Source organism: Sphaerodactylus townsendi, linkage group LG04, assembly GCF_021028975.2.
Source record: "Sphaerodactylus townsendi isolate TG3544 linkage group LG04, MPM_Stown_v2.3, whole genome shotgun sequence".
Classification (NCBI taxonomy): domain Eukaryota; kingdom Metazoa; phylum Chordata; class Lepidosauria; order Squamata; family Sphaerodactylidae; genus Sphaerodactylus; species Sphaerodactylus townsendi.
Window position 1 is genome coordinate 86363910 of NC_059428.1, and position 521137 is coordinate 86885046.

The 521137-nt window shown below is 42.1% G+C and overlaps 5 protein-coding genes across 10 annotated transcripts; all 5 read right to left on the reverse strand.

Annotated features, from left to right (window-relative positions):
• Positions 1-27605: 27605 nt before the first annotated feature.
• On the reverse strand, positions 27606-29843 carry TMSB4X (thymosin beta 4 X-linked). Its single transcript, XM_048494648.1, has 3 exons — positions 29687-29843; positions 28365-28478; positions 27606-28074 (listed from the first exon to the last, which is right to left on the reverse strand). Exons 2-3 carry the CDS (start codon positions 28462-28464, stop codon positions 28040-28042), a joined length of 135 nt encoding a protein of 44 aa, XP_048350605.1. The 5' UTR covers positions 28465-28478; positions 29687-29843; the 3' UTR covers positions 27606-28039.
• Positions 29844-51302: 21459 nt separating this feature from the next.
• On the reverse strand, positions 51303-61526 carry TLR7 (toll like receptor 7). Its single transcript, XM_048494646.1, has 2 exons — positions 61438-61526; positions 51303-54428 (listed from the first exon to the last, which is right to left on the reverse strand). The coding sequence occupies exons 1-2, from the start codon at positions 61468-61470 to the stop codon at positions 51303-51305; spliced, it is 3159 nt and encodes a 1052-aa protein (XP_048350603.1). The 5' UTR covers positions 61471-61526.
• A 9490-nt stretch (positions 61527-71016) lies between these two features.
• On the reverse strand, positions 71017-104813 carry PRPS2 (phosphoribosyl pyrophosphate synthetase 2). Its single transcript, XM_048493767.1, has 7 exons — positions 104451-104813; positions 87460-87643; positions 81482-81580; positions 78699-78823; positions 75621-75794; positions 74183-74342; positions 71017-71594 (listed from the first exon to the last, which is right to left on the reverse strand). Exons 1-7 carry the CDS (start codon positions 104570-104572, stop codon positions 71502-71504), a joined length of 957 nt encoding a protein of 318 aa, XP_048349724.1. The 5' UTR covers positions 104573-104813; the 3' UTR covers positions 71017-71501.
• Positions 104814-116341: 11528 nt separating this feature from the next.
• Positions 116342-379895, reverse strand: FRMPD4 (FERM and PDZ domain containing 4). Of its 4 annotated transcripts, none has more exons than XM_048492800.1 (17): positions 379608-379895; positions 224303-224419; positions 192897-193057; positions 190373-190475; positions 161318-161363; positions 151508-151612; positions 149094-149201; positions 145405-145536; positions 142114-142233; positions 139624-139760; positions 129631-129757; positions 126958-127047; positions 125439-125621; positions 123055-123193; positions 121295-122350; positions 119723-120988; positions 116342-118210 (listed from the first exon to the last, which is right to left on the reverse strand). In XM_048492800.1, the coding sequence occupies exons 1-17, from the start codon at positions 379646-379648 to the stop codon at positions 116859-116861; spliced, it is 5283 nt and encodes a 1760-aa protein (XP_048348757.1). In that variant the 5' UTR covers positions 379649-379895; the 3' UTR covers positions 116342-116858. The 4 variants fall into 4 exon arrangements, with proteins under 4 accessions (XP_048348757.1, XP_048348756.1, XP_048348759.1 ...); XM_048492799.1 differs by lacking the exon at positions 379608-379895 and adding an exon at positions 369806-369946; XM_048492802.1 differs by lacking the exon at positions 379608-379895 and adding an exon at positions 278033-278332.
• Positions 379896-499337: 119442 nt separating this feature from the next.
• On the reverse strand, positions 499338-518009 carry MSL3 (MSL complex subunit 3). Of its 3 annotated transcripts, none has more exons than XM_048493787.1 (13): positions 517847-518009; positions 515308-515390; positions 513146-513241; positions 512174-512271; positions 510812-510900; positions 509079-509201; positions 507834-507994; positions 507031-507189; positions 506533-506795; positions 504558-504667; positions 503365-503464; positions 502919-503003; positions 499338-502329 (listed from the first exon to the last, which is right to left on the reverse strand). In XM_048493787.1, the coding sequence occupies exons 1-13, from the start codon at positions 517943-517945 to the stop codon at positions 502230-502232; spliced, it is 1566 nt and encodes a 521-aa protein (XP_048349744.1). In that variant the 5' UTR covers positions 517946-518009; the 3' UTR covers positions 499338-502229. The 3 variants fall into 3 exon arrangements, with proteins under 3 accessions (XP_048349744.1, XP_048349742.1, XP_048349745.1); XM_048493785.1 differs by having other exon boundaries at positions 510812-510903; positions 517847-518008; XM_048493788.1 differs by lacking the exons at positions 510812-510900; positions 512174-512271; positions 513146-513241; positions 515308-515390; positions 517847-518009 and adding an exon at positions 510947-510995.
• Positions 518010-521137: the final 3128 nt, after the last annotated feature.

Sequence of the window (521137 nt, forward strand, 5' to 3'; positions counted from 1 at the left end):
TCATTTTTAGACCTTTAGAAAGTAAAGAGAACAGAGTTCTTCCCAATTATGATGTTTTCAACACTCCTATTTACATGTACCAGAAGAGTGTGCTACCTGTGATCATCTTGATACACGTGACTGCTGTTTTTTTTTAAATTGGGCAGCGCCAGTATGTGCAAACATGTACCCTGATATAGCCACGTTTCTGATCATACATACTAAAGCCATCAGAAACCCTGGTATGCATTTGTCCATTCGAAACCTGGAATATGCACTATTCAAACAAAATGGCCATCATGCATACTGAGATGATCACATGTAGCATGCTCTCTGGTACATCCTAGGATTGCTAGGATGGAACAAAGTCACTTATGTACAGACTGAATGGAAACATAGAAAGTGGGCCCAGATGCATTGCATAATCTCAACTACCTACATAGATTGAAAATGTTTGGAAGCCAGTTCCTCCCCTCCCCCAAGTTTTGTCTGCCGCTGCTCCAGAGGTGCTCCTCCCATAGGGCAAAGTGGGCAGTTGCCCTGGGCGCAGACGTGTGGGGGGCGCAGGTTTGTGGGATTTTTTGTATTTTCAGTGTTTTTCCATTTTTGGCCTGCAGAGGGCGCAGTTTTTAGGCTAGCAGCACCAGAATTCCAGGGATGTTTTGGGAGACTCTCCTGATGCTATCACCCAGGTTTGGTAAGGTTTGGTTCAGGGAGTCCAAAGTTATGGACTCCCAAAGGGGGTGCCCCATCCTCCATTGTTTCCAATGGGAGCTAATAGGAGATGAGGCTACACCTTTGAGGGTCGATAACTTTGGACCCCCTGAACCAAACTTCACCAAACCTGGGAGGTATCATCAGGAGAATCTTTTACTGATACCACCCAGGATTTGTGAAGTTTGGTCCAGGGGGTCCAAAGTTATGCTCCCAAAGGGGGTGCCCCATCATCCATTGTTTCCAATGGGAGCTAACAGAAGATGGGGGCTACACCTTTGAGGGTCCATAACTTTGGACCCCCAGAACCAAACTTCACCAAACCTGGGTGGTATCATTAGGGGAGTCTCCTAAAGATACCCTGAAAGTTTGGTGCTGCTAGCTTAACAATTGCACCCCTGACAGCAGGCATCTCCCAAATTTCCCCAGATTTTCCTTTTAAATCCCCCCGCCTTTGACATGGATTTAAAGGGAGAATCTGAGGTCCCCAGTTTAAACATTGCAAGTGATGCTGTTTCAGGGTGGGGGAGAATCAACCCCAAAATAGCATCACTTGCAATGTTGTTTAAACTGGGAACCCCAGATTCTCCCTTTAAGGTGGATTTAAAAGGAGAATCTGGGCTCCCTAGTTTAAACACAATTAAAAATGATGCTGTTTGGGGGTGGATTCCAGCATCACTTGTTTAAACTAGGGAGCCCAGATTCTCCTTTGAAACATTGCAAGTGATGCTGTTTCCCCCAATTGGGGGTACTGGATACAACACCATAAAATGTTTTCATAGCAGTAATAAAACATTTTGAAAGCATTTTGAAAATGTTTTCAAAAAATTATTTCTGCTGTGTGGCATGGCTTATTGCTGTGCTCAGATTTGTGAGTTGGGGCATGTTCTATAATGTGATGGTGACTTTGAAACAACCTGGTGTAAAAAATCATTGCTTGGTCACAGTGGGGGAGGGTGGCTGCCCATGGGTGGCACCAAACTCCAGTTTGCCTAGATATGCCACTGGGCGTAGCTACAAGGGGGAGGATGCGTGTTGCATTGGGCACGCGCCTGGGGGGGCATCAAACTCAGCTTTTGCCCAGGGCTACAGTTTGCCTAGTTACGCCACTGCGCTGCTCAGCTGCATAGCTGAGAAAAAGTCTTGGGAAAACAGTGGGTAATCAGGACACTTATCATTTAGTGGGTGGAGGGGGCTTAATGGGAACATGCTAATGTCATTGGTGATGCAACAACATCACTTTCAGTGCAACTCAGGATATCATTACATTGGGTGATGGTCTGGCATTTATACAAAACTTATACAGTCATGCTGGAAGTTACAACAATGTATAACCAGCAAGGGTCTCCACCAGGAAGTAAGTCCCCCCCCCCATCTAAACTCTTTGCAAGGCTTCTCACATTTTTGCAAGGTTTTGCAAGGTTTCTTCCTCCGAGTTTTTAATTCCCCTGCAAGGGGAAGAAGGTGCCCGTTCATTGGAGGTGCAGGCCAGAGCAGCAAGGAAGGGAAAATGGCCTCGTTCTGCTGCCGAGGAGGTTTCTTGGAAGCCACTGGAGCAATGGAGGTGCATTCCAAAAGGTTCCCAACCTTTGCAGTTCTGGAAAGTACCATAGCAAAGCCACTGCTGAGGGGCGGCGCCGGGGCAACAGCGTGCCACACAAGCTTCAGCACCAGGTGCTGCAGGGAACTCCCCACTGCGCTGAGGCATTCCCCGTGCCAATAACGGGACACTTTTAACGTGCAAAACCAGCCTCAGACTATCTGACTCTGGAGACCAAGCCACTGGCCAAGATTTAAAGAGCAAAGTTATGAACAGCCAATCCTCACTACTGATTGAAGTGATGCTGACTCTTTTCAGTTCCCCTTCCTTGAAATGAATAAAAATAATTATTTTCTCTGGTGGGGTATTTTTCAACCTCCTTTGAACTGATGCATCAGCTTGTAAAACAGAACAATCCTGGAGTTGGTTTATGAATAATTTGCCAGCTCCAGCACACAAGTGTCACTGGAATTTCAGGATTTGCTAATCAATATTTCTACATTTCCTCCCAGGACATTAACCTGGAGGCCAAAGGTCTAATAATGTCAGAACCAGATGATTGTCTCAATAGCAGTTTCTAAATTAGAAAGGTTGCCAGGTACATCCCGGTCACCAGCAAGGGAAGTATGTGTGTATGTGGGGTGGTGGGGATGGTGGGTGAGTACGGTGGCCAAATCCAGGTGGGGGAAACTCTTGAAGATGTAGGTAGGACAAGGACTTCAGCGAGGTACAATGCCATAGAGTCCACTTCCAATGTATCCTTTTTCTCCAGGAAAACTGATCTATATTGTCTGAAGTTGAAATGAAATTTGGGGAGATCCCCAAGTATCACCTGGATGCTGACATCCCTACAAATTTGTAATGCTTACATTCTCTTTGGGCCTTATGAGTAGTTTGAGATACCCAGTGCTATGGCTGCTTGGGTATGGATGCTTGCTAATCCTGCACTGAATTCCCATGAAGCAATTTATGCACACACACCATCAATTAGAACACACCCAAATTGTAGCTATTTTAGCTAACTAGAAACTTCAAACTCCCTTTTTCAAATTCAACCATGGGCTTAGAAAACCATGGGCTTAGAAATTGCGATCATTCTTAACGGCATAATAGTATCGATGAACATTTTTTGAAAAGAGAAGGTAACCATGGCAGTCCTTGCTGCACTGTTCAAAGCAAGTCATTGCAATGTACAGGAGGGATCGACTATAATGTGAAAAAAGACCATTTGCACCACAGTAATTGTGTTTCTGTTTCACAAAGAAAAAAGCTTTCATGTTTCACAAAAGAAAAAAGCTTTACAAGTCAGCTCCTGGAAAATTGGGAATGCAAAAGAGTGGCCGTGAATCACCATGGCTGCAGTTGCTGCCTGGGAGGGGTATGAGGAAGCCCTGAGCATCCGCCCTAGTGAGGGTGGATGGGGTGGCCTCCAGCCATGCCCCTAGAAGGCAAGCGCAACATCACCTGGCCAGAGTCTACAAAAGGCCAGCCTGGCCTTTGTGCCAACCATGTGCTCTGGCTGGTCAGCAACTTGCCCACCCACCTCTCCCTTATGTTTTGGATATGTTAATGCATGCTTCCTTGCCATAGCCATATGGTGGTTTGGTGCATGGGAATTGATCTGAGGGGCCAGGAGAGGGAAGCTAAGGAGCTACCCCTCCCCCCATTTGTGGTATGGAATGCTATAGCAAGAGGCCGACCACCCTGCTGAGCATCACAGTGAAGCTCCAGTAAGAGGCCGAGCTCTGCGACAGTGGCAAGGTTGCCAGGTTCAGCCACCGGGGGCGGCGAGAAGAACAGCTTGCCCGAGAGGCACCCCTGAGAAGGGGCTGCCCAGTGTTTCAAAATCAGATCAAACCCCATGCTGCACCTCACGCTTCTTATTGCTCAATAAATGGTTGGCTACGGCCAAGTAATTTACCTCAGAAGTGTGGTGTGGTATGTGGGCTAAGGGGCTCTGAGACGGGATGGTCCCATCCTCGGGCGGTAATGGAAAGAACAGGAAAGTGAAAATTGTTACAGTCATCATCAGGAAACAGTTATAATTTGTACTATCAGTGGCAACTGACCATGATTGACTGGTTTGGAACCACCCTAGATCACTAGTGTCAGAGCTGATGTTGCTGACTGTAGCTGTTGGCTCCTTACAGTGAGTCAATAGAACAATTCTGCTTTTAAATGTTTGCAATCTTGCATCATGCACACCGGGGCATGATTTCTACTTGTGTTGCAAATGAAATTAATGAGAGTCACTTCCCAAATTATGAAAGTGTGATCAATTTTGTTAAAATGGCAAGAACTGTAATCAGTGCAGTACTTAACCTTCTGTCAGTCTGTATTAGTCACTAGTATATATCAAATGTTGAACAAATAGCAGAACTGATCTCCAAAATGTACTTATGCAGCTGAAAAAAATAGCCAACAGTTTAATAATATTGCAAGCTAACTCTGAAAATCAAAGGCTTGGATCCAGAGAATTGCACAACTAGTTCCATATAAATGAGGCGCTGGAACTGAGGCCTCCTTCAACTATTTTCTCACAGAACTAATATTGAGACGATCTCTTAAAGGAAGTCAAGGCTCTTTAACTGGTTTGTATTTTCTGTTTCAGATATAATTTAATATGCAGAGAGATGCAACAAAGATACAAAAAAGATAAACAACATCTTCACATGCTACAATTTTTAATATACTGCAGGCAGCACAGGCCACATTTGTGAAATGTATGATTGATTATGAACATAATGACAACTGAATAAGCCTGGGGCCCTGTTTTCCTGTGAAATTTCAAAAAGTTGTGATGCAAAGGAATAAACAATTAATCACTCTCCATTTTCCCTTGCAAAAAGAAAAAAACAGCTGTTGTATTCCACACAGACTCTTTCTCTCCCACACACATTTCTTTAAAATTGTTGTGGATGGTACCATGTCAAAATGGAAAAGCTTCAAGGGCCCTAAACCTAAAACCTTAAACCTTGGGTTAACCAGAAGGTCCTGAGAGACGCCTGATAATTATCACCATTGTGTGTACAACATATCCATAACCAAAACCAGACAGGTGTTGAGAATGTCAGTGGTTAAAGTGGTCATGCACCCTCACTGTCGTGTCTGTGGCTCATATTGTCTTGAATAAAGTAATGTAGCCTTAAGAAAAACTAGCAATAATTAGTCCCTGCCAATTTTCAACTTTCTGAAAAGCATCTTAATTTCTGGATATGTGTAAAGCAGTACCCACCACACGTGGAACCATGCCAGTACATTTTGTCATTTTTCTTTATACCATCATTGTTCTGTCCAGTGGCCTACTGGGCTAAATTTGAGCTTTGAGTAGGAAATGGGGGAACATAAACCAATGATTTAACAGATTTACAGCTTTTGTAACCCTTTGTGAATATGGTGACTTTAAGCAAATGCTTAACTAGCACTGCACACACACACACATTGTCCTTCTCTGTGTTTAATTCATCAATTCATACATATCATCCATTTATATCTTGGAATGTTCCTGACTTTTATTTTAACTGCACAGGCCTTGCTTGTTTTCTTATCTATTGTGACCCGATTTCCCAAGCAGTGTTTTTCCCCTTTTTTTTCTTTTTCTTTAGATTGATCTAATTAGTTAAATCTAAATCAAATGAAAATCATAATGGGTGATGCAGTTGGTAAAATTTGAAAACTCAAAGGCTTACTTTTATGGTTCTTTCTTTCCTTCTTCCATTTAAAACAATTTTATGCTACCTTTCCACCTGATCAGGATCCCCCAAATCAGTGTGCATAACATGAGAACAATTAAAAACATTAAAAGCATAAAATAATTCAATCAAAACACATAAAAACAACACTAAACCAAAGAGGAGGGTCAATAATTGTTTCTGGGAGGTATGCACAATAATTGCTACTGGTGGTATGTCCTGGCCTGCTGAGTTTAGGGAGAGTTGAAAGTTAGTCAGTTTCATTATTTTTGTGCATTTCACTCTCACTGAACTACCTTATCATGGGTCCAAGTTCAGCCAGTTAAAAATCCTCAGAGGGAGAGGAGAACTGGCTGAACAGCCCAGTTACATCAGAGCCCCAGCTGGTTGAGCTCAACAGACAGATCTTCAGATGATGTTCTTCTTGTTCACAATGGTATATCACATGGGGGTGCACTGGGTCAGTTCCCCCTCCCACCCAGGCCCCAGCAAGGCAGTGGCAGCAGCCCAGCCTCCGGGAGCAAGCAGAGCTATCACCAAGAAGATTATTTGGGTTTGGGCAGGGGGGAGCCGATTACTCACCCTGGAGGCAGCCCCAATCCAAAACTACCCTAGCGGCCCAACAATGAATAGGACCCACCACTACTTCTGCCCACTCCCCCCACCCAGGTCTGCATGAACTGAAACAAGCTGATAAATTATTTCATTTTGATACTTTGTCCTTGGAGTGTGCATGTGCATTTTAAAGCATTCGTCAGTGTACTTTGCTCAATTCAGTAGACAAGGGAATCTGAGGTGAGAGAGCACCAAAATGAATCAAATGCTGTGCCACAGAAAGCATTGAACTATCCAGCAGAAGGCTTGTTGTTGTTGTTGTTGTTGTTGTTGTTGTTGTTGTTGTTGTTCTTCTTCTTCTTCTTCTTCTTCTTCTTCTTCTTCTTCTTATTATTATTATTATTATTATTATTATTATTATTATTATTATTATTATTACTGAGTTTGGATTTATATCCCCCTTTCTCTCCTGTAGGAGACTCAAAGGGGCTTACAATCTGCTTGCCCTTCCTCCTTGAAAACAAAATGACTATTTTTTGAATTTTCCCATTTGCATTTTTTCCTGTTTAGCATTCAGACAGCAAAACAAAAAAAAACCCCTTTCCTCTATGTTACTTTTAGAATTTGTCTGTGTGTTTCCTTTCACTTCACATCTCTAAATGAGAGTCCTGGATCAAGTGGAGGAATTTAGGACACAAAACCTGGATGTCATTCCATGTTTTTTGATGTAGTACTTACAAAATTTATATTCTGAGGTTGTAAATGAACTCAGATTAATTTCTGATCTAGATTTGTTTTTTTGTTTTACTCTCCCCACAAATTGTTCTTTGAAAAATTACATCGTGATAATACCCAACCTGGGTAGATACACTCTGTCTATAAAGTTCGCAGACCAAGCATGATTTCACTCTGTGTAGATGAGAAATTGCACATGTTTGAAGGACTTTTCCACATTTTTCTTGTATCACATGCCTCTGTTACCATTTTTCATGGTGGGTTTTAAAAAATCAGTATGTTATAGTCAGTGGTGGGATCCAAAAATTTTAGTAACAGGTTCCCATGGTGGTGGGATTCAAACTGTGGCGTAGCGCCAATGGGGCTGGGCGGGGCATGACGGGGGCGTGGCCGGGCATTCCGGGGCGGGGCATTCCTGGGCGGGGCTGTGGCAAGGACGCAGCCACTACGCCAGTCCTTGGGCGGGAAATGAATGCACACAGGTGCAGGTTGCCACGCGCACCGGTGCACCTCCTGCTAGACTGCTTCAAGTTCTGCACACTACTGCTGAGAGGAGGAGCGTAACTAAGGCAAAAATCACGTGGCAAAATCACCAATTAGTAACCCCCTCTCGGCACACACAAATAATTAGTAACCCACTCTCGGGAACCTGTGAGAACCTGCTGGATCCCACCTCTGGCTATAGTGATGTATCAATTACCAGTTTAAAAAGATGCTCCAAACCCCTGCAGTGACAGAGTGTGTGTGTGTGGGGGGGGGGGCAGAATAGTGCCAATGGGTCTGAGGCAAGGAAAGCACGCAATAAACTGTGCCATGTGGATGCTTCACTGTCACCACAATACATCTGCATCCACAGCAGCAGTGAGAGCTACTCAAAAACCTGTCACTGTGTGGATGCACCCATAAGCAACAAACACATATCCCTGAGCTGAAATCTACCATTTCTGTTTGAGGAAGACAATAAAGGTATCAGAAGAATCAAGACCCATAATATGAACAAATGTAGCTGAATGTACTTTGATGTTGCTGAGGAAACCATTTATTGCTATTATAAAACTACTGTTCACGTTAATAGTTCTTGTGTTGGATGTCTCACAAGCTCCATTGTAATGCATGACAGTTACATCCCATGAAATTAGCCCAAAATGTTAAACCTCTTTGATGTTAATTTAACTATTATGAGGAAATGTTAGTATTTGCACATGGATGGCTCAGTTGCAAGATGCCTTTAATCGTTGTGTGTGTGTGTGTTTGAAGAAAACCATTTATACAATCTTGAAAACATGTGGAGGTGTAAAAAATACATATATATTTCTAATGCAGCAAATAAACCATGGAATAAAAGGTGGTGTGTGTTTTTAACTCTACAAAGAAGAATGGTTTCTTGAATAATTGATATGTGGATAAAGCCTAATGGTACTAAGGTTGGGCTGACTCAGACAACTCTACACGAGTTGTGAAATGAAGTTTAAGTGAGCTGACAGATTGAATGGCTATAGGTTTGTTATGGGTTGGCCAACCCAACTCAGCGTGTGTAGACACTGATGCTGTGTGCCACACCAAAGAGTTCCACTGCTGATTAGTGAAAGTAAAGCAAACTTGGAAGCAGAAAAACTATGTAAGGTAAAACTATGAAACAATGACTCAGCTGCTTCGCTGAAAGTAATTAGTTTGAAATAGAAAAGTGGGCAAAGAATGAAGGATAAGAAAAAGATGGAAAACAAAACGTTCAAGATGAGTGAAGTTTAAACAAAAAGAATGGTAGGCAAGGCTGTAAATCAAATAAATTATATCAGTTTTAGAGAAAGATACCTAACAATTGTTGAAATCGTTAACAGCAGAAAATGCCATGTGGAAACTATGGTCCGCAGAGAGAGAAAGGGGAAGAGAGGGAGAGAGGGGTAGTGGTTAGATTATCACTTTAGGATCTGGGAGATCCAGATTCAAATCCTCAGCCTACATTGAAAATTCATTGGGTGACATCTGGCCAATTACACATTCCCAGCCTAGCTTACTTTGCAGGGTTGTTGTGAGGATAAAATGAAGAAGAACAGAGCAATGTAAGATGCTTGGAGTCCAAATTGTAAAGAAGGGCAGAGTATAAGTGAAGTAAATAAATAATAAGTATAGCAGAAGACTGGAGCAGATAAGGGGTAGGTTGCTTGGTGGTTAGGAAGGGGAGAAGGAAGAAGAGAAACATGAGGATATGGAGGCTGCCAGGAAGAATAAAAGTGGAAATAGTGGGAGAGGGGGGGAGAAGATACAGGGGAACAAAAGGTGCCTGCACAAATCCTTGAGGGTCCCCCACTACACAAATGGACCTGGCTTGCTGGATGGCACCAGAGTTGGGCCATAGTTTTCATAGGTAATGGCCTTGAGGGAAGTGAAAGCTAAAGAAAGGGAAGACAAAAAAATAGGTTGACTGGTGGTGTGAAGGAGAGAAATGGGAAGAGGCTATGGGGAAGGAAAGAAAAAGCAGTGGAGGAGGGGGAAATGGAAGTATTAAAGGATCCCTAGAGGGTCCCCCCCCCCCACACACACACACACACTCTTGTACATATTGATTTGTGAAATAAAGTCTAGTAAATACATTCAGGTCCATAGTGAGTTTCTTGCATAACCTATGAACCAATTACTCCACTGAAGATATGTCTTTGTCACTTGTTAATTGCATTGCCTTTAGTAAATGGTGCAATCTTTGCATAGCTGCAGAATTTTTGGCTTTGAATAGGACAGACACAAAACCAGAGCAGCTGAGATACTTTGTGTTTTTTTTCCCAATCTCTTTTGCTAACAAGAAAATAGTCACTTCCTGGCTATGCTCACCAGGCAAAATAGAGTCTCCTGCAGAATGTAATTCTGAAGAGTGTGTGTGTGTAGATACACACATACATACACATCCCTATCAAATGGAGTCACATGAGCTTTTATTTAAAAAATTATTAAAGCCCATAGACTAGAGCTCAGAGTAATGATGTATATAAGAATATACAATAAATAAAAGGACACATAAAAGTATAACAGACAGAAGTGAACATGTTCTTCTGGAGAAAGGAGATTATCCAATGCACCACAATTCATGAGACAGACACAGAAAGGTGGAGATCAAGAAGGTATTTCTAAAAGGTGATGCATTTGAATCAAGATAGATTGGCCTACCTCTTAGAACTAGGGGGAAAAGTTATAAAGACAGGTAGGCTCACACTGTTATCAAGGTGCTCAAACCTGATGGCAGATAGAATTGTTTGCAAGCAGATTCCCAAAATAACTTCTGCTTCCTATCCAGAATTTGAGTTTTGGAATAGAGAAGTGGTCAGAGAGCTATGAATTGGCTGAAGAATCTTGGGGAGGGCAGGATCACTTTCTGATGTAATGAGGCAGATCTGTGTCTTTGTTTCCTACAGTTCTTTTCTTGTATATTTGTAAATGAAGCCAGTATTACAGTTATCAAAGAAACCAGACTCCGGTGGCATCTCTCTTAGAAGTTCCAGTCTGAGGATGTGGAATATATATATATAAAGGACTGTTTTAATCAACAGGTATAACAGTGAGACATTTTCAATAAAGATCTGTGGCTGGCTACCCAGCAACAACTCACCTGGCAAACCAGGACAAGCCCTTGGGGGCAGCAGCAAGGCTCACCTGGTTGAAGCAGGGTGGGTCCAGAGGCAGGAGGGGGCAGTCAGGATTCAGCAAGGGAAGTTCAATGTGGATGAAAAACTATGGTTCTCTGGGCCCCAGGGATGTATCTTGGAGAGGTGGGGGAGCCTTGTGATTCAGCTATTTCAGTAGAGTGTAACAAAGAACTAAAAAGTGACACACAATTTAAAAAGTTAAAATATAGTTGATATCCTTTTAAATACTATGAGTTGTGGAGCGTGAAGAGTCTTCATAAACTGGAATAGAATTGCATGTAGTACATAAAACATTTTATAATATTCTGCAAGCTCATAGGGAAATTAGATGTGATTTAGGCAACAAGTCTTAGGCCCTTTCCACACGGGCCAAATACAGCGCCCTGGGGACTGCAAAAATGCCGTCCCCAGGGAGCTGTTTGCACAGGGGGTGCAGCTGCTTCGAAGCTGCCATTTTCCGACCTCGCTTCCCCAGCGAGGTTTTCAGAAAACGTGCGAACAGCAGTGGCTCGAAGGCGTCCTCCCTCCCCCCTTGTCACCGTCCACCTACTGTGTCTGTGGCCATCCAGCGTGTCGCCGAGGCCTGGGGGATCATACAGCCTCCCTGCCCCGCTTGACACGCCTTGGGCGCTCCCACCCAGTGCCCGTCTTCCCGAAGCTGTTTTCTGTGACACGGATTGAGTGTGTGAAGCCGGTCCCAGGGGAGGGTTGGGTGCGGCGTCGTTACGTCACCGTGCGGAAGCTTGTGCCTTTACTTTAGTAAGCATAATGACACAAAATACACCTAGTTCTGACATACACTAAGGAAGTGAGTTCCAGTGAAGTTAGTGGGACTTAATCCCAAGCAAATGTACTTTAGAGATGGAAATGATTATTTAATCTCATTATGGGGGAGCTTCCTTGCCCCTGATGACTACACATTCTTTGAGTTTCTTCTGATAGTGATCTAGCATTGGAGAGAACTTCAAACAAAGTATTTTGGCTGCAGCCTTCATGAGGGCCCATTTCTGGTTTCATTGTTCTCCATTGGTCTGCATACCATTTCAGCATCATATCCCATCTGTCTGCAATTGCAGGAACAAGAAAAGGTGAATAAGATGCAAATAGACCCATACCTATACAAGATGTCCTACTATTTCTGTCAGGCTTTATTGTATTCAGCCATGAGGTAGCTGAATCATTTCCCTGCCTCAGGAAGTGTGGTCATACAGTCATTTTCCCCAAGGACAATAGCACATATGTTTTCTTAGCAAGACAGATTTTTCAAGGTTCCGTGTGCTGTATTAGTCACTTCTCAAGCACGGACCAAACAAACTCTGTCCTACACAACATGCTACATCCTGTCTTTTGCCAAGTTTGTGTTTTCCCCTTTCTCACTAGGAAAAGCTTTTTTTATCTGAAAAAGAATCTGTGAAAGACAGGAAGTTTTGTTTATGGTTTCCCATCCCACCCATCACCATGACCTTCTGAGAAATTCCATATTTTTCTGACATGACTTGTTATAACATGATTCAAATTTAAAGTCTACTTTCACTCAGGAAAGTGGCTGGCTTAAAATAGAAGTTCTCATTTTTTGGTGTCTTGATTTAAGATCTGAACTGGCAAATATTTTACCTCTTCCTATTATACCTTTGTCTTCTCACATATATCTACGTTAATTTCTTGGACAATTATGCATAGAAATCCAATGCACATGTATGAGCATATGTATAACACAACAATATGTGAACACAGCTAACTCCTGAAAAGTTACCAGTTAGCTCCTGTAACAAACCTCAGATTTATTTCTAATCTGGTGAGGATTGCTCAAGAAATTGCACCACAATCCACTGTCACTGAATACAATCTACTCCAAGATTGTAGATACCCCAAGTATTTTGAAAGATGGTGACCTTTTGGAAACCAGTTTTTGCAGAAACCTGAGTGATTGCTACTTATTCTTCCACCAAAAAAATAAAACAAAACATTACTCTCACAACCCATTAACTGTGTTCTACCATACTGCCCAGTCATAAGTTATAACCTTGTCTGTTCTGATCCCAAGATGGTGGTAGATATCTGAAATAGCAGACTCAAGCATCCCTAAGATATCTCATTAAACAAGGAAACTCTAAAAACAAAACAAATGAGAAAGGAGGGCTCAACAAAGCTATGGGATAGAAACAAAAGAATCATCTAAATAAAATATTTCCATCCATTATAAAGAACTTATAGTCTTATTCTGAAGAATAAAACAAAGAAACAACACTGGAGAATTGAAAAGTATTAGCATACAAATATTCAACCATCTTCAACCATCTTCAACCATAGGAAGACCTATGATACAAGGAAGGAGGCACAGAATCTATCAATCTGATCTAATCCAACAGAGTCCACCAGGGTCAGGAAGGGAAAGTAAATGTGGAAAGGGGGAACAGGAAGGAAGAGGAGGCCAACTGCTGTAAAACGGCCACTGCTCTCAACCTTAGGACTAATGGAATATCTCTGTCTCACACATCCTGTGGAACTCAGCCAGGTCATTCATGGCTGGGTCTCATTCAACAGAGAACTCCACCAGGCTGGGGCCAGAGCTGAAAAAGGCTTGAACTACTAGGAGGTGGTTGTCAGTTGAGCGTAATGCTGTTGGGGGAGGAGTTACAACTTTCCTTTGTTACGTTTTTCACATTAATTTAATTGCTGTTTCTGTCCTATTTTTTGCCCAATTCAACTGTAAAGTTGACATAGCTAAAGTTCAACTTTAATGAAACATAGCTGCCCTATCCTATTGGTTGATCTATCCCAGTAAGGGGTGCCAGGACTGACACTGGCTATCCACAATCTTAGGTAAAGGCTTTCTTCACCTAAAGGACTTATTTGATTTCCCAGAAGCCAATTGAGAATCTCACTATTGATTCTCTAATACAGATGAGTTGCCCTTCAATAATTACCATGTAGTACCTACAATCAAAGTGGGAAAAGCGTGGAGTTTTCCTTCTCTTTTAATTCATTCTATTAAGAGGAATTCTAAATTAACTTGCGTTATTATGCATAAAGAACAAGGAATTGTTTAGAATTCTGTTCTGATTAATCATATTAAAGTAGTTTGCCCTTGAAGGTGCATTTTTATGCACATTTTGTCTGAGGTAAACAAACTGTGTATTGATCTGATTTCTCAGAAGCCGACTGAGAATCTCACTATTGATCTGAACACTCAAGATACTTTAATGCAGATGAGTTACCCCTTAATAATTATAATTTTTATTTGCAATCAAAGAGTGGAGTTTTCTTTCTTATTTAATGTATACCTATCAAGAGGCATTTTAAATAATTTGCTGTTATGGGCTGTGAGAAAATAACAGGGAATTCTGGTCTGATTAACCACAGTAAAATAGCACATGTACATTTTTAAGATTAGACACAAGTAATTCCCTACAGAACCTTATCAGCTGCATTGGGAGCTGTTAATCATCATGCTAAGACTGTACATAAGCTTGCTTGAAAACTGCTGGGCACCACCAACCTTGGCCTGAAGAAATATTACTGATGCAGAAAGAGTTAGTGTCTGTGTTATCCATCCTGCCTGTGGTTAATAAAATATATATTGGGCATACTAAATGTGATGAGGTGACCTACTTTCCTTGATATATATATTTTTAAAAAAATACATACACAGCTGACCACTGGAAACCAGAGTACAATTGAGTTAATGTAGAGTAAATGTACAGACATATGTCATGTGTAAGGCAATTTTAAAGATTTGATTACATTTAAGAATTTATTTATATTTATTTATATTTCACATTTTTAAACTGCCCTACCCCAAAGGGCTCAGGGTGGTGAACAACAATCATAAAACTATAAAACTCAATAAATACAAGATAAAACAGTACATATTATAAGCAGATTAATTCACTAAAACAGATGGCAACAGTTCCCACCCCCTTTCTGCGCCCACGGGAGGCCTAGAGGTTGGTTTCAGCCTATAAAAATAAATGGTAAAAGGTAATGGTAGTTCCTTCTGCAGGCACCAGGTCATTACTGACTGATGGGTTGAGTCACACCATGATGCCAGCCACAGATGCAGGCAAAACGTTAGGAACAAGATCTACTAGACCACACAGCCCAGAAAACCCACAACAACCAGTCACATCATGATGTTTACTAGGCAGATTATGTTTATGGGATGATTTGGCATTGCCTCCCCAGTTGTCTGTGTTTTACCCCCAGCAAGGTGAGTACTCATTTTACTGATCTCAGAGGGATGGAAGGCTAAGTTGACCTTGAGCCAGACATCTGAAACCAGCTTCCATTGGGATCAAACTCACGTTATGAGCAGAGCTTGGACTGCATTATCGCACCAGCTTTTCATTCTGCACATCAGGGCTGTTTATACAAAAATAAAAGGCAGCAGTAAATGAAGAATAATTTAGTTTTCTGGAGAACAATAGTGATTTAATCAGAAAATGTTCACTATCATTATGACACAAAGACCAATCAAAGTGTAAATCATTTGAGGAATCTTTACTCATGCATTTAATCTCAATGTTTGCAATGGTTTTCTCTCATACAAAAGCTACTGAAATAAATTGAGCCTGCACAAGATCACCAATGTGACCTTGTGCAAATACCATTCATTATAATGTGGTGAAGAAAGTCCTGATTAAATTATTTAATTGGGGTTGGTCCAAAGGTTCAATTCCACTACCAGAGGGTCTTTTGCCTAGTGCAAGATGTCTTCTACCAGGAAAGGCTCTTTTCACAAATGAGTGATTCCTGTTCCTGTGCCAGCAGAAAGGCAGTGGAAGAAGACTCTATCATGAGGACAACAGAAACTTTAGATCCAACCCATTGGTTTCAGTTGTTCTTCTGCACATGAAAGTCCACTTAGCCACATTCACAGGAGATGGGATAGTTCAGTAAGAACTAATGTTACATAGCAGCTAAAGGAATGAGATGTGATTTGAGAGATTGCTGGTTAAAATCTTGTATCTGTCATGAACTCATTAGATGGCCTTAGGTAAGGTTAATTCCTTTTCTCTTTCATGGCCTCTTTTGTAATTTAGGGATAATAATTTTGACGTGTCTAATGGGTTGATATAAAGATTGTCAGGTAACTTTGCACAGCCTAAAGGTAGAAGACCCAGGCTAGCTTGAGCTCAACAGATGTGTGCATTGTTCTGAAAACTCCATTTTATCCTCAGAACACCCCTGTCTAATAAATTAGAGAATGACTGACCCAAGCTCACCCAATAAGCTTCCTGGCAGATATGGGATTTGAACCTCGGTTTACCAGATCCTAATGTTCTATCCACAATACCACATCAGTTGGGTGTCTAATCCCAGAAAAACCCACCTTTCTCTAGTTGACAGAACATTTGACAGAACAACATTTCTTATCTTCAGCTCCTAGCTATGTCTGGAATGTTCTCACAGCAATTCAATAGTCTTATCAACTATGTCTTTAATAATTGATAAGCAATGCCACTTATTCAGAGTTCCCAGTTAATCATGCAAAACAGACTCCTTCCTTGGGAGTGTACTGCAGAAAAGAAATAGAAACTTCAAATATACTGTTGCCAACTAAAATTCAATCACAAATAATCATATATCACAATGAGTTCAGTGGGACTTATTTTCAAGCAACCATGCATAGGATTTTAGCTTCAATCTACAAGATGCAATAGACTTCTAAAAATTTAATTTCCTTCTATGGCTGGTGGTGAAAAGCTGAAATGATTCAACACTTGTAGATCTGAAAACATGCGGGTGGGAGTTATAACTTGAGTGGGTTGCCAGGGGTTACAGCTTGCATTGTAAATAGTTCTGCTGCCAGGCATGGGCTCTGAGGACTAAGCAAATCCATCCAGAGGTGGCAGAACTGCTGTTCTGAATTGAAGAATAAACAATAAATTAAGGGCATTCTTAGCCATAATACTAATACTGTTGAATTACCCTGCCTTTGCCTGTGCCTAATTGTAAATGCTGAAGGGCAGAAAGGGAGGGAAGTGAAGGACTGGTGTGGCTGAGTTATCTCTTTGACTAGTACTGGCCTTTATTTTTAAACCGGGAATCCCTGTCAGAGTCAGGATGAGAAGATGCTAGGGGTAAAATGGTATCCACTGTAGGAAGGAACCATGGATAGCTGTCTTCCACCCTAATCTTGGAAATGAATCCTTAGTCATCCCTGCCCTACCACACCAACTTCCTTCCCTCTCAATCTTGATTCCAAACTTCTGCTGTCCTTGAAATGCTCTGTTTTTTTCCAAGCACACGCTGTGAGTTTTTTCAGCTGGATAAGAATTTGCTTCTCATCTTGTTTATTGGGAAAGAAATTGGTGTGGGAGGGATGAAGTATTTAACTCTGGGAACAGCACATGCAATGTCACCAGATAAAGAACAGTTCCTTTTAAAGGAAATCCTTGCTAAATTTTTACTAGCTCATCAGGGCTAACAATGATATTGGTGCAGACAGAATGGTCTTACGAACCATCCTGGCATATACAGCACATCTTGTTATCAGAAATTGGATTTTCTGAAACACCTGATTATTTGAGTTCACTGTGAACCCAGTGAAGCTCCAATGTGTTGGTGTAAAGGATACTCGTTTTCATGCAAAAGGATGATTAACCAGAACATTAAGATTAATCAGGCTCAGATAATCCAGAAAAATCACATAGGGATTAGTTGATACTATAGACTGTGGACATTAGTATCTGCCCATAGTCTTTCAGGCAGAGCTGACAGGAAGCTTTTTTAATGAAACACTGTGACACTATTAGGTATATAACTGCAAAATTGTCCTGTGTGTTGAAAATTCCCATTTTTGTTATTTGTTTAATCTAGTTTTTAACCTGCTTCATAAACGTGAAGGGCAAGAAACAACAATTAAGAAAACTTAAGTGACAACAGTAAATTTCTTGGTAAACTAAAATGGTTTCAAACCTGCTCACTATGAGGTAAATTTTACTTTGGATGAATTGTCATTGGGATTTCAAATGGGTGTTATTCAGAGGACAGCTGGATTGTGGCCATGATCATTCTCTATAATAACAATATTTTTAAGACAATGAATCTGATATGTACATACATACAAGTTAGATTCAGGAAAGACAAAACTACAATTGCTCAAACTACTTATTGCTTATTGTAATTGATCAAATTACAGGATTCATTGTTATGAGACACCGTAGTGTATTTAGTTGGCTTTAATTGGGGATTAGACACTGTTATGGAAGATAGATCCATAGTTACTAGCTACAATAACTAAATGAAGAACTAGATGAATGACCAAAATGTCCTGAGACAGTAGCCTTCTCAGTAACTGTGCTGGGAGGCAACAACAGAAGTAGCTTTGGCTTCCCCAAATTTCTTGTATGCCTTCTTGCATTTGTCAGATTGGTCACTATGTGAAATAAGATGCTATATGGAGTAGTGGTTTAAAGAAATAAGCTTTGGAATTGTTCTGCACTGGAATAATTCATACAGTGATTACTATTCTGCACAGCCTGAAATATATAACCATTGTATTTCCTTTATGCAATGATTAAAAAGGGGAGCAATACTATTTTTTTAAGTGTAGATGGGTGTTGTTGTTCTTGGGAATAAATGCAAATGTTTAGAAACTGAGCCCTAACCTGGATAGTCCAGGCTACCCCAACCTTGTCAGATCTCAAAAGCTAAACAGGGTGGGTCCAGTCATGGTTAGTATTTGGATGGGAGACACCAAGAATGTCTTGGGTCGCTATGTAGAAGAAGTCAATGGCAAACCATTGGTGAATATCTTTTGCCTTGAAAACCCTACAGGATCGCTATAAGATTGCTGTGACTTTGCAGCACTTTCCAACACCTCTATATGTAGTGGCTGGGGGGGGGGGAGCAAAAAGTTTCATTTTCTTCTTGAATTCAAATTGATAGTACTGCAGAGAAGATGATCCAAACATTTATGAATTAGTCTGCTACATTATTAAGATTTCAAAAGTTATCAAAAGCTTTCACAGCTGGAATCACTGGGATGTTGTGGATTTTCCAGATTGTATGGCCGTGTTCCAGTAGTATTTTCCTGTATTGGGGGACAAGGAGACAAGTCTGCAGTTGATTGCATCAAATTTGAAGCTGGTGGTTAAGCTTCCTGAAAACTGTTGTTGCGTTTCTGGTTTCTAAACAAGAAGGAACATTTTATTTGCATTCTTACTAAAGCTGCCACCCAAGTAAAACATGACTTCCTGATTCTCAACACAATGCTCAGAAGTCGGTTGAAACCCATGAAAGTGCCTATAGAAGATATTGACAAGTAAAAGTGTTCCGAATTTCCACCATGAAGTTATCATGGCAACATATGCCACTATGTTTGTATTCAAGCACGTAAATGGCAGACTTTTCTGTGGAATCTATCTTACTGTTATCTTATAAACGTATTTTAAAAAGAATAGGGATCTAGGGATTGACACCTTTACTCTATCATGCTGGCCTGGCACTATCCCTTTGATGTTAGACTGATACTCATGGGCCCCTTCTGCACACGCAAAATAATGTGTTTTAAAACCACTTTCACAATTGTTTGTAAGTAGATTCTGCACAGCTTCAAAGAGCACTGAAAGCAGTTTGAAGTGCATTATTCTGCATGTGCGGAATGAGCCTCAGGGACTTCCTTCCTTCTGGTTCACTCCTTTCTTGCTGTTTAACTTCTTCTACTGCACCATGTGGGTAGAGAGGATGGATGCTGAGTGCATCCATCCCCATCCAGCTAGATTAGATTAGTGAACCTATCTATCTACCTTTCTATCCAGAATGGAGTTCTCTAATAAATACTTTTATTAGATTAGAAACTACAAATGACTTTGACTTTTCTTTGTGCCAAAGCCCACACGCATGTTGAGAGATGCTTCGCTGTGCTCCAACCTCCATGCACTCTGCTTGTTATGCAAAGGTATAATCTCTCTAAGGAGAATATCCAACATGATGAAAATGTATGATTGTCCAGCTCATCAAATAAGCTTCCATGGCAGACTAGAGATTCAAGCCTGAGTCTCCAGACCCTGTTACTGAGAGTAACCAGTACTTGAATGCTGACAGAACTGTTGTGGATGGTTCTGAAGCATGCTAAAGATCACAAAACTACCTTACATGTCCTAGAGCACATTCCTTAGAGTGTAGAAATGCCACATTTTCATGAGAAGAACCGAGCATTATTCACTTTCAGTATATCATATTTCATCAACTCTTATGAATGCTTTGGCAACTCAAGAACAATTTATAATCTGACCTGTTTCCACAAAGATCACCAATACCACACTGCTTTTAGCTGGAAAAATATTTACATTTCATTTTAGTGTTGTTTAGCCAACTCTGTGAGTATCTGATTTTGGACTGAAACAAAAGTAAACCTTTCTCCAAAGTCAACACAGATCCCATATGTTCAGGGACATTTTTATCCCCAGCAAGAACCAGCCCTGTTAGTTTGGAAGAAGGAGAATCATTTATTTGGGTTTAGTAGTTGAGCAAGATTTTATTTATAGCTGGTCCTTTGACAGAACGTGACTCTATTCTTTGCTCAAACTTGTCATATTACAATGGTTAACAAATAGATACCTAATTAGCATTATGTGTCATCTCACAAGGAAAAAGTTACAGCACGTGGCTAGACAAAATTACATCAGTTTTCCACTGAAATCAATGGGCTTTATAGAGTAACTCAACATAGGAATTGGTCTTGAAGTCTACAGAAACAAATTGACCTCTGATCTGGGATCAGTCCACCTCTATGCCCCTTAGAGACACAGACTACACGGAACAGGAACATCTTGCATACAGACCCAAGCGCTGTTTGTACGAAAACATACAATATCCTTTGTTTTTCTCTCTTCATGCAGAATCTACAATGAATTTTAAGGCACACAGGTAGCAAAAGTAATAGATGGTAGTAATCTATTTACAGACTGATGATAGATATGCTTATCATGATCTGTACATTAATAGTGGTTGGCCAAATTTAAGAATACCTAATTCTGGCGAATCTATAAACCTAAAAAAGCCCAAGTTTGCAGAAAAATCTGAAATATGTATATAAAAATACACTGAGGGGGTTTAAAAAACCTAAAATGATAAAAGAAGGACCTGTAGCTTTAAGAAACAGAAGCCATTAGTGGATTGTGCTAGGCAACCACAACTTTGCAGGCTAGGTTTCTGTGAGTAAAAAGGCAGGGGGAGAGGGCAGGGTCTTTTCCAGAGCTCTTTTGGCCTTTGAGGGAGGAGGCAATGGAGCCAGGCCTGAGGCTAGGGTTGCCATCTCCAACTTGGAAAATTCCTGGAGATTTTTTGGTGACGTCTGAGGAGGGAGCACATAGAGTCCACAGCCAAAGGCAGCCATTTTCTCCTGAGAGACAAATCATGGTTGTCTGGAGATCAGCTATAATTCCACCTGGAAGTTCCACCTGAAGGTTTGCACTCTGAACCTGACAGTAACCACTGGATGAGTTAATACTTCCTGATTTGCATGACTCAACTAGGCCTATCTGCTTTCTACTGTTCAAAAGCAGCCACTCTATGATAGCCAATATGATGTACTGCTAAAAGCTTTAGAGCAGGGTCTGGGAGATTCAGGTTAGGTTTGTGTAAGCTCATTAGGTGATTTTGGACCAGGTACATACTTTCACCTTAATTTACCTCACAGGGTTGTTGTGAGGATAAAAGGGAGAAGAGGAGAATAGTGTAAGATGCTTTGAAGTAAATAATAAATATATCTGAAGATGTGAACCAGATAAAAGCTAGGTTGGTGCAAAGCTGAAAAGGAAGAACAAGGCAGAGAAATGGCAAAGGATATGGGGCTGCCAGGATGAGGGAAAGAATAAATTATGTGGGGAGGGGAATAAGTGAGGTGCCCCTCACAAGTCCTTGAATACTCCCTACCACACAAGTGGAACTGACCCAGTGGCTGGCACCACACAACTGAGCCATAGTTTCCTTAGGTAGAAATTGCCGGGGGTGAGAAGGAAAGCTAAAGATGGGGTGCAGATAAAGGTAGGTTAGTTCCTGGGTGGAAAGAAGAGAAGGAAATAGGAAAAGGGGACTTTCAGGGAAAAGAAAGATAATATGGTAGGGGAAGGGAAATGAGATGCCTCCCTCAAATCATTGCCAGTTTCCAAATATATACACTAATAGTGAAGTCAGCCAGATCTGATGATACTTAAATCTGGTAATTAGAGTTATGAATAGGCAATACAGATCTTTCTACAAACCTGAACAATGCTCCATGTTTTCATTAAAATCTGAAATACACACACAGAGGGAAATTTAAACCCCCCTAAATGAAAAAGGATAATATAAGCTGCAGCTTTAAAAAACGGATTCCATCAGTGGCTGTTGCCAAGTAGCCACAACATTTCAAGGCTCAGTTTCTGTGAATAAAAGACAGGAGGGCAGACTCTAGGTACTCTGATGTTCAAGTTGGGTGACCTGGGGGCAGTCACATACTTTTAACTTAACCTACCTCACAGGTTTGTTTTGAGGAGAAAAAAAGAGAATAATGTAAGCTGCTTTGGTTCCCACTGTGGAAAAATGGGAACCACTAGGGGAAAATGGAGTAAATAAATATAGCTGAAGATGGGAGGCAGATAAAGTGCAGACTGGTGAGAAGGACAGAATGAGATAGGAAAAGGAGAGTGGATAAGGGTGTTGACAGGAGAGGTGAAAAGAGGAAATAGTGTGGTGAGGTAGATAGAGAGGAAAGTGAGAATTCCCCACAAGTGGGCCTGGCCCAGTGGCCAGCACCACACAATTGGGCCACAATTTTTCTAGGAAGAGCCTGTGGGGTGGGGGAGTGGAACCTCTGAAGAAAAAGGGGTAGATAAATGTCAGTTGGCTGTTGGGTGGGAAATGGGGAACAAAGCAGAAAAAGGGAAGAGGTTATATAGGGACTTTCAGGAAAGGGGATAGAAAATAGAGGGGGAAACGAGGTGCATCCTGCCTATTCCAACTTTTTCAGAACTAATTTTCATTCAGTTCAGCTCGTTCCCCAGTATTACTCCCAAATAAGTATACATAGAATTGCAGAATGGGTTTCTTTGTAGTCTGACACTGGGTAATGGTTCTCACTATCCAACTTCCCACTTTGTTATGTGATATATCCTAGATGTATTATGAACATTGTTTCCTTTTGTATAGTGCCTTTATATAAAACACGTATTATAGAGGTATTTGTTGATAGTGTTGTTGATTATCTATTATGCTAGCCATGGGTCCCCATTGGGAAGAAAGGCATGTATAAATTAAGTAAATTAATACATACCTCATAGATTGCCAGCATGAATCTGTGTGGCAGGTGGTGTACATGCACAACTAGGGGGAATGGCATTGCTGCAGAAACAATGAGACCATCCTCCTATAAAGGAGTAAATGTGCATCGGCATCAAAGTACCACTTTATCTCTCTGTAAGGACCTCATCCAGGAATAACTACCAGTATATACAAAATGGCATATTAGGGTTCCCATGCTTGCCTAGTGTTTTTAAAATAAATTAAGTGCTATGCCAACACATGTTAATTAATTGCTTGAACTCAAACATGGGGAGGGATTATTGAAAAATTATTTTCAAGAACAGCTGAGTGCAGAAGCTTCAGTGCTTAACTACAGTACAGAAAAGTCTTCTCACTTTATTCAATTCTACCTTGTTTCTAGGGAAGTAAAGGTTACTAAGGAAGTGGCATTTTAGCACACATTTGGCTTTGCACAAAAGTTGACTATGTGTTTGTGTCATAAGTATGTGTACCTTTGCTTTAACAGTTCAAAACCCCAGCTAAAAAAACTGAAACACAGGAAGTTACAAAGGACTAAGAGCTGCATTTTTCTGATGGATTTGCAGATGTACATTAGACATCATTAAACATTTCTTGTGCTGTTTAAAATATCTATTTATAGCTGCAACTGGAGGGAAGAGAGTGGCCTTTGCACAGTCCGGCACACTGTTTGACCTCTTGAATGCATTCCTTGTGCTGTAGAACAAGTAGTTACTAAGACCACAAACAATTACAGATTCACAAAAAGCAAAGCATTTAGAAACCATGTCCAAAACATATCCCTCAAGTATGCAAATACAACAGTGCAATCCTAACCATGAAATGGCACAACTCTGTTTAGGACTGTGCTGACAACCTTCTTCAATGATGACAGTAACGTCAACCCAACTCAGTTTTAGGTCACAGCTATTGACTGATACTACAGTAGCAACCAGCATCTGAATGTGATGAGAACAGTCTAAATTGCCCATCTGTATAGTCAGAAAGCTTGTCTGGAAGGAAAGTAAAATATATTACACAAATGCATCCTAATGGAAATGAATAGAAGATCTACAAGTACAGTTAAAAGCCAATAAAATAGATCTTATCCTTTACAGACACATTTGACTACTTTTGTATCCCAACCTTATAGGCAAAAGGCTCTGCACTTTACAGCACTTTATCTCTTCACCCATTTTCAGAATCAACACTTTCCCAGTTCTTTTTTTTAAAACAAAACAAAATTATTTTAATCCCAGTATATGCACTAAACTAAGGGTTTGAAACCGGGGGATTGAATTTACCCCCACCTTGTTCCCTGGATAACTTTGATCAAGCCTGTAAAGCTCAATCCAACCTATCTCACAAGATGTATTGCATACACCTGAAAAATCCCCTCTAGGGACTTGATATTTGTCTGCATGTGCACAATGAAAGTTTGACTGTTACCACTTAAGTCACACTTAAAATATAGTAGCATCTACAAGAACAGGTTAAAAACAAACCATCTCTCGCATATGGAGCTGAGACAAGAGATAAAGTGCTACAACCGTACTTGCAATCCTTTTGTACATTAAATAAAAACCTCTTGCTCATAGCTATGGTTTTTGGGGCCTGGAAGACACAGGTTTCTGTGCACCAACACACTGCTGCGGCCTCAGACACTCCTCTTGGCCTTAGCTTATGCATATCCAGTACTGGCTACAATTTGGATTTTAGTCATCAAGCCTTACATCCTGTGCTTTCTGATAAAAATCACTAACAGGGAGGTGTCTTGTTTTTGAAGAGTCTCAGCACAATGGTTTCCTGTGCTGCTTCCACAGTATGAAAGAATGCAAACAATGTTCTACTAGTACAAAAAAAGTACTCATCGACTGCCTTATAAAAAAATTATACCAAATTCTTCTTAGTGAATTTAAAGAGTCTGGTTAATTAATAAGCCAGTCAATGAAAACTTTTAAAATACTACTAGAAAATTGTTTGCATTCTTTCATACTGGACTCAAAAATTGCTGAGGTTTGCCAGGCAGAATTTGGACCTCAAAAATATGAACAATGATTCCACCCTTTCACATTTGATCACAAAACTGCATTTTGTGATAATAACAAATACATTTCAAGCTATCTTCAACAACATTGTCTCTTTGGCATGAAACGTAAGGACCAACTCTTCTTTTTAAGCACATTTAAAGCCCATCCCCCAAAATTTAGAGAATTAGCTTCCCTGTACTGTGAAATATGGTGGCAAGTTTAGTCTCCTCTGTATTTGCTAATTTTCAAGTGAATTAATTATGAGTCACTGTCACACCAATCTAATATATTTTTTGAAAACCACCAACTCTGAAAATGAAAAATCATAATTTAGGAAGAATAATCAAAGCAGACCACAGAAATCAGCAAAAAATTAAAAGTGTTTCTAAATTTAAAAACTCCAAAATCATTAATGAGAAATCACTCTTATCAGTTTGATTGTTTAGCTAAATCCTGTATATAAACACAGATTTTATATATACAAAATTTAAATTGTAAATAATGAAAACCTTACTATTCACTGAGCAGTATATAAAGTTCTCAGGTAAACTAACTATACAGCAAGTAATTTGTAAACAATTATAGAGCTCTGAAAGATCCAACTGCAGTCAATAATGTCTAGTTTTATTTGCATACAATGCCCATTGTTAGAGATCTCATGAACAGGGAGGTTTTTTAGTCATGAAACAAAGGCAGAAGAATCTGGTCAGTGACAAAGAGTTGGCAGGTGCTCTTACTTTTGTGGGGCTGATAGCTCCCCATACACAAGCACTTTAGAGAAAGCATAGCATGCAAATCTGATCAATTACAGTGGCCGTTTCCGCACGGGCGAAATATGACGTCGTGGAAACGGTAAAAGAACCGCCATAGCGGAAGTGATTCGCGCGCATAGCCGTGCGGGTGATGACCGGCGCCCCGTCGCGAGCTTAAACCCGGTAGCCCGAAGGCGCGCATTATTCAAGCGCTTTAAACCACTCTTTTTTCCCCTGTATGGCGCGTCGGCCTTTTCGTGCGAGGAACAACCTTAAAGGGAGCACGTCTTCAAAATGGCGACTGCCAGGCAAATAGCTGGGTCACCTTTCCCCACACACCGTTCGTCCCTGGTCACGTTTTGCATGGCCAAAGCACCTTTCCCAGACCATGCACTGGGACTGACGGTAGCTGGGAGGAGGCACTGACAGATGGGGGCAGACGGGACATCAGGGCAGTCCACGTTGTCCATCGCACTACTCTTTGTCGGGCATGGCGTCCGGGCCTGCGGCTTATGAAGTCGCCGGCAACGACCAGCGAGGAGCGCCCTTCCATGGCGGCTTCCCGTGCGAACCGTCCACATTTCTGCGGAGCTCTGCGGTGCAGCCAGCAGCTCCGCCCTGTCTGTCAATGACGCTTTTTTTTAGGTATCGCGATAGCAATTTGCGGCGATCAGCCAACGTCGCTGCTTTTGGCCGTGCGGAAACGGCCAGTGTTAACTAATCACTTTTGAAAACTGGAGCCCCAAACCAAATGAAATAAGGTGATCAATGGAGCAATTGTTTTTTAAAAAGCTCAAGGCTTGGCTCCAAGGTGAGGATTCTCAAGTGGTTTCCTAGGGAACTTGGGGTGGAAGATTTGTCTTCAGAAACAGGTCAGTACTTCATCAGTTAAATAAGTAACGGTGGACTTTGCACACTAGAAGACAGCATGCACATCAGTTCCAGTCTTCTCTACAATGCGCAGCCAGAGGTAACTTGCAGAGTATGACAGTGAGGCCCAGTCCAGGTGGCACCATATGTGTAATAAGTACTTTATGCCCCATAACTCACCCAGAATTCATCTGTAATTTCAGGGGCTCCTCAAAACAGTTGGCAAGGAAAGGGTTCCCTAAGTGTATGGTAAATTTGGAAGCCAGTGTCCTAAGGTTTAATAAGTAGCTACATAACTTGCCACTTAGTAGCAAACAACTTGCCATTTAGAGGCAGGCAGGGCAAGGTGAAGACAAGTCTTGTGGTTCTGAATTCCAGACAAAACAGTTTTTGAGGTGAAAGCAACTGCTACGTGCTACCATGGTGACCGGCCTCTGCATTTGTGTACATCTGTCAAAGAGTTAAAAACTATGATCAGTGCTAACTAGAACACATTAAAAAAATTATATATTAAAAAGGGGTTAGCTTTTTTCCAAACACCTTCCACAAAATTATAGTGGATAGTTCAGTTGCCTACAGAGACAAAAGAAAAAAAAAGGCTGTTAAGTACACAATGTACTGGAAGTATTTCCTGCATAGACCTCTTAGGAATTAATACGGTCTTGCATTTCAAGTGTATTTCAGAGGAAATAATCCACACAACTGGTGCCCAAATACGGCAAATGCAGGCAGAGAAAAAGATTTGTTTTGTGCTGGTTTCTATTGAATCCTACAATTCATGTTAGGATAGGCACTTACACTTCTCTTCTTTGAAAATATTCTTCCCCCCAAAAATACCATAGCAATATAATATCCAGGTTTTAAAACATTTTATTTGCATATTAAAAAATTGTGCATTCCAAATAATTAAAATCATTTGAACAAAAAAAATGGCACTCGGTTAACTGCATTTTACAGCTCGCAGGACCTTGGTACAGCTTTGCGTGTATTCGTGTGTTACTAGATTACTGTAGTCCCACCCAGGATCTTCTTTCAGGAAACATGCAAGCTCTTTCGTGCCACCAGGACCAAAGCTGCACAGGCAGATGGAAAGGGCAGCGCCTTCATGGAGCATCAGTAGTTCTCTCTATCCTTTGTTGTTGTTTTTTGGATGTGACAGGGGAAGTACAGTCATTTAAACTTTATCCAACCTCTTTGCATCTTACCAAGTTAAAACAGCTAAAAGAAGTAAAATAAGAAGGCAATGCTTGTGGAATGTACAGTGCATAATTTGGAAGGGCTGATTTCATTACGATTCACCCGCTTGCTTCTCCTGTTCAATTGCTATAAAAATGAATAAATAAAAGGAGAAAAGGCAGAAGAAAAACAAAGATTAAGCATCTGTAACAAGAGATGTAATGTAAAACATTAAAAAAAATAAGTTGGGTCTGGTTTTTTTCCCTTTAAAAATAGTTAAATATCTTTATATTAGTAGCATTTGTTGCATATTCAGGCAACAAATTCTTCAACCCCAGATAGAGCAGGGTGATATCTCAAGGCATATGGCTATCAGACTTGCCTTCCCTTTGTCTACCCAGCCCACGCCCTCTTTTCATTTCATGAAACAGGCTTACTTTCTTTTGAAGGCAGTGGGTTCTTCTCTTGCGTTTCTGTCTTCTTCAACTTAGACTTATCAAATTTCTCGATTTCAGCCATATCTGGTTTGTCAGACATATTTGCCGATTAATCTGCACAGAAAAAAAGGGGAGGGAGGACTGTTGAGCTCACATTATCCTTGTTGCTCACCACAAAAGCACGGCTCATCTGAATTTGTGCCACCACCACCCCTCCAGACAGATATTTCTTTCTACACAAACTCCTCCACAACAGTTTTTTTTAAAAAAAACAACAACACCGCTCTACGCACATTCAAAACGATACACAGATAAGGAAAAGATGCTGTTACACAGCCATGAGGCTGAACCTCGGTGGGGGGGGGGGGGTAATTAACCTACTCAATTTGGCTAAAATTAAAAAAAATCCTTATCTTTGTAAAATCAAAGCACTTGAAAGTGGGTGGATGATGAATGACATTTTTCACCAATTCAACTCCCCAAACAGTGTCACCATGTGGGGAGGATAACAAAAGAAAATCGTGCTCGGAATGAAGCAGGCGCATTTTAAAAAAAAAAGGGGGGGGGGTACTATAACCGGACTAGAGCCAGCACCAACCAGGGAGGTTAAACTAATCTCGCTCTCCATCGGGACATTTGGAAGGAGCCCTGGGTTCTTGGGTCCACACAAAGACCTGCAACCACCGCCCTTCCTCCTCCTTTCGCAGCCTCTGCCTCGCTTTCTCCTTCGCGACGCCACCACGTCCACGGCTGCCCCTTGAGCAGCTCTTTTGTCACGTCGTAACAAAGGGCTGCCCTTTCGGGACACGCCGGGCAGGCAATCTGACCAGAACCCCCATTCCAGACAACCGATCACGCCCAGGTACCCCCTCGTGGATAGCCTTGCATCAGATGCCTGAGATGTTCAGCGTGCAAATGCTATGGGTTGGGGGTGGAGGGGGCCGCTGGATTCCATGCACAAGATAAGGAAAGACCAGGCCGAGGTGGGATGGGGGGGGGGGGTCGAATCGGTCAGTATCCCCTCCCCTCTCGACCGGGAATGAAGCAAGACAGGCTTCTCCTTCCAAGGCAAATCCGCTACATCTTCATTTCAGCCACGCAACATCCATTTGGAAATCGTAAGCTGCTCGTCGCAATAAATTGGATATCAATAAATCCTTCATGCGGGCGGGGGGGGGCACAAAGAATTGTTCAAGCGACCAGTCTCCTTTGAAATCCCATCATAACCCAAGGTATAAGTAAAAATTATACTAACAAAAGGGGGATTGTTTTTATTTATTTTTTTAATAACACCCTGTAGAGGTAGATAAATCGTTTCTCACCAGTGATGCTTTGCACAGACACGACCCCGATCTCAGCTGCGACTGCTCCAGAGGGTGGTATAAAAGGACTTTCTCCCTGCATGACCAGTTATAGCCCCGCTCTTATGCAAATAGCAGTGATGTCATCTTGAATCAGCTTAACTGTTTCGCCGCCCTACATGTTCACCGCTTCCTCTTTTGACATTAGCGAGAAAGCAAAAGCCAGAAATTAAAAAAAAAAATTCCCGGATATAATGACTTTGTATAGACTTTTATCCGCCACCCCTCGAACTGTCTTGTATATTTAAAAAGTACGATTCTGGTAAGCCCTGTTTTCAGTAAGCATCTTTCTTTACCCACGCCTTGAGGCCCATTTGCAGACCTGATGCAAATACGAAGAACTTGCTGCGGCTGATGTCTGTGCTGAATGATCCGGCTCGCAGATTACAAGAAAGGAATGTATATTTATATGTATATAGAGAGAGAGATCAGAAGTATGCATGCCCTTCCGCATCTGGTGCGAAGTGGGCCACTTACGGTCCACTTCATCAGATGCGTGAAGGGCATACATACAGGCTTCTGATGAAATGTTCTTTTTTAAGGTGCCACGAGATTATCTGTTTCTCCTCCTGCAGATTGCAGATTTGCAATCCGCAAACATTACGGAGAGTTATAAACAGGCATTGAGCTCGCTTGACTGAATAAAGACTGGCAACTTTTTAAACTGACAAGTGGAAATCTGCTCGGGGACCGACCAACCCTTCGAGGATCATCTTCTCTCAGCCTCACTTAAGGGGCGTGATTCCTTAACCCAGTGTGTGTGAGGGCGGGATGGGCTCTGTTCTTATTCTGGATCCTTAATGTTGTTGTTTTTTAATGATAGTACCACAGGCTTAGATGCAGCTTTGTAAGACAATGAATTAGCATCCGAGCTGCTGGCTTCTCCTTTGTGGTCTTCTTGCCTTCCTCTCGCCGTGGGAAGGGATGCTGTGGGTGCCTATGGCCAGTCATGGCCGTGCAATTCTTTCCCTCGAATGGCTGCCATATATTTGGGTCGTTTCTGCCGCGCTCCTTCGCATTGATGTTATCCACACCTTCTCAGCGGTGGGATTGCGCTGATTCCCTCTTTTCCAGTCCCTCTTCACAACCAGGACTGGCGCGGGGGTGGGGGGAGGGAATCCTTGACCGTCGCCCTCCTCCCACTCCTGGTTTGGCAATCTGTGCAGCAACCTCTCGCAATCTCCCCCGCCATGCTTCCTTCGAGGTTGAGCAGACAATAGGTGTAGTGTAAGGAGGCTGCGCTTTTGCCCTTCCCCCTCCCTCAAGCCTTCTTCCTGCAACCGGGCTGTTATAAGCCTCCTTGCGTGCCGATGGCTGATTCATTGTGACTTGAGAGGCGTGGGGGAGAAGGACGCCTTTCTCAGCAGGCAGGCAGGCAGGCTTCAGCTGAGCACGACCAGGGGCTTCGGTCTTACACAACAACTCAAGGTGACGATTCAAGGGTGGGGGTGGCGAGAAATCAGCTGTTTGCTCGGGGAACAGCAGCGCCTTTTCCCAACTGATGAGCAACCACACCCTGGGGCAATGAGATGGGAAAGAAAATCGAAAAGCACTCCTATAATCACTGCCAATGTTCCTGTACCACAGTTTGTGTACAAGCTAAGCACACAAGCACTCAAACCTTTCTGCACAAATAAGAGTATAGTGTCTAGATCAAGGGATGTAATTGTACCACTCTACTCTGCATTGGTCAGACCTCACCTAGAGTACTGTGTTCAGCTCCAGGCACCACAATTTAAGAAGAATATTGACAAGCTGGAACATATCCAGAGGAGGGCAACCAAAATGGTAAAAGGTCTGGAATCCATGCCCTTCAAAGAGAGACTTAGGGCACTGGGGATGTTTAGTCTGGAGAAGTGAAGGTTAAAGTGGGGGTATGATAGCTATGTTTAAGTATTTGAAGGGATGTCATGTCAAAGAGGGAGCAAGCTTGTTTTCAAGCTTTAGGGCGGATTCCGCATGGGCCAAAAACAGCAGTGTGAAAATGGTGTAAAAGGGTTTAAAATGGTGTAAAAGGGTTTACATCATTTTCACACCATTTTCACACCACTGTTTTTGGCCCATGCAGACTCCGCCTAGGTCACGAAATAATGGATTCAGGGTGCAAGAAAAGAGATTCCACCTAAACATTAGGAAAATTTTCTGATTGTCAGGGCTGTTGGACAGTGGAATTCACTGCCTTGGAGAGTGGTGGAGTCTCCTTCTTTGGTGGTTTTTAAACAGAGGCTGGATGATCATATGTCAGGAATGCTTTGATTGTGTGTATCTGCATGGCAGGGGGTTGGATTTGATGGCCCTTGTGGTCTCTTCCAACTCTATGATTCTTAAAATTGTGCAGCTGTTCATGGCCAAGGAAGAACTGCTGATATGTAGAACACAAGGTGTCAGATTGGAATGCCTGGATGACCCATAAAACGCATTCTTTTTATTTAAAAGGAAACAGGTACAGTAGTGGCTTAAACGACAAGATTTTATTGTCTAAGATGCTGTTAGACTCCCATTTATCTTTGCTACGACCGACTAACATTGCTACCCCTACAAATTCGTATTCTTTCACTCATCGATACAGGATGTTGAAATTTAAAACAGGAAAGGTTTATAGAAAACAGAATATGACACAACAAAATCTTGTATCTTTGTTAAAATATACTTGTGTCTCTTGTGTAGAATGTATATAATGGGATAAAATTGGGGGTTGCTTTATGATATGAATTCTGAGAGTTCTTGACAATTTAGTGGGCATCTATGAATATTTTAAATGTTTGACATTTAATGTGTGAATTTTAATGTTTAAGTTATGAAATTGTTTATCTGCTTTATGATTGTGGTTTCAAGTATGTGTGTTTGCCGCCCTGAGCCCAGCTTTGGCCAAGGAAGGCAGGGTATCAAATTGAATAAAATTGGCTTTAAGTTTATCATGACTTTTTAAAGTAGCCACCATTGAGATTATGTGTTTATTCAGTTTGAAACTATGCTAGAGTTATTTTCAAATGTTTGCACATTCTCCAGAACTACTATATATAACTATGCTGGAAAGATGACAGCTCTCTTCTTTTGGTTAGTGAGACATACAACTTTTACAGAAACCCTAAAACCACAAGACTGACACTATCAAAAGAGTTGGCAGTATTGCTGGAGAACAAGTGCCTTTCTGTACTGCTTCTGTACTGCCTTTCTGTACTGCTTCTCTTTCATTCTGGCATTATGTAATGAGTAGAAAAGGACTATTCCCATCTCCACTGCTAGATCAGACCAGTGGTCCATTCTAGTCCAGTATTCTGTTCACACAATGACCAAAGTTGCCCTGGAAGCCAAATAAGTCATGGAGTCCAAGATCTTCCCTTACTGCTGCCTCCTAGCACTGGCATTCAGAGATTCACTGTCTCAGTAAATGGAGGCTTTCTTCAGTGGTAGCCAGAGGCATAGCTCCAAAGGGGCGGGGGGCCGCGACGCACCCGGTGCGTGCCCATGTGGGGGCGGGACAGGGGTGTGCCGGGGCGGGGGTGTTCTGGAGTGGGAAGGGGGCGGGGCAGGGGCAGAGGACGCACCAGTGCACCGGGCGCTTTCCCTCCTTGCTATGCCTCTGATGGTAGCTAGTACCCATTAATAGACCTTTTCCCCCATGACTGTCTAGTACCTTTTTAAAGCCAATGAATTATACACATGACCAAATAACATTCACAGTAAAGGAGTAGCAATGGAGGCATATTTTCTTTGGTTATATATGTTTTTAGAAGAGTCAGAAGGGATGCAGTCAGGGATGGACTGGCCATTATGGCTACTGGGAAAATTCCCGTTGCGCCAAATTCTTGAGACAGTGCCTCTTCTGAGCTGCTCTGGTGAGGAAACATAGTCAGCTGGGCTAGGACAAACCAGCAGAGGCACTACCCGGGTAAAGCTGGATGCTGTCGTGTGCCTGCCTTGGTTGAGGTTCTTTCTTGCCTAACCAGCCCCACTGGGCAATCACATTGGCTAACGGGTCTCCAGCCAAAGGTGAGCTCTGATGTGACTAGAGTTTCCAACTCCACCATTGTGAAATTCCTGGAGATTTAGGGGTAGTGCCTAGGGAGAATGGAGTTTGGGGGAGTGAGGAAGCTCAAGGGAAAATATTACCTTTGCTCTCCAAAGCTGCTATTTTGTTCAGGGAACTGATCCTAAATCCCCTATAATTCTGGGAGGACACCAGGCCCCACCTTGAGGCTGGAAACCTTGTATGGGTCTGGTCAGACAAGAATGTGTCTTGCATCACATCCCTGCTAAGCTCCCTCCACTCCCCACTACAACCTCCAGACTTACATATTTTCATTATGTAGGATACTTTCTCAGCCAGTGTATCCACGGGGAAGTTGCAATTTTTGAAATTATCAGTCCATGCCTTTGGTTTATTTATTAAAATAAAAGGTGCTAATGTGATCGTTCCAGATTTAGTTCCCAGTCTAAGGATGTTTCTGTGCTGCTTTTACTGTGTTGAGTGCTGGAAACTGGAAAAGCTTCCATTTGAATATCATCAACCATGCTGCCTCCTTCTACCCTGCTCAAAATTCAGTCTGTAATGGCAGTCTTACTGTAAACTGGTTCTGCCTGTGGTTGCACTGACTAAAGAGTGCTATGCCAAATCTGTATTTTCCTTCCTCAAATGGGTATTCTGATCTCTTTAGTTTCCCAAGAATGCAAACAAATATTCAGAATGTTAACAACAAGAGTAAAGGTTAGAGCAAATCTTTGTTTATCTGTGAATCCAGATGTTGAGGATTTACCTATTTATTCTTTAGATTTTTCTTTATATACAAATCTGAGGACAAAGTAGTTACTTCTGTTACATGACTGTGTTGTAAACATATGCATGTTAAACAGCTTCATATCTATGTTATTTTGCCATAATATCCACAGAACTGTATATGTTATGGAATCAGCATCCACTGACATGGTAACCTATCAGAATCCCTTGGAGTTGGCCCCCTGAGTTCAATAAAATTTACATTGGAATATGTATTATAAGAATTGTGACTGTAATTGTGAAATAAAACAATACAATGTAGGGAAAGTTAAATAAGATTGCTCAAATGGTCTTAGATTGTCTTTAGATAACTACAAGGTTCACAGCACACTAGACCTTTAAAAACAATTCTCAAATCATCAGAGGGTCAACTGGGCTGAATATGCCATTAGTTGGCCTTCCTGTGCCACTTCCTGTGGAGGCTTGTGAAATATCTAGCTCTTTTATCCTCTCAAAAGGATCGTTTTAACATCAAGCTAAATACATTTTGAACAGGAACATCATATTCTTAAATGGGAACTCTGTGGCCTAAAATCTACCAATAATTGTGCATATAATGATGTGCTTCATCAACTATCCATGAACTGTGACCCCTGCTAAATTGCAGTCCCATGTGTGCTTGCCTAAAAAGGAATACATTGAATCCATTGAAATTTACTTTCAAGTAAACATGAATAGAAGGCTGTAAAATTATTTGGTATATTGGAACAGCAGTGGCGTAGGAGGTTAAGAGCTCATGTATCTAATCTGGAGGAACCGGGTTTGATTCTCCGCTCTGCCGCCTGAGCTGTGGAGGCTTATCTGGGGAATTCAGATTAGCTTGTGCAGTCCCACACACGCCAGCTGGGTAACCTTGGGCTAGTCACAGCTTCTCGGAGCTCTCTCAGCCCCACCTACCTCAAAGGGTGTTTGTTGTGAGGGGGGAAGGGCAAGGAGATTGTCAGCCCCTTTGAGTCTCCTACAGGAGAGAAAGGGGGGATATAAATCCAAACTACTCCTCCTCCTCCTCCTCCGCCGCCGCCGCAGCCGCCTCTTCTTCTTCTTCTTCTTCTTCTTCTTCTTCTTCTTCTTCTTCTTCTTCTTCTTCTTCTTCTTCTTCTTCTTCTTCTTCTTCTTCTTCTTCTTCTTCATTATTGCTCTGGCATTTCTTAGTTTAGTGCAAGATAAAGGTATTTCTTTGAAACACTGGATGGATCCTGCAGATTAACCATACCTGTATGTGTATTGTTGAGTCACAGGTAACTTATAGTGACCTTTTAGGGTTTTCTGGCAACAGACATTCTGAGATGGTTTGCCATTACCTGCCTCCGAGTGGGCTGAGAGAGTTCTTAGAGAACTGTGACTGGCCCAAGTTCACCCAGAAGGCTTCATGTGGAGGAGTGGGAAATCAAACCCAGTTGTTCAGATGAGAGTCCACCACTCACTAAATCTTGCTGACCCCATAACCATACATAGATTCTTGTGTACTTGATAGATTTATTATGTACTTGAATGCCTGACTGAGATGGAAGAAATTTAGCCTCTCCCAATCACTGTTCCTTCCACTGAGTGTCTGCCTGTTGTGCACTATGAAAGATGAAGAGCCGCAGTCAAAAGAATTGCTTTCTTACCATCACCTACTTAGCTATTCTCCAGATCTTCCTCCAGACATCTCAGATTGATTGTGAAAGTTTTTATGAAAAAAAATGTTCCAGTACACTGTTTTAATGCAAGTCATTTGTGGGAGAATGACCATACCTGGGAAATATAATGTGTGACTTGGCCCAATATCTTTTCTCTCATGGGAGATGAATTAATCAATAAACAAACAACAAAAATGAATTGCAGAAATGTAACTATGCAATCCAACAGTAAATGATTAACATACTCCAAATGCCAGATGTTATACTATCATACTGCTTTATCATATGTTACCTCCCATCAAAAATCCAAACAATAGCATAATAGCTTTGTTAGGATTTTGCTTCCAGTGGTCAGATGGGAAGGCTGGCCTTTTTTGTTTTCACAGTGATCCTTTGCATCAAGCACAATGTAATCAGCACAACAGATCTGTAATTTTTTTCCTCAAGACTGCTAGGAACTACAGACTGACTTTTACTGTAGGCACTACACTTCCTACTTCTGTCCCTTCCCCCTTTTTCACAAGATCCATTTTGAAGTGTTTCTATTCATTCAAATTCTTATTCATAACATTGTGATTTTTGCCTGAACCCAATTAAGATATTTTAGGAAGGGGGAAAGCTCCCTTTCCCTCTGCTTGCCATGCCGTTTTCTGTATGTGAATAATTTATTTACAGTCAACGACCAGTATAATGCCGATTTCTGATTTTCTGTTCTAGAAGATTTACAGCAGATTTACAGCAATTGTAGGACTGTGATTCAGCAAGAGCCTTTTCAGTTAGAAACCCATTGTTTTACATCAAGGATACAGGATGGATTGGCTGCAGAGTTTGATCTTCGACCTGCACCATGATCTTACCCAAGGACGTAGGTAGGGGGGAGTTCTCGGGTTCAACCCCCCCCCCCATTACATGTCTGAAGCTCTGCCCCCGTTTGTGGGTTTTTAAATTTTTAAAGTGTTTTTTCGGGTTTTGGCCTGCAGGGGGCGTGGTTTTTAGGCTGGTAGCATGAAAATTTCCGGGATTTTTCAAGAGACCCTCCTGATGACACCACTCAAGTTTGGTGTGGTTTGGTTCAGGGGGTCCAAAGTTATGGGCTCCCAAAAGGGGTGCCCCAATCCCCCACTATTTTCAATGGGAGCTAATAGAAGATGGGGGCTACACCTTTGAGGGTCCATAACTTTGGACCCCCATGAACCAAACTTCACCAAACTTGGGTGGTATCATCAGGAGAGTCTCCTAAAGATACCATGAAATTTTGGTGCTGCTAGCTTAACAATTGCACCCCTGACAGCAGGCACCCCCCAAATTTCCCCAGATTCTCCTTTTAAATCCACCCCCGTTGGCATGGATTTAAAGTGAGAATGTGAGGTCCCCAGTTTAAACATTGAAAGTGATGCTGTCAAAACAGCATCACTTTAAACCTTGTTTTAACTGGAGACCCTAGATTTTCCCTTTATGGTGGATTTAAAAGGAGAATCTGGGTTCCCTCATTTAAACACCACTGAAAGTGATGCTGTTTGGAGGTGGATTCCAGCATCACAGCGGCTGCCCATGCGGGGGGGGGGGGGGCTCAGATTTTGCACCAAGCTCCATTTTCCCTAGCTATGCATCTGGCCGGAGGGGAGGGCAGAAGGGACTGCTGGCTGCCAGCTAGGAGCCCAGTCGGTGAGAGGGGTGGGGCAGGCGGGACAGGGGAGTCTGCCGTCCCCGGCCTCAGAGAGCTGCTTTTATAATGAATTGCAGAAATGCAACTCCCACCCCTGAACCCCCCCCATAAAAAAATCTGTACCTCTGTCACTGATCTTCCCACTTGAATTATCATCAATAGCATACCATTTCCCTCGAATAGCATACACTGGAGTCCAGGCATCGTTCTGCCACATGGCTCCCCCACACTAGTGTTAGTGCATCTGCACCAGAATAATTTCCCCTATTGCCAGCGCAAGTGGCATTTATGGTGATGCCACGGTCATACTGACTCCTGAGCACTTTCATCTCCCCCCACCCCCAAGATTGTACTGTGAGATTATTTACCTATCGCAGTAGGGGGATTTGTTACATAATAATCAGAAATCCACTTCCTGACATCAATGAAGGCATACCTCCATTTTTTCCAGTTTGAGTGGATTTGTAATATTACATCATGGCAAAATATTATTACTCTCCAACCCGCCTCTCCCACTTTTTCTCCTCAAAAACCATATGATGTTGCTTATTCTACAAGAGTTTTGACAATTTTTGAGTACATATTTGTCATTGTCAAACTCCAAACTCAGCATTTACCTAGGTCTTGATGTGACAGACTCCATGTTTACTGTACACATTTGACTTGATGCTAATAGAAAAAATACAACTAAATATTAGTGGCAGGTACTTAATCAGAAGAAGTGTTTCTACATAATCCTTGCTTTTGTAGTTCATTAGTGATGAAATCAGAAAATTTACATACTTCGATGGCAGTTAGGAAGTTGCCTGTTGTGCAATACTGTAACCCATTGCAAAATAGGTCCAAAAATTAAGAAGTGCTCTCTAGGGCTGAGCTTCACTGATTACTACATTTGCTAAACTTCTTTGTGAAGTGAATGTTTGCTTAATTCTGGATACTGATGATCTGTGAAATCTTTAATTGCTTGAACCAATGCATTCTGATTAAAAATTTAAATCAATTTGAACGTAAGCAAGTTAAACATTATTTTTCATAAATTATGTAATGGCATATCCATTTTTTTTTTAAAAAAAGGTTCCTCTTAGGATAAATATTAAGGAACAGATGGTTTTCAGGATACAAAGGAGTTTTGTTTCTGCTAAGGGAAAATCAAGATATAAGAGCCTTTTATTTATTTTTAACCCAACAGAGCAGTAGTTTTCAAAATAAGTTCCAGGAAACTCGGGAGTTTTGTCATGAATTCTTTAATGAGAAGTACAGAAAGTGCAGTCTGCCACTCACAATATTCCCAAACAACATGGGGAGCCTTCTGGATTCACACAAGATGTCAGTGAACCCACGGGGCCTAGACAGTGTTCTGATTGACCTCAGTATTCATTTTCTCCAGATCTACTTACAGTTTTCAGGTATTCTATGGCAGATGTGTTGAGGCTCTTTGGCAGATTTGTTGATGTAGAAAAAATCTCTAGAGGTAGAAGAATTTGAAAGCCACTGCGACAGAGAAGTTATCAAAAATTATAGGCAATTGGTTGACCGTCCCCAATGGTGTAGTTTCCTTCATTCTAGTTGCTTGCATAACAGAAGGACTATACAATAATGAAGGCAATGTTTGCATGGGCCTCAGACCGTTGCAGTTAGGCAGCCTTAATCAAACACAGGCCAGTTACGCAGAGCAAGGTTCCCATGACTTCAAAGAGAATTGGCTGTGGAATCTTTGTTTCGGGGCTGGTTTGGCATTATTACCCACCACCCTATTTGCAGCGGGGCAGGCATTACCCATCAGCAGGCTTTTTGCTGACATCCGGAGGGGGGGAGAGGAGGAGGCAATGTTTCTTTGGTTTCTTTGGTCCCCTGGAGGGGGGAGAGGAGGAGGCAATGTTTCTTTGGTTTCTTTGGTCCCCCGGAGGGGGGGGAGGAAGAGGCAATGTTTCTTTGGTCCCCTATACATGCTTTAATTTTTAATATAATCTTTATTTTTTATATTTAATCTTACCAATAGATTGATATATCAGTCTATTGATATATCAATCTATCAATAGATCAACATCAATAGATTGATATATCAGTCTGTCATTTTATCAATCTGTTGATAGATGAGTGATGTCAGGGTTACAGACCTACGAAACTATGACTCCCATGGTGCAACGAACCCTGCCAAGACTCCCCGGCGGGAAAACAGACCAATGAGCAAATTTTGCCCTTGTTCAAATGGACTATATATGCTGGAACGGAGGGCACGAAACCTCAGTTCCAGCACCCTGTAGCTAGGGCGACACATATCAATAAAGTCAGTTCCTTTTGTTTAAAGTCAACTTCGTTTGAGTGTGTTCAGCCATGGGCTGTTTCTGCACAGCCAAGGGAGAGAGCCTGCATCGGCATTAATCATGCCAATGCAGGCTCTGGGGCTGTTTGCACAAACGGCCCCATGGGATGCGGAGCTGTTGGAGCAAGCTCCGCAGACAGTTGCAGTTTTTTCCTCCCCAGTTTCAAATGCCTCTATCTTCTGTTGAGTAGTCAGTTGCGTCGCTTATTAGTTCATGTTTCTTCTCTGAGGAGGGAAGAGGACAAGACCCCATGGCCACAGTGACGGCTGAAACACTGGAGACCAGGGGGTGTGTCCCCTTCCCTCCTCAGAGTGACGATAGAGTGACGATAGAGTGACGCGGCTGCCAGCAGAAGGTAAGGAGGTGTTTGGGGCCGGGGAGGGGAGGGGAAAACACCGGCTTCCACCTGCTGCCGTTTACATGGCAGCGAATGGAAGCCGGCATTTGCAGGAAAACTTACTCCCCAAGCGAGCTTTGAATACACCGTTTTGGCGGGCACAGAGCACTGCTGCATCGATTTGGCAGCGGCGCCTGTGCGAAGGGTCCCCGCCAAAACGGTGTTTTACCGGGCTGAAGCCGTTGCTTTCAGCCCGTGCAGAAACCGCCTTACATTGTGCTTGAACTGACTCAAACATTCTACCGCACACCCAGATCTTTGATCGAGAATGGCTGAGTCAGGAGAACACTTTCGTTACCTTGGGTTCTCTCCAGGGGGCAGAGGAATCCCGGCATGGCACCCCACACCGGAGCAGGTGGGGGAAAGTCTCCCACGACGTTCGTCCTGGACCAGGATCGGCTCCCTCCATGATGCCACAGAGTTGAGACTATCCCACACGAGAGCGCCCGCAGATGACTCCCATGTGGCAAAGAGAGAACCAGACCAGGAGGCAAACAGGCAGAGTAAAGCCTACGAACACTGTGGCTTCACAACGAGGAGGTCACCCGAGAGCGAGACCAACTGAAAGCGGACCTCTCGACCTTGCAGAGCCAGGTGGCCTATTTGATGGCAGAATGCAATGAGGTGCGAGTGACCCCAGAGACCTCCACCACAGAAGGAGGCCAAACAGCGGGGGATGGAGAGCTGAGAGCCGAACTGCGTGCCCTACAGCAACAGCTCAACAACCTCACGTGGGACCATGGACTCCACCGGAGGGCCGACCACCTCTACCCGCCCCCATACGACAGACGACCCTGAAAAGCTGTGCCCACTGCAAAATCTGTCCCATGCTGACAGCAAAGCAAAATTGAAATCATGCTATAAGTGGAATCGCTTGCCACAGAGAGAGTAGAAAATGAAAGGGGGGGAGATAAAATAGGTACGTTTAAGAAATCTTGCTGTAGCAAACATTTGCCTCGACCATGCAGCAAACACCTTGTGCATAATTGGCCACAATCACCCCTCCCATTTTTACATGCTTATATGGTCTTGTCTCCAATGTAGATGACCCAGGGACATTGATCTTGTCAGATTGAACCCTTGTAAGCAGGGTTGGTCCTGGTTAGTATTTTGATGATATGTCATCGAGGAAGTCCAGGGTTGCTGTGCAGAATCAAGCAATGACCAACCATCTTGATTAGTCTGTTGCCTTAAAAACCCTATGGATATGACTTGATGCCAATTTACACACATGTAGGCTTCCATTTTTTATACTGATCTGACTACATCAATAAACTGATTTCTGATGTGCTGTATAGTAAACAGAAGTCTCATTATGCTTGGATTTTGCACAAAAAGAACTGGATCCAGATTCTCCCATATACTATGGAATGACTAACCTTTCCTCATAATCTTCATGGTGACAGTGTCACTTTGTGACTCAATTCAGATTTCTTTTATAACAAGGTTCCTGTGTCTTTGGCAGAATGCAACAGCTACACAAATTAAATGTAGTTCAACAGGTAAATAATTTTTTAAAAATTACCTGTTGATCAACTTTTAATATGTGTAGCTGTTGCATTCTGCCAAAGGACACTAGCCAGTGCAGACAAGGACTAAAACAAATTGAGAGATTGGTGATATTCAGCAACTCTAAATTTATGGTGATAAAACGTTGACCAAAGGGTTAGTCCTTTGTGAAAGCAGTAGTGGGAACTATTGCAGCCTGCAAGGAAAGGAGAAGTGAAACTCAGATCAACTGTTCCTGCTCCCCACCCCATTTCATCTGTGTCTGGTTCAGTTTCAACTTTTTGGCCAGATCAGGAAAAGAAGAAACAAAGAGTTATTTTTTTTCTGAGTGCCAGCTAATATGTAATTCTGATATGTCGGATACTTACTGTTTAAAGCAAAAGGTGGTAGAAGCTTATGTCACTATTTAACTCAAAACTATAATCATCAGCATTTAGGGTTGCCAACAGGCCTGGGGAAAAATGTCATATCCCTTTAATATATTTAAATTTAAAAGCTGTCCTTATCAAGAATAAACAAAAGAAAGTCTACTATTGATGGACCGGTCAAGATCCTCCAAGATGTTCGCAGCAAAGCTGTGCTTCCTGGCAAATCTGCCTTGCTCTGGCAGCAAAGAAATTAAGTGGTCTTGTTTGCCATGGAGATAATGGAAAGAGAAAGCAGGACTTCAGGAAATTCATTTATACCAGAAAACTTGCCATGATGGACATTTGTTCCACACTGTGCAGTAGATACCTTGTGCATAATCAATCCCAGAAACTCCTGGCCAAGGAAGAATAAGCTGGGACTGTTCCTCTGTCTGCCAGAACCCCCCAGGGAGAAAAATGGGCAGGGACAAAGGGGAGGAAGGGCCAGTGCTTTCGGCCACTCCCATCATGGGACATGTGTTAGCCAACTGCATGGCAGCTATGGGGCCTGCTTTAATTTTAAAATAATTTAGTTCAGAACAAGTTACCCAAAGCATCTCTGAAATCTTGAACCATTTGGAAGAAAATTGAACAAGAATAATCTTACATATGTTTGTGGAATAATTTTTTTCAGATCATGCTTGACCATATGACACAATATAGGAATTCAAACACATCTCATGGCTGTATTACATTATGTAGCCCTTTTTCAACATTGGTTTTGATTTCAACCAATGTTTAAAAAATGGGGGGGGGGACGACAATATGGGAACTGATTCTGAATGTCCTACCTAAAACAGAATCCCCACCCCCACCACCCAAGCACTCTTGGGAATAAAATGTCCACCAGAGAAGCAGAACCCACAAAACCCTCTTCCGGTTGATGCTGCAAATACAGAGATTGCAGCGTTTTTTTCAGAAAGTGCGTTACAAGATCCTGAATCTCCATATGAGAACTTGAATGTAGATCTTTTCCACACCCTTGTCTGTAATCTGAACTAATTAACTTTTAAAGGTAAATACAATGCAAATAGTCACAGTTTACTGAGCAAGGACAATGGAGGGAAAGAATGGACCATTGTATTTATCTGTGTATCTTTGCAATGATAAGAATGCCTTTATTTTGGTATATAATGAGAATATGAGACATGCTCCAAAAAAGACAGGGAAAATGCCTACTGGAAACAGAAAGAGATCAACATAACATTTCAAGAATGTGGAACTTCATTGTGTTTCTGGACTGGAACGCCATGTGATCCCAACAGAATGGTGTAGTGGACACCAGGAAGTGACCAGAGATCTAATTTACATCCACCGACTATGAAACAGCTAGTTTTTCAGAAACATGTTTGCCATTATTAGACAGGGAGGAACTACTGTCATGCAGTGCTAACCAAGCAACGTCCCACATTTCTGACAAGGCTGCTCATGAGACAACAAGTACGGCTCTTGCTTTGGCAAAGACATCCTACACATTCCATTCTTTCCCACAGCATGGCTCCGGAAATAGATTGTGTGTGTTTACTTTCACGTTTCCCCTGCTTTCAGTTGTTCAAAGGAGAATGGAAGGGATCATTGCAAGGCATCATTACACATTACTCAGAATGCCAGCTTCCAAGTGGGACTTGGGGATCCCCTGGAATTACAGCTCATCTCCACACTACAAAGAATCCATTCCCTTGGAGAAAGTGGGTGCTTTGGGATAGATTTTATAGCATTGTACCTCACTGAGGTCCCTGTCTTACCCAGGCTCTATTCCCAAATCTCCTGGAGTTTCTCAATCCCACTCCCATCCCTTGCCAGTGGCCAAGGAGGACCTGGAAACCCTAACTGATATTGATATATAAAGGTTCAAACTTATGAAGAGGAGGGCTGGTATAATAGCTAAGTTTGTGAGCTAGGAAACCAGGATTCAACTCTCATCTCAGATACAAATCAGGTAGCCTTGGAGAAGTCACTGTTACTATGCTTCACCTCCCTGACCCCCAAACCCACTTATTGGGGATAGAAATAATAGCAGTCTTGTGGTAAGGACTGATAGAAGCATTTGGAAGAAACTGCATTATTAGAAATGGATACCGTATAAACAGAAGCCTGGCCTAAACCACTCTGCACAAATTGAGGTTTTGTTTGCTGTTGTTCTCTCTTGTTAGTTCTTGTTTGACAAAGAAGAACCCCATGTCTCTCTAGTGTGAGGTGTTTCAAAGTGGCTTAGAATATCATACACACACACACACACAAACATACCCACAACAACAGGCATCTTGTACGGTAGGTGGGGCTGAGAGTTCTGAAAGAACTGTGACTGGCCCAAGGTCATCCAGCAGGGTCATGGGGAGGAGTGGAGAATCAAACCTGGTTCTCCAGATTAGAACCCACCACTCTTAAGCACTACACCATGCTGGTTCTCAGTTTGTAGTAGCACCTCCTACTATTTATCATTATGGAGCACTTGTGTGTCACACAACATGGAATTTGGTTGTGTGAGCCTTTGACTTGAAAGCAAAGTATGTTGATTGTACAGAGGCTCTCCCTTTCTAGGCCAGTTATTTGAAAAAGAACAAAAGGCCCCTGTGGTTTTAGTTTTATCTATGGGCAACTACTTTGAGCCAGTTGGTAACTTACAAGGTCACACAATAAGACCAACTTTGAATGCACAAAGGAAACATGAGTGTATTATTCTTTGTGTACTTGTGCAAGTCATGAATATCCAAAGTGAGAAGTTGCTTTGCCTCTGTAGGGAAGTGCATGTGTGCAAGGTCACATCAGTATTTATTTAAAACGTTTCTAAACTACCTTTCTACCTCAAGGTGACAAAAATCAGAGCATTAAAACAAGTCAACATTAGACAGCATTTCAAATAAAGTATATATAAAATAAACAACTCAATAAATATATATAAACAGACCAACTAACACAGTAACAAAATAAGAGAGGAGTGCCAATAACTGTGACTGTAGGTATGCAAATCCACCCTCCCCACACCCCCAAATGTTTTCACCTACTGGTGAAAGACAACTGGTAGAAGAAGACAGCTATATCTCCTTGTAGGGGGAATTTTGGTGCCACAATCAAGAAGGTCCTTTCTTGGGTTCCTATCTGTCTAGTTTCATACGGTGGGGTCACCCAAAGCAGGGCCTCTAAAGATGAATGGAACTGATAGGTCATATGAGAGAAGGCAATCCTTAAGGTATGCTCATGAATGCTGTGTTTTGGATGCTGATAATATCCTTGAATACAGGAAACTGATCTATGCATTCTGCTTTTGGACAAAAAGGGGCATTCACCGTGTGGACTTTGCTTCAGGGCGTGTTGGATGTTGTTTTCCATTGCCCTGTTCCCCTGTGCTTCTTACTCTGTCTGCAGTGGGGCAGGCATCACCCTTTACCCCTGGTTCACTGACTTTTCTTGTTAAGGGGCCGAAGTATCACCCATGATGTCTTGGATAGGGGGATTGTTTATATGGATTGACAGTTCTGCCCTGTTTACTCCACTTTCACTGGCTTTTGGGGGGCATGCACACTTCCATCAACTCTAATTGGACATTCGTTCCCTTCCCCCCAAAAAGGCACTTAATCTCCCACTGTTTAGACAGTGCAATGTCTATAAAAAGTTCAATAACACTATGCCAAATTGAGTATATCACAATTTCTCTCTTAATTTTTCAAGCAGAAGTATAAATTTGCTCCCTGTGAGCATCCAGACATCCCTTCCCAGCCTGGTGAAAAATGCTATGGCTGGTGGAAGTGGAAGGGCGAGAGAAATGGCTGATCTGCTGTTCTGAGTGAAAAATCATATTCAGCAGTGTAATAAAAGATGTCAGTTTTATAACGTGATTCTCTGTTTTTTTCACATTGATATATTGATATTTTAAGTATGGCTATTAACAATTCTATTACAAGTATTGACCTGCTGCATAGATTCTGTGCCCACTTTGTTTTTGCCCTCTGGTAGCTGGGAAATGGCGGGGCACAGACCACCATGAACAGACTGGTTCACCTTTTTGCACACATCCAAACCTCAATCCTTCCCTTTTCTTTCAGGAGTGGGGAGGTCAGGGACTGAAAACAGTTGGCAGAATGAGGAGGAAGGAAGTGGCCACAGGGAGGGGGGGGAGGAGAGAGGTGTGCCCAGAAGTGTGAAGGAGTGGGAGGGGTGAAGCAAAGTAGACTGGTAGTGGGTGGAAGGAAGATGTTCTGGGCAAATCTCTGCTTACTGGCATGGAAAATTAAAGTTGCATTTAAAATGGTGTCGCTTGGACCAGGAAAAGGGAAAGAGGGGCTTGGGGGAATACGTCTGTACAAGAAATTTTGCCCCAATGGAAGTTTGCCCTTGCTGTGAACCTCATGCATAATGGGCCCTAGTTTGACCTCCAGCCACTTCTTACCATGCAAACCTGCCACATATGTAGAGGCATTCCTCCCATTGGGCAAAGTGGTAGGCTTGTGGTAGGCTACAAAATTGCAGGTTCGTTTGTGGGGGATTTTGTATTTTCAGTGTTTTTCCGTTTTTGGCCTGCAGGGGGCGCAGATTTTAGACTAGCAGCACCACAATTTCAGAGATTTTTTGGGAGACTCTCCTGATGATATGACCCGGGTTTGGTGAGGTTTGGTTTAGAGAGTTCAAAGTTATGGACTCCCAAAGGGAGTGCCCCATCCCCCATTGTTTCCAATGGGAGCTAATAGGAGATGGGGGCTACACCTTTGAGGGTCCATAACTTTGGACCCCCTGAACCAAACTTCACCAAACCTGGGTGGCATCATCAGTAGGGTCTCACGAAGATTCTCTGAAATTTTGGTGCTGCTATCTTAATAATTGCACTCCTGACAACAGGCACCCCCTAAAATTTCTCCAGATTCTCTTTTTAAATCCACTCCCTTCCTGCCAATGCTTGGTTTCTTCTTTCTTTTATTCTCTCAATGCCCAATAAAGGTTATTATTATTCTTATTATTAAATCCACCCCCTTTGGCATGGATTTAAAGGGCGAATCTGAGGTCCCCAGTTTTAACATTGAAAGGGATGCTGTTTCAGGGTGGGGGATAATCCACTCCAAAAGAGCATCACTTTCAATGTTGTTTAAACTGGGGACCCCAGATTCTCCCTTTAAAGTGGATTTAAAAGGAGAATCTGGGCTTCTAATCCTAATCTGTTCCCTAATCTGATAGGCTTAGTCTTTCCCAAATAGCCTACCCACTTTGGGAAATGGGGAGGGGATAAGAATGGAGGGCCTGTTAACTTGTGTTATGTGCCACTGTTGCTTCTGACTTATTAATGAATGACAACAAAAACATCTTCTCAATAGCCTTGCAATTTAAGGGCTGTGGCTTCCTTTATTGAGTAAATACATCTCATGGCAGGTCTTCCTCTTTTTCTACTGTCTTCACTATTTCCTAAAACTATTATCTTTTCCAGTGACTAAAGTACAGTAGCTTCAGTTTAGTCATGTTAGCTTCTAGCAGCAGAATTTCCAGATAAAGCTTTCCTTGGGCTATACTTTATCAGGATGTAAAGGAGACCTGGGTGTGTGGAGTTCCCATGTCAAAATTATGTGTGGTGTATTTTTTTAAAAGTCCAGGAAAAGGCTTTGACTGATAAACTTTCTCATTGAATTGGGAGTTTATGTATGCAGAAGAGTTGAGGGAATATTCAAACATTATCTATATATATAAAAATGGAACCATGCATTTGTTGCTTTGAGAATAACCCCACACCTGCTGGAATTTCACAGACACTTACTCATTCCCCTGACTGTGTTCTTACGTACCTCCTGCTGTCAGACAACACACTTGAGCCAGGTAAAACATCTTTTTCCTGGCGCACCAGGCCACGAAGCTGCCTGTGTGTAACTGTCATCCTTACAATGTTCGTTCCCTTAGAATGTTCACTCAGATGGCCAGATATGAGCAGTGAAAACAGTACATAGGCAATAACTCGAGTGGACGTGAAACACATACACACGTTGCCGTGTGAGATGTCAGGTGGGGTTCCCACCCTCACATGCAGGTACCTTTCACTCTCTGTGCCTCACCCACTGCTACCACACAACACACCTACTCTTATACACATTCAGCGGAGGAAGAGGAAAGGGACAGAGGGGGAGGCATGCAAGGGAAGAGAAATGAGGGAGGGGACAGAGAGTGAGGGGTGGCATGCAAGGGAGGGCAGGGAGTGGGCCCAGCATCTGGATATGACCCACCCACTCTAGCAAAGGGAAAGGGGAGGGAGGTAGGGGAGGGGTGGGGTGGGGTGCCGTGCAAGGGAACAGAAGTGAGGGAGGATGCGGTCACAGACATCAATGACATCGCACAGTATCAGCCTGCGCGTTTCCATGAGCATGTACTGCTGGCCTCTGCAATTGATTTGCTCCTACTGTTTCTTTCCCATTTCACCACAATAAGCAACAGCAATGCGTGGCTGGGCCCCGCTAGTAGATAGATAAATGTAAAAGTGTAATTATTTATTAACAGTAATATTTTCAACATTTTTTTCTATCACTTAAAAGAGTTGTTGATTATATACATTAATTATATACATATACATAAAGAAAAATATGCATCTAATATATCCCTTCAAAAATTTAGATCTGGCCCTTCCACATGCTACTTGCTCAGGACAAATGCTCCCACTCAGCACACACAACTGCATCATATTCATGCTAATGAAAATCTTGACTCGTTACACATTTTCCTGTGTTTTGATCACGGCTCCTGTTTTCACTGAGGTACTGGAAAATATTATTGGTATTTGTGCCAGGAACCAATAATTTTACATTGCTGAACATCAGAATTTATTATCACAGTAAGCCATTTTCTTAAAATATTTCTTACTTCATATTTCAGATAGGTAATTTTCTTCAGTTCCATTCTTCAACATCTTTTGATATTAGGGTCTGCCAGAATTTACAGAGATAGGCCAAATCCACAACTTTCCTGAATAGTACAATTTGTTTTGTTTTTTTTAAAAGCAGATTTCAGGAACAATGTACTGCTGCCACCTTCAGGGGCAAAGATGTATTGATACACTTTGTAATACTTTGAATTCAAATCCAATTCTTCTTGGTATCCACTAAACTTAGAATTGTAATATGATAATATTCATGGTGACCTCTGACATTATAACTACACAAGTGAAGTTACGACACCAATGGCTATTGCTCCAGAAATGTAGTACGACAGTTTGTGTGCAACTGTGCCCTCCTCAGCAATTCATATATAGAGACAAAATAACAAAGTAAGCAGTATTGCAATCTTCTGGCTTTGTGTTTCAAATGAAAAGAAGTATTATTCAGAACACAAAGAGACATGTTGAAAGCAAAACTTTCAGTCTTTTCCATTTATTTATGGAGGGTTCTATAAGGATCTAATTCTACTTAATTGGTTCATAGTTGAGGAAAAATATGGGATGTTAAAGGAGAGGAGGAGATTTGAACCAGAAACTGCACTGTTCATATGATTTATTCCCAATATACATGACTGTAGGAAAGTAGCCCCATTTCTCCTTCCTAGAGAGAATTGTTAAGGACATGCTGTGATGGACAGCAGCTTAATGATGAGTTGTTCCAGTTATGGAACCTTGAGTGATAGAAAGTTCAAAAAGAAAATAACCTAAGAATTTTGGAGTTGGCAGAGAAACCATTAGAAACTGACAATTTAAAACTGGCGGTTTAAACGGTTGAGAGGAACACAATTGTTTAGGATCAAGAAGGCTCCTATGTATAAGGCAAATGATTTGAATGGCCTTCCCTAAGGGAACTAGCTCCTCAGTAAAAGGAGTAGATCCCTAACCAGTTTTAAAAAGGAAAACTGAAGAATTGTATATTTTGTTTCTGATTCCGCCCACATATGAAATCTTGTTTCAAGAACTTTAGGTTTGTTCAACTACTTAGCAATGCTTGCCAAGAGTTCTGTATCACCATATGTATCAAAAGTATCAATACCTGTATATATGAAATAATGTAGATACATCCTGATTACAAAATATCTATTATTTATAAATATCCTGAGTTTTTTCATCCATGTTGTTGTTTTGTTACCTGACAGGTTATTTCCTGAAATCTCCCTGCAAACCTGACTTCACCTATTCTCCAAGAAAGAAACCAGTTTTGAGTTTTATTTCATTAAACCTCTCTTGTGCCATATTCTAACTTATCTACAAAAAACGTTTTTGGTGAACTTCACAACCATTTTAAATGTAGGACACAGAGAGAGAGAGAGAGAGAGAGAGAGAGAGAGAGAGAGAGAGAGAGAGAATGAGAGAGAGAGGCAGGTCTCTGGAATAGTAGTGGTGGTTGGTGAGGAAAACATACAAAAAATAAGAGGAATCCCACCATTCAGGCCTATACAAGAAAGTTATAAATGATGGCTACAAAAAGCTGAACCTATAGCCTTTCCTCTTCTTTTTCTCTTTCCCATCTCAGATTTTTGACAGCTCACAAAAATCTGTCTGAACTCATTTATTTCCACACATTTTATATGAAAGGTTTCATTGACTAACTAGTTGTTCTTCAGCAGCATTTGGTTCCTATAAGCCAAAACCTCTGTTATACAGGGGTGCTAAGTTGCTTAAGAGAGGCTACTTTTGAATACTACCTGCTGTGCTTGCTTTAAATAGTAATAATACTTGACATTTGTACAGTGATTTTGAGCATTTAAAGTGCTTTGCACACCTTGTAAGCCTTACAACAAACCTGTAAAATAGGCCAGTATTATTATACTAATTTTGCAGATAGACTGGCTTACCTGAGGTTATTTTGAGAGTTCACAACAGAAGTGAGTTTTGAGGGCCTTCTCAAAATTTTATGCATGCATAAAGTGAGCTCAATCCATTCCTTTAACATGGCTTAATCTGCAAAAAGTTTCTTAGAACATTCCCAAGTTATACCATTTCTTTAAAAAGAACATTATAGCTCACATCATTGTTTACCGTTAATGCATTTTTCAGGCAATGCCAGAAATAACACTGAGACTGAGGATTGGTTGGCCATTCAAGTACAGACCTACTACACAGTCGCTTCCTGAGACGGAGATATTTTGACTTTTGTAAAACCTTTTCAAGAAATACCAAGATAATCACATCTGCTTTTTCATCCATGAGCCGTTGGTGTGCTAAATAAAAGGCTGTTCTGAAGTTGCCACAAGCAATGTACCTGTTTGTCAAAACAAATACAGTTTTTCTACTCATTTCTATGCTCTCAGAAAGGTTATCCAAAATTGGCTGTCCTGGTAGCCAGTCTCTTTCTTCCAAGCACAAATTGAATTGTTTCTCTTGCTCATTTTCCAGTTTTTCAACTAGTTCTTTCAGGACCCATTCATTTACTGCAGCATCTTTTATATCATAAGCAATAAAAGCATCGTACAGAACTTCTGAGGAAAACAGGCGTTTATATCCTTTTAGCTTGGCTATGCAGAAATGGTAGCTATACCACACATCCCAGAAATATAGGTGGCTGGTAACTGTGAGGGTCATCAGACACATAATTATGGAGGATGATACACAGTACAGGATCTGGGAGTAGTCCAATTCACAAGTGTGCAAATCTAATAAAATGACACCCTTACCTTTCCATGCACCTGGGCCTGAACAGGTCACATCTGTTGCTAGCCGTGGAATAGTCACATTAGTTTTGTTCATCCACCAGGCCAGCCACACTATATCACAATTACATTTGAAAGGATTGCCATTCAGAAGTAGTTCGTTTAGGTTGTTTATCACATTCTGTGGGAAGCTAGAGTTCCTGATTATTTTGATACTATTAAAACTTAGGTCCAAGTGTCTCAGTTGAAAAGCACCTCGGAGAAAATTCTCTGTCAGCTTTTTGATCCTGTTGTGTTGCAGTGTGAGGATCTGAAGAACGCCAGAGCATTTGGACAGCTCAGGGGGGACAACAGTCAACTGGTTGTTGCTAAGATCCAGGTGTTTCAGGTTCTTCAGAACCTGAAGTTTCTCCCAAGGGAACATCTTCAGTTTATTATTGCTCAGACTCAGGTTCTGGAGCTGTGGAGGCAGACGATCAAATACATCCCCAGGTATAAAACTCAATGAATTGTCAGAGATGTCAAGATTCTCCAGGCCCTTCAGCTCCTTGAAGAATGACAAGTAATCAGTTCCATCCTTCCACAGGATATCCAAGCGATTTTTTCTAAATTCCAACGTTTTGATGGAACTGCTTGCCATCCCTTTGTCAGCAGAAGTAAAAATCTCATTCCCATTCAGAATCAGCTTTTTCAAAGAAGTCAAATTCCTGGTAAAATTCAACATGTGGGTGACACCTTCTACCTGAAAATAATACTTGTTGTCACTAAGATCTAGGATTTCTAGTTCTTTCAGCTCTTGAAAGGCATTTGAATATAGTAAATCAACTCGATTGTTAGAGAAATCCAGGTACTTCAAGCCAGACAAAAAGCGGAATTCATTTCCATGTAAAGTTTGACTCATGGCATTGCCTGACAAGTTAAGACACTTCAGAGAAGCAAAGTTCTGGAAATCAGAGGGTTTAATAAAAAACATGTTATTTCTGCTTAAATCCAGTGTTTTTCCATATTGAGTACAAGAAGGTTCAATGCCATGGGGTAAGGAAGGAGACATCTCTTGATCTTTAGATGTACAACTACGACTATATTTATCATATATGAAATAACTCATCTCCTTATATTGACCAAATAAAGGCACATGATTAGAGTGAAATGGAACCTCACTGAACCCATCTGAAGAGGGAGATATTTTATTGAAGGAAAGATTTATTATTTGAAGAGCTGGGAAGTCTTTAAACATCGTAAAGTTAGCATTCCTAATAAAATTAGTTCCAAAGTCCAGTTCAGTTAGATGAATGAGATTTCTCAAATTGAGTACAGTGACCCAGTTCAATGTTTTAAAAACATAACCCCTCAGTCTCAAGTGTTTAAGTTTAGTGAGAGTAGAAAATGGGTGTGACAAATTCAAATATGGAGAGTATTGTTGCAGTTCATAATTGAAAGACAAATCTAGATCTATAAGATTAGGAAGGAAATTCAAAAACTCAGCATCTTCAATTTCTTTAGCCAAATAATTTTGGGAAAGGTCAAGTACTTCAAGATTTGTGGTATTTTCAAACCACTTAGGGTCCACTTTACGAAGAGAGGTGCTGTGTAGTCTTAGAAATTTTAATTGCTTTAAAGAGGCAAAAGCTCTGGGGCTGATGAAAAGACTTTTGTTATTGAAACATGATTCACAAGGGTAAGGAGCATTGTGACAGCGAGGACAGTTGCCACTTAAGTCAAGACCTTCCAAATTATCAAGATAGTTTAGGTCATGGTCACTGATATTTTTAATCTTATTATCATGAATGTACAGTTTCTTTAAACTGTGTGGCAAATTCTGTGGGATACTGGTTAAGTTATTGCCTTTCAATGACAACACTGTTAATTTAGTCAGGTTCTGGAAAGCAGAACTAGAAATTTGAAAAGATACATTGCAAGGATTGCGGAAATAGCAGTTATTCCCAAGAAGGAGAATTTCTATGTTTCCAAGTTCCTCCAGATTTTCTCTGTTGAGGGAAACAATATTGTTTGCTTCAAGACTCAACAGACTTAAATTTTGAGGTAGGCCCCTGGGGATTTCTGAGAGCTGATTTCCATCCAAGTACAGTGATTTCAACTGGGTGAGTTTTTCAAAAGTGCCACGTTGAACATTAAAATTCTTGTTGCAGATATTATCTTTTGGCCCCAATGTGGCAGGCATACAATTGCACCTAAAGTCAATCTCCACAAGTTTCTCAAGGTGCTCAAAGTTCGCTTTCTTAATGTCATTAATATGATTGATAGAAAGTGTCAGGTTGGTAGTGTTAGCAGGGATACCATTTGGAAATGTGGTAAGGTGACGGTTTGTGCAGTCCACTAACAGAAGATCTTTCAAGGGACTCACATCACAGGGCAAGGTTTTAGGATACTGTATGGCTGTCATCATTGCTGGAAACAGGAACAGGAGGAAGAAAAACAATCTGCTTCTGTCCCAATGAGGGATTGCCTAGAGAAAGGGAAAGCACACTCTCGCTATTGATGAAATGTAAAGATAATTCCTAGACTTTTTAGAACCTTAAGTAACTGTAGATTGAAGCTCTTGCTGATGAATTCAGACCAATGATTAGGTGATATGTGTGTGTAACCCATACTGTTATTAGTTTTATTAGCAGCAGCCCAAAGGCATCAGTTATATCTGTGTTTGCCTGATGAAGATGTGGCAATTATTCCTTTTCTGTATCTATGGCTAATACATAGGAGTATGTTCAGTAAAGGACAGCCTCCATTCACATAGTCCAGCTTACCTGTTAAGATCCTGTTTTGAAACCCAGCTCTCTGTGCCCCACTTTCAGAGATGAGGTGGGTGACATGGCTTTTTCAGTGGTGATATTTGGTCTTTGTAATTTTTTCTTCCTATGGCAGTTACCTTACTTTATTTAGGCTCCCCCCCCTTACATGCCACCCCTCACTCACTCACTCACTCACTCACTCACTCACTCACTCACTCACTCACCTTCCCTTGCATGCCGCCTCTCTCCCTCCCCCTCCCTCCACTAGGGTGCATGGGTGGACCATGTCCAGATGCTGGGTCCCCTCCCCCTCCCCTTGCATGCCACCCCTCCCCCCTCTCCCTCCACTAGGGTGGATGGGCCATGTCCAGATGCTGGGGCCCCTCCCTCTCCCTCCCCTCCCTTGCATACCACCCCTCACTCACTTCCCTGACTCCCCCATCCCTCAAGCCATTTTTCCACACTGAAATGGTTGGGGGGATTATTTTCCCGGTTTTCTGCTCCATTTGCACCAAATGCTCAAATACAGAGCAGTAAAAATGGGGAAATAACTCCCTGCCAGCACTGTTCCATCACTGGGAAATGGCTTGGAGACAGGTGGCCTACGAACTCCTTTCCCTTTCTCTCCCCACAACAGATACCTTGTGAGGTAGGTGGGGCTGAGAGAATTCTGATGAACTGTGGCTAGCCCAAGGTCATCCAGCAGGAATGTCAGAGTGCGGAAACACATCTGATTCACCAGGTAAGCCTCTGCCACTCAGGTGGAGCAGTGAGGAATCAAATCCAGTTTTCCAGATTAGAATCCACTTACTCTTAACCACTACATCATGCTGGCTCTCATGGTGTAGGCCCTTGTGCGATGGTGGTAGCTGCTACAAAGCAACATTTTTGAAACATCTGCACAGCCAATTAAATCTCCGACAATCTGAAGCCTTGCTGGGCAAAAGTGGTCCCACCCACTTCCTAAAAACACTTGGTGAGTGGCTAGAAAAGTGTTGATGGGCACCATGGCACCCACAGTCTCCATGATGGGAACCCCTGGTTTAAAACATTCTGATCTGAGCATAACTTTATCTACATGTTGGACTGCCCAATGTGTGTTTTAAGCTGTTTTAATGGCATTGGTTTGTTTTTGTAGTAGAGTATTTTAATGTCACTGGCTTTGTTTTAATGACTTTGTTTTATTGTCTCAATTGTAAACTGCCTGAAACCGGTCACTGGAGAGGCAGTGTAACATTTTTCTAAATAAATAAATGTCAAAGTAGCTGGCTGTATTCAAAATTCAACCTAGCCAAGGAAAGATGCAACAGCCCCAGGAGTTGGTCGTTTGGAAGCCCCCAAAATAATTTTGGAATTAAGACAGAGCAAGACCTCTGCATGGAAACAACTTCTGTCCAGTATTCTTCAGAAAAATCTCAACAGGAAGCAAAAATTGACCAGCAGTCCATCAGTAAAGAGTTCTGACTTTAAGTATGGGACAATCCTGTCCATAAATACCACCTATGGATAAATAGCAACCATTCTTCAACATTTTGTTTGTTGTCTCCACAACTGTATCATTCAGCAAGATTGGTTTACACCTGGTTCAAATATATCCATTTAATCGCTTTATTTCAGGGAATAGCTTTTTCAGATGGAGATTGTATAGAGAGTGAAAACTGATAATTAATCCCAGAATTAGTCATGCCTCCTAACTAATTTGATTTGTAATACAAAACATTGCATGCTAACCATTTGTGCTGAACATAATTAGCCAAACAAGGTTAGAAAATGTGAATGTTCAGTTCAGCAGCTAATTATGGTGAATGGTAGATACTTACCCTCCTGCCCAAAGATGTGAATACTTGTTTCTTCTCTCTGTCCATGATGTGGGAACATGAACATCTTTTTGTGATTAAAAAGTGTAAAGGAACTGCACCATTTCAAACAAAATTCCACACTTAATGTAGAATGTTGAATCAGGATGGGAGTCTTTTTTTCTCATTTGTTGAATCATACAGCTAACTATCTCAAAATTCTCCACAACACCCATAGAAGCTGAAATTAATCTTTATAACACAATAATGTTATAACAAACTATTGACATAATTTGCTAGTTTTAAGATTTCATTTTAAAATTAAAAGTAAGCCTCTACCTATTTCATTGTGGAGATATTAAGGGAAAGGCACAGACTGTATACTTCACATTATAACTTTGCAATGAAAAGGGCTGCAGATTTACCTTTAAAAAAAGGATAGCAGGAAATCAGTAGTTGTAGTAGATTGTTATATCATTATTGCACTATACCAATCTGTCAATTACTGATTTTAAAAAAACCAGAAAAAGCAGAATAGAAAATAGATTCCCAGGGACCGTGACAAGGAAAGTGAAGAAAAAACTGCTTTGTGAATGCCCTTCTTCCACTTAAAATGCCTCTGTGTTCACAGAGCAATGAAAGCTGCATAGAGTTCTCCTAGAATTGCAACAGATCTCCAAATTATAGAGTTCAGTTCTCCGAGAAATAATTAAAGTTTTGGAAGATGAACCTGATGTCATCTCATCTCTGCTTAATTTCCTGCAGGCTGTATGTGGGTCCATATATGCCTATATAGAGAGCCCAGGTTTCTCTCCCTACTCAGGTTTTGTGTATTGTTACTCTGCTGGGTGGTGGTGGAAATTCTTGGGGAAATGTGGGAGGGTTTGGATTTTTACTGCAGGCATGATGGGGACCCTCGCCAGTGATGTTATGACAATAACTCTATAGTAAATCATAGAGTTCTGGGTGCATGCACCAGAAATGAAATTACTTCTTTACCAGAAAGGGCCCCCACCACAGTTTCTCCTGTTTGCCAGCTTTTAGCTAGCAACTGTATCCTGGTTGGAGTATAAACTAGTAGATCTCTTTACTTACCTGTCTTCAGCAGAAGCAATTGCAAATATGTCAAACTCTGAGGAAAATAAATATCCTTCCTTAACTTCCACTACAGATTTATTCCAATATTATGTCAAATAGAATTATGGCATCAAGGAAAACTAAAATCTCATTGCTGTAAAAATGACAGCAGACAAAATGTTTACCTACTGTTTTTCACAGTTCTCAGTTCTGAAGTAATTCTCATGCTCTGTTAATAGCAGGTATTGCAATATATATAGTGACTGCAAAACAATATTTTATGTGCCAGTACCTGGGAAAATATGTCCTTTATTCATGTCCTTTTCTCCTGTGAGGAGCTTAGGTTTGCACTGTGTAACTGTCTGAATTTAGGATCCAAGAACTGCCCCCCCCCCCACCTCAGAATCAAGTTAAAATTTGAGTAAAGAAATAAAAAACCCGAGGCTTTTGCTGAGAGAAAGGAAGATGTCCAGGTATAAAAGAGGCTTTCAGGTTGAGAAGATGTGCTAAGATATGGTTAAACTGGACAGAATCAGATACTGGAAAACCCTCTGGGAAGTATCTGAAAACAAGAAGCAGGTTAAACAATGTGTGATTAAACTGGCCAGTATTCAGAAGTTCATTCTTGGGGGTCCTGTGGCATAAATGTCTGAAAAATTGAGAAACAGCTACCCAAAGTTATAATTAGGAGAGAAACTGCTGCTTGAAGCAACATGCAAAATAGCCAGGAGGCAACTGGAACAAGAGTGGCTAGGAAATGCCTGAACCTTGCTTATGTTTTTGCTTCACACAATATATACAAGCAGTGGTGTAGCGCCCACAGGGCAGGGCAGTGGCGGAGCTGCCCTGGGCTGTTGAGGGGGCATTCCAGGGCAGGGTGGGGACAGGCAACACCGTGGCAGGGGCACAGGGCGCATGCATGTCCCGGGCGCAGTTTCCCCTTGCTCCACCTCTGTCTACAAGTAAGCATGGCTTATACAAGATACAAACATGAATGGATTTGAATGGAAGAGGTGGTTGTAGGAAGATGGTATAGTTGCAGAGGTGGGATCCAGCAGGTTCTCACAGGTACCCGAGAGTAGGTTACTAATTATTTGTGTGTGCCGAGAGGGGGTTACTAATTGGTGATTTTGCCACGTGATTTTTGCCTTAGTTACGCCCCTCCTCTCAGCGGTAGTGTGCAGAACTTGAAGCAGTCTAGCAGGAGGTGCACCGGCAAGCGTGGCAGCCTGCACCTGCGTGCATTCGTTTCCCGCCCAAGGACCGGCGCAGTGGCTGCATCCTTGTCACAGACCCGCCCCCGGAATGCCCGGCCATGCCCCTGTTGTGCTCCGCCCAGCCCCATTGGCGCTACGCCACAGTTTGAATCCCACCACCATGGGAACCTGTTACTGAAATTTTTGGATTCCACCACTGTATAGTTGTGATAAGAAATCCAGAGGGAACCATCCCAAGAAAACAAGCTTGTTCCTATGCTGCAGTTTCAATGCTGCAAGTGGAAAGTTATGCAGGACCACAGATATGTTTCCTCCTCTTTGAAATCTGTTCTGTAATTCTAAACATATAGCATAGTTTCCATTATATCTTGGCTTGTCATTTATGAAGGAACGTGGCTTGTTGCATATGCATTTATTTCATTATTTGCTCCTGCTGCTGTAGTGTGCTACTTAATAAAGCAGTTTGATTCATAAATTGAAACAGTTCTTTGCACGTCTGTGTGATTGGTCTTGCTGTCACTAGAATCCTGACCGGAACCTATGTTTCTGTTACTTCTCAGCAGAGTTGAGCATGGTGTAATAGTTTCCCTTCTTCCTTTCCCTAGATTAAATTGTCTTCTAGCATGAAAACAGTAATGGATGAGGAAGAAGAGGAACCCCACTGCTGTGTTCTACTTAGGAAGTCTGGCAAGTCAGAACTGCCACTTCTATCTCAAGTAAGATCAGAAAGGAAAGAGAAGTTTAGGTAGCTTCCTGGGCAAGCTGGAAACCCCCACCTTGAAGGGACAATGGTGGCATTGAGAAGGTAATAAAAGATTGGGGAAAGTTCCAGAACTCTAAGTCTTCTTCGCCCATGATTACTGTTATTATAAATGCAGAACTGAGGCCATCCCCGCCAGTTGCCAAATCTGAGGTCCAGTGGTTGCCTAGTCAGATGGATTCAGCAGGCATAACAGCAGAAACTGGGATCCAGCTCTCTCCCAGATGTAGCCACAACATCAAGGCACACATATAATAAAAAGGGAAGGAAAGGTAGATATTACAGGCTAGAAATGGATTCCTGACAATTGGTGGACTTATTGTTACTACCCTATTTACTCATTGTATTAAAAAGCCTTGATTTGATGTCTGGGGGGGCTGAAAAAGAAAATAAATGGACAGAGTTTAAGAGATGGTGGGTTGTGGCCGGTGCCGTAACTGGAAGGGAGGGACAAGTTCAGCCAATCTTCACCCAAGCCTGGTGCCCCCCCCCCTTCATCCAAGCCTGTGAGCAAATGCCCTCCCACCCCCAAATTCCACAGAGGGCCACAGCTGAATGCTGATCCTGGCCAGCATTCAACTGAGCTGCCCCGCCCCGCCCCGCCCATGGAGTTTGTGAGCAGCTGGGTCTGTTCAATGCTGGACTCAGGTTGGCTTCATAGAGCTTTAAAGCTTCAACTAAGCAGTTGGCCTAACCAGCTCCAGCTTTACACGGCTGGCTCCACCCCCAAGCTCCACCTCTGGTCAGGTGGAGCTTGGAGGTGGAGTCAGCCGTATAAATCTGGGACAAGTCAGAACAACTACTGATTGGGGGATTTTCTTGTTGATATGGTGGATATGGTGGAGCTTCTGTGGATACCCTGGTTGATCTCTGGGATGAGGAAATAACTCAGGCAATTTATATGATTGTTCTTAGGCATCTTTTCTAAGCCCTGCGGCATATGAAAAGGCAAGGTAAATAGAGCAACAGTGGGAAATTGAGCTAATTTTTAACCCTAATCTATAGTGGTGATGCAGAGAAAAACCACACTTCTCTGCCATCATTACATCCAAATAGAGTAGGACTTGTGGAACTCCTATATGTGATCAGGGGCCTATTGGGATCTGCCCTGTGGGAGTTAGATGACTCAATGGGGCTGTGACAGCATGCTCAGCACTTTCAGAATAAAATCTCTTATATCCATAGTAAAGTGGACTCTGCATTAGCAGCGATAGTGTCAGTTGTTGCTAAGGTGCCAGCTTGTCCACTTTCATTAACCCAGCACACTTTTAAGAAGATAGAAAACTATTATTACGGGCTGAGTTTGAAACAGCTTTTGCAACTGTGTAACATCCACAGTACATAGGAGTATTACTGAACTTGATTGCACTCTGAACCCTGAACTGTTGGGTATTGCAGGCATTCACAATGTTCACAAAAGCAGAGTTGGAAGAACTCTGGAAGAATATCAGAGACAGCAAGGAGCAGATGAGGATGGAGAAAGGGACAGAATAAGTGATGAGGCTTTCAGCAGCCATTTCCAAATACACAGGTGCTACGAACTGTGAAGAGTTCACTAACAAATCTTCTTGCATACCTTGAAAACTTGTTCCTTTGGGTCCTGTAGGAAGCAGAAGTCTCTCTCTCTCCCCCCCCCCCATTACAAAAGGCACACTTGCTGAATTTCAGAGGCCCCTGTACCAGGTAGGACAAGGACTAATTTCTGCTGATTCCCCATTCAGCTGTAACCCTGTGGAGTCATTTTTCACATGGGCAGCAGGTGAATGGAGAATGCTGCAAATAACGACAAGGGAGAAAAGGAAAAGAAGTCCATCCAAGGAGCTTTCATGGGATCCAGCCCCCAAACTGCTGAGATTACAGTTGAAATTGTACTTACCATTTCTTCACAGCAGAAAGGTAACTTGTCCATGGGCAGAATAAGATATAAGCTGATAACAATGAAGGATGCCTCAAAGCTTCTGGTCCAGTTCCAGCACAACAAAACCCAGAACAAAATTAGGCAGCTCACCAGGATAAATGATTCTGCCAACTATTCAGGCGCTCCCCTCCCCTTTGAAGCCCAGATGTAGGTGGGGAAGTTGCCGCTACTACCCACTTCCTCAAAGCCTTTACAGGAACTCCTCTTCCTCCCCAAATAGCATTGTTATTAATAATTCATCTTTGTTCTCAAGACCATGAACTTGCTGGATGCCACAGGCCTCGTTCTTGCTGAGGTTGTAAACCTTTGCTATACATTTGGCAGCCATTCAAGAGGTTTAGCGTAATACTCTCAGTCCCTTCTGTGGAGCCAATGACACAGAAATGGTAACGATAGGAAGCCACATCAAACAATGCAATGCAACAGTTCCAGCCTACAGCTGCTTGCAACTGCCAACCCAGATTATTCCATGTTTCCAACCGTAGCAGGGGTTGACCATGAAATTGTGTTGCTCTCCTTGCACTTACAGTTGAAGTTGTTGGGCTGGGATGCTGGTGCAACCCTAGAGCCCGGGAGTCTCCATTTTGACAGGACCTGGGTTGTACATTCAGATCCCACATGAGTAGGCCTTGGCACACACAAGCAACAACTGCAGAGAAGCTAGAGGTGGTGCTGGCCTCTCCATCACAAATATGTTCATTTCCACCCTCTTTGACTGTCTGCACAGGGCTAATACACTTTCAGGTGCACCAGATGAAGGAATTCAGATACACCAGATGAAGGAATCACTCTGAGGAGGGATTACAGCTCTGTGACAGAACATCTGCTTTGCATGCAAAAGCTCCCTGGTTGAATCCCTCATATCTTCAGTTAAAATAATCAGGTGGGACACGTTGTGAAAGACCTCTGCTCTAGACTCTGGAGAACCACTGCCAGTCAGAATATATAATACTGACCCCAATACAGGATCGGACTCTGTAAAAAGCCAGTACACCTGTTCAAGTTGGCTCAGTTTGCCTTTTAGTTATACTTGCACTGATGGGAACAATGATTACTTTTTTTTTAGCACTGGTATGTAGCAGGGTACACATTCATCTAATTCAGTCTTATGATCCACCAAGCCAGCCACAGCCCAGCACTCTTGCAGTCTACCAGTCATTTTGTAAAACCTCTAGTTTTGTTGCCTGGGGAAGTTTTCAGCTCAAGCTCACAATCAGGACAATCAGAAAGACACTAACCTTAAAAGCTCTAGACAGCTCAGTGTTAAGTTCTAGCATGCTATAGCTTCCATGCCTGAGTTGCACATTCCTGCTTTACTTCTAGGCTGGTAATTGGGTGGGTCGGTTGGCAGCAAAGTTAGCTTTGGCCCTTAACTGATTACTAATATATAGTTTCAGTGAATATTATTGTTTCATGCTTTGTGTGATTGTGGGAGGAAGTAAAAATAAATGAATTTTTGTTGTTTCTGTAGCATCTGGTTATACGATCTTTGAATTTGTCACCTTTGGTTAATATTTAATAAACATGGTTGTTTGGAAGTTAACACTTTTTAGTTGGATTCTGTTAAAGCAGCTTTATGACAGTTGAAGAAAATTTTAAAAGTATCCTCAGTTTTTCTGATTCTCAGACAGTCTTTGCTGACAGCAATAAACCTCCACAGAAAAGCAAGCTCCTTGAAGCCACTATTCACTGCTCTTTTAGAATTTAAATATATCCTATTTTCTTTCTTTTCTAAATTTGGGCCTACTTGTAAGAGATCAGACTAGCCTTTTTTGTTTCAATCTACAATGAAATGAAACTTAATTGTGAATGCATTCAAACCAGAAACCAACTTCCTTTTCATACAACAATCTTCCAGGCGTAAGGTCTTGTATACGAGTCTATAAATAATTTCTCCTAATTAAGAATTCTAATTTCAGGAGGACTACAACTGGAGAACTATAAGTTTGTTGACTTGGAATCACAGGAATTAACAGGCATGAGCAGGCAAATGGAAACTCAATACAAAAAGGGAAACCAGTCCAAATAAATTTTACATTAATGTGAGTGTTCTAGCTGTGTCAGAGCTCTTGATTTGAAAGTCTTTTCAGAATACATACAAGTAGGAAAAGTCATGTTTATGAAATCTTCCCCTATCTCATATAAATATAACATATAACATTCTGTGTTAGAAGGAAGGAGCAAGACTGAGTGGTTATTCCCAGCTTTCATTAGAGTTGATAGAGGACTGGCATGGCTGGCTTTCTGAAGCCGTCAACAAGATCATGCCCCAACACCCTCTGTTCACACACCAAGTTAGCCCCTTGGTATGCCTTGGAGCTAAGGAAGGAGAAGCAGGAACTGAGACAGCAGGAGCGAATTTGGATGAAGTGGTAAGAACATCTTAGGATGCTCATTAAAGCCTATGAGATGGTGGTGGAAACTCAAAAGAAGGAATACTTCATAGCCACCATTGCATCTGAAAGGTCTTGCCCGCACAATTGTTTGAAATAATTCAATTGCTAATGGCTTTACCAGAGAAGCCCAAAATTTCTAGATATTCGGCTATTAGCTGTGAGTTTTTTTGTGGATAAAATCTTATCATTCAGCCAGAAACTCCCTGCCAAGTTGAATGCCGTGAGTGAACTCAAGGATGGAAATCACCAGACACTGTGTTCTCATCATAACTCCTCATTCTTTCCCTGTTCCTCTGCCTCCAAACACCATAGCAGGCTAAAGATCACCATAAGATGCTTTGAAATCACTGTTGCCGCATTCAAGCCCCCCCCCCCCCCATGCCTCCTTTCCTAAAATGTTTGATTTTTCTTGCATTAGGACCTCATTATGTTGGAAAGGCCAGAGGAACATAAGTCTGGAATAGAAACAGAAAAACAAGCTGTAGCTCAACGCTGTTTTAGTATTACATTTTATGGTTACATTGGCCTAGCAGTCCCCAGATGTCTGCTCATGTGACCAGTTGGGGCAGCAAAAATGAGGATTACCTCAGAGCTGGGGAAATCCCCCTAACTGTCTGGTCATGGTTGATTCTTCATATTTGCATGTGGTGGATTCTGGATGGTTGAAATGACATCAATGAGTGAAAGGTACATGAGATTTGTTGGTGTTTAGAACTTATACACCCTGATTTAATTCTTTTTTTACAAGTAGAAATTCAGTGATGCAAAAAGAAGCAAAACTCTGTCAGTACACTACCCAAAAGCCCAAGCCCCCAGTGCCAGCGTTCCGTCAGGCAGAGGTCAAGTGGAAGCCAACTAATGTCATGTCTATCTCGGTCACGCCTCCAGAATGCCCCCACTACTCCACCGGAGGTGGCAGGACCACAGGTGCTGATGTGGCAGCTGCCTTCCAGCGCATTTCCTTCCCCCGGGGGTAAGTGCCACCAGTGTAGCCCTGCGCAGCCTCCATATGTGGATTCACTCTTGCCCCCATGGATCGTGGTGTAACTTTATCAGTTAGCAAAAGGGTGACATGAAATTACCTATACCATACAGCCTTGTTTCAGCTAGGGGTGTGCCCTATTCATAAATACAGTTATAATTAGTTCAAACTGAAAAATTAATGACAGTAATATTTGTAAATCTTTGCATCCAGCCATTATTCTGAAACCTAGCCTACATTTCAAGAAAACCAGAGAGATGCAGCAGATATGTAACTGACAGGGACTTGTAGTAGTCAGCCGTTCTGCACACAGATATTGTCACAAAGGATTGTGTCAATTAGTTTAAAATAATACTGAGAGTCTTTGGCCAGTCATGTTGCACAGAAGCAAATGTTTTGCACACACTGACATACAGATATGGAGGCTGGAGGGGCAAACAGAAAAAAAGTGTTACCTTCAACCTATAAGAAATGACTGCATGCAGGATTTAGGGAGGGGCATGGCTCAATGATAGAGCCTTTGCTTTGCATGCAGAATGTCCCAGGTTCCCTTCCTGGCCTCTCCTGTTAAAAAAATCAAGTAGCCAGTGTTGTGAAGGGCCGCCTTCTGAGACCCTAAAAAGCTGCTGACAGTCTGAGTAGATAATCATGACTGTGATAGACCAATGGTTTGATTCAGTATAAGGCAGCTTCATGTGTGTTCACAAGTAATGGACAAAGTCAGAAGCAACATATTTTGCTGGTACTCTTGCAATCAAAATCTGGGGTGGGGGTGGTGTTACCATACAGCCCTAGCATAGCAGGTGGGGGGGGGAGTGCTTATTCACATGTGTCCCTGCCTGCGTGCCAGCCTAAAGAATGGCCTTGCAGAGATGGGGAACCGATTCTCCGGCAATACTGTGTTTCCCTGAAAATAAGACAGTGTCTTATATTAATTTTTGCTCCCAAAGATGCGCTGTGTCTTATTTTCAGGGGATGTCTTATTTTTCCACTCCACAGCTGCATGCTCTGGTGTTCTGTTCGACGGGCATGCTTCCAAACAAAAACTTTGCTATGTTGTACTTTCGAGGGATGCCTTATATTTAGCACTTCAGCAAAACCTCAACTACGTCTTATTTTCAGGGGATGTCTTATTTTCGGGAAAACAGGGTAGCCAGATCTACCTGCAAGGAATTTCCAGAATTTATTTATTTCTCTTTCTTTCTGTTCTCATGCTCTCAGCTTGCTTGCCATAGCAGCGCATTTTCAGCTCCACAGCCAAAGAAGAATGTGTCCTCAACACAATACAGTAGCCCTGCTGAATGGATACTCATTTCCAGCCACAAGAGGACCTCTGATGTCATTGCCTCCCCTGATTATCTTAACCCAGATACTCCCTTCTGTAATTAACATATTCAAGCCATCTTACAATGCACTCTATTGTTTCTCAAACAGTCCATCCAGACACCTCCCAGAGGTTATCCCAGCACCTCCCAAAGGTTGTCCTGACACCCCCTCCAAAGGTGGTTCTTTACTTATAAATGTCCTACTCTCCAAAGGGCCAATTGCTCAGTGCCACTGACACCTTTCCACTTTGTCACTGTGCCCAATGCATTGTTTCCTGGAACCAGCACTGGCCATTTAATTCTGAATCCCAGATCTCCTTCCTGTCACAATCAGGTCATATTCCCCACATATACATATCTCCCATCCCATACCCCACTCTATTCCAAACCTACTTTCCAACCTATTTATATCTTAGGAACTCTCTGTGTATTTACTGCATTGAAACAAGTGATTGTGAACCTCTTATCCCTACAATATTGTCAAATTTGCATTATATTCCTCTCTGTGGATTTTCTTCCAAGAGCTGATATTTGTATACATTGATATTAAAGATTCCCTACCCAGCCTCTTGCAATATTAAAAAGCAGACTGCTCTGAGCTAATTTTCCTCACATATTGAGAGACTGCGTCGCCATCCTGGGTAACAGTGGGGAGGAGAAGGTCTAGAAACCAATGTTTCTGTTGTTCCATCCAGCTGTCTGACTGACATCTACATCTTTTCACAACAGTGTGTATGTGATGCAATCAACCCCACACACAGAACCAAACCAGTCCAGACATGAGATATCAGTGATCAGTATGTAATCTTTCTCAATGTCCTAAATGTCTCTTTAAAACAGCTGCAAATGTAAACAGTTTCAGATCTAGGCCATGGTACTGGAGTGGAACTTAATACCCCCTCCCATTTCCCCAATGAACAGATGAATACAGCATTTAAGATGTACAAAAGTAACATCTAAACGTGAAATGGAAGCCATACCCACTGTCTGATTTCCTAAATCCTTGAATTTTACTCTTGTAAGAAGGACTGACACTAGTCCCCTTATAAACATTCATATGCAGCTCAGTTAAGTTATTACCCAGAGGCATATCTAGGGGAAATGGAGCCCGGGGATAAAATCTGAGTTTTGCGCCCCCCACCCCCCATTGGCAGCTGCCCTTCCCCACCGTGACCAAACAATGATTTTTTTACACCTGGTCGTTTCAAAGTCACCATCACATTATAGAACATCCCCCAACTCACAAATCTGAACACAACAATGGGCCATGCCACACAGCAGAAATAAATTTTTTTGAAAACGTTTTCAAAATGTTTTCAAAATATTTTATTACTGCTGTGAAAACATTTTATGGTGTTGTATCCAGTCCCCCCAATTGGGGGAAACAGCATCACTTTCAATGTTATTTAAACTGGGGACCCCAGATTCTTACTTTACAGTGGATTTAAAAGGAGAATCTGGGCTCCCTAGTTTAAACAAGTGATGCTGGAATCCACCCACAAACAGCATTATTTTCAAGTAGCGGGGCCCGGACACGCGTTGCTGTGGCAATTGTCCTTCTCAACACAGACTGCAACCCACACAGATGTCCATGCAGGTCCAATGATCCGCAGCATAGCCTTTTGGGGTGGTCAATTCACATTGTTATATGGTGGTGTCTTGTTTTTTTAGTATAAGGTAACCCTTTCCATTCCACAACAGAACTGTCCAGAGAGCGAATCCCGCTGTCCATGAGGCTGGTTGACACGTACAGTCCTGGCTTGGGGAAGGCAGAACTGGGGCAAGCAGGCTATCCCAGTCAGGCAGCAGAGGCAGGGTGGTGAGGCGCTCAGATTGAGGTCAGCTCCCTGGGTTCTTAAAGGGCCATGTGCAAAAGAAGCGGAGCCAGTAGTGTTGGTTCGCCCCCACCCTTGCGGATTTTCTAAGAAGAAAAAGGCAAATTCCAGCTCGCTTTTAGTAAAAGAGAGCTGTGGTGAATATGGGTGAGGAAGTGGGTAAGTGGTGATTGGATGTGAGGGAGGGCAGAGTGAGGTGTGTGAGGATGAGCTGGATGTGTATGAGAGTAAGTCTGTTGCGTGGTAGCAGTGGGTGAGGCACAGAGAGTGAAAGTTACCTGCGTGTGGGTGGGGGAACCCCAGCTGATGTCTCACATGGCAAAGTGTGTATGTGTTTCACTTCCACTCTATTACCTAACAGTATTACCTATTTACTGTTTTCAATGCTCATCTCTGCCTATCTGCGCGAATATTCTAAGGGCATACCAACTCCTCAGGCCACAGACATGCTGCACGAACATTCTAAGGGTGACAGTTAAACACAGCCAGCTTCATGGCCTGGTGCGCCAGGAAAAAGACGTTTTACCTGGCTCTGGTATGGACTTTCCGTAATTTGAAGGTCTGATTACCTGCCTGCAACAGGGAGGGACGTCATGTGAAAATTTGGGGGCGATCCGTCCAGCTGTTTCCGCGTTCGGGCATGACTAACAAAGTCACTGTTAGCTTTTTATATATATAGATGGTGTTTAAACAAGGGAGCCCAGATTCTCCTTTTAAATCCACCTTAAAGGGAGAATCTGGGGTCCCTAGTTAAAACAACATTGAAAGTGATGCTGTTTGGGGGTGGATTCTCCCCCACCCTGAAACAGCATCACTTTCAATGTTTAAACTGGGGACCTCACATTCTCCCTTTAAATTCATGCCGAAGGGGGCGTTTTTAAAAGGAGAATCTGGGGAAATTTGGGGGGGAGGTGCCTGCTGTCAGGGGTGCAATTATTAAGATAGCAGCACCAAAATTTCAGAGTATCTTCAGGAGACCCTCCTGATGATACCATCCAGGTTTGGTGAAGTTTGGTTCAGGGGGTCCAAAATTATGGAACCTCAAAGGTGTAGCTCCTATCTCCTATTAGCTTCCATTGGAAACAATGGGGGATGGGGGCACACCCTTTGGGAGTCCATAACTTTGGACCCCCTGAACCAAACTTCACCAAACCTGGGTGATATCATCAGGAGAGTCTCCCAAAAAATCCCTAAAATTTTAGTGCTGCTAGCCTAAAACCTGCACCCCCTGCCAAAACAGAAAAAACACTAAAAATACAAAAAAACCCCCCCACAAACGGACCTGCATTTCTTGCGCCCCCCCCCCACAAGGGGGTGCCCATAGACATTTGACTCCCCATGTCTCCATTGCAGTTACTCCACTATCACCACATGCGACGTTGGTCTCAAATTATGTTCTACTCCTATGTCAGAGTGCTGAACACCACTACCATCCAGTACGGATAGCATATTCAGATTTATTGAAAGAAAAAATGTAAGCAACCTTTTCCAGACGACATTTGAAACAGAGACCTGATCTAAAACTTGTCACAAATAAAAGATTCAGTTGCTTTGAAAAGATTATGGCTTTTTTAAAAAGCACAAAACATCCGAAGAATTATAGGATATAACCAAAACTATGGAAGTTGAGTGAAATCCTTCCTCCTTTGGCAGTGGCTCCTAGAGTTATTTAGGTTGGAGAAAAACTAATTAGGCTGGAAGGAAGCTTCAAAGTTTGCTGAGTACAGTGGTAGAAAACAAGCCATTTTGGGTGGGGGGGGGATATACTCTTTGGTTCATTAACTTTATGCATTTTTAGTTACCGTTTCCCTCTGTCCTCCTTTTTGTCAAACATAGCAATCAAGGAATGCATTTGAATGTACCTCAAGGCTAGCCAGTGAAAGCCATTTTAAACTTCCATTCATATTTTCATCTTTTTACTTTATTTTTGCTGTGAAACAAAGGTAGCTGTTATATTCGCAAGACAGCATCTGTGCACTGCTATCCAATGGGATTATGCACATCCATTAAGAAGAGGAATTGGATGCAGTCTGCATTTATTTTAAGAATGCCAACTTTGGCAGCTGCCTTAATGAGAAGTTAGCAACTAGTTTCAAACTGTGGATTACTCCATTTTACAGCAGGGTATTTATAATACTGTTTCAGTTCCCCCACAGGTGGAATATTTCAGTTCTTCTGGAAAGTATTTTAATGCAAAGAAAATATGGATTATTTTCATGGTTTCTTTTTTATATTAAGGATGATAAGAATCCAACTAGAACAGAAAGAGGCCAATTTTAGAACTATTACTATGGCTCAAATAAGCTCTAATAGAAAAATTAAGGGCAAATAGTTACAGAGGTTGAATATTGGTGCCTTGAGGCTCATCGAAGTAAAGAAGAGAGAGATGGCTGAAGCATCATCTCACTTTGGCAAGAACAACAGTGGAACTTCCAGAGGTTTCACAAATATTATAAGGATAAACTGCCAATGGACGTGACTTTTCAATATTAAAAAACGTTATGCATTAGAACTAGGCACTAATGTCAACAGTTACTGTTTTAGTTTTTGTAATGTATTGTATTGATTGTGAGGTACTGTATTGTTTTAAGAGTCTGCAGCTGTTGCACTGGAATTGGTAATCAGTAGGTGTGTTATATTGAGCACAGCTGCAGAGTGATTTTAGGCTTTGTGTGTGGAGCAGCCATGAAATAAAGTACCATGTTTTGTTCCTCCGACTCCTGATTTCTGAGACATAACAGTTTTAAAATGGCTTCATGTGCTCTAAACCTGATTTTTTAAATCACTAAGCAAAACGTTGAAAGCTCAGAAAACCACCTTTAGTTGGGAGACCATGATTTAGAATCAACAGTGCAATTCTAAGCAGCTCTACTTAGACTTTTACATAAGTTTGATCAGCAGGGCTAACTCCCAGGAAAATGTGCTTAAGAATGCATTGTAAAAATGCCAATTCATAAATCAAATAAACTGTGGCTACAAGTCAGCTATGAGACCAGACATTTCAGAAGATGTTTTACTTGTTCATTATTGAATAGACATTTTCAAGACAAGTATATAAACTGCCCACAAACAATTTATCTGCTAGCTTAAGACAGGGCACTAATGTCTTCAGAAGGACAAAAATATAGGCCCACTACCCAATTTTTAAACATCTGTTGCAAATCTATATTATGAGTCTGTGTGAGGTTTGATAACTATAAGTGAAAAAAATCTGTTGCATAAAAGCTCCTGAGATAACTTTGGCCTTTGTCACAAAATATTTGCCCATCTCAGTAATCAAATGTTATATTTCCACATTTAAAGCCCCAAGAGAATTTATAAAAAGTTTTACCCAAAAAAGTAGTCCATTTTATATACTGATATGACATATTGTCCATATAAGAGGGGATGTATGACACTTTCATAGACATTCAGTATCTTAACTATGTGCTGCATTTTTTTAATATGTTGTTGCTAAGTTCAGCTTGCCAGGATCAGTTTGCAGTTATAGTGGGACATGGCTGAAGAGGTAGGACACAGATTCACCGTTGTGAGTTCTCCGGATAGCCTCTGCCAAAATCATGGAAATATCAATAACCTAGAAAATAAGCAAAGAAAAAGAAGGTAAAAAGTTGAAAGCAGTAGGAAAAGAAGAAGATCCAATATGAGAGGGATTGATTCAATAAAGTAAGCCATGCCTTCAGTTAGTTTAGTTTATCAGATTTTTATGCCACCCCTCCCTTTTCAAGCTCATAAGCCTGTTAACCATGGGATATTTTGGAGGTCATTTAATTCACAGGTGTGCCAGAGGTTGGAGGTGGCTTGATGGCACATTAAATACACACAAAAGGCGATAGGAAAGCAAACATTACAAGTGCAAGCTGTCTGTCTAAAAATTGATAGAACAGTGGTTCTCAACCTTCCTAATGCTGTGACCCTTTAATACAGTTCCTCATGTTGTGATGACCCTAACCCTAACATTTATCCATTTTACAGATGGAGAACACTGATGTAGAGAGTCTTAGGCGACCCCTGTGAAAGGGTAGTTCAACCCCCAAAGGGGTCCCGACCCCCAGGCTGAGAACCACTGTGATAGAAGGACAAATGCATTAATCCGCCTCTAACCACTAGAGGGCAATGAGAAGCCATTTCAAGCACAGTCAAAACTATTTACAGGAAGCCTCCTTAATTCTACTGAACCATTTACAGAACCACCATTCACCAGTGGTTTGGTATAGAGGCATTCAGTTAGTCCAAATATCAACCAATGTCTAAATTGGGGTGGCCAACCTATGGTGCTCCAGATGTTTATGGACTACAATTCCTATCAGCCCCTGCCAATTGGTCATGCTGGCAAGGGCTGATGGGAATTGTAGTCCATGAACATCTGGATCACCATAGGTTGGCCACCCCGGTCTAAATGATACCTTTACCCTTCGTTTACATTTCTAACAGTTTTTTATGTTCTTTTAGAAAATAAAAGTATAAATAGCAGGTACACTTGGCTGCAGAATTGGGTGTGTGCCACAAGTATCTCTATCTTCTGTATTTGGTTCATCAACTCTCAGCTTTCTCAGAAGCAACCAATCTGGCCATAATAATTAATGCTTTTGTGAGCTACTGAAGCTTAGTTTGAAATGTGGCAGCTCAATTACTGTCAGGGGCTTGCTGACAAGAACAAATCTGCCTATTTTAAAGCAGTTTGTTTTGGAGTTCAATCTAAGGTGCTGCCTTTGATCTTTTTACAACCTAACACCCACCTATCTAAAGGACTGTTTCTCCCAATGCACCAAAAACAGCCCTTAGCTTGGAGCTTATTGGCTTATCTCTTCCTTAAGGTAGCCCTGCTGGCATTAACAGGACCCCTTTAATCTCCGCCATAGTTCTCCAGAGGAGCAGCAGTGGCGTAGTGGTTAAGAGCAGGTGTACTCTAATCTGGAGAAACCAGGTTTGACTCCCTGCTCTGCCACTTGAGCTGTGGAAGCTTATCTGCTGAATTCAGATTAGCCTGTGCACTCCAACACACGCCAGCTGGGTGACCTTGGGCTAGTCACAGTTCTTCTGAGCTCTCTCAGCCCCACCTACCTCACAGGGTGTTTGTTGTGAGGGGGAAAGGGAAAGGAGATTGTCAGTCCCTTTGAGTCTCCTTGCAGGAGAGAAAGGGGGGATATAAATCCAACTCTTCTTCTTCTTCTTCTTTGTGGACCTGGTTCTCTGAGGAAACTCTGGATGATTTTAGGAGCTACTGCAGGGCATTTTACTTGCTAGGGCTTTTAATGGGATGTAGGATGCAGGTACTTATATGCGTGTGGGGTTTTACTGTGTTTGGATGTTTTCAGTCTGGACTTGTAAACTGCCTTGAGCCACAAAGAAAAGATGGGATATAAATATTTTAGTAAATAAATATGGTGCTGCAGTGGCTTGACCTGTCCCTCCTCTTCCAAGCAAATTCTTTCCCAAAGAAAGTTCTAGGCTGAGACAGCCTCAGCAATCTTCACGTGCTGAGAAAATTCGTAGGATTCTTTGTGAGCGTGGCCATTTTATGATCCAGCTGTACTTTGTTCATGATGATTCAGGAACATTTGTGTATGCAAGGTGTTTTATGCAGTCTCCTAGCAGCTTCAGACTACAAAGACAATGAATCATAAAAAAAAGAGAACCACACTAAAACTCAGCAGCAATAAAACCAATCAGATAGATCAACAATAACAAGCCTGAAACACATGGGGTGATGGCTGAGGCAGACTGGATAGCTGCAGCTGTTCGTTTTTCCTTGTAGGGTTTGGCCTGACCAGTAATACATTATTGTGGTGTTACACTAATAGTATAGCGCATGTAACCAGTTCTACAAACTGAATTGAAAGGCTTGAAGGCAGCTCAGCAGGGAACAGGCTGCAGCGAGGGGGAGAGGGGAGGAAAGTCATGTTCCTTCTGCCCATGGAAACACTTCATTAGATCTAAGCTTAAATCTGGTACTTATCAACACTCTCAGATGAGAGAGAGATGGATTTTGATAGCACAAGAATGGGCATTTTAGGTTTCAGATATTTAAACTGTCCAAGAAACACAGATAGAGGAATCTCTCAAGAGTTTATTTCCTCCATTTCTTATCTGTGAAACCCAAATTAAAGTGATATTCCAAGGTACAGACTGAGATGAGCTGCACAAAATATGCCAGTACATTACCTGAATCTTGGGACAATGTTTCATTTTTTCTTCTTGTGGGATTGTGTTTGTTACCACCACTGCTTCAAAAGCTGCATTGTTGATCCGAGAAATAGCAGGGCCAGAGAAAATCCCATGAGTAAGGATGGCATAAACCTTAGTTGCTCCTGCAGACACTAGTCTATAAAACACAGGGTAGGAAAAACACTTGATAAACAAACTCATAATTCTAGATAGCGACTTTCAGGAACCAGCAAACCTAATTACATCCATGTTTTTATCAGTACAAAGAAAACCATTTTCAATGTAATAAAAAGTGCTGTTTCAAGAGTCTTCTGACTGGGTTGGATAACCTGCTAGGCAAATGGAACATTTTGTGATCTGTATCTTTCGGGTACTTTGAGGTACTTAAAGTTAAACTACATAAAGCTTTATAATTGTCTGTTTCATGCCATATGCACTCAAGTAAGCGAGCACTGCAATAGAAGCTGGCAAATGAAGATTGCTTCTCATCTATTCAAGTTCCTAAAGGCATCTGCAGCCTCCTCCTTTATATCCTGGTTTATTTCCACAGATGAGAGCACATCTTGATAAAACCATCAGAATATTGAATCCAAACAATACCTGGTACAGAGTAGTGTCAGAACCACATAGAATGGACACATTCTATTTTATCAACGTTTCTATAGTTTCAACGTTTCTACAGTAAAGCTTAAAAATAATGCTTGTCTACTGTTTGAGAGTATTCTGGAACCTCCTTGTGCAAAAAGAAATTCAATGAACACAAAAACAGCTACAACTGAAATTATGTTTGATTGAGGATGATTGAGGGATTGGAGCACCTTCCTTATGAGGAGAGGCTGCAGCATTTGGGACTCTTTAGTTTGAAGAGGAGACATCTGAGGGGGGATATGACTGAAGTCTATAAAATTATGCATGGAGTGGAAAATGTTGACAGAGAGAAATTTTTCTCTCTTTCTCACAATACTAGAACCAGGAGGCATACATTGAAAATGCTGGGGGGAAGAATAAGGACTAATAAAAGGAAACATTTCTTCACACAACGCGTGATTGGTGTTTGGAATATGCTGCCACAGGAGGTGGTGATGGCCATTAACCAGGATAGCTTTAAAAGGGGCTTGGACAGATTTATGGAGGAGAAGTCGATGTATGGCTACCAATATTGATCCTCCTTGATCTCAGATTGCAAATGCCTTAGCAGACCAGGTGCTCAGGAGCAGCAGCAGCAGAAGGCCATTGCTTTCACATCCTGCACGTGAGCTCCCAAAGGCATCTGGGGGGCCACTGCGAGTAGCAGAGTGCTGGACTAGATGGACTCTGGTCTGATCCAGCAGGCTCCTTCTTATGTTCTTATGTAAGAAACATTCTCTGTTCGCCAGTTCATCTTGTCTTGCATATTATTGTGCTCAGAGGTCTAAATCTCTTAGGGTTTACTCACTTGTCCGCTGCATAACAAACTGTGCCACATGTGTCTGCCATATCATCCACAAGAATTGCGACACGACCAGTCACATCACCAACCAATACCATTCTGTCCACTTCATTGGCTTTTTTTCTCTCTTTGTGAATCAGGGCAAATTCAACATTAAGTCTGTCAGCAATTGAAGTGACCCTATATTGTATGGATACAAATGGTGAACATTTTTCTCAAAAGAAAAATTTACGTATAAAGTCAAATTTTAGTAGAGCTAATGAAAACGTTTCACTGTATTTGGCATTCATAACATTACCACATGGAGTACCCTAACCATGTCGAGCAGCTGTGAGCCCAGGCCAGAAGTCAGTCAAAGTCAATGGTTCCCTCTTGTCCCAATCATATGTATCCAAAGCTAGGCAGAAGCATTGATACTGGCCTCCATGTGGAGGGCATAACATTTGACTCATCTCTAAAAGACTTTGTTCATACATTGCGATGATGCGACAGCCACTAAAAACTATTTACACAAGCAAACACCAGTCTCCAAATTCTTAGCAGCACACTTCCTTGTGGGAATGTTGCCATGAAAAACAACTGAATAACCCAGTTGAACCCTGCATATACATTAGTATGCACATAATTTGCTGCAATGATGAGGAGCCAAACTATACTACATAGAAAAAGGTTATAAGCAGCTGCTACATCACCAGGATAATATGCACGAATTGGGATCAATTCAAGCCATGCTGTTGGGTGACTCAATGTCACTATGCTAGAAGGTTCTGTGGATTGCAGAACTTGAGACACTAGAAAAACCTAGGACTGACAACTGCCAGGCTTAACTGGAATGGCCAAGTTATTATTCATCTGTGCCATACTAGAGCTGATTGAATACAGTTATAGAATTGGATCGAATAGAGGATTCTGTTTCATAAACAGTAAAGGGGCATGATTTCACAGCCCACCACCTCCCATATTGTTCTGGGGGGATGCCTGTACTCCAGGAGTAACATTGTGGACTGCAGTGGAAGAGGAAGGCAGGAAAGTTCCATTTTGATCAGGCAAATTATTTCCAAAAGAAGCAATTTATCATGGGATTGAAGCCACAGACACAGGATTGGATCTAGACCAAATTTTCCACTAACAGAAGGTATGGAGTAATTTTTGACCTCCTTCCTCCTGAAGACTCCTGATTTGTCCCGCATTCTGTTCTGCACCACTTGGAGCAGCATTTTTGGGAAATCAATGGGTTGTTGTGGGGGAGGAAGAAGTGCCTTGCATTAGCAGAAAATCTAACATGCTGTCTTGAATTTTCTTTGAAGAGATAAATTGCAAATACAATGGATCAGAGTTTTGTTTAATTGTTGATGTAATTACATTTAGCTTTCACAAAGGTCAACAGACATAAGCACTCTAAAGTATGGCTAATGTATATAATTGTGTGATGCCATACAGGTGAAATTGTTTAGGACCTTGGGAAATTAAAGGGAAATATGTACAAAAGTATTTATTCACCAATTCAGTTTGCCATACACACTGAAAAGTGGTAATTTTTATTGGATTGAACAGATGACACCATTCACACCAATAGCTGCTGGAAGCATTAGCCCAGATGTCTGCAAATTCCTTGTTTTTACTATTTTTTAGAACTTGTAATTTGAACTGGAGAGGATCAGAGATACAAACCTGGATTTATTTAGCTTTTGCTTTTAATTAACTTCATTTATAACCTGCCTTTTTTTCCTCAATGGGGAATCAACACAGTTTACATTGTTCTCCTCTCCTACAGTTTAATGTTTTATTTTATTATGTTGTTTAGATTGTTTTTACATTGTTATTATCCATTTTGGATCCTGGGAAGCCTGGGAGAAAGGCAGGTGTATAAATATTTTAAAGCAAATAAACAATGTTTAATATTACTATATTTTTTAAGACAGTCTACTGCACCGTACCAATTTTGAATGTAAATGTTGGCTTGGCAAAAGCATTACTTGAACATACCAGACTTGTGGAACTTCTGTATATCTATATCTAGGTAACAAACATTCTCAGCTACCTCTCAGTCATTACTGTTTACAAAGTTTGCTATACTTTCAGATGGACAGCTTACATATTACCCAGCCCATCATCACTGCTTTTTTGAACAGCACATAACAATTATTTACTGTGCACATGGGGAAATCTGCTCACACCAAAATACACCCCAAAAGCAAAGTCATAGTCCTAAACAGAGGATGAACACAAGTGTGGGCTCAGCATGAAAGTTTGGTACTGTCACAATCTGGATAATAATGCAACCAGGAGACTGGGTCAGACACACCTTAGAAAGATTCCAGTTGCTTCCTTACAGGAAACACCCCTTCACTTTAATGAATATACATTTTATCAAACAAAAGTAAAATTATCAGGAGCATAAAATGGATCTACCCCAAGAGACATTTATTGTTAGATATGTCATAGATAGTTTACTTGAGCTAAAGAACTAAGTCTCAGTGTACTCTTTCAGTAGGCACTAATTCAATTGAAATAAAGTAAACTCTTACCTAACCTTCAGCAGGGACAGTGAGGTGGGTCTCATATTAGAAAAAGGAAACCTGGACAGCTCCAGAGAAGGAGAAAGGAGAAACAGGAAGAACTGCAGCAACTGTGCTACAAGAAGCAAACAGCAGGGAAAAGCTCTTTCCTTCTGTAGAGGGACTCAGCTAAGGAGGCCGAAAGCAAGGAGAAGAGAGAAAAGAACAGTCTTTAGAGAACTAATCTTAAGCAACACACTGCTTGTGTGCCACTTCACATGCACCACTGAAAGAACTAGAGGAGAATTACCAGCAACGTCATGGTTAAGTGCTGGACAGTCTTTGTTTTAGAATGCTCCAGTTGAGTCCTAGTGCCTACCTAGTTCTGTTTGGTAGGCACTAGGATTCAAGCGGAACATTCTGAAACAGAGACAGCCCAGCACGTGGCAGATAAAGTTATAATTCCACTAGTTCTTTTGGTGGAAAAGGGTACCGTTTCCTTAAGCAGACAACAGAAATGTCAAAGCACGTTCATTCTGATTTGCAGAATGAATGCTAGAAAAGGAAGCTGAAGGATATATTCTACCTTTTTGCACCACCTGCATCAGGTGAGACAATAACACAGTTTCTCCAGTCCACAATATTTTCTTTGATCCACTGCAACACTGCTGGTTCTGCATACAGGTTGTCCACTGGGATATCAAAGAACCCCTAGAGAATACAAGAGAGGAATTAGCCATTGTATATTAAACTAGGGCTTGACAAATCCCAAGTGCCCAGGCACCATGGCACTGAGACATTTTCTCTGTTATTTATTTTAAGTCCCTCCTGGTGGTTTTCAGTAGAAGTGATTAGAAGTACAGTGAGGGATGGAGGTCAGCTTTTTGTTGTGATGACAACTAGGTTTAACCAATCCTTATTTATAGACACAACATTTTTGTTATACCTTTAAAAAATGACAAGAAATGGAAGTGTTTAAGATGAGTTTTGTGGTAACAGTAATGAGAAAGCAAAATAAAAAACTCTGAAGGAAGATTCTCTGCTCTGCAGTGCCTTGGCACCATTGTACCCCATGGGGAATTTCTGTGCAGGCTGCACATTTTTGTAGAGGCACCAGATTTTCAAGGTGGCTCCAGGAGGCCCTCCTGGTAATAGCATCCAGTCTTCTTGAACTTTGCTTCTGGGGGCAGTGGGAGGGGTGAGAGTTCTAAGAGAACTCAGTCAGCAGGCTTCATGTGTAGGAGCAGGGAAGCAAAATATGCCTTTTGGGGGCCAATAAAATTGAACCCCCCAGAAGCAAAGTTCACCAAGCCTGCTGAGTGTTTGCTGTGAGGGGGAAGGGTAGGGAGTTTGTTCCCAAGGGTGTTTGCTGTGAGGGGGAAGGGTAGGGAGTTTGTAAACCCCTTTGAGTCTCCTATAGGAGAAAAGGGGGGATATAAATCCAACTCTTCTCCTCCTCCTCATCTCCTGTTGGCTCCCATTGGAAACAATGGGGGATGGGGCACTCACTTTGGGGGGCCATAACTTTGGACCCCCTGAACCAAACTTCACCAAGCTTGGGTGATATCATCAAGACAGTCTTCAGATGAGACCCAGAAATTCTGGTACTGCTAGCTTTAAAAATGTGCTCCCTGTAGGCCAAAACACGAAAAAACAAAAACAAAAAAAGCCTGAATGCCTTGCTTTTTGGATTTGGGCAGGACATATTTGGCCGATTTTGGCCTGAATATGCCCATATTCGGCCCGAATCCAGGATTCAGTGCACCCGAATCTCCAAGCCTATTTCCCCTCTATTTTTTGTTTTGTTTTTCATGCCAAATGCTCAAGTGAGGAGAGAGAGAGAGAGAGAGAGAGGTTCTATTCAGATAACGCAAACCATCGCCATTTCCATCGCCAGCTGTGAAAGATCATTCAGCAAGTTAAAACTAATACTTTCATATCTGAAAGCTGCCTTGGGTCAAGACAGACTCTGTAATCGTGCTCTGCTGAGTGTAGAAAGAGAAGAAACTGGGGAAAAAACTGACTTTGATCACATCATAGACCAATTTGCAACAGTGAAAGAAAGGAAGATTCAGTTATAATTTTCATGTAGTGCCATAATTTGTTAATTAAAAGATTAATGTGTTTGACTTGTACTTTTGAGCTGACATCATGGTAAAGTTATCTGAAAGATGGCTGTCAGATGTTTGGATGGGGTGCAATTTCAGTGCTTGTCCCGGGCGCTATTTCCTATAGATATACCCCTGCACACTGCCTCTGAATTTCATTTGAGCTTTAGAGACAATGGGGGAGACTCAGTGACTCCTCCATGCAGTTCTGCTGGCTGTCCCACTGACTGTGAAGCCTGTTTTGGTTTTAGAGGCAGCAGGCAAGAGCTGTGGGCAGTGATTAGCACAGCCATTCCTTCCACAACGCTCTGCTGGCTGCCCTGCTGCCTCTGAAGCCTGATTGGTCTTTAGAAGCAGCTGGGGAGAGAGAGAGCAGAAAGCAGAAAAAGCGAAACATTTTTTGGCTTTTTAAGGCTTTGGCTATTTGGCTCTGCCTGGATAGCTGTTTTCTTTTTCTTTTCTTTTTTTTTTTTTGGGGGGGGGAGCTCAGCCAAAAACCCCTGGGAAAAGCTGAAATAGCTTTTTCCAAGGGGTTTTCCAGCTCGGCTTTATCTGAACATACAATCCAATAATCAGTCTGAAAATGTTCTAAAAGCCAAGTTCCTAGTTCTTCATTGTTGGAGGGCTTTCACTGAAATAACTGAAACTACGACAGGGGAGGACTTCAGAAAGTGCTAAGAGAAGAAAAATGCAAAAATGAACGACTGAAGTCTGATGCATTTCAGAACTAGAAAACTGCAAGGGACACACTAGTTTAAATCAGGATTTTTAAAAATTCACTGTTTCTAGAATTGCTTTTGATTAGTTCATTTCAGTGAACTGTTTTCCAATACCTTATCAGGTCCTCTCTTCTAATTTCCTCAGCTTATCAGTGTCATCCTTCACTTTTCCCTTCTCACTGAAATAGTAATCAAGGCTCTGGAATGACTATCTTTGATTTTCCTCCATGAATTCTAAGATAGTGAAACTCAAGGGAGTGAAAAACAGATGTCTCATTTGGCCTTGGGGTACCATCCAAAATTTCACGCTCTTTTGAGATCATGGTCTAAATCAAGCAGTCTGGGAAAGGACAATTTTTTATTTGGACTGCAACTGGGGTCCAAATTTGAAATTAAGAGAATTGAAATGGTTCAAAATAGACCTGGTCATCATGACTATGAAGAGAAAATCGTGAGAATTTCAGCTGCCACTTTTTAATCACAGCAAGTCAAACAGGAAACAACATGGAGTGGAAGGAAGTTAAGAACAGGAACAAACCTACCTGTATCTGAGAGGCATGCAAGTCCATTGTGATAATGTGGTCTGCTCCGGAAACCGATAACATATTGGCAACAAGCTTTGCAGAAATGGGAGCTCGGCTCTGAAAAAATGGATTATATACATTTTGAAAACATAAGATTGTTAGGTGGATAAAAGAGAGCAGGAGACGCTCTAACTCACTCTGAGTTCTTTAAAGAAAGGGCAGAATAAAAATTGAACTAAGTAAATACATAAAATTAATTTTCTAACATTTGGCAGAATGGCACTAATAGTTCATACTGAAATTACTGTTTGAACTATTCTAATTAAATGTCTTCAAAATACAAGTGATGTAGTAAGTCATAGACTTTCAAAATCCTACTTTAATGGATACTTTTTATTTTAGGAACTCTGGTGCTTAAGACTAGATGCAAGTATCCTAAAACAATCAGACAAGCCCTTCTGTTCTGCAGCTTTTATTTGTTGCAAAAGCCTGCCTGGCTGAATTCACAATGGAACATCAATGGCTACCCAGAAGCAAAGCTTGGACTGTTTATAGAGCAGTTATCTTCTCTTTCAAGTACATGTCACGTAGATAAAAATTATAAACACTGAAGTTAGTGAGGGTAAATAGAGGTATTCAGAACATTTCATTTCCAGAGATGTGGCAAAGGGAAAAAAATCCAGAATTTGATTTTTTTTGGGGGGGGGGGGGGAAAGCAGCAGAGAGCCAATGCTTACTGACTCAACTGTTGTGTCAGCAGCTGTGAGGTAAAGTTCAACATACTGATGACATTATTGATTTCAATGCTGAAAGGACTAAAAATTCAGTAAATTGTGAAGGGAATGTTTGGCAGTCACCACTTAAAAAGCCCCATCTTGTTCACTAGCAGTCGCTGAGAAAACTCAATAGAGATGACAACTCTGAGAACTATGTAGGGATGTTTTGGTTCAAAGTTGTTGTTTTGTGCCATGGTGGAAAGATCTTTCCTGGCAAGACAGGAGCACAGCTGAATACAGCGAAAAGCATCTCTGGCCACCACAGCCACCTGTTTATGCAACAGGAGGCTTGGGTCTAGCAGCACCTCCACACTATGAACCTGCTCCTTTGGAGACAAGCAAGCCATCTAGAACAGGAGATAGGCCTGTTTCTGGGTCTTCTTTCACCAGCAGCACTTCCATTTTGCCAGCATTAAGTTTCATCTTGTTATCCATCATTCATTCCTCCTGGAACCTGTTTACAGTTTTTACAGCTTCCCTGGTACCTGCTAGAAGTCCAAGAAAGAACTGAGTGTCATCTGCATATTGGTAGCTACTCAGCCCCAATTGTGGGATGACTTTTCTCAACAGCTTTCTGTAGATGTTAAAAAACAGGCAGGACAAAATGTGGGGGGGCGCCAACATTTCAGGGTCGTTTGTGTGGTTTTTAAATGTTTTAAGTGTTTTTTCACGTTCCGGCCTGCAGGGGGTGCATTTTTAAGGCTAGCGGCACCATGATTTCAGGGTACCATCCAGAGACTGCCCTGATGATACCACCCAAATTTGGTGATGTTTGGTTCAGGAGTAGCAAACTGCACACACCAAGGTAGGACCAAAACCACTGCAAAACAGTGTCTATGAATCCCAACCCTGAAAGGTGATCTAGAAGAACACCATGGTAGTGAAAGTGAAAGGAGAATTATATCTATCTCCCAGCACATGTCATCCACCAGGGTGATCAAGGTTGTTTCAGTCCTTTAACCTGGCTTGAAACTAGACTGGAATAAATCTAAATCACTGAAATTGTTCAACCATCACTTGTTAAACGACCTAACTCTGAGATTGGATGGTAGCTATTCAATTCTAATGAGTCCAGAGTAAGCTTTTACAGGAGTGTATGCACCACTGTCTACTTCAAGGCAGGAGAGATCATCCCTCCTTCGGGGAGGCATTTATTGCCTCCTGGACCCAGTCCGCAAGTCTTCCCACCCGAGGCAGATTTAAGCAGCTAGGAGGGTAAGGCTCATACAAACAAGCAGTAGATTTCAGACTTCCAAGAATCCTGTCCATTATCTTCAGACTGGACAATCTGAAAGGTTGTCCACACAACTGGACAAATCAGCATTCTGGGACCACCCAATCCTGTCACTGTTAATTTAGAATGTAGAATCCCAAGTCAGAATGGATACAAGAAGTTTTATTTGCAAACTACTTAGCAATATGATTGCAGAGGGCTATAGAGAACTCTACTTCCTCCTGGGACCTTCTGTATGTAAAGTTATTCCACTGCCCTCCCCCTTGATATCCCTTTAAACCATTAAACCTAAATCCCACCAGGCAGTGATTTGTACCTGACAAGGAGACTATCTCCCCCCACCTTCAGATCACAGTCTTCCTGCCCAGAGCAGAATGCGTTTCCAGTAGTGGTAGACATCCTCTATTTTACTTTTTAGGGTTTCTGGAATGTTTGCACATGGGGAAAATAATTTTACATATTAGGTCTTAATTTTGGTCTGTTCCTCCAAGATCCAAAATGGCAGCTCTGTGCCAGAATGGCAAAATCTCATGTAGAACACATTGTTTTCTTGCTAAGGCTAAACAGCCTCTGGTATAGGCTTTTACACAGATATTTACTGATCCAGGTAATAGATGGCCCTTGTCCCTACAAGGTACAAGTTGGTTTGTTGGGGCAATTTAAATATTTTAAAAGCTAAGAGAAAAAAAGTTGACCCCGTTACAGACAGTTCTATTCCAGAGAGAATCTTCCTGCAACTTTTTTGGGAAAACACACATACCCTGAAAAACAATATGCATGACTGAATTTTTGAACACCAGGGTTGTAGAAAAATCCTAGAAGCGTAGAGGCAGCTTCTCCCAACAGGCACAGAACAATTCAGTTACACTTGACTGGAAGAATTCTGTGATGAATTCTGTGATGTTTGGACAGTTTGGACTGTTCTTCCAGCTGAAGGAAGCTCAAATGACAATTGGTATTAATCACAAACCCATTTGAGGCAGCTTTTTTCAGCAGGCCAAAGGTCCAGCAATTTCAAAAAACAACTTTCTCACCAGCTTTACAAAACTTAGCTTCCATCGTTTCCAGCACTGTTTTAAAATGGAAACCAACCACAAAGACAGTGAAGTGAAGATTACTCACCCTCAAACAAGGCCAAACCCTTCCGTAATTTCTGCTGTACTCCCAACTGCAGACCTTAGAGGGTGTTTTTTTTTTTGGTAAATTGTCAAAAGTTCCAGCCATCCCACTGACATTTGTGGCCTCATGTTTCTACTAGCAATCTCAGAGAAGTAAAGTTCTTCAGTTGGTGCTTTATACGTGTATATATGTTGTCAAATTGTAACAGACTCATGGTGACCAGCAAGGGACTTTTTGTCAGGCTTATGGCTGAGGACAGCAATGGTATCCATTCTAACTGGCTTCTCTTTTCCTTCCCTTTTCCTGTCCTCCCACCTTTTCCTCCTATGTTTTCCATAATACGTATGGAATAAAAATGTTTTATTGACCCACTGAATTTAATTATTCTGTATGCCACCCTGGGCCTGCATGGGGAACGGCAGCCTATAAAATCAAATAAATAAAATTAAAAGCAAGTGAGAAGCAGAAATGTTTTGCCATTACCTTCCTCTACAGAGTCTTCTTTGGTGCTTTTCCATTCAAGCATCGACCCTGCTTAGCTTTCAAAATCTGAGCTATTCCATGCCACCTCCCCCCACCTTCCTGCCCACTTTACATATCTGGTGAAAGACATAAAGGCACGATTATTCCATATTTACATGGAATGTAATTTATTAGCATAAAAGCACCCTCACATGTTTGCAATTACAACATAACACGAAGCAGATGGATTCTGCTTTCAATCTGGCAAATGCCTTTTGGAAAATAGATTTCCTGTCTCACTAACCAAGTCCAGTGTTCTAGGGCTTATGACACAACACTGTAGAGTGCAGCCAACCTTGTCTTTCATGGGTTGTGGGATGAGATATGCGGTGAGATTAAAGATGTAGCCGTGTTTGTAGTTGGTAGCACTGAAACCATAATTTGAAAGCACATTGAAACCTGCTACCAATTAAGAACTCTTAGGGGCAACCTTCATTAGCCCCTAGCCCAGGGGTCGGGAACCTGCGGCTCCCGAGCCGCATGTGGCTCTTTCATCCTCCTACTGCGGCTCCCAGCATGGCTGTCCCTTTCTGCGGCCAGCCAGCCAGGCCCCACCCCTTCCTCCTTCCTCTTGGGTCCTGTCTGAGGCAAGAGCCGCAGACCCGCCTCGGATTCTTCCTCCCGCCCCCACCGCCGCCCGTGCCCAGCAGAAGGACACCTAGCTCCTTCTGCAAAACTTATCTTCCACACTGTGCAAAAATAAAGGAAGCCTGCCTGGATCCTCCTCTGCCCTAGCTTGCATTCAAAACGGGACTTTGGGAGGGGCGGTGCTGAAGTAAAGCCGGCCCCAGGGAAGGTGAGAAGCGATCCTTTCTTTCCTGCCAGCTCCCCTCTCCCCCCCGCCCCTCCCTGCCTGCTTGGATCCTCCTCTGCCCTAGCTGCATTCAAAACGGGACTTTGGGAGGCGGTGCTAGCTAAATCCGGCCCCCGGGAAGGTGAGAAGCGATACTTTCTTTCCTGCCAGCTCCCCTCCCACCCCCCCAGCTTCCATCCTAGCTGCAGTCCCCAGCAGGACCTTGCAAAAAGAAGCAACAAAGAAAGGAGATGCGGCGATGCGCCAGAGGATGGATTTTCAAAGCGGGGTTAAGAGCACCAGTGGGACTCTGCAAAGCCAAGAAATGGAGGATCTGAGCCGAGCGCGAGGCCGGATTTTGCAGAAGTCTTGCGAGCACCTTGGGGGGGAGCAGCTGGGCACACCTGGAGCCACCTCACCTCCCAGGCTGGGGAGTTGAGTTGTGTGTGCTTTGTGTGTTTTGCTTTCGGCTGGAAGGCTCCTCCTCTTCTCCCCTCCTCCCTCTCTCCGGCAGCTGGGAAGGGGAAGGTTCAGCCTCCCACAGTTCCTGCCTAGTTTCCCTCCTGACTGAGAAGGCAAAATGAGTGGCTGAACTTTGGGGAAGGAGGGCTTTGTGCAGCCTGGTCCTCGATTGGCAGCCAAAGTCACCCAGCCTCTCTGCCAGCTTGCAGACCTCACCCATGTAGTAGTGGCAAGGCGAGGTTTGAGGGAGAGGTGCAAACTCTCAGGAAACTGCTCCCAAAGAGTCCCTTTCCTGAATTGCTGCTGCATGAGGGTTAGAAGTCTCTGGAGCTCTTTTAAAACTGTGTATTTGGGTTGTCGCCCCTTTCACAGGTCCCTAGAATTTCATACAGGCTTATAGAAACCCTGCTGAACACAGGCCTTATTTTAAAATTAATCTTGCATGTAGTTTCCATGAAAACAAAGGGAGTTAGCGCAAAGGAGATAGTCGTTGTGCCCTTTCGAATTGGTAGAGTTGTTAAGAAGGTTGGCAAAAAGGCTGTAAAAAGTTCTACAAAGTTATTCTGAATATTAAAGAGAGACAGATGCGATGCGTCACAAGGAGTGTGAAATGTCGTTTAAAAGAAGTTTTGCAAATATTTCAGAATCCTTTGCTTCCCAAATTTTAATAAATTCAGTGTGTGTTGAAAGAGATTTGATAACTACTAACACTTGCCTTCAAAACAATTGGTACTACCATGCTTTCCTAGGTTTATTACATCCCAGAGTAAGAAGCTGGGATTAGAAGAGAGTTCTTCTGCAGTGTAGAAATAGATGTTTTATACAAAGCGTAAAGGGGTGTGTGTGTGTGTGTGTGTGTACGTACACACACACACATACACACACAGTGTTATCTTCATTTAAATGTCAAAAGTATTTCGCGGCTCCAAGTGTTTTTTTTTTTTCTTTTCTTTTCGTGGAAACTGGGCGTCCAAATGGCTCTTTGGGTGTGAAAGGTTCCCTACCCCTGCCCTAGCCTATTCATGAACTTAAATACATGTCTCAATTTGCAAACTGTATTTTGATAAACCAGTAACTGCACCTCACATACCTTGTCTTTCTTATCTTGCCTAGCATAAGGGAAACACGGGATGACTGCGGTAACACGGGAGGACGACGCAATCTTGCAAGCATTAATCATGATGAGCAGCTCCATCAGATTGTCATTTATTTCACCACAACCACTCTGGATAATGTACACATCTTCCCCTCTGACACTTTCACCAATCTCTACACTAGAAGAAAGAGACAAAATGACGATGGGATTAGGCTCTTTCAGGCTGAAACAGAGAACACATTAATTGCCTACTTACTCAGGCACAATACTCTGCCTAAATAATCATTTGCTACTCAAAAAGATTTTGTATAATAGTGTTAGCCTAGGCTGGTCAGGGTTTAAATCTGCACTCAGCTATGAAACTCACTGGGTGTCCTTGAGGTAATCACTAGCATGTATCCCTCACTCTACTGAGCAAAGTTTGAAGCCTTCTCCAAGCTCAGAACTCTTCCCCCAACCTAAGTGACTTCTTCCTCTAACAGAAGAGCCATAGGTTGGAAGAAGGCTCCTAAGACTTGTGGGACGTTCTCCAGCATAAGTGGCAAACTTTGCTGTCCTACTGAGGGGACGCATATGGGCTCCTAAGATTTTTGGGATCCACATTCATTTTGAACTATAACCCTTCCCCTCTGATTCCAGGAGTTCTGCAGGTAGTGAATGCATAGGCTTTGGGTACGTGGCTGTGAGGAAAGTTTTGTGGTGAACAAGGAGATTATTGAGATCACTGAGGCAGGCTTAATATACAAACAACAAGTTACAGGTTGGTTTTAAAGGAACAAACCAGCAGCACAGGTCTTCTGATAGACAAAGTAGAAACCTGGATGAATACAAAAATTTAAACTGATTATGACTTCAGAGTGTAGTCAGACCTTTCTACAATGCTTCCAGTCATCAATAGACCTTTATGGACTAGTTGGATTCTCTTTCACACACAGGATTCCACCCACACCAGCCTGCCTTTCTCACAGTCAGACTAAATTGTACAAGGTTTGCTTATAACTGGAGACAGCCCTAACAATCAAACACCCCCTTCTCTTCCAGAGATAGAGCTAAATTGCTCTGCCATACTCCCAGGAAGAGCTACCCTCCATTCTGTCTGCTCTTTTTCTTCAGCTGTTACTGATCACTCCTTGAGACAGAGCTCAAATCTCTCTTCTCCTGCATTCCTGCCAACATCTCTGGAAGGTGACTGGATGCTGAAGAAGCACTCCTGTGGACTCATCTGAGTGGCTGATTTTTCCTTCAGGGAAAGGACAGCCTCTTGACCACCACATAAGGTTAGAAAAAACAGAGGCAGAGAGGACTGTATAAATTATTCCGAACTGCTCGGAGGAAGGACTGCATTAAAAATATGACAGATATTTGTTTCCATGTTTACTGGATTCTTCCCAATTCAGGAGGTCCACCAATCTTTAAGTATCCTATCGCGATCAAGTCTAGTAGCACTGTAGGGACCAACATGATTTTCAGGATAAGAGCTTTCGAGAGTCTAAGCTCCCTCCATCAAAAAGCTTAGACTCTCAAAATTTTATACCCTGAAAATCTTGTTGGTCTTTAGGGTCCTGCTGGACATGAACATGGTACTGAACTCAAATCCAGCTGTTTTATTGCAGACCAACATGGCTACTCTGTGAAACTATCTTACCTTAGGGCCATGGTGGCGAACCTTTGACACTCCAGATGTTATGGACTACAATTCCCATCAACCCCTGCCAGAATAGTCAATTGGCCATGCTGGCAGGGGCTGATGGGAATTGTAGTCCATAACATCTGGAGTGTCAAAGATTCACCACCACTGCCTTAGGGCATTCTATGTGTTTCCACTGACCTAATTTATTATAAAATAAAGGCACTGGCTACTTATCTCTTGGATAGGAGCTCTGTTTTCAATATGACTAAAACTCGTTCCCTATCAAGCTTTTTAATAAACTGTCCTCCCTCTCTGGAGAAATCGTTGTGGAGAAAGAACATTCTTCTGAGGACCAGCAGCTCTGCTTCATCTCTGATCAGAACTGACAGAATTAGTCAATTCCATCTGATGTAGAGATATAGCAGAACCAGTCCAACACAGTGGAAGCCAGTGGAAGTGGGAAAGGCTAGAACAGTAAAACCTGCAGAAATGCAGGAGGCAGCATTCTCAGGTGGCTACAGATACCTTCAAGTTACTTTACTTCTCAAGTATGGAACCAAGAAATCAAAAGGAGATTGAGACTGGGATGGGATGCCATAAAGGAGTTACCGAGAATATCCTTAACTTTAAGGAAGTTTCACTGACAACATAGATCAAGTTAATTCATGCCATAGTATTTCCTATTATTATATATGGGCATATAAAGGTGAACAATGAAGAAAACTGACAGGAAGAAAGTATATTATTTTGAAATGTAATGTTGGAGGAGAGTGTTACAAATACTATGGACCGCCCAAAAATCAAATAAGTGGGTTCTAGGTCAAATCAAGTCTGAACTCTCCCTAGAAGTTAAAATGACTAAAGTGAGGCTGTTGTATTTTGGTCACATTATGAGAACGCAAGAAAAGATAATTATACAAAGAAAAGTTGGAAGCAGCAAGAAAAAAGGATTGCGATGGATTGACTCTATAATAAGAGTAATGGCCCTCAGTTTGAAATACCTGAGCAAGGCCATTATCAATTAGGGCAATCTGAAGGACACTGTCTCATAGAGCTGCCATGAATCAGAAACAATTTGACAGCACGTAACACACATAAACATTAGATCCTCTCATGGCTCACTAGTTTAGAAACTGTCATGCTCATTCTTGGATATAAGCACCTAAAATTTGATTCCCAAGTGCAAAGAGGTCTGAATAGAGGCTTCTATTCTTGCATCCCAAAAATAATTTTCAAGGTCACTTTCACATGCCAACTGCTTAATGTCCAAACTGCGAGCTGTTAATAAACCAATTTCAAGTTAGAGACTCTCCATTCTTCTTCAAGTGTCAATTTTGAGAACCCACAAGCTGTTACTAATAGACACTTTTCCAAGTGCTTTTTCAACTTTTCCAAGAAGCAGCAAATTTCCAAATAGCAACTTATTAATGTGGTATCATACACAGAATGGAACTCATGCTCTTAGTATAATAGATGGTTGTGACAATCAGTTATCTCTGACTAGTGCCCTACTGGACCCTATGATACGTGAAGGGAAAAAGTTACATTCAAGGTAGAGGAAGAATATACACATCAAGTAACACCAGTATTCCTAGCTTATTACAGTAATGTACTGTACAGGGAAGGGGTCATAGCTCAGTGGCAGAACATTTGTTTTGCATACAGAAGATCCTAATTTCACTCCCACCTCTCACATGGAGAGAGATCCTAGAGAGACACTGAGGCCGTTTCCACATGGCAGCGGAAGGGGTTGGGTCGGCGTGGATGCGAACGGTCCCAGAACCTCCCGGGACGACCTACCTGTCCTGCGGCCCTCCGGCACATCACCGAGGCCAGGGGACATGCCCTCCTGCCCCGCACAACCGCTCTGGAGTCGCAGGGCAGAGGGTGTGTGTCCCCAGGCCTCGGCAATGTGCCGGAGGGCCGCAGGACAGGTGGGTCGCCTGGACATGGGGGGAGGGAAGGCACGGCAGCAGCTCCAAGCCGCCGTTTTCCAAAAACCTCGCTGGGGAAGCGAGGTTGGAAAATGGCGGCTTCGCTCCACCCTCGCCATTTTCCAACCTCGCTGCGAAGCAGCTGCGCCCCCTGTACGAACGGCTCCCTGGGGACGGCATTTTTGCCGTCCCTAGGGCGCCGTATTCCGCCCGTGCGGAAAGGGCCGGTGAGAGAGAGTGAGAGAGAGACAGACAGACAGACTCACTCAAAAACTGGTAATATTTTCCTTGCTGTATACAATTATGGGCAGACCAATCTTTCAGGAAGGATAAAGTCTAAATTAATTTTATCGAAGAAACCAACTTATCTTATTAAAAGATGTCACAAGAGAGTAATGAAGCATGAAAAATCAGGCACATTTGACAAGAGACCATTGAATTAAATCCACCATTGTTACTGATGTAAAAAATTAAAGGCATGGTACCAGAATTCTATAATATCACATTATAATTGACATTTATATAGCAAGACAGTGTGATGTAGCGGTTAGATGGCTGGAGTTTGACTCAGAAGCTCCAGCTGATTTTTTGGCTAGTCCAGGAAGCTTATTAGGAAACTGGTTTGTGGCAATGAACGACATATGTTTTTGTCCATAACTAAAAATGTACTCTTAAATGTGAATTAAGCTGGCAAAAGGTAAAAGTCACGATGTAACCAGAGTTAAACACAAAAGTATTATTGGTTTTGGGATGACTCTATCAACTGCATGTTTAACTCTTACACAAAAATCCACTGAATTTAAAAAATGCTTAACACTGACACAATTGCATCAAAAAGTTTGCATCAGCCAGCTTACTGCAGAGCTTCAATTTAATGTAGACCTATCAAGGACAAAATTACTAATTAACCATGTGGGTCTTTCCCTCCCCCCCCCCCCAAGTTTAAACAATTTTTTGCTGTGACAGTGCAGATAAGAGGCAATCAAATGAGGTCTTCCTCCAGTAGGACATATCTGTTTGTTTTATGCAATTTATCAAATCCAGCCATTTGGAACTTTCAGTTCACTTGAAGTTCAGTAAATAAATGCCAGCAAAGCCCTTAGACAGTGGTGAGGTGGCACTGAACACACAGTGGGTATTTCAGCAGCGCTTTCAAACTTCCATCACACTAAATTTATTCACTTTTATACAAACCAATATTGTGCAGTTAACGGCAGACTTAGTAATGGACTTCTTGGGTTCTTTGCTTGACCCATTATGCCATCCCTTCTGCATTCTGCTGGAACTCACCAGCTGGTCCTTTTAAATGGAGATGCTAGAGACTGAACCTGAGTCCTTCTGCATAGAAAGGAGATGCTCTACCAGCAGGTCATGGTTCCTCCCCTAATGATCAATGTAGGTAAGACAAGACTGATTTCAGTCTGACTTAAGGATAGTAGCTGCCTCTGTCAGCCGCACACAGTCTTTCCAGGAGATAGATGGGGGAAACACCCCTGTTGAGTCTCCTTAGTCTCTCAATGGCTTTTGATGCCACCAATCACAATGTGTTTCTGGATTGATTGTTGAAAGTAGAGGGTTGTAGTGGTTCTGCTCTTAGATGGTTGGTACATTTCAGAAGTGCTCTCTGCGGCTTTTGCACTATGGGGTGTCACATGATTCCATTTCTTTCTTCATGCTACTTAACACACACATGAAACACACAAGAAAGTTTGTTTGGAGATTGGGGTGAGGTGTGATCAACTCTATTTTCTTTTTCATCTAATCCAAGCGAGGCATTTTGATATTCTGAATAAGTGCCTGAAGTCAGTAGCAGGACAGATGAGAGGTAAAATACTGAAACTGAATCTAGACAAGATGGGTGTGGAATCTTGCAGGTAGATAGTTTAACAGAACAATGTCTATGCCACTCTGGATTACGCTGTCTCTTAAAGCTAAGAATGACAATTTGGGATGTTGATAGAGTCCACATTGCGTTGGTTTGCACAAATAGCATCTGTAACTCAATGTGTTTTTTGCTACTTTCAGCTTGTACACTAATTGCATCTGCCCATGGAAATAAATGGTTTTGCCATGGTAAATCATGTTTTAGTAACAGCTTGACTAGACAGCTTTAATGTGTAGGTTCTTTTGAGCCATCTTTGGAAACAGCAATTGGTTGAGAAATTGTATGGTCAGTTTACAAAATGGGCCCCACCATAACAAATATGTTTCTCATGCTCAAGGATTTTCACTTATTTACTGGTTCAATGTCCAACATCTTTAAGGCATTAAATGGTCAGCAAGGGAATCTAAGCAGCTTCTGGAGGCTGCCCTTGCTTCAGGGATTTAGCAGCTATCTGCCAGACATAGGGCCTTCTATGGTGGTCTCCCATCCAAGTACTAACCAGTACTGACCGTGCTTAGCTTCTGAGATATGACAAGATCAAATTAGCCTAGGCCATCATTTTAAAATCAATAACTTTGACTAGCAACCAGAAAGAGGAAGGTAGACTAAATGGGCTCTTGAACTGATCTAGGAGGCTCCTACATTCTAAATTTCCCAGTAGATTGCTTGAATTATAATACAGAAATGGCAGGTTTGGGTCATAAAAAGAAAATGGTTCTTAACATGCCAAAGAAGTGTGATGGGCTGAAGACAGGGAATTTGTCTGAAGGTACCTAATACAGGTCTACTACTGAAGTTAATAAAATCTAGTCCTATAAACTTCCAGCATTGCAGACCTCTTAAGCATCATATGTGAACCACTCAGAAGTATACAGCATAATGGAGGCAACTCAACAACAAATGGAAGGCAGAGACACCAGTTTTTAAAGACACACATAGGACATGAAAGCAACAGCATCAGAGGCTACGGCAGGGATTCTATCCAAATGGAATTCCATTAATATCACCTGCAACACTGCTCCGCCTCTCACCCATAATGTCAAGGTTTACTTACTCATTAAATCATTGCTCTATAAATCCAATAACCATTTAATCATTATACTCTTGCATGCTCCCAGTGTCAATTCATGCTTTGTTTGGCAGCACAGTAGGCCTGATGCAGCAGAAGCAGCCCTACAGAACAGCGGAATAACAAGCATCTCCAAGTAATTCTTCAATACATGCAGCAATGTAATAAAACTCAATGAGAGGAAAACATTGAGACACTTTAGAATTTTTAGGGCTACCACTATAAGAATATTTCTATACAATACAGGAATCCACCAACCTATGTATATACTCGCGTATAAGCAGAGTTTTTCAGCCCTGTTTAAAGTCACCATTTTCTATACATCACAAAGAGGCTGGGGGCGGGCCTGGGACAACCTCACTGCGGCTGGGAAGCTGCTTGTTGAGGGTGAAGGGGGAACCCTGAGGCACCCTGGCTGGCTGGGCTTCCTCACCCCTCACAGAGGGAGCTCCTTATTTGGGCAGTGACATCAGGCGGAGTCACTGCCCAAATAAGGAACTCCCTCTGCCTGCCTACTGGGTTTTACAAAGCCCAGCTATCAGGCAGGCAGAGGGAGCTCTTTGGGCAGTGACTCCCCCTGATGTCACTGCCCAAATAAGGAGCTCCCTCTGCCTCCCGGCTTCCCACCCTCGGCTTATACGCGAGTCAATAAGTTTTCCCAGGTTTGGGCAGTAGAATTAGGTGCCTTGGCTTATACACAGGTCGGCTTATACACGAGTTTATACGGTAGATAATCCCACAAGTTACCATTTCCCATTAAACTAAGTGTGCAACTAAATGTTGAAAGAAGTTTAAAAATGATGGGATAGTAGTGATTGTTTATAAGCAGCTGCTACATCACCAGGATAATATGCACGAGACATTTTTGCAGACTGGTGATTTCTCCAATTGAAAAGTCTTTTTGAGAAGCTGAGACTGCATTCACAGAGTCCCAAGCAGAATATCTGCAACAGCGACAATCATGTTTGAGGGGTAAGAAGGAATTGTGGAGGGGGAGCTAGCATTCATGTTTACATGCTGTGCAATAATTTAAGATTGAAGCATCATTTTTTCTTATATACTTAACTCAGCATGGCATTCTATATATGTGGCCTTGAACAGGTTACTTTGCTTTGTTAGATTAATGCGATTACTATGACAGCAAGTGGCTGGCTTTCCCACTTTCTCAATATCACATGATATCGCTTATGAACAGAAAACAACAGGTAGTTTACCAGCTTATACAGTTTGTGAAGGACTAAGCCCACTTTGCTTCCTTGATTATACAACAGCATTGTTCCTATAGCCCCTGAAGGCAGCCAGATTAAATGGAAGACATCTAAACACTTTCTTGTGTCATCTTAAATCTACTACTTTTAGAAGAGGAAAGAGGAATTCGGTAAGAGGAAAAACAAGCAAAATCAAAGCAAAATCAGTGCAAAGCTCACAAAGGAATAGCAGGCGAAAATATTAAGCAAGTTGTACCCATAGTGGCAAAGGTGAGGTGGAGCCATAACTCATTGGCAAAGCATCTACTTGGCACACAAATGGTCCCAGATTCAATCCAAAGAATCTCAGCCATTTGCCCGAGACCCCAGAGAGCTGCTTCCAATCAGAGTGGACAGTACTGAACATGATACATCAAGGGGCTGATTCAGTAGACTGCAGCTTCATGTGTTCTAAGTTGAATGACTGTTTAGAACAGTGCTTCTCAGTCTGCAGCCTGAGAGTTATAAGAGGTTCCTTTACTCTTCTGCCATAGGTTTTTTGAAACCTGGGAGATGAGGAAGAAAGTGGTGAGAGAAGATAGAAGCCCTCAAGTTGATGGCAAGTGAGTTAAATACTTGTAGTCATACCAGCTGGCAGAGTCCCTCTTGATGCATTATCTTGGTGGAACATTTCCTCTTCTGTTTCTGCTCCAAATATATGCAGAGGCACATACACAAAAGGGGAAACTGCCTGATCCTGCTGCGTACCTTCCCTTCTTTTCTCTTTCTTAGGCTTAGTCATCTTTATTGTTGTTTGAAGCCTAGGAATGCAGGAGCTTGCTTGTAAATGGCTAGACTAAGCTTCCTGGACTCCAGCAAGCTTCTTGCCATTCTTGCTCCTTGGATACAAAATAAGTGAAGCACAAGTTACAGAGTTCAGCTCTTGCCTTACTCTTCCTTTACCTTCCTGATTCATTCCCAGGAATTATCCCTTTTACTTGGCGGTGGTCCACTGTGTTACAATGGAAAACACATGCACTCATCCCGGTCTACCCTGAGAGAAGACAGTAGAACTGAACTCTTATCTTTTCAGCCCTGTTATTCATGAGGGGTATAGGTATGTTGGGGCTTTATTAGTTTCAGACCTGTATTACTGAATAGTTAAATAACATGATTAAAGTGCCTCTGACATCTTCAGAGAGCTTTCTCCTCATTATGAAGAATTCACAGCTAACTATTACAAACCCAAAACTAAGTTTACAATTTAACAAACAGTTAAGGGTGTTCTTAAGGATCATCCTGACACCAGTATGCTTCAGAAGCAATCCTAAATAAGTAGGTCTAATAGGACTTAACTTGAGATGTGAAGATCCCCTCCCCCTAGAGTGGTAATAGAAAAATATGCTCCCTTTCATTCTTTTCAATAACATTTTTCCAATGCAAAACTTGGGATATTTCTAGGAAGCATTGGAAAAAGAGCTCCTACAGTATATTTTCTTTTTTAGAATGAGTGAAATGCAAATTAAAGCAAGTTTTTTCACTCAAACCCATAGCATGAAAAAGGCAATAATTTCAGGAAAGACTGAAAACTTAGCTGATTTTGTTCCCCGCTTCTCCTTTGTAATTAGTGAAATGAAATACAATATTTGGCTCAACATGTATAGCATGAAACTTTTCATGACAATCTATAGCATTACATAATGATAATCTCCACTGAAGACATACATAACATTTTCAGTAATGTTTGTTAAAATGTAAATTACTTTGGTAGCAATTACTATGCTGTAACATGTGAAGTCATAATGCATTATTAAAGAAAAGTCAAGTGTTTTCAATGTTAAAAAGTTTAATAATATCCAAATATGGTGGTAAATATGCCTATTGTGACTATATCAGTCTCTGTCCAAATAATACTTTCTTTTGTCTACTACAGAATTTGTTTTCTACTTTTTATTTTTCCTACTTCTCAAATGGCAAAAGTTAAGATATGTATACTGTGGTAACATAGGGGGCAGCAGTTAACTCCTTTTCAAGTGGTGGGTACATCTGCAATTTCTTATGGAAAATGAAGATATTTATACTTTAAAATCCCATACATATGCCTAAACTATTATTTTATATGTTAACTGAATCATAAATGATGTGACCAAACTTATTTTGTCTACCCTTGCGTCGAGGAATATGTAGTCTGGGCAGTGCCTTCCTTTTGGATGTTTTCTGTGTTATTAAATGAGTAAAATAACCTCAGGTTTAATAGGAAAGTAAGTCTTTCATATGTTTAATTTCCTCCCAAATTTGGGTGTTTAAAAATATATTAACCCCCCCCCCCCTCAAGGTTTGTTGCTTTTTTCCTGCAGCTTCACAATATCTGGAAACTTGAGGCTTGCTCCCAGGAGGGTGTTCTTAGGACTGCAGTCTTTGTGATACATTACTAAGAATGCCAACTTTTTGTCAGTCAGGGCCTCTTGTGCCTTCAAGCATTGTACAACAAGCATGAATTGTGCAAGCAATTCTGACTATTTTCAATTATGTGCCAATTAAGCAGTCCATGATCTGAGACATGTACACCAGGAGCCTTTGCATATGACAGACATGACTGCAGTGTTAAACTTATTTGGTCTACCCTTGCGTCCAGGAATTTGTAGTCTGGGCAGTGCCTTCTTTCTGGGTGTTTCCTGTGCGACCTATACTGTGATCTATAGCTTTATTTTACTTCATGCTGCTGAACTGTTGTAGAGCTCTTTATGCTGAGTTGATACACACGGACGGGAAAATTGAAAGTTTATGATAAGACCATGCTTTTAAAATACATATTGAAGTCAGATTAAGGTATGAGGTATTTTGTAGCTCTTGCATCTATGAATGAACCTAACTGAATAAATCTGAGCACAATGCACAGAGCTTACAATAATCACGTGGTTCTTTGGATTGATGGGGAATAGGCCTCTCCGTGAGCCACAAGACGATCACTACTAGCTCAGACATTGCATTGAATACTGATACCAAGTCAACAGCTAGTCAAATCTATTCCCTCTGATGCTGGTATATGTCAGAAGCAGGTATGACTAATGGATGTCCTGTGGCCAAGGCCTGGTCCATACATATTTATATACTTAGAAAATGTATATGCTGCCTCCCCAGAGAATGTCACCCACAAGAGAAAGTGTTGGCAGAGACCAGAGTTGGTAGAATGAGCTACATCACTTCAGACTGAAGGCAGAGAAATACCGTTTTGAAAGATCCCCTCCAAAATGCTCCCTGCAAATAGAAAAGCAGAGGAAAGAAGAAATAGACCCTGTCTCCTTGCAGATCTAGTTTTCTATTTTTATAGAGATTTTTTTGTAATGGAAAACCAGGTTCAGAAGTGGTCATCACAACGTGCAGTCTCAAGCAGCGTACCTCCTTCTACCATCTCAAGGGTCAGCCACTCCTGCTTCCCACACGCATGGCCCTGACTCAAGTAAACACAATAAATTAACTTCCATTGCTTAAAAAACAGTTACATATAATAAGAGCATAAAAATAAATGCAACCACTAACTTCTTCTTAGATCCAGCTAACCACACATGCATCCATCACTAACACAGATCTCTTCAAAATAATGAAATAACACTTTCAGAAGTCCAGTCTACTTGGTAGAGATTTTTACTAAACTGTACAAGAACTCAACTGTACAGTTTTTCTTAATGTGGCTACCACCACAGAAAATCAAGACATTTGTTCAGTGAAATGTTCCTTTCCTTTTCGTGTATGTATATCATGCTACTCAGTTTGCCTCTGCGTTAGCTTACTTGGACGTAATAGAATGTGTATAATGATGTGCATTTTTGGAGGAGACAGAATAGCTAAGCAAGCTGGACATACTGAGAGGCTGCTGACTTTGGGACTCGCCCCCTCAGCTGATCCAACAGAACAAGAGTTTGTTGACCTTCAGGACACAACTTAGCAATGTACACAGGTATGAGCGTCAAGTCTTGCAATGGAGCAGGGGGGCAGGTTTTTTTACTGGGAAAGTATTGCCAGTATTTTAATACTGAGAATGGGGTTAATTGTTCACTTCTATTAATGTGTAATAGTGAATAAGCCTGCCAATTAATAGTATGGCAAAAAAAAAAGCTGAACAAATACAATTAGGCCTCTAGGAATACTAATTCAGAAAGTCAAGTTAATATTTTGCTGTTTGTAAAGAATAGCATACTCCTTTGAACAGACCAGACAACATCCTTCATACAAAATATGAACACACTCATTTTAACATATCTACACAGAATGTTTCAACACAGTATAGAAAAATCTAGTATGTATACAATACTGTGATACTCCTTGGTGACACAGGTTCCTTGGTAGACTGCCACATGCACATGCAGTGATGAAATAGGAATGTGAAGCAATTGTAGCAGCCCTGCAGAACAGCAGAATAACAAGCATCTCCAAGTAATTCTTCAATACATGCAGCAATGTAATAAAACTCAATGGGAGGAAAACACTGAGACATTTCAGAATTGTTAGGGCTACCACTATAAGAATATTCCTAAACAATACAGGAATCCATCAACCTAGATAATTCCACAAGTTACCATTTCCCATTAAACTAAGTGGGCAGCTAAATGTTGAAAGAAGTTTAAAAAATGATGGGACAGTAGTGATTACAGTGTTATGTTTGGACATGGGAACCCCAAGTCCAAATTTCAGTTCAGCTGGGAAACTCGTTGGGTTATTTTTATTTTGTTCAAGTTGTGTTTTTTTCTCATGAACTCAAGGTGGATGACATATAGCAAGTCATTTTAATCACCAAACAAGACACTCAAAAACTAATGTGTTAGGAAGTCGGGAACTGCTAGGAAAAAACAGAAGAACAAGTATTAACAAGACACTTAAATGGCATAGAGATTACGTAATAGGATCTCACTTACAATCCACTATTCTACAGCAGTGAAGAGCACAGGCCCCAATCATTTACCCAAGTAACTGTGCGGAACCATAAGCAAGTTTGTACTGTATAGCTTTATTACCTGAGCATAAAATCCCTCTTGAATAGTTCAGTTTTGCATAGTTTGCAGAAAGTCAGCAGAGTGATCTTGATCTCCTTGGGCAGGCCATTCCAAAAGGTTGCCGCCCCAATGGAGAAAGCATGCATACAGACAGTTGTTATTTTGCCCATTTGCAGGTCAGCACTTGCAGAAACTCTTGCAGACATTAGCTTTGAGTATTAGGCTTTCTCAGACTTATCAAGACATGACTTTGAGTGGATAGGGAAGGAATTAGAAGCAGCTACATAAAATTTAAAAAATAATTTGACAATTTCAACATGATCATTGTTAAATGGACTGACCATTGGTTCAAGAACTAAAACAGCATGTAAATAGAAATCTGTAGGAAAAAAGCAAAGGGCACTTTACAGACATTAAGTGAAAACAAATAGCAATATCCAAGATTAAACAGTGATGTGAAAGCAGACCAAAGAAGTCCCAATGTGACAGATTTTTAACAATGGGATTGGGATGTAGTAGAAACCTAAAAGTGTGAAAAGACAATATAATTAAGGACATGATGCTGTAGCTGACTGCCTGATTTTCCTAAGAAATGGAGGACAGGCCTACGAGTGAACAAATGCTACACTTTGCAACACAGGCAGCCCAATCCAGATGTGGGGAGCTCTACGGTGGCTGGGGACAGTGCGGGAGAGCCGGTGCTGAGCTACCTCCAGTGGAGCTCTGAGGGGTGTAGTAAGCAGCAGGAAAACCCCACCACTGCCACCCAGAAATCTCAATTGAAAAAATTGAGATTTTTTTTGTGTGTGTGGCATAAATTAGGGTTACACCAGGGCAGTTCCAGGTTGAAAGCCTAGTGGAAGTCAACTACTATAATCTTCACTCCCAGAAACATCCCTAGCCTACCTCTAGTTGTGCCAGCATCCTCCTTTACGCCAATGCAACTCTTGGGGTGGAAGCCTCTTCTTCCAGTTCTGTAGTTCCCACCCACCTCCCTATTCACCCTCCCCTCTGGCATAGGTGTCACTTAAACTGGTGGGGTGGGCAAATGTGTTGGTGCAGACTCACACTGCTTCCACAGTCCAGTCCACCCTCCCATCTGGATTGGGTTGTAAGATACCAGGTAACCTCTGAGCAACCTATTTGTTTTGAATGGTGTGTGTCACAATACATTTGTTGATCGAGAATTAGTAGCTATTCCTATTGACAAGGAGGAAGGGCAGCAATTCTATTAAAAAAATGAAGGGCAGAAATCCTGAGATCCTGAGAAACAAGAACATAAGTGGAATCCGTTCAAGTGATAGTTAATGATCACATTCTCAAAAACTCAGAATCAAAAAAACAAGTTCAATAAGGCTTAACTCAGTCATTTTGACTTCTTGGCTTTCACAACTACCATCATGACCCCTGCAGCCATCACTCTGACTGATTATGTTTAGATTTAAAGAAACAGAAGCCACACATGTTTTTTGGTTTGCTCATGCAAAATGCAGAAATGATTAATAAGTACTGTGCATTTTCATCCAAGTCACTCACTGAAAAATTTAAGAAAGCAGAAACAAGTTATGATGTTGAAGGACCACATGTCAAACTATGATGACTGAACGCTGAACTGTGAAGTGAATATTTTTGATAGTAATGATGCTGACTTCTGAGTACATATGCTTGGAATCAACATTGCAAGGATCCAAGCACCCTTATCATAAATCCAGTTTATACTGCTATTCATTTTACAACGCACATTAAATATGTATTAGTACTCACACAGAGGCTCTCAGCTTTACAAAGCAAGTGAGACATTTCCAAGGGTAACAGCTGGGAAACAAACTCTCCAGTATTCTAGTAACTTCATGGACTGAACACATTCACTGGCCTCATTTCTCATTTTCTATCACCAAGACGCAAGGAGTAGAAAGAAAGTTATTCCTAAAATCACATATGGAATATCCAGTGTGGATTAAAGTCAAGAGCAATATACTTATATAACGAGGACCTCTGCAGGATGTAAATTAACCAGATCTGAATTAGCACTGATGGGCATCAGACTTCTAATGGAGACCTGCAGAAGTGACATACCTACAGTGACTTCCTGCAGAAGTGACATACCTACAGCAAATTTATCAATACAAATAGCCTTACCTTACCATTCCCATCTCTTCCAAAGCAGATCCTAGCGTAAATGCCCATGCACTGGACTTTTTCATTCTAGCGTATCTGTCTGGCATATCTCAGAATCGTTATAAAACAGCGTAGATGGATATAGGAAAAGAGCTCTGATGCACCTCATTCATTGTGTGAAAGGCACTATCCAGTGAGTGCTTGCAATTTACATCACAGTCACATTTAGTAGAGTTGTGTGATGAAAGAATCTCATTTTCCAGAAACGAATTACCACAATTTGAATTCAGGAACCTGAGATACCCTCCTTCACCTGGAAGGGATTCATGCTTGGATACCGCATAATGGAAGACTTATCTGAAAAGGCCATACAAGTTAAAATTATCTATTTCCATTTCAAAAAGACTCCATTTAAGGAAAGAAATATATGAACAAATGTTATTCTATGTTTTGTCAAAGACTTTCACGGCTGGATTCAACTGGTTCTGGTGGGTTTTCTGGGTTGTGTGGCTGTGGTCCGGTGGATCTTGTTCCTAACGTTTCACCTGCATCTGTGGCTGGCATCTTCAGAGGTGTATCACAGAGGGAAGTCTGTTACTTCACAATGTGTAACAGACTTCCCTCTGTGATACACCTCTGAAGCCACAGATGCAGGCAAAACGTTAGGAACAAGATCCACCAGACCACGGCCACACAGCCTGGAAAACCCACCAGAACCAAATTTTATTCTGCCTCTGAGCAGGATTAGGAGATATGGAGATAAAAGGAAAAGGGACATTTCCATTGAGACATATAAGAATACCCTGTCACTAAGAAGGACCCACAAGTTCTTGCTGGTGGAATCTTGAACTCAGCAATGCCTCTGAAGCATTCTTCTGTAATAATCAGAGTTATTGATGTGGAAGAAAATAGCAAATACTTGTCAATAGTCAAGTCACGCTTATAGGCGAAGCAAAGATTAGAGTGAAGAAGAGCTCTTGGTTGGATTAGCAATGAAAACCAAGGCATGGCAGATTCTCTGTGCTTATTAATACATTGTATAAACAAAGAAATATTGGGAATTGTGCATGTTTTGAAGTAGTGGCTCGGAGTTAACAATACAGGCAAATATTCTACAGAGGTCTGATTCACATGTTTTAATAATGTTTCTCCCTCTCTATATATGTTCTCTTCATTCACTTCTAATGCACTCAGCTCTACTCTTTAAAAGCTTAATAAATGTGTCCTATTAAAAAGAAATGGTGCCTTGTTTTTTGTTTACACCACAGCTGAGCAACATAGCTGACACACTATTTCTTAGATATATGCAGAAGGTATTTTCAGCATGTATTCAAACATATAAAAACCCATGAATACGATTAGCACAAGCATTGTTCAGACAGGTCACAGTGGCAACTGTAACTTGTCAAGTCACTGGCTGACAAATCCAGATTTGCTGATGTCATGTGTAGAACAGTCGTCAGACTAAAACCCATAGAGGTAATGGTAGAATGCAACATTGGGGGATTCTGCACAGCAAATGTATTAAGACGTTGCAGTTGTTATAAAGGAACCTGTCTTCCTTTTTTCTGTTCACATGCATGCCATGCAGGCAGTGACTGGAGCCCATAGAAACAAATCCAGGTTGCTTTGCGCATTTGTTTTGGGAATGGGATCTGTGTGAAGTCCCATACCCCCCCCCCCAAAACGGTTTGTATTGCACCCTACACCCATCATATTTGCCCTGGGCGGAATCTACCATTCAGCAAAGGAGCAAGCAACAGTGCCAGAGAACCTGAATGTTTGTTTGCTCGTTTTTGCTCCGAGGTGATTTTATAAAATGGGGCAACGTGTTCGAGCCTTTACCATAGACCCCCAATTCAGAAATTAAATCTGCCAGTGAAGTCCTGCATAATTTTAATTCAGTTTAATTATTCCTCAGCGCTTTTAGCCACGCTGCCAGGCCCACAGCCAGGACGAGACCATTGAGACTCTGGTCAAGCCCCCACCCCCCTTTTCCTTCTATGCTTCCGAGGCCACTGGAGTCTAGACTACAGGAAGGAATAGTAATCTAAGGGTTATCCAAGGGTCCCTGTGATGCTGCAAATACAAGGACTGCACTCTCGCGGAGGCAGGCCCACGACGCCCTGTAGTGTACCTCCTCCTCTCCCCCCTCCCCCCCCTCCCCGTACCTGGTCTCCTGGTTGCTGAATTTCTTCGTTACCACTTTCCCCAGTTCCAGTCCCAGCCGGTCGGCCACGCGCTGGGACAGATCCTGGTGCGAGCTGCCGCTGAAGAGCACGATGTTGGGCATGGCTGGCAAGAAAGGCGCAAGGCCGACTCAAGCCGGAGCGGGGCACAGGGGCAAAAGGCGAGGGGGACAAGAGCGAGCAGGGCCAAGAAGCAGCGGCCCCTCCCCGCAGCCCGCCCCTGCTACCCCTCTCCGCCCCTTGTTTTGTAAGCGGGGGGCGTTGCGCGGTTAGAGAGGTGCCGGTCCTGGCGCGCTTGCCTGCTGCATGGAAGCAGAGGCAGAGTCCACATGTGGGCTACGCCACTCCAGGCGGCAGGTGATGGATTCCAGCGTGTGGGGGGATTAGGAATGTCCTAAATAAGAAAAAAGCACGCATGTTGCATAAAGAAAGACAAAGTGTATCACAAGGGCTGCGCCTTCACACCAATAGAAAAACAGTACAGAACCTGAGAGAAGTTTTGCCCTTTCTCCTTGCTTGCTGGGAATTTTTTTTTAAGGTGACGGTGCAGCATATTAAAATTGGACCCCTCTGTCAGCCTTGAGTATCAGCGAGGAGGGCGGACTGAAAGCAAACCATTTGGTTTAGCTGAAATATGTTTTCTGGCAGTCCTGGTGTGTTTTGTACGTGGCCACTGCGTCATGACTTAGGCTGACCGCGTGTTAGCAAAGAGGACTCACGTCTCTTGCCCTGACACCGTGACTTGTTAGCTGCCTGCATTTTTGCTAACACGATGCCTATTGTGTCGTACGCATGGCATTAATCACTTTGCTAAATTCTAGGCTGCCCTATCAGCCAAAAGCAGCTTACAGAATCACCATAAATTAAAATCCCCGTAATGACAGTGGAGTCCTAGCTGTGCAGCATATTGTGCAGATCAACCAGGCGACAACTCCTTTCGCCTATTAGAAGTCTGCAAGAATTGCAAGCGCAGAGCTCGACAGAGCCCCACCCCCCGCCCCCCTCAGATCTGAGTTGAAAACTCCGGGATTTGCTTCTATTTCAGCGGGTCTAACAACATGGGGCCGCCCGATCACAGCCGCGCAAAAGTCCTGGGAGTCAATCTTGCCCCTAACAAACATGGCGTTATACGGAACCAGGAAGTCCGGTGTGAAGCTGAAGCCATTCCCATGTCTATGTTCCAGAAGAGGAAGAGAGTGATGGGGGTGGGGGTTGATTACTGTTGAGAGGATTGGGGGATCAAAACTTTAAAAACCATTAAGCATTTGTTCAGGTTAAGAAATGAGCTGGGCGTTATCTGTTGTCCTATTATTGCTGGGGGAGGGGCGGGGAAACGATGTTGCTATACATAAAGAGTGAGTAGCAAAGAGGATGAGGTAGGAAGCGGGACAAGTGGTGTAACTGAGGGGAAGGGAAAAGGGGGGTGGGGTGAACAGCGGGAGCCCTAAGGGAAGAGAGCAAGCTGCTGGCAAGAGGAAAGTCGTGTACAGCAAGAAGCAGACTTAAAAAACAAAACGGTTTAACATAGTAGTCATCCTGGAGAGAAGTGAGCAGTGGGGTACCACAGGGTTCTGTCCTGGGCCCACCGCTATTCAATATCTTTATCAACAATATGGATGATGGAACAGAGGGCATACTAATCAGATTTGTAGATGACATCAAATTAGAAGGGGTAGGTAATAGCCCAGAGGACAGGGTCAGAATTCACAATGACCTAGACAGATTAGAGAGCTGGGCCAAAACTAACAAAATGGATTTCAACAGAGATAAATGCAAGATACTACTCTGTACACTGAGGCAGAAAAATGAAATGCACAGATATAGGATGGGGGACACCTGGCTTGACATGTGAAAGGGATCTGGGAGTCTTAGTAGACCACAAACAGAACATGAGTCAGCAGTGTGATGTGGCAGCCAAGAAATAGAACATAGTGTATAGATCGAGGGAAGTAATAGTGCCACTCTATTCTTCATTGGTCAGATCTCTCCAGGAATCCTGTGTCCAGTTCTGGGCACCACAATTCAAGAAGGATATTGACAAGCTGGAAGGGGTCCAGAATAGGATGAACCAATGGTCAAAGGTCTGCATTCCATTCCCTATGAGAAGAAACTTAGGGAGCTGGGTATGTTTATTCTGGAGAAGAGAAGGTTAAGGGGTGACATGGTAGCCATGTTTAAATTTTTGAAGGGATGTCATATTGAAGATGGATCAAACTTATTTTCTGCTGCTCCAGAGACTAGGACAAGGAGCAATTGATTCAAGGTACAGGAAAAGAGATTCCACCTAAAAGAGATTCCACCTAAAGTTCTTCCTGATGGTAAGAGTTGTTCAACAGTGGAATACACTGCTTCAGAGTGCAATGGAGTTTCTTTAAGAGGTTTTTAAACAGAGACTGGGTGTCCATCTGTCAGGAGTTCTTTGACTGCGTATTCCTGCACAGCAGAAGGTTGGACTTGATGGTCCCTGTGTCTTTTCTAATGAAAAGAACATTATTTTACAGAAATGAATTCAGCATACAAAACACCCTGCTTAGCTTCTGATGAGATTAGGCTAGCCCTTGGCTAAATGTTCTGAAAAATATATTCTATTCTGACTGTGCTGTATGATAGTAATATTAGTAAATCAGTAAATCCAATAGAGTTAAGGGGGATTTACTTAAAGATTAAACAAGAATGTCATGTTGTTGTAATGACAATCTTTAACCACCCCAAGTTCTCTTACAGCCTTTGGTAGCTGGATGAGGGATGTAGTATTTTAATGAATACCCAAGACAGTATCTACTGTTTAATTTCTTACCCGTAAGCTATATCCAGAAATTACAATAAACTCTAATTAAACTGAGCTTTACCACAATGAGCTTGAACTCAGTTTGTTAAACCCATGTGGTCTCCTTGATCCTTTTCTGATTCTGCAGACCGTACGGCCATTGAGGCTTCTGTGGTTGGGAAGCCTTGAAATAAATTCCCTTTCTCTGTGGTATTTGAGTATATGTGCCTGTCTGAACTGGATATCGCATGCCTCCCCCAAACTGGTATTCTCAACTATTTAATCTGGGTTTAGGAAGGAAAAGCAAGCTCGTGATCAGGGTGCCTACATGGGCCAACATGATAAAATCAAGTCCTATTAAAAGCTTATGAAATTTATAAGTGCTGTGATTATAAATGTTTTAAACAAATGACTAAACAAATCAGGAAGCCTTGATTGTTTTCTGTGTATGTATTGTGTGTGTGTGTGTGTTCATTCCCACCCTATCAAATTTCAGTTTAATTACAGCTTGTAATTCCAAGCACAAAACACATCTTTCTCCTAAAAATGCACGTACAAACCTTGGCTTGTATTCCTCTTTATTTTAAGAGAGCCTAAACATTAATGAATAAAAGTATTAATCACAAACTGCATGTTTAATTTCATGGGCCTCCAGTGAGGAATTACAGTGACTCTTGTGGCTTAGAAAAAAAATGTCAAGGGCACTACTAAAGTACTGTTGTATATTTTCCCATAAGTTTGCATAGCAGATAGCTGGAAATTCATTGGCACAGAAAGCCTCAGCAGTGAAAAAACATAAATTGATTAAGTATGTCAGGAACTCAGTTGCCTTCCCCGCCCCCCCCCCGCCCCCGTCTTGCTTGCCTCTTCTGTTTTCAATGAGACTGAATGCCAGCTGAGAGTCTGATGCTTCTCATGTGAACTCTGCTATGCAAGGTTTCAAAACCCAGCATTGTAAACAAGACCCTCATGCTTAGAAACTAATTTATGGATGAATTATATTCTAATTTCAGATACCTGGCCACTGAGCGTCTCGATTCCTCCAGTAAACTGACTTTATAGAAAGCAAATATGTTCTGTGACAGTCAGACCTTGTGATGGCTAACGGTTTAAGACCTTGTGATGGCTAATGGCTGATTTGGTGCTGACTTTACATCCTTAATGAGTTTTTTCCTGGTTTTTTGTATGATGCATGGTAGAAGCATGGTAGATTTCCATGGGCTCTCAAACTGAGGATGATAAAATAGTATACTAATCTTGCACTGAAAACAATGAAGAATGGAAAGATCAGTTGGGAAGAGCTGTGGCTCAATAGTACAGCATGTAGCTTGCGTGCATGAAGTCCTTTGGAATTTCGAGTTAACAGGGTCAGATTGTATGCTCTGTTAAAGTTTTGAAGTTGTGTAGGGACTGTGGCTTAACTTTAGGGCATCTGCATAGCATGCAGATGGTCCCAGAGAGAGCAGACGGATGGTCTAATTCAGTATAGGGAATTTCACATTTTTTCAAGTTTGTAGAAAGATCTGTCTTGTCTTTCCACAACTCCATTGGATTTAAGTATCCAAAAATTTGGCCAACTTTGCAATGAGAATATAAGATTCTTTATTTGGATTACTAGGATGTGACATCTGCCACATTTGTACAAAAATATTTTAAATAAAATAATTATGCTGCAGAATAAGGATAGGAATAAGATTTACAAGGTTGAGATTTAATGGGTACACACTAGTGATTTAACAATCATACGAATTAGCTTCCTCTCTGTTTTAGTACTCAAAACAGATAAAAGATTACATCATCTATCAGGGAATTATTATTTTTTTAAAAAAGAGAGTACCTATGTAACTGAGGATTTATTTATGCAGGTCTGAATGGCTGAAAAGAACATACCATGTTCATCCCAAGGAGAAATTTACTCTGCCAAGCCATGGTTGAAAAGGGCTGTGCTTAGGCATCCTTATCCCATAGGGAATTATTTTTTTTAAAAAAAAGAGGGCACCTATGTAACTGAGAATTTATTTATACAGGTATGAATGGCTTGGTTCTGTCAGTAAAGGGGCACAATATTTTCCACACCTATTTTGGTCACTGGAGTCAGTCTTGTAAGATGGCCAGCTCCAGGTTCCCAGTCTGTCACAAAGAAGTGAGTAGTTTCTTTTGCATGCAGGTCCATGTTCACCATATCATATCATATATATGCTGAATATTTATGGAAACTAGCATTAAGTTCTCATGGTCAAGATCCATTAAAAGGTATGGGAGCAAAGCAAAAATATTTTCATCATAAACTGTGTTTGTCTGGAGCTGTTCAAACAGCACCATATGGTGGCCCAGAGGTTATTTTACCAGTATACAGGTGATTTCACCATGGCTGATCATGAGCAGTGAAATCCAAAGCATATGTTCTTAGAATCAGTTTCCATTGAGTTCTGTGGAGGTTACTCCCTAATACGTTTGCTTATTATTGTAGCCTGTTTTGGTTGGACTATGATAGAAGCATCAGTGAAAAGGAGCCCATTGAGCATTTGCATACACTAAGGGTAAAATCCTATCTAAAATCCATGCATGGAAACATGATTTCCTCCCCCTCCCTTGTTGTAGCCAGGAATTCCCCCCCCCCCACACACACACACACACGCACACACAAATGCTGCCAATGGAAGATAGGGGGCATCCAGAAGTAGCATGTGAGGGAAGTGTGTATGGATCTTTTCCATGGGAATTAATGGGAGAGAAGGGTTAACAGTAGCACTGCTGATACTTGGGGAGATGTTTTCCAGGGGCAGATAAGGGTCTGATCTGGCTTTATGAGCCAGTTATTATGAATTTACCCATGAAGATGACCTAGCTATTGTTTACCAACATACTTCTAATAAATGTAATAGCTCCTCCACTTATCACAATTGTTGGGAACAATTCTTGCTGGCTATGTTTACTACTGGTTTGAGACAAGAAACGACAAGAAATTAATAACTGCCACCTGAAATAGTGACCCCAAAATCTTTTGTCCCTGGTCTCTGGAGATATGGGGGGGGGGAGGGGGAGGAAAGGGACTTCTGTATTTCCCCAGTCATCTGGGAAGAATGCTGTGCTAATCTTTTTAGCAGCCTGCAAATACATGAAATGCTGCTGCAGGCCCAGGGAATGCTTCCAGCATGGCCTGGAGTACTGCCTGAGGAGACTGAGATTTTGATAAACAAATTAAAGTCAGGGAAAGCTCTTAGACTCGATTTAATTACTACAGAAGTCTTTCAATTCATTGTTAAAAAGTGGGCCCAATTTCTAGCACACTTATTTACCTTAAGGAGCCGCATGGCATAGTGGTTAAGTGCTTGCACTGCCACTCACACGGTCAGGAGTTCAAGCCCCCTGTGGGTCAGATATCCTGGCAGCTGGCTCATGGTCAACTCAGCCATCCATCCATTTCTTGGTCAGTAAATGAGTACCTAGCACATAGCTAGGGGGTAAAGAATAGCTGGGGAAAGCAATGGCAAACTACCCCACAAAAGAGGCTTGCCTATGAAATCACTGCTTGCAGTGGTTCCCCAGGGTCGGATACGACTGAAGGGGAAACTTTACCTTTACTTTATTTACCTTAATAGCTCTGGTAAAATACCAAGAACATGGCAACAGACTATTATTGTTCTGATTTATAAAGAAGGTGATCAATCCAATCCAGCAAACTATCATCCGATTAGCCTTCTGTCAATACTTATATGCACATTTCCTGTATCAAAAGCTTGACCATTGGATTCAAATATAAAAAAATTATTGGACCTGAGCAGGCTGGGTTTACACATGGCTGCTCGATGTTGGATCAATGTGCCATCTTATTGCATCTGGTCGAGAAAACTATGTCATCAAAGGGCTCACCATATGTGGCCTTTATAGATTTACAGGCAGCCTTTGATTCTGTTACTAGGAATTAACTATGGGCCAAACTGGAAAATACATCCCTTACTGGCAGACTGTTATGGCTTACTAGAAAACTGTATGGACCTTCGTGTGCTTGTGTGTGATGTATTGATTCTGGCCACCTCTCTAGATTTTTTTCCACTGCAGAGAGGAGTTTGTCAGGGGTGTGTAGTAGCTCCACTACTATTGTTTAACCTATATTTGGGTGATCTTCTGGACAAACTAAAATAATCTTGTTACTATTTCTATACTGCTATACGTAAATGATATAATACTTCTTTCCCATACTCCTATTGGCCTCAGGCTCTTTTCAAAAATTTTCTCCTAATATTATATTGATTGGAATTTGACTATTTACAACAAGTCTGAAGTGATGCTTTTTACTAAATGATCATGACCACCAGTATATAGTTGGGAAATAAATGGGCAGAACTGGAGCAAGTTAAACAGTAATAATATCTTGGTATATTCTTTTGATACAATCTATCCTGGGAACAACATATTAAAGAGGCACAACAGATAGCTAAACTGTACAGTACTTTCAGTCAACTTTTTTTGCTAAGGAAGGTCAATATATTTCTGTGACATTATCTGTATTTAATTCTAAGGTGGCAATTTGGGTACTATACAGAGCACCAATGTGATCATAATCAGTTAGAGATTCTCTCTGCCAGATTTTTTTTGTAGAATCACAGGAGACACAGCACAACCTTACCTGGTTGCCTCCTGGGAGGGAAGGGGAGGAACAGGCAGGAAGCCGAACCTGGCAAATGATTAGCTGGCTAGCATCTGAGCTGACCACTTCAACAGGCTTGGCGTGGGTGGGGCCAGGGCACAATCTTAAAATGCAGCTTCTGCAGCCCTCAGCTCCATGTTCTTGTCAGCCGGCCACTTTTCTTTGTGTCAGAGGGCTTCATGGACTCGAGTGTAGTCGACCCACGTGGTCAGCGTAGAAGAGCGAAGGCGAGGCAGCCCGGAGACTTAACATCTGAGTGGGGAGATCGCCAGCAGCGGGAGACCGGAGGAGTCCGTGTTCATAGAGAGTCTCCCGTCTGCAGGTTCCTGGCACCTTTGTGTTGTTATTCTCCGAGGGCGTGTAGGGAGAGGGAGGACGGGGGGGGGAGTTCGGGAAGGGAGAGGCGGGGAGGAGGTCGGGAGATCATCATGTGAGGCATGATCTCATCTGGCTACGTGCGGAGAGGAGCGTAAGCGTCTGAGCCTAATCCTCACCTGGGGGCAAGACCATTGTCCCTGCGCCCGGTGATTGAGCCAGGCAGTTCATGACCCGTGACTCATGGGGGGATGAGGAGTGGGGGTGCGGTGCGACCAGCAAGGCCGTAGGTCCGTTGGCGTCCCAACGTTCTACCACGGTGCTGCTGGGTCAGCAGTGCATCACTACACTCGAGACAGCTTTACATAACCTTGAGAGCCTTTGGACACCTTCAGCATGCTTTGGGAAGCCCCAGCAGGACTTGCTGTGGAGCAGCAGCCCAGGGAAGACTTGCAACCTCTGAAGACTTGGAAGAGGGAGGCAAGTGTAGGAGGATGTGGCTTGGCGCCTGTTCGGCTGAGCTTCCCCACCTAGCCCAGCCAGTCTCTCCAAGTGGCCGGAAGTAGCTGGAGGAAATGTTTGCTTTCCCTCCCTTCACCCCCCTGCGGACCTGGGTTGCTGCTTCTGGACCTTCCTGCAGGTCGCAATGGCCCGGCAATGTGTTCCAGCCCAGAGTGACCTCGCAGCAGTGACCAACTCAGCCTGGAGACTGGAGCCATATACATTTGCCGCATTTGCCATCAGAGGTGGATGATGCAGATGATCCTCCGGGAGCCACCTCCCACATAAACTGCGTGAGAGGGCCCTAGATGGGTATTATGTAGATGTAGTTTATCACCTGAAGCCTGAGGGAGAGGCCAGGGCCATGAGTTTGAAACCCACCAAGAAGGGCAAAAAAGCTTGTGCTGAGTGCAACTTTCTCAATTGGTTGAAGGGCTATTTGGTGATTTTGGGGCTTATATCCACCGTATACCCTGACTGAGCTTGGCATCTGGCCAACCACCTTAATATTGTTTTGTTGGCATGCACCTTCTGCGATCTGGGTGTTGAAAGTCATGCTGCAGAGGAGCGAGAGACCTAGTGATGCGCATGTGTGTGTGTGCAGGGAGGATGCACTTTTCCTGGGGCAGCACACCGAGGGCAAAGGCATGGCTCCGCTTGCTAGGCATCCTTGCCCTCTGCCCGCTTGTCTGGCTGCCCCCTCGCCTTTTCACTGGCACGGATCAGAGGAAGCCACTGGAGTGAACCCAGCAGATGACTTGCTTTTGCAGGGAGGGCTCCTCCTCCGGACTTTTTCGCAGGGCAGGAGGTCTCCCGGCAAAACTGAGTTCACAGATCTTGCTGAGCACCGCGAGCCTAAGGACCTTGCAAAATCTCTCCTCCCTGCCCTGGGCTCCCAGGCACTAAAAGCCCCATTGCTTTCTCTCCCAGGTTAGGGGGAGGGGGCCTTAACAAATGGTTCACCACAATTGGGGCGAGCGGCCTGAATCCCACCACTGCACCTGGGCTGCCGTTTTTTAATCCTACCCCCAAAGTTTTAGTTTGATCCCAAAAGTTACATGCCAAGAAAAGCATGCCAGCCTCCCGTCTCCCACGCGTTGTGGGGGAGTGTGCGTACTCGTGGGGTAGTAGATGGTACTTACAGCAAATCAGGTTGACTCAAGAGGACCTCCCTGAAGCTCAGCCCCAGCCGACAGAATGCCTTGTGCATGGCCAGCCTGTGCACCATGACTCCCAAAGTGTCTGCTGGCAGCAGACTCTGGCGGGGCGAGGGGGAAATGACAGTGTGCGTGCCCACAGAGAGGGCTCTGATTGCCGCCTCTGGCAGCTGTGCTGTAGGTTTGTCACCATGGGCATAAGGGGTTAAGGGGGCTCAGGCAGCTTCCACTCTTTGGGTTTATGAGCAGGCGGGTGCAACCTTCACCTCTTTCTCAGCCTCACTGGGGTTGGGAGAACCTTTTCTAGTCCATGAGGTCACACTGCTGCACTATTTGGCATCCCTGCACAACTGCAAGCTGAAGCCCAAAACCATGGGCATCTACCTCTCAGTCATTTGCTTTTACTCCAAAGCCAGGGGCTTCCCAGATCCGACAGTCTCATTTTTGCTAGGAAGGCCTTGGAGGGGTGGAGGCACCTCAACCCCAAAACACCTAATCTTCATAGGCCAGTCACCTTGAGCATGTTACAGGAATTCTTGCATTTACTGGATTTGCTTTTCAGCATTTGAAACTACCCTGGCTCCAGGCTGCACATATGGCTGCCCAATCAAGGTCCATGCCACTCCATTGGGTCAGATATGTCCCATTTTTTACACAGCTGAGTACTTAAAACTTTGTTTCTCAGTCACAGGTCCCCTACTGATACACAAAAAAGGCTCGCACTTCTCACGTTACCAGTTTTTGAGTGTCTTCTGCACATGGACTCCCCCTGGCGATTTTGGCAATAATTCCTTCCGAATCAGGGCCGGCACCTCTGCGGCCCAGGTCAGCTCCATGCCTAACAAAATTAGGGCCATTGGCCGCTGGCATTCTTCTGCCTATCAATTTTACATTTGACCTGACTCAGTGTACTTATGGTACATTTCTTCTAGTTCTTGCAGATATGCGGCACAAGGTTTTGAATATCAGACACAGCATAATCTTTTGGATGAGCCAGTATGCAGCATCTTTTGAATGCAACTCAACTTGGGTCTTGGTGACAGAGTTTCCATTTTGTGGTTGGGTCACCAAGAAATGCGATGGGATGAACTTTTACCAGCCATTGCAACTGTTGTCTATCAGCATGGCCATCCTCACACAGTGATGGTTCAGCTTGGGGAGAATGACCTACCTGCAGAAGAAGGCATCACCTTGGCCTGGAAGATGATGGGCAACCTCCAGCTGCTACTCCATAGTCTCCTGGAGCTCTTGTTATTTTAGTCATGCCTTTTAGAATAGAGGGAGAGGAGGGGGCCCTCACCCCCCAAAAGGTTGATCTGGTCAGGAAGACCCTGTGGCAGGTGGCAGCAGCAACTCTTCTGTGGCTCACCCTTTCTCTCCCTTTCCCCCATTCTGTTTTCCCAGTCATTCTGTCCATTCCCCTTTCTCTCTATTCTTTTTTTCTCCCTTCCCCATTCTGTTTCCCCCCTCATTCTCTCTGTTCCACTCATTCTGCTGCCCTTTCTGTCTATCCCCCTTTCTTTCCCTTCCCCCAATTCTGTTTTCCCCCACTTGCACCATGAAAGTTCGCTGGGTTACCTTGGTCACTCTCAGCCTAACCTAGCTTGCAGGGCTATTGTGAATGTAAAATGGAGGAGAGGAGCAAGATGTCAATCACTTTGGCTTCTATTGGGAAGAAAGGTGGGTTGGGAAATTCCTGAAGATACAGGTATGAAACAGTGTGCATGTGTATGTGTTGGGAATGGAAGGAAGCTGAGAAGGAAAACATTGTCATAGAGTTCACCCTCCAAAACAGTCATTTTCTCCAGGGTAACAGATCTGTGTAATTTGGACTCCCCCTGGAGGCTGGCCACCCTAATTTAATGTAATTTTTCTGAGTATATGCAGATTGCCCTGGGAGTGAAAGGAACCTCCCAGAATCACTGCTGCCTCTATGGATGTTCATGGGGGTGGGGGGTGCAGCGAAAAATCAGTTCTGGGAGGATGACATATCTTGCCTGATTTCTCTCCTTGCTTCAGCCTCATTCTGTATTTCCTGATTTCCATAGAGTAGTTGGTGGTCAAAGGGGGCCTGTTCTCCCTCTTTCATCATCACAAAAGCTAGTATGATCCTATCCACCAACTTTTTCCTCTTACATGTCCATGTTGGCCCATTTTGGATAACGGCTGAACAGAAAAATATGTTGCTCAAATCAAAAAGCACACAATAGCTGAACATAAACAGAAAAGCCTGTAGAAATGATTAAAATATGAGCATCCTGAGGCATTCTTTTCCATTTGTCTGTGAGACATAAGGAGACAGCTGAATGCCGCACAAAGCAGAATCATCTCCAGTTTGGTTTCATAGTCTCTTGAGCCACATGAAAAGGTATTCTTCCTCCAGCTTTTTGGAAAAGCGTGGACCAGCAATGACCAGAAGTGACATCAAAGCTTAAACAAGGGAGCAACTGTTGCCCAGAAAAAGATGCTGCAAGCACACAACCTGAACAAAAGATTCATTTATTTTATATATATATATATATATATAATCTCTAATAAGTTGCAATAGTCTCTGGGGTTTAAAATGTATTTTTGCTATTTTCAATGCTTTAAAAATTATAATTCCAACATTAAATATTGTTATATACATTATGATTCCATTCTTATTTCTAAACAAGAATGGTGTAGTTTTCCAAGTAAAAACCCAGATGGGGAAACGCAAGTAATTCCTCTAAACAGAAATATGGATCGTACACCTGTAGATTTGACTCTTAAAAGCCCAATTTCCAACACTGTTATACAAGTTATCTTGTTTTCTTTTTGAATGAAACAAAAAGATAGACTGGCCAGTATTTTGTCAATTTTATAGGGATTTTTTTTTAAATCTCATATCTATTTTATATAAAATAACAAAATATACAGGGAAAGCGCAGTTTGTTAAGTTTAATTCATACACATTAAAAGTAAATAAAGGATTTTATGTATGGCTTTGCAAAGGTAGATTATGAAGTGACTTCTGTTTATTTATTTAAAAGCATTTTAAGAGAACGTGTTAGTGTGCTTACAATAGTGGCCATGGTGGTCGAATGACGAGCCAAGAGTTTAATGCTGGAGTCGCTAGAGGTCTTACCAGACGCTGCTTCTGCAGCCTTCAGGAGACAAATGTAGTTTATTACAACCTCATCTATTTTAGCTACAATATCCTCCTGCTGTGTTTCAGAGTTCGTGATTTTAACTAAACGCATGCAGGCTTCTGTTAAGCAACAGAGTACTTGAAAGCTAGAAGTCATAGCTAGGAGCATTTCCTCAGGGCCTTTTTCAGCCATGGCCATTTTCCTGCAGGCACTTCCCAAATGTCTTGATTCTACAGATAACAGTTGTTTGTACTGAGAAAGTTGAAGGTCAAATGTTTCTTGACAGACATCATCCCTTTTTCTCACACTGGATCGGACCAAACAGAGTAGCTCATTGGCGTCCTTTTGTGCTGCAAGAAATCCATCAGGCACTGTGTAATACTTTTCTTTCATTAAACTGAGCCTTGCAATTTGTGCATCAAAGGACATATTGCTGGGATTCACATGAGTTTCACCGTCCTGATCTTCAGGCCTGTTCATGTTGCTTTGATTGTTTCCAATATCTTTGGGGGGTTCAACACTTTCTTTCCCACTTTCCTCATTTAGAGTAGAACAAACTTGACTGCATTTTTCTGCTGCTTCATGCTGTTTCTCAGGTTGATACAGGCATGAAAGCTGTGTGCTTCTGTCTTTATGTTCATCTTCTTCATCATCATCATCTTTGGCAGTTCCTCTTTTTAGAAAACAAGAGCTGAAAGGTCCATGGCATTTCCAGTTGCTAGCATCTAGTTTCCGCAAGGGTAAAGTTCTGTACTGTTTGGAATCTTTCTGGTTGGTGTTCAAGTCAGAAGACCTTTTCCTGTTCATGCTGACGTTCACAGCATCCTGGAAATAACTTTTGGATAACATTTTGCCCAGAGGAAGCTGCCCTCTTTTTTCTAGTTTTGAGTCTTCTGCTTCACTGGTGTTCATGCACATCAAACTCACACTGGCTTTTTTCTTTCCCTCGATAAGCATCTCAGTGCCTGTAGGTTCTGCAACAACACTACTGCTACGGCGCAAAACTTTCTTCTCGTGCGGCATTCTGAGGCTTCCTCCCATCATATCATATGGCCATGAATGAACTGTTATCCCACCTGACTGGTCGACTTTGGGAGCAACAAAAGAGTCTTGATTTTGACTTGGCACCTTTGATTCTGAGTGAATGTGGGATGATGGCATGGTGGAATCAGCTCTGCGCTGTTTAGGAAAAGCTGAAGGCATGCCTCCTCGTCTTCCAGTCACAGGCTCTGTGAAAGCTACACTAGGGGTAGTAGAAGAACACAGAGAAGCATTAAGCATCAACCTCAGAACATGTGGGTGATTTGAGCATTTCAGTCTTTTATCATTAAACATTTTTTTTAAAAAAACTTACCATTGTCAACTTTCAAAGCCTTCAGAAAATGCAACCACATATAGTTCTTTCATGAGAGACAAAGTTCATTAGAGTCACTGTTGTAAATCAGTCATGTTGTTTCTTAGGATGAAGACAAATGGAACCCAAAACAAAAATTCACAGCAAATCTCCCTGTTATGCTGTATGGCTTCCCAAAATGACTTACATACCAATAAATAGAACTAATTGTTGAGAGCCTTTCAGCTGCACTGCCCCAAGCCTTCAATCAGACTGTCTGTTTTTAACGCTTTTAAGGTAAGTGTACATTTTATCTGTCCATTAATTTCTTCATTAATTTAAAACCTGAAACTTTTTAACCTGGCAAAATGGGATGGATAAGGTTTACTTTACCCTGCCTTTCTCACCAAGAGAAACCTGAGCCAGCTTATACGGTTCTCATCTCCTACTTTTTAGGCTCATAACAACCCCGTGTGAGTGACTGGTCCAAGGTCACCGATCCATGGCAAAGTGGGGTTGAACCTGAGTCTCCCAGTCCAAAACTCTGACCAATAGCCACACTGGCTTTCTTGTAGTGGCTGATGTCATATAGTAGTGAGTTGCCAAAAAGTCGCTACTGGGCCTGACTGAGTCATGCAAGTTGTGTGGTAGTGGTTGTTTGACCCAGTAAGTCCTCCACTCAAAGCTGGGGAAATGAGAGCAGGGGTGGCCTGGGAGGCCAAAATAGCCCTATAAAGAACCCCTCCCAGGCCTGCCTTTTACTGACAGAAACCAAGGGTTGAACACTGGCATTATTGTGACTGCCCAGCAATCCCACAATATTCACTGAGATTTCAGTGGGTATCCATTTCTTAAAGCTATACATGCCACTTGTATTGTAACTCCTGCAATGCATTTTTTCCAGACATCAGATTTTCCTGCAAACCTGAGGCATTTGTAGAAAGATAACAGAATCATGGAGTTGGAAGGGGCCATTCAGGCCATCTAGTCCAACCCCCTGCTCAATGCAGGATCAGGCTAGAGAATCCCAGACAAGTGTTTCTCCAGCTACTGCTTAAAGATCACCACTTCCCCAGGCAGCTGATTCAACTGTTGAACAACTCTAACTGTAAACTTTCCCCCCTAATATCCAGCTGGAACATTTGTCCCTGTAGTTTATGCCCATTATTGCAAGTCCTATCTTCTGTTGCCAACAGGAACAGCTCCCTGCCCTCTGGCTTGTCTGTTCATGACACCTATCTCCAGATTCATGAATCCACATATGGGACCATGCTAAGAATTTCTGGATTGGTGAGTGTGAAAAATAGTCCTAAAATTAATAATGTAACACTTGGGGTTCCTTCAAATAAATTTTATGGCTTTAAATCGCACTCTTGACTTTTATACATAATCAGATTAATATCTTTGACTGCCGTACCTGTAGTTTCTTTAATCTTAGGAATTCTGTGACATCCGTCTCTTAAAGTGCCAAACAGAGGGTCAGCAGAATTAACCGTGGAATGCATAACAGGCACTGCCATTCTATGACACACAGTTTCAGACTGCACATGCTCCTTGTAGGTTGCTCCGTGACTGGGAAGCATAGCAGCTCTTTCATCCGCTGGAATATAGCTCATGCCTTTTACCATCACATCAGGCATAATGTGCTGAGCATCCGAGTTGCAAAGAGGGGATTCAGCCAGGGTTCCACAAGTGCTGCTGCCCGTGCTGCATCCTCCATCCACCGAAGAACACTGTGAGCTTTGTAGGGAAAAATGGCCTTCACTCTGCAACGATGACATTCGCTTAGCTAAGTGATACTCACACAATCTAGTGACACTCTGCTCTGCTTCTGGAAGCTTTGAGGAATGGTCATCTGTTAGTAAGTCAATGTTTTCAGAGTTATTTAGGTCTGTGTGTGAAGACACAGTGGGCACATCTGATATAAAGTTTTCCTCTGGCCCGTGCCCTAAAATACCATCATGGTCGGTCTCATCTTTACAATCCATTTCTATTTTCCCAAGACTAGAAGCCCTTGGAACAGTCTTCCCATTAACTGTTTCTGAGTTTGGTTTCTCTACTGCTCCTTCATCTGAAGCAGAATACCATCTTTGGCCATCCCTGTGAAAGGCAGTTCTCTCCACATTAAAAGTGCTTATGCGTTGACCCTCTCTTAAGGAAAGAGTGCCCATTTTGCCCTTTTGGTCATCAGTTTCAGTTTTTTTAGTTCCCTGCTGTTTTTTCACAACAGCATTGCCATCAGGGGTTGCTTTTGCTTCCCCATCAGTAACCTTATTTTTCCGTTTAGTAGTGCAAGAATACACCACAGACCCCATATGCAGCTTGCTAAAATATTCAGTTACAGATTTTGTTTCCATAGTTTCCGGTTCCATTTCCATGTTATCTGAATGAAGAATCTGCTTTGAAGGCACAACTTTTGACTGCAGTTCAGTAACTTTCTGATTAGCTGAAGGCTGCGAGGATTTCATAAGCCCTCCAGCCTGATTCTTAGTGATGGAAAATTCGGCCTGTGGTTCCACAAGGGGTTGATAACTTTCATTTGTAGACAAAAACACACGTGTGGCATTTTCATTCAGTTTCTGTGCTGTGGCCAATTCAGAACTTTCAGTCATTTCAGAAGAGTTTGTTTCATTGCCAGAATCAGATGATGATTCAGGGCTATATGCTCTCAAGATGGCTACACCTGTATGCCACAAAAAATAAGAGCCAGTTAATGAAACCATATCAGGCACTTGAATAAAAATAACTAAATGGGATTTGTTAGCTTAAAAATGGACCTAAAATATTGGTTCATATATAGCACAGTTTCCAAGAAAGGCAACTTAACATTATGGTAGTTCTATTAGATGATATGTACAAGGTGATGGGAAAAAAAAGTAGAAAGATGGAATATTGCCCAAAGGGTGAATGGTGAAAAAGTGAATGGTAAAAAATGAATGGAATTATATGATTTTTTTTCAATGAATAAATGTAACAGTAGTGAAAGAACCTGAATTGTCACTTGTCTGCTGTTCCTCTGAAGCCGCCAAGGCCTCCAGTGCTTGAAGAGTAGAAACCACAGCATCATCCAGCCTCTTTTCACATTTTTCTTCGACATGAGTTGGGACAGCATCAATGAGTGAAACAGGAATATCATCACTACCTAAGCAACTAGTTTGCTCCTTGTCTTCCCTATACTGTGCTGTATGATTCTGAGAATCTTCTTCGTCGGAGCTATCCCTAAATCCAGGGGGAGGAGCAGCAATGGCCATGTTCAGAGAATGCAACAAAAAGTCATCTTCATTATCATCCCCTTCTGGAGGTGGGAGTGAGGTCAGATCAATGATGTCATCACTGGACCCTGAAAGGCTGAGAAGAGCAGGCCTACTGATTTCTCCCACCATAATGTCTTCCTCACAGCTTACTTCATCTTCATCCTCAGCATCATCTGTGTTCTCCGCATAGCAAATATCATGTAGCAAAGGCTCTTCTATTCCCTCAGCAGCTCCAAATATTTTGTTATCACTGAAGCCTGAATACACAGAATTAGCAGCAAACTGAATGCTTTCTGCATCTGGGGACAACTCCAAATCCTTAATGTCATTGGCAGGGCTCATATAAAGAGCTCTTTGCTTATCTAATGCTTCTGGGCTTTCATCCAACAGTCTCTCATAGCCAAGAGTTTGGGGATTAATGTCATCTAAACTGTGATCGCCAAATATAAAGGATACTTTTGCTGCCCTTGGAGATCCCTGTGTCTTCATGCTGGATTCCAGTCCTGAGTATGACAGCACAGACTGCTGGTTTAAACCTCTATTTTCTTCTGCCTCTGAATCATTTTGTTTAGCCTGCTGCTGATCAACCTCACTTGAATGATAAGCATTTTCTATGTATAGATGCCTGTGTTCTTTTGGGCATAAGCTGCTGTCAGAACCATCTGTAATTTTCTGCTTCGAGTCTATAAACATGTGTGTCTCCTGCTCCCCCTCTGCTGGGAAAGTTGTGGTTTTTGCTACACAGTTCCACTCAGACCTGTAGAGATTATGCTTCATCTTGGTTTCAATCCCTAAATAATTGTAAATAGAAGAAAAAAGACAAAAAAGATCTACTTAATTTATGCCTAAGTATACCTTTATATTAAATTATTTATTATTATTATTATTAAATATACATTTTGCAAGTAAATCCGCTGCTTAAAACAATTCCATTCTGTTGTTAATCTATTGGAAAGTTCATACCCTTAGACTAAGATTCCTAACAACTACCTCTGATTTTGTCATACAAACTTTTTACTGCATTTTAAATTTCTTGACATCATTACTGTAATACATAAAAATTTATTAAAAGACTGCTCTTCGTAGCTTCTCTTTATCCTAGGATAATTACACAAGTTTTGTGTTACAACTTGAGCAAGTATCTTTTTAAAAAAACTCTGAAGACTTCCTTATCAAGTTCTATAGAAATCCTAATAGTCTGTAAATGTATATTGAGATTAGATATATATATCTAAAACAAAAATAAATGCATATCCAAACAAAGTAGACTAAATTATTCAGTTCTGAGTGATACAAAAGATGAGGAAGTTAGTATTTCCACAGTGATAGCAACAATGTTCCCCAGTTCACCATGCCGTTTTTTTGATTTGCAGATAAGATTTGTAGTGGCTTTTGTCCTCATGCAGTTCCAGTGATTGGGGGAAAAAATCTTGTCCAGAGAGCAAATTGATACATTATTTGCATTTCTGTTTATTGTTTTATGAATATTTATTACCTGATTCACGGCTTCCACCATTTTTCTTACAGGCCATGTTAAATATTGAGCGCCTGGAATCAACAAGAAGTCTGTAGTATCCGGCTGTTAAACAGGCAAGATTCATAGCATCTGAGGATTCCATTAGCAAAGTGATTGGCTGTGTAGAAAAGACAGTAAAGTGATGATCAATACTATTGTCGAAGGCTTTCAAGGCTGGAATCACTGGGGTGCTGTGGGTTTTCCGGGCTGTATGGCCGTGTTCTAGCAGCATTCTCTCCTGATGTTTCGCCGGCATCTGTGGCTGGCATCTTCAGAGGATCTGTGGCTCTGAGGATGCCAGCCACAGATGCAGGCGAAACATCAGGAGAGAATGCTGCTAGAACACGGCCATACAGCCCGGAAAACACACAGCACCCCGATGATCAATACTATTCTTCTTGGAGAGAACAAGATACATCAATTCAAAGAGTATAAAATTTGTAGGAAAAAATTATAATTGCAGTAAACAAATTCACTAGGGGAATTAAACTGACAGTGTTCTTAAGCATGATTATTGAGAAACGTCACATTTTTTTGGTGGGTGGTAGGACAAAAAAGTGTGATGTTTCAAAACGCACCAAGAACCAAAAACAACCATGTATTAATCATTCCTGTTTACAGGTGGGAGGGATTCAACTGCATTTTAAAGATTAATGACTTCTGTCACAAGAGCAATTTCTGACTTTCATTACAGCTACCAGAACAGAAAAAAGATACCATATTCTTTCCTCTAGTGAATTAATCAAGTACTTTCTAAGAAACTGGAAAAACAGCAAAGCCTATGATTTAGTATGCATAACAGCTGGATTCTAAGCAGCATTGTTGTGATACCACTTGCCATACAGGTTTTTTACAACATTAGGAAATAATAAAATGGAAAAGAAACTTCAAAATATATAATTACAAGTGTGAGGCTGATTCTGCAAAGCCCAATAACAGCGCCCTAGGGACAGTAAAAACACCATCCTTGGGATGCTGTTCTCGCAGCAGTGCCGTGCTCATGCCATTCAAGCAAAAACGCCGCTTTTGAATCTTGCTTGGGGAGCGAGGTTTTTCAAAAGCAGTGTCTTCCACCCGCTGCCATGTAAACAGCAGTGGGTGGAAGGCAACATTGTTCCTGTGCTAGCCCCAAATGCCTCCTTACCTCCTCCTGGCTTCCGTCGCTCTGTGGAGACCAGGGGACACACCTCCTGGCCTCCGTCCCTGCAGCTGTCGTTCTGGCTATGGGGGTGCTGTGTCCCCTTGCCTCCACAGAGCGACAGAAGCCAGGAGGAGGTAAGGAGGCATTTGGGATGCTGCATGGCCGTGCGGAGCCTGTCTGCCAGCTGGTTCATGTCGATGCAGCCCCACTACTCTGGCTGTGCAGAAACAGCCTATGATTCATGGGAACTCACTGGATAGAAGAGTTCTGTTCTTCTCTCCCTCTCCCTCCCCATCCCCATCCCCAACGACGCAGAGTGCTGCCGCGACTGGAGGGGAGCCCCGTCGCCGCACCAACGAGGGACGAGACGGCTCTGAGCCCTGTCGATGGGGCGGCCGGGGAGCAGAGCTACACCTTGCTCTCCCGGACGGATGCCTCAGCGGCGGGGAGAGGCATGCCGAAGGGGCCAAGCCAGACGAGCGGGGACAGCTGGGCCCTGTTGGGCCGAGTCCGGGAGGTGGGCAGAAGCGTGGGGGCGTGGGGGCGGGGTTTTCAACCCCACGGGGTGCAGAGGAGGAGATAAAAGGGAGGAAACGAAGGGGAGAAGGGCGAGAAGGAGGGAAGGAGGGAGTGTGTGCGTGACAGGGGAAAGAGAAGGAAGTAGTGGGACAAGGAGAACGACAGTGGGGGAGACCAAGTGGAGGAGAGGAGGGGACAACAGGGGTGAAGGTCTTGGAGAGGAAGGGAGGCGGCGGACGGTCAGAGGGGGCAGGAGCTGAGAGGGAAGGAGAAGCCAGCAGTCCAGAGGCTGACAGGGGGGCTGCCCTACTCTCTCTCCCTAGCTTTCTGCGAACCCTAGATCAGTTGTGGGCAGCCAGCTCAACCTGTGGTTAAAGCGGCTGTCCCACTTAGTCCACTCCCCGGAGAACGGGAGTGAGGCCGGAGATTCCAGCATCCGGGCAGGGGAAGGTGGGTTGGCAACCGGGGCCCCAACGGGAACCCCATTCCGGGCGCAGGACAGAGAGGAACAAAAATATTGCTCCAATATTTTATTGAGCTAGATTTGCTGTTGAATTTGATGAATCACCAAATCTGAAATGTCCAGGAAAATCCTTTGCGAGTTTTATGAGGTCATTGTGAATATAATCATGTCTTTTGCTCAGAATAGGATGAAGCAGATACTTTTAAAGAAGCAATGAAGCTCAATCGACAAACAACTTACTTTTACATCTAGAACATGAAGTTCAACTCTAACAGTGGTTTCGTCTTCTGTAAACATCTCAATTCTGTTCACATGGCTGAAATCGGCCAGAAGGGCCACAAGGTTTGTTTTGGTGTTTATGACGTGACTGATGCCATATCGTGGTCCCACCAGCAATGTCACTTCGGAACGCTTTTCCCCCTGCTGCAACACAGGGAGCACAAAAGAAGAGAAACTTTAAATTGCAAGGATAGAACAGCATGTGGACTGAAACTGACTATCCAAAATCTCAAATAATTTGTGGATAACGTGCTATACTTCTTAAAGGAAACACTTTTCAACCCCCCCCCCCCAAATGGGTGTACACCTCTGTTCTTTTCAGTATTTTTTAAATTTGGGTTTAACACATCCAAGAACTTTTAGAAAATCTGGAAAAAGCTGAATCCCCATACCAATTTGGATTTTTCTGGCTTTTTTCAAATATCTGAAAATTTGTGGCTCTATTAAACTCTATGGATTTTTTTTTGGTGGAGCTCCAGGGTGCAGTTTTTTAAAGTGCAGCCATCAAATTTTCCGTGTACTTTCAGGTGATTTTTTTTACAATAATCGCTAAGGCCCTTCCGCACACACAAAATAATGCATTTTCAAACCACTTTCACAAGTTTGCAAGTGGATTTTGCCATTCCGCACAGCTTCAAAGAGCATTGAAAGCAGTTTGAAAGTGCGTTATTCTGCATGTGCGGAATGAGCCTTAGTTTGGTAATGACTGATTCAGGGGGTTGAATTTTATGGCCCTAATAAAGTTGGGCCCCATAAAATTGGACCCTCTGACCCAATCTTCATCAAACTTGGGGGTTCCTGTAAGGATAGTCATCAGCAGCTGTGCTGCAAATTTGGTGCCTCTAAAAACAGGTCCTTCCTCCCAGAGTCCTGCAAAAATTACACTGGGAAAATTTTGTCTCCGTGATTCTCAGCTCTAATATAGCTTTAGTGGTATGTCAGTAGTGTATCTTTGTGGAGCTCTGGAAAGACTGTTTTTTAAGCTAGATGCACCAAATTTGCAGTATAGCTGCTGGTGAGTTTCTTTACATGAATCCCCGTGTTTGCTGAAGATTGGATCAATGGTTCAATTTTATGGCCCCCCAAATGGAGAAAAAATACATAGAATTGGATCACTGACCCAAATTTCATCAAATTTGAGGGTTCTTTTATGAGAGTCATCCAAAGCTATGCTTAAAATTCCCCTAGAGTGAAAAATCTGGGGCGGGGGGGATCTGCTCTTTTGGATGTGCCTTTTTAGCACCATTGAAATGGTGCCTCTTTATTTTGTTCGACAAATCCAAAAGTACACCCCAATTATAAATACATGTTACTGTGAGAAGACCACTTTGTAAACAATGAACGATACAAGATCATTTTCAAGCCATTATCAGTGCTATTTGCATGAGCAGTCTAAATATTAGTTGTGCTTACTGAAGCTTAATCATATGCAGAGTATTGGGTAAAAACGGCAATAACTAAAGATTTTTAAAAGGCCTACCAGTAATGTTGCCTTGAATACACGGCCCCCATATAGGCGTAGATCACTGAGAAACTTGAGATAGTGTACCTTGGCTTGCAAAGCAGATAGCTGAAGGCAAGGACAAAACAAAATGACAACAGAAATAAGATTCCAGCCTAAGCAGACTGGAATAGGATAACATTTCCAAAGCTAGATATTCCTTAGAGAAATTCCTAAAAGTATAAGCTTTTTCTAGGTCATAAATTTAGGAAACAATGTACTGAGTTCTTTGTTATTCAATATGTTATTCATATTCTTGGAAGCTTAAAGGAGAGAAAGAAGCTATTCTCTGAAGGAAAGAGCTCTCTCTTTCTTACACATACATGTCCACATATACACTTTGGAGTGACTGGAATAGTATCAAAGCAGTTGGGAGACACTGGGAATATGGAATGAACTTTGAGACTGGCTGAAGATGAGGATCACCTTGCCTATTAGCAACAATGTAAGGAGTGGCATGCCCCCCCCCCCCGCTGCTGTCATGTGGTGGCATCTGGGATGAGGAAGAAGAGCACAGGTCTTGCAACTGGTAAGGTGAACAGGTGCTCAGAACTCTGGTCAAAAGTTCAGATCATAACTCTGGAGGACAAGGCACAGGAAAGCATTCAAAAATATAATTTCCAATAGTTACAGTGCTGGACAAAGAAGTTCAGCTCATCTAAAACTGCTTGCTTCTGTGAAAATGCAAAAGAACAGAGGAGTTGAAAGGTAGAGCAGATAACAAATAAGGCAGAAGTCACACATACCATGTGGTTTAGATGGAGAACAGGAAAAAGGGAAGATGTTAATGGAATTAGTGAAATAAAAGTGGTTTATCTCCCTATTTGTCTTTCCCAGTTTCCTCCTCTGCTACACATCACCAGCATTTAGGGTTTGCATTTGCATCTCCAGCCTCAATTAATAGTGCTGAGGAGCAAGAACTTCAGGCTGATTCCATGCACTAGTCTGCATTCAGTATCAGCCTCTTTGCTTTGTCAGCCAGCTATTCTTAAATCCCACTGGTAAATCTGGATCCTTGGTGGGGACTTATAAGAACTTCAGATGCTCACCTTCTCTGTCCCTCACTGAGACTTACCCCACTTCTCTCTCTCTCTTCTACCCACAACTTTTTTTCTAGTATCCCAGTGTCTTAGGTTAACAACACACTGTCCACTTCTGCATTTGCTCTAAGATTAGATTTATATAATGCTATATGACGTGCTTCAACTTTGCTTCTAGCTAAATTGAATAATAGCATAGCAACAGTTAACAGTCCCTGTGTAGATGTCCTACATAATCTCAGCTGTTCTGCATTTCTCATGCTACTTTATTTATTTGTTTATTATTTAAATTTGATAGACCGCTCACCCCCGAAGGGCTCTGGGTTGTGTACAGTTCACCAAAATAATATCGTTTTACAGACCCTCTGGAACTGTCTCACAGGGCTCAGATGGATGGTGGTAGAGAATTCCACCAAATGGGAGCTAATGCTCCAAAGACCCTGGCCTGGGTAGAGGCCAGCCGGATTGTAGAAGGGCCTGGGACTACCAGTAAATTGGTCTCTGCTGAACGCAAAGACTGTGGGGGACATAAGGGGACAGGCGGTCCCTAAGGTATGAGAATGCACAAGTGAAGTACTTATAGAGGTGATCTGGGCAATATCTTGACATGCGTTTTTTAAAAAATACTGATCACATTCTGATCTACTTTTGAAAACCTGGGTCTTCAAACTTGCTAAAAAGTACAAGATCCTGCCAAGTTCAGTGGGAGAGAGCTAAGCAGGTGTTTATCTTTGTCTGATCCACATCCTTAATTTATAAAGCAACTCTCAACTACATGGAGAGCCAGAGCTGAATGTTTATTAATGTCACTATGGAGCAGTGATGGCAAACCTTTTCGAGACCAAGTACCCAAATTGCAACCCAAAAGCCACTTATCTATCACAAAGTGCCAACACGACAATTTAATCTGAATACTAAGATTTCAGTTTAGAAAAGTGTTACTCAGGAGTAAGCTTGGTGAAGCAACCATGCAACACTTCAAATGGGTGAATTACGAACCTAGAAGGGTTTACTCAGAAGCAAGCCCCATTGCCAGCAACTGAGCTTACTCCCAGGTAAACGATCACGCTCAGGCCAGCCTAGATATATGTGTGTGGGTTTTAATTTTCTGCCCCTCCGCATGACGGACTCTATGCACGCGTGCCCACAGAAAGGGCTCTGAGTGCCACCTCTGGCACCTGTGCCATAGGTTCGCCACCACTGCTATGGAGTCACTGGATCCTTTGGTTGCCAATATTACAGCATACAGTAGATGGTATAATGAGAAAGACGTGTGGTTGTGACAGATTCTCTAGTTAATGCAGTTCAGAATATCAAGTTGAGGAAAAATGACTTGCTAGCAATTTTGTTATGAAATGTGAAAGCAAAATGAATGCAGGAGCAGGGAAAGAGATTAACTAGCAATTTCCCACCATTGTCAAGATAAAATGATGATTTGGCCAAATACATTATTTTAATTACTCTTGAAATATGGCACAGAGCACTGTACATTGTACCATCTGGTAATCCCTGAAAAAATGCACTGGTCACTTAATTTTCTAAAGCACTTTCCTTTAGATATAGCTCTTTCTGATTATGAAAATATATTTGTATTCAAATGTAAATGAATTACCTTTTTACCGGGAGGAACCAGGTTTTGATTTGCTTTGACAAGATGTGAAAGTGCTTTCTTTATGTTCTTTTCTTTCATACTCTGCAGCACAGCAGATGGAAGAAAAGTCTCCAGTCCCCATTCTTTTCTGCAATGCAAAACATACCTTTAATTTCACATTCTTTTGGAAAAGCCATGCTGACAAGTGACCACAAAACAGAGAGAATAACATTCTGATGCAACGATCGGTGATGCTTTCAGTTGCAGATACAATATGAAAATTCACAGCTGATCTGTATATGCAGCCATCCACATGGGTGAACAATTAAAATGAACTAAGAAAAACGGAGAGGCTGTGAAAGATGACTGTTCAGCACAGTTCAGAATATTTTCGGTCGCGGCAGCCAGGCAAGCCTGATCCTTCCTCCTGGTAAGGGGGCACCATGAGACATGGAGGGTCTTAAGGGTGGCATGAGGGGTGACAGGCACTGCTGCCTTGAAAAACATGCCTCTCAGCAGTACTCTTGGGATCAATCTTGTTTGTCAAACCTGGGCAGGAAGGTGGTGGCTACTGAACTTTTCCCCTGGCCCTAAGATGTGTCTGGCTGGATAATGGAGCTTGCTAACTCCTCCTTCCCCATGTCACTAAAGTGATTTAATCAACACTCTATCTTGAAAGATTGCAATAAGAAGAAAGGAATCTGTTGAAATCACCACCACATTTGTTCTACTAGCAAATGCAGTTCTGTGAAATAAGGTTTCCACTGATGCAAGATTGTTCACAAGGTTACTGTACAAAAAATCCCTGCATCGGATTTTTTGTATAGTTCAAGATTTTTGTAAATCTTAGAGATCTGAGAAAGAAAAGTGGACAAGATCCAGGCGTATGTTACATTCACGGTTCATAGGATGCAGCCTTCTATAACTATTTTCTTCTTAGCTAGTTTTAATTTTACTCTTTTAATATTTTATACATAAACTTGTAACTTTAAATAAAGATCTGGCCTGTAATTCCTGGAAAAGACTGACCACTCCCACTTAATGAACACATTCCTCTCTCCTGAGTTTGCTACATTTAAGTGCAGGACAGCTGACTGTGAGTGATTCCCCCCCCCGGACTGATTAGAGCACTGGGAAATCTATGCGTCCCCCCCCTTTTGATAAGTTCCCACCTCCTGATTTCAGGGTTACATTTTAGCAATAAGCTGTGGTGATGTCTCCCCCTCCGCAGTTAATTACAGCTTTGTGTTTTTGAACTGCTATAGCAGAGTAAGAGGACAACAATATTACAGAGATAAAACTTAAAAAATCTAATGGCTGGGTGGAGGAGGGGTGTGTGTTCTTTTTAATTGAAACTGAAGGCATAGCATCCATACGATCATCTTTGACAATCCCTTGCCACTTTTTATTTGTAATTTAAGATCCACATAAGGTGACAGACTGTGCTGTTCCACATTACTTTTGAAAAGAGAATAGTGTATTTATATATGTGTGTGCCATCAAAACTGACTTACAGTGACTCTAGCAAGAAACTTCAAGGCAAGTGAGAAACTGTGGTGGTTTGCCATTCCCTTCCTCTGCAAAGCATTCCTTGGTGGTCTCTCATCCAAGTACTGACCCTGCTTAGCGTCACAATCTGAAGAGACCATGCTTATATCATGCTAGTTTTTTCTTCCTACTGGCATACAACTGGTTCTGTGCTGAATGACTGATAAATCATGTTATACAAAAAAAATTAAGAATTAAAAACAACAAAGAACTTTTTTGCAAATCAACTGTACATGCTTTACAAAAGCCACTCAGAAACAATCTTTTTTAATTTTTTAAATAATCTTTTTTATTGTTTTTCAATATTTATTAAACATACAAGAAAAAGAAAAAAGGTGAAAAGTAAAGGAAATAATAAAAAATACACATGATTACATTAAAAAAAGAAAGAGCTACCCCTCATTATATTAAGTACATATTACATAATGGATTCCGATATAACATTTTCTAATTATTAGAGACACTTTATAAAATTTTAAAATCTTTATCATTTACATACTTCTAAGCACTTTTACTAATCCATTTATTATATCTTAAACATATTATATCTTAAACATGTTAAATTCCAAACTTAAGATGTTTTGTTTTTACATAGTCAGGTTGGATTGATATGAAAAATAAGTACTACATTTTTCCTCAAATTCATCTTTTGGACATCGATTCATGAGATTAGTTAGTTTGGCCATGATGGCCATGATTTTATCCTCCCAGCATTCTATTGTGAGGCTTTTTGTCAGATTTCCAGTTTGTTGCAATCATAACCCTTGAAGCAGTTATTAAGTACCAACACAGTTCATTCAATTTCTCTAGGTAGCCGTCCTGGGCAGGACACTCAACAGTACTGTTTAAGCTAAACAGCCAGCCTAAATTTAATTATCTCAAGGATCGCCTCATGGCTTTCTATCTAGAACTTCTTGGATTTTTTTACAAGTCCACCACATATGAAAACTTCAGTTTCTTCATTACATCTCCAGCAGATGCTATCATATTGTTTAGTCATCTTCTTAATCATTCTAGGTATCATATACCATCTAAAAACATTTTATACCAGTTCTTCTTCAGTATCTGACGTGTGATAAGTTTGATGTTTTAGTCCATAATGATTCCCACTGTTGAAAAGTTATCTCTTCCTTAAAGTTTTGTATCCATTTTATCATGCATGCTTTTACTTATTCCATTTCTGTTTCCATTTTCAGTAAAATCTTATATATTCTGCCCATCAAATGTTGTTTCTGCATTATGATTTCTTTTTCAGAATCTGTTAAGTCCTGTAGTTTTCCATCCTGTGAACTTAATTCTCTTTTAAGCCTGGATGAAATCTGAAAGTATGTCAACCACTGTATTTTGCTTCCCTCTGTCATTATTGTTTGCCACGATTTAATTTCCCCTTGTTTGTTGATCATTTCTTTGTATATTATATTGCCATTCTTCTTCAAAGTTTCAAAATCAAAGTGCATTTCTATCGAAGATTTTAGAGGTGAAGTTGTGGGGCTGAGTCTTAAATGTGCTTTTTTTCCATATTTTGAATAATCCTTTTCTTATTACATATGAATCTTTTTTATCAGCTCTTCTTTGAATATGTTCTTTCTTGCAACAAATAGCTATGAAGTAAAACCCACGGTTTCTAATTTCACAAAATTGTGAACTGGGTTTAATATCCAATTGGCAATCCAAATTAGTCCAGCTGCATAATAATATAAATTAATATTTGGTAATGCTATTCCTCCTTTTCTTTACTCAGAAACAATCTTAACATACTCTGCCACTTCTGATACCCACAAATTATCAGCCATTTCGCAAAATTCTTCCTGGCAACAGTGTTTTTTTAACAATAAAAGAAAACATGAACACATGTCAACCATTGACAAGGAGCAATCAAAAAACGTTATTCTGGAGGAATCCCAGCAAGACATCCTTCATCTGTGCTATAGGGAGCACATTCAGTATGCAAGCAAATATGGCCATCTTAATTTAGGTATCAGCAGCAAATAAAGATAGGATGGGAATTCAAGTAACTGATTCCCAGATGAATTGGGGAACATTTCCATTTGGTATCTTGAATTAATAGGTTCCAAGTTTTGTTTTAAAAAAGCTTCTTAATACCTAACATTCTTTCCATCACTACCAAAGAAGGTGAAGTTGTGTGATTTTAGAATCTGTGATTTTATTTCATTAGGATGAACAACACTCTCGACTGCCAATTGAGTAAGCACTGGGAAGTTCTCAGCATTAAACAGCCTATATTTAAAATTGACTACGGATTTCAAAGTAGAATTTTTTTGAAGTCCCAAGTGTACAACTAAAGATGCTATATATGGAGGTAAGGCAAGGATTTTATGAGAAAAGCTTGCCAAGTAATTCAACTGGACCTCACAGCCAGATTTGAGAACCAGATAGTATGCAGGGTAAAGCTAGTGCCCTATGTGTTTTCAACAGTACTGGTATAAATGGATCATCTTGAATTAAAAACAATTTCTGAAGTGCTAACTAAGCTTGAGCAATACCGAAAAAATTGGTAAAATTTGGATTCAGCTTGATTCGACTGTAAAATTATCACTGAATCTGCTGAATCCCTGATTCAGTATACCCAAATATATTTTTCGGGTATACCGAAAAATTCAGGTTCGTTTGGATTTTTTTTGTATTTTTAATGGTTTTTGGCCTGTATGGGGTGCATTTTTAAGCAAGTGGCACCACAATTTCAGGGTAACTTAAGGAGACCCTCCTGATGATATCACACAGGTTTGGTGAAGTTTGGTCCAATTATATGGACCCCCAAAGGTTAATGTTTTCAATGGGAGCTAATAGGAGACAGGGGATACCCCTTTGAGGGTCCATAACTTTGGGCCACCTAAACCAAACTTCACCAAACCCAGGTGGTATCATCTGGAGAGTCTACTGAGGATACTCTGAAATTTTTGTGTCACTAGCTTAAAAATGCACCCCTGACAGGCACCCCAATACATTTCCCCAGATTCTCCCTTTGAAGCCAATGGGGAATTTCTGGGTGTGTAAGCACATTTTTCAAGGTAGAGCCACCAAACTTTCAGGGGGCTCCAGGAGACACTCCTGGCAAGAGCACCTACATTTGGTGAAATTTTATGGACTCCCTAAAGTGTATGGCCCATCTCCCACCACTCCTTTTGCTGGAGATTATATTGGGGGTTCCAGTGGGGTTTTTGTTCTGGGTAGGAGCACAAAATTTCATGCAGGGCTGCTGATGAGTCTCCTCAAAGGAACCAGCCAACTCTGCTGAAGTTTGGATGGCTGGGGACTCATTCTGTGGGCAAGAGATTCACCTTCAATTGGGTGCCCGTAGGTAGATATTTACTTAGAGGTTACAGATTAAATGCAGTTTCACTTAAATATGGCTGTTTCAGATTCCAGATAACTTCACACATGCACAGGTGTCTCTGTTCAGGGTAAACCTTTTCAACACAGTCCTGAACACTCTCCTAAAACACCCACCTTTGACTCCAAAGGGAAATCACACTGGTTTGGGACAGGTTAAGCTTTGGGATTTCACTAAACCCACATTTAACCCTGTCAGTTAAGCTAAACACACTCTCATGGACTCTCTGGCTCAGTATCTAGGTGTGGTCTCCTTATGAGACAATAGCCAAGCCCTCTGTGTGGTCTTAGGAGTGTCCCTGTGAAAAACTTCCCTTTGTTTTCCACCAACACCAGGCATCCTAAGCTGTGGTGAAAACAAGGCTCCTCACAGTCTTTGAGATCTCATTGAGACCCCCCAGCCATTCTACCTCTGTCTCTCTGTGCCTTTAGACATGATCTCCAGCTGACTGAATCTGAGGTCTGACACAATCTGTGTGTCTCGCAAGCTTTCAAAATCTTTCAATCTCTCCAAATCTCTCTCATCTGTCTCTCTGACAAGCTTTCTCTGCTTTTATACAAGCGAGCACACCCTCTTGTGGCTCCAATCAGGTGGTGCTCTGGTTAACCCTTAGTGCTCCTGCTCTGGCTGAACTGTACCTTTTCAGATTAACCCTTCCAAAGTCTAATCCATCAAACTCTCCCTTCCCTAATGTCTTCTACACCCTCAGCCACACTTCCACCTTTTAAAATGAAGCCACTATACAACAAAACCTAATGAACTAGGCACAATTAGGGTTATTCGGCTATTTTTGTGCCTACTGCTAACAGTGAGAGAGCAATTTTATATTTAATATATGCTAAGACCAGGATAAATCTAACCTGAAGACATTTCTCAAATAGCTAAATTAATTAACCACTTGCACCAAGTATGTGGCAAATGTCCACCTTTTGATTGGTGAGTCTTAGATTTTGCAAAAAGCATAACTTTAGATTTGTCATAATTGATCTCTTGAGGTTTGTTACTTCTGTAGGTCATAAGAGCTTTTATAGCTCTCCAAGCCAATCTGAAACCTCAAAAGCAGCACTAGATCTGCATTTAATAATGCAGGAACTGAACCTCTTTCCAAATAAGGTGAATGTGGAAGAGAATGTAATGTCAGTTAGGAAAAACTCATTCTAAAATAGGTTAAGCAAATGTGGAAAAAGTATATAACCCTGCTGCACTCCTCTGGGAACAGAAATTTGGTTAGATATGAAGCCTGAATTATCTCGTTTAATACACAATGCTTTCTCAAAATAAAGGTTCATAATTATTTTAAGTAGTCTAGCAGATAAATGGGCAGCATAAAGCTTGTTCCATAAATGTAAGGGTGAGAATGAGTAGCTCTTAAATCAATGAATGCTGCATAGAAAGAGCCTTACACATCTACAAAATATTTATCAGTGAGGCCAGCATAAAACAACGATCCATACAGGAACAGCCTCTCCTAATGCTCATCATCACTTATAACTTTCTCATATTCCATCCACTAGAGCAGAGTTTTTTTGCAAGAAATTTGCATACAGTTTGCTAATCGTTGTTCAAAGACTGACCACAGTTATATGGATCTGTTTTATCACAGTTTTTATAAATCAATGTAATAAATGAGATCTGAGTCTGGTATGATTCCTTCCTGATTGACCAATATAAACAAAAATGCCAGAACTGAAACTCACCACAAGAGATTCATTTTCAAAAGTTCAGAATGGATCCCCTTCATGGCCAGGGATTTTCCTGTTTTCCTTTAATTGTTCAATTACTTCCTGATGAGTTACAGGTTTGCAACATAGAGGCTACTGAAGATAAATTTCAAAGGCCAAGTCTGGTTCCTTTTTGTGTTTCATACATAGATTCCTGAAAACCTTTTCCCAAGAAGATGTTGATATGGGGCAGTGGGCATTATCCTTTGTGGCAACATACTTGGTTGAATAAAGGTGGTCAAACCAACAAGTTCTTGATAAAGAGTCTGTTTTATTGCCATTTCCAGGGTATTTGTAGAATCTGCCCTCAGGGCCTGGAAAGGATGGTGGTGTTTGAGTTCATTCTACTCACTTTATTTTTGAAGGAAGAAGTTAAGGGACCAAGCACTAGATCATAAATTCAGTAAAGATTCTTGATCACAAGAGCGATCTTCACACATAGCAGCTAACTCAGTGCACAAAGAATAATTTTTGGTTAACCCACCATCTTTTATTCAGCTGATTGGAAATAACAAAACAAGATGATTTGATTACTCTGTAGTGTACCTGTTGATCCTTCTTAGAATCATAGGTGGATTCTGCATGGGCCAAAAACAGCATTATGAAAATGGTGTGAAAACGGTATAAACTCTTTTACACCGTTTTAAACCATTTTACACTGTTTTCACACTACTGTTTTTGGCCTGTGCGGAATCTACCATATTATTATTATTATTATTTATTAAACTTGCTATACCGCCCTATCCCCGGAGGGCTCAGGGCGGTGAACAACATAAAGTCATACAAAAAACATAAAAATCTTAAAACAGGTACATTCTACAATAGGGCCCGCGAGACCCATATACCACCCTCTTCCAAAAATGAGGAGGGGTCCCAATGATGTTAGGGGACCCTACTAACAGGGGGGGGGCGGGGCATTATCGGCGGCTGGACTCTCCAAAGGCCCGGTGGAATAATTCGGTTTTTACAGCGCTCCTATGGAACTCTCCCAAGGTCCCGCGAGGCCCTAATAGCTGGTGGTAATGTAGCCTACTGTGGCCGGGTGCCAGGGCTGTGAAGGCCCCGGCCCGCAGGGAGGCCAGTCAGCTGGTCATCAAGGGGCCAGGGATCTCCAGTAGATTCGCCTCTGCTGATCACAGAGGACGAGCCGGGACATATGGGGTAATGCGGTCCCGAAGGTACGAGGGTCCCGGGCCGCGTAAGGCCTTAAAGGTCAACACCCACACCTTGAACATGATTCGGAATTCGATAGGTAACCAATGCAGGCGAGTTGGAAGAAACCTTAAGGGCCATCAAGTCCAACCCCCTGCCATGGAACACACAAAATCCAAGTTAGTCTTGCTTCTTTATAGCCCAGCACTGTACACTGAGCTCCTGACTGTGACCTAAGGATTGAAGATTTTTGCCCCAAATCACTACCTTATGTTTTGCTATCTCCCCGAAGATGGGTCCTTACTGGTAAGAATTGGGCAAGTCAAAGTGTGAGTGGCAGTTGATTCAAATTGGTTGGGTGATTAAACAGAATCTCCAACCTCAGCAGCCTGAGGTAAATACACAGCCAAAAACAAAGGAACCTCCCAAGCAGACAAAAGTTTTCCCAAGCCCTCAAAGAACAAACACACAAGCCCTCATAAGGATTGAGCTTTAAGGATAACTCCCACAAAAAACAGAGGCCATTCCCTCTCACCCCTGGAAAAACAGTTTGTTCATTGCTTGCTTCTTTAGTCAAAGAAACCCAGTTGTTGTCTGGGTTATTTATGAACTTGGTTCTGGTCATAAAAGTAGGAGGAGGGATAGAAGCTGCAATACTCTTACCAAGGACATTGAAATCATAAAGAGACTTTGTTGAGTTTTCTTTAAATATAGTTAAACTGCTGACAGACAGCCACAATGGTTTATCCAGTAAGAAGGCAATGGTCACTTATGAATTTTTACTTAAAAAATCCTTACAAGAGTCTCCAAAGGTGTTCCAGGAGTATTCCCATACAAATCAGGGGACAACTATTGGCTTGTTTATCCCTCCTGGAAACCTGTTGCATGTCCAATGAATAACCTTCTGGAAAGGAGTGAGACATGGACTCATGCTCCACTACTTTGCATCCAATGAGAGATGAAAAATTAAAAAATCCACTTACTGGTTCTTTCATTAAAAGAAGGTCAACAATATGAAGCTGCTTACACAGTTAGTTGGAGAAAATGTATCCTTAAATGGGTCCTTAAAGGCTTTTTCTTTCCCATAGTTGGATAACTGATAACAATAACTACAAATTGCAAGTTGCTAGAGAATAAGTCCAAATGCTCTGAGAGGATATACCAAAAAGAAAGCCCTCAAGATATCTCACAGCTGTCACAAATTACCTTTCTCCATTGCCTGAAGAAAAACACATGGGAGACAGCCAAATGAAGATAGCAGCTAAAACAGCCAGATAAACCAACCGACAGTAAAAAACTGCTTAAAAGGGGGCAGAACAGGCTTCCAAAAACTACTTCTTATCAATTTTTTTATCACATTGGTGTGTAAGTAATAAATAAAATTTAAATTTAAAAGACAGTTTTACCACATTTCTTAGAGAACAGGGCATCTTGGTCCTCCCCCTTCCACAAAGATACCTTCTAAAAAACCTAAATACAGCCGTCACCTTTCCCCTGCAATTGTGACTTGTTGGTGGAAGTGACAGAGATTAAAAAAAATAAAATTTAAAAAATCTAATGCATAGGTGGGGAAAGGGGGAAATGTTCCTTTTCACTGGAACCAAATACATACCTTTCATTCCAGACACAGTGAAAAGAATGTCCAGCAAGGAGAAATGGAAGGAGAAATTTCCTCCCCCACCCTGCTGTATAAAAATTATTTTAGATAAAATATTGGGCTACCAATGGCTTAGGCAAAAATGTAGAACAATGTCATGTGGAAACATAAAAAAGTACATGGGTTGGGTAGCTGAAACAGAGGACATCCTCCATGTGAAACAAACCCTGGCATCCGTATGAGAGAGAACCATGTGGTAGAAAGGGACTGAGATGGCTACCTCAGCATCAAACTGGTACATAGCTGCTGAATGGTGTCCTTTTAACACCTGAGGTAGATTAACCAATAAATAAGAAGTTATTTCAATGGATTAGCTCCAGTGATATGCTAAAATAGAAGTTAGTGCTGGATTAAGCTGAATAGTCTGTCCTACCAAAACACAGGGACATATGGCTGAATTTTACTTGCTGCAACAGTACCATTAATGTTAAGGTTCTTGACAGCCACAGGATTTGTTATTACAGGCATGGAGTTTTGCTACCTTTTTTTAAAAAAAATTCTGAAACAACTTGGATTTCCAGACCAATGAAACTAAACTAATCAAGTCACTTCTTACACCTTTGAAATATACATTTTATACTTACTCTATGTACTTGAGGGAGATTTTCTGAGTATGTTTTGTGGTCACAGTTGCAATGTACATTTGTAAAGCTGCCAGTCGCAGTGCAATATCATATTTGAGTTCAGGTCCAAACCTCTCCTGAACCACATCGTTGCAGCTCTGCCAAAGAACCAGAAGAGGGCATATCAAACTAAAAAAATCTCTGATTTTAAATATAACCACCGCACTGTGATTAATTCAACTCTAAAAGACAGGCTTATAATTAACAAAAGCTATAACTGACAGATGAGCCATCCACAGACACTTGAAAGTCTCTGAATGTAAAATACAACCAAAGTCCCACAAAAATGTTGACTTATAATATTAATTTTGAGGTTGGTAATCTCAAATTAACACTTTCCAAAGATCAGAATAGTGTGGATTTTTGTTACTTTTTCATATGACAGAGAATAACCAAGGAGTTGGGTATTAGAGGGTAGAATTCCAGACATCATGAACAGAAGTGACTCTCTGACTCACTCTGTCTCTACCAATAATGGTTCCAGCCAATCTCTTCCTTGGCTTCAGCCAGCTAATTTGCTAGAGTCCTGAATTCTGTAATGCTTTACTTGAAAACCAGCATAGCTGTCTTTTAACTTTTCTCATTTCACAGCTAAGAAAGAGATTCTAGCAGAACGGATGAAGCAAGAGGAAGATGAAAGCAAGAAAAACTATTAGGGAAGTGAAGAGTAGTAAGCACTTCAAATATTACCCACTGGCAACTATATTAGCATCTTTTTTCTATTTATATTATAGAACATCTCCTCTTGTGTGCATATCTTAATATTGAGAGGGGGTGTGCTCTTAAGGGGTCTAGTCACTTAAGGCAGAATGATCACATCTGAGACACTAAACCAGATGCATCCACCCTTTAAAGGGTCAATGACCATATCAGCAGAAGAGACAGACAGATTCAATAGTAATGGGAGTGGAGGAATCCGTGAAGAGTACATACTGGGAAGTAGCAGTAGTAGTAGAAGATGACACTGGCAATGGATCTTTTGTAGACAATAATAGCGTCACTTTAGCTAACGAAAAAGATATAGTGCTGGAAGATGCTGGATTGAAGTCAGATGGCACCTAATCAGTTACTCAGCAAGAGCTGAGGGCAAGTACGAGTAGCACTATTCTTAATGACACAACTGGACTAAAGCCGAAAGAACATTCAATTGTTGACATGAATGAATGTAAAAGGAAAGTCCAAAGCTGTTTAATACATATAATAGGAACATAGTACTTGAGAAGTACGTACTTAGGTAAGCTCAAAATAGTAAACTGAGAAATTGCAATCCCGGGAGTGAGTGAACTAAAATGGACTGGATTAGCACATTTTCAGTCAGAAAATTATGAAGTGTTTTACTTGGGAGATGACAAATACAGAAGAAACAGAGTTACTCGAATAGTGAAGCAAGATGAATCAAAGGAAGTCAGGGGCTATACTGCAAATATGATGAAATGATATTGATCAGACTAGATGCAAAGCCTATCAATATAATCATAATCTAAACAAGATATGATAATAATCACAGGTGATTCGAACACAGAAGTAGAAAACAAAGCAGAATCAAATATTGTTGGCAGATTTGGACTAGGAGCACAAAATGTAGCTCATAAAATTCTGTGAAGAAAACAATTTCTTCATTGTGAACACATGTTTCAGACAACCGAACAGATGATTGTGTATGTGAACCACTAGATGGCCAATATAATTATACTGGGTGTTGGATATTGGAGAAAAACTTTCTGGGTATCAACTGGGTGTTGGAGAAAAACTTTCTGGATACCATGGACCAAACAAGGGCAACAACACAGTATAATTCAAGAACAAGAAAGGGGATCTACCATGAGGACACTAAACTGAATATTTTACACACCAGGAAGTATTTTCTACTTTCCACAAGGTTTTTTCCACTTCCAGCTGAAATTTGTTGCTTCACATTAAAATGACTAGAAAATGGCGCCTGGGAGATGGATTGACTCTACAGGAAGCCACAGCCCTCAGTTTGTAAGATCTAAGTAAGGCTGTTAATGGTAGGACATTTTTGAGGAGACTAATTCACAGGATAGATATAGGTCAGAATTGACTAGTTGGCATTTAACACATACGTTATAGGATGAGTAGGAAGATCGCACTTGTACCATAGAGGTGAGTGTAATGCCAAAGTGATTTGGATTAGGAACACCTGGCTGCTCACTCATGAAGCTCACTTATGAAGCTAGTCGCTCTGTGAGCCCAGTCTACCCTCACAGAGTTGATGTGGGGATAACAGGTGGTTAGGATATGGGTATCATTTTGTCCTTGTGAGAAAGGTAAATAAAAATGCAATAAAGAAGAAAACCCAAGTATTCTCTGATGGTATTTCAGGATCATCACTGGCAATAGTGTAAACTAACATGTTATTTACCTGTCATTTTATATCATTTGCAAATATCCATATTTGGCATAAAGAGATACAAATCTCTATGCACCTACCTGTACATATAGATATTCAAAGGCAACTGCATCTCTTCGTAACAGATCAATGGGGTCCTTGGGGACAAAACTTATTCTGAAAAGACATCTCATCTTGTGGGAGCTTGGCCTCTGGGTCACCTAGGACAGCAGAACACTTACATGTTAACATGCAGTCTCCCAGCTTCTGTATTAATATCCAATGTGGTGCACAAACCTAGAAATGATCAAAGGGCCTTATGAATGGAAAAGAAATTTAAAAGAAGGAGTTGCCCACAGAATACAGATAGATAAATTGGTGAATTACACGCAAGGACGGAGCGAGGGGGAAGTGCACCCGGTGCGTGCGCACCCTGTGCCCCTCCAAGCCTGTCTGCCCTCGGAACACCCTGCCATGCCCCCGGTGTGTCACGCCCCCACACCACTGATTACACGTTATCCTTCTCCAGCATTTTAAAAACATATGTCACTGTTACTGTTGGCAAATCAACCTTACTTATCTTTATACCACAATCATGTTATAATGGTTACAGACTAATGTTTCATCTTATAAATCATTCTGCCTCCATTTTCCCATCATGAGTTTCAACTAGCTGAATTACCTCATCTAGGAATATTAAAAAGATCATATTCATTTTATTAAGAAGCTTTTGTGGAATTGTACTTGCAATGAAACAAGTGGGAAATGCGGGAAATCTCCTTTGAGCATCAACATTGAGAAGTAATTTGAGGATAAACCTGCTATTCAATCCATTCAACGAGTTTTTGGCTGAGCATGACCATCCTCAATCAAGTAATTACATTTCATAAGAATCCATTATAAAAAGTACCATCATTGATCAGGTCACCTAAGTGCATGGTGTTTTTATTTGTCAGCAGGAAAACCACATAAAAAGATGGATGTATTCAAAATATTTTGTGGAAAAAAGTAAAAATAGAAAAGAAGAATGTAAAGCGAAGTATAAATGTTCATTATTGACAGCATAATTAAACCTTTTAAGCAAATATAATCACTGCTAAATTCTTAAGTTCAATGTTAGTTTGTGTATCCAAAATATTAGAAATTGGTATATAACTGTGCATAATACAAGCAACCCAACTTTATTAGCAAGGACACAAGAATCATGGGCTCCATTCAACTGGAGAGCTACCATTTTGTAATTCCCATCTTACTAGTATTTTCTTACCTTTCTACCGCAAACCTTATTTTCTGTACCTTTTGTGTACCATTGCAATAGCTAGAGTTGCTGATGATTCATTCATTCATTTATTATTGTTCATTTATTTATGTATAGTTTCTAATCATTCTTTATAGGTCTACTTTTCCACCAAGCATGCACATTTCAGCAAACTGGCCTCCCATCCCATTTCTGCATGATGTTATCCAGTATTCATGCACAAAACATAAATAACCCATTCCTGCCTCAAAAACCCTTGCTTTATTTCAAACCTGTACAAAAAATGGTGTTTCCTCAGCAAGACACCATTTTGTGTATTAGAATGGGAAATTATATTTCATGTTTGAATGGACATATCTGCTTTGCTTCTTTCCTTCCTCTGAATTTTGTTGGTGAACTGCCATGTAGTTGCTAGATAATTTCTCGTTCTCCACCAATAAAATTTTGTTTTGAAGGGTCAGCTCAGAGCAATATCGTAGCACTGTCTCTACAGGGCAAAACCTGATCCTCTGTGAAATCTATGGGTGTGTCTCCCCTCATATCCTTTATGGTTTGTTCTGTTTTTTGGGGTAAAGGTGGAAGATGCTACTGACCAACACACTTATACAATAAAATGGCAGGTCATTAATGTATTTCATCACTGCCAGAGAGGAGATGGCTGCCTTGTGCTACTGCCAAAACCTTCAGTATGTGTGTGGGAGGAGGCAGGAACAATATTTCCCATTGACAGAAGTGCCTTCATGGGCCGAAAAGTTAATACATGTCAAACTTAGGTCTTTTATACAATTGTGGTCTGCTCTGCAGTGAGCATACATTCCCTTTGTTTTAGATTCTCCATTATGGACAGATTTTCTCCTCTTCAGAATTCACTTCACTCTCAGTTAAGTCTCTCTGCATGGTTTCTGAAACCTGTGAAAGTGCAACTTCTGGTCTTGCTTCACAGGAAAACAAAAGAAAACCATGAATGTTTGGCTTCATTTGCACTTTCTGCTACTTTTGGCCTTCCTCTGCCCACACAGAAGCAGTTCTACCCACCATATGTGGCCAGCATTTCAAGGAGATCAGTGGCACTCCTTTAAATAAATGTTAATACTATATGGCCATCACAGGGGTGACAGATGATAGAAACACCCTCCACTCCAAAGGCGGTGGGCAACCATGTCAAGTGGAGGTTGCAGAAACAGCCAGAAAGCAGGTAGCAGGCAAAATGATGGCTTGGATTAACAGGAGGTCAGCGGGACATGGGACACTTTCTCAAGTGTAAATGGAAACCCTACTGCAGAGCGGACAGCTTTGGGGTAAGTTCCGTATGCATAAATGGCCTTAGTCTTTGCATCCAAATTTCAGCTTCCTGGTTTGGAAAAGCCTGACTAGTCCCCTCACTGGTACTATTCTGATAAGGGTCAACATGGAACCAAAGAAAAGGAGCAAGAACACACACACACACACCCCCGCCGCTATTTCTACTAGCCAAAATGGCACAGGAAGGAAACTTGAATCATCTTCTCCTCACTTGCAGGACTACCTCACAGTGTCACGATAATGTGTGTTGTTTAAACTGATTTTTTTAAAATTTATGTTTGATTAGGAGTGGCATCACATACCCATGGTCGAATTCATTTTAGCCATGTATTTTGGCTGTATATTTAAAACTATTTTACATTGAGGGGTTTAAATATGTAATAGAACTAAGTTAATTGTGATTTGTTTTTTTAAAAATCTGGAAGCTGATCTTTGTGCGTTGCCTTAGTTTGCTTCATATGACACACTTTTTTATGACAGCCTACATTTTTTGTAGATTTCTCTGAAGATCCCCACCTATGTGGAAGGGTAGGTACGTATTTTCAAACAAACAAACAAACAAACAAACAACCCATCTTATCTCATCTGAATAAGGAATTTACAAAAGTTGTTCAGATATCTGTAATCTGAATCACTTGATTGGAAAGCTTCTTGTTGTAGACTTCTTTTGGTACTAATCTTGTTTGAGAAAAGGTGCATGCTTATAACAACCACACTTTCCCTACAATGTTCTGAAATATATACAATCTAACTACTGGCTCCAGAAATCCTCCCATTGAAATAACTAGACACCAGGGCACATCTTATTATTAGGTTTAATTAAGACACAAACCTGAGTTAAAGTCTCTTGTTCATGCAGCAAGAGAAGTTTGGTTCCAGACCCTTCAGTCTTCTGCTCCAGCATTAGAGAAAAGTGTTCAATACACTTAATGGAGAGCTTTTCTTGAAGTGTTAAGATGACATCCTTTAAAACACAGAAGATGATTAAAACTCAGAGCTGGAAACTGTTTTTGTTGCTTTACAAAAAAAATAGGTCAAAATAAGTTGCATGTGAGCTGTCATCCCTTCACCGAGTCATGTTTGAAGGTTTCTTTTTTTATTGTTCATGGAAAAATAGGCTTTGGATTTTGCTTTTGGAACTGAAAATGCAAAAACACCACCAACTCATTTGGCGCACAGTTCTGTGAGTAGGCACCAGCATAATTGGGTTGTTACTGAAATCACGTTCAGAGAGGTTAAAAAACATGGATCTCTAGTTAATTTGCTTGAGTAGGCTAGAAAAGAGGAGGGAGCTTAGGCAACACATGTGTAGCAGGAGATAAATACAGTTAGTTACTAATGGTGCCATCTTAAGCAGCATTATGCCCTTCTCAGGATACTGAAGTCAGTGCATTTAGAAAAGAGTAACTCTGCTTAGGGTGGCACTGTAAAAGGTATTTTTGTACTTATTCTGTATTTCTAATTAAGTAATTAGTCATGAAAAAGGATATTCAATGAATTAAGCAGGATTTTTGAGAGAGCAAACACATACAGGATCACAGCTCAAATGAACATCAAACTTAATCAGTATCAGCGTGCTTCGCCATCATTTTAAAGGTCCTTTCTCTCATGCATTTCTCTTTCTTCATTATAGTCCTCTTGTAACATTCAATCCATATCTTACATCACTATAATAAGCCCTGCAATCTCCCAGACTTCTCAACCTGCTGCCTTTTTCTTCCTGGCCCTTCACTACTTGAAATTCTCTCCCAGATAATGGCCTCCAAACAGCTAAAGTCAGTTGTGTCCAAGCCCCAGTGAAAACTCTGTGATTTTAATTATACCTGATGTGTTCTGCAAAAAATGCAACTCAATCCTATGCAGAAGAAAATCCCACTAAATTCAAGCATTACAGCCTTAGGACCAAACTATGTGATAGTTCTTTAATACTGGGTCTGAGTCCCCCAGACCTGAGTAATTTCCCCTGTAGTTTCTGTGTCAATGTGGGGAATGTGGCAATTTAAAAGTGTTGCCATCTCCAGGTTAGGAAATACGTGGAAATTTGGTGGGTGGAGCCTGGGGAGATGGGGTTTGAAGAGGGGAGGAACATCAGGAGGAACATCCAAAGCAGTCATTTCTTCCAGGGAAGTAGGACTGTCAAACTTCAGGGAGGGGCTGGAAAGTGCCTGGAATTACAACTACATCCCTGATGACAGAAATCAGTTCCCATGGAGAAAATGGCTGCTTTGGAGGGTGGACTCTATGGCATTATACCCTGTTGAAGTTGCTTCCTTCCTCAAAACTTGCCCTCCCATGGCTTCACCCCCAAATCTCCAGGAATTTCCCAACATGGAGCTGGCAACTCTAAGTGGAACTGATCTCTGTAGTTGGGTGATCCATTGTGATTCCAAGACATCTTGGACTGGCAACCCTAGAAAGAGAGGAGAGCAGAAAAAGGAGAAAGGCTATGGGGACTTTCAGGAAAGAGAAAGAGCAAATAGTGGGGAAGGGGGGAATCTCCACAATTAGTAAAATGGAACTTTTGGAAACTGTGAATGTGATATTTAAAGTGAAGGAAAGAAATAATACCAGGGAGCCAGAGAGAAGCCCATATATTCTGGAAAAAATATACTACTCCATTAGCCATCCTATCTTGCTGGGGTGGCTGTAAGTTAACTGTGATTTGATGGCACTTTACATCTGTACTTATTGATATTCTTACATTGTTTTTGTAACAGACTGATAAATGAATTTTTTTTTGCTACATTAGAGTCAGAGCCTTACGGCAACTGAACAGAGAAACATGTACTTCTCTCCACAACATTAGCACAATTGCAACATTGCTCCAGCAGTTCCTACTCTAAACCACAGCATTCATACTTCAGTGTTTGGTTGCACAATCCTAAAACGTTTTCTTCTGATTAAGGCTCAATTTAATGGATTTGTGTGGAATTCACAGGAAGATATTTGAGGAGCTGATCAGGAAGGGACATGACCACTGATGGTCCCTTGCTGTGGATTCTAAGAAGGTGACCCAGTTTCCTTCTGCTGCAGCAGTCTGTTGTTATCCAGGTACAATAGGAATAGAACTGTACCAGTAGTAATGTAATCCTTCTTCCTGAATGGAATTAAGCCAGAGGACAAGCCAGAGCTCATGGAATAAATGCACATCATGTCCTTGTTTGTCTTCATTTCCACCTTCCTATCCACTTGTTTGATTCACAAATGTTAATTTTCCCCAATTATTCACTGCTGCTCTGCCCCCCAGGGAGGGTGAGTTTCCTCCAGAGTAGAGATTTCCGTGATCCCACTTGCAGTGCTGAAGCTCCAGGAAGCTCCACAGTTAGCGAGAACAGGGAAACAGTTATGTTTCTCTCTTGCGTCAAGGTTTTGCTCCTTTCGGGTCGCTCCTCCATCCAACACAAGACTGAAGAATGTCAGCTTTTAAAAATGTAATATTGATATTCCTTATATTGTGTGGGCTGCAATCAATGGTGTGTTTTTTTTCAGGAAAATGTTGACCACTGATCCCTGCAATGAGTTGGGGGCCCCAACTCCTCGCAGGGATCGATACAAGGAGATCCCATTGTGAAGGCACTGTAGAGCGAGGAGCATTTTGGGAAGTGCTCCACGCATAATAGGTTTTTTTTTAAATTATCATTACTTTAGGGACAGAAACTGATCTTCAGATGATGCACACTGATGCTGCTTCAGGAATCAAATAATTTTATTATTTTATATAATAAAATTTTATTCCTGGGGGTTTTCATTAAAGTTAGTAGTGTGAATGAGCAGCTCTGTGCCCCTTGCCTTGTGCAAGATGCCACTGCAGTTATGAACGAGCTTTCACTTGATAAACTACAAAACTAGAGAATTAAGCTACAACACACTGCAGAATGCAGGCTGAACTTTTCTCCTTGTATAATCTTTTTGGAGCAGATAATGGCAAAAAAATGCTGCCTGGATACAGTAGTCATTCCATTTCTCCTGTCTTCTGATACCATGTTTACATATGGATATTCAGAATGTTTTGACTGTGACATTATCTTACGGGATTGAAGGAAGTCATACCCTATCAATGGAAGAAAAATCATTACACATTATAGCACAAACACATTCATCACTCATATTACTGAACATTTTGCAAGCTTTTCAGTAAGTAAACCAATCCTTTAATCTTAGCTTTGTGTTTTGCTGGCAAACCATGCTGACTTCTGGCAGCAAATCAGAATTTCTTAGTTAGGTCCATGTAATTTTAATTAAGCTGCAGCCATTAAAATTACCACCTCTATTTTTGCATCACTAACACCCCATTAGATTTTTATGAACATAAAAACAGGTTAAATTTGATTAGGTCTTCAATTCACTCTTTGCAAAATTGGCCATGGGGGAACCTTACAGGACAGGGTTTTGGATCCACATATGAGATTTTTATGGTGCGTTTTTAAAATGGCCTTGCTAATAAAGTATTTTGAAAGCTTCACATGTTCTTGATTTTTATTAAGGCCTTAAGCAGAGACATATGTTAAAAGGTGATCCTACCTTTATTGAAGTGCTGCAGTCAAAGCGAAAAGATTTGGTTTGCCCATTTTCAAGATATACTTTCAGAACATTTGGCATGAAAAGAAGTGAATTATCCTTAACTGTTTCCTGTTAAAGAGCAATAAATGTGATTATAGTCCCCATATTACAAGGCATAAAATGAGCCTAAATCTCTGACTGAGCAGAATCATGCCAATGCATATTCAGTTTAACATTTGAATGAGAGTGCACTTTTACAGATGGTACATGTGTTATATGATCAGAAATATTGAAAAGACAAGGTTCTTGATAATATACTTAAAACTCACCATAAGTCAGCAAGCTTGACTATTCAATGTTCCTCATTACATTGATAGAACATAAGCATGTACAGTTTAAGTGATTGTACTCTCTTTTAAACAATTTATGGACTATTGTGGAGAGAGAGTAATTTGGTACAGTGTTGTTCTCTTCTATGTGTACATTTATCAAACATAATGTAACATGTATTCAGTTCTACAGTGAGTCATGTATTTTACACCATGCTGAGTGGGGTATCACTATTCACAAAGGTATTTTGCAGTGCCAACCCAAGCAGAGTTGACTTTGGCGAACTTAGAAGGGTATGACTCTTTTAAGGCTTCTAGAGGGAGGGGTGACAACTGATCGGTCCCTTAGCCTTTGCTATTAAAATCCTAAAACTGGTTATTTCAGTCATAAACAAAGAGCCAGACAACAATGCAGTTTCACTCTTTGGGTTGCACCCATCACAAGAAGACTCTTCACATAATGGATGGAAGTCATTAAGTCCAGCTTATTATATTCAAGATGCCGTTTCCTTCTCCAACAATGATGCATTTTTGTTTTTTACAGGCCGGGGGAAGCCTCTGAGCTCCAGGGAACTGGAGCTTCCCCCTTCCAGGCCAGCCCTCAAAGGAGATAATTAGCCAGCCAGTGACTGCTGCAGGAGCCTTCCCGACAGGCTCCTTGGTGCCGACTCAGAATAAATGAGATGATCTCCTCATCTTGCTCTTGGCCCTGTGACTGCAAACACAGCCCCAGGTAAGTCTGAGGCTGTTGCTTCTACATAATGGAACAATGTTGCACTTTTTGTTTTGCATGAATAGAAAATATTTGTTCATGAGTTTAGAAAGAATGAGAAAGCACACATTCAGTTCCTTCTTTGCATATTGTTCTGGCTTTTCTTCCCCTACCTCCTTGAGGTTCCCTGGCTTGCCACAATCAATAGCCAGTGCTATTGGGAAGGAACTGCTGGTGTTACCCAGCGTGGCATTTCTTACATTGCATTTCATTTATCAAATTATAAGTACAAATCAACATTGGAGAGCAAATGTTGCAGAAGTTAGTTTATGGAAAGGGCAATAAAAGGGAAAAGAAATAATGATACAGGACCATCCATTTAGTGCTTGTCTGTTTTTCTCAGGAATTAGCAAATATTCAGAAGCTCAAACCCTAGGAGACAAGGTTCAGAACTGCAGTAATGAGGAATCCTTTAAAGGAAAGCATTAATAGCTCTTGTATTAGGACATCATCCTCATGAAATATTTATGGTGAACCACTGTTTGCTTTACCAAGACCCAAAGATTTAATTGTAGGCTTAGTTTTAATAGAAGTATTTTAAAATTACTGAAATGTATGAGGGATCAAAAACCTTTTGATTATATTTTGTGTGTCATCTTCTTCCTCAAAAGAGGGCTCTTAGGCTTCTCTGCAGTGAATGTAGCATTCTTCCCTTAAAGCTATTTTGAACAGGCGACCAGGGGTCTGCAACCTGCAGCTCTCCAGATGTTCATGGACTACAATTCCCATCAGACACTGCCAGCATGGCCACTTGACCCTGCTGGCAGGGGCTGATGGGATTTATAGTCCATGAACATTGGAGAGCCACAGGTTGCAGACCCCTGCAATAGACCTTTGTGAAAGATTATTTAGCACTAAGTTAATAACATAGTAACAGCCCTCTCCTGTAAAAGGATAATTTCAGATTCACATTTGTCTGTTCATTTTTTCATGTGAAAAACTTACGTACTACATTTTCAGAATCCCACTTCTCATGATAAAGTTACATGGCAGAATCAAGGTTCTTTCTTTGACAAATAAAATCTCATGCTTTCAAGCAAACAAACCTTCCTCCCTGATATCTAAGATGGTACTGATGAACAGAAGAACTATACCAAATTAGTGCTATATATTTTAATCAGTCCTTCAGATTCTGGAAATGTTAATTTCATTGAACTAATGAACAGCTTTTTATTCTTTCAGTAGTTGCACTGTTTGGCAAAATTTTTTATAATTAGTTCCCCATACATACCAAAGTAATTATAGTGTATTATTTTATCCTTTTACACAGCAACTTTGAATAAATTCCTTTTCCATTCTGGGGAGTAAAATGAAAATATAATATTGGCACTCACTGAAACCTGGCCATTAATAATGACTTCTTCTGAGAATCGCACTTTGACAGGGTTGGACTTCAATCTTGCCTTTTTTGCAGCACTGATAAATGCTGACTTAGGAGACTAGGAAAAAAAGGAGGGGAAAAAAGGTCACATGACTGACATTTAACCCTCAACTTGTTCAGTAGCTCACATGTTCTCATCTGTAAAGGACTTTTCTGAATAATTATTAGACAAAAAATGGAAATAAAGCAAACCACAGATTTTCCTAGATGCATAGAATATAAAATCTAGGAGCCCTCTGGCTCAGTGTAGTATGCTGCAGTACTGCAGTCAAAGTTCTGTTCACAACCTGAGTTTGATCCCAGTAGAAGTTGGTTTCAGGTAGCTGGCTCAAGGTTGACTCAGGCTTCCATCCTTCCAAGGTAAATAGAATGAGTACTCAGATTGCTGGGAATAAAGTGTAGACCTATGGGGAATAGCAAACTATCCTGTAAACAAAGTCTGCCTAGTTAACACTGTGCTATGATGTCACCCATGGATAAGTATTGACCCAATTACCTATAAAATATAAATTTAACAAGGGTCATTCATTCATTCATTCAGTAATCAGACTTATGAAACATCACCTGTTCTCAGTGTCACTGGTCATCCCTTGAAGTGCTTTTTAAATTAATGCTGTCAAATGTATGATTGGCTCCTGATCAGGGAGCGCTCAGCCAATAAATTACCAAATGCAACAGGAACGTCATGTCCTGTACAGTGAAAAAGAACACCCATATATATTCCACAGCTTCCATTTATTCATATTCAACACTTCTAGAGAATCTGAATTATTAAAATGTGAGATCTGACACTTCCCTTTTTTTTTTACATACACAGCTTTTGCAAAACTCCAGGTTCCCTGACTTTTGTTCCTATTTCTGGTAGTGAGAACAGCATTTGTGCAAATTTATTCCTTGCACTAGTTCAATGCTTGCCTTATAATAAAATCAGAAACCTAAATGTATGGGGCTTTGCCAAAAAAAACCCTTTAGTGGGATATTTGTTATATTTCACATTAGTCCCTCTGCCTTGGGGTAATTACTCTTTTGTAATAATGCCAAAATTATATTGTTTATGGAATTTACCAAACATGATGAAATGTTAGATCCAGAGCGAGACCCAGATTCAATCACCTGCCAGTCATGAAGCTCACTTTAGCCCAGTTATTTAGAAAGTACAGGGGGATCACAAAAATCAGTCTACACTTGCTGGAGGAAGAATAGAATGAAATTGTTTTCTTTTAAAAAGCAGAAGAATTTATACAACATGACAGTTAGACAGTTATAACAAAAGAGTCATCTAATATTTTCTTAGTTGCTGATATGCCATTGCAGCATTAACTAATTTCCCACAAATCTTCTCCAATATGTAAGTCTTACAGACAGTAAAATATTTAGTAATTCCTCTCAGCATTTTTAGTACTGTGCTGATCTACTTGCATTTGTCTGTATGGAAGTATGAATGCTGAGAGGAATTACTTTTGTGCATATTTTTAGACCTATATTGTTATGTAGTACAACATTCTTCAGTTGAAACAATGGACACCAGTTTTACATTGAAAGAAAAATTCTTTACAGCAGGCAGAAAGCATAGAGCATGAATAAGTTAGCAGAGTATAAAATAAAATATAATTTATCTAACACTTTGCACACTGAAAAAAATTATGGCACAGTTTCACATAAATTCTGGAAATGTAATACCCTTTTCTGCAGATTTTATGCAAATGAAATAGAAGTGTCCAGAAATGAGAATGTATGGAATAAAATCTTTTTAAAAGATCAAAAAGATTAACTACTGGTAATTTATTTTCAGAATCTTTTATTATAGTGCAGGAATGGCTAAAATAGGTGAACAATTACTCATATTAAGTTGCACATTTTTTTCAATGCTGCAAATTTAGCAGCAGTAAAATACTGACAATCTCCAAAAGATTCAGCAATAATGGTTTTAAAAAGTATGACATAAAGTCCAAATGTCTAAACTTACCAAAAAGCTTAAAGAAGGGCAATGAAAATTACTGGAAGAAATTACTTCTTTAGAGAGTAGAGTCTATGGCATCATACCTTCCTTTCCTCAAACTGCACCCTCCCTAGGCTCTACCCTCAAAATCTATAGCAATTTCCTAATCTGGACTTTGCTCATCCCTTTCAGCAAAGTGCTTATATACACGTTCTAAGTGCCCTTTGTGTACTCTTCCCACCCCCAAAGAGCCTTGCCACTCACTCTGTCCACATGGCAGGGAGCTCTGAGGCAAAGTTCCATGCCATGTGCCCTACCCCAGGAGTTGTGTGGAGTCCTAGCTGGGAAAAGGGTTCACAGTTGGGTGCTGGGGAGAGGCTTGGTCACTTCAATGCACATCGGTGGGTCCACAGCAATGAGGAGGCTCTTGATTTTGGAGCAGAGTTAGCTCCTATGGCCTATGCCATGTTTTTTGTTTACATAACCTTCCACTTCTGATAGGGGTGTTCTCAGGCTAAAAGGTCACCCCTCAATAACCACTTACCACCATCCATGGTGCAAGGATCTGTGCCTTAATTGTGGCAATGTGGGGGGGGGGGCTTATGCTGGGCTGAGAGTGATGGAGTGGTGCTGCGGGCTTATGCTGGTATAACTGGCTTTTATGCTGATGTAATTTGGAGTTATACCAGAGTAAACACTTATTGGCAACTGGGCAGCCCCATCCACAAGTCAGGTGCCCAGCTGTGGCAGCGCAGCTATGCCCCCAAGAGGCTTCCCAGCAGTGCGGGGAGGCTTGAAAAATCTAAAACCTCCCTGTGACTGAGAAGCCTCTTTGGGCTCCAATGGACTTACAATGCCCAAAAGGGTGGCTTAAGACCAACACATGTGGTGCTGCTGGAACACCCACAAAGGCTGGGAAGTCAGCTCCTCCCCTGGCCATGCTGCAGCCCACCCCTGCTATGCCAGCAGCTCTGCCGGGGGCCTGGAGCACTAGAACAGCATTTAGTGCTGTGTTCCTGTGCTGGGGTAGGGTCAGTGATGGCTACAAGCAAGCAACATTTCCCAGCTGCTGGGGTAAGTGCCCCAGGGAGGGCAAATCTGTAGGTGTGGTGGCATGCTGCTCCCAACGGCAAATTTGCCCCTCCTTTCTGCAAGATACACAATGTGGAATACTTACGTGATATCCAATATGGAGTTTGTGATTTAAAAAATCAGCCTAATTAGTACTTTATAATTGTAAGCAGAAGTAATTAGGAAGCATTAGCAGTCATAACCCAAACAGCTTAGTCTAAATCAATACCAACAGGAATACTTATGTGATGACTGACCACTGATGGAGGCGATCTGCTGATGATTATGTCTCTAATTTGTTTTCTTTTCCCTTTTACTAGCTCAAAGCAGAGGATCAGAATTAAGGCTCCTGATCCTGAGTGTTCGAAGAGCTTTTTTTGTTGTTGTTCAACTGTCCCATTAGTTGTAATTTAAAAATGAATACAAAATATCAAGTAAAGGAAGGAAATATCAAAAGTCCTAAGCATTTCTTAGTATAATATATGCTCAATTTTTCTGCCCCATATTCAACTACTATGAAAAAGCAAAATAATGGCTGATACACAAAACACAACAGAACTATAATAGCATCATATGCAAGGCCAGACCAGACAAATATATTAATTGTTGTGGAATAGTATAGCTGATATTTCATTGGAGACACTATAGGAACGTATTTATTTAACAAAAATATTTATATACCTGCCTTTTTTTCAAGCATCCCTGGAGCCAAGATGGGTAACAATATTGTCAAACTGATGTCAATAGTTTAATCAAACAAATATTAAAACAACTAATTAAAAACTAAACATTTGTCCCAATCAGTAGGGTCCCTGCTCAGGCTGACCCAGATCTCTCTGGAAAAGTTTTATTAATTATTTTGCAACCTTGCTGGAATGCCAGGAGGGTAAGGGCCTGCACTATTTCTTCCAGGAGGCTGTTCTGGTTCTCTGAAAAAGTCAGAGACCAGACTATAGCAGATGTGCCTTAGATAGTGGGTGGACTGATAAAACTGAGGGACTGAAAATAGATCCTATAGGGAAGATTAGAGCTGCCACAGAGGAATATGCAGGGAGAGGTGGTCCTTCAAGTAATTGGGGCCAAGGTCATGGATGACTTTAAAGGTAAGCACCCACACCTTGATTTGGATCCCGGAACTAAACAGCAGCCAGTGAAGGAACCTCAGAATAAGAACTGGCATGATCCCATAAGCTAGACACAAGCAACAGATAAGCTGCTACATTTTGTACCAGCTGCAGTTTTTGAATTTTCAAGGGCAGCCCCATGTAGAATTCATTACAGTAATCTAACTTTGATGTTACTGAAATATGGATCAGCATGGACAAATCTGATGTGCGCCAGCTTCCTAACTGGAAAAAGCTCTCTCTTTTTGCTATTGTGGATACCTGTTGGTCCAACAAAAGATCAAAATCTATCCATGGAGTCTTTCAGCAAAAACTGCACACCACTGAAAGAACCCCATTTAAAGCACTGGCCCTTTCAGCCAGCATTGCTTTAATCTTATCTGGATTCAACTTCAATTTGTTCTCTCTCAGTCCCATGACTACCACATTCAGACACTCATCCATGACATGCATCCTTAATGTACCAAAACCCCTTCTAAGAATACCTGTGGACTATTGAGCATACATCCCAGGCTATCTGTGCAACCCCATAATTAAAACCAATTATATTAACATTGCATTCACAGCATCCAATTCTGTCCACCTATGGGATGTGGATGTTTGAAATATATAGCCATTGTTATATATTTGTTTACAAATATAATTAGTGCTTTATTTAATAATGAGACAAAATGCATTTCGGGTTTTGGATAGTAGAGAAACATTTTTCATGAAAGTGCTTTAGAATTTCACACTGTTAATATTGACTGAGAATGAGACAATGAATTAAAGAAAAAGATTAGCAACGAAATAAACTGCGTGCTTAGATGGGCATATTTAATGTGTTATTAAATGAACTTCATCATTACATAACAGTAGGCATATTAACTATTGTAATTAATAGCCATAAGCTACAGTTCATCTAGTTTGCAAGAACAAGAATCAGCATTATGCAAAATAACAACATTGAAACAACAGCTGAAAAGACATATGTTTGTAACCTCTATTGTGGTCCATTTTATGCTTTAAGGCTCATTTAGATTTTCAGTTCAAGCCAGTTCTTTATTTTTACATCTGCTGGCTCTTGTTCTTCTCTTCATAGTACAACATATCAGAGCCAGCTTCTTCTAGATTGAGTATATTGCAAGTGCTGATCAAATGCATCATAATTGCTAATGTTCATTTTGAGGAAACCATCTTGGAAAGGCAATTAACCATTTGTGCATGACGACTAAGCAACTTCTTCTCAAGTATGCCTTAGAATTCCTTGGAAACTAGGCTATATTCGTATCTGTGCATTGAAAGAAACGGAGATGTAATACTAAAATTTCCAGCCACATCTAACATAAGTTGCCCTGTTCTATAGGGGAAAGTGCTTGTCTTGAATACTTAAAGCACTTTGCTTACATTAGTATTTGATATCAGTATCGTTATGACAAATAAATAATGCAGAGCAATACTCAAATAACAGATAGTGATGGAAGGGGACAAAGTCTGATAATACTCAATGAAACCATAGCACATATGAGATTTTAACTTTCTAGCATTTAACAAAGTACAAATCCAACAGGAAGCTAAATGTCTAAATCTGATCAAGAAGTCCACTGCACATAAAAACATAAGAAGAGCCCTGCTGGATCCGCCCAGTGGTCTGTCTTGCCTCACACACAGCATCTTCTCTCACACAGTGGCCAACCAGTTCTTCTAGAGGGTCAACAACAGAGCATGAAGGTCAACGCTTTTCCCTGATGTTGCCTTCTGGTACTGGGATTCAGAGGTTAATTCCATCTAGAAGATTCCCTTTAATCACTATGACTGGTAGACACTGAGAGACTTATCCTTCATGAATCTAATCTCCTTTTATATCTTTCACTAATATGTAATATCTAGGCTTTAGGATTATAAAGAACTTTCTGTCTTTTGTGTTACCATAGTTAGAGAGGTACTTCACTGATGTGCTCAATATAAGGAACATGGTCAGGGGAAACAAAAAGAAAGAGGCTGAGGTGCAAGTACAGCCAATGGGAGAGCAGCACCAGCTGCACATACCAATTCATCAGATATTCCAAGTCCCTGATTATTACCCAGATAGAACTCTGGTATATTAAGATATTTAGATCCCTGTTTTCTCTCTAATGAGGACACAAAGTAGTTTACAGCATCGCTCCCCCTCTTTCATTCTATCCTTTCAAGCCTGTGACATACGATAGGCTGAGAGAGTGATTCACCCCAGGCCACTCAGTAAACATCCATGGCAGACTGGTTCTCCTAGATTCAAGTACAACAGCCTAACCATTTTACCACACAGGCTCAAGAATCCCCACTTTCCTTATTGAAACATTTGGTGATTAATCTTCAGCTTCATTCATCAATGCTGGCAAGGTAGAAAACATGCAGTGATCATGCCATTTTTAGTTTCTGAATTTAACTGGAAATATTTTTATTTAATTGTGATAAAATATGAATGTGATCATTTATCTACTGACCTATTGTTTGATTGGATTGTTTTATGGCTTTTAATAAATTTACTATTGTAAGCCACTCTGAGCCGCATGGAAAAGTTTGGCTTATATGTTAAACAAACAAATATTGTAAGTCACCAGCAACCACAGAGAAAGGTGGATATAAATGTTTAAATAATAAAATAATGCATCAGTGCTTTCAGAGCAAGTATCTTGAGATGTGTAGAACGTTCCGACTTAGGACAGGACTGTTGTCACTAATAGCTGTTAACTGTTTTAAAATTTCCAACATTAATAGGAAAGCACTACAATTCTAAAATCACGTAACAACTCATATGCTAATATCAAAGCATATACTCCTGTATAATTTATTGCATACAGTTTATCAGGCATGAGTGCAGATTTTTATCATCCCTATGTAAGATTTTGCATTATGGAATGTTTCACTTTAGACAGGAGTTTTGGTTTTTTTGTATTATTTTTAATTGTATGATTTTACTACATTGTTTATTGGATGTCTTATACTGGCTGTCTGATTTTTTGAAAAATTCATATGCCTTCAATCTCTGCAAGAAAAGTGAGCTGTAAATAAGGAAAATAAAATAAAGATTAAAGGGATCTGCTGCAAACCACTTAAAAGAAAGCAAAGATTTATTTGTACCACCCTGTCAAAATAAGGAGTGAGAATTTGATAGTTATCCAGAATGCCAGCTTATCAGGTCAGCAACTAAAATGTATTTGCTAAGCCTGAATAAACAGCACAGTGGATAAATGGTCTAATCAAAAATATGCTTAAACCTAATAGAATATCCATTGCAATGATAACTCATTTCAAAACAAAATGTTTTCAAAAGATAATCAAACACACTTTCAGAAAAGAAAAGCTTCAAACTGCTTCAAATGATTAAGCTTTTAACTCCTTTCTCTCAACTCCTTTCTACAGATGACATTCAAATTAACCTGCCGAAGATTTATTAAATTGTCAAGAAGTACAATAGAAGACTGTTTGGTTTTGGTAGTAGTTAAACCGAAAGTGAAAGAGTTTACGTGAAACTAGTCTGGAAGACACTGAGTAAATTATGTTCAGCACAGTCATTTGATTTTAATGTTAGTTTCCCCAGCTGTTTTACTGATAAACTAGTAGCAAGTATACAGAAATTATTATATTTATTCAGCACAAAAGTACATGCTTTGATCTGTTAAAAGCTCTTTCAGTGCCCTCCCTCAATCCCTTTAATATTTCATTTAACATCCAAACAGCAGACTACTTAGAATTCAATGTAAAGATAAGAAATCATCTAAATAGTCCTTATGTTGAAGTAGCGAGAACATGTGATAACCTATATGGAGTTAGAGTTTCAAGAACCCCAAAAGGTAACTTGTTCAAGCTACTTTGAAATCCTTTATTTACAGCATTTTACCAAACAAGAACCCAACCATGTTACATTACTTTAAAATAATTTCAGAGAGCAATTAAAAGTAGTTCTAAATATCAATGTAACATCAGAATGTACGTTGTAAACTTTCACACAACACCATATACTTGTAGCTGTCTAAAAGCATTACACAAGGCAGCCATACACCATTCAAGAAAATGTTATACCCTTATTGGCAATTGCCCCCTCATTGAATGAATGAAGTCTAATTATAATTTGCTGCCAACAAGCTACGCCACTAAATGCTCCTGGCTACTTGAAATGGGCAGTGTGTCAATCATTCTATCCTTGGTTCATTTAATCTAGATTTGTTTTATTACATGGCTACCTTTGGAAAGGATATTGAAAGAAAGGGGGCTTACATATTTGCGCTTTTACCAAACGACTTTATTGATTTGATTTAACTATTACCAAGGTGAAATATAAACAAGAGGTTTCGTATTTAAGGGGGGAAAACCAATAATAATGAAGTACAAATAGGTAAAATTTATCAGGTTTTCTAGTACAGTTGAAGGATATAGGCATTGGAAATGCCAAGGAGCTACTCCCGAGGCCCCTAGTAGTTAGTTTTGACAACCTATGCTTCCAACAGACCTGACATAGTTCTGTTTTTTAAACCTATCCATTGTGAATCCACAGCCAGTCACTTTTTCAGCAGTCTGCATTGCAAGAACACATGACAGGGCTTCTACCCAATGAGATTTAGCATGACCTTAGGCCAGAAATAACAGTTACATCTCTGACTGAATTTAGCACTACAGCTGAACTACACACACAGAGAGCTTTACTATGAGCTATCTATTTATCACTTCCATATTATTAGAAACAAAATTCTAATAATGGAACAAGCCATTGCATTTCTTAACAATATTGAAATAGAGAATTAATTAAAATAGGAAATGAAAATCAACCATTTTGATTTTTGAGCACAATAATAAATGTGTTAATGACTACCACAAAATATATCGCTTTGGAGAAACATAGGCAAAAACCCCCAACCATACTAAGGCTGCTCACACTAGTTATGTGAAATAACTCGGAGCAGAACTCAGTATCCTGTTCTCTCACAAATATTCCTCCAACCGTTAGAAAAGGTCTGTATTTGCTATGCTTACATTGTTTCTGTAGTTATCTGTATATCTAATAGCATCTGCATATCTAATAGCATTGGTGTGGTCCCCATCTGTGGATACCTAAATTTGTGGGTCGGGACCACAACAATGCTGAACAGATTTTTCTGCAAACTTGGTGACCTCCCTAGGTTAGCATAAAAATCTAGTAAAAAAAAATACATTGAGAATTTAAATTCCCCCTAAATTAAAAAAGCATTGTCTGTGTATTCACAGACAATGAGTTTACCAGTTGACCTGGAAGCTCCTGCAGGGATCCACTGTGGACTCAGCTGCCATGGCGGAGGAGGACAGGAACTGCTCCAGGGCTGGATGCTGTGGTGGTAGATGCCAAAAGTGGCTCAATGCCTGGCTATGAAGGCTACAGATGCCAAGCACTGTCACCGCCAGGCTTGAGATGGATAGTGGGCCCTGGATCCATGTGATGGGGGGAGATGGGATCCCACCCATGTTAGTCTAATGGACCTTGTACTTGTTAGTATATAAGCTTCTCACTTATGATCAAAGACACAGTACTTCACTTGTACTTTTGGTTATGCAGATAAAAAACACAGTAGGAGAGCAGGCAGACAAAAGCGTAAATGTTGCTAGGAAACTGATTCAAAATGTATTAACTACTTACAGGGTAAGGCTGAACAACAGTGAGGAGGATAGATTCTTTGCAGCTCCTGGAAACAAAGAAGATGAGAGTAAAGATTCACATTTTCATGCTTCAGTAATAACAGCAGTTTTTACTTGACAGAGAATTGGGATCTTATCGCGTTCATTTCAATAACACAACAGCATTGATTCAAGAGCAGAGCTGCAAGGTGTGGGTGCTATGACTGGATGTTCTTTGGCCATTAGCTTAGGGGACAACTCTGAAACGGTGACGATATGCAGTCCATTCAAAATGAAGGCAACAAGGATTCAGAAATTATTGCCCCCATTTTGAATTTTTTTAAAAAAACCCCACAGTTGTGTTGTTCCATAGCCAAATCTTATTGGCAACATAGCAGCACGGTATTAAGCTGTGATTCCCATCAGACGAGGATGGCTCATATAATTAACCCAGGAAGAAGCAATAAAACCAAAGTGGCATAACAGAAGCAACACACAAAAGAGTAGCAATGAACTAAACTGAAAAAAAGTGAATGTTTCTCTTTGTGCTGTTTTGGGCTTTTTCCCCAATACCTTTCAGCATCCAGAGAACAATACATTGATAGTAACAGAACATTAATACAGCCCTAGTTGAGAATAAGAAACAAATTAATGTCAAAATAAAAAATGATATCCATATTAAAATTAAATCAGAGCAAACTGACTTGAACCTTCTATAGCCTCCTGCTGAGAACCAGTAGTAGCTTTTTCTTACAGAGCTTCATAATAGAATCTCATTAATCAAAAATGTAAATGTATATGGTGCTAATTTGTTTTACTAATTTAAGAGCGGTCATACACGCATGTACTGTGTAAATCTGTGGGTTAAAACCCATGGGGAATTTCTGAAAATGGAAGGGAGGGTATTTTGCTGACTAACCTGGCCCATTGCAAATCTAGACCCCTGTATGCTATTGTAGGAATCATATGTTCAAGATATGAGTTTGAGTGGTATTTTTGGCAGGAGGACAAAAAAGGTTCACTATGCTGACAGAATCACTTTCAGCACATAAAGGTTCCATGGGATTTTAAAAACAAACATTATATTCCATTTTTCTACCTTCATAAGGGCCACCAAGGCTGCTAATAAATTAAAGTATAGACAATAAAATCACATAGGAGCAGCAGTGGCATTGTGGTTAAGAGCAGGTGTACTCTAATCTGGAGGAACCGGGATTGATTCTCCACTCTGCCACTTGAGCTGTGAAGGCTTATCTGGGAATTCAGATTAGCCTGTGCACTCCAACATACGCCAGCTGGGTGACCTTGGGCTAGCCACAGTTCTTCTGAGCTCTCTCAGCCCCATCTGCCTCACAGGGTGTTTGTTGAGAGGAGGAAGGGAAAGGAGTTTGTAAGTCCCTTTGAATCTCCGTACAGGAGAGAAAGGGGGGATATAAATCTATCTCTTCTTCTTCATCATCATCATCTTAAAAACCATTGAAACTAACACACCACTAGAACGATTTGGACCAGCACTAAAATACACACAAAAACATAAATACAAGTAAAAAATATTGGTCAGGGAGGAGGAATCGCTGAGAGAACACTAAGTGGAAATGTTCAATCGCTAGTAGAAGACGGCAACAGAATGAAACAGGCAAATATCCCTGGGGAGAGTTTTGGTTGCAAAATCAAAATGGCCCTCTCCTGGTTTTCCCCTGTCTAACCTCAGAAAGTGGAGCTATCCAGAAGCAGGGTCTCTGAAAATGAACAGAGTGGTCAAGTTCATTTATAAGGGAATAAGCAGTCCTCCAGGTATGCTTGCACTAAACCTTGTTTATTTGTTTGTTTGTTTGTACCACCTTTCTCTCCAATGGAGACCCAAAGCAGTTGTAGAAAGTGTGAGAAAGTGTGATTGGCCAAATGTCATCCAATGAGGATTTGAACCTGGGTTTAATAGATATTAGTCCAACACTATTAACCACACTAGCTCTTGGGTTTTAAGGGGTTGTAAAGGTCAGCATCAGCACCTAGAATTGTGCCCAGAAATGAACAATGTAGATGGGCCAAGTCCAGAGTGATATGATCTCTATGACCCACTCCAGATAACATCATAGCTGTAGAATTCCTCACCAACTGAAGTTTCCAAACACTTCCCAAGGTCAGCTCCACTAAGAGTGTTCTGCAGTAATCTAATCAAGATGTAGCCAGAGAATGTACCACCACAGAGGCCAGATACTTCCAGCCTAGGAAAGGCCACAGCTGGCTAACCAATCAAAGCTAGTAAAAGGCACTCTTAGGCGTTTTCCGCACACACACACACACGCACCTCCACCAGCATGAATTATGCCGGTGGAGGGTCGGAACCGTTTGCACGGTAGCGTGCGAGCAGCCCCGACTTTCCCCTCAGCCAGAGAGGAGCCCCTCTGCAGCGTCACTCTGGAGGGCTGCAGGGACCCGCCTATGCTGCCCTCCAACCTCCAGGGGTTGCAGGGCAGTGTGGGCAGGTCTCTGCAGCCCTCCAGAGTGATGCTTGATGGGACAGTGAGTGAAGGAGAGGGGGAAAGTGGTGTCTTCCTGGCATTTTGGCTGTCCCTGGGCCGCTGTATATCACCTGTGTGGAAAGGGCTTTAGTTATAGCTGGTACCCACTTATTCAGCAGTATGCCTAGGTCTAAAAGCACTCCCAGACCCAGACCCTTTCCTTCATGGGGAGTGCTGCCTCCCACAGAGTGGATGTCACCTTAAATCCTGGGTCAGACCTTCTGCACACCAGTAGCACTTATTTATTACTGAGATTAAGTTTCAATTTATTATTTTTAATCCCCTCCTAAATTACTGGATTTAAGGCACTGGTGTTTCCCATAGCAAAATAAACTTATCTGGTTATCTTGCCCTCCTTCCAAGGAGCTCAGGAAGGCCCATATCTTTTTCACAGGAACTGAGTGAGTGAGGTAGAGTGGGTTGCTAGAGTGTGACTGACTCAAGGTCACACAGTGAGCTTCACTGATGGATGGGAATTTGCACTCTTGTGTCTCATATCCTAATCCAGTGTGCTAATGACTTCACCATGCTGGAAGTCTTCAACACACACACATACTCACACACACTTATGATTCTCTGACATATTTAAATATATTCAAAAATAAATATGTAACTAAATAAATAATCAGCTTTAGGCACCAAAATGAGGGAAACAGGAAAGAAAACATAAGTAGTTCTGTTTTGATATGCTGTGCCAATTGATGTGCTGTGCCAGTGAGTAGATTGATAAAAGATAAATGTGATGACAGATTTTTTTTAACATCCCTCCTTTAGAGGAAAGTAACAGAAATATTTTTAGAAAGGCATGATAATTATAAAGTGTTGATAAAGAATTTAAAGCTATGAAACTTTTGGGCTTCTTACATTTTACAATAGAAACGTAGTTTGTAAGACCTTGTGTTGAAGCAATCAAAGTTAGTGTGGAAAGACTTTTCAGAACTGTTTTATATTAATAAAGTGTCTCAGAAGTGCATAGATAATTGAACATTTATTTGCTGTGCATAGCCTCTCGACATCAATATTGGTTTTATTAAATCGATGGGCTGTTTTTCTTTTTACTAGTTGGGGAAAGGTTAGTTGCCACTTGATTGTGATGAACTTGATTTTCTGTTGGCTCCCTAATTTCAAATGCAATTAACTGTCTGCTTTTGAGATTCATTGCTGGGCTGAATGAAGTGCATGAACTAATTTGCATGCCAGCACTGATCAGCAGGAAAAACAAAATAAATCACCACGCAGCATTAGTCTGCATGAATGGAAAGCAGTTATTCATAAACAGTCTAACTAAAGCAATTGGGGACTTTGTATAAGTGTCCCGACATTTGCCGCTCATATTACTTGTCTTAAAATGCTTTTTCGCTCTGCAGCCTATTCAGTCTGTTATAACAAACAGTAGTACACCATTCAATGGTAGCTTTATCCATTGCTTTATCACTGGATGAAGACAAGACTCTACAGAGTTCTTCTCGGTATTTCCCACTTCTCTCCAGCCACTTGGTGGGGAGTGGGAATATGTATTTGGCCTCTGCAGAAGTGGAGATGGAGATTTCCAGTGTGAAGAATGGGGACTGCCCTCATGTATGAAAGAAAATACCCAGTCTTAAGGATCATCAAATGTAGCACAATTGTAACAGTTTATCATGGGTTGTTCGACTACAGTGACCACACAATGATTCTCCAAAGTAGAAACTGCTGTAGGATTGAGTGACATAAAATCTTTTATCTGTTAATTGGCTATATAGGTTGTTAGGCATAGTCAAGTAGTGCCAACATTTTTCAAATTCCTGAAAAAGTATGATAGAACCAGCTGAAAGCCCTTATTTTATACATCTAATACAAATGTAGGCCTCCATGCTAAAGAAGCATCGATTCCTGTAAATGGTGCTGGCAGGCACCAAACCTAGGATGTTCAACAAGCTCGCGACTAGCAAGAGATTACCACCACCACTATGAAATCATAAAATATTAGGATAGCTCAAGAAGTCTTATCTCCCTCTGTTGATGCTTTCATGGCCTTTCTACTTATGTGGACTAACTCTGTGGATAGCTTGTAGAATCATCAATATATTTTGTACATTTCATCACAAATTTGAAGGTCAACAGAACAAATACATATCTAGCATAGATATGTATTTCTTAATATGTTATTTTTTCTTAACATGTTATTTGCCTAACTGACAATTAAAGAGTTCATCGTGATTTTTTAATTTTCTAAGAATTAATACACGATTACCACAGTACAATTTTGTGACTGAAAATTTTGTGAAGATCATGGGAATTCTGCTGTCTTCTACATGACCTTTGCATTGATTTCTATTGTATATTTGGCTTTCCAGCCTTTCATACAAATAATTAAAATGCAAGAAATGGAGAATATAAAAGCTATGAGAAGGATCAAATTGCAGAACATGAAAAAGGTCAAAGCAATATTACTAAGAATTTTCTGTCTTGGACTACATGAAGCATGAATCTTTTTAATAAAGAATTTGCCATTACTTTGACTGTGAACTTGCAGATGGAGAACTCCCAGCTTTCAGTTCATTTGTTACGGAAGGAAGGAAGGAAGGAAGGAAGGAAGGAAGGAAGGAAGGAAGGAAGGAAGGAAGGAAGGAAGGAAGGAAGGAAGGAAGGAAGGATTGGAAGACAATATACCTACAAAGAGTCAATCCATGAAACAGCTGGCCCTGAATCATATTCTCACAATGACATGCTTGTAAAACATGAGTGAAGAGGACCCAACAAAAAAGGGGGGTTGCTGAAATATAGCTGGCTGCTGGGGAGCAAATATTTAATCTTTATGAGACTCCCCCTCCCCCACAAAAGAGGAGAGGAGATAAACTGCAGGGCAAAAATAAGTTATTTAAGGGATTCCCTCTCACACAAATATCTTAAAACCTATGAGTACGAAGAGCATGAAAATAAAATTTATTTTCATGAGGATTTCCTACTATTTTACAAATGCAACTTTGAACTGCTATGAAGAGACACTCCAAATTTTACATAAACCCCTGTGAATAGCACAAAGCAAAACAACCCACTGCTTTCAAGCATTATATGAAAAGGTAAGGCCAAAGCAATGAATTATGTATTTAGAGATTATAGCAAACAAATGAATTTTAGTCTGCTATTCATTTGCTGACCTAGTTATCTTGAATTCTATGTTCTTCAACAATCTCCACAGAAAAAGAAAATTGGATACAAGGTGTAAAATCTCAGAGGTTAAGAAGCAGATTCCATATCCAATGAAACTATTTTGAAATTTTAAAATGTTATTCCTTGTAATGCTAGCTAATCCATTTCCCAGTGAACCAAAAATAATAAACTCCACAGCTTTCAAGCATTTATTATTCTCATGGCATAAATTTGCTCCAAAAATGGCAACTTGCACTTGGCAAAGGAGACAGGACAGTTAGACTTAAGAAAAGAAAGAAGCTCCAATATCTTAAAGCACAAGCTCCCTTCTGTGCTTGCCATTTGGCTTCTAATTTATTCAAATGATCCTGAACCATCACTTGCTTAGGAGAAGGATCCTAAACTCAACATTGGTTGCTAAAAGTTAATTTTGTAACAGTATATGCTCCCCCCCCCCTCTTTACAGTATTATTTGAGGCCCCTTCCGCACACGCAAAATAATGTGTTTTCAAACCACTTTCACAACTGTTTGCAAGTGGATTTTGCCATTCCGCACAGCTTCAAAGAGCAGTGAAAGCAGTTTGAAAGTGCATTATTCTGCATGTGCGGAATGAGCCTTAAATTTTTATTGGGGTGGATTTAACTCATCCAGGAAGAAAGCAACTTTCTAGAAGAAGAAAAATCCCTCCCAATCTCCCTTTCCAATTGTAGCCCCTTTCTGAAAAGTGATCCTACTTTTGATTGGAAGGAACTCTGAGGAAGAAACCCAGTATGACTCCTTAAAATCTGTGTGTATATACCATGGCACTTGAAGGAGGGTGAATGAACCCATTGGGTTCTTTCCTGGGTGCTCCTCCCAGCAGAAATTGCCGATTGCTCCACAGTAGGATTGCTAGCCCCCTAGTAGTTAATTCCCCACCAGCTGAAATTTCCTTATGAAGGGTGACGGGATAAAAATGGCTGTTGGCTCATGGCATGACATCACTTCTGGGAAATCCTGAGAGTGATATAGTTAGGCTAGGAATTGGTCAAAACTCTAGTTTTGACCAATTCCTAGGCTAGGAATTGGTCAAAACTCTATGTTACCCCGAAGGGCTCAGGGTGGTATACAACATAAAACATCATACATAAAATCATCATAAAATTATTACCATAAATACAATTAAAACCATAAATACAATTACATCTATGTCCTCTAGTAAGGTCTTTTGAAGGTGTCTCTGTCAGATAGGGCAGTAGTGTTTTGAGTGTCATGTATAGCTAGTGTGTATGAGGAATAGTTTCAAATACCAAGATATTGCTATCATAGAATTAGAAGCAGAATTGATTTTCACAGCTGTTGGCAAGCTGATCATGTCGTCTATGATTCACTATGCATATAATAAAAGTATACAAAATGGAAGGGAGATATATATTTCTAATCAGGGAGCAACTTTTGCTTTAATATATGCTGCAATGCACTTTCAGAAAGTACATTTCATGGTTTGTTGTGGATTCCATCAATAATATTGATCACTCTTACTTTTCAAAAACAATCAGCAGTCCACTATGAACTTGAAAAAATGTTTTTAGCCAAATGACAATGTTCTTCTTGAGTTCTTTCAAGTTCTAATCAGGGCTGAGAACAAACAATTGTGCCCAGTAAATTTTGTGTTTGGGTTTTTTTTAAACCTGGAAATTTTTGGTAAAGCTGAATTTATAGATTGGGGGGGGGGGTGTTAAAAACTGAAACCTGAAAAAATTTGAGTTCTCCCCACTGCTGCTTCTCAAGTCCATGTGGACCAGGGAACCAGCAAGTGGGACTGACAGAGCTTCAACTGAATGCTGGAGTCCAGCATTCAGTTGAAACTCTCTCCCTCCCACCCCCACCCTACTACCCAAGTCTGGCTTTGTGATTGATGGGGGAGGGATCAGTGGTGGGATTCAAAAATTTTAACAACAGGTTCCGATGGTGGTGGGGCCAACGGGACCAGGAGGGGAGTGACACGGTGGGGGCGTGGCCTGGGCGTTCTGGGGGCGGGGCATTCCAGAGCAGGGTGGGCAGTGCTGCGGCAGGGGCGCAGGGTCTGCGCGCCCCAGGTGCAGTTCCCCCTCACTCCGCCTCTGGATTTTTCTGTACCTCCCCTCCAGTACTGTTGTTGGTACTTTCACCAGTTTTCAAGCCCAGTGCCCTCCCTCATGAGGCAGAACTTAGCCTCTACAAAACTGAAAGTAGAAGGTCATATTTTCTTTTAACAGAGATGTATCTAGGGAAAATGGAGCCCGGGGACAAAATCTGAGTTTTGCGTCCCCACCCCCATCGGTGGCTGCCCTCTCCCACCATGACAAAACAATGATTTTTTTTGCCCCAGGTCATATCAAAGTCACAATCACATTATAGAACATGCCCCAACTCACAAATCTGAACACAGCAATGGGGCCGTGCCACACAGAAGAAATAAAATTTGTTGACAACATTTTCAAAATGCTTTCAAAATGTTTTATTACTGCCGTGAATACGTTTTATGGAATTATATCCAACACCCCCAATTGCCTCCCCCCCCAACATTGGAAACACAGCCCAGAGCCAGGGAGGGAGGGAGGACAGGGACAAATCTCAAGTCATGTTTTTCACAGTAGTTGCACACATTGAATTTTAATACTGACAATGCTCTTAGTCTTAACTTTCCCAGTCCCAGGCTCTAACTGCTTTTCCTAGTTCTACCTTAACTCTGCCCATCAACTGATACTCTTCAAGGCATACCTCATCACACACATTGCGTAAAAACACGCGATCTATTCTCCTTGTGGGTCCGTTGCAAAGAACTATCAAGACAATCTCTGCTTGGCATACGCAATCAAGGAACAAGCAGGAAACATGGAACGCGAAGATAGCCAAAACACTAAATTTTTTCAAAAGAGCTTATAGCGGTGATATGCGGAGTGCAAGCTTTTTTGAGTTAGGATCTGGGATACCCAAAGTAGCTTACGACATTATCCCCTTCTGACAGTGCCTGGTCCAGTTTCCATATCAGAGTGGGAATTCACACTTGGGTCTCCCAGATCCTAACCTACTTTCATCATACTGGCTTTCCTGGTAGTAATGCCTACGCGAAATTCCAGTCTACTTTTATTTAATGCATTTATTTTATACAGTTTAGCATGCCACCCTTCGCCATACTCCAGGCTTCAGGGAAGTTTCCAGTGTATAATAGAAACAATAAAATCCATCACATTAAATACTTATTTAAAGAAACACAGATGAACTAAAAAAAAAAAAAAACATCCATCTTAAATTCATTAAAAGCTCTAAACTTAATACATTTTGGCTTATCACTGTAACAGAATAATTCGCTTCTCAACTGGGTCAAAGGTGTGACCCTGTTTTTTAATACAAAAGGTAATGCAGCCTGCATTTGGCTGCTCTGTGCTATAATATTCAAGTGTGCAGAGGAACAGCTGGGTACAGAAGTCTGTTACAACCCCTACTCCCCAGCAAAACATGCTTCCCCAAACTGTACCTCGCAGCAACGGTAACAGGATGGTAACAGGAGAAAAATAAATCTCTCTAACAACACATAGTTCCTCTGCTCTTTCTATTTAAGATGGGACTCTTGTACCAGCCTTCCTTAGGGAAAAATAGACTGTTATGGTCATGCTAGGGAAGAACATATTGTTTATATATATTTCTTTCCATTGTGCAACAAAATAGCAAAGCTCAAGTTCACTGGCATTCATTTGCAAAAGAACTTCAGCTAAATCTGTCTAAGACTTTCATGGGTCTCTCTCGACATTCAACTGGTTGTTGTGGGTTTTCTGGACTGTGTGACCGTGGTCTAGTAGATCCTGTTCCTAATGTTTTGCGTGCATCTGCAGCTGGCATCTTCGAAGTGTATCCCATAGAGAAGTGTGTTGTGATACACCTCTGAAGATGCCAGCTGCAGATGCAGGTGAAACGTTTAGAACAAGATCTCCACTCAGACCACGGCCAAAACAGCCTGGAAAACCCACAGCAACCAATCTATTTATAATTCATGAACAGGAAAGGCTGCCCTTTGCTAATCCCATAACTTCCTCATATTCATAATTAATGATTAGATATGAAGTTTAATTATATTTAAGTTTATTTAAGATATGAAGTTTAATTATATTTTAACAACTCATTTAAAGGACAAGAAGCATGGCCAACAAAAATTAAACTTCCACATAGGGCTAAAATATTAGAATATAAACAGTAGTAATAAATAATACCTCAATGTATTATATTTGTATCCTTTGTTTTGAATCAGCATCTGGGCATGCTATGCAGAAACTTCCCCAGTAGAAATAAAATGGTGTCCTTCCCCAAACTTTTAAAATAAAGAAATGTCTTGCTTTAGCATAATACAGTAGTAATTCCACCCATCTGCAGATTAGCAACTCCAGTCTTCAATACACTTTTAGAATGAGACTTCTGAGATCGTTTTAGAACTCTGATTACCTCCCTTTAATTTATTAACATTAAAAGGAAAGGGTGTGTGTGCACTGAGATCTCCTTCCAGAACTTCCAACAAGTGATGGCTTTTATTAAAACGTAAGGTAATAGACAGAGTGTTGCTTTGCAAAAATCTGGGAGAAAAGAAAAATGTTCCCCACTCCGGCCTTCTGCGCCCACTTCCCCAAACAGGTTGTTTGAAATCCTGGAACACGGATTTCCCTGCATTGTTGCTCCCAAATGGAAGACCTGATGTGCCAGATCTGTGATCTGTTCCAGGTTTTGCCCTACCTTTGAAAATCTGGAGAGGACAAATTCACAAACTGAAAGTAAACTGGAGGTTGCAATGCATAGAAAGTCAGAAAAGGACTTCTGTGACTGCAGCATCTTTGGAACTAAGGATGAGTGGGGGAAAAGGCTGAGGAGAGGGAAAGGCTTACTTAAGGCTATAAGTAAAACTTAACCCTAACCTCCCCCCCCCCCACACACACACAGCAGCTCGCTGCGTGTGCCCTATGGGATCCAAGCCTGCCCTGCCTGGCTGTGCATGAGCAGCAAGCAGAGCCCCAGCCCCGATGTGGGTGGGTGGGGTGCTTCCTTCTAGATGCTGCTTGGACTCAGAGGCCACCGTGCCCATCCTCCTCCACCTCCTCCTCTGGGGTAGGTCCTCTGGCGCTGCTCTGCTTACCCTTCAGCAGTTTCCAGCCTGCCCCTCTGCCTGCCTCTCCTCTAACCCTGTGTACCTGGACTCCTCTCCCCTGGCAGCCAGCTGCTTCTCCCCTCTGCTTTGCTCAGGCTAGCTGTGGGCGGGGGAGGGACGGAGGCTGAAGAGAGACAGCCTGGTGGAAAGAGACTTAAGTTAGGGATCGTCTGCAAATTCCTATCTCGTTCTGAAACTAAAGTAAGTGTGTGAGGGGTGGGGGTGGGCACCGCAGGGTGGGGGTGGGATTGGGGGGTGCCATGGAGGGCAGGGGGGTGCCATGGAGGGCAGGGGGCCCCTGGGGATGATTTTGCATCCCCCACTTGATGAGTTTTGTTGCACCCAGAGACAGAGATTGCCCCCTTGTCCCTTATGGAGTTAATCATTAACAACCGGTTCTGCGAACTGAGAAAATTTTAACAACCGGTTCTACCGAACCGTCTGGAACCGGCTGAATCCCACCTCTGGGAGGGATGTTGCTCTCTTTAAGCAAAGGTCAAAAAAGCTGAAACCTTTTTTAGCACTAGGCTCATTCGGCTCTGCTTAATCGTAAGAACATAAGAAGAGCCCTGGTGTATCAAACAGTGGTCCATGTAGTCCAGCCACCTGTTTCATACAGCAGCCAATCAATAGCTGAGGAAAACTAACAAACAGGACCCAGAGGACAAGGCTTTCCTCTGATGTTTCCTCCTACAACTATGTTGAAGAACAGAGGTGAAGATAAGGAATAGTTTGATCAGTTTTCAGATAGCTCAAAATTCTTAGAAACTCATTGCCTCAACTAATTGTAAGATTGCAATGAAAATTACATTAAAAGTGATGGCATCTCATCTCTGAAAGGCCTAGTCTTGAGTATCTGTTAGACCAAAGACTGTAGCCACACTGGTCCAAATTAAACCACAATCCATGCAATACTTTTTATTAGGACCAGCTACAGGGATACAAAGATGCCTCTTTTAAGTGTCAAGCAAAAACCTTCCTTTCCCTTTCACCTCTATTCTTCAGCATAGTTGTAGGAGGAAATGTCAGAGGAAAGCCTCGGCCTCTGGGTGCTGTTTGTTAGTTTTCCTCAGCTATTGATTACTGGCTAATCTTTCAAAGTATTTCCAGTCTGTTCCATGCTATGTTATGATTATTTTCTTCAAGCTGCTGAAGTTTTAAGCTGTACTTACATTATGGCTTAAAACTTTCAATGCTGTTTTAAATATTTTGTATATGTTAACTTTTAGTTAATTTAATTAATATTTGGATGTTTTAATCTTGTTTGTCATGTTTTACTTGTAAGCTACCTTGAGCAGTTTTTAAGGAGAGGTGGCAAAGAAATAGTCAAAAATGAATAAACAATAAATAAATTAATAATGTTAAAAAGATACAGTCCAATCCACTCCAATCAATAAACCAAATGAGACAAGACAAGATTTTGGGTCTCAGAAGAGGAATAATTGACATTGCAATTCCTCAGTAGTATCATTCATTCATTACTTTTATTAGGCATGGGATAAAACAACAATCAGACTAACAATAACAACAATAAAAGGTTATTAGTTGATCAACAGGAGTGCACAGTTGTTGATAAAGCTGTTGCCAAAAACTTTGCTACATCTTCAGTTCTTTTAGTGCAGCTGTCATTCAAAAGCAGACGTAGCTTGTCTTGGTCAGAAGTGGAACGTTGAATTAATGTGAGGTTCAGTGTAGAGACTCCTGAGTTTTGTGTGGTGAGAACAATACAAGAGTACATGAGCAGTTGTTTCTACTTGGTTGGCTGAACATTGACAAGTTCTTGCTTGTAATGGGACCTGCCACGGAGAACTGCAGAGTGGAGGACATATAGATGAGCTTGCATAAAGAAGCGTCTGAGTAATGGGGATGAGAGATTTTTGAAGTAGGCCGGAAGGGATCCATCAGGTGGAAGAAGTCCATAGCTCAACAATGAGCAAGGCCTGTTAGTTTCAGACTGCAGTTTTTGTCTTTCCAGATCAAGTACTCTTGGTTTTAAGGTGCAAAAGGTACTGATCTCATCCGAGTTGGAAAAAAATTCCAGAGAAACTTAAGGTTGTGATATAATTTGTAATTTGTTGGTTTCATTTGGAGCGGTATGAATCTGTGAGCATGTGACGTTAATTTGCCTGGCCTTGCAATGTGATGGAGGTGCACCCAAAATTTCAAGGCTGATATCCAGACTCTCGTAGTCATAAGATTGAAACCCATTTCTAGGCATAGGCTGACATTTGCAACACAGTTGGGTAATCCAAGAAGGTTGCAAAAAACCTTGGACTGAATTCTTTCTAGGTCTTTAATCAGGCCGCCTACCCATACTGGGGCTCCATATAGCATCTTTGGAATTAATTTGGATTCGAAGATTTTAACTGCAGAAGGTATGTATTGACCTCCAGTAGCATCAAGAAAAACAAACTCCTTGTTGATGTCATCACTTTCAGCATTTCCCCTGTCTCATTCTAAACCACTGACTGCTGTTTGTTAAGGAATAGTGAGGGAAACTGAAGTTTGAGGCAGGGATAGACATCAGTCACATATCCCCTGTGTTCTCAGAATAAGCACTATTCTTTGCAGGGTTAGATTTTAAAAAATTAATACACAGTGAACTAAAACAGCCAGAATCCAAGATTTCAAGCTTTACTGGATTGTGGAGTATTTTGGTAATTCTATTTATCAGCTCAGAGGAACAAAAGGTGAGATTGTTCAGAAAAGATCAGGGATGGAGAAGATATTAGTCGTTGTTGCTTTTCTCAACCTCTCATCTGATTCTAACTGTTGATACTTTTGAAATGTTTGTGAAAGACCTTCTAAGGATCTGAAGAGAAAGGAAGAAATGATGTTGTGGAAAGTAGCTCTTCTTTCCTTGAGCGTGAGCACAGTGGATGGACAAGGAAAAGTTCCCCTGAACTTACAGTTTCTCAGCTCATTGCTGTTGCATGGATGGTCTCACATACAGAAGGAGAACATGAGATACTGAGTTGGTAGTTCAGTAGCTGGATCCTCTAACTTATGCAGGAGTCTACCGTGTACCTTGCAGCTGTTGACAAGTCTATGTAGGGACCACCAAACGCAGCACCCAGACATGAATCAAAGAACATGAAAGGCACTGCAGACTAATTCAGCCAGAAAAATCAGCAATAACAGAACACGTGCTAAACCAAGCTGGGCACAGAATATTATTTGAAAACACAGAAATTCTGGACCACTCTGACAACCATGATGTCGGACTACACAGAGAAGCCATTGAAATCCACAAACACGTGGACAACACATGAAAATGAACAAAATTTGGCTACCAGTACTGAACACACTAGAATCAAGACAGTGACTAATGAACACCACCCAGACAAGGATGTCTCCAGGCAGTAAGCAGCCAAAGGGCTAGTGAACACCACCCAGAACACCACCCACCACTCTAGGCAGTAAGCAATCAAAGGGATCAAAAGGCCAGGCTACTACAATGCAGATGCCCTCACTAACTGATTATGCTATCTTCATGGTTATTCACATGCTAAATGGGTGGATCCCACCCAACACATGCAAATCAAGCTTGCTAATTGCATCCTTTACACTTGTTAACAGGCAAATGGTTCTTTCTCCCACCCTGGACATTCCACAGGTATATATACCACTTGCTTTACTACCATCAGATCCTTTGAAGATGCCAGCCACAGATGCAGGCAAAACGTCAGGAGAAAATGCTACTGGAATATGGCCATACAACCCGGAAACCACACAACATCCCAGTAGCTGGATAGTTTACTGCCCAATCCACATGGGTGCGGGATGGAATGGCCATGGGAACAACACCGACGCATTTGCCCCCCTGCCAATGTAAGGGCTACCTATGCTGGTAGTGAGAGCAAAGGTGCCAGTGGGCAGGCACAGCAGAGCTGTGCAGCATCCAAAGCCTGGAAGAGGATGCCAGTATGGCTAGCCTTTCCACATTTTCATGTGTATGGCTAGCCTTTCCACATTTTCTTCCGATCGTATTAGCCTGCCAGAAGAATATGCAGTTGTGCAATCTGGTTAAAGAAGAAGGGTATTAAAGGAAGGTATTGTGTTATTAGGGAAATATGCTTGCATGTTCAGGCATTGTTCAGGTATTTTATCCCACTTTTATCCCCAGTGGGAGCCCAAGGAGAACTAAAAAAAATATACCATGGAGCTGATGCTGGATCCAATGAGATGGCTCAGTCAAAGTCTCGGACTACAAATTATGGGCAGAGTACCAAGAGCCCTATGACTCCTGTCCACCCATTCATGCCTAAAGGTTAGCATTTTTGGTCATTCCCTATCTTAAATACCTGTAAGAGGAAAGAAAATAGAAGCTCAGCGCAGATCTTATGCAGCTGGCAGAGATGTTTCCAACATTTCCCTCCCCTGCTAGAATAGCCTCTTGTCATATCCAAGCTTAAGTACCTGCAATAAGTACTTAACAAATGGTAGAAATGTTACCAAGAATTTCCTACCTTGTTTGCCCCATACATAGTGTTTCCCTAGCTATCAGCAGGAGTAGGTTGGATGGGGGATCTTACCAGGCTTAAAATTAGGTCAAGGCCTTGATGTCACCTGTGTGACATGTCAGCAGCAATAAGGGAGACACTGAAATTTGCACAAAAACTATGGTAGAAGCTATTTTTGCCAGAAAGTTTTGCCCAAATATCAGTGTTTGCTCTGTTATCACCTGCATGATGATTTCAATTGTAGAAGTTACATCATCACACCAGTGATGTAAAAGACTAGACTTTACTTTAAGCCAGGTAAGACCCTCACTTGACAACTAGATGGTACAGGGAAGGAGGGGACCAAAGCAGGGGATCCCCTGCCCCAAGCAGGGGTCCAGCAACTCTACCTATACAGCCTTACATGGGAAGACCCAAATTGACTATGATCACTAATGACCTTAAAATCAAGTTTAAAAAATGCTTCCCTGAACTAGACAATGCAGATAAATACATGCATATCTGGGAACAATCTATGCATCATTATCACTACATCTATGGAACTTCCTTGAGATTCAACAAAATCTTCAGAAGGAAGAGAAGTACTTTTGTTTGGGTTGTCTTTTAGAAATCATGGCTTAGTTATGGGTAAACTGTGAATGGCTGTTTGATTATAAAAAATATGGATCTGAATCCAAAGTCTTTAGGATGCAAAAGACTAGAAATGAAAAAAAAAATCATACAAATAGGGGATCCATTCAAAGACTGTTCTCTGCAGTCATAAATAACATTTTCCCAGTAGTGCATGTTTGTGTTTTGTGCTTCGTCCTTCTTGCTGCAGCCTGTTAGAATAATTCCACTGAAGGGCAGGCTATCCTCTGGAACAGCGAGAGCATGAAATGGTGGAGGGGGGAGGGGCAACTGCAGTTATTGGAGAGAATTGGCAAAATTGCTACCCTCTCCTTCCACTATCATAGAAAGAATTTGAATTTCAATCAGGGCACTTTGCTCCTTAAAAACTGCCCTCAAGACAGATCTTCTGCAAAGCAGGTCATTGAAATGGGCTGTATAGTTAACATTTTCCCATTTTCATTCGAAGGCAATTACCGCTGATTCTGGCTCCTCTGATTTGTCAGGACTGTGATTTCACGTCTGCTTTAAAATGCACGAGAATGTTAGCATGCAGAATTATTCTGTATTGGTCAAGTAATTTACCTGTTCTGGGGAGTACTACTACAATTTCTCTATTTTTTAAAAAAATTGAACGAAATAATTTAAAATGTCAAGTATTAAAAAGAATGCTGTCACTGGGAAGAAACAGAATAAACAGAATAAAGGCATATTTCCAAACCTTATGTTTTGACATACTCTAATAAGGTGAGATAAAAGACATCAGAGTGCATTGACTGAATAAAACAAGAAAGAATCTAGGAGCACCTAGAATGGGAAAATGAGATTTCTCAGACAGTTTCAAACACGATTTTTTTCCTTCTGTGTTACGGTTGTTGTTAAACTCCTGGGCAGACAGTTACTAGTGGCTCCGAAATATGAAGGTCAAATACATTATGATTATACATGGACAGAATCCAAGGAAGAAACAAAAGCTGGATGCAAATTTATTCAAGCACCATAATCCCGTGACTCCTTTTCTGTCTACTCTATAGTATGTGGGGCAATGCAAAAGCATTATTCGAAAAGTTAGGATTCCACCATTTAGGAAATTAAATAGATTATGGGGTAAAGTCTTTTGATTATATGAAAATAGTGTGCAATTAATTGGGCAGCAGATTTCTATAATCTGTGAATTATGCTTAACACAAGTATTAACATGAATGAAAAGTGATGTCTTAGAATTACTATTCCTCTTAACACAGAAGTGTAAATGCCTTTTGGAAAATTATGTTATGTATGTAACCATTTCCAAACCTAAAGAAGTGATCTTTCTTCAGGGTTTTTGCTTTAATCACCTTTTCCACATGACATCCCTAAAGAAAACATTTTTCTTTTTCGTTACACGGTATCTAAAAAGAAGATTTTTTTTTTAAAAAAAGATATAATTAAGCAGAGGTTCCTGATTTTGGCTATGTGAAAGATTTGTGCCTGGTAAGGGACTGGTTTTTCCTAACATTCAAACAGGAAGTCCTCACAAACTCATTGTCAATGAGCTTAGCAATAATTATTTGTACAGATGAGAAATAAGGGATCTCAGTGGACTGGCGAATCAATGCTGTCACTACAACCAAGCCACTACATCCGACAGTTACTCAGCAGTTGGCCTAGGCAGTTTATTATGGCATCAGCAACAACTGCCTTGTCCCAACCCTCTTTATGCCTACAACGCTTAATTTATCAAACTGGTCGCCATTTTGCACCCAGCTCTGAGGGCTTTGCCTGTTCTTAGTTTTCCAGCTACTACAAGCACAGTAGATTTTTCCCAATGGTATCATTTCCAGCAGCGGGGTGGAGACCTTTACATCACTGTATTCTTTGATGTTCAGCTTCTGAGGATTACTTACAACTGCTGACTCAAAATTTTTGGTTTAATTGTGCTCAAACAACTTGCGGAAAAGTATTGGCTGAAGGGACTAAGAGAGCAAAAGAGTTCAGAACTTGCAGCAAGAGGGGCAGGACCATTACAGTGCATATATCACCTTTAATAAGTACAGGATCAATATTATTTGGAAAAGGCGATGATTGCTACAAATATGCTCACAAAATCTGGCTTTACATAATCAGAACTGTACATAATGGACGCTGAAAACCATCCTGCAAGCTTTAATGCCTAGAATGACAGGAAGCCAAAATGGCTGTTCCACTTTATTAAATCGGGCATTCTGGGTCAGAACTCATGGGGAAATCTCATTTAATCCCCTTTCCCCCCTTTTCTCTTTCTCTCCCTCTCTCTCTTGCTTTCCATTTTTATCTCCTCCTGACAATACCTGCAACTTCCCCCACCTTCCTAGCTGCTCTTTTCTGTTTATACTTGCCAGCCTCTTTTCCTTTTTATTATTTTTATTCTTCCAGGAGAGGACTAGAGGGTAAATGATCCTCCTGGACAAGTGCCCCACCTCCACAAAGGAGAGAGAGAAGGAGGGACAGCCAGCCAGGCAGAACAGCTCAGATATACTCCTTCTGACACAAAATGGATGCCTCCTCAAAGTTTTGGGTATATATCTTCTTGGTTTCAAGCCTGGGAAGAAAGAAGTTGGCAGTTATGTATGTAACCATTTCCAAACCATTTCTTTTCATTAGCCTAAAGATTTGCCTGGCTTAAAAACAGGTCTAGCTAAACCTGATTGTGTCACCGGGTCACCCTAAGAGTTCTCACCCAGTATAATCCTGGTATACACAAGTTATTGATCCTAGTTACCTTCTCTTACTGTATCCAGCTATTTCCCCCATCTTAAGTAGAAATTGCTTACCTAGAGTAACAGGGGGCTGCTTTTCATAGTCTGGGTACAAGTTATTGATCCTAGTTACCTTCTCTTACTGTATCCAGCTATTTCCCCCATCTTAAGTAGAAATTGCTTACCTAGAGTAACAGGGGGCTGCTTTTCATAGTCTGGGCACAACTTAATAACTTGGAGAGGAGGCGGCTGAGGGGGGATATGATTGAAGTCTACAAAATTATGCATGGGGTAGAAAATGTTGACAGAGACATTTTTCTCTCTTTCTCACAATACTAGAACCAGGGGGCATTCATTGAAAATGCTGGGGGGAAGAATTAGGACTAATAAAAGGAAACACTTCTTCACACAACGTGTGATTGGTGTTTGGAATATGCTGCCACAGGAGGTGGTGATGGCCACTAACCTGGGATAGCTTTAAAAGGGGCTTGGACAGATTTATGGAGGGAGAAGCTCGCATTTATGGCTACCAATCTTGATCCTCTTTGATCTGAGGATTGCAAATGCCTTAACAGACCAGGGTGATCGGGAGCAACAGCCACAGAAGGCCATTGGCGCTTCACATCCTACACATGTGGGAGCTCCCCCAAAGGCACCTGGTGGGCCACTGCGAGTAGCAGAGAGCTGGACTAGATGGACTTTGGTCTGATCCAGCTGGCTTGTTCTTATGTTCTTATGTTCTTATGTTCCAAACACCAATCACACGTTGCGTGAAGAAGTGTTTCCTTTTATTAGTCCTAATTCTTCCCCCCAGCATTTTCAATGAGTGCCCCCTGGTTCTAGTATTGTGAGAAAGAGAAAAAAATTTCTCTCTGTCAACATTCTCTACCCCATGCATAATTTTATAGACTTCAATCATATCCCCCCTCAGACGTCTCCTCTCCAAACTAAAGAGTCCCAAACGCTGCAGCCTCTCCTCATAAGGAAGGTGCTCCAATCCTTCAATCATCCTTGTTGCCCTTCTCTGCACTTTTTCTATCTCTTCAATATCCTTTTTTTGAGATGCATGGCGTAATTCAGAACTGAACAACACAATGAGTACTCCAAGTGCAGTCGCACCACTGCTTTATATAAGGGCAAGACAATCCTTGCAGTTTTATTATCAACTCCTTTCCTAATTATCCCCAGCATAGAGTTTGCCTTTTTCACAGCTGCCATGCATTGAGTTGACATTCCCATAGAACTATCCACTAAGACGCCCAAATCCCTTTCCTGGTCTGTTACTGATAGCACTGACCCCTGTAGCATGTATGTGAAGTTTGGATTTTTTGCCCCTATGTGCATCACTTTACATTTAGCTACATTGAACTGCATTTGCCATTTCTTAGCCCACTCACCTAATTTATCAAGGTCTGCTTGGAGCTCTTCGCAATCCTTTGTGGTTCTTACCACCCTACATAATTTGGTAAATTATGTAGTTGCCAACACACAGGATGGGTTTCAACGGAGCAGAATTCCGCTTGAAAGGGGGGGAAGGGAAGAATTCTCAGCCCTGCACTTTCCTAAAGACTTCGACGTGGATCCCTTGTTTTAAAAATAATTTTTTAAACCAGCTGCGCGCGCACTGCGCATGCCCCGCCATGCCCTGATTGGACAGGAGGGTGCACATCACTAAGCAGTGGGAAAATGGAAACCCGGGGTAACCACCTGGGCTTCCCCACTGCCCTGCGCGTCATCCAAAGGGTGCTGTGCCGAACAGCATCAGAAATGACACGCGCTGAGGGGGCATGAGAGCGGCAGAGTCGGGGCGGCTGCGTTGTCACCGCCCCTGTAGTGGGGAATGCCGCTGGACCCCACGTTACTTGGCGAGAGTAGTGCGCAACAAATGGTGAGTGGGGAAATGGCCCTAGTTTCATTTTCTCTTCCTCCTACCTTTAACTTTTTGAATCTGTCTTTCTCCACCCTCTTCTGTACCAACACTTACACAGACGTGGAAACCCCAGCTATGGTGGTTGTTAGTGAGAGGTCTTCTTCCCATATAGACACAGTTGCACAATTTTCTTAAAGAAGCAGATACTGCTTCTGTGATTTTTGAGTTTCTCAAACCTTGCCTCCACAAGGCTAGCTTTGTTCCAACCAATGGGAAACAGCAGTTTTATAAAATCATTCTATCCACATAATACTTCAATGCATAATATAAATCCTTTAGTAGATTCCCAAAAAAACCCTTCCACCACATATGTTTATTTGTGGTGGTATTAGCCAGTTGTGGTGGTATTAGACAGTTGATAGTGAAGCTCAAAACAGAAAGCGAAAAAATGGGCCTCCATCTCAATATGAAGAAAACACACACATCATGATGACAGCTAGCATAGATCGGGCCCAAATTAGCATTGACAATAAGACATTGTGTGCGTCCAAGACTTCATCTTCCTAGGCTCAAAAATTGACTGTAATGGAGAAGTAACTCCTGAGATAAAGCGGAGAATAGCATTAGGACGTAGCGCAATGCTGAGCATGGATAAAATTTGGAAAAGCAGAGACATCAGCATCAAAACCAAGCACAGGCTAGTCCAAACCATCATCTTCCCCATAACCATGTATGGGTGTGAAAGCTGGACTATAAAGAAAGCTGACAGAAGAAGAACAGACGCTTTCGAGTTGTGGTGTTGGCGAAAACTACTTGCATATTGAGTCACCAAGGGTCGAGAACGACTGAATGGATAACATCATTATCATTAGCCTCTAGTTAAAATTTTGATAGAATTCTATTTAGCATTATAAACCATTAGATTTTACCATATCTTTGGAGAGCTTTATATGGCATGTGAACTCTACAGTGTCATTCCACCCCATATGATGAGATACTATGATATTAAACTTAGTAAATTTTTGGCAGGTTTTATAGGTTTCTGTAATAAATGTGAAAAGAAAAGGCATATTAAGGGAAACAAACTTTCCTTCCTGTTATCTTTAAGTTTGAAATAATTATTCTTTCTTCATTCTACATTCAGTAATTTATCCCTTCCATAGTTAAATTCAGCTATCCCTGTGAGCATCTGACAAATGCTGGGACACATGCTGCTTTCCGCCTTAAGCCAAATGGTGCGTAGCTCTTCACTTTCCTTTTTCTTTTGCACTAATTACCCTGTTTCCTGCCTTATTTCCTACATTAATTAGAAATTGGCTATTTTGGAAATTTAAGCTTTAACTTTAGGGTTACTGATTTTTTCCCCCTTTCAAAAATGATAATTATGCAAACATTTTGTTGGGAAGGAAAATTACATATTTAATGATAATTTTGTAAACTAAGGCTTCTTAAAGAGAGCAGCAGTGGTGTAGTGGTTAAGAGCAGGTGCACTCTAATCTACTCTGCCGCTTGAGCTGTGGAGACTTATCTGGGAAATTCAGATTAGCCTGTTCACTCCAACACAAGCCAGCTGGGTGACCTTGGGCTAGTCACAGTTCTTCTGATCTCTCTCAGCCCCACCTACTTCACAAGGTGTTTGCTGAGGGGTGGGGGGAAGGGAAAGGACATTGTCAGTCCCTTTGAGTCTCCTTACAGGAGCGAAAAAGGGGATATAAATCCAATTCTTCTTCTTATAATATAATAGTCCACCTCAGGCATTTGGGAGTGTGCAAGGGCAGTTCAGGTTTCCTAAAACTATTATGTTATGCCATTCTTTCTCCCTGTCCATTTTAGCTCCTCTCTGCAAGTCACAAGAGCCAAGTAATGAATTTCTGGCCATTTTCAATGTAAGAACTGGGAACGAGAGAGAAGGCAGAACTGTGTGCCGTCTTTCATAATCCCATCACCAGAGGTGGGATCACAGGTTCCCGAGAGTAGGTTACTAATTATTTGTGTGTGCTGAGAGGGGGCTACTAATTGGTGATTTTGCCACATGATTTTTGCCTTATTTATGCCCCTCCTCTCAGCAGTAGCGCGCAGAACTTGAAGCAGTCTAGCAGGAGGTGCACCGGCATGCGTGGCAGCCTGCGCCTGCGTGCATTTGTTTCCTGCCCAAGGACCGGCGCAGCGGCTGCGTTCTTGCCACAGCCCCTCTCAGGAATGCCCCACCCACGGAATGCCCGGCCATGCCCCCGTCATGCCCCGCCCAGCCCCATTGGCACTATGCCAGTTTGAATTCCACCACCATGGGAACCTGTTTCTAAATTTTTTGGATCCCACCACTGCCCATCACACTTACCCAAGATAACAGCAAGCCTTACCATGCCCCAGCCCTCAGAACATTATTTCAGTTATTAATGACAGTGTGGTTAATACAAAGAATCTGGTTGCCCGTAGGGTTGCTAACTCAGGTTGTGAAATTCCTGAAGTTTTAGGGGTAAAGGCTGGGGGGGGGAGTACAGAGTTTGAGAAGAGGAGGGAGCTCAGCATGATACAATGCCATAGAGTCAGCCAATGCCATAGAGTCAGCTGAGCCAAACTGTGCCCGGTGCGCATTCTATATTCCCCCCGTGGCGCCCCCCCTTCCCACACTTACTTTAGTTCCTTTCCTTTTTCTTGAACTTTTTCAGGCTGCAAATGGCCTGTTCACAGTAAAAATGGCCTGATGGGAACTATACTTCCCAGGTCTCCTGGGAACTGTAGTTCCTCAGGCCGTTTTTACTGCGAACAGACCTTTTGCAGCCTGAAAAAGTTCAAGAAAAAAGAAAGGAACTAAAGTAAGTGTGGGAAGGGGAGTGTGGGATGCTGCAGGAAGGGGGGCACTGTGTAAGGGCGGGGGAAAGGGGGAAGGGCCTGGACCTTCTTCCTCATTACTTTTGGCCACTCCCATGACGCATCTAGCATTTATTTATTTACTTAAAACATTTCTAGACCACTATTCCATCCAATAGTATTCCCAACTCAGAAAATATAAACCATTCCAACATTAAAACATCATGGCATTAAAACAGCATTAAAATATAAGTTATAAAAAGTATTTCAACAATTTAATAAAACAGATACACATAACAATGCAATCAAAGAGGAAGGCCATTAACAGTTAATGGGAGAAGACCAAACCAAAAAAGTGTTCACCCACTGGCAGAAGACAACAATAGAGCAATTCAGCCAAATCTCCTTGGACAAGAGTACTTAATGGGTCAAATCTTGGCAGGTGGCACCATGAATCCAACTAAGCCAAAGCCACCCTCTGTTCTTACCAGGGCCATAGCTACAGAAAATGGCACCCAGGGAAAAGGAAAATGCACTCTCCCAAACATTTAAATACGCATTCATATTTTATTACTTGTCCCCCGGAGACCATAATATGATCAGGAAGACAACCATTTTGCTCTTCAATAGCTACAAAATAGCAATATAAAGAAAATGTAACCAATTATTATCTTCATATGTTGAATTTGTACCTGGAACACAATCAATGTAAACCCAGAAACCCCAAAAACTTTACAGGGTTGCCAAGTCAGCTGCGATTTGATGGCAAAAAAAAAGGACCTGGCAGTTTTCTATTGTGTGTAAAGGTGTACACACATATACATATATAGGGCTATCAAATTTCTATCAGGGGTGGCCAGTATTTTTGTTGAAACCATCTGGCAACCCTACTTTTGGGGCTAACGTATTTCTGCTTTCAAGTTACTATTTGATATCCAGGTTTAATTAAGAATTTTAAGAATGTATTTATGTAATCCATTTTACTTTCCCAACTCCAGGTTGGAAAATTCCTTGAAATTTTGGGGGTGGAGCTTGGGGAGGGTGAGGTTTGCTGAATGGATCATTTCTTCATCATTGGTGGTCCTGTCCAGTAGTAAAGATTTTGTGGGGACAAATGGCCAAAATGTAACCATTAAGGCTGAAGCTGAGGTGGTGAATTTCTCCTCTCTGGCAGTCTTCAAGCTGCAGCTGAATGAACACTTGTTAGGGGTGCTCTAGGCAGATCCTGGTTTAAGCAAGGGTTTGTACTAGATGTCCTGTATGATCCCCTCCAATTCTATGATTCTATATTTCTAAGTTGTCAAGTGACCCAAAATGTGCTTTATGAAGCATGGTGCCCAGAAAGCTGGAACCAGAGAGAAAGAAAGTGGCGAGAAACCCACCAGATGAACTCTGGCACAAAATTGGAAAAAAACAATAAGCTTTCTGATTGAAATGTTTGGTTTGATCAAGCATGGTGAATTTTGCTAATGAACATGGTGGCTGAAATTATGTGAAGAGCAGAGGAAAAATCAAGAAGAATATGATAAAAGTTGGCAACAGTTCATTATTTCTTGGAATAGAATTCAGCCAGAACACAATGTGAAGGACAAGATCTTGAGATGTATTTAAAATGTACTAGAAATGGCATTGAATTATACTCACAGTTAAGATACATTTATGTATCATATTCTATTTGACCATTTATGAGCATTACAAATGTGAAACTGAATAAAATTTAAAGATCTCATAAAGAACACACTGCATCATTCCTTAATGTCAGCTGTTAAAATGAGAAAAGCATGAAATTGTTCAAGAAACCTAAACATAATATGACATGGCTAGTATTATAGAAAACTCAGAAATGTGTATATCTCATTGTGCCAGTTGAAAGACTTTACAAAGCTGGTCACCACAAGGATTAAAACACAGAAAATCAGCAATGATAAATGTAATGGGATGTAGAAAATGTTTCCACCAAAGGAGCCCCCTTCTTCAGCATCCTGTCTATGCATAAAAAACAGAAAGAAGCTATCCTCAGTGTTAACACTGCAATCCACTGCCATCCCAAAAATGGATCTCTAGTTGCTTGCTCTTCCAGTTTTTACTGAGTTTTGAAGCTGTGATTCTTTGGACACAAACCACCAGCACTTTCAGAACAGGATCTCTCACATATTCTCTCATCCTAGTTCTGTGCAGACATCACAAACAACTCTGCTCATAATCACAGTTTGTGGGGTAAAAAAAAATTCCAGTGTATGCAGGTGGCTGTATTCAGTCATCACAGCAACAGCTAGTGATTAATGCAACTATCCTCTTCAAACACCAACCAAAATAGTGAGCATCACTATATCCTGCAGCAATGAATTCTACAAGTCAATTACTTTTGTGAATTCAGAAGTAGTTCCTCCAGAGCTCCATCTGTACATTCCTCGGATAATAAGGGTCTAGTTATAATAAGGGTCTAGTCAATTAAGGAGCATGCTTGAAGGCAACGGGAATTACAATTATTTTAAAAACTGCATGTGTAAAAAGTATCTCTTAGGTTTGCTAGCTTAATCTGTATGACATGATTTCTTTTAAAAATTCACAGAATCATACCTCACTGCATGGGACTGAACTAGCTGACCTAAAAATCTCTCTGATTCTATAACTTTTTTTGTACTGTGTAATTTCTAGTCTGTTCAGCATGAAATAGATGGCCTATTTTAAATAACAGAGAAGTCTGCTATGCCATGTGGTGATATAAAAGCTCTCCCTGCATGCATGGGCATTAATTCCAAACTATGCTGTGATTAACTTTAAGGCACCAGAACATGTATCACAAGTACAAGAGAGAAAAAATCAGCAGCAGCTGCTATACAGCAACACAGCCAGTTCTTTAAATAGACCTCAGCTGTTTAGTATGCTCTCCTTTGGTATTTTAATGATATAGTAAATTTCAGCTCTTTTTTTTTTTTTTGGAGCTCCTTTCCAGATTTAATAACTTTGCTTTAACGGTTTTCCTCCCTCCTCTAAGCACCAGCTGATGTTACAAATACTATAACCAAGCTCTTCGTTTTTTATAAAGTGGTTTTGAGCGTCTTTGTCTGCCAAGGAGGAAAAAAAAGTTCAGCAAAAAAGGAAAGCATTTCAAAAAGCCGGAAATAATGAGACCTTACATATTGCAGCTGCAAACTATACTGTAGTTCAACCTGAGCCACTGAGTTTAGGGGGCTATTGGAATGCTAATTAAGTGCTGCCTGTGCAGCATGAATCCTGCAAAATGAGCCTGCTTGTCAGTTCAGATTTTTCAGCATATGAATCTCACATGAACCTTCCTGCCTTTAAGATTGCCAGCGGAGGCCAATTCATGGGCCATTCCAACTCCAGAGGCATGGGGTGAGTGGAAGTTGCAAACCAAAACCAAAACTTTTTAGATGCAGGCCTTTCATCTCTGGCAGCAGGCTCTAGAGCTTTCTTCTGACTGCAGAAGGGCAAATTCTGTGGACAGAATGAGAAGTAATTTCCAAACATTCTTGGAGCAGACAGCCATCTCACATCCAGAGAGTCCCCGACTTCTAGGAGAATCATTTTGGGGAAGAGCAGTGGAATGGAGAAAGCAAAAAAGATCTATTTCATGTGTGGAGATCTGTTCACAATCATTTGGCTCACAGTCCTCAGCCCCAAGTTTGTCTAGGTTAAAATGACTTAAGAGTTTTGTCCTTTTTTCACAAGTTATTTTAAGCAGGGGTGCCTGTTTTCTTTCTCTTTTCATTGCAATACTGTTTTTTTTAATTGATAAGGGGTTTTAAATGATGCAGCATAGCAAAAACTAGACTTAGCTTCAAATAATCAAATCATAGTATCAAAAAGTTGCAAGAGGCCTAAAGACCATCTAGTCCAACCCCCTGCATAATGCAGAGTGTCCTAAAACATCCCTGACAAATAATCATCCAATCTCTGCCAAAATACCTCAAAGGGAGAACTCACAACATCCCTGAGTAACTGATTCTACCACTCAACTGTTAAAAACATTTTCCTAACATCCCATGGATATCTCTCCACCCATAGTTTAAACCCATTATTGTCCTCCAAAACCAGCTGATATATTGTCCTACCCTCACCTAAATGAGTGCTCTTCAGTTGGCTTTTATTATGTCTTTGTGCTGATTTTTAGTTGTCTTTGTGCTGATTTTTATTCTGCTTCAGGACCATGGACTGTAAATCAGATAAAATAAAATGAGAGAGCTAAATCAATGATTGATAAAAGAAACCTGACACTATAAAAGAACCACAAATTTAGATACCACAGATGATGGATTTTTGCAAGTAAAGAAAAGACAAAATTATAAAGATCACGTCTGAACATGTATCAAATTATGACAAAGCATGATTTCTGCATATGAAGAAACACCAGAACTAAGTTTGACCCTGGTTTAAGTTGCTTTACCACACAAGTACAATGAATTACTATTTGCCATAGTGTGCTGAATGTACAGTGTTTTCTTTAATCATTCCAGATGTCCCCACTAAAATGATAGTAAGCTCTTTATGTGGAATGAAGTGTTATGTAACTCTAATACAGCTCACTGAAATTCTTTAAAGTCAACTGCTGACAAACCCCACAGGCAGACAGATATAGAAATTAAAGGATGGAGTTCTGCATCAAGCTCACCTCTAGCAGAGTATTCTTCTTCCCAAGCATTCAAGTTAGGATTCTATGTACAGATTCAGTTTGTGACTGCCTCACTAAACTGGTATTCAAGGAGTGCGTACAGATTTAGCCCATAAAACACATGGCTAATTCACAAGTTTAGGAAGATGTAATTTTGCATAGAAACATTCCGGTCAGCTCCCTGAATTAGCCTGCCAGAAGGTATAACAGTACAGCAGGGTGGCATATGGTCCCTGCAATTTTGCAGTGTAAGTGAAGAGTCCTGCCACAGCATTCAAATGTCATTCATGCATTCAAATGCCTCAGAATCTCTGCTTTCATTTTTGTGTCTGTAGAAAATGTGAATGAAGAAAAAAAGAAGGCAAAGTATAGATTCTAATAAACTGGAAGCTGTCATTCCCCCTTTTTACAATGTAATAATCTTTGGACCCTTTAAATCTCCATTTGCCATGTATTCTTCCTTATAATCCTTCAGTCTTTACTAAGAAGATTCCAATAAAGGAGGTACTTATAGTCAGTTATTAATTTTAAACTTGTCACCTGTCAAGAGTTTTTACCAGTAATTTTTTTCAGGCTGACAGCTTTTTTTGTCTGCTACAGTCAGCCTGTTAACCTACATAAAACTCCTGCTTGTCATAATGGGCACTCTCAAGAAAGGGAAGAAAGACATGCCAAATTCATTATCCTGTTGATCTCTTCTAACCCCTCCACATGTTCCCTTGATTCTATCCTGTTGACTTTTGGTCGTCTTCTTCCTTGCCATTACTTCTCTTCTCCATTACATAATCAACCTTTCTCTCTTCTGCCTCCTTCCACATGGCATTCAAAGGACAGATTCCCTAATTCTCAACAAACTTTCTCGGGACATATCCTTCCTCTTCAACTGCCACATGATTTCCTGCCTAAACTTTGCCTCCTAGAAAGTGTTTCTTTATCCTACTGTCTTGACTTTCTCTCTTTTAACATTGTACAATCTGGCCTGTATTATCTACCGTTTAATGAAAGTGCCAAAATTAGTGATGGCCAGACCCACAGGTTTCCATTCAATGGTTGAAATGATGTGTTTATTAAGATGCTAAATGGTTTGGGTTTCTTTTTTATTGAACACCAAGTGACAGAGCAAGTCAAGTCTCTAAATAAAATTTAAAATGAAACATGAACTACCTAACAAGGTCGATGACTCTCTCCCTTGGAGCAGTGTTCACTGGCTCATCATTGATCATGATGATCTGGTCTCCTGGGATAAGTTTTCCTTCAGAGGGTCCCCCTGTTGAAATATGACACAGATTATACATATATAGGCAGCCTTCTCATTATGTATAGCAAAGAGATTAGTTACATTCTAGAGATGTGTACATTTTTTTCAATTAGGTCATGCTTATTAGATAGCTAAGAATTCAACACAATCAGTGGGCAAGAAATAACAACAGCACTTCTCCACTGCTGATCCCACTGTGGTATATATGTACAGTCTGGGATTTTTTTTAGCAAGTAAAGCTATGGAATATAAACAAAAGGTTTTTTTTTTAAGTTTCAGTTTCTGATTTCAGATTTTCTATTGTGGTGAAATTTGAATCTTGTCTTCATTTTCCCAAGCATACAACTTGAAATGCAACTATATATAAGTTTTATCTAACCATAAAAATCCTACTTTTCAATGTCCTTCTAGATACTTTTGCTTGAGTCTGAACACTGAGGTATTTCAACCTTCAGATATTTTCACTGGGCACTCTGTACACAACCAGTGGTTCTCTTTGACTGTTATTAGTCCTTAATGGCCAGTGTGAAGGGGAAGGCAGCTGGTAGAGCCCTCCCCACAAACAGAACTATAGTTCATGAACTTAGACAAAATGAAGATCAGCAAGGGAGAATGCCTGCAACAGCTAAAACTGTTGCTGAGCTACTTTTACAATTATTTGATGTTTTATTGCTGTTTATTTTAGGATATTACCTATCATTTAAATAAGTTAACTTCTTTCAATATTGGAAAAACATCCTTTAATGTGAAAGAAAGAAAGAAAGAAAGAAAGAAAGAAAGAAAGAAAGAAAGAAAGAAAGAAAGAAAGAAAGAAAGAAAGAAAGAAAGAAAGAAAGAAAGAAAGAAAGAAAGAAAGAAAGAAAGAAAGAAAGAAAGAAAGAAAGAAAGAAAGAAAGAAAGAAACTGAAATTCTTACCTAGAAAGTCACAAGAATATTTTCAACAATGGGTGTCCCAAACTCTGGGTTTTGGAGCAAACTTAGTGGGAGGCAAGGCCTCTCAACTTAATGAGAATCTGATCTAAAATTAATGTTATTACTCCTGAGACAGAGGAAGAACCTAAGGGAACACCTCATCTTTATTCATGCAATTGGAAACAGACCCTGGAGATGGACTAGGCAGCAACATACATGTCATTATTTATTATGGCTTCACATTATTAGGGGCTGATTATGCATGACACCCTTACCTCAGGACTATTATCTGCAAAGTGGGCTTTCAGTGGGCTCTCCTCACATTTTTCTATTTTCCTATGAGGAAGCAGCCCATAGCCTGCATCACAGTTTGTCTATCAGCCTCTCCTTGTCTGGTTTTCTTAACTCCACTTATCAACAGCTTTAAAGGCACTGAGTTCATCACACTGGCAAGTCCCAATACTAGAACTGATATTCTCTCCCTCTTTCTTCCCCTCCCCTCCCCTCCCTTCCCCTTCCCTCCTCCCCACTCTCTCTGTGGCTTGTTTTTAAAAATAAAGACTTGTGCACTTGCATGTAGGGTTGGATTTCAACCCTTTCCTTTTATTTTTGAGGTTTGCAGAAGCTCTGATTGGGGGAGGGTGCTCTGGTCAGTGTCCCTTTCCCTGGGCATCCTTGCCACTCTGCACAGAACTGTTCATCTTGCTAGGGAGGAAGAAGCTGACCTGCCCAGATGGGACTGATAGGTAGTGCTGGAGAATGGAGTGGACTGTCAGGGAGCACAGGGGGGCGGCGTCCAGTGCACTCTCCACCAGGCTGGCAACTGGAGCTCAGGCTCCTAGGTTGTGGAGCCTTGCTTTGCTGCAAGAGGGAAGAAGAGGGGAGGGAAGCAGCTGATGGGGGCCGGTGTAGCTGTGTGCCATTGTTGGAGTGTGAGGGGGAGAGTGTGCACCAGATGCCAATTCTCTATCGATATATTGATAGGAGCATTTGGAGACGCAGGAAGGAGCTGGCAACATGGAAGGGGGGATGAGGGGGAAGGCGTGCAAAGCAGTGCAAGTGAGTGAAAAGCCATGGGCAGAAGGAAGAGGTTCAGGGCAAAGCTGTGCTTGCTGGCAAATCTGCCCCAAATTGTGCTATAAGTGGTTTCACTTGCTGTGGAGAGAGTGAAAAGTGAAAGTGGGGCTAGAGGAAATAAGTTCATACAAGAAATCTTGCCACGGCATATATTTGCTTCCACCACACGGTAAACACCTTGTGCGTAATCAGTCTGTATTTATGATAGAAAGCAAAGAAAGTTTATTGGGAAGCAAAAAGTTCTGTAATGACAAAAACATTCGTTTGTATTTTCTTTTGTTCCTATATCTCTAAATCAAGTTTCCTAAAGGAACAGCTTTTATTTTTTGTTAAAAATTTCAGAAGCCAGTGTATTACAGGACTCTCTGGAAAACAATTACATTAATTCTGCTGTCAAATACAAAATAATTACAACTTACATGCAGGAGGAGGAACCATACCTGGTGTTACAGAGCGAACAACCACTGGTTTTTCACTGCCAGCTACAAAACCAAATCCCAGCACAGGATCTCTCCTCATTTCCACTTTCCGTGGGGCTGGGGGTATTATTTGGCAGCTCTCTAATCGAGGATCATCAAATGGGGCTGACTGGGTCATGTGACTAAAGAAAAAGAAACATTAATTTATTTTAAATTTGTCATCTTAGGTTGAAGAGAAATAAAATAAAATTGTATCTACACATAAGGCATCTCCAATATATTTCAGTAAACTAAAACAGTTTACTTGGTAAATTATAAATCATTTCATATTTTTAAAAATCTGCACAGCCAATAAAATCTCCAATAATCAGAAGCCTAGCTAAACAGAAGCCCTACTTGGCCTCACAAACTTCCTAAGAACACTTGGTAGATGCCAGAAAAGGTGTCAGCAGGTTTCTTGGCACCCAGGGGAACCACACTGGGGAGCCCAGGTTTATACAATCTGCCCATCTAACCTTTCTAATGGGTGTCCCATTCTTTCTCTAAGCACATCAGATCAATGTAAGTAGGGGTCATTTTATTACCCAGAAGACTTAGCAGATAAGCTACTACATAAGATTGGTAGGAAAAAAAGAGCGAGAGAGATCTGCTGAGAAATACAGCCACAGGAATTTTTTGTACTCCACAAGATAAATTCTTCTACTCCACCCAGAAGTTCTGGGTAGATTAATAAAATGAATGCTATAGTGGACTTTTCATATTGAAAGGAACATGGGGATAATGGGGGAAGGGGTGAAGAGAGACAAGTTACACAGTTAATTGCTTTTAGTTATAAGAACATAAAATGTTTTATGTGTTAAGAACATAAAATCTCTGATAAGTAATAGAGAAGCCTATTAGCACAACTATCATCCCTATTGTGACAAAATACAGACTGTTTCAGCAAAAAGTCTTGGAAAACATTAAGTGATATTACTTTATACAAGGTTTATGTTTTTGATAATTAAATTCATCATTTTAAAGAAGATGTGAACACTCACATTTTGTAGGGCCAATTGTTCAAAACTTCCATGGGATACCAGTCTCAAATAATGTATCCCAGAGTCTTGAATATTTAACTGTATTAAAGTAATAGATCAAAATTAAACCAAAACCTTAATAGCAGCTCTGATTTTTGAAGCTGAAAGATGATGGTATATTCTCACATTTGCTGGATGGATATCACAGGCAAAATATGTTCCTGAAGAGCCATTTCCTTTTTGATCGGATCTTACTTTCATCTGCATTTTGTGATTTCACAACTGTATCTGTGAAAGCTGGGCCATTTAAGGTATACATAAATGTCAAACTTTACACATTTGAGGAAGTGGTCTCTTGTTCATGAAAGCTTGTGCCACAATAAATTCATTAGTCTTTCAGGTACCACAAGAATCTTTGTTGTTTTTGCTGAAGCAGATTACATGACTCTATCTGTCCAGGCTTTGTCAATGATAAATGATAAAAATCAGGTAAAACAGGAGGACTTGGAACATGCCTTTTAGGTTTCTATCTACAGATCAAATTCCACAAAGAATACAGTGGGCAGTTAAATAGCATTAATCACTGAACAAAAGAGCCGTCTGAGGATAAAGCAAAGTAACTGAGGTTAAACAAACACAATTCCCATTTCTTAACACATTGAACTTTACCAGTGCCACAATAAATTGAACTTTACCAGTTCAATCAGGGCACAGATGAATTCATTTCCAAAAGTCAGTTATTTCACCATCGAAGTCTGCATGTTCACATATTTATTATATCGTTATTCTCCCTTTCATTCTGGATGGTAAAGACAGAATTCCCAGGAACTGTCTAAAGAGATACAGATGCATTTCATCTCAATACAAAGGCAGCATTTCTTGTGCCCTGAATTTTTTTAACTTTTACATACATAATGTTGTGTATTAATATTGATATTTTATTTAAATATGTATTTAAAAGTAATCTATAAATATAGCAAACAATAAATACTCAGAAAGCAGATTTCTATAGCACAAGAACACAAAAACCTTTCTATATAGGTAAGAAAAGATATTGATTGGGGGGGGGGCGCTAATGTGTCCATTCTATTTTTTCATAAGCTTCTTCAATTATTAAATCCTCTAAAGTAAGGTCATTTTATAGCACCCTATAAGATCTGAGTAGAAGCCATCTGGATGAGCATATGGCAGAAATGTAATTAGAAAGGAAAAAAAGGTTGAGCTGTTTTTGTCTTTTTATCATTTAGCCCAATCGAGACTGAACTCCTGGAGGTGGTACAGGGCTATGCAAGTGCATTTGCCTTCCCCAGTGCACTTATCCTGGCAGAGGGGCAAATACGTCAAGGGGCAGCCACAGTGGCCCTCCAAGGCATCTGTACATGGCACTTGCCACCAGCATAGTGGGAGTGATGCAGAGGTGTCTGACATTGCTTCCAGTTTCGCTGCTGCCAGTGGCTCCAACTTATACAACCCTTTTGGGTGGAGAAAGTCCATGTACAACAGAGGGCTTTCTGGTGGTGGGGAGGTTTGTTTTATTTTTGCCTCCCTGCACTGCCAAAAAGCCCTCTGATGGTAGTGGGGTGACACACCAGTAACATTGTTTCCCCCCCCCCCCCCCAACCTGGATTGCTCTGGATTGGGCTGCCTGTCATGTATAGCTCTTTGGCTTCAGACAAATGAGAACCTACTCTTCCTTGGTGTAGTGGTTAAGAGCAGGTGGACTCTAATCTGGAGAACTGGGTTTGATTCCCCACTACTCCATCTAAGTGGCAGACTCTTACCTGGTGAACTGGATTTGTTTCCCCACTCCTGCACTGCACATTAAGTCTGCTGGGTGACCTTGAGCTAGTCACAGTTCTTCAGAATTCTCTCAGTCCCACCTACCTCACAAGGTGTATGATGTGGGGAGAGGAAGGGAAAGAAGTCTGTGAAATCCTTTGAGACTTCTTACAGGAGAGAAAAGGAGGTTAAATCTAAATTCTTCTTATTCTTAGTTACTGAAGATAAGTGTGGCCATCATTTTGTGGCTAGCTCTGCCTCCTGTGGCAGCTATTTTGTGACAGCCATTTTGTGCCCACCATATCATGCTACAATTCAAAATGGGCCTACAGACTCAAAACAGTTGGGGACCCTTGCTCTAAGCAATGCCTTGAGATCCTGTTTTTCTGTTGGACTTTTTTCTGATGTTGTTCATTCTATCCAAACTGACAGACATCACATTTGATTTTGGTGACTTTCTCGCCTTACAGTATCCCAGATACTTCTGAAAGCAAAAAAATATTTTCCTGTCTGCATTTTTGTAGCACCATGGTGTGGTATTTGTATAATGTTGAGCTGCTGATTTGTGCTCATTTTTAGCATTTGTGTTTTTTAAAAAATAAATATTCAGTGGGAGAAAATGTGGACACAAGAACTGGGAAAACTACAACATGAAAAATTACATGCAAATGCCTTAACAGACCAGGTGATCGGGAGCAACAGCCGCAGAAGGCCATTGCGTTCACATCCTACATGTGAGCTCCCAAAGGCACCTGGTGGGCCACTGCAAGTAGCAGAGAGCTGCACTAGATGGACTTTGGTCTGATCCAGTTGGCTTGTTCTTATGTTCTTATGTACTATGTGCAATCACAGTGCTGCTGTGTAATCACGAAAGACTGACTAAACAACATGATTAGTGGGCTGATATAGTTATGAGAAAGCTTCATTGTCTCCCACCAGTTTTAACCCATAAATAACAGCAACAGCAGAATCTATCCACAATTTCCAACAGAATGAAGAAACCTAGGCCTGAACCACAGGTACAAATTAAGGTGGGTAAGGAATTGGATGGTGGAATATACCTCTTTACACAGAATATGAATAGTCAGTTTTAATAGATGGTGGTTATCTTTCACGAGTCTGCTGCTTTGTGTGAACATTCCTAAGAACACATTTTTGCTTAAACTTTGGTCAGTTGTCTATATAACCATTTTCAGATTCCTCCCCTCCTTCCTTGGATATCTTGGATCAGTCTATGTCATCACACTTTTTAAACATTATTTTGTGGGGCCTGGATACTCAGTAGGTTGAAACAGATGACAGGGTGACAGTCAGATGTGGCCATCATTTTTTAAGTTGTACATTGGTACTTCCATGTTACACACTGTGTCACTAGTACGGTCAGAGTCCACTGCCATGTGTTATGCATAGTCCTTCCAGAACTGAGATTGCGTTTACTTCCTCAAGGGCTAAAACTATCAATTTTACTGTATTTTTTCCACTTACATGATCTTTAATTTGCCAATTTCCACCACACAACTACTTAATTAATGTATACTTTGGGAAAAAAAGAACCTGACTTGAGAGGCAGCTGTTTCTTCAACTCATAAAAATGCATCAGTGAACCGTGTTGCTGAATACAGTGGAATGAGGCTGGCATGGTAAAGAGGGCTAGAGCACCAAAAATGAACACTAAGTTAATTGAGGTTGAAGGGGTCTGTACAAAAGTGGAATGAAGAATTCATGCTGGTTGTCTTTTTGACAGGTTTCATTTTATGGAGAATGACAGTAACCCATCTGCTTATGCCCTGACCCAACTCTATATATGGAACCACAATGTGCCTTCAAATAAAGCCTTTGAATACATCTCTATCAGGAGAAATGAGACAATGTGTTCAATTGATCATAAAAAGCAGAGTTAACAGGCAGAGCAAGACCAGGAAGCAAAAGTCTGAGCGCTGCATTTACAAAAGCCTTACCTCAAATGCTTCTGAAATTATATTTAAGAGATAAATGGAACTTAATAAATCAATCAGCCAGAGGACTCCAAAATACAATTTGTATCCTATTACTTTTCTCAGCAAAATATTAAGCCTTTGCCCACCCAATGGAGCCTTCTCCCAACAGAACTTCTCCCAGCCACTTCCAACAGATAAAGGGTTGCCAAGGCCTTCATTTTGCCTTCATTTTGTTGGCTTCATTCCTTATAATTTTGGCTTATACCTGCTGTACAGCCTTTGTCAGATTAAAAACTATCTGCCAGATTCTACAGAATCATCTAGGTAGAAATGGAGGTGAGCTGATAAAAGGGATGTGAGGCTGACAATAGTCACTCATCATTGAATCTGAGGCCCCTTCTGCACATGCAGAATAATACACTTTCAATCCACTTTCACATTTGTTTGTAAGTGGATTTTGCAATTCCGCACAGTAAAGTCCAGCTTCAAAGTGCATTGAAAGGGGATTGAAAGTGCATTATTCTGCATGTGCGGAAGGGGCCTGAGCCTGAGACAATAGTTTGCTCGTCAAGGAAGGAACTACAATATGCAGGACCTTTAGAGGAGTCCTGGAAACAGCTACAACCCAGTACACACAAGACATCTTGGTTATTATATTGTATGTTTTAACACTGTCAAGTAATCAAGACTATAAAAGCTATCTTTATTCCCTTCATATCAAGGACTTCTCACCAGCTCTTATTCAGACAAGTCAATCAGATTCCTCTCAGCCGGTTTTCATTCAAATGGACCAATCAAGACTTTTTCACATCGTCTCTCTCTCTCTCTTCCTTCTCTGAAAGAGGAGCAGCAGGCTGCCATTCCACCATGCACTCCCTCCTGTGCCAATCAAAAGTGTTACTTCCAAGTTTCTTAGACTTTTTTCCTCCTCCTGGCAAGTCTGCAAATTGTGCTCAGTCCTTATAAACTGAACCCTTTCCCAAGGTGACATGCTGCCAGGACAGGCCATCCTGCACATTGTCAACCTGCATGCGTGCGTGCGTACGTAAATCTACATCTTCACAACAAAATTTATTTCTATGAAGTTTACCATAGAAGTTAGCGTAAAAAAACTGGTTAAAATTAAAATAATGGCTGAATCTGTGGACTCCATGGATAGCTGTATGACAAACCATATTTCTATAATGAATAGTATGTTAAAATTCTCATGAAAAAAGTACAGGATAAGTATTGGTTTTTAATTTTTAAAATAAAAAAATAGAGCCAAAGCAACGTGGAAGATGAGGGTATATTATATATGGTCTATTAATACAGCATAATTTTCTTTCACTACATAATTTTTTAAAAAATAGTCTTATATTCCATATGGTGAAAACCCCAGTTTGGGATCTGCAACAGTTTAATGCACCCTCTTGAGGGGTGCAAGAGCTCTATTTTGAAAATTATATTCCATTGAAGTTTCTGTACTAGTCACATTTTTAAAAATAATAATGGGGTAAGATTAAACTTTGGCATGACCTCAATAATAATGCAATAATTTAATTTTGATGAGATATGCAGATGATTTATGAATAATGATTTGCAGATTACACATTTAAATTGTGAAGTTCAAATAAAAAAGAATGCCATAATTGGCAGAACATTGCTTATAAATTTAATTAATATTTAGCAGATATGTGTCAGTTAATTTACATTACACACATAATTTCAAAACCTTTAATAATTTACTATGCCCTAATTAAATTGTGTTCATCCTTATTAACCCTAATTGAGCATAAAATTTCTTATACAGTTCACCATTGATCCTGACCAGTACCAGATATATATTTTACTGTAAAAATTTACAGTAAGTTACATTAAAATTGTAACATCAGATTGGGCATTTCAACTCATTGTATATATGCAGAATCTCAGTGAGATTGAGTTGCACATTTCTAACCCAACTGTAATACTCATTCAAGCATAATTGAACAAGCCTTATGCATCTTTTTTTGTTGTTGCATCCTTAGCGATCCACAGTAGTTAATCATGATTAATTGCTACCGCAGCTGCATTTTACAGCAACACAGAAGAAGTTTGATTGATGCATTATCACTTCTCAGTTAGCTAGCGTTGATCCCAAGCAATGTGGGCACTCAAAAGCATGGTTACCATTTGAACTTTCTTATAAAGCACAGTGTTGGGAAAGGTGTCTGTAGGAACACAAAGAAATGATGCAGAGGCTAATTGCTCATTATCTTATCCAAACTGTATCCAAAATCACATTAGGATCCACGATCAGAATTGTGAATTGCAATGTAGCATAAGTGAAGGAATTCATGGCTCCAGTCATTATCACAGCATAATATATCGGGCTGGATCCAACTAGTTTTTCTGCTGCTGAAAAAGAAAGGACTTTTGATGGCCTAAAAAGTAAAAATAGGGAAAATAGGGTCCTTCCCTGCCCCCCCCCCACTCGTTCAAGCAGCTGTAGCTGCGAGGCTCAACAGGCCTCTAAAACCATGCAGCAACTTACAGCTGAGAGGAGCAAGTGCTCCTCTCGCTGGCTGGCCTTGGAAAGAGGCTTTCCTCTTTTTTTATATATATATTTTATTAAAATTATAAAAGTCATTACAATTTTCAATGTTATTGTCATTGACTTTCAATTACATAAAACACATCATTTACAGCTACTACTTAAACAGACATAACAATAAACAAAACAACAGAACAAAAAACACAAAATTATTAAAACAATAAGTATAATAAAAAAGAACCCTTGGCGATCTTGTTCTATCATTATAATTCAACATCTTGAGGTTTCTGGGTTCTAAACAAAAATAACCTGGCTTCCGCAGACTTAATGCGAGAACATTTCGTTAACATCCTAAATCTTTAAGTCTGTCTCTATTGTGACTAATTTAATTATATATTTCCTATTAACTAATCTCTAGTCAGATTGACTTAAATCAAAGGATCTTATAATCTTATACCATCTTTGAGTTTTTATCATTGTTATCCTATTATGGCTCAATCTATGAGCCTTTCAAAGATATCTATTATTTTTCTTAAATATTTTCCTGTTACTTCTCAGAGCGTGTCATTCAACCTAGTACTAATAAATACTACCCTCGACGAGAGCCTTAGCTTAGAGGCTTTCCTCTTGACCCGTGGCCTTGAAAGAGGCTGAACCCCAGCTGGGCGCTGCCTTTATAGGCTCACCTGGCCCGTCACATGATGGTTCCCAGCCACGTGACAGGCTCCTGATCGGCCCGACAGGGGGAAGGGCAGCCGCTCCCTCCTCTCCTGCCACAATGGCACCCCAGGCTGATTCCTGGGGTGCGTTTTACTGGCAAAGGTATTACTCAGGAATAGCTAACATCACAAATAATTTCCATCATATGCAGTTCTGCTCTTCACAAAAAGTTGGATTTTTATCATTTATATGTATATTGAGAAAATCTGCTATACAGTCCATCAAAGATAAATCATCACTGCAGTCCTTTGAGTTTGGGAGATTTGTTTATTTATTAATTATGACTCACAGTGTTGTATTTTTGAAGCTTCAACTACAGCTCTCCTATGTAAAAAGAAAAGATCACCACATGAGACCTAACTTCAACACTAAGTACAAGGATTGTTGCCTTGGCACACATCCATTAAAAAATGAGCATCAGTTGCCCAGACAACCAATCCAACATGCTTTCAGTCTGTAAATAAAATGAGCCTTTGAGAGAACTGAAACAAACTATATTGAATAAAACATGCAAAACAAACTTTCATTAAGTCACAAATGAAATTCAGAACGGTAGATTTCGTTGGTTTCAACCACCTCTTTTAGTTCAATTTATGAACCAGATATATCAAATAAAATAAATAAACAGAAAACAAGTATATTAAAATATCGGTTTATTCTAAGCTATTTTCCCCACATAACTGAGACTTTAAAATGTGGTTTGAAGGCTGATGTTATTTTGTGCAGCAGAAATTCACTTCACTTTCATTTGTTTGAAACCTGATACAATTCTTGACAAAGGGGAAAAACATGTTTCGCTTTCTCATTTTCACATTACCTACAATCCTTGCATGAATGTATTTTCCTTGTTTCAGAAGCAGAGCCCATAAACAGTTCTGCTGGGAGAGAGAATGAGCAGACTGGCAGAACAATTGGCAGCCAAATATCCTCATCCTTTCTATGTGACCCATTGGCATGTTGCAGGGGGAGGGGTGCCAACTGACTAAGAACAACCTAGCTTGCCCTAGCAAGGTGACCTTCAGAACTCAAGACATAATGCTTTGTCAGTGGAATTAAGCTTCATTATCTGTCTCCCTGACCTTATAGGCTATAATGAAGCCAACTGGTTTTGAATTTCCGAACCCTCCTCCTAAAAAAATAACCCACACTGGAATGAGAATTTGGATATATTCAGGAAAACTTCACTGCTCTCCTATGCCAACACCTTGTCGGGATAGAAGGATTAGCAGGTGCTAGGAGGAAAGAAATTAGTTGTCTACACTCACAGGTAGAAACCCCACTTAGAATGAGAACACAGAGTGGTTTGGGGACACACATGAGGGACTGGTTGGTGGAAGTCTACAGTAAGGACAGAAAACAGGAGTGCTAGAGCTTTCCAACACCGCATTCAAACAAACTGCAGTGAGGAATGAGGCAGAAAGAAGAACAATTAATCCCCACTGCCAGTATAAAGGGTTTGCAGGAATGTTTTAATCAGACTTTCCAAGTTGCAAAGGGAAGGTGTATTTGTGATTCATAGCAGGCAAAATCTCTGCAGCAAAATTAGCTATTCGTCTCCACTCTTCTGTATATAAATGAGCAAACAGGTTATAGCTGAACAGTGTGCTCCTAGAGTTGATTTAATCCTTCTGAATACTGGACTCCGTTGAGTACACAGGTGACTCAAACTAAAACAGGATCATCTACTCTCACTGTCTCAGGTCAATATTTTTTAAAAAAGAATTCCCACTGTAAATCCTTGATACAAGAACTACCTTAATATATCTAATGCAGTGAGCTGTGGCTTTTTATGACAGGTTTTTCAGAGTTATTTAGTTGCAGAATAAACCATGTGCTTCAGAAGAATCTTCAAAACTAACTAGATGGCATCAATAATATTTACCAAGAATTCTTAATGTAATTCTACTCAAGCTGTCGAAACAATGCTAGAACAATAGTTAAATACTGCACTGTAAAAAAAAAGTGTAGTTAAATATTGTTCTCTTTAATTTTGCCAGCAGTTTTATACAGGATTATTCTGAAGGGGTATAACATTACCACACATCATTTAAACAAAACTATGGTGAACATAGTATTGCTGATGCAGCAGAAACAAACAAACAACGAAAGCTTGTTCCGCACTGTCTCAGATGGGGAGGTGGGACACAGGAGTTTGATTCTGCATGCTTCCAAATTTGGCTGGGATGGAAGAAGCTGCATGTCCAATAGAACTTTAGACTATTGTTTATCATCTCCTGCCCTGGTGGATGGATAGCCCTTTATTGAGCACCGAGGGCAGCATATGAAGCCATTTTTAAATGGCAACTGAAAATCCAAACTCAAAACCTGTAGTGTATCACATTACCATTGAAGATGAGAGAGAAGTTCAAGTCCTTCCTCAGCCATGAAGCTCATTGTGTGACCCTGGCCAACAAGACTTTTTCTAAGCCTAACCTATAAGTTTGCCATCCTCCAGTGGGGCCTGCAAGATCTCCTGGAATTACAATTGATCTCCCAATGACAGAGGTCAGTTCCCCTGGAAAAAAGGGCTGCTTTGGAAGATAGACTCTATGGAATTATACCCCACCAAGGTCCTTCACCTACCCAAACCTCACCCTTCCCAGGCACTATGCACAGATCTCCAGGAATCTCCCAAGCCAGACCTGGAAACCCTAGTAAGGGTAAAATATGGAAGAGGAAATCCCATATGCCACTCTAAGTTCTTGGGAGGAAGGGAAAGATAACAGATTTAAAAAATATGGCAGGGACATCGACTGCCTCCAACCCCAAAGTCTGAAATAGTTCATCTCAGCAAAAGTTGCATTCTGGGCCTGGTATAATCTTTCTGTTGAGCTCTATCATATAAAACAATTTATTATCATGTAAAACAGTTTATTAATATTAAGAACATTTGTTTAAGAGATCATACACCCAACCTTTTAAACACTGCAAAGTAGAAGGCAGGTTACTAAATCAAGTGAAACAAACAAACTAAAGCAAACAAGTTGTTGGGGTGCTGTGTGGTTTCCGGGCTGTATGGCCGTGTTCTAGCAGCATTCTCTCCTGACGTTTCGCCTGCATCTGTGGCTGGCATCTTCAGAAGATGCAGGAAAAATGTCAGGAGAGAATGCTGCTAGAACACAGCCATACAGCCCAGAAACCACACAGCACCCCAGTGATTCTGGCTGTGAAAGCCTTACACAATACAATAAACAAGTCTTTTTAAAATTTATTTATTTATTTATTTAACTTCTATACTTAGCCCACCCCCCAAAGAACTCTGAGCGGTGTACAACAACTGATATAATCTAAAATAACAAGAAGAGCACATTCAATAAATACATACAATATAATAAAATTAGGGCTCTAAATTTCACATTAAAACCATTTAAAACAGCGCACAAAACATTGCGTCCAGCAATCTAAAAGTCCCTCTAAGGAGAGAACGGAAAGGCCCAAGATGTAAAAGGCCGCAGATGATAAAAAGGGAAGGAGGGGGCGCCATCAGCGGCTAGCTTCTCCAAAGGCCCAGTGGAACAGCTCGGTCTTACAGACCCTGTGGAACTCTCCAAGGTCCTGCAAGGCCCAGACAGTTGGAGGAAGAGCGTTCCACCAGGCAGGGGGCAGGGCTGTAAAGGCCCTGGCCCTAGCGGAGGCCAGCCACATAATTGAAGGGCCAGGGACCACCAGAAGATTGGCCTCCGCTGAATGCAAAGGCCGAACTGGGACATGCAGGGTCAGATGGTCCCGAAGGTACAAGGGTCCCAGGCCACGTAAGGCCTTAAAGGTTAGCACCAACACCTTGAAGACGATTCGGAACTCAACTGGGAGCCAATGCAGATGTCGCAACACTGGCAAGATATGATCTCTAATGGCACTACCGGTGAGCAGCCGGGCCGCAGCATGTTGGACCAGTTTCAGCTTCAGAATCAGATGCAAGGGCAGGCCCACGTAGAATGAGTTACAATAGTCTGACCTGGAGGTGACCGTTGCGTGGATCACACTGGCTAGGTCCGCTTGGGAGAGGTAGGGGGCCAGCCGCTGGGCCTGACGCAGATGGAAAAATGCAACCCTGATTACATAGGCCACCTGGGTCTCCATTGAAAGAGACGAACCCAGGTGGACCCCCAGGCTGCGAGCAGAGGAGGCCGGTGCCAATTTGGCCCCCTCCCACACCGGCAGTTGGAAATCCCCAGCCCCCCCTTCGCGACCCAGCCAGAGGATCTCCATCTTCAATGGATTCAGCGTCAACGTGCTCTGCTGTAACCAACCAGCAACCGTCTCCAAACATTGCTGTAGAGCTGCAGAGGCAGCGACCGTTCCTCCCCTCCAGCAACAGAATGAGCTGAGTGTCATCAGCATATTGATGGCAGATCAGCCCAAAGCTCTGTACCAACTGAGCAAGGGGTCGCATATAGATATTAAATAACAGCGGGGATAACAGTGCCCCCTGGGGTACACTCAGAGGTGGGATTCAGCCGGTTCCAGACGGTTCGGTAGAACCGGTTGTTAAAATTTTCTCAGTTCGCAGAACCGGTTGTTAATGATTAACTCCATAAGGGACAAGGGGGCAATCTCTGTCTCTGGGTGCAACAAAACTCATCAAGTGGGGGGATGCAAAATCATCCCCAGGGGCCCCCTGCCCTCCATGGCACCCCCCTGCCCTCCATGGCACCCCCCAATCCCACCCCCACCCTGCGGTGCCCACCCCCACCCCTCACACACTTACTTTAGTTTCAGAACGAGATAGGAATTTGCAGACGATCCCTAACTTAAGTCTCTTTCCATGGAGCTGTCTCTCTTCAGCCTCCAGTCCCTCCCCCGCCCACAGCTAGCCTGAAGCAAAGCAGAGGGGAGAAGCTTGGCTAGCTGCCAGGGGAGAGGAGTCCAGGTACACAGGGTTAGAGGAGAGGCGGGCAGAGGGGCAGGCTGGAAACTGCTGAAGGAGTAAGCAGAGCAGCATGGAGGACCTACCCCAGAGGAGGGAGGTGGAGGGAGGATAGACACGGTGGCCTCTGGGAGTCCAAGCAGCATCTAGAAGGAAGCACCCCACCCACCCACATCGGGGCTGGGGCTCTGCTTGCTGCTCATGCACAGCCAGGCAGGGCAGGCTTGGATCCCATAGGGCACTGCACTTGAGCTGGTGTGTGTGTGTGGGGGGGGGGGGAGGTTAGGGTTAAGTTTTACTTATAGCCTTAAGTAAGCCTTTCCCTCTCCTCAGCCTTTTCCCCCACTCATCCTTAGTTCCAAAGATGCTGCAGTCACATAGAAGTCCTTTCTCTGACTTTCTATGCATTGCAACCTCCAGTTTACTTCTTCAGGTTTGTGAATTTGTCCTCTCCAGATTTTCAAAGGTAGGGGCAAAACCTGGAAACAGATCACAGATCTGGCAATACATCAAGGTCTTCCATTTGGGAGCAACAATGCAGGGAAATCCGTAAGTTCCAGGATTTCAAACAACCTGTTTGGGGAAGTGGGCTTATGAAGGCCGGAGTGGGGAACATTTTTCTTTTCTCCCAGATTTTTGCAAAGCAACACTCTGTCTATTACCTTCTACGTTTTAATAAAAGCCATCACTTGTTGGTAGAAGTTCTGGAAGGAGATCTCAGTGCACACACACCTCTTTTCCTTTTAATGTTAATAAATTAAAGGGAGGTAATCAGAGTTCTAAAACGATCTCTGTAGAAGTCTCATTCTAAAAGTGTATTGAAGACTGGAGTTGCTAATCTGCAGATGGGTGGAATTACTACTGTATTATGCTAAAGCAAGACATTTCTTTATTTTAAAAAAGTTTGGGAAGGACACCATTTTATTTCTACTGTAGGAAGTTTCTGCATAGCATGCCCAGATGCTGATTCAAAACAAAGGATACAAATATAATACATTGAGGTATTATTATTTTACTACTGTTTATATATTCTAATAATATTTTAGCCCTATGTGGAAGTTTAATTTTTGTTTGGCCATGCTTCTTTGTCCTTTAAATGAGTTGTTAAAAATATAATTAAAACTTCATATCTTAAATAAACTTAAATATGAATTAAACTTCATATCTAATCATTAATTATGAATATGAGGAAGTTATGGGATTAGCAAAGGGACAGCCTTTCCTGTTCGTCTGCGAATTATAAATAGATTGGTTGTTGTGTGTTTTTCCAGGCTGTTTGGCCGTGGTCTGGTAGATCCTTTTGTTCTAAACGTTTCCACCTGCATCTGCAGCTGGCATCTTCAGGAGGTGTATCACAACACACTTCTCTATGGGATACACTTCGAAGATGCCAGCTGCAGATGCACGCAAAACTTTAGGAACAGGATCTACTAGACCACGGGTCCATCATTGTAGTTCAGAAAACCCACAGGCAAATCCAAAGTTGGATCCGGACCATATGAAAGAAAGTCTTCGACAATTTAGCTGAAGTTCTTTTGCAAAATGAATGCCCAGTGAACTTGAGCTTTGCTATTTGTGCACAATGGAAAGAAATATATATAAACAATTATGTTCTTCCCTAGCATGACCATAACAGTCTATTTTCCCTAAGGCTGGTACAAGAGTCCCATCTTAAATAGAAGAGCAGAGAACTATGTGTTGTAGAGAGATTTATTTTTTCTCCTGTTACCATCCTGTTACCGTTGCTGCGAGGTACAGTTTGGGGAAATGTTTTGTAACAGAGGGGTGGGTTGTAACAGACCTGTGTACCCAGCTGTTCCTGCACACTTGAATATTATAGCACAGAGCAGCCAAAATGCAGGCTGCATTACCTTTTATATTAAAAACAGGGTCCACCTTTGACCCAGTTGAGAAAGGAATTATTCTGTTACAGTGATAAGCCAAAAAATGTATTAAGATTTAGACTTTTAATGAATTTAAGATGGATGTTTTTAGTTCAATCTGTGTTTTAAATAGTATTTAATGTGATGATTTTATTGTTTATTATACACTGAAACTTCCCTGAGCCTGGGAGGCTAGAAGGGTGGCATGTAAAACTGTATAAAATAAATGCATTAAATAAAGTAGACTGGAATTGGCGTAGGGGCATTACTACCAGGAAAGTTTCAGTTATGATGAAGTGGTTAGGATCTGGGAGACCCAAGTGTGAATTCCCACTCTGATATGGAAACTGGACCAGGCACTGTCATCAGAAGGGATAATGTCGTAAGCTACTTTGGGTATCCCAGATCCTAACCAAAAGCTTGCACTGCATATCACCCGCTATAAGCTCTTTGAAAAAAATTTAGTGTTTTGGCTATCTTCGCGTTCATGTTTCTGCTTGTTCCTTGATTGTATGCCAAGCAAGATTGTCTTGATAGTCTTTGCAACGGACTCACAAAGAATGCGTGTTTTTACGCAATGTGTGTGATGAGGTATGCCTTGAAGTTAGTGTCAGTTGATGGGCAGAGTTAAGGTAGAACTAGGAAAAGCAGTGCTAGAGCCTGGGACTGGGAAAGTTAAGACTAAGAGCATTGTCGGTATTAAAATTCCCAGTATTATTGCAACTTCTGTAGAAAAAAACATGACTTGGGGATTTGTCCCTGTCCTCCCTCCCTCCCTGGCTCTGGGCTGTGTTTCCAATGTTGGGGGGGGAGGCAATTGGGAGATGATGGATATAATTCCATAAAGCGTATTCCGCGGCAGTAATAAAACATTTTGAAGGCAGTTTGAAAATGTTGTCAACAAATTTGAGCCTTCTGTGTATGCATTCATTGCTGTGTTCAGATTTGTGAGTTGGGGCATGTTCTATAATGTGATTGTGACTTTGATATGACCTGGGGCAAAAAAAATCATTGTTTTGTCATGGTGGGAGAGGGCAGCCACCGATGGGGGGTGGGGGCCTTAAAACTCAGATTTTGTCCCGAGACTCCATTTTCCCTAGATACGTCGCTGTTAAAAGGAAATGTGACCTTCTACTTTCCGGTTTGTAGAGGCTAAGTTCTGCCGCATGAGGGAGGAGCACTGGAAGCAAGAAAACTGGTGAAAGTGCACCAACAACAGTACTGGAGGGAGGTACAGAAGAAAATCCAGAGGCCAGGAGTGAGGGGGAACTGCACCTGGGGCGCGCAGACCCTGCGCCCCTGCCGCAGCACTGCCCACCCTGCTCTGGAATGCCCCGCCCCCAGAACGCCCAGGCCACGCCCCCACCGTGTCACTCCCCTCCTGGTCCCGTTGGCCCCACCACCATCGGAACCTGTTGTTAAAATTTTTGAATCCCACCACTGGGTACACTGCAATAAAGCGGGCACTTCTGGGAAGCTTGGTCCCCACACCACACTTGCTGACTCTGGTCCCGGAGAAACGAGATGATCCACTGAAGGACAGTGCCCCGTACCCCGGAAACAGCCAGGCGGTGGGTCAAAAGATCGTGGTCGATCACATCAAACGCTGCGGTCTTGCAGCGCCTCTCCTCCAGGGAAGCCTCTGCAGGAGTTGGGGCTCACAAGGTCTCCTGGGAAGTGTAGTTCCCACCAGGCTGCTTTTTCAACAGGCTGCTTTTGGGGGTGGGGGCGGGGTGCTACAGGGAGCAGTGGGGCTCAGGTACCATTTTGCCCTGGGTGCCACTTCCCACCTACACCACTGTACCATCTGCCAAATTTATTTTCTGAAAACTCCCTGAAAACCTGATTTTCTATTTTCCTTAAAGAGATAAATAAAAGTTTTGTATTTTTATTTCATTAAGCTTTTCTTGTGCCATATTTCTGACTATTAGAAAAGAAAAAAAGTTTTTTGACAGATTCCCAAACATCTTCAGTGTGGGATAGAAAAACAGCTAGAGACAAGTCAAAAGTCTTAGGAGTGATAGTGGTGATGAGGGAAGAAAAAATTATTTAAAACACAAGGGGTTATATCACACATGGTTTTAAAAGTCAATATGGACTCCAGTCAGTGTATTCTTGGACTCTTCAAGAGAGTACATACAATAATCACCAAAGTTAACACTGAGATTAGAAACGATCCACAATGTTCCACAATGGAATGATGAATACAGTTCCTAAAGCTGCATACCCCTTGTCCTTGGCTTCTGACTTTCTGTTGCTCATAGAAGCTACTACTGTTGTCTGGCCAGTAACATACGTAGGATGGTATGATTGGGATAACTGCCACAGCAGGTTTGGCCTGAGTAGTTATGCTTAACAGATCATAAAACAGAACATAATCTAGTCACAAGAGTTATATAATGTTAAACTGGGAGGGTTCCATTTAATATGGTCCAATTTATATCATTAAAATCATTAATATGCTGCCTTTTCCACCAACAGCAGTAGTTCAAGGTGGCTTAGAACAGTCCAACCTGCAGAGTAATAAATCATTAAATCAACATTAAGAATATGGAACAGTATAAGTTGTCCTCAAGACAGTCCTTTTAGCTGTACAATGACTACCGGAACAGAATGGATTTACATTATTTACAGAAGGTGGTGTGGAGCACTAATGAAAATGGGACCAAACTCAAAGTGAAGGTTCAATCAAGAGGGAAGATGAGTGGTAGCAGGCAGGATCATAACATACAGGCAGAAGAAGATGAAAGTATGCAAACTGGGTTAGGTTCAGTCACTTGCTATTACAATACTTATTTGTGCAATTGTGTAAACCTCAAAATATCAATAAACTAATGTTGATGCATTGAACCTTCTGGTCATACATTTATAGCCCATTTTGATAGGGGTGAGGTTCTTGAAAGAAAATTGTTTTCGTGACCATTTCTTCCCATAAATAAATGAGAAAATACATTTCTGCAGCTGCTTTCCGATGGTTGCAAAATGGCTTTTTGGCAGAGCTGTCATCCATCATATTGTAACAGACTGCGTTTAGCAACTACTATTTATAGTGAGTCTGATGCCAAAGCAATTTTTCAGAGTGTTCAATGACTTGAGAGATGCTATTGTCCAAATCCATTGGTTCAAATGTAAATAGCTAATAACCTATAACTTGCATTTATGGTAAAATACTGACCTGCCTTGGCAGGGCTGTTTAACTTGACTTACATTCTTGAAGTGAGTAAAAGGCGGAATGCTAACAGTAGATTATGTTTTAGGAAAACAGAGAATTGAAACTGTGATATCACTACAACGTATTAGTAAATACAGGTACTGAAGCCATTCTAAATATCCTTTGTTTTTAAAAAATTGCTGCATAATACCTTTATTTTTTTCAAAAAAAAGAAGCAATAATTGTCTCTGTGTCTGTGGGGAAGGGGAGGTCTTTTAACAAGGAGCCTATCAACCCTGCCAATTTTTCCACACTGAATAATGCAACCCATCGTCACAAATTATTCTAACTATATGTAATCTTTGCTGCAGCGCTGTTCTCTGTATCAGCAGAGACCTCTCAAAGGGCCATGTTTAAGCACTCTTCCCCAAGCATGTCACTTCCATATTTAATGCACTACTCATATACTGCAGTCGCTGTGTTAGGCTGGTTAATTTACGCCTCTATATTACAGAGCATCAGTTGTAACTTAAAATGCCTCAGCTGCAAGCCTGCAGACAAAAAGTACTTCTAAGGCAGAGAGAAATGGCCCAAGTGCCATTTGAGCAGGCATACAGATGGGAAAGATTTAAATGTTATACCAAATGTATGGAAAATTTATGCAGGTAAGTACTTCTTGGTGTACTCCATGAGGACTGTTGTTTAAATCAGGCTTCAGTGAGCCGAATGTTAATACACATACTGTGCTCTAAAAGATGCAGTGCTGCACTTACTTACACATGTGCTTAACCACAGTGAGGTAATAGATTTTACTATACCACACAGGGCATAGAACTGTAACCAGTGCTATTTTTCAACACTGAAAGGTATCCATGGGGAACTGAAATAATGTAGAAGCTCAAGCATGAGTTGTAAAATGAACACATGAAGAAAGGAATACATCTAAGCAGAAAGGAGACAGTAAAAACGTCCCTGTTCTTTTCTACTTCTCATACTAAGGTGTAGTCAGAACTTATAATACATGCCATTTATATCCAAACTAGTAGTTAAGCCCATTGTGCTAAACAATACAATGGACTCTAGACAGCTATTGGTGGTGGGCAAATCAGCGAAGCTGGATCAGTTTAGTTCCCTAGTGAATATTCTAAGATTTCTTTGTATACAACGATTTTTGTAAAGATTTTTTCAGAACTGGGAAGTAATTTTACTTGTTGTGGTTCATGGACAATTTGCACTTTGACATTGGCAAAGGGTCAGTCTCTTGACAATGCAAGATAAAGTTGTCCATGGCTGAACACTGGTTCTATTAAGTAACCAACTAATTAACTAACCAAATGTTTGTGGTTTTTACCTTGAGATTTATTAAAGGTCACAGCAAAGGAAAGTTTTACTGGGAATTGTTGTCTTCTTAATGTGAATGGGAGGTCACCATTGTTAGGGGAAGTGGTTTGACTGGTCTGGAAAACTGTAGCTTTGCCCAACCATGTGCCCAACCAGAACCCAGCCATGCACTCCACCCTGCAAACAGTCATTTGGCCCAGGGGAAGTGGTTTCAGTGGTCTGGAGATCAGTTGTATGTGCAGATCTCCAGGCCTCACCTGGAGGATGGTGAGTAGTTGGTGTATGGTATGTTTTTGTTTAAAAAATGAAGAAAGAACTGCAGCTTTACCCAAGAATGTGGCCAACCACAACCCAGCCATGCAGCCCACTCTCCAAAGAAATGCCACATGAAGTGAAAACTCCAGCTTGTTTAAGCCATGCCGCTGCATGCTGTTTAACAATATGGCCTACCTACATCAACCACGCCACATGAAGAAACCATTTGTACTAAAACTACCAAGCCACATGAAGAAAAAATCCCATCAGGTTTGTTGAGGGGAAAAGTTCTTGCCAAGTGGCTATGGGGAGGGTTTGGAGGTGTTTGGCAGCATCAGGTAGGTTTCTGAAGCACCAGGCACCATTGGGAGGTTTCAGGCAGCAACACGGGCATTGGAGAAAAGGCAGGCCATGTGAGTAGCACTGTGAGGCAATGGGCAGGCAGCAAAAAGGAAGAAAGGCACAGGAGCAGGTCTGGTGCTTTGTGAGGCATTGGGGGCCATTGGAAAGGAAGAAAGGCACAGGGGGTATTGGAAAAGAAGAAAGGCATGGGGGACAGGTCTCGTGCTTTGTGAGATGTTGGGGCCTTTGGAAAGGATGAAAGGCACAGGGGACAGGTCTGGTGCTGGGAGGCTTTGGGCAGATAACATGGGCACTGAAGAAAGGTGGGTCATGCGAGTAGGATTGTGAGGCAAATGAGTCCTGTGTGGTGATTTGCGGGGGGGGGGGGGTTGTTGTCAGACGTTCTACTCCTTAGACAATTATGGTTTTATTTATTTATATTTAAATGTATATGCTGTTCTCCCCAAAGGCTCAGAGCGGCTCACAAAATTAAAACATTAATTAATTAAAACAAAATTAAGCATTCAAACTTCTTCAAAGTGGTGATTAGAATAAAAACCCTAATCTCCTCTTCTCAAGAGAAACAGGCAGCTGGCAATCTAGGGGGCCATCTAATCGATCATTTGATAATCTCAGCCAGCCTTAACCAAAGGCTGAGCAGAACAGCTCTGCCTACAGGCCCTGCAGAACTGTCCCAAGTCCCATAGGGCCCTGGTGGATGGAGACAGAGCATTCCACCAGGCTGGAGACAGAGCTAAAAAGGCCTGGCTCTGGTTGAGGCTGGCCAAAGATAAGAAGGGCCAGGGGCCACCAGCAAGTTAGAATAAAAAGAATGTAAAATATGGTTGAGGCAACACGGGAAGATGTAATCCCGAAGGTATGCAGGTCCCAGGTTGCGATGGGCCTTAAAGGTCAACACCAGCACCTTGAATACAACCCAGAACTCAATCAGGAGCCAATGCAGCTGGGTGATATGCTCCCTGCTGGGTTAAAAGCCATGCCGCTGCATGCTGCACCAATTTCAGTTTACGGATTAGATGCAAGGGAAGGCCCACATAGAGAGAGTTACAGTAGTCCAGCTTGGAAGTGACCATTGCATGGATCCTTTTGGGAGAGGTAGGGAGCCAGCTGCCAAGCCTGGCGAAGATGACAAAATTCAATCTTTGCTGTATGGGTCACCTGGGCCTCCATAGAAAGGGAGGACTTCAGGAAGACTCCAAGGCTCTTGATGGAAGGAACAGGTGTAAGTTCCACCTCATCCAACAAAGGCAGTTTGTGAAGCCATATCTGGTTGGTTGAAGCACTGTAGGTTGAGACTCAGTCCTTCAAAGATGGAGATCCTATGGGTAGGCTGTGGGGAGGGGGGGAGGACAGGAGCGTAACGAGGCAGCCCTGGGCAAACTGTAGCCCTGGGCAAAACCTGAGTTGGATGCCCTCCCCCATGGGCGGCCACTCCACCACAACCAAAAAAATTTTTTGCACCAGGACATTGGTGCCTACAGGGGGTGAAGTTTTTAGACATATCAGCACCAAAATTTCAGCGTATCATCAGGAGACTGTCCTTATGCTACCCCCCAGGTTTGGTGAGGTTTGGTTCAAGGAGTCCCAAAGTTATGGACTCCCAAAGGGGGTGCCCCATCCCCCATTGTTTCCAATGGGAGCTAATAGGAGATGGAGCTACCCTTTTGAGGGTCCATAACTTTGGACCCCCTGAACCAAACTGCACCAAACATTGGGGGTGCCATCATGACAGTCTCCAGATGATACCCTGAAATTTTGGTGCCGATACATCAAAAAATGCTCCCCCTGCAGGAACATCCCAGAAATTTGACCAAGAATCTTTGTTCTGCATTGAGTTTTCTGCATTGCTATCAATGGGGGTTGCAGACTGGGGGGGCACATTTTTGAAGGCACAGTCTCAAAGCTTTCAGGGTCTCATCAGGGGACTGCCCTAATGATTTCCCCCAAGTTTGGTGCAGTTTGGTTCAGGAGGGCCAAAGTTATGGACCTTCAAAACTGTAGCCCCCATCTCCTATTAGCTCCCATTGGAAACAATGGGGGATAGGGGCACCCCCTTTGGGAGTCCATAACTTTGGACTCCCTGAACCAAACCTCACCAAACTTGGGGGGTAGCATAAAGACAGTCTCCTGATGATACGCTGAAATTTTGGTGCTGCTAGCCTAAAAACCACGCCCCCTGCAGGCCAAAAATGGAAAACCACTAAAATACCCAAAACCGAACCCAGCATTTTAATGCCTCCCACAAGGTGATGCCCTGGGCAGCTGCCCACCTTGCCCAATGGGCATTACGCCAGTGGGGGAGGAGAGCTAGAACTGCCTTTGTTGGATGAGGTATACACAAAGTATTTTTTTAATGTACAACTTATGCTGATGATAATCACTAGGTTTATTTGGATCAAATAACATCTCAATCTTTGTAACATATCCATCAAATAATACATTCATCTTTTTGTATACAAATAATAATATTGAGAGAGATCCAATAATTCACCTCCATTGTGTGTGATGGAACAGTAGAAGATTCTAATGTGGATGTGAATACATTCATGTGAACACATGCACTTTTACCAACTTCACAAATGTTATGATTCATAATTCAGGTTTGTGTACAATGCATATAAAAACAAACACAATGAAAGAAAGGGCCATAAGTATTACTGAATTCCACCCACACCCTCCAACCCACAAGCACAAAAAAATCTATACATTTGTTCTTGGCTCAGCAGATATTTGAAACTACCAGACTTTAAAACTATTTATTTATTTAGAAAATGGGTTTACTGACTCTCCAGAGGAAAAAACCAAACCAAAGTAAAAACCATAAAAACGTGACCTCCAAATAATATAAATGAAACAGTAAAATGTGTGCTTATAAAAGCAAACTGGGTCATTACAGCACATGAAATCACCAAAAGATTTTGAGTATTTGTAAAGCTTGACATGAAGTGAGATACTGAGCCTTCCTGAGTCATTTATGCATGCCAGAGGACTAAGAAAGGAATGAGTGGTGGTGTGTAAACCCACACAATAGCTATACAGTCTAGCAATGAGACACCTGAGATTAGTATTCTAGTGGTGCTTTTAATTTCACTGGGAGCTTTTCATAAGCAGAATTTGTTGCCTGAGCTGGCCACGTACATCTAGAGGTCCTTTTTTAAAAAGTGAGATGGTGAAGAAATAATAGCAAAAGCATCCAAATTCACAAGAATGCTACCAGCACAGCCCTGCTGCTTAAGTGATTCTTATCTTGTTCACATTGTAGTCAGGGTATTCTTTTTTTTGCTGATTGTGACTCTGACAGTGACTCAGTCAGTACTCAAAGAAGAACTACAGCATTAACCTTATCAAGACGTTAGCGCAGACCACACCATTTTATTAAGTATATCAAATGTCAAAGCTAATTTGTTTCAGCTCATAAATCCCTACTCATTAAAAAAAAATCTAAGGCAGCTAGGATATCACAGCACAGAAAGTTTATACTTGTAATTTTGCATAATGATCTCTCTAGCAGCTTCTATGTTAATGTTTGGTAAATTGTGTCACTATTTTTCTAATATATATTCAGCAAATGCTCACATTCTCCATACCCACTCTCAAACCATATTCACAAATGTGTCTGCATCAAGCTGTGATTTATCATTTGATCATAGCCATGAATATGTTTTCATTATGGTTTCTTTTTACATTTGAAAATGTCATTCAATGGGTTGGATCCAAGCATTTTTCCATTAGGGGGGGAAGAAGAAGAAGAAGAAGAAGAAGAAGAAGAAGAAGAAGAAGAAGAAGAAGAAGAAGAAGAAGAAGAAGAAGAAGAAGAAGAAGAAGAAGAAGAAGAAGAAGAAGAAGAAGGAGGAGGAGGAGGAGGAGGAGGAGGAGGAGGAGGAGGAGGAGAAGGAGAAGGAGAAGGAGAAGGAGAAGGAGAAGGAGAAGGAGAAGGAGAAGGAGAAGGAGAAGACTTTATTTACAGTCAATGACCAAATATATTACAAATCTCCCATTTAGTAAAAATATCTACAACAAAACAAGAATGCAGATCTACCATTAGGGGAAAGGAACCCCCCCCCCCCCCATCCCATGGATCTTCATGAAAGTTGGCTCTGGAAGACAGAAACTTTGAGGAATAACGTTAAGTGGGTCTGCCGGGTCAGGGGCATCAGTGGAGTAACTAACACCTTATACTCCTTACATGAGGCATCCTTCCCTGCCATCTTCAGGTATGAGAAAGCAGACAACGTTATAGAGTGGCCATAGGAAAGCCTTTGTATTACCACAATGAAACCACAAAGGGTTCAGCAGCTGGTAAAGACATTTGCATTTAGAGCTGCAAGGAAACAGATGGAATTACAGAGAACCAGGAAGCATTTTTGATACAGGAAGGCATTTGTTTACACTGACATATCCCTCAGTTCTATAAAATGTGACATTAGAATTATGCAGTGACACAGCAAGGAATATTTTAATTTATTTATTTTACAGAAGGGAATTGCCTTCACCCTGCCAAAACAGACATTCCTCTAAAAGTGTCCTTTGTTTAAAATTTCAACCCTTTAAATTAAGGATTAATTTTTATTAATTTGATTAAACAAAATGAGTAAAATCCACTTTAGCAATCTCTAGATTGCACATTGAAAATATAATTGATCCTTAAAAAATACTGAACACTACATTCATATCACCTTCTTGACCCACTATGAAAGATTCACATTCACATCAAGTACCATAAAGGAAACCATCCGTTCATCACACAGTAGCTCTTAACATTTCCAGATCGGAGATCCCACCATTAATCCCAATGCAGCAATAAGGACCCTTTGAATTGCACGCTTGGTACATTGGGGCAATACCAGAATGCAGAGGCATAGCTCCAAGGGGGCAGGGAGGGCACAACACATCAGGTGTGTGCCCCTGTGGGGGTGGGGCGGGGGCGGTGGACACACCATTGCACCAGGCGCTTTCCTCCCTTGCTACGCCTCTAACAGAATGACCATATCTTGCTGCTCCTCTTAGCATACACATGACCAGAGCACCCTTTTTCTCAACATATGGAGCATAACAGTAGGCTCTTCAACAACAAAAACTGAATGTTGTATTTTTAGGCTTGAATGTGCAAGCAGAAACATAAATGGAGATAGCCAATCCTTGCATTAAAGTCACCAGCTAACATCAGTGTACTGGGCTGCCAGCACTGTCTGAGGTCAATGATAAATCTCCAAATACACCATCTCCAAATACATATCTCCAAATACACCAAGAGAGGTAAAGTTAACCTCTATACTGCCTTTATTGATCTAAAAGGGGCTTTTGATTCAGTCATAAGAGAGCTCCTCTGGCAGAAACTGGAGGCACTGGAAATTGATCCCAAACTTTTAGCGCTTATAAAAGCCTTGCACACTAACAAAACCTGTCAAATGAAATGCCTGCCTCTTGGCCTATTGACCCCCAAAATTAGAGTAACCAAAGGAGTCAAACAAGGTTGCGTTATGGCCCCCTTCCTGTTCAATTTGTTTTTAAACAACCTTGCCCCTACTTTGAGAACAATTGACTCACACTGTCCCTTGTTAGGGAACATGCCACTGCCAATTCTGCTTTATGTTGATGATGCGCTCTTACTATCTCGCTCCAAGGTTGGTCTATCTCGCCTCCTACATAAATGCAGCGAATATTGCAATAACAACCTGCTGTCAATTAACCCTCTCAAATTTAAGATCATGGTCTTTTCAAGTACCTTCAAGATCTCTAACTGGCACTTAGATAATGACTCTATTGAACAGGTTAAGTTCTTCAAATATTTGGGCATTAATTTCCATCACAAATCTAGTTGGGTCAAACATAGGGAAACTGTTGCCAAGAGCTGTCAAATCACCTCCGCTGCCATTGAAAGGTTTTTCTTTACCAAGGGTGGCAGATTTATTCCGGTCGCTTTAAGGGTATTTAATGCCAAGGTGTCCCAACAACTTCTATATGGGGTTTTATTTATTTATCATATTTATATACCGCCCTCCCCCAAAGGCTCCCCCAAAGGCTCCCCCAAAGTTTCCCTATGGATCTAAGCCTGGCATATATCCTTGGAGCGAATACAATCAAAAATTTTACATAAGTTTTTTGGGGAGGGCGTACCCTACGCTGCACTCTGCCTCGAGGCAGGACTACACCTCTTGGAAACAAAAGCATGGTGGGCCACCTTTAAATTTTGGATTCGGTTATGTTTCCTTAATAACCCTAATAGTCTCATTTATTGCACCCTCCACGAACTTCAATCTTTTACCTGGTGGGCTCATATCAAATCAAAGATTTCCTCCCTGGGTCTTTCTTGGGACCAGCTCCTTATGCTTTCTCCTAGCGAGATACGACATTGTATCAAGGTACGGCTATTTGATCAGGAACACCAATATTTAGTTAGTAAAGCAAGGAGCTTGTTCTCCCCCCTCCATTTTAACATCATGCTTGGGAAATGCAAGACAGCTGCATACTTAAACATTTTGTCTGACCCTAAGTTGAGCTGCATATTTACCAGAGCGAGAACCAACACATTTCCACTAACCTTTTCCCCAGAGAGATTCACAGTACCTTCACAGCAAAAGCGTACCTGTGAATACTGTCAGACCTCTGAGGAGTCATTGGAGCACATTTTATTAGTCTTTCTAAAATTCAACAATTTTAGACCAAACCTGTTTTTAGGTGATCCCTTACTGGTCCATCCAAGCCTTTTTAATCTTAAATTGAACTATCTTCTGAATACAGAGAATCCCAAGCAACTGGACATAGTGGCCAAATTCTTGCTCACTATTACGAAATAATTTCCTGGGTTCCTCTTTTGCTCTGAAGTATGCACTTTATGAAACAGGAGTACCTGTTTTATCTCGTTAAACTGTATTTGGATTACTTAGTTCTGCTATGTTTTAATGCCTAATAAAGGTCTTTGAACTTTGAACTGGAGATAGCCCAGTTCTGCTTGCACAGACCCAGTTGCAAATCAAGGCCAGTTACAAACCAAGCCTTCTTCTGTCTTGATATATATTCTGTACAGCAAAACTCTGGCTTGATACAGTATAATCTAAAATGTATAATATATGTTATATACATTATATATAGTATATAATACAATAATATGATATAGTAGGGAGGAAGAGATGCCAATAACTTCAGAATATGAGACAACAGGCAAGTAAATGTGAGTCAAAGATCCTGACCTTCCCATTTGTTGCTTATTGAGTCTGACAAAAAAACACCCCAATGAGTATGTCTGTGAGCTTCAGCAGGGAACACTGCAGACATTATTAGCTGTTAGGGGACAGAGTCTGTTGATGACTCTCTTTGAGTTTCAGGGAAATAATTAGGAAAATTGCACTTGCAATTTTTTAAATCATTGCAATAAAGGAAACCAAAACAAAAGTTATTCAAATGAAACTTAGTGCATTACTTCTTTAAGATACTTAACGGAGCACAAGGCAGAAGCAACTAACCATCTTAAGCAAGAATGATTGTCCATGCTACTGTAGCAAATCAAAACCCATTGAAGTGTTGTGATTCAGAGAGTGGCATCAGGCTGAGCTTGAATGTAGACTACCGTGCTTGTGGGGATCCATATTGAATGCAGAGTTTTATACACACTTTGTTATGCAGATCAAGTTAGGATTAGCAAATTTAACCCAGGTTTCAAATTCATAATTGTCGGTAGTTATCACAAATTGTTTACCTCCAGCTCCTTAAGGCTGAAAAGACTCATTGTATCATAAACGTTCATAGACCATTCATGAAGTATATCTTCTAAGTGGGTTCCATACATATAAGCTCCTGTCATAATATATTTGTTTATCTTCATGATGCCATAAGATTTCATTTTCAGTTTTGCTATAATGTAAGAGTGTACAACTTAAGGTCAAAGGACCCTATGCAGCCAAGCAAGCCAGATTGTGTGCCCCAAATATAACTGGGAAAAGCCAGAACCAGTGTTCTACAAAAGCACACCAGTGAGTGGCATTGTTGTGGCACTGCTGGCAAATTTGAGAAGCCCCTCTCCAAGACTGAGCAACTGGTGCCTTGCCATTTCTAGTAAAGATGCTGCTCCCAGAGGCAACTGGGAGAAAGGTGAGGACACTTTCCCTTTCCCCAATGGAACTGTAGCAATTGTAGTAATTTGGAGATGCTTATAGGGACATAGAGGATGGGAGTTTACAGAGGATTCCTGCTAAGCTGAGGGGAGGAGCCACAGGCTGTAGAACTCATAGAACTTTAAGGGACACTAGGAGAATAGTGTGTGTGTTTGGCAATAATCTATTACATTTTCTTCAACTTTGGTGTGTCCCTGATATTATTGAACCCTATTACTTGGAGACAGAATTGGAAAGCTAAGCAGAGATTTGAAGCAGGAATAGGAGCAGCTGAATATTGTAGATAAGAAGAGCTCCATCCAAGGATTTGAGGCCCGGTTGCAAGCCAAAAGCAGAAAGGTAACTATGGAGTTTTTGCAATTACCACCCAATTGCTAGAAATTTAGACAAATTTAGATTTGAACTGTATCTAATTGCCATAGGGTCTGAAGAAAAGCCTGGTAAAGTGAAATCCTCCATATTGCTGCATGTGGTAGGGGGAAAAAGCTCTGGAAATTTATAGAAATTCCCAGCTTGCCCAAGGAGAACATATGAAGTTCAGTGTAATAATTTTAAAAAATGCCCCAAAATAATGAGACATTCAAAAGATTTCACAGGGTAGCAATGTTGATCTTCAGTAAAACAATTAGATTTGAGTTCATTAGCACCTTAGAGATCAACAACAATTTCAGGATATAAACTTCTGAGCATCAAAGCTCCCTTCATCAGACACATTAGAATAAAAAAGGAGATCTGAGTCCTTTTAGCATACATTCTTACATAGGAACTACATATGGAGGGGAATGACTGACACTGGAGGATAAGACTGGAGCTCTGACAGATCTTTAGCTAGCTTTTATAAAAAGTAAAGTAGACTGGATTCAAAAGAGTCTATTTACACAAGGAAATCCTGTTGAAGCAGGACCTGGTAAATTTACAGAGACAGATCTGTTTTAGATAGTTGGATTTTTTGTGACAAAAGCAAGTGATGTTAATGGGAAAACAATCTATTATGGATACATAACAGTGTATACAATAAACTTTTCCTTAATTTATTAACCCCCCTCCCAAACCCAACAAAATTATTGGGGGGAAATGAGATCTTGTGATACTATGCTGTGAGATCTCTATTACCATTATGAGTTGCTTAACAACTCATATAAATATATGAGTGACAAGCACCAGGAGGTGGCAGGCAGGCCAAGTGAGACGGTGGCGATGCTGATAGGCATGCAAGTGGGAATTAATATGGACAGGCAAGCAAGCCAGGCAGGTCGTGGGGGCATCACTGTGGGTGTTGAGGTAGCAGGGAAGGGAAGAAGCAGCAGTGCAGGTGGATAAGTAAGCACAGCAAAGGTTGTTAAGGAACGATACTCTGTAAGGCTGTGGAAGGGTGAGAAGAAGAAAAGTGGCCAGGCGGGGGCAAGTGACAATGTGTGTGTGCGGGGAGGGGTAAGCAGCAGGAGGAAGGAAGGGGAAAATGCCCAGGACAGTCTTCCTGATCCAGCTATGCCTTACCTCTACCCCTGAACTGAGTGATGATCTGGGATGCAGGAAAGTTAGGAATAAAGAGGGGACTGGGCTGGTAACAGATTAAGGGCTGGGGAAAAGGGAAGAGGTCCCAGAAAGTGTCCAAGGGAGGGCGGACAAATGGAAAAGAAAGTGGTGACCAGGCTGGAAATTGAGAATGGGCAGGTAAGAAAGTGAGAGAGGCATCACAGCCAATATAGATGGGGATGGTATTTCTGTCCTCCTACAGATCTTGCAGGTATCTATCCTACACTTTCTAAAGTTGATTCACTTGGTGCTTTTGAAGGAAATAGTGGTGGATAAAGTGAAGAAGAAATTATAACATCATCAGATGCTCCTACCCAGTGGCGGAGCTACAAGGGGACGGGTGTGTGTGCCGTGCACTGGGCGCACGCCTGGGGGGGGGCAAAATTGCCCCCAGGCCCCTCCCTCTTTCCCCAAACCCCCCGGTGGCACCCCCCAGTGCCCCCTTCCCCCACGTACCTTAGTTCCTTTCCTTTTTCTTGAACTTTTCCAGGCTGCAAAAGGCCTGTTGCAGTAAAAATGGCTTGAGGAACTACAGTTCCCAGGAGACCTTGGGGCTCACAAGGTCTCCTGGGAAGTATAGTTCCCATCAGGCCAGGGGGAAGAGGGGCGCCGTAGGGAGGGCACCGCAGGGGGGCCATGGGGGGTGAAATATAGAATGCGCATCGGGCATAGTTTAGCCCAGCCACGCCTCTGCTCATACCCCTCTTCCAATAACACTAGCCCAACCTGACATTTACAGTAGAAACCTGAATTCCAGGCCTTCACAGACTACCTTCACACATCTGATGCAGTATTTACCCTATGACAGAGATACACCACTGTGTCTCTCTCATGAGGTTTTGTGCCTGACTTTGTGCCTGAAAGTTGCTGGCAGGTATAGTCAGCAATTTGCTACATAACAGTAGGTGATAGTTGGTTAACTCAGTGGGGAGATACACTGTTTTGTGTTCCAATGTTATTTTTGTCTTTTCTATTTTAAATGATTTCATTGTCACAGAAAAGTGGAGACTGCAGTCTCACACTTACACAAGGAATGCAACAAAAATAGAAACATCATGCTGTCTACTAAGTCAATGTGTAGGTTACTCATTTTCTATAATACTAAGCTCATGAAATTTTATATGAAGTCCCATTACCAACACAGGAAAAATAAATTGTTAACACTGCATTTCCATGAGCAAGTTCAGAGACATAATACCATTTTTATAAGCATACCTTAAGGCTTGTCAGGTTATAATAAAGAATCTGATATGATTTCCTGAGTCAACAGATATACTATAGATTCTATAGTAACATCAAATGATCTGTCCTAAATCACACTCATCTCACATGATTATATCACCTGCTCACATGATTATATCACCTGCTCAAATCATAAAAGATTTTTAAAATGCTGGGTCACACTCACTATTGATAAACACGTCCCAGTTGTTTCCCCTTCCACAAAACCTAAATCTTAGCAGATAAACCTAGACCTCCCCTTTCTAAAATACAGTTTCTTGTCGCAGGGGAAAAGGTTAATCAGCAAATGCTTAAGCAGTATTTTCATTGTGATAATGTTTTCAGCATATTGATTTTGTGTGAAGGCGAATACTAGTAGTATGCAAATATATGTGTTAGATGGAATGGATTACCAGAAAAGGGGGGAAATGTAGTTCTAAGATTACTGTGATTTAGAAAGCAATGCTACGCAAGTCTGTTTAGTGGAACATACTCAGGAAAGTGTTTTTAGAATCATACTGTTATTTTGCAATATTACTTTATTATTGGTGTTCTCAATAATTTTGCATTCTGACTTTTGGATGGAAGGTTCAACAAATTTAAATGCATACGGTCCCTTGGAACACAAAAGGTTATACTACCTCTTCATTGAAATATCTGAAACCAACACATGTTCGTAATGTATGCTTGAATCAAAATGTCATCCATGCATACAGCTCATTTACTCACTTAATGAAGTAGTCTCTGCCATCTCTGTTTGCCGTCATTTCCCATCCATAGGAAGATCCCTGGTTCAAGCTCCAGGTTCCTGAAGGAGGAGGCCAGCCTGAAGACTTGTTCCTGTGGCTGAAACAATGAAAATTCTTGAGCATGTGTTAAGAATAAGGCTTTCCATGCAGTTCAATAGATTATATGTATCAACTAAAGAATGTTAAAAAAATGTCTCTACACACTTTAGAGTAAGAAGGATCGCTCATCCTATATAGCATCTTTCTAGTTTCAAGTAGGCTTGGAGATTCGGGTGCAACAAATTCCAGATTAGGCCCAAATCTGGGCGAATTTGGGCATATTCGGGAGAAAATCGGCTGAATATGTCCTGCCTGAATATGAACCAATCCGAATGCAATATATTTAGGCTTTTTTGGGGTGCAGTTTTAAAGCTAGTGGCACCAAAATACAAATGTGTCATCTACAGTCTGTCCTGATGACACCACCTAAATTTGGTGAAGTTTGGTTCAGGGGGGACAAAGTTATGGACCCCCAAAGTGGGTACCCATTGTTTCCAATGGGAGCTAATAGGAGATGGAGGCTACCCCCTGGAGGGTCCATAACTTTTGCTCCCCTGAACCAAACTTCACCAAACTTGTGGAGTATCATAAGAACAGTCTCTAAATGAGACCCCAAAATTTTGGTGCCAGTGGATTTTAAAATGCGCTCCTGACAGTCACCCAAAGAAATTGCCCCAGATTCTGTGCTCTGAAGTGCCTTGACTCTATTTTAGTCAATGGGGAATTTCTTGGGGGAAGGCTGTGGGGTGCACATTTTTCAAGGTAAAGCCACAAAACTTTCAGGATGTCTTCAAGAGAGTCTCTTATATCCAGGTTTGGTGACCTTTGCTCCAGGGGGTCAATAGTATGGGCCCCCAAAATGGTAGGGCCCATCTCCCATAGCCCTATGAAGAAAAGTTTACCAAACCTGCGGGTGTCATTTAGAGAGTCTCTTGAAGACACTCTGAAAGTTTTGTGCCTCTACCGTGAAAAATGTGCACCCCACAGCCCTTCCCCAGAAATTCCCCATTGGCTGCAATGGAGCCACTTCACAGCACAGAATCTCCCAGCTCTCTTCAGCAAGTTCTATGGTGGGAAAAAATAATTTTTCCCACCATAGATTTCAATAGGGCTTGCTGTTATACCCAGCTGGCTCTGTGCTGGAGATTTTATTTGGGGCTCTTGGGGGGGGTCTTGCTTTGGGTGGGCTGCTGATGCGTCGCCTGAAAGGAACCAGCCAACTTAGCTGAAGTTTGCATGGGAGGGGCAAATGCTGTGGGCATACATTTGAAGGTGAGCCTGATACCCAGCCATGCAAACTTCAGGCCAAAACGGTGAGAGAAAACACCAAAAATACAAAAAATTCAAATGGACATGAATTTTTTGGATATACCCGAATATTCAGGCATATCCGAATGTGTTATTTGTCTTATTCAGACGTACAGATAATTTTATGCCCGAATAAATCCAAATCCAAATTTTACCTAATGTTTAGGTATTTACCAAGCCTAGTTTCAAGTCTTAAGACGTCATAACGAATCACTTGTTATACACACCATAGTTTATCTACAGACATAAGCAGAGTTATTTTTCATGTATCTCACTGCCCTGCACAAGAAACATTCTCCCTATGTTTGTGGCCACTTTTGGCCCCTTCCATTATACTGTTACCTCTGTAGCTAGAACATCATGAGGTGTGGCATTATGGCTTTACTCAGTAACCTAAATTTTGTAAATTCAGATATGATAAACTTTTGTTAGCTACAAATCTAGGTTTGAAACCCCAGTTCAATGCTAACCAATAAATTCTTAGCTAGTTGAACCACTAAAGTTATAACTAAATGCAGGGTTGATCACCTTCTAGCTCAGTGGTGGCGAACTTATGGCACTCAGATGTTCATGGACTACAATTCCCATCAGCCCAATTGGGCATGCTGGCAGGAGATGATGGGAATTGTAGTCCATGAACATCTGGAGTGCCATAGGTTCACCACCACAGTTCTAGCTTATAAACCAGAGTCTATCATGATATATGAATGAACACAAAGTCATCTTATGCCATATACAACAGTTCGAAAAATAAACAGAATCATTAATCCAACACATTAGCTAAATGCTCACACGCCATAAAGACAGAATTCTACAAAAGATGTCAATGGTATTTATCTTTTTCATACAAATATATATATATATATATTCATACAAAAATATATATATTACAAAATCAAAATTTAATTCAGATGTTCTTACTGTCGGTAAAAATAAAGAAAAAGTCATAATGTACTGAGTTGAACAGGATATTTTTCGCAAATCTATTTTTTAAACTGAAACAAATTATTTAAACACTAACATTATTTATCTTTATTCTCCACATCCTTAATTATTAGTTACTTTACAGTCATTTACTTTGGATTTTCCCATGCTGAGTATAAATAGTAGCAGGATTATGTTATAATCAGCTTTAAAAGCAATCTTTGAAGACCACAGTAGTCTGTTAGGAAGCTGTAAAACGTGCATAATCAAGTTTTGCATTATATGTCAATGTTTACAATGCTCTAATTCCTTTAAAGTAAACAACTAGAGGAGTAAAATTACTGATGTAATACTACAGATTGATCAGCATACATTTACAAACTACATTAAGCTGACAAGGCACAATTCAGTACAAGACTTGCTCTCTATAGCAGCTCAAGAAAGGCCAGGGCCATTTCCCTACTGAGAAATCAAGCCTAGATACATCCAGGTTTCAAAAGAATCAGCACCTTTTCATCGAGGTTTCACCATCCCCACTGCAACATGTTTCTAGTGAAGACATCAATGTCTATCACGGATTCAAACAACGCAGCAATCCCCACGAACACACGATTGGCTCAGCAGGTCTATCCTGATTGGCTGTCATGCCATGTTGGGGCGGGAACTTATTTTTTTAAAAAAAATTCGTGCGAGAATACATGGTGATGTGAGCATGTCAGCGCGCAAACACAATAACCTTAACCAAGCAGCTTTCTTCTGATAGGCCATTCAAAACTGGATCAAAGAGTGGGGGAACCTCTTACCCAAGAGTCACTGACAGAATGTTGAGAACGTTGAGACTGTTGAGACTGTTGAGCTGATTCATCTTTGCTTACCAATGTTGCCAAAAATTTTAACTTTGACTTTTAATGGAGGGGGGCAGGGAGGATCTCCTGTTACTGCTGATTAAAAGGAGACTTTAATAAGCATCTAATTCACTCATCGGGGGTTTTATGGAGAAATTAGAGAGGACAGAAAGAAAGAAAGAAAGAAAGAAAGAAAGAAAGAAAGAAAGAAAGAAAGAAAGAAAGAAAGAAAGAAAGAAAGAAAGAAAGAAAGAAAGAAAGAAAGAAAGAAAGAAAGAAAGAAAGAAAGAAAGAAAGAAAGAAAGAAAGAAAGAAAGAAAATCCAGCGGCTGCAGGGTGGGGGGTGGGGAATCATCTGCTGGAAGGCCCATTTCTCCTGGAAAAAAACAATGCTCTTTCTCCAAGGACATCAAAACCACGTAATATTTTGTGATGGCAGTGGGGGCAGGTGGACAGGCAGCTTGCGTGCCTCCCTTCCATTCCAGCAGCCCTTTTCTGCCCAACAGAAAGAAGGGTCAAGTTTTCTCCTGCCACTCGGTGGGAAGGACGCCTGGTGTGTTCCCTCGGCGGCAAAAGCCGCTGTGCTTCCCTGGTCCGGAGTCTGTGGCTGAGCGGTGGCAGAGCCAGGTTGGCCGGGGCACAGAGAAGCACACTGTGGGGTGGGCCCAGTGCTGTGCGGCCCGTGAGACTGTGCAAAAGTCCCTCTGCCCAGGAGGCCGACAGCATCCCTGCCAAGCACGCGGCCTCCCGCTCGCTTCAGGCAGGCCAATGTCCAAAGAGGAAAGCCCGGTGCCAAGGTGCCTCCCCCCCGTGCCTGTGAATTCCCCAGGCATGAACCCACCCACGAGCCACAAATGAGCAGCCGGCCAGGCAGGAATGGGGCTTGGCGAGGCAAGAAGAAAGTAGCCGGCGGTGGAATGCGCTCTGGAGTGTGAAATTGCAGCCCCTGTTGCACCAGATTGTTCACCTGCCCACATTTGAGCTGGCAGTGCGAAACGAAAAAAAGGCTGCATGCACTTCATGCACCGCCCGCCAAGCTGTCATTGTCTGGAATCCACCGCGTCACTCCCTACGGTGCAAAATACAAATCTGGATCCAATCCCTGATCTTCCCCTCCGATCTGGATTGGACTCGTGTCTTTTGAAAAGGTGCTCAATCATGCAGGTTCTTTAAAGACACGTGATAACAGGTCGAGGGAGCGCCAGAACCGGGATGAATCTGTGTTCAGAGGTGCGGCTGTGGGGAGTTAGTCCAGAAACCTGTATATTTCATGTGAGTATCACGCAATAAATGGGTGGTGGGGATTCGACCCAGGTTTCACTCTGCAGAAATGTGTGTATAGGTAACGCACCAGACTGGAGATCCATGCACAGCTTCCATCCTCATCTAGGAAAAGAAATTACCCATTCTCCTGAGATTTATGAACTTGACAGCATTGCCACAAGTACAGGCCCTGTTAACCATTCCGATCACCGCTCAAATCCATTGTCCTCTGATTAACTTTTATTTTGCCCTCAAGTCACAGCTGACGTATAGAGACCCGATGGGGTTTTCAAGGCAAGAGAAGTTCAGAGGTCATTTGCCATTGCCTGCCTCTGTTTTGTGACTCTTTATTTTCTTGGTGGTCAATACCTAGACTAATTCAAAAAAATCTTAAAGACAAATATACAAAAGAAACCAGAAACCTATCTGTTGTGACTTATAGATAGATCTCTCAAAAAAATCCCAACAGAACTTAGTTTTTATATATGACAGCAGCTGTAAGAATATTCTGTGCACAGAAATTGAAAACTCCAATATTTGCATTATTTTATTAGTGTACTCTATAGTTGTTAGTCATGCAGGTTTGCTTTTTGACCAGAAATATGTAACAGAGATAAGCATGCTTGTGAGTGCATCTTTTAAAAGACTCCTTGCTCCTCCTTTTTCCTTTATTGCTTTGCACCAAGGGGCTGGAATACCATTTCTTAAAAGTCTACAAATGTGGATGACTTTCACATGGACACACAATTCACTTTACAAACAAAGAATAACAAACAGCAGGGCAACATTTGCAACAGTTCAACCCAGCATCATGCACAGCAGGGTGCAAAGTAATACATCTACAGCTTCCCATTTTGTAACTGACTTGGTTCCTCCCCATCCAGAGTTTAGAGATCTCCTGTATGCAAAACTGAAGAACAAAAGATTGATCTCTACTGTTAACTTCCGCCATAAAGCTGAAGGGAAAAGGAGAGCATTTCTCTACTAGAATGCTGGTCATTATAACTCTGCTGCAATAGCAGCCTACCAATTCTGTCTACCTGTACTAAAATTCACAGCTAAAATATTTTTGTTCAAGGTCTGCAATTTCCTAACAATGGGGCAAAAAAATCTTTGCAACTTAAAAAAAATACCTTTCATGAGAATGCTAAGAGCACAGTCCGCTATAGGAAGGTGTGCTACATAAGCCACACTGAAAGAATGGAGCTGCGCAAGTGCACATGTGTTCACATCAAAGGATGGTTATGCTAAGGACTCTCCCATATTGCCGTGTGACCTCAGCTTTCATAGAAAGTAATATTGATTCTGAAGGTTATCACATGGGAAAAGAAGGTTATGCTTGAAGATTTACTGGATACTGCACATACATACACAAATGCTTAAATCAAAGTTCTGTCATTCCCATAAGCTCTGGGAAACTTTTATGTGTTCAGTTGGAAAGTCAATTATACTAAGGCAGGTTAAGCTCCCATCAGATGCTTACCTCATCTGCTTCTAAGGTTGTCAGATGCCAGTCTGGGTGTTCAAAGTCAACATTCATAGGCTGTCAGCAAAAGAAGTGCTAGGAAGCAACAGACTTTTTCACAATCTGTTGCTACCCTCAGCAGTGCAATACAAAGGACTAGTTGTAAACTGCTTTTAAACTGCAGGTAAGCATCCTCAGCAACATAACACGATGATAAAATAGCACAGGACACTGCAGAAGCCACACTGGTCTAAAACTGGCAAGTGTGTAGGGGCCAAAAATGTCAGTGCCAGGAGTACTCCAAACCCCTTCAGCCACAGTTCTGTCCCTGGTGCCCTGCATACCATTATGTCAGAAGAATCACCAGCTTAAGTATAAACATACCTACTGAATGCCATGAAAGAGAAAACAAAGTCCTGGCCAACAGGTGAGTTTTGACTTAGTCCCACCTTCCCCCTTGATGCATTTGACTCCCTCATCTCTGTTTTCCACATGCATTTTCCCCCAACTAAGCAATGCTTTTTATGAATATGCAGTTGGCTACTGCTAAAGCTAGATGAATACAATGGCAAACCACTTTTGCTACTGTCTTTAAAACCCTATTGGGCTGCCATGTTGAATGTGATGACAGGATTGTACATATACACAAATTACTAAGCTACTGTTTTGGGTAGTATTGTCCTCTCCTTTTACTTGGGAAAGTCCTTGGACTTTGTATACCAAGATATCTTTGGAGAAAAATATTGATATTATTAGAATAGCCTCCCATGTAGGTACTTGCCCAAAGGGTACATGTTTGCAAGAGGGGACTCATCTCTGCATCTGCATTGCTCTGGAGCTATGGGAAGAAAGGCAGGATGATATAAGGGAAATGTGCTAGCTCTGGTGTGCAATCATTAAATGTTTCCATATATGGCTGGCATGGTGTTGGTGTTGGCATACTGTTCTATAATTGGTGGATGTGGTTGATGTTTTTATGGACTTCAGTTCAGTCACTGTTTTCCCAGTTCTTCAGAAGTGAGTCCTTTGTGCTGATTTTTTTCTGCTCTCTTCTGAGGATGCACAGGATATTGAAAAGTTACATTGATGCTATACCAGCATCAGCAATGTGCTAGGATCCAGCTGTGAATTATTCGATTTAGGAAGAAGCAAAAAAAGATGAATAGGAAGCATCCTGGGACATTTCCATGATACTCACTGTATACTATTACATTATAGAAATTAGTATGAATTATGTGCTTACGAATAGCATCATACAGGCCCGAATGATGCATAGAATGAAAGTTTACATTGCATCTTTCACAGCTAGTGGCAACATTTGGGGGATGGTAAATTACTGTGGCCATATTTATAAGACTGATTTGTGACTACACTGAATATTCAGTTAATAAATCATGCCTATACCTTATTCTGAATCCAAATTAGAGTTAATTGTCCTCACTGAATTATTATTAAGGAAGTTACTATGGGGTTCCATTAAAAGATTATTTCCTCTCCACCTTCAAAGAGAAAAGTCAGAAGATTTCTCATAAAGCAATTTTTTAAAAACTCACAACAAGGTTCTATGATGAGATTCTTCTTCCTTATTCCACATCTTAAAACTAAGACACGTGTGATGGACTGCTATAAAAAGGGTTAAACTGCAGTCCTGTCACAGAGAAGAAACATAAAGCGTTAACCCAGAGTTTCCCCTGATTGGCTGAGCTGCAGTTAGCTGTAAGGGCCAGAGGGTGTGTGCTTGTGAGGCAGTTAAGAGAAGTCAGGGTCAAGAGTGAGAGCCAGAGATTGAGAAAGGCAGAGCGCCAGAGAGATAGAATTCTCAGAGTTGAGAGGAAAAGATTATTATTTCACCAGGGGCTAGGTGTTGGTGAGGACTGAGGAAGTCCAGAGTGGTTATAGGATTCTTGTGTCTTGAGTCCAGAGGGGAACCTAATCACGGGGACAATACTAAGACCACATGAAGAGCTTGGTTATAGTCTCTGCAGAGACAGCACCTAGACTTGGGACAGGAGAATCTCTGAGGGAGGGTGTTTTATAATTGGCAGAGTCAAGAGAGGATTAAGAGGAACCCCAAGTTTGTTCTGTTTAGCCCAGTTTGAATACTCTTTGGTGGAAACCAGAGGCATAGCAAGGGGGGAAAGCGCCAGGTGCACTGGTGTGTCCTCCGCCCCGCTCCGGAACACCCTCGACACCCCCACAACAGGGGTGCGTGCCCATTGCATCGCCCCCCCGTCTCCTTGGAGCTACGCCTCTGGTGGAAAGGGTGGATAGTTTGAGGTATTTGTTCAGGACTGTGTAGGAAGGTTTACCCTGAAGAAAGTAACTGAGTGAAAGAAGATCTATTTGAACTCAATCAACATTGTATATGAAACATCTGCAGTTAATTACTAAGAACAGTCTGTGACATCCAAGCATTCCTGCCTAAGAAAAAGTAAAGCTTAATTATATGCAACACCCAATCTAATAAATGTTTTAGTTCATTTTCTCATTAAAAAGTCTCACAGTGTCTGTTTTAGAGCACCTAAACCAGACTGTCAGGAGTAAACAGATTTGGAGGGGAAAGAGAGATCTCCTCACAGTGCTAAATTTCCCTCAACAGTGGCAGCGTGAGATAGCCTGACAGGATCAGCCTTGAGGAGCTTGGGCGGGGGGGAGCATCTGCATTTGACATATGAAGAGCAAGTGCCCTATTTTCAAATAGAAGGAGTAAACTTTGAATAATAGACTACATGGGCTATTAATCAAGCACTTCATTCTCTATTCCTTTTCAGGAATACTGAAGTTAGCAATTGGGGGGAGGGACTTTGTAAAAAGAATGACAATCTAAATTGTTCCTTCTGGCACCACACAACTCATTCCACTTTTTACCTAACAATATGATTTACTTCACAACTCCAGAAAGACACTTAAGATTCTCAGATCTCCCACACTGAAAGGATGTGGGAATGCTGGAAAAAAAATGGAAGCTGTCAAATAATTGGATTTATGAGCTGCCCGAAGCACCTGTCAACCAATTTGATATCAGGAATGCACAAGGCAAGACAGATTAAGTAAAAAACAGTCAGCACCAATTGAGAAGAACTTTGTAATAAATTCTGAAAATTACTAACCAAAATATGGAGGGACACTGAATTGGATGCCATCACAGATAGGTACTCCTGTGGTGATTTTGATTTAAACAAAATAATTGCACCTATTAAGTGAATTGCCACTGTGAATGAGGACCTTCCACTGATTGCTTCTCATCCTCTGCTGAGAGAATTCAGATTTTCATTTTCTGACACATTGTTTATTTGTTTGTTTGCTAACTAAATGGTAAGTGAATTCTCTAAAAAGCATTACATAAAAATAATAACTCATTTGATGATCTGTCTATCATTTGATGATCTGTCTATCATTTATAGGGCCCTTTCTTAGCATCTGAGGTACTTTGAACCTATTCAATGGCATACCTGGGGGGGGGGGGTAAGGGACATTTGGCTCAGGTGCTACTTCCCTTGGTCACATCGGGTACATTTGCCCACCTGCCATCACCTTGCCCACCCTACTTGCTCACACTCCTGGTGCAGCCACTTGTCCTGCTTGCAATAGCAATAGAGCCATTTCCACACTTGCCTGAGCACCACCACAATCCTGCCACTCCACGTTCACCTCACCTCCCTCCCTGAGTGCTTCATGACACTGCAGTGGGGCAGCCTCTACAGCCTTCTGCAGGTGGCCCTTTCTGTGGCCTCCAGGGAGAGGGGATCTGGCTTTGTGGAAGAAATGCAGGTGGGGGTGGCAGTAGCTCTCCTGGGCTCACCCTTTCTCCCCATTCTGTTTCCCTCGTCTTTCTCTCAATTCCCCTCATTCTGCTGCCCTTTCTCTCTGTCACCATTTCTCTCCCCCCCCCCAATTCTATTTCTCTCGATTTGTATCATGGAAGCTCATTGGGTGTCCTTGGGCCAGTCACTTTCAGCCTAACCTACCTGGTAAAGCTATTGTGAAGGTAAAATGAAGGACAAGAGCATAACATTAAGTCCCTTTGGTTCCTATCGGAAAGAAAGTGGGTTGATAAATTCCTGAAGATTCAGGTATTCTCTCTCTCTCTCTCTCTCTCTCTCTCTCTCTCTCTCTCTGTGTGTGTGTGTGTGTGTGTGTGTGTGTGTGTGTGTGTGTGTGTGTGTTGGGGACAGAAGGAAGCTGAGCAGGAAAATGATGTCATAGAGTTTACCCTCCAAAGCAGTAATTTTCTCCATGGTAATTTATCTCTGTAATTTGGGCTCTACCTGAAGGTTGGCAACCCTAATTTAATGTAATTTCTCTGAGTATATGTAGATTGCTCTGGGAGCATAAGCAACTTTCCAGATGCTCGCTGCGGTGCGGAATCAGTTATTGCCCTAGGTTCCATTTTCTGTAGATATGCCACTGTACCTACTATTTCAATAATTCTTGAAGTTACCTTATACTGAATCAGTTACCTTATACTGAATCAGATGCTTTGTCCATCAAGGTCAGTATTGTGTCTACTCAGACTGGAAGAACCTCTCCAGGGCCCCAAGCAGAGGCCTTTCACATCACCTGATCTTTTTAACTGGAGGTATCAGGGACTGAAACTGGGACCATCGGCAAGCAAGGAGATGCTCTGACACTGAGCCACAGTCTTTCTCACAACCTTCCTGTAAGTTAAGTCTTTATTATTATTGTTACACTGTGGATGGAGAGTCATTTAAGTCCAGCCTGCCAATGGGGTGCTTACATTTATGGACCTTAAAAGTATTAAAGCAATTTATATTATCTTCACCTCAGGACTAAAATTTCCTTCTTTTTTTCACAGGTAGGGAAGAGGTTTTACCTTAGTTCTTAGGCGAGACAAGAAGCAATGGGCAATGCCCAACATGGTATTCATTGGTTGGGGTAAGGTATCTATGGGTATTTAACCCCAAGGAGAACTTCATGCCGCCTTTTTTCCCTACCAGACTTAGCTAGTGCCAGAAGTCAACAGTTCATCTTTCCCTGGAAGCAAGTGTGATCTTAGCATTCAATATGTCTAATATGGAGAAACTTCCATTATCACAGTGTGACTGAAGCCATTACTGAAAAAAAGAAGAATCAATCTAATATCAATCAGTATATTAAACAAAAAAACCCACAATCTATTTGAAAATATAATCTGCAACAAATATTAAAATAGCTTTCAAAATTAAAAAAAATCATGAAACAATTTAATGTTCCATCATTTTCTATAAGATAATGGTTGGATCCTATAGATCCTTTCTGCTAATGGAACTGGGTACCGCAAGAGGAACAAGTTCGTGAGTGTGAACTGAAGGACAGGAACACAAGGGCTCTTGGTTCTTTGGTTTTTAGTCGAGACTTGTGGCCTGTGCTTCCAGATGAGCAACCCACAAAGGCAGCTGGCAACATTGCACCAGAACCAACTTGTGAATGGATATGCAGGGTCACAGACTGCAAGAGAAGATAGAGGAGCTCTAGGTACACAAATCCACAGGAGCAATTTCTGGGCTAAAATGCAAAAACCTTAGCAACAAAGCTTGAATTGGGGGGGGGGGAGGAGGGGGGTTGGCATTAATGTACACTGAACAAATTGTTGAAAAATGTATAAATGTTTCCAAAGCTCCAAGGATAGAGAGAATATAATTTGGGAGTACTGCAAATAAATAAAAAAAATTACCAAAATGTTATGAAATGGAGTAAGTTTTATCTTCAAATGCTGCTAACAGCTGATGGGAAATACTACACACTTTGTTTTGTCCCCATGAGCAGGTTCCCCCTTTCCACTGCAGGTCACCTATGCTGCCAACACTTTCTGTGGGTCGGCTGACTCCAAGGAGCAGGACTAACACCTGTGTCAAGTATTAGATCACACAATGGCTGGTGTTTTGGGGGGGGCAAAACTAAGCATTCATGGCCCCCTTGTATCAAACTTCAAGGATTACTATAATTTTTAAAATTATGTCTTCTCTTTGGGCCTAGTTTTCCTTTCCAGACTTCTCTGTGAGCACCATTTTTACAATCCAGATTGTGTAATGCTGCATCTTTCCTACTTCACTCACCTTCAAAATCTTCAGCAGTGGTGGCAGAAGCTGGCATTAATAATTTATGACTACAAATTAATGAAAAATTAATAGCCAGTCTAGAATTCCAAGGCTGAAGGACCTGGAACTACAGTATAACACCACCACAATCTTCAAAGTAAATAAAGCTGTTTCATTGCAAAACAGGATTTATAACTACAGACTATTTCAGCGCATCCAATATTTGCGGTCTGATCCAAATAGTTCTGGAAGTGTACCATTAAGCATGTGCAGTACTCCTTAAAATACAGTTCTCTTCTGACAGAAGAATAGGTGATGGGAAGGAAAATATCAGTGGCAGGAACTTTTGAGTGGGTAGCACCGCACATGAAGGAAAAGATATAGGCAACTTATGCATTCACTACTTATGCTGCAGCTGTTTATTTTGCAGTAGACTTTTCCTGTGGGTCTTTGTTTACACAGAGATTCTCTTCCTGTGAAGCATGCCTAGCAAAGCCACCATTTTGCTCACCCACTGCTTCCTTTATTGTTTCCATGTAATCTCCATTTGGGAAGGTTCCCTGCCACCTTTTGGGAGAGGGCATCTTTGGACTAGCATTACTTTGCTAGACCATTACTTTGCTAGACCATGTCAGTTTTATAGAGTCCATCACTCCAGCAATAGATTGTCAGTATTAATTTTAAAAAAATAAAGCCCTTCTGATCATTCTGAAATGGTGGTCTGAAGAGTGGCAAGAACTGCTATCGTGTGGGTGGGGGAAGGCAGGGAGGAGCAAGAAAACTTGAAGAAAGCTGAACACATGCCAATCACCTTCACTTTCCCTGAGAGAAAAAGTTGCCTTCTCAGAGCTTTCAGAAACTCTGGGGATTCTCTGATCTGACTGTGGAGTGACTGCCAAGAATAGGAAAATGTGAGTAGCACAGAATCAAACCCAAAGGGAATGTATGCTCAAAGCTAAGGAGATCAAACCTAAAAGCCCAAAGAAGATGATTTTATTGCCTTCTGACCAATATGTCTGCTTCTTGACTATACAATATGTACAACACACTATTTTGTACTTTTAATTTTTAAGTATATGTTATATTGAAAAATCGAGCATTTATTTAGATAATGATTGTAAATAGTCTCATTTAAAAACAAACAAAAGTAGTCAATTTGACCACAAAAATGTTTGAAGACAGGATCCAGAAAGGGGATGTATATATATATAATCTGCACCACATCTAATTTAGAGATACTTTGGCCGATTCCCCACAGTCAATTAATCACATGATACTCACGCGAAATATCAAGATTCAGGAAGAACTCCCCACTGCCTGATCGACAAACAAGGATTCATCCCGGGTCTGGCGCTCATGCTCCCCCTTATCCTGCGTCTTTGCCGAACCTGCTTGAAAGTACTACTTTTTCAAAAAAACACGTCTTTGATCCAGTTTGGAGGGGAGGATTGGGGGTCTAATCCTGGTTCAAATTTCCCACCGTGGAGCGTGACACAAATGCCTTACAACCAATTAGTACGCATGGTGCTGTTCTTGTGAGAGAACAATAACCTAATAGAAACTTGGGCGGGGGAGATGTGCTGACATGATGATGTGCTGACGTCATAACATGAGCACGTTTTTGCAGGAGAAAAAAGTCCCGCACCAACACGGCATGACAGCCAATCAGGAGAGACCTGCCAAGCCAATCGTGTGGTAGTGGGAATTGTTACATTTCTTGAATCCGAGATAGGCCTGGATGTCTTTACTGGAAACATACTGCAGTGGGGAGCTTGAAACCTCAATGAAAAGGTGCAGTTTATTTTCAAACTTGGTTTGATCTAGATTGAATTTCTCGGTGCAGATTCAGCCCTTTTTAAAGCTACCTTTGTGGAATGTGTCTCCTTTCTCAAATTTCCAAAACTGCTCTTTGAAATGTGCAAAGCTAAAAATTGCTACTGTTAAGCAGTGTATCATTCAGTAGTAGTTTATCATTACCCTTGCTTACAGATAGCCTGCTAACCTAAACCAACTTCTCACCCTCAATAAGAAGTACTACTGGACTCTCACTCCTTTCTACTGCTACAGACAGACTTACATACCCATCATGATCTTTCTGGCATAGACTGTGCCATTTAAAAAGAAAAGGATTTCTTTTGTATTTTAATTAGGAAGGACACAAAAAACCCCATAACTGTAAAAGAAACAAGTTGAGTAAAGACAAAGCCAAGAATTAATCCAGGATTAAATGCATAGAACTGAACCATGCAAGAAAAAAAGGAAAGGAAAGAGATCATTTCAAATATATTTGATTAGAGATAATGGATTTGCAAACTTTAATGAGCTTCGCTAACTGGCAGAAGATTAGTCTGTCGACTTCAAAGGGGTTTTTTTTGCAAATATTCCTACATTTCCTTCTTTTGTGCTTTCACAATAATCAAAATAGAACAATGGACTCCGGTCTCAAGTATATAAAGTCCATTAAGGGCTGCTAAAGGAACAGTTGAAGAACTTTCTTTCTGGAAAACTATTTTGCAGTGTGCTGAAAGGCTGCTTAACAGTTTTCTCTGATGTAAACTATAATCACATTTCTATTAGATTTGAACACCAGGCACAGTCTTTAACACTATGAATAACTATGCCTTGCTTAACAAAAATGTACTCTGTTTTATTTCTTTAGCATTCACATAGAAGAGTCTCAGAGTATCAGAGTATATTGAAAGAAGGAAAGAAGTCTGATGAATCTGACTATGGTGTCAGTGAAAATGGTGTCATGGCCTTTAAAACTCTAGTGAGTGAAGAGACTGAATGCTGGACTAAAGGTTCCAATGTCTGTTCATTGGATTATCGGGAACAAGTCTCCTTCTCTGTCTAGCCTATTCAGCAGAATTTAGTAAAGATTAAAATATATTGGGCCACATTCCCAGTCTCTATCTAACGCTTTCTGGAAAGCCAAAACAATTCCTCCATGCATAGCATCATAAGCACTGCTTGCAAAACTGGGATCTTGTAACATACAGGGCACCCCCAATCATATGAAAATACTATATACATGTATATTTATGAACATGTAGGATTTCTTTAAGTTCTGTTCACGCCTTCATTTATTCTACTTATATGGAAGAGGGACCATAATCATACTTATTTACCACATTCTCCTATTTCCACATATTCAACTGTAGATGTGAACAGAGTCTTAAATATGTGGAACTGTACATGCAGAGTCTGTGGAAAGGAATGCACTTTTTCATACTTTCATTGAACATGTGGAAGTCAAGGGAATGGACCTTGGGTTTGTTCCTGCTCTTACCCCAAACATTTAGCACACATAATTTGAGGTGTCAATATAATTAAATATTCTGTTCAAATCATGACAATTGGAGGTAGGAATGGTTTATGTGAACACAGGTATAGTCTTACAGTGAGTCAAACTATTGGTCTATCAAAATCAATACTTTCTACTTTTACAGTGTCTCTTTAGGGCTTTACGTTGACACTCAGAGCCTCCCATCACCTGATTCCTTTCTTCCTCCATGAGTTGGCTGTACAACCATCTGAAGATCACAGAATGGGTCAAGATTTTTGATAATACTGTATCGTGGATATTTATTTTCTGAGCACTATGTAAAAATTGAAGAACCATAAGCATATAATGCCTGTTGATTATCTCATATCCCTTTCCCTCAGAAAAAGAATGTTTGAGGAGTTTCTTTCTTAATGCCTTGAACTAACATGTTTGCTCCTTTCATAAGCATAGTATAATTATATGTTAAAACAGATTAACCAGATTTAAAGCCTTGCATATTTGACTAATGTAAATCTATTAGCTGCAGTTATGCACAACACGAACAGGGCAAACTGATGCAAACACTGTCAAATAAATATGAAGCAGCAAGCAACATGATGGCAGCTCCCCAGCTTTGGCACCATGAGTCCGAAGCTGCAGTTCAATCACAGCCCCACACAGTGGTGACTCTTCCCTGGCAAGTTCAGGAGGAATTGGCCTGGCAAATCTTGCCTTATCACAAGGAAACCCAACATCTGCTCATCTCCCCACTGCTCTGCCCAGCCCACTTCCCTCTTGCCATTCAACCACCCATTCTATCTCCTGCCCAAGAGGTGGATGGGAGGTAAAAGTTCCTGCCCTTGTTCATAGCTGCTGTTCCCCCAACTTCTCAGAGCAGATAGTACTTGGTATCAGAGGAGTCATTTATTCAAAGTTCTCAGATTTTTTTCCCGCTGAAAACTGTTTAACTGCAGAACAATCTGTTTTTTCACTTTTGGCCTCAGTTCATGAATTTGAGTGTCTACATGTGTTCACATTAACTATCAGATATGCTGATACTGTTCTGTAGTTTTTATCTCCTTGAGCACTGCATGGTATATATTTTCGAGAGCAACAAATGAAAACAGCAAATACTGTGATGTTCCGCTCTTCACCTCAAAGTTTCTTGATGGTAAGTAGCTTGCTTGGTTTTCTTTTAACTCTGCTTTCTTTTTCCCATTTCAGAGCACAAAACAAGAATGGCAATGGATTCCTTCACTGACTCTAGTTCAGGGGTAGGGAACCTTTAACACTCAAAGAGCCATTTGGACCCGTTTTCCACGGGAAAAGAAAACACTTGGAGCAGCAAATAATTTTTGACATTTAAAATAAAGATAACACTATAGATATTGGGGTTTTTTCTACCTTTTACTCCGCTCATTCTGAGAAGCGCATGGATCCGTTCGGCCTGCTGCCTGCAGGGCAGGCAAGGATGGGGCCAGTGGCTCGGAGCCTTACCCGACCATGCGGAAGCTTACCCACCCAGCTCCAGCCCGGGGCTGGAATTGAGAGGGGAAGCTCAGCTGGCCCGGCGCAGCCAACCAGCGGGCAGTTGAGTCGCCCACCCCTGCTGCCTGCAGGCCGGGCGGCAAGAGATGGGGCGGGCGGCTCTGCTCGTGGAGCCGCAGTGCAAGGGCAGAAGAGCCGCATGCGGCTCTCGAGCCGCAGGTTCCCTACCCCTGCTCTAGTTAAACACTGCTTTTTAATCAGAAAGGGTTTTTTCAACGCTCTACTGAGAAATACAATTTTCCTTTATCTCTCCCTACAGAATTTGTTTTCATTGAATTAATATGTACCTGCTGTTAAGTCACAACTGTTCAAAATCGCTCCGAACCCATGAGGGGAGGGGGTGCGATGCATACGAAACTAATAAATAAAACCAACTTAAAATGATCCCAGCAAAACAGAAATAGTTTGCCATTGCTTTTTTTCTGCAGAGTCTTCCTTGGTGGTCCCCTATTCAAATACTAATTATGCTTAGCTTTGGAGAGCTGACAACACCCAGCTATGCTGTGCTCTATCATTCCACACACTAGTTGAATTAATAGAAATTCAACTAGCTAACATGATTAGAATATGGAACTAAGATCTGGGAGAGCCAGGTTCAAATCCCCACACTGCCATGGAAGTTCTCTGAGTGACCTTAAACCAGTCACGCATATTCAACCTAATGTTGGTCACATAGTGTTTGTAAGAACAAAATAGAGGGAAGGAGAATGACATAAGCTGCTTTGGGTCCCCATTGGAAGAACAGCAGGGTGTGAAAGAAATAAACAAATAATGGATTTCATACTTATATATATTGAAGATATGAGCTTTTGAGAAGTTAGATGGCAAATTAGCTCAAATCTCATTTATATGATGCATAATTTTTCCTGTATCTACAAAATTTCTGGGTTTTTTTTTACTTTTTCCTTCTCAACAGACATATGTTAAAAATGTAATCAATAATTACCATTAACTTTCCTGCCAATTTTTAGTTCAGAATAAAAATAAACAGGGGGTAAAGTTCATCCCAAGTATGCAATCGGATTCCATTTTTTATGCTTTATTGCTTCAGAAAAGGATGGACCTAAAAACACGCTGTGAGTATAGTGATTTCTCCAGGGTTTTTCGGCTGAAGTCCATTATAAATTCAGGTCACTGTGTGTGATGCACAGTAGTTGAAAAGAAGAAGAAAAGAAATGACCCCATCTTATTTCCATCTTTAATGCCATTTTCTACACTGATGAATATTCTGCAAATCTGTGTAATCAGGTAAGAGATACAGGAGGTAAGAATTATTCTAGTTGTTCAGCACTGTAATTTCTGTTCCACATAATAAGCATTTCAGAGCCTTCTCTTAAAAACTGTTTAGCAGGCTATTCTGACTGATACTGCTATTCTGGAAGGGGATACCTTTGTGACCCACAAATGCCTGGGACATGGAACAGTTGTTGAGTGTGACACACTTTCCTTGTACATGAATATGGAACATCCCAATTGGATGTTAACTTCTGTACCAGACTGTAAATGTGTGAATAATGAACAGAAAACAAAACAGCATAAAGAAATCACAGGATTTGGCCAGGTTGAGGAAGGTGAGTGGGGAAGAGGAGGCATTGTACATCCCCAACATCTCTTCTAGTTCTCCTAGCCTACGCTCTGCAATAGACTTCCTACATGTTTACAAAAAAACAGCTAAAGCTTTTGTTATCATTGTATAACATTATTCTAAAGAGAGATTAAAAGAAAAGGGTTAATGATGTTAACTCGATTGACAGAATGTGAAAGGCAAAAGCATTTACATGTAGCTAAACTAATTGGTTTGTACAATGAACCAAGACATTTTACTTTTTAACTGTCTGTAGAGTGTTTTTTTCTGAAACAAAAAAATAAATGATGCTTCACTGATTTGAAGTATCAGTGTGAAGTTAATGTAATTAGATCTGCATATATCAATGACTACTGAAATTCTGTTCTATATCCTTTTCTGTTCTATACCCTTTTCAGGGACAGAACTAGGTAGGCACTAGGACCCAAGCAGAGCATTCTAAAACAAAGACACTCCAGGAAATTGCGGATGAATTCACAAATCTCCTGTCATCTTTATCCTGAAAAGGATATTGTTGCACGAACAATCCTGGTCTCTTGCATACATTTCAAAAGTCATGGAAATGCTAAATAAAATGAATTTGCTGTCTTGATTATTCATTCTCTGCATTATGAATTTGCAGTTAATCTAATGTTTGGGTTTATCAGTTTCATCAACTAGCTTACATTATAAATGTTCTTTATTAAGGTTAGGCACATCAGGAAGTCTCATGATAAAGCAGCATGGCATCCTATGAGATAGCAGTAAAGGCTGCTAAAAAGGAATTTAATGCAGCCTCTATTGTATCCATAGCTCTTGCCCAGCACAATTGTTCAGGGCAATTAGACCTCTAATCACCCTCATGGAAGGCTCTTCAAATATTAGGAATTTGGTCATTAACAGTAGAGAGCTTTTTTGTGGATAAATCTTGTTGCTCCGACAGGACCTCTTGTCCAATGTTGATACAGTTATTGAACTGAAGGCCCCCTTGTCTCTTTCAGGTCTCAACCATCACTTCCAGACCAATGTTGACAGAATCCTGGTGGCCATTAGGCCTACCACTTCCCCCTTAGACTCATGACATCATGACTGGTGAGCCTATAGTGATGATGACCCCCCCCCCCCCTGCAATATGGATATTATAAATCTGTTTCTCAATTCTGTGACTTTCCCAGGGAGGCACAAAGAGGTATTGATACAACCATTTTTGCAAAAAAACCCACTGGATCCATCTGATCCAGCCAAATACCACCCAGCTTCACATTTTCTGTTTCTGGGACAGGTGGTTGAAACAGCTGTCACACAACAACTTCAGGCATTTCTGGACGACATATTGGTGCTGCACCTATTTCGTTCTGGCTTTCAACCTGGCTATGGGGTGGAGTCACCCTGGTCGCTCTCATGGACAATCTCCAGAGACAACTGGACCAAGGCGGGTCAGCGATGCTGGTATTAGATATGACTGTGGTGTTTGACCTTGTTGATTATGATCTGTTGACTCACCACCTAACTGTTGCTGGGATACGCAGGACAGCCTTACAGTGGCTAATCTCACTTCTCTTGGACAGAGGGTAGCATTAGGGGAGAGGACATTATCATGTCACCAATTGGTGTATGGGATCCTGCAAGGGGCAATCCTCTCCCTGGTGTTATTTAACATCTATATGCACCATCTTGTCCAGTTGGTCTGCAGTTTCAAGATGAGTTGTCACCAGTACGCTTATGACACTCAGCTATGCTGGTGCTGACTGGCCAGCCAAATGCTTCCCCAGATATACTGGCCAGTAATTTGGAGGCCATGGGGAAATGGATGAAACAGAGCTGGTTGAAACTAAAACCATCAAAGACTGAGGTGGGCCAAGGTCATGCAGTACTGGGTTGCCAGCTCCTGGCCCTTGATGATATGCAGATGATGTGCAACTGACACCTATGCCAGAAGTGTGGGTGTGTCCTTTGATGCCTCCTTCTCTATGGAGGAAGAGGTTACAAACATAGCCAAGCTGGTGTTTTTCCATCTACAGCAGGTTTGGCTACTGGTGCCTTATCTGTGTGATCTAAACCTGTCTATGATGATATATGCAACAGTCACCTCCAGACTGGACTAATGTAACTCACTCTACTGAGACTCCTCTGGAAACTTCAGCTGGTCCAAACTGCAGCTGGCAGGTCTTTATGGGGACCGTGAAGAGCACATATCCAACCAGTGTTCTGTAAGCTGTCTTGGCTCCAGGTGGAGTACCAAATCAGATTCAGGGTTCAGGGCCCTAAAAGGTGTACGACCTTACCACCTGAGGAGGGGAGGAAGTGGTGCAGGGGTGCAGAAGGAGACACATAAAATCCCATTGTGTGGGTAAAATTTGGCCACAGCCATTTTATTGGTTTGCTGTTAAAAAAAAGCAGAGGCGCAGCATAGGGGCCAGATCTGGCACTGAGCAGCACGTCTGCTGTCCCCCAGTGACCACTGGGCAGCACGTCTGCTGTCCCCCAGTAATAACTTTCCCTCAGCCTGATGCATGGGGAAAAACACCAACTCTTGGAGCAGCAAGATAGTGGGAGTCATCTGGGTGCTGGCCTCTGGATGAACTCCACTTGCTGCCAGGGGGTGCAAGCCACCCACAACCCCCACCTGGTCATGTGATTCACAGGCTCACCCCCCACGCCTCTTATGGAAGCCTCCACCAAATGGGGAGGACAGGCAGGCAGGCTCCTCCTCCCCTGAACAAATCAGTCTCCATGCACAACCTGCCAAAGAATGAGGCCACCTCGCTCCCACCAAAGCTTCCTAAGCCAACAACCAATCACACAAAGGAGATCTGATGCTGTGCAGCCAAAGTATCATTCTGATACAGTGATGGAAGGCACAACAAAACATCTAGGTGGGCAATCCACCTGCCCCTCCCTCAGTGACTGCACAAGGCATGCCACTGTCTTATTGGTCCTGCATCTGGCCAGGTCCACTTTCTCCAGGGCCAATGCCAAATGTGAACATGCTTGTCCTTAAATAGGTCATACCACAAATAAACTGCAACCAGGATAGGGAAAAATTCTAGGAAAGTGAGGTGCCACAGTAAACCAGAGCCCTCCCAGCTGCTGGGTCATTGTTGTGCGCACCACTGTCCCTTGAAAAACATGCCGAAACCCAGACTGCTGGAGGCATCAGAGTGCACCTGGAAGATTTCCTCAGGGTTGAGCTGCATCTACCAAAGCGAGACACCATAGTAATGAATGTTCATATGTACTACAATATACTGTGAGTGGTGGACTGCCATACATTGTAACATGTACGTTGGCCCTTTCATCCACTAATCCCATGGATTGGGGGAGAAAAGGTAGTGAATCATTGGCTATCTTAACTCCCTGTGCAGTGGTTATGACAAGCACTCTATTCACATTTATCATATTGGTACAATTGACAGGTGGGGCTGGATAAAATTCCCCCCTGTATATACAACCAATCCAAGCTTTAATTCTCAGCTGTTTTTTGTGCTGTCTGTTCAGCAAAGCATATTTAATGCAATTCACCTGTATGAGTGAAAATAGTTGGTGGGGTTGTGCACTCTTCAAGGGGAACTGGACATTTTGCTAATCAGCATTCTCAGAATGTGGTAGACGGGTGCTGTTTGAAGAGCAGAAAAATACAGAGGCATACAAATAACACCAGGGTGCAATGCAGTATGCTGCATGCATCTTATATGCCATAAGACAGAGATGGGGTGTTAGGAATGAATTGTATATAGTTTGTGGGTTGGGGTTAAAGTAAAATCTTTTAACAATTTAGTCTAGCACAAAACTACATTTGCTCTGAATACATAAAATCTATTTTTATTATGAAGAAGGAAAATAGGATATAATATTATTCAGCATCACGTCATGAGATGAATTCTACCTGTATACCACATTTAAATAGATTTCTCTTTGCTCAACAATGTTTCTAAGATGCCATTTTAACACGACAGTATTTGTTATTATTCTATTTATTAATTTATACCATATACATTGACACATTTTATTCTTCTTTAAAATTACTTGCGGTGCTTCTGCCTAAGGACAATAATTTCAAAAAGGGTTTATATTACACCAGTCAATATATGGCTAATGACTTAACTCTGACCTTTTACAAACATTTAAAAGAGTAGCCTGTTTTTATTACGAACATTATTAATTTTGTGGATGCAATTGCCATAACTTTTATGGCTAGCCATAAAATGTAGTAGTAGGTAGATGATTCATAACTAGCAAAAAGCATATAAATTACTGGTAAAGAGCCAAAAGAATTGCTTTCTAGTAAATCTGGTTGCGTGGGCTTTCAGCTGAGTCATAAATTATCAAATTGAGGTTAACTGTGGAAAGGCATGAAACCATTTGGTCAGGTGACAGTTATATGCACTGTCAAAACTGAGCAATAGAAACTACTGAATATTTAAGGGTGCTTTGTGATTATTTGTGAACCTTCTTGCCTTTTTTAAAATTTAAGCATCAGCCTATAAAGAAATAGCAGGGTTTACAGAGCTGGGTGGAAGTCAGAAAATAATTAATGCCAGTCCGATTTTTAAGCAGGATACTCACAGCAACTTCTTCAGCTTCCCATCCAACCTTCTCTTCACAAGAGAAAAGCCTACCATTTATCCAAATATGCCTGTAGGCACAAAAATGTTTGGGACCACAGAACTAGTGGGACCCTAAATGACATATGAATAAGAGTACTACATGACAAGCAATGCTTTCCAAAGCCATGTGTTATGATAGAACTACTACAATAGTGCAAGGAAAGATAATTATTAAAATAATTCTGGGAAATTCATGCTGCTTACTAATTGCATGGATGTGTTTCATTTTGAAAATTCCAATTTCTGGCATAGGTTCTTCCTGCTCAGAAATTGCAGTCATTTTTCCTTCTTCCTGACTATACTAATGTAATTGGATAAAACTATCATCATCAAAATTGGCAGCTATTTTAGCAATATAAGTGGCAATTAAACAGAAGTGGAAAAAAAACCCAAAGAAGACACCTCACTAATACCCGCTTTTCATATCTGCATTATTCATTGCTCTGACCTTGACTTGGCCATGGGAATTCTTCCATATCTCTGTACTGGGCCTGTTTGGGTCATCCACTTATTGCTATTGTCCCAAGTGCAGCAGAATCTAAGGAGGCAGCATGTTTCATTCCACTGTGAGTCACTACTCTGTGATACACACTTTCAAATCCAGAAGCAGGCCCAAAACAGTGAGATAGAACTACAGGCAGAATGCTCCTGTGACAATGTCACAGGTATCAGAAGCCTCAGGTATCAGAAGTCCAACACTGATCACAGCGTGAACATATCTGGACAGTTCTGCTTGAGATCCTTGACATGCTAACTTTTGGAGAATTTTATGATTTAGAAGAAAAACAAGATCCTTCACAATGAAATTATATGAAAAATAAGTAATGCTGAATTGATAGACAGAAATTTAAAAGTTGCAAGGAAATAAAAGTAAAATAGAGTGAAGCATTACATCTATTTTGTACATGAAACAGAACTGAAAATCACAGAACAGTCAACAATTTTGCCCATGACTTGCATACTGGATGGTAAAACATAGCAAGCATTAAGCACTTTTAAATCCCAATCAATTTTAACACAAGTGTTAAACAGACATCCAGTGGAAATCAATAGGTTATAAAAATGCTTGAATTTGATTAGATGCTATCTTATGCACAGGTAATACTAATACAGCCCCATAGCCAAAAATTATCAGCAAGCATGTATTTATTGCTATATTCTCTCATATTTTGAAATAACTCAACTAATTAGTTGAAATAACTCAACTAATCTGAAGCAGAAGCCAGAATACTTTTTTATTGCCTTATGAAGTCCATTTAGGGCAATCACTCATCTCAAGTTATTCTGTTGCCTCACTTGTGGAGATTTTATTAAATAATATACTTGGCTGAACTTCAAATAGAGTTTAAGTTGCTATAAATTACAGCCAAATGCCAGAAACCATGATGTACGTATCTTTTCTTTCAATTTTGGTATGTTTTAATTAATAGACGGTAAGTGGTTTCACAATTTGTTTTGAAACACAAGAACATAGTCAATGCAACAGAATCTATTTCAAAACTAGAATGTTTAATTAAGAATAGGCAAGCAGTATGTTTAAAAATGGTACCATCAAGCCTATGAATTACATATAATTCTTCCACTAAATAACAAGGCTGTAGAAATTTTTAGTTCACATTTTTTGTTCAAAGGGAGCCAGCGTGGTGTAGTGGTTAAGAGTAGGTGGATTCTAATCTGGAGAACCGGGTTTTATTCCTCACTCCTCCAACTGAGAGGCTTATCTGGTGAACCAGATGTGTTTCTGCACTCCTACAGAGTGTGTAGTAGCCTTGGACTAGTCACAGTTCATTGAGAACTCTCCCAGTCCTACCTACCTGACAAGGTGTCTATTGTAGGGAGAGGAAGGGAAAGGAGCTTGTAAGCCACCTTGAGTCTCCTAATAGGAGAGAAAGGTAGGGTATAAATCCAAACTCATAAGAACATAAGAACATAAGAACAAGCCAGCTGGATCAGACCAAAGTCCATCTAGTCCAGCTCTCTGCTACTCGCAGTGGCCCACCAGGTGCCTTTGGGAGCTCACATGTAGGATGTGAACGCAATGGCCTTCTGCGGCTGTTGCTCCCGATCACCTGGTCTGCTAAGGCATTTGCAATCTCAGATCAAAGAGGATCAAGATTGGTAGCCATAAATCGACTTCTCCTCCATAAATCTGTCCAAGCCCCTTTTAAAGCTATCCAGGTTAGTGGCCATCACCACCTCCTGTGGCAGCATATTCCAAACACCAATCACACGTTGCGTGAAGAAGTGTTTCCTTTTATTAGTCCTAATTCTTCCCCCCAGCATTTTCAATGAATGCCCACTGGTTCTAGTATTGTGAGAAAGAGAGAAAAAATTCTCTCTGTCAACATTTTCTACCCCATGCATAATTTCGTAGACTTCAATCATATCCCCCCTCAGCCGCCTCCTCTCCAAACTAAAGAGTCCCAAACGCTGCAGCCTCTCCTCATAGGGAAGGTGCTCCAGTCCCTCAATCATCCTTGTTGTCCTTCTCTGCACTTTTTCTATCTCCTCAATATCCTTTTTGAGATGCGGCGACCAGAACTGGACACAGTACTCCAAGTGCGGTCGCACCACTGCTTTATATAAGGGCATGACAGTCTTTGCAGTTTTATTATCAATTCCTTTTCTAATGATCCCCAGCATAGAGTTTGCCTTTTTTACAGCTGCCATGCATTGAGTTGACATTGCCATGGAACTATCAACTAAGACGCCTAAATCCCTTTCCTGGTCTGTGACTGATAGCACTGACTCCTGTAGCGTGTATGTGAAATTTGGATTTTTTGCCCCTATGGCCGCATCACTTTACATTTTGACACTACGATTGAACTGCATTTGCCATTTCTGAGCCTACAGGCCTTCACCTAATTTATCAAGGTCCGCTTGGAGCTCTTAAGCAATCCTTTGTGGTTCTCACACCACCCTACATAATTTGGTATCATCTGCAGAAGCTTGGCCACCACGCTACCCACCCCTACTTCCAGGTCATTTTATGAATAGGTAGTTAAAGAGCACTGGTCCCAAAAGCGGGATCCTTGGGGGACACTCACTCCCAACATCTCTCCATTGTGAGAACTTCCCATTTACACCCACTCTTGCTCTGTTTCCCTGTTTCTCAACCAGTTTTAATCCATAGGAGGACTTCCCCTCTTATTCCTTCATTGCTGAGTTTTCCTCAACAGTCTCTGGTGAGGAACTTTGTCAAAGAGGCCTTTTGGAAATCCAAGTAGACAATGTCCACCGGTTCACCCCTGTCCACATGCCTGTTTACACCCCTCCAAAAGAACTCTAAGTAAGTTTGTAAAGACAGGATTTGCCTCTGCAAAGCCATGCTGACTCTTTTCTCAGCAGGTCTTGCTTTTCTACATGTTTTATAATTTTATCTTTAATGATAGATTCTACTAATTTACCAGGAAACAGATGTCAAACTGACTGGCCTGTAATTTCCCCGGGTCCCCCCTAGATCCTTTCTTAAAAGATTGGTGTGACATTGGCCATCTTCCAGTCTTCAGGGATGGAGCCTGATTTCAGAGATAAGTTGCATATTAAAGTTGAGAAGATCAGCAATTTCCTATGCTTGAAGGCTCTTTAAGAACTCTTAGGTGAATGCAATCCTGGGCACAAGGGGATTTTGGTAACATTTAGTTTATCAATGGCTGCCAAGAACTTCTTCCTTGTATCTACCACTATCTTCGCTTAGTTCCCTCGGATTCGCCTCCTAAGAAGCTTGGATTCCAGGTGCAGGAATGTTCCTCACCTCCTCTTGGGTGAAGACAGATGCAAAGAATTCATTCAGCTTCTCTGCAATCTCCTGCCATCTTTTAGCACACCCTTTGTTCCCTTTGTCATCTAATGGGCCTACCGCTTCCCTTGCTGGCTTCCCTGCTTTTTTTATTTGATGTACTTTGAAGAACTGTTTGTTGTTGCTGAAGTCTTGATGTTCTCGTGAGCCATGCGTTCCTCATAATCCTTTTTTTTTTGCCTCCCCCTTACAGCTAACTTTGCTTCTCTTTTTGCCACCATTTGTGTTCCCTCTCACATTATTCTTCATCAGTCCAAACTGGACTTCCATTTTTCTAAAAGACATTTTTCTTTTTTTTTCTCTGATAATTTCCTCAACCTCTCTTGTTAACCAAGGTGGCTTTCTTTTGGACTCAGGTGCTGCCTTTTCTAACCTGCTGTGGAACACATTCCAGCTGAGCTTTTTATTACTGTGTTTTTTAAAATAACCTCCAAGCATCCTGGACAGATTTTACTCTCTTGATTTTCCCTTTCAGCTTCCTGCGCACTATCCCCCTCATCTTTGAGAAATTTCCCTTTCTGAAGGCAAATGTAACTACATTAGTAGTTGCCACTTGTTCGCATGCTGAGATACTGAATCTGACAGCATTGTGGTCGCTGTTCCCTATCGGCTCAACAACACTGACTTCCTGCACCAGGTCCTGGGTCCCACATAGAATTAGATCTAGGATCACCTCTCCCCTGGTTGGTTCCACAACCATCTGCTCTAAGCCACAGTCATTTAGCATATCACTCCTCCTCCTCCTCCTCCTCCTCCTCCTCCTCCTTCTCCTCCTCTATTCTAGAGGCAGCCAGTGAATATCCTTCCTATCAACAGTTGTTATGGTGACATGGCACACTGACAATATTACCAAGACGATACCGTCAGTCAAAGAGATTATGCTGCAATTTACAGAAAGATCAAATTGAGATTTGAAATGGAGAAGCACCAAGCAGGAGGGAGACTACATATTTATTTAGAAAATGTGTATGCCATCTCCCTAAATCTGTTCAAGGCAGCTCACAGCTACAATAAGGATCATTATGCATGAAGTGTTTCGCATGGGGCTCTTAACCTTGTAGTTCCTCCGCAGTGGGGTCTCCTTGCATTTTCTTTTTTAAATGCAAGGAGTTGCCCCAGTGGTGGGATTCAGCCAGTTCACACCAGTTCGGTAGAACCGGTACCTAATTTTTTGTTGAGTTCGGAGAGCCGGTTGTTAAAAGCAGCTTTCAGAGCCCTGTGTGCAAGCTAAAAGCTCCAGAGCACCCACTCCCTGGGGAGCGAGGGGGCTTTAAGAGCGGCGGCAAGGCCCCGTTGCCCCCTCTGCCCCCACAATAAGTTTCTCTGCATCAGGTAAGTGGGCAGAGGGGAGGGGGCACAGCAGAGGGGGCACATGGAGGTGGGGGAGAATCAGTTGTTGAATTATTAGAATCCCACCACTGAGCTGCCCCACAGGGTGCCATATTGCTCACAATCATCTGCCCCCATGTTGCTCAAAGGGAAAGATAGCAAAAGTCAAAAGGAAAGTTCAATATAACCATTTAAGGATAATATTGATATAATGATTTTGTGAAGGCTGCTTTTGTGGTTTTTTCATTTTAAGGGAAAAGTTGGTCGTTGATCCTGGGAGGGGAGATCTCCCCACCACTACTTTCAGGGCTCAACTGCAGGTTTTTCCCTTAAAAGCCATGAAACCAGACTCCACAATATTGATATAAGCAATCTCAATATTACTTTTAAAGGGCTTTTAAAAAGCAAACCAACCTGTGTTCTTGCCTTTGCTCTTGCTCCAAAGGAGCCACCCAGAAGGAGGAGAGCCCTGCTGTTAGAGGGCAACTTTGTGGTTTCCCACTCTCACAAACTGTGGGGCATCAGGGATCTCCAGTGATGCAACCTCGGCATCAGTACAGGAATCTCTGCGCTACAGGAGCCATATGCTCACTGTAGGGCAGAGTGCCAGTATATAATTGGCCAAAGACCACTCAACCCCACAGTATACTAATCAATAAGTTTATTATAACTTTGAGTGCTTTAGTGATTAAGAGTGGTGGTTTCTAATCTGGAGAACCAGGTTTGATTCCCCACTGCTCCACATGAATCCTGCTGGATGATTTTGGGCCAATCGTAGTTCTCTCAGCACTCTTTCAGCCCCACCTACCTCATAAGGCGCCTGTTGTCAGGAAGGATGGGAAGGTAATCGTAAGCCACTCTGAGGTACAGAAAAGGGGGATTAAAAAAACCAACTCTTCTTTTTTGGTCAAATCTATTCAAATATACTTTTTTTGTGAAAAAACAATTATGAAATAAGAAGCAGTCAAACAAAGAAGAAGAAACTGCAAAGATTTGAATTTTCCATCTCTTAGTTGCCTGGGAGAGAACCCAGATTATAAATGTTTTAATTAAAAATCAATCAATACTATCTTATATTTATTCATGTACAACATTTTACCCTTCCCTGCTGCCTTCAGAGAGCCATTAAGGTGGCTAACAGATTAAAATATTATGTTTAAAGTCATTAAACCCAACATACAAATACATCATTAAAACAAGCTAAAACTGAAGATTAAAATAAATTCACAAGATAAACTACAGTGAAAACATTGGGAAGGGAGGAAAAATCAGTGTGGGAATGCCAAGAATAAAATAAAACACACATACACACATCCCGTAAAATATTTAAGTTGCAGTTCTATCTGTCCACTCACTGTTAGAGTTGTGCCAACTATATAAGGAGCTATGAGGCCAGGAAGCTGATGAAGATGGGCCCCAGAGTTCTGCAGTCTTGCCACTGGACATTCCAGTGTTGCAGACTACTGTGCATACATGTAAGGTTGCACACCCCAGGTGAGATATGGAGTTCTTCTATTCAACTTAGCTCCAGTGATCAATATGTTCATTACTGATCAACATTAACAGTTTCAAGATATTGTCACATGTCCACACTGGCTAAAATCTAGCATGCTACCATTAATTACAGGAAGATACCAAATTCCATCTAATCGAAGATTTTGTTGTTGCTCTGATAACCTGATGGAATCATTGTCTCACTGTAAATGCTTGGATTTACTGGAACCTGCAATGGTTGATTATAAAAAAAATTCTCTGAGCAGAAGACTCTCAAAATATTGATGGTGGGCTGTACATGTAGCTAAGTTTCTGATATCTGTAATAAAAATATGAGCTGAAATAACACCCTCTGTCTTATTTACTCTGATTCCCACATTTAAACTAGGTACTGCTAACAACCAGCAGGAGGGTGAAGGGAATTAACAAATGGTCAGGGGGCATTATTTCCTATGCATACTGGAAGTGATGTCAGCATATCACTGAGGACACTGGTATTTCAACAAAACTCTATGGTTTAACCAGAGTTTTGAATTCTCCTGGTGACCATCTGTGTGGTGTAGTGGTTCAGAGCAGGTGGATTCTAATCTGGAGAACTGGGTTTGATTCCCCACTCCTACACCTGAGCGGCGGAGGCTTACCTGGTGAACCAGATGTGTTTCTGCACTCATACATTCCTGCTGGGTGACCTTAGGCTGGTCACTGTTCATTCAGAACTCTCTCAGCCCTACCTACCTCACAAGGTGTCTGTTGTGGGGAGAGGAAGGGAAAGGAACTTGTAAGCCACCTTGAGTCTCCTTACAGGAGAGAAGGGTGGAGTATAAATTCAAACTCTTCTTCTTCTTCACATAAATAGTACTAGGCTTATCTCAGAACCACCTACCTCACAAAGTGCCTGTTGTGGGGAGAAGAAGGGAAAGGAGTTTGAAAGCCCCTCTGAGTCTCCTTACAGGAGGGAAAGGGGGGGTATAAATTCAAACTTTTCTTCACTTCTCCCCATACCAGTTGGTTTCTGTTACCTTCTTGTTTTCCAAACAATGCAGTTGTAGTTCATTAATCTTGTTGAGGAGAAAAGATGAGCCAGCAAAAGTTTTAAACAAATGACTGCCAACTTTTTATTGATGACAAGCTAACCTAATCACCAAAATGTCAAGAAATAATATCCAAGTAAGTTAAAGGAGAATGTGCAAGAGTTCAACTCTCAAGAGAAACATTATTTAGTTTGTCCTTTGCCCATTGTCCCTGAGCCACATCAACTAATGGGACAATATTCAAACATTAGATCTTGCTAAGCTTCTACATAATACATCTTCTCTGTTTTGCCAGAAAGCAATGGTTTTTAGTATTAAATGGAGCCTTTAGAGGTGCCGACATACATATAGTACAGTGTTCATCTAGATAGAAAATATTCACAGCGCAGTCTGGAGGAAGCAAATCCCGCTCTGGAGACAGCACAGCCCAGCACAGGTGAGGATATCCACCCCACCAATGCTAGAGGCAAATGTGATGGAAGGGGGTTACATACTGCGGTGTCCTACCTGGAGGCTGCCACCATTGCAGAGGCCCACCACAGCAAAATACTGCACCAGTGTGGCTGGGGATGGGCCAGGGATGGCGGTCAACCTCAGTTGACTTCCATTGCCCAGTTGGCCCCTGTACACTAGCAGAGTCGCCAGCGGAGATACACCATGTTTTTGAGCCATATCTCTATACTCCCCCATGGGGGATTGTCAGGGTTTGCAGGAAAGCCCTTTGGAGAGAGTGGGGCAATGCCAGAGCAGCACCATCCCCACACGCCAATCCACTCTGGATGGGGCTGTTAGTGGCACACGTTGCTAGTATATGTATAATAATCTATCGTATTTCAAACTCAAACAGAAACCTCTGTGTATATACAAAGTATAATTTAACTTATGAAGTCAAGATGTTATTCATACATATATGAAATACAAATTACTTAGCCACAAAACTCTTAGTTTCAAAATAATAATATCAATAAAACGTTCAATGGGAGGTTTCTGTCCGTAAATATTAAAAGCAACTTCATTAAAAATGGTGTTATTTCTAAGCACTTCCATTGCATGTATTAATTTTCTGAACATGGTGATTGTATGCTTTTCAGTAATGCTTGTACAGACTCACAGTTGAGATAAAAAAGCTTTGACATATTATTGTTTGCCTTTGGGCAATTCAGTATAGATGTTGCCATTTTCCCAAAGAATTCTCCATCGTATTGCTAGTGAATTATCTTTCAAAACTGAGGGAAAATTAACATGAACTAAACTTGTCTTGCAAAATAGTGTCTGGAATTCTTAATATTATGTATAGCTAAATACAATTAAATAAAATATTCTCAAAATGTGGAACACTACTGAAGAAACAAAAGCGCTGCTGTTTTTCACATTTCATGGAGATAAAATAATGCTATATAATTAGTAGTTTTCCCCAAGAATATGGGGGTGGGAGGGAGGAGAAGAATTGTTTATCATTGATTACTTCACAAAGGATATTCAACAAATCCCCATTATATTCACATAGTCACATTATACACAAAAAAACAAAATAAATGCCAGAGTGAACTCAGAGCTTTCAGCAAATGTAGCATCTTCCCAATAATAGCCAATCATGGACATCTCCATTAAATAAAATACATCTGCAACTGATCAGACAACATCCAAATAGTCAGTACAGGGTGGGGGGGGGGCATTTATTATTTATTTTTGTACCCTGCCCTTCCTTTAGCATATATAGTATTTTCCCACTGTATCTTCCCAACAACTTTATATGGGAAATGGAAGCTGATTCGCCTAATTCTATCCAAAAAGTTTCATAGTTGAATAGTGATTTGAATCTACACCTCAGTCCCATACTCTAGTCTACATATCACACATAGAACAGAATCTGCCATACTAATATTACTGATGAGTCCAATTTAAGGCATTTCTGAGGAAGTTATTTTGGGGTCATAGCACTGATTCTCCAACTAGCATGCCCTGTGAAAAGATAAAACTTCACTATTTCCAGACCAAATAATTTGCCAAGCAAAGCACTTAAATACAATGGAACCTTTTTTTAAAAGGCAGTAACTTCCTGACCACAGCAGTGGAATTTACTAAAAGATAAATTTGTACAAGAATCAAATTAATGCTACGTTGTGACTTGGCTAAATAGCCCATATTGCAAGAGGAAGAACTAGAGATGTGTTTGGTATATGACAAGCTTTCTGCAATGTCGTTTAGTCAGCCTTTTCATGCAAATATGACGCTTCTTTGGAGCGTCAGAACTCTGCTCATATACATATAAATTCATTTTATTGCACAAAAAATTGCAATTCAGCACAGAGGCAAAGAGGATAGAAAACCAGATACTATATAATACCTTGCACACAGTACACTGTGGAGATGAACCTGCCACTGAAAGATAAAGAAGTGTATCCAGGAGGCAAAGAATGTAACCATCAACTATTAATCAGTTGTCCAAATGGCTTCCACTTAAGCAAGATACAAGATGAAAATGAATTGCTATAAGGCAGCCAAACCTGAGATTATGCCTCTTTTTCTCAGTTTTCCTTAATCAGGAAAGCACTCGGAAAAATGAACTGTGCTTCTGAGACAAACTTACTGAATTCATACAAAAATGTGCATGAGGGAGGGGAACCAAAGATGAAAGGGTAGTAAGATACAGACAACTCTGATAATTATGTAGCTTGGGACATATGTTTTACATAGCATAAATACCTTTTTCAAATATGCCGAGACATCCAAAGTTAACAATTAAAAAGCAAAGCCCCAGGATTACTTAAAAGAGCTATTAATACCTTGATTGATGTAGGTATATATGTGTTTGGACCAGCACAAGATTATATAGTCCTACAAAAATCTGCCTTAAATTGATCCAGACATCAGTCCACCAAGGTCAGTATTGTCCACTTAGAAGGGAAATGACTCTCCAGGGTCTCAGCCTTTTCTGGCCACTGTAAGGCTTCTTGAAGTGCCCTATCCATAACAGTTCATACCTTAGGCTTCATCTTTCAGGTTAAACCTTCAAAGGAAAATCTGGTCAAGAGGTTAGAATTTTGACCTGTAGTGTGGTCTACACAGACTTAGGTGAACATAGCCCTTAGACAATGAAGTCTCAGTCTAGTTGCATGCTAATGCTTTTACAGTGCCCACTTGATTGCTTGAGGAAAGAGATCAAGTTTTTCACATGAAAGCAATTTTGATTTCTTGCATTACTGAATACCTGCAGCATGTGTAAAACAAAACAATGCAGATAATTTATACACAAATCTAGAATTTGTGGTATTTATATGTTTAGGCATCTGAAGTATTTATGTTAGCTGTTATTCTTATAGAATGCCTCGAGCCAAAGATCTGTCATTCTGAAATATATTTGCTTTTAGTGGTTTACAGCTGAAGGAGAAAAGAATTTGCAAAGCAATTTATATTAACCTAGGTTGCTTATGTTCAATATGCAGCTATGAAGCCATGCAATTTGTTCTTGCATTTAAATAGCTGGAAGCCATTTGGAGTTATAAAACAACACAGTGATGCAACTGTCACAGCAGGTGAGGCAAATCACAGCTTTGCATAAAACTGGTTGAGAAGCTTCACATTAGGAAGAAAGATTTTCACTGTATTCAAAAATAATAGTTAACTGAATAAAATTCATGTTGTTGTGGTCTAACAGCATAATAGTGATCCAAGGGAAAGTATATTAGAATGAATATATATTTATATATATTCATTCTAATACTGTAGCAGCTCTGAAATGTTTATCTGTGGTATTAATTTTAGATGTAATATGTGTTTCAATTTCTGTCTCTTGCTAATAGTAATCATAACAAACATGGTCAGTATGATGCAGACAGAATTTGCTTGTTGTTGGGTGGTTCGGGCCCAGTGGAATGAGAACTGGGGGCCTTCTTTTTGTTGAAGATGTGAACATGGATCGATGTGTCATGCGGGTTTGCATTGGATGTGTTTTGCTGTATTGGTTTGTTTTGTAGCTATTGTGTTTTTTTAATATGCCAATAAAGGCTTTCTGTTCAGTATTCATTCTAATATACTTTCCCTTATATATAGATTTTAAATGAGGTTCTTGACAAGAGATGAAGGATGTGTTTGTTCAAATCATTAGTGTCATATTAACAAAACCAACCATTTCCAGTAACACAGCCTTTTTGCTCTGCTCTGCAACAAAGAATAGTTTTTGTCTGCAATACAGGCCAAGGTAGTTAATAGCAATTAGCAGCATACTTTTCTGAGCTGCACATGAATGATTAGAATAGCAGGCATGGCATAACAACAAATTAGCTGCAAGGTTTAAGGGTATTGAAGTGAAAGATCGGCTTTTCTTCCCAGACAATTTTCCCATTTGAATTTAGTGAAGGTCTTTACTCTAGAGATTTGTAAAAACCTTTTTAGACAATCAATTATCCTAGGATAAGAACTTCATGATTCACTTCAGCCTTTCATTTGTTTACACATTCAGATCAAACGCTTTAATGAGCTGCAATGAAGCAAAACCAAGTTTTTAGTTTACTTCTCCATCAACCTGAGCCAGTGTGGTGTAGTGGTTAAGAGCAGGTGGATTCTAATCTGGAGAACTGGGTTTGATTCCCCACTCCTCCATCTGAGTGGTGGAGACATATCTGGTGAACCAGATGTGTTTCTGCACTCCTACATTTTGCTGAGTGACCTTGGGCTAGTCACAGTTCATTCAGAACTCTCTCAGCCCTGCCTACCTCACAAGGTGTCTGTTGTGGGGAGAAGAACTTGTAAGCCACTGAGTCTCCTTACAGGAGAGAAGGGTGGGGTATAAATTCAAACTCTTCTTCTTCATATAAATAGTAGTAGGCTTAGTATTTGTAGCATGCTGAGATGGCTGGAGAGGAACATTTTGGCCTGAGTGTCAGGAGGAGGAGAAAGAATGCCATTGGATTGTTGCACATATTGACAGGGCCAAAATAACATTAGTTGCGAGTTCCATGTTCAGTGCTCCCAAATATTTTTTCAACAATTTTCAGGGTTGCTTGAGAAGGGACATTTAAGCCTCCCCACCTGCCATTTTCCTTACTTGAAATGGTCCCAGGGAACTGTTACTTGCCCTGATGAGATAAACTTACTGATATAGGTAAACTTACCCCAGTGGAAAAACAGTGGTTCTAAGGAACTGTTTCAGATCAGGAAATATGTATTGTGTTTAAAATATGGTTTGAATACCCTGTCTATCACTTAAGTTTATTGAAAAACCTTGGGTCAGTCACACATTCTGGGCCTGATATACCACACAGAATAGTTTTGTCAACCACCAGACAATGTCAGATAAATACCACTACTTGTCACATTTTCATTTATCTACAACTCTCCAGCCATAAGGACACTGGCTAATGAATTAAATTAGCTACTTACCTAGCATACTTTAAGAAGAAAAGAGACAGCGAATATATTTGTATTTAGATCAGTGGGCTGTGATTCTACAATTTGTATTTAAATAAAGTTCTGAAAGGGCAGAGCTCTACTGAAATCATTGCTGAATTCAGAAGCCTATATTTTGCATTATTACATTTGATCTTAATGGATTAAGTTACCAGGATATGAATGTCAATTTGTAGCTTAAAATATGGAGAAATTGCAATGTAGGCTATCGAGCAGATTTTTCAAATGCAGACTACAGATTCATCCTAGCTTTTGTGGATTCTTTGTAGTTATTTAGGATACCGGTACTTTGTTTCAACTATTGATTTGGGGAAATGCATATAGTTTACTGTTTAAAATGTTGATATAGGTCATTGGATAAAATTCTGTCCACTGTCAAGTGCAAATTCAGAAGTATACAGCTACTAAACGCTATCCTCATTTCTTTTAATATGGCCAAATAAGCTACACATTATGTCACTAAAATTCCTTCTGCATACTAAGCAAACAGAATTTGAATGACTGGCCAAGCTATCAATCCTGTTTCAAACCCAAGCAAACCCCAGCCTAAAAGTATCAGTAACACCATTAAATTTCTCCAGTTTGAAAAACATGTAGCTAAGTTACATGAGGGAGGGCTACAGAAAACAACTGTGTGTTTTATGGATAGGTGTACAACACATTTAAGTAATTTTCGCAAACCAGTTTTAAATGGAAAAGAATAACTAGTGATATGTTCCACCAGTTTTATTACAATAATCTTGTATCTGCATAAAGTTTTCATATTTTCCACATTTGTAATAGTGTCTAAAATGGTAAATGACAAATCAATAACTTTCATTCATTTGGGCTGACCCTTGGAAGCCTGAAATCCTGAAAATCTTGTTGGTTTCTAATGTTTACTGGACTCAAATCTATCTGTTCTACTGAAAGACCAACCTGGCTAATCTTTCAAAATGAAATGTTAATTCACCTTGTAGCTTCTGTTAACTATTTGACACATCCATAGAGAATTTCACATTTGCTTAGCTTTTGCAAAACCTTCCACTCACTGGGAATCATGAAGCAGCTTTTGCCAGCCTTGCATTGCAAGGATGGACTTCAGAAGGGACAAGGTTATAGCTAGCATAAATTGATAGATATGTTCAGAGGCCATTACTACAGAGGTAACTCCAAGCAGTTTTAACCAGTTAAAAAGCCTAAGAGGGACAGGTACAGGCAGAGGCATAGCTTACTAAAACAGTACTCAGAGATCACTCCAGGTGCTGTGCCCCCCTGTGGGGTGCAGCTGGCCCTGCCCCAAACTGCATGTGGAGTTCAAGTGCAGGACCAGCTGCCCCTGCCCTGATCTCCATGTAGCCCATTTGATACTGGCCTCAGCTGGCTGGGTCCATCTGGAAACCCGGGTCCATCTGGAAGCCTGCTGTAACAGCACCCACTCCCTGAGGGAAGACAGTGACCCCAAAAAAGGAAGGAAGCCTGTTGCTGAAGGTGGTTAGTAGAGTAGTTGAATTTGTTGGCCTAAGGCACTCCCCTCAACTCATGCACGCACAGGCCTCTTAAAGAGAAAATCCTGTCAGGGAACACTAAACTATAGATACCAAATGCTGCCACAGTTAACTGAAGCAAAATAACTGGAACTTCAAGAGAGGCTCTTGAAAGTTTAAAACACAAAAACAAGATTTTATTTTATAAACTTTTCTTCTCAGGATGATTCAGAGAGGCACTCAAGTGTTACTTTAGGCAGGTATTTAATGGTTACAGAGCTAGTAGTTTGTTTGGTTGTTTCAGTTACAAGCCCTCCTGTTTCCCAACAACCAGGCCTCTAGCCTGTTGTGTAAACAAGGCAGTCTCCCCTCAGTCTGAGATCTTTGAGGATACAGGCCCCCTTTGCCTTATCCCCCTTTGTCTCTGGCTCTCTTTGCCCTTAGACACTAACACATTTGACTGACTCTGAGGAATTGACAGGGATCTCTTTGAGTCACACCGACTCTTGCTCTGCTTTCCAGACTCTCCATTCCGCAACTCCCCTCTAACAGGCTTCTTCCTGCTTTTATATATCCAGCACTTCTAGCTCCCCCTAACTGAGGCTCTAGGCAACTGTGCCTCTGTCAGCCAATCAGGTGGAAACTCTATATAAGGAGCATGCTTTAAACTTCCTTGTTGTTGCTAAGGCCTGCTAATCTGTTCCTTAACAAACACACCAACCCTTCAATGTGGGGTAGTCCGTCACACTTGCAGTTTAAAGCTAGCCTCACTCTGGCCAGCTGGCCCTCACCTTGGTTGGGCCTGCACTCAATCTGCACTTGAACTGCACTGCCTGGTCCTGCACTCAGACTCCATGTGGCCCACCCAATCTCCACATGGAGCAGAAACAGCCCCAGCAGCTGGCGTCTAAAACACAGTTCCTAAAAACCTCATAATATTCCAACATCAACAAGAAATTTGATCATGCCTCCCTGAGAGGACAGTGGGAAATGCTCAGATCTCCTATGGCTCAGAGAGACAACCATAGATAGAATTCTTAAAACCAGTAAATTATAACAATAATCCATTGCAATGTCTGCATATTTCTATTCAAGTCTCCTCAGAGGTAAGTCCCACAGTGTTTGATGTACCTTTCTCCTAGTGCACAAGTCTTCAACCTGAGTCTTTTAACATATTCATAAAAGTAGTGTAAAAAGCTTTCATGGCAGGAATCAACTGACCATTGTGGGTTTTCTGGGCTGTGTGGCTGCGGTCTAGTGGTTTTAGCTTCTAATGTCTGTGACTGGCATCTTCAGAGGCATGTCACAGTAAGATGTCTTTCTCTCCATGGCACAGTGTGGAGATGCCTCTGAAAATGCTTCTGATGATGCTAGCCACAGATGCGGGCAAAATGTTAGGAGTACAAGTTACCAGACCACAGCCACACAGCCTGGAAAGCCTGTAATACAAGTATTTGGTGTTTTAAATTCCACAATAACTACTATTCTACAAATGATTTAGGAATATTTTTTAAATATTAAACTCTGATTTGAAAGTCAACATTCCCCCCTTTTGCTGAAACAATAGACATAATTTGCCTGAAATGTCAACAAAAAATTCTATCAATATTATTATAAAATTGATACCTGTATTTTGAGAAGTTGCTTCTGAGTGACTTAGTAAATTGAGTAAAAATGACAAGTAAAAATAGGATTAAAATGGCACACAAGAGACAAACAAACCAATAGGAAATCTGCCAAAGAAAACAGAAGAAATAAAAATGACTTTCTCAATCATACTGAACCAAAAGGGTCCACTATATTCACACATTCCTAAATTCTTCATCTTGGATAGAAGCATGACTCTGCTTTGCCACTGCATGGAATATCTGTAATTCTATTCTTGGAGTTTGTCCTGAGTGGCTGTCTAGTGTAGAAACAGGAAATATGATTCAAACTGAAACTGCCTTTATCTCAAAATGTGACTTGAAACAGAAAACCTCAACAGGTGATTCTTACACAGTTTGGACATATGTGTTTTAACTGCACACATGTATTTCTTGCATGCCACCCTTCACTCCTTCCCCTCCCTCCCTTCCCTTGCATGGAACCCCTTCCCCTCCCCTCCCTTCCCTCCCCCTCCCTCTGCTAGGATGGGTGAGCCATGTCCAGATGCCGGGCACCCTCCCTCCCCTCCCTTGCATGCCACCCCTCAGTCTCTCCCCTCCCTTGCATGCCACCCCCACTCCCTCCCCTCCCCCTCAATCTCCCTCCACTAGGGTGGCTGGGCTATGTCCAGATGCCAGGCTCCCTCCCCTCTCTCCCTTGCATGACACCCCTCTGTCCTCTCCCACCCTCTCCTCCCTTGCATGCCACCCCCTTCCCTCCCCTCCCTTCCCTCCCCCTGCTAGTATGCCGGGCTCCCTCCCTCCCTCCCCTTGCATGCCACCCCCACTCCCTCCCCTCCCCCTCCCTACATTAGGGTGGGTGGACTATGTCCAGATGCCAGGCTCCCTCCCCTCCCACTCCCCCTTGCATGCCACCCCTCCCTCCCTCCCCTTGCATGCCACCCCTCCCCCTCTCTCACTTCCCTCCACTAGCGTGGGTGGGCCATGTCCTTTTTTATTAAACAGTTTATTTTTAGGTCCTTTAAAAAAAGCTTTACCATGAACTTTAAAAAATAGTCCTTATAAAAAAATACTTTACAATTCAGAATCTATCGCTTTGAAGCAATAAAACATTTAATAACCAGTCCATAAGATAGAGCATTAGTCATTTTGGAAAATGTAGCCTGCCAAAGGAAATAATAAAAAGAAAAGTTGATGGACTCTATTCTAAGGGTAATTATGTTTTGGATATTATAGAAATAGAATACTACCAAACATTGGTGCTTTTTCTTAACACTAGCTGTTGCAACTAATCAAAATGGTTCACAAAACAATAGTAAGATTGGGATGGCATCCATGGGGGAGGGGTGCAAAATCACCCCCCACACCCCACCCCCTTTCCCCCTAAGTAGGCCTTGGCCCCACCAGGCTGTTCCTTCAGCCAGCAAAGACTGAAGGACCAGCCTAATGGGGCCCCTCAGCCCAGCCCCGTTCTGCCAGGCCCAATGGAGGCCACAGCCGGGCACTACTTGGTCCCACCCCACCAAGCTGCCCAGGACTGTTCCATTATTAGACAGTTTCTATTTTAGGTCCTTTAAAAAAAACCTTTACCACAGACTTTACAAAATAGCCCTAAAAAATACTTTACAATTCAGAATCTACTGCTCTGAAGCAATAAAACATTTAATAACCAGTCCATAAGATGGAGCATTAGTGATTTTGGAAAATGTAGCCTGCCAAAATAAATAATAAAAAGAAAAGTTGATGGACTCTATTCTAAGGGGAATGCTGGTAGTAACTACTGTACATGTAAACTGGAGATCAAAGGAAATTATCTGGCACTACCTAGTCACATTTTAGTAACTACTGTACATGTGCAATGCAAAATATGTAATATGACAATGCAAAATATGTAATATGACATCATAGAGTCAGAGAGATCGCAGAGCAACCTGTGCTTCCAAAGGAACAGGAATGAATAAAGGTAATTTATTTTGTGGCAATATAACCAACAACATGTAATATATGATTGCAGTAACCCATCCTGAAATCTGAAATTGCAGTGTTCTACAAGAATATTGCTATGATAGATAATACCTGATAACACTGGTTGCAATTTGATCTTGAATTCCTACTAATTTTATGCAATGTGTCCAATGTGTGTTAGGTTAAAAAGAACAAATTATTTTCCAGAGGGTAAACAAAAAATCAAGCAAATATACAGATCACCTCTGTGTGGACAATAATGACTTCCACTAGCACTGGAAAGAAAACTCTCATATGATTCATTATGCTGTGTCATTTTATAGCTTATCATCTGTCACTTTCTCAGCTTCAGCAAACTAATAGTTGCCCACCCCTGTTGCCGTAATCCATTATTATAATCTTCTAAAATTTAATCTGTCATTGAGTCCTTGGAAAATAGAACAGAACACAGTGATTAATTGTTGTTTTTATAGCAATATCATCTCATTCTTTCCTTTGGATGAGGCACAGGTAGTTGTCTATGCAAAAGTTAAAAGATTCAAGGACGGTTTTGAACACAAAGTACTGCCAGCTCCATTTGTCTGCATAAATAATTCTTCCAATCCATTCCTTAATAATGCAATGTGGCGATTTTAAATGTTATTGTGATGGAATAGTACTGTAAAACTAGCAAAATCACACATGACTGTGAAAAGCATCTTTGCCTTTTGATCTCCTGGAGGGAGGACAGGAAACTATGCAGAGGTGCTAGGATGAAACTTCAAAGGCCTAAGTTACCTCATGGCCTGAACAGAATTTTCCTGAGAAGTGGAAAACAAAGGTTTTAGAATTCCATCTTGAGACCTGGTCAGAGAAGCATCTCTGGGCCATGGGTTCCCGGAACGGGGACAAAGAACCAAAAGGGACATGACCACCTAAGCAATCCCTTAACCGCAATCATGTTTTATTTCTTTGATTTCTGTTTTTCAATAAAAATCGTTGAGACCTCAGCTGGTTGGAGTTATTGGAAAAAAGAACCCAGGTTTTACTGAAACAAGCGTGGCTCTCCCAGGCTTGCTTTCATGATAGTTATGCACTATAACATGTCTTTATTAAATGCATGTCCTGTTTTTAGAATACAGTTTCAAAAGTTCAAAAGACATCCATTGCTTATAAAGCTCCAAAATAAAGTATCCAGGGAATATAGTCATTAGATGCTGATATTCACCACAAGTTATTTGCATTCTTATAGTCTTTACTTTTTTCTTTACCATATAGCTTTTTCAACAATGTAATTCAAAAGGTGCTTTTTTCCTGAAGGAATCTATAATTCAGCAGAATCTAATGGAAGACCAATAAAACATATTACCACTATCTCACTCCTTTAAAAAACACCTGTGCATTATGTGTTTAATCATACACAAACTAGCCTAACATTATTCTATTGAATTGTAATTGAAGGAATATCATGCAAATGTGAAATCAAATGTACTTTTTATTTCAATAGGAAAGAATTAAATGTTTGAAACAAGGTTACGAGGTTCATATGCTGTAAAAAAAGAAAAACATGTATAGTCAGTCACAAGCCTTTATTGGCATAAAATAAACATACAAAATCAGCATACAAAATTTGCCCATTATTGCTCACAATTATAGACACTGGTACTAAAATACTAAATACTAAAATATATACATGGTCCTTCTGTAACTATAGGACATTCCTTCAGCTAAGTTAACTCACTTAAACGTCATCGGATACTGACAGAAGCTAGCAAAATTACTGCTGGCTATATGTGGTCATAATACATAGACATTGGTTGGTATTCATCTAGACTTACGTCTATTATTGTTAGCAGAAATTTTGCTACATTCTCACACACTGTGGGATCCATGTTGTTCAAAAGCATAGGTATCTTAAGAGCATCAGTTAGATTGTTATACAGAAATGGGATAAGTGCAGATTGTGACATTCTGATTTTTGCAAACCTTACACAATGAAAGAGGGTATGATCGAGTGTCTCCACCTGACCCATATTGCATGGACATAGCCTCCTCTGTTTATCAATTTGTTGATATCTGCCGAAACATGTATAAATGACTCCTTTGAATCAATCTTCACCTCTAACATGGGACTTGTTGATGTCAAACAAGATATGTATGCTCTCAACCTGATGAAATTCATGGATCTCAATACAACACTCTCAATTTACATATTACATCAGGAGTGGAAACAATGACTCGGCATTCCATTTTTCCAAGTAAATGCAGTGTGTAAACAGTTCTAATGTCCAATACACATTTCACACAATACTTAAATAAAGGCCATGGGCACATTCTTTGCATGTACACAGTTTTAGGGTCAATCTCTAGTACGCTCAGTGAAATGATTTCAAAATACTCGGAAAGACTGTGCTCTGTTTGAGACTCTCAAAAACAATGAACAGTCAGAGTAGGACAATATTGCACTAAACAGACAAATGTTTTTCTTTGATTTTCCTGATTTCCCGGTCAATTACATTTCTGACTTCTACTGGGATCCTTTAAAGGATCAGGAGAGCACTCCCAGCCAATCACCATCAGACACAAGCCACAAAGAGAAATTTCTGGTTAGCAGAGATGTTTACTGTAGGCCAAACCAGGTCCCCCACAAAAAATGCCATTGCCATTTTAAAATCTTGCAGTTATTCCAGCATTCCCCTATGCTACACTAATTAAAAAGTAGTCAGTTAGGTAACTTAACAGTGCCATCCTAAACATAATCACATAATGACTTCAGTGAATCACAAAATGTTATGCCTTGTTCAGAGAAACTACAGAGGTTCACTTGTCTTTAAGCTCTTCAAAAGCAAAGCTACAGGAGCAAAATGAGTAGTAAATAAACATATTATGTGTTTAGACAGTCATTCCACTATTTTTAAGACATTCCAACTCATAGATAGTTGATAAAGTTGTATGTGAACTGCGCTGTACTGTATTAATTTCATGCCATATCTCCTTGACCATCCAACCAGTTCTTGAACATATGGTTTTTCAAAGTAGTACTCGATTCAATAAATGAATTACAGTCAATTTCATTCATATTTTTTCCCACAGTTAGGGGAAAGGTATGTAGATGTTTACAACAGTATTACATTTCTTCAGGAGGATAATTTAATTGGAACAAGAGATTATTTCTGAATTTGTCTTTGTTTTCCCCACCCAATGTTCTCATCAACCTCTCTTTTTCTCCTTCTGGTTGTTTCTCTTCTTTGTGATCTGATCCCTTCATTTTTATTTCTGAGGAATTCCCAGGTAGTAGTATTTATTATCTGCTTTTCTCTACTCTTAATTTCATGTTAATTTTGAAATACTAACTATAAGTTTTCTTTATCTCCCTATTTTCTGCTCATCTGCTACAACGTGTTTTTGATTTGTTAAGATCTTTTGGGTTTATCCTTTCTACTACCTCACCAATGAAATCTACCAGCTGTATCCTAGATGTTATTTTATATCATAGGCCCATTGCACACAGAATATTTAAAACATTTTGTAGACATTTTAAAAAGAACAGTTTGGCTTTCTTCTTCTGCACAGTGTGGGAAAATAAAGCATTTTAAGTCAAAATAGTTTTTTCCCATTATCATCTGACAGAACTTGTCAGTTTCAATTTATTGTGCTCACCATTTTGTGCTGCTACAGAGATTCTCTGTGTCGCCAGCCATTTGGTCTCCTCTGCTTGCAGCTCGCCCACACACAATTTCATTGTATAAAGTACATGACTAAAGTTAGCTTGGACTAGTGATCCCATGCATGTGTTGCTTTTCCCTTTTTGTTTTCAATTAGCCATATTCAAAGCTATGCACACTTGACATGAGAATCTGCAATAGGTGCATGTTTTGAGTTGTCATAAAAGTTGTAAAAGCACACAAGTACTTATACACATCAATAACATGGATGGAGGAAATGGAACTGAAAAGAAGGAACTGAAATTGGGGGCATATGGCACATACATCCTTTTCTGTTTGAATCAATAATGGGAAAACAGGCAAACTGATAATGGATTGTGTCAACCTGAAACAACCCCATATAATTCAGCATGACCAAGATACAGGCAGAAATTCAGATGCACAGAATTTCATCAGCATTTCTATTAGTCAGGTTCACAGAATCTTTGTTAAGGCAGAATTGCTGAAAAGGGAAGCTATTCAAATACGTAAGCAAAACAAAAGGGACAGATCTACCAAGAAGAAAACCGCCGAAGTAAAACATGTGCAATTACTCTAGCATAAAAGATCTATTGTATAGTCACCCATTCAGCTACAGATCATCTTTCACTACCTGGCTTTTCTTCATTGCTGTACACTCTAAGAATTGAGTGCAGATGGAGTGGAATGTAAATTACACACAAACGGTATTTCTGCTCCCCAGGGACAGCAAAAATTGGTACACATGAAACAAACAGCCAGCAGCAGCATCTGGGACCACAGTTTTTAAGATGTGAAGAGAATGTGTTGCCAAAGTGCACTGTACAGCCACACAAAAGTATTTTAACACCACAGCTCCCACTTGCCCTGTAACTCAATGAAACCCCTTTTTCACATTCTTGGGATAACTTTCATAATTATGACCTTCTAATATATAAACAATGGCCCTTGCTTATTGTGCATAGATATGTGTATTTGCATTAAAGAATTCTTGTGATTAATTTTTGTGGAAGACTTGGACGAACAGTGACATCTCCTTTCAATCCTTTCAACTCTTACCAGTTGTTCTTATAGCACTCGTGTGGAATGGAATGGAAATTTTATTTATATACCGCCTTCCCCTAAAAAGCTCAGGATGGTGTACAACATAACGGCAACATCAGTTAGCATAATAGCAACAATAATCGTAATACCAACAACAACATCAATAACCATAATATCTCAAATATCAAAATATCAGTAATCATGACATAATCAACATAATAACACTTCATTACAGTGTAATATCATAACATAACAGCACAATAGCATAACAGATTACAATATCAAAAACAATGATATAACATCAAAAATAAACAACAAAAATAACAGTAGATATAACATCATGACTAACAATGTGAGTAAACTCAGATGGCGACTTTCTATTCTACAATCAATTTACAAAACACAACCTAGGACTAAACAGATATACAATTAATTGCAATGGCAGCATAGTAAATTAAAGACAATAACTAATCTAAACAGCATTTCATCAATCCAATATGTAACACTACCTATAAAATTGCCAACAATATAACAATTTCACCACCTAAACTACTAAACTACCTAAAACAGCCTTAATACTATCATCATAACAGGAGGGGAAAACCTCCCATTATACCAACCCTAAAAGCTAACCAGAGAACAGTGTCCACACCACTGCCATGCTTCTGCTGGGCAATGCCCAGCCTCGGTCACCAAGTGAAAGTCTATCAAGTGGAAGTGTGAGTCTCGGCTGCCAAGTGGGAATGAGAGTCTCCTGCCACAGGGCCCATCACCATCGCCATGCTTCTGCTGGGTGTGCCCAGCCTCAACTGCTGAGTATGAGTCTCTTATGTGTTGTACGGGGGGCCCTGCCACAGGCCCCCACCACTGCCTGAGAACCTCCAGCATTGCCGCAAAAGCACCCCACCTCAGCAAGTTGCCAGCACTGCCCATAAACCGCAGCACTGCTCGGGTCAACCCCACTGGTTGTTGTCTAGGGATCTCAGCCAGGTGTTGCTGGGGGTGTGTGCATCCAATATGCCCAGGAATCTCAGAAGCACTTCTCAGCTCAGAAGAATGCTGCTTGCTGGAACAAAGGTGCATGCCGACTGCAGATGAACTCAGATGCGGAGTAAACTGATCCATTTTTAACTCAGTCTAATTGAAAAAAGGTACTAGTAACAAGGAAAAAACCTCAAAGTAGTGAAAAACACACACACTTCTACCCCTCCTAGGTCCTAAAAAAAATTACTAACCACCAGAGCTCCGAACTACCAGTCTGCTCCAGGCGCCATCTTGAATCCTCTATCAGTGGGCATGTAAAGTGCTTTCAAGTCACTACCAACTTGTAGCAACCAAGTAGGGTTTCAAGGCAAGATACTTACAGAGGCAGTTTGCCATTGCATTCCTCTACATAATGACCCTAGTATTCTTTGGTGTCTCCTATTAAAATACTAACTAAGGCCAACCCACGGACTGGTAATTTTTAGTAATAACAGCTTTTCATCTTATATTCTTCTCCATCAACACTCAAGACTTTAATTTTTTTTGATCTTTTCTAATCTTTGTTGCCAAAACGTCTAATCCAAGAATGAACAGCAATGGAGATAATGGACAACCTTGACTCCTTTTTCAATTTGTAATTCCTCTGTAAGAACACCACTTCTTAATGCCCTTGCATGCTGCTTGTATCTAGTTAAAAAATCTTGAGCCAAACTAAGCTTTCCAAATACTTCAAAATAAATGTCCAGGAGACATTATCAAATGCTTCTTTCTTTCTTTCTTTCTTTCTTTCTTTCTTTCTTTCTTTCTTTCTTTCTTTCTTTCTTTCTTTCTTTCTTTCTTTCTTTCTTTCTTTCTTTCTTTCTTTCATAAATTCCATAGCATCAATTACAAATAGTACATTATCTTTCATGTATGTTTTTTGGTACGAACCCTGTCTGGACTTTGTGGATTAGTTTATTTATACACCTTTTTAATCAGGTCACCATAATTGCCATAAAACATTCAGCAGCGATATAGGTCTATATGACTGTGATGATTCTGGGTTGTTTCCTTCTTTGTGAATCAATGCAATGTGTGCTTCTTGCCATGTTGGTAGTAATTCTTTCTCTTATTTTGTTCATCACTTCTTGTAGAGATAAAATCAGCTTTTCTTCTAAACATTTATAGTATTCTGCTGTAAGGCTATGTGTCCCTTTTTTCAGTCCATTCACAGCTTGAGATAATTCTTGGATTATAATATTTTTGTTCAAAATTTCTCTGTATTGTAAATTTTTCAACAGGTATTTTCATAATATAATCTTTTATAACTGATTTATCTGAAGTGCCTTTTTAATACAAGCCTGTATAAAACTGGACAAATTGCTTTTGTATTTCTTTCTCCACATGAGTAATTTTTATTTCCTCTCTTTATTTCCTACCTTAAATAGAGAGCTAACAACCTTCTTGATTTATTTGTGTGTACAAAATGTCTTTGTTTCAAAAAATCTCAATTTTTTGCATTTTTCAGTTTAGTTATAATTAGTTATAATAAATTTAACAGAACAATACCTAACAACATACTTGTATCATAAAGTCTTCATTTTTAAGACGCATCTAAAGATTAATCTTTGGTAATCCTTAATGTTTCAATGTGTATTAATATCCAACAGCTTCTCACAACTGAGAGGAAGTCCACATCCTCATTAAGGGAGGATAAATCAGCTTTTTAACCAGCCATCCATCGTGAATGTTTTAAGGCTAGGAATCTTAAAATCCAATTAATAAAGTTCCAACAACAGCTTCTCTTCCTTTCTTGGTAGAGGCATCTTTTAAAAAAATAAATAAAAAAGAAGTCCTTCAGGGCTCAAAGTATTTTTTTTACTGCAATCTGAAAAGAAAACTTAAACAGAAGAAAACAAAAGTAGGAAACTTAAAAGAAAAGGGGGGGGCGGGTGAAGAGGTAGTCTTTTCTGCTAAAAAGGCATGCATGCAGTCACTGATAGTAGCTTTTACCAGAGCTAGTGGGTCAAAAAAAATCCAAATTAGTCCCCCTGTCAAAAAAAATTGAGGAGACCACAATTAGATCAAGTCTACAGTTTAGCCAGCTATTTGCTCCCTTCAGTGAATGAAGGCAGGACCTAACACCTTCCAGAAGTTCCAGTAAATGTTCTTGTCTTGATTTTATATGGGTTTCTAGTATACATATAATATCTGCTTCTTGCTTTCGGGGCTGATTGAATATCTTTGTTTTTTTGGAAGGAGAATTTGGGCCGTTAACATTGATAGATACAATTTTCATTTTATTAGCCTGTTTAAAGAGTTGCAGCTTGGCCCAGTTTGTCTTTCAAAGGTCTGAGCTTATCCTCTTCCTTAGATTCAGGAGAGGTTTATTTTGAGTTTGTGAGATGCTTCTTATCTATGCCACTTCTAGAATCTTCAAAAACTTATTTCCCTGTTAAATGTTTAGATAATTGCTTTGCTTGATTTATTGTCTTAATCATTTCCCTCCCCATTGGTAGAATGACCTCTAATGCAAATGGGATTTTCCAGTAATATTTTATTTCTTTACTTATCAAAATCTGTCTAAGAAAATTGAAGTTGCCTCTTTTTCTCAGCAACATATTTGACAAACCAAGGGAACTTCATGTTGTTTCCTTAAGACAAGCCATGTGTTCTCTTGTAGGCAAATCTAATTATGATATCTTTTGGCATTTAGTGTTTGAATGCTAATCTGACAGACGCTTCTATAACATCTGTAGAACCCATGCCTCCACCAGCAATACCATGTCACCACTGTGCCAATCAATATGCAACAACATCAGGATAATGTCATCCTACCCAATGTACACAGGTGCCCCCTTCACATACAGAACCTAGAACTTTTAAAATCCTGTTGAACTTTGGTCTGTTAATTTCAACAGGTGATGCTGATACCACTGCCTGCATCCTATTCAGAAGTGATGTCTGTGCAAAGAGAAAAAAAATGATATGGATAAGGACGTGCCATAAATAAGGAAGAGCAGAATCCAGAACAACAGCGTCAAAAGGAAAAGCACTGTATGCTATACAAGTAGGCCAGTGAGAATATGCAACACAAATGAAACAGGTGAGTTATAATCACTACTTGGAGAAATGCAAAAGGAAGTCTAGGGTCCATCAAGCATAAAATAATATAAATGACAGTAGTAACTGTAGTCTGCAAAAGCTAAGTCCATAATACACACTCATGTTATAATCGTCTACCTGAGACTGCAAGCACCACATTTAATAATGAAGGCTCTCTGTTTGGATCCGCAGTTCAGTAGAAATGCACAGGCTTAGTACGTAAGGTCTCCTAATCAGCCCCATGCTAAAACCACCCAGTGAAATGAACAGGAAAAACCCCAGATATACATATAAATGCACTTAGAATGACTAGCACACGGACCCACAGCATACTTGAAGTATTTGATCTGCTTATGCTTCAGTGTGCTTTACTCTCTCTCTCTTTTTTTTTGGCCTGCTTCTAGATCACACTACATATTCACAGCCCATGTCCATGTACTTTAAGCAGTGATCATGGGAGAATTTCACTGCATCTGCTGCTTGGTGATTCATTGTGTCAATTCCGCAATGGCAGGTTATTCTCTTTTAAATTAATGTTTAATGAACATTAAACAAGAAAAGGCTTTTGTAACACAACTGGTTCAAAGGAAGTCATTTGGCATGCTTCTGCAGTTCACTTCAGGATCAAAAGTGGAAAGAGTTCTGACAGCATCATAGAACAATTGAATTGCCAAACTTTAATTCATGTAGGGTTCCTATGACTTTGACAACCAGACCAGACAGAGTACAAACCAGTGCCACTGCATCACTGCATATTCATACTATATAACAGCGCAGTATTCATGTTACTGCTAATCATACACTCTAGGAAAGCACAGGAATACTGCTAAAACAATATGATAGAAATCTCACAGTGAGACATCAGGCATGGAGAGTAGGGTGAAGGGGATCCTTGCCTTAACCGCTCTAGTAGCCTGTGACAACAGATACATGGGGTTATTAGCATGGGGTAGCAGCAGCAACATACACATGACCAGGTTTTCTGTAGGGACTGTTGAGTGATCAAGTGGGAAGTGGTGCTAACCAATTCTGCATGCCTCATCACAGCTCTACATGCACCTACCTAGTGGTGGGATTCAGGAGGTTTGCACCACTTTGGCAGAACCGGTTGTTAAAATGGTGCTTGTAAACAACCAGTTGTTAAATTATTTGAATCCAACCACCGGAACCGGTTGTTAAATTATTTGAATACCACCACTGCACCCACCCATGGGTAATCTTCTTTACACCTGTGTTTAGTAGTCGACGAGGCCTTGCTGCCCCTTTAGATTGGCGGGCAGCTCCTGCACTTCCCAGAGTATACACTAGAACTAAGATAACCTGGTAAATTAAGCAAGCTTGAAAGTCTTCTAGACTGTCACTATTTCCAATAGTACAAAGCTGCAGTTCCTATAATACCAGGTAAATTGCCAAGTAATCCCAAATTAATTCCACTCCTGCCTCCATCACCATGTAATGCCCCACATGTCACTCCAAAACATGATATTCAAAACAGTTAAAACAGTTAAACCAAACAGTTAAAACTATGCAAGTTCACTTTCAGTATATATGAGTAGTGTGTAAACTATGATCTGCATAAAATATGATGGTGGCTTGATTTTGTCAGTGCTCCCAAAATGTATATAATAATCCATTAACATCTCTGCTACAAGAAAAAAAAAACCTTTCAATTTAATTAAGAGGTAAATTAAGCTCTGTAGAAGGTAAATACACATTTAATGAAGGTGAACTTCTCACTGTACTTTTTTCTTCTAAATTTCTGAATTCTCAGCTTCCATACTCTTCAAAATAACTGGTAGTTGAGAGGCCTAAAGTTGGAAAGATGATGTTCAGACTTTTAAAGAATTCAGATTCAGATCTAATAAATGGGAAAATGAGAAACTAGCAAACAAAATTCCAGGAAAAGCCAAAGATTTCACTTCTATCTTAGCAATTCAGAATGTATGGACAGTTCTGTCCTTTTTACCTATAATTTTTGCAAGGACCATCATGGAGGAAATATATATATATGGGATAATCCAAGCAAATGTAAATTCTTTAAAATGCCACTGATGTAAGTGGCAAAGATTTAAGCATGTGCTTGGTTTTTCACTAAAACCAAAGAGCTTGACGCTGCTTCAATGTTGAACAATAATTTCTACATTAATTTGCCAATTTTTTAATAAACCATGTATTAGTACAATGTTTAAGATGTTACCTGCCTTACCAATGGCATATTTCATTTGCAAGAACATAGAGGTTCAAAAGATCAATCATCAGAACTCCCTAATATAATGGGAGAATTTGGAATCTTTCCTACTGCTTGTCTATGAATAACCACAACATTTTAAGAGAAATCTTTGCCAGTCTCTACTGCACCAGAAGAAAATAAAAAATAGCAGGCTGGAGCATTTGAATGGAAGTACTAATCTAATTCCTCACCCTTTAATTTATTGCTAGATGTTTTGCCTCTCTTTCTCTTTCCTCACAGGAGCCTTAGTGGAATATGAGCCAGCTCACTCACAGCAACCTAAAGCTCCAAAAATAGAAACCCAGTCTCAGAAATCCTACAAGACTGTTTTGCAAGACTGTAGCTCATACAATCTTTTGCCATGCAAGAAAACAATTCATTCTGAAAATATACCAGACACACACTGAATAGAATTTCTTTGCTAGATGCACATGCTTTAATCTATTTGAATTGGTGGCTTTAATATAATGGCAGGAACCTGATGCCACTGCCCCAGGTGTAGCACAACACAAGCATTTTTTAAAAAAAGAAATGAAATTGTACAGCGTATGGCATATGAATAGTCTTTGTTACTGTTAAAGACAGAAAACAGGACTTCTGGATTATTATAAATCACTCTGAGATGCTACCCCTATTACATGTAAACTATTTTGTTGCATTCTACACCTAGGTTAGATTATAATACTTCTGTAGAATAAGATCAGTTAGTCAAAATGCAGATTTATTATGCATGTGACTCAGGTTGTAGACAAACTGAACTCAATTTCTGAAGATGTGTAAGGATGATTTTAGGATGATGCTCATTACACATTTGTCCAGTTGCTCTTTCAAATACATTAGTCAACTGCCTCTCGGTGCGGAACACATTTTTTTTCATTAGGGAAACTCATTAGTAAGGGAGATAGGGTGTGTATACACACACATTTGTTTGTTGATCTGAGACACTTTGTCCCCTACAGGAAGTGAATTTTCATCATCAAGTTCTGCAGCTTCAGAATCAGTTCACTGAGAATCAGCACCAAGAAACTCATCAAAAGTTTCTGTGGAGTTGTATCTCTGAAACACCTAATTCCTCATTTGCATCACAGAATGAATCACCAGCACTACAATGCTATCAAGGATATCCTGCTTCTGAGGCACAGAAGGCTAGTTATACGTTGCCCAGTATTGAAGGATGACAACCTATTACAAAGCAATGCCTCACTGATATCATGCATCTCAAATGCACAGTCATATCAAAAAGGATATTTTCTTTCCCCATTAATTCAACAAAATTTAAAGCCTAGTTATTCTGTCACACTTGCTTGAAAGCTATAAAAAGATCATTAAGCTTTGCTATATTTCTCTAATATTGCTACATGAATACCCTTTTCAAAATACTCAGCCAAGATTTAGGTGGTATCTACAAGCCCATTGAGAAGAAACATCTGCTTCATCAAAGCATTCATGTCAACATGAAGGAACCAATCAAGTCAGGACCACAGGCTGTGAGCAGCAAACTCTACCAGTTGTGAAGAGAGCAGAACCACAAGAGCAGAACCATGCAGAACCAAGAGCAGAACCATTCACAAGAGCAGAACCATGCAGCTGAAGCAGACAAAACTAGGCAACCACAATCTCCTTGGTAATATACACACTGTATTTTCAGCACTAAAAAATGAGGGGGGGGGAGGAGAGGCAACCACAGAGAGGAAAAGCTGCTGTGTTGTTGCAATTCTAAGAAACAAAATAGGGAAAAACCTGGAGAGACAGTTGTATCCTTTTTTCTTCCAAATCCAATCTCATCCATTCTGGAAAATGCTACAACAGGTGACGTTTATGATCTCTGCCAACTTGGTTTCCTTGTATCCAGTCCTGTGCCTGTGCAGCAATCTGTAATCTTGCCAACGGTCCTTTGAAGAATGCCTTCAGCATGCACAAAGACCAGCAAATAAACATCCAATAAACGGCAGAGCGTGTAGCCAGCAGCCTCCGTTCTCTCTTTTGCTCTTTTCCCTGTTTTCTTTTTAAAGTCAGCTTGTTCCCAGTTTGCTGAAGATGCTTCTCTTACCAACATTCAATTTGAATAAGCCAGAGCAAGTACGCTGTTCATCCTCTCACGAGGCCAGGATGCATTTATGTGAAACATGAGGAGAATGCTTAATGCTGGAACAGGCGCTCTGCATCTTCAATGAGATTTCGTTACAAGGCTCTCTTTCACTTCACTAGTGCATACTATGATGCCCAACAAGTAGTCTATATTTTTCATGGCTATTCTCTTATAAAGGGAAGGAAAACATTACCTTTCCTATTCATTGTAAATATACACCCTGTCTTCCGGTAGGGTTCACATGAGATGCATCGCTGCATGGTATTCCAGTATTTTTAAAAATACAATTTTAATACCCTGAATATAAGCATTCTAATATAAACACTAAGTGCATATGGGATGTTCACAAAGACATGTGCTCAAAGGTGGCCAAAGCAAAAAATAGTACAGCCCCAAAGTTTTGGCGCTGTTTCTGGATAATGTCTGCAACTGATCACTGTTTGGAAAGTGAAGGGCAAAGTTCAGTCCATTACATAGCTACTATGGAAATACTTGGACAGAGCTCCCATCCTGAGGCTAACTATGAGAATCACTATGTTTTTCAGATCCACAGATTTCTGGCCAATTTCTTTTTGTCTAATCATATCCATATATGTTTCTTAGTAAGCATTTGCCCATAGCCTTTACACACATGTGCACGTGTACACATTTCACAGAGACTTTGCACATTAGCTGGGCTGATAATATTCAGTGAACAGTTTTGGACACAGAAATTACTAATTTGACCAAGTATGCAATTCCCATAGAGCACCAATGATTGTGGCACTGAGACACATACCGCCCGATGAAATACATAATTCCAGATTCTGCTATAGCACAGAGTTCCATACAAATGATAACCAGAGGATAATGCCTGATATGAAGGAAAATCTTATAAATATTTCTATTCTGTACACTTTTTAATATATGTTCCTCCCTAGGCATCCTTATATTATCACTAATATATCAAATGCTCAACACAGCACCATTGGTAGATAATTAAATCTCAAAATCTGAGTGAAAACTCATAAGGCCAGGCCCAGGAACAAGCACTGGCAGGTCCAGCTGCTCAGTACTGTTCAATAACAGTCACTGTATGAAAGCCATTATGTGGGGTGGTTAGAATTTCAGATGCGGATTTAAAAGATCAAGGTTCAAATCCCCACTCTTCCATAGAAGTTCACTGGGTGACCTTGGGCCAGTCACACCCTCTCAGCCTAACCTACTCCACAGGATAGTTGTAAGAGAAAAATGGGGGAGAGGAAAGTGGTATAACCTGCCTTTGGTCCCCCAGAGTGGAGGAAGGCAGGGTATAAATGAAGTAATAATAATTAGAACAGATAAAAGGTAGGTGGGTGGGAGGTGGGAACAGGAAAAGAAACCAGTTAAAGGTGCGAAGTGGGCTGCAGGAGGACAAAAAAAGGAAATAGTTGGCTGGATTTTACCTCTCCATCAAGCAAAGTTTATTCATTTATTAATTAAAACATGTATACTCCAGCTTTTATTTTGTGTCAAGTTTGAAGCCCCCCTTCAATTATGTGGCTCTTCCTTTGGAGGAAGTCACATAAGAGCCACTTACGTTGGAGGAAGGTTACTTAGAAGATGGTTGGATCCTCTAATTTCTAGCAGGGAGAGGATACAGGGGGAAGTGAGGTGCCCCCTATAAGTCCTTGAAGGTTCCCCACTGGGCACTGGGCCCATCCCATCCCAGTAGCCAAAGCATGTTTCATGGGGAAGCTGTCACAGGGAGAAACTGAATACAGAATGACAAAAAAGAATCAGAAGGAAAAAGGGGCAGGAAAGAGGCAGAGGCTCTGGGGGCTTTCAGGAAAGAGAAAAAGGAAATAGTAGGGAAATGCCCTTACAGGTCCTCCTTGTTCCCCTCTAATTCCAAAATATTATTGAAACTGCAATTAACAAATAAAAATATGTTGGCTGGGATCCTTTCCATGAGCATCCTTTCCATGAGCATCCCCCAAAAAATTTCATCAGGAGATCTGGCTTGCTACAAAAGGGGAGCAAATTGGCAAAATAGCTCACAAAAATCTATGCCAGATCCAAGCTGCTGAATGATTTCTTCCTCTTTCTGGAAATACTGCTTTACATATATCTTTAGGTATAATTATACAATTTGTTCTGAAGCTTCTAAACAATAAAATAAGATATATTCCATGTAGCACTAAACAAACCACAAATGTGTAAAGATTTACAGAGTGGTAACACTAACCACAAGGTGAAAGTGTTACTTAAGGACACATTGTAGTGCTAACCTTACCACATGTGATACAGAGTACAATTCCACACAACTATGTTGTGCATAGTGTCTTTGCCACCAAACAAAGACTAGCTGATGTTAAGATTACTATGAATTCAGAGACAGATATGCTTTGGTGCTTGTTGAAGAATCCCTGAAACCATGGGAACTGTTCATTTTCATGAAGGAAGATCAATAAAATGCACCAGAATATCATAGAAAACAGGAAGGAGTTTAGCCTGGAACTAGTCAACTGGTTTCCTCCCAAGGGCGGGGGGACATACAAAACATATGTGAGGACAAAAACACCTAGGTTTTTGAGACAAAGGTTTGTGACAAAGATGGTTTTGGTACAGTCTTAAATTGTGTTGCACCCTTCTAAATCCACTGATGTTAGTGGGCTTAGAAAGGCACAACTCCATTTTTTATTCTCTCATTCTGCCTGGTGTTATGCACATTTCTTCCATAACTGCAACAGAAAATCAGCAGCTATATTTCCAGAAGCATCAGGGATACTTTGTGGATAGCAGAGTGTTTTTAACTTGATGTTTGTTGTATTGCTACTTTGAAATTATACTGTCCCAGATAATACAGGGAGCTACAGGGAACTTGTGGTCGCTATTCATGAGAATTGCTGCACCACTGTGAAGTTTTGGACTGGGCACACCTGACTGGGAATTATCAGGGCACACCTGACTGGGACTGATAACATAGGCACACCTGACTGGGAACTATCAGGTTACAGTTTTACTAATTACATGTTTTATAGGGTCTTTGTGCAGCATAGGCTGGGGACGATAGGTCTACCTGACAGCCAAAGCTGACATTAACCACCTCAATCCAGGTGTGAGGAACAACCAAAGAAAAGAACCAGATGTGAAAGAATCAACTGTTCCTGCCATGTATCAGCCTCCTGGTCAACAAGCCAGTTCTGAAGGTGGCTGTCATGTACCTCATTCCTGGACCCTTTTAGGGCCATTTGTATCCAACACTGCGTCCCCTAGTTAATGTCTGAATGAAATCAGCCAGTTCTGACTGTTACTCTCAATGAACTGTATTAAGTATACCTGCATAGAACATACTTTTCTGCTATGGGAAAGGCAAAAACCCTACAGTCTGTTACTATTCAGAACCAACGGTAAAATTTCTTCCTGGCCCTGTTAGACCAGCATTTGCTTATGAACACTGCAAAGATGACTAGCAATAACAGAATGAAAATATGAAAAGAGGGGGCAGAATAAGTTTTTCTGGCAGAGTGCTCTGAATGCCCAGCCAGCCTGCCTCCTTTAAAACACCCTGTGTGAACCAAAGTGAAGCCACCAAAACTCAGGTTTTTGTCCCCACCTCCAAACTAAAGGGGTCAAGGCCACACAAAACAGTATCTGAGTCACCAGCCGAAGGCCAATGCTGGATCCAATGTTCCAGAATTCACCTGTTCCTTCTACTCCTCCCAACTCCTCAGTCACAACAGGTACTGCAACCTAAGGAGGCGAGCTGAACTTACGACATAAATTTATATGTGGGTAATGACGCTTACAGTCTAACTCTATTCTGTAAGCACTGTTTAAAACAATGTCCAATTAAATGGGACATACTGGAAAACTATAAATCTGCCATTTATCAAATTTTCTTGCAGCTCATAACGAAATCTTAGTTGAAAAAGATGGCTGAAGAATTCACAAAAAATGTCCTTTCTTATCGCAAACTTTTTTAGGTATACAAAAAATATACTGTAAAGAAAACCTTAGTTTTACAAAAGAAAATGGAATAATCAGTCTTGAACAGTGTGATTTATCTTCTTTTCAAAGTTCCAACAATTTTCTTTTGATTTTATTGTAAGGTTGAAAGTCAGGAAAGTATCAAAGATATCCTAGGGTGAGCATAATTGACTTTATCGTATAAATGACTTTAATATCGGCTTTCTTCTATGTAATTGTTACTATTATCTGTTATTTCTATACAAATTGTAGTGCCTTTCAGGTCCTTATCTCATTCATAGCTTTCAAAAATTTATGCCATATTGAACAAGCATCTTTTACACAAGCTAAATGTCTCAACAATAGCATCAATAATAATCTCCTTTGTCATTTGACTTGTTCTTCTCAGAAAGAATACTATGTTCTGAATTGTCTCCATTTATTCACTTCTCCATTGAATGCTCCCACTTTGACTCTCTTTAAATTCCCCTGTTCTCTTTCTCCTTACCAGATAAGTAAATTCCATATTTGGTTAAGCATGGAGAGGGTTGTATGCAAGTCAGATTTACACAACCCTTTTCTCTTATATCCTGCTGTTCCCCTCCAGTGGCCTAGAACTGACAAAACAGCTATACATTTATAAAAGTCTGCTCACTGTTTCAGTTCATTACTTTGGTCACTGGGTATACCCAGGAAAAGGGACTTAAAACACTTCCAGTCAAACTGCTAGAAAACATTATCAGTAGAGAAGATTCAAAGGAATAAAAAACACATCCATAACTAAAACAGTGCATCCATTCAACAAACCCTGTGAAAACTGCCTCCAAACATTTTGTATGATGGTAGGCTAGCCTGCCCTTTTACTACTAAGACTGGGTATGAAAGACATTCCCAATGGTCTGTATGCCACATAATTCTTCCACAGTTCATAACCTATTCTAGACTCTGACATTGCTACAGCAATTGAGTGATGTATTACGAAACTTGTGCTGCAGACATTTTATGCAAAAGCTTCAGAATTCACTGTGGTGAGAAAGGAGAGGAGTTGGCGCATCTATATGTCTCTTAAGTGGACTGCTGAGATAAGAGGGGTGAGTGGAAATGAGTAAAAGGTAGGTCATGTAAAAAAATTTTTTTTACAGACAATCCATTTCAGTTAGCTGCCACCTAGTAATTATCTGGTGTGATGCAATGTGAGCAAGCATGTGCCAAATGTCTTTGGTGGATTCCGCACAATATAATAACAGGTTGCATCAATTATTTTTAATCTGGGTCTATTTTATTCTGTTTTTGTCCTTCACATGGATGCCTATTTTCCATGAAGGAACTGGGTTGAGGAACTGGGGGATGGGGGCGGGATCCATTTTCTTTCTGCAACATCACACAGACCAGCTATTTTTTTTACAATTTAAATGCACAGGTGCAAACATCCCATTTTTCCTGCATTCTGATTGGCTGTTCCATCACCCCAATTCCCCTTCTGCCTGTTCCTGCTCTCTGCTAAGGGAATGCTTCCGATTGGTGGAGAATCTACAGTAACGCCAGGAGCCCAAGCAGGACATCCCCGTCCCATTTCTGCAGCTTGAAAAAAAAACTTAGGGCATTGAAACCACAACATATGCAAACATACAGCATGGTTCCTGTACACATTTGGGTGAGATTGTGCTCACAGTCACTGCCATGGGGAGAAAACGTGGTTGGGGGATGTTTCGGAAATGACAGACTATCACATCAGCCAGCACCTCAGCAGAAATGAAACTGACATGTCATAAGGTAGGAGAATGGGCGGCGGGCAGGAAAGATAAAGTGGTTGAGTGCCCATGCTGTTCTCTTGGGAGTGGGTTCAACCCGGGATTTTGCAAAAAGATTGTTATTTTGGCGATTTTTGAAAAACCTGAGTGAGGGAAATATAATGGGCCAATCCCACTTTGGGGGAGGGACTCGTGCAAAGTTCTTCCCCAAACCAGGATATTTTCCTTCGTCAACCCATTATATTTCTACCATGCAGAATCCACTTTTCACTGCTGATCAACCCCTTTTTTTTATCTTCCCATAAATATGCAATTTATGGAAGCAGAAGAAGACACTGCATAGCACATCACTGTATGTATTTTTAAACTCTTCCCATACTTCTCTTGGTTGCATCCTGTACTATCAGAATATAGTTCTGATAGTTCTACCACATAAATACACTTCAGTATTTTCACCTCATTCTGTTTCAGACTGCAAAAATGTTTAAATGTTCCTAAACATTTTTGTGATTGGTATGCATGCCTTCCATAGCAAGTTCAGATTCCCTCATTTTCATTTCTGTGTAGGTTGAGACTGAAATTATATGCAACACAGAAAAGTGCCATTATGCATGTAGACATCATTCAGTCACCTCTGTATAACTGAAGTCTCAATAAATACAGCTAATGAAATGACAGATTCCTGGGAGAGACTATATAAAAACTGCCCCATACTTTCAGCTCCATTCCTCTTCCCTCACCCCCACAGAATTTCTGATCCCCAAAATGAATTAAATTATCTTCTTTTCTCCTCCTCCTTTCCTTTTGACATGGAAAAGATGAGACACACACCCTGCTAGTCTCTCTACAACTCCTGGTAATAAAAGATTTTGCCTTTATTGCTTCAGTGAAGAGATGAGACCTGTGATAGCCCCTAAACTCAAAGCCTTTTTCCAGCCCTGGTTTTTTGGAGATCACAGGTATGGGAAGAAGAAGAAGAGTTTGGATTTATATCCCCCCTTTCTCTCCTGTAGGAGACTCAAAGGGGCTTACAATCTCCTTGCCCTTTCCCCTCACAACAAACACCTGTGAGGTAGGTGGGGCTGAGAGAGCTCTGAGAAGCTGTGACTAGCCCAAGGTCACCCAGCTGGCATGTGTGGGAGTGTACAGGCTAATCTGAATTCCCCAGATAAGCCTCCACAGCTCAGCCGGCAGAGCAGGGAATCAAACCCGGTTCCTCCAGATTAGATACACGAGTTCTTAACCTCCTACACCACTGGAGCTCAACAGTTGATCTGATGAAGGGGAGAGCCAAACACTAGTAGTACCCTTGTCTGATTTCCTGGCCCCAAGAGCAACCCAGCTCCTGAACATTTTGTACTTTTTGTCCTCATATCTATGTGGTCTTGTTTTTAACAGAATGGAATCTTAGGATCTGACTCAGAAATACTGGAGTGAATTTTCACCACATTATATGACCAGCATGTTTCTCTGCCTTAGGTTCAGTTAAACATAAATGTTCAAGATACACTGCTTTATAGGGAATGGGCACATTTTACCACAGTCTGAAATAACAGAAGCACATTTGGACCAATCTAATTCATAAGTCCAATTCACTGGGACTATCTATTTAAGTTCCAGGTCACCACAAGGACATGGCCTGCATAACAAGTCATCAGCCCAAATGCTGCTGTTCTTTGTACAGCTCCATGGGATTTGATTTCTACTTTGGCTTTGGTTCTTTTCCTAGCCCTAGAGCCATTAGTACATTCCTCAATTGGTTGCACTATATTTCCTATTCAATCCTTAAGAATTATTTCCTTTTCCACCACTGCCAAGAAGCTGGCATCATGTAAATAATACATGTCATTTAACACTCACTCTTTCTCTCCCTCTGTCTCCATTCTCTAGTTGAATTGTTACAGACATTTTGAAATACTAATAGAGTTAAACAAATCAATGACCATTCATCAGCACACATTTGGGTAACCACAAATTCAACATCATGGAAAAAGTCAAGAGGCCAGCTCCTTCTATCCAATAATTGATCATTGCTTACAGCACAATTGTTATAGATTTACAAAACAAAACAAAAAACTAAATAGGTCTTGACTACAGGGCAAAGCATTGGTACAAGGCAAATATCTAACTGATGTGTTCTAAATTTTATTTTAAAGCTATTATCAGTGACATTCCAGGTGATTTTTTTTTGACATTCAATGAAGCAGGCACTTGCAGATTGAAATTTTAACATGAAATCTCACATCTGCTCACAACAGATGGCTTGGTTCTAACTTCTTTTAAGTACATGTCATATTTCTTTCAAAATTAAATGTTTCGTGGATAAAACCAGTTCATGATGTTCCATTGTTACTTTCAAATTGAGTGATGCTTCTGCATCTCTTCAAGAAAAAGTGTTTGTCAATGCATCTAACTTTTTAGAAAAAAATGTTTCCATTTCTCCCTTTATAAAATTGTTTTTGGATGTTCACAGCATGTAATAAATAAGGATTCAAAATCCAGCATCAGCCATACCATCAAGAATGTATTTACCTGCACATCTTTTAATATGTACACTAGCAACACCTTTCTGCCACTGTTAAATGGGACAATCTCTGGTAGGGAGCAACTATGTTGTGTCTTAACAATTTCATCATCATCATCATCATCATCATCATCATCATCATCATCATCATCATCATCATCATCATCACTGTGCATAGTAGAGAACTGAGCCTGAAAGACAGGTGCAAAGTAGGAAAGGCATCTCATGAATTAAGATATTCAACCTGACTTCTACATCTTACTTTGCATTATTCTTCTGTTTTTAAATTCTTCTTGATTTCTTGGGCTTCAGTTTCCTCTGTTTATTTAAAACAACATTTTTAAAATTTGCAAATGCAACTTCTTTCTGAGATTGCTTATAAATATTTATTTAAAATTACACCTAGCCTAGGCTATCTTTAAAATAATTGGATTTGTGTGTCCACATAGAGGTGAACAGGAAGGGTGTTGTGCATTTTGGAGTTCCATTAGTGGTTACCTTATATGCATTATAATTTAGATAATTGCTTAACATACTGGGATATGAATGTTCTCTTAGGAATGGGCAAAGAAACTTTCAAGGCATTTTCAGGCTATTGCAACTTAGCCAGTATAGATCAACACACAATAAAAATGGTTCTGAAAATTTACCGTTTTGATCACAGGTGAAGGAATGTATGCCTGAATGACATCATACAGGTTCTCCAATCTGCCATGAACCTCACTGAGCAATCTTGGGCCAGTTACAGCCCTTCAGCCTAATCTACCTCACAAGGTTATCATAAGGATAACAGGAAGGAAGGGAAAACTATGTATGCCACCCTGAATTCCTATGGGAATGACAAGAAAAACTGCACATGATGGACAGTGTTCCTTAAACTCAGCTGTGATGGAGGAGAAGGGAAGAAAGGCAATTTCTTTGTGTAAATATTTAGATGCCCAATTAAGAGCTACAGTAATATGCTAAACCTAGATGACCTGGAAGAGCTGAACATCAAGGTAAAATTATGTTTGATGCAATAGCCTTGAGTGATTATAAGGCTGGCATCAATGCAACTCATTTACTGAAAGCAGATAATAGCTATGCCAGCACACTTTTTCCAGCACAATAGGCCTTTTTTTCTTACAAACCATAAATATTCAGGTACCTCTTAATTTTTTTGTTCAAATTGTACCTTGTATGATCAATAACATAATTCTTCTTAGTTTAAATGAGCCCCTGCTTAGTAATTTGGGAGGGCAGGAAAAAATAGTCAAAACAGACATTTTACATTTATTTTGTATCAGCTATACCAGGGGTAGGGAACCTGTGGCTCTCCAGATGTTCAGGAACTACAATTCCCATCAGCCTCTGTCAGCATGGCCAATTGATGGGAATTGTAGTTCCTGACATCTGGAGAGCCGCAGGTTCCCTACCCCTGAGCTATACCATATCATCAGGACTTAACATGATTTCTTTTCTTAGGGCTTTCTTCTAATTGAGCCAAGAAAGGAAGCTTCAACTTGGCCAACAAAACAGCTGCTTCAGAGCCAAGCAAGTTCCTGTGTCCAAAAGAAAATAGTAGGAACCACAATATACTGCAAAGATTTACTTAGCTTTCCCAGATATAAAATTTATGAGATTGTGAATTGTTAAAAACAAACCACTATATTTATTGTAAGAATATACATTGTAACAGTACTAAACTACTGGAATTTGCATTACATTTACCATTTTTGTACAAAATTTTTACATGACTTATCCAAACCTCTCAAGTTTAAGCATTTAGAATTTGTTAGATACTATTGCTAATTTGACAGTACGAAAATTTGGTAGGAATGGGGGGTTAAACACAGGGGAGCTGCTCAAGGTCTTGTGCCATGGGGGATCTTTCAGGAGCCCCCAACCATCCCGCAGAGCCATGGCAAGGAGGGAAGATATCAAATAATCCAGTAATGGGAAAAATATATGAAGTGACAGATGACAGCTTTATTGTTATGTACAGCCCCTACCCATTTTGCAGTACAAGATTCACTAAGGGGATCAGAGGCTGATTTTGCACAGTAAAAATGTTCCATGGTAAATCCGGGAGCGCAGCTGCTGTGGCACTTTTTACCCTCCTGTTGACTTTGCACTGCTCCCCGGCTCTCCTCCACTTGCACCGCAAGGTCTTCGGTAATGTCTTCTACACATACGCAGACAACCTCCACTTCCGCATTCTGATTGGTTGAATCCATCCCCATTTCCCCCACTCACTTTCACCGATTTAATTTTAAATGACTGCACAAAACAGGTGCTGGGAATTAGCGCCCTTGCCCTCCTCATCTAAAATCCCTGCATGTGCGAGGGAATCACCGCCCTCCCATTTGTAGCACTTCCATAAGCTGTTTTTACAAGATTTCTCAAGGTTTTTCCCTCCATGTTTTTTATTCCACTGCAAGTGGGGAGGTGCCCATTCATTGGAGGGGCAGGCCATAGCAGTGAGACAGGAAAAATGGCCTCGTTCTGCTGCCAAGGAGTTTTCACAGCAGCAGAAGACACCAGAGCAACAGAGGGGCTGTAAATAAAGTAAGCCCAAGTCTTCACATCAGCAAATTCACACAGGGGAGAAACCATAAAAATGCCTCGAGTGTGGAAAAGCCTTCAATAAGAGTGGAAGCCTTACTTTCTATCAAAGAACTCATACAGGGCAGAAACCATATAAATGCCTGGAGTGTGGAAAAGCCTTCAGTCACAGCACAAGTCCTAGTTCACCTCAGTGAATTCACACAGGGAAGAAACCATACAAATGCCTTGAGCATGAAAAGATCCTCAACCTTTGCGGTTCTGGAAAGTCCTGGAGCAAAGCCACTGCTGCAGGGCAGCTTTGGGGCGACAGTATGGCAGACATGCTGCAGCGCCGGGAGCTGTGCAAAACTCCCCATTGTGCCAACAACGGCGCATTTTTAGCATGCAAAATTGGCCAGAGTTCCTTTTTTTTTGTTGAGCCTTTCCACCGCAATTGAGTTCAGCAAAAGGAACTCTAATTCCCCTGAGCATATACAGCAAAATACATAGTGGCTCTACATGATAATAAACCGGTCACTTGTCAACTTGTACCTTCTTCATCTTCCTCTTCTTCTTTTTCTTTTGCTGGTAGGTTGTTTGAACTATTTTTCTTCCTTGTCAGGTATCAAGTAACTTACAGGAAGTCTGGAAGGGGCCAGTAATCACTAGCTGCTGTTTTGTGTTGCTAGTCCTGGGTAGGCACCACCTCACAATTGATTAGTGGTTCCTTCACTGCTGGAAGGAAGGAAGGAAGGAAGGAAGGAAGGAAGGAAGGAAGGAAGGAAGGAAGGAAGGAAGGAAGGAAGGAAGGAAGGAAGGAAGGAAGGAAGGAAGGAAGACTACAAAGCAGACACATCACTCTTTCACAGCCATGCAGGACCATGAGTTCAATTAGACCCATGGTGTGCATGTGTATCTAGGGTATGCCCGCTGAAACCAAAAAAGGAAAAGGAGGAAAAGAAAAAGGAAGCCAAAAGGGGAGGGCAACAGTGATCTTCCTTATTTACCAGTTCATCAACTAGAAAGAACAGAAGTTGCCTTTCTACTCTCCTCCTCCCTACCAAGTTAGCAGCCATTCCACCTCTTGCCCTCCCCTCTCCATCTCTGCTCCTCAAGGCTCAGGGTAACATGCACTGAACCTTAGGTTACCAACATCTTGTAGGCAGGTGCCTGGCACCAAGCCCCATTCTCTTTCTTGCAAGCGTCACTTCTAACCCCGCATTCCTTGTTGTATGTTGTTGCTACTGCTCCCTTCTTTCTTTTCCAGGTTTTTGCTGCTCATTACTATCCCTCCTACAAACTTTTTAAAAGCACTCTCTTTCACCTCTTAGTCTATGTGTGTTCTGACTGAGGTGCCTTGTTAATTTTTTTCTCTGTACAGGAGGAAAATGTTGTATTCTGTGACGGACTGCTGATTAGGGTTAATTTTACAGTGCAGTTCTGACAGAGCAAAAGGAATTTAATGAGTTAACTCGGAGCTCCACCAGATTGGCTGGCTGGTACTGCAGTTGTATAAAAGGCCAGAGGGTGGGTGTTCGTGAGGAGGAAAGGAAAAAAGGAGAGAAGGAAAAAAAGAGAAGCTCTCAGAACTGAGAGAAGCAGAGAGCTTTGGTTCTCAAGAGACTGGATAGCTGATTTTTAGTGAAGGACTAGGAAGGCCAGGCTAAATGTGAAACCTGACCCAAGGTCCTAGGGAAACATCATCACAAGGACAATACTTAACTCACATGGAGGGCTTGTTTGTAGGTCTCCTGCAAAGAAAGCACCTAGATACAGGACAGTTAAATGTCTGAAGGTGTATTATTTAATTAACAGAGTCAGGACTGGGTTTCCAGGTGGAATACCCCAGATCCTGCTCTGAGAAGCCCAGTGTGCCCCTCTTTTGGTGAAAGGAGTTGGTTATTTAAGTATCTGTCAAGTTCTGTGAAGGAAAGATTTTCCTTATGAAGAAAGTTTAGTAAGATGGTCAAAACTGAGCCAGAGAACTGTTTGAAAACTGTAATATCTGAAAAACTGAAACATTTAGTAAAGTATTCCTGCCACAGAACAAGAAAAAATTAATTATTTCTGTAATTTATTTTCTTGTAAATCTATAAATAAACGTTTCATCTTTGTTTGCCTGTTAATATGCCTCAGGAGTCATTTAAGAGAACCCCACCCAATCCAGCCTGGTAAGAGCCATCAGTTTTGGAGGGAAAAGTAAAAATCCCATCACAGAACTATCAGTTTACCCAAGAGGTGGCAGTTAGAGTAAGGCTGACAAGAACTCCTGAGGAGCCTTAGGTGTGTGCCCACTCAGTCTGTGCAGACGACCATCACATCTTCCTTTAACAGAAGTTTAATATGTGGCAATGGACAGCTATTTGTGGCTTGGATGTATATAATATCACCTGTTAAATAACATCCCATTAAGTCTCTATTAAAGGAACAGGGCTTTTTTTTCTTCCAGGCAATTGGCAGTCCTATTCTATACTGAATATTTGGATGAGAGAGACAATGTCATAATTTGCTTGGGAGAGCAAAAACCCTAGGACACCCATGCTGTAGGTTTCCCAGAGCTCTTTGGAAGAAAAACAAGATAACCTTGACCTTTGTCCAAGACCCATGAATCGCTGGTGGCCCCAATACAAATAATCCCACTCCACATTTCTGTTAATATCCTAACATTTCTGCTAATATGCCAGAGTTCTGTTCAAGTTTGACAACAATGCCAATTGGCTTAAGCAGAAAAGAACTGGCAGAAATCAAATAAAACACTAAAAGTGTGATTCACTTTGAATTTCATTTCACCATCCATAGTGACTTTGCTGTGCTAAAATATTTCCTGATCTCGTTACCACTAATGCCAAATAAATCCTATAAAACATTGTAGGCAAATAGCTACTGCTGAATAATCACAAACTTCTGAGCAGTACTGCATTTGGTCACCGAAAAGCTGCAAGTATGTAGTTTCAAGAGAGTTGTTGCTCTAACTATCTGCAGAATCTCTGGTTCATACTGCATATCAGATGTGCCCTTCAGTTTCCCATATCCAAAATATACATCTTGGTTTCCAACCTGAGAAAAATATTCTTCTACATTGACCTTGAATGTGTCTCTATGAATGCCTAAAGTCTGCAACTGCCATTAGTCTTTAAAACAAACATCCAAAACAGTATGGTATTTCATGGTTTTGCTAGATTCCTCGTAGAAATTGTCCAATGACTAATAAAGTTAGTTACATAATGGAAATAGAAAAATGTGCCAATCTTCTATTTCATGTCACCTAATCAGATTTACAGTGTTTAATACAGATATGTTCCTTCAGTTTCTTCAGGAAGTACAAAGAATCCCTTTAATAAAACTGGAGTTACCAACATAGTAAAGCACAGTTCAGCAACTATATTATATGAGTCAAATCAATACACAAATTGCATTGTTCCTGCAGCACTTTTTAAACAATCACATGGAAGATGTGTTTCACTTGTCAAAACAATTAATGTCTTACAGTAAACTTAGTACAATACATTCTATTCTGTATAGGCCTGCCTATAAAGGGCAGCACCTGCAAGGCTCTGGCCTTCCTACGAGGCTTGAGAGCAAATGGAACCCACCCTCCCACATCCTTTTTGTTTGGGGCTAGTTAGTTTTATTCTGTTGTAATAAATTATTTAGTCACAACCATAGCAGTTTTGGGTATAGGGGCATATCCTTTTGGGGGAGGCGGAGCTTGCATGCCAGACTTCCCCTCAGCTGGGGGCCTCAATAAGAGGTCTAGGGATGGGGTGGGCTTGGTAATGCAAGCTGTGGAGGCTCTGCTAGGGAGTCAGATACCCCTGGGAGGAAGGGGTATCACCTAATGGGCCGACGCTCAGGTGGCATCTAGTAAATTGCTGTCCCAATTCCCCAACATTGGAATTGGGGATGGTGCCAGGTTCAGCAGGCTTGCTGCCTGGCGTATAGGGACATATCCTATATGCTTGCCCAGCTTCCTTCCTGGCGTATAGGGACATATCCTATATGCTTGCCCAGCTTCCTTCATTTGTTAATCAAACAGGCTGCAGCCGAGTTCATTCCAATCGATTTCAGTTTGTGGTGTTATTGAACTAAGCGAGTCTCTGCACATCAGCACGCAACAGGAAATTAATGGTTACATTAGTTTCAAAACAAAAAATAAAAGAATATCTGACCTCAAATAAGGAACAATTTTAGATGAAAACTCTGTGATTTAAATTGCTTGTCTATATTTGCTCTGTGTAGATCTTACAAACATTTTGAACTTGTGGGTACCACTATAATTTTGATACATGGTGGACCCAAGAGGGACAGCAGGCTTCCAAACAGCAGCTACAGCTTACCTTCAGTCAGACAGTGACGATCCTTAGGCTGTGGTGGCAGCTGCTGCCAAAACAATATTTTTAAAAATCTATAAAAAGCAATCAAATCTATAATGACCAATCAGGCACCTTGCTGGGGAAAGCCCAACTTGGCCCCACCTGTTTTCTAAAAGCACTTGATAGGCTTCAGGAAAGGTATTGGAGGATGTTGAAGTGCCAACAGGCATCACCTTGGGGACTCTAGATCTTAAAACTGAAAAAAACAGGATTGGAAATAAGGCAATTGACCACCACCCTTGATCTCCAGTGCTGATTTAACTTCAGGTTCAGAACACTTGGATGTATATCTGAATTCTGCATAGACTCTTGCAAGCATAATCTGGGACGTGGGAAATGGAGAGTCTGAGCTGTATCATATTTTCTTTAATTATAGTTCTTTCAAAGAGCCATTAAATTATTTGTTTTACTACCACGCGCTTACAAAATAGGTTGAACAGGCTGGATGTTAGTAAAAAACCAGAACAACCAACTATCCAAAATGGAATTTATTTATTATCAATTAACTGCTTTCTAATAAACTATTCAGATACTCAAATATGTTACATGGCTTTTCATAGAGATAATACTACCATCTCTAATACAGAGATTTGAAATCATATATGACCATCACCACCACCCAACACTTACAAATGATTTCACCTGAGTGAAAAAAGCCCTAAGAAGTGCTCAAAATTGTTAAATGTCTATCAAAGAATAAATATCAAATTAAGCTTCCAATAAATACAAAGCATTAGATCTACTGTAATTTCCTTTCCAGTATAGTCTCAATAGACATATCTGCTAAATAAATATTACACAAGATAAAAAATAAGGAAATTATGTGAATTACTCAAGTCAACAATAGCTACTGTTAAGCTTGAAGGCTTCAACTTGATAAAGCCTACAACCTTCTTACCTTGATAACAGAAAGCAATTTGTCTGATAATCCGCAATGCAACACCATATCATATGCTATAGTCTTAGAATATCTGCATCAGCTTCTGCTTGCTAGAAGGCAGCATTCTTGACTAATGATTTTCATGAGGTGCAAGAAGGAGGAAAAGCAGTGAACCCCTGGCTGTCTGAAAAAATCTCATTGTGAGGTAGGTGGGCGGGTGGCAAAGAGGCATTCTTGGGCTGAAAGCCCTGTAGAAACTGACTTCACCCCACCCCCAGGTAAGCCACCCCCCACCCCACCCTGGCAAGGGCTCTTGCAGTGAAGCAGTGCTGGTGCACACAGCAGCTTTTGGGTTTGGGCACTGTGCAATTGTACAGCACCCCACCACTAGCATAATAGCCTCTTCATTGGCATATTTGCCCATTATGCCAGTGGAGTGAGAAGAAGAAGAAGAAGAGTTTGGATTTATATCCCCCCTTTCTCTCCTGTAGGAGACTCAAAGGGGCTTACAATCTCCTTGCCCTCCCCCCTCACAACAAACATCCTGTGAGGTAGGTGGGGCTGAGAGAGCTCTGAAAAGCTGTGACTAGCCCAAGGTCACGCAGCTGGCGTGTGTGGGAGTGTACAGGCTAATCTGAATTCCCCAGATAAGCCTCCACAACTGAAGCGGCAGAGCTGGAAATCAAACCCGGTTCCTCCAGATCAGAATGTACCTGCTCTTAGCCACTGTTCTTAGCCACTACACCACTGAGCACCAGCATCTGTCCAACTTTGCTTCCTAGACTGCATTTCCCGGCTCACCTCTTCCCATTGACTACTTTTCCAAAGATTGCTCTTGATAATTAGTAATCATTCTTTGATTAATAAAAATGTAGTTCTCTTTATGCAGCTCTATCCTGTGCCATTCTCCTTTGCTGTACAGGACCAACCAGAGACCAAAGAACACAAAGGAATCTTGGGCAGCTTTTGGTTTTCATTTGATCAGGTCATACATGAGGCAATGTTTGAAAAATTACATTACTCTAAAACAGAGTGGGGGGGGGAAGCATCATAATAAGCACATCTGGCCAGTGCTCAAGATCTATACTGGCTTCAAGATTGTTTCTGTGCACTAGTGCTGATTATAAGGTCTAGGGCCACACAAATCAATTCAAAGCTGCCAGGCAACTGGCATATTCAGTGCACTTTCAATTCTTTTGTATATGAGTGCACTCAGTTATCAGGGTAACCTGTTTTCCAGATAAATTCAGGGACCACAATTCCCACTCAGCCCCTACTAGCATGGCCAATACTGTTATGGCTGACAGAGGCTGATGGGAATTGTAGTTCCTGAACATCTGGAGAGCCGCAGGTTCCCTGCATACCCTGGTCATTTGCTTACATGAATAAAAAAAGCTCCTTTGCCAAAGTTGCTATACTCCAGTTTTTTTGGAATCTCCTCTCAAAGGATGTCACCTGCTGTCATCTGTATCACCTTCTAAGTGGAAAGCAAAATAACTTCTAACTTTTCTGGACATACAGTAATTCAGTGTTTTCTCTCCTCCAACACGCCTTCTGTTTTTCAGTTTCTATTCCATCCATGTGTTCCCAGCTTCACTTTATGTTCCTGAAGTTGAATTCATTCCTTTGTTGTGGTGAGCATCAGACTTGTAATTCTTTTAGTAAGAGGGCCTTGGGAGCCAAGGTTATGATTTGATTGAATCTTTGTCCTAGAAAAGTAGTGTGGGGGTTACCAAGGTCCATCCTCCAGACATATTTTGTCATTCTAATATCTGGCTGCTGTCTTTCTTCCTATTGGTTTTCCAATATTGTTGTCTCTTGTAACATTAAATAGAGTTGTTGCTAATTTCCCATCCTCATATTTTGAGGAATGCAGATAGTTATGCATGATCATTGAGTAGAACAAAAAAGAATTTACTAATGTCACCCTACTCCAAAAAACTGCTTAGAATCCATTCTGGAAGGCCAGAACAGTCATATACCATAGCGAGAAGAGAGGCTAACAGCTGAGGCTAACCCAGTTTAACTAACCCCACTTCCCTTCACTTATTCTTAAAGTATCAGATATTTAGTACAGCGTGTGCTGCTGCTTCTGAAGTGACAGTATGCTTTCAGAATGAAATGTGTCTTTTCAGTTTTTTGTTTCAGACTGTTGCTAACATTTGGTTTAAAAACAAGAGGGGGAAAGGGAAAAGAAAATTAATTTTAATAGTATGCTATCTCTGGTTGAAAATTAAAGTTGCATTGTATAAAAAGAGGGTTGATAGCATCTTAGAATGATCAAGTATCAGAAAAGGTGATAAAAGAATACAGGCCTTCATTTTTACTCTGTTGTTTTCCTGAGCACTTTTACTGCAATACTATTTTCCTATCCATTTTTGAGCCAGCTTCCCAAGAGCATGCAATCATATTGAAACAGTCTTTATTTCTTCACCCCACCAAACATCTGATCCTTATTCACGCCCCTGTGTAGTAGCCCAACCTCCCCTTAACCCATTTCTCCTCTCTCTCCTCCTCTGTTTTCAAAACGATTTTTTAAAATCCCTTTGTCATACCTCATTGCAGAATAGCAGGATGTAGTATTAGCACATGCACAGTTGACTGTATTGGCTTTGTCAATTTCATCTTGAATTAGCGAGGTAATGTTAAGGCCAAGATACAATGCCCACATTTAGGACCAAATAACATTGACAAGGGAAGTTGCTTTTGCAGGAGAGAATTGACAGAGACTGCTGAAGTAACCACGGGCCAAAAAAGTGTGGTTGTTTGTGTGGAAGGGGGCAGTGGTGGTTACATGTTTCTGTTCCTTCAAATAATGGCACCTGAAGTAAAAAAAAAATTCTAGCTTTCATTTTATGCAAACACCTGGCACTTATCCATGACCTGTGTAGTTGCCCAACCTTCCCTTTAAAAAATCAAATGTATTTATATCACAAATTCGTAAATAAAGTCTAACTGTACCTATTTACAATGGCAAATCCATTTTTTTCTGAAACTTTTCTTATCTATTTTAGCATTTGAGGGAATGCTTGTTGAATTTTTGTTAGTATGATTTACTACAATCGTAATTCTTCAGGCTTCAGCTGTCTTCCCCAACACTTCAGTGATTCAGTCTTTGAGTGGAATACAAATTCATCTATTCCTAATTCATTCTACATGTATGCAAATGCATGGCCACAAGGAATAAGGAAGCATGCATCAAGGAACAGCATTAGTCTGCTATTTCTCATCCTGCAGATATATTTTGAATTGTTGATAACATTTCATTAGGGAATTATTTTAAACTCATGTAAACACAACTTTATGTTCTAAAGCAGGAAAGAACAGACTGTTGCTAACAAATGGATATAGCATACACATGGAGAAGAACTACTCACAATCACCTTGGGTTATGACAATGTTGGAAGAAAGATAGGGAATACAAATGACCTAAATAAATAAGTAAATATATGAGCAAGTATTCCACGATATGAGACAGGATACTGGACTAGATGGACAACTGCTCTGCTGATACAGGGCTCTTTTATGTTCTTTATGTTCTTAGTGTTGTGGATGCATTATAAATGTGTTTCTGTTTTTATCCAATACATGCTGGAGTGCATGCAATTTCATACAATTTGACTGAGGTTTTAGCAATGTGCAAATGTTAATATGTTGTTTAACTCATTAATTGATTCAGTCAAGTAAAAAAAGGTGTTTAGTCAGCTAAAACTCTTTAATTTTGGCACTGCATAGTTTGACATGATCAGAATTAAACCACTGTAACTAGCACCCGGGCATTTTGCCCTAACGGGCTATAAATACAAATAAGCTTTCTGAAAGTCCATTAACTTTCAAATGTACCTTCATGCACTTTCTGGCTATTCTCTCACAGTAAATTTTTATTTTGCTTACCTAATCATCTTACAGTGAGAAACAAAGGTTAGATAGCTATCACTTTGGAAAAGTCATCAACAGCCCAGTGGATGTTCCTTTCGTTTCCCTGCCTTCCTTGCATCTCCTAGAGATTTATGACATTTGAGAACTACAGCATTTCATACCAGTTAAATAATCAACAGTTTGAAATATGTTGAATGCAACTGCACATCTGCATGATTACCACCCTTTGCAAAAATATCCATGGGAAAAAAGGTATATCAAAGAATAAACAAACCTTAAAACAATAGTATTACCTCTGATAGCTTCTGCTTACCAATACAAAGTGGACCATTAATGCACATTTTTCTTCACCGTGTACTTCAAAATCCTCTCCTTAAAGAGTTAACCTCTCTTTTTGGTAAGAATTTGGCCACAGCTTGCTTTATTAAATCCAGGCAAAGGAGATGAAGCATGGTGACAGATCCTAGACCTGGGCATTGGGTGACCCTCCTGCTCCCCGATGAACACCACCTCCCAGTTGGTCTGCCAGGACAAGCCTCAGACCCTGACATTGGGTGATCTGCCTGCTGCCTGAGGTACACCCTCCCCCCAGCTTGCCTGCTTGGGGAAAATTATGGAATGGCAAGTTACACTGGGAGTGCTCAAGCATCGGGTGCAGGCCTTCTAAATGGTCCTCTTCTCTTTGCCATTCAATTGGTATAGCCAGCCAGCTGCCCCTGCCTGAGCATGCGGTTAAGTGGCTCCACATGCAAAGACTCCTTGTGGGCTCCCCCAACATTGGGAGGGCAGGCACAACCTTTACCTCAAAAGGATCCATCCCAATGTACAACTTGCCAAGCTGTGACAGAGACAAACAAAATACCAACACAGAGACTAGTTAGCATAATGAAAAAGCAAACAACTGATGCATGGCAGGGAGGGTGGATGGGCAAGCCAATATTTCCAGAAAGAGAAAATGTGGGAGGCCAATGACACATGAGATCCTCCTTAAATAGTCCTGCGGGCACCCTGGCCTCACCCCTGCCTACCCAGCCCCAGCTTGACATAGCAAGCTGAGGGAGTTCCAGTTCACTATTCCTGTTCTACCCAAGGGCAGCATGCTGCAATGGCCAGCCATAATTTCCTTCCTGCTTCCCCTTCCTCCTGAATGGCAAAGAGTACCATGGGTAGGTCCTGGACACACTTTTAACTGTATTGTGGCCAGGAGTTAGCTTCCAACTTCTTAATCCATGTTCCCTCTTCCAAGTCATATCTTAAATGTCACCATAACCTTTTTCTCCTTGGAACTTTTGTTAACCAAACTTTTAAAATTTGCATTTTAGACCATTGTGTCCTAGTTTGGGTTGTCTGTGACAGGACAAGCTGTTACTTTAAAATATTTAAAAATACAAAATACCAAATTGTGACTGAATTGTGTAATCAACATATTTGTAGATCACGTTAGAAAGCTGGCTGCTACATAACAGTTGGATCTTAGGGTCTGTCTTCATTGTTTTGTGCCCTGTTTTTCAGCACACATCCCAATTATTTTCTCATTTCATTCCTAATGTGAATTAATGATATTATGTCTTATACATGTAGTTCTTTCCTTATGTTTAATGTTATGATGACAAGTCACATAGCTTTGGTGTACATTTTCATGATTCCCTTTCCTGCTGCATGGGAATACAATGGTGTAAAATTTTAGATAGCAGCTTCACATGTTTACTATATACATTCATTTCCTTTGATAGCCTAGAAACATATTACAGCAGTAAATATGAAAATAATCTCATAGCTAGGATAGATGCACTTTTTTGAGAAGCCTATAAAAATTCCTGTGCTTAGTACTATCAAGTTTGAAGGGATTTGATTTCTGTAATTCAAACAGTATGCATGCACCTGCAATGGGAGTCATAGGGGAGTCAACAACTTCTATGCCTCCTCTCATGGGGGGGCTTAAGAAATACAGGTCTGTTCGTGGGTTTAATTTTTAGTGTTTTCTCCATTTTTGGTCTGCAGGGGATGCAGTTTTAAGGCTAGAAGCACAGAAATTTCAGGGATTTTTCAGGAGACTCTCCTGATGGTATCACCCAGGATTTGTGAGGTTTGGTTCAGGGGATACAAAGTTATGGACTCCCAAAGTGGGTGCCCCATCCCCCCCTTACTTGTTTCTTGCAATAGGAGCTAATAGAAGATGGGGCTACACCTTTGAGGGTCCATAACTTTGGACCCCCTGGAACCAAACTTCACCAAACCTGGGCGGGATCATCAGGAGGATCTCCTGAAGATACTCTGAAATTTTGGTGCTGCTATCTTAATAATTCAACCCCTGACAGCAGGCACCCCCCAAATTTCAGCATAGATTTAAAGGGAGAATCTGAGGTCCCCAGTTTAAACATTGGAAGTGATGCTGTTTCAGGGTGGGGGATAATCCACCCCAAAACATCATCACTTTCAATGTTGTTTTAACTGGGGACCCTAGATTCTCCCTTTATGGTGGATTTAAAAGGAGAATCTGGGTTCCCTAGTTTAAACACCATTGAAAGTGATGCTGTTTGGGGGTGAATTCCAGCATCACATTATTGTTGCCAGTTCATGTTTCTTTGGTTTGTTTCATTGTGTTTGCCATCTGTGGGCTGTTGTTGTGGTAACATTGGCTTCTTTTTTGCACTTCCTTTTTCCCTCTTGTCCAATCAAGTACATAAGAAGGGAGGTTTGATTGAAGTACATTGTCAGTGACCACTTCTCCTTGTCTTTTTTTTGTCTTTACAAGACTAGAGCAGGTCTAGCTCGACTTTCAATATATTTGAGGAGGAAAACACTTAGGCCCTTTCCTCAAGATGGATCGCTGTATGGCGCCCTGGGATGGTGCAGCAAAACGCTGGCCCCTAGGGAGCCATTCGCGATAGGGGCGAAGGCTCCCAAGTTGCCACACTGCACCGCCTCAATCCAGCTTCGTTGACGCTTCTTCAGAGCTTTGAAGTTGGCGTTCCCAAATGCCGCTAGCGACTCCTTCATGGAAATGCCGGGGTTGGGAGCCGCTGCTGTACAACGGCAGCGGCTTCCAGGCGCTTTCCCCCCACTCCTCCCATCACTCTCTACTCTGAGTTTCTTTCTGGCATGATCGCGGCCTGGGGACACGCCCCCTGCTCTGCGATGCTGAAGCAGGTGCGCAGGGCAGGGGAGGAGTGTCCCCAGGCCCCGGCGATGCGCCGGAGGGCCGGAGGCCAGGTAAGTCCACCGGGCAACGGCGCCCAGCAGCACCGTCTTCCCGGTTCTTTCTGGCACCATCTTCCCGGTTCTTTCAGTTTCATGTGGACGGTCCCAGCGGCGTCGGGTCGGCGTCGACTACGCCAACCTGGCCGCTTCCGCCTCCGTGCGGAAACGGCCTCTGTTATGTGGTTTAATTGACTGGTTTTTTTACTATTTATATTGTTTTGGCTGAGGATCTTAAATTCAATTATTCTTTTGGGCATTTGCATCAATTAATTATTAGGATTCACAGTACTTTTTTGTGGGTCTGCCTTTTTAGTGTTCAGCACAGAGATCAAAAGGGAAAGACCATTTAAGGACACCTTAGTTCCATCCACAAAACAAAGCAGAATTGTAGTTTTTTGGAGGTCCTCTTCCTTTGACACCCCCTTCAAACAATATACATGCCTTGAAGATGATAATCCTCTTGTATCCTCAGCAGAAACTATCAGACATCTTCATTGATCATGGAGGAATTTGATAAGCTAGAAAAAAGCTAGACTTCAGGAACTCTCAACATCTATCTCTAATGCACATACAGATTGAACCAACACTCTTGCATTGCTTGCTCAGCAAACTCTGCTTATAGCCCAGTCTCTCAATAAAATCTATGAAAGACTGGAGAATATAACACTGGTCTGTCAGAAACAACTCTTTTTGTGTGAATTTTCTCAAAAATGTTTAGAACATTTCATTTCAATAAAAGTTGATGTTCAATTACATCACCTTCTGGGAAGAAAAGCCCCAATGTTGGATCCATACTCAGTTATTTTGAATGTTTATCCCTACCTGAATTGGAATCCCAAATGGGGAACTCAACACCTCCAATTTCTTCTGAATGAACTCTATGGCAATCTAAAGTGGAATGAGCCTGTGTCAGGTGCCTTTCATCTTGGTAGAATTTTTCTGTCTTTCCATTCACCTATAATACGATCACTGTTTCTGATAGACGGGGAAAAAGATCTTTTGGCATAGTGGTAACAAAGTTCTACTGGGATTCTATTGTTAGACCTCTGATTCTACTGGGGGTTTCAGTTAGCAACTTCAAATAATAATAAAAATGTTAGAAGTCTAGGAGAAAACTTGTTGACCATTCTGTTCTGATTGAAGGTCAATTGAACAGTGCAACTGAACAGAGAACTCATGGACATACCACAAGGTCCCCAGATACAACACATTTAATCAGTCCTGGTACCCTTGATCCCAAGTTGGAAGTCCATGAGGCTCAAGAAAAGTGGTATTAGATGCTATTGAATGTAACCTTTTTTTCCTTTTTTATTTTCTCACTCCTGCTGAGCAGAATAAAATGAGAATTTGGAGAAATTAAAACAGAAACCCAAAAGAAACAATTTAAATATTCCTGAAGCTTTTTCTACCCTGCTCCAGTTCCTGGAGCATTTTCAGCTTATGGAAACCAAGGAATGCCGGTGCAGGAGCATACCCCTACCTCTGAACTTGAGATCATAATACACAAGGGGGATGACTGTGCTACGATGGGTCTTAGCACAGTTGCAGAGATTCCCCAGCAATGATAAGTGAATTTTTTTCAGTTGGTATCCTAGAATATTGGGGGGGGGGGGGTGTCAAATAAAAATTCCAGAAGCTGAACATTTCCTATATGAGCATTCTAATACTTTGCTCCAGGAAACAAGGAGCCTTGAAAGTTGCTCCCTTACAGGATATTTATTGTATTGTTTGAGACCAGAAAAAGGGACAAAGCAGATGTCCTACAACTGGCCTTGCCTTTTTGGCTTCTAATGGGCTGCCTCTTAAAGATATCCAGGTTTTTGAACTCTCTCCTTTGGCAATTGCAGTATACCTTGAATTCCTAGAACTGTACTTAGTTGTAGTGTCAACCTATCTCCCTTCTTCCTCAAGTAATTATAAGCTGGGAAATTTTTTTGACTAGTCTGGGGGATTTATTAAGTTATTTAACATTGATTCTTCCCCAAAGGTAATTTAGTAATTACTGTAGACCTTAAATGCATGTGTAAGTATGCAAGATGAGGGTTGGTTGTTGAAGGGGGGGATGACAGAAGTTCTAAGAATTGTAAAATCAGGATGGATGATGTTGTAAAATCAGGATGGAGGATGTTGAATTTAATACTTGTTCGAACTTAATGATAGAAGGGGATAAACTCAGAGACTACTTTCATCCGTCCTCAAGGGTACAGCTTGCTTGACTATTTTCTGATTTTCCTAGCACTACTCAGGTGGGTTGATTTCTCAGCAGTGACCACCTGCTGGCTACACTTTCCTTGGTGGGTCTAACAGCTGAACTACTTCCAGAACATTAGGTTCCTCTCTTGGGGACTCAAATCACACACTCACCAGTCCAATGGAATGCAGATTTGGAAGGAAAACTTGTACTGGGGGGCAACTGCTGCTGAAGAAACATTTTTTTAAAAAAATCTGCACAACCAGTCATAGCTTCAATGGTCAATCAGAAACTTCACTATGCAAAAGCCCCACCTGGTCCTAACCACTTTTAAAAACACTTGGTAGGTGCCAGGAAAGCTGTTGGCAGGCACCAATGGCATCCATGAGTCCCACATTGGGAACCCCATGCATCTGCTAGTTTTTGACAGTGAGTTTGTTCACACGTACATCTGAGTTGTCTCTAGTGAGTGGGTACTAATTTATCTTAGAACTTATAATATACTTTTAATATAACTGGAAGGATTTCTAATGCATATCAAAGGTCATTTATCTCAGCTACAGGCTTGTAAAAAAATTTTAGCCTAGATTATACACTGAATACATTTTGTAGTTCTGTATAGAGTGCTTTATCAATAACAGTGAACCACTTTGCTTCAGTAAAGCAGAAAGTAGGTCCAGCCAGGATATGCATCACTGAACATATTACCCTACTTTCCTGTGTTTTTCTCCATTACATCGCTCCTATTTATTTCCATGACCTACCTTTTCAGCTTGCTTTATACTATCCATTTTAATGGAGTTCTATGGGATTCACTCTCTAGGGAGTGATTTATTATGACAATCTAAGGTCCCTACTATTCATATGTTACATACACATATAGACAAGTCTAACACTATTTTTTTCATATAAAGGCATAAGATCCTACCAAAGACAATTGAAAACAATTCAGCTGTTTGATACTTGCACACATCTCCTCATGACCTGATGTACACTTAAATTACTGTAAACATTCACAAACTGAACTTTTGGATACAATAAGATATTGTATCTTATTGTATTACATATATGTGTATGTGCAAATCAATTAGATGTTGCTTATAAGAAAAACTACTGCATTTCTAGTTTGTCGTGAGTTCAAATTCATAGCAGTGCGATTTCAAAAAAGAATTCTGAGTGATATGATTATTTCAATTCAAACAATTTTGAGACCTTTGTCTGTTGTTTAGGCAACTTTCAAACTACCTGCACGCACAAGAGACAGACACATACAAAGAGGGTATAAGCAAGAGAGGCATTGTGACATTGATTTTCATTGCTACCCGCTCTTATATCTGACACATCATGGTGCTGTTAGTAATTGTGTCACAGGTCAAATACTTTGCTCTTTGCTGTCATGGACATGTGCATGTTTTGGAGTAAATGTCCTTTCTGCACTCAAAATGACAGCCATCTTCTCCATAAAATGGACAACTGTGATAAGAATGGCAGTACTGTTAACAGCCAAGATCCTCATGCCTGTCTATCCACATCACAGCCATATAACCACTAGGATATGTACTTCCTTTCAAAAAAGTTATTTCAATTGAGTTATGTACGTCAGAATAGGAGCAGAAGTATCTGGGTAAGGAGCACCTTAAAATCTGTTATGAGGATTTTTTAATGGACTTCTTCATGTGTCTGGCAGTGGCTCTGAACAAATCATCCTTTGAGATAATAAAACTGCAAATGTTCCAACATCTCAAATAAGCATATGGAAACTAAGCAGGAAATTAAAACAACATAAATTTCAACAACAAACTTTGCACACAGAAATGTTTAAATGGGAGAATAATATATAGATATTTGTGTGCACATGAACATTCAGAACTGGAAAAGCTAAAATATACACATCATAAAAGATGTAAAAATAAAAGTCAGTGGTATTGATTGTGCTGAAAAGCCAGCATGGATCCTACATGAGATGGTGTCATACTGTACATAAAATATATTTCAATAGGATTTTATGTACAGAATTATCATGGGTAGACATTCCAAGACCAAAGAAGAACTTATTTGGGACTAATTGCAAAAATAAAAAATTACAACGGATTATTAAAATAAGTAGTAAAATACAACCAAAACAACAGCAGTAAAACGAGAAGGGGCAGCAAGAGTAATGCTTGGGATGAAGACCTCAGTGGGTGATCAGGACAGTACAGATGAAAGTGATCTTTCATATATTCCACTCCGAAACCACTAAGAGTCTTAATAGTGAACAGTACTCTGAATTGTGCCCATAATAAGAAAAGCAACCACACATGATTTCTGTATCCAAACCCAAACAATAGCTTGGCTGCCATATTTTGAATCAAGTTTCTGAACAGGTTTCAGCAGCAGCTCCTCATCTAATTTAGATAATCTAACAAGAGCATCAATGAGGCTAAATCTCACTTTTCAAGGAATGGCTGCAACTAGTTTATTAGCTGGAACAAATAAAAGGCACTATGTACATATGAACAAGACTTCTGCCTGTGACTGCAAATCGAGATCAAACAATACTCCCAAATTATAACCCTGCTTTTTCAGAAGGACAGTGACCTGCTTCATAACAATCTGACTCCTTATTTCCTGAGCAGATTTATCATTGACCTACAGCAACTCTATCTTCTCTGAACTGAGCTTCAATTTTTTTGCCTCCATTCATCCTATTACCTTCTCTTATGCTGGACTATATTTTGTTAGTCTTTATGGTACCACTGGGCTTCTAACTTATTTTGCTGCTGCAGTTTAACATGGCTACCCTGCTGGAATTCTTAGTATGAACGCTACCATAATAAAATCACTTAAGAAGTAGAATAGTTCTATTCTTATTTGTAGCATATCTGGAATCCAAGGTAAGTAAGAACATAATAATTATAATACCAACAATCCTAAAACATCTGTGACTAGCTGAACCCTAATCCAAGGGCAATCAAAATATTATGCCAAAGAGTTACTTGCTCAAAGAGTCTTGCAGCCTCTTGTAAAGGCAACAAAGGTGGACCAATGCTTCACCTTCTCTGTGAGCAGAAAGGTAGCAAAAAAGCTCAGGTATCAAACAAAGGAAGTAAGGATAAGTGGACAATAAGAATACAATTACTGGACACATGGAGAAGTTTACAAGTTCTGCCCTGAAAGGTAGGATACAAACATCATTGAATACTGCACTGTTGTAGTTTTCTACTTTGTTCCTGCACTAACAGGTAGATACATGAGGCAAACTTCTCCAGTGTGTCGGCCTAGAGTGGTTGGCCACGGAGAGGTTGGCTATCCTTCTGGTGTACCGGTCGCCTAGCGCACCGAGGGACGGCCTTCTGCGGTTGCTGGAGGTGGTGGCCGACTGGGCGTTGCGGTTTCCCAGACTTATTGTCTTGGGTGATCTCAACGTCCATGTCGACACCGCCTCTTGTATGGCGGCTGCGGACCTGGTGTCATCCATGGCGACACTGGGCCTCTCCTTAATAAATTCTGGCACCTCGCATGAGGCCGGCCACACGCTGGACGGTCTTTGGGTCAGGCACCTGGTTCGTATCCTCATGACAGATAGAGTGCTATGGAACCAATTATTTATGCTCTAAAGCTGCGGCTGGACATGCCATTTACCCTTCTTGTCTAGGCTACTGGCCAATTTCTTTTGCTCACTCGCGGAGACTTATGGATCCAATTGCTTTCCTGAATGCTCTAAGGGACCCTCTGAACCTGCCGTACACTCGATGAGCAGGTGGAGGATTAAACTTCCCGCCTCTCTGATGCCATCGGTGACTGTTGTTCTCCGGCGTCCTCTTCATGCTTCCGCTCAAGTTGCAGGCTCCGTGGTATACGGAAAGAGCTCGCCGCCGCATGAAACGGGTGCTCAGACATCAAGATGAGTGTGGAGGAAATCTCGCGGCGTAAGCCTAGCGAACATCTTATAGGACGTTTATGAAAGCTCTATGAGATGATGCGACGAAGGAGGCGAAGAGGGCCTTCTTCTCCTCCTCTACAGCATCTGCTAGCTCTCGCCCGGCACAATTATTCAGGATAATTCGATCTTTGACCTCTTTATCAGAGGGTCTCACCACAAATCATGGATTGGTTGTTAGCTGTGAGGAGAAACTTTTATGAGCTTTTTTTTTCGCCAGATAAAGTCGCGTCGCTCTGCCAGGACCTTCCGGCCACCTTAACTACAATGAGGCGAACTGGAGGCTCCCTTTGCCGTCTTCAGGCCCTAGTTTTGTGCCCAGTTTTCCCTGCTCTCTGAAGCCGCTTGTTGACAGGGGGGGCCCCTGGCTGCTGTTATTAGACCTACTACCTGTCCTCTGGATCCGCGGCCCTTCCATTGCTGATTAAATCATGCCGGGAGGAGCCTACGACCCCAATCTGTTGAAGATCATCAATGACTCCCTTGAGCAAGGGAGTCTCTTCCAGATGTATTGAAGGAGGCGGTGGTCCGCCCGCTCTTGAAAAGACCATCCTTAGATCCTGGAGATCTGGCCAATTACCGCCCCGTCACCAGAATCTCTTCGTTTCTGGGGAAGGTAATTGAGAGAGTGGTGCTTGGAGCAGCTTCAGGGCTTTCTGGATGAATACACGCCCTTCGATCCCTTCCCAGTCCGGTTGGCTTCCGTGCTGGGCATGGGACGGAGACGGTTCTCCTAACGCCGTCACAGATACGCTCCAATTATGCAGCTAGACCGAGGCGGGATCGGGCGGCTTCGCTGGGTGTTGTTAGATTCACCGTAGCGTTTGATATGGTCGGGATCACGACCTTTTGACCCACCGCCTGGCCGCTCCCGGGGTTTGGCGCACTGTCCTTCAGTGGATTGCCTCCTTCCTCCGGGGGCGTAGTCAGCTAGTGTCGTGTGGGGACAACGCTTCCCGGATGTGCCCGCTTCATTGCGGTGTGCCCCAGGGCATTGCTGTCCCCACTGTTATTTAAAATCTATATGCGACAACTTGCTCAGCTGGTACGGGGCTTTGGGCTGGATCTGCCATCAGTACAGCTGGATGACACTCTCAGCCTCATTCTGTTGATGGAGGGGGGAGCTGCCGCTGCCCCTGCAGCTCTACAGCAATGTTTGGAGTAAGCGGTCGCTGGTTAGGTTACAACAGAGCAGGTTAAAACTTAATCCTAATCGAAGAGCGGAGATCCTGTGGCAGTTGGTCGAATTGGTGAGATTGGGGATTTCCAGTCACCGGTGTGAGAGGGAGGCCATATTGGCACCGACCACCCCTCCGTTCGCAGCCTGGGGTCCACCTGGATTCGTCTCTTTCAAGCAGGAGACCCAGGTGGCCCATATAACCCGAGGTTATGCGTTTTCCATCTTCGTAGGCCCGTCGGCTGGCCCCCTTTCTCTCCAACACTGACCTAGCCACTGTGATCCATGCAACGGTCACCTCCAGACTGGACTATTGGGTAACTTCGCTTCACGCGGGCCTTCCCTTGCGCCTGATCCGAAACTGAAATTGGTCCAACATGCGGCGGCTGCCGGTTGCTCACTGGGGTGCCTTTGTTGAACACATCTCCCCTGCAAGTTGCGCCAGCCCTGCATTGGATTACCTATCTAATTTCGAATCATGTTCCAAGGTGTGGGTGTTGACCTAGGGTAAGGCCTTATTGCCCCGTTCGACCCTGTTACCTTCCGGGGACCGCAGATACCCCATATGTCCCGGCTCGTCCTCTTCCGCACGATCAGCAGAGCCGAATCTACTGGAGATCCCTGGCCCCTTGATGACGCTGGGCTGGTCTTCCGACACGGGCCAGGGCCTTCACCAACTCCCTGGCACCCGCGCCTGGTGGAACACATTACCACCAGCTATCTGGTTCCTGCGGGACCTTGGAGTTCCGGCAGGGCCTGTAAAACCAAATCCCACCGGACGCTTTGGGAGAGTCGGCCGCCCGATAATGCCCCGCCACTCCCCCATGCTAGTAGGGTCCCCTCTAACATCATTGGGACCCCTCCTCATTTTTGGAAGAGGGGTGGTATATGGGTCTCAAGGGCCCTGGTATTGCTTAGAATGTGTGCATTACCCTGTTTTAAGATTTTTATGTTTTGTATGGACTTTATAGTTTGTTCACCGCCCTGAGCCCTCCGGGGATAGGGCGGTATAGCAAGTTTAATAAATAATAATAATAATAATAATAATAATAATAATAATAATAATAATAATAATAATAATAATAATAATAATAATAATAATAATAATAATAAATGTCTAATAGTCAACTAGGTGTTGACCCAACATGTTTAAATAAGGGACAGGATGACTCAGCAGGAGAATACCACTACTTATAGTAAATTTTCTTTGTCACTGAAAGATGGGAAGAAGAGCTGGACCTCCTCTCCACACTGGAGTTACTCCAGATTTTTTGGGGAGTCAAGCATTGGAATCAGTTTAAGCAGAGTTCTTCCATGTGTCTGCCCCCCGCCCCACCCCGGTGCATTTTTAAAATTGTGGAGTCAGTTATTTTATTTCTCACATTGCTTAAATAACAAGGGTGTCATGGCCCACCCTGCTGCAACTGATAGCTCCTCTGAGAAAGCCCCTGTTGCAGCTGACAGTTTGCCTGAGTAAGGGTTAATGAAACCTTTCAGAGAGAAACCAGCTGAACTGGTAGAGCTTGAATTCATACAGGCTTCTGGCTCAGAACTAATCAGTAGGGCTAAGGAAGATGCTAGCAGCTCTGAGTCTCCAGATGCAAGCCTGCATTGCAGATGGAGATTAAGACTGGTCTTAAAGGAGAGATGATGCTCAACAAGGCTACAGGCTAGGCATCACCCTGCAGGAGCAGTCCCAGGCATGTAGCGCGGAGGAATCTTTTATGCAATTTGCAATTGTGGTTGCAAAGTGGATTCTACCTGATCTTGTTTGCACACCACTGCTGTCCTCAGACATGGCTGACAATGGACCAGCTCCTGAACTTGATTCTTGGATTCTTCTGGTTGCTGCATGTATTCCTGGCACTTGACTCCTGGCCTGATTAACTTTTCTTTGGACTCTCCCACAGACTTGTTAACTTTGGACTTTATTCCTTCCTGAAGTGCCAGCAGCCCAGCCCCAGCTTTGAGCCTCCTCAGTACTGTGTGTTTCTGTGGCAGCACACCAGCCCAGCCCACACAGTGGGTTTTCATGGGAGGGTGCTGTCATTATCAGAATCATTATCAGTGGATCAGAGCATCTCCCTTATTTTAAAAATAACAGGCCTAAAATAACATTATAATGTAATAGTGTTACGATAATTTAAGGAGGTTCTCTGAATTTCACTTTTTAAAAAGTAAGTAACAATCCCCTTTCTCTTGTGGAAGCGGGAAGTAGGAGAGTGTAATAAAGAAAAATGATAGAAACATTATACTTTAGGGGAAAAACTGGCTCAAAATTAGCTTTCAGAAAAACATCAAAATAAAAGTGGTCTCAAAAGAACTGGAAAAAACTGGAAGGAAAACAATAAAAAATGAAAATTAAAGACAAAAATGCATGCAGGAATCAGGGAATAAACCAAGGCTGGATAGCCCTTGGACTTTGTCATGCCAAAATTTCCAGATCTTTTTAATAGCAATGGGGTTTGCTTTCCATCTGTAAATTCATTGCAGATGATTAATTGTATTAATGCAATTGCCAATAATTCAGTGGCATGACTAATACGGAAACAGAAGCAGTAGTTCACCATAAGACTCACACAGAGCTGGGATGTTCTAATGGTAAGATGCCCTTAGAAATCTATCTATGTTTTATCCTCATATAAATAACTTTTAAAATAACATATGGAATAAAACTGCTGTACTGCTATTCATATTTCTTGTGAGAAAAATATTTTTCATTATTTTCACACATCAGCAAAATTCACTGAAGTATCCGGCAGATGCTGGCTTAATGGTTTCTAAATGGGTAAACAATGTGGAATGATTACAGTAAAAAATTAGCATAGTAAGAATGGATATGCTAAATATGCAACCCAGAGGCAAGCAGTAACTTATTCGACAACAAGTTTATAATGTAGTTTTAAGTATCCATGCTGGAGCTAAACATCAAACACATATGGCAATCACACTGCGTATAATTCAAAATGCTAATTGCAAACACTGTGCTTCTTAATAGCTTAACTACCTACCTGTCATGAAAAATTAAGAAAAATGATATTTAAATTGATTTTTGCCCTTCAGTTTTTATCACTATTAAACTATTGGACCCAACATATTTTCAAAATATTATAATGGAGCTACATCTGCATAAATGCAACATCCACTTGGAAGAACCCAGAGTTTAGTTTAAATGCCCTACACCAAGAATCACTTGAATCACAGGAATGTGTTAAACAGCTGTACCTTTCAGCTGCAGCTTGGAAATGATTTGCCAGGGAGTTGTCTCAAAATTTTGTTCTAAGTTTTTTATTAATGTGATCATGACCTTCAAATTTTATATCAGAAATGTAAAAAGCTCCCCAAAAGTAGTATGGGATTTTGGTCCAGCTGCATGCACACAAACTTGAACTGGAACAGTGGCGTAATGGTTAAGAGCAGGTGTACACTAATGTGGAGGAATTGGATAAGATTCCCTGCTTTGCCACTTGAGCTGTGGAGGCTTATCTGGGGAATTCAGATTAGCCTGTATACTCCTACACATGCCAGCTGGGTGACCTTGGGCTAGTCATAGTTCTTCTGAGCTCTCTCAGCCCTACCTACCTCACAGAATGTTTGTTGTGGGGGGGGGAGGGAAAGGAGATTGCCCTTTGAGTCTCCTCACAGCTCCTTTGAGTCTCCTTACAGGAGAGAAAGGGGGGATATAAATCCAATTCTTCTTCTTCCTCTTCTTCTTCTTCATCATCATCATCATCATCATCTAGGATTTAAAATGAATTATAACAGGAAATAAATTAAAATATTGTTTATATCCACCCGTTTATGTTATAGTGAACAGATCATAAAACTGAGACTGGGAAATCCCCAGGAAGTTCAAATCCCCAGCAAGCTCATTAACCTTAGGCAAGTCACTGCCTGGTAGCATATCCGATTGCATAGGTTGTCGGGGGAAATGAGGCAGGAGGTAGAGAACCTTGAATGATGCTCTGAATTCCTTGGAGAATGTAATAGACAGAAGAAATGATCGTATCCCTCAGGATTACTGATCTCTCATATCTCCTAAATGTGTATTAACATTTCTGCATGTGTAGTCATACATTTTCTCTTTCCTGTCACTGATGAGATTATCACTACATCTATTAAGAACACATGGGCAGTGGCATATTTGCCTAGGGACAGGGGGTACCCTCTGTTCCCGGGCGCCATTGATCTGGTCATGTGGGGGGGCACAAAATCGGTCGCCCACATGACCAGGAAGATGGTGTCATCTTCTGGCACCCTCGGCCCCGCCCATGTCATCATCAACATGGGCGGGGCCAAGGAAGCCAGAAGACCCCCCCAAAGCCTCACCCCCCTCCTGGCTGCTGGCTTCTCCCAAGCCCTGCCCCCCTCCCGGTCTGCCCCTCAGGGACATGGCTCCACAGCCAAGTGTATAAAAGCTAAGGCCCCAGCACAGAGCCTTCCAGTTGCTTCTGTCCTCCCCAGAGAGAAGGGCAGAAGGGACTTCTGGGAGGAAGCAGGGTCCATGGGGGGGCAGGGCTGGGCCCCGTCTTAGGAGTAGCAGGGGGGTGCCCAGAGATCGGATGTCTCCAGGCACCATTTTCCCCTGGTACGACTCTGCACTTGAGCTACCTTTTCTGAGGATGGTGAAAAAGATTAGGCTGCTGCCTATATTATCATTTGTTTCTGTAGCCTCTTGTACTTTTTAGAAAACCTGTGTAAACAACACTTTAACGCCATGCCCATCATAAGGAAGGGGAAATAAAATTGAGGCAAATCATCTATATCTATCCCACCTTATAATACCTATAAACAAAGATCACTATAACAAATGTATTAAGTGCTTTTCATTAAATTACAAAAATCAAGAACTTAGTGTTTTTCCTCACCCACCACCAGCCAATCAATGAGTGAGTGCGATGACTGCGGACAGCGGAAACACTGTACACAAGTATGCCAGTTGAAATTATCCTGTTTGGCAGGAAAAGGAGCTCACTGCTCTGGTAGGACATTGTCCCTGCTAGGCATATATCTGCTGAGTAACTTTCTCTCATAGCCCTCATGTGACCCTCTAGGAAAATGAACCAAAGAAGCATTTGACAGAATGACTGGCAGATTGGAAGATTCCTTCCTCCCACCAAAACAATTCTAGTCAAATTCAGAGTATGTATTATATTTACCAATGTACATGTTTCAGTTCAGACCTTGATTTATACATTAGTTTTAAAAATGTTATTATGCTGATCTCTGTAGATGACAGTAAGATTTGGATCAAGGTTTAGCTTGAACACTCCTACCACTTAAACCTCAGATGAATCTCAACAACACAGAAAGAAAATAGATATTTCTGCCGTTTTTTGGGGGGGAGACACTTGTGAAAAATGTATTTTGCAGAGAAAGACAGGCACGTCTATGTTCTTGAAATCAGTTTACCCAAACTGAAATAAATAGCTTCAACATAAAATTCTCCAGCCTAGACCCTGAAGTTCTACCACTGATCACTATGAAACACAAATTTTCACCTACAAGGAGTTCTCCAAACATATTACCCTATTCAGTTATACAACCAACACTCATTGCAGCGTCTTCTCAGTTCCAATGCTACATGTTCCTTCTAGTCCATTCATTTCTTATGAAAATATTTTATTTTATTAGGAGAATGGTATTTGCATGGTTCATGCTGTTCAGTTACGTGAACTCTCCCCAAAAATGAAATGCTTAAAATTATGAATTACAAGGTTGCACTAGCTGCCTTGGGCCTATTTTGCAGAATGGAAAGGCATTAATAAAATTGTAAAAAGTTTTAACAACAAATGCAGTCAATTGTCAATATGACCTACTTCCTGCCCTCCAAACAGGTGCAATTTCCATCCCCCAATATAATTTGATTTTCAGATTTGTCCAGCATGTTAAATAGCACAAGTATTTTCTTTCTTTTTTCTTCAGTGACAGCAGATTATTTAATCCATGACTCATTCTAGAGCTGCGGATATATACCTCTTCTGATGTTTTGCATACATTTTTCCAGTAATTAACTATGAATTTGAAGGCCATTAGCACAATATTTACCTCCAGCCTCCAAATCTTTTGCTTTGTCAATCATGCACTGGATTTGAAAACCTATGGGCATAATAGCCCATATATAGCACGTTTAAATCCCATTAAAGGGGAAAACATTATCATTGGAAGCACAGAGCTTGGAAACATTTAAACTTGGCTGGATTATGCCTATGGATCTAAAAAAACATATTTTGTGGAAATATTAAAAATCATTTTTTTCTCTTTCTTTAGGCAAAGCCTAATGTCAATAATAAATGTAATCTGGATCTCATAAGAACCTTCTTATGACATTCTATCATAAGAATCTTCTAATAACATTTGCATCTAATTTAAGAAAAGAAGTCAATTGGCATTTGATAGTATAGATATACCAGTCTCCACATTAACAGCAACAAATTTAAGCTGCAAAGTCATGTCAAGGTCACATTCTTGCCTGAAAGTCTCTGGCAAAGTATTTTTGATTAACCTGATCCTTGCATCCTGCCAGAAATTAGTACTCTGTGGTTTCATACTAGTAAAAGTCATGCTTTGCACACAGAAGGCTCTGTTCAATCCCCATATAAAGGCTGTAAGTGTTGAGAAAGTCCTTTCTTTTCCAAGATCCAGTGGAAAGCCACGGTGGGTCAAAGCAGATATAAGCACTGCTGGATCTTATTAATGATTCATCTAATTCAGCACACTGATTCAAACAATGATCAACCAGACATTTCAGAAGGTCATGTGGCACCCCCGGTTGACAGGGACCCCTGGCTAGAATCTCCTGGAGTAGGAGTCTCCAGTTCCCTGTTCTTCCCCAAGGCTTCAGAAGTTCCCTGTTCTTCCCCAAGGCTTCAGAGGACTCACTAGCTGCTTCTTTCCTGTGGTCTGGGCAGTTCCCCAGTTCATAGGGAATTTCCAGCCAACAGCTTTCCATGACACCCCTCCCTCCCTACTCTTATATATGTGGTCCCACCCCTGAGGGCCAATCCCCCCACTCAGGGGCTTTGGGCCAGGACTGCGCCTGCCCCTCCTTGGTACTATGGGCTGCCTTGCTTGTCTCTCCAGGCTGGGCTCCACCCCCTTATAACTTCCCTGGGGCCCATCTTCCATTTTTCAGCAGATGCCAAGGCCTGCAGCTGCCTCCCTGGCTCAAACACTGCAGCCTGCCAGCTCCATCGGTTGCTCTTCAGCTCCTTCCTCCTCATGAGTAAGCCCAGTCTTCTTTGATGCAGAGGACCTTGGAAAGGTGCGGTGGGGCTGTTCTTGGGAGCCGTAAGTGCTTGGTGACATCTTTGTGAGGTAAATGTGCTCTCTGGCTGGTTCCAAGAGCTGCAGAGTGCTCAGTGATGACTCTGAGAGGGGGGTGGTGGTTCTCAGCACGGGCTCCATGAGGTGTGGGAGCTCCCAGGCTGCCTTTAAGAGTCATAGGGCACTCAGCGCTGGCTCTACGAGGTGTGGGTGGTCCAGGCTTGTCCCTAGGAGCTGAGGAGGCAACCTGGCCACCTTCTCAGGACAGTCCACAATAGGAGCACCAAATCCCTTCTCTGCTCCATGACAACCACATATACTCATATATAGGGTCTAGTTATCTGGCTGGACAACTTTCTCAGTTTAGCAGCATTGGTATAGATAATACCCCTCACGCTGCTAGATATACTTAAGCGACGGTCTCTGGCATTACATCCTCTGAAGAGCACCTCAATCTGCAAATAGTAATTTATTGGTGATTCCTATCCTATCACAAAAGTGGTCCTTTTGGCCACAACTATGGCCAGGGCATTTTTTTACTCTGACCCCAGCCTGGTGCAATGAATGCTCTGTGCAAGAAGAGCTGGATTCTGTAGGACTTAATGCAATTCCACAGGTGCAAAAGTTCTTCCACCAGGCCCATGGTTGAGGCCAAGGTAATATCTATTTTTATGTATTTTTAAAAATCATAAAGCAGCCACACTGATGGCATAAAAATGTCAAGCAAAGAAAGAACATAACAACCTGAATTTTAGACCCCTAAAAACCACCTTAGCTCCTGCCCATGAACAGCTGGGTTTATAATAACCATAAAACATAAGCCAATGGAACACACATCTTACTGAATCTACAGGAACATAAATGTAATTTACTGTGTTTCATCACAGGAATTGAGGTCTTTTTGTTAAGTAACACACATTCAGAAGAAGAAAGAAAAGAATCTAATTTAAAATTAGTTTTAATTAAAAACTCTAGGGTTATCATGGCCTGGAGCTAGGAAGAAGCACAGTGCCCTGGTATGTTAGGTAAATGAAAAGTGAAAGGAGAGTTCCTAGGCATTTTGTGAGAAGTCTAATTCTATTACAGAATATATTTATGGTGATTTCACAATTCATGTTCACTACCCAATGGTCAAACCTTAACAGAAGATTATGTGCAAAAAAAGTCATCATGGATCAAAATAATAGACAACAGTTGTCTCAAATCACTTCAAATTCAGCACTTCTAAGGATCCAACAATTAAACTAGACGTGATTCGTCAGGGTCCCCTCATGTTGAGAGAGTCCTACCTTTATCCCAATAGGGGTGGGTTTTAAGTTGAGGTGGGATGCGCTTTTGTCTCTAGGGGGAAGTATTTGATGTCTAGGTGCTCGAGAACCACCTATACCTATACTTATTACATTTTACTCATTTCACATTTTAAATGTTAATGTGTAGTTAGTTTCGCTGCTTTTATAAGTTTTAGTTTATTTATGATATTTTATGATTGTATCCATGTTATATGTTTGTCTGTAGCCCAGGGGCCCACATGAGGATAGTGCGGGATAGAAAAGAATGAAACATAAATAAATAAATAAAATAAATAAAATAAAGCTTAGTTTAGCAAGCTACCATTATGCTGTCAAACCAAGCTACAGGTAAACAACCCAGCTTGTTATCTGGCATCCTCATTTTATGTTACTTCTTAATGTACATTTGTTGTTATTTATTTAATTAATGAGTGCCATTGATATAAAAATTACTCAGGGTTGCAGTCTTTTCCCCTATGTTTCTCCCAGAAAAACTGATCATCAGCATCATAGACTAGACCTTCCTAACGTCTTATTGGACATCCAGTAATTTGGCTGATGCTCAAGACTGCACAATCTCCTTGCCATTATCGCTGAGTGTGGGGTTGGACCACATGGCTTGTATGGCCCCTCCCAACACAATAATTTTATGATATTATCAGTATGTTTAGCATGCACCCTTCCTAGCACACACAAGTCCTGAATGATTACTGAGCTTGAACCCAAGATCTCAGAAACTACAGCATATATCTTGCTGTGCCATTCCTGCACAAGGGGACATTTCTTTGTACCAAATGTGGAAGAAGGATTCAACTGTTTCCTCACATTTCCAGGAGGCATGAAACTCAGAAGCCCTTTCTGCACAGACACTCTAAAATGTTTCAAGGCAGGAAATTGAAAAAAAAAACTCCCGAGGTTTTTTCCCAAATGTTTTATTAGCAGCCTCAAAATATTTTCAGTAAATCCGCTTTTAAAATGATTATCTGTTGAAATGTTTTTCAAAAGGCTTCACTTGCCTGTGCTATCTCTTTAAGCTGCCTCTCTGCCTTCCCTGTACTTCCTCATTGGCACCATTTTGTGAACTCACTCCTTGCCTGAAGAACTTTGCCTTGTTTTTGGAGCATTTCAGAATATTTTGTTATTTTGGAGGGGCTTAATCTTCACAGCACAGTCTACAGAAGAATTCAGGGAATTGTAGCAGAAGGCTGTGAAGCACAGAGGCACTGATTTGTAAGTGCACTAGGAAAACAAGGGAAAACAGAAAATGGTGGCCAGGAATTATTTCAAGGTGGTAATGTCAACAAAAATCATGTTATTTGTGGGAACCTAAAACATTTTTAAATATTTTAAGTGGCCAGAGTTGGCTTGGAAATGTAGGGCTCATTCCACACATGCAGAATAATGCACTTTCAAACTGCTTTCAGTGCTCTTTGAAGCTGGGCGGAATGGCAAAATCCACTTGCAAACAGTTGTGAAAGTGGTTTGAAATACACATTATTTTGCGTGTGCGGAAGGGGCCTAGGTTAATTTGGTTGCTATATACCAGGGGTCTTCAAACTATGGCCCTCCAGATGTTCATAGACTACAATTCCCATGAGTCCTACCACTTGGCCATGCTGGCAGGGGCTGATGGGAATTGTAACGTCCATGAACATCTGGAGGGCCATAGTTTGAAGACCCCTCCTATATACTATCACCTATAGAGCAACTTGAAATCATTTTCTTGAAAATTCAGTGAAGCATGGATAATATTTTTATCCACTTGAACAGGAAATCTTCAGTGATAGCTACTGGCATTATGAATAGTGTGGAATACTTTGAGAAAGTATCCCATAACTACTCAAACATTATTAGCCTTGAAAGTGTGTATCAATTTAATATATCTAGGAACAAAAAGCACAAATATTCAAAAAAATAAGAAGCCTATTCTTATCTGCTCCAATGCCCTTCTGCCAACTGAGGCATTCCAAGCACAGATGCAACCATGCTTTCCTGTTACTTTGGTCTTTTGCTGCAGTGCAAGGCTTGCACAGGAAAGGACTCTTAAGGATATGACTTTGAAGCAGACACTAAAGGAAAATAGTTACATTTTTTTTAGAATACAGTTAAAGTAAGATACAAGATCACAGTTCCTGTGATATTTCTTATCATGTAAATTATATATTGCTGCCAGGCAGTTATAGTTCATGGGCTGAAATAAATACATTCTAACCACGATAGACATAAAATCACAATGTTTAGTCATCAAATGCAACTGTTACAGTGAAAAAAAGCATCCAGTGGCACAGGACTGTAGTGCTCACATCCTGAGTGAAAGAAGGAAATCAAAATAGATCTACTCTTTCCTGCAGTGAATCTTTTAAGAAGGTTTGCACAGCTTCCCATCACAGTAGTATCATATCTATTACTCATTCACATGCTGAAATGTAGTATCTGACTTAAATGTTCTCTGTTACTGAAAAAAAAATTAGGCAGATTTTTTTTCCACATTTCAAGTACACGTCAATCCTGAATTTGAATCCTGGTGCAGATAAACTGCAATAGATGTTCCGTGCAGGCCAAACTAAGGGCTAGTGTGACAGTAAGCAAGTCTTTGATGGGGCTCAGTTGTTGGAGCTGTATGGTACAAGTTAGTAGATAACAAGAAACAGATAGCTAAATGTGAAGCCATAATGTTACAACAATCAATCATTTATATCTAGTGGATGGGTGGCCAATGCTTCTCTTCTGATAACTTGGCACTGCAGAACAAGGTGTGTACATAAGGAACTGTAAAAACAAGGTTAAAAACAGGGAAGGAACTGCAAAAACAAGGTTAAAAACAGGGCAGTGTTTTCGTTCCTTTTCCTTTTTGCTGCTGTCCAGTGGTGTAGTGCCAACGAGGAGGGGCGTGACACCCCATAGTGCCAACGGGGAGGGGCGTGACGTCCCAGGTGCACACCGGTACATGGGCATGGCGTTCAGTGATGTTCTGGGGTGTGGTGGAGGTGAAAGGCGCACACGTGCCTTGGGCACCATTCCCTCTCGCTCTATTCCTGGCTGTGACACTCTTTATCTATTCTCTTCATATCTTGTCCAACAGGATCTTAGCTGCAGTAACATTTTGTGAAATGTTACAGAAATGCATCTTTTAAAACCATCCTGGTATAGTTACAGAAGGAGCACCATGGTGCAGAGTGGTAAGTTACAGTACTGCAGTTCAAGCTTTGCTCATGACCTGAATTTGAACTGGATGGAAGTCAGTTTCAGGTAACTGCCTCCAGACTGATTCAGTCTTCTATCCTTCCAAGATTGGTGAAATGTGTATCCAGCTTGCTGGCAGTAAAGTACAGACAACTGGGGAAGGCAATGTCAAACCACCCTGTAAATAAAAGCCTGCCTAGTAAATATTATGATGTGATGTCATCCCATGGGTCAGTCATGCTTACCACTATTCAGCAAGCACCATAACTATTTTTATCTTTATAGTTAAACACACAACCAAGTTTTTCTGAGTCAGTCTGCAACACCTTATTCTTTTGATAGTCTTCAATAAATCATAATATGTATTTGTCATCTCTTTGCCACAGCATGTACTTTAAAAAGTAGATATTTGTGAAGTTCTGTTCTGCAATAATCAATTTGCTCTTTTTTCCTAGATCTTACACAAGCTTCACAACTTTGTTATACATGAAATCCACCACAATAATGTAACCTGCAATCCAATAAGCACTTTATCATACAATGATTAAAACTCAAGGAGTCCAGCGGAAAACAAGATAGCCACCTTCTCAATATATTACAAAAATAATTCAAAACACTCAATAAATTGATACCGAATTCTTTCCTGGAGTGACATTATATGTTAAATGTTCACCGGGCTTTTTTTGGGGGGGGGGGGCGGCTGCTGCTGAATTACTGCCCCTTCTTGATGCCCTCTGTGCCATCTGCTTCTTTGACAACTTGCCAGTCCCCTCCCAGGGTTAAATTGTGGGTGGGCTGTATTGCTGCTTCTGATTTTATTGGTTTTATGTATTTTAATGATATTCTTCTATGTTTTGTTTTTTGTTATTTTCTGATCTGTACACTGCTCTGAGCCCTTCGAGAGAGAGCGGTTTATTAAGTCGAATGAATGAATGAATGAATGAATGAATGAATGAATGAATGAATGAATGAATGAATGAATGAATGAATGAATGAATGAATTTTCAAAGAACTAATTACAATTTCAAAGAACTATGTAATGATTCAGAACGGTAATTTTTAATGATAGAAATAAAATGGAATATGGGAACTGGAGGGAGACTATATTAAGAAAGACAAAATATACATGTTTTACCAATAGAATATAGTATTGTCAGATGATAGAACAATGTCAAATTTAGAATTTACAAACAGAATAGAATAGAGATTAAAGTGTTAATATAGAGTTAGTAGCAGCAGCATTTAAAATAAATATATTGAATCGTCAGCTAATATTTGATGGTTAGATGTGAAATCTATATATATAAAAAGCTAACAGTGTTTTTGTTGATGATAGTGTAACTCAGTAACTGCTGGGCCAATTCCTCTGAAAATTCCCAGCCACTATAGTCAGCCAGGCGAGAGTGTTTTTAGATGTTCACATACATGAAATTTCACACCTGGCCCAGGTAAAACGCCTTTTTTCTGGCGCTCCATGGTGAAGGACATGCAGCTGCCTGTGTGTAACTGTCACCCTTAGAATGTTCGTGCTGCTTAGAATGTCCACTAAGATGGCCAGATATGAGACAGTGGAAAAACTACATGAGGCAGTCACTTGAGTGTGGGAAGTGAAACACATACCTACACACGTAGGGAGAGGGAAGGGAGAATTCTAAATACAAGGGAAGAGAGTGAGGGAGAGGAAAGGGATGGAGGGAGAGGCATGCAAGGGAAGAGAAGTGAGAGAGGGGACAGAGTGAGGGGTGGCATGCAAGGGAGGGGAGGCAGGGGGCTCCAGCATCTGATATGATATGACCCACCCACCCTACTAAGCGGAGGGAGAAAGGGAGAGGAAGGGAGGGGGAGGGGTGGCATGCAAGGGAAGAGAAGTGAGGGAGGGAAGAGAGTGAGGGGCGTATTACGCAAGGGATGGGAGGGAGGAGAGCCAGGCAATCTCTAGATTCCCCTGAATACTGCAGTTACAGTTAAGAAAACTAGGCATTACATTACTCAGGAGTTCAAGCTTGGTACAGCAATTGTGACATACTTTGAATGGCTGCATGTGCGCCCTCTCAGAGGGGTTTCCTCAGAAGTGACACCCATTGCCACCAACCAAACTTCACTCCCAGGTAAAGGATCATGACCAGCCAGCCTGGATGTGTGGGAGGGGTGCCTTTCCATCCCCCCCCCAGGAATGAGGACACACACATCACTGACATCACACACAGTATCCCAGGGCTGCGTGTTTGCATAGAGCATGTACTGCTGGCCTCTGCAATCATTGGATTTGCTGCTACTGCTCCTTTCCCATTTCACCGCAATAAGCCACAGCAACGCCTGGCTGGGCCCCGCTAGTCTATATATATAAAAATCTATCCGTTCATTTTTCTGCTGACAGGTAATCTCCCAAACTACTGGACCACAATTGCTTTGAAATTTTCACACAACATCGAGCATTTTCTCACGTGTGGCCAGGTTTTCATACTGTTTCCCCACACCTCCTGTTGTGTACATGTCACAGCAAATTGTGCCAATTATTGTGTACATGCCACACTTGTGACACAGTTGGAACCACTGTTCCTGTTCTGCAACTAGCACCATCTGCTTGCTAGCCATCAAAGCAACTTTCCCTCTGATACAAGGGAACCAACCATGCCTTCCTTGAAAACCACTGTCTTATGGAGTGAAAGGGATGGGGCAGACTATCTACACATGGCCCACCCACCCTAGCGGAGGAAGGGGAAGGTGTGAGGGAGGGTCCAGGGGTTTGCTGGACCAAACGCTCTGAAATTTAATGAACACAACGATAGCTCATGCCTCCCAAAGCGTGTTTCACGCTAAGGATAATTCACCTGCAAGGGAAGGGAGTAAGAAAGGGACAGGACCAGCCATACACCTGGACACTGGCCCCTGCCCCACCCTAGCAGAGGAAGGGGCACACTAGGGAGGGACCTGCAGGGTCGCCATGCAAGGGGAACGGGAGAGAGGGAGGGGAGCTTGAGGGGCCCCTTGCCCCTCCCTCCCCTTGCAATCATTGTGCAATGACACATGTTCGAACCATTCGCTTCCCCTTTTCTTCCTTTTCCACTTCACCAGACTCAGCCACAGCAACGCGTGGCTGGGCATGCTAGTTGAATATAAATATGACAAGTTATTGTGATACAGATTAATGTAATTGAATGTTTGTGAAAAACTAAAAATACTCAATAAAAATTAATTTAAATAAAAAGAGACCCACCCTGTCTGGAGAATTTACATTCTAAAATGATTAACCCATGTAACTCCTTGTGAAGCAAAGGAGATGATATGCTAACATATTGTCTTGAAGAAATTATGGACGTATAAATTAAATATGAACTGCAGTATTTGTTTGGAAAGTCTAAGATTTTTAATATATACATATAACAGAACTTGGATCCGAAGAACCTTTTTGATCTTCTTTGAATTAGAAATATCCAAAGCTAGCAGTATTAATCAAGTTGTTTTGAGGAATTGCATGGCTTTGATACAGCTACAGCAAGAACTGCTTAGAAGTAACAGACTGAAATGCATTTCCCAGCTACATTTTCATTTGTTTTTACTGTAGATTAGGGGATGGGTGAAGAGAAAACTCTGTACGTGTGATGAAAAGCATTCCAACATCTACTATCTACATTAAAGGAACAGGACTGAGCTTGTTGATGTATTGATACCCCTTGCCTGATAGGAGGATGAAATTAGTTTCTCGACCTCAATTCCTTGTTTGTAATTCTTAGTTCCTTACTGAATTCATAGAGTTAGATGTGACCAAAATTAGCAACTTGGATTTCAGCAGCCTGTCCCTCCCCCAAGAAACTTTAAAATTGTACCCATATATAAGTAACTGCCTATGAAACAACTTCTTCCTGTTTATTCATTGAGAATTTAGGTAAATGAGGACTGTCACAGGAGGGAACAATGATCTGGATACATACTTCAGAGGAAGAAGAGTTATGCAAAATGATATGCAGACAAGAAAAAGAAGACCAATCGTGCTTGACTGTTCCAAGGAACCATTGTCCAGGACACAACAATTCCTGAGGTGGAAATGAAATAGACTCCTTAAGAGGAAGGCCCAGCAGCATAAGGAGAAAGATAATGTTCACAGTCTTTAAATCAGACATAGTCCTTAAACAGCGACAGCTGCCATTATTCACAGTGGACAATCATTCTAGCAGAGATCGTGGAGCACAATTAATCATGTCTGATGGTAAAATTATTACCTCATAAATGAGAAGCCACCATGTTTTGGACATAGGTGTTCAAAAATTAAGAACAGACACTTTGGGGGAAAAACCCTCTGCAATGACAATCAGTAGCAATAGTTCAATAAATAATCATTATGCCCAAAGTAATTACAACATTCATTTTAGATAACTTGCACCTTACAAATGAGTAGCATAAGAATGACTAATATCTCTTGTTGCTGAGGCTTTCGCCCAGCAACTGGTGCTTTGCCTAAGAATCCAAGAGGGAAATGAGTGCAAACTTTAGGCATAGTCATCTCTGCTAAGCAGCCAATTGTTGGGTGAAAGCCTCAATAACAAGAGATTTTAGTCATTCTATCATGCTGTGCCCCAAGATCTCAGTAAGAACAATTTCTAGCACCACTTCATCAAATACAGTATATCTTCAGATATGCATATTTGGAGGGGGAAATATAGGATGGAACAACAGGTAGCTCACACAACCCTTTTGGATGGCATAACTTCATTAAGCTCTATGGACGGATTTCCAGTGGTGGTGGTGGTGGTATAATTGTCTTTCTTCCCATGCTGCTGGAAAGCCCTCTGGAAACAGTTGGGTGGCCCTGCAGCAGCACCATACCTAGCCACAGGGGCTTTGGATTAGGCTGCCTATTACTTTAAGAGTCACAATGAAATTTAGCTGTGAAAAACACCAATCATTCTTTAAAAATTTATCCCTCTGTCTAGAGTATCTGCTGCACATTAAACAGGTTATTCCAATCAGAGTGCCCAAAATCACTGAAATGAAATGTTGCTTCTGTTCTATAAGCTCTAACATCCCATTGCTCATCTGCACCATATTATTAATTGTCACAAACTCACAAAAGAAACCTACACAAAACATCATTTCCGGTTTCAATGTCGCTTGGCAACCAAACTCAAAGAAAAGAATTTTTTATTTTATGTTTCTTTTACTCAATTTATATCCTGCCCTAAGTCAGGCTCAGGGCAGCACACAAAAACATTTAAAAACAGTTTTAACTAATACATAAAATACCACTAAACACACATATCATTAGAACACAAGATGGTAAGCACAGTTGAAGCCCAAGTCCAGCTCTAAAAACCTCATAAAGCATGGGGAGAGTTGAGAGAGGGCAACATAGAGTGAGAATGCATTTTACTGCAGGGAGGCCAGCAGGTGACATTGGATGGCCTCAACCAAAGGCCTGGTGCAACATCTCTGTCTTATAGGTCCTGCGGAACAATTTAAGAACCCACAGGCTTGTGGTGTCAACTGATAGAGAGCTCCAGATTGGAGTCAGGACGGAGAAACGCTGGCTCTGGTCGAGGCCAGAGGTGGGATCCAACCAGTTCTCTACAAGTGGTTACTCATTTTTTCTGAGTGCCAAGAAGAGGTTACTAAAGCAACCTCCCTGCCCAATAGGGACTGAAGGTGCATGTGTGCGGCGGCACCACTATTTGAATCCCACCACCATCAGAACCTGTAATTAAAATTTTTGGATCCCACCACTGGTCGAAGACAATTGCAAGTCCCTGGGATCAGGAACCACCAGGAGGTTTTTATCGGAGAATCGGAGCATTCTCCTGAGGCAATAAAGGGTTTCACATATGATGTTACTAAAGCCATCTTTCTCTCATACACACTATAGCACAAATATTTCTATTTCTTATATACACACCTTATATATTATTACCTATCTGGTATCTTCAGTTTTCTTCAGTCTGTAGCATTGAATTGTATAATACTGTTATGCAATCAATAAATATTAATAAATAACTTCTCAAACACTCCTGTTTTTGCCAAAAGGTTTGAAGTACAACACCATACACACATTGCCCTTATGTATTATGTTTTGGTAGATGCACAATTAACTTTCCAATTTCATTGCAGATAAGTAAACTGAACTATGCATTAACTGGCAACAGTCTGAACTGACATGAAATCCAGAATTTCAAGCTAGTTCAAGATTCCAGTGATACCCCAATCTATTAGATCTGTGAGTTACTAATTCACACCTTTAGTCTCCCCATGTTCGCAATCGAAGGAGTGAATGATGCCTGCATTTGCAAAAGTAAAATGTGCAAACAGGCTTCTGCTTTTCATCTTGGCTTGAACAGGCTTGTACCCAAAACATGTCATCAAGAACTTGAAGAGGCCTGCATACAATAGGAATGAAAATTCCCACCTTGTGTTCAACTTCAAAAACCTTCAAAAAAATGAAAGCGAATGTTAAAAATGTGGGGGACTATGTTAAAATAAAACAGCTCATACACAGCAACAAAATAGTAGAAGCATACACCAAAATGAATACATATATCAGTGAAGATGATCTGGATCACATTTGAAGTAAATACAGATACAAACATCTATATACTTTAGTCAAATTGCCACTTGGTTATTCAACTAACAGTGCAGTCCTAAGTAAAGTTGAACACTTCTAAATTAATTGAAGCTAATGAACTTAGAAGAAGACTCATGACACAGAGTGGTGAGCTGCAGTACTATAGCAAGGCTCTGTTCTTGACCTGAGTTCAATCCCAACAGAAGTCCATTTCAGGTAGCCAGTTCAAGGTGAACTTAGCGGCAACACCACCACATGACTCAGTAATGACCTGGTGCTTGCACACAGGCTGCCTTTCCTTTTTAATGAACTTAGAAGGGTGTAACTCTGCTTAGGGTTGAACTATAAGACAAGTAGCAAAGACAACCCTCTTCTTCTGCTGAGCTTAACACACTGACCCTGGGTCCTGCCACAGTTTGACTATTTTATTGGCTTGCTGCACATTGTGCTGTGACCCTGCTAGGATTATTTGGTTCTGTTGGATTTTTTTTGCTTTGCTTGCATTTGAAGTTTTGGTCCATGTGGTTTTGATACTAGTTTGTTTGTATCCCCACTGCCGTGGGCCAATTTGCTTAAAATTGGGGGGGGGGGGTGTTAAGAAGACAAGAAGAACTAGACCACCTGAAATGTTGGTGTTGTTTGGCTGAAAAACAGCCACTCCAGCCCTACAGGAAATAATGGAACTTGAAAATAATGCAAACCCAAATCTTGAAATGGTATCGGGGTACTGAATATCCCTGCGAACAGGTAATTAGACACTTCTGAAAACTGAAGCTGTCCACATTCCTAAAGTCAAGCTTCGTGATTAATTTTGTAGGGTTTTGCACAAAGACAGTATATTCTCTGTATTGTCAAAGGCTTTCACAGCTGGATTCAACTGGTTCTGGTGGGTTTTCCGGGCTGTCTGGAAAACCCACCAGAACCAGTCTATTCTCTGTACAACTAAAGGACAACTTTCATATTAGTTCTTGTGCCTGGGTGTTTCTCAGAGGCATACCAGGGGGAAATACCAGATGGTGTCTGGTAGGGGAGGGGCCTTCCCAGCCGCATGGCTGGGCCCAGCCCCAAACACTGGCCACTGCCAGCGTGGCCTGACAGCACTGGTGAGATCCCCCAGCAGGAGAGAGGCCTTCCCGGTCATGCAGCTGGGCTTGGGCACCCGCCAGTACAGCCTGATGGCGCCAGCAAGATCCCACAGCAGGGAAGGGGCCTTCCTGGCTGCACGGCTGGGCCTGGGCCCTGGCACAGGGAGAGCTGCTCACTGCACTGTAGGAAAGGCCAGGCGCGGGTTGGTGCCCGGGGACATGGTTTACCCATATCCCCATTAGCGGTATGCCACTGGTATTTCTGAATCGCTGTTTAGGTCCATTTTGATCATTACAGAAACCAGAAACACAAATTACTCTAGGTCCTATCATAGGTGGATTGAGGGAGAAAAATTGCTGTGGAAAAGGGTCCCAACTCCAGCCTGTCACAGCCCCATCCACCTCCACCAGACCCAGGCAGGAGAAGCCTGAACAAACTGGGCAATCAGGCACGGGAGTGAAGCCAGGTGAATATATTCTGTCCCTAAACACAGCGAGACCAGGCAGGTATACTGCATCCTTTGCCACGGTGAACCTTCCTTCCTTGCATCCTTCAGCTCACACTTCCTCCTCTCTGGACTGGAGTCCCCCAAATGGGGGGAATCCCCACCAGGCTATTGAACCACCAGAATTCCTTCTGATGAGGCCAGCATGGTATAATGGTTAAGAGCAGTGGACTCTAATCTGGATAACCAGGTTTGATTCCCTACTCCTCCACATGAACAGAGGACTCTAATATGATGAACTGGATTTGTTTCCCTGCTCCAACACATGAAGTCTGGTGGACGACCTTAGGCTAATCACAGTTCTCTCAGCCCCACCTACTTCACAAGGTTCTGTTGAGGGAAAAGGAAGACAAGGTGTTAGTAAGTGGGGGGGGGGGGGGTGGGGGGGGGGGGGGGTGGGGGGGGGGGGGGGTGGGGGGGGGGGGGGGTGGGGGGGGGGGGGGGTGGGGGGGGGGGGGGGTGGGGGGGGGGGGGGGTGGGGGGGGGGGGGGGTGGGGGGGGGGGGGGGTGGGGGGGGGGGGGGGTGGGGGGGGGGGGGGGTGGGGGGGGGGGGGGGTGGGGGGGGGGGGGGGTGGGGGGGGGGGGGGGTGGGGGGGGGGGGGGGTGGGGGGGGGGGGGGGTGGGGGGGGGGGGGGGTGGGGGGGGGGGGGGGTGGGGGGGGGGGGGGGTGGGGGGGGGGGGGGGTGGGGGGGGGGGGGGGTGGGGGGGGGGGGGGGTGGGGGGGGGGGGGGGTGGGGGGGGGGGGGGGTGGGGGGGGGGGGGGGTGGGGGGGGGGGGGGGTGGGGGGGGGGGGGGGTGGGGGGGGGGGGGGGTGGGGGGGGGGGGGGGTGGGGGGGGGGGGGGGTGGGGGGGGGGGGGGGTGGGGGGGGGGGGGGGTGGGGGGGGGGGGGGGTGGGGGGGGGGGGGGGTGGGGGGGGGGGGGGGTGGGGGGGGGGGGGGGTGGGGGGGGGGGGGGGTGGGGGGGGGGGGGGGTGGGGGGGGGGGGGGGTGGGGGGGGGGGGGGGTGGGGGGGGGGGGGGGTGGGGGGGGGGGGGGGTGGGGGGGGGGGGGGGTGGGGGGGGGGGGGGGTGGGGGGGGGGGGGGGTGGGGGGGGGGGGGGGTGGGGGGGGGGGGGGGTGGGGGGGGGGGGGGGTGGGGGGGGGGGGGGGTGGGGGGGGGGGGGGGTGGGGGGGGGGGGGGGTGGGGGGGGGGGGGGGTGGGGGGGGGGGGGGGTGGGGGGGGGGGGGGGTGGGGGGGGGGGGGGGTGGGGGGGGGGGGGGGTGGGGGGGGGGGGGGGTGGGGGGGGGGGGGGGTGGGGGGGGGGGGGGGTGGGGGGGGGGGGGGGTGGGGGGGGGGGGGGGTGGGGGGGGGGGGGGGTGGGGGGGGGGGGGGGTGGGGGGGGGGGGGGGTGGGGGGGGGGGGGGGTGGGGGGGGGGGGGGGTGGGGGGGGGGGGGGGTGGGGGGGGGGGGGGGTGGGGGGGGGGGGGGGTGGGGGGGGGGGGGGGTGGGGGGGGGGGGGGGTGGGGGGGGGGGGGGGTGGGGGGGGGGGGGGGTGGGGGGGGGGGGGGGTGGGGGGGGGGGGGGGTGGGGGGGGGGGGGGGTGGGGGGGGGGGGGGGTGGGGGGGGGGGGGGGTGGGGGGGGGGGGGGGTGGGGGGGGGGGGGGGTGGGGGGGGGGGGGGGTGGGGGGGGGGGGGGGTGGGGGGGGGGGGGGGTGGGGGGGGGGGGGGGTGGGGGGGGGGGGGGGTGGGGGGGGGGGGGGGTGGGGGGGGGGGGGGGTGGGGGGGGGGGGGGGTGGGGGGGGGGGGGGGTGGGGGGGGGGGGGGGTGGGGGGGGGGGGGGGTGGGGGGGGGGGGGGGTGGGGGGGGGGGGGGGTGGGGGGGGGGGGGGGTGGGGGGGGGGGGGGGTGGGGGGGGGGGGGGGTGGGGGGGGGGGGGGGTGGGGGGGGGGGGGGGTGGGGGGGGGGGGGGGTGGGGGGGGGGGGGGGTGGGGGGGGGGGGGGGTGGGGGGGGGGGGGGGTGGGGGGGGGGGGGGGTGGGGGGGGGGGGGGGTGGGGGGGGGGGGGGGTGGGGGGGGGGGGGGGTGGGGGGGGGGGGGGGTGGGGGGGGGGGGGGGTGGGGGGGGGGGGGGGTGGGGGGGGGGGGGGGTGGGGGGGGGGGGGGGTGGGGGGGGGGGGGGGTGGGGGGGGGGGGGGGTGGGGGGGGGGGGGGGTGGGGGGGGGGGGGGGTGGGGGGGGGGGGGGGTGGGGGGGGGGGGGGGTGGGGGGGGGGGGGGGTGGGGGGGGGGGGGGGTGGGGGGGGGGGGGGGTGGGGGGGGGGGGGGGTGGGGGGGGGGGGGGGTGGGGGGGGGGGGGGGTGGGGGGGGGGGGGGGTGGGGGGGGGGGGGGGTGGGGGGGGGGGGGGGTGGGGGGGGGGGGGGGTGGGGGGGGGGGGGGGTGGGGGGGGGGGGGGGTGGGGGGGGGGGGGGGTGGGGGGGGGGGGGGGTGGGGGGGGGGGGGGGTGGGGGGGGGGGGGGGTGGGGGGGGGGGGGGGTGGGGGGGGGGGGGGGTGGGGGGGGGGGGGGGTGGGGGGGGGGGGGGGTGGGGGGGGGGGGGGGTGGGGGGGGGGGGGGGTGGGGGGGGGGGGGGGTGGGGGGGGGGGGGGGTGGGGGGGGGGGGGGGTGGGGGGGGGGGGGGGTGGGGGGGGGGGGGGGTGGGGGGGGGGGGGGGTGGGGGGGGGGGGGGGTGGGGGGGGGGGGGGGTGGGGGGGGGGGGGGGTGGGGGGGGGGGGGGGTGGGGGGGGGGGGGGGTGGGGGGGGGGGGGGGTGGGGGGGGGGGGGGGTGGGGGGGGGGGGGGGTGGGGGGGGGGGGGGGTGGGGGGGGGGGGGGGTGGGGGGGGGGGGGGGTGGGGGGGGGGGGGGGTGGGGGGGGGGGGGGGTGGGGGGGGGGGGGGGTGGGGGGGGGGGGGGGTGGGGGGGGGGGGGGGTGGGGGGGGGGGGGGGTGGGGGGGGGGGGGGGTGGGGGGGGGGGGGGGTGGGGGGGGGGGGGGGTGGGGGGGGGGGGGGGTGGGGGGGGGGGGGGGTGGGGGGGGGGGGGGGTGGGGGGGGGGGGGGGTGGGGGGGGGGGGGGGTGGGGGGGGGGGGGGGTGGGGGGGGGGGGGGGTGGGGGGGGGGGGGGGTGGGGGGGGGGGGGGGTGGGGGGGGGGGGGGGTGGGGGGGGGGGGGGGTGGGGGGGGGGGGGGGTGGGGGGGGGGGGGGGTGGGGGGGGGGGGGGGTGGGGGGGGGGGGGGGTGGGGGGGGGGGGGGGTGGGGGGGGGGGGGGGTGGGGGGGGGGGGGGGTGGGGGGGGGGGGGGGTGGGGGGGGGGGGGGGTGGGGGGGGGGGGGGGTGGGGGGGGGGGGGGGTGGGGGGGGGGGGGGGTGGGGGGGGGGGGGGGTGGGGGGGGGGGGGGGTGGGGGGGGGGGGGGGTGGGGGGGGGGGGGGGTGGGGGGGGGGGGGGGTGGGGGGGGGGGGGGGTGGGGGGGGGGGGGGGTGGGGGGGGGGGGGGGTGGGGGGGGGGGGGGGTGGGGGGGGGGGGGGGTGGGGGGGGGGGGGGGTGGGGGGGGGGGGGGGTGGGGGGGGGGGGGGGTGGGGGGGGGGGGGGGTGGGGGGGGGGGGGGGTGGGGGGGGGGGGGGGTGGGGGGGGGGGGGGGTGGGGGGGGGGGGGGGTGGGGGGGGGGGGGGGTGGGGGGGGGGGGGGGTGGGGGGGGGGGGGGGTGGGGGGGGGGGGGGGTGGGGGGGGGGGGGGGTGGGGGGGGGGGGGGGTGGGGGGGGGGGGGGGTGGGGGGGGGGGGGGGTGGGGGGGGGGGGGGGTGGGGGGGGGGGGGGGTGGGGGGGGGGGGGGGTGGGGGGGGGGGGGGGTGGGGGGGGGGGGGGGTGGGGGGGGGGGGGGGTGGGGGGGGGGGGGGGTGGGGGGGGGGGGGGGTGGGGGGGGGGGGGGGTGGGGGGGGGGGGGGGTGGGGGGGGGGGGGGGTGGGGGGGGGGGGGGGTGGGGGGGGGGGGGGGTGGGGGGGGGGGGGGGTGGGGGGGGGGGGGGGTGGGGGGGGGGGGGGGTGGGGGGGGGGGGGGGTGGGGGGGGGGGGGGGTGGGGGGGGGGGGGGGTGGGGGGGGGGGGGGGTGGGGGGGGGGGGGGGTGGGGGGGGGGGGGGGTGGGGGGGGGGGGGGGTGGGGGGGGGGGGGGGTGGGGGGGGGGGGGGGTGGGGGGGGGGGGGGGTGGGGGGGGGGGGGGGTGGGGGGGGGGGGGGGTGGGGGGGGGGGGGGGTGGGGGGGGGGGGGGGTGGGGGGGGGGGGGGGTGGGGGGGGGGGGGGGTGGGGGGGGGGGGGGGTGGGGGGGGGGGGGGGTGGGGGGGGGGGGGGGTGGGGGGGGGGGGGGGTGGGGGGGGGGGGGGGTGGGGGGGGGGGGGGGTGGGGGGGGGGGGGGGTGGGGGGGGGGGGGGGTGGGGGGGGGGGGGGGTGGGGGGGGGGGGGGGTGGGGGGGGGGGGGGGTGGGGGGGGGGGGGGGTGGGGGGGGGGGGGGGTGGGGGGGGGGGGGGGTGGGGGGGGGGGGGGGTGGGGGGGGGGGGGGGTGGGGGGGGGGGGGGGTGGGGGGGGGGGGGGGTGGGGGGGGGGGGGGGTGGGGGGGGGGGGGGGTGGGGGGGGGGGGGGGTGGGGGGGGGGGGGGGTGGGGGGGGGGGGGGGTGGGGGGGGGGGGGGGTGGGGGGGGGGGGGGGTGGGGGGGGGGGGGGGTGGGGGGGGGGGGGGGTGGGGGGGGGGGGGGGTGGGGGGGGGGGGGGGTGGGGGGGGGGGGGGGTGGGGGGGGGGGGGGGTGGGGGGGGGGGGGGGTGGGGGGGGGGGGGGGTGGGGGGGGGGGGGGGTGGGGGGGGGGGGGGGTGGGGGGGGGGGGGGGTGGGGGGGGGGGGGGGTGGGGGGGGGGGGGGGTGGGGGGGGGGGGGGGTGGGGGGGGGGGGGGGTGGGGGGGGGGGGGGGTGGGGGGGGGGGGGGGTGGGGGGGGGGGGGGGTGGGGGGGGGGGGGGGTGGGGGGGGGGGGGGGTGGGGGGGGGGGGGGGTGGGGGGGGGGGGGGGTGGGGGGGGGGGGGGGTGGGGGGGGGGGGGGGTGGGGGGGGGGGGGGGTGGGGGGGGGGGGGGGTGGGGGGGGGGGGGGGTGGGGGGGGGGGGGGGTGGGGGGGGGGGGGGGTGGGGGGGGGGGGGGGTGGGGGGGGGGGGGGGTGGGGGGGGGGGGGGGTGGGGGGGGGGGGGGGTGGGGGGGGGGGGGGGTGGGGGGGGGGGGGGGTGGGGGGGGGGGGGGGTGGGGGGGGGGGGGGGTGGGGGGGGGGGGGGGTGGGGGGGGGGGGGGGTGGGGGGGGGGGGGGGTGGGGGGGGGGGGGGGTGGGGGGGGGGGGGGGTGGGGGGGGGGGGGGGTGGGGGGGGGGGGGGGTGGGGGGGGGGGGGGGTGGGGGGGGGGGGGGGTGGGGGGGGGGGGGGGTGGGGGGGGGGGGGGGTGGGGGGGGGGGGGGGTGGGGGGGGGGGGGGGTGGGGGGGGGGGGGGGTGGGGGGGGGGGGGGGTGGGGGGGGGGGGGGGTGGGGGGGGGGGGGGGTGGGGGGGGGGGGGGGTGGGGGGGGGGGGGGGTGGGGGGGGGGGGGGGTGGGGGGGGGGGGGGGTGGGGGGGGGGGGGGGTGGGGGGGGGGGGGGGTGGGGGGGGGGGGGGGTGGGGGGGGGGGGGGGTGGGGGGGGGGGGGGGTGGGGGGGGGGGGGGGTGGGGGGGGGGGGGGGTGGGGGGGGGGGGGGGTGGGGGGGGGGGGGGGTGGGGGGGGGGGGGGGTGGGGGGGGGGGGGGGTGGGGGGGGGGGGGGGTGGGGGGGGGGGGGGGTGGGGGGGGGGGGGGGTGGGGGGGGGGGGGGGTGGGGGGGGGGGGGGGTGGGGGGGGGGGGGGGTGGGGGGGGGGGGGGGTGGGGGGGGGGGGGGGTGGGGGGGGGGGGGGGTGGGGGGGGGGGGGGGTGGGGGGGGGGGGGGGTGGGGGGGGGGGGGGGTGGGGGGGGGGGGGGGTGGGGGGGGGGGGGGGTGGGGGGGGGGGGGGGTGGGGGGGGGGGGGGGTGGGGGGGGGGGGGGGTGGGGGGGGGGGGGGGTGGGGGGGGGGGGGGGTGGGGGGGGGGGGGGGTGGGGGGGGGGGGGGGTGGGGGGGGGGGGGGGTGGGGGGGGGGGGGGGTGGGGGGGGGGGGGGGTGGGGGGGGGGGGGGGTGGGGGGGGGGGGGGGTGGGGGGGGGGGGGGGTGGGGGGGGGGGGGGGTGGGGGGGGGGGGGGGTGGGGGGGGGGGGGGGTGGGGGGGGGGGGGGGTGGGGGGGGGGGGGGGTGGGGGGGGGGGGGGGTGGGGGGGGGGGGGGGTGGGGGGGGGGGGGGGTGGGGGGGGGGGGGGGTGGGGGGGGGGGGGGGTGGGGGGGGGGGGGGGTGGGGGGGGGGGGGGGTGGGGGGGGGGGGGGGTGGGGGGGGGGGGGGGTGGGGGGGGGGGGGGGTGGGGGGGGGGGGGGGTGGGGGGGGGGGGGGGTGGGGGGGGGGGGGGGTGGGGGGGGGGGGGGGTGGGGGGGGGGGGGGGTGGGGGGGGGGGGGGGTGGGGGGGGGGGGGGGTGGGGGGGGGGGGGGGTGGGGGGGGGGGGGGGTGGGGGGGGGGGGGGGTGGGGGGGGGGGGGGGTGGGGGGGGGGGGGGGTGGGGGGGGGGGGGGGTGGGGGGGGGGGGGGGTGGGGGGGGGGGGGGGTGGGGGGGGGGGGGGGTGGGGGGGGGGGGGGGTGGGGGGGGGGGGGGGTGGGGGGGGGGGGGGGTGGGGGGGGGGGGGGGTGGGGGGGGGGGGGGGTGGGGGGGGGGGGGGGTGGGGGGGGGGGGGGGTGGGGGGGGGGGGGGGTGGGGGGGGGGGGGGGTGGGGGGGGGGGGGGGTGGGGGGGGGGGGGGGTGGGGGGGGGGGGGGGTGGGGGGGGGGGGGGGTGGGGGGGGGGGGGGGTGGGGGGGGGGGGGGGTGGGGGGGGGGGGGGGTGGGGGGGGGGGGGGGTGGGGGGGGGGGGGGGTGGGGGGGGGGGGGGGTGGGGGGGGGGGGGGGTGGGGGGGGGGGGGGGTGGGGGGGGGGGGGGGTGGGGGGGGGGGGGGGTGGGGGGGGGGGGGGGTGGGGGGGGGGGGGGGTGGGGGGGGGGGGGGGTGGGGGGGGGGGGGGGTGGGGGGGGGGGGGGGTGGGGGGGGGGGGGGGTGGGGGGGGGGGGGGGTGGGGGGGGGGGGGGGTGGGGGGGGGGGGGGGTGGGGGGGGGGGGGGGTGGGGGGGGGGGGGGGTGGGGGGGGGGGGGGGTGGGGGGGGGGGGGGGTGGGGGGGGGGGGGGGTGGGGGGGGGGGGGGGTGGGGGGGGGGGGGGGTGGGGGGGGGGGGGGGTGGGGGGGGGGGGGGGTGGGGGGGGGGGGGGGTGGGGGGGGGGGGGGGTGGGGGGGGGGGGGGGTGGGGGGGGGGGGGGGTGGGGGGGGGGGGGGGTGGGGGGGGGGGGGGGTGGGGGGGGGGGGGGGTGGGGGGGGGGGGGGGTGGGGGGGGGGGGGGGTGGGGGGGGGGGGGGGTGGGGGGGGGGGGGGGTGGGGGGGGGGGGGGGTGGGGGGGGGGGGGGGTGGGGGGGGGGGGGGGTGGGGGGGGGGGGGGGTGGGGGGGGGGGGGGGTGGGGGGGGGGGGGGGTGGGGGGGGGGGGGGGTGGGGGGGGGGGGGGGTGGGGGGGGGGGGGGGTGGGGGGGGGGGGGGGTGGGGGGGGGGGGGGGTGGGGGGGGGGGGGGGTGGGGGGGGGGGGGGGTGGGGGGGGGGGGGGGTGGGGGGGGGGGGGGGTGGGGGGGGGGGGGGGTGGGGGGGGGGGGGGGTGGGGGGGGGGGGGGGTGGGGGGGGGGGGGGGTGGGGGGGGGGGGGGGTGGGGGGGGGGGGGGGTGGGGGGGGGGGGGGGTGGGGGGGGGGGGGGGTGGGGGGGGGGGGGGGTGGGGGGGGGGGGGGGTGGGGGGGGGGGGGGGTGGGGGGGGGGGGGGGTGGGGGGGGGGGGGGGTGGGGGGGGGGGGGGGTGGGGGGGGGGGGGGGTGGGGGGGGGGGGGGGTGGGGGGGGGGGGGGGTGGGGGGGGGGGGGGGTGGGGGGGGGGGGGGGTGGGGGGGGGGGGGGGTGGGGGGGGGGGGGGGTGGGGGGGGGGGGGGGTGGGGGGGGGGGGGGGTGGGGGGGGGGGGGGGTGGGGGGGGGGGGGGGTGGGGGGGGGGGGGGGTGGGGGGGGGGGGGGGTGGGGGGGGGGGGGGGTGGGGGGGGGGGGGGGTGGGGGGGGGGGGGGGTGGGGGGGGGGGGGGGTGGGGGGGGGGGGGGGTGGGGGGGGGGGGGGGTGGGGGGGGGGGGGGGTGGGGGGGGGGGGGGGTGGGGGGGGGGGGGGGTGGGGGGGGGGGGGGGTGGGGGGGGGGGGGGGTGGGGGGGGGGGGGGGTGGGGGGGGGGGGGGGTGGGGGGGGGGGGGGGTGGGGGGGGGGGGGGGTGGGGGGGGGGGGGGGTGGGGGGGGGGGGGGGTGGGGGGGGGGGGGGGTGGGGGGGGGGGGGGGTGGGGGGGGGGGGGGGTGGGGGGGGGGGGGGGTGGGGGGGGGGGGGGGTGGGGGGGGGGGGGGGTGGGGGGGGGGGGGGGTGGGGGGGGGGGGGGGTGGGGGGGGGGGGGGGTGGGGGGGGGGGGGGGTGGGGGGGGGGGGGGGTGGGGGGGGGGGGGGGTGGGGGGGGGGGGGGGTGGGGGGGGGGGGGGGTGGGGGGGGGGGGGGGTGGGGGGGGGGGGGGGTGGGGGGGGGGGGGGGTGGGGGGGGGGGGGGGTGGGGGGGGGGGGGGGTGGGGGGGGGGGGGGGTGGGGGGGGGGGGGGGTGGGGGGGGGGGGGGGTGGGGGGGGGGGGGGGTGGGGGGGGGGGGGGGTGGGGGGGGGGGGGGGTGGGGGGGGGGGGGGGTGGGGGGGGGGGGGGGTGGGGGGGGGGGGGGGTGGGGGGGGGGGGGGGTGGGGGGGGGGGGGGGTGGGGGGGGGGGGGGGTGGGGGGGGGGGGGGGTGGGGGGGGGGGGGGGTGGGGGGGGGGGGGGGTGGGGGGGGGGGGGGGTGGGGGGGGGGGGGGGTGGGGGGGGGGGGGGGTGGGGGGGGGGGGGGGTGGGGGGGGGGGGGGGTGGGGGGGGGGGGGGGTGGGGGGGGGGGGGGGTGGGGGGGGGGGGGGGTGGGGGGGGGGGGGGGTGGGGGGGGGGGGGGGTGGGGGGGGGGGGGGGTGGGGGGGGGGGGGGGTGGGGGGGGGGGGGGGTGGGGGGGGGGGGGGGTGGGGGGGGGGGGGGGTGGGGGGGGGGGGGGGTGGGGGGGGGGGGGGGTGGGGGGGGGGGGGGGTGGGGGGGGGGGGGGGTGGGGGGGGGGGGGGGTGGGGGGGGGGGGGGGTGGGGGGGGGGGGGGGTGGGGGGGGGGGGGGGTGGGGGGGGGGGGGGGTGGGGGGGGGGGGGGGTGGGGGGGGGGGGGGGTGGGGGGGGGGGGGGGTGGGGGGGGGGGGGGGTGGGGGGGGGGGGGGGTGGGGGGGGGGGGGGGTGGGGGGGGGGGGGGGTGGGGGGGGGGGGGGGTGGGGGGGGGGGGGGGTGGGGGGGGGGGGGGGTGGGGGGGGGGGGGGGTGGGGGGGGGGGGGGGTGGGGGGGGGGGGGGGTGGGGGGGGGGGGGGGTGGGGGGGGGGGGGGGTGGGGGGGGGGGGGGGTGGGGGGGGGGGGGGGTGGGGGGGGGGGGGGGTGGGGGGGGGGGGGGGTGGGGGGGGGGGGGGGTGGGGGGGGGGGGGGGTGGGGGGGGGGGGGGGTGGGGGGGGGGGGGGGTGGGGGGGGGGGGGGGTGGGGGGGGGGGGGGGTGGGGGGGGGGGGGGGTGGGGGGGGGGGGGGGTGGGGGGGGGGGGGGGTGGGGGGGGGGGGGGGTGGGGGGGGGGGGGGGTGGGGGGGGGGGGGGGTGGGGGGGGGGGGGGGTGGGGGGGGGGGGGGGTGGGGGGGGGGGGGGGTGGGGGGGGGGGGGGGTGGGGGGGGGGGGGGGTGGGGGGGGGGGGGGGTGGGGGGGGGGGGGGGTGGGGGGGGGGGGGGGTGGGGGGGGGGGGGGGTGGGGGGGGGGGGGGGTGGGGGGGGGGGGGGGTGGGGGGGGGGGGGGGTGGGGGGGGGGGGGGGTGGGGGGGGGGGGGGGTGGGGGGGGGGGGGGGTGGGGGGGGGGGGGGGTGGGGGGGGGGGGGGGTGGGGGGGGGGGGGGGTGTAGGGAGGGGCGGGGTGGGGGGGGGGGGGGGTGGGAGGGGGGGGGCGAGGGGCGGGGGGGGGTAGGGGTGGGGGGAGGGGGGGGGACGGGGGGGTGGGCTCCGGGGGGGGGGGGGGGGTGGGGGGGGGGGGTGGGGGGGGGGGGGGGTAAACAAAATCTAAAGAGGAAATACTGGGAATGTCCCAACAGACTCCACTAAAGTTTTAACCGTGACACACAAATGATACATGGTTTGACAGGGTTTCAGTGAAGTAGAATTATTTTTGCCATGGGTTCCACAAGGCCAGAAGCCCTTTTTTTGTCGAAAAGGCAATTATATGCTTTTTCTAGGTATTTAGCTCTTAAACTCCTAATTCCCAGCCTACAGGAAACCATGACAGCAGAAAACAATAGAATACCACAAATAAACAAATGATGAATCAGTTATAAAACCCTGAAGATGTTCTAACTTTCAGCTATCACATGAAGGGTTTTTACATGAATATGACTGCTGCAGAAACATTTTTTGCCATCACGTCACAGTGGCTTATTGCAACCCTGTGGGGTTTTCAAGGCAAGAGACATTCAGAGGTGGTTGGCCATTGGCTGACTGGTCCATTCCACACAACACAAATAAAATATCTTGTAGACATTTTTAAAATAACTGTTTTGGTTTTTTTTCCTCCCCAACCATGCAAATAAAGTGTTTCACCTCAAAATGGTTCTTTTATCCCTTCCCTCCCCCGCCACACTGTTAGAGTTCTCACTTCCATTTTGTGATCAGTTAGAACCCACCATTTTCTGCCACTGTGGGATTGTCCATGATGCCCGCCATTTTCCAAAGGTTCCTATGGAGGTTTCCTCTGCTTGCAGCTCATCAGTCTGCAATTTCTATCTTAAAAAGTACAAAAATAAAGTTAGTTTTCACTGCTGATTCAGCGCATGTGTCATTTTTCCTTGTTTTGAGGGTGGTGTCTTCAAAGTCACGAAGACATGATATGACACATTTTGAGTCTCTGTAGCTTCAAAGACACCTCCTTCAAAACAAAACAAATGAAAAAATGACATGTGTGCTGAATTGGCAGTGAAAACTAACTTATTAATGTACTTTTTAGACGGAAATAGCAGATAGTTGAGCTGCAAACCAAGGAAACCTCCTGCAAATGGTTGGAAGCATGGAGAATCCTGCAGCGGCAGAAAATGGTGAGCACAAGCTGTGGCAAAGTAAGAGCTCCTAAAAAAGAGGGGTGAATAAATTATTTCCTGCTCTCGGCACAACAAGCAGGAAATATTTTCAAAGTGACTTAGGGATTTTTGAATGTAACATTCTGTGGTTGGAACAATTAGTTATTTTTGGTTTCTATGATTGGAAATGGTAACATTGTTATTGAATGCAATTGTTATCGTTTGGTAGAGTTGGTTTTTCTTTTGGACTAAAAATAAAAATAAAAAATATATATTTTAATAATAATTAGATAGATAGATAGATAGATAGATAGATAGATAGAGAGAGAGAGAGAGAGAGAGAGAGAGAGAGAGAGAGAGAGAGAGAGAGAGATAGATTATATTATTATTATATATATATAATAGATATATAGAGAGATATATATATTAAAGTGACTTCAGGGAAAAAGTTGCTAGTTTAGTGTTTTCAAAACATTTTTTGAGGAAAACTGTATGGAATTCCAGCCCAAAATGTTTTTTTAATGCCATGAAGATTTTTTATTTGTCTTGCACAGAATGGGTTTCCTAGTAGCAACTCTGGACCTCCTTGGTGGTCTCCCTAAGGCTGATCCTACTACCTAAGGCTTATTCTGAGATCTGGCAGGATCACCCTAGCCTGGGATATCCAAGCCAGTAAAAACAAAGAGTTGCAGAATTTCAGTAACATTCACCAGTGTTGCTCTGGCACCTGCTGCGTACATTTAAAAAATACCCACATTCTGCTAATAGAGCTACCAGCTGCAGCATTCAAATGAACAGTGCTTCTTGTGATATCCCTTTTCTATTTAACTGCTGTATATGCCACTGGTTTAAACTGAATCCACCAAACATGAACAGTAAGAACTAGTGGTCCCATACAGAGTCATATGGGCAAGAAATGGCCTCCAATAGAGGGGGGCAGCAGCTGGCCCTATGCCAGGAGCCTGCTGCAGGGGCACCAGGCATTCCTGGCACAGCATCAGCTGCCCCACCTCTATCGGAGGGCATGAGCCACAGCCTCCGATAGAGGTGGGAGAGGCCAGCAGCTTGATCACATGGGGGCGTGATTTTGCGCCCCACCCCCACACCACGTGATCAAATGGGTGGCACCTGGGGACATGGGATACCCTATGTCCTCACTGACAGTACGCCCCTGGTCCCATACCCTGGCTCAAGATATAATCACACAACAATATTAAAAAGAATATATTATCACTCAATAGCTGAACTCTCAATATCCTGTGACAGAAAAATGCTGTGTCACTTTAAAAAGGTATTAGGTTCAACAGAATGTTTGACCTTGAATCTCAATCTTATTCTATAAATTAACTCTCAAAACATTCCTTGTTTTTTGTTTTATTGACATTAGATAGCCACACTGGCATTTAATACAGCACAGTGAAATCAATCATATTCTTCACGATAGTTTTTGCGTATTTACAATGAAGCAGAGATAGCCAAAGTGCTGTACAGTGAAACCAAAAGCATTGCTGTTCATGAAAACTAGGAAATATGAAATTAAAACCATTACATAAGACTTTAATCCTATACTTTCTGAAAGCTTAACTCATACCAGGCCAGCATTTCTTTTTCTACTATGTTTGATACTATTTTTGCTTAATGCTTTTTTAACAGTTTTACTGAATGCTGTGGGAAAATGTGGTCTGCCTAAAGCAGGAAAGAACGGATTAAATATTTCCATTTATTTTCATTTCTCTCTTTAAAGAAGCCAATTGCTCTCATTTGCTCTCCTGATGAAATAGAAATAACCTTACATAAAGAAGAAATCTAGTTCTTGGAAAATGCAGTTTGTGCTTGTCAGTTCTGCAATATTTGCTGAAAACATATTACCATCATGAAACTAAGAGGTGCAATTTTCTTTTGTCCATCTATACTGAAGAAAAATATGATAAAATTAAAATATTTTTTAAAGATTACAAATGGAAACCTAAGCCAAAAAACCAGAATGGATCTAAAATTGAATGTGTATTGCTACATTCTATCTGGTGAAAAGGGCGTGAAGGTAGCTTGAGCAAAGGGTTCTCAGTTTGTACGAAGTGTGGCAGTAGGCATACTTTTGATAAGTCTGCTGTAATGACAGTTCCAACTTTGTTCTTTGAGAACAGCTGTATTCTGTCTTGGGGTTGCTATCACCATGGATGCTCAGGAACAAGTCAAAACTCTCCTTTTACAGCCCCCCCCCCCCGCAGTGAAGAATGGGATCTGGCAGGCAGGCCCTTCTGTGCTCCTCCTACCCCAGCATCAAGGACTCTTTGCTCAGAGTCATGACTGGCACAGCAGAACAGTGCTGAATGTTGAAGCAACCCCAGCATATCCACCTATTCCCCCTATCAGTGGGAGGTAGTAGACACACTGGGGATTGGAGCTACAAATGCTTATTTTCCTAGCTCTCACATTTTGTTTCCTACAGTAGCCAACTAAATACTTAACAGAAGTTTACAAAGAAGGTGCTCTGCTGTTGTAACAAACACCTGATTTACAGAGATAAACTTCTCTTAACTATGGAGGTTCTGGTTAATTATCATACAGGAATGGCAGTTCACTGGTAGGACTACTGACTGTTTCTGTGTGGGAGTCAGAGGAGAGAGGAAAGCACATTGATCGTCTGGAACTGCTATTCCCTTATATTGGCAGAGAGAACATCCAAGCACCTTTAACAGGTTTTCAGGTATATTATATACAAAAATGGATTAATTGGGAAAGGGCAATATTTAAACAACCGTGAATCTATGTACATACATGGAGAACAGAAAAGCTCCCTAACCCTAACTCCTCAAATAAATATGAATGCAACCCATCAACCTAGTAGCATCAGAAGAACACTCAATGGCCAATAATGCACAAGGCATCTGCCACACAATGGCGCCAAATATGCATTGCTGCAAGATTTCTTGTACAGACATATTTCCTCAAGCCCCATTTTTACTTTCTGTTCTCACCACAGCAAGCAAAACCACTTCTAGCATGAACTTAATTTTGTTTCGCAGCCAGAGTTGGCAGATTTGCCAGTGGGCACAGGTTTGTCCCGGACTTCTTTCCTCTGCCCACAGCCTCCATGTTTAGTCCCCCCCCCCCACTCCCTCGTGCTGCTCCACATGCTTCTCCCTCACGCTCATTCCTGTTGCCTACTCCTTCCTGCTTCTCTAAATGCTTGTATCAATACATCAGTATCAAGCAGGGTCTCTTTCTGGCTCCATCCATCCCACCCCCACCCTTGCTCTGCTTCTGCCATCCCCAATGATCAGGAGGGGATTTTTTAAAAAAAAATCTTTCAGACAAGCTTCTGTTTTAAAAACAAGCCTCTCTTGCTGCAGTAGCAGTGTGTACATGTGTGTGTAGGGGAAAACAGGGGAAGGGAGGGGAAGAGAATAACAGTGAAATCTGGGCCTTTAAGGCTGTTGATGGGCAGGGTTTAGAGAAGCAGCAAAAGGAAGCTGAGACTTCAGGAAGCAGTTGCACAGCTGGCACTGGGCTACCTCCTCACACGTAAACAGAGAAATGTGAGGAAAGCCCTCTGTAAGCTACTACACAGAGAGGAATCCCAAGATAAGTGTTCCCTGCATAATTGGCCAATGTGGATCAAAATTCCAGAAACCATAATTCCATTTTATTTTCATACTGTGTTCCTTCAGAGACTAGTTGAACAGGTGACATCTTGGATGAATCAAAAGAACAGTAATGGAAATTCTTAGCCAATCCAAATAAACATCAATCCTGACAGATTACATTAAAATGCCAAAGAGATGATCAAAAGATAATAGCCTGCTCTAATTTCTAGGAGAATTTGTTCCCTTGCTTTTAATCCTCTCAGAAGCATGGCATTACATAAAGTTGTATTCATTCAAGTGGGATCTCAGATGACCTGCTAGGCTTCAACAAACCAATTAAGATGTTCCGAGAAGCATATTTAAGGCCTCTTAAGCCAGTATGTTTTTAATAACTTCTGTTTCTGTTCTCAGAAGAGTGGCTCTCTAAGAGGAATGGAAAGCTGCTAAAGAAATTCTGAACACTTCCCTAATTCTGAAAAATGTGAAACATCTCTTGAAGTGTAAAAAGATGTGAAAATTCACTCGAGCAAAGCAGTGATCTACGCAGCAACAAGGCTAAGGACAGCTTGTGCCAATCAGAAAGCCTTGTACTACTTCCTTCCTCCAGGAGAAAGGTACTTCATAAAAGATAACTCTTTACCCTTGCAAAATGTTGGCAGAAGTATGCACAATTTGCAAAGCAGTTAAATATGAATCTCCATTCTGAAGTAACACCAAAGAGTCACCTTGTGTTTAAAAAGAGATAAGCCCATACTTCCTTAAGAAACAGGTGTGGAAAGATTCTAATTGACAGGTGAATTTTAGATGCTGTTCCACCCAAAAGCAAATCACTTATCTGTCAGCAGCTTCTATGTGACTATAAGAATACCTAAAGGGCATCCCAAGGTTACTGAGCTTGTTTTAAGTTGGTCTAGACAAATAATTTAGTTCATGTGAAGCCTGATAAATTCCTGAATACTCCTCTATTATTATAGACTATGCTACTGCTTTGAAATATGTTGAAAAGGTGTTTTTTCCAACTATTACACAAAACATGAACATTTTGAAATCCCACTGCTAAGCTCAATGTGAGTCAAATGTTTTCATATTTGCTGCCTTGGGAACCCTATTAGGTTGAAAAGCGGCATAATAGTGTTATAAATCAACACTTTCCATGTGTTTTTCAGGGTATGTAGAATTGACTGGCTATTCCAGATTGTCTAACTTCTGCAAAACACTAAAGGCATCACTGAGTCCAAGTGATTACAGATCACCTCTTTCTTTGTGGCTCAACATAGCTCCTCAGATGATCAAAAGAACAATCTGGTAATTCTAGCACATTTCTGGTACATTGTTGTCCACATATCCTCCAAGAACCTCTGGAAGGTTTCCCTTCTCCATTTTGTTCCCAAAAGGCCACTTCATCTTCACCTTTAAGGAAGTGAGAGGAGAGGTACGGCTTGGTGGCACAAAGAAAAATCCAGACTCTTCTGCATCCCTCTTTCCACACAGACACTTTAAAACATTTTGAGTCAAAAAATAAAACTTTTCCTCCAAGGAGTTCTGCATTGCTTTTACCCCCTTCCCAAAATGTTTTATTTGCAGCCTCAAAATGTTTTAAATGAATGCCCTTTTAAAACAATTCTTCAGTTGGAACATTTTAAAAACAGCTTCATTTGCCTGCACATTTGCCTTTTAAGATGCTTCCCACGTCTCTATGACTTTCCTGCGCTTCCTCATCGATGCTAATTTTTCTGCTCACTTCTGGCCCCTCACCTATTTTTCCTGAAGGTTTTTTTCTAGTTTTCCTGCTGGATTCTTTATTGGGGGCGGGGGGGGACTAATGATTGAAGATTGGCCTACAGAAGACAAAGAGACAGCACAAAGTTGGATACTGTATTTTTTTTAAAAAGGAAAAATCACAAAATTGGCAGCCAGGAATCATACGAAGGTGGTGAATGTGGACATACTTTGTGGTAAAGTTTGTGGGGTGGGTGGTTGAAAATGTTTTACAAACATTTGGGGGGATTTGTGTGAAAAGGACCATTGTGTGGATTTTAACTATACTGGCTTGGTGACTGTGAAATTCCCTTCCATTGGAGCTTCTTCAATGCACAGACAAATTTGGAGAAAAACTTGCTTTCAATTGAACAGGAAGAAAATGTATCGCACTCTATGAGTTCTTTGTCCAGAGAGGTGACAAATGTGAAAGATGCAGAGAGAGAAAAAGAAAAAGATTGAGAAATGGAGGTACTGTCTTACTATGAGAATCCACCATAAGTATATAAATGCACATTAATTAAAAGCATTATTTTTTCTTAAACTCTGCATTTTAATATATTTGAAATACTTGTAAAGTTCACAGTTTTCTTGCTGAAACAGCATTTGTGAGTTTGCTTCTTGTTTCTTCTGTCTTTGGGTTTTAGGAAATAAATATACATTTTTAAAACTTCCCCATTCATCAGTAACATTATGTCTGTAGATTGCTACAAGTACTTTTTAGGGGGTTTCTTGAGTTTTAATCCACAGGGTACAAAACAGACAAAATCAATGTTACTTTGACACTTCGGTGATCATTTTATAACAGCTAGTAAAGAAATACAGACATGAAGTTGAGTGCCTACCTTAAACTCAATTTCCAAATATTTAACACATTCAAATTTGTGTATACCAGATGCAAATACTTAAACGGTCTTAAGATAAATTATAACTGAATGCAATTTGGCAGTTAATACAATCAAAATTTTTGCAATAGAAAATTTTATTGGATAATCCGATCCATTAAAATATTTTTGTGAACTCATTAATCATAGAAGGAACAGAATTTATATTAAAATGTTTCTCCCAAGATTGTGTAATGAACTGGATTATTTTGCTTGCCACTCTCATTAATATTCTTATCGATTTTGATGACCTTTGCATATTTTAACTCCTCTTGATGTAAGCCACCTTGCTTATACTCTTCAGGTTGCAGAGAGGGGGATTTACATTTTAAGGTAAATATTCAATTCCATTGCCTTGCAAAAATAAGCAGAACCATTGCACAAATTGGTTCATATAAATTCAAATTAACTCCTATGAATGAGAACTTGACATTGCAGAAAGTGTACTAGACATTTTAGATTTAACTAAATTCATCATTCATACAAGTCACTTTTTCCCTGAAGGGAAGAGACTGGATAATTTATGAAGCAAGCATGTTTGTTAAATTTAATCATATCTATATAATAAGCTGACTTTGCACAATCCCTTCTCTTGATTTGCAAAATATGCAGTGTTGACTAGCAAATGTTTTACTGAGTATATTAGAACAAATAACTTCTGAATATTCCCTACATCTCTCTCTCTCTCTTTTACTGTATAAAACCATTTGGAATTCCAAACTGCTGGTACAACTTGGTCCAAATTATAGGAAAAAAGACTGGGAAAGGTCATCTTGTTTATAACAACAACCTAGAAAGGCAGGGGCTATGGCTCAGTGGCAGAGCATCTGCCTGCCATGCAGAGGGTCCCAGGTTCAGTTTCCAGTATTGCCAATAAAAAGGATCAGACCACCAGAAACCCTGGAGAGCTGCCGCAAATCTGAACAGACAGTTTTTTTCTTTTATGGATCAAGGGTCGGATTCAGACAGCTTCATGTGTCCATGGTACTAGCAGCAATCCCAGAATGCACTACCTAAGGAGGCTGAAACTTAAGTCTACCTTTGTTCTGGATCATGAAAATACAAATAAGTATTTAATAGATGCCATTTCTAGAAATATTCAGGACTGACCCAGTTCTTTCTACCAATAACATTTATCACTGGCTGTAATTGACAAGAGCTGTCAGTTTTGGAACATTTAAAACCCTAACTTTATACTAAATTAAATTGGATTCAGTTCACTGGCAACTTCTTCACAGCAATTCAATTGATAAGAAATGGTTTTATTTGCTAAACAGAGATATTTCATTGCTATTCTAAAAAAATAGTTAATGTTTTCCCATTTTTCATTCTCTATTTTTAAAAATGCCCACTATCTACTTTGACTGAAAGCGATTCCCCAGGCAAAAGACGTTATTTTCCCATAATAGGTCACTGAAATTATTGAACTGGCAACCCCAGACACCAAATCTTAGATCTTATACATGCATTTTCCTGAGCCACAGATCCTCCTTACACAAAGCACATCATTGGTGCCTTGAAATAATACAGAAATTAATATTTCCTCATGTTGTAGAAGAGAAACTGAAGACTGGAGAATGTGGAGCAACAAAAAGAACCTTCACTATGGCTCTAAAGTGACTTTATCATGCTTAGTAGTAGGGCTCTGATGACTTGAAGGGGGCTGTTCTGGTATTTGGGCAAAAACTCTATAGCAGAAGCTATTTTTTTACCATAGAGTTTTCACCAAGTACTGGAATATTTTCCAAAATGTCATGACATGATGAATGGACCAAATTTTAACCTGGTAAGACAACATCAGCCAGTTGAATGGCACTAGGGGAAGGGTGCCAAAAGCGGGGGATCCCTAACCCACAGCAGAAGTTTGGCAATTCATCATTAAACACACAGCAAAGTCTGAAATTGTCCTTATGCTCCTGGCAAATGGAAAGCAGGAAACAATTGTCTTTTACACTTTTCAGTGTACTATGCCTATAGTTGCATGCTTGGTAGACATAAAATATAAATGGTCTGACTCACAGTATAAACTTTACTGCTCTGGGAAAAAACCAGAACTTATGTGGAAGATGCCATCTTCCATTGCTCATGAGCATAAATGCAATCAGAAGTGTACAGATCTGGGACAGAGTGACATATACTAAGCCTAGTAGGAGTATGGCACGAATCTTTGCCAAAAACATGAATTAACGCTTCTTCAGTATTAAGATGCTATTCATTTCTAAATCAGGTAAAATGAATCAGCAAGATTGTAATAAGTGTTCTTTATTCAAAGTAAATACCCTTCATCCATTTCCTTCCTCTGCTTCCTGATTACACATGGAGGAAAACCAAATAAAATCAGATTAGGTTAATCTAAATCAGTTTGTCAACTCCTCATACACTTGGATTTAAAATCTCAGATTAACAAACCAAAGAAAACTTTTTAAAAAGTGTTATTTCAACTTGGTATATATAAATCTGCATATGTTATTCAGGCAAGTAAGAATACAAACATAAGTTTATTATCTATAAAGTACAAATAAATTGTGTTAAATTCACCTTTCCAGCAAACCACGATGAATTCCTTAACGAAACAAAATTGTAATACAGATGGTTCAATCTCTTCCATATACACACACCCCGAATCAACCTCTAATTCGTCAGTAAGAAAGGATGAGAGATTGTCCTCACAAAATGAAGTTACACTGGCACAGAAAAGAGGCAATTTGGCAAGGTCTAACCAAATGCAGATTAAAGAGTGCAAGCTCTACAGGGGACAAATACCAGGATAAATAATTCATTACTGATCAAAGAAGAGACTATACAAATTATAAGTAAAGGCACAGCATATAAAACTTACGGAGAAAATAATATCTCCATATGCTTTCAAGGATTCAATAGTGGATACTTTTTTTGTTTGCTACTATCAAATGCCAAGAAAAGAAATCTTCATTACGAAGCATCAAATAATTCTGTTTTGTTACAGTACAGTGCAATAAGTGTCTATATCATGAATACTTGACTAGCTAGCATTTTCATTGATCAAGAGCAAATCACCAAATAGCCTTAAGTAAATGATTGCCACTTGCGTTGCAACTAACAATATATCTTTTACGGAAACGTGTAATTTCCTTCAAAGAATGGAGTACTAGAGTGTACTAGAGTAGCACTTTAATTTAAAAACCAACTACACACACACAAAATTTTACCTATTATATTTTAAATTTTATTTATATCATTTATAGTCTGCCTTTTTCACAGGGACTGAAGGTAGATTACACTAATGGCACTTTCGCACATGCAGTATAATGAACTTTCAATTCACTTTCAGTGCACTTTGCAGCTGGATTTTACTGTGCGAAATAGCAAATCCACTTGCAAACAATTGTGAAAGTGGATTGAAAGTGCATTATTCTGCATGTGCAAAAGTGCCCTTAGTGAATCAGTACAGTGAACAAAACAGGAGATTCAATAAATAAGGCATAAGGACATTAAAAATCTGGATCTACCAGAAAGAAACAGAACCATACTGATCAATCTAGGGAACAAAACTGTACTCCACAGGTGAGCACAATATTTCAGGACCAAACAAAAAAATTAGCAACTTCCCAAAGGAAGTCAAAATAGCACAAAATAGTGAGTACAAGCTGGATATTAAGTACAAAAAAAGAAACGGAGGAAAAAAGTTGTTTCACGGCTTTTTGGCAAAAGGTTTGTAGCCTCCTTTAAGCAAACACCAGAATTAATTATATTATAGAGTAGTGTAAGATAGTCTTCAGGATGCACTGGACATTCCTGGAATGTAAAGTATAAAATGGGTATCTTCCTTGGAAAGTGTAAAAGCCAGCAGTTGAAAAGAATCCTTCAGTACTATCTAAAACACAGAATTCTGTAAAATGCGGGAAAAGAAGAATTAAAAGGTGATTTTATGTTTATAAACCAGAAAGTAAATTCAGAATGGTGCACGAAGTAGGAATTTTAAAAAATCAAGTAGCAGTTACCTACTGTAAAAGAAGGTATGAAAATCTCATAGAAGAAGGGGTGTATCTTGGGTGGGGCAAGCCAGAACATTTGCCCTGGGTATCACATGCCTGGGGATGCCCTGGTTTGCTCCTTCTGCATTCCCCAGCCCAGTTGCTGTGTCTGTTCCCCTCCGCCCCTGGCCAGCAGAAGAGCTGTCTCCTTTACTGGTGGACTCACATTTTCTGCTTTCTCTGTGCCCCCAGTGGCCTGCCAGATCCTTAGACTCCCCCTGCCCTGGCTGCAGTCATGGAGCACAAGAAAGCAGAGTGGCTAGGAAGGCATGCAGTGGTCAGGGCTTCCTTCTTTCAGCTGAGTACCCACCAGAGCCAGAAGCTCATGCAGTGGTGGCACTGGGGAAGAGGGCAGGTGTAGTCAGGCTCCCTTCTGGAGGTGAAATGTCTCGCAGGTGATCCACACTGTCAACAATGGGGCCACCTCAATCTCTTCCTCGCCTCTGGCTGGCTGGACTAAACCTACATGAGCTTCCACACAATCCTGCTAAAGGTAGTCCAGATGGTAATTGTGAGGTGGGGGCAGACAGCTCCTGGGGAAGCTCATGGTGGTCTCAGCTCCAACAGCTGCTGACCTCCTCCAAGCCCTCTCCCCTTGCCTGGCATTAAAAAAAATAGTTCACATGCTTTCCTGCTCTCTCAAGGCATGGGAAGTTCATGTGCTCAAGTTGACTAAACTTTGTGCCACACATGTGCCGCTTACCAGCCAGTGCATCCCCTGTCTCCATTCCCCCCAACACTGGAATCTGTAATTCATCTCAATTTACTCACTGGCTGGTCCCATTCCTTGTTTTTTGCAGTGGTGTGTGTGTGAGCTCTTCTGCACACGGATGTTGGGGGGATGCAATTCCAGTGCTTGTGCTGGGTGCCATTTTCTACAGCGAAGAAGAAGAAGAAGAAGAAGAAGAAGAAGAAGAAGAAGAAGAAGAAGAAGAAGAAGAAGAAGAAGAAGAAGAAGAAGAAGAAGAAGAAGAAGAAGAAGAAGAAGAAGAAGAAGAAGAAGAAGAAGAAGAAGAAGAAGAAGAAGAAGAGTTGGACTTATATCCCCCCTTTCTCTCCTGTAGGAGACTCAAAGGGGCTTACAAACTCCTTTCCCTTCCTCCCTCACAACAAACACCCTGTGATGTAGGTGGGGTTGAGAGAGCTCCATAGAGCTGTGACTAGCCCAAGGTCACCCAGCTGGCATTTGTTGGAGTGTACAGGTTAATCTGAATTCCCCAGATAAGCCTTCACAGCTCAAGCAGCAGAGCGGGGAATCAAACCCGGTTCCTGCAGATTAGAGTACACCTGCTCTTAACCACTATGCCACTGTTGCTCCTTTCTCCCTGAATAGAAAGTCATTCTCCTTCAATTGTACAGTTTTGCTTCTCTTCATCTACCCTTAGTGTGGCCAGTTCTGGGATGGGAAATTCCTGAAGAGTTTGGGATGGGAGAGCCCTCAGCAGGATATAATGCTGCAAAATTCACCCACCAAAGCAGCCTTTTTGTTCAGAGGTCTTTGTATTCTGGGGGTCACTGTAATCCCAGGAGATCTCCAAGCCCCACCTGGAGGTTAGAAAATATGTCTATTTTTCTACTCTTCCCCATCCCCGTGCTTGACAAATTGCCATAACCTCTGAATTTGACTATCACTAAGTACTGTACATTTATTTTACACATACATATTGACCCACCATTGTGGCTTTTAATCTCCTCACTTCCCCCCCCCCACTTTTCCTTTGATTTTCATTTCTTTTGTTTCTGATTTGTTTTTGGAATGGTTATGCTTGGCATCCAGAAAAGGAAGGGCTATGAGGTAGTAATTGTAGAGTCCTACAGCACTCTCATCTGTGCCTTGCTGTCTTGAGCTAATTTCTATTTCCCTTGCTCTGAAACAAAAGATAGTGCCATTATAATGACTGGATAGTCGATATAAATGCCATAATTATTCCTGTATGGAGCTGCCAACATTTGTTGAGTTTCTTTTTGTTGGGAATTTCCAAAGCAAGAAACATTTTTTAAGAAATGTTCCCAGACTGGAACCTCTACAGAGAAATTCACATGAAGCATCTGATATATTCATAAACTAGAATATAATATTTCAATTTATCTTTATGTGAGCATATAGTATTTTGTTCCGAGTGCACTGCTGTCAAGCTGGATCCATCTCTGTGACTTCTCTAATGCTTTTCAATCAATTTACCCTTTTGCTTCCACAGTGTGCAAAGTATAAAAGAAATTTCCAGGTGCAGTCTGAACTCTCAACCATATAAGAAAAGCATTTATCAAGTGCCATTGTTATTGCTTCTATTCCGCTGCATAAGAAATCACATAATATGTGTAGTAATGAGGATGTTGGAACTCTCTCTATTGTACTCACATCTCTTGCAAAGCTTCCTAGGGACCTCTGCTCAGGTCTGGTATGCTCAAGATATGATCTCAAATGACATTTCAGAACAGCTTTTTGAGAACTTAGAAAGCAAGCCTTCCCCCTCCAATATATATTATTTTCGGTGGTCCTACCCACCGAATTCAACAGTCTAAAGCCAGCCTCTCTGCAAGTTCATTATAGCATACTTTAGTATGAGCGGAAAGGCACAACCAGACTATCCTTCCATAATTCGAAAAGGCACCTCCATTGGTTTGGACTCTCACTGACAGTGTTCTGGGTCAAAGAAGCCATATTTAATGCAGTTATCCCTGCCTATTGTTTCAGTTCTTGAGTCCTTTTCAACAGGCTCTTTCTGAAACCCAAGGCTTATTTTCATCCCTAGACCATATAGCCAATAGTTTTAATCTTACTAACTTTTCTTCTAGCTATAATGATAAGGCAGTGACATGAGATGAATACAAACTAGTTTAATAATATTTTGCTTATTCCTACACTTGATTCAATAGTAAGTAAAACTAAAAGTGACTGGGGATGATTAACATGGATGTCATGTCTGGAATGTAGCTGCTATGGATGCAAGTCATCTTCCAAGATATTCAGCCTGAAAGATGAACAGTATATTACTTTCAAAGTCAGATAAAAAGAAAGTCTGGAAATTTAGGGTAATGATCTGTCAGTTTCCCTCCCTCCACCTTTTCTTGCCACATACATGAAAGAACATATTAGAAAAGCAGCCACTCTTTAAGCCTCAAGTACATAAAATAAATATAAATAATCTTAGCATTGTCCAATGCTAAACAGTCATGGGATTTTCTCAACTGAAATGGAAAATCTAGGTCACACTAATTTTCAAGGGTTGTCTGGGGCTTTAATTTTTCAATGTAGGTTTCCTTCTCTGTCAAACAGCATGCATTAGCCATCAATACAAATAGTCTAAAGGAAGTCTCCTAGGCATTACATTTACTTTTTTAAACACTTCCTGTGATTGGTATGAAGTTCAAAGATGATCAAATATCCTCCTCCCTTGTCCTCATTATGCTCAGACAGGAATACTATGACATGTTCCAAACAGATAATTAGACCCTCCATGGCAGTGCCAGGTCTTTTATAGTGTCAGGATGGAAGAATGTGTCTGTCTGGAGAACAGTTCACACTGTATTTTCAAAACTTCAAAAAGGGAGGGGGGGAGGGAAATATTCCGGAAACAAAAGGGGACATAACATTGAATGGCATTCTTTCTGCTCACCTTTTTAAGTGGGTTGGTTCTACATAAACAGAGGTTTTGCCCAAGCTCCATTTTATAATGACAATGTCATGATCAGAAATAAGAACATATACAATGGATAGACTACTTGTTCAATGCAACTGCATACAATTTCTCTCCTATTTATTTCTCTTTGTGAACTGAAGGCAGCTTTCAAGGCTGCACGTGGCAGCTGAGTTATCAACAGTGAAACAAAGACTACACAGGAGACAAAGTAGTTATAGGCTGTTTTTGCATGTCAAAATTACCCCTTTGTTGGCATGGGGAATGCCTCGATGCAATCGGGAGTTTTGCACAGCCCTTGGTGCTGCAGCATGGTTGCCACGTTTCTGCTCTGGAGCCGCCTCACATCAATGGCTTTGCTCCATGAATTTCCTGAACTGCAAAGGTTGAGATCCTTTTGAAATGCCCCTTTGTTGCTCTGGGGGCTTCCACTGGCGTGCAAAACTCCTCTGTAATGTAAACGGGGCCAGTTTTCCTGCCTTGTCGCTCTGGCCCACCTCACCAATGGACAGGCGCTGAGAAGCAGAGCTCTCCCCACCCCTGCAGTGAAAAAAACGGAGGGAGAAACCTTGCTTTTTAGAAAGGAGAGAGAAACCTTAGGCAGAAAAGCGGCATGTGCAGCACCATGAACGGGAGAGCGGTGATTCGCTCACACACGCAAGGATTTTAGATTTACATTTTAGACGGAGGGGGATGGAAGAGGATGATCCCGTCGCACATGTAAGTATTTTAAACGGGGGGGGGGGGTGAGGGCGCTGGTTCTCAGTGCCTGATTTGTCATGTACAACTAAAATAGTGAAAGTGAGTGGGGCGAATGGGGGGAATCCGAACACAAGAAACAGAGGCTGCCCGTTCATGTGTGAAAGATACAGAAGAGCTTGCGGTGCTTAAGCAGTGCTTATGGGAAAGCCCAGGGCTTGTGGGAAATTATTCGGGGCTTTCCTCAGCAGCCCTGACTCAAGCGAAGGACAGAGTTGGGCAGCAGTGGGGAACTAAAAGCAAGGTGAGAAGCTCCTCAGCAGGTATGCTCCCAGGCTAAGCCAGGGAGCATTAGAAAGTGCAAAACAGCCACACTGGGGTCAACTAGGCCCCTCCAGATGTTAATGGATTATTATTCCCAACAGCCCCTGCCAGCATGGCCAATTGGCAGAGCTGATGGAAACTGTAGTCCATGAACATCTGGAGGGCCATAGGTTGGAGACCCCTGCTACAGGGGGGTCCTTCAAAAAAGAACACAACCAGAAAGAAAATGCCTCTTTTTACCTACCCTTTTCTCCAATGACAGTCATATGCAATTGCAAACAGTTTGGATCTCAAATAAATAACAGTTGACAACACAGTAAAATCTGAATGCCCTCATTTTTGGAAGATCATGCTAAAAGAGAAAAAGTTGTTCAACACTGATATCAATGGAGGTCAAAGGCCACTTGCTAAATACAACGTTACCTTAAATATTTACAAGAATAACTTTATACAACACTGGAAAGACACTGGAATAGAAACCATTTATGCAGCATTCCTGCAGTTAAAGATACAAGTGTTCAATACACTTTACAAAATGGATGTTGAATACATTTTGTGAGAGATCTTGGCGCCAAATAAAAAGCCAGTTGCTGACCATCTGTGTCATTTTTTTTAGTGTTCTGCTCTCTTTCGGATATTAATTTAAACCACAGATCCATTCTGACTGGTTTTCATTCCTATGATGTCCCCTCCTTCACATCCCCATTTGTGTTCAGGCATTATATCTTGTTAGTATGTATACTGGCAGTTATTATTTTCTTTTTAAAAAACCTGCAAATTTACAAATTAAACTCTTTAAACAACATTGCTTTAAATAGTCAGTATGTACAAAACTCTAACCTTTGGAACACTGTCAAGTATTTAAATAAGTAATTCCACCATGGTGCCTGCCAATATGTTTTCTGGGACCTTTCACTTCTTACTTCTGAAGGTTGCTCCAGGATATTTGCTCTGCAGGCTCCAATCCCGGGAGCCTTTTCAGCCAAAAAAATACATAGTTATACTCAGCTGGTACTGTTGATTCTGGCAATATATAGTTTTTCTTTTTTAAAAAATGTTCAATGAGCTACCTCTATAGCTACGCAGACACAAATATGAGAATCTTAGCTGCTCAGAAGACCCATCTACCTCCCCCTGAGAAGGACTGGGTTGACCTGCTCTCTGCAGACCAACTTGTTTTTTCTTACAACACAGAAAAGTGAAGTCAATTCACAGAGGGCAGGTCAACCCACTGTTTCTCAAAGGGACATAGATGGGTCTTCCGAGCAGCTAAGATTCTCGTATTTGTGTCTGCGTAGCTATAGAGGTAGCTCATTGAACATTTTTTAAAAAATAAGAAAACTATATATTGCTGGAATACGCAAGACCAGCTGAGTACAACTATGCACTTTTGGGGCTGAAAAGGCAACCAGGAACAGAACTTGCAGAGCAAATGTAGTGGGCAACATTCAGCAAATGGCTGCAAAGAAAACCTCTTCAGCTGCACACAAAATGCCGGGCACAAGCTGAGAGTGAAACTGACCAGAGAGCATGTGGAGAAGTAAGGAATCAAACCCTGTTCTCCAGATTAGAGTCCACCTGCTCTTAACCACTACACTATGCTGGCTCTCCATGGGCCTGATGTAGCACACAAAGAACTTAACAGAAAACAGGCCCATCAGGCCCATGGAGCACCATCCTACTTTGTAACAGTTGTTCTGGAAGAGTAAGGGAGAGAAGCTAAATCCTCCCTATGTTATTTTCTCCCCATTTCTGAACCTGGAGGCTCTATTTAGTTATGATAACTCTCTCCCAATACCTAGTTGTCCTGATTTTCTAACAGTTGCATGTGTACACTATCCTTGGCAGTGGCCAAGGTTAACTCCAGGTTTGAGAGTCATCCATAAAAATACATCTTTGCACATTTTTAGACAATGAAATGAGGAGCAGGCAGAAAATCTTGCTGCCGCCACCAATTGCTTGAGCAGGGAGTGCCTGCTAGCCAATACTGAAAGCAGCAGCCTGTCCGCTGACCTTTCTCCCTCCAGGTGCTGGCTGCTTGTTCAGGCACTTGATTTGAAGAGTCAGGCACTAGCACAGCAGCAGGGAGGAAAACGATAGGATACTTACCACAACAGGGAAAAGGGCCCAGTAATTTCGAGGGTCCATAATAATTCCCACTGTTAGACTCCTTTTGCAGCAAGTTGGCATTCAGAGCTGCAGCCACTCCAGAAGTTCTTTTTCTTTGCCCAATCTGTGTCAAGTCTTAGTTATGGACTGGATTCTAGCTCACCACTGACCTCCTCTCTTTCAAGCCACCCAAGCATCATGGGAGTGGTATGGTCCTTTCTCCTTGGCGTAAGAGGTGACATGATAGCCATATTTAGATATTTGAAGGGATTTCATGCTGGTGAGGGAGCAAGCTTGTTTTCTGCTGCTCCAGAGACTAGGACCAGGAATAATGGGTTCAAGGTGAAGGAAAAGAGATTCTACCTAAACAGCAGGAAAAACGTCCTGACAGTAAGGGCTGTTTGACAGTGGAATACCGAAGTTGAGTATCCTTTGGAGGTTTTTAAACAGAGGCTAGATGGCCATCTGTCAGGAGTGCTTTAATTATGTGTTCCTGCATTGCAGAGGGTTGACTTGATGTTCCTTGGTGTCTCTTCCAACTTTATGATTCTAAGATTTCCTAGGGCTGACCTAATAAAGGATTTCTGGGAGAGGGTTGACCCTGAACTCCTCCAGTGTCAGTGAATGTTAGCCATACAGAGAAGCAAGAAGTATGTTCCCTCAGCTAGCTGCCTGAAAGAAGGAAGCATCCTGGAGTATCAAGGACAAAGGTATTCTTCTTGGAAGAGTCATAACCTATTTCACCACAAAATCATATAAAACAACATCTTATCAACAGGGGTGAATTGCCACTTTGTAGCACCCAAGGAAGACACATGCCCTTAGTCATCCTAAGACAAATTCTCTCCACTACTTCTCTCTTCAAATTCATAGTCTTAGTTCACAAAAAACCCTTGGTCAGCCAGGCAAGGCAGTTGAAAAGGAAATTAGCAACCCACCTAAAGGAAGTACATCACCACAATGTATGACATCTGAGGTCCAACATCAAAGGGAAATGAAGCTCACACAGCTGTAGGGGTATATGTGAATGCAGCGGTACTATATATTGGTATGTTTGTAAGCACTTTATATTAATTAATGCTCTCAGATTTTTAAATAATATTTTACCTATCCACGGATTAAAATGTATGGTGTATTGTCACAGAGCAAAATCTGTAGAGCTATGCCTACAAATGCTACTTCTTCAAAAAAAAGCTTAATCACATTCTTTTGTGAAATAATGGGTACTGAAAATGCTAGCTTCAAGATGAAAGGCAATTCATCATCCCTTCTAATTTTACTGAACTCGACAGCAATAAATCTTTATAAAGCTAATTGTATTTACTGACCTTATTATGTTTAATTGCAAATTACTAAAGTCAAAGTATCATGATATCTGGTCAAATCACATAAAACTACATTTGATCCATTCCAGGGCAAACAGTGGTGAAAAAAGCCAATATCCTGCCCCAACACTGTAAAGTCTAAGTAGCACTGAATAACACTGTGCCTTACTACCTACAGATATGGAATTAACCTGTGTCACCTCTGTAAATCCCTGCTGATAAAACATTTTGGACATGTAAATCTTATATAGTGCTTTCAGGATGGGTGCTTTGGGTGACAGGCATTATTTCCTGAGGATACAAAATGTTTTTTTGCCAGGCCTGCAGCTTATGTCTCATGAAAAAGCAAAGCTCACTGCTATTTTATATTACACTATGTACAACTATCTCCTCAGTTTCCCAATTAGCACACAAAGGCATCTAACACTTCTGCTATTTCTTTTCTCTCTCTATTTTTTGGAATGTGGACTAATCCTGGAAATCTGTAGCCTAACACTTGCATGCATAACCCAACTCAATCTTGTCCCTTGATATTGCTAGTAGTGACCATATTTATATCCCACATAGCTCAGGACATAGGATCATCTCATCTCGGTAATTACAGTTTTTATTCTCATTTACTATTCTCAGCAACATGCCCAAGTAAATGACAAGAGCAATTCTGGGGACTCTTGGGCAACATTAGAGTTTTTTCTAAGTTAAAACCACTTGGGGTTAGGAACAGAAGTTATCTTATTTGTCCTGCTAAACTACTCGAATATGGAGATGAATAGAAGAACTTATACCTGATTATTCTCCCTTAGCTTGTGGGGCACTGGAGAGATTCTGCTCACATTTAGATGGGTGGTAGGCTATTATGATTGTAGACTTTAAAAAAATGTTTATGTTTTTTCTTGGAATAGATAGGTTTTACTATATGTGGTCTTCATCTTGTTCATCATGCTGATAACATATTTGTGTGACAAAAATATCTTATTAGCAATAGGATGATAGCAAACATTCAGCTTTCACACAACCCCTAGCAGCTGCTGGGCCATTTCAGCTCTCAAAATGGTGTTTGTATGTGGAGGAGAGGTAGTTAGATCCTAAGTATTAAAGAATACCATTATAGGAATAAAGCTAGATCAGGTTCTGTCTCATTGACATTTTAATCTTTGTAATGTCTATCAACAATATTCATGTTTGGGGCCCATACCATAAGTTGTCAGAATTTTTTCTAAGCCTTGCTTGTTTAAAGGTATTCCATATCCATGCTGGTCTCGTGTATGTTTGGTTCAAAGTTCAGTTTGAAGAGCTAATTTTTTTTACTGGCCTCTATTGTTTGACTACAGAAAAATTTCAATTCATGAAGTTTTCCATGCAGATTGATTTTGTTGGAGACCACACGCCTTGCACATCAAAGGTCCCCTAATTCAGTCCTTGAAATGAACACCTTGGCTCTTGGCAACTGCCTCCACCTGGATGGGACACAGAAGAATGTGTTGAGAGTCACTGCTTCATACCACTACCCGGAAGGTCTTCTGGTGGGGTCCCTGTGCTGCCCTTATAATCCAGCTTGGTGAGAATGACCTTCCAGACCAGATGGGGCTCAAGCTCTCCAGCTCTGTCACTACATGCTTATGGCCTCCTCAGTATGAGACTGCTGTGATCAGACTTGCTCAAGAGATAGGAATGTTGTAGGGTCGTCACACCAGACAGGGTGGATCTGGCCAGAAGGAAAGTCAGCAATGTGGAAGGCCAGCTCATCAAATCTGTGTGTGGGGGTGGGTGGGTGGACTTTGGATACCGCACTCGGACATTTTATTTACTCAGGTGGCTCTCTACTAGGCTGACAGCATTCACTTTTCAGAGTGAGCCCTGGACACCTGGCTTCACAGCATTCAAGTTGGCCTAATCTGTTGGCTGCGGTTTTAGGAGCATTGGCAGGAATGCAGCAGGTTGCACTGTTCTTGTGGTACTTTGGGCATTGGGCTGGATCCATTGTAGGGAGACCATGCCCGTGCACCTGTCTCCCTCATTCTGGATCCTTTGGTGGGACATTCAGCCATACAGCTAGCTTAGGAACTGCCAGCTTGCTCTCAGGTGGCAAGGCAACCACACAGAGAAAAACACTAGGGTGGATTCCGGGTTTGTCACTGTACAATATTTTCCCTCTGGCAGCCAGTCTGAAGGGTTGAGTGGCAGGCAGGTCATTCAATGCTGTATCCATTATGTGCCAATGCTCCTGCTGCTGCAGTAAATGCTCCTGCTGCTGCAGTAAATAAAAAGATGTGGCATAATTTTCCTCAACATGGTCTGTGTGTGTGTGTGGCTCTTCTTCTCCCCGGTCATGCTTCCCTCTTCAACCCTGGGTCTATACAACACTGGCAGACCAGTGTCAGAGGATACATTGCTGTCTGCTGTCCTGTTATTCCTTTTTTAAAATGTCTAATGAAATGTTTTTGAGGAAGTACTGAAGTGTTTGAGGAAGTACTGAAATGTTTTTGAGGAAGTACTGATTTTTTTTACAATGCTAGCTTAACAGTGTGATGCAAACTGCTACTGAATACAAAACATGTAGAGTAGTCTTCATACCCACTGAGGTTATATCAGATGCTTTTTACTGGGATACACTGCAGGCTTGGGAATTCTTTGTTCCCTAAAGACTTCGGATTAATTGGGAAGACAACATCTCATAAAATGTTCCCTGTGATCTTCCTAACTGCATCTGAAAAAAAAAAACCCACAGTCCCTTAAAGCTTGCCATTATAAACAGAAGGCTTCACTATCTATTCTTCAGTTAGCTGAAGATTCCCTTCATTATCTTTGCGTGTTTGTCTGCAAACATAAAATGAGCAGCACAGGAATGGAGAACAGCAGTATCAGAACAAATGAGCAGATAGCAAAATAAAATAAGAGAAAGTAATAAGAGACTGGGTGTATACACAGGCTCAGTATTCTAAAGCAATCCTTACTTAAGATAACAAAATAAATAGGACCGTCTCACAACTGCAACAAAATTCAACAAAAGTAATTTATACGTGAATAAAAATTAACCTAATAAACTCATTGTCTTGTTTTAAAATGACAAGGGCAGTCACAATTCATTTCTGCCCCATCTATGGATGCACATACATAGGTTGGTCTTCTTCAAGGACTTGATTCCATGCAGGAACTCCCTGGAAGCATTTTAGACTCACTGTTATCTCACTGTTTGATTTTACTCTCTCTGTTGGCTTAGCAAACATACAGCAACCAACAGGGCAACTACTGGCTCATGATTTTGGTCATTAAAAATTCAGTTGCAGCAGGAAGGTAACGATGTTGTAGGATATGTTGTAGGAAATCAAGGAAGGAGTCTTAAATTCAGTACCAACTCCATGACTAACAAATTATTAAAGGTTATTTCAAACACATAGAAAGGTAAAATTCAGTCCACACATGATAAACACATTCCTCCCCTTAACAATAAAAGGAAAGGAAACAAATGAATGCTTGTTGCACCAAAAGTGTAACATTATGTTTCCCTCATAATTAGCATGCCTGAAGCAAACAAATGCATCGGTGTCTGATCTATGTGTCAGACCTAAGTGTCCATCCTGAAAAATAAATTCAGAAAGCGATTCACAATAACAACAAATAGTATGCCATGTTTGCAAAATACAAGCAGCATTTATCAGATTTGAACTGCTGGATGCAACCATGTTGCCCAGCATTTTCTACAGCAGGTCAAGAGACACAAAGACAAGCACACTGTTGAAAGAAAACTAATTGTTGAAATGGGATGTTTAGGATGAAAACATAAATACAGATTGGAAATTCTGTGAGAAGAGTACTTCTGTAACTAAACATTTTCCTCTGTTAAATTGTATCACCTGAAAACATTCTTCCTCCATAACAGTACACAAAGTACTTCATAATAAAGAAGAATGTATGTTTCCTCACTCCCATTTAACTTTTGCCTGAGCAAAGGCGGATGTGTTATCAGGACTTTTTTTTCCTCTGCCACATTCCACTAGTTCTGTAGCAGCTGTACCTGTTTTAATCTCTAAGGAGTTTTTTGTCTCTATTACTGCCATATATGTAGCAAATTATTCAAATCGGGTGTCAGAAACAAGCCTTCTGAGTCAAGCACACCTGCCAAAACAATATGTGAGACAATATCCACAAAAGGAAAGCAAATCCATTCTCATATTCCTCATCTTTAGTAGCAGGGTTGCCAATATCCAGGAGGGGATCTCTCACTTTTACAACTAATCTCCAGAGTACAGAGAAAATGGCTGCTTTCACGGATGGACTCCATAGCATTGTACCATACTGAACTCCCTCTACTCCCCAAACCTCTGTTTGCAGCCACTAAATCTCTTGTGTTTTCCCTATCTAGAACTGGCAACCCCATTTTGTAGTATTCTAAGAAGTGGTCTAAATCAGGGGAGTTCCTGGGAGAACTTGAAACCAGTTGTGCTATTCTTGCCAAATGCTGTTTGCCAAATCTGTAAAATGGTAGCAAAAACCCATTTCATTGGCTGGTACTGTAAATTATGGTAAAAATTCTACAGACCCGAGGACCTGGAGTTTGTGACTGAAGGTCACAAGGAGATGTTCAACTGCATGAGATTTGTGTTTGACATAACTGTAAACTGAAGGTTTTTTAAAAAATTGTCTAGAAAGATTCATATTACTTTGCTAAAATCCCTACCATGAGCCCTGGATTAACCATTAAGCAAAATAAGCATGTTCTTAGGTCTTCAAGTAAAGAGGACCTCATAAAGTTTTTTCTTTCTCAAAGAGTTTGCAATTAAAAATGCAGGAGGCAACTTTTTTGCAGTATAAAGTTATAAGCAAGCAACAATAAACATTATTTTGCATCTTTGATTCACGGAAGTTAAAATGCTATATATCTTCAAGACAAGAAAACAATGAAATAATCGGTGTTTTTTTCATTCAAATAATGATAGTTACTCATTGGATTATATACATATAACGGTTTACTACAATTTTTATTTTGAATTACATATACAATGTACAGGGGTACCATAATCTTTTCAGTGCTCAGTGCTGCCATACCAACATATAACAAAGATCTTTATAATAACCCCTTATACTAAGTAAAACAGCCTCCTTGACAGGTATGTCTTTAAACAAGTCCACAAACCTCACAGTAGTCTTTCACAACTCCTAGAGGAGGACATTTTTAACAGATTGTAGGATGCCATAGAATTTTCAATCAGAAGAGCCCAGGATAAGTCTCACAACCTGAGGAAGATCCCTTGTACAGCTCTTAAGGCCCAGAATGTACGATACAAGCACAGGCTGTCCTACAGGCACTCAGGGCCATGGTATTTAAGGTTTAAGGCTCAAAACTAGCTTCTTTCTTTTGAGCCTAGAAACAAATTAAAAGCCAACATCAATAACATGGCACTAATAGGAACATCCTGGCATATCTCAAGGACACTACTTGCTGCATTTTATACCAACTGTAGTTTATGAATTCTCTGCAAAGAAAGCCTTCAAAGCAATGTGCTACAGTAGTCAGGTATGAGCGTGCTAAGGCAGGAGTGACTGGGGCAAACCCGATTTTTTGCATAAAGAGATACAGCAGGTGAACAAGCTTCAGTTGACAAAGGCAACTTCCAACACTAGTCTGTCCAAGAACAACATGGAGTCCAACAGTCCCCTCAAGCTGCATATTTGATCCTTCAAGTATGATCCCATCTGGAACTGGTCAATCTTCTCTTCCTGTATCATTTTTAGTTTACCCACAGCATTGCAGGGATTGCCTCGATTAAATTATATCCAATCTGTCACTAAATCCAGACACCAATCTAGCATTTCTACTAGCTCCTTAGATTTTGATGGAAAAGAGGCAAAGTTTTGTGATACCAGGATACTGATGACTTACTCCAAATTGACAATTTCATATAGATATTAAAGAGCCTCTGGGATATTAAAGAGCATTCTGGGGAATGAAGGTGCTTACATTGTTTCCTTTGGGCAGAAAGAGCTGCTTAGGAAGAACATCTTGCCAAAAAACAGCACCAAGGGAAAGGGTTAAATAGCCCAATCCTGTGCAAGTTTCTACTTCAATTTGCAGTTTCCATGGTTGGCTTTTGTCAAAAAAACCAACCCCAAACCTCCTGATGGGTACAAACTACACATGACTAAGGATCACATGCAGTTTGGTCCCAAGAAATCAAAAATGATTCCTGAAAGAATGCTTCTTGCTGCGACTGAAGCCTGCATTTTGTTAACAGAACTCTCTTCCAGAAAATCTCGAGACCAGAGGGGATTTTTCTCCCTGGCTCTTCTTTCAAACAGAAAAATCAGAACACTTCCAAATAACACCAAAGTTGTACTCCTCATGCACCCAGATAATTAAGGCAAAGGAGAAATAGTAGTTGAGTTCTTCTGGTAGTTTATTGTGTGCCGAAACGCTGGGGTACATGCTTTGAGGGAAGCTGATAGCTGAGGCTAGTCTGCTAAGCAAATTCCAGCCTCTGCTAATATGACAAACATCATGGACTAACAAGCTATCCTGATTACACAACACAGTTTGAAATGGGGATTTGGCAGAACGAAGCTGATTGAGTGGGGGGAATTAATGAAAGATGAATAAAGTAGGGCATTATGGAAGAAAACCAAGCAGTCAACTATACTAGAAATGGAAAGACTAGGGAGAGATGAAAGTCATGAGGACTTGAATGAGTGCAGCTATATGAATATTGAGAACAAGATTTTTTTAAAAAAAATTGAGACACTATGCACAAAACCAATTATGTAGAACAAAAGTGTTTTGATTCTTCAGCAGGATCCAAGCATCTTCTTTCGAAAGTAAGCTTTCTGCTGAGGAGATATATTTTCTAACACCATTTTCATACATTTTACAAAGTGCATGTGCCCCCCCTCCCCAATTAATATAGCCATATGAATTGTGGAATGTAGCTGCCCAGCCATCACAACCACCAGCTCAATACAACCAACGACAGAAAGGGAAACAAAAAATATAATTCATCTGTGTCTGTGCCATTTTATGACTCTTGTATTATTATGGAATTATGTACGGAATGTGTATACAGCACCATCTCCAAAACAGCATGTGATAGATAAAATCAGCATTTAAAGACAGGAAAACTGCAGAAACTGGTAGAAGGGAAAATGCACAATAAAACTGCAAAGATTGTCATGCCCTTATATAAAGTGTGGTGCGACCACACTTGGGAGTACTGTGTTCAGTTCTGATAGTCAAATCTCAAAAAGGATATAGAAGAGATAGAAAAAGTGCAGAGAAGGGCAACAAGGATGATTGAGGGATTGGAGGAACCTTCCTTATGAGGAGAGGCTGCAGTGTTTCGGACTCTTTAGTTTGGAGAGGAGACATCTGAGGGGGGATATGATTGAAGTCTATAAAATTATGCATGGGGTGGAAAAATGTCAACAGAGAGATTTTTCTCTCATTCTCACAAACCAGGGGGGCATACATTGAAAATGCTGGGGAGAAGAATTAGGACTAATAAAATGAATCTTTGGTGTTTGGAATATGCTACCACAGGAGGTGGTGATGGCCACTAACCTGAATAGATTTAAAAGGGGCTTGGACAGATGTATGGAGGAGAAATCAATCTATGGCTACCAATCTTGATCCTCCTTGATCTGAGATTGCAAATGCCTTAGCAGACCAGGTGCTCGGGAGAAGCAGCAGCAGAAGGCCGTTGCTTTCACATCCTGCACGTGAGCTCCCAAAGGCATCTGGGGGGCCACTGTGAGTAGCAGAGTGCTGGACTAGATGGACTCTGGTCTGATCCAGCAGGTTCTCTCTTATGTTCTTATGTACTGAATGTACTTTTACAGTTTAAGAATTTAAGAAAAGCCCTGCTGGATTAGATCCAAAAACCCATCCATTCCAGCATCTTGTTTCACGCAGCAGCCAATCAATCATCCTGGTAAGCCAGCAATAGGCACAGAGGCCTAGGTTTCTTCTGCCAGGTTTCACCCTCAAATTCTCCATCCATGTAATTCCCAACACAGAGCTAGCAGGTCTATATAGTGATGCCCTATGACCTCTTGGGACTGCATGATCAAGATAAATGCTGAGCTCCTGATTGGCTAGGATGGATCCAGTGTGTGAAGTGCCATCAAGTCAGAGTTGACATGACAACCCAGTAGAGTTTTCAGGGTGAAAGACTAACAAAGATGGTTTGCCATTGTGTTCCTCTGCATAGTGACACTGGGTTTTTTTGGGGTGGTCTCTGTCCACCCTGTTTAGGTTCTGAGATCTGACAAGATCAGGCAAGCCCATACTATTTACAAGTTACAAGTGCAAGGTTATTATATAGCCTGAAGGTCCTTTGACAATTCTAACATTGCTCTCTCCCCCACAAACATCACTACATTTTTATCCATACAGATGCAGAGTTTCTTTATCTGTATAACTAGCATATGGATAAAGGTAAACTGCTTAAAATAAATAAGCTAATGCATTTTCAAGTTTATAAACAAGAGGCCATCAACCAAAATTTGATTTTCACAAGGCTACAAGCAGCTATTAATTCATGCAGCTCTGCATGTTAGTTAAGAAAAGGGTGGTCTGAATACCAAAAAGGCATTATTAGTAGCACAAAAAGGGGAAAATATTATTTAATATTACAAAGTATTGTATTAATATGTGCAGCCAAAGTTCATTAATGTCTCCAAGGTTTATCAGCTTTAAAATGAACCCTTAGTGTTATCTACTGTGGTATTCAATGCATATAATCATGACAGGTATAATTATATTAGCAGTGCTCTTGAATAGTACACGAACAGATAGTGTTGCTTTTCACCCCTGCAAAGCATCCTCAGAACACCTGCTCAATGATGAATTTTCAATGAGTTAGCAAGTTAAAAAAGCAAATTTTGATGCGACAGAATGAGATTTCAAGCTATGTCCTTTTCGCATCATCACTGAAGAAATGTGAGCATCTTCATTCCCCAAATCTACATTGGTAAATACGAGAAAAATTCAAATTTTACTATTTTCAAACATTTTCCTTTTTTAAACAAATGAGAAAAGTGATGCAGTACAAAACTCTCTTTTTTTCCCCTTTAGGATTCAACTAGGCCACAGAGGGGAAGAACTGATAACACATACAAAAGATATACTTAACTGCATTCCAGTAATTATTGAAACCTTTCAGAGAAGACACTAAAACAACAAGGAGATCTCATACACACTGCTCTTCACAGACAAAAAAAAAAAGCCCTGCTACATTGGCTAATCTTTCTGTTAAAAACAAAAACAAAACAAGTGTGCCTAAAAGGTTATTTATTTACAACACATACTTGCATGTTCTGACTTTACTTTCTCAGATCTGGATGGCTACACTTCTCTTCTAAGGTCCAAAATCCAATCCAATTTACTTCTTCTATTAACATCTTTCCAGCTTCATGCCCCAAAGAAGAATTCAATATATGAAACAGTTTCTGACACATTTTCACACACCAGAGACAAGGCTTGCGGCATAATACTAGAAGTCAAAGGAGTGGTCTTCTTAATTTGTCTCCCTTATCCTTGCCTCCAATTTTCCTATATTTGCAATCCAGAATTCTTTACAAGTTTAGGCACCGCCATTTAATTCCAGGCAACACCATGACCTCTCTAGCTTCTCCTGCAACACAAACTTAGCTTGGCAATAAAACAGAGCACCGGAACTGGACAGGTAATAATCTGATAAAGATGAAATGCATAACATCTCTACATGTCACCATTTGAACTGAGTCCTGAACCAAAATATCTTCCTCATTAAAAAAAAGGCCTCAAATGTTTAATGCACATACAACTGTTATTACTCTAAAATTTGAGTTTCTGCCCCATCAGTGTTTTGTCTGAAATCACATAACAAGGTTTTGATCCTAAGAGCAAATACATATGCTTAGCGAACAGCCCCACCACAGTTCCAAGCAGCTGGGGATGGTGCTGTAGCTAGAGGGCAGTGGCATATCTAGGGGGCAGAGGAGGTCATTTGACCCAGGCACCATCCACCTAGGTAATGTGGGGGCACATTTTGGTCCCCCACACCCATCCCATAGGCAAACTGGCCATGAAACTCCCTCTGTCACAGCTCCCTTCACTGCAACAAAAAGCATTCTTCTTCTTTGAGCTGAGAGCCATATTTTAATGTTCTAAGCTTGTCGTAACCTTTCATCCCTCCCCCTTTGAATCGGGCTGCAATGGTCACAATTCCAAGTGCCAATATCCATTTGTCCAAATTTAAAACTGCAATATGGTGGTTCAACTAGAACTACTATAAAATTACCAGAAAGATTGCCAGTAAAGGGAAACAACATTGCATAGCATTTGTACAGCACCTCTAATCTACATACATATACGTGTCCTAGTGAACTGAACCGAATTTAAATGTTAGCAGGTCTGTTTAGGATTTACATTATTAGTAGTCCTTAAGCACTTCACGCACATCATTAATGTAATCCACACAACAGTCCTGTAAGGAAGGTGAATAACATTATCCTCAAATGGCAGAAGACAACCTGAGGTTGTTTGGTTAGTTTATAGCAGAAAACATTTAAAATGGAGATTTCCTGGATCACATGATATTTGCTTTAGCCAATTACCATGTAAATACCAGCATGAATGAAACCTGTGTGAATGCATGTGTAAATTAACGCACATAGCTAATACGAGCTACAGCCTGTGAACAGATGCAATTCTGTTAGGAAGTCCAAGACTCACTTGCTGTTGAATATAACAAATCACCATCACTCAAACAGCAAAAGGAACACCTGTGGTCAATTAACTCACACAATATCTTAGAATGGCAAAGCCACAAAAAGCTCAAAAAACTAGGATGCTTCATTATCCCCACTGTAAATAGACAAACGTTTTTTCAATGCAGATTTTTTTAATGAGCATATATTATGGAGAATTCTGTTAGCACATTGTGAGGGAATTGGGGGGGGGGGTTAGAACAAAGGAAAATGAATATTTTTATAAGCATTACTGAAAAAATACTGCACAGTCCCATCCACAGTCCCAACCAGAAATAACTTTCCTTGTTACTGATGACTCATACCTCCTTAGTCTCTCTTTGATTTGTTCATAAAAATTGCAATTAAAGTTTCATACAGTATGTCTGATACTGAATTTTTTATCTACAGTTTCTTTGGGAAAAAATACCCTTAATATATTCAAAACAGTCTCTGGAGTCTCATTTGCAGAAAGTTTCATATAATTTCAACCCAAGTCTAAAAAGAAGAATTCCTTGAAGACTTGAGGGGAGTTAATGGAATTTATACTGCCAGCCCATAAGCATTATCATATTCTGATAGACTACAACCTCCTGTGTCTGTGTTCTTTATCTCCTCTTATTTCTCTATTTTATTTTTCACTTATCCATTGATTATACTAAAGATTGGCAAGTGCATTTCTTTCTGAACTGAATGTTTCTACTTTACTACTATACTGATATTTTTATTCAAACATACTTTCTCCTTACCTGAGAGACTTTTTTCTCTTGTTCATAATTTGTATTCCAGCTTGTTTGAGAAACATCAAAATTATCTAGGAGTCAACAGCGTGATGGTTTTCCTTGATCTCTTCTAGAAGAGAACTCATAAATCCCTGTACTTAACAAGAAAAGCTCCTCCTGCTTCTGGACTTTCCCACTTTCCCCCTTGTAAATCATTAGATAATGAAGAAATGTTTAAAAGTATGGACTCATCATGTCAGCAGCACCCATTTTTTTCTCTGCATAATGTGTTCACTACACTGCCTCTGCATTATTCATAATTCTATCCACTTTGCGGCGGGGGGTGGAAGCAGATACACATGTCAAAGCATATCTGAAAAGGTATTGAGGGATTTGTTTGTTTGCTTTGCATATTTCTCTAAGGAATATCAACTTGTTTTGAAAAAAGGTATTTTAAAAAGTGAGGTCCAAGTTGAAATAAACGTACAAAGTAGTCAATTACACACCATCAGATGAGAATCAGAAAAAGGAACAGTTTTGAAGGTTAACCATCTACAGAAGCACTGCACCATATTCTCACTTCCTAAAAATCCTAAGCAGAAATCTATCCTTTAAACAATGTGTCATGAAAAAAAACGGCCTATATGCCACAAAACAGGAAAGATATTACAATATCTCTAAGCCAGAACCTCTGCCAGAACATCACATTTTGACAAATCTGAGGATACTTAAATCAAGAGACTAGACGCATGAACGGACCAGACAAACCTGAAAAATGTCCCAGGCTTGCATAAAATTCTGAAATCTACAACATACATACGTAGCAGCAGCCACCACTTTTCACGACTGAGCCCAGCATCATTGGAGGTCATAGGGCAACTGCCACAGCAAGGCAAGGGCCCTGCTTGTTTGGGGGGGGAGGTAAGCAGGGGTCTGGGAGGGCTGGACCACCTCCACCAGGCCCTGTTTGTTCTTTGACGAGAGGGAGGGTAGGAGACTGGTCAAGCTGCTCTTGAACCAGGTGGGAGGGTGATTTGCAAGGATGTAGGTAAGGGGCAGTTCTCTGGTTCAAACCCCCCATTACATGTCCAAAGCTCCACCCCCCATTTGTGGGGGGTTTGAAATTTTTTAGTTTTTTTTTGTTCTTGACCTGCAGGAGGCACAGTTTTTAGGCTAAAAACACCAACACTGCAAGGATTTGTTGGAAGACTCTCCTGATGATACTACCCAGGTTTGGTGAGGTTTGGTTCAGGGGATCCAAAGTTATGGATTCCCAAAGGGGTGCCCCCATCCCCCATTGTTTCCAATAGGAGCTAATAGAAGATAAAGGCTACATCTTTGACGGTCCATAACTTTGGACCCCCTGAACCAAACTTCACCAAACCTGGGTGGTATCATTAGGAGAGACTCCTAAAGATGCCCTGAAAGTTTGGTGCTTCTAGATTAACAATTGCACTCCTGACAGCAGGCACCATTCAAATTTCCCCAGATTCTCCTTTTAAATCCACCCCCTTCAGCATGGATTGAAAGGGAGAATCTGAGGTCCTCAGTTTAGAAGAAGAAGAAGAGTTTGGATTTCTATCCCCCCTTTCTCTCCTGTAGGAGGCTCAAAGGGGTTTACAATCTCCTTCCCCTTCCTCCCTCACAACAAACACGCTGTGAGGTAGGTGGGGCTGAGACAGCTCAGAGAAGCTGTGACTAGCCCAAGGTCACCCAGCTGACGTGTGTGGGAGTGCATAGGCTAATCTGAATTCCCCAGATAAGCCTCCACAGCTCAAGTAACAGAGCAGGGAATCAAACCCAGTTCCTCCAGATTAGAATGCACCTGCTCTTAACCACTACGCCACATTGAAAGTGATGCTGTTTTAGGGTGGGGGATAATCTACCCCCAAACAGCATCACTTTCAATGTTGTTTAACTAGGGACCCCAGATTCTCCCTTTAATGTGGATTTAAAAGGAGAATTTGGGCTCTCTAGTTTAAACACCATTGAAAGTGATGCTGTTTGGGGGTGGATTCCAGCATCACAGCGGCTGCCCGGGGGGCACAAAACTCAGATTTTGCACCAGGCTCCATTTTCCCTCTATGCCTCTGCCCAGAGGGCAGGGGCAGGGGCAGGGGCAGGGGCAGGGGCAGGGGCAGGGGCAGGGGCAGGGGCAGGGGCAGGGGCAGGGGCAGGGGCAGGGGCGTCTGCCATCCCCGATCTCAGAGAGCTGCTTTTATAAGTGCTAGGCCAGGGGCGGAGCTTGGGGAGGCGGGGCCATGCCCTAGGGGTGGGTGGGGGTGTGGCCCATTAAAAAATCTATACCTACGTCCCTGGGAGCTAATAGGAAATGGGGGCTACACATTTGAGGCTCCATAACTTTGGCCCCTATGAACCAAACTTCACCAAACCTGGGTGGTATCATCAGGAGGGTCTTCTAAAGATACCCTGAATGTTTGGTGCTGCTAGCTTAACAATTGCACCTCTGACAGCAGGCACCCCCCCAAATTTCCCCAGATTCTCCTTTTAAATCCACCCCATTCGGTATTGATTTAAAGGGAGAATGTGAGGTCCCCAGTTTAAACACTGAAAGTGATGCTGTTTAAGGGTGGGGGATAATCCACCCCAAAACAGCATCTCTTTAAATTTTGTTTTAACTGCGGACCCCAGATTCTCCCTTTAAGGCAGATTTAAAAGGAGGATCTGGGCTCCCAAGTTTAAACACCACTGAAAGTGATTGAAGTCTATAAAATTATGCATGGGGTAGAAAATGTTGACAGAGAGAAATTTTTCTCTCTTTCTCACAATACTAGAACCAGGGGGCATTCATTGAAAATGCTGGGGGGAAGAATTAGAACTAATAAAAGGAAACACTTCTTCACGCAACGTGTGATTGGTGTTTGGAATATGCTGCCACAGGAGGTGGTGATGGCCACTAACCTGGATAGCTTTAAAAGGGGCTTGGACAGATTTATGGAGGAGAAGTCAATTTATGGCTACCAATCTTGATCCTCTTTGATCTGAGATTGCAAATGCCTTAACAGTCCAGGTGCTCGGGAGCAACAGCCGCAGAAGGCCATTGCTTTCACATCCTACATGTGAACTCCCAAAGGCACCTGGTGGGCCACTGCGAGTAGCAGAGAGCTGGACTAGATGGACTCTGGTCTGATCCAGCTGGCTTGTTCTTATGTTCTTATGTTCTTAAAGTGATGCTGTTTGGGGGTGGATTCCAGCATCACAGCGACCGCCCACTGCCCTCCCCCCCCCCAGCAAAACTCAGATTTTGCACCGGGCTTCATTTTTCCCAGCTATGCCTCTGCCCGGAGGGATGGGCAGAAGGGACTGCTGGCTGGGAGTGCAGCCAGTGGGGGTATGGGGGAGGGGAGTCTGCCGCCCCTGGCCTCGAAGAGCTGCTTTTATAAGCCCTGAGGCTGGGGCCAGGGCTTGGGGAGGCATGGCCACACCCCAAGAGGTGGGTGGGGGCAAGGCCCTGCCCCTGAACCCCCCATAAAAAATCTATACCTATGTCCCCGGTGCTTTGCCACCCACACTGAGCCCTGCTGGTTTTTTGGGAGGGAGGGCAAGAAGGAGACTGGGTGAGCTGGTGCCAGGCCAGGCAGGAAAGTGAAACTTCAACCCATTTATGATCACAGTAACTGCCTCTCCAGCAGGGGTACATGCCTATTTTCCAGTAACTGAAAAGATTCAGACCAGTCTATTTGTCACTTATTACCAACATAACGTAGGATAAGTAGCACAGTACCATGCCCAAGAAGAATTTCAACACCTGCCCCCCCCCAAAAGAAAATATCAAGATAATCTGTTCAGGAGTTAGCCTTGATAAAGGTGATAACGTCACCTGTTCTCCCCAATCACAATTTCATAATTTTTTTCTTGAACAGCACTCTCATGCAAAAGCAATCTGCTTTTTAAATTTCCAATTTATGATATGTCCTGGCTGAGAAGGAAAGAACAGGGGAGCTTTTCAAGGGAGAAAATGCTAAAAATTCCACTGGGCTTTCCCAGACACATTTCATAAGTCTAAACAGCATTTTGAATCTCTGTCCTTCTGATCTTTATTTGAAGATAATTTATATAAGATACCTGACCGTTCATCAAATTCTATTTTTACAATGCTGTCTTTATTTTCATTCCACATCCCACAATTCTCCTAAAAGTATTAGAGATCATTACAGAAAGATAAAAAATTGTAATTACAAAATGTGTTGACTATTGCTTAGAAGGTTTATAGTGTGACATTTTAAGACTATGGCTTTTAAAATGGATCACTAACCCTCCTTTGAAGCAGAGCTTGCTTAAGAAATTATTGCTCCAGATCCTATACAAATATATCCAGAAAAAATTCCATTTTCAAAGCAGCCATTTCTCTCAAATCTGATGCTGTTTTTTTCATTTGTGTTATAAATAGCAAGGAACTATCAGCAAAGAAAATAAAGAACATATCTTTTGTTAGCGTATGTGTCCATTCAGTATTTTCATTTCTTGCTCAGATACTAGATTCTAATGTGCAGTAATCCCTATTTGAACAGAACATTGAGAATGAAGGAAACATAAATCGTTTCCTCACTGACCTGAGAATATCTAAAACCCACTTATAATTTCAAGCTCAGGCTTAAATTACACTTGGTTAGGATTCTATCACAACCTAAAATGGCACAAAATAAGGAAACTGACCTTCAAAATGCCTCCATGTTACTGGCAATGAAAAGCATCCTCAGCACTAAAATCTTCTTGGTCAATGCAACAGGGATAAATGCAGAACAAATTGATCCAAAATTGAACCAAGCTCTTTCTAAGAGCATTTCTATACTGAACAAAGTCCAGCAACCCCCATATGACCCTTTTTTCCTTCTGGTGGTAGAAGTGTTTGAATTTACACCCTGTTTTTCTCAACTGTAAAGAGCCTCAAAACATCTTACAAGCTCCTTCCTTTCCTCTCCCCAAAACAGATATCTTGTGAGGAAGGTGGGTCTGAGAGAGTTCTGAAAGAACTGTGACTAGCCTAGTGTCACCCAGCAGGCTTCATGTGTAGGAATAGGAAAACAAACCTAGTCCATTGCTCATGTTGAGGAGTGGAAAATCAAACATGGTTTTCCAGATTATAGTCCACCTGCTGGCTATACTATGTTGCAGCTGACCTATGATAACCCATAGGCAAGAGACTATCCGAATGGCTTCTGATTACCTCTGAACAGACTGTCTCTGCCTATCCACCTTGGACTTCCTTGGTGGTCTGCCACCCAAGTATTAACCAGGGCTGTTGCTGGTTCAAATAGGTCTACTTTCAGCAAAAGATCTAGTGTCCTTTATGGATGTATGGCAATGGCACATGAAAATTAAAAGAGGCTCATCAACACAGTTGACGTGGCAGGTGAAAAACTCAATATGACAATCTCGGATGATGCAAACTGCCCTGAACCTATGGAAGGGCAATGAATAAATCCAATAATAAATAAGTAAATAGTTTAGGGATGCATTCCAAAAAATCACATAAGCACAACTACAAGGATTAAAAGAAAATTGATTAATCTGGGCCCTTTCAGAAAGATTGAAAGCATCTTCAGCATCCTTCTAAAACATCAATGTGGCCCATTAGCAAAATATACCTTATATCAATTATCCTTCAAGTACAAAGTTTCAACCTGAGCATTCTAGTGTTAGAGCAGCCAGCTTCAATAAAAGTGCAAAAACTGAGCCTTTAGAGATTGGGTATGGGATTTCCATCCCCAACATAATAACTTGGGGACTAAGGCATACCAGTTCATCTAGAGAAGTAACATTACTTTTCCTAAGGTATTTGTAATGGTGCAACCCTTTGCAGAACTATTCCAGTAGAAGGTTGTCATTATGTCAGCAGGCATAGGCGGCGGCAGTAACTCTACATAGGATTGCACTGTAAATGCCCTTCCCCTAAAGCAAAATGAATATTTAAAATACAGAACTTTAACACAACTCTGAAACAATCAGATGACATGTACAAATATCTTCCATCGCTATTTATGTAGCCTCTGTCTACAAGGTGATGTTATCCTGCTGCTAGCCATATATAGATTTGTTGGTGTTGGGGTTTTTTAAAGTCATATCTCTAGTCATCTGCAGTAAGAATGATGTCCAGGTGAGGAAGCAGAAATGTTTTGAAAACTGATATAGTTATGGCTTTTTCATGTTTTATGTCAGGCCATTAATATGTACTGTCAAAGGCTTTCACAGCTGGAATCACTAGGATGTTGTGGTTTTTCCAGGTTGTATGGCTGTGTTCCAGTAGTATTTTCTCCTGACATTTCACTTGCATCTGTGGCTAGCCAGCCACAGATGCAGGCAAAACGTCAGGAGAAAATACTCCTGGAACATTGCCATACAACCCAGAAAACCTACAACATCCCATTAATACTTAATTAACGACGGCCACAAGTATGACTGGACATGTTGGCTAGTTTATAGGTTGATAAATCTGTAGAGTAATTTGTACCTTCCCAGTCAATTAAATGGCTTCAACCAGGCAGCCCCTGTGTGCAGGGCCACATGCCAGCTTATTTTGACCTAATCCCTTAAGAGAGTGTTGAAGTTCCATTTGTGCAGAGGCAAGCAAGGGGAAATTGTACCTGGGGTGCGCCTGTGCCCTGCGCCCCTGCTGCAGCATCGCCTCGCTCCCTCACGGCTCAGCCATGCCTCTGCCGCTGCTCCGCCCAGGACATCACGTGCCTCCTGTCCCATGGGTGCTACGCCACTGCATTCATGGATTATCAGAGCTAACTTACAACCACATGTGCCTGTTCTGATCTCAACCACCAGTACTTCAACTGAAAATTAGTACATTTTAAAAAATTGTTATGAGTCCACCCACAACCAAAATGCTCCTTCAGAAACTATGTTCCCTGTTTTAATTACCTTTGTTTACTTAAAACATTTTACGGTAATAGAAAATTCTCAGGTGGACTGCATAAAAGACAATGATCATTGTATCCAGTTTGCCCTATACAATTTCCTGATTATTTTATGTATTTAAAATGGCAGAAAATCTATTTGGGGCCAGATTATAGATCAACTTTCTTCATGTCTGCTATCCAGGGACAGCTGCAGTAAAGAAGATTATTTCCACTGAAATCAACTGATTTATTTCCAAGTAAACACATTCATGATTGGATTTCATCTACAAGGAACACATTTGTAAAGGAACAGACTTATAATACAAGTCACTAGAGACTGTTTAGCAAACCTTTGTTTTGTGCATAAAATCTACAATTAAGCCAATTGTTTGAAACCTAAAATAGGAAGTAGAAGAATATGGCCTATTTACGGGAAACCTCCCTCTGATGCATATGGTTAATGTATGAAATACAGTGGGATAGATCCAATCCATTGCCTACAAATCGACTAAGCAAAGCTTCTTAATTAGTTAAGATGTTTATGTTTACACAATGTTTGTGTTTACACAAAGATCTTCACAAACTGAAATTTATAAGAAATATTATGTCAAAAATAATAAACCCAACCAATTATGGCATAAATAACTTGAACAGTGTGGGATCACTCTCACATCCAAATTGATTGTACAAATCTTTAAACGAAGTAAGGATGCATACTTTCAGGCAGATTGTATCTAGGTCTGGGTATATCTGCTCAGGATTGTGTTCCATGAAAAACAAGAATAACCAGCAAGATGCCCACTTAATACTATGGATGAAAACATGCACAGAAAATGGGAACAAGACTGAGGTGGCAGGGGAGTACCTCAATGCAGGCTTTCAAAGGCCCTAATATATTCTGGGGCCCTAACATATTCTGTACTTCCACCATCCCTCTTATCTCCCCCGCCTTTTTTCTTCTGCTTTTTCGTCCTTCTCCAGATGTCTTCACTTTTTAATTTTTGATACCTTTAATGAATGGTTGCCTTTTCTCCATGAGCTGCACTTAGATTAATACATTAATGGGCCAAAAACAATATACATAACAAAAAGAATAAAACTTGGATATACTGTAGGACCCTTTTCACACATGCATCTTTCTCTCTGTGTTTATTAAGGCTTCTATAGGTGATGTAGCTCTCAATGGCTAGCTAGCACAAGAATGTCTTAGAGTAACTTCAAGCATTCAGTTATGCACACAGTTGAAATTATAGTCATGTCAGAACATCAAAGCTGAAGATGGCTATAATCAGTTCCCACAAAGACCAGTTCATGTTTCCCAACCATGAGAGGCAAGCTGGGAGCTGGTAAGCCTATTCCAATGGGCCATCCACCATCGCAAGAGAGGAACTCTGCCTCAGAAGATCACATACTGTAGAAACCTGACTGTTGTGAAGTTGGTTAGTTATATCGGCTAGGAATATTTGGAAGATGGGGGAAAATAATAAAGAAAAAGAATTCAATAGTGCAATGCAAGTGTACCTTAGCAATCCATGGTTTTCATACCTGTGGCATTTTCCAACTTTAGAACATACTGTGCTACAACACATTTGTCATTTTGACAGGTATACCACCTGTAAGACCCTGAAATAAAGTATCCAGTTTATTTATTTCTCTCCCCTCCCTGGAGTCCGTTCTATTTCTGTCAGTACTACGAATGCTGGTAAAGGCCACTGGTTAACTACAGTGTGTCAACCAGAGTATTCAGAAAGCCCAGTATACTCTGGCACACAGTGTAATGTAAATTCTTTAGGAAGACTCACCATACTAAAACTTAGTATAGCCAGCAACTGCAGCACTTCCATACCAACACATGTGGTTGGTTCCTCATAACAACTTCATGTAAAGAAAACCTTGTTTAATCACAGAGAAGAGGCTGTCAAGAGCCTCAGCCTCATCATACTTTTGTATATCTGTGTGGCCGAAGGCCTAACTTCTCTCTCAATGTTTTTTTCAAAAAAATGTTGAGAGTGAGAGATCTGCACTCATCGGGTACTTTCAGGAAAAGAAGATAGGTATCTTTTAATGAAAAAAATATCTCTATCAGACATATAAGGTCAGACATGTACGTATTCCACAAGCTATGATAAGCAAATGTACGTATTCCACAAGCTATGATAAGCAAAGATGAATACAGTTAACTGCCCAGCACTCAGCAGGGAAGTACTGAGCATCCCTCGAAGCAGGGTTTCACATCTTTTCCAAAAAATACTCTTACTGTGCAATCTGACCTATTCCAGAGTCTGTATGACACAGGACAGGAATGAGGATGAGCAGCACACTTGAAAAGCCAAGTTGGGACATGGTTTTTTAAATAATGTTTTAATTGTAATATTAAAACCCAACTACTTCTCCTTCCAACTTGCGTGTCCCTTAGAATTAGCCCTGTGGCTTTGAAGGAGGGACTTCTACCTAGCTTTACCCCAGCAGTACTTTCACAGTCATCTTCAAGCTGAGATGCCTCCCCGCACGCCCCCATAAAAGCGACCCCAGGGGCTCAGGCAAGCTGATACCAACCATAGCCCCGCCTCCCCGGTGGTGAAAGCGCTGCTCACGCATTTCAGAGGCCCCACTCCATCACCAAGGGTCCTCGCTCTGGACCCCATCAGCATCCTGAAAGGCTCACAGGACACCGCGGGCGGGAGGCACATTTTTGACACGAGTGCAAAGCAGGTGCCATGGCGGGGCGGGGAGAACGGGCCCCATCCGCCACCATCAGGGCTCGAACCTCGGGACCTTTGCTTGACGGGCAAGGAAGTTGAAGGCGGCAGCGACTCACCTCGCGCTACCTTCTGCTTCTGCTGCTCCGCTAACCAGCGACAGACCACTAGGAACTGACCGGGTATCAAGAGATCGGCGGGGGCAGCAGCAATGCGAGGCAACCCACGAGAGACCCACCAAGGAGGAAAAGCAGCGCTTACCCGGAGAGCTTTGCAATCTTGACAAAGCTAAACACATCCATCCATGCAGCCGGCGGAGCACTGCCCTGCTCGCTCGCTCGCTCGCTCGCTCACTCACTCCAGCAGAGACATCGGCAGGAGCAGATCCACGCAGGGAGCAGGCGATGCATGGCTCTTCTTCTCCAGCGACAGCAATCCTTGCGGAGGGAAGAGAGGCAGAGGCTGCTACCCCCCTCCGGCCGGGAGCTGGCCGTGCAGCATCGCGGAGCAGCGGCACCACCGCCGACGCACGAGCAGCACGCGACCGGGAGAGCGAACGCGCGCGCTTCTCTACCGCGCGCAGGCACCCATTAATCTGGTGGAATAGGTAAAGCGGCGAGTAAGAGAAGGGAGTTGGGGGGCTCCGCGTCTGCGCAGAAGCCTGAATTGCGCGAAAAAGTAGCTGCGCGGTGGCGCGAGCAGCTTCTTTGCTGGAATGGAGGGAGAGGGAGGCAGAGTTTGCGCGTGACTCCCAGACGGGCATGGAGCTGCCACTGATTCCGTACCTGCCAATGGGCTACACACTGTTTACTGGCAACAGCTGCTACAGCTTTGTTGCTTGATTCCACTTTCTTCTAAAAGGTGAGGTTGCATCTGGTGGTTGCAGAAGATCACGTTCAATAAAGATCGCAACGTGTCTGAGTATGGGCCAAGTAACTAAGCGAACCCACCCCACACAACTGAATTTACAGGTTTAAAGATTTTGAGAGTCAACGCTCCATTGGCAGATGAGATAAGGGAGTTGCAGAAGAATGCTAGGGCAGATGAGTAGGGAGAAAGGTGATGCAAGGCAAGTGGACTGTTGACCTACTCAGTAATTTCTATGGTTGAAGAAACCTCTGATGGCCAAGAGTGAATCATATCCATCCATGCGTCTGACATATATTGTTCAGAACATGATGAAGTCATCATGCATTGTTTTCAAGGATCTTGAATATTGTGACTGTTCCAATACAGACATGGTTAGCACCAGCCTCAATATTTAAACAATATTTATAAATATACCAATAATGAATATGTTGGGTAGATGTGTTGGTCCATGGTAGTAGAATAAAATTCAAGTCCAGTCTCATTTTAGAAACCACCACAGAAGCATAGCGCCAACGGGGACATCCGGGGCGGATAGTCCCAGGCGCTGCGGAGGTGGAGGCGCCAGGCAGGGGAAAACCCCTCTGCCCGGCAGAGCAGGCAGCAGCCTGCCCAGTGCTGCCGCCTCTCACGCTGCGGGAGGCAGCAGCACCGGTAGGGAAACCCCTCTGCCCCATGGAGCAGGCAACCGCCTGCTCCGTGGGGCTGAGGGGGGATGGCAGCTGCAGCCTGCCTTGTGCCACTGCCTCTTGCGCTGTGGGAGGCAGCTGCGCTGGGTAGGAAAAACCCCTCTGCCCCACGGAGCAGGCAACTGCAAGCTCTGTGGGGCAGAGTGGGGATGGCGGCCTCCAAATCTTCTGCCCTCCCCCATGGATCCCCATGCCACACCATCAACCTAGAAGGTAAGGTAAGTGGAGGCGCGGGGTTGGGGGGTGCGGAAAACTGGCTTTGCCCAGCTATGCCTCTGAGCCACCAGAATTCCATGGGAAAAGTGAGCTTTGATTCACAGAAGTCTTTTTTGTATGTGTGTAAAGTACCATCAAGTCACAGCCCACCAATGGCAACCCAGGAGGGTTTTAAGGGTGTGCTTGACTGTACAACCACCCTGATATTGCTTGGTGGTCTTCCATCCCATCCCAGGGTCTCCCATCCCATCCCAATAGTTTAAATAGCCTTTTTCAAGGTACAGCATATCTACAAATATCATTTCCTTATACTTACAACAGTCTTTGATGTCAATTGATGTGTTTTGTGGCTGAGCAGAGAGTTAGACCAAGATCTCCTTGCTGAAATCCCACATTTTCCATTGCATCAAACTGGTTCTACCAGAGTTATCCTGTGCATTTTATATAACAGCAAAGAAATGTATGGCAGGTGCAGATTCTCATAACTTTTCCAACTAATCCACCATGTGAAGACATGAAGGCACCATACACTGAATCAGATCATTAGACTTTCTAGCACAATATTATCTATAATGGCCCACAACAGCTCCAGAAAGACAGATTTTTCTAGCCCTGTTTTTTAAGATCCTTTTACAAGAAGGTTCCGGGACCAATACTTAATACTTTCCACATTTAAAAGTACAGATATGACAATAAACGGAGTAGGCCTTGACTCTGCATTACCAAAGTAGAATGTCTGGCTAAACCTGTTGAGGATGAGAAGCCTGAAAGGTTGATATATGTGGAAAAATCAGCATTGAAGGAGGTTGCACCAATCAGTACAATATTGTTGCCAGAGGCTTCTGATAAGCTTAGGAGGGCTACTATAAAATTCTTTTCTTCAGGCCTCCATAAGCTTTATCCCAGCTCTGCCGCCTAAGCTGTGGAGGCTTATCTGGGGAATTCAGATTAGCCTGTGCACTCCCACACATGCCAGCTGGGTGACCTTGGGCTAGTCACAGCTTTTTGGAGCTCTCTCAGCCCCATCCACTTCACAGGGTGTTTGTTGTGAGGAGGGAAGGGAAAGGAGATTGTAAGCCCCTTTGATGTAAGCCCCTTTGACGTAAGGTAAGGTAAGTGGAGGCGCGGGGTTGGGGGGTGCGGAAAACTGGCTTTGCCCTTTGAGTCTCCTACAGGAGAGAAAGGGGGGATATAAATCCAAACTCTTTTTCTTCATCCTCATCCACCTCGGCACTGATTGCTACCAGTTATGGTTCCTGTTTATCCTGCTTTCATGGCCACGTTTCCAGTCAGCTGCTGTTTCCAGTCAGCTGTGCTGTAGAGATGTATAAGACAATATAGAATAGTCTCCTTTATTAAACTTCCATTAAAATATGTTTTATTTCTCTACCATCTTACAGAAGAAGAAGAGTTTGGATTTATATCCCCCCTTTCTCTCCTGCAGGAGACTCAAAGGGGTTTACAATCTCCTTGCCCTTCACCCCTCACAACAAACACCCTGTGAGGTAGGCAGGGCTGAGAGAGCTCCAAGAAGCTGTGACTAGCCCAAGGTCACTCAGCTGGCGTGTGTGGGAGTGTACAGGCTAATCTGAATTCCCCAGATAAGCCTCCACAGCTCAGGCGGCAGAGCTGGGAATCAAACCCGGTTCCTCCAGATTAGATACATGAGCTCTTAACCTCCTACGCCACTGCTGCTCCTACGCCACTGCTGCTCCTTACAGCCATAACAGATAACATTCTGTCTCATCCTGGAGTACACTGCTTCACATAAACATGTTCAGAACTCTCATGAGATAATTTGAATCAAAAGAAGGCATTGGTAAGATCTTCATGGTGCAGATCTCTTAATCTTATTGGAAAGTGGGATGCAGTTTTGGCCCAGTTCTGATTTTTATGCACACCTATTAACTGTACAGTTTCACTGAAGGCCAGAAGCAGCACTGCACAACCTCTGGAAGAATCTTATCATTATGTTGTCACCAAACTGGCAAGTCCTTATTAGTATAAAGATAGGCAATAATACCAATGGTGAACAGAATCATAGAGTTGAAGAGACTACAAGGGCCATCAAGTCCAACCTCCTGCCATGCAGGAACACACAAAGCACTTCAACATATATTCATCCAGCCTCTGTTTAAAAACCTCCAACGAAGGAGACTCTACCACTCTCCGAGGCAGTGAATTCCACTGTCCAACAGCCCTGACAGAAAGTTTTTTTCCTAATGTTCAATTGGAATCTCTTTTCCTGCATCTTGAATCCATTACTCCATGTCCTAGTCTTTGGTTCATGCCCCATGGGTGCTTATTTAAGGTTTTAGCTCCCTCATTGCTGGGTTTTTGAACTATTTGCTCAGTTCCCTCTAACCTTCGGCCTATTCTCTCAAGTACTAGATGCACTGGCGTACTTGCCTAGGGATGTGGGGTACCCTTTGTCCCCGGGCGCATCGATTGAGGTCATGTGGGGGGCGCCAAAACATTCTCCTACACAGTGAGTGATTGAGCAAGCCCTAGCAAGCAGGCACTGAAGCAGCCGACTTCTCCCAGGGCCTGTCGTATCCCTGCCCACTCTGTATGGCGGCCTGGAATGTCCAGGGGGCGGGGGAGAAATCCCACTGGGCTCCCAGGAGCAGGACTGGGGAGCTCCGCCTCCCATCCCTCTGACCCAGCGTGCCTTATTCACCTTAAATTAAGTGTGGCATTACTTAGAAGCCTTCTCCCCGGCAGCCGGGCGCTGGCAGGCACAGGAAAAGCCAAGCTGAGCAGGGAGCCCAGCAGCAGCAGAACTGAAGATGATGCTGACGTTTGTTTGGTAAACCTTCAGATGGGGGGTGACTTGTGAGAGATTTACATGCTTAAAAGTTATTTGCCCTTGCACTGGTTTGGAGCTGTTTCTCAGGCTAGCAGCCTACCTCACAGGGTTGGTGTGAGGACACAATTAGGAAAGTAGTGGGGAGAGAGCCATGTATGTTTTGTTGGGGGTGGGGGCGTATTTTGTGAGCTGGTGCAAAAAATCATTGTTTGGTCATCGTGAAGGAGGGTGGCCACCTATGCCGGGGCGGGGCGGGGTGCCAAGCTCAGGTGTCCCCGGGCTCCAGTTTGCCTAGATACGCCTCTGACTAGATGAACACCCTCCCACTTGAATATTGTCTCCCTCACTCTTGAATATTGTCTCCTCCCCCCCCCATACTTCACTCAGTTTAAAGCCCTCCTGATAAGGTTTGTCAATCTCCTAGCAAAAATGCTCTTCCCTACAGCCATGAGGTGTAACCCATCCCTTGCCAGTAGTCCCTCTTCATGAAACTGCAGACCATGGTCCAAGAAGCCAAAACCTTCATGGCAGCACCACCTGCGAAGCCAATTATTAACCTCCACTATACTTCTTTCCCACCTGGGCCCATGTCCTTCAACTGGAAGTAGAGATGAAATGACAACCTGTGCATCCCGTTTCTTCAGCTTCCTTCTGAGAGCCTCATAATCCTTTCTGATGTCTCAAAAGCTATGTCTAGCGGTGTCATTTGTTCAAATGTGGATTAAAAGGAAGGGATAATGGTCAGTGGGCTTGACAAGTCTTCTCAGCCTCTCTGTGACATCACAGATTTTTCCCCCCAGGGAGACAGTCAGAGGCGTAGCTCCAAGGGACGTGCCCCTGTGGAGGAGTGGCGAGGGCATTCTGGGGGCAGGGCAGGGCGGGAGCAGAGGACGCACCAGTGCACCAGGTGCTTTTCCCCTGTGCTATGCCTCTGGAGACAGCACAACTCTCAATTCATCTTCTGAGGCCTGCAAATTGCTACTTCTGCCCCCTTAGCAGGGAGTCCCCTACCATCACCACATGTCTCCCGTGGGGTTTGCAGGTAACTTTTCATGGGTTGAACCTTCTGTCACTTGTAAATTCTCTAAGAGTTGAGTCCATCCTTCCTGAGTCCGTTCCTCCTCCAGATTGCACGCACATTCAGTGTGAAATTAGTTCTCTGCTATTCTTTTCTTTAAAGCAATGAGAATGACTGACTGCCTGTTTGCCTTGTGAGAAAAATGAACAGCTGAGACAATAAGCGTTCATTCATCTCAGAAATATACTACTAGCAATTACATAGCATAGCATTTAATTTAATGTTTGCGCTTAGGATCTAAAAAAGCTTCTCATTTAATTCTTCCTCTCTCAATTTAGATTTAGAATAATGCCAAATAACATTAAAACTACAAAATCGAATCATTTCATTTATCTTGCCGCATTGATTCACAAACTCATATCACAGAAAATGCCATTCCATCAGCAGAGACACAAAATAAATACCATTTGTCAACTGACTGTAGTAAAATAGTTATATCTATTGCTAGTAAATTGTCTGCAAGCAAACAATTCTTTCTTGCTCTGTTAGATGTCTCCTTGCTTCCTCAAGGCTTGTGAAAGTTTGTATCAAAAAACTACTATATCTCTCCAGCCTTTAGGATAAACACCCTGCCCTATTTTTCATACCCATTCTGACTGCTAGAATAAATTCTCTTCTTTTTTAATCTGAGACAGATTAAGTGTGTGAAGACTTAACATTTACCAAATTTCAACTTTCTATCTTTTGTGCCATTTTGGCATTTCCTGGAATCAATACAAAAAGGAATTACTAAAATCTCAAAATCTTAGAAGTTATATATTGTATGTTTTATACCAAAGATATTCAGATAGTCTAGTCCATGGTAGAATTGTTCCTGAGCTGTACCAAAGTGCAGATGAGATATCACATGATTAGCATGACAAACATAAAATCTCCTGAACATAGAACACTAGATTACTGGCAAAAAAACCCCTACATGTCGGACAGAAAAGATCTTGTAGGGACTTGAAACGAAATTAAGTACCATCCAAGCCAAGTACATCTTGTTTTTTTAACTTCAGAAGGGTAACTCATCCAAATGAAATTTCTTTGAAATATCAGCTGGCTAGACTATGTCGACTTTTTCAATAAATGTTTGGTATTGCCACAAAACCACACTCAAATAGCGTTTCCCTGTGCTGTCTTTAAATTTCTGTTGCCCTCAGATGGCAAAGGGTCCGGAAGACGCAGTGAGGAGAGAAAAAGAGCGACTCAGCAGGTATGCATCTGATAAGGATCACATATGTTCAAAACACTCAGCACATCATCACACTTCCACTTGCCTTCTTTAATGGCTTGTATAATGGGGAGACTTTGGCCTTGAAATGTGAAAGGGAGGATCCATTTGGTGAGTGCTACAGTCCCTGTGCGTTCCATTCTAACTGGGTAGAGAGAAATTGCAAAACTCATATAAATTGCTTAATAAAAAGTGCAGGATAAAAATGTAAATGAGGTATAGATAGAAGTTGCAGCTAGGAACATGTTAATTATTGACACAACATACATATTACCTGAATAAAATAGCAACCCCAAACGTAACATAATGATGACTTAATCCTAGCAAAAGAGAGACACTATTTTTTTTATATTTATACCCTGCCCTAACCCCAAAGGGCTCAGAGTGGCTTACAATGGCACAAAGCCTAAAATCATATATAAAATCCATGCAAAGCCTATAACCAATCAATAAAAACAAATAGTAAAACCATTTAAAACAATTCAACTAAAAACTCCTGATGGTGAGACATATCATTTCTCCCACAGGAGGCTCAGGGGAGATAAGACGCAACCTGGCTCAAAATTATTGGTGGGGAAAAGGTTTGACCCAGGAAATGGGCAATCCCCTGTAAAATTGTCTGGAATCCATGCCCTATGAGGAAAGACTTAGGAAGCTGGGTATGTTTAGTTTGGTGAAGAGAAGGTTAAGAGGACATGACAGCCATGTTTAGATATTTGAAGGGATGTCATGTTGGTGAGGGAGGAAGCTTGTTTTTGCTGCTACACAGACTAGGACCAGGGCCCACTCCGTGCAGGCCAAAAACAGTGCCCCTGGAATGGTAAAAACACTGTTCTAGGGGCACACTTTGCACAGCTGCCACCTCTGCAGTGCAGCAGCACCATGCTTCCCCCACTCCCACAACCAGTGGGGAAATGCTGTTTTTGAAACTCACTCAATGAGCAAGTCTTTTCAAAAACAGCGTTTTGAACCCGGTGCCGAGCAAAAGGCTCTGGATCAGAGGTGTTACTTTTGGACACCTCCATTTTGTGTGTAAACTTACCTTCTTTTCCCTGTGCAGGGACGAGGGGACATGCCTCTTGCCCTCCAACCCCTGAGGCATTGCCATGGCCATGGAGGCGTGGCCCCTCACCCCTGCAGAGCTGCGCAGGGAGGAGAAGGTAAGTTTACAAACACAACGGAGGCTGTAGCGGCTCCAGGGCCACCTGCATGGGAGCGTGCAAATGGTTCTGGGGCCCCACCAGCATCATGTATGCTGGTGTGCCCCTGCTTCATGGACCCATGCGGAGTAGGCCCAGGAGTAATTGGTTCAAGGTGAAGTAAAAGAGATTCCACCTAAACATCAGAAAAAACTTCCTGACAGTAAGGGCTGTTCGCCAGTGGAATGCACTACCTCAGTGTCTCCTTCTTTGGAAATTTTTAAAGAGAGGCTGGATGGCCATCTGACAGGAGTGCTTGGATTGTGTGTTCCTGTATTGCAGGGTGTGGGACTTGATGGCCCTTGAGGTCTCTTCCAATTCTTTGATTCTATGATTTTTGTTAATTAAGCAAAACCTGTGCTCATCCCAAAGATCTAGATTAGTCTTCTCTCTGACATGCTATGAAGTGGAAGCTGAAATAGTACTATTCATGAGTAGTGTTACCATGGGATCTCCCAAACCTGATTTCACATATACTCACAGTTGTTTGGGGCTCTCATTTTCATTGTGCAAACCATGTGTGAGATAAAGGAAAATTATTGATGGTTTTTTTCCCTAAACAGTTAACACCCTGACTGGGCAAAAAAAAGGGGATATTTGGATAGAAAAGACACAACCTGGCTCAACCTTTGTGTCCATTATACTGAAATATACTCCCCAGTGGCATAGGATCATATAGAGAAGTTGCTTAAATGCTGGTGAGTGAGAAGAAAGTCTTCCTTGATTGTAAAATGTATTCTTCTGCAATCTTGGAACTAATTAGTATATTTTTTTATCCTGCCCTTCTTCTAACAAGTTCAGAGGCATTCATAGAACACCAGTCCCCATTTTATTACAAGAACCCTGTGAGGTAGGTTTGCCTGAGAGAGAATGGCTGGCCCAAAGTCACCTGCTGAACTTTATGGCAGAGTGGGAATTTGAATCCAAGGCTTCTAGATATCAGTCCAACCACCACACTGTGTCATTAAAATCTTCTTTTTTGAAATTCCTGCTAAGGCATATGTACTTAGTGGTACAACACGATGAAGTACTAGATAATGTTCATCTGTGTCCCTTACATCTCTGGATGCAAATTTAAGGCCTAGTGTGGAAAAACCCAGGAAACAACATTCTTCTCACTTGTTTCCTTTAACAGACTAGAAGAGATTTCTGAGCAGAATTTTTTCTAAATGTGGCAAGCATTCGATAGTGCTCAACACAGTGCACTGTAGAATATAATTGATGTAGTAAAAGATGTTTAAAATGCAATTCCGGTGCCTTTTCAAAGGGAACACCTCCTATCTGCCAATCTAACTGAACAAGCCTTGTTTTGTTGTTTGGAATCCATCTCAAAAACTACACCAAGTATTTGATAATTTGATTGCACTTTGACTCCACAGCAGATGAAAACTAATTAAATCAGTTTGAACACTAATACTTTTCATAACATCCAAATTGCTTTAGTCCCAGGAAAGCAATTAAAAGCTTATTTCTATAAACAAGCTTTTTATTCTTTTACTATTAAGTATACCTTTGTGAGCATTTTTTCCTCTTTTTTGTGACAGGGGTGTTAATTGAGAAATGGTGTATATCAGCCCATACTTCAAGCTGGACACAAATCTGCACAGCAAACTTTATCTCATCTTGACTTCCAGATTACTTTTGTTTACTGCACTGCACAGAAATTATAATTTGATGAACTCCATCTCTGGTCTATCAGGTGACTAATTGCTCTTCTCTAAAATATCAAAGCCTGTTAAAAGGGTCATGAGTGAAGAAGTCAAACTCCATTAGATTTTGAAAAATGAACTTTAGTTTCAGGATTGTTGGTACAATACATCTAAATGTATCTTCAGGATAATTTTTAGATGTATAATTTTTTTATTTAGTGCGGCGGGGATTTTTGAAGTACCTGCATGTGCTGAATACCTTGTCCTGCTGCCTTCTCCTTGAACCTCTGATAGGTAACTATGGAAACACATGGAATTTAGAGAGCTTAGCTTTAACCTGGAATGAGCAGAAAAGTGCTTGTAGGGAGGTTAAAGAAGGAGAATTTGGATTTATATCTGCCATTCTCTCCTGTAAGGAGTCTCAAAGTGGCTTACAAACGCCTTTCCCTTCCTCTTCTCCCAGTAGGCAACTTATGAGGTCAATGGGACTGAGAGAGTTCTGAAAAACTGTGACTAGCCCAAGAAAGTCACTCAGTGGACTTCATGTGTAGGAGTGGAGAAACAAATCCAGTTCACCAGATAACAGTCCACAACTCATGTGGAGGAGAGGAGAATCAAACTCAGTTCTCCCAATTAAAGTCCACTGCTGTTAACCACTACACCAAACTGCTCAAAGGAGAAAATGTGGTGGGTTCAGTTCACTTGTATTATTATATAACCAGTAATCATCTGCTTTCTTCCTTTACTACTCTTGAGTATATATCACAGTATTCTCTGTTGCTTTATTTGCAGCGTGTTCAATAATAAATCATGATGTAGAAAAAGTATTATACACTTATTATTTCATAAGGAAGCATGGCTGTTAAGGAGAAAGATGGCAAAGAACCTAATTACCTAATTACAGAATCCAGAAGGAAGGTGAGATTGTGGTACCTGGGAATGATAGCCAGGAGATTCATAGGGTGGAGACATGGTTCTGTGGTAGAACATGCCCCAGGTTCAGTCTCTGACATCTCCATCAAGAAATGCAGAGTGAACAAATTTATAGTACATTATTTTTTCCAAGTACATTATTTTTAGTGAAAAAAACTTTCTATTTCTAAATTTTCATCATATTTCTAGATTCAAACCATACCAAAAAATATGGATCAATAGACCCAGAAAATGGAAGTTAGGACTGATGGGGGAAGTTCTCTACTAAATTGAAGAATGTCCCAGGTTTACATAAAAAAATCTGAAATCTGAAAAAAGGCAGATCAAAACTCCCCAAACTAATTGAAATAGTTCATGTAAATTAAAAAAAAACAATGCCCACTGAGCTTTCAGTTACCATTAGGGAAGCTGCTAGGCAACCTGAACAATATTTCTGAGTCTTCCATGTAACTAAGTCTGGCCAACTGCAGCAGCCACCAAACAAATAGACCTGCCTGGTAGCCACTGGGCTTGGTGAAGCAGTAGCAGCCACGGAATATTGGACCCAGCCAGCTGGTAGTGCACAACAGGCCTGGCCTGGAAGAAGGACTATGGGGGCTCTCAAGGAATGAAAACTGAAATACTAGGGGGAAACTGAGATATACAGGGAAATTTATATACAGGGAAATTTAAAATTCCTTCAGAAATCCATTCAAAATATTAGTAACAATGCTTGTCATTTTTTAAAAAATGTAATTCATATTATTCAGGTGATTATCCCTGGGAATTGTGGGGGAGGGAGTACATGTATGTTTTATTGATTTGTAAACAGGGGCAGAGTGGTAAACTCTAATACTGCAGTCAAAGCTCTGCTCACAACATGAGTTCACTCCCAGTGGAAGTTGGGTTCAGGAAGTTGGCTCAAGGTTTACAGGCAGCCTAATCCGGAGCCCTCCATGGCCAGAGCCAGGGCTGGCACCACTGTGGCATTGCCTCACTGCTTCCAGAGGGCTTTTCAGCAGTGCAGGGAGGCCAAATACAAAAATACCCCTATCCACCACCAAAAAAACCCTCCATTGGGTTCAATGGACCTATGTCACCCAAAAGGGTAATATAAGTACATGTCTCAGGCTATGAATTCAACTGATTGCCTGTGCAAGTCAAACCAACTCCAGAGCTAAAATTCTTTTCCCCCTCTATTATTGTGGATCAGATATTTTAATTAACAATTTGAAGTGTAACTAACAGATAATGCAAATATATTCTGTACCAACTATAGCTTCCAGGTAGTCTTCAAGGGCAGCCCCACAAAGATCACTTTGGATTAATCTGACCTAAATGTTACCAGGGCCTGTACCACAGAGGTGGAATCTCTTCAGCCCAGGAATGGCAGCAGCTGACTCCAAAAGGTACAGTTACCTATAATATATAAAATGTACTGCTGGTCTAGATGGGTGCCAAGGTCACTGTTTGCCTAAGATGCTAAAAAACCTTGGGCCAGCCCTGGATGGATCACAATACAAAGTACATTTGGACTTGCAGGTAATCACACCAATAAGTTTGGGTACCACAGCTCTAGTAGATCTGAACACAGCAATGACTGCTGGACAGCTCCCGAGAAAGGCGTGCTGTTCGCAGGGCTGGCTGCTGCAGATGCCATTCCTGACATTTGCTAAATTAGCACAGCTCAGAATGTCCTATTTTAAAAAATGACTTTTTCATCTATAGGGCTTATACCTCTCCCCAAAATATACTATGATTGCTCATGCAATGTGAACTCACCTTGCATGTTCTCCATCATTCAACTCTGAAAAAAAGCCCCTTTAGCTAAAAGATTTGGCCTTTGACCAGTTAAATTTAACATTTTTAAAAGCCTGTTACTTGTATGCACATAATGTGATACATTTCAGCTGATGCTGAAACAACATGTCACATGAAGCAAGAAACAGGTTTAACAATTCCAGGCTTGTACAAAGCCAGATTTCTTTTCTGGCAGTTATAAAAGAAGCGGGGCCAGAACAGGTTAGGAGGGTGAATAATAACAAATGCCTCAAAGAGGATATAATTCTACTCCAAATAAGTGATGCAGGTCCCTGGTATCTCTCTTTTTTTCCCATGGAACAATAATTCAATTAATTACCAGGACTAAGAAGGAAGGAATTAAGAAAGCGAAGATTATGCAAAATGAGACCACATTCTTCTACTGGTAGGTCAGTTAAAAGCCCTCAACTATCCATAGCATAAATAAATATTATCTGGTGCCGTGGTAGCGAACCTATGGCACTCCAGATGTTCATGGACTACAATTCCCATCAGCCCCTGCCAGCATAGCCAATTGGGCTGATGGGAATTGTAGTCCATGAACATCTGGAATGCCATAGGTTCGCCATCACTGATCTAGTGGTTCCTTTTTGTTAGAAGTATCTATAACCTGTTTTGGTTACACATGTTGCTGCTTTATACTGAATCAGACCATTGGTATATCAAAGTCCATATTGTTTACTCAGATTGGTAGCAGCATTCCTGGGTTTCAGGCAGAAGTCTTTCACAGCAGCTCTTTCCAGGTTCTTTTAGCTGGAGACACCAGGAATTGAACCTGGGCCCTTCAATATGCAAAGCGGATGGTCTACCACAGAGCTGTGGTCCATCTCAGAATTCATACAGCTTAACTGTTTTAGATTCTTTTGAGAAGCTGGACATGTTGTGCCTTTTTCTACTGGCCTTTTCATGGCTATAGCCCCACGGTGACTTGTAAAGAATAGTCTCAAGAAACTGTGCCGTAAAGGGCCTAAGAAATAAGATATTACCAAAAATGATGATCAGTTCCACTTGTTTATTACATGTTTGTCAGGGAAAACTGCAAAACAACAGAGATTTGCATTTCTGATTTGCATCTCTCTGAAGTGACAGCACTTGCTAACCCTCTAAAGATAAAAAACAAAGCATCACATCAACTGTTCTATAATTCCTGCAGAGGTTACGATAGTTCATTTTGAAGTTAGTTTGTGATAAATGGGGTACTACTTGTCACAGTCTAATGTGCCTCAACACGATTCTAGGTATCCAGAAGTTGTAAATGCAACTACTTATAGTTATACGTACTCTGGTTTCTCTTCAGATCATGTAAATCTTTTGTCTTTTTTTCCTTATATTTATAAATGTCTTGAGAAAAGCTCTCTGGGATATGTAACTGTGATTACTATTTTCCATGAAAAACATGGACATTTTTGATATCAGAAAGCTTAGCTTCTGATTTCACACCTGATAGTGAATATTTGGGCATTCAGAGACTGTGTGAAATGCTGTAGAATTTCTGGTTGTTATGGGTTGGGTTTAATTTACAGAAATGGTCTTGAGACTCCTGAGAAGTTTACTGCATTCATGATTCTCAAAATGATGAAATGGCCTCTCAGCTGATGTGCCACTCTGGTTTAGTTTTCTGTTAACCTACTGAAAGAGGTCACAGAGGAAGCAGCTATCACTAAGCCTGTAAAATGCTGGCAAGCAACTTTGAGTAATTTCCCTTGAACATCTGACTATAAAAATAGTTCTGGCAATAGCAGAGGTATACTTTGTCCAATCTCCAGGCTGAGGAGATGCGAAGGCTCAGCCTGGTCATGGTTATGAAACACTGACATCTGCATGGATTTATAAATGTGCAGATCAAGATGCAAATCACAACATGTGTAGATGTGTGGAAACATAAGAATGGCAGGGGAGTTCAGAGCCTGTCAAGCCAAACAATGCTAAATGAAGTGGAGACCAAAGTCAAAGCAACGTTCTAGCATTTTTCATTTCTCAGGAGCAAATGGGGTCTGACATCCCCACTGTATAGTTAGTACATGTTTTTGTTTCTGAATTTATAGCTGATAGGATTTCTATTTGTTTGAAGGGCAAACTTAACACTACATAAATATTATATTTGAAAAAACCCTTAAATTCCCTTTTTGGAAAAGCAAAAGAGGCTACAGTAAAGAAAAGTCATGTTACATGAGGAAGGCAAGCTGTCCCTGCTGACCATTTTAATACTTCCAACAGCATTTTTTACAAACCTTCAGGAATTCTGATAATCTGCAGAGAAAACAAAAATCAAATTCTATGATGTAACAATCCTAGTATTAAAAAAATATTAGTATGCTACAGCTTCAATAAATCTAAATAAATTACCTTAGGAACTGCTGGAGTTTACACAGCAATCACTTCAACTGGTCTCCTTCTCCTGACCCTACAAGCACATTCTGATACAGCATAGTGGGTGCAGCAACAAAATGGCTACCACAAAATGGATGTTGCAGGAGGTAGAGTTAGCTTAAAATGATTTCCAAAGCTTAACTTCAGTAACAAAGTATAGGTCTATGTGCTATGGTGGCAACTGCTGCCATAAGCAACATTTTTAAAAAGTCTGCATAGTCAATCAAATCTCCAATAGTCAATCAGAAGCCTTGCTGGGCAAAAGCCTTACTTGGCCCCACCCACTTCCTAAAAACACTTGTGAGCATTTGAAAAATGTCAGTGGATTCCATGGCACCCATGGGCACCATGTTGGAGATTCCTGATCTGCAGTGTATGGCAATAGGATCAGAATAACACCTACATTCAAACAAATATTAACCTTACACAGTTAAACTAATGTCAGTCAGTGGAGGATTCAGGATTTTAAAGATGTCCATTGCTTTGCCAGTTTTAATTTTGGGGAGGGGGGAGTTTACATGATAATATTGTGTGTTTATTTAAATTTATGCAATTTATTGTGTTATTTTCCAGTAAAATTTCAAATTTAAAAACCAAATTTACATGGAAAATGAAGAACTGAAACTCCCTTTTTATGCTAACCCCCTAAAATAAGTAAAATTAATAATTAAAGGTGTCTGCAAGTGTGAAACCACAGCTTATTTTCCCAAATAATCTTCAGTGAATCCTACCTCTTCAAGTGCTCAGTAGGATCTACTGAAATATCTACAAAATGGCACAACCAATTTTTAAATAGTTTTGCAAACAGCACCATAAAATCTCACAACATCCTTATGTTGGTCATTGATGGTACTCCAAATACTTGAAAGAAAACATTAGCAACTAGCATATAGTTGTTGTGGGTACAAGGGTTCTGTAGTAGACTGACACGCATTGGCAATAAAAGTTTCCCCAGGTATTGTAATTGCTTTTTAGCAATTAAAAACTTTAATAAAAGTATGTTTACCTTGACTAATATTTTTATGAGGCTGTCTCACTTCATGAATTGCCACTGTATCTGATATTCACATTACAAGGGCAAACTGCATCATAACAGATTTGGGCTACATCTGACTTGGGGAATAGAAGGACACCCAAGAGCATTCATCTTATCTATTCATTACTTTTGGATCTTTGGGGGATGCAACATAGTACAAAATTGTAGTACAGGTGGAAGAGTGGGGAGTGGGCAGATCTTTGAATTAAGGACACATATCATATTTCTAGACTTTTGGTGTTACAGGAAGACTTTTTGTCATCATTTCACAAATGTTATCCAGCATTCTGCTTTCCCTCCTCCAAGAACAGTTGCCTTGGTTACAATGCAGAAGTGTTTAAATGAGAGGGAACGGGCAGGAGAAACAGTATTAATAAAGCTTCCAAAAATATCTACCATCATTTTTCTACAAGCCAATGTGGTACTTTATCACAATCTGGTATGCCAAAGATAAAAAGGTATTAGCATTGTACTATGCAGCGTTAATGATTCAAAATTCAGTTTTCACATGACCCCAATGCATGGGTTCCACATGGCAACAATCATGTGAAAAATCATCATCTATATGCAAAAAAATCTCTGGCTATATCAAGTGTTAACATGAGTGGTAGGAATGTGCATCAGAAAGCACACCTGAATTTCTAAACTTCAGAAGTGGGAGCTAATTTACCTTTCTGCAGATATTTTTGGTGACCTGGTTAAGTTTCATGCAAACCAGTCTTCCATTCTACCAGAATGAGTTAATGAAGCACAGCCCAGGGACCACAACCATTTTCAGTCATGGTGTCTTCAAAAGGCAGAAGATATAAAATAGCATGAGACAGTGTGGGTTTGATTTAAATCAAAACAAGTTAAATTACAATGTAAATCACTAGTCAGTAAAACTTTTCTACATAAAGACTCATTCTTGCTGATATAATCTTAATATTTACAACCAGATGAAGGTTTAATTTTTAAAATAATGCCTGCCTTACCCATAGGAAAAGGAACTTTATTTAAAAAATTCTCAAACTTTGTCTCTTTTATGGCCTGCAGCCATTTTAAAAATTTTAAATAAAAATCCAATTTAAATAAAAATATTACTTTGTATTTTTAAATATATATATATATTATAAATTCTGGCATGAGATCAGGGCATGAGCAGCTGTACTCCTTTGGTTGGAAGGAATGAACACAGATATTCAAACATAATGCTAAAAGTAAAACAATAGCCTATCTGTTACAGCTGTTTTGACACTCAAAGAGGGAAAGAACCACCACTTATCTGACTGGACACAGTGTGTAACAGACATCCCTCAGTGATACACCTCTGAAGATGCCAGCCACAGATGCAGGTGAAATACTAGGAACAAGATCCACCAGACCACAGCCACACAGCCCGGAAAACCCACCAGAACCAGTTGAATCCGGCCAGGAAAGCCTTCGACAATACACTTATCTGACAGTTCAGCAGTGCAGATAAAGAATGTGACTGTGGATTCATCCATTAACTAGAAAGTGATAGCATTTGGCATCAGATGCAAGGACGTAGGTAAGGGGGGGTTCTCGGGTTCAAACCCCCCCATTCATGTGCAAAGCTGCGCCCCTCCGTTTGTGGGTTTTAAAAACATGTTTAGTATTTTTTCAGTTTTTGGCCTGCAGGGGGGGCATTGTTTGGGCAAGCAGCATCAAATTCTCGGAGATTGTTTGGGGGACTCTCCTGATTACACTACCAGGTTTGGTAAGGTTTGGTTCAGGGGGTCCAAAGTTATGGACTCCCAAAGGGGGTGCCCCCATCCTCCATTGTTTCCAATGGGAGCTGATAGAAGATGGGAGCTACATCCTTGAGGGCCCATAACTTTGGACACCCTGAACCAAACTTCACCAAACCTGGGTGGTATCATTAGGAAAGTCTCCTAAAGATACCCTGAAGGTTTGTGCTTCTAGCTTAACAATTGCACCCCTGACAGTTGGCACCCCCCCCCCAAATTTCCCCAGATTGTCCTTTTAAATCCACCCCCTTCGGCATTCATTGAAAGGGAGAATCTGAGGTCCTCAGTTTAGAAGAAGAAGAAGAGTTCGGATTTATATCCCCCATTTCTCTCCTGTAGCAGGTTCAAAGGAGCTTACAATCTCCTTGCCCTTCCTTCCTCACAACAAACACCCTGTGAGGTGGGTGGGGCTGAGAGATCTCCGAAAAGCTGTGACTAGCCCAAGGTCACCCAGCTGGCATGTGTGGGAGTGCACAAGCTAATCTGAATTCGCTAGATAAACCTCCACAGCTCAAGTGGCAGAGCAGGGAATCAAACCCGGTTCCTCCAGATTAGAATGCACCTGCTCTTAACCACTATGCCACATTGAAAGTGATGCTGTTTCCGGGTGGGGGATAATCCACCCCAAAACAGCATCACTTTCAATGTTGTTTAACTTGGGACCCCAGATTCTCCCTTTAATGTGGATTTAAAAGGAGAATTTGGGCTCTCTAGTCTAAACACCATTGAAAGTGATGCTGTTTGGGGGTGGATTCCAGCATCACAGCGGCTGCCCGGGGGGGGGGGGGGACTCAGATTTTGCATTGGGCTCCATTTTCCCTCTATGCCTCTGCCCAGAAGGGAAGGCAGAAGGAACTGCCGGCTGCCAGCTGGAAGCCCAGCTGGTGGGGGGCAGGGGAGGGGAATCTGCCGTCCCTGGCCTCGAAGAGCTGTTTTTATAAGCGCTAGGCCAGGGGCGGGGCTTGGGGAGGCATGGCCATGCTCTAGGGGCAGGTGGGGGTGTGGCCCCACCCCCGAACATACCTACATCCCTGATCAGATGAGTAAAGTAAAACATTCATTCGAGTTTTAAGGGCAGTGCTTTGGGTGATTTTGTTAAACTTGGAGTTGATAATGAAACAGGTCAATTTGAACGTGATTTTCCTGGTTGTCCCTGCATCTCTGGATTTCTAAATGAATTCACAGCAGCCTTGCATGTAGTTCCTTTCCTGGATCAACAAGGATGCAGGGGCAAGAAGCTTGCAGCAGTGAAAAAGGCAGGTTGCTACAGCTGAAGACAGCTATTTCAGCCTATTTGGCCTGATATCGCTAATACTTGAGAATCTCACTGAAAGTTTTTGAATAATTGGTTTGATGACTGCAACCTCAGTGTCTGTGGGACAGGATTCTTAATCAGAGGACCACAAGCTCATGCTGGAAACATCAAAGGGAGCACAGAAAATTTTCAGATTCAAACCTGGGAGCTAAAGAGCAGCCCAGTTCAGTTATCAACAATAAGCAAAGTGAGAGAGAGATATGAGAAACATGAATCAGAAGTTTATTCAGCACTTGATGGCTGGCATTCAGTTACTAGAGATTCAGTGAATGTTTAGTCTTATGATCCATGATGATAATGTAAGATACTCACTCTGATCCCAAGGGAAATTTTGCGAAAAACCTCCCAACAAAACCTTTGTACAACTGGTATTTAGTACCAAATAGGTTGCCATGTTTACATCCAAGATCGACTAGTGGTTGTTGAGTATGTTCCTGCAGATCTCATACATATATTTTAGATCTGTTCAATCATCCAATATTTGGGGTGCTCCAGGGGCAGGCCCGACTTTAGTCAGCTTACCTAGCCCTTTGGGTCCAGAAATGCCCCCTTTTCCCAGCACAGACTTACATCATCAAAACAGGTAGCGTAAGCCATTCCCCTGAATGGGGCTTTTCAAAGCCAGCAGGGAGTTTGGTTTGTTTTTCTGCCGGCTGCACCACAAAATGTCTCTTTGGAGGTAGTGGGGCAGCAGTGGCCTCAGCTGCTGTACAATCACCGCTCTCCCCCTTTTGATTAAGCTGCCTAAGAGTGTGTCTTAGCCACAAAGTAATGGTTAATTTATCAACAGCAGCACAATGACTCATTCACTCCCATATGGCAAGCACAAGAGGTACCTCTGACAAATGACCGGATTTTAAGAATTTGAAAAATAGTATGTATGTCTAAATTAAGTTATCAACATAGAAATGTTGAAGATGTTAATGAATAATTGAATAAGTTTATTAAGAAATGGTTAATGTTTGGTGTGGAATGCTAAAGTTAAATATGGGATCTGGCCTCATATATTTCTAAAGATGAAATCTCAACTTTTGTAAAAAAAAATCTAGGTCCTACAGTAGAATTTATACTGAATATATTTGTACTAAAGTGAATATTTTTGCACGGCTGACGCTGTCATCTCTTTTCATTGCAAGCTTGTCATATTGTGACTGAAACCAGGCATATGTACAGCTGATGCATTCAGTGCTCCAGTTTCAAAGGCAGGTGTTTTACCAAATGGAGAAGAGTAAATATTAGAAAATAGTTCTGCAAGTTTCATTGGTATATCTTCTTGTGAGGCAGCTTGTTATTTTATCATTTGCTTCTGTGGCAGCTTGTTAGGCAAGCAATTGAAACTATGGGGATTTTATTTTTTCCCATCTTTGAAACTACTCAAAAATGGCAAGGCAGATGTTTCATTCTAGATTTGTTTCAGGCCAAAGCAATTTAAAACTACCTAAAATAATACTCCTGTAAAGTAGCAGTCAGGAATTATAATAATGAAAGTATATTAGCTACCATACAGACACATAAAGAGCATAATAAAAATAAAGAGAAATGTGAAACTTGGTAGATAAGGTAAAGAATGATTATGAAAGGATTATTTTTAGCCAATATGTTCCTCAACTTTCTTATTCGCATAGAAAGTTTTCTTATTGAGAGTTAGTGTGGTCTAGTGTCTAGATTTTATAATAATAATAAGCCTTTATTTGGCATAACAATAATCATAACACAATAAAAAAGATAAAAGGTATACAAATACAAAGGTTTAAGATAAAAGGTATACAAATACAAAGGTTTAAGATAAAATATAAATTATTGATTGTGCATCACCTCCAGTAAAAATTGTGCAACCAATTCACAAGTTTCATTGTCAGAATTGTCCAGAAGAAAAGGAAGTCTACTTGATTCTTCCATTTCACTAGGTATCCTAGAAAGAATGTTGGAATATTTTGATCTGATATTAGCAGATTTAGGGCAGCAAAGCAGTTGATGTGCCAATGTGCCAATGTTTCAATTTGTTGTTCACCACAAGAGCATACCCTTTCGCTCATTTCCAAGTTGTTAAATCTACCACGCAATAAAGCGGAGGGGAAAACATTGAAGCGAGCAAGTGTGAGGGCTCTTCTCTGCATTGGATTAGTCAAAAAATACAAATAGGGAGCCATCCTGTTTTGATGATAGGGAGGTATTGAAAGATGTAAGGGGTGAACAAGTTTTTCATAGCAGCCCTAAATAGAATTAATCCATTAAGCTTTTCCAACAATTTTTTGTTTTAACAAGTTGTAGGATTCCTGAACTAGATAGCGGGAAAAGCGAGTCAGAGAGATATACCAAGTGATTCAATCTTTCTTTCGATCAGAGAGAACCATGGATTATACAATTATCCAGACAAAAGTAGGTGAATCAGCGAGGTGCTTAACTCATCATCTCTGAAATGCGAAGCGAAGTGACCAAAATTTAAAAGCTCTCAACCAAGCCCTATAAACTAATGAATTTTGGCCCAGTTCACAAACAGAGGGACGCATACGATTACACAATTTGGCAGGCCCATGAATTTTACGAGGAAAAAATTTGGATTGGACCCAGTGTTATTCAAGGTAGATCCAACTGCTTGGAGACCAGATAGGTACTCCCATAAAGTAACTTTCGCAGCTTCTATCTTAGAGTTAAAGATTTTTAGGTGCTGCTGGAAGGACAAGGGATTGGCCCTTTCCATAAAAGAAGCGTGCAATGGCAGAATAACTGATGGTAGCAGCTCCAATAGCAGCTTTTGTGTGGGGTAACCAGGAGAGGTTATAAGAAAATGTAATTCCAAGATATTTGTATTAGTTAACCTGCTCCACTGGCACTTTGATAATGTAGTTATGTTTTTTTGTATTGTTTGGCAAAGATCAAAATCTTGTTCTTTTTTGATAATTGATGACTAGTCCGTTATCTGTACAGTACTGCCCACATCTATTCAGCAGTCGACTAAGTCCAACTTTTGGCGAGATAGAAGGATGGTATCATCAGCATATAGAAAGTATTGGAATATGCCTTGGGCCTAATTTAGGGGGCATGGTTATTAATTTCAATAAGGCTGATGGAAGGTCACTCAAAAATAAATTGAAAAGGGTTGGTGCTAACACACACAGCCTTGTCTCACACCTGCTTAAAGGTAGAAATAGAATCCAGTCATGGCATGAGACAGCCTTCACGTGAGGACACTTAACTCTGCAGTTTGTGTTTGGTATAAAGTTGCCTGATTTAGAAAAAAGAAGTTTATTGTCTATTCCTTGTATAGCCAATTTATTCCAAAGACGTTCTCTAGAGACTGTGTCAAAAGCTGCCTTCAAATCAATGAAGGCAGCATAGAGTTAATAGCTTCTTGGACTTTTGGAGTATTTATTAACCAAATGCGTAGAAGCATAGCATCAGTCTAACGATGGATTTCCCCCTCGTGAAGCCCTATTTGCTCCTGGGCCAATGATATTCTGATGAATCGTTGAAGGCCTGTAGTTTGGGTAGAAGTGTCTTAGCATATATTTTCCCAATGACTGATGTCAAACTAATTGAAGGAAGTTGTGGCAGGATCCGATGGGTCTACCTTTTTTTATAAATAGGTACAATGACTGCAGATGATAGCCAAGGCTTAGGAATGAGGGCCTGAGTCATTGATTTGGAATTGAATAGATTGGCCAAAAGGGGTGCCCACCACTCTATATGCGACTTCAGTATCTCTGGGGAAATTATATCTGGGCCAGAGGCTTTACGGGGTTTCAATTCAGTTATTAGATCCATGATTTCCTGAGTTGTAACAGGAGGCCATTTGGAATCATCTAATGATGGAGATGGATGATAAATGTTACTGGTCTCTTCCTTTTGGAACAGCTTCGCAAAATGATCTATCCAAACCTCAGGGAGAATGGAAGAAAACGCCCTCATTTTATATGTCTAGATTTTGACAAGGAAAATTTATGTTCAAAGAACATGAGAACAACTATGATTGGAGAACAACCATCCCCCACCCACCCCATCCCGTTGCAGCTTCACCACTGCATCCCAGATAGGAAAGATCCAAAATTCCTGCTCTGCATTTCTACTAACACAGATAATTTATGTCTTGCCAGGATTAATTTTCAGCTAGTTTACCCTCATACAACCCATTACTGACTCTAAACACCAGTTACAGACATCAACAGCATCCTTGGAAACCCACAGGAAACTCACAACAACAAAGCAGGGCAGGAGTCCCCCAGATCCACTTCATTGATTGATTGATTGATTCATTGATTGATTCATTGATTGATTCATTGATTCATTCGACTTAATAAACCGCTCTCTCCCAAAGGGCTCAGAGTGGTTTACAGATCAGAAAATAACAAAAAAAACCCATCGAAGAATATCATTAAAATACATAAACAATAAAATCAGTAGCAGCAATACAGCCCACCCACAATTTAGTGGATGGCGTCCAGTCCGAACCCTGGGAGGGGACTGGCAATTTGTCGAAGAAGCTGATGGTACAGAGGGCATCAAGAGACTGCCCCCAGTAGGAAACATGTGAATCAATAATACTTTTGATATCTGCTATTACGCATCAATGTGTGATCTGCATTCCACTTTTTAAAAATGAATTGTAATTAGAGTAATTAAACGCTTTGACCTTAGTAGCCAGGTTAGCTTGATCACATCAGATCTCAGAAGCTAAGCAGGATAGACCCTGGCAAGCATGGATGGGTGATCTTCAAATAATACCAGGGTCAAAACACAGTGTCCGGCAATGGCAAATCACCTCTGAACATTTCTTGTTTTGAAAACCCCACATGAGAAAGGTCTGTGACAGAAAGAAGAGATTAAGCAGAACATAAGAAGGAAAGATGAAACTTGAAATTAAATGATCCTGGTAGGAAATAATATTTTAGAATTAAACTTATTTCCATTAAAGGAGAAAAACTGCTGTTTGTGGAACAGTAGCAACAACAACCATGATAACAAAAATTTAGCAAAGCCTTTTGGCCCATAATTTCAATATTGGTATGCCCTTAGAACAGGGGTCAGCAACCTTTACCACCCAAAGAGCCATTTGGACCGATTTTCTACGGCCACAAAGATCTACTGAGCCAGAGTTTGGCCCCTCCACTCACCTTTCCTGGAGGGACACGCCCATTCTACCCTCCGACCTCCAGGCCACGCGGAGCCGCAGTATAAGGATGAAAGAGCCACATGCTGCTCCAGAGCCGCGGGTTGCAGACCCCTGCCTTAGAATGTTCGTGCAGATGGCCAGAGATGAGCATTGAAAACAGTAAATAGGTAATATTGGTAGGTAATACGAGTGGAAGTGAAACACATACACACTTTGCCATGTGAGATGTCAGGTGGGGTTCCCCCCTCACACAGGTAACTTTCACTCTCTGTGCCTCACCTACTACTACCACACAACATAGACTCTCATACTCATCCAGCTCATCCTCACACACCTCACTCTGCCCTCCCTCACATCCAACCACCACTTACCCACTTCCTCACCCATATTCGCCACAGCTCTCTTTTACTAAAAGCAAGCTGCAGTTTGCCTTTTTCTTCTAAGACAATCTGCGGGGTGGGGGCGAACCAACACTACTGGCTCCGCTTCTTTTGCACATGGCCCTTTACGAACCCAGGGAGCTGGCCTCCATCTGAGTGCCTCACCACCCTGCCTCTGCTGCCTGACTGGGATAGCCTGCTTGCCCCAGTTCTTCCTTACCCAAGCCAGGACTGTGTGTGTCAACCAGCCTCATGGACAGCGGGATTCGCACTCTGGACAGTTCCATTGTGGAATGGAAAGGGTTACCTTATACTAAAAAACAAGACACCACCATATAACAATGTGCATTGAAAAGGGAAAGAGGGATTCCATTTGACCACCCCCAAAAGGCTATGCTGTGGATCATATTTATATTTATTATTGTATTTTTATTGTATTTTATTGTAATGTATTTATAAGATTTAGCTTTTACTGTTTTATCACTGCTTTTAAAGATTTAGCCATTTTATGTTATGTTTATTGTTGTGCACTGCCCGGAGCCCCTCGGGGATAGGGCGGTATAAAAATCTAATAAATAAATAAATAAATAAATAAAATTGGACCTGAATGGACATCTGTGTGGGTTGCGGACTGTGATGAGAAGGACAATTGCCACAGCAATGCCTGACCGGGCCCGCTAGTTCCCTTTAAAAATGGCTTCTTATCAAGAATTCACAGGACAGTACACAAACCTTTCTGAAACAAATGGTTGGCTATTTAATATTTTTCTGTTAGGAATGATTCCGCACTTTTTTGAACAAATGTTGACATTGCAGTAGAGCTCAGATTAAATTAATCTGATTTATTCCTGGAAACAGTGTTCATAGTCTGGTCTGTTTCTGAATTAGGAGAAGGGCAGTTGTTATGCAACAAAGGCTAAAAGAAGTATAAATCAAGGACTTTGGCATGAATTGTAGCATTGAACTTGGATAGGCACACATGAAGCACTTCACTTTAAGTGGGGAGGGCTTGGTCATATTTTAGTTTGATGGAAGAACATTTCTCAGCAATGAAGGCAGTTATTAAAAATCCAAGGAAGTTAGATTTGTTTTTTTAAAAAAAATCCAAAAACCAAAGAACAAGAAATATATATACCAGTATGTACACGCACATGCCCACAAACACACACACTTCAATGGGCTTAAAAGTGTACAATTTTGCCATATATATATAATCAATGAATCAAAATGTATGAATTGTATCAAAGAAGAATTACTGTGGGACGGCTCTGTGAATTTCAGGAAGTCACAAATATTTATCCTGTAATCCTTTTCTTTAAAGCATGCCAGAAAGAAAGGGGGGAAACTATATTTCTTCATGCAGCATAACACAACACATTTTATAACTATGTGAAATTGAACTCTAAATTCTTTTTCCTCTACTTCCCTGATAGCTCATTCACTGTTCATTGTCTCCTAAGTACTGTGCTATCACATCCTTCAAATCTCAGTGCTTCATAATAAGATAGTTGGACAGCCACATTTTCCTTTTGCCAAGCAATAATGGTCATTGATAGTGATAGATGACCTTCAGATGCTAGGATGTGAAATTAATTTTGAAAGGGGCCTGCCAAATGTTTAGAGAATTCCGAGATCCAAATATTTCTGATAATATTTTGGAGCATCTTGAGGCTCCCAGACCTGTTTTTCTTCCTTTATACATATTTCCAGGGTAACAGAAAGAAGGGAGGCAGTTCTCCTAGGCAATGGGATGAGACTCTAGTGGGAATATTACAGCTGTCTGGTCAATCATGATGATTGTTCCATAATCCCCCATGGCTTTCTGGGCATGGCCACAGAGGCTAGAAAGCAGGTCTGCCTGACAGCTTAACTCCATATCAGGGTGAGGTTTTTTGGAGCCCTGATACTATATTTTAAGGTGCCAAATTTTACTGTTTTATTGCTATGTTGTCTTGTAACATTTTGTGTGTTGATGTACTTTGTTATTATGTATATTAATGATGTTAACTACAGGGGAGAGTGGCATAGAAGCTTAATAAACAAGCAAATACTATTTTAAATATTTCAAGGTGCTTTTTATTGGTCTTTCTTTTTTATCCTGGGGGATTTTAGTAGGGGAGAACATTCATTTTCTTTCTGACTTTTTAAAAATAGTTTTCATTGGTTTTGCTTTGTGCTGTTTTTAAAAGAATTCAAAGATTTAGGTTGTTTTGTTGGGCTCTTGGGATCTATCCAATTGTACCCTTGGCATGATAGGAACAAAGGAAACTTGGGCTTTCAAAAGCTTATACCATGAAAATCTTGATGTTTTCTCAGGTGCTATTGGACTTGAATTTAGCTCATCTACTGCAGACCAACACAGTTAGCCGCTTGAAACTGTCTTCATAGTAGGAAGAATCAGAAAATAGAAGCCATTCAATTGATATCATTACAACCAGTGGCTGAAGAAAATGCCTCACTGGTGCCAGGTAGAATACATGGGTGTCAACTGATGGATATCCTTGCATGAACCAGTGTTACAGATCAAGGAATTATAGCTAGCAGTTGGTTAAATCATAAAACTTGAGGAAATATCTTCTGGATGAGACAGGGCCACAGAGCACCTACATCAAAACCTGTGAGTTCTGTTTGCACTTTGAAGGATCTAGCTTGGGTTGTTAACAGTCTGACCAAATGGGGAAAAGGGGGGGAGCACATTTCTGTAAGCTAGACAGAGTGAACAAAGACATCAGATCTTGCGCACGCAAACACACACACACACACACAGAGAAACCAGGAAAGATGGAACCTCCTTTGACTTTACTTATACATTTATATTCATGTATGTAAGTATTAGCAGTCAGAAGTTTAATTTCACTGTATTATTATTATTATTATTATTATTATTATTATTATTATTATTATTATTATTATTATTATTATTATTATTATTATTACAAAACAGTTATACACAGCAAACAAGATCAATATGCTGGATTTTGTATTACATCACACGTCGGACACTTCCCAAGCATCTAGGACTGTGTGATGTATCGACGAATAATGCGTGCAGAGCCGAGTAGGGTGGCCTTTTGCAGCTGACATATGGTGATTTTGTCAGCGCCAATTGTTTTTAAGTGCCGTTCAAGATCTTTAGGCACTGCACCCAGTGTGCCGATCACCACTGGGACCACCTTTACTGGTTTGTGCCAGAGTCTTTGTAGTTCAATCCTTAAATCCTCGTATCGTGTAAGTTTTTCCAGTTGCTTCTCATCAATCCTGCTGTCACCAGGAATTGCAACATCAACTATCCACACTTTCTTTTTTTCCACAATCGTGAGGTCAGGAGTATTGTGCTCCAAAACTTTGTCAGTCTGAATTCGGAAGTCCCAGAGTAGTTTTACGTGTTCATTTTCAGTGACCTTTTCAGGTTTGTGATTCCACCAGTTCTTTGTCACAGGCAGATGGTAGTTGTGGCACAAGTTCCAGTGAATAATAATAATAATAATAATAATAATAATAATAATTATTATTATTATTATTATTATACACATAACAACACAGCACAAGTGTCTGGAATTCATCTCTGAATATCGAGTCCTTCCCAAGGACCTAGGATATTAGAGGTATTTGCGTAGAATGTGTGCAGTTCCTAGAAGTGCTGCTTTCTGCAGCATGTGGACTGATGTTCTGTCCAAGTTTAGGCTTTCCAGATGTTTTTCAAGATTTCTTGGGATTCCTCCTAGAGCACCGACTACTAGTGGGATTACTGTTGTTCTTTTTTGCCACAATCGTTCAACTTCAATTTGTAGGTCGTTTGATTTTGTGATGCTTTCCAGCTCTTTGTCCTCTACCCTGCTGTCAACTGGCACAGCAACATCTATGATCCAAACATGTTTTTTCTCTATCACTGTTATGTCTGGGGTGTTGTGTGCCAGGTGTCTGTCTGTTTGTATTCTAAAGTCCCAGAGTATTTTTGCTTCTTCATTTTCTGTGGGCTTCTCTGGCTTGTGCTCGTACCAGGTCTTGCTACAGGGCAGGCCTTACTTTTTGCAAAGGTTCCAGTGCACCATTGCTGCTAGCCTATTGTGACGTTCAAGATAGTCAGTTTGGGCTATTTTCTTACAACAGCAGATGATGTGCTCCACGGTTTCATCACCCTCTTTGCAGAGACGGCACTTTGGGTCATTGTAGGACTTTTCGATCGTGTCTTTATTGCATTTGTCCGTAATGCTTGCTCCTGGGCAGCAAAAATCAGGCCTTCAGTTTCCTTCTTTAGAGTTCCCCTTCTGAGCCACTCCCATGTTTTCTTGCTGTCAACCTTCCCTTCAATGTTCTTAAAGTACTGCCCATGGAGTGGCTTGTTTAGCCACTGCTCCTTTAGATGTTTTAAACTGTTGGATTCTATACTCTTTTGATTCTTTGGCTTTCAGCATCTCAGCCTTGTGGACTTCTTTCAATGCTGGCTCTTGACTTTCTTGGATGTATTTTTTCAGGCCTCTTTTCTCTTCCTCTACTGATTGCTTGATGTGGAGCAGTCCTCTTCCTCCTTCTGACCTTGCTAGGTAGAGTCTGTCTACATCACTTCTTGGATGCAGTGCTCGATTGATGGTCATAATTTTCCTTGTTTTTCTGTCCAGGATGTCCAATTCGGCTTGTGTCCAGTTAATTATGCCAGCAGTGTAGCGTACTACAGGCACCGCCCAAGTATTAATTGCCTTTATTGTATTTCCTCCATTTAACTTTGATTTCAAAATTTTTCTTACCCTTCTAAGATATTCCTTCCTAATTGCGCCTTTGACTTCTGCATGCTTGATGTTCTCTGCTTGCAGTATCCCCAAGTATTTGTAGCTTTATTATTATTATTATTATTATTATTATTATTATTATTATTATTATTATTATTATTATTATTATTATTATTATTGATTAGATTTAATGAACTGCCCACCCCCGAAGGACTCTGGGCGGTGTACAACAAAACGATAAGACAATAATACACAATAAATAATTAATTAAAATCCATAACTTAAACTCTATAAAATACAGCAGCATTACATTTCCAGTAAATAATAGTGGTGGCGCCCAATCCCAAAGCTGGGATGGGACAGGCAGTGCAGAATAAATGTTATATCGGCTATGCTGATGATGGTATAGCACGCAACATAGGGGCATCTGGGGGGGGGGGAGATCCATGGCCAGCCTCTCCAAAGACCTGGTGGAACAATTCGGTTTTACAGGCCCTGCGGAATTCACTAAGATCCCACAGGGCCTGCACCACTGATGGAAGTGTGTTCCACCAGGCAGGGGCCAGGGCCGCAAAAGCCCTGGCTTAGGTAGAGGCCAGCTGCATCATGGAGGGGCCAGGGACTGTCAGTAAGTTGGCCTCTGTAGATCGCAGAGGCCTATCTGGGACATATGGGGTGAGACGGTCACAAAGGTAGGTACCTTCATGTTTGAACTAAGTTTTGTACCTGAACCTTTTATATCCCATTTAAATAAAGTGTAAAGCTTTTACTGATACAGTTTACTGTATGCTAGGGTCCTACCCAGACTTGGCTGTGACTATCTTATAAGTGGATTGATTCCATGGTCCCAGAAGAGGGACAGTGGAATTAAATCACCTGGGTTGGTTAGGTGAAATTGGCAGGAACTTGACAAAGATCCCTAAAAAGTCAAAGGAAGAATTTCCCCAGGTTCTTTTTTCCTCTACACTTGAAGTGTTCCTTTCTTAGTTAACCAAATACTGACTTTTCTAGATAAAAAAGTAGTTAGCTACAGTGTTCAACAGAAAAATCTCAAGACAAAAGCCAGATGAGGCCTTTTATTATGATGAATTTCACATAAGGGGGTTATGCCAGCATTTGTGTTAGGCAGAACTTTTCATCAGACTGGATGTTAAAAACAACCAGGGGAAACATGCACATTATGTTGTGTTATATTGGTTAGTCTTAATAAAAGGTAGCACATTGCTTTTATTTGGTGATTTTGCTATTGGCCAATACTGACCTAACTTTTAGACATCTGGCCTGTTGTTTAAATGCACTGATGATGAACGGTTCCTTTTGAACTGGCATGTTGCTAGTGATACAACCCGCTTTGAGAGCATGGCCTCAGTGATCCTTTTTCCCAATTAGACAACTCTTGGAATGAACTTTACGCAGGGCTGCCTTTAGAATCTGTTAGGAAGTTCCATTTGGTGCAAAATGCAGCTGTAAGACTGTCATTACTGATGAGAAAACATATTTCCAGTCTGGACAAAAGTATTCCCCTCTAGATGTAGTTCAAAGTGCTGTTTATTACCTTTAAAATCATACAGCATCTGTGACTACAGCACTTGAAGAATGGCACTCTGTCATGTGAACTTTCCATGAAATTAGGCTCTTCTGCAGAGGCTCCATTCTGTGTGCCGTCACTACTATCTGCACAATAGCAAGATCAGGAGAGAAGAGGTCTTGGCTGGAGTTATACTTCATTTCTGGAACTTTCTTCCCACAGGTACTCACTTGATGCATCTTTCGTTTTAGGTGCTTTCCTATCACCAATTGACCTTGCAACCAAATACTGCAGCTTGAAACTTCCATTCAGAACATACAATGATAAGTTCAGTTCATTCAAATTAATTTTAGTTTGTTCAAACTCTGCTAAAAGACATTTTTATTTGTATTCTGCTGATATTGACCTTACTTTTTCTCTAAAATATTTTCTGTTTATAAAATGTCCTCTCTGTCCAGTGTTGCAGTGGGTTCATCCACATCCAAGATGGTGTCCAGATGCTGCCATCTTGAATATGCTCATGCAGGGAATGCTCAAGGATGGCAGCATCCAAGCTAATTTTTGTGTTCAACAATTAAACCATGGAATTAAGAATGCAAAACTGACATAGATTAAAGTATTCATCAACCAAATAACAGGCAGGAAGGCAAACCGATATGCCAATAAGTAGAACCAACAATGTAAGTCATTAATTTTCAACCTAAGCAACAGGCTGTTTAGACTGAGAATCCAGATTTGTATTTTCAGCTATGTCTTTTAAAAACAAAGTTCTGACAACAGAACAAAACCTCCATTCTCTGACTGACTACTTGGTGATACATGGAGTAAGATATCCTGGTCCTAAACCTAGCAAAACTAAGAGGACAGGTATACAAAAGGTAATATGTGGGCTGTCTTTTGAAAACATTTCTGGCCCCATAAAAGTCCCCTTTTAATGTTATAAAAATTGTCTATAAAACTGTCATTTGTTCCTGATTGCTATTTATCATGATTTGTTTTTTAATCACAACTATGATTTCTAACATTAAAAAACAACAAAGCCAATTATATAAGCCAACATGCCTTATACTTGGAAGTTTGTAATGAAAAGTTTGTAATAAAAAAGATGAATAGAATGTACATCAGCTCAGACACCTAAGGACAGAAAATTCATACATTTAATATTGACATTGAAGCTCCAATTCCCACTGATTATCTGATCATTCTACTCTCTGAGGGGAAATGATGTATAATGAAGTACATTGCATAGCGAAGGATTCAGAGGTTGAGGCACAATTGATAAGGGCAGTTTAAAAAAAAGATAAGAGTCTTCCCTTTAGAATTATAGAAGAAAAACAACTTGAAGGTTAGACATTTCCAGTTAGTGATTGGTGAGGTCAATGGCTAGCTGATCATTAACTGGCAAGTAATGCCTTCAGTGTGAGTCATTATAATATTAAATTCCAGGAATTTAGTAAGTTTTTCTACTTAGCAAAGATTTTGTCTGGAAACTCAAACAATTCAATTTGTGTGGTTAGTCCTATATCCAAATGGCATATTAGGTGACATTTCACATTCTTCCTGTGCCCTTCATTTTCTCCAAGGCTGGTGGATAAACCAGAGGGAATAGAGAATAAGAATGAGATTAGAAATAGGGGTGGTGTTATGGTTATCAGACTAAGCAGGTCAGGATGCCATGATGGTTGCCACAACAACAACTGTGATAGGCCTTGATTCTCCATCCTTTCTGCTCAGCCTCAGGCAGCTGTGGTCAGGTGAGCATCTGCAGTAGGCATATCAGAAAGGGCAGAGGCACAAGCATGCCTTTAATTAGCAGTATGGGTCCATGGCAAAGGGGAGGCATAGAAGGGTCTGCTGAGCAGCTGTAATTGTGGGGGGGGGGGTGCAGAGTAAAACACCCTTCTTGTATAAGGAGTAGTCTGGTGAATAGGGTTGGGCTCTTAACAGGAACAGTCTATTGAGGGTCAGCTTCCTATTCATGATCTAAGGGCAAGATGTGAACTAAGCTGGCAGTTATTCACATATGCATAAGCATGCATGTGCTGAAAAGTGTCATCAAGTCACAATGCACATGGAGACCCCATAGGGTTTTCAAGACAAAGATTAACAGAGTTTGCCATTGCCTGTGTGGAAACCCTGGACTTCCAAGGAGTTACAAATACTAACCAAGGCTAACCCTGCTTAGCTTTCGATATCTGATGATACTGGGCTAGTCTGGGCCATCCTGATCAGGACAGTCATGTATATTTACCCATAAATTAATCCTAGTGGAATTTATTATTACCAGTATAGTACATGATAGTGGTTAAGATCACAGCCAGATGTCCTATCTCCCTTGCTTGAATATCAGAGCATATGGAATTGGGCACCTTGGCTCTAATGCCTAAGTGTTGTAGCCAGTGGCCTCTATCTCCTGAAGTAGTACTTTAGTCCAAAAACAGGGCACTTGCACCTACAACACCAAAGGTAGGAAGAGTTTGCAGAGTGGGTATAGCTGTGAGCATGTGACCCCAATGCGTCTGTAGCATGCAATCATGAACTCTCTTGTGGGTTTAGAATATTTGACAGAAGGCAGTGTTTAAGAAGAGTTTGGATGAAGAAGAAGAGTTTGGATTTATATCCCATCATTCTCTCCTGTAAGGAGACTCAAGGTGGCTTACAAGCGTTTTCTTTTCCTCTCCCCACAACAGACACTTTGGCTGTTTCTGGACGGACCAAAAAAGCACCGCTCATCGATTTTCAACAACAGCACTTCGCAGTCAGTGTTGTGCTAAGCACCCGCCAGGAATCGATGCTGCAGAGCCTATCCCCCACAATTGCGGCCCACACTGGCCAATCCTGGTGCCGAATGCCCAAGATGTCTATTCGAGGCGGCATTTACAAAGTGCAGCCTCAATCACAGCTTCTAGACAATGCCAAAAATAAATGAAGGTGATCTTTGGAGAGGTTAGTCAGAAATTAGGAAAATGAGATTAGTATTTCTAGAAGAATGGCTGGTATGAACTCCTTGATGAGAGCCCTTCGGGGGTTGGGCGGTATATAAGTTTGAAAAATAAAAATAAATAAATAAATAAATACTCTTTGTTTCATAGAAACATGTAGACCAGGGATGAAGATGGGAACTGGCTTTCCCAGGCTGGAGTATTGTCTCTTCCTTAATCCCCTTATGAAGAGGGTGAGGTAGCTTATTTTGCAGTCATGTAAAGCACCAGTTTCAGCCAATGCACTATCTGTCTATGGAGTGCCCACCCATGTGAATGCTCCATTGCTGCAGCATTGTCAATAACACCAAAGGCACAATGCTGTAATTGGCTGTGCAGAAATGGCCTTTGTGAGGTAGGTGGGGCTGAGAGAGTTTTGAAGAACTGTAATTAGCCCAAGGTCACCCTGCAGGAACGTAGCAGTGCGTGAACAAATCTGGTTCATCAAATAAGCCTCTGCCACTCAGGTGGAGGAGCGCGGAATCAAACCCGTTTTTCCACCTGCTCTTAACTACTATGTGTGACAGTTTAGCTCTTCCTTTCCTACTTTTGACACTGTGACAATGAAGTCAATGATCAAAATGGGAGCTAATAGGAGATGGGAGCAACACCTTTGAGAGTCCATAACTTTGGATCCCCTGAACCAAACTTCACCAAACCTGGGTGGTATCATCAGGAGAGTCTCCTAAAGATACCCTGAAAGTTTGGTGCTAGTAGCTTAACAATTGCACCCCTGACAGCAGGCACATTCCAAATTTCCCCAGATTCTGCTTTTAAATCCACCCCTCTCAGCATGGATTTAAATGAAGAATCTGAGGTCCCAGTTTAAACATTGAAAGTGATGCTGTTTCAGGGTGGGGGATAATCCACCCCAAAACAGCATCACTTTCAATGTTGTTTTAACTGGGGACCTGATTCTCCCTTTGAAATGGATTCAAAAGGAGAATCTGGGCTCCCTAATAAATGTCATTGAAAGTGATGCTGTTTGGGGATGGATTCCAGCATCACAGCAGCCGCCCATGTTGGGGCGGGGGGGGGGGGTGCACAAACCTCAGATTTTGCACTGGGCTCCATTTTCCCTAGCTACCCTAGCTACCCCTCTGTCTGGAGGGGAGAGAGAAGGGACTGCCGGCTGCCAGCTGGGAGCCCAGCTGGTGGGAGGGTGGGACAGGCGGGTCACAGGAGTCTGCCATCCCTTGCCTTGAGAGCTGCTTTTATAAGAACTGAGGCTGGGGGCAGGGCTTGGGGAGGTGTGGCCACACCCTTAGGGGCGGGTGGGGATGTAGCCTTGTCCCCCGAGACCCCCCATAAAAATCTATATCTACGACACTGATTGTAGATATTAAATATTAGAGAGATTTTCCTTCCCTGCTGAACCCAGACACCAGGATGGTGAAGAACCAAGATCTGGATTAAATTTAAAAATTTTAAATTTATATTTATGAGACTGGTGTCCATTGTACCTTTAAAAGTTGAAGTTCTGTGAGGAACAGCAGAAATTAATAACAGTGCTTTGTACTTTTTGGTCATCCAAAAATGGACCTCCTGTCGGTGCTTCTACAAAGGAAGTTTGTGACTTTCATGAACTGGAAATGTGTTTCCACAGAGAAATCTCTTAATTTCAAGCTTTGGATAATGAAAAAGAGGATTGCTATGAAATTGCATTTTTGGAGAGTAACAAAAGGATTTCTGTTCACCACAAATTTCTCTCTTCTTCTCTGGCATATGCAGAAAAGAGTTCACAGCTCAATGTTTCCTAAGTAGCATATAATTTCCTTAAATTGTGTGTTATTATATTTATAAATTCTAAACTAATAATTGCTTAGTAAAGTGCCCTTAACTAGTTAAGCGTGTAATTCATTATTACTATAGACCGCAGCAGTTTTCTGCTGCTCAGAAAGCTTGAAGCTGTGTTCTTCTGAAATCAGCTAATTTTTAATTGTTAAATACAAAAGGGAGTTCTTCATAAGAGGAAACTCTTTTCATTTCTAAACAAAGGAAGTATTCGCAGCCCTGCTTGAGGGACAGCCTCTCAGCAACAGAAGCATAGTAGTGGTTCATCGAGTCAAGCATTGTCCAGCGTTACTGGCAGGAACTCCTTGGGGACTTAAGCAAACTTCCGACCACACTTTGCTATACTTAAACTTTTTTCTCATTGCCTGGGCTTCCTATGAGCAATCCAGGTATCAACTTGTGTTTTACAAAATGAATATGAAATCATTCAGTTCCTATAATTGATTAAATAAAGAGCTTTATTAGAACTAACTCAATCAAAGTCCAGTGGCTAAAAACCATTTGAATTCTGGCCTGTTGCCCCTGCCCCTGATATGCTGGAGAAAATTTGGGTGAAGGGAAGATTTCTCGTGTAATCCTTCTCCAAATATTCCTAGACAAGTGCCTTTCTCCCTTCCATCACTTAAGTTAACAAGTGCCTCAAGCAGAAAGCAGGTAAGAGTAGGGTCACCACAACACCCACTTGAAAGACAAGGGATAACATGAAAATCTATCTATTGTTACTTTCTTGTTTTGCAAGCTGCTAGTAAAGCTGTTTATATTCAGTGCCAGAAACTGCAGTACAGGACCTTGCTCTAAGTTCAAAGGCCCATAAATCAGATTGTCAGCTGGTACAAACCGTCAGAGATTAATTCTGTGCCATACACACAGCCATATATTCATGTCATAAAAATCTCTTTTTTCTGCAGTGGTACTTAACCTCTTCCTCTATTCCACAAGCATCGCTAATTCAACCTCATGGCAATTTGAGATACCCAAAGGAAAACTGATCTCTGGAGGAATTGTGTTTTCTTGTATTCTATATTGCTTTGATGGATAAATATTTGCATGCTAGCAGCTTCTTCATACCTTCAATCAGGAAGCTTCATTGTAGGAATGGTCCAGGCACCTAAGAAATGCTAGTTTTCAGATATCAACACTTTTTTGTGATTCTTGATTTATATTTTAGAACCTTGAAGATCTTGAACAGTGTTATGGTTTAGATGTGTGCTAGTAGACCATATGCAGCTTTCTCCTGGACAATCAATGGAATTCCATCATCTTCAATGCACTTAAAAGGTATATAATTGTTTATGCATAATATTGCAGATTACAATAGAAGAAAAGTATGGTTGAGGGCACAAGGCTCCATATTAGAAGCACAAGTGCCTGTTTTATTTTTCTCCAGTAGGCAAATAGCAACTGAAGTGGGAGAATGGTTTTAATTAGAAGAACAGCAGATGGAAAAAAGCTCAAACGCTTGACTCTATACCCCCTGCTGGCCCCCTGCAGTTCCCTTTTAATTGAAAGAAAAGTTGAGAGATGACAAATCACCTAGAAAATTATGCAGACTGGCCTTTACTGAGGAGTCTGTAATTTTGCATTCTGAGCAGAAGAGAGTATAGATTGACCTCTCATAAGAACCAGTATAGCCTCCCTTGTCCAGCAAAGTTGTATCCAGAATTTGTTTACTGCTGGCAGAGTAGGGTTGCCAGCTCCAGATTTCTAGAGATTACGGGATAGAGTCTGGGACAGCCAAGTTTGGGAGGGAAGAGAGCTCAGCAGGGATGTGATGCCATAAAGTTCATCCTCCAAAGCTGCCATTTTTTCCAAGGGAATGTCTCTCTGTTGCCTGGAGATAAGTTGTAATTCTAAGAAAACTTCGAACTCAACCTGGAGGTTGGCACCTTATGGCACTAGCCCATCCTGCTATTGTCCAGTTATCTAAATATGGCTTTGCTGTGTGGCATGAATGCATTGCTGGATGACCTAAAAAAAACCTTTTTAAAGGTTGAAGGACCTTTGTTTGGGGGAATAAGCCTGGTGACATGTTGTACACTGGATTTTTTGCCTACTTCCCCAATATTATTTGCATATAACAAAATTTATCCCCCTATACATTATTCTAGTAATCTATTTGTATAACAGGAAAGCTTTTTATTCTTTTATATTTCAAAGAAGATTTTTCTGCAAGCCTGCTTTTAAATCAGATGACACTATTTTAAACGATTGGACAATAACTCTGTGATCATTATATTGAGACTACTGTAGACAGTGATTCCAAGATACAGTTTTCTCTTATGCTTTTACTGTATAATAGGGACCCAATGAATCCAATAAAAATATACAATTCAGGTCAAAGAATTTTTTTACAGTCATGTAATATAAATTGGAATGCAAATGGTAAAATGTATTCATTTGTAAAAGTAAGTATTAATGTCATGCATTGCAGTTTTTATTCATTTATATCAATCCGAACATACTAGACATTTCCAGTCAAAGATTATAACCATGCATTCCTTTGGAGTAAAACAAATAGGTCAAGATGTTCTTTTCCAGGTTCTGCTTTGCAGATCTTGTCTCTGCATAATAGACTCCAAGTATGAATGCTGCCTGTTTCATCTATGTAACAAATTGAAAAGTGTCTGTAAAAATTTAAACAGCCCGAAAGGAAGATAACTAAATTGAACAGAACAATGATCAATAGCATAATGGCTGGCAAAAAGCAGTCCAAGCCCAATAACAAAAGCAAAACCTGCCAAGATTCCTTCTATCTACTAAAACAATCAAATATCTTACAAGAGGCTTATTCAGATACCATCTAAAATGAGACATCCAGCTAACTCCTCTGTCCTACACAATACAGAGGAATGAACAACAACTCAGTTAGTTACACTAGCCAGATGAGTTTTCTAGTAGCATTTGTTCATCCATTTCTGCATGCACAGAAGTCCAGTCATTCCTTGTCATGCCCATTTGGCAAGCATAGATATTTTATTAAAGTTTGTTAAGCCTGCCAAGAACTGCATTAAATAAGTCTGGTTTACATTTATAGGCATCCAGCCACAAAACCTCAGTACAAAACTACAGTAAATACTGGTTTTGACTATAAGGCAACAGTCCTATATGTATTTATTTGGGAGGAGGTCCCATCCATCACAGCAGGATTTCTGCCCAAATAAAGAAGCTTGGGGGATCAAGCAGAATGGAAGAGGAACTGATGATTGGCCTTTTCCCCCTTCATGGACAAGGATATGGGAAGGAATATATTATGAAAGATGGCACAGTAAAGGTTCATAATGGAGTGAGTTTCACAATCTATGCAGCACATACTGCTGCATGTGCATTGGTATTGCACCAGTGTCTTCTGAAGCAAATATAAAAAGTATACATGACATACAAATAGCAAGTATAAGTAATGTGTGGGGATGTATGTATTTATGACAGAACTTTGAGATAATTTTGTGACAATCATTTTCCAAATACAAGTTCACAGTTCTTTTAAAAAGTTGATGAATGGGGAATAATATTTTGAAAAGAGGTGTCTAATGTATTTTAAAATATTGTATTCTTCTTTGAAGTCCAGGAAGCTGAAGTAGGTGTGTGTGTGTGTGTATGTTAGAGAGAGAGAGAGAGAGAGAGAGAGAGAGAGAGAGAATGTCATCCACATTTTGGGAATTTGCCATTAAAACATTGCTTAAATTCAGCTACAATGTAATGTGAAGAGCTGTCTTGAAAGTGCAAATAAAGACAAAGAATCTCAGGTGAGTTTATACTTGCATATAAGTCGAATAAAAATGTGCTGAAAAAGTTCTCCTCGACTTATACGCGAGTCAAGTGTATTTTAAAAAATATTTTAGGGTTTTTACTTTGTTGGCCGCCAGGGGGTGCAGTTTTTAGGCTAGCTAGCGGCACCAAAATTTCAGGGATTTTTCAAGAGACTCTCCTGATGATACCACCCAAGTTTGATAAAGTTTGGTTCAGGGGTCCAAAGGGAGTGCCTCCATCCCCCATTGTTTCCAATGGGAGCTAATAGTAGATGGGGCTACATTTTGAGGGTCCATAACTTTGGACCCCCTGAACCAAACTTCACCAAAACTGGGTGGTATCATCAGGAGGGTTTCCTAAAGATACTCTGAAATGTTGGCACTGCTAACATAAACATTTCTCCCCTGACCAAAAATCCTGTTTTGAAGGATTTTAACTCTTGTGTTTTAGCCTGGTTGCTGGTTGAGCTTTTTGTACTTTTGTACTTTTAAAGTTATTGTTGAAACCATATTGTTTTTGTTGACCCTCTTTTCCACTTACAGAGCTAGTTTACTGTTTTTCTTTGAAATAAATATTCAAAAACATTTAACCCTTCTGATGCCTCAATTAATGTAATTTTATTGGTATCTATTTTTATGTTTGAAATTTACCAGTAGCTGCTGCATTTCCCACCCTCCACTTATACGCAAGTCAATAAGTTTTCCCAGTTTTTTATGGTAAAATTAGGTGCCTCGACTTACATGTGGGTCAACTTATACACAAGTATATATGGTATATGCTCCTAACACTGAATGTTCAAAGGAAAAGCCTAATACCATGGTGGCGAACTTTTGGCACTCCAGATGTTATGGACTACAATTCCCATCAGCCCCTGCCAGCATGATCAATTGGCCATGCTGGCAGGGGCTGATGGGAATTGTAGTTCATAACATCTGGAGTGCCAAAGGTTCGCCACCACTGGCCTAATATCACTACTACTAGTGCTACTATTTTTTTTTTTTGCCTCATGTCATGGCCAATTTATTGCAACCCTGTAGGGTTTCCAAGGCAAGAGACATTGGGAGATGATTTGCCATTGCATGCCCCTGCATTGGATTTCCTCAGTGGTCTCCTATCCAAATACTGACCAAGTCTGACTCAGTTTCTGAGAACAGGCCAGCCTGGGCCATCCAGATCAGGACACTACTAACAATAGTAATAATGAAAATTTTCTGTTGTTGCTGCTCCAGCTCTTGCTGCTCCTCCAACTACTTATACTACTTCTTTTTCTCCTACTGCTGCTTAGAACTTTTCATCTTGCCTCCATGCTTTTCAGCATCTATGTAAAGCTACTGAGAGGGACAATCTGGAGATTTGGGCTGAGCAGCCACCAATATACAGATAATACTCAGATCAATCTCACACTGCCAGCAGATTCCAGGGAGGCTGTGAAAAGTATGAACAAGTACCTGGAGCCAGTTTTGGGATGGATGAAGGCTAACAAGGTGAAACTTAATCCTAACAAAATAGAGGTGCTACTAATAGGGGGAAGTTCTTTACAGGAAAATGGGTTGTCCACTATTCTGTATGGGCACATGACCGTTACTGCAGGTTCATAGATGTGGGATGCTCTTGGACACAAGCCTCCAGTTGGATTAACAGGTGGCAGCAGTGGCTTTTCAGTGGCTTCATCTGGTGAGCCAGCAGTGGACAGAAAAAACCTTGCCACAGTGGAGTACGATCGGGTAACATTTAGATTAGATTACTGCAATATACTCTAATAGGCATGCTTTTGAAGATGGTCTGGAAGCCACAGGTGGTAAAGAATGCTGCAGCCAGAGTGCTTGCTAGAGTGAGTTGTGGGGACCATATCATTCCAATCTTGTTCTACCTACACTAGCTTCTAGTTTGTGTCTGGGATCAATTCAAAATGCTCCTATTGACCTTTGAAACTCTATACAGTCAGAGACTAACATACCTTAAGGACTGCCTTCTCCCAAATGAAACTACCTGCTCACTCCAGTCAGCCTTGGAGCCCCTGCTTCAGTTGTCTTTGCCATTGAAGGCTAGATGTATGTCAGTCTGAGAAATAACCTTTTCTGTCAAGGCATCACCCCAGGGAGATTCATCTACCTTCCTCTATAAGTATCTTTCACCAACAAGTGAAAACCTTTGTGTATCTGGCATACCCCCAACAGTCTTTGGCCCTCCTTCCATCATGTTTTGTTGTGTGTTTTTAACTTAATTTTATATTTCAGCTGTATTTTAATTGATTAAATGTTTTAATTTTAAACAATATTTGCCACCTTGTGGACTTGGTAGAAAATTGGCATTAAAAGTTTTAAATAAATATATAATATGTTCTTCAGGATACATTTTGCAGTGTTGAAGTGGGTTTTCCACTTTCCATTAAAATACATGCAATATCACTTTAATCTTTACTAGTAATTTAATAACAGCAGGCTGGGTTGGTGGCACTATTTATGTTCTGTTTAACTAACAAAATGGAAAAGTTTGATATTTTGTCAAAACAGCCTTCTTTAAGAATCCTATTTTATTTCTTCGGTTTATTTTTAAGAGGTCATTGAGCAATGCAAACTGATGTCTACCCTTCATTTTCCAAGGCAAGCCTGTTTGTAATCAAAGGACATTTAATAATACCCATCACAGAAAATGCAGGATTGATGTTAATATAAAGCACTTCATGAATTAAGTTCACATTTTGTTTTAAGTGAATGGAGTTAAAAACGGATTCTACATTCATGAAGCATTTGCTTACCTCATGTTGTGCTGAAAATAGTGAGACCTGTAGAGCTAACTTCAAAGGAAACAAAGCTAGGCACCTGCTAAACATTTTTGAATTAGCCTGCTTACTTTATCTCTTGTTCTGCACATGAGAAGAGTAATTAATGGTGGTGCCAAATCCCATAATTACCTAGTCCAGAATATGGATTTGTGTTGCTTGCAATGCAAAGGTGATGTATAAACTGGACACAAAATTCTCTGGGCATCCTCCAACTGCCCAGTAAGGTTTATTGACATTTCCCTACCACTCCCCTGGCTATATCAAATTATACTAGTCTATAATACTCTATAGATTTATAAAAAATAATTTTCTTGCAGTAACTTATACATATGATTTTGCCAGCCGAGAAACTGATACTGGAACATAGTATAACAAAATATTACCTACTCAAAACAATAGTCTTTTATGATTTTGTAAAAAAAAAGATTTTTTAAAAATACCATTTAAATGACAGTTTTATTAATAGTAGACAATGCTGACTATTGGAAGAAAGATCACTGTGATGAAGAATATTTGCTATGCTATCAAATGTTTTATAAGTCAACAAAAGAGACAGTGGCATTGAATCAAGAACTAGATTAACTCAATTCTGAGATCAAATTTTTATCACCATCTAACAAATCACTTGAAATTTACTTTTATTCAACACTGAAAAGAAGAAGGGTATCTTGAAACAATGCCCTTGAAAGTATGCACTTATTTAAATATTTAAGATCTTAAAATGTGAAGTACAAAAGGATTCTCTTACTCACTGAATCACCGTAAATATTCCCAACGGCTTATCATTAACATCCATTGTATTTAGCAGCGATTGTAGCAGCTTTCAGAAAGATCTTTTATTTATGCCTCTTGTCTTCTTGCAGACTCAAGATTTTCTGGATTTATCCAGCTGCCTCCTCCAAATGAAGTGAACCACATCACTGTTAGTACTGAAGTTGAGGCTTAAAAATAAAAATAACGGAGGCCCTCCAGGCAAAATACTGCTATTGTGACACACTTCCATTGCATTCCACTGTCAATATAGTAGGGAGGGGATGGAGAAAAAGGAAATCAATGGAAAAACTGTCGTCCAGTATTTTGTGCCATAACAATTATGTGACAATTTAAAGCCATTCAAGCTCAACCTTGAAACTTGCCTTGAGATTAACCCAAATACATGTAATGTATCATGTGATTGTGAGTGCAGCACATAGCAAATATAATTAGGTTTCTTCCTCATGTAATTTCAGAATCTGCTTTTATTGAAACGATCTATTGAGTCTGTTTTATTGAAGCTATGGAACACAAATATGATCCCAGCAGATGAAACAATCACTTCAAAGTGCCCTGTCTGTTCAAAAGCTCATACAGCTATGTGGTATACTCTTGAGCTGAAAGCTAGAAACAATTTAGGAGACAGCTAGCGTGTGGTTGGAGGAAGCACATCTGGTGGCATCCGTATGCTGACAACACACAGCTCTATTTTTTTCTTTTCATTGTTGGCACCCAGCTGACTTGGCCCATGGAAAGGGTCCGAGGGGCAACCCCCCCCCCCCCCCCCCGGCCATTAGCCTACTGGGAAAAGTCCCAGGATTATAATGGCCAATCTGGCCCTGGAAACAGGAAACGGATAACCATGATCTGGTAATTCCTTTCCTATCTTTTTTTACCAGAAGTTTTTTGCGCAGCAAATGGCACTTGTGCTATGCAATAGATCAGTGAGCCAAAAGAATTTCCCAAGAACTGAAGTTATCACCATGCTGTTTTAAATGATAGTTCTATTCATGGGGCAAATGGCTAAAATACAGGGCTAAAAAGCCTGATAGTTTATTTCAGTGATCAAAACATGATTATTGTAAAACCGACTACTGCACAGCTGTGTCATAGTCATAATTACAGTGCAGGCACAGAGAATAGGCGATGATGAAGTGTGGTTTAGGAACAAAGGAATGAGCCATTGAATATGAGGTCCTGGGGCTCCAGCACTAAGCAGAAACAAAAGTTTAACCAATGTACAGTATCCATTCTGCTGAAATGGACCAGCTCAGTGTAGGAACAGCTTAGAGCACCTCTAACAAGTGTTTGTCCAGCCACTGCTTGAAAACTGTTATAGTTCATCCCCCCATAGGCAGACAATTGCACTGCTGAATGACTCTTACTGTAAAAAAAAATCTTCCCAATGTCCAGCTGGTACCTTTACACCCATAATTTATACCCATTATTGTGAGTCCTATTTTCTCCTGTCCCCAGAAATAGCTCCCTGCCCTCTTTCAAATATTTAAAAAGAGCAATCATGATTCTATGATTCTATATGTGGGCAGACCTTAGGTGTGTGAATGGACAGAATCAGCCCACATTGCCTCAAACATAATACGGTCAACTGTGAATCAAGTTCTGAACAATGAAACAATGAACTTACCGCAGGATTCCACCCCAATAAAGAAAAATTTTGCTCATATTGCCTCAAGAAAGTAAATAACTCACATTCTCTTCACAGACTATAAGGAATTACAACCACCATATCTTTATGTTCCTGTGAGTGCTTCAGATCAGTGGCCTAAAACAAATATTCATGATTTTTTTCCTCCTACTTAAGGAAGCACTGTGTAGATTTTTAAAAAGGTCTTATTAAAAAGATGTTCCCTGTAGGTTACTGATAGTGATATGAAACTGGAAGAATTTTGTCTCCCAAGCTAATTACAGTTATGGCTGTGTTGTTCCATGTGTATCTCAGTCCAGGCAGACAATGAAATAAGGCTAATTGCTTCTGTTCTACTTTATACTGTAATTAGTTTCAGATTCTCATATGGGAACATAATCTGGCTGTATTTACATTTCTAGCACAAGAGAATTTTTGATTCAACTCTTCAATTCAGCCATAAGAAGGCTGGCTTACTTTTCTTCTATTTTAAAGTAATTAATATCTATGAATCGATGTTTTTCTGAGGCCTTAATATTATCCAGTATGGTTCTCAGTTCTCATATCTAGAACCTGTTGATTTTACATATCCTAGTAAGTCTTCTGTAGTTTTAGCTCCAACTAAGAAAATGCATTTCAAAAATTATCATTTCCATTCCATATGAGAAAGTCAGGAAGAGTGTGATTATTGGGAAGAAATATTAAAATCACTAATTTTGGGAAGAAGGCCTTTCTTGCCATCTGATATTGATGATCCAATCAGATACTGAAACTTTCAGACATTTTATTGGGTTGGCAATATTTGTTTGCACAGCCCTCATTCCATCCAGAGTTAAGCAAGTGCTTCCTTTTATTATCTATGATTAGCAAAAGTAAACAGCTGTCTTGTTATCAAAATATATAATTGTCAACATTTTTGTATTTTTAGTGTTTTTGGTTTTTTGCCTGCAGGGGGTGAAGTTTTTAGGCTAGCAGCACCACAATTTCAGGGATTTGTTGGCAGACTCTCCTGACAATGCCCCCCCAGGTTTGGTGAAATTTGGTTCAGGGGGTCCAAAGGGGGTGCCCCATCTCCCATTGTTTTCAATGGGAGCTAATAGAAGATGGGGGTAACACCTTTGAGGGTCCATAACTTTGGACCCCCTGAACCAAATTTCACCAAACCTGGGTGGTATCATCAGGAGAGTCTCCTAAATATACCCTGAAATTTTGGTGCTGCTAGCTTAACAATTGCACTCCTGACAGCATGCACATTCCAAATTTCCCCAGATTCTCCTTTTAAATCCACCCTTCTCGGCATGGATTTAAAGGGAGAATCTGAGGTCCCCAATTTGAGTCCTATTGTAGAGAAAGGTAGGCTATAAGTGAAATAAATAATATGACTAAAGATGGGAGCAGATAAAAGAGATTGGTGGTTGGGAAGGAAGGAAGGAAGGAAGGAAGGAAGGAAGGAAGGAAGGAAGGAAGGAAGGAAGGAAGGAAGGAAGGAAGGAAGGAAGGAAGGAAGGAAGGAAGGAAGGAAGGAAGGAAGGAAGGAAGGAAGGAAGGAAGGAAAAGTTCCCAGGGGGAAGAAGCAATGGCATGGGAGAAGGATTCAAGGGGAAATGAGATGCCTTCTGTCCTTGCAGGTTCCCCACCACATAAGCAGGCTTAGGCAGCTGGCAGCCAGCACCACACAACTTTTCCCAGGTAGAGACTGCTAGGGAAGAGGAAAAACTGGAGACAGGCGGGTAGCTAAAAGTAGGTTGGCTAGTAGGTAGGAAGGAGAAAAGGAAGTAGGAAAAAGGGAGAGGCTGTGGAAGATTTTTTGGGGAAGGGAAAGAGCACATAATTGGTGAAGGAAATGAGCCCTCCCCACAAAGCCTTGTGTGTTCTCCGTTTGCATTCTCTAATTCCAGCTTCCAGTGCATATCTGCAAAGAGATGTCTTGAGAGCCACTGTGGTGCAGTGGTTAAGGTGTCCAAATAGGACCTGGGAAACCCAGGTTTAAATCCCCACTTGCACCATGGAAGCTTGCTGGCTGACTTTGGACTAGTCACAAACTTTCAGCCCTGACTGTGGTCAGTATTTGGATGGGAGAATATCAGGTTGTGATCTGGAGTTTCAGGGAATGGCAAACCACCCCCAAATGTATCTTGCCTTGAAAACCCAATGAGGATGCCATAAGACAGCTATGACTTGACAGCAAAAAGAGAGAGAAAGATTTGTAACCTATCCATTGCTTAAGTAAACTTCAATCATCAATATTCAGAGTAACTTCAAGTCCTTTTTTCCTTGCTAATGCAGTGCAAGGTGAATCAGGCGTTGTACAAAATCTGGCCTGATAGTCTGACATAAATTGAACTTTACAAGGGCCAGCTTTTTAGTTTTCAGAGCTTCAAAGATTACTTTAAAACAGAATTTATTACTTTAATGCAATTTTAAGCATTCTGTGTGCTACAAATGAGGGACAAAAAATAGTAACTTGTGGCCTATTATCTCTGAGTACCACCACATGCAAATTATATGTAAATCAATGCAAGTCAGCTACAGCACAGCTTTTGATGGCTTAATTACTGTGTGTGCTCCATTTACTTGATCAGAGATAAGGACAACAATCCTTGAACATGCAAGCTGTGTTGGCAACTCCCATAGATGGCAGCATCCTAAATGAGTAATGGAGAGATCATATACAGTCGACAGGACAATTATTGAGCAAAGGATGGGTAAGCTCAGCAGGGAAAAAGCATGCCATCCCATCAGTCAGCACTAATGAGGGGAAAAAAGCAGATTACAAGATGCAGAATATTAATTCACTGAACTTTCCCATGTCCTCACAGTGTTTGACTTCAGGGTTAAATAGATTTCTACAAGGTAAGTGCATTAATGCCTGTGCTGAACAAGCCACAGTGCATCCAAAAATATGAATTCATTCTATTATACTCCTTTATAATTAGCCTGATTATTCAAGTAGGTCACTACCCAACTGCTCCCATTGAGCACAGGAGCAATTACAAGCTGAATACTTTTTAAAATTGGCTGTCTCCCTTGTTTATGTTCTGGCTTCAAAACAGAATATTTCATTTTCTATCAGAATATTTATATAGGGTTATTCATGCTCCCAGACGCAACACTGGTGACAAGATAATATCTCTTTCTCCTTGTATTTTTGTACATTTTAAGCATTTCTGAATGGAGAAGTTAGAAAAGAAAAACCTTGCATCAGGAATCCAGTAAGCATGTTCTAGATCAGTTTTTGGGACCTTAATCTCTAGGCGATGCATTCAGATCTCTCTGTGATGTGTTTGTTTTGTTAAATTTGTGAACAGAAATGACATTCTATCTTAATAAACATTTAATTTTGCAAATGAAACATTAGTGTGCAGCTTTATGTATTCCTGATTTACAACTTGCTGTAAAATGATTACTATTGTGACCTTGAAACTACAAAACTGTCTAATCCTGTCACTTTTTATTAGTCTAGGAAATTACTGTCCAGTGCAAAGAAAAGGAATTTGGATCATACTCCCATGTATCATTTGGAAATGTTAAGCCATTTAAGGAGAATGAGGCCCAATTGACAGGTAGAAGCCTGACAGAATTAAAAAGATGCATTGCCCCCCACATCCAAAAAAGCAGGTATAAAAGGTATTTATTTACTACATGTCATTGTATCTAACTATGGAAGCAGCCAGGCCTGTCAAAAGATTGAAATAGAGCAACTTGGGCCATTTTTCCACAGCAAAATTGCACCTGGGTAGACCCGGGATCTCACATACCAGGTCAATTTTGCCCTGATCTGTGATTCTTCATGGATTCCCACTTCTGCCCCTACGCTGTTCCAGCTGTTTCTGCATGGGCACAGAGCTTTTTTCATTTTCTCCACAATCTATTCTGTGCATGCGTGGATAACCTCCATTTCCCACATTCTGACTGGCCGCTGGTTGTGTCACTCATGGAGCGAGAAACTGTGGATTTAGAAAGAGAAAGGAGGGGAAATGGGAAACGAAGAGCAGTCTGCAACGGCTGCAGTGAAAGACTCCATTTAGGAGAGGAGGAGGGAGCCATTTTACGCAGACGGCTGAGAAGCCACTGATTCCTTTCATACTTGCATCTTCTCCTCTCCATTCCCCTGCCCATAAATTTTTTCCCCTCCAGCAGATGGATTTTGCCACTGCAGCTCAGCAGAGGGTGTCCCCCTTCCTGGTCTTTGGGCTGCACACAAGCCTCTACTTAATGTGATCAAAGCACACACACACACACACACAAACACACACACCATCTTTGCCATTTGTATTTCCTGCTCACACTTTCAGCATGGGCCAGAATGGTGAGGCAGGAAAAATGCAGAAGTTATGCCCGGATCCTCTCTTGTGGTTTCTCATGGCACCAGGGTCACACATGGATATATAAAAAGTACCACCTTGTTAGAGATTTCTGAAATTCGCAGAGCAAAGGCAACACCACAAGGCTGCACCAGGGCCACATGGGGCAAATACATTGCAATTCCAGGAGCCATGAAGAATCCTTAAATGCACAGGTATATTCTCCGTGCTCACACTGCTGCAATTTCATCGTGAAAAACCAGCAAATGTTGCAGAGATGTCCCATGGAGCTGGGAAAGTTATGTGATTTGTCTTCATAAGGGATTTCAGTTGCTTCTGGAAGTGTAAAGGGAGAGCCCTGTTGTCCCATTTTATCTTCCCCAACAATTCCTCAAGTAAGGTTAGTTATTTCTTCAAGACAACCTAGAGAATTTTACAGCTGAGCAGAGATTTGAGAACAGACCCCCCTCTCCTACTCCAACTTCTCAATTACAAAGTGCTAATCCTGAATCTGATTCCTGCTCTTGTGCTTGAATCCTGAGAATTTGAAGTGGTCCTCCATGATACAATACACTCCCAACCATGACCTTCTCCTTTGCTGGTCTGCTTTGGTATGGTGAAATGCTACTCTTTGAGATCCCGCACCAATTCAGATTATAACAGAAGCTAAAACTGATGCTGAAAAGTTTCACATTCTTAATTCCATTCAGCTACTCTTCAAGAAAAGGAAACCAGGACCAGCAAAACCAGGAAACAAATAACATACTGTGTGTGTGTGTGTGTGTGTGTGTGTGTGTGTGTGTGTGTGTGTGTGTGTGTGTGTGTGTGAGATAAATTTAGTGTCAGCTGCTGATCACCAGTAATTCTGGACAGATGTTTCAGAAATCTGGCTTCTCCTTTGATCCCGATAATTAAAACCCAATAATTACGTGTGCCCAGACTGCAAATATTCAAGACTGCAATGATGAACATAACTACGTAGAGTAAAATATTAAAATAAATGTGACCCCACTCTTAAGAATGTATATATGTAGGTGTGACAAACTGCACAAAAACAAAATGTATCAAATGTGTATACCAGGGCAATGTGTACACCAAGAATATGAAATGAGACACTATGCCCAAGAGAGCTTCATTTTTTGAAAAAGTCATAGCTTTGGCACCTAAAAGGCAGTACCATGATATCAAAAAATAACAAATGTGAAGCAACAGATGCAGACACTTGTCAAATGTACGATTGCTAAGTTATAATATATTGGTGATTAATCAACTGAAATAATCAGATGAAGATCTTGGAAAAACAGTTGGATGATTCCTTGCCCATCTTCTGGCTTGGAAAAACTGAGGATAATGTCCATTGCTTGCACCAAACTTGCTGTAGTGTTTTTGAAGACACAGTTGAGTTGACAATCTGATCATTAATATGTAGTATTTGGACAGAGGAAACAGAAAAAAGTACCCCTAAGTTACCCAGAAGAAGACATGACTTTTTATTCAGTGACTCCAAAACAGCCACAGTTAACTACTAGGTTCCCTGAAGCAGCCTAATGAAGGGTTCCAGTGGTATTTCCCTCATGTAAACTTTACCTAAGAATCTGCCAGTAAAAGGTGGTTATTCGGGATTGTACAAAACAAGCAAATAGGCCACACTCATTTGTAATGAAACCTCTAAGTGCACAGGAATAATATTCAATACAAGATTTATGAGCCTGGATGGGGAATTGAGCATGAAACAGACTGACTGAGGAAAGAGACAAAGGCTGATTCCGCATGGGCCAAAAACAGCAGTGTGAAAACGGTGTGAAAACGGTGTAAAAGGGTTTAAAATGGTATAAAAGGTTTTATACTGTTTTCACACCATTTTCACACCACTGTTTTTGGCCCATGTGGAATCAGCCAAAGTAAATGATTTGAAAGGGGCAAGGACCAATTGTAAGAGCTGATACAGAGGTCCTGGGTTTTAGGAAGACAAAAGCTCTAGCACAGAAGGAGCAAGGGAAAACATGAGAGATGGGGAGGAGATTGTTAAACCAAGCTGGGGAATATCCCGTTCTAAAGAGAGTATAGAGATAGTGAAGATCTGAAGGAGAATCAAGGAGCCCTCATATTGAGCCCACACCCTTTATGGCAAGAGCAATCTAGATTTCTGGTAACTCTAATTGATGCAGATAGCATTAATAGGGTATAGAGATTTCTCCATGAGAACTGGCTTTTTCCTCTTACAACTGATTTTTATGGTATGTATCTCCAATCATGATTCTATAGTTTGATATAAGATAGAGTTGCCCTATGCTTCTGACATAAAATGCTAGGAGTGGAAGAATTTCCGGGGCTACAGTTCCTAGTGTACGGTGGTCAGAGGTTACAGAACACCTGATACTTTCACAAGTTCTGGCTTGGATGTTTTTCATATGCAAAGAGTTCAAAATCAGAATTGTGTTTCCTCGGTCTACTTCAGAGTTTGAATACCTGATCTCTTAGCTAATTATCTAATAAGCTGTACATAATTCCTTGATAATAGGTTCTTTTTTGGCCATTATACATATCAAAAATATTCATGAAGGGAAAAGACAAACAAAACCAAACAGGGCTTCCTAGCAAATTAAAAAAAAAACCTCACATGTTAGCGCTAGTTTATTTCTTCTACCCTGACAATGGAAAAGCTTTCTGCAGCTTTGGGGATGACACAAAGATCTTGAAATCATGGAGTAAGAGCACAGTTCAATCTGTGTTCAATCAATTGAAAGAATATCTTCTTCTGTATACTTTTATTAACTTCCTTTCTATTTTTATTATACTACACACAAATAATAGGGAAAGATTCCTTGCAAATGCCTACTCAGATTCAACCAAACTTCATGTGTGAAATGAAATAGACTTGCAGTCTACTCCAGAGCAACAGAAAAGAATAAATGGGAGCATGGGCCAGCTATTCAATTATTTGACTGCCATCAGTTTATTATAAAATAATTTTTAAATAAGTGCAATCTACAAGTTAATAATAGTTGCAATTATTTTATCTGATTCTACATTGTTTAAAATGCTATATCTGAAAGCCACAAAAATACTTTAATATCTCCAGCGTGCTGTAATGGTTAAGAGCAGATAGATGCTAATCTGGAGAGCCAGGTTTGATTCCCCACTCCTCCACATGAGTGATGGACTCTTATCTGGGGAACTGGATTTGTTTTCTGCTGCTACACATGAAGCTGTAAATGGGCATGTTGACACCACAGCTTCAATCTTAAACATACTAATTAATCCAAATTAACAGTTAGGTCCAACTACACTAAGATTTCTAACGGTTATTTCTGGGATCCCTACCTAGACTTTCAGTTAGCCAAGCACATATCAGCTGTGAGAAGAAATTCTAGAGAAGAACAACACTCTAGACTAAAAAGTAAACAAATTTTCTTTTGGAAATGACTTAATAGCTGCAACCTATTTTCTGCAATTCTAGCTACAATAATATGGATTTTTACACATGCTTCTAAAATGAGATGGAAATTTCTCATCTGTATTTATAAGATATTAACCCCCATCTGCATCCAAAGTTGAAGCATATTTCCTTTCTCAAAACACAGGAAGAAAATCAGCATTTAGAATAGTCTGTTTTCGTATTAAGAGCCATGTATTTTCTGTTTAGTCAACCAGAAATACATTCACTTTATCCAGTTGAATGGTTTTAAATTATGTTGCTAGCATAATTGTAAAATGTGTGCATCGTGTTATTTTTTTAATGGGATGTTTCATATTCTGCTAAAGGATTACATATAACATTCAGTTTTTTATCTGATCCTATTTCACACACATTTAAATGTATAATGTCATTTTCCCCATTAATTCTAGTGTGGCATCTTTCAGTGACATTTGAAATCTATCCATCCTGTAACATATCTGATTGAAATCATTTTAAACTGTAAATGAAATTTATTATACCTGTTATTTCTGTATGATGCACAGTTTAAACAAATTAGGACCATCAAAGGTACATATATTGTCTGGCAGCATGAGAGATTTCATTTATTGCGTGTAGTTTGTTTAACATAGTTTTACTTGTAGGGTTATGAACTACCTAACGTATCCTTAATTGGTGTCAAGATGTTTTAATCTAGTATATAATGGGCATATAGTTACATTCAACTTGCTTCATCCGTTTAACCTCAGGAGTGTGCTGTACTTTATGGCTTGTTATTTCTCACATAAAATTCAGTCCAGCAAGATCTGCATCTTCGACATATAAAACTCAGGATAGTTTTATATCCTTGTTTGATTTACTGCTTCAACCACATACTTCTACATTGAATTTCAATCTAATTGTTTACTGGTAGGGTTGCCAGCTCCAAGTTGGAAAATACCTGGAGGCTCTGGGAGCAGAGGTTGGAAAAGACAGGTTTTGGGGAGGTGCCTCAGCAAGATACAATGCCATAGATTCCACCCTATAAAGCAGCCATTTTATCCAGGGAAAGTCATCTCTATTGCCTGGAATCAGCTTCGATGCAGAGGCGGCAGCCATGCGAACAGCACCCCTGGAACATCGTTTTTACTGTTTTTGGCCCATGGGGAGTGGGCCAGAGACTGCCAAGACTCAAATTGGTATAAGTTAAATCATTCATCTGGAAGCAGAAAAGGTTGAATATTCTGGGGAAGCGGGTGAACTCTCCCAAGGAGAGATTATAAATTCTCTGGTTACAGAGAAGATCATTTACACTTGCATCTTGCTTAAGTCTTGTGAGCATGGTTCTTCACATCACATTAAATGGCCAGAACAGTATCCTTAGCCAGGTGATATTAGGAAGAAATATGTGACATGCCATGTGATACTGGCACAATCCTAAGCAGTTCTTCTCAGAAGGAAATCCTATTATAATCAATGGGGCTTACTCCCAGGAAAGTGTTCTTAAGATTGCTGCCATGGGAATAATAGAGATAAAGAAATTAAACATGTACATTAAATTCAGCTAAAATCCAAACAGGCAACTTAAGTTTTGCTGGGAAATACAGCTAAAGAACAACCAAAGAACAATTTGTTGCACCAGATCATCGCAAAGTCACCATAACATGCCTCAACTCACACAAATCTGAACACAGCAATGGTCCATGCCACACAGCAGGAATAAAACATTTTGACAACCTTTTCAAAATGTTTTCAAAATGTTTAACTGTTATAATACTTTAAAATGTTTTGAGTATCATATGACTTTAAATTCAAAATGTTTTATTACTGCTGTGAAAACATTTTATGGTGTTATACCCAGCACCCCCAATTGCAACCCAGCATTGGAACACAGCACAGAGCTGGGGGGGGGGGGGACGGAAAGAACAGGGACAAATAATCCCCCCAACTTGCCCCTGCTAAGGGACATGATGGCTCTGGCAGGGAGGGGGAGGTCTGGCTGGGAAAGAAGGAAACAGAGCTCAGGCACCAGCATCTCACCCAACTCCTCTGCCCAGCCTGCCTGTGACCCTTGGAGCAAAGAGGAGAAAGATGTGTTGGGTGGCCAAATCTGATGCCCCCCCAAATGCATCCCTGTGTGTGCTTCCCATTCACCATCAGCTGTTGCATGCATGCTCTGTGCCTGGCACCTATCCATCTTTCCCTGCTGCTTCGCGTGCCACTGAGACAGTGCTGGGCACCACCAGAAGGAGAGATGAGCCCAGGGTTGCCAGGAAAGGGAATCGAGTCCCCCCTTTCTGCTTCCCACCCTTCCATCACCCTGATTCAGGCTCCGGGGTTTTCTGGGCCTCTGCTCGTTCAGCCTCTGTTTGCCCAGATCTTGGCCTGAGTGGTCCAGCACCACCCAAATCTTGGCCTGGCTGACTCATTGCACGTATTTTTGGAGGGGCTTAGCTCATTCAGCGGATGTCCCGGCACCTGAGAATAGATTATATTGGGGGAGTGGAAAAACCTCCTTCCGTCCTGCCCCAGTCGGCGGCCCCCAAGCACAGGTCTGTGGCAGGGGCCCCTGAGGACCTCCCCCCGTGAACCCTTTTACCTTCTACTGGGAGGCCGTCCAGCCTGCCTCAGCCACCGCCGTTGCCATGACAACTCTGCCATGGACCACCGTTGCCATGACAACTCTGCCATAGACCACCGTTGCCATGACAACTCTGGCCCGGGGGCGAAACCACACTTGGATGCTATGCCTGTGTGTCTTCCTCTCCACTTTTGGTGGAAGAAGAAACAGGCAGATCTTTCCAGAAGTTCATGTGATTCCAGTCATGTGACTTCAGCAGTTAATTCTTGCTTGACTGAATGAAGGAGGCACTTGTAAAATCATAAATCACTTTTATCCCATCCTTTTTCAAGGCCAGGTAGCATTCATGGTTTTTCACCTCTTTTTATTTTAATAACCGTGCAGTGCTGATTGTGCTGTGGGTGAACAACTGGGCCAAATTTCATGGCCTAGTGGGGGTGCTGAACTCTGGTTTGCCTCTTCGTAGTCCATCTTTAGCAGCCTGTTCTCTGTTAGCTCTTATTTCACTGCTCTGGTTTTCAACTTCATATCTCCTCAATACCTGAGGAAAAATTGCCAGGAAGGTACTTCACACACAAAAGAAAGTCTTCACTCTCATAGTGTTTAAATTGACCCCAAACATCCAAACTGAAAAAGGAGGCAGGCTAATAGAGATAAATTCTATAGTATGTCTCTTTTTTTAAAAAAAAAATCCCAACTGAGGTTCTTACTGTTGGAAGTTCCTAACGTGGTGCCCTAGTCCTACAGTTAATGGAAACTTTATCTCTGGAAACATTCATGTCCAGAATAGCTAAACAATGTTCTCTGAAACAACAAACGGAAAATTGTATTCAGGCTCAAATTGAACTTATTTTGTCCCTAGTTTATCCTTGGGGCTGGGAGGACTTTCTAATTATGCTTCTGTAGCACTGTAGCATTAAGTTCACTTCTACTGCATTGCTTTTTGCAGTTTTCCAGCCTATTTTCCACATTTAACACTATGGTAGTAGAACTATCTTTGAGGCCGCCTGTAATGATTGTTAAATATTGATTCTTCCTAATGAGCTTTACATAAGTTGCAAGGGTGCTTTCCAATTAAAAGATACTTTTAAAATGTGGGACAGGCTAATTCAGCATGAGCAGCTTCAGCATTTCAATTTATTTCCCTTACTTTTTCAAGCAGAAATATTTCAGTTTACTCTGTAATATCCACCTACTCTGTGTGTGTGTGAGAAAGAAGTCCCTTCCCCCAGGTCAGTATTTTATCTAGTACTAGCATTATTGTTATTTTATGACAAGGAGGGGTTTTTAATGACATGATGTTATTCTAAGTATAACCTTTGAAAAATAATTTCATCTTTTTAAATTGTTTGCATTGTGGTAGCTGCATCTTAGATTTGCAGGAAATATATCATTAAAAATGTTTTAAAGATGCATTCCACCCACATAATTATCTTTACATTGCGATCATCACTATTTTTACAATCCTCAATTTTAAAAAATGCAATCAAGGGAAGACAGAAAATAGCAGGTGCAAAAATGCACCTGTGTGGCCCTATTCCCCTTAGTCCAGGGTTGATCTACTCTAGAGCAGGGTTAGTACCTGTGATCTTGTAGTTAGGTAGTTAGAAAAATCTCAGACAGAGATCCTTCATATGAAACAAAACTTTAATAAAACTATTTATATACCACTTAAAGCACTGGTGGGATTCAAATAATTTAACAACCGGTTCCTGTGGTGAGATTCAAATAATTTAACAACTGGTTGTTTACAAGCAACATTTTAACAAATGGTTCTGCTGAAGTGGTGTGAACCTGCTGAATCTCATCACAGATCCTTGACTGGGACTCTCAGTCTATTCACTGCTGAATTCAGAGTTCATCGATGTCAGGTCTGTTCTACGGTCTGGTAAGAATAAGAGAAAAAGGGGTGGAATTTTGTACCTAACATTTAATGTCCAGAGTGGGATTCAAAGGAATGCTAATGGAGGCATCCTGGGATGAAAAGGCATAATCTAGAGGTTATCTATGGGGAATATACTGGGAGAAAGTCCTGGCATGTATTACAGTTGCGGAATGAAAGACGAGATTTCTGAAGCAATCAGCATTGGCCATTGAATGTGGACATTGTTTGTGAGTTTGGAGTGTCTCCCAAAAGGTATTTCAGTATGTGTAACCCAGTCCTAATTTGTTTGTTGCTTTAATTAGGTGAAAACCGAGGAGGCAGATAAGACCTTTGACTTGTTTTGTTTTGCTTTAAGAGAAAGTTTGGATTAGTATTTAAATCCAAAATACTGGAACCGCCTCCCTCTATGGTCACAGGTGACCTGGTAGGATATTGAATGTGAGTATTTTAGTTACGTACATCCATTCAATCCCTCCCTGAAACAAAGGGGTAGGCAGATTTTAGACCTCAAAACTCAACATCATTTTGAACTGTGTGAGATGAAAAATTATGAAAAGACAAGAAGTCACTGGAAAAGACAATAATGCTGAGAAAAGTTGAAGGCAGCAGGAAACATAAGATGGATGGACTCAAAGGATCTACAGACCTCAGACTGCAAAACCGAGGCTGTTAATGATAGGATGTTCTGGAGCTCATTATTTTATAAGGTTGACAAGTCAAAAGCCACTTGACAGCACTTAACACACAAGATTAAAAATGCTTATTTCATAGACCATTCTCAAATGTTCCATTTTTGAGCAAAGTGACTGAATAGACGGTGTCAAGTCAACTTTAAGCATTCCTGGATGAAGCAGATTGTTTGGATCATTTCCAGTCTGGTTTCATACCTAGTTATGGGTCTGAAACAATCTTGATCACTTTGATGGATGACCTGTGCCAGAAGGTAGACATATGGAGTTTGACTCTGTTGAGCCTCTCTACAGCTTTCAATACCATTAATCATGTTTTCTCTTGAATCACCTTGGTGGAATGGAACTAGGAAGCACCATTTTGTGGCAGGACTACTTAGTGGATTTATATCTTAGGAACTCTGTGTGTGTATGTGTTTACTGCACTAAATCAAGTGCTTGTGAATATCTTATCCCTACAATAAAGATTGTCAAACTGGCATTACCGGTATATTCTTCTCTGTGGATTTTCTTCCAAGAACTGAATCTTCTTATACATTGGTATTAAAGATTCCCTACCCAGCCTCCTGTAATATTAATTTTCTCCACAATATTGAGAGATTGCTTCTCCATCCTGGGTAATAATACCCTCTTGCAATTTAAAAGTACAGGCTACAGTTCAATCCTGACCAGACTTTGACACTGCCTGGTAACAGGTTTTTACAAACAACAATGCATCAGCATTAATATAATCATTCCTACAGATTTGCACATGTGCTTTCCCCCAAAAAACCCTTTTTCAGGAAGGACAAATAACTGTAGGCTTGACTGACTTCCCTGGAAAAATTCTCCTGATAGCCTAGCCTGTTTTGCTGAAATAAAAACACACACATCGTAATTAACTGTTCAAATGCAGTCATTCAGAAAGCATTGATATAAATATTTCTATGTCAGTTTGCTTACTATCAACATTCATCATATAACATATTATAATCTCAGCATTGTGCTGGAATGCACCATTTACAATGTGCTACAATGATGTCAAGAAAGGATGATGCAAGTGCTTGATTACTCTAAGGTGTAGGTTCCAATAAATACGTTAGCAGGTGCAAATGTTTTACTAAGCACTTGCACATAGAAATATTTACCCAGATTATAAAAGGCAACCCAACTGTTTAACCAAGCTCTTGTCATAAAGACATTTTCACAATTACAAAAACAGCTTAACTCCCTTTGCATATATATGTATGACCATCCGAGGACATCACTATGAACTTAGGCATTTCAACAACTGTAATTTGAGATGTATTATTTATTTAATTCAGTGCTCATGCAACAAGCTGTATATTGACGAGAACAGTAAGGCAAAGAATTTGTGAACCCTGGTTCACAATCTGTCCCCTGGTCCAGATTGCACTCTGTCCCCTGGCCCAGATTGCATTCACTTAAGAGTTCTTAAAGAGCTCAAGCATGTAATTGATCTGCAGCAATGCATGATCATTACTGTAGCAGTCCTCGATTATATGCAGCGATCACTCCTAGTACTCTTTCTCAATCCAGCTTCAAAATTAATGTCTGCCAAATGTTACATTGGTAGTTCAATATGAAATTGACAAAGCTGATCCAATCAACCATGCTAGTTTGCATCTCCTTGCACTCAACAAGGCTTGGTCCGCCTGGGTTAGTGAAGCAGCCCAGAGTTACCTGGGCTGCATAAGTAATTTCAATAAAACTTTTTTTCATTTAAAGAATCATTGTATTCTGTTTGCTCACTACTGAATATGAGCTCACAGGCCCTAGCCTGCTCTGTGAGAAAATATTGTCCGTGACAATGTATGCCTATAATAACTTTAACCAAAAATATGGCAATACATGTGTTTTGAACAATCCGGGTTTAGAGTATCTGAATAAATAAAATATTGTCAGCTTTCATCAAATAGTTCTATGCATTTTAATAATGTCTGCCATTTTTCCACTATATATAAAGTAGCAGAAATAAAGGAGGTCTGTATTTTAAAATTTTAATCCTTAATTCTTTTTCTGTCTCAAATCATTATGACATCCAGATATCTCCTCACCTTCCACATATTTTGCACTATTATGACTCACTAGTATTCCTAGTAAATTGCTGCAGAAGTGAATCAGAAATAAAAGTTTAAATTAGAAGCAATGATCAAGGTGGCATTTTAAGGCACCAGTTGGTACATATACTAGTAAAACGTGAGGGAACAGATTCTGTTATACTAGCAGCATGACTATTTATTTTAGCTTGGTTTTTTAAAAGATTTTGTACCTCATGGAAGAATATCACTGTTCAGGGCAAAGGATTAAGGAAACTCAGGCATATTGAAATGAAATAGTAAATTAATTTCCTGGCATCACAGATGGAGTTCCCAGTGGGATGTTAATGTATATACCATTTCTTTTGGCACATAATATGGGTTTGTTTAATCTTTCATCATTATTCTTTATAAAAAATGAGTTAGAAGAGAAGCAAAGGGGGAGGGAATCCTGCTATTAATAATATTATGCAGCTTCTTTCAAAAAAGCAAAAATATTATCAATTTGCAGTAATTTATTCTCCCCTTAATTGCCAGGGTTAAGCAACAGATTTTATTATATATCGTAACAGCAATGTCATAGGTTCCATAACTAATTGGCAAACTGTCATAAAAATTGTATTTTCTAGGTTTGACCCATCTAAGTCACTAGCTCTTCTATAAACATAAACAACTGATGTAAAGCAATTCTTTGTGGGTGAAAACATTTGATGTATATATTTAACACTCCCATAATGTTTGGAAAATAGGATACAACAAGTAAAATCTTCATACAATTTGTGGCTTCCTACAATTCATACCACTTTAGGCTGAAGCGTACATTTAATGTGCTACTGTCACCATTTCTACATGATACAACGACCATCCTCACCCATGTACTTACCCCACTCTTACTACATTCACCCTATTTGTTACAAGAGGTCACCCAGCTCTTGGAAAAATTTCTCTCTCTTTCTCTTTTCCTTTGGTACGCCATCATCAACTGCTTGTTTTAGGAATTACCTGTCAAGAGGAACAATAGTTCCAGCTTTCTTTCCACATTGCTGCTCTAAGGATCTGCCTAGAACCCCCATCTCCTGCTGCTCAAGGTCTAGTTTCAATAGGAGCAGCTTTCTGCACTTACACACTCCCAGCAGTTTAACACCTGATAACATCCCATACCTTGGTGCCCTTTCTGAATAGCACATTTGCATAATTGTGGTCTAAAAAGTACAGAGAACAACAACTAGCATTTTAAATAGTAACTGACTGGAAAGATGTAAACATGTAATCCTCTCTCCATGATTGCTATATATGCCCTACCTGATCTTGTTCTATGGCAGGCTCTTTACTGTTTACTAAAACCTTTCCATTACCTTTCCATAGGAGCAGCAGTGGCGTAGGAGGTTAAGAGCTCATGTATCTAATCTGGAGGAACCGGGTTTGATTCCCAGCTCTGCCACCTGAGCTGTGGAGGCTTATCTGGGGAATTCAGATTAGCCTGTACACTCCCACACATGCCAGCTGGGTGACCTTGGGCTAGTCACAGCTTCTTGGAGCTCTCTCAGCCCTGCCTACCTCACAGGGTGTTTGTTGTGAGGGGTGAAGGGCAAGGAGGTTGTAAGCCCCTTTGAGTCTCCTGCAGGAGAGAAAGAGGGGATATAAATCCAAATTATTCTTCTCTTCTCTTCTACCTTCAGAGTTTTTGTTCAGGCAGGCAGCCCATTATCAACTCCAGGGGACTATGGCCACCATCCAAGATGGAACTGTGGTCATCAGGAAGACACTGCCTAGATTCTCATAGTTCCAGGTCTCTGTGTCAGCTTATAGATGTCAGGTTCCAGCTACGATATGAGTTGGCAATTTTGTTGTTGTCAGAATGGCAATTAGAATTTACAAAAATTTGACAGTTGGAATTTGGTGATGCTTGGAAGCAATTGTCTTCTTACCCTCCTGCCTGTCTTCTGCTGTGGGGTGTTTGTCAAGCTCCAACACCAAAATGAAAAGGTATTGCTCCATGCTACCTCACAGGGTTGCTGAGAAGATACAATGGAGGAGATGAGAATGATGAAAGCTTCTTTGGGGGCTTTTTCATAATTTTAATTGATTTTCTCAAAATAATTATACAGAAGATAGTAAACAAAAATCAAGAAAAATAACACAAGAATAATAAACAAAAAATACCTAACCATAAAACTAAAACACAACAACAGAATGGAACTTAATATTCCAACAAATTGTTAGGAACAAGATCTACCAGACCACGGTCACACATCCTGGAAAACTCACCACAATCAGTTAACAAAGTTTGTCAGTTTCACCAATCCTCCCAATTTTACATATTTGGACAGCTCTTTGTCTTCCAACTAGTTGTTATTGACCCTCTGACAGTCGTTAATATATACAAACATAATGCATTAAGGTTCTTTGGAAAGTTTTCAGGAAGAATCCCCATAACATTATCTTAGCAGCAAAAGGGAATTTAGTCTTTAATATGTTTTTTGCATTTTTGCATGAACCTGCACCTTTCTACAAGTCTACCACATGTGAAAGAAGGATCCAATTTATTCTTGACATTTCCAGCAAAGCCCATCTATTTTTGTTCATTTGCATAATGTTTTTAGGAGTCATATACCATCTGTAAAATATTTTGTACCAGTTCTCTTTTAACATTGGAAATGTAGTAAATTTAATATTTTTGGACCACAATGCCTCCCATTGTTGGAATGTAATTTCTTCTTGGAGGTTTTGCATCCATTTTACCATGCAAACTTTTACTTGCTCTGTTTCCATTTTCCACTTAAGCAGGATTTTATATATCCTTCCCAACAGAGGCATACGGCCTATAGGGAATTGGGGTCACCCATGTCCCTGGGCACATGCCTTTTGGTCACCCCACATGAAAAAAAGCATGTGCCCCAGCCGCACACCACCGAGCCACGCACCACCAAGCCTTGTTCCAGCCGCACACCACCGAGCCCTGCAAGGAGGCAGGGGCAGGGCTCAGTGGTGGGTGTCTGCGGCACCCGCCTGGACTGCCTACCACCACCGAGCCCCACCTCCCCAGCCTCTGTGCAGGCCAGCTTTGGCCCTCCCCAGGCCCAGGGAACGGCAGGAACTGGCCTGCAGAGAGGTAGGGGATGGGGCTCAATCTGAGGTGTTGCCCTCGGGCGCCATTTTCCCTCGATATGCTTCTGCTTTCCAACAAATGTTGCTGTGATGAAATATATTTTTCAAATTGTCATCTCTCTTAAATTCCTCCCTCTGATTTTAATTCCCTTCTGAGTCTAGACATTAATTGAAAGTATTTCAGTCATTGTATTATTCTTCCTTCATCCTTTATCTCTTTCCATGTCTTGATATTCCCTTCCCTATTAATCATTTCATTTATAGAGTATGTTATCTTCTTCTCTCTTGTATCTCTATCATAGTAAGTTTCCATAGGAGATTTTAGAGAGTGACTAGTCTTTCCTTATTACATGGGAGTCTTTTCCAATCAAATCATTCTTCTGATCCAATTTTCCATCCATAAATAACTATGTGTTCCTGCTTTCAGATCTCCTTTTTCTACTTTTATTATTCTTTGATCTGGATCTTTTATCCCATCCACAATCCAACAAGTCTTGCAGCCTGATAGTATAATTTAATATTAGACAAGGCTAGATCTCCTCTTTTTCCTTTCTCAGACTCCCCCTTCTCCCCACACAAACACATATAGGCTCTCCTAACTTTGCACACAGGCTCTTCTTTCTTAGATTTCACACACACACGCACGCACGCACGCACGCACGCATGTACAGGCAGACTCCCCTAACTTTGCAAATGGGTTCTTCTGTGTTAGCTGACTTGGCAGAGTTTGTTCCATGTTCCCAGGCAGGAAGTTCTTCAAAATTCACCACAGGGAACTACTGGTATGGAGAAGCACACCGTAGGGGGAGGAGGGAAGTATGGCTTCCTATAGCAATGGCTACTGGGAAGTTGAGTTATTGCCCCTCTGGAAGGATCTGGAATCTGGGCCCTCTGGGATGGTCAAGGACTATGCTTCCCATCAGCTCTCACTTTTTCTGGTTCATCACTGGAAACATGCTGCTCAATTATATAAGATAGGGAACATGCTGTTCAATTATATAAGTCTAGATTCAAGCAGCATTTCTAATTAGTTATATAAGTTCAAGATGGGTCTGTTTTCCATTTAAAAAATCAGCAATAACAAATACATAGAACCCCATGTTCACAGACAGCATGCCTCTGTTACTCAATATAGCTCTCAGGAATAACCATTCTTAGAAATATTTTAGAGGCATTGGGCTAGCCACTGCTGGAGAATAAATATTGAACTAGATGGACCCTGCACTGGCATGTCACAAGCAGAGAATAAATGTAACATCAAGAAAAAAATCTTTACAAAGCATGCAACTGCTGCTATTTATGCAAACTGGCTAATAATAGGCTTTAGCTTACAAGAGAACTTACATCACTAGCAGCGCAGTCCTGAGCAGAACCAGACCCTTCCAACTCCATTAACTTCAGTGCTCTTGGAAGGGTGTAACTCTCCTTACAATCCCACAACAAGGATTGCAGACCTAAACATATGAGTAAACTTTGTTAACTACAGTGGGTCTAACTTTGAAGCAAAACATGTATAGGATCAGTCAGTAAAGTTCAAAATGTAAGTTGCAGCCATGCTTTACCAATGTCAAGCCAAAGCTAGCCCATCTGAATACATTTCAGATTTTCCTTCCAACACATATTCCGTATTCCTCCCATGAAGACTATTCTTTCTGTGACTTGAATTTTCTCTAAGGCAATATTGTGTGTCACAGTGGGTAAAACTTTTAAGGATGATTCTGTTCTAAACAGCGAACTATGTGTCAATCATGTGCCTTTATATCACTTTGTAAAAGGGTTCATTTAGTTAACAAAGCATGTCTGCTATTGTTATGGAAACTGAATGTTATGAGCATATAACCATTAAAATAGTTCACTGCTTACAACTGAAGCTGAGGATGGAAATTGAGAGTGCTTTCATAATGCATTATAAGAAATAGGAGGTGGGGAGGTTTTTTAAAAAATGAAAGTCTGGATGACTTTAGGTGCTTAGCTAGCAGAGAACTCTTTACGTGTAGTGACACAAGGTTCTGTTTGTGGCAGAGGTCCCACACCATTGGCCTGGAATTCCAGAAGACAGTTATTTGTATCTTCTTATCTCATCATAATTGTATTCTCCTAATCAAAAGGAAGTACATTAAAGTGGCCACATTGCCACAGAGTCTCCATCCCCCAGGATCTCTACATCAGGCAAGCTCACACACAAAATTCCATCAAATATGTTTTTTTTCAATAGCAGTGATTGTTATCATGTTTGCATTAATTAGAATGTTATTTTTACAAATCAAGTACAATACATTAAGTGTTAATTGGGAAATGAAGGTCTTTATAAGGATATTTCAGAAACTATAAATTTATAACCGCCAGAGCGCTTTGGGGGAAGAGCGGTATATAAAATCAATAATAAATAAAGATGATGTTCTTTAACTCTATTCACAAACCAGATTCAGACAAGCTCATTACTTACTATAGGAAGACCATGATAGGACAGCTGAGCTACAACAGATTCATTCTATGCAGGCGACAGTGTTCAAATGAGAGACTCTTGGTCTGAGATAAATCTTCCAGAATGCTAAATGGCCTCAGTTTTTACTCGCCAATAAAAATGAAGCTTGAAATGCACTTTGTGCTATGGTTGTATGATTTAAAATGCCTTTCTGCTACATAAGCACAACAGGAGAATTGTTTCTCATCAAATTGATCTCCAACTTACTGATGGGGGCAGAAAAACAAGAGTGAACAAAGGAAATGCCAAATCAGATTATCCCAGAATATAATACTTTATAAAAGACTATGGACAGACATTTTAAATGCTAGCGCAGGACATCTTGAAATTGATTCACTTATTCACAAATAAAATGCTTTTCTTCTTCAATGTTTAACTTTCTTTAAAAGAAAATGTTTTTTTAAAAAAACTGTGGAACAGAATTATTTTCATCTTTTTTAAAAAACTGCCTCTTTTCTGTTGCATATATGGGCAACATAGGCCGATTTCCCACTTCAATTGAAAGCGGAGGCAGACCATGCTCATAAGAAACAGGTGTTCTTGAGCGCAGGTTAATGCCTCCCCACCCCAGTCAGCCTTCACGCTCCCGCCCTCCCTCCCACGACCGTTCTTCCCTCGTGCGCTCTCCAGCCCACAGCGCCGGCGACTCAACCCAAGGGGGGGGGCAGAGGGTGATCCACGCCCAGAGCCAGCAGAGGGGAAAGGCTCTGCGCAGGGTTTTCCAAAAGGTGCCCTTCTGTGCAGGAGCAGAAAAGACGCGCACTGAGGAGCCAGAAGAGTGGCAGAATTGGGGTGGCTGCGTTGTCGCCAGTGGTGCAGTGGGGAGTGCACCGCAACCCCGGGTTACTTGCCGTGAGTACCCCACACCAAACAGTGAGTGGGGAAATGGCCATAGACTGTTTGAAAGCATGTGCTCTTTTTAGAAAGCCTCCTGAAGTCTTTGCTTTGGTAACATCATATCAGTTTTTTCCACATGGCAATTTGCTCTATAATTTAAAAGATCTCTTTTGTATACATGTAGAAGCCATTGGAAGGGCTGGTGTCAGGGGTTGGAATCATTCACTATCATCCCAGGCCACTCTCTGCCCTCATATCTTTTTTCTCTCCTATGTTTTCATCGCTACCCTGCCAGCCCTCTTGTGCAATCAATTAGTGGGATGCACTGGAAGACAGATCAGCCAACGTTAGGCACCTTTCACTCTCGGCATCAGTGTTCATCAGATAAAGTGAGAGAGAAAAGGATTAGTCATCTGTCGTGGGCCAGCCTGGTGACACTTCCTCAGACAAGGAAGAGGTGGAGTAAGTCATTCTCAGCTCCAGACTGATAACAGAGCCCTTGCAAGCAGAAGCTGTTGCATCATACCCTCAGCCCTCCAGCTCAGGTACTTAAGCTATGCCTAAAATTCATCAACCATCAGCCTCCCCTTTAGGGTCACCAGTGCTTTTAGAACAAAGGAGGAGGCTTTTATGAAGAAAACTGCAGAAAAGTCCATGAAGTGCATGATTGCTGGCTCAGCACAGATCAATCCCTGACAGCAATGGAAGCAGGACAGGGCTGATGAATGACACTTGGCTTGGAATGCTACAACAGCCTAATTAACTTCAGCTGGTTTATCTGTCCCAGCAAGTCAGTTTCCTATTTAAGCAACTAGCAAAGAGAAGCTAGTGTGGGAAGAGCACATCAAAACCTTTGACTGTGCTTGCTTTTGCTGCACTTTGGAGTCTTGACAAACTTGACTCCTCTGGCTTGGACCTGACCCTTGCCTTTTGGATTTTGTCTCCACTGTTTGACTCCTGGGACTCTGCCTTATTTGTATTTGACCTAGGACTGTACCTTCTGACCATGGTTTCTGTTGCTTGCCAAAGCTGGTTTCCTGACTCCAGATAGCAGCATCAAGGTAGTGAGCTTAGTCAGATGGGGGACCAAAGCTTCCCATGTTCCTATTTCAGTGCCACTCTATGTACAGTTATTTAAGCCCACTGACATAAGAAGTTTAGAATGGAGTAACTTTGCATTGTTAATTGACTGTCTGCTCTAGGTAAACAGTCCAGCATCATGACAAGAATAAGGTCTAATGCCTCTATTATGCAGATATTTTTTTCTGAGCGTACATGTACTTATTAAACTAAGTTGTCTGAGGTGTTTTAAATTTCTCTTATTAAGGGACTGTCCTCCTGGGGCACTTCCCAGGGTCAAGGTGGTGCAGCAAATTCGGCAGGGGTTGCCCATCCATTGATTCCAAGGAACAGAACAGACAAGAGTAGTACTCTCGGGGCAGGAGTCACAATTAGGGGTGGACAAAACAAATTATCAGCTTTAGGGGACTTTCCAAAAATGTTCAGGTTATTAAACTAGAACCCCCAAAATATGCCTGCCTGTGAACTCCATGTGGGTCTGGAGGCAGCAGGCTGTACAGAACTGAACCCACACTGCCTGCTGCCTCTAAGATCTATGTGGAGTTCACAGGCAGGCAGAGAGTTAAACACTGGGGCCATCCAGATTGAGCCCAGCATTCAACTGCAAGCTTGGGCTGGCCAGATCCAGTCATAAACTGTGGGTTCTACGTCTGAAGCCCACAGTTCAATGCTGGACTTGGTCAGGCTGCAGGTAAGGGAGGGAGGGAGAAGGGTTTTCTTTTTCTTTGAAGGCAATGGGCTGAACAGGTCTGAAAAATGCTGAAAATTTAACATCTTTCAGGATCCAATTTATTAATTCCCTTTTATTGTCACTTTTTTTTTCAGGTAAAATTTCCCTGAAAAATACCAACAAGATTTTTTTGGTGGAAGGGTTCTGGTTTGTGTTTATCTAATGCCCACTCCTAATCCCAACTTCTTTATTGGAATGTTTCCCATACGACATGAAGACCACAGGTAAGTTCCCTTATTCCATACATTAGTTACCTGCCTCTGGACTCTCCTGGCCATTCCATTTCCAGGGTGGGGCATCCATGCCCTCATCCTCACTTCCTCAGCAGGACTTGCCTTCCCGCCCCCCACCCGCATAGTCCAGAAATTCTGCTTTCCCTTGTTACCACTTTGTTCTTGCTAGTGCTATTGTTACCATTCTTAACAGATCTTACCCAGCAGGACAGCAGTGAAGTTTGTGATCCTGAATAGCTTAGGTGATCCACAAATCTTCCAACTATTACAGAAAAGAGAGCCTGAGAATGTTCACAATCCAAATTTCTATGAGACGAAAAGTTGTCAGCATAGTTGGGATTAAAATGTTATACAAGTCCAGGACAAAATATTTTAATTGTATTTATTGAAAAACATAATTAGCTGCATTTCCAGGAACTAAGGAAGCAGTTCCTTTATGGGACAGGCACATTACTGGGTGGGTGAGGAATCTTTTTTCCCTTTTTCCTTTTGTGTGTTGCACCTGTGCAGTTATGCAGGTGTAGCTGATCAGATTGTGGGACAATTGCCTTGGTTGCAGGGGTTCATTTCTGTATGCCTGTGTAGCTATGCATGTGTTGTAGGAAATTTTTAAAAAGAGAGAAGAATCTCCATGTAAAGGCGCGGAAGCAACCTGGATTGTTTCCATGGGCTGCAATTGCTGAACGGGTGATGGGCACACATGTGAACAGCAAAAAGGAAAATGAGTTCCTTTATAATGACTGCATGACTGTTATACATAACGACAGTCGTACATATGCTGTATGGAATCCACCAAAGTATCTTGCCTTGAAAACTGTATGGTATTTCATAAGTTACCTGTGATGATGGCACTTTAAGAACAAGCCAGCTGGATCAGACCAAAGTCCATCTAGTCCAGCTCTCTGCTATTCACAGTGGCCCGCCAGGTGCCTTTGGGAGCTCACATGTAGGATGTGAACGCAATGGCCTTCTGCGGCTGTTGCTCCCGATCACCTGGTCTGTTAAGGCATTTGCAATCTCAGATCAAGGAGGATCAAGATTAGTAGCCATAAATCGACTTCTCCTCCATAAATCTGTCCAAGCCCCTTTTAAAGCTATCCAGGTGAGTGGCCATCACCACCTCCTGTGGCAGCATATTCTAAACACCAATCACACGTTGCATGAAGAAGTGTTTCCTTTTATTAGTCCTAATTCTTCCCCCCAGCATTTTCAATGAATGCCCCCTGGTTCTAGTATTGTGAGAAAGAGAGAAGAATTTCTCTCTGTCAACATTTTCTACCCCATGCATAATTTTGTAGACTTCAATCATATCCCCCCTCAGCCGCCTCCTCTCCAAACTAAAGAGTCCCAAACGCCGTGTGCAGCCTCTCTCTCCTCAGTAGGGAAAGGTGCTCCAGTCCCTCAATCATCCTTGTTGCCCTTCTCTCTCGCACTTTTTCTATGTCTCCTCAATATCCTTTTTTTTTGAGATGTGGCAACCAGAACTGGACAAAGAGAATACTCCAGAGTGCTTGGTCAGCACCACTTGCTTTTATATAAGGGCATGACAATCTTTGCAGTTTTATTATCAATTCCCTTTTCTAATGATCCCCAGCATGAGTTTGCCTTTTTTACAGCTGCCATGCATTGAGTTGACATTCCTGCATGGAATCATTATCAACTAAGGCATCGCCCCAAATCCCTTTCCTGGTCTGTGACTGATAGCACTGACCCCTGTAGCGTGTATGTGAAGTTTGGATTTTTTGCCCCTATGTGCATCACTTTACATTTTGCTACATTGAACTGCATTTGCCATTTCTGAGCCCAATCACCTAATTTATCAAGGTCCGCTTGGAGCTCTTCGCAATCCTTTGTGGTTCTCACCACCCTACATAATTTGGTATCATCTGCAAACTTGGCCACCACGCTACCCACCCCTACTTCCAGGTCATTTATGAATAGGTTAAAGAGCACTGGTCCCAAAACGGATCCTTGGGGGACACCACTCCCAACATCTTTCCACTGTGAGAACTTCCCATTTACACCCACTCTTTGTTTCCTGTTTCTCAACCAGTTTTTAATCCATAGGAGGACTTCCCCTCTTATTTCCGCCACCATGGTACCGGCAGCATTATTTATATGGGACAATCTATGGGGCAGAACCTTTCTAAGTTCACTGAAGTTCTTGCCCTTAGAAGGGTACAATTCTATTTAGGGTTGCATTGCTATTTTTTTAAAAAAAAATCTGAAGCTGAAAATATGAATGTAACTCACCTATAACAGTAAACAGTACTGTTATAATGACTCGGATTAGTCAGCTCTGAAACAGCTAAAACATAAGATGGATTTTAATGTCCTAAAGATATTACTAAAGATATTATTTAGAGTGCATTCCAAATGAACAGAACTGAATTGAGAAATGTCTGTCTGATGTGGCTAAATCTACCACCACTGCAAATGAGTTATTGTCTAGACAGCTAATTCTTCCTTCTAATGCCTGTAGACAAATGCCATAAATGGCTGCATCCACCAGAGTGTTCAAATGTACAGATAAAATCTGAAGATTCAGATCAGGGGGGGAGTTTTCTTCTGTGAGCCTTATTTAAATTAGCAAAACCACATATTCTGCCATTTCCAGTCATTTCAGTTGGATTTACACAGCAAACGTTCAGAGGATTGTGCAAACTTATGTCAGTTCAGAAAAAGAGTTAATGCTCATCACACCCCACAAAAAGCAGACCTTGTCAGGAAATAAGCATATCTTTTAGAATAATGTGGCCATATAGCTAGGAGAGTTTAAGAGGCTATGAATTAATTTTCATAGCAGCAGGCTACAAGCCCAAGAAGGAAACGTGCTTTAGCCAGACCTGAAAGGACTATGATCTATAAATTCTCACCAGTATACTTATGCATTTGGTAACAGAAGCTGTGACCTATATTTTAAAAGAATGGAAGAACATAAAGACAGAATTATGAATTTCAGCAGCTTCTTTGAACAAACTCTATTTCAGCATCCTTAGCAGATCTGGATTTGCAGGAATCATACCTAGATGTGCATGAACAGCAAAATAAAAATGTGTGAATTACTAACAAGTGAGCTGGGGATCCAGAAGGACTTGGGGACATACCATTTTTTTCTTTCTCTTCCTTGGTAACCCCCATAGACTCTCCCCTTTTCTTGCTGCCTTGTCTCTTTTGTACTCACCCCCTAGCCTACCTTTATTTGCCCCCTTTCTTCAGCTTTCCTCCCTGCCCCTTGCAGCTCCTACCTGGGAAAACTATGGGACATTTGCACAGTGGCAGATGCTGGGCGCAGTTGCATGGAAGGCAACTCACAAGATGTCTTCAAAATGTTCTATTTCTCTCAACCTGGGTTTATCAAAAATCACTAAAGTAGCAACCTTTTTCCCCCAACCTGGGTTGAAGACATTTCTTGCCTGCTGTGCAAACAAAAGCAGGCAGGAAACACTTTATTTCTCCTGCCCAAACTTCTTACTTTCCCTACTCACGCCCACCATTTTGTGTGCTGCAGCAGAGATTCTCTGAAGGCTCCCCACAGAGGTTTCCTCTGCTTGCAGCATATCCACACACAGTTCCTGTGTAAAAAGTAGATGAATAAAGGGGTTTGTTTTTTTACTATCAATCCTGTTTACATATCATTTTTTACTTTGGGGGGGGGGATGTCTACAAAGCTACGATGGCATGATTAGAGAAGCTGATTTTTTTGTCTCTTTGTGGGGAAATGGTAATGTCAAACAGTCAGGAAAGTTTCAGAAAATAAACTTCAGGTAAAACAACAGGAATGAGGAAAGTTAGGGTAATTATACACAACATATATTTTGTAATCAGAATGTAGCATACGGGTTTCACAGATAGTTGTTTGCTACTTTTGAGAAACTAAATACTTGGCAGTTACTACTTAGTTAAATAGACATAAGCTTTTTAAAAACAACAACATTTTATTTGTATTCCACTCTGTTCTTCCTACCAAAGGAGGATTCAGGGAGGTTTATAGCGAATAAAACAAATCTTCAGTAACAACCAAGAATGTAGGTAAAGGGGGGTTTCTTGGGTTCAATCTCCCCCATTACATGTCTGAAGCGCCGCCCCCGTTCATGGGTTTTTTGTATTTTAAAGTGTTTTTTATTGTCGGCCTGCAGGGGGTGCAGTTTTTAAGTTAGCAGCACCATATTTTCAGGGTGTTTTTAGGAGACCCTCCTGATGATACCACCCAGGTTTGGTGAAGTTTGGTTCAGAGGGTCCACAGTTATGGACTCCCAAAGGGGGTGCCCCATCCCCCATTGTTTCCAATGGAAGCTAATAGGAGATGGGGGCTAAACATTTGAGGGTCCATAACTTTGGCCCCCCTGAACCAAACTTCTCCAAATCTGGTTTGTATCATCAGAAGAGTCTCTTACTGATACCACCCAGGCTTTGTGAAGTTTGGTCTAGGGGGTCCAAAGCTATGCATTCCCCAAGGGGGTGACCCATCCCCCATTGTTTTCAATGGGAACTAATAGGAGATGGGGGTTACACATTTGAGGGTCCATAACTTTGGCCCCCCCTGAACCAAACTTCACCAAACCTGGGTAGAATCATCAAGAGGGTCTCCTAAAGAAACCCTAAAAGTTTGGTGCTCCTAGATTAACAATTGCACCCCTGACAGCAGGCACCCCCCCCCCCAAATTTCCCCAGATTCTCCTTTTAAATCCACCCCCTTTGGCATGGATTTAAAGGGAGAATGTGAGGTCCCCAGTTTAAACATTGAAAGTGATGCCGTTTAAGGGTGGGGGATAATCCACCCCAAAATTTTGTTTTAACTGGGGACCCCAGATTCTCCCTTTAGGGTGGATTTAAAAGGAGAATCTGGGCTCCCTATTTCAAACACCATTGAAAGTGATGCTGTTTGGGGTGGATTCCAGCATCACAGTGGCTGCCCATGGGGGGGTGCATGCAAAACTCAGATTTTGCACCGGGCTCCATTTTCCCTAGCTACACTTCTACCTGGAGGAGAGGGCAGAAGAGACTGCCGGCTGGAATCCCAGCTGGTGGGGGGGGTGGGGGCAGGGCAGGGAAGTCTGCCATCCTTGGCTTTGGAGAGCTGCTCCGATGGGCCTCCCAGGAGCCTCTCTGCCCATCTCTGACTGGGCAGTGGGGTGTGGTGGGTAGAGTGTTGTTCTGAGATTCGGGAGCCCCGAGTTCAAATCCCCAGTTTGCTGCAGAACCTATCTGGATAACCTCGGCCAAGTCATGTGTTCTCATACGCTGCTACCTCGGAGGACTGTTGTAAGGATGACAGTGGAGAGCTCTAGGAAGAAGAATGGAGTTAGAGCGCTCCCTCCTCTTCTCTTATACGCTCCTCCAAATATTTATATTTCTGTTAATATATGTTTATACCCTCCAAATGTTTACATTTTTGTAATGTTTTAATGTTGATACTTTGTAGCATTTTGTATTATTATATTTTTATAAGTATGTAAGCCGCCTTGAGAACCTTGGGAAATTGGCAGGGTAGAAATGTAAAATGTAAATAAACAAATAAATAATGAGGTCGGGGCGGGGCTTGGGGAGGCATGGCCCCCCAGGGATGGGTGGGGCGTCGCCCTGGCCCCTGAACCCACCCCATAAAAAATCTATGGCTACGTCCCTGTTAACAACAAATAACAGAATATACAACTTAAGCAAGACACAACTCTAAAAGATACAATATTTCTAAAATTGGTCGAGGTGGGAACAAAGAGTCCCAGTTATCTTTCTTAAAACTGGTTAGGGATCATCCCCTTTAATTTGGAAGTTAATTTCTTTAGGGAAGAACATTCCATTCACTTCTCTCACACAGGATCCTTGATGATCCTGCCCACAATTGTGTTCCTTCCACCCTGGCTGCTGGCTTCAAATTTTCAACTATCATTCTTCAACTGCCAAGTGTTTCTCTGGGTTTGTTTCTTTCTATAATGCCCCACCTATTTTTGGAATTAATGATGAACTAAGACACTACTAATGATCCAGCCTTTGACCAAAGACAACTCTGTTCCAAAAAGCAAAAAAAAAATGGGATTCAGGGAAGACTTGCTTAAGACAGCACTTAGCCTATGCAATTTTCTCTTTGCATCTGCCTCCAACTTGGTCGATCCAGATGTCAGTTTGGGTCTTATCCCAAGGGCATGAAGGAACCCTTTGTATAGACTTGCAGATGCCCATCCCACTCATCCCAAAATGTCATCAACATTATCAGCTGCAGGAAGTTTGTTTTCTTTCTCTTTGCCGAAAATGACATTCCAATAGCAATCAGTTACCTAGAGAACATAGATGTGTGCAGAAAGATATTTTTTTACCACTAGTTGAGTAGATTTGTTTGACTGTTGTTTTGTATTTGATCTATGGTTTAAAAGCCACTGTGATTATAATTATAAATCTTCAAAATAAAATATGGTCCTGACCATTGCAAATAGCAGAAGCAGTTGTGACAACATCTGGTGGGAAAGAAGAAAGATTACAATGCACTGTTATCTGGAAGACAAACACCAACTCAAAAGCAGCAAAGCAGTAACTTTACCTCAAGAATATTTTTCTTTCAGGTCCCAGCTAATGCAACTGTTTAATTGTCTAACTACGGACAGGTTATTGTTGCTACTGCTACTGTTTTATCATATTTATTGTTTTAATTGGGATTATTCGCTTTTTACTTGTATTGTATTATGTTTGATTGGTGTGTAAACCGCCCTGAGCCTTTCGGGGATAGGGCGGTCTATTAAATTGAATTTAAAAAACTGCTTCATGAAAACAAACTAAAGACCATTGAATCCCTATGGAACGCTCTAATACAAGCTACAAGGAGTAATAATACAAGAGAGTTCTGGTCATTAGTTGCAGGAGTCATGCGCACTTTAGCCTTTTTAATATATATATTTAATATATATAAGCTAACTATTCGTTTGTTGGTCTTGCCTTAACGCCAAAACAGCTGGACAGATCACCCCCAAATTTTCACAGGACTTCCCTCCCTGTTGCGGGCAGGTAATCGGACCTTCAAATTGCCAAAAGTCCATACCTGAAATAGGTAAAACGTCTTTTTCCTGGCGCACCAGGCCATGAAGCTGGCTCTGTTTAACTGTCACCCTTAGAATGTTCATGCAGCCTGTCTGTGGCCTGAGGGCTTGGTATGAGGGCTTAGAATGTTCGCTGAGATGGCCAGAGATGATCAGTGAAAACAGTAAATAGGTAATATTGGTAGGTAATACGAGTGGAAGTGAAACACATAGACACTTTGCCATGTGCGACATCAGGTGGGGTTCCCCCCTACACACACATGCAGGTAACTTTCACCTGCTCTGTGCCTCACTGCCAATACTACCACACAACACACATACTCTCAGCATACACATCCAGCTCATCCTCACACACCTCACTCTGCCCTCCCTCACATCCAACCACCACTTACCCACTTCCTCACCCATATTCGCCACAGCTCTCTTTTACTAAAAGCAAGCTGGAGTTTGCCTTTTTCTTCTAAGAAAATCCGTGGGGTGGGGGCGAACCAACACTACTGGCTCCGCTTCTTTTGCACGTGGCCCTTTAAAAACTCAGGGAGCTGGCCTCGATCTGAGCGCCTCACCACCCTGCTTCTGCTGCCTCCTTGCCCCAGTTCTGCCTTACCCAAGCCAGGACTGTGCGTGTCAACCAGCCTAATGGACAGCAGGATTTGCACTCTGGACAGTTCCGTTGTGGAATGGAAAGGGTTACCTTATACTAAAAACCAAGCCAGCACCATATAATAATGTGCATTGAAAAGGGAAAGAGGGATTCCATTTGACCACCCCAAAGGAGGAGGAGGAGGAGGAGGAAGAGGAGGAAGAGGAAGAGGAAGTAGTAGTAGTAGTAGTAGTAGTAGTAGTAGTAGTAGTAGTAGTAGTAGTAGTAGTAGTAGTTTGGATTTATATCCCCCTTTCTCTCCTGTAGGAGACTCAAAGGGGCTTACAACCTCCTTGCCTTTCACCCCTCACAACAAACACCCTGTGAGGTGGGTGGGGCTGAGAGAGCTCCGAAAGGCTGTGACTAGCCCAGGGGTAGGGAACCTGCAGCTCTCCAGATGTTCAGGAACTACAATTCCCAATTGGCCATGCTGAAAGGGGCTGATGGGAATTGTAGTTCCTGAACATCTGGAGAGCCGCAGGTTCCCTACCCCTGGACTAGCCCAAGGACACACAACTGGTGTGTGTGGGAGTGCATAGGCTATTCCCCAGATAAACCTCCACAACTCAAGCTGCAGAGCTGGGAATCAAACCCGGTTCCTCCAGATCAGAGTGCACCTGCTGTTAGCCACTATGCTACTGCTGCTCCCAAAAGGCTATGCTGGGGATCATTGGACATGCATGGACATCTGTGTGGGTTGCGGACTGTGATGAGAAGGACAATTGCCATAGCAACGCGTGGCCGGGCCCCGCTAGTGTCTAATATCAGTCCCCAGAATTGGTTTATATATTTTCAAAGTCTATTTGAAGGAGACAATGAATTGGCCTTACAGAACAACCTGACACTACTCAATCAAACAGCACCTTGGCTCACAGTTTCAGTCTCAGAAATCAGACTACTAATTGCCCAGCTGAAATTGCACAAATCACCTGGCCCAGATCTAATGCCCCCAGATTTTTATAAAGCATTTCCAGACTGGTGGGCCCCCCCTTGTGGCCTCCCTATTTACTATTATTGATAGTTCAGGTACTGTCCCGGGGTCCTGGGTAAATGCAATAATAACACCAATATTCAAAAAGGGTGACCACATGTCACTGGCTAATTACAGACCCATTAGCCTTTTATCTGTCTCCGGTAAACTTTATGCCAAACATCTGCTAAATAGGCTTTGTACCTGGATCAATGATGGAAAAATTCTTTACCCTGAGCAAATAGGATTTAAAAAAGGCTGCTTTACACTTGACCACTATATGATCCTCAACCTCCTGTTATTAAAATACAAAAAAGGGGGCAATCTAAGATCTTTGCTGCCTTTTTGGACCTGAAAGGTGCCTTTGACTCAGTTGTAAGAGTGCTGCTATGGCTTAAGCTAACAGAGATGGGAATCAATGTTAGATTATTATTACTTATCAAATCTCTCTATTCAAACACAACCTGCCAGATAAAATGTACAAACTCTGGAGACCTAACCCCAAAGATTCCCACCATGAAAGGTGTTAAGCAAGGCTGTATATTGGCTCCGGTCTTGTTTAACTTATTTATTAATTGGATAAAGGATTGTTTATGAAGAACAATGAAGAACATTAATGCAGTTTTATGTAAAGTATTAGCCAATATAACTGAGTTATATAATAATCATGTCAGGGGATCACAGGTCAGAAAGATGCTCTGAATTATTCCGTTGTGTTTCTCAGTATTGCTCTTAAAACCTTGTGGTATTTATTTGCAGTAAATTAATGAATCAGAACTTTATTTAACATGGATAAAAAGAAAATGTTTAATTACTACAGTTGGGACTCTAGCTCTTTCTAGTAGTGGAATTATAAAATGAATTCATGCTGCAGGGCATTTATGTGTTTTCATATCTTATTTTAGGCTGAAAATAAAACCCTACTTCAGGGAGCAGGATTGACCATCTGTCTATGCCTGTCTGTCTGTCTCCTCCAAGGCATTCGCTGATCTTTCATGCCCAAAAGCACAAGGGAAACTTAATATTTTAAAACCTCAGTAACAAACAGAAATGTTTATTTGAAGAGTAACCAGCACTTCCATTTTTCTGTATGGCAGTAAGTGCTACTCTAAAGTGTATCCTTTATTATGGTTGATTTCATATATTATCTAATATTCGCAGAAACCTGATATAAAAACTCTACTATACTTGACAACAGTAATGTTTAAGGTTAATTGCATATATTGTAGTCTGTTGTAATGTACATTCTGATTATGCACAAGACTTTCTGGGATCCACAGCACAGAAATCAGTGTACTTTATCTCAGTTCAGTTGAATCTTACTGCTCTTTTTTGTAACCTAAAATCCAAGTGTACTATATCTACCAGAGATGCCTGCTGTGTCTATGGAACACACAGCTGCAACAACATAGAATCTCTTACTCTGAATTATTCCAGCAATTGTTGAAAACCTGGAATCAAGCTGGGTGTTTCTGTTCTCCTAACTTTGTATCTTCACCTAGATCTCCATTTTTTAAAAAAAGATACCCCTGAATAATAATAATAATAATAATAATAATAATAATAATAATAATAATAATAATAATAATAATAATAATAATAATAATATGTAATAATAATGCTCCCCTACCGGGTGCAGCCTTAATAATCGATTGGCGAGGGGGCTTAACTGCTTCTGTGATGTTGAGAGCTGTGTGCTGGCGGTGTGGAGTGCAAACCTACCAGCAGGGTTCAACCATGCCAGAGTGAGATTCTCCAATTGAGGGAGAAGGACTAAGTGCACCCAACCCACATTGTTAAATATGGTGAAACAAACTCAAAAGAAGTCTATATACCTGGCTCGAGTGGAAATAAGCCCAGGATAATAAGGACCTTGGCCCGAGGTGCTGGTGAACCTGGGCATCCGTCGAACAAAGTGGGCTTCTAGAGAACCAGAACCCATTGCTGAGCAACCAGGGCATGGGCCTGCAGGAGACAACTGGAAGCACAAACAACTACAAAAGCGGCAGAAATTTTTTCAATGTCAGAGAGAATCGAACTGTCATGAACTGCTACCATAAATGGGAACCCCAAAAGCGTGGCTACCAAAAGCGGATGTACGGCATTGTGGAAACTTCCGAATATCCAGATTCAAAGCTGTAACTGAACTGAGACTTGCTGACCAGGAAGGCGATTCGCACTTGGCTCCAGGAACAAAGGTGTTCAGTGAGAGTTCAGAACTTGAAGAAATACGGAAAAAATCATGAAACAGTAGAGACGAGGCAACCTGTGGAGACAATTGTAGGAGTTCCTAACAATATCTGGAGTCCACTGAACATTTTGGAGCCAGAAGAAAAATGCAGAAATTTTGCACTTGAAAAACCATGTAGCTGCATTTCTGCATTACACCTGGCACATTGACCACAAGGACAACGCAAGAACTTAAAAAAAGAGAAAATTTTTTTTGACCTATGCTGCATCAAAGGAAGAAAGGCAAAAGAGAGACGCTGCCAACATTGAAAAGAAACAGTATACCAAGAGAAAACATCTGGCACCCCTAATGGAAGATGTGAATGCTGCTGCCAACTATCCAGATAACATCAATGGAAGAAACTAATCAGCTTGCATACAGTTTACAGCCAGTGATTTGTAACACAAGAATTGGGGATTACAAAAACTTGAAGCCCATAGAGAGAAAATGACAGGAGAAAACCAAAATGGAAAATCAGGTTGGAGTTAAAATCAAGAGCCTACGATCAGATGCAAGCAATCCTGAGAAGAACATGAAGGAACAAAACTGAAAAAATGTCAAAATAAAGAATAACCTGATTTAAAAAATACTGGCTGAACACAAGAAAAATTGAAGAAGCACTTGAAATTGTGAAACAACAAATCCACAGCAACAGCCAGAAAAAATTGAATGATATGAGAGCTAGGAGTCATCCAGGTACAAACAAAATCAACTTTCCCAATCTGATCAAAGGCGGTTCCTACCAGAGTCCTGAATCAGCAGGCAGCTGTGCAGAATGAAAAACCAGAAAAAACAGCTACAAATACATTCTGGAAAGATTTGTGGGAAACAGAAAAAGAGCTACAACAAAAATGCACAAGTGGATAAAGAGACTTTGAAAAGAAATTTTCAAAGAACAAGATGAGAAACTTGGAAATAACAACAGAAATGATCAGTAAAAGAATTGAAAGAGAAAGTCAAAAATTGGACATCACCTGGCAATGATCAGTTGCATGGATTTTGGCTCAAATATCTGACCAGCCTGCACTCCAAAATGGCGAATTGAAGAGATTCAATGTGAAATGCTGCCAAAACTGGAAACATCGAGAGTGAGATGGATAGTAACTGGGAAAACATATTTGATACAGAAAAGATTCAGCAAAAGGGACAATACCAAGGAGCTATAGGCCAATAACATGTTTTGCCTACAATGTTCAAACTGCTGACAGGGCATAATTGCTGATCAAATCCAAGATTGCACTTGGAGGGAAATAACATCTTGCCAGTAGAGACAAAAAGGTAATAAAGAAGAAGTAGGGGGCACCAAGATCAGCTTCTGATTGATAAAATGATACTGGAGAACTGCAAAAGCCGCAAAACAAACCTGTATACAAGCGTGGATTGATTACAAAAAAGCATTAGACTCACTGCCACACAGTTTGGATCATCAAATGTCTGGATGTCATTGGGGTTTGTGAAAATATTAGCAAGTTTACTCAAAATGCAATGAAACGCACTGGAAAAACTTCAGGAGTTGTTAGTGGGCAACCAAAGCTTCTGAGAGAACTGTCAACATCAAAGAGAGGAATTTTCCAGGGTGACTCACTGTCACCATTGTTGTTCATCATTGCAATGATCCCACTGTCAACAATTCTACAAAAAAAAGAAACAAACCTGGGCTATCAAAGCTGCAGAAATTCACCAAAAAATTTCCCACTTGCTGTACATGGATGATCTAAAGCTTTATGGAAAATCAAGAAACTGAAATTCAGTCACTGACCAACACAGTCAGAATCTTCAGCAATGACGCATTAGTATGGAGTTCGGCATGGACAAATGCATTACAGTGGCATTGAAGAAAGGGAAAATTACTGACAGTAGGGCATAGAGATGCGCCTAATGGAAAAACCATACAGTGCAATCAACCTGAATCCTATAAATACCTGGGAATACTACAGCTGGACAACATCAAGCATGGACATGTGAAAAATCTGGTCAGCAGAGAATATGTCCAAAGGGTCAGAAAAATTTTGAAGAGCAAATTAAATGGTGGGAATACGATCAAGGCTATCAACACCTGGGCCATACCCAGAGGTGGGATGCAGCCGGTTCGCACCGGTTCGATAGAACCGGTTGTTACATTGTCTTCAGTTCCGCAAACCGGTTGTTAAAGATTAACTTCAACTCCTTTGATCAATCTTCCTCAGTTCTGCAAACTGCCGGTTAATGAGTGCCCCTAACTTCAACTGACCCAACAAGTCTGTTAATGATTAATCCCACCCTCCCCTCCCATGGCAGATCACGCCCACCCCTGCTTTGTTAAGCGTTCTACCCCCCTTGTGGCATGGGGATGGGAGTGCAGAATTTGGCTTCAGTGTTTGTTTGGTTTCTGTGGTAGCAATCTTACTTCCACAGAACTGGCAAAGCGAAGAATGGAGCCAGCCCGGCTTTCGGCTTCAGTCTAGCCCGGCCCGCCCGGGGGAGGCACTCCCGCCCACGCAAGCAGGGCAGGCAGATAGGGGTAGAACCCAAATGACCGCAGCCTAGCCAGGAGCCGAGAACCCAGCTCATAAAGCCATAAGCTACTCTTAGCTGACTTCTTGTGAGGGCTCCCACGTGGCTGCCAGTAAAAGAAAGCGAGTAAGACAGGTGAAAGCTTGAAGCAAATGAGAGGTGAAACAAGTAAAGAGAGGAAACAAGTGGGGAAAGCTGAACAGGCAAGTGTGAAGCCAGACAGACCATGAGGCAACAAATGCAGGTGGCCAGTGAGACAAGTGAATCGTGGAGGTGGCCCAGCGGGCAGAGAGGCAGGCTGCTTGAGGGCAAGCAGTCAGGTGGCTTGAGTGGGCAGACAGAAGTGAAGTAAAGGGAACAAGGCAAACAGGTGGCAAGCCCGAACAAGTGAAATGGTAGACAAGACAAGTGGAATGCGTAAGTGTGAACAAGTGAAGCGGAGACAAGGCAAGCAGGTGTGGTGGGCAAGTGTGAGAACAGGAACAAGAAACAGGTGTAGTGAGCGGAGCAAGTGAAATGGCTCGCGAAACAAGCGGAGGCCGGGCAGTAGTGAGCCCAGACAAGAGCAAGCAAGTGAACAGAGAAATGTGGTGAACCAGGAAACAAGCAAATGTGGTAGTGAAGACAGAAGTGAGAAGCCCGAGAACAAGGCAAGCAGTGCAGAGCAAAGTGTGGCCGAGACAAGGCAAAACAGGTAAAGCTAGTGAACAAGTAATGAGCAGACAGGCGAAGCAAGCAGGTAGGCAGACAGAAGTGTGGTAGACAGGAAGACAAACAGGTGTGGGCTGGCAAGTGAAAGCAGGCGGGTGAATAAACAGGTAAGACAGAGCAAGTAATGAGCGGGAACAAAGACAAGCAGTGTAATGGTGAACAGAAGTGTGCCAGGGAGAACAAGGCAAGCAAGTGCATGGCGAGACAGAGTGATGAGCGAACAGAACAACAAATGTGAAGCGGGCAAGCAGGTGTAGCTGAACAGAGTGGTAGTGAACAAAACAGAGCAAGGTAAGACAGAGTGTAGTGAGAAGCCCGAACAGGCAAACAGGTGTGAGACTGAGACAGAGAATGTGTGAGGGCAAGGTGCAAGCAGATTGTGAAGGTAGTGAGACAAGTGTGGAGCAAAACAAGAAAGCAAAGTGTAGCTGAACAGAGTGGCAGACAGACAAGGCAAAGCAGGTAAGAGATGGGAGCAGACAGTAGTGGTGAGCCAAGACAAGGCAAGCAAGGTAAGCTGGTGGGGCCCGGGCAGAGTGAGTGACAAGCGAGGAGAGCGTCTGGGGGGGGCAAGCAAAGCGGTGAACTAGTGGGAGCAAAGCAGACTGGGGAGGCAGAGTGGGAAGGCGGTGAGCTAAATGGCTCTTTGAGTGCAAAAGGTTCCGACCCTGGCCCCTGCCCGGCTACTGAGGCCGAAGATCACCGCCCGCCTGCCTCTTCTGTGAGGCAAAGATGGAGCCAGCCATTTCGGCCTGGCCCCAGCCACGGAGAGCACCCGCCCACAAGCAGCCCGAGAGAGGCAGGGCAGGCAATGAAGACAGCGGCACAGCCTAGCCGGCCCATAGGTGGGGATCGCCAGCCCTGGTTCACTGCAGAGGCCGGAGACAAGATGAAGTGATGAGTGGATCGGCCCTGGCTGACCGCCCGGGGAGAGAAGCATGCCTTATAAACAATGAGTGAACAGGAGAAATTAAGCACAGCCACGGCCTTGCGACATGTGGTGAGATGCCGCCCTGCTTCCTGCTGGGGGGGGGTGAGAGATGGGGGCAGCTGGCCTTCCCGGCCTGGCAGGCGCCTTGAAGCCTCCCGCCCATGAAGCACTGGGATGGGCAGGAGGTAAAATACGACCGGCTGGCGGCAACAGGCGAGGTCTGCTCCTGCACTCCTGGGAGGCCGGTGAGATGGCAGACGGCTGACTCGACCTGGCCGACGCCCGGGATGCCACCACCCGCATGGTGGGGTGAGGGCAGGAGGTAAAGCCAAGCCACTGACCTGGCCGACGTGAGACGAGCAAGATCACGCCCGCCCCTGGTTCCTACAGAGTGACCCGGATGGCAGTAGGTGGATCCCGACCCTAGCTGGCCGGCTACCTGCAGAGAGCCCAGGCGAAAGGTGGTCAGTGAGCTCGTCCCTGGCAGAGCTGCAGACGCCCGCCCATAGCCAAGCAGCAGAGCAGGGCAGGAGGCACAGCCGGCTGGCCCGGCCCAGCAGTGAGCTACCCATACTTCCTGCAGGTGGTGGCGTGGCCGGCTCAGCTCATGGAGCACTCAGGCAGAGGAGTGGCCGAGGAGAAGAACATAGCGGCTCATGAGCTACGAGGTTCCTGCAGCAAAGTGGGATGCAGGAACACCGCGAAATAATTCAGCCTGTTCCTCCTGGCTAGTAGAGTAGAAGTAACTCCTTTTTTTGTTAAGCGTTCTGCTGCTGTGGCATGGGGGGATGGGAGACAGGGCAGAATTTGGCCAGTGTTTGGTTTCTGTGGGCAAGCCTTTCTATCCTGGTGGCATGGGGATGGGGAGGGGGCAGAATTTGGCCTGTATTTGCTTTCTGTGGGCAAAATCTTTACCCTAATTGTATGGGGATGGGAGTGCAGAATTTGGCCAGTGCTTGGTTTTTGTGGGCAAATCCTTCTACCCTGGTGGCCTGGGCATGGAGAGTGCAGAATTTGGCCAGTCCTTGGTTTCTGTGGAGCCGAATACTTTCTACCCTAATTGTATGAGATGGAGAGTCTACAGAATTTGGCCAGTGCTTGGTTTTTTCATGGGCAAATCTTTCTACCTAATTGGCATAGGAATGAGAGAAAGTGCAGGAGGTTGGCCAGTGCAAGGTTTCTGTGGGCAAATCTTTCTACCCTGGTGGCATGGGGATGGGGAGGAGGTTTTACTCAGTTAAGCTTGGCTCCGTTTTTTGCAAAACTGTCTACCCAGGTGGCATTGGGGTGGAGTGGGAGAATTTTGCCCGAGTGCCTGCACAGACCCTGCTCATAGAGTGCCAGCTTGAGGCATTGGGACCATTTTCATGCCATGTTGTGCCACCCTGCTCCGTTTGGCGCACTGTGACTGTTTGAGATCCTACACCATCCGGAACCTGTTGTTAAAAGATTTTTGAATCCCTGCACTAGCCATTTTAGGTCATCAGATTTTACTGCACAAGGAATTGTGTACTGGATGCAAGCAGAGCTGGATGATCTGGACAGAAAAAACAAAGAAAGGCAGATGACAATCCACTACTCTGTGCACCCGATGTAGTGATGTTGACAGACTTTACCTGCAGAAAATCAGAAGGTTGAGGGAGAAAACTGCAGTGGAGAACAAAGCTGATTGGAAGAGAGAAACATGCACTGGCAGATTATGTGAGAAAACAGTGAAGAACCAAGCAGTGATGGGGAAGTCAGCAACTGAAAACTGCTCAGAAGTGCAAAGAGACAAAAGGAGGTGGAAGTACCATTAAAATACACTGCAGAAGCAGAAGAGAAAACTAGCAAAAGAAGGCTCTCCATGGACGGTTCCTAGAAAAAAATTGAGGAACAAAATTGACAAGGAGGAAAACCTGGTTGTGGCTCACAAATGGAACTTTGAAAAAGGAGACTGAGAGCTTGATTCTGCAGCCCAATGGAACAAACAGCAGCCAGATTGAACAAACGCCATCAAAGCCAGAATTGAAAAGTCAACCACAGATCCCAAAGTGCAGACTCTGCAAGGGAAGCCAGGCCGAAACAATAGATCACATGCTTAGCTGCTGCAAGATGATATCGCAGTGGGACCTGAAGCAGAGACGCCGTACTATTTGCTCAGATGATTCCACTGGGAACTTATTGCCACAACTACCATCTGCCTGTGACAAAGAACTGGTGGAATCACAAACTTGAAAGGTCACTGAAAATGAACATGTAAAACTACTCTGGGACTTCCGATTCAGACTGACAAAGTTTTGGAACACAATACTCCCTGACCTCACGATGGAGTGGAAAAAAAGAAAGTATGGATAGTTGATGTACAATTCCTGGTGACAGCAGGATTGATGAGAAACAACTGGAAAAACTTACTGATAGCGAGGATTTAAGGATTGAACTACAAAGACTTCTGGCACAAACCAGTAAAGGAATTGGTCCCAGTGGTGATCGGCACACTGGGTGCAGTGCCTAAAGATCTTGAACGGCACTTAAAAACAATTGACGCTGACAAAATCATCATATGTCAGCTGCAAAAGGCCACCCTACTCGGCTCTGCACGCATTATTCGTCGATACATCACACAGTCCTAGATGCTTGGGAAGTGTCCGACGTGTGATGTAATACAAAATCCAGCATATTGATCTTGTTTGCTGTGTATAACTGTTTTTGAATAATAATAATAATAATAATAATGCTTGCCATACCAAATAAAATTTTAACATTTTAATATTTTAACACTTGCCCTTTAAGCACATAAAAGTGCCTCGGTTGTCATATACAAATCCAAACTATTCTGTTGATTTTGATGTGCAGGTAGGTTCCAAAAATTTCAGTCTTAGGCAAAATAATGCAGCAAAACAGATTTTTTTTGTTAGGAAATCACAAAGAAAGTCCAAGATTGCTACACAGAGGCAGGCAAGATTGCAAACCATCTCTATAAGTCAATTGCACTGAAAACCCATCAGCTGCAATTTGATATCTCTTTCCACCTCCACTACCACTGGTAGGGATACTCAGGACACCTACCTATTAAGTTTATGTTCTGTTTGCTAGTCATGAACAGGGAGCTGATTTTCAATGATGAGTCTGACTCTTGGATGCTTAGTTTGTGACTGTACAGCAAGTTGCTTCATTGTATTCCTTTCTAAGTATGCAGTACCGTGCAATTGGCTTTTGTGTGCGCCTGTCCTTACACAGCCTGATTGAGTCCTGCTGTGCACATCCTTGCTGCATAATTGCTCCACTTAGCAGCCAACTGCTTAAATGGACAATTAGATTGGTCACAAGTCATACAGTTCAGTTATTTTTATTTATTTGATTGTTTATTTTATTTATGGGCCGCCTTTGCTGACTTACAGCGGCTTCCAACATAAATAACAATAAAATCCATACAATAGCTTAAAAACCTATAGCAATGTAATAGCAATGTAATATACTTGGTGGTACTAAAATCTACCCAATAAACAGATAAAAGTTTCTACACTCCTCATTTCATACATTGCAAGAAGAAAAGAAACAAATAGAGGGAAGGGGAAAGGAATAGGGAAGCCCATTTGATTAAATATTGTTGCTGGCTCAGCCATAGGCCTGGTGGAACAGCTCTGTCTTACAGGCCTTCAAAATTGTGTCAGATTCTGCAGGGTCTGGGTCTCATCTGACAGGGTGGGCCAAGGCTGAGAAAGCCTAGGCCCTGGTTAAGGATAGCTGGACAGCTGTCAGGATCATCAGCTAGTTGTTATTAGCTGACAGTGACACTCTTCAGGGGACATAGCAGGAGAGGCAGTCTCACTGCTATGACAGTCCCAAATCATTCAGGGCTTTGACATTAAATACCAAAACTTTGAACCTGATTCAGTTCTCCACCTGGAGCTAATGCACCTGGTGGAACACAGGTGGAATGTATGACTGCCATGGCATCACAGTAAGGACCCATGCTGCTGCATTCTACACTAACTGGATTTTTTAGAGCAGGCCCAAGGGCAGCCCTGTGTAGAATGAGTTACAATAGTCCCTTGTATGGCTCACTGTAGCTAAGTTGATTTGGGACAGGTAGGCAGCCAAGACCTACATCTAGTGCAAATGATAAAAGGTCAGCCAGGCAACATTTGTGACCTGATCCTCCAAAGATGAGGCATCAAGCATCACACTCAGACTCGTGACATAGGTGTTCATTGTATGCTGACATAGGTGTTAATTGTATGCTGTCAGGGGTTGGAAGTTGGCTACCACCACCTAGGTCCTAACCTTCCTGACCCAGTCACAGCACCTCTGTCTTCAATGGATTAGCTTCAGCTGACTACCTTTCAACCACTTCACCACAATCTGGGATGATATCCAGCTGGCTGTCCATCAGCAGATGTAGATGGAGCTGAAGTGAAAGACTCCAGATCAACTTGGCAAGAGGACATATGTAGATGTTAAATAATATTGGATAAAGGATTGTTCCTTGAATGTCAAGGTTCCCTCTCTGACTGCTACTCTTTGTCCCCATCCCTGGAGAAATGAACACAGTCACTGTAAGGCTGTCCCATGTATCCCATGTCTGCAAGAAGGTGGGCCAAGAGAGTGTGAATGGCCAAATCCAACACTGCTGTCAGCTCAAGTAATAACAGAAGTACTAACTTGCCTAAGTGCAGTTGTCTCTGGAGGTCATCCATGAGGGTGACTAAAGCCATCTCTGTACTGTGGCCAGAATGGAAACTGGATTGAAATGAGTCCAAGGCAAATGTGTCCTCCAGAAAAGCTTGGAGCTGCTTCACACACACTCTTTCAGTTACCCTACCCAGGAATAAAAGATGGGTGATAGTTGGAAGGATCCACAGGATCCACATATGTTTTTTTTCTCAAAAATGGCCCAACCACAGCCTCTTTCAACCCCCTGGAAAAGACATGGATCTCAGGGGTAGGCTTCACAGCTCTAAGGACTCTGTCAACATCATCTTAGGAGAGGTGGCTGAATTGTTCCAATGTATAACCTAAACCTAAGTTTGATTAACCTCATCTAAGTTGGTGGAAAGTTTGTGGCAAGACCTTATCTGCAAAAAGCCTCACAAATTCCTCACAGCTGAAGTCTGAATTTCTAATAATTCGAGGCCTCTCTGTCAGGGCCTCTCTGTCAGGGCCACCCTAAATAACTGAGCCAGATGAGAGCTGGTGGGGATGATGCTAGTCATGAAATTCTTTTTCTGCAGCCTTCACCACAAATTCATAGACTTTCATAAGCATCCTATAAGATGTGTTAGCCACTTCATGTTTTACTGTATTTGTATAACTGTTAAGCATCATGATCAGAATATGAGAAGGGATGTTGAACTATGCAGTACAGTAAATGACATATTCTGATCTAAGAGTGTGGTGATCTAGATCAGGAACTGTCAAATACAAATGTGCAAGTCAGCAATTATTCAGAAAGGTCAGTCTTGACATCAGTGGACAGATGGGGTGTACAAGCTGATTGGATGGTGAAACCATAAAGCTGGCTAGCAACACTATGTCGGTGTGGTGTGTCGTAGTGGAAGTTTGTTGAAAGTTGGAGAGCGGAGAGAGGGAGAGGAAGTGTACAGCACAGGCAAATATTTCTGCACTGAAGATAAAGCCTTTCTTAGTGAAAGAAACCTGTGCTGTGTGATTGCATTTTTTTCTTGCCTTACTCCTTCTTCTGGGCAACTGGTGGGCAGTTCCAGAGCGTTTATTGTGCTGCACGGACAGGGTTATCTGCCAAACCCTCTCTAGTCATCTCAGTTCTTGCTTTCTCCCCCTCAGTTCCAATATATACCAAGGAGCTAATTTAAAACAGCTAATTTGGAGATGATGTTGGGGAACGATTTCATGGATGGCATCCAAGAGGCAACTATGTCAATCCTCTATCATCTGTTTTGACAAGTTGCTGGGAGGCATTGGATCCCAAAGAGCATTCAAGGAGATCCATAAGTATCCATTGATGAGCATAAATCAACTCGCCACCCATACAGGGAGGGTTAGGTATGCCTACATGAACCTTAAGGATGTAATGGCAGTCTATAAGTAGAGATCAGTCTCAGAAATAAATGCTGTGTTTTGCTAAAAGTCTACACTTTGTTGTTTGTCTGAGTAATCCTTAATAACACTAATAATACATGTGTGGTATTGTAAAAACCCAAGGTAAACCTCTTCAGCAGGCAGTTAGTATTATAACCAAAAAGGCTTGCTAATCAGTTCACATACTTAATCAAATGCAGTAAGTTCAATTGTCAAATAGTTTATGGTTAAATATGGATAACATCTACGGTATATAAGAATAAAAATTGAATATGGGGATCAAAAGAGACAGAAGAGCTAGAGGACAAAAAGGCTTTTTGTGTGCTCTATAGGATGTATGGAAACTTTGTCAATTGATATGAAGAGTACAAAGGAGAAGGAATCTAGGGTGGTAAGATAAGTTCAGTGTCGAGCACATTGTGAGATTGTAGTTTAAGTTGCAAGTGAAAACAACATATAGGCAACAATACACAGAGTGTGGATGAAATAATAAAGTTCAGAGATTAAGAGGTTGTGATGAATGTCATCAGCATTTAGGCAACACTGATTTGTTAAGACTAACCAGGGGATGTGGAAATCTGCTGGATAATGAACATTTTTATCCCAGTACTGAAGGGAAGGGAAGGGAAGCGACAAGGCTTCCAAGTACATATTTACAAGAACGTGGTAGTTTAAATTTTCCTGGTATAGGTGGTGGAATCACAGTCAGAAACATGCTGTGAAAAAATGCATCCTCAAATCCCAACCAGGGGCGGAGCGAGGCAAACTGTGCCCAGGAAGAGCATTCGTGCTGTGCCCCTCTCATGCCCCCGCATGCCCCGGCCACGCCACGCCTCCAGAACACCCCTACCACACCCCCGCACCATAGTGAACCCGGCACATCATGCCCCACCTGGTCCCCTGTGCACTACGCCAGTGATCCCAACCTTCCCCCTTTGAATGGGATATCTATGCACAGATATACAGATATGCACACACCCTTCCTGCATTGAAGTACTCTGATGACCAGCCTCCTATTCATCTAGCCCCAAACCTCAGTAAAATTATAAGGCAACTGCTCTATGGATAGTTGAAATTCAGGACATAAGTGAGCTGGAGAGAGTCTTCCAGCCTTTTATCCCCAATGTCAAGTTTCCTTCTGCTTGTAAAACTTGTAAATGTAAGATAAAGTCCTGACAGTACTCATTTCTGAGGACAGCACATTTCTGTTCTCTTATGTTTTTTAGTATGTATTTTTGCTTATACAAAGTTATGTGCAAATGCACATGAGTTCTTAAATATCTGAATTATACATACAGTAAAGGATTCTTTATAGTCCAATACACACTTGGGAATTTCACATACTTGACTGCTATACAGCTATATGAAGCAACTATCTGAAGAATATCTGACACTGCATGTAATGGTCTACCCAAAGTTTAAAGGGGGTGGGGGGGTAACTTTCATGAAAAAGATTGCATTAGCAAAAGCAAAAATGAATCTTCACTGAGTTTCCTCTTTTGTTTGCTCTTAATAGCAATCAGATTCTTTGAAGTACATACTTTTCTGTATTTTTTACTTGTCCAATTTTATGCATCACAAACCCCTGAAAGAAATGTGGACAGGGATGCTTATTTCAGATAGATCAGTATGTCAATGGAAGTGGTTTATAGAGTGAGAAATGAGACTTCAAACATTATCTCTGGTTAGTTACAATTCAGTGAAGTAGAATACTACCGGTAGCTGTATATTTATTGAAACTAGACTTTGCAAATAGATTCATCAACTCAAATGCAACAAAAATTAAATTTATATTGTTTGAAAATTAGGTTTCATCACCATTTTTACTCAGAGATGTTTAAAATGCAATACTGAATCATGAAAATGCTTTCAAGATCATCAGGGCAATGCACATGAGAAGATACTACTACTGCTATCTCACCTCTTTTTCCTCCCAGACCCAGATTGTGACTACACGATTTCCACTTGTGCAAGACAGTGGGTCATTTTACTTCATCCCTTTCATTTTATTTTTTTGCCTTTTGCTGCAATGCATTTTATCTATCAGAGCTTTCCAGCCCCACTAAAGAATCTTACCAGGGTTCACAGAGCCTTCCAGGGGAGAGAGAATGTGAGCAATTACAAATATTTTAAGTCAACTATTAAAATCTCAATAATCATCCACCTAAAACCAAGATTGTAACATCAGGAGATGCAGCCTCCCCATTATGCTTTCATTAGAAAGTCAGCAGGACCAGTTAATGTGCCACCTTTATAAGGCAAGTGGCACTTAAAATGGGCAGCATATAGTACATGATGGCCCAGTAATACATGGTGAGATTTATCAGGCGGTGTTTCTTTTGTATATTCATTTATTGTGTTTATGATATATCACACGTGTCTTTTTTGAGGGATAAGAAAAACAGAAAATAAAAAATTTCTCCAGGCTAGAGAGATCAGTTCCTCTGGAGGGAATTTTGCTGTGCTCTGCTGTCTCAAGTCTTTGAAACTTTTATATCTATGGTCACAATGAGGCGGGAAAAGCAGGTTTAAAAGTCTAATATTAAATAATGGTCACTTGCATCTGATTTTTACATGACCTGGACATATTGTCAAAGAAACTGAATTAAAAAACTAAACCATGCATTGGAGCCTTGCCATGGAAATGACTTATATAACATCACAGATGAAACTAAATCTCAGCATTTGAGAACTGTGGGAGTGTGCTGCTAAAGACAACATGGCAAATTTCACAATGCACACATAAAATATGGGCTTGGGAAAATATGGGTGAAATGCAGATTTTTAACACACACACACACACTAGAAGCCTCAACAGTAGCCTCAGATATAAGAAGTGCCAGACAGTCTACTTTTTGCATTTCATTTGTAGGAATTAGGTGCATGGCATGCCAAAAGGCCTAGAAACCTTCTTCTGTCTAAGCCTCCCTTTAGATACAAATGTGGGAGCTCGAATGTTGCAAGCACGCAGCTCCTCATTCAGGACATCTTCTCCATAGGGAGGGAACATTTCTTTTTAAAAATTAGTTTCATCATAAATTGCAAGCAGACCATTCACTCAAAGGCTGATTATGCATAAGGCATCTTCCACAGATTGAATTTTTTGCTTTGCAATCAGAACAGGCACATTTGCCAGTGAGCACAGTTTTGCCCCGGACCTCTTCCCTCCATCCGCAGCCAGCCCACCTGCCTAACCTCACCCCCCACTACCTCACTTTGACTTCTCCAAATGCCATAGGTCAGGGGGAGCAGAGAGGCAGTCGCCCCATCACCGACCCACACATGCTCACAGCGTGCCTCCTGTTGCATGCAGCAATGGCAGGCAGGTGAGAAAAGGCACCAACGTAAGAGGAGAGGAAGAGCATGGTAAGTGTTTCATGGGTAATGAGACAAAGTTTCTCTTTACTGAATGGTTGAAATTGCTCTAAATTCCACTGTGTGTATGCACTTTCTTGTACTACTTTTCGTGGCTTTGCTTGTCTTCTTTTCCCATCTAATCTTTACCCATCCTACCTGGAAGTAAACAAAATATTAATTTGCAAAATATTGACTTACAAAACAGTCTGGGAATTGCAGTTTGATTCACTAATTTTTCAGTATCTCTCAATATAACAAATGCCATAAATTTGATGCCTTTAACTGTGAAGGTATAAATATCCCTTATGCACCTCCTGCCGATGATGACTCTGAGGCACACTCAGTCCAAGCAAGCTAGAAACATGTGAGCATACACAAGCAGTGGATAGCCGCCATGTTAATCACTGCCAGCTATGTTGATGCAAGCTATTTTCAATTTTCAGCTATGTTGATGCAAGCTATTTTCAAGCCCATTGAAAATACTGTTTGTAAAAGAAGTGGGCATATGAGTTAAAAATCTTATGTTTCTTATAAACAGGAAGTCATGGACTAGGAATTTTCATTGTTTCATAAATGATTTTAAAATCTTGTGCAGAACATGGAATGTGCACATTTTGCTATACATTATATTTTCTTTTTCCTCATTCATGTATATAGAGGAGGAGGAGTTTGGATTTGTATTCTGCTTTTCTCAACTGTAAAAAGTCCCAAAAGCGGCTTACAAACTCCTTTTCCTCCTGTCCCCACAACAGACACCTGTACATTACCAATGAAAAGGTGTGCAATTGCATGTGTTTTTACAATCTGGTGGCTTGCTTGTATGAAACACCTCACACAAAGAATTTTAATGCTTCTGTTCACATACACTCACATATTTTTATTTATTTGCCATGCATCTACTGCTTCTATGTTGACAGACACTCAACATCTTTTCCCATATTAATTACTTATGACCCCATTCAAAGGGAGGAGCTGAATTTGCTTGTGGGAGTGACGTGTGGCCACATCAACAAATTTTCCTTCTGCAGGGCACTTGCCCTGGCAGAGGAGTATGCCTACTTTCCAGGGCCCCTGTCACTGCCAGCATAGCAGGGGTTGGCCAGGGGACATGGCAAGGGAAGAACTGACATTAGTCTGCTCCCTCTCAACCTTTGCCAGCTTTACTCTGGCAGCCTGGGCCTTGGAGGTCAGTATAAGTAATTTCAGCCCATTTCAGTCATTTCTTAGCAGTGAGAACACCTTTTTACTGTTCAAGCCTTTCCAGACAGCCAGAAAGCCTTCACGGGAGTGGCAGGGCAGTGCCACATCGAGTTTGGATGGGACTGACTGGTGCATTAGTTACATGGGTGGATGACAAGAAATGTGAGCCCATCTGCGCTGGTCATCAGGACTGAGCTGTAATCTCATTTTCTAAAAAGCAGTGTTTTATGTACACAAGAAGAAATGAAATATGCTTTAATAAAAACTACCTAACAGCATGTCTCTCCAACTCGGGTGTGCTGTATACCAATCCCTTTGAGGAAAAATTCTGTCCTGGTTGGTTAAGGTTTTGGAATACCAAGCACAAACCAGAAGTATCTTTGTTCTGTTTTCAGCTGTCAAACAGGGAGACAACTTCTGGAGACAACAGCAGAAGTAGATAAATTATTAAGAATTTTTTTTAAAGATGCCTACTGATAAAAAAACAGGAAGCAAAACAAGCACATAAAAGTATAAAATCAAGCTAAACCTAACTTCTACAAAAGTTAGGACATCTTCTGAACACATCTACTGGACTCAAATCAAACATCTGGTTGAATCACTTGTGCCTTGACCATTTCTCTAGTAATCTCTTAAGTAAATGAGACAAATCTATATAGGCAATCAAACAACTGGCCTAAAATATGGCTAGTACATTTGTCTTTCCCTGAACTTTTTTGTTCACAAGCCAAAGTCAGAATCAGATAATTATTTTGAATGAGAGTCATTGTACAAATACTCTGTGTATTATAGGAATATGGCAGTGTTGGTGACCCTATGGCACAGGTGCCAGAGGTGGCACTCAGAGCCCTCTCTGTGGGCATGTGCAAACAGAGTCGTTATCGCCCCCCCCCCACACACACACACATCTAGGCTGGCCTGAGCCACTGGGGTCTATTATTAGCATTAAACCTAAGACCTAGTTTTGGGGAAGCAGTGTAGGCAACCCTGTTAAGCGCTGTTAAGCCCCACTGATTTTCATGCAAAGAACTAAAGTGCGATCCTTTACCTGGGAGTAAGCTCAGTTGCTGGCAATGGGGCTTGTTTCTGAGTAAACCCTCCTAGAGTCGTGATTCACCCATTGGAAGAGCTGCACGGTTGCTTCAAAGCAAAACCACCGACTACCACCAAGCTTACTTCTGAGTAACGCATACCTTGGAGTCAACCGTTTTTTCTAAACTAAAACCTCAGTATTCAGGTTAAATTGCGGTGTTGGCACTTTGCGATATATAAGTGGGTTTTGGGTTGCAATTTGGGCACTCGGCCTCGAAAAGGTTCACCATCACCAGAATATGGTGTCATGATGCAACCAGTGGCTCATAGGATATCTTATGGGAGATTAGTGTTGTGTCAGATAGATATGCTTTGCAGTGGAATGTGTCACCCTTAACTGAGCAGAGTTGTAGGATATCATCAGTTAAGGATAATGCATGTCACTAGTGCAAAATGCATCCCATGAGGATTGTCAGCTTGAGACACTATGACATTACTTCCATTGCATAACTGGACATGACATCACAATTTTTTCGTATATTGTAGAATTCACCTGAAACTCTATGGTGAAAACCACATCAGTTTCAGAAGAACCCTAAAGCATCCCATAATGCAAAGACATCACTTCTGGTAACACATTTGGAAGTGTCATTGCAGTGACACAAGATGCCATTTCATCTCCAACCCCCCCCCCCCTTCTCTATCAAGCAGGAGACAGATTCAAATGTGGTAGAACTCTGGATTGTATAACTTAAGACTGTGGGGCAAGAATGGGGGCATTCAAATTTTTGAACATCTTGTCCCTTATGTATTAGTTTGGTACATGGCTTGCCTAATCTAGTCCAGCATTTTCTTCCCTGATTACTAGTAGATTTCATGTATCAGCTACACATTGTTGCCAGTCCTGCAACTGAGAGATGCCAGCATACAACCTGGGAGCCTCCAAATACAAAGTATGCTCTACAACTAAGTATCTCTGAGTCCCACCTTTAATTTAGAAAAACCTAACAAAACATACTTAAAATGCAGATTCTACTATATGAAACTCAGGCCACAAACATTATGTAAGTACATGAAAAGCTGTGCACCTTAAATATATATTGCACTTTCAGTTGGCTCTGCCCTTCCACCCTCAGTTTAGCTCTAGTCACCACCCTAATGATGGGAGTTCAATATACAACACATGAACAAGTGAGACTTCCTTATACTGAGTCAGATTATTTGTTTGTTAAATTCAGAATAGTCTATGCAGACCATGGCATATTTCTAATGTATGGAGTATTTCTCCAACATTCACTATCCATGGTAACCAAAGGGAATCTCTTTATTCAGAAGCAGTCTATATCATGTATAGACATCAATTTCTCCCTGGTATTTTCATCTGCAGATGCTAGGGACTGAACTTTGGACCTTCTGCATGCAAAACAGATGCTGTACCATAGAACCATGGCCTCTCTCTGAATTCCCAGTCTAACACTCCCCTGGGCCATCTGAATTACAATTATCCAGATTTCTACCATCTTGTTCTGTGTCATATGTTGAACAGCTTAAATAAATCCTAGTTAATAGTGTTCATTGTATTACATGTGTTACCCACAATCCAGCAGAGATTTAGGCAAGCTTAAATTGTGCCTCGTTCCCATCTGAATTGCAGTCATTAGCCGCAAACAGGATTAAAAACATTGATCAAGTTTGTGAAGAAGGCAAGAACAAATAAATGCAGCCCATAGGTAGAAAATTGCAAGGCCTTCAGATGAAGAGAGATCCAGTTACCACTATCCTTTTTACCCACCCCTTCCCAGTCAAGATAAATGATCTATTAAATCACAGAAATCCCAAGCTCTTCAGTTCCTGTTCACTGGGAGGATTGCATTATACTCAGTCAGCAATTATCTGTAATATGAGACAAAAATCTTTACTCTTGAAGCAAGCTCTAAAAGGTCAAAATGTAATCCTGTCTTCAGAGAGTCTTTTTCGTGTATATTTGGCTGAGTGAAGAAAGCAGTCTAAAGGCATTCATCTTCCAGGTCTGCATTTCACAATATGCAGTCATGTTGACCTGTCAGAATTGTAGGAAATGCAGCAATAGAACCCTTTAATACCAACAAGCTTTGCACTTTTGTCTAACACTATGCTTTATCTGAAAACCTCCATGTTTTGTAACCATCCATTTTGTGTAATGCTGAATAACAAAATGGAACATAGAGAAATGAAAGGTTAGTCCAACAAATTACCAGGACATAAACATCTTTCCTTTTTTAAGATGCTGCAACGGTTTAGAAGCTGAATCTAGAAAATGTGATGGCTTGAAGGCGACATACCTGGGGGATGAAGGAAATGGTTAGTCAGTCTCACTGCAACTGATGAGACTTTGAACACACATCTTCTTTCAGTAAAGGATATTTCTCCAAACTTATAATTATTTAATGCTCACTTAAACCATGTTTTCTCAGTCACAAGAAGCTTTCACAAGAGGAACTTTCTGCCCCATGAGGACCCAAAGCAGCTTACAGGAGCATTCTTTCCCCCTCCATTTTATGGTCAAAACACACTGTGAGAGAGATTAGGCTAAAGGAGAGTGAATGGCCCAAGATTACTTCGTGACCTTCAGGACAAAGTGACAATTTGAACTTAGGTCCTAGACTGACCATCTAAGTATAGACCACATGGCTTTTAGTCACATGACTTTTAGTATAGTCACATGGCTTTCTGCATTTTGTCCAGGGAAAAATCCTCATTTAGAAGAAGCCACAGACAAGAACAGGGAAAATATTCGTTCCATTATTTGAACACACGCTTACGTTAGACGAGCATTTGGGGCCAAATTGAAAAACGGTGAGTACATGCGTAATAATGATAGACTAATGTTGTGCATGGGATGTGGAATCGTATAGTACAGACCAATCTCATTAGATCTCAGAAGCTAAATTGGGTCAGTATTTGAGAGGGAGACCTCCAAGGATGACTCTGCTGAATCACTTGTTTGAAAACTCCACCAGGGGTCACTATAAGTTGGCTGCAATTTCATAGCGCTTTACACTCAGACAAAATATTGTGCATATACCAAAAACATGTATTAAGATTTCCCATTCAACGTGTTAGAACTGAGCCTTGACTCAAACTCTGAAGCATTCCTTTCAGTTGCAGTTCACAATACAATTCTATGCAGTTACTCCTATCTAATCCCATTGATTTCAACTCTTTTGAGAATAACCATTTAGGACTGCATTGCCATAGCACCACTGGTGAGCATTTGCCAGGAGTTGTTCCCAGTCTTTTGTAGCAGCCATACACCTCCACAGCTGTAAGAAACAGGAGAATGGTTGCAATGCAAGAGGTTCTCACAGAGGACTGATATTCATGCAGGGCTTTCCAGACTGCTTTTTGGACATATTTGGCTGAAAATTAATATGTTTAACATGCTTAGTGGGAATATGGAAAACTTGTTTAACAGGTGCATCCTCTTTTATCAAATAATTTACTATCCATAGGACCTGAGCATGATTAGTAACTACAATGAAAAACAAACCATGGAGATCTATATTCTTTTTTATTCTCTTTCTGAATCTGTAGCTTGACAGGAACAATATGCAAACGCCAGCATAAAGGTGATATTGTAGAAGGACAAGGCTTCTACTGAGGTATGTTAAAAGTTCCTGACAAATGGCAAGAAGTTTAAAAATGAAGTCATGTTTATACTATCCATTTTTTTAAATCCTCAAGAAGGTCAAAGGGTGACATGATAGCTATGTATAAATATTTGAAGGGATGACATGTTGAAGAGGAAGCAAGCTTGTTTTCTGCTGCTCCAGAGACTAGGACATGGAGTACTGAATTCAAACTACAAGAAAATGGATTCTACCTAAACATTCTACCTGACGGAAATGGCTGTTTGACAATAGAATACGCTGCCTCAGAGGGTGGTGGAGTCTCCTTCTTCGGAGTTTTTTAAACAAAGGCTGGATGGCCATCTGTCAGGAGTGCATTGATTGTGTGTTCCTGCATGGCAGTAGGTTGGACTGGATGGCCCTTGTGATCACTTTAATTCTATGATAAGCATATAAGGAATGGGAATCCAGTGCAATACAATGGAGACAGAAAGTGCTATACTAAAATTAACAAATCTAAAATAAGGGAGAGTCAATGTAAAACAGCATATTATGCAATCATCTTAAAAAGTCCAGATTCAAAGGATATGTAGCCATAAAACTCCTTGGGTGATATGGCAGTTACTATCTCTTAGACTACCTATCCTCCCAAGGTCTCGTTATGGCAATAAAATGGCAGGGGGAAAAAGATATATTATGTACATTGCTTGAGTTCCTTGGAAGGATGGGATAACAATGGAACAAATAAAGTGAAGACTGGAGAGGATTCGAAACATTTCTAGGTTTCAGCAAGTATACCATTCTTTCTGCCATCCATCTTTCAAGTTCTACCAAAGTAAAAGATGCCGTAATCAAATGGTTATATGAGTAGTGCATGAGGTAATAAATATGTTATATCTACTCTCCTGAACAATTTTCCCGACAAGTGCGTCTGCTCAGAAATGCTGCATAGATTATAAAAAATATCACTGAACAATTAATATTGAAATTTTACTAGCACTGCACTTTTTTACAACATTAAAAAAGAAAGGAAAGCTTGACACTGAAACAGTATCACTTTGTCAATCTCTTGGCTTTTTATCCTCACCTTCGCTACGGCATTATTCATTTGTGTCATCCATATTAACAAGGTCAGAACATATGGACAAATAAATAATGTATACAGAAAGTTTGAACACTGAACAAAAAAGATTTAGAACTGAGAAATAATTTATGCTGCCCTACAAGCATTGCTACAGAACAAATTAGAAGCAGAACACCTTATTTTTCTATAATCTTGACATAAATTTGATACAGTTGGCAGATTGTGTACAAAGGAAGCATCCATCAGATCAGAAGATAACCTACTATAAAGCCTATGTTGTGAACATCTCTAATCATGCTCCTAAGCTGTTACGTGCTAATACAAGATACCAGGGTTGCTTTTTCCCCCCTTCCACATTCTCAGAACTGTTTCATGAGACTGCTTCACAAATGGATCGTATGGAAATCATGCCCGGGAAATTAAACAATTAAATATTATTACTCACTGACAAAGCTGCTTCTCTTCATTGTCTGTGACCTTGTCAGTGTCCCAAGGAAGACAGAGGGTCTGCTGAATTTCTTCTTCAATGAAGTCCCTCTCCATGATTTCCATACAGAAATTACCGTGATTTCCAGACAGAAATCATTTTTTCTCCACTAGGCCAACAAAAATCAGCCTGGTTCCTGGGTTTTTCCAGAAGGACAGTAGACAAGAGTTCTTCACAAGTGCAATGAGACAGCAACAAAAGTAGCTAAGGAAATGGTGAGAGTAAGACTGCAACACAGAGACTGAGACAATAGAGGCAATAAGTGCTTGGAGGCCAATCATTTTTCATTATTCTGCTGGTTAGAAACCAGATATGTTTCAGAGGTCATGTACTTAGAGTGCTTTACAAAAGCACTGGCTGTGATGGCAACCACAAGAGGTCCCTCACCCTTTACAAGAATCTAGACTGGAGCTGATGTACAGATCTAAAATTTAGTCTTACAGATTTCCATCAAAATATCGAAGACAGCGTCAAAATGTTGAGTAGCTTGAAAGATTTTTTTAAAAACCACAAAGGACAGAGTGGGGGCAGGGGAGAATTATTTAAGCAAAGCTTAGAATTTCTGCACTTCCTGTAGCATCCTTGAAATGTCTATGGCAATCCTAGAATACACTGAATATGTTTACCAGATAAAGAAATTCTCTTTTCAGAACCAGGCAAATTTATCACAAGGATAAAGAAAGAGTGTGTAAATTTCATTTCCAAGTTGCCTTTCAAGAAAAGCATTGGGAGAGCTCAGTTCTGCAAAGAAGTTATACTTTCAAAAAGCACAGCATTATCTTACCACCTCTAAACACAGCCCATTCTGGTCCCTCAAATAATGTTAAAAGGAAACTATTGCACAATTGTTTCTATGTTAATAATTATATATTATGATTAAAAGCCTAGAGCCCTTAAAAACCGAAAATGTATTTAGAACATGGATTAAAACAATGGAACAGAAAGGAGAACATATATAAATATTAATACATGTTTGCTAAGCAAAACATCTAAAACATTTATTTGTTTAATGAGCACATAACATAAATATTAATCCTATTATGAATACTACTTATTATACTACTACTAAACCAAAATAAATACTATTTATACTACCTCCAAACATAGACTATTCTGGTACCTCAAATAATGCTAAAAGGAAATTGTTGCACAATTGTTTCTATGTTAATAATTATGATTATGTATTAAGATTAAAAGCCTAGAGCCCTTAAAAACTCAAGATGCTATAAAATATAAATCTATATAATTTAAAAGAACATGGAGTAAAAGCAATGGAACAGAAAGAACATATGCAAATATTAATACATGTTTGTTAAGAAAAGCATCTAAAATATTTATTTATTAAAAATATCTCTAGAATGTTATTCCACGAATATTTACCACAAAATTAAACACTAAATAAAGTTCCACAATAATCCACCTATAAAATAACAGCTATGACCAGAGCAGTGAACAGATTAATAGTCCTAAGCAAAGTTGCATCCTTTTGTCTTTTAACAAGGGATGGAAGTGAGATTGGCAGTTCTTTTATTTTTTTTAAAACGGAAAATATTTTAACTGTTATTGTAAGCCTTAAACCAGAGGAAAGGCATTATATAAATGTTCTAATAAATAAATAAAATTTAAGTCAGTTGGTTTATAAGAATGTAAGTGCTTAAGATTGGACTATAAAATATTAAAAGCAGCCATTATAATATATTCTAAACAGCAACAACAACAGTAAAATAATAAGAGTAAACAAAATGTCATAAACCTGGAATACCTCAAAATTAAATAAATATTCACTAGGAAAATTGCTGCAATAAGAACATTTCATAGGCAAGTCACCATCATGGAAATGGCCTTGTTTCTTGCCCAGCCACTTTACCTCAGAAGAAGGGGGCCTTCAATGGTGACTTATAATATTTAAAAAGTCCTAATGTCCATCTGAAGAAATAGATGTTGTGATGCCCCCTTTTCACTCACACAGCATGCCTATACCTCTCTCAGGTTCAGGGTTGCAAGTAGGTCAGGCACATCTCTTTTAAAATCTCTAGGAAGGGCTCATACCTCTCAGATCCTCTCTTTCACTTACAAAAACATCAGAAGACAGGGTAGCCCAGCGCCCTTTAATAACAGACCCTCACTCAACCACAATCCATTGAAAAGCTTTGGGACCATGTCTACCCAATACTTCTCAATGAGTGGTAGACCAGTCCTTCAAGCGGCTCAGATTCTCATATCATGTCTGTGTTGCTTCGCAGGCATCTCATTGATTATTTTTTTAAAAAAAGGGAAATTACATATTGCCAGAATTGGCAGGCAAGCTGAATACAACTATGTACTTTTCGGGCTGAAGAGCCACCTATGATCGGAGACTGCAGAGCAAATGTCCTGGGGCAACCTTCAGCAAATAGAGGCAGGAAGAATCCTTTCAGCAGCACACAAAATGTTGGGTGCAAGCTGAGGAGGAAACTCACCAGAGAGCAAAACAGTTGGGCAGAAAACATAAGTCGCTTCCTGAGCTTGGCACAGCCAGGCCCAGGCAGGAAATGTCTTGCAGACGACTTGAGGGGAAAAGTCCACTTTTTAGTGTCTTCAAAATAAAATGGCTTGGGCTGAAATAAGACTTCCTGATTACCTCTTGGGGAAAAAAGCTGTGTGAAATTCTTCCCCAAGATGCCCTTTTTAGCTGTCCTCAAAACGTCTTAATAGTGCTGTGCAGAATGGATCACTCTTTCTCATTCCCTGACAACTCCCCAACTGATGTCCTAACTACTTTTTTTCAGCTGTCTCTGTTCAACATTCTGTAAGTTCTTACTGGTCACTCTTAAAGAGAAGTAAAACCTATCCTATCTGTTACAGATGTATTACAATATTCAGGAAAAATACTATCCAGTCAAGACAGCAGATTATTCACAAGAAAGAAAAATAGGACATATTATTCTGTGTTCCAGTCATCTTATGGCAAACTTACATAGGGTATTACTCCATATGGGTCTTGCAAACCTGGGAGTAGACTTCCCTGGGGTCTGAAATGGCTTTTGTAGGGAGGGGATAGCCAGAAATTCCTGTGTCCATTAGTACTTTCCACTAATATGTTAGAAAATCCAACATAATAGATGCATTGCATTCAATTCATGTCAATATATCATGTCACCTTTGGGTCCCTTGTTATTTATGAGACCCGTTCTCCCTCCCTCTGGGAGGGTTTTAATGAGTGTTAATGCGGACATTGTTTTGTTACTGATCGCTGCTTTTAAATTGTTTTAATGTATTTAAGGGTTATTGTATATATGTGTTTATGTTGTTCACCGCCCAGAGCCCTCCGGGGGTAGGGCGGTATACAAGACCCAATAATAAATAAATAAATAAATAAAGGCAAAAGCAGTGTATATAATTGTTGTGGGCTCCCCAGCAGCTAGCTAGGATTCCTCAGATGAGGAATACTGGCATGATGACCCAGCTCCATTAGAGTCTCAGGTGAATCTCCAGAGCCACAGTTGGTTGAGTTCTGTGCGCAGCCAGAAGTCACACAGGTAAAGGACAGTGCTGGCCCAAGCCAAGAGCAAGAAGACAAAGCAGTCAGTTCCCCTGGCTCACCTGGTTCCGTGAGGCAGCTCAGACAGCAGGTCCATCAGGCACTTCATGCTAAAAGATGCAGCACCCGTTTGGAGGCCCAGAGAAGCAAAAGGGACGGTTAGCTCGGGATTCAGACTGAGCAGGATTGCAGGCTTATAAGAGGCAGCTGCAAACAGCAAGGGTTGCTACAGAAACTTTGTGAAACAGCCTGATATTTTCTGCAGAGTCTGTTCTCAAACTGAATGTTTGGTTTCATGGACCTGGACCAAACTGATTGACCTGTCTTTGCTCAGCCTGTATGACTTGCATTGAACTGCTCTTCCTGAGGTCTGGAACTATGCTCTCCGTTCAGTGCCTGTTTCCATTGACCAGCTGTAACCTGAAACTCCTGTGTACCCAGCCAACTGTGACAAAAATCTTCCAAAACTACATATATAAAATGAAAAATCCTGTACATCCTATTTTATATGTATTTCTTGATTTTAAAAAAAGAAACAAGCATTTTTGAAGCAAAGAATGGGTCTGTGGTGTGGTACCAGCTCTGCAAATTCTGGATAATGATGCAGAGTGAAAATATACAACTTTTATCTCATAGGTAAAGGAAAATTTCCTTGTCACCCCCAAGGATTAACCTTGGACACAGTCCAGCCAAAGTTAATGATTCCTAAGTCTTACTAAATTCAATTATAGAATGTAGAATATGCTTAAATATTGCTTTTGGAGAAATGGATCTTAAAGAGCTTAACCCTCATTAAGTTTTCAATAGTTTTACACATCTCCTTCCAAAGCTTAAAAGAAGCAACTCCAAATTTATTATTTTTCCTGACTGAGCTTCCAAATATTAGAAAATGTATTGCATTGTTACCTTGCCACATAGAAGAGTTTAACCACATCCACATATCCAAAGTGCACTAGCCATATTCATAAGTAAAAAAGGATACCAAATGAAAATAAGGTGGGGTTATGAAAGTAAGGACAATGACTTCAACTACATGAAGGGCTGTACAGAACCTTTGTTTTTATGCTGCTTCCAGCATTTTGTGGTAAAGAAATTTATTGAAGCAATAAATTGAAGCAATTTATGATTTTATACTCTTGTTTTGAACTTGTCAATCAGTGGTATTATTATTACAACTGCTAAATATAGATTGCATGCTGAACAGGTACTCTAGATGTTATGTTTATTAATTCTATTTCATACTACTCATTTCTGCAGCACAGAGTATAGTGCATAGCTCTTTAGCATAATTATCTTATTTATTTTGACAACAGCCTTTTAGAGTATAGTTAAGCAATCATTAGGGGGAAAAAGGTAGATATACTTTTGTATACTAAGCCTAATAAAAAATTCATGAAATCACAAAAGTTCTGAAATTTCAAGGCAACCAAAATAATCTGCTGTCAATATGGTAAATGAAATATTCTGCAATAGACATTTGAAAGTACTTCCAAATTAAGATAAACTGACAGTCTAATATTACATATAAACCTGAAAGTTAATGTGTGATTTGATCTTCAACTTAATGCTTTATGGAATAATGCACCATTCATACTAAACAGATTTAGAAGAAAGCTGTCTTCTATATCTGGAATGAGATATATTTCTTCCCTGGCTCAATGATGGCTTGTGTTGCACTGAGTGTCCAAATGAGGCAAAATATGCAAGCAGCATCCAGCTAGATATCTAAAAACAAAATCAATTTGCCATATCTGTGATTAAATTAGTACTTACCATAATTGACTGACATGGCCTGAAAAGAAAAATTCTTGGGACCATTTTGGGGCAAAAGGTTTTTAGACATGTAGGATCAAGTCACTGATTAAATGCCAATATTCAATCCTGCCCCATATCTAAATGGCCTTTGAAGAGATGGAGTCACTATGTCTGTACAAACTGGGCATCTGGGCACTTTCTGATATTTATAACATGGTTTGAGGTGGGTAGCTGTGTTGGTCTGCCGTAGAAAAGCAAAATTTGAATTAAGTGCTACCTTAATGTCCAACAGGATTTCCATAGTATATGGTTTCAAAAGTCAAAGCTCTCTATCTGAAAAAAGCTTTGACTCTCAAAAACTTATACCCTGGAAATCTTGCAAGTATTTAAGATACTACAAAACATAATTTTTTTCTGTTCATAAAGTGATACCATTCCTTAAGGAAGACACATATTAGATTCTATTATTAGCTGCTCCTATACCTTTTGGCATTGGAACCATAATTCTAGGACTATAATACACAAGAGTAGAAGTCTTCTCACAGTTGGAGAAAGAAACTCACAGTTGTGGAGATCAAGGTAAAAGAAGGCTCATTGTCCAACTCCCTTCAGTGAAGTCAGAAAAGAACCTATGGCAGGTGGAGAAGATGGCTTCAGTTAAGGCAGCTTGTGCCATGACAAATCTGAGGTGAGTGGATCATAGACTTCCAGAAACAGCAGGTGAGGCACACAGTGTAATTCTGAGGGTACAAAACATTTCAAAACAAAACATGACAAGATACCAGTGTATAAAGCCTTAGATTCCCTACTTCAATTAATTCCATGATATATAAAATATTTCATGCTTTCAGCAAGAACTCCTAAATCGGGCTTGGTTGTATGAACAGGATTTGCAAAAGGAGGCAGGGCTGGGGGGGGGTAGGATAATCCCGCAGAGGATTAATAATTTTTTATATTCAGCAAAGGCTCATGGGTATGCTATAAACAAAATTTAAATTCATTTATAATTTTAGTTTTATACCTTGTCCATCCCAAAAGGGTTCAAGGCAACAACAACATGTTAAACCTACATTACAGGTAAGAATTATAATTTTAAAAATACTCACCATAACTTTAAAGATAGCCCAAAGGCGGGACCTGTCTGATAGCAACCCAGCTATATTAATGTATGGAGCCAGGGCTTTCTGGAGCACTCGCACTCGTGCTCAGCCTGGCAGGGGTGTGTGGCCTCATGTGGGGGCTGCTGCATGCAGGCTTGGGTACCATTATGCCTCAGTCTTATTTCCCTTCCTATGCCTCTGCATCACTTGCCCCGTCATGGTGGGAAGTGAGGGGCCTGTCAAAGCCTTGCAGCAGCCTTGCTCTAGCTGCCATGGCAGCAGGAGTGAGGAGCAAGGTGCACAGATCCCCTGCCCGCCTCCATCAGAGACTTGGCAGGGGAAGCTGGCTGCTGCATTTTCCACCCTCGGCTTATACGCAAGTCAATAAGTTTTCCAAGTTTTGGTGGTACAATTAGGTGCCTCGGCTTATACACGGGTCGACTTATACCCGAGTATATACGGGTATATACTTCTAGCACATATTCTGAGTTTTGTCTTTACTATGGTATGAAATAGATATGTTGTTCTTTATAAAGCATTATTCTGAATGTAAAGAATGAAAACATTTGCATCATGATTAATTGATTAAAAATTGTTTGATTGATGAAAAAGATACTACCAATTAATCAAAGAGAATATTTCAAAATGTTAAATGTTATAAATGATAAAGCTGACAGTAGCTATGACTACCATTTTGTAAATTGTATCACATAGTTAAGGGCGTCTCCAGTGGAAGCCTTATGCCAAGTTGAACACAGCTTCCTTTGTTCTAATTTTCTTCCCTATGAATAGAAAATGTGTCATCATGTCAAAACTTACCAACTGCATTAGACTGAAAGGAGGTAGGCAGCAATATATACATTCATAATTTGGCTATATTAATTGACTATGGGAAAAGTGAAAATCTCACATCCAAAAATATATGTTCAGTTTACTGTATTTTTTTAAAAAAACAATTATATACTTTTTTGATGACTATATTTTATAGCTTATATATATAAACAAGCATGGAAACTCTTTCTAATGTGGGGTAAACCATGAGCCTAGCCAATGCAATAGGACTGACAAGATGGCTGGCACTTATGTGAGTTTTGCGTTAAAATGGTTGTGTGAATTATCCCTCAATGTCTGACCGTATGAAAACCACGTTTAAGAGGGTTACATAGCATCTGGGTTTGAAGAAACGAAAGTGGAATATATTCTGTAGTACTGCCAGGTTGAATAAAAGAATACTGAACAGTGGTGGAGAAAGAATTATAAACATCTTTTCCACTGGCTGCATTGAAATTGGTTCCCAGAAGCATTGAAATACAAGATCTCTCACATATTTGTTTTGGAAGACACAATTTAATTGACCCAGATGCTTACTAGCATAGACTTGTGTTTAATTTCACACTCCAGCAGCTAAAATGAAAGGGGGAAAAGCAAAAGAAATATATTTTCAGATCATCAAAACTGGCAACTCAAGTTCTGAATATTTTCAATGTCTCAGTCTCATAAATATACAGATACTCAGTGCTCTCCCTTGCTTCTTAAAATGTGGCAAATGCTTTTATAATTAGTTGAAGATGCTTTAATGTTTAATGATTATGCTTCACTGTGGAGAATTATACACACACACACACACACACACACACAAAAAACTGCAAATAAATAAATCAGATATTTCTGGGTCAACCTGGTATGGTTAATATGATTACATTTATAATTGGACAACTGAAATCCGAAAATACAGTTGATTTCATTGGACAACTGAAAGCCGAAAATACAGTTGATATTTCAGGTAGTCTACCAAATAAACACCAAGCATTCATTTATTTACATCCTGCTTTTAATCTCAGTTCAGGTTCAAATCAGCTTTTAAAACATTTTTCTATCCTCCCACAACAACACTCTGTCTGTGAGGCAGGCCAGGCTGACAGCCTATGATAGGTTCCAGGTCACCCTTCCATGGCAAAAGCAGGGATTCAGATCTGGGTCACCCAAAGTCTTATTGTGCTGCTATATCTATGATGCCACATTGGCTCTTCTTGCTCCTGTTGCACCACACAAACTCTCCTTGTTCTCAATTGAGACAATAGATTCAACTCCCCACCCCCCACCCCCCACAGTATTTGCAATATTACTAATCTTAATGATGAACAGTTTCTTTAAAATATTGTCTCTATTATAATATTTTATGTTACAAACTGAATTTTTTGAAATGGATTTTGGGTAAATAATTTCTATCTTAAGAACACTTTCATCTAAGACCTGAAGAAGCAGAATACTGAGTAGAACTGCTTAGGATTTCTCTCTTTAAAAACTATGGGCTGCTTGGCTATCCTACTTTCAGTACTTAGAGTACCACAAGGTAAACAGGAGACCACAAATGCAGGCTTATTTCAATGGGAAAATAGTGCTTATAGCGTCAATGTGCTCCTTGGCATCAGCACACTCCTCAAGTACCTGGTCCGGGGGTTGGTCCTCGCCCTGGCCTGTTGTGCACCTTGTTACTGGCTCAGAGTGGTGGGAACTTCTCCTCAAAGCTTGGCATAGGATGGATGCAGCACTGCCAACGGCTGAGCAGCGTCAAAAGGACAGATGGCAGGTGGAGCAAGGTGAGATGCACAGATGGTGTGGCAGCATGGATGTATGTAAGGGGGGGTTCTCAGGTTTGAACCCCCCATTCATGTCCGAAACTCCGCCCCTCCGTTTGTGGGTTTTTAAAACATTTTAGTGCTTTTTCGGTTTTTTGCCTGCTGGGGGCGCACTGCTTGGGGGACTCTCCTGATGACACTACCCAGGTTTCGTGAAGTTTGGTCCAGGGGGTCCTAAGTTATGGACTCCCAAAGGGGGTGCCCCCATCCTCCATTGTTTCCAATGGGAGCTACTAGAACATGGGGGCTACACCTTTAAGGGTCCATAACTTTGGACCCCCTGAACCAAACTTCACCAAACCTGGATGTATTATCAGGAGAGTCTCTTATTGATACCACCCATGTTTTGTGAAGTTTGGTCCAGGGGGTCCAAAACTATGGACTCCCTGTGAGTGCCCCATCCTCCATTGTTTTCAATGGGAGCTAATAGAAGATGAAGGCTACATCTTTGAGGGACAATAACTTTGGACATCCTGAACTAAACTTCATCTAACCCCAAGTGGTAGTATCATTAGGAGAGACTCCTAAAGATAAGACTGAAAAGTTTGGTGCTTCTAGCTTACCAATTGCACTCTTGACATATAAGTAATAATTCTTAACTTCCCCGAATTATCCTTTTAAATCCACCCCCTTCGGCATGGATTGAAAGGGATAATCTTAAGGAGATCCTCAGTTTTAGAAGAAGAAGAAGAGTTTGACGACATCCCCCCTTTCTCTCCTGTAGGAGACTCCAAAGGGCTTTCATAATCTCCCTGCCCCTTGCTCCCTCACAACAAACACCTCCTGTGAGGTGGGTGGGCCTGAGAGAGCTCCGAGCAGTTGCTGTGGATGAGCCCAAGGTCACCCAGCTGATGTGTGTGGGAGTGCACAGGCTAATCTGAATTCCCCAGATAAGCCTCCACAGCTCAAGTGGCAGAGCAGGGAATCAAACCCGGTTCCTCCAGATTAGAATGCACCTGCTCTTAACCACTATGCCACATTGAAAGTGATGTTGTTTCCAGAGGGGAGTGATGCAATCCACCCCAAAACAGCATCACTTTCAATGTTGTTTAACTGGGGACCCCAGATTCTCCCTTTATGGTGGATTTAAAAGGAGAATTTGGGCTCTCTAGTTTAAACACCATTGAAAGTGATGCTATTTGGGGGTGGATTCCAGCATCACAGCGGCAGCCCGGGAAGGGGGGGGGGCGCAAAACTCAGATTTTGCACCAGGCTCCATTTTCCCTCTATGCCTCTGCCCAGAGGGGAGGGGCAGGAGAGGGGCAGGAGAGGGCAGGGCAGGGGAGTCTGCCATCCCCGAGAGAGCTGTTTTTATAAGCGCTAGGCCAGGGGCGGGGCTTGGGGAGGTGTGGCCATGCCCTAGGGGCAGGTGGGTGAGTGGCCCCACCCCTGAACCCCCCATAAAAAATCTATACCTACATCCCTGTGTGGCAGGCAAACAGGGATGATGCCCACTTTCAAGTGGTGTCTAGGGTCATACTTGCCATAACTTAGATTCTTTACTGCGTAAGTGTAGGTTTTGATCACTTCATTATTACTCCTTATATTCATGTTGCTCCGTAGTACGGTTTGTTGATCAACCAGTAAGGTGACATGCCTGAAAAGAGAATAGTTGAATGAGAGCAGTAGTAAAATAAGAGTAATTTGTAGCTTATTTGGGTATACTCAGTTATTTTTGCTTTTTGGACAGATCTCATCCAATATGTCTATGTCTGATATTTTCCACAGCAATGCTTATCTTTGCACAGTGACCTGGAAAATGGAACAGTTCAAGCTGTCAGACTAGAGGATGCTTACTGAGAAGCACCTTTCGCCACTTTAAAAATCATCCAACATAGAATTTCTTTGATATCATTTTTCTGCCATGCTGCCTATTAGAAGTTGCCATGTTAAGATCAGTTCTGTGACTAATTATTTCACTGCTTGGGGCGCACTGTCTAGTTCTCTGGCTCATCACCATGCACATTCAAAATTCATGCATTCTCAGAGATTATATTGCTTTTGTTATTTCTTCCTGCTTAGCTCTGAGTCTCAGAAATTCTTTCAGAGAGGCAGATAGATATGAGTAGTTGGGATGTAATGCAGAAGTCTCCCTTGACAGTTATTTATTTCCTTGCTCTCTCCTGTGCTCCCCCATACAAGGCTTTCCCTTGTAACATGGCAGCATGAATGTCCACATCGAAACAAATGCCTGTTACAATGAGGCACATGCATAAAGTAGCCCAGTTCTTTCTGCTTTAAATATAGGGCAGCATTTCAGAAAAACATGTAATGTGGAGCATTAAATAAGACCATCTTCTCAGAAGTAGACATGCAAACCCACTGTCCACAAGATTTCAGACCAGAATAAAAGTGAGCATTAAATATCTACTCTCCATCAAATGTGGTTTACATTTCTCATTCTTAAAGTTCAGCATATGTCGATTTTCAATCAATTTTTTCCTGTCTTGACTTTATGATGTGCCTTTATAGCTTGTAAATTTAGTAACATCTACGTCTAACTGGGCTTTTAGCTTTTCTTTCAATTTCTGTACTTACTGGAAGGTGGAACTCTATAGTCATGCATTTCTACCAACCATAAATAGAATACAGAGTGGGAGGGGTTCTTCAGGAACTGTCCATTGACCCAGCACCGTGGCACAGCTAGCATTCTATTCCCAATGACATTTTAATGGCAATTGGTTTTTAGAATCAGACTTTCCTTTGGCACCTGTAGCACACTCTTCCATTTATCTTAGCACAGTAACAGTACAGTTCAAACGACCATGTACAGAGTAACAGCCATGTAAGCCCAATGGACAGAAAAAGGTATAACTCTGCTTAGGATGGCAAGTCTCTCCCATTTTCTAAATGGTAACCTTGTATTATTCCAATGTTTAAAATAGTGTGCAAGGGCACATAAGGCATACCACTTCCAAAACTTGCTTGTAGAATTATGCATAAAATAGCCAACAAGTTACCATATTTCAACAGCCCCAGAAAGTTGTTTTCTGAGATGAGCACCCAGCTCTTCATCAAGAACAAACATCAACTGTTGTATTCTCCAGGACACCTCTTTACGCATCATTGCCACAACTTATTTCAGATTAGTTCAAGGCTTCAAGAAATCATATTAACTTTATTCAAAGACATTCAAAATGTCTTCTAGTTCAATAATTCAAGACAGATAATAAAGCAAAAGGGTTTTCAGATTAATGTAATGTTTTGGAATTGTTTTTTCTCCTTATAGTAGCTAAAGGGGCAGAGTATTGGAGTTCAGCAACATTTAACACACTGAACCTGAATAACAGGAGATGCTGAAACCCAATAAAGCATATTTTAATCCATTCTTATCCTTGTGAAAAAAAAGTCTGCTTGATTGCTGTACACTTTATACTGTTGAAGGCTTCTTAAGCAGAGCGTTGTAGGCAGAGAACTTTGGTCCTATCTTAGGCTGCCACTGTGGCAGTGATGCCAGGTTCTTCCCTGGGTCACATACAAACCATCTGTCAGTGATGGCCTTGGGCTTTCAGGGCATATACCCATCCCATTCATAACTATCCCACTTCCTGAATCTCTCTTAGTGCCAGCAGGGTGGCACAGTTCAATTTGGGTCCTAGGACACAGCATCTTGTTTCGTGCAGAGATCTACATATCTGCATTTGTTTGGGGCATGTCTTGGATCTGGAGAAGTGGCTCACAATCTTTTGGGCTGAGCCATTGGCTGGGAGGAATTTCTGACAATTGTCACTCATCACATTGGCCCTCTCTGCACAGCACCAAAAAGTCTTGCCAAGGTTTTTAAAAGATTTGTTTTGGCATTTTTTGTCTGCATAGCACCGACAAATAAAGCACTGGAAGGGGAAGCATTTTATTTTCCCTGTCTCTCCCCTGCCTTACCAGTTCCCACTTTCAGTTTCTATACAGCTCGCACACCCACCATTTTCTTCCCTCATCAGGAGGCTCTGTGCTGCTGCCATTTGCTGAATGTTCCCATGGCATCCTGCACAGATAAGCTGTAAGCAGAAGAAACTCCATGGGAACATTCAGCAAATGACAGCAGCACAGAGCCTCCTGAAGAGGGAAGAAAAGGGTGGGCACAACTGCAGAAAAACCCAAAAGTGAGAGCTGTTTAAACTCGGGGCGGGGGGAGGAAATAAAATGCTTCTTGTTCTGCACAACCAAGAGAAAACAATTTGACACCGTCTTGGGGGGAAATAATAATTAATTTAGCGTTTTCTGAAAAACACAGGTTGAGCAGAAATAAAACATCCTGAAGTTGTGTTAGGGAAAAAGCTGTGCAGATTCTTCCTCAAAATGCTTTTTTCCCCTGGCTTCAGGATGGTATTTTGTGCTGTGCAGAAAGTCTGTTAGGGCCTTTCAAATAACACTGATCATCCAGCCAGGGAAAAACAACCCAGGAAAAAACAACTGATCATCCAGCCAGGGAAAAACAAGCCAGGGAAAAACAATTCCAGCTAACAATGCTGGAATGGACCTGATGTGGGCCATGGACTCGGACTTGGGATTCCTGTTTCCACACATACAGCTCTTCTCATCTGAGCTGCTGGAATGGTGCACATGGCACAAGGTCATCTTTCCTGACTAGGTGGACATGGCACTTCAAAAAGTTAGCAAAGCCTCTGGGCAACTGCTGGAGTTTTTTGGCAACTCCATCATCTGGCACCAGTACATTTTGTTCAGACTGGTAGATCTACTCAGGGTGGAGAGCGTAAACCATCCTGAATGGGGCCAAGGCATTGGTTTGCACCATTCATAATGGCCTTCTTTCTTGGGTCCTTTAGTGGGATGTGGATGGTGGCCCATCTCTTTTGGCTGTTTTGGCATCAGTCTGGATCTAATGTGGGGGGAGGGTAGCCTGCGTGCCTACCTCCCATGGTCTGGGGAACCAGTAAAAGGTCTTGGGTGGGAGGCTGTCCAGTGACATGCCCTGTTCAGGGGCTGCTACCCAGCTCTAGCCCTCAAGTGGCAGGGGAACCATGCAGTGACTCATGCCTTCGTGAAAACTCTGAACTTGACATCCTACATGGTTTTCCCCAGCAGGTACACTGGTGTGAGTGTTGGTGCCATCAGCTGGTGGGTGGATCACCCAGCATTGTGTCAAATGTTTCTGCACTTATGCTCAATAAAAGCTGTGACCTATTTTCCTTCAGCAAGTTGTCTATGGTCTATCCTCCCCTGCTCCCTCACTCCTTCCCTTGCCCTTGGGGCCTCAAGTGACAGCCCTGGCTGTTTTTGAAGCCAAAGAGCCTGGGAGCATCAGGACAGATGAGAAAGCTCCTTCCTTGGCTCCCTGCTGGTAGCTTGTGGGTGGTGATGAGCAAGCACTGGCAGTGGCATAGGAGGTTAAGAGCTCGTGTATCTAATCTGGAGGAAGCGGGTTTCATTCCCAGCTCTGCCGCCTGAGCTGTGGAGGTTTATCTGGGGAATTCAGATTAGCCTGTACACTCCCACACACACCAGCTGGGTGACCTTGGGCTAGTCACAGCTTCTTGGAGCTCTCTCAGCCCCACCTACCTCACAGGGTGTTTGTTGTGAGGGGGGAAGGGCAAGGAGATTGTCAGCCCCTTTGAGTCTCCTGCAGTAGAGAAAGGGGGGATATAAATCCAAACTCTTCTTCTTCTTCTTCTTTGAGCAGGAAGCCAAACAACAGCTGGAGTGGTAGGGCCTGTGGATCTTCACTCAGGGGACTTAAGGACTGCCACTGAAGAGCAGGCCTGTCAATCTGTACTGGCTTCCCATCCACCATCCCCTTGTTTTTGGTGTTTTTCAATGGTGTGACTTGTGTACTCTATGGTCCCTGTTGCAGCTTTTCAGAGGCACTTTGGGCATCAGACCAGATCCAGTTTTGGTGGGTTAAGCTTGGGGACTGGCACCGGCTCTGGCCCTTATATGGCAAAGAACTATGTAGTAGCTCACACCTGAGTGGGACCACTTGTTATCCTGCATGGTTTGGGTTTATGTCATCAGCCAGCATGCGGGTTGCCTCATGCTGGATCTGGGTTCAGTTCTGCAGCAAATGTTCCTTTAACTGTATTTAATACTGAATAATACAGTTTGGTTTTCTCACTGTTGTGGGGGAATGCTGTTAGCTTGGAAGATTTTCATAAGTGACAGCTGCCAGTTAGACAGAATAAGTTTTTAGTGATGGGATCAATTCTGCCAACAGAAAGATGGATGTTTTCCTTCACATTGCACCTCTTCTCTTCAAAGTCTGTTTCTAAGGGTCACATAGTATAAAAGTAAGTTCAGCCTCCACCCCGTACCTGAAAGCTTTCAACATTTTCTGAAGAACAGCAGCATACAAACAAAAAAGTTTAAAGTACCACTGGTGAGTTGGGCCATGGTGAACTGGACCATGAAAAGACAGAAAAAAAGAAAGTGCTATGATTTCTTGTGGTGTACTTTAGATCTTCACCAAAAAAAACCCATCATGCTGTTTTCAAATGTCAGAAGTTGAAATATGTTAGAGCCTTCCCCCTTCAAAAGATGGAAAGAGACATGATGCGAATTTGATGCAGTAGAAAGCAAAGTTCGGTGGGCTGGTGGCTATTGCTGGAACTACTCATTCAGAGGAATGACTTCATCACAGTTAACATATTCTGTTTACATTCCATCAATTTTTAAGTCAGGAATCCTGCTTCAAATGTACAAGCCATATCTACATAGCTTGAATAAGTTAATGGCAGGCATGCATGTTCTATCTATTTAAGGCTTCATGATTGTTCAAGATGATCAGTCTGTTCCTATACTCTTCTGTTTGCTGAGAAAACTGATAAACAGTAATAGCACAGACTGTGCATTTCTCTAATACTAACAGCTTGGCTACATAGCAAGGAAGCTCCCTCACTGAAATGCTGCAGAGTTTTAACTGAAAATTGTTTAGTGACTGGAAATCAAAATTACTACAGAGCCATTTGAGCACTTCGACAAAGATCTTCTGAGGAGTCTCATTAAAAAGAATAGAATGAGTGATCCTAGTGACATGCTAGAAACCAATTTTTCTTATTTTTAAAGCATAAGGGGTTTTGTAAGTTAAAGTCCATTTCATTAGATGAATGAGGAGGGATTGTTAAGGGCTGGTTTAAATTGTATTCAATGCTTTTCACAGAACAACTGTTCCCTATCTGATCCACAGAGGATGGCATAAGTTTCAAAATGTTACTTTATGCCCCAGTCAAACAAATGGAGTGCTCACACACTGGAACTCATCCATCGAGATAAAATGTTGGTGTGTGAACATGCCATGTGCTTAGAGCCACATACATGGAAGATATGTTAAATGTACATCAATAATCTGTACAGCAGAGGATTTTTGTCTGTGATCATATGGCATGATCTAGGTCATAGGTTTAATGTGCAGGCCACAGTAGAGCAAATAAATTTAAGGCTGTTTTAAATCTGATACCGTTGCTACAGAAAAGTGAAATATGAATTTGCAGTAAAAATAACTCTGGGCTAAATTATTTATCATGCTTGTCATCATGAAGTCCATTAATAGCTATAGGGCCCACAAAGAAACTGAAATTACTTAAAATGACATCCTTAACGAATTCTACATAACTAGAAGTAAAGCTACAGTCACGGGCCCACTTCAGCAATTAAAGTTAAAGTATTGTGGAATGCTGGGAACACACAATGGTAAATATTAGCTTGTAGTCTGCAAGCAGAGATGTGCAGTTCCACCCATCACCAAAACCCCTCTCCTCCAGAGAGCTTAATGACACCCCAAACTTCAGTAATAATCCTGAGGTCTGAGACTAAATTGTAGACCAAATTATAAACCCTAGTTAGTGTTGAAGAACACTTCCAACAAAGGATATACTTGGAGTTCCATGCTTTCTAATCTAATGAACTAAATAGGAAAATTCCTGAGGGAAACAAATTCTTTCTTAATTCATCATTCTTTTCTATCCTTTATTTGCCCCCTTCCATTTACTATGTCTTCTGCATAGTGGCTTCAGACTGGGCCAGTAGCAGGCCATGTGGCTGGCCAGCCAATAGAGCTCTTTCTCCAGCAGCTCATGGTACTTCAAATGTCTTTTCTCACAGCATCTATGATGATATTCCACAGTGTACCCTGATAAATGTAATGTTTTAGGCACACCCTGAATACTATTCCAGGCTAAAACAAGCCAGAGGGAAAACAATGCCCGAGGCACCAGAAAAAAACTGAAGGCCAGAGGCGTAGCTCCAAGGGAGCAGGCAGGAGCATGACGCACCAGACACGCACCCCTTTGGGCATGTGGCAAGGGTGTTCTGGCAATGGGGGGGGGCATTCCAGGGCGGGGGCATTCCAGGGCGGGGGCAGAGGACGCACTGGTGTACCGGGCGCTTTCCCCCCTCGCTATGCCTCTGCTGAAGGCAGATGCAGAAATCCTCTCTACAAGCTAGCTGACTAACTGTATACTCAGACATCATTTACAGTATACCTTGATTAGCTAAATCAATGGGATATTACTCCACTTTAGTATGTTCAAAATGGGGATAGTGTAGGTGAAGAATCTGGGGAACTAGACACTCTGAATGATCTAATATGTGAATCAGGCAAAATTGGTGGTGGTAGATTATGATGAAATTTTATTTGCTGTGATGTCTAAGGGAGCTATATTCAACATATAACATTTTAGGGCTTTGAAATACAGGGCACGAACCAAGCAAAGCTGAAGTCCCTTGAATTATAATTGAATTTAAGCAAGAATGTAAACTCTCACACTTAAGATCTTTCCAATTATGCCAATTATGGGGAAATTCATTTTTGCCTTGAAGATCTGAACTGAGCATGCAAAACCTGCACCTGGTATTTTAAATAAGTTTTTCTCTCTTGACTGAGAACAGGCAGGAGTGGGGAAGTCAGTTCAATTGCTTTCCAGTCTCACCTCAGCCACTCTTTTAGAATTGCAAATAGGTCTAGCTAGAGACAAAAGGATGGTTCAGCTATGCAGGCCATGCCTTGCAGAGATCTGGAAGAATTAAGTGCTAGAAAGACTTCAGGAAAAACATCATTCGCCTGGCCTAGTCAATGGGAAGAGAAAAGGAGATTATAAAAATGTATTGTTGGAGCCTTTCATGGCTGGAATTCACTGGCTGTTTTAGGTTTTCTGGGCAGAGTTTCTAACACATCTTACTGTGACATGCCTCTGAAGATGCCAGCCATAATTCAGCCATAGATTCAGGTGAAATGTTAGGAGCAAAAACTACCAGACCATGACCACACAGCCCAGATAACCTACAACAGTCAGATAATAAAACTCTTGAGAGGAAGGAGGTGATTCTCTCTAGTGTGCTGATTTCAGTGAAGCAGTTGTAATTCTTATCTGTTGTCTGTGGAAGGAAGGTAGCCATTGCTATACACTTGAAAGAACGTATGTAACTTTCTGAAAGAACTTATGTAACCTGTAGAACGTATGTAACTTTCTAAGGCAAGGAGACTGCCTTATATTTAACATCTATTAGGGCATACATAGAGGGAGGGACAAAGGAATTGTTTTACCCTTTTCTTTAGAATCCTGTGCTCAGTCTGTTATGAACATATGTGCTGTGATGAAAGTATGCTTGTTAACATTTTAAAAAAATATTTTATAACTTTTGATATTGATAGTCATTTTTGTACCACATTGATCTTCACCATTTATTTATTTATTTATTTAACTTACTTACTTACTTACTTATAGGCTGCCTCATCCCCGAAGGGCTCGAGGCAGCTCACAACATGGCTGTTTTAACGAACAGCAAATCAACAGCATAAAAACTTAAATCCCTTAAAACCTATGCAGCAATAAATTAAAACAGCAAAAGTATGTTAAAACAAAATTGTTTAAACAGGCGCCCAAACCAAGGCTAAGGAAGGGAGGAAATTGTAGGGCCCGCGATGTTATCAGTGGATCAGGCCCAACCAGAATAAAGAAGATGGAGACAGGCAACCTCAGATTCTGTTGGGGGCAGTAGGACCACGGCTGGCCCCTCCAAAAGCCCGGTGGAATAGCTCCGTCTTACAGGCCCTGTGGAACTCACCAAGGTCCCGCAGGGCCCGGACAGCTGGAGGTAGAGCATTCCACCAGGCAGGGGCCAGAGCCGTAAAGGCTCTGGCCTGGGTCGAGGCCAGCCGTATAATCACAGGGCCAGGGGTCACCAGCAGTTCTGCCGCCGCCGAACACAGCGGCCTGTGTGGGAGATAAGGGGTGATGCGGTCCCATAGGTATGAGGGCCCCATGCCGCGTAAGGCTTTAACGGTCAATACCAACACCTTGAAAATGATCCGGAACTCCACTGGGAGCCAGTGCAGACGGCATAGCACAGGGGTGATATGATCTAAATAATCACCACCTGTCAAAAGCCGAGCCGCTGCATTCTGAACCAGCTTCAACTTCCGGATCAATCACAAGGGAAGGCCTGCGTAGAGCGAGTTACAGTAATCCAACCTCGAGGTGACCGTCGCATGGATCACAGTGGCCAGGTCGGACTGGGAGAGATAGGGAGCCAGCCGCCGCGCCATCTTGGACACACTATGTTAAAAGCACCACCAGGAGGAGGGAGAAGGGCATTCAGCTGCAAACGCAGACCACAGGGCACATATAAATATGTAAGTGACTTAATCCTTTCAAACGACTATTCCTCAGTTGTGCACAAGGCAGGAAGCTGTCCCATGATAACCAGACACTGCATTGCTGGACCCAAGGGCCTCAGAACTTGAAAGTGAGTGAAGCTTCCAGTAGGCAATTCCTACAAAGACCAAGTGGTGGCAGCAGTTGAAGGGAGAAACTCCTCTAGGTGTCTGAATCTAGCAATGTGTATGCAGAAATAAAGGGACCACACACTTCAGCTTGTGCAAGATTTTTCTGCCTATATATTAAAAGTGTTACCAAAGATCTTGCGTAACTATTGCAGTCTTGTTTACTGTGTGCGCACAGAAAGTGTGTGCTGGGTCTAACCCAATTTGTTCACTTCTTATACTACCTGGAAATTACCTGGCTGAACATACAATTGCTGTACTTTGTAGAACACTATTGTAAGTCACTTTGGGTTTCTTTTGGGAACAAACCACATTGCATGTATAAATGTATAAGTGGCTTAATCCTACCATTACAGTTATGTAGAAATGAACCAACACACTGCCACAAGTTTTGTTTGTGCAGTACAAGTTTCCTGGATGGGAATACCTCCAAACCTATCAGTCCCAATGCTTAGATCAACAACCATAGAAAAATAGAAGTGTTTCAAACACTCCAGAGGTTTATAATCAGTTAGTAGTCATGTAAAACATAATTGCAGAATGTTTATAATGAAGTCTTATCACAATTGTCCAGAAGTTATTAGTGTACATAAAGGACTGTTTTATTAAAGTGTTAGCTTTTATAGCCATTTCAACCCATTGGTTCTGGAATATTCACAGCAAGAAAAATACAGCAGACACATAAGCAGACACATTATGGGATTTTATTTTATGCTCATCTTGAATTTCAGAATTCAGACCCCAAAGTTATTTTCTGTCTAACTGAAAAGCCAGACAGCTCCAGTGCATTTGCTAGTACACAATAATTGGTGCCCTGCTGTCTGTTTGGATTTCCCTCAGCACCTGTGGGAGCTATTCTGTACACTATTGTCATATATTAGAAGACAGGAAGGACTAATTGCGAAATGGAAGGAATAGATTGTGAAACTGCTGGATACTTGTACCTATTCTCCTTCTCACAAATGAAAGTCCCCTAGCAATATAAGCTGAATATGAGTACCAAAGTTGTTCCAGTTTGTCCTGCCCTGCAGAAATTAATTTTATTCAAGAAGTGTCACCTCATATAATGCGACTTAATAAATCATCCTTGAATATATTTATGAGGACAGTTGCTACTGTACGTATTTTGTATAATCACAAAAATGTTTCTATCTTAACCATTCACATTCCTAGAATGGTTTAGATGCAATTAGAATTTAATGTGAAACAGGAAGTGAAATAATGACCAATGATCTCAGTAAACAGCTTCAAAAGGAAATTTTAGTGTTAGCTGGGTGTTTAGATGTAGGCATTTTGCAATCATAAAAAAAAATCAGCCACCATCACAAAAATGATTTGATTCATTGCCTCATAAGCAGTCTGTTCAAACAAATATTTCAGTATAGCGATGTACCCTAGTACTGGATCATTCTGGATTTTTTTAAAGTGAATTTTGTTAATACCTGATTAAACAGAAATCTACACAATTGCTAGTCTAGGTAAAAACATGAAAATGAACCTTGGACATTTTGGTTGTATCCTTCCATGGTTTATAGGCAACCATGCCCTGGCACAAGAAAATAACTAGTGTGAATTGGACCTCTGAGTAGGAGCCAGAATCACAGGCAAGACACACACATTCTTAAAACATCATGTTGTACAGATAAGCTAAAAAAACAGTGTTCTCATAAAAAGAAGAGCTTTTGTAATCTATAACAGCAGTCACAAAAAGATTGAATTCAGCTATATGCCTGCCTTTTTACTGCTGTGCACTGACTGGATGCAGCAAGATATACATAGCATTTCAGCGCACCAGCAACTTAGGAATCAAATTTTACCATTTTTGTACCTTAAACATCTTAATATTTATTTTGTACCAACACTGTTTACATCATGGCCAAGAACACTGTCCCCATTGTGAAGCTTCAAATTGAAGACCAAAATAAGTTCAAGGTCTTAGGACCTAAGTTTATAAAGGTAGAATCTTCTTGGAAGCAACTAATCCACAAACCTAGCCCACAAAATAACATGAATGTAACTGCTGCACAGAACAAATCCTTACCTGGTAGTAAGGTGATACTGAGAATTACAGACATGCTAGTTCACAGATTATTTGCCTTCATAAATCCTATAACAGTCCCGTAAAAGTTAACTGTATGCAGGCCCACATGGTATATGACAAGCTCACAGTCTCAGGTGGTTTTTTTCAATGGTTTACCATTAAGCACATACTCTGATTTTTAGTTTTAAGATAATGGAGGGCCTTTTTTTTTTTGTTTACTTTGGGGATCAGTTCATTTAAATTGATCACTCCAGTACATAGATAATGCAACTTTAAATTGTCACAAACTATTATGGGAATCTGAATTAGATGCTACTATTATAGAAATTTTCCGAAGCACTAAAATCTCTTAGTTTAATCCATCTCATACAAACAAATCCTCAGTTGTAGCCCAAGATGACCAATATAAGCTCTAGTACAATTAACAGTGTTTATAAAAGCACAACTGCCAAACAAACCTACTGCACAATAATCCTACTGCACAAGTGATAACTTTAGGCTCATCTGCCTGTCTTCAGATCACTTTATAATTTTTTTCAAGTCAAATGGTTTGTTGGCATGGCCAGCAAAGATTCTAAATGTAAATTTTATTCACGTCTACCCAGTATAGGGAATATAGTGTTAATTTTCAAATGGCAGAAGTCATGTCATGACCAAGACAGCAAACAGGAGAACAGTGAAGTATTTAGATCTCTATACAAACAGTAATGTATACATTCCTAAAACTAGCCAAAATAAAACCAAATACTCTTTTCAAACCAAAACAAATATCTTACCTTGAATTAGAAGTCACTGTTTATTTTAAAATTTTTGCCTAAATGATTACTTTTGCCGCTTTTCTTCCTTAAGAACAGTAAGTGCGTACTGATCTTGAACAACTGTTTGGACAATCTCCAAAACAATTCAAACCAAGTGTTTGGATAAATGTCCAAGACCAAACTATTCAGACACTGCCAACTTCCCTACTGTGGAAAGAGGTAAATACATTCTTTTAAACCAATTCCAATTTCCCCCCTCTCCATAAAAACATAGCTGAAAGTAGAGACCATGCTAAGAAGCTAGCTGCACATTCTTCTACAAGAGAACTGTGACCATCATAACGTCCTGTAATGAAACATAAATTCCAAATGTGAAAAAGAAAGCTTGTACAATGCCCCTTCTGCATTCATCTCAAACTCCAAGGTGATGCTGAGAGAGTTCAAACTGAAGCAAGCTTATGTTAGTGGAAAGTGGCATGAAGTTCATTCTCATGAAGTCTGTTTTTATTCCTTTTCCTTGCTTCAGTTGTATCCAGTTCTATGCATTAGCAGTCAATGCAGAGCTTCATTTATCTAACAGTGAAGGTTATCTAGCACTAGAATGCAATGTCAGTATAACTTTGAAATGAGAAAAAGATGCATTCATGTCAAAAAAATGACAACACTGAAGGAACTTCTGAGATGTCAGACTGACAACATGTTTCCATTTTTCTCCTCATTCTGAAGTAGTGTAGTAACTCATGGAGTATGTACAATGGGTTATAGTAATGGGTGCATCTTCAGTAGATGGCACGTGGATTCTTTGTGCTGTAGTAGGCCTCACAAGCAGCAACATAAGCAGATTCTGGGAAGAAGTCATCGTGGTATTCTGCTAAAAACCTGGAAGAGCACAGTATTGTATGATTTGCTTTGGAATGTATAATATATATTTACAAGTAGACAATGATTTAAAATATTTAACAATATAAGTGGGAAAATGCAGCCTTAATATTGTCTCATTTTGATAATTTGTAAAATTATATCTAAACATCCTTTAAAAGGTGAGAGCAGGATGTAGTATGTTTATTTCAAATTACGAATACTTATAAGTCAAATGGTGTGTGCTTTACCGCTTTGGCATCACATATATTAAAACTGGAATTATGCAGACATTACCAGGCAAATAAATTATTTTCAAGTTATTAACATAGCAATTTTGGTCACCACCACTAGAGGTCACAGGTGCCACTGAAAATCAAATCTTGTTAAGCACAACTGTCAGGTCCTGCTTCTAACTCAAATACCATTGAAAATGACAGTTTCTACCTCCAGCATTTTAAACAGAACCCTAAATAAACTTTACAAATAATCTCTTACAGTAAATCTCTTACCTTCAGGATTCCATTCCTGCCCTGCCCTGCCCCCCACCCACCCACCCCACACCTATTGCTCTTTAATGTCAGGGTTGTGAGACACAATATCAAGTTACCTTAGGAACAATTCAAAGTGCTTTACTAATGCCTTTAAGTTTTTGTCTGGAAAGCTCATCTTCCCAAGAATCTCTGGAAGCTTTACTGTGAAAACAAAGGGGGAGAGAAATGATATGGTTTTTCCATCTCTTCCCACAGTGTTCCATATGAACATGGTGTATCTCCCAAAACACTTTTTCTTCCACCAGAGCAACTTACAGAATTGAATTAACTTCACTTTTCTAATAGTATCTACATGTTTTCAAAGTTATTTATGCTACAGCAAACCTCAGCAAGGATTTACAGCTACAATTTTATGCACCATTTCTTGGAAGTAAGTACCACTGGACAAAGTAGGAAGCAATTCCAAGTATACATGCATAGCATTTGTTCAATGAAGATTACATGCAAATCCTTTTAGATGTTCAGTCATGCACAGATTTTAAAAAGTAAAAGTATATTTTACCAAACATTCGTAGCAAATGCTGAGACCCATAAATGTAAGAGGGTGGCGGTGGTTGATCATCTAGGGGATAGTTCTCTGGCATCAGTTTCCACGACAACACCTGGAGACAAAACATTAGGGCATTCAGGAATGTATGATCATCAGTCAAATCAGCAGTAAGAACCGATGGATGTTGGTGATATTGGCAAAGAATGCTGTTGTAATTCTTTCTGTTAGTAATTGACATTTTAAATGTTTCAGCTTGGATAATTTCAAGGACACAAAAGTGCACTGACATAATTATTATAAATTATGCTGGGGAACCTGTTAGGTTCCTGGGATCTCATTTCTCCATTGTTTTCAATCTCCTGCTTTCCTCTTTCTTTTCCCCTTGCAGGGTGTTAAGCGCTTTCTTTTTGTACCTACCTCCACATGTTAAATTCAACATCAGAGGACAGTCTCTAAGTATTCCTCATTAACAGGATAGCCATGCAGCTTCCAGGGCTATGGCCTTTGCAGTGGTAAGTGCTCTATTATATTTTCCTCCCATGCCTGTGTGACTAGCATAATTATTAATGGGCGGGGGGGGGGGGTTTGACACCAAACAATACTGAGGTTTCTGGGGCTTTTTAGAGGTGCTGATCGCTCTATACTCTGAAACGGGTTGAATCTTGTTAGAGTTTAAGTATTTTATTCCTGTTGCTAGGTTTTAGTTTGTTTGTAAATTGCCATGGAATTTACAGTTGGAAATTCTGGTATTTAAATAAGTTTAAAATTTAAAGTACATGTCATAATTTAAAGTACGTGTTAAGAGTACATGAACCAGAAGGCCTCAATAAGTGGTAGTCAAACCTGAATTCTAGTCCAAAAACGATTTTGAGATTTTCTGTGTACCTGACCTAAATCCCTTAAGCAGAAAAAAATGGGGTTGATAGCCTTGAAGTGGAGCTATTTTAGGTTCAACTCCAGTCCACATAAAAACCTTTTCTGACCTGTTCATTTCAGTTTGATTTCCTGATTTTAAATCTGATTATATTTTTTATCAACAATGTTTAATTTTTAGTATGCTCATTTGAGCGAATTAGCTTATCACAAGGCATCGGCATCTTTCAGTACTGAATTAAAATGGTTATATGCAGGGCCACTCATGCAGGTAATTATATCAGCTCACTGGCAGAAACCTAAGTATCTCGTGTAAGATTAAAAAGATTTACCTCATTGAGTTCATTGTTTCTTCTACCTTCAAAACCAGCAAATACGGCACTGCCTTCTTTACTGGGAGTCAATGTAATGGGCGAAGAGGATCCGCTGTGGACAGGGGTTTCTTCAAAAGAAAAGCAGAAATAATTTATTAACTGACATAATGGGACCAGAGTTCTCTGATTTACCTGAATGTCTTCCAGCAACTGGCCTACACAATCTCCCTGGGCACTTAATGAAAACTCCAATTATTTCCAGGGAGATACCAGAGTCAACTAAATGTGGTGTACAACAATTCTTATTTTATTTACTTCCCACAAGAAGAACAGTCAGGTGTGCATTTTGAGTCATACTTGGAATGCAATAATTAAACAAGCCTGCTCTGAGAATAGTGAACTTGAACCAAGTCTCAGACCAGGCAATAAGGTTTCAACAAACGATTATATAAACCTAATTCAAGTTAAACTAGAATGCAATAATGCTTCTCATTTTACACAGGAAACAAATTATGCAAGTGTTTCATATGTGACTCAGCTTATAATTTATTAGAGAAAGAATGGTGAGTCTGATTTAATCAGCACTTCTATATTTATTGAATGTATTCATATGAAAGCCTATGCTACTGTACAGGCTACCAATATTTAATGTTTCACTATTTAATAGCTCAAATTAACTGGTTATATATGCTGAGACAATACAGCCTGTTAAATATTTTAAAAGTGAGTTTGTGGCTTACAGTGCCTCTTTCTAGTGCCTAGCAGTAAACAAAAATCCATGACCGTTTAAAGCTGATTTGCCTGTAATGTTCTGCCTTGTTTGTTGCTAATATGACACCTTCCCAAGTGCTTTGTAGTATTGCACTTTATAGAGAAGGAAAAGAACATGGAAGGCTGTTATTTTCCAACAGCAATTATACTTCTTCTGTAATGTCTAGATCTGGCCTCCGTTGTTCCTAGCTGGCCTCCCTGAAGATTTGTTGCACTGCCATTGCGTGGTTTGCTTTCTACCTCAGTCAGGAAATAACCATTGGGGTGAGTGTTTGAGATGCTAGTTCTCACCTTTAAAGGCCTAAATAGTTTGGAACCTTCATACTTTTGAAACTCTCCCTATGTGTCCCCCCAAGAATGCTTTGTTCATCTTCACAGCCTACCAGTGGTGCCCAGGCTACAGGTGGCTCAACTGTCTTCAATGCAGGCAAGAGTTTTTCTGACAGTGGCACCTACCTGGTGGAACTTTCTGCCAGATGACATACGGACCCTGCTAGATCTTTTTAGATTCTGCAGGGTCTGTAAGACGGAGTTGTTCTGCCAGATGTTTCAGTGAGAATGGTCCAGTTCAGTTTTCTATCATCTATTAACAATGCTGCCTGTTGTCAGGAGCCAAATGATCATGTTTTATTCTGATGCCTGAGCTGGGATACTGTTTTACAGATTGTACTTTAAGGTTTTGTAGCTATATTATCTCTATTGATAGATTATTTATTGAATGTTGTGAGCTGCCCCGAACCCTGAGACCTAGGTGAGGGATGGGTTATAAAACTAAATACATTAAAAATAAATAAAAATTATTCTATGCTGAGATTAGACCCAAGTTCTTAACCCCTATTCCAGCACTGAGAACATACTCTTCTGTTGCAGCTTTGACGTCCATCTTATTAAATAGCCTCTCTGAAGATTTGTGTGAGAGGGTAGCCGGTTTCCTACAGGGCACTACAAACCTTTGCCTTGTTAGGAACAGGTGTCAATTTTAGGTACCGTAAAATTATAATATATGCATTTTTATAACGTTGTTTCTTCTATGTTTTGTACAGCTTTTTAATCTTCACCAATATCTACACTTCTTCCACTACATGTACAAATTCAACAGAACTGACCGCATTCCCTGCACACCAACTCTGATAAAGGCCAACTCTGATAAATTAAAATACTTTAAGGAAAAAATCTCCCCACCCCATAGATTTAATGATCTCATCTAGGAACAGCCACTTACTCTTTTCAAGATGCAAAAACAATTTTGGCATTGAAGCTGGAGTCTCAATATTTCGCCGCTTTGGCTGTGGAGAAGCACTACTTTCTGACAGTCTGTCACAATTGGATGTATGACGGGTAGAACGCCTGAGGGACTGCAAGATTTCAGGTTCAGTTTTCCGTCGCTTAGGTGTTGCAGACTCTCCTGCTACAGGTTGGCTGTCTGTGGACTGTGGAGTTGATGGATTCAGAAGAGGTGGACTTGGGGAAAGCTCTTCTTGATTTCTGAGGGGGACAAAAGAAAGGAGGTGGACTGGGTTGTAAGTTTAAGGGTGTTTATGTTTACAGCAACTATGCAAACTTCCATGTTTCCACCAAATTCTCTTCCTTCTGTGGACTTTTGTTCACTAACATCAAATACAAAAGTCTGCACAATAAATCTTAAGTGCACTGCAACAACACAATCTATTTAAAAACAGTTCAAGAAAGACTATATTAAAATTTAGAACACAAAGCCTACCTGTTAGTGTTTGCTACACACTCTTTAATTGGAAGAAAGAACTTGGAAGAAGTCACTTTCTTAAATTGGGCTTGCTCATAAGGATAGAGTAGAATCAATGCAAGAGTGAAGTCAAAGGTGATTCTTAACCCATCCACCATTTCTTTGCATAACTCAACACTAGAAAATAAAATGGATAATTAAAATATGTTAGTGCTAATATCCCATAAAGTAGTCAACAACTTTGTTTAATTTTTTTTAAAGCAGAAATTATACTTCATACCCAACACAAAGTTAATAAAAATAGTCTTTCTTGACAAAACAGATTTTGGCTGCTTATCACTTCAATTTTGCCAACAGTAGAGGGGTAATCTTTGCCTTATTCTCACCACGCAAAGCTCAAGAAAAGGCCTAGAACTATTTCATGTTGTGCTGTACTTTTGAAACACTCAGTAAACAAGCACCACACTAATAAGCAGACCAACACACTCCTCTCAAGGCTAGAACTGACCAACCGGGAAAGGGGGGGGGGGAGGGGAGAGATTATCCCATAGCTGTGCTGTGCTTTGGAGGAGTTCCAAGGACCCCAAAAGCACAGTGCAACCATGGCAACAACATCCTGTCCTCATTTAATTTCAAAGCTTATGAAAACAACTTGAACTCTTATGCTTGCTAATATTATAAGGATACATGTAACGCCCTGCAAGTTAAGCTTGTTGTTTCTGCCGCTAAAGCAATTATAGGATAAAGATTGACAGAAGATGATCTAGCTTCTCATTTCAATCACATATATTAGACACCTAGCATCAAATAAGTTTTCTTACTTCTTTTCTGGAGGGACATAGTGAAGATTCAGGTTAGCATGTGAAGATATTTGATGGTGTCGAGATCTTTCATTGGCTGAAAAAGCAGCATTAATGGCAAAATGCTTCACATATGACTCCAGGATGGTTATTATATTTGTCTGACATGGCAGTTTCACTAGCTGTAGGAGAGATTGAATAACAGTTATCAAACCCAAACATCTATTTATTTACATTATTTGAAATCTGCCTTTCCTCACTGGAACACAAGGCATATTACCCACAGTGAGTCAATACAATCAGCAACCAATAAACTATGTAGGTTGTTGTGGGTTTTCCAGGCTGTATGTCTTTTGTTTGATAGTTTTTGCTCCTAACATTTTACCTGCATCCATAGATGGCATCTTCAGAGACATGTCACAGTGATATGTGCAAGGAAGCATATAGTTATCCATCATTATCCCAATTAGGACTAATAGCTCAATGTATTGTCGAAGGCTTTCACGACTGGATTCAACTGGTTGTGGTGGGTTTTCCAGGCTGTGTGGCCGTGGTCTAGTAGATCTCACAGCCCGGAAAACTCACAACCAACTAATAGCTCAGTTCTACTAGTCTTAATTCAACACATAAACAACCCAAAACTAATTGTTAACTATTTTTTTAAAAATACATCAGGATACATAGATCTCCCACACATCTCGTCAGGATATACCTTTAACTTATTCAGAGCTAAACAGCTGCACGTTTCATAAATTAAACTTCATGAAACCATGCCTGTCCCCATTTACCTACTCATCTTGTATCAACACATCAACTGCTCAAACTGTTAGAAAGTTTTTCATAATCTTTAGATTCTTTTGATTTAATTTCAATGGAGCTTACTCCCAGGAAAGTGTTCTTAGGACTGCACTATCAATCATTTAGTCCAAAATATATTATGCGGTCAACAGACCTTTCAGTAACTATAAATTATTTAGCAATCAACAAGTCAGAGAAGTTTTTAACCTATATAAGTCCATTTATAGGCAGTGAAGCAGTTAGAACAACAGGATCCTAGAAGCACAGATTAGTATATTTCTTTGATCCGTAAACTAAGCCAGGGAAGAAATAGAACAAATTAGCAGAAGAGTACTCCAACTGTTATATCATTTCAAAATGAAACATTTTTACTCCAGTAGCAAAATTAGCTATTTAAATAGTTCCAAAAATATTTCCCACTAGAATTTCCACAAAGATTTTTAAAACATGTCCATCAGTTATTTTTACCCGTTTTCTCCTGTTTATATAGTAACAATCTTCTTCAAGCTTCTTTTTTAAGATTTCAGGAATTTCAATATTTATTGCTTTTTCTTCCATCTCCCTTTTAGTATGAGTTTCTTGTTCTTCTTTCTTTAAAACAAAAAATTAAAAATTAAAGAAAATGTTATATGTATGTTCTTTAAGTTGGGAGGTAAGTTGTAGAAAGGGGATGAAATACCAAGGTGATTGGTTGATACTGGAGAATGACTGAGTAATTTGTGCTGAACTGAGAAAGAATGTGAGGAGCAGCAGTGGCGTAGGAGGTTAAGAGCTCGTGTATCTAATCTGGAGGAACCGGGTTTGATTCCCAGCTCTGCTACCTGAGCTGTGGAGGCTTATCTGGGGAATTCAGATTAGCCTGTACACTCCCACACATGCCAGCTGGGTGACCTTGGGCTAGTCACAGCTTCTTGGAGCTCTCTCAGCCCCACCCACCTCACAGGGTGTTTGTTGTGATGGGGGAAGGGCAAGGAGATTGTAAACCCCTTTGAGTCTCCTGCAGGAGAGAAAGGGGGGGGATATAAATCCAAACTCTTCTTCTTCTTCTGTAAAAACTTGAGAGGGAGACCGAAGTCTGTGCTGGAGACTGACAGGGGGTCAGTCTGAACTAAGCTGAATCAGAGTGTGTACAGAATTTGAGAGAGAGTAATTTGTATTGAAAACTGAGGGAGTCAGTCTGTGCTGTACTGAGACTCAAAAAGGAAACAAATCTTAATATGATCTCATAAATGAAAAGGAGAGAATTGATGTAAAGTGAAAATTACCTCCGCAGAAGTTGTTGGCTCAGTTTGCTTTATTTATTGTAAATTATTTTTGAAACCTTTCAGCTGCAGAACATATATAAATAAAATTTTAATTTGTTAAAAGTAACCTGGAATCCTGCACTAGTAATTTCTTCAGGACCATGTAGCCCTTTGAATCTGTTTAAAGCTCAGACATACTATTTCAGAAGTATAAAGGGTTTGAAATTAAATTCCTGGTAGCAGCGAAATACAGGAGAAAGGAATAAATAAACAGTACTTTGCACCTATTATATTTATTTATAAAGAAGAGTGGGCATTGCAAGGCTATGAACCCTTTTCATGTGCTTCAGTTGAGTTATGTGAGAAAGCAGAACATTAGCATTTCTAATGTAAAATTATGTGAAGTCCCACTTTGTATATGGTGTTTAATTGCATCCCAATACTTCCTTGTATTTATATTTTCAGAAACGTGCACATTCTACTTGTAAGCAAATCTGTTTATAAGGAGCTATTTTTAAACATGCATTTTCAGGATCAGAATGATAAATTACAAAATCAGAACGATCTAAAGAGTAGGATCTACAACAGCTGCCACACTGCAAGGATGGGATTTATCATGAGCATTTTATAATGGAAATTAATATGAACCTTTAGTGACTTTGCAAACATTATTTATTTATTTATTTATTTATCAATTTATATCCTGCCCTTCCCAATAGGGATCAGGGCGGCAAACATCAAAGGTCTTTTCAATGATGTTTCACAAAGAATGCTTATGCTGCTACAATAGCAGGCAGTTTTGCTGCTGTAGCAGTATTAATGACTATTATAGAAGTTTTAGAGAAATCGTGAATCTCCAATTATGGCTTATGTTCCTAACTTGTTTCCAAAGCTGCTGATAAAACGTTGCTGACGTTTCATTTTTAAATAGTGTCATGTTAGGTCTTACAAACATACCATTTCTGATTTCTCATCAATGTCACTTTCTTCACTTTTTATTTCTTCATCTGTGCCTTCATCACTGCCATCAGAAGAACTGCTTATAGCTGCTAAGGAAAAAAATGATTTATCTGACACACTTATCCTACTCACTTTATCCGATAAGGAGACATGCAGAAAGGTTTTTTTCCCCCTGTCAGGTCACAGCTCACTTATGGTCACTCTGCAGGGATTTCAAAACAAGAGACAACCAGAGGTGGTTTGACAGTGCCTGTCTCCCTTAGTATTCCTTAAAGGCCTCCCATCCAAATAATTACCAGGCTAAAGCTGAGAGTGGATGACTGTCTCAAGGTCATACACAGTGGCAGAGTGCCAAGGGGGCGGTGTGTGTGTGTGCACTGGGCACATGCCTGGGGAGGGCGGAAAATTCCCCCCCCCCTGGCCCCTCACCCTTTTCCCCGGCCCCTTCCCACACTTACCTACGTTCCTTTTCTTTTTTTAGTACTTTTTGAGTCTGAAAAAAGCAGCCTATTTACAGTTGAGACTAAAAAGTGGCTGAGGAACTAGTTCCCAGGAGACCTTGGGGCTCACAAGGTCTCCTGGGAAGTATAGTTCATCAGGCAGTTTTTTCCCTGAACTGTGAAGAGGCCACTTTTTTCAGCCTCAAAAAGTACTAGAAATAGAAAAGAAACGTAGGTAAGTGTCGGAAGGGGGCGGGGAGGTGTCGCGGGGGCCAGAAAAAACACACTGCGCACCGGGCGCAGTTTGGCCCAGCTACACCTCTGGTCATACAGCAAGTTTCCATGGCAGACTAAGGATTTAAACCTGAGTTTCCCAGATTCTAGTGAGACACTTTAACCACTACACCACACTGTCAAAAGATTAAACTAAACGAACAATATTTGAGCATTTAAACACTGCATCAAAATAGATAGAAAATCTTTTATATGAATTACCACTTTAAAAAAGTCCAGATTAAGTACTGCTTAAAAATAGTTTGGTTTAAAACAAGTATACTGATTAGAGACATTTACAGTAGTAGCCTTAGTGACATTCACCCCTTCCTATTGTTTCTATCTTCCCAAAGACTTTACATTATAAACTCCGAACAGAAATAGCTACTTGTTTATTTCTATAACCCTCTAAAGTACTACACACATGGATGGCTTCATACAAATAACAAAATGTTTTGATAAATACATATTTTGTTTACTGGTAGGCAGGGAAATTTTCTTCTTAAAAATGGAACACAGAACTCATTTAGTTTCCAACATTAGCAATTTATTAATTAACATTAATTAGTTATGAAAATTGCTTCTGTTTAAGAATATCTTTAAAGAAGCAGCGTGACTGCCATAAACAAAACAAAATGCAACTTACAGTTTCCACTGCTTTCTTCATTCTCTTCAGCAGGAAGGCTTTTCAACACAGAGTCAACACCAGGCAACCTGCAACGCCCTTTCTTTCCTTTTCTTCTCCTAAAGGAGGTTTGAGACAAGCCATTCAGCATACCACTATTTTGCTATTTTTCTTTAAAGCAGCGGAGCATAAAAGATAGGAAAGTAAATATATTACTAAGATGCCTTTCCTTTCCTGAACAGACGAGATAACCCATTTTTACAGTGTTTTCTCAGAGTTAGTACTGTTTCAATCACATTCTTTGTATCTTGGAATTTAAATTGCCCTTCTGTTAAGGCACAACTCTCCCCAATTATTTGGAAATTTGAAAATATTCATGGATTCTCTTTCTACTGACAGTCAGCATACTTTTACCTTGCCTCACACAAAAACAGCAACAGCTGTTGATCAGCAATAATCTTTTAGCAGCTGCAGCTTCATTTTAAAGGACTAGCTCCAACTGAAGGAAATGAGATCTTCCCAAACTAGGTAAAAATGCTTCTCTGATGCAAAAAAGGACCTGCTACTTAAAAGAAAAAAATCTGCCTCAGTTGAAGATTGAAGCTTAAAAATTGAGGCTCTTGTGACTCTTTCCCCTAAGGACAATGTAATGGCAAGCCAGTCTCCAGAGTGACGTCTTCGTTTCCTTCTAAATTTTTCTGATGGGAAATCCCTCCTGTCTTAGAATTCTAAGCAGGCTAAGAGCTTCCCAACCATGTTGCTCCTCATCATAAGAACAGTGAGTGAACTTAGCCATGTTAAGGAACTTCAAATAGTTGAATCAAGACGAAAATCATTTCAGTGTATAGAATAGCAGTTTCTTTCAACAAACAACAAGAACAACAATTATATATATACTTTGTGAAAAATATACAGTTGTCGTTCTTAAGACACTATTACAAAATTGTAAATTTTATTGACTTTAAGTAACATGTCACATATTTACATCCTTACATGCGAGCCACAGCTTTCCTTGCCAATTTACGTTGTAATCTGCGGTTTTCATCAGTATCACGAAGAACATGATCTTCGGCTGCCCATCTGTCCCAGCTAGGAATTGAAAAGCAACAGCAAGTAGAAAATATAAAAAAGATTAGGATGCTATGTGTGAAATAAGTAGGATATGAAAAATGTAATACACATTTACAATTTAGCATCTATTTCAGATCCCCTCCCCCACCCTTAAAACTGGTACTTTTTATTCTTCAATTGTTGGCAACAAGGTTAGAATAAGCCAGCTTGTGGGCCTGCGTGGCCACATGAGCAGATCAGATGAAGCTACGACTGGTCTTTCAGTCAAGTATTGTATTCTGACTTGGAGCACCTCTGCAGGATCTCAGATTTTTTTCATATCATTTAGGACAACAGCCTTTTAACTGGAGATGCTAAGGACTGAACACTGAATCTTCTGTATGCCAGCCACATGTTCTATCATTGAGTCATGGCTCCTCTCCAATGACTAGTCATCAACAGAATGCAGAATGATGGCAGCAACAAAGAGAGACACAAGGAAAAGGCACACAGCTGATCCAGTGCAAAATTTTATAATTGGTTAGTCACAACAGGAACCCCTCCCAATTCACTCGACCTGTTACAGGGTTGTAGACTTCTTACACTTGGAGCTTTTACACTGATTCCCCCCATAATAGTCAGGAATACTAGAACAGAGCAACACTGGGAATGATTGTAGGGATTAAGTTAAAATAGATTTTTAAACTATTTGACATTAAAAATAAATATTAACAAGTAACAAAAGTAACAAGATCACAAAGATACTCTGAATTAAGCACAGATACATAAAACATTACATGAAACAATGAGCTTGCTGGATACTATGTTGGCGGTCCTCATTGTGTAGTCCTAAACATCTGGGGAATGTGCCTTCCTTCACTACCATGTAAGTTAAGTGTCAGGACGGTAGTTTCTACCGTATTTACTTGTGCATAAACTGACCCGTGCATAAGCCGAGAAACCTAATTTTACTACCAAAACCTAAGAAAACTTATTGACTCGCGTATAAGCTGAGGGTGGGAAGCGGGGAGGCAGGAAAGCCCAGCCAGCTGGCAGGCAGAGGGAGCTCCTTATTTGGCAGTGACATCAGGGGGAGTCACTGTCCAAATAAGGAGCTCCCCCTGCCTGCAGGCTGGGTTTGAGAAAGCCCAGCCAGCAGGCAGGCAGAGGGAGCTCCTTATTTGGGCAGTGACATCAGGGGGAGTCACTGCCCAAATAAGGAGCTCCCTCTGCCTCCCGGGTAGGTTTGTGGAAGCCCAGCCAGCCATGGTGCCTGTGGTGCCTCGGGGTTCCCCCTTTACCCTCCGAGCTGGGCAGCAACAAGCAGCTTGTGCAGATGCAGGGAGGTCGTCCAGGGCTACGCCCCCAGCCTCGGCAGAGGCCTGAAGAGCCGACTGGTAAGTGGTGACTCGTGTATAAGCCAAGGGAGCATTTTTCAGCCTTAAAACAGGGCTGAAAAACTCAGCTTATACACAAGTATATACGGTATGTGATTGAGATGCATTCCTACCTCAGTGTAACTGCGTGAAACAACTAATCAATGCTGCTGAAAGACATGTAACCAGTCTGCTATTTGTAACCACTGCCATCTGGAGCATTCTTTCCGTGATCTTTACTTTATGGCTTCACAACTTTGTAGATAACTAGACTTCCCCTGACTCGCTGGTCCTATGAGAAACACATCGGTTATCTTGTGGGGGCAGGAAGCCAAGTGGCTCTCTCATACTATCTGCTGCTGACATTGGGGTGCCTCAGCTCCGGGGACTGTTTTTCACAACCTCTTGGGAAAGCGGGAGGGGGGACTTGCTACGGTGATAAATGGGATGGAAAATGCCAGGTTTGTCAGAACTGGCTTTGTCAAGCTTGGGTGCTTTGATGCCTCATCAATAAACACTACTGATCAATATCTTAGAGTCCATTTATTGGTGTAAAGTTCCAAGACCTAACATTAAGCAGGTTTCAGGTTGCCATAATTTCATTAAAGAAGCATTATGGATTCTCAGCGCCCCCCCCCCCCCCCCTGACTCCTTTGCAAAACTTCACAAAGTTTTCATGACTTGGAAGAACTTTCAGTAGTGTACCAATTATACAACAGGTGTTCTCACCTTCTGTTCCAACCATTAAAATGGATCAGATATTCTGGAATCTTTCTTCCTTTCTCATCCTTCCCAATAACAATGTCAACAATCTGAAATCAGAAACAATTACTGTGAAGTCATGTTAACAATACTCTCAGCTGAGTAATATCCAAATTATGTATGCTTTCACAAAATATTGCCTAAGTTGCAGATTCTAAAACAAGTTATTTAAAAATATATTTCTTAAGTTTTCATTTCAACTCAAAACTACTAATTTAGTTTCCAAGCACTCTAATTAGTACGACACTGGCAGACAATACCAGACTTAGAAGCCACTATGTACATGAATGTAAATATGCACACACATCTGCATTTTTAAAATGTGTTATCCCCACTAGGAATTATTGTAACTGATCTGAGGTTTGGTCAAAAATTTCACAAATACCTTCACAGAAAAACACACACATTTAATGGTCAGGAATGAACAGATACCAGGTTAGCTTTTTACATTATTTGTTTTCAAAATGTGTTATTACATTTCCTGAACTACTGAAGACAGCATAGGTTAGAAGTCCAAAGAAACCAATCTCATTTTTTTTAAAAACCCAGAATTACAAGCCCTACTAATATTGTTTCCCATGTACTGCATTTAAAAAATGCAAAAAATGTTAAAGAATGCAGCATTGGCTGGGAAGTGTAATACAAATTTTAAAATAAGTTCTATTTAAGTATGTTTGGAGGTGGGATTAGGTTCATAACATCCAAAACAAAACCATATCACTTATATCTATAAGGCTTTTCTCATTTAAGGAATCTGAATTATTTATGCCATCCAATCACTATAAGTGTACAGGAGACAGACATTGCATGATTCATACAGACAGCAGAAACCACTATAGGAATAACACAGGCTATATAATCATATTTTAGCATGAATGGTTCTGATGTTTTCAGTAGCAACTGCCAACACATTCCTTTTTATTTATTTTTAAAAGTAGGCTCTCCCCTGCCCCCTCACAGTCAGTACTGAAAGATGTATACTCAAATGATATATTTTGCACAGGATTGGTTTTAAAAGCAATACTGTAGAATCCCACCATATTTGATTATTTTAGTACACCATTGGGAAATTTAAAAATGGTTACGGAGACAAAGACCACCGACTAGTTTCATTACTCAGAGCATCAGAGAATGTAACTAATATATTTTCAAGTGTTTGAAATAGTTCCTTGGACATTCCACCTGAAAGCCAAATACTTCCAATGGTCCCCTCCAGTCATATGTATTTATCTTACCAATGTGTTTTGAAATATGATGCATATTGCTGTTTTTGAAACCTTTTTAAGTCAGATGTATGAGCCTTAAACGTCTCATACCAATATTATTTTATTAAGAATATTTGTTGTTATTTTTAAATTCAAGAATTAAACACTTATTTTTCATACTGCTTTTCCAAGCCACCACAGTACAAAACATACTCATCACACTTCTGTTTGCTGTATGCGCAGACACTTGCATGTTGTTTCCCAGAACAGGTATACTCTACAAATTTACATGGGTTTATGAGAAGACTGGAAGCCAAAAGGGCGTTCTCTGTACACAAATTTATAAGAAAAACTGCCAAGCATGAGAGCTTAGGGGTGCCACCACTTCTTCATATGCTTCATTTGCAATGGTTAACACGTTTTTCACAACATGTTACAATTACAGACCATTCGAAGTAACAACTTGGAATACAATTATTTAGGAATTTGATCATCTACATTTTCTTGCCAAACGGTAAAAGCCATTCATCAGACCATCTCCAAATAAATTAGTTTTAAGATTTTCCACAAGATTTGGAAGAATAAGTGGGTTACATCCAGAGTCCCATTGCCCCCAGCACCATGAAGGTCACACCCTGAAAAAACTACCCCTTCCCCCAAGGAGGGGTGGGAGCTGCTGTGAGGAATGGGACTGTTCTGCCACTGTCCTGCCAGGAAGGCAATGGGATCACCCTGCCAGAGCCAAATACCTCCGCTCTGGGCTGACCAGGCAGCTGCTCCTTCCTATTTTGGGGGGCAGGTTTGGAGTGGAGTCCTCTTCTATGGCCACTTTAGCCCCTCTATTTACATGGCACCTGGCCTACGGAGGCGCTGTAATAAACCCTTGAGCCCTGCAAACTGCTGCAACTCAGACGCTGATAACTGTACAGTTAACCAGGACAACTGCAGAGGTGGGCAGGGGAGAGACGCCAACACAAGGGAGAAACTGGGAAAGTTAAAAGAATTGCATTTGCACAATCCCACCGCCCAACCCTCCACAACAGCGTCGCTTTCGACCCACAGCGGCAGAGAACCGCTGAACAGAGCCTTCTGCAACCTGTTAGTTTGTTAAGGGCGACGTGAGAGAGGATTGCTTTCCTTTTCCGAACGCCTGTCCGGGTAGGAGCACTGACAAGGCCGACCAGCCACCCAGGCGGAAGCGGTCGCCGGAAGTGCCTTCAGAAGGCGGCCGTTTCCGTCAGGATGAGTCGGTTGGCCAGCGTGCGCGAGAGCGCGCGCGCGCCCTGCGCCCGAATTCTCACCTTGGCATCATAAAGCACTTTCGCCTTGGTCGGGTCCGGCTCGAAGCAGAGAACTCGCTCCCCTTTGTGGAATTTAAATTTCATTCCCCGCGAGGTCATTTGTTCGTCATGGCGAAAGGGAGACTCGGCCACGCCCCCAACGCCTCGACGGGAGCGCCAAGTACGGCGCGCTCCTCCCCCTCCGCGCTTGCTTTCTCTTGCGTGGGTGGGCGGGCTGGCTGGCTGTAGGAGGGGGTCTGTGCGACCGTTGTCGGTTCAGCGCTTTGGGTAGACCCCTTTGCAGGCTGTCCGGGCCTAACCGGGAGCGCCCTGGGGAAGCACCGGCCTCGCATCTGTAAAGGCAGCGCTTACTCTCACAGGAGGAGCCTTACAAGGTGGTTGAGTAGGGTGAGAATGTGGCGAGGGAAGGAGAAACGGGGCAGGATGACCCCCTCTCTGATCGTAGCCTCACCTCTTCTGGCGAGGGACTACATAGAGCTGCCTACCCGGCCACCCGATCTCGCTGCGATAACCCGCCTACACTCTCCTTGCCTGCCACATAGCACTTTGGGGGCTATAGTGGGTCCTGGAATTTGGTGATCCCCCCCACCCCCCGCGTCTCAGGCCATCGGTTTCAATGGGCAGTCGTCCCCTGGGACTGAATTCTAATAGGTTGTATGAAACTTAGTAGTAAACAAGCATAAAACTGCAGCACCCCCCTCACAGTAAATAAAGTCGCTTATAAATCGTACAATTACGTTGGTATTAAATAAACGAGGGTAAGTTGCCATACTTCTGCAAACCCTCCATTTAGTAATAGGCTTTTAGAAATGCTTAAGTATCCTATTAATAACAACGTGGGTTATGCTTGTGAAAGTTCATGCTACCCCCAGTAAATGGGTGGTCCTGCAAACATGCTGTGGAGTAAGTTACTTGCCAATTGTTAACCTTAGATGAGTTTTAAATAATCAATTAACATTAGAGGTTATATTTATTCATAACAAAAGCCGCAATACCTGGCTGGACCAGCAAAATAACAGGTCAATTTGCCCTTGTCTGCTCTTTGATAGTAGCACTTCTATTCAAATGTATTAGTATTCTGTGAAAGAGGCAGACTTATTTTAAGATGATGATCTTAAACCTTTCTGTGTTTTAGCTTCCAGTCCCATGAAGAATTCTGGAGAACCAAGCTGGTGTTACTTTGTTTGCTCTCAATTATGCAGTTTTTGTTTTTGGGAAGGACTTTTTTATTTTCTGTTGAGTGATCCCAAGCATGAATCTGAATAAGCCATTTGCAACTCCAACTACATTGCAGTAGCTTGCCTTCAGATTTAAAATCGTTTGCTCCTACTCTATTTTCATTAATAATATTAACCTAGGGATTTCCAAAGTGGGCGGTACTTCCTGCTTAGGGGCAGTGAAAACACCGAGAAGGTGGTGAAAAATTTTGGGATGGTAGGGGGTAGTACGGAATTTTGGGCAGTAGGGTGGTGGTGCAGGGATTCCTAGGGTAACTGGTGGGAAAAAGATTTTTCATCCTTGCCATGTGATGACCAGTGAGTTTTAAAGGAAAAGCAGCAGCACTCTCCTTTCTGTGTAGTCGTGGGGGGGGGGGGGTGGTAAGAGAGCCAAGGCAAATAGCCCGGTCATCACTGCTTTGCAAGGCACAATATTTTGTTTTTAAAAGCAGTGCTGTCCTCACTATTTTAAATTTTCAGTAGACCTAATACCAAAAAGGGGTGTATGTTCATGTGTGTGTGTGTGGGGGGGGGGGGGGGACTAGGAATGTGCCCTGGGAGCCAAGGGGGTGGTAGCCTGAAAAAGTTTGGGAATCATTGCATTAACCAGTGGTATTTTCCAGGCGAGAAGCGGTTCCCCATATCCCTTATGAAAACATAAGCAGAGATTTAAATCAACAGCTTTAAACTGTAATTCATGAACGGCTTAATTAGCATTCCTGTGCTTTAAATATGTTAGTTTAGTGTATTTCAGCTACTCAGTTAAGTAGTTTTTATTTGCATTGACAATGTACTGAGAAAAAAATAACATTTTGTTTAAATACAAAATACTTAAAATGGCAGAGTTCAGTCTGCAGGATGGATATGCTTTACAATACAATCCTAGGTGGCCCCTTCTGCACATGCAGAATAATGTACCTTCAGTCCACTTTCACAAGTGTTTGCAAATGGATTTTGTTACTCTGCATGGTAAAATCCAGCTGCAAAGTGGATTGAAAATGCATTATTCTGCATATGCAGAAGGGGCCCTAGAAAGAGTTACTCCAGTTCAAGCACATTTGTCCCCCCCCCACCCACCCAAGTGCCTTCCCTCTGTGCACATGTGCCCTGAGAGTTTTCTTCCAAAAGTTCCAGCTGTCGTGTGCTTTGCCTGAGCAACCCTTTGGTCTATTAGTGTTGTGACGCAGCAGCTTGAATGTGGTGATTTTACTTTATTCTTCCACTTTGTGTTTTCCCACCTGTATACTTATAATAAACAGTAAAAATGCTCTTCAGCTGTTTAACCTGGGCACCTCTCAGAGAAACAGCTCTGAGGGAACATCAAAATAACCCCTTGTCCTTCTGTCAAGCACCAGAGGCTTTATAAAGTTAAACGATGAAACTAAGTTTTTATTTACAGGAACGAAGAAACATAAATGGTTCTGGCAAAGGAAAAATATTGATAAACAAGAAGCTGGCATTGAATGGTTACTATATATAAATTATTTCAAGTTTCGCTTTGTGCCTTCGAGACGTTATATTCAATTTAATTTAAAACAGACATACATACACCAGTGTAGGTATTCAGTTTCTCTTTCTGTTTGTTTGACAGACCTGCCTTTTACCCTCAGATACATATTCAAAAACAGTTATTTAAAACACTAACTTTTAGACATCCTCTCACTACTAGATATATCTCGGCCACACATTGCTTAACAGAGCAGGTATTCCAGCTCCCCTCCAGAAGCCAATTCCTCTTTTTATCTCTATATTAAAAATCCACCACTCTCATAAGCTTCCCTGCTTAATATCTGAGTGAGGTTTTCCTCAGAGAAGAACAACCAAGCAACCCGTGTGTTTATTCTGTGTCACCATTTTTGTTAACACCAGGGACTTAGTACAGATTCCTTTTCTAATCTGACCCTTCAGTCCCCCAAACAGAGTAGCTTAATCTACTAAGAGCAGAGCCCAGTCAGCACACACCTGTCCACAAGCTCACTCTGGAATCAATTCTAAAGTGCCAGAGAATGGAGATACATACACACATCTGTTCTCTCTGGCACTCTGATTAGGACACTCAAAATCTCACACAGCC

Bases quoted from the DNA above. Each gene is read 5' to 3' on its own strand.
- TMSB4X (XM_048494648.1), bottom strand. From the start codon at position 28,464: ATGTCTGACAAACCAGATATGGCTGAAATCGAGAAATTTGATAAGTCT. The intron at 28,075-28,364 runs GTAAGCCTGTTT...TCATTTTTATAG, and splicing joins CCCACTGCCTTCAAAAGAAA to CAATTGAACAGGAGAAGCAA.
- TLR7 (XM_048494646.1), bottom strand. From the start codon at position 61,470: ATGGACAAGTTACCTTTCTGCTGTGAAGAAATG. The intron at 54,429-61,437 runs GTAAGTACAATT...CCCTTTCTCTAG, and splicing joins CTTTCTGCTGTGAAGAAATG to GCAATCCCTCATTGGGACAG.
- PRPS2 (XM_048493767.1), bottom strand. From the start codon at position 104,572: ATGCCCAACATCGTGCTCTTCAGCGGCAGCTCGCACCAGGATCTGTCC. The intron at 87,644-104,450 runs GTACGGGGAGGG...TCTTTCTTCTAG, and splicing joins TTCAGCAACCAGGAGACCAG to TGTAGAGATTGGTGAAAGTG. The intron at 75,795-78,698 runs GTAGAATATATC...CATACAATATAG, and splicing joins GATGCAGGTGGTGCAAAAAG to GGTCACTTCAATTGCTGACA.
- FRMPD4 (XM_048492799.1), bottom strand. From the start codon at position 369,861: ATGTTTCTCAAACAAGCTGGAATACAAATTATGAACAAGAGAAAAAAG. The intron at 127,048-129,630 runs GTAATTCATTTA...CCTTGCCTTCAG, and splicing joins TGGTTCCTCCCGGTAAAAAG to CTATCTGCTTTGCAAGCCAA. The intron at 123,194-125,438 runs GTAAGTTGTTTG...TTTTCTACACAG, and splicing joins TTCATGTTCTAGATGTAAAA to CCAATCACTTTGCTAATGGA.
- MSL3 (XM_048493785.1), bottom strand. From the start codon at position 517,945: ATGACCTCGCGGGGAATGAAATTTAAATTCCACAAAGGGGAGCGAGTT. The intron at 507,995-509,078 runs GTAAAAATAACT...TCTCTCCTACAG, and splicing joins ATATAAACAGGAGAAAACGG to CTAGTGAAACTGCCATGTCA. The intron at 506,796-507,030 runs GTAGGCTTTGTG...TGTCCCCCTCAG, and splicing joins TGTGTAGCAAACACTAACAG to AAATCAAGAAGAGCTTTCCC.